This window comes from Taudactylus pleione, unplaced genomic scaffold (assembly GCF_031769625.1).
Source record: "Taudactylus pleione unplaced genomic scaffold, aTauple2 ptg001381l, whole genome shotgun sequence".
Taxonomy (NCBI): Eukaryota; Metazoa; Chordata; class Amphibia; order Anura; family Myobatrachidae; genus Taudactylus; species Taudactylus pleione.
In genome coordinates this window covers 646,463-1,223,178 of record NW_028285781.1, presented here as the reverse complement: position 1 = coordinate 1,223,178, position 576,716 = coordinate 646,463, and the positions used below count along the sequence as shown (strand labels likewise).

At 45.2% G+C, this 576,716-nt stretch overlaps 3 protein-coding genes and 2 pseudogenes across 3 annotated transcripts; 1 reads left to right on the top strand and 4 right to left on the bottom strand.

The window, feature by feature from the left end:
• Window positions 1–33,935: 33,935 nt before the first annotated feature.
• On the bottom strand, window positions 33,936–34,054 carry LOC148442958 (5S ribosomal RNA; annotated as a pseudogene).
• Window positions 34,055–103,321: 69,267 nt separating this feature from the next.
• On the top strand, window positions 103,322–108,436 carry LOC148442957 (signal recognition particle 14 kDa protein). Its single transcript, XM_088463467.1, has 5 exons — window positions 103,322–103,479; window positions 104,524–104,596; window positions 107,523–107,635; window positions 107,737–107,769; window positions 107,953–108,436. The coding sequence occupies exons 1-5, from the start codon at window positions 103,456–103,458 to the stop codon at window positions 108,040–108,042; spliced, it is 333 nt and encodes a 110-aa protein (XP_088319593.1). The 5' UTR covers window positions 103,322–103,455; the 3' UTR covers window positions 108,043–108,436.
• A 6,232-nt stretch (window positions 108,437–114,668) lies between these two features.
• On the bottom strand, window positions 114,669–129,042 carry LOC148442956 (neuroglobin-like). The gene is made up of 5 exons (XM_088463478.1): window positions 128,867–129,042; window positions 128,631–128,738; window positions 123,378–123,498; window positions 117,303–117,383; window positions 114,669–114,791 (listed from the first exon to the last, which is right to left on the bottom strand). Exons 1-5 carry the CDS (start codon window positions 129,040–129,042, stop codon window positions 114,669–114,671), a joined length of 609 nt encoding a protein of 202 aa, XP_088319604.1.
• A 51,662-nt stretch (window positions 129,043–180,704) lies between these two features.
• Window positions 180,705–180,823, bottom strand: LOC148442955 (5S ribosomal RNA; annotated as a pseudogene).
• Window positions 180,824–183,774: 2,951 nt separating this feature from the next.
• On the bottom strand, window positions 183,775–424,767 carry LOC148442954 (pleckstrin homology domain-containing family G member 3-like). The gene is made up of 19 exons (XM_088463474.1): window positions 424,688–424,767; window positions 359,491–359,714; window positions 214,063–214,526; window positions 211,588–211,688; window positions 207,323–207,392; window positions 206,188–206,234; window positions 204,212–204,362; window positions 202,774–202,905; window positions 201,919–202,101; window positions 201,178–201,270; window positions 199,896–199,982; window positions 198,895–198,928; window positions 198,341–198,436; window positions 196,141–196,179; window positions 194,812–194,822; window positions 191,945–192,145; window positions 191,118–191,231; window positions 187,220–188,681; window positions 183,775–184,933 (listed from the first exon to the last, which is right to left on the bottom strand). Exons 2-19 carry the CDS (start codon window positions 359,645–359,647, stop codon window positions 184,059–184,061), a joined length of 4,317 nt encoding a protein of 1,438 aa, XP_088319600.1. The 5' UTR covers window positions 359,648–359,714; window positions 424,688–424,767; the 3' UTR covers window positions 183,775–184,058.
• Window positions 424,768–576,716: the final 151,949 nt, after the last annotated feature.

The window sequence follows — 576,716 nt, the reverse complement described above, 5'->3', positions numbered from 1 at the left end:
AATAACGGTAATTAAGGAAAATGTCCTTAAAAACGTTATTTTTGTGTTGATGAATAGGCCCCTGAGAGTTGTACATGTATATAGTGGTGCTTTACAACCTTTCATGTAATAATTGGTGCAATAGTGAGATATCATACACATCATGTGTACTCATTTTAATTATAATTCACTTTTTTTTAAATTTACAATATACAGTAGATAGATAGAAAGAAAGATACTGTAGATACACATACATAGTGATGTACTGTTCTCTGGTTTTGGTACCCCGCCTACAGGTGATTTGGAGCTACCCACATGAGGCCACTTCTAAACAAATTTCCAGGGCCACTTTTAGTTCCGCCCCTGAACTCCTGTACTAACAGTAATTTATATTCCTTCTAGCCAGCACCGTAAGGAGGGCAGTGTGGCTAGTGCCGTCGCACAGGGCATAGAGCCCTGTGGGCGGCATCGTCACAGCCCCATAGCTCCTGCATCTGGCTAGCAGGGCGCCTGGAACGGCACAGACCACACCCCTATATCAGTAGCCACACCCCCACCATGCTGAGCACACCTCCTGCGGCAGCACACAATAGGCCCTTCAAAAAATTCAGCTCCAGGCCCATATATATATATGTGTGTGTGTGATTTAACTTTAGAAAATGACTAAATTGGAAGAAAAAATTTGTAAAATTGTATGTTTTGAAGAACTTTTCTTCATGGAAAAAAAACATCTTTACTGCTGGGGATTGCTACAAATGCCATATTACTAGGCATTAGTCCTGCTGAGGAAATACCTGGGCACAGGGCCGTCATGTCTGATTGGTTGCTATGGGCAACATCTCCACTTCTAAAAACTTTCACTTTAGTATATATACCCCATTGTATCATTTTCTACCTAAAAGGGGTGGTGGTCCAAAAGTAGAAAAAACCTTATTCTCAAAGGTTAACTGTACCCTGAACGGCTGCCCTAGAAATCTGCAGCTCACTGTAACCCTCCACAATGGCTTTTCCTATAAAATTCAGTATTCACACTGGGCCTGATTCAGGGATGTGCGCTAATGCCACTGCCGATGTAAATTTGTACCCAGCGGCTGTGCGAAAATATGCAAATGTCACAGGCGCCAGGATTTGCATTCAGACACCCATCGGCGGCTACGCTAATCCACGCAACTGCATACAAAGACGCAGTATTGGTGGCAGTTCAGTTGATCATCGTCCTTCTGAGTAACTTTCTGGTCACCCAGATTGGGCGCCGGAACTGAGACGCCAGGACCACTTTTACAATGGGAGCGCAGTCGTAGGAAGAAACACGGCCCGAAAATGGTTGTGACACGTCTCCGTTTGAGTCGGCACCCCTGTTTTGGCGCACACAAAACAGCCCATTCCTGTCAATCACTTTGCAAATAAATCCTCACTGATAGCAACGTCGGTAATGAAACTTGAAGCACGAGCACGAGTCAGACATATGCACAGACCACCGATAATTGCACAATTGCGTAAACATCACTATTGCGTCCATCTGAATTAGGCCCAGTCTAATTTCCAGATCGCTCAGATTAGAAGGGCATATAATAGGAGCAGGGAAGGATAGTATCAGCCAGCCTAAAGACACGGGGGGTTATATTTACCAAAGACATACGCTACTACTGGTAATACAGGAACATGCAGAGTCAATTTCCAAACCATGAGGCTTAAATGCAGTGTAGCGTGATACATCAAACCAAGCCTGATGCTTTGGCTCTATCTTGTACAAGGGGTACACCCGTGCCGGGCCCCGAGGTTCTGAAGGGCCCTGAGGTTTGGTGGGCTCAGGTGCACTAACGTAACGGCATCTACCTATATATCTGTCTGTTACCACCCAGTTTTGTTCTATTAATGTTTACAATTGTAAAGCGCAATGGAATATGCTGCGCTATATAAGAAACTTTATAAATAAATTAAATAAATCTGCGTGGGTCCACGGTTAATGGTACATTTATAAATTGACCGCTTCTCTCCACCCGGCGGCCGCGTCTGGCACCGGTTCCCCCCAAAGTTTAATTCAGTGGCCCTGTCACAGTGTCCGTCGTACTACTACTGAGCATTGGCGCCGCGCTGCCTGCCAATGCCGCTGGCGCATGACGTCACTGTGCATGATTCTGCGCAGCCCCTTCCCTCTGTCCCTGGCCTGCCACTGCGCGACATGTCACATGGTCCACCGAGGAGCAGCAGGAAGGGGGGAAATTAAAAGGAACCGACCAACGCCGGGCGCACAGAGGGTCTGATTCAGAGCCGCTCATAAGCGGCCGCTCGTTCGCTCCGACTGATGTTCGCACAACTGTGCATGCGTATGGGTTGTAATGCGCATGCGCCAACCAGTCATTGCGGTCGGAAATTGTGTGCTCGCAAAATAGCGAATGCCTGGTAATTTGAGTGACAGAATGAGGCGTTTGTGGGTGGTAACAGGGGAAGGTGTTTGAAAACGGGGAGTGGAGATCCGAACGCAGGCGTGCCAAACGGTCAAAACGGGCGTTTTAAGGGTGTGCATAATTAACAAAGCAGTGTCATCGGACACGTCACTTGGTTGTTTCTTAGCCTGAACTGTTCGCATGATTGCGGTAGGAAAATCCAACCACAAGCACTGCGAGCAGTTCATACGCCTTTCGATGTACTCAATTAATCTAATAAATAGCGGAGATGACGTAGGATGCGAGCGGCCAGGGGGCGGTTTTTAAAAAATAGCGAGTGCATGTTTCGTTCACTTGTTCAGATATAGAAAGCACAATTTAAATGTCCGGCCCCTTTTTCTGAACGAGCGAGCGCAAATAGCGTCCGGCTCTGAATCAGGCCCAGAGAGCACACAGGAACAGCTCTGCACATCCACTGTCCCAGCACCAGCAGCTGTTTGTTACATAAATGTGTGTGTATATATGTACACGTACGGCAAAGGCACTCGCTCGGGTTAATGTACTTGGATTTATACGAGTGCCAAAACATTTGTATGTGTGCGTGTGTGTATATATATATATGTATATATATTTGTGTATATATATATATACATATATATATATATATATATATATATATATATATATACACATACACATATACATACATATACAAAAGCACGAGTGCGGCACTCAGGACTAGAGAAACGCTCAAAGAATATACAACACTACCAAGTGTTACAACGTTTCTATCATTTATATGATTTTCGCCAGGTAATACAGAATAGTAAAAAACACCTTACCTTATAGCTTTACACCATGCAAGTGACACTCAGCGCACCACGTTCCAGCACAGAGCGGGTGTGGGAGCACATTGATGACGTTGACCACAACGTCATGCAGTCTCTGTCAGTGAAAGAAGAGAGCAGAACCCATCACCATGGAGACATAACAATACTGCACATCAGGAGAACGGGACATATAACAAATACAATAAACAGACAGAGCTGACACACTAATACAGTAAATACTCAAAATACATAATATAAATATAAAACATCGATAAATGCAAAAATATGCACAATTAATGGTGCGTTCTTTCTTTTTAAGAATGTTCCAAACAGTTGATTTGGCCACACCTAATGTTTTTGCTATCTCTCTGATGGGTTTGTTTTGATTTTTCAGCCTAATGATGGCTTGCTTCACTGATAGTGACAGCTCTTTGGATCTCATCTTGGGCTCTATTTATTAACATTATTTTTACTAAAATAAAGTGAAAAGGGGTGTTTTCACACCCTTTTCACATTATTTTAGTTTCACCTGTAGTTATTACAGGGCAATTGGAGTAGAATTAGTAAAATTCTACTCCAACCCCCAGTATCACTTATTTTTAGTAAAGCAGATCGCATTTCCCACAATTGTAATGGGAAATGTGATCCGATCACAGTTACTAAAAATAAATTGTAAAAAAATACCGGGGGAAGCCCTGTGATAATAAAGCCACCTGGAGGTGGCGTTATCCAGGGTCTCCCCCGGTTACCGGGCTCCCACTCTGCTCTAATGGGGAGAGCAGAGGCGGGAGCCGGTACCAGTAATCAACTATGTGGTCTAAGCAGACCGCAAGCTGATTGCTGTAAAAAAAAGAAAAAAAAAATTAAACATTTTTTTTTTACTTACCTGACTCCAGGGACCGGTGATCGGGCCTCCGGTGATGGCTCCTCTCCGGTCAGCTGGTCTCCCACAGTGCACTGGGGCCCGTCATCAGGTGATCGGGCCCCAGTGCAGTATGGGAGATCACCTGATCGGGAAGCCCGGAGAAGATCACCGGAGGCCAGGAGGATGCAGGTAAGTGTAATGAAGAGAGGGGGGGTCGCGGGGGTCCGTGATTGCGGGGGGAGGGGCTTAGTGCCGGGGGGCGGGGCTTAGCATCGGTGGGGGGGTAGTAGGGGTGGTCGGTCGGCGCATGCGCGGGCTCTTAGTCGCGGTATTTTCGGAAGGGATCCGCAGGGACAGAGCTTTATCGCAAGCTCTGTCCCTGCAAGGGATTTATAGTAAATCCCTGTGATATTGCCTGAATTCGCAATGCGAATTCACTCGGTAATATCACACTACAATCCGCATTCAATATGCGGATTGTAGTAAATAGAGCCCATTGAGAGTCGACAGCAACTGATTCCAAATGCAAATGTCACACCTAGAATCAACTCCAGACCTTTTACCTGCTTAATTGATAATGAAATAACGAGGGAATAGCCCACACCTGTCCATGAAATAACTTTTGAGTTGATAGTCCCATTACTTTTGGCCCCTTAAAAAGTGGGAGGCACATATAGAAACCGTTATAATTCCTACACCGTTCACCTGATTTGGATGTAATAACACTCAAATGAAATCTGAAAGTCTGCAGTTAAAGCACATCTTGTTTGTTTCATTTCAAAGCCATTGTGGTGGTGAAGAGAGGCCAAAATATGAAAATTCTGTCAATGTCCCAATATTTATGCACCATACTGTATAATGCAAAGTGTGTTGCAGTGTGAGCCATATAATGCAGAGTGCGTAGCAGTGAGAACCATATAATGCAGAGTGCGTAGCAGTGAGAGCCAAATAATGCAGAGTACTTCACAGTGAGAGCTATATAATTGCAGAGTATTTCACAGTGAGAGCCATATAATGCAGAGTACGTCGCATTGAGAGCCATATAATGCAGAGTGCGTAACAGTGAGAGCCACATAATGCAGAGTACTTCACAGTGAGAGCCATATAATGCAGAGTACTTCACAGTGAGAGCGATATAATGCAGAGTGCGTCACAGTGAGAGCCATATAATGCAGAGTACTTCACAGTGAGAGCGATATAATGCAGAGTGCGTCACAGTGAGAGACATATAATGTAGAGTACATCGCAGTGAGGACCATATAATGCAGAATATGTCACAGTGAGAGCCATATAATGCAGAGTGCGTAGCAGTGAGAGCCAAATAATGCAGAGTACTTCACAGTGAGAGCCATATAATGCAGAGAGCATCGCAGTGAGTGTCATTTAATGCAGAGGTGCCATATAATGCAGAGAGCGTCGCAGTGAGTGTCATTTAATGCAGAGGTGCCAAATAATGCAGAGAGCATCGCAGTCAGCGCAATATAATACAGAGTGTTGCAATGAATGCCATATAATGCGCTGTGCGTCAGTGAGCACCATATAATGCAGAGTGCTGCAATGAGTGCCATATAATGCAGAAAGCGCCGCAGTGAGAGCCATAAAAACACACAGAACATCAGCAACCTATATGTTGTGAAGTAATGAATATAAATAAAGTCCCTCACACACACATACAGTACACATTAAATTAATACCCCCCCACACACACTACATTAATACAACACACCACATACAGTATTAAAATCACACTCCTAACCCCCCCTCCCTCCCCTTTGCATACAGATACCACCCCCCTAGATAACACTGGCACTTACCTGTACAGGTAGAGTATCCTTGCTGGGCTCCAAGGCCATGAAACAAACTGGATGACACTGAGAGAGGGCTTGCCACTAGATTGGAGAGGAAGAGGCGGGGTTTCGGGGTTAGGGGGCGGGCCTCGGCCATGGAGAGTCAGGGTGCTTGTAAAATAGATAAAATGGAGGGGGAGGGGCCTCTGGGTTAGAGGGAGGGGTCTTGGTCAGGGAATGCAGGGTGTTTGTAGAAGTGACAGGAGGGGGTGGAGACTCAGGGTTAGGAGGCGCGGTCTCTGTCAGGGTGCTTGTAGAACAAACAGAAGAGGGCAGAAAGGGGCTGGGCTGGGTCTCGTCTTGAGCATTCTAGTCTAGTGCCAGCCTTGTCAGGTAGGGGAGGGCCCCTCTCCTCCTCCGGACAGCCCGCCTCCTGCGGTACAGCGTGAACGGCCTGTCCGCAGCACAAAGTAAGTGCAGCTCACTGTAACCCTGCACAATGGCTTTTCCTATACAATTCAGTATTCACACTGGGCCTAATTCAGGGATGTGCGCTAATGCCGCTGCCGATGTAAATTTGTACCCAGCAGCTGTGGGAAAATATGCAAATGTCGCAGGCGCCAGGATTTGCATTCTGACACCCACCTGCGGCTACGCAAATCCACGCAACTGCATACATTGCATTGGTGGCAGTTCAGTTGATCATCGTCCTTCTGAGTAACTTTATGGTCACCCAGATTAGGCGCCGAAACTGAGACGCCAGGACCATTTTTACTATGGGAACGCAGACGCAGGAAGAGAAACGGCCCGAAAATGGTTGCAACACGTCTGCATTTGAGTCTGCACCCCTGTATTGGCGCCCACAAAACAGCCCATTCCTGTCAATCACTTTACAAATAAATCCTCACTGAGAGCAACGTCGGTAATAAAACGTGAAGCACGGGCACGAGTCAGACATATGCACAGACCACCGATAATTGCGCAATTGCATAAACATCACTATTGCGTTCATCTGAATTACGCCCAGTCTCATTTCCAGATTACTCAGATCAGAAGGGCATATAATAGGAGCATGGAAGGATAGTATCAGCCAGCCTAAAGACACGGGGGGTTATATTTACTAAAGACATACACTACTACTGGTAATACAGGAACACGCAGAGTCAATTCAATATCAGTCCTTCAAATAATTTCAAAACCATGAGGCTTAAATGCAGTCTAGCGTGATACATCAAACCAAGCCTGATGCTCTGGCTCTATCTTGTGGTCTGATTAGTGCATTACATCTCTCGTATGTATTAGCTAGGCTAGAGGTTCCCAAACGCCATCCTCAGGGCACCCCAATAGTTCAGGTTTTAGAGATATTCTCAGTTTATTTGTCAAGTCTAAGCAGAGGTGAGGGGTAGTTATAATGCATTTTTGTCAAAGGAGGCACCTTCGGCCATCTCATCTATCCTTGCTCCCAATTAGTTAAAGATTAAGAATACTTGAGGAAAAGGTAAGCACCCTGTTTGTTAGGAGTTTTGCTAGTTTGGTCAGTTAGGGGGTTAAAGGATAGAGAGGGCGTAGCTAGGACCTGTCAATCAAATTATTGAACCTATTAGCAATGTAGCAGGAGGCAAGGCCTCTGGTAGTCACATAAATAGTCAGGCTTGAGGAACCATTTTCCTCTTTGCAGTCTCAAGCCCACCCTCCCACCTGCATATCTGGTTTGTATTACATGTCAATGTTTGCTGGATTGTGCAATTTTCATGTTTTCCTTCCAACAGGTGGAGGAGCAGCCTGGCGGAAAGCAGTGCTCCTGGGCGACCTATTATGGCGCTAAGAGTGCTTGAGTGGCATTTTCCTCTTGATAGTGGCGAGTTAGTAATTTCCTAAGGGGGGGACTAGGCCATCATCTTAGGGAGGGGTCAACGCTATGCCAAGTAGAGGAGAATGGTACCATTTCAGGCCAGTTTACGCTAGGGCGGGGATTCATCCTCTTTATTTAGTCAAATACTTTATTGGGCTGTGGCCCAGGATTGCTACTTTTTCTGCCGCTGATCTATCAGTTACAAATTCCAATTTGATAAATACATTTTCGGCTGTGTCCTCCTTAAATTCCACATATGGCCCCTAGTGTTTATTTCTAGTTAGTGGTTTAAGTTAGGAGCAAAATGTATTATTAAAATAATCGGTGACTTATTGCATTCCCCTACCAAGGGCATAGCTGATACATTTTTGGATTATTATGATTCTTTATATACATCTGAGTTCACCTACTCTGTGGCTCAGCTGCAAGCAGGGCCGGATTAAGGCTTGCAGGGGCCCCGGGCCAACTATGGGGTCTATTTATAAGCAGTGTTATGACACAGAGTGAAAAGTGATAAGAAAGTGATAAGGTACCATCCAATCAGCTACCAACTGTCATCTCACAGGCTGTTTGAAAGATGACAGTTGGGAGCTGATTGGCTGGCACCTTATCACTTTCCTATCACTTTTCACTCTGTCTCCTAACACTGCTTAGTAAATAAACCCCTAAGTTGTGTGGGGACCCTACCAATAAAATGTCCACGGTCCCCGCAGCCACTACTATGCCCTTTAGGGAGAGAGAGAGGATTAGAGATAGAGAGAGAGGGTGGTGGTGGGGGGGATAGATGGAGTGTGGGGGGAGAGGAGGGAGACAAAGAGAGGGAGAGAGAGAGCGACAGATGGCAAAAGAGATAGGTAGGGAGAAAGAAGGTCAGAGGAAGATAGAGAGAGAGAGGGAGGTGAAGAGTTTGAAAGAGAGAGAGGGGAGAAGGGACAGAGGAGGAAGACAGTAAGGGAGACAATGGGGTCAATCCAATTCAGTGTGTGCAAGTCATCGTGGCAGTGGCCACTCTTTACGGCAGCCCAGATTCACCTAATATTGCTCGCATAGGGCTACAAGCAAAGTAATGTGAATCCAGGCTCAGGCCGGGTAGCGAAGGGTGCGAGATGCTGTGCTGTTGCCGACGTTTAAACGCCGTTGCAATGGCACATCGCACCCTTCGTACCTAATTGGATTGACCCCAAAGAGAGGAGAGAGACAGAGGGAGGGAGGAGACAGAGAGTGAGACCGCGAGCACACACACTACCTGTAGCTTCATTATGTTCCTGACAGTGGTGCCGCTATACTACATTGGTTGGCTGGGCAATGACTGACAATCTCTAAGCCCGGTGGGCATGTCACGGCATTAGGCCCCTCCCCCTCCCCATACACCCGTGATTCGTGGCGTTATCAGTGCGGGAGGTGGCTGTTAGAGATCGTCAGTCATTGCCCGGCCACCCACTGTAGTGTAGAGGTGGAGAAAAGCTGTCTCCCTCTGGAAGGACTTCAATCAAAAGTCCACCTGGTGAGTGACAGACTGTGATGCTGCCAGGAGCCGGAACAGGGAGGGTCCAGAGTGGCCCAGTTCAGTACAATGTTTGCTGAGTGTGGGGGCCCTCAATGTGTGGGGGCCCCTGGATGACCACCCCATCCTCCATGCCAATAATCTGGCCCCTGGCTGCAAGTTACTTGGATCAAGTAACGTTGTCCTGTTTGTCGCCTGAAGCCACTGACTTTCTAGATTCCCCATTCATGGATGAAGAACTGGATGTTGCACTTACTTATATCCTTGCCTCCAAGGCTCCTGGTATTGATGGGGTATCAATTGAGGTTTATAAGAAATCCCGGCAATTGTTTGTTCCACGCCTCCTTGAAACATATAATGCTCTCATGGAAATTGGCTGTCTTCCTCCCTCCAAGTCTGAAGCCCTTATTGTAGTGCCTCCCAAGCCGGGATAGGATCCTTTACTTCCAGAACAGGGCCGGCGCTTCCATTAGGCAGCTTTAGGCAGCTACCTATGGGCGCCGGGTCCTGAGGGACAGCTCTCTTAGGCTGGGAGACCAATTTAAGAGAGCCTTAGATGCTGCTGCTATACCCGCTCTTTCCTGTCCGAGGCCACCTCCCCTCCAAACCGTGGTCCGCGACATCCAGTGTGATGGATCTAACATCTGGCCGGCATAATAACAAACCGCAGCTCAGAGGAGGACTTCACTAGCCCTCCCTGCGCGGCATACACATAGTTTCTCGGCGCCATGTGACGTCTCGACGTGCGATGTCACATGTGTCACCCCACAGGCCACTGGTCAGCGCCAAGAACGAACGCGCTCCTTCGGTTCCAGTGAGGGCTGCTGCTCTCCTACCCAACTGTGCAGTGTGATCTGAGGTGTCAGACTTACACTGCCGGCTGCTGCTGATCGGGGCCATAGCGCACAGGAAACAGAGAGAAATTCTTGCAAGACAGGCGAGTAGGAGGGTATAGTGGTGCCCAGTGGGGTGTCAGACTGCCAACAACACGCACTGGCTGCCGAAAGTATATTTTATATATATATATATATATATATATATATATATATATATATATATGTATATATATAATGTATGTGTGTGTGTATATATATATATATACACAATGTATGTGTGTATATATATATATATAATGTATGTGTGTATATATATATATATATATATATATATAGTGATAGGATCACTAGTAAAGTGGTCTGTGGCAGGTACATTTGTCCCAGATTCCTGTCTTATGTGTTTTAAACCCCCAGGAGAAAGTCTGCAGTGTAGCAGGCTTGAGTCTCGGCTTTTTGAAAAGCCGGTTTGGGACCTGGGGGTTGTGGGTGAGAGGAGAGGGAGGGCTCCACCCACGGCCACTCCAGGTTTTGGGCCTTGCAGCCTGGTAACAGGCTTGTTAGGGTTTCCACCTGAGAGTGGCCAATATAAGCCTAGTGTGTTTAGGGCTGAGTGTCTCACCTGGGAGAGCAGACAGTGAGTTTGCTCAGAGACACTTGAAAACCTATCCGTGAGTGTTGTGCTGTGCCTTTGTTGCTGGTGAGGGGATTAGGCCCTGCCAGGTTCTGGTAGTGAGGGAACCACCTGTAAAGTTAGAGCCCAGCCAGGGCTAGGATTTATGTTTATGGTTTCTTTTTGTTGTTTCTGTTTTGCACAATAAAGACTGGCGCCGACCAGCTTGTACTCGAATCCAGACTGGCGCACTGTTTCCCAGCTGCTGTGTGTGTAAGGAGAGGGACCCCTAATCTGACTGTGTCACAATATGGTGGAGAATGCGGGCACCACACAGACTGAAGTTGCAGCAAGAGGAAAACTGTCCATTTAAAAATTAAAGGGACAGACACCCAATTTGTGAGTGTGGAAATAACACTGTGTCCTTGGAGTCCCATAGAGGAGGCGTCAGCCAGTGCTCAGAGAGGCAAGGTTCAGCTTCCAACCTACACCCCAGGACAAAATGGAGGACATTATTAAGGCCTTGCTCCAAGCTACAGCAGTTCAGCAGGAATCTACCAGGGCTCTGCAGGAATCCACCAGGGTGCAACTGTTGGCCTTGGAGACAGCCCAGAGGCAACAACAGGTTGCCATCGAGGAAACCCGCCAGGCCTTAGCAGAAAACAGCCAGGCCATCAAAGAGGTGGTACAGCACCTGGTCGCCCGGCCCAGAGATGTTAATCCTGGTCCTCCCACCCCCACTCACTCCGTACGAGCCAGTCACTTCCTCCAAAAGATGACTTCGGGCGCTGATGTGGAGGCCTATCTCACCGCATTTGAAAGAACGGCCGAAAGGGAGAGTTGGCCCAAGGAGCAGTGGGCAAGTCTGGTGGCACCTTTTTTGTCTGGGGAGCCACAAAAGGCCTATTTCGACTTATGCCTGGCTGATGCCAAGGACTATAAAAAACTAAAACAGGAGATCCTAACTCGCTTGGGAGTCACCACCTTTGTTCGTGCCCAACGGGTCCACCGCTGGGAGTTCCATATGGACAAGCCTCCACGTTCACAGATGCATGACCTCGTCCATCTGTCCTCAAAATGGCTAAAGCCCGAGACGCTGACGGGACCACAGATCGTGGAAAGGGTCGTGATGGACCGGTACCTGCGATCGTTACCTGCGACTCTGCGCAAGTGGGTGAGCCATGCAGACCCTAAGTCCGCGGACCAGTTGGTGGAGCTGGTGGAGAAGTACGTGGCGGCTGAGGAGCTGATGAGTATGCCCCACCAAGCCCCGATGGCGCACCGGCGAACTCCCACAGACACTGGTAAGACTGTTCCAGGGGAGAAGGGTGCTGGGCGGTGGAATGTAGCTAAGACTGAGGGTGTAGAACCTGGAGACGGGCCTGCCAGGCCGGGAAGGTTCTTGCCCCGTAAACGAATAGACATTAATATGACTCAGTGTTTCCGATGTGGTTGCTTCGGCCATATTGCCGCTAATTGTTCACTTACAACTGAACCTATGCAATGTGATACTGCTCATGTCTACCGCAGGGGGTCTTTCTTTGCACAGACAGCCTGTACGGCTGACCGGCAGGCTGAAACTGATAAGCACATGTGTGTACTCACTGTAGATGGCCACCGAGTAGAGGCACTGTTAGACTCTGGTAGCTTGGTGACACTTATGAAAGCTGAGCTGGTGAACCCCTTGAGGCGTAAGGGGAAAACTGTTGGTGTGACCTGCATACATGGGGATACTCGATATTATGTTACTGCCGAGGTGAACATCGAGACACCATGTGGTTCTGCTATAGTTTCTGTGGGTTTGGTGCATGGTCTGATGTACGATGCAATATTGGGGAGAGACTTTGCTCACTTCTGGAAGTTGTGGGAAAGCCGTTTTGTTCCAGAAGTGAACAACCCCGATCCATTTGAGAAGGTTGTCGATGTAGTGGAGGAGGGAGTTTCTTCTGAGTCAGAGTTATTCCCTTTTTCTACTATGATTGGCGAACTAGAGAATGCGGAGCGTGACGGTGGCCCGCCAACTGATGTGCCTCCCATTGAGGTGGGAAGTGTTGTTGGGCCAGTTGATAGTCTGCCTGATTTAGAGGTCAGAAGAGAGGTCTTTGCCGTGGAGCAGTTGAATGACCCTACTTTGGTAAAAGCCAGGGAGAATGTAAAAGTAGTTGATGGTAAACCCGTAGATCCTGATAGTCCTTTGTCCTATCCCCACATGGCAATGTGTCAGGATTTGTTATATCAGGTGACTAAGAAGGGGAAGTTCCCAAAGCCTACAGAAGAACAGTGTTGGATCTGGCCCATGGTCATGTAACGGCAGGCCATCTAGGGGTAGAGAAAACCACTGAGCGAATAATGCAGAGGTTTTTCTGGCCCGGGCTTCATAAAGAGGTGTCTGACTTTTGCGCATCCTGCCCTGAGTGTCAGTATCATGCTCCCAGGCCACATTTTAAGGGTCCACTAGTTCCATTGCCTATTATAGAGGTGCCGTTTGAAAGAATAGCGATGGATTTGGTTGGACCCTTAATGAAGTCTGCCAGGGGACACCAGTATATTCTGGTCATAATGGATTACGCTACCAGGTACCCGGAAGCGATCCCGTTGCGCAATACGTCAACCCAGACCATTGCCAGAGAGATAGTTCATGTCTTTAGCAGGCTGGGTATACCTAAGGAGATACTAACTGACCAGGGTACGCTGTTTATGTCAAAAGTCATGAAAGAGTTATGCCGCCTGTTCAAAATCGAACAGTTAAGAACTTCGGTTTATCACCCCCAAACTGATGGGCTGGTCGAGAGGTTTAACAAGACGTTAAAACACATGCTTAGTAAAGTGGTCGACAAGGATGGTAGGGATTGGGATTACTTATTGCCGTATTTATTGTTGGCCATAAGGGAGGTTCCCCAATCCTCCACCGGGTTTTCACCCTTCGACTTGTTGTATGGGAGACACCCAAGGGGGTTACTAGACATTGCCAAAGAGACATGGGAGGGGCAGTCTAGTCCTTACAAAATGGTGATTGAGCATGTTTCTCAAATGCAGGAGAGAATTGCTGCGGTAGTGCCGATAGTGAGAGAGCACCTGGAACAGGCTCAACAGGCACAGCAGAGGGTATACAACTGCAATGCTCGGTTACGCAGCTTTGCTCCTGGGGACAGAGTGTTAGTGTTGGTTCCCACTGTGGAAAATAAACTTTTGGCTAAATGGCAAGGGCCCTTTGAAATCTTAGAAAGAGTGGAACAGGTCAATTACAAAGTTTACCAGCCGGGGAAAAGAAAGCTGGAACAGATATACCATATAAATCTGTTAAAGCCCTGGAAAGATAGAACGGTACTGTCGGCCGTCCGAGCCCCTCCAGTAAATCCAGGGCCCTTAGTTCCCGAAGTGACAGTGGCAAAAACTCTGTCGGCAATTCAACAACAAGAGGTCAAGGAGTTTCTGATCAGAAATAGGGTGCTGTTCTCTGACATACCTGGGAAAACCTCGGTCATTAAACATGACATAATCACTTACCCAGGGGTTAAAGTTAATCTAAAGCCCTATAGATTACCAGAATCGGTGTCGAAAGAAATTAAAAATATGCTAGAGTTAGGGGTTATTGAAGAATCACATAGTAAATGGTCAAGTCCCATTGTGTTGATTCCAAAGCCCGACGGGAGTGTGCGTTTCTGCAATGACTTCCGAAAGTTGAACAGTGTTTCAAAATTCGATGCCTACCCGATGCCAAGAGTGGATGAACTGATTGAGAGACTAGGGACGGCAAGGTATTTAACCACTCTTGACCTAACCAAAGGGTATTGGCAAGTACCGTTAACCGAGAGCGCCAAACAAAAGACAGCTTTTTCAGTGCCAGAGGGCTTGTTTCAGTACAAGATGTTGCCCTTCGGACTACATGGGGCACCTGCTACCTTCCAAAGAATGATGGACAGGATTCTAAGGCCTCATAGACGGTATGCGGCTGCTTATCTGGATGACGTGGTCATTCATAGTCCTGATTGGCAGTCTCACTTACCCAGGGTACAAGCAGTGTTGGACTCCATCTATAAGGCAGGTTTGACAGCCAACCCAAAAAAGTGTTGTCTAGGCATGGAGGAAGTAAAATATCTGGGAGACACCATTGGCAGAGGCCTGATAAAGCCTCAGCTCAATAAGGTTGATGCCATACAAAACTGGCCACGGCCTCTGAATAAGAAGCAGGTGAGAGCCTTCTTGGGAATTACGGGGTACTACAGGAGGTTTATACCCAACTTTGCCACCATGGCAGTCCCACTGATTGACCTGACCAAAGGCAAACAAAAAGTCATGGTAGAATGGAGTCCTGAGGCAGAGAAAGCTTTTCAGGAGTTGAAAGTAGTGTTGTGTTCCCAACCAGTCCTGATGACTCCTAATTTTGACAGGGAAGTCATAGTACAAACCGATGCATCAGAAGTAGATATAGGAGAGGTCCTGTCCCAGAACAAGGAGGGTGAGGAACACCCTATTTTCTATCTAAGCAGAAAGTTGAATGTACATGAGAGAAACTATGCCACAGTGGAGAAGGAGGCGTTGGCCATAAAGTGGGCGTTAGAGGCTCTAAGGTACTACTTGGTTGGAAGAAAGTTCAAATTGATCACTGATCATGCCCCTTTGAAGTGGATGTCCGAAAATAAGGACAGTAAAGCGAGAATTACGAGATGGTTCTTGGCTTTACAAACTTTTACATTTTCAGTGGAACACAGGCCAGGAAGCCAGCTGGCCAATGCAGACGCGTTGTCACGCGTTCCTTGTTTGGGGGCTTCAGTTGTTCCGCCCCACAGGTCGAAACAAAGGGGGGGGATATGATAGGATCACTGGTAAAGTGGTCTGTAGCAGGTACATTTGTCCCAGATTCCTGTCTTATGTGTTTTAAACCCCCAGTAGAAAGTCTGCAGTGTAGCAGGCTTGAGTCTCGGCTGTTTGAAAAGCCGGTTTGGGACCTGGGGGTTGTGGGTGAGAGGAGAGGGAGGGCTCCACCCACGGCCACTCCAGGTTTTGGGCCTTGCAGCCTGGTAACAGGCTTGTTAGGGTTTCCACCTGAGAGTGGCCAATATAAGCCTAGTGTGTTTAGGGCTGAGTGTCTCACCTGGGAGAGCAGACAGGGAGTTTGCTCAGAGACACTTGAAAACCTATCCATGAGTGTTGTGCTGTGCCTTTGTTGCTGGTGAGGGCATTAAGCCCTGCCAGGTTCTGGTAGTGAGGGAACCACCTGTAAAGTTAGAGCCCAGCCAGGGCTAGGATTTATGTTTATGGTTTCTTTTTGTTGTTCACAATAAAGACTGGCGCCGACCAGCTTGTACTCGAATCCAGACTGGCGCACTGTTTCCCAGCTGCTGTGTGTGTAAGGAGAGGGACCCCTAATCTGACTGTGTCACAATATATAATGTATGTGTGTATATATATATATATATATATATATATATATAATGTGTGTGTGTGTGTATATATATATATATATATATATATATATATATATATATATATAGTGTATGTATGTATGTATGTATGTATATATGTATATATATAAAATATGTATGGATGTGTATATACTATGCACATATGGATGAGTGTATACTGTATATGTAAATATATATATATGGACGCACGGTCAGCACTGCACTTATCGGACCTGCCGGTCATGCTGCCTCTGAGTGACGTAATGAACAGGGTGCATTGTGCCCTGTTACGGGTCTGTATATATATACAAAACCGTACCAGGGCACAATTCATCCTGCACATTATGTCATTCATAGGGAGCATGACCACATATATACACGCACATATGTAGTGTTCACTCTAGGTGCAGAGTGCTGTAGCGATACATCACGTCTATATTTTTGTCTGGGTTTTCTGTTCCAAATCAACTTGTTTTATATTTATTTTTTTGTTTTTGAAGTTATGTTTATTCCATTTGACTTGCAAATACAGTGTTTTTGACAATCATTTTGTCTTGTAAATAATTTTTATATTTAGTGGTAGTGATGGTGGGGGGGGGAGGGGGGGAGAAGACTGAAGTTTTGCCTAATGTGCCAGGAAACCTTGCACCGGCCCTGTTCCAGAATCATATAGACCAGGGGCTGGCTGGCAACTTTCAGCCTGGGGGGCAAACACAAGCAAGTGGCCCAGTTTTTCTACTAGCGAATGCAATATAAAAATGGGCGTGACAACAATGCTGTTGGCATGGTATTCGTAATGTGCATGTGGTTTAAATAGCAAATGAAGTATATCAGGGTAAAGTTGTTATGACATAGAGGTATAAATAAATATCATCTATTGTGTGATTCTCCTGGGGACTAGATTGAGCAGCTGCGCCCGGCCCTTTGTTCCATCTTCCTCTAAAGCTCCGTCCCACAGTGTGTGTGTCTGACCTGGAGAAGGCGGGGCTCAATTCATCAATCACAAAGCGGCCAGGGTGCACTTCACAGTTACCAAAACGGGCAGGGTGTAGTGACCTGCTAAAAGTACCTAGTGGGAACACTATGTACATACATACAGACACATTAAGTCCACACACATGCAGGGGAATTCAGGGCTCGATTCAGACCCGCTCGCTAGATGCATTCGCATGCAGCCAGCATATGCAAATCCCGCAATCGCACGGCAAGGCATTAGTACGCCCATCGGTAACATCAAGTACAATCGGATGCATACGCAGCAATTGTGGTTGACCATATCCTACCGCAAGCACTGCGAGTGCTTCAGTGTAAAATTCAGCCAAGTGACATGTACTGTGACGCTGCACTTAATTATGCATGCCCCTGAAACGGCGTTAAGACGCTGAGGCACGCCTGCATTCACACCCCCACTCCCATGTTTCCAGCGACCGCCCCTGTCACCACCCACAAACGGCTTCTCCTGTTACTCATTCTAGTGAGGTGGCTATGCTCAGCAAGTGAGCGCTTCGCGTTCACATGGACTGGATCGCGCACCGCACTGCGTATGCATGCGGAGAATGCAAACATCGGCAATCTGCATGTGAACGCATCCTAGTGAGCGGCTCTGAATCTGGCCCTCAATTGAATGAGGGAGGGAGTTCCCGAAGCTATTCAATTCAACGCAATGTTTGGTCAGGCTAAAGGATTTCTTCTCGCACCGCCCTGGGGATGCGAGGAGAAATCCGACAAAAGTTCCGGCCACACAGCTGTTTGCCAGCTTATCACTGCGCTAACAGCCGCGTGGCTGGCACTTTAATTGGAGAATGTTGGTTCTCGCGACTAATCACCCAAGTTAACTTGCAAGAACCGGCATTCTCCAACTTAACAGCGCGCTGAATTGAATTCCGACAATGAATATTATAAAGAACAAAACTACACTCCCCCTTGCAAAGTTTATGCCACACTGATACATATAACTTGTATACAAGATATAATAGATAGACACATACACTGTATATAAGCTCCATCCTCCACTTACCTGGTTTCTGAAAGTGTAGAAAAGACAGTAAGCAGGATCTCCTGCAGTCTGGAGCAATCCTCACCTCTGCCCTCATTGTCTCTCTCCTCCCTGGGTGCCATCAAACTTCTTTTTCAGCTCCTCTTCCCTGGCAGACTCCCCGATTAGCTCTGCCCCCTTTTTCCACTTTCCAGCCTCTAGGGTTACTGGGAAAGGAAACCTGGCTCCCCATCGGTCGACAGCGGCCATTTTTTTGTAGCTTTGTAAGGGGGCAGCCATTTTTTATTAGCCTCTGCAACAAGTCTCAGATCTCTCTAGCAGCATAGTTGGGCAGCCGTCTGTCAGAGCAGAATAATAATTTGCGACTGCCTGACAGTACTCCCATAGCCAGGCGGCCGTTGAATACTAACATTGCAACGGCCGGTGGGCAGATGGCACCCTGCCCTCCGGCCCAGTCCGCCACTGATATAGACCCATTTCTCTCCTTACCACTCTCCTTACCACAGATGATAGAATCCTGGCTACCAGGCTTACTTCTGTGATCAGAAGTTTTGTCCACTCTGACCAGTCCGGCTTTATGCCTGGGAATCCACTGTCCAGAACTTTAACCGCCTGTTTTATCACCTCCAGATGGCTTTTCTGGTCTCCCCATTAATTGGCCTAAATCCCATATTTTCCTCTATCTGGTTCCCTACCTGCGCTACCACCCCCCTCTTGTCCTTTACAGTGGACCTCAAATTTTCATTATTTAGGAGTTAACATCACTCCTCAAGGTGACAGATTATATTACCCATTATATTACTCCCATCACGGCCCAATTCAAGCAAAGGGTATATGTATGGAAATAGCTCCCCCTTTAATGGTCGCATTAAAACCCTAATATTTATATGTCCTTCAGCACTCATCTGTGTATATCCCTAAATAGATTTTTTAGCTATTGAATGTATCCTCTACTTTATTTGGGGTGAGACGAGGCCTAGAATTGTGTCATAGCCACTGTGTCAATCCCCTTCGCGATTTTAGGCTCTACTATATAGCATTGCAGCTTGCCTACCTAGGAGGCAGGAAGATCCCTATTCTTCTGACACTGTCCTAGGGAAACTGTGGCAGCCACATATCTGGGAAAGCTATACCAGGCCAGGAGGCCAGTGTCCAGTGCTGCATGTGGCAGGAAGGACCACCAATCTCCAAGAGACTTTCATGCAAATTAGCTGCTTTTATAGAGAGCGCTCAAGAAGTGAGCTAGTGCCCTGAGTGAGGGCTAGGTTTGTCTATTATGTTCTGTTCATTTTGTTTCAGCAGTAGAACTGAGATGGTGCCAGCAGATGCCCTAAACCACCTTGTTCTGGGTGTGATGACTCCTCAGCACTATCCTGTCATTTCCCACTGATTCCCCACATGTGTCACTGTGTAATATCAGTGGGAAGATGATGATGTGGGGTATAGGGCAGAGAGCTGATGTGCCGCACGGCCATCATCAACTGCCGCCCGCATGCCACGTTCATATGTACACAGCATTCTCCTTGGTCACCCTGGTCAGGTGCCAGCTGCATGAGCCGGGTATAAAGCCCCAGTGCACGGCCATATCACTGGCATTTCTTCAGTTGACAGTTACTGGCACTAGAGAAAGGCCTCAAAAGCGACAACTGGTTTGTACACTATTGTATACTACCAGCAAGTTACTGCTGACCGGAGCCGAGCGCATTATCCCATCTGTGCTGTGTTTTTATTGGAGCACCTACCTCTTACCTTGCTTTGACCATCATCACCAGCTGCCATGAGCTGGAGGGAGTTGGCCCAGCTCATTGGAAATGAGGGTAAATACAATGTTAGTCTCAGTCTTTAGCAGCTGTATTAGGAAGTGGGAGGAATGATGATGGAGGTGTTAGGTCAGAGTACTGTGTTACTGGGGGCATCTCCCATGCTGTTACTCAGTTACTGATCAGGAAACGCTCAGTCCTCAAATTGTTTTCTAATATGAGAGGGGGATTATGGGTAATATGTTAGGTGAGTTCACAGTAAATCTACGTTCAGCAAATATGAGGGGAGAGTGGCGTCTGCTCCAATGGCCGACAGGAGGCTGAGCCCCAGGTTATTACACTGATTACCCCTCCTAGATAGACTCTGGAGATGACCTGTGTCCTCCTTCCCCATGTTATAGCCTGATGAGCTCTCACAGCTTAAATATAATGTTTTGGCTGCATATCTCTTCTTTATAGATTTATATTATATGTTTGATAAAGCACAAATATCATACTAAAAGGATCTCTCTGTTACCATTCCAGCTGGCAGCCTCTTTTCTATAGATAACTATATCAAAATATTTCCAGTTGTGCTTAGAGGATAAACATTCGGGGCCTCTATCTGCACACTTATGGAGAGATGTATCAAGCCTTGGAGAGAGATAGGGGGAGATGGACTAAGCCTTGGAGAATGAAAAAGAGAGAAAGTACCAGCAAATCAGCTCCTAACTGCCATGGTACAGGCTGTGTTTGAAAAATTACAGTTAGCATCTGATTGCTTGGTACTTTCTTTCTCCACTTTATCTCTCTCCAAGGGCGGAATTCAATTCTTTCTAGCCCCTATCGCGCCCGACGGAGCTATTCAATTCTTGCTCCTGTCGGGCACGATGAGCTGCCAGCGCTACATTTCAGCTCGCAGCCCCTGGGGGATGAGAGCTGAAATGTGCGAAAAGTGACATGTTTGGACGCCCAAACATCACTTTTCGCGATCGCGCCCAGCACTTTGGTCGGGTTTAGCTGCTTTACGCGGCTATATCTGACCTCTATGGGCGCAATCAGCGTGAACATCTTGGACAATTGTATAGCGACCCACGATCTCCTGTCACAGGAGATGCGGGCCGCGAATACAATTGAATTCCGCCCCAAGACTTAGTACACCTCCCCCATACAGTGGAGAAGTTGCCCAAAGCAACAAACCAGCTCATAACTGTTATTTATCTAGCACAGTCTTTGAAATGACAGAAGCTGATTGGTTTCTTTGAGCAAATTCTCCACTTTATCTCACTTGGCTTGTTACCTTTCCCCCTTATACTTTGGCAAAATGTTTGAGTTAGAAATATATTTGATTTTTACATGTTACCTATGGCTATCTATTATATCTGCAATATATGAATTATCTTTTCAGCTGGACCAAACCAGATCACTGGAACATGGCTGAGATCAGGGCGCCTGAGGCCATCAGCAGGAAGGACACCATCAGGAAGACCATCAGGAAGGCCATCAGGAGCACCATACTCAGGCCGACCATCCCCAGGATTACAATTGGCAGGAAGTGCAGGAGATGGACCTAGTGAAAGCCATTATGCAGCAATTGCACAAAGATTAGAGATCATTGCACTGAACACCGAGCTGAGAGTTGTTCGTCCTCTTTTTCCAACCTACAGAAGATGCACTGTTGGGGAAGGAGAAGCAGGAAACTCCTGTACCATCTGCCTCTCACAGTTTCAACTTGGAGAGGACATTGCCGTGCCATACTGCTGCCATGTCTTCCATTTAACATGCTTGCGAGAAAGGCTTCGGATTAACAACATTTGCCCCTGTGCCGTACACGGTGCTTCGACTTCAACAGCTTCACCCAGCATCATCTGTAAGAGTGAAAGAGACAAATCAGCAATCCAGACATCTACTGCTCTACAACCATGGCATCATGAGGACAACATCACTGGTGACAGCTGAGATCCTTAGACAGGGAAGTACAGAGCTCTTTGAATGTGTCCTTTGAATACTAGCATGGTTTGCTTTTTTCTTTCTATTTTTTTTTCTTACTTCTTCTCTACCCTCTTCAATTTTTTTTTGTCCGGCTTTGTCTATGCCCTCTTGGTCTTTCCCCTCCTTTCTTGTTTTTGTGATTATTTCCTGCCCCAGGTGCTTTGCTGGGTTGCAAGCCTGGAATCTGACCTACATGAGGGTTCCCCCAGTCTAGGGCACACCCTCCTGTGGCTGCCTGATGCTGAGGTAATTGTTCTGGGGCCGGTCCAGCTATCAGCTCTGTGTGTGCCTCAGGAAGCCCACTGCCGGAGGCCAAGATGGATGCACACTGTTGGTGCGGCGGTGACAACCAACGGCCCAACTGTGTTGGGAAAGGGACCTATTTTTCTAATAGTCCTTATGGTGTTTTGATGCCCAGGAACAGAGGTCTGTAGAGGAGATGCTACTGTGCGTCCTGCGCCTCCTGGGCCCGGGGATAGGGGTCCGGCTACCCAGTGCTTTTTTTGGTGTTGCATTGGCGCTCATAAGGGGATGTTGTGGCAGACCCCCCAGTCACTACTATCGTGTGGCTTTAAATAGCTCGACGGCAAATGCTGCCCCTGGGGAGATTTTGCAAGCTGTCAACCAGAACAGGGGTATTCGGCGGTTCCGCTTCTTTGCCCTCTCCTGCACAGGTTCTTGAACTTGGTTGAAGTTTTGTCTATTTGTGCTTAATGTCTGTATTGTGGTCCTGTTTGTCTGTCTGCATGTTTGTCTGTCTGCATGTTTGCCTTGTCCATGTTTGTCTCCCCTGTCCATCCAACTTGGGTGATACTCGCCACTTTCCACAGTGGGGGTCTTGAGGGATTTTTTTTGTTACCTGACTAGACGGACTTAATTCGGCCCAACCATGCAGTCCCTCAGCAGGTTTTTGTTTTTACCTCTTGCCGAGTTATTGTGTTTTTTCCTGAACTACCCTCCCCCATCCCCCATTTTTTTTATCCCCACCATGTCCCTCCCCTTCCTCCCCTTTTACCCCTCATCTTCCCCCTTTTTGTTCTCTACTGTTGTCAGGTTTTAAATTAAAATTACTACTTAAAAGTTTGTTGTTTTTTAATGGTTCATTTGGAACACCGTTTGTCTGCTTGACTAAATATAAAACGTTTTTCATTTTTATATAGTTTTGAATTTAATATAACCTACCTAATAACAGTCTTTAATATAACCTACCTAACACCAGTCTTTAATATATCCTACCTAATACTAGTATTTACTATAACCTAGCTAATAACATTCTTTCATATAACCTACCTAATACCAGTCTTTAATATAACTTACCTAATACCAGTCTTTAATATAACCTACCTAATACCAGTCTTTAATATAACCTAGCTAATAGGCTTTTATATAACCTACCTAATAATAGTCTTTAATATAACCAATTGGTGTTGGTTTTTGCATCCACTGAGTGGACACCGCCCGCAATGCAGTATTTGGTTGTTCGGTTTGCATTGTTGGGCTGCTTAAATTAAAATTAAATTCTTCAAATAAATAGCTGACCTGTTTTTAAATCCATTTACTGTCTCAGTGTGTTTATTTTAGATAAGTTTTGGTTATGTATAATGATCACACACCCACCACACACCTCAGCTGTTACTAGGTTTAGAATAACGGAGGGCTTGAATGAGCCAGGAGTGGGTTAAACCAGAAGGGCGGGGGCTGGCTTGGATAATGATCACATGCAGTTGATTAACCTATCACACAGTTTAGGGGTGTGACTGTTGCAGAGTTTATTTAAGTGTTGGGTTGCAGGCTTTATATTAGATTATTATTGTTATACTTGTGTATAAATGTGCACTATGTAATAAGTTGAAACTTTGTCAACACTGTGGGCTCGATTCAGAGCCGCTCACAAGTGCTGTGCGATTGCAAGCAGCCTGATGGTTGCCCACTGTGCACATGCCGCGGCTGGCGTGCGCGAGCCCCACTGAGCGACTGGCGGTCAGTCGCTACAGGGCTCGCAACAAGACAGGGTGGCTGTCGATGTTGATTGACAGCTCGCCCCGTTTTGTGGGCGGATGGGGGTGGTCGGACAATCTCAGGCATTCCCTTAGGAACGCCTCGCGTTTCTAGGAGGGCTGACTGACATCACTACTGATGTCAGTAGTGGACTTCCTGCTCTATTAGAGCAGGAAGTCCCCTTGGGCTTGCGGCAGCTAGATCCTACCCCAGGGTCTCGTCGCTAGCCCGATGGTATCGATAATGGCGATGGTCTCCAGCTTCTCGAGCAGCTGGAGACTAGAAAAAAAAAACTGCCCAGATTCAGAGCGAGTGCCCGCCAGTAGCGAGCGGCTCTGAATCAGGACCAGTGTTCCTACCTTCTATCATAGAAAATGGGTTGTCATTGAGTAAAGACACAAAATCAGGTTTATAAGATAATATAAATGAACAGTTTATTGATATATATATATATATATATATATATATTTTTTTTTTGTTTATGTATAAACATACAATTTATATACTCAGGAAGATATACTTAGGTAAGATTTATATTCAATGCATCGATCCCTGGGGAACCCCCTTTGTCTTAATAAGACACCCAGACTGAAGAACGTGGATACTAGACATCATCCATCCATTTTGGCTCCAGTCACAAAGGTCTAACATGTGTTGTATGAATATTCTTTTTATCCCCTTGAAATTAGGGGAGGTGTCTTCCCAGAACACATACATTAATACCCCACTTTAATTAGCAATAGGGGGCAGTACCGACTCAGTCATAAATAATAAATATTAATTGGGGTGTGTACCTTACTGAACTAGGCCAAGGCTATGGTGTCTTGTGAACCACCTGATTGAAGTTTATACCCCCAATAACCACCTATCTGCCATGTCACTAAATGCCCTACGCAGATTTGAACAACAACGTCTTAGAGCAAGATCGCCTTGTTCTAGCAACAGAAGCATCTGCACAGCTTACATCAGCAGATGCATGTGGGACAAGGGTCACAAAACAACTACCATTATCCCTACTGGTTACAGGCTGACAGCAGCCCATAGAGAGTTTAATATAAACATTGTATAATGTATCAAAATATTAATAATGGAACCTGACATTGATCATCCTCAATTTGTAATAATAATAATATAGCATTAGCCACTGAGAGTTCCTGCTCCTCCTCTCTCCTGATATATGGCCGTTACTGGTGGTCAATGACAAGGTGAATATCTCAGCACCACAGGTCCATAGCACTCACAGGCACAGTAAGAATGCCAAATCCCGTATGTCCATGGCCTGAGGAAAATATACCATAGTAGATCAAGCCTGTGATACATTATTCATGATGTAGGCGTGTATGATTGGTCCACACTGCACATGTGACCACAGGTCTTTGTTTATGCAGCTCACCAGGTCTCAGGCCCTGAGGGGGAGATGTATCAAACCTTCTAAAGAGGACAAGTGGCGGCATTGCCCATAGCAACCAATCAGCTACTAGCAGAGCTCTTATTTATGAGCAATCTAAAAACTGATAGCTGCAATCTGATTGGTTGCTATGGGCAACACTTCCATTCTCTCTCCTTAAGTGAATTATGTCAGTAGCGCATAATTTGGGGCCAATGTATCAATTACCGGCAACGAGCCCCAATAACCTTCATCTTTTTATCACCACTTATTGCGACAAGAAATAAAATGTAATCATATACTAATGCTGTATAGCCAGGAAAAGCTCTTCTGGAAAGAAAAGGCTGCGCCGGTGAGGAAGCCGCTGAGAAGAGCGTCAGCTTTTTGTGAAAATCTCCTTCCATGCAGAGTAATGTGCGCGGGCACTGGACCAGGCTCAGGCAATGCACAAGCAGCCATCTTACATGTGTCCACCTGCACCTGCAAAGAAGCTGCCATAGCTACATCCTGGATGCTTCTGGATATCATTTAAAAAATAAGCAGACCCCCCAGTAACCAGCTCCGGCAGCCGTGTGCCCCCTATCACTAGTAACAGGCCCAATCATCAGCACCGGCAGCAGCAGGCCCCCCTGTAACCAGCTCCGGCAGACGTGTGCCCCGTCACTAGTAACAGGCCCAATCATCAGCACTGGCAGCAGCAGGCCCCCTGTAACCAGCTCTGGCAGCCGTGTGCCCCCTGTCACCAGTAACAGGCCCAATCATCAGCACTGGCAGCAGCAGGCTCCCCTGTAACCAGCCCCACTGTTACCAGTAACAGGCCCAGTCATCAGCACTGGCAGCAGCAGGCCCCCCTGTGACCATCTCCGGCAGCCGTGTGCCCCCTGTAACTAGTAACAGGCCCAATCATCAGCACTGGCAGCAGCAGGCCCCCCTGTAACCAGCCTCCTCAGCCTTGTGCCCCCTGTTACCAGTAACAGGCCCAGTCATCAGCACTGGCAGCAGCAGGCCCCCCTGTAACCATCTCCGGCAGCCGTGTGCCCCCTGTCACTAGTAGCAGGCCCAATCATCAGCACTGGCAGCAGTAGACCCGCCTGTAACCAGCTCTGGCAGCCGTGTGCCCCGTCACTAGTAGCAGGCTCAGTCATCAGCACTGGCAGCAGCAGGCCCTCTGTAATTAGCTGCGGCAGCCGTGTGTCCCCTGTCACTAGTAACAGGCCCAATCATCAGCACTGGCAGCAGCAGGCACCCCTGTAACCAGCTCCAGCAGCCGTGTGCCCCCTGTCACTAGTAGCAGGCTCAGTCATCAGCACTGGCAGCAGAGGGACATATTTTGCAATTTTGATCCACGATCTAGTAAGTGCACCACAAACACTCTTCTTGCTTCCAAGGTTTTTTGTTCTTATGTATTTTAAACAGAGTGAATGGTGGTTCCTCAGGTGACCCAATTAAAGAAATTATAAGATCATTATGAAATAATATAATATCATTAATTTCTTAACAACTGAGTCCAGGTCGATGATATAAATAAATACTGCTCTATAAATGAATGTACAACCAGTACTGGGGCGGGATCACCACAGAGTAGTTAGAACACATACATACAGTGCATCTGGAAAGTATTCACAGCGCATCACCTTTTCCACATTTTGTTATGGTACAGCATACTTGCCTACCCTCCCGATTTGGTCGGGAGCCTCCTGAAAATCAGGTGCCGCTCCCGACCTCCCAGGAAGGCAGGCAATCCTCTTGGCCCCGGCGATGTGTCTTCACCCCCCCCCCCCGCACTTTTAAGTAAAAACTCCGGGGGGCTGGTGAAGCGATTCGCGCTGAATCGCGTCATCGTGGCTCCACCCCCGGCTGCACAATGTCATTAATCATGGCATTGTGCAACCGGGGGTGGTCGCGGAGCCACGATGATGCGATCGCGCTGTCACACCCCATGCTCTGCCCCCCTTTGGCCGCCTCACGCCCCCAGCCCTGTAAGCCCGACAGCTCCCTCTCGGAAGGAGGGAGCTAAATGTCGGCAAGTCTGTGATACAGGCTTATTCCAAAATGGAATAAATTCATATTTCTCCTCAAAATTCTACACACAATACCCCATAGTGACAACGTGTAAAAAGTTTTCTTGAAATTTTTCCAAATTTAATAAAAAAATTAAAAAATCATATATACATAAGTATTCACAGCCTTTGCCATGAAGCTCAAAATTGAGCTTAGGTGCATCCCGTTTCCACTGATCATCCTTGAGATGTTCCTACAGTTTAATTGGAGTCCACTTGTGGTAAATTAAGTTGATTAGACATGATTTTGAAAGGCACACACCTGTCTATATAAAGTCCCACACTTGACAGTGCATGTCAGAGCACAAACAAGCATGAAGTTCAAGGAATTGTCTGTAGACTTCCGAGACAGGATTTTCTTGAGGCACAAATCTGGGAAAGGGTACAGAAAAATATCCGCTGCTTTGAAGGTCCCAATGAGCACAGTGGCCTCCATCATCCGTAAATGGAAGAAGATCGGAACCACCAGGACTCTTCCTAGAGTTGGCCGGCCGTCTAAACTGAACGATCGGGGGAGAAGGGAGATGACCAAGAACCCAATGGTTACTCTGTCAGAGCTACAGCATTCCTCTGTGGAGAGAGGAGAACCTTCCAGAAGGATAACTATCTCTGCAGCAATCCACCAATCAGGCCTGTATGGTAGAGTGGCCAGACGGAAGCCACTCCTTAGTAAAAACCACATGGCAGCCCATCTGGAGTTTGCCAAAATGCACCTGAAGGACTCTCAGACCATGAGAAACAAAATTCTCTGGTCTGATGAGACAAAGATTGAATTCTTTGGCGTGAATGTCAGGCGTTATGTTTGGAGGAAACCAGCACCGCTCATCACCAGGCCAATACCATCCCTATGGTGAAGCATGGTGGTGGCAGCATCATGCTGTGTGGATGTTTTTCAGCGGCAGGAACTGGGAGTTACTAGTCAGCAGAGAGGGAAAGATTAATGCAACAATGTACAGAGACATCCTGGATGAAAACCTGCTCCAGAGCGCTCTTGACCTCAGACTGGGGTGACGTTTCATCTTTCAGAAGGACAATGACCCTAAGCACACAGCCAAGACATCAAAGGAGTGGCTTCAGGACAACTCTGTGAATGTCCTTGAGTGGCCCAGCCAGAGCCCAGACTTTAATCTGATTGAACATCTCTGGAGAGATCTGAAAATGGCTGTGTACCGACGCTTCCCATCCAACCTGATGGAGCTTGATGCTGCAAAGAGGAATGGGTGAAACTGCCTAATGATAGGTATGCCAATCTTGTGGCATAATATTCAAAAAGACTTGAGGCTGTACTTGCTGCCAAAGATGCATCAACAAAGTATTGAAAAGAGGTTGTGAATACTTATGTACATGTGATTTCTTAGTTTTTTTTTTAAATTAAATTAGCAAAATTTTTTTTTTTTTTTTGCACGTTGTCATTATGGGGTATTGTGTGTAGAATTTTGAGGAGAAAAATTAATTTATTCCATTTTGGAATAAGTTTGTAACATAACAAAATGTAAAGGTATGTGTAAGGACAGCGCACAAAAAATTATCCCCCAGACAGTCATAAATTATACACGGTATGGCAACGGTGGGTGTACATAAAAAGTGTAACAAAAAGCTGTAGTGAAAAAAAAAAAAAAAAACACTAATCCTTCAAGTGAGTTGTGGCAGAGGTCTTTTTGGAGTCCCGTATGGCAGACAGATAGTAAAGTTCTGGAAAAAAAGGTTTAAAAAGACATACACCTGACAGTGTATTATTGTTGTAACATTGGCAACCGGTGCTCAAATCAAATGAGCGTACCAAATAAAAGATCTTTAAAGCTTATCTGGATCCCAATGTATAGGATTCCCACTGAACGGAAAGGAAGCTGGATCTCACTTGCCGCATAACCTTGGAGGAGCTCACATAAGCCCATAAGCGAAAGCCATAATATAGTGTAGTACTACTTATTATACATGTATTGTGGTAATGAAAAAAAGGACTGCGTACCAGATAATGCTATAGTTATAGCATGCAGTAGTAATTTTCCAGGTGGTCCTTTTGTATCCCTTTAGTGTTCCATAGATCTATATAGGACGGGTGCACAACAGGCCCTTTTGCAATCCTAGCTCGACTGGTCCTCTTTTTGGTGTTCCCCAATTCAGATCCTCAGGGTGTGTATGTATGTATGTATGTATGTATATAGATATACATATATATATAAATAGATAGGCGGATAGATATACACAATATATATATTTATTTATATAAAAATAAATACATTCCAAGACTATAGCAGTATTAAGCTAAATATTTAAAGACTGATGTAGAAGGTCAGAAATAAAAAAAGGTTGATTGGTGGAGCCTGGAGCCGTCAGGCGGATGACTCGGTATTCACGACCTCTGTAGACAGATTTCCTCTGATCTCTGGATGCGGACATGTTTGCCTGCTGTAGAGTCAAAAAAGGTGGTTTATTCCAGAGGCACCACCTAGTAACAATTCAATAAGAGTCTTGTTTTCCGGATTTCCTCATAAGCACATGGGAAAACAAACAATCAGTGTAATACCTCCGGGTATAAACTGGACTATCCCGGCTGGGAAGCCGCTTACACTGCCCGTTATACTCTGCTGACGTCATCATTTACAGCCGCACTCGGCCAGACGCCGGCGGCAGACGTGGAGCAGAAGCCAAGGCCAGACTTAGCTCCACCATCTCAACCCGGACCTGTCCTGCAGTGACCGCCCATCAGAGGGATAAGGTAGGGATAGTTTTAGGGTGTACAGCAAACGGCATTAACAACTTAAACCAGACTTCACCTCACAATCAATTATTCCAAAAGGAGCTATAAACATACGTTTACAGGTGCACTAATATATTTAGAATCCATAGCGCTCATAACCCCGACTCTTTATATATATATATAGATATATATATATAAAAATAAATACATTCCAAGACTATAGCAGTATTAAGCTAAATATTTAAAGACTGATGTAGAAGGTCAGAAATAAAAAAAGATATAAATATGGTGTATAATATAATATGAAGAAGAGAATGTTGAAGTGAAATATAAAGTCCATGGTAGATTCATCCCCCTCAGTTATATGGATGATGGAGCTTTCAGTTTAAAAGAAAAGTACAGGTTGAGTCTCTCATATCCAAATATTCCAAACTACGGAATATTTTTAGCATGACTGAGATAGTGAAACTTTTGATTTTTGATGGTTAAATGTACACAAACTTTATTAAGGCACACAATTATTAAAACTAAAGTATAAAATGATCTATAGTCGGTGTGTATATGAAACATAAATGAATTTCATGTATGTAGACAAAGTTTGTTTAAGCCACAAAATTATTGAAAATATTGTATAAAATTACATTCAGGCTGTGTATAAGGTGTATATGATTCATAATTGCATTCTGTGTTTAGATTTGGGTCCTATTCCTAAGACATTTCAATATGGTATGCAATTATTCCAAAATACGGAATATTCCGATATCCAAAATACCCTTGGTCCCAAGCATTTTGGATATGGGAGACTCAACCTGTATCACAATCACCTTGAGGGGAGATGTATCAAACCTTGGTGAGAGATGTAGTGGAGAAATTGCCCTTAGCAACCAATCAGCATCTGTCATTGTATAGACTGTGCTAGATAAATGATAGGTAGAAGCTGATTGGTTGCTATGAGCAACTTCTCCACTTTATCTCTCTCCATGGTTTGATACATCTCCCCCTTATAAGGGACATAGGCCAACCAGCTGGTGACCCGCTACCTTGCAGCAACCATACATGACTCAAAGACGTGTATTCTGCACATTTGATCACCGCTTTATTTTCATAATTATATGATTGCAGGAGGAGGAAGCGGTGGGTAAGGCTACCGGAAATTCCCGATTTCCTAAATCACCGTCTCTGCCTACCAGCGAGGCATCTCCATGATGCAGTCCAACACCCTCTGGTGTCATGGCCATCCAGGAGTCCCAGCAGCCCACAATGAGACTCCACCCATCGCTGATGCTGCCCTCTGATTGAGCGGAGGCCGCTGCTGCTCCCGCCCTGAGTGTGGCAGCTGTCAGAGGCCTATTCCCCTGCTGCCAGCAGCACTCAGCCATCCTCAGCTACTGCACCAGCCTACTCCGTAGCACCTTTCAAATGTTTGGGTGATCAAGCCGCTCCCTTGTCCCCCGTTTTGACACCCTTGAGTGTGAATTTAACCGATGGCTACTGGGATATTGGACCCCTGATTTGCAGAATCCTACCATTATTATAGAGTCCAGATACCCCATTTTGCCTATATTTGTTTTCTGAATGTTTTGTCTAAGTGAGTCCAACTTATAAAGCAATTAGAAATAACGTGTGAGCACCGTGCAACTCGGTAGCACCGAGCATCTTTTCGTGCAACATTTTCCTTTAAAATGGATCTTATTTGCAAAGCGATGTGAATAGGACGTACAAGCCGCTTCTGCTGAGTAAAATGATGTGCGGCATGCCTATGTTCTGTGTGTGTGACTGCGAGTATATCTGCATGTGAAATGCTATGTTACAGTATCAGCGGCTGTGACAGTGTAACGTAGCATTTGGCCTGCAGATACAGTCGCAGTGGCACACAGAATATAGGCATGCCACATATCACAGAGAAGTACTTTTTCTGTCTGTTTGTGTTACTGTTCCACTATACATCTCTTTTCACATCGGATTTTACTGATATTGGAACCAACTACATAACAATATTCTAATCTAGTGATGGGACCAGCTCTTCTCTCTCTTTTTCTCCAAAGCAAATATGTACAGGGAGATGATTTAGGGTCCTATTTATCACTTTTTTTTTTTTTAAATATTATCACATTATTTTAGTTTAATTGAAAAGTATTAAATGTTTTTTGGTGAATCAGTATGATATACCAATGGATGGGATTGCGGTGGTCAAAACACCGATACTGGCTTTCTAATCGTTAAGAATCCCGACATGGGCCGGTGAGTACCCTAACCTTCCCCTCTCCCCCCACCTTAGTGGTACCTAACCCTAATCTCCTCCCAGTGGTGCCTAACCCTAACCCACCCCCTCCCCATATCCTAACCCTAAACTCCCCCCAGTGGTCCCTTACCCCCCCGCACCCTAAATCTAACCCTCCCGGTGAGGTGCCTAACCCTAACACCCCCTCCCCATAGCCTAACTCTAACCCTCCCCGGGGGGTGCCCAACCCTAATCTCCCCCTGGTGTGCCTAAACCTAACAATGCTTCCCCCCCACAGCTAACATCTATCAGCACCTGCTTACCTTCATTTGGGATGGAAGCTGTCGGGATTTTGTTGCCTATCTTTAGTCCCGTGTCAGGCCTCCAACGTCGGGATTCCGACAGCCATCATTCCGGCCGCCAGTAATGTGACTGCATCCCGGTTTTTGGAGCAATTTAAAAAAAACAAAAAAACACTCCAAGCCATTTAATTTGCATATTTTTAGTACGTAGTCGATCGCATTTACTGTATTTGTAATGACAAGAGGATGAGCTAGAAATGAAGGCTCTTAAAGAGCGAGTGCTAAAGGGGTTATTCATCGTTAATAAATGGGGCCCAAAGAATGAAGTGTTGAAGGAGTCTATGGGGTATATTTACTAAAGTGCCGGTTTACAAAAAGTGGAGATGTTGCTTATGGCAACCACTCAGATTCTATTTATCATTCATTTAGCATCTTCTAGAAAATAATGGCTAGAATCTGGCTGGTTGCTAAGGGCAACATCTCCACTATTGTAACAATGCATTGTAGAACAAGAGAGTGTTGAGTTGCGCCAAAGGTGTTTGTGAATTCAGCAGGAAATGGAAGAGTAAGTTAATAGAATGTGTAAAGGGACATCAGAGAACCACACAGAAAAGTGTCCGATTTGACTCTGGCGTTGAAAAGAAAAAGACTCTTTAGTTGTCACACAAGCAGGACTTGCAGAGTGTGAATTGGAGAGAGATTAACTGGCTGAGAAGCTCCGTGATTATGTGATAACCCCTAACATGCTGGGGAAAACTCTGCTGGTTTGGGGGTAACTGCCAGGAGCTAGGACCCTGCTGTTCCCTTGGAGGTGGTTCTCTGTCAGTCGGGAAACTAGAGAGAGACTGTTGGGGGTGGAGCTAGAGAAGCCCAGTGGAAGTGAGTCCTGCACAAGCCTGGGAGGGGCACAGGATATTGTGTGCAGAGGCTGTGTTTCTGGGCACACGTGTCTGAGGAGAGCCAGTGTAGTAATAGGAGCTGCACTGCCTGTGAGGATACCCAGAGACAGATTGGCCCATGCTGGGAGCTGACAGAGAACAGCACCAGAGAGCCTGGCAGCTAATGCTACAGAGGGACACAGTGAGTAACCATTGACAGAACTGACACAAAGTTACAGCATTCATAGCCAGCATACCCTGTGCCATAAAAGACAAGCCTGTACTAGGCACACTTAGATATGGTTTCAAATAACAAAAACCATAAAAATTAACTTTTATTATACTTACATAAAATTATGAGGTAATTTTACATCAATCTGAATATGGTCAGATTATACATCTACCATATCAATATAATGCTCAGATTGGATACAAATAAACTGAGCTTAAACGGCAAAAATAATGATACTGAAAAAAGTCCACATTCCACACAACACGCATGAAATAATATCAAAATATCTTCAGTCCATAAAATGGTGGTGTGTAGATGTACACAGTTCGTGCAATATCTGTCTCATGTGTTGTCCCAATTCTCCAATGTGGATCAACCTACGGCACCTGGTATTACTACATGGTCTCCCATCCAAGTACTGACCAGGCCTGTTGCTGTATCGCTTCCAAGATCAGACGAGATTGGGCAGATTCAGAAAAGTATGGCTGTAGGTTTAATTCACATAGCAGCAATCGATATCTCTTAGCCCATGAGTTCTACAGATTTGCATGAAAGAAATGTAGGACTGACACTCAAAGGACAGTCCAATTTGTAAAATGACAAATATTGAAAAAAGTTATGCATGAGCATACTTTAATCATAAGCATGAACTTACTAGACATATAATATGATAAACTACTTGCGCCATTATAAATTCTACTGTGGTCCATATAGTGAACCTATTCAAAATAAACACTGATATCAACAATTAGAAAACAAGATCACAATTAAATCATATACTGATATTACATTCAGGTGATCAGTGATAATCAAAAATTCGTCACACTTAGCTACTACCATTAAACTGAACTTGTGTATACATTCAGATTAACTTCCTTGAGGTATCTTACTTGATATATACCTATTAGCTTGTGTCAAGCGTGCATGGTACCTAATGCAACCAAGTCAGCCTAAGTCCCTAAGTGAGATTCTCTATACACCATCAGCGTTCTCACCACACTAAATAGTCAGCATAGACTTAAAGCAAGTTCAGAAGCTTGTGAATGCTAAATGCAAATATTGATTTGTCAGAAAAAAGACTGACAGCTATAAATCATAGTTTCTATTAAATGTAATCTCAAATCATACTAGGTAACATACAATCCACATGCATTATTTGAGAGAGTTGGCAATTGCTAGCACTAAGACAACATTTTTTTTTTTTTTAAATAAAATAATTGATTAATCAGCAGTGATGTGACACCATAAATTTAAAATGTTCGAAACAGCATAAGACAGTATGGGCTGCTGATAGGAAGGTTGAAAAGCTAAAACCGCTAAAACAGACAATCCGTCTGTCAGCGGTAATACGATACCAGTGTTGGGTCCAGTTCATTAACCGGCTGGACCACCTAATGTTGTGCGGCGGGTCAGTTGAAAGAGGACACGCGTTTCACCTAAGTGTAGGTTTGTTCACCTCACCATTGCCTCGTAGTCGGAAATCCCTGATACTTATGTCCACGCACCCAGCGCTAATTAGTAGGGAGGATCTGGATTACGTCACTCTCCATGGTGACTGAGGTACTAATCCCACCCTCCTATATACGAAGATATTCCTGTTGGGCTAAATGGGTCACATGTACTAGTCAGTTAGCCAACTGAATCAATGAAGATTCGCAGTGCATCATGGTAAATGTAGTTCATCACATACGATACTTTAAAAGAAATTCAGGAGGCAAGCTATAATCACGTGAGCATAAATAAGTGATTATAGGTATAAACGAGTAAAGATACCAATAATTGATATATCAGTAAGGCAGATACATAGAATAATTCTATGGTTATACAAATGCCCATGAAACTAATTGTGCTGTGTCATCAAACATTAAATGAGCCAAACCACTATGGTTAAAAATATAAATAAATGGTGGTAGATTGAAAATTATTTTTCTTTTTCTCTTTTTTCTTCTTTTTTTTATTTTTGTATCTTTACATAAGTGCAAACAGCCACTTTCTTATAAAGACATTAATAATTCTGTAATCATGGAGTACCCACAGAAGAAATTATATTCGGGTCATGAGATATTGAATGCTCCAAATAACTATAGTTAATTATGTACGGGGGCTCTGTGTAGCGATCTAATTAGCCACTGCATACATAAATCATCTCTGATAAATAACTCTTTGCATAAATTATCCGCAGGAGTCGTAATGCTATGATCATAGGTGTCATATTATATGATCCACCCTGTATACCCAGATATTTAGAAATCGTGCATTTAGCAAAACCCGAATCCCAAATCTGTATTCCCAGATATTTAAAAACCTTACATAATCAAACCCAGATCCTACTATGAGATGCCGGGATAATATTTTGGTATAACACAATAAAACTAACACTCAAACCAATAATAAATTCTATGACATAAAATCCCTATATATATATATCAGTGACTTAGGTATAGTATACATTATTATATTCATGCCACATATAAATCTAAACTATATGAATAGATATAAATAAATTAAGATCTAAAAATAATAAAAATTTGTTACTGAGATAATATATGTATATGTACTTTATAAAGATATGTGCATATTAAATAAAAATTATACTAATATTCATGTATGTAATTAGCAAATGTGTATACATCTAATATCAATAAAAATTACAATAATAGTGTGCTTATATAATCATTGATTATATTAAAACATTTTATACTTGTGCCAAAGTGCTGGTATAATTCATGATAAAAAAATGTGAAAAAGATATGTGCGTGCAAAAAATAATAATAAAAGCCACGTGAAACACAATAGCAGAGACTGAAACTTAGTGACACAAATAACAGGAAAAAAGGAGGAAGGTGATGTGAAAGGGGAATGGGAGGGAATTTTTTTTTTTATTAAATATGTCCAGTGTATTAAGTCACAATATGTGACGAGTAATAGTGACAGTTGTAATCACACATATATAACAACTATAGTTGATATTTTCAACATACAGAATGTGCAAAAGTGAAAAAGTGATTATATAAACAAAGAGAATGTATCTATGTTCATATAAATATTATCTAAATGTAACCAGAATATTGTGACTAACATATATATAGTTCATGACCCATAAAATATAAAAATATATAAAATTGATAAATATATAAAAAAATACTCTGATGGTGTATAGAGAATCTCACTTAGGGACTTAGGCTGACTTGGTTACATTAGGTACCATGCACGCTTGACACAAGCTAATAGGTATATATCAAGTAGGATACCTCAAGGAAGTTAATCTGAATGTATACACAAGTTCAGTTTAATGGTAGTAGCTAAGTGTGACAAATTTTTGATTATCACTGATCACCTGAATGTAATATCTGTATATGATTTAATTGTGATCTTGTTTTCTAATTGTTGATATCAGTGTTTATTTTGAATAGGTTCACTATATGGACCACAGTAGAATTTGTAATGGCGCAAGTACTTTATGATATTATTAGGGGTATTCAATATGGGAGCGAAAACATCGTTTTTGCGTTAATATCGCACCTATGACATCATTATCGCAGGGTTTAGTTTTACACCGTATTCAATTTCAAAGACTTTTCGCAGGTTTGAAAAGTCTTTGATAAAAAACGGGGATAACTTTTCACCATTGAATAGGTGTCGATAAAAAGTGCAGAATTGGGGTTTAGGGGTGCAGGCTTAAAAAAAATAGCCTGCACCCCTGGGAATGACATTTAAAAAAGAACTGTGTCAAAAAAAAAAAAAAAAAAAATAGGGACACCCCAAAAAATGAATTTAAAAATTGGGGTGAAAAAAAATGGGAAAAATTGATTAACAATAGGGAAATAGGTTCAGGGCTATTCTGCAAGTATGCGGCAGGTGTTTTCTAGAATAGATTTATAGCGGCAGGTGCACAATTGCAGAATTTTTAAAAACTTACTTTAGGGACTTAAAAATATGCTTGTACCCATTTTCATGTACCCCAAATTTGATGGGACCACTTAAAAAAATGAAAAAAATAACCTAAGTGCTCTTCTGCAACACTTCTTCAATGTCGGGAAAAAACACCTGCTGCGGCTATTTAAATCCCCGACTTTCATTTAAAGGCTAAAACGGGGGTACCCATAGTGATCCCCCATGTTTTTACAACTTTAGTGGGGTCATACAATTTTTTTAAGGAAAAATTCGTAACTTTACGCAAATCCAACTTCGGAGGCTCCCGTTTTCGTTAAATTCATATTGAATACGGGGATAAGCGGGCGCGCGCGCGATGCTTTAATGCAGGTAAAAACTCCGATATGAAACGTAAACTTCGACAGCGAAGTTTACGTTTCATATTGAATACCCCTCTATATGTTTAGTAAGTTCATGCTTATGATTAAAGTATGCTCATGCATAACTTTTTTCAATATTTGTCCTTTTACAAATTGGACTGTCCTTTGAGTGTCAGTCCTACATTTCTTTCATGCAAATCTGTAGAACTCATGGGCTAAGACATATCGATTGCTGCCATATGAATTAAACCTACAGCCATACTTTTCTGAATCTGCCCAATCTTGTCTGATCTTGGAAGCGATACAGCAACAGGCCTGGTCAGTACTTGGATGGGAGACCATGTAGTAATACCAGGTGCCGTAGGTTGATCCACATTGGAGAATTGGGACAACACATGAGACAGATATTGCACGAACTGTGTACATCTACACACCACCATTTTATGGACTGAAGATATTTTGATATTATTTCATGCGTGTTGTGTGGAATGTGGACTTTTTTCAGTATTATTATTTTCGCCGTTTAAGCTCAGTTTATTTGTATCCAATCTGAGCATTATATTGATATGGTAGATGTATAATCTGACCATATTCAGATTGATGTAAAATTACCTCATAATTTTATGTAAGTATAATAAAAGTTAATTTTTATGTTTTTTGTTATTTGAAACCGTATCTAAGTGTGCCCCAGCAAAGAGCCTTTCTTTTTTCTTTTGTGTTTTTATATAACCTGTGGGCCAATCAGAAACGGGGCGGAGCAATGCTCTGTGTCCCGACACCTTGCAAAAAAATAAATAAATCTGTTATGCTTTACCAGCGATGGAGGGAAACCATCTGGTTCTCAACCATCAATAGTAAAAGTATTTGACATAGGTCATAAACCATCAATGATTTAAATTATCGATGGTTGATGGCCACCCCTAGCCTGTACAGACAAAGTGAGCATATCGAGAAGTAAGCTCAAGAGCTGATTCCATTGTTTTCTGCAACAATGACAATCCCAGTGCACACAAGTGCAGGTCAGGATTATACCAGTGTGTCAGTGTACCTGCTGCATATGTAACAGTTACCCAGGTACAACAGCACACTATAAGCATCGTACAGCTAACACCTGTGTACCACAATCATGTACTGAGTGGCCACAGTTATAGGGACAGCACAGCCACTCCTACATCTTAGTATGCAGTGATTCCCTGCAGCCCCTTATGTTTATGTGCACCAACAAGAGCCTGTACAGGGAAGATTAAGGGACAATAACTCAAGGATGCACAGAGAGGATGCTCCTTATTGGTGATTTGCGTTATGACCTTACACCGGAGCAGTTGGTTCTAATTATACTCAGAGACATTGTATGGTAATGCATTAAGTGATATTGATCAGTTAAACTAGAAGTAGTCATTGGCAGTTAGTAATAGTAAATGTGAAACAAGTTATGTATATGTCATATTGTGCAAGTTATAGTGCGCATTGGAAAGTGATCAAAAGTTGAATCAAGCAACTGCATATATAATTGGTATTGCTGTATCCTTGCATACTTTAACCCTTATTCAGCACAGTACAGACATGACAAAGTGTCTCAGCACAATAAAATTAACGTCACTTTCCCCAACATGTGATTACCGTGCTGGGTTCTGGGGGGGGTCTCCTGTCTCTCTGCTGCGGTAGGAGAAGCCTAGTAGAGGAACGGCCCTGATCCATCTGACGATCCACTTCCAAGCAGATTCCAGAAGAACAGCAGGTATGATCCACTCACTGACCTCCCACCATTGGGGGTGTTGCAACTACTTTGGAGAAAGGGAGAAATAACGCCAGACTCCTGCTCAGTGGGACAAAGACCGTGATGCAAAGGACATGAAGACTCTCTTCAAGTACAGTAAGTTTTTGGAGGAGCAAATACAGATGTTCCACTGCAACTTGTCTACAGCACAGAGCAAAGTCAGAGTATCTGGCTGAATGACATATGTTTCTGGAGGAAATTCTGTGTGACCAAAGTGATGTTTTGGAGAAAGAACTGTACCTGCATGTGCTGTGATTGAGATGTTGCATGGAGAGAATGTGAGCCTTGAGAAGCATCTGTCAAGTGCACAAAAACCATTATGCCGGGTGCACACTAGACGACATTGTAAAGGAATTTGCCGATAAGGACCAATCGTTATGACAAATTCCTTAAGTCGTCCAGTGTGTATGCACTATGTCACTGATGATGCGCGCTCCCTGGTGTCAGCAGTGACCTCGTCCATCGGACCTACATGTAGGTCCAACTGGCAATATCATCAGCGGGGGACATGTTGCATTGGCAAGTGTGTATGCACTTTGCCGATGCCGGCACCCTGCTGAGACCCATCGCGAGAGAGGTCGGTACACATTAGACATCATCTAGTGTGTACCCGGCTTTAGTGAAAAATAGTGTCTGAGAACAAGAGCTTGAGTGTGAAGTAAAAGAGTCTGAAATAGCCAAACAAAAGTTGAGACTTGTTAGATTTGAAGATGGGGAGAGCCATCTTCTGCAGGCTCAGAACAAGTTGGTAAGTGCAATGGAAAAATTACTAGAAGAACAACTCTTCTCAACTCAGGAAAAGTGCCACGTGGAAGTGGGAAAAGCAGAGGAGGAAAATAAGTCGGACAACGCTCTGGAATTTGGTTCTGGACCCTAACTGGTGTCAGATCTCTTCACTGAACCGAGTCTGACAGAAATACAGAAGCTCAAGCAGCAGTTACTACAGGTGGACCATGGAAAGGATTGCTTGAAGAGTGATCTGCTAGAGATGCAAAGCAATATGGAGAGTATACAAAAGAACTTGTATATATGATGAACAGCAGACAAACAGTACCACCAGTGCGAGACATGGGGCTATTTTAGCGTAAGAAACCTAACAGCAGCTTACTCTGAATGTGGGGTAAGTGGCTCCTTCCTTTTTTATAGTAGATCTGTTTGTGTGTGTGTAATATATAATATTTTGAAGGGTTGGGTACAGGATCCCGACACCGGCATGCCGACAGGGTTAGGTTAGTTAGTATCCTAACTCTACACCACTCTCTACCCCTAACTCCCCCTCCCAGTAACTGAACCTAACCTCCCCTTCCGAGCACCCTAACCCTCACCTCTTAGTCCCTCACCCTTCCCCTAACAGCAGTATTTACTGTCGGGATGCTGGGATTCTGACAGGTGTCGGGATTCTGGTGCTGGCATTCTAAGCTCCGGCATCCCGTCTGTCCAGATATTGACCGGATCCCTTATTGAATAACCCGGCATTGCCAGGCTTTATTTTTGTTTATTTGCTCTCAGCATTCCTGAGTGATGACTGGTCCAAGCGGATATATACTAGTCTCTCATATACAATTCTGGCTTACATATCCAGGCAGGGGCATTTCTAGAGCGAAGGGGACCCATGTGTAGTCTCCGACACGGGCCCCCTCCTCTCTGTCCAGCAGCTAGCATGCGAAAACAACAGGAAAATGGCCACGGCAACCATTTTCCAGTCATTTTTACTGCGTCCCCCGCCGACGTGGGACTCTGGAGAGGTAAGTAATACTATGGGTGCAGGGTGTGCAGTGCGTGTTCCCCGCACACCTTGCACCCATTATAGATACGCCCCTGTATCCAGGATGAATTGGTGGAATAGTTATCAGCATTTCAAAATATCGTTATCTGTATCTCTAAGCATGATCCGATAAGTGTTATAATCTTTGACGGACACATTTTTTGTGAGGATTGTTAAAGTGTAATAATCATGGCTGGATTTGTTTTATATTTCTTTGGTAACTATCATCACCTCTTGGGAAAATCTGGAGTTATTTTGGGAGTCGAGTAGGAGCATGGTCGCTCTCTTTTAATGACCCCTTTTTTCTCTCTGTATACACCAGAACTATTCATTCATTGATATTAATATTTGCTGTTTTTTTTGTTTTCATTCTTTTTGAGGGTATTAATCTTATTTTTAGATCAATAAAAGTTATGTTCTCTGGGTCTGATTCAGACCCGCTCGCAAGCGCATAGCGCTCGCAAGCGAGTCGATGGCCAAGCAGTGCACACACGTGTGTGCACGCGAGCCCCGCAGCGAGTGAGAAATTCACTCACTCCGGGACTCGCTACAAACGGGGCGGCTGTCGATGTTGATTGACAGCTCGCCCCGTTTTGTAGGCGGGGTGGGGGGTTGGTTGGACAAATGGAGGCATTCCTGAAGGAACGCCTGCCATTTGTGGGTGGCCGTACTGACATCACCAGTGATGTCAATAGTGAGCTTCTGGCTCTATTAGAGCCGGAAGCTCACTGGGGCTTGCGACAGATGAGACCCCACCACAAGGGTCTAGTTGCAAGCCCGATGGTCGCGACCATCGCGACCATCACCTGGCTGCTTGTAAAAGCTGTGGGTGGTCACCCACAGCTTAGCGAGTGGCCAGAAGGCCGGACCCAAAAAAAAAAAAACGCCTTTCAGACCTGCGAGCGGCGAGCGGGTCTGAATCAGGGACTCTAGTTCTATCAAATGCACCTAAATAGACATTCCTTTCTTTCTCATCTCGAATATTGGCTTCATAGTTGTCTGTGGTAGTCCCCTCATTTTATTGTTGCAAATAAAGTTCAGATGTGGATTGACAAGAACATTATAACATTATTTTGATAATGGTTTTCTCCCTGATGGGTCCAGTCATCATCACTTGGGATGTAGTCGGCATCCCAGCGTGCGGGATGCCGATGGTCTGAATACTGGCGCTGAAATCCCAACACGTCAGGTTCCCGTCACCAGTATCCCGACCGACCGGCATTCTGAAGGTAAGTATCGGGGTGTTAGGGGGAGGGAGTGTTAGTATTAGGGTGCAGGGAGGGGGAGGTTAGGTTTAGGCACTAGGGGGGAGGTTAGCTTTAGGCACCGGGGAGGCGTTATTAGGATTAGGGTGCGGGCAGGGGGAGGTTAGGTCTAGGCACTAGGCGGGTAGGTTAGAGTTAGGCACCGGGTAGGGAGGGTTAGGGTAGGGGTAAAAAAAAAAAATACTTACCAGTGTTCTCTAGGGGTGTCGGGATTCTGGCTGTTGGTATTCTGACCAGCGGCATCCCAACAGCTGGGACGTCATACCCTACCCCATCATTTAATGGTCCATAACACATATTGGAATGGGCAATTCATCATCAGGGGTCTGATAGGAGTACCTGATTTTTAACAAACTCCGAAAATTATAAGTTTACCGGGTTTGCCTACGAGAACAAATGCCATCTTCAGAAGGCGTTGTTCTTGGAGCCCCGCTCTTTCACATGAAAAGGAGTTCCGGTGATGCGAAGAGGAATCCTTCCGCCACCTCCTCACTGCGTGACCAGTGACTCTGCGCATGTGTGACCTGAGGTATATAAAATCAATTGGGATACATTGATACATTGAAAAGAAAATGCTTTATTTATTTCATTTGTTATCTTCCTCACAAAGTTGAATAACTGATGTATTAGCAAAATCTAAATCTAACCAATTACACTGCACAACAATGAAAATGTTTCTTCTAATTGATTTCAGCATGCAAAGAATGAATATGACATTTAAAACTCTCAGTTATCTCTGAGTTCCGAGATATAGCCCATTTATGATGATGTAGGTGTATTCCTAGTGAAGTGGGCAGAATGGAGAGAATCTTACCAGCAATCTGCGTTCTGCGCAGAGGGGGCGGGGCCTAATGTCCCAATTAAATGAATCAGTTATTTGTCCCCTCCCCTATTCAAATATATGCAATTCACGTGATTACCCACACAAGATAACTGTGGTGCACTGAGTGACAAGCATAGTGAGCGACTCCACCAAGACATTTCAGCAATGGAACAAAGATATCAAGGTAGGTGAATCATTACTGTTGGACAGTAACAAGAGATGCCCCAGAAGAGGAGTATAAGAGACAAGCAAAGAGAAAGCACCCCCATGAATAGGCCAGTATATTACATAGTACTTTCGTATGCTGTATGTTTGTTTCGTTTTGTATTCTTATCTGTGATTGATTGAATTAAAACAACTGTTATTTATTCAAGAAAATATCAGATTATTTTAAAATAGCTTTTCACTATGACTATATTACTAATGTACATACAGTATAGTGCAAGTAGTGTAGCTCAAAATATAGAGCTAGTAACAACATTCTGAAATCATTTTAGTTTTTCTTGACCTCAAATTAGTAATGTATGACTATTTTTAGAAAGGAAACAAATTAAAAGTATTAATTTGTTGTACAGTGTTATTATTTCTATTATTCCGTACATTAACCAAACACAATGATACCTGTTATCACCTAGTGAGTAATTTATTAGCAGCTTTGGTCACCTCTGTGGACCCAGATTTCTGTAAGTGCGACTAGATTACCATTGCGGCACATAGGTCTGTGTAGAACATGAGGCTGGGAAGAATTGCACAGGCAGCGCGGAGAAGTTGGGTGGAGTGAAGGTGTAATAATTGTACATTTGCTTTTCATTTTTGGGACCAGTGCAAAAAAAGAAATGTAATTTCAGGTTACTGCAATGACATAATGGAGAGTGAGAGAGAGAGAATTATTAGTGACGCTCCATTTCCGCTCTGTTACAGGACTTGAATTTTGCACCAGGTCTGAGTTGGTGGAGCTCGGTTCTTGTCCTATACTTCTAATGGGACTCTATTCAGATGGCAGGGGAGGCAGCTACAGAGCTGTTACACCTTTGTGGCCGTGTAGGTTATGAGAGTTCCCAGACTGATCCCCCTCCAGGAGGTTCCTCCATATCCACTGTGTTCGATGTGACTCGTTTTTGTCTGGAAAAACATTGACCAAAACCAGATTACACATGGAACATCCTGGTGTCTATCGCAGTTTATTTATTGATTCAAATCAGTGACTTGAAATAAATTTTATACAGAAATATTACAGCATGCACTGAGCAACTTCTACATCTTTTTTTTTATATGAAACAGAGCTTTTCAGATACTCCACAGAATATACAAATGTTTATGTGGGTTTAGCATTGATATACTGTACTGTAAGGGGATGTAGTTAGTATTCCAGCGGTTGTGATGCCGGTGCTCAAATTACCGGCGTGAGAATCCAGACAGCCGTCAGAATGCCGGCACCAGTATCCCAACCGCTGGCATCCTGACGGTAAGTATTGGAGTTGGGGGAGAATTATGTATAGGGGTTAAAGACTAGGGGGAGGGTTAGGGATGGGCTGCGGGGGAAGGGGGAGTTAGGGATGGGCTGCAGGAGGGGGGGTTAGGTTTAGGCTGCAGTGGGAAGGTTAGGGTTAGGCTGCAGTGGGGAAGGTTAGGGTGCAGTGGGGAAGGTTAGGTTGCAGTGGGGAAGGTTAGGGTTAGGCTGCAGTGGGGAGGGTTAGGTTTAGGCTGCAGTGGGGAAGGTTAGGGTTAGGCTGCAGTGGGGAAGGTTAGGGTTAGGCTGCAGTGGAAAGGTTAGGGTTAGGCTGCAGTGGGGAGGGTTAGGGTTAGGCTGCAGTGGGGAAGGTTAGGGTTAGGCTGCAGTGGGGAAGGTTAGGGTTAGGCTGCAGTGGAAAGGTTAGGGTTAGGCTGCAGTGGGGAGGGTTAGGGTTAGGCTGCAGTGTAAAGGTTAGGGTTGGGCTGCAGTGGGGAGAGTTAGGCTTAGGCTGCAGTGGAGAAGGTCAGGGTTAGGCTGCAGTGGGGAAGGTCAGGATTAGGCTGCAGTGGGGAAGGTTAGGGTTAGGCTGCGGGGGGGGGCGGGGGTTAGGGTTAGGCTGCAGTGGGGAAGGTTAGGGTTAGGCTGCAGTGGGGAAGGTTAAGTTAGGCTGCAGTGGGGAAGATTAGCGTTAAGCTGCAGTGGGGAAGGTTAGGGTTAGGCTGCGGGGGGAAAGGTTAGGGTTAGGCTGCGGGGGGAAGGTTAGGGTTAGGCTGCAGTTGGGAAGGTTAGGGTTAGGCTGCAGGGGGGAAAGTTAGGGTTAGGCTACGGGGGGGAAGGTTAGGGTTAGGCTGCAGTGGGGAAGTTTAGGGTTAGGCTGGGTTAGGCTACGGGGGGGAAGGTTAGGGTTAGGCTGCGGTGGTGAAGGTTAGGGTTAGGCTGCAGGGTGGAGGGATTGGGGGTGGGTTATGGGTTACTTAGAATCCCAGCCCAACTAGGTTAGAATACTGTTTTTCAGGATGCCACTGTCGGTATTGTGACCGCCGGGATCCCGTACCCAACCCACTGTAAAAATATATATGTGTGTGTGTGATTTAACTTTACATTAGAAATGACTAAATTGGAAGAAAAAAAAGTTTTAAAATTTTATGTTTTGAAGAACTTTTCTTAATGAAAAAAAACCATCTTTACTGCTGGGGATTGCTACAAATGCCATATTACTGCTCAGCCAAATACTTTAACACTTCACTGTCACCCTTTTTTTCGTGTGATACCCTGGGGAGGTCTTTGGCTGAGCTGACTTTTGGGGTGCCCTGCGTCCCAGATGTGAACCCCAGAGTGTTAGGGACCTGCTCAACGAGGTGACCTTGACGCTGGTGGGCAGGCCCGTATCAGTGGCCATTGATATGCAAACTACCTCTGAAATTCTATGTTATAAATTTAAATGTATACAGTAATGATCGTATAGTGCATCTGCAACTCTGTTTTTTGTATGTCATTTTGAAATCTCAGCATGATGGCACCTTTCATTACTATTAGGGTGTGCAGTCTAGAGCCCCTCCTTATTGTCCATTAAAGGGTGCTGTAACCCCCAAAGGGCACTCCAAACAAAATAAAAAAATATTTTCTGTGTTTGTGAATTGTGTGCACTGTGGCTGCATGTGCATCAACAAAGGCGCAGCGCCAAGCGTGCGCCTGTGTCCCATAAGTAAAGGGCCGGCTGGCTCATTTCTTAAAGGGTGGTGTAACCCACAAAGTGCACTAGTCTCCAACAAAAATAAAAAATTGTTTTCTGTGTTTGTGTGCGCCTTAGCCGCACGTATATATCAATATAACATAAATGGAGGACCAAACTTTCTCCGATAAAAATAAAATAGGGAAAGATCAAGAACCACTTCCTCCTAGTGCTGTTGCTGCTGCTGGGAGTTGTTCATCATCCCAGAGAGGAAGTAGGAACACCACTACTTTTACTAAACAATTGACACTCCAACAGTCCTTAGCGAGGAGGATGAAGTACGACAGCAGTCATCCTGAAGCAAAACGTATAACTGAGGCCTTGACTGCTATGTTGGTGTTAGACGTGAGTCCGGTATCCGCCATTAGTGCAGTGGGATTTAGACAATTGATGGAGGTAGTGTGTCCCCGGTTCCAAATCCCGTCTAGATTCCACCTGCATCCTCAAAGCAGCAGCGACAAGCGTGCCTCTGTCTGTTAAAGGGTGGTGTAACCCTCAAAGTGTGCTCCACAAACAATAAAAAAATTCTTCTTTTTTTTTCTGTCTTTGTGAATTGTGTGGGCTGTAGCCGCACCTGCATCCTCAAAGCAGAAGCGACAAGCGTCCGTCTGTCTGTTAAAGGGTGGTGTAACCCTCAAAGTGCGCTCCACAAACAATAAAAAAATTCTTCTTTTTTTTTTCTGTCTTTGTGAAATGTGTGGGCTGTAGCCGCACCTGCATCCTCAAAGCAGCAGCAAACAAGCGTGCGTCTGTCTGTTAAAGGGTGGTGTAACCCCCAAAGTGCGCTCCAACCAAGATAAAATAATCTTCATTTTTTCTGTGTTTGTGTGTGAAATGTATGCGCAGTTGCCGCACCTGCATCCTCAAAGCAGCAGTGACAAGCGTGCGTCTGTCTGTTAAAGGGTGGTGTAACCCTCAAAGTGCGCTCCACAAAAAATAAAAAATTCTTTTTTTTTCTGTCTTTGTGAATTGTGTGGGCTGTAGCCGCACCTGCATCCTCAAAGCAGCAGCGACAAGCGTGCGTCTGTCTGTTAAAGGATTACATTGGCGACAGCATCCAAGTAGGCATGTCAGACAGTCCGTACATGTACTGGCAGGAAAAAGAGGCAATTTGGAGGCCCCTGTACAAACTGGCTCTATTTTACCTTAGTTGCCCCCCCTCCAGTGTGTACTCCGAAAGAGTGTTTAGTGCAGCCGGGAACCTTGTCAGCGAAAGGCGTAGGAGGTTGCTTCCACAAAATGTGGAGAAGATGATGTTCATAAAAATGAATTATCAACTCTTCCAGGGAGACCAGCCTCCATAACATACAGAGGGACCTGTGGTGGTGGATTCCAGCGGGGACAAATTAATACTCTGTGAGGATGAGGATGTACACAACACTGAAGAGGGTGAGGAATCGGTGAATGAGGAGGATGAGGACGACATCTTGCCTCTGTAGAGCCAGTTTGTGCAGGGACAGATTAATTGTCAGCTTGTTTTGTGGGGGCCCAAATGAACCAATCATTTCAGCCACAGTAGTGTGGCAGACCCTGGCGCTAAAATGATTGGTTTGTTAAAGTGTGCATGTCCTGTTTATACAATATAAGGATGGGTGGGAGGGCCCAAGGACAATTCCATCTTGCACCTCTTTTTCTTCTTTGCATTATGTACTGTTTGCGGCCTAGTTTTTCAAACTGCTATCCTGTCTGCCACTGCAGTGTCACTCCTAGATGGGCCACGTGTTTGTGCCGCCCACTCGTGTCGCTTAGCATAGTCATCCAGCTACTTCGGTGCAACCTTTTGGACATAAAAACACTATTGTGAGGTGTTCAGAATAGACTGGAAATGAGTGGAAATTAAGGTTATTGAGGTTAATAATAGCATAGGAGCAGAAAAACCCACAAATTCTGTGATTTTAGCTGTTTTTATGCTTTTTTTCAAAAAAATACAGATCCAAAACACAAAACCCAGAACCCAAAACACAGAAGGGTGGTTTTGGCAAAACTAATCCAGATCCAATACACGAAGAAAGATCCAGATACAAAACACAAAACACGAAAAGTGGCCGGTGCACACCCCTAATATATATATATATATATACATATATATATATATATATATATATATACAAAAGCACGAGTGCGGCACTCAGGACTAGAGAAACGCTCAGAGAATATACAACACTACCAAGTGTTACAACGTTTCTATCACTTATATGATTTTCACGAGGTAATACAGAATAGTAAAAAACACCTTACCTTATAGCTTTACACCATGCAAGTGACACTCAGCGCACCACGTTCCAGCACAGAGCGGGTGTGGGCGCACAATGATGACGTCGACCACAACATCATGCAGTCTCTGTCAGTGAAAGAAGAGAGCAGAACCCATCACCATGGAGACATAACAATACTGCACATCAGGAGAACGGGACATATAACAAATACAATAAACAGACAGAGCTGACACACTAATACAGTAAATGCTCAAAATACATAATATAAATATAAAACATCGATAAATGCAAAAATATGCACAATTAATGGTGCATTAAACAATTAGCTGAGGCATGCTAAAGGTAAGGTAAGGCCTCATAGAGACCTCTGGGGGCAATGACATCGAGATAGTGGATCCAGAACGATTCACGTTTTAAAAGCATCAAATTCCTATCTCCTCCTCTGATGGGTTGAATGACATGATCAATCATCCTATATTTTAGGCATGAGAGATTATGGCGGCCTCGATAAAGTGGCGGGCCACTGGTTGGTCACTAATACCTTTAGTAATGCTGTCCTGATGGTAGAGCTATGGACACCCATCCTCTCTTTAAACTTGCGCGTGGTCTTACCAATATCGGTGAGACCACAGAGACACAATATTTGGTAGATAACATGAGTGGAATCACATGTTAAATTATATTTTATATATCCTTAATGAGGATGGTAAAACATATCACCTGGGAACATATATCTACAAGGGACACATCTAAAACAGCCCAATCTTTTAGGAATAAAGCTTTTCACTGATTTAGCTCCCACCCCCATAATGTCAGTCTTAGCCAATAAATTACGGAGGTTATTCCCCCTGGAGTAACATGTACGTAATCGCTGTTTCTCCAAACCAAGATCCTCATCAGTCCTCTCTGTCTGTTTATTCCTAAAATATTGGGTTGTTTTAGATGTTTATGTGTCACTTGTAGATATACTGTATACTCCCAGGTGATATGTATTACCATCCACATTCAGGATGGTAAAACATGGATATTTGTGGAGGCACCGGACACAGTTATCATTTCATGTGAGTGCCGGACCATTGTGGCTTATATATATATATATATAAATAAAACGTTACCGCTAGGCTAAAGGACAGAAAGCATCCTGCCCTCCAGCGCGGCGCCCCGCTAAGTCAGCCTGCGGGTTCTGTCTCCACCCATGGGTCACAGTGTCCCATGGGTGGTGAAAACGGCGGCACAGCGGTCACCGCATGCACCCTGCATCCATTCACTGTGACCGCAGAACTTGGGGGCTGCCTGGCATGTCCGGAAGTGCCGGCCACGCCCCCAGGAGTAATGAAAAGGGGATGCGTCATAAAGACACACCCCCTTTTATTTGGCCATGCCCCTATTCGAGAACACGAGTGCCCGTGGCGCGCGCAGAAGTGCCCTAGCTCTAGGTCTGGCGCCCTGCCTGCTGCCGGACCAAGAGTGAACACTCATATATATATATATATATATAATATATATGCACATACACTACATAAGATTGATATAGATACAGGAGTGATGTGTTGGTTGTGTGTAGGAGGGGTTGAGGGGGGTCCCCAGAGATATCAGTGTAACGGGACCCAATATTTCTGTTGCCGGCGCTGCTCCAACAGTTCAGGTTTTAGAGATATCCTCAGTTTATTTGTTTATTTCCAGACACTCATATTAATCTCAGACAGAGGTGAGGGGTAACCACAAATAGAAATGAGGAAATGAGGAAAATCCAGAAAATCCTCTATTGTGGAAAATATGATAACATAGTTCCAATTTGTAACAGAAAATGGTACAAGGTTGCAAAGTTATGTAATCCTGAAGAAATGCAACAGTCTCTCTGTAATTGAGCAGTATTGTTGTGTACACAGATTCCTTAATTGTTAGCCAAAGTTAACTTAGATGGTCGGCCGCTGCTAACCGTTTGCAGCATGTGTGGTATGGGACTAGAAAAACTGTTTCAATGTATAGATGGCTCACCCCCAGGTCCGTGCTGGATATCAGTGCCGATGTCTCTGTACACCCTGTCTGATGAGACCGACGTCTGTACCGGGCAGGTGTATCCGTCCTACATGTCCCAGCCGGAACTCCAGCCTCTCCAATAGATACTGCAGGGGAGCGGGCGGGTAGCTATGAGCTAGATGGTGTCCGTTCGACACCTCTTAATCGGAACTCCCGTCTCTCCAATGGATATTGCAGGGGAGTGGGTGGGTAGCTGTAGGCTAGATGGTATATCCACTGTGTTATAGCTGCAATCAGTGGAGATTGGCGCACAAATTGTAGGTAGATAGTACAAGATTCCTTGATGGGTTCCTGTGCAGTGGCAAATGTGAGGGGTAGCTAAATAGCATTTTTGTCAAAGGAGGCATCTACGGCCATCTCATATATCCTTGCTCCCCATCAGTTATTGCATTCATAGCTGATACATTTTTGCATTATTATGATTCCTTATATACATCTGAGTCCACCTACTCTGTGGCTCAGCTGCAAGCAGGGCCGGATTATGGCTTGCAGGGGCCCTGGGGCAACTAAGTTGTGGGGAGGCCTACCAATACAATGTCCACGATCCCTGCAGCCACTACTATGCCCTTTAGGGAGAGAGAGGAATAGAGAGAGAGAGGATGGGAGGAGGGGGAGAGAGATGTAATGTGGGGAGGAGAGGAGGTAGACAAAGAGAGGGAGAGAGGAATAGAGAGAGAGGAGGGAGAGGAGGGAGACAAAGAGAGGGAGAGAGAGAGTGACAGATGGCAAAAGAGATAGGTAGGGAGAAAGAAAGTGAGAGGAATATATATAGAGAGAGGGAGGTGAAGAGTTTGGAAGGGAGGAGGGACAGAGGAGGAAGACAGGGAGGGAGACTATGGGGTCAGTTCAATTAGGTGCGATGACCTCGCGTGTGCGAGTCATCGCGGCAGTGGCTGCAGCCCCATAGGGCTCCAAGCAAAGTAATGTGAATCCAGGCTCGGGCCAGGTAGTGAAGGGTGCGAGATGCTGTGCTGTTGCCGACGTTTAAATGCCGTTGCAACGGCACATCGCACCCTTCGCACCTAATTGGATTGACCCCAAAGAGAGGAGAGAGACAGAGGGAGGGAGACAGAGAGTGAGACCGCGAGCACACACACTACCTGTAGCTTCATTATGTTCCTGACAGTGGTGCCGCTATACTACATTGGTTGGCTGGACAATGACTGACAATCTCTAAGCCCGGTGGGCATGTCACGGCATTAGGCCCCTCCCCCTACCCATGCACCCGTGATTCTTTGCATTACCAGTGTGGGAGGCGGCTGTTAGAGATTGTCAGTCATTGCCCGGCCACCCACTGTAGTGTAGAGGCGGAGAAAAGCTGTCTCCCTCTGGAAAGACTTCAATCAAAAGTCCACCTGGTGAGTGACAGACTGTGATGCTGCCAGGAGACGGAACAGGGAGAGGCCAGAGTGGCCCAGTTCAGTACAATGTTTGCTAAGTGTGGGGGCCCACAATGTGTGGGTTCCCCTGGACGACCACCCCGTCTACCACTCCAATAATCTGGCCCTGGCTGCAAGTGTACTTGGACCAAGTAACGTTGTACTGTTTGTTGCCTGAAGCCACTGACTTTCTAGATTCCCCATTCATGGATGAAGAACTGGATGTTGCACTTACTTATTTCCTAGCCTCCAAGGCTCCTGGTATTGATGAGGTATCAATTGAGGTTTATAAGAAATCCCGGCAATTGTTTGTTCCACGCCTCCTTGAAACATATAATGCTCTCATGGAAATTGGCTGTCTTCCTCCCTCCAAGTCTGAAGCCCTTATTGTAGTGCCTCCCAAGCCAGGATAGGATCCTTTACTTCCAGAATCATATAGATCCAGTTCTCTCCTTACCACTCTCCTTACCACTGATGATAGAATCCTGGCTACCAGACTTACTTCTGTGATCAGAGGTTTTGTACACTCTGACCAGTCCGGCTTTATGCCTGGGAATCCACTGTCCAGAACCTTCACCGCCTGTTTTATCACCTCCAGATGGCTTTTCTGGTCTCCCCATTAATTGGTCTAAATCCCATATTTTCCTCTATCTGGTTCCCTACCTGTGCTACCACCCCCCCCTCTTGTCCTTTACAGTGGACCTCAAATTGTCATTATTTAGGAGTTAACGTCACTCCTCAGGGTGGCAGATTAAATTACCCATTATATTACTACCATCACGGCCCAATTCAAGCAAAGGGTATATGTATGGAAATAGCTCCCCCTATAATGGTCGCATTAAAGCCCTAATATTTATATGTCCTTCAGCACTCATCTGTGTATATCCCTAAATAGATTTATTAGCTAATGATTGTATCCTCTACTTTATTTGGGTGAGACCAGGCCTAGAATTGTGTCACAGCCACTGTGTCAATCCCCTTCCTGATTTTAGGTTTTACTATATAGCATTGCAGCTTGCCCACCTAGGAGGCAGGAAGATCCCTATTCTTAGGACACTGTCCTTGAGAAACTGTGGCAGTGACAAATCTGGGAAAGCTATACCAGGCCAGGAGGCCAGTGTCCAGTGCTGCATGTGGCAGGAAGGACCACCAATCTCCAAGAGACTTTCATGCAAATTAGCTGCTTTTATAGAGAGCGCTCAAGAAGTGAGCTAGTGCCCTGAGTGAGCGCTAGGTTTGTTTACTATGTTCTGTTCATTTTGTTTCAGCAGTAGAACTGAGATGGTGCCAGCAGATCCCCTAAACCACCCTGTTCTGGGTATGATGACTCCTCAGCGCTAACCTGTCATTTCCCACTGATTCCCCACATGTGTCACTGTGTAATATCAGTGGGAAGATGATGATGTGGGGTATAGGGCAGAGAGCTGATGTGCCGCACGGCCATCAGCAACTGCCGCCCGCATGCCACGTTCATATGTACACAGCATTCTCCTTGGTCACCCTGGTCAGGTGCCAGCTGCATGAGCCGGGTATAAAGCCCCAGCGCACGGCCATATCACTGGCATTTCTTCAGTTGACAGTTGCTGGCACTAGAGAAAGGCCTCAAAAGCGACAACTGGTTTGTACACTATTGTATACTACCAGCAAGTTACTGCTGACCGGAGCCGAGCGCACTATCCCATCTGTGCTGTGTTTGTGCATCTACCCTCTTGCCTCGCTTTAGCCATTAACACCAGCTGCCATGAGCCGGAGGGAGTTGGCCCAGCTCATTGGAAATGAGGGTAAGTTCAATGTTAGTCTCAGTCTTTAGCAGCTGTATTAGGAAGTGGGAGGAATGATGATGGAGGTGTTAGGTCAGAGTACTGTGTTACTGGGGGCATCTCCCATGCTGTTACTCAGTTACTGATCAGGAAACGCTCAGTCCTCAAATTGTTTTCTAATATGAGAGGGGGATTATGGGTAATATGTTAGGTGAGTTCACAGTAAATCTACGTTCAGCAAATATGAGGGGAGAGTGGCGTCTGCTCCAATGGCTGACAGGAGGCTGAGCCCCAGGTTATTACACTGATTACCCCTCCTAGATAGACTCTGGAGATGACCTGTGTCCTCCTTCCCCATGTTATAGCCTGATGAGCTCTCACAGCTTAAATATAATGTTTTGGCTGCATATCTCTTCTTTATAGATTTACATTATATGTTTGATAAAACACAAATATCATACTAAAAGGATCTCTCTGTTACCATTCCAGCTGGCAGCCTCTTTTCTATAGATAACTATATCAAAATATTTCCAGTTGTGCTTAGAGGATAAACATTCGGGGCCTCTATCTGCACACTTATGGAGAGATGTATCAAGCCTTGGAGAGAGATAGGGGGAGATGGACTAAGCCTTGGAGAATGAAAAAGAGAGAAAGTACCAGCAAATCAGCTCCTAACTGGCATGGTACAGGCTGTGTTTGAAAAATGACAGTTAGCAGCTGATTGGTTGGTACTTTCTCTTTCTCCTCATTATCTCTCTCCAAGACTTAGAACATCTCCCCCATACAGTGGAGAAGTTGCCCAAAGCAACAAACCAGGTCATAACTGTTATTTATCCTGCACAGTCTTTGAAATGACAGAAGCTGATTGGTTTCTTTGGGCAAATTCTCCACTTTATCTCACTTGGCTTCTTACCTTTCCCCCTTATACTTTGGCAAAATGTTTGAGTTTGAAATATATTTAATTTTTACATGTTACCTATGGCTATCTATTATATCTGCAATATATGAAATATCTTTTCAGTTGGACCAAACCAGATCACTGGAACATGGCTGAGATCAGGGCGCCTGAGGCCATCAGCAGGAAGGACACCATCAGGAAGACCATCAGGAAGGCCATCAGGAGCACCATACTCAGGCCGACCATCCCCAGGTGTACCATCGTCAGGAAGTGCAGGAGATGGACCTAGTGAAAGCCATTATGCAGCAATTGCACAAAGATTAGAGATCAATGCACTGAACACCGAGCTGAGAGTCATCCGTTCTCTTTTTCCAACCTACAGTAGAAGCACTGTTGGGGAAGGAGAAGCAGGAAACTCCTGTACCATCTGCCTCTCACAGTTTCAACTTGGAGAGGACATTGCCGTGCCATACTGCCGCCATGTCTTCCATTTAACATGCTTGAGAGAATGGCTTCGGATTAACAACATTTGCCCCCTGTGCCGCACACGGTGCTTTGACTTCAACAGCTTCACCCAGCATCATCTGTAAGAGTGAAAAAGACAAATCAGCAATCCAGACATCTATTGCTCTACAACAACGGCAGCATGAGGACAACATCACTGGTGACAGCTGAGATCATTGGACAGGGAAGTACAGAGCTCTTTGAATGTATCCTTTGAATACTAGTGTGGTTTGCTTTTCTCTTTCTATTTTTTTCATACTTCTTCTCTACCCTTAATTTTTTTTTTGTTCTGCTTTGTCTATGCCCTCTTGGTCTTTCCCCTCCTTTCTTGTTTTAGTGATTATTTCCTGGCCCCAGGTGCTTTGCTGGGTTGCCAGCCAGGTATCTGACCTACATGAAGGTTCCCCCAGTCTAGGGCACACCCTCCTGTGGCCGCCTGATGCTGAGGTAATTGTTCTGGGGCCGGTCCAGCTCTCAGCTCTGTGTGTGCCTCAGGAAGCCCACTGCCGGAGGCCAGGATGGATGCACACTGTACTCACAGGTTGGTGTGGCGGTGACAACCAACGGCCCAACTGTGTTGGGAAAGGGACCTATTTTTCTAATAGTCCTTATGGTGTTTTGATGCCCAGGAACAGAGTTCTGTAGAGGAGATGTTCCTGTGCATCCTGCGCCTCCTGGGCCCGGGGATAGGGATCCGGCTACCCAGTGCTTTTGGGTGTTGCATTGGCGTTGCGCACATAAGGGGATGTTGTGGCAGACCCCCCAGTCACTACTATGGTGGTGGTTTTAAATAGCTTGATGGCAAATACTGCCCCATGGGAGATTTTGCAAGCTGTCAACCAGAACAGGGGTATTTGGCGGTTCCGCTTCTCTTCCCTCTCCTGCACTTGCTCCTGCACTTGCTCCTGCACAGGGCCTTGAACTTGGCTGAAGTTTTGTCTATTTGTGCTTAATGTCTGTATTGTGGTCCTGTTTATCTGTCTGCATGTTTGTCTTGTCCATGTTTGTCTCCCCTGTCCATCCTACTCGGGTAATACTCGCCACTTTCCACAGTGGGGGTCTTGAGGGATTTTTTTTTTTACCTGACTAGACGGACTTAATTCGACCCAACTATACAGTCCCTCAGCAGGTTTTTGTTTTTACCTCTTGCCGAGTTATTGTGTTTTTTCCTGAATTACCCTCCCCCCTTTTTTTATCCCCACCCTGTCCCTCCCCTTCCTCCCCTTTTACCCCTCATCTTCCCCCTTTTTGTTCTCTACTGTTGTCAGGTTTCAAATTAAAATTACTAATTAAAAGTTTGTTGTTTTTTAATGGTACATTTGGAACACCGTTTTTCTGCTTGACTAAATATAAAACGTTTTTCATTTTTATATAGTTTTGAATTTAATATATCCTACCTAATAACATTGTTTCATATAACCTACCTAATACCAGTCTTTAATATAACCTACTTAATACCAGTCTTTATTATAACCTACCTAATACCTGTCTTTAATATATCCTACCTAACACCAGTCTTTAATATATCCTACCTAATACCAGTCTTTAATATATCCTACCTAATACCAGTCTTTAATATATCCTACCTAATACCAGTCTTTAATATATCCTACCTAATACCAGTCTTTAATATATCCTACCTAACACCAGTCTTTAATATATCCTACCTAACACCAGTCTTTAATATATCCTACCTAATACCAGTCTTTAATATATCCTACCTAGTATCAGTCTTTAATATAACCTACCTATTAGGTTTTTATATTACCTACCTAATAATAGTATTTAATATAACCAGTTGGTGTTGGTTTTTTGCATCCACTGAGTGGACACTGCCCGCAATGCAGTATTTGGTTGTTTGGTTTGCATTGTTGGGCTGCTTAAATTAAAATTAAATTCTTCAAATAAATAGCTGACCCATTTACTGTCTCCGTGTGTTTATTTTAGATAAGTTTTGGTTATGTATGATGATCACACACCCACCACACACCTCAGCTGTTACTAGGTTTAGAATAACGGAGGGGTTGAATGAGCCAGGAGTGGATTAAACCAGAAGGACGGGGGCTGGCTTGGGTAATGATCACATGCAGTTGGTTAACCTATTACACAGTTTAGGGGTGTGGCTGTTGCAGAGTTTATTTAAGTGTTGGGTTGCAGGCTTCATATTAAATTATTATTGTTTTACTTGTGTATAAATGTGCGCTATGTAATAAGTTGAAACTTTGTCAACACTGTGGGCCCGATTCAGAGCCGCTCACAAGCGCTGTGCGCTCGCAAGCAGCCTGATGGTTGCCCACTGTGCATGTGCCGCGTCTGGCGTGCGCGAGCCCCGCTGAGCGACTGACGTTCAGTCGCTACGGGGCTCACAACAAGACGGGGCGGCTGTCGATGCTGATTGACAGCTCGCCCCATTTTGTGGGCGGGTAGGGGGGGGTGGCCGGACAATCTCAGGCATTCCCTTAGGAACACCTGGCATTTGTAGGAGGGCTGACTGACATCACTACTGATGTCAGTAGTGGACTTCCTGCTCTATTAGAGCAGGAAGTCCACTCAGGCTTGTGGCAGCTAGACCCTACCCCAGGGTCTCGTCGCAAGCCCGATGGTCTCGATAATCGTGACGGTCTCTAGCCCGCTCGCACAAGCTGTGGGTGGTCACCCACAGCTTTGCGAGCGGCCGGAGACTAAAAAAAACAAAAAAACCACGCCCAGATTCAGAGCGAGCGCCTGCCAGCAGCGAACGGCTCTGAATCAGGGTCAGTGTTCCTACCTTCTATCATAGAAAATGGGTCATAATTGAGTAAAGACACAAAATCAGGTTTATAAGATTATATAAATGAACAGTTTATTGATAAACTATATATATATATATATATATATATATATATATATATGTATAAACAGACAAGGTGTATACTCAGAAAGATATACTTAGGCAAGATTTATATTCAATGCATCGAGCCCTGGGGAACCCCCTTTGTCTTAATAAGACACCCAGATTGAAGAACGTGGATACTAGACATCATTCATCCATATTGGCTCCAGTCACAAAGACCTAACATGTGTCTCATGAATATTTCTTTTATCCCCTTGAAATTAGGGGAGGTGTCTTCCCAGAACACATACATTAATACCCCACTTTAATTAGCAATAGGGGGCAGTACTGCCTCAATCATAAATAATAAATATTAATTGGGGTGTGTACCTTACTGAACTAGGCCAAGTCTATGGTGCCTTGAGAACAACCTGATTGAAATTTATACCCCCAATAACCACCTATCTGCGCATGTCACTAAATTCCCTACGCAGATTTGAACGACAACGTCTTATGGTGCGTACACACTGGGCGATAAAGTGGACGACTGAACGATAACGATATCGTTATCATTCAGTCGTCCACTTTATCGTCCATTTTTAAGCCCAAAAAGATGAACGATGACGACGACACGCGTTCCCGCGGGTCGTTCGTCATCATCGTTCATCGGGCTGACATGCAGGCCAACCTGACGATCTCATCAGGTTGCTGCATGTCAGGGAATGGGGGAGAGAGCCCGGCGCTGAACGATATCGTTAATGATATCGTTCAACGGCTGTGCTCAATGTCATAAACGACATTGAGCACAGCCTGCCGGGGACACACTAGACGATATCGCTCAGGGAGCATATCGTCTAGTGTGTATGCACCTTTAGAGCAAGATCGCCTTGTTCTAGCAACAAAAGCATCTGCACAGCTTACATCAGCAGATGCATGTGGGACAACGGTCACAAAACAACTTCCATCAACCCTACTGGTTACAGGCTGTCAACAGCCCATAGAGAGTTTAATATAAACATTGTATCATTGTATTGAGCTTCAAAATATTAATAATGGAATCTGACATTGATCATGCTCAGTTTGTAATAGTAATGATATATAGCATTAGCCACTGAGAGTTCCTGCTCCTCCTCTCTCCTGATATATGGCCGTTACTGGTGGTCAATGACAAGGTGAATATTTCACCACCACAGGTCCATAGCACTCACAGGCACAGTAAGAATGCCAAATCCTGTATATCCATGGCCTGAGGATAATATACCATAGAAGATCAGGCCTGTGATACATTATTCATGATGTAGGCGTGTATGATTGGTCCACACTGCACATGTGACCACAGGTCTTTGTTTATGCAGCTCACCACGTCTCAGGCCCTGAGGGGGAGATGTATCAAACCTTCTAAAAAGGACAAGTGGCGGCATTGCCCATAGCAACCAATCAGCTACTAGCAGAGCTCTTATTTATGAGCAATCTAAAAACTGATAGCTGCAATCTGATTGGTTGCTATGGGCAACACTTCCATACTCTCTCCCTAAGTGAATTATGTCAGTAGTATATAATTTGGGGCAAATGTATCAATTACTGGCAACGAGCCCCAATAACCTTCATATGTCTATCGCCACTTATTGCGACAGGAAATAAAATGTAATCATGTACTAATGCTGCATAGCCAGGAAAAGCTCTTCTGGAAAGAAAAGGCTGCGCCGGTGAGGAAGCCGCTGAGAGGAGCATCAGTTTTTGTGATAATCTCCTTCCATGCAGAGTAATGTGCGCAGGCACCGGACCAGGCTCAGGCAATGCACAAGCAGCCATCTTACATGTGTCCACCTGCAAAGAAGCTGCCATAGCTACATCCTGGATGCTTCTGGATATAATTTCAAAAATAAGCAGGACCCCCAGTAACCAGCTCCGGCAGCCTTGTGCCCCCTATCACTAGTAACAGGCCCAATCATCAGCACTGGCAGCAGCAGGCCCCCTTGTAACCAGCTCCGGCAGACGTGTGCCCCCTGTCACTAGTAACAGGCCCAATCATCAGCACTGGCAGGAGCAGGCCCCCCTGTAACCAGCTCCGGCAGCCGTGTGCCCCCTGTCACTAGTAACAGGCCCAGTCATCAGCACTGGCAGCAGCAGGCCCCCCTGTAACCAGCACCGGCAGCCGTGTGCCCCCTGTCACTTGTAACAGGCCCAGTCATCAGCACTGGCAGCAGCAGGCCCCCCAGTAACCAGCTCCGGCAGCCGTGTGCCCCCTGTCACTAGTAACAGGCCCAATCATCAGTACTGGCAGCAGCAGGCCCCCCAGTAACCAGCTCCGGCAGCCGTGTGCCCCCTGTCACTAGTAACAGGCCCAATCATCAGCACTGGCAGCAGCAGGACCCCCAGTAACCAGCTCCGGCAGCCGTGTGCCCCCTATCACTAGTAACAGGCCCAATCATCAGCACTGGCAGCAGTAGTCCCCCCAGTAACCAGCTCCGGCAGACGTGTGCCCCCTGTCACTAGTAACAGGCCCAGTCATCAGCACTGGCAGCAGCAGACCTCCCTGTAACCAGCTCCGGCAGCCGTGTGCCCCCTGTCACTAGTAACAGGCCCAATCATCAGCACTGGCAGCAGCAGGCACCCCTGTAACCAGCTCCAGCAGCCGTGTGCCCCCTGTCACTAGTAACAGGCCCAATCATCAGCACTGGCAGCAGCAGGCCCCCCTGTAACCAGCTCCGGCAGCCGTGTGCCCCCTGTCACTAGTAACAGGCCCAATCATCAGCACTGGCAGCAGCAGGCCCCCTTGTAACCAGCTCCAGCAGCCGTGTTCCCCCTGTCACTTGTAACAGGCCCAATCATCAGCACTGGCAGCAGCAGGCTCCCTGTAACCAGCTCCGGAAGCCGTGTGCCCCCTGTTACTAGTAGCAGGCCCAATCATCAGCACTGGCAGCAGCAGGCACCCCTGTAACCAGCTCCGGCAGCCGTGTGCCCCCTGTCACTAGTAACAGGCCCAATCATCAGCACTGGCAGCAGCAGGCCCCCCTGTAACCAGCTCCGGCAGCCGTGTGCCCCCTGTCACTAGTAACAGGCCCAATCATCAGCACTGGCAGCAGCAGGCCCCCCTGTAACCAGCTCCGGCAGCCGTGTTCCCTCTGTCACTTGTAACAGGCCCAATCATCAGCACTGGTAGCAGCAGGCCCCCGTGTAACCAGCTCCGGCAGCAGTGTGCCCCCTGTCACTAGTAACAGGCCCAATCATCAGCACCGGCAGCAGCAGGCCCCCTGTAATTTGCTCCTGCAACCGTGTGCCCCCTGTCACTAGTAGCAGGCCCAATCATCAGCACTGGCAGCAGAGGGACTTATTTTGCAATTTTGATCCACGATCTAGTAAGTGCACCACAAACAACACTCTTCTTGCTTCCAAGGTTTTTTGTTCCTATGTATTTTAAACAGAGTGAGTGGTGGTTCCTCAGGTGACCCAATTAAAAAAATTATAAGATCATTATCAAATAATATAATATCATTAATTTCTTAACAACTGAGTCCAGGTCGATGATATAAATAAATACTGCTCTATAAATGAATGTACAACCAGTACTGGGGCGGGATCCCCACAAAGTAGTTAGAACACATACATGCAGTGCATCCAGAAAGTATTCACAGCGCATCACCTTTTCCACATTTTGTTATGTTACAGGTTTATTCCAAAATGGAATAAATTCATATTTCTCCTCAAAATTCTACACACAATACCTCATAGTGACAACGTATAAAAAGTTTCTTTGAGATATTTCCAAATTTAATTAAAAAAATCACATGTACATAAGTATTCACAGCCTTTGCCATGAAGCTCAAAATTGAGCTTAGGTGCATCCTGTTTCCACTGATCATCCTTGAGATGTTCCTACAGCTTAATTGGAGTACACTTGCGGTAAATTCAGTTGACTAGACATGATTTTGAAAGGCACACACCTGTCTATAAAAGGTCCCACACTTGACAGTGCATGTCAGAGCACAAACCAAGCATGAAGTCCAAGGAATTGTCTGTAGACCTCCGAGACAGGATTCTGCTTTGAAGGTCCCAATGAGCACAGTGGCCTCCATCATCCGTAAATGGAAGAAGTTCGGAACCACCAGGACTCTTCCTAGAGTTGGCCGGCCATCTAAACTGAGCGATCGGGGGAGAAGGGCCCTAGTCAGGGAGGTGACCAAGAACCCGATGGTCACTCTGTCAGAGCTACAGCATTCCTCTGTGGAGAGAGGAGACGGAAGCCACTCCTTAGTAAAAAACACATGGCAGCCCGTCTGAGTTTGCCAAAATGCACCTGAAGGACTCTCAGACCATGAGAAACAAAATTCTCTGGTCTGATGAGATAAAGATTGAACTCTTTGGCGTGAATGCCAGGCGTTATGTTTGGAGGAAACCAGGCACCGCTCATCACCAGGCCAATACCAGCCCCTATAGTGAAGCATGGTGGTGGCAGCATCATGCTGTGTGGATGTTTTTCAGCGGCAGGAACTGGGAGTTACTAGTCAGCAGAGAGGGAAAGATTAATGCAGTAATGTACAGAGACATCCTGGATGAAAACCTGCTCCAGAGCGCTCTTGACCTAAGACTGGGGCGACGGTTCATCTTTCAGCAGGACAATGACCCTAAGCACACATCCAAGATATCAAAGGAGTGGCTTCAGGACAACTCTGTGAATGTCCTTGAGTGGCCCAGCCAGAGCCCAGACTTGAATCCAATTGAACATCTCTGGAGTGATCTGAAAATGGCTGTGCACTGATGCTTTCCACCCAACCTGATGGAGCTTGATGCTGCAAAGAGGAATGGGTGAAACTGCCTAATGATAGGTGTGCCAAGCTTGTGGCATAATATTCAAAAAGACTTGAGGCTGTACTTGTTGCCAAAGGTGCATCAACAAAGTATTGAAAAAAGGTTGTGAATATACATGTGATTTCTTTTTTTTTTTTTTTCTTCATTAAATTTGCAAAAAATGTTTTAATTTTTTTACACGTTGTCATTATGGGGTATTGTGTGTAGAATTTTGAGCAGAAAAATTAATTTATTCCATTTTGGAAAAAGGCTGTAACATAACAAAATGTGGAAAAAGTGATGTACTGTGAATACTTTCCGGATGCACTCTATGTGTGTCTATAACTATATATATGGGTGTGTATATATGTAAAGGTATGTGTACGGACAGCGCACAAAAAATTATCCCCCAGACAGTTATAAATTATACATGGTATGACAACGTTGGTTGTACATAAAAAGTAGCAAAAAGCTGTAGTGAAAAAAAAAAAAAAAAACACTAATCCTTCAAGTGAGAGGCGGCAGCGGTCTTTTTGGAGTCCCGTATAGCAGACAGATGGTAAAGTTCTGGGAAAAAAGGTTTAAAAAGAAATGTGCCTGACGGTGTATTATTGTTGTAACATTGGCAATGGGTGCTCAAATCAAATGTGCATACCAAATAAAAGATCTTTAAACCTTATCTGGATCCCAATGTATAGGATTCCCACTGAACGGAAAAGAAGCTGGGTCTCATCGGCTGGATAACCTTGGAGGAGCTCACATAAGCCCATAAGTGAGAGCCATAATATAGTGTAGTACTACTTATTATACATGTATTGTGGAAATGAAAAAAAGCACTGCGTACCAGATAACGCTATAGTTATAGCATGCAGTAGTATGTTTCCGGGTGGTCCTTTTGTATCCCTTTAGTGTTCCATAGATGTATACAGGACGGGTGCACAACAGGCCCTTTTGCAATCCTAGGTCGTCTGGTCCTCTTTTTGGTGTTGTTCACCAATTCAGATCCTCAGAGTGTCTATGTATGCTTATATATATATATATATATATATATATATATATATAGATGTAGATAGGTGGATAGCTATACACTATATACTGTATATATATATATATATATATATATATTTATTTATATAAAAATAAATAAATTCCAAGACTATAGCAGTATTAAGCTAAATATTTAAAGACTGATGTAGAAGGTCAGAAATAAAAAAAGATTGATTGGTTGAGCCTGGAGCCGTCAGGCGGATGACTCGGTATTCGCGACCTCTGTAGACAGATTTCCTCTGATCTCTGGATGCGGACATGTTTGCCTGCTGTAGAGTCAAAAAAGGTGTTTTATTCCAGAGGCACCACTTAGTAACAATTCAATAAGAGTCTTGTTTTCCGGATTTCCTCATAAGCACATGGGAAAATAAACAATCAGTGTAATACCTCCGGGTATAAACTGGACTATCCCGGCTGGGAAGCCGCTTACACTGCCCGTTGTACTCCGCTGACGTCATCATTTACAGCCGCACTCGGCCAGACGCCGGCGGCACACGTGGAGCAGAAGCCAAGGCCAGACTTAGCTCCACCAACAACAATCTCAACCCTGACCTGTCCCGCAGTGACCGCCCATCAGAGGGATAAGGTAGGGATAGTTTTAGGGTGTACAGCAAACGGCATTAACAACTTAAACCGGACTTCACCTCACAATCAATTATTCCAAAAGGAGCCATAAACATACGTTTACAGGTGCACTAATATATTTAGAATCCATAGCGCTCATAACCCTGACTCTTATTATTATATATATATATATATATATATAGATATAGATAGATATACACAGTACATATATATATATTATATATATATATATATGAAACCATGCTGCACTGCAGGTGGGGCAGATGTAAAATGTGCTAAGAGATTTAGATGTGGGAGAATTGTGTTCAAACTGACATCTAAATTGCAGTGTAAAAATAAATCTATCCAGCATTTGTGGGCTACATGGAAAAGCAGCCAGTATTTACCCCACATGCAAAACAATGTATGTATTTGCATCCCTTGCATTGCAACATGGTTTGTCCATGGGCACAGTTACTTGCTATATCTTACTCTATTCCCAAATCTGAATCAGGTCCTCTGTGTCTTCCACTTGGAAGACTACAAGAGAAGCCGCTAATCTGAAAGTGCTAATGAGCCAAGCTAATATGCAGCAGCCATGTTGGGGCATCTACTGGTGGCTGCATCAATGATCTCATACAAGGGACTGATTATAAATAATAAATGTAATAATTACCTTTTATCTCTATTTTCAACAGGTAAAAAATGCCGACTATCTGCAGGTTGTGCTGTCCACTACGGACATGCAGGCTCACATAGGTAATGTATGTGTTTGGTGGGATCCTGTTATGTGCTGGAGGACTCCCCTCCATCATCACCTACAAGTCCTGCCAGAGAGACCCCCAGAATGACTGCAGCATAGCACTGAAGATCTTGGGGCCAACACTTGCTGCTCTGGGCCTGTGCACTGTACTGCTGGCGAGGTGCAGATCCTATGTGCAGGGCAATACCAATGAGCCACAAAGAGACGCAATTGCAGCAGTGCCTTTACCACTAGCGGACCGTCCTTACACCTGTAGGTGAGTACTATTTACCAAAGATATATTATAGTACATATTACATCATGGCACAGTTTCTGATCTGCAGCATTTTACTTTCCTTGTAACAGGCTGATGGTGTGTAACTTCACTCGTCTAGATTTCCATATTGATACAGTCTACAACATTTGTCTCCTTTACAACGTATATAATCACTCTAACCCCTAAAGACTATATATATTGTCCTTATTCATCTTTTGCACATACACTTTTTAGGAACTGTACAGTGGGACTATCACTGTATATTCCACTAAGAGTTGCAGCTATTCTATTCAACACTTGCTGTTATTACGGGTCCTTCTCCTATACAGTAAGTTTCTATTAAGCGTGTGCTTTTTATATAAGTAGATTTTTAGTTAAATAAACAATTATATATTATTAGCTGTGTGCCACCCTCTACACATATTGTTCATTTACATATTTCACAACAGTGATCTAATTGCTGTAAATTGATTTTTTCTTCATATACATATATATATATATATATATATATATATACATTTATTTAGATTGACAACACTGATGAATTTTATACCTCGGTGAGATATATGTAACACTGGTAAGGTGATGTCCTCCACAACTGATTGCTCTCTTCGGTGCAGATGTCTTTTCTTAGTGAATTAATGGGGGTTATTCTCATTAGTGTGATTTTGTTTTTTGCAGCTAATTAAACCATCACGTTCCCAGCACCTCCACCATCATATTTTGGGATCCCAGCAGATAGTGTTCCCTGTGTCAGAGATGCAAGAGACGTACTTGATCCACCACCATCATACGCGAGTCTCTTCAGCAGAGGGTAGGACAAAGCAAATGTCACTGTCACTGTCATAGCTATAATCACTGCAGTCCTTAGCAATATAATGCAAGGTCCCCAATCTTATCATCCACAGCCCAGAGCTGTATCACTGGGAGACCACAGACCCCACTGCACCTGGCAGCAGATGTTTGGGTTGCTATAGTTATAGTCTCACCATAATAATGTACATGTATAAAATAACAATGGATATATAAATATATAATACAGAAACTTTATTCCCTTTCTCACTTATGACAGTTTACTATGGTAGCACCCAAATTACTATAGGATTCTTTAAGCTGTTTAAGGCACCGAATGCTGGCAACAGCCAATGTGCAACTTCTACATAATACATAAATGGGCAATATGAAACTAGCCCTTGGAGCAACCTGGGTCACCTAGGAAATACCTCTGCTTACTTGGCCAGTACTGGCCCTGCCCCTGAAACAGAGGCCAGGCCCACCCCTAGTATAAGGCCTTCTCGCCATGATCAAAGGGTAAATGCTAGTAACCAAATGTGTACCCAATATGGCGGCAGGCGAGCAGTGTCTCCCCGCTAAGCTGTACCTCCTCTGCAAGAAAATGGGAAATATTCTAAACAAACAATGAATAACAAACAAAAGAGAGATGTGAGGGGATTCCAACATGGAAAAATAAAATCCACTACTAATCCATTCTGATTTATCTATACCAATCCAAGCAGGGAGAACAACAAAAACCTGTCAAACAAAACCTATCCGTACTATACAATTACAAGCCACAAACTAATGTCGCTTGTCGATTTGTGCCTATATGGCCCACGCTCCTTTTTCTAAAGGCTCATTCTTCTGTAGTGTAAGACAGTTCTGTGCTATCACCACAAATGGAAGCTGGGGTTCCATTTATTTTTACAAACTTCAAAAGCCAAATTGTACATATGTAATTATTTTTTTATATCACTGTCTCCTTAAGGGCTCTATTTATTAACATTATTTTTACTAGACGCTGTGGCTTTTTGCAGATCACTCTATCATTTTTTAATTTCTGATTAAGGTTAACATGGTTTTAACTTAAAATGCGGTCACCATTTATTCTATTTATTTTTTCTCTTCCTGGATGTTATACTTCCGCTACTTGCACACCCTGCCAGATGTAACCTTACGCAGTGCGCCCCAGATGGCTGCCTCGGATGGTTCATTCTTGGGCAGGATGAACAAACACGTGGATCTATTCATTCAGTGCATTTCATATTTCAAATGTTTCATTCACCCGTAAATCTCATGCCTGAACTGCAGCACTGTTTTCTGTGTTTACTAATCCCTGTTTTGTAAAATGTACTTCCACCCCACTGTATGATATACTGGTGTGCTATACCTCCACTGTATGATATACTGGTGTGCTCTACCTCCACTGTATGCTATACTGGTGTGCTATACCTCCACTGTATGCTATACTGGTGTGCTATACACCCACTGTATGCTATACTGGTGTGCTATACCTCCACTGTATGATATACTGGTGTGCTATACCTCCACTGTATGATATACTGGTGTGCTATACCTCCACTGTATGCTATACTGGTGTGCTATTCCTCCACTGTATGATATACTAGTGTGCTATACCTCCACTGTATGATATACTGGTGTGCTATACCTCCACTGTATGATATACTGGTGTGCTATACCTCCACTGTATGATATAATGGTGTGCTATACCTCCACTGTATGATATACTGGTGTGCTATACCTCCACTGTATGATATACTGGTGTGCTATACCTCCACTGAAGTGCATCCTCCATGAGCAGGATATACTTCATATGGATCTATTCACAAAGGGTATATCATACTGCCACATATGTGTCAGTTTTCCCATATGTTCCTTGGGTCCTTGTATGGTTTATCACCCAGAGTGTAACCTTCGTAGTTCGTCCACCATGGCTGCCTCACCTGGTACACTCGTGGATAGCATGAATAATACATGGACCTGACTATTATGTTGGGACCCTACTCCTAGCATCAGGATGCTGCAACCACCCATTTTGTGTCATCTCTTCTAGGCATAACCTATTCCACCCAGGGTAATCCTACGTAGTGCGCCCACCATGGCTGCCTCATTTGGTACCTTTGTGGGTGGAATATATAACCCATGGAAGTTAATTCCCAAAATGTCTGCACCAACCCTGCAATATGCTTATTGTGCTCTCTAGGTTTCGGTCGATTTTAATTATCTTGGTGTGGTTTTCTATTCTTTTGCAAAACCAAATCCATGTACAATGTACCATGTTTTCTGATGTCTGCAAAGCGACTTTTAGTCCTATGCGAGAAAAGCTCTATATAAATAAAATTATTATTATTATTATTATAAAATAAAGTGAACAAGGGTGTTTTCACACTCTTTTCACATTATTTTAGTATCACCTACAGTTATTTCAGGGCAACTGGAGTAGAATTCATAAAATTCTACTCCAACCCCTAAGTATCACTTATATTTAGTAAACACATCGCATTTTCCATAATTGTAATGGGAAATGTGATCTGGCCAAAGTTACTAAAAATAAATTGTAAAAAAATATCGGGGAAAGCCCTGTGATAATAACGCCACCTGGAGGTGGCGTTACCCAGGGTCCCCCCGGTTACTGGCCTCCTACTCTGCTCTAATGGGGAAAGCAGAGCCGGGAGTCGGTCCCAGTAATCAGCTGTGTGGTCCAAACAGACCGCAAGCTGATTACTGTAAAAAAATAAAATAAAATTGTAAACATTTTATTTTACTTACCTGACTCCAGGGACCGGTGATCGGGCCTCTGGTGATGTCTCCCCTCCGGTCAGCTGGTCTCCCATAGTGCACTGTGGCCCGGTCATCAGGTGATTGGTCCCAGTGCAGTAAGGGAGATCACCTGATTGGAGGCATGGAGGACATCACCGGAGGCCCGGATCATGCAGGTAAGTGTAATTAAGGGAGAGGGGGGGGTCGCGGAGGGGGGATGGGGGTCGCGGGGGGTCCTCGATCGCGGGGGGGGCTTAGTGCTGGGGCGGAGCTTAGCGTGGGGGTGGGGATAGCATGCGCGGGCACTTTGTCACTGTATTTTTTGTGAAAATACTGTGACTAGTGTGCGGAGGGGATTCGCAGGGACAGAGCTTTATCGCTAGCTCTGTCCCTGCAAGGGATTTGTAGTAAATCCCTGTGATATTACCTGAATTCGCAATGTGAATTCAATCGATAATATCACACTACAATCTGCATTCAATATGCGGATTGTAGTACATAGAGCCCTAAAACTGTGGGCCTGATGTTGAGGTAAACATGTACCAGGTAGCAGAAGCGCATTGTTTTGCATTGAGCGTACACAATTGCAGGTAGCCAGCTGGTGAGCTGAACCAAAACTCACTCATTCAGTCTGTCCACGTGCTGGAAACCAATTACCTCATTGCCGCATCTTAGTGCTGTCTCCTGTCCATAGTAACAGTATAGACTGCAATTTCATGCTACAAACCTGCTGCTTACACTATGAGTAATGTGGTAATGTCAGCAGGGCCGGATTATCAATGGGGCGAGTGGAGCTACAGCTCCAGGCCTCCCCATGAAAATAGTCCCACAGAACCCACATCAGTGCACAGCATTGACAGGAAAAAAAAATTTTTTCCTGTCACCACCAGAACATTCAGTGCGTCCATTCTATCTGCCTCCACAAACATCACTCCATTCAACCCCGACCCCTTTGGGCGCCCGCCTGAAGCCCCACCTACCAGTCTGAAGCCCCAGCTTGCCTGACATTTCATCATAAGTCACGCTAAGTAAACTTCGCCCCCTCTCATGCTAAGCCCCGCCCCTTGAGCTACCCAAATCAGTATACACAGGGTTGCCTGAAGCCCCGCCCATTCACTCGTAATCCCGCGGAAACTGTGTTGGCTAATGTAACTAGAAAGTGGGGCTGAAAGTGTGAGAAAATGAAGACTAGTCAGCGTTGCGTGCGGAACCCGCAGAGGCTGAGCTGCCTAGCACAGGAGGGGGAGGCATCTGTTGTGACCACAGTGAATAGACACCAGCAGCATAACCAGAGGTTAGTGTATTTGTCTGATACCTGTGCATATGTGTCTATTGTATACTGTATATGTATAAGTATGTGCGGTATATATATACTTGTTGGACTTCATACATATATATATATATATATATATATACATGTATATGTGTATATATATATGTATATTTGTAGAATTATAGTGTGTATATATGTATACTGTATATATATATATATATATATATGCACTGTATATATATATATATATATATATATATATATATAGTGTGTATATGTACACTCTATCTATCTATCTATCTATCTATCTATCTATCTATCTATCTATCTATCTAACATACATATAACATGGTGCGATATAGCAGTATTGGATCTATATTGCTGCTATATCGTACCGTGTGTGGGTTTGATATCAGTTATTGCGCACTCCCGTGGGGTTGTACAACGTACCTCCAGATCTTACTGCATGTTCATCTGATCTGGGGGATAGATATACGATCATGCATAATATCTTTGGGGATCCTCGTAAAATGGGTGTTATTCCACAAATATATTTGAATAATGATGCCGCTAAATGTGAATGGGGTGCTATGTCGTGTTTAAGCCAGAAAGGGAAAAGACCACACCACACTGGTCATGCCCACATATCACTAGTTACACAACCACAGCGCTGGTCACACCCACTGCAGTGGCATGCAATAGGACCTTCGTAGATTTCAGCTCCAGGCCCCTGTGGACATTAATCTGGCACTGAATGTCAGCATAAAGTATAAATGAGATAAAGTATGACACCTATATTTGTGTATTTTTAGATACATAGAAAGAACATCCAGAATCCCGCAAAGTTCATCATCTGCGTGGAATTCTGACCCCCCCCCCACCAAAATATGAAGATGTATGTCCTGTGTAGACAAGAAATCCTCCTGCGGGCATGGATTGGACATCAACGATGATCGATATGTTCCCTGAGTGCTCTATTCCAGTTCCATGACCATCTACCTTCATCATCGCTTTCCTGCCTGACCAGTATTCCACCTAATCCATCTGACTGCGTGCTACCTATTGAGCATTCCATCTTAGCTCCGGGTGCGTTCCTTCCACCAGGAATGGTTTCCTGTCCTCCACATTGGTGACTGGTATCCCATCTCTCCTCCTGGCATACAGACTACCTATTGATCACTCCATCTAAGCTCTAGGTTATATCCCTTATTAACATACACACAAAAACAATATTTTCTAGAATTTTTGTAGTTAGAAACATTTTTATTAAATACAGATAGAAAAAGTGCTATTAGAATAGAAAAGATTAATTTAAAATGCTATGTGAGGTAGAAGGTAGGAAAAGGTTTAACTTGATTTGATATCTATAATTTGTAGCTGATTAGTCACTTTATCCCTATATATAGTATCCCTACTGTTTAATCCTTTCCTGTTTGGATACTTCTAGGAGATCATCAATATAATATTATTAATGACTTTAGTAAGACAGTTATTACTGAGTAGGCTAATGTGTGTGACATAGATCAGATTTTTAAATGAGTTTTAAGATATATAATGCTGGCCATACATGGGACGATTGATCACACGATTTGGGCTGTTTTTACAGGTTGGACACATAGGCAAACGCAGGGGGGGGGGGGGGGGGTGTTCCATCTGCCTGGAAACCTTCCTCCCCAGCACACACATGACCACAGTAGAAATAGTAATATAATATAATTTTTCTAGTGTTGCATATTCTTCTCAGTATCGTAAATGAAATAATTAGCACCACCTGTGGATCTTTTAACATGTATCAGACAGTAATAAAGAAACTGTGCACCAACTAGGAGATCTGGAAAACATGCACTATTAGGGATGCACTGCTATAGAGCCCAATATTTACATATATGTCCAGGGCAGTGCTAGGTATTTCTGATGCTCCTCCAGGCTCCCGGACTTGCTCCAATAGTCTGGAATGGTGTCCACATCTAAAATAAAAACATTCTGCTCAGGCAGGATGGCCCTACTGCCGCATCTAACTGGCCACACTTGCTCTAAAATCAAGCGTTTGGTAACCCCCCCTCTAGAAATCCTGCGTTTGCCACTGGGACAGACCAATCTTATCAAAATAGTTGTATTTTGAGTCTTCTGCGACCCCAATGCACGTCCCTGCCTTCGTCTAGTTGGATCGTCTAGTTGGATCGCAGCTCAGATGGTTTTGCAGAGAGACCTCAACCTATAGTGTATGATTTGAAGTCTTATGTGAAATCGTTGCATTTTCAAAACAAATCGTCCAGGATCTTAAGGGAATCATTTCAAGGGAAATCGTACAACTGATCTTACCCACTTTTGAATCTCACCGTGTATGGCCACCATTAGTTTTAGTTCATTCACATGAGGGTAGTTTAGTTGGGCTAAGTATGTTCTCAGTTATAGCCTTAATTTTTAGTTAGATGTAATATAGTTGTTTTTGTTCACAAGAACAGAAGGCTAGCAAGCTTAGCATGGGTAAAACCACAAGGCTGGTGGTTGTCTAAAAAGAGGTTTATTTAAGAGTACCTTGCTCAGTTTCAAGCTTCTTTGCTGAAGATCGTACATTGAGGTGACATCTTGATTACTCTTATGCTATCTGCCCCTCTGCCCTTTTCTATTTTCTTAGCTAGCCATGACATTGGAATGGCTGGGAGCCGTGGCTGGTGCTCGGGACCAGCTGGGCCTTCCTGATCAGCAGTCCCGTGGCTCACGCAATCATGCTACCATGAACCATGGATTTCCATGGTGTCTCCCACTAGACAGAGGCTGTCACCGGAGCTCAGAGGGAATGCTGCTAGGGTTCCCTCTGTTAGAATAAGGGTAGCGCGAACTCCAAGTCCCAGCCTGGGGGAATTCACTTCCATTTCATGGGGCTTGCAGTAATAGGATAGCATCCTCTTCTGCCAGAGAACATCATTTACTGGCTGCTTCTGACATCTTCTTGCAGACTGGTTTTGATATAGACAATTTAGTGGGCCAGTCAGATACAGCCTGGAGGCTGCTGTGGATATTCCAATCTGCCCGGTATCAGTTCTGTCAGACTTATTTGGTTTGTAGGCCAGCTGTTATTGTGCATGATTGATTCATAAGGATGACACGCTATTGACAAAATATCAATTTAGCCATATTTTTAAGCATTGTTGTTATCCATTGGGTTCTTGCCACATGACTTGGGGACACATTCATTTAATTTTGGTGCATTTTGCATAGTGCACCGGATTTTGCACTACCTGAATTATGGCGCTTGGGCGATGGAAATCAGCTTGCTACATTCATCCTCGATTGGTAGTTAAGTGTTGAATTTTATGAATTTTATGTTTTTTTTATGTGGTCTGTCTTTGTTTTGTCTTCCCCAGTCTTTCCTACTTGGGGCTTTCGCCACTTTCAACAGTGGGGGGCTTGAGGGATTTTTATTTTTTTCCTGACTTGACAGACATAATTCGGACATAATTCAGCTATAAATAAAGAATAATAATAATACGTCCCTGAGCAGGTTTTGTGTTTTCACCTCTTGTCGAGTTATCTTGGTTTTTCCCTTGCTTTTTGCTCGATCCCCGTCCCCACCCTCCCACCTCCTTCCCTTCAGTCCTTCCTTTTTGTTTCCTTTGTTTTCTTCTCATTGTTGGCTGTATGCTGTAACTGGTAGGACTGTTTTTTGGGGGGAAGGTCCAGTAGGATTAGGTGGTTGGACTATCATGACCTTCATTGGGCTTCACTAAAGGACAAATTGTTAGTTGCTGTGGAGCAATTTGGCCTACCTTTGTGTTTGGTTATCAATGTGGTCAATAATGACCTAGGGGTTTGGACATCTTTGGATTTAAAGCTTGCCATTATTGCAGACCTTAGTATCATCAGGCATGTTTGGCCTTCTTGCATTGGTCTTGCACTCATCCTAGAATGTTTTGGCATAATGATGTTCAGTTTCCAGCTTTGGATGAACCTAGGAAAAAGGTAACTCTGCATATTGTAAATTTATTCTGTCTAACAGTGGTGCCGTAGTTACAGTGAACACCCATTGTTACGGTTCTGATATCAGCATCTGTACTGTTCTGATGACAGTCACTTATTAGGAGATGGCCTTTGTTTATTCATTTGCAATATTTAAGGTGTTTGGTTCAGTTGGCTTAGTTAGTGGTGCAGCAGTTCTGTAAGCAGAACCTTGCTTTGGCTAGACAGAACAACAAATCATTAGCCAGGCTTTGCAGCTTATCTTTTTGGGTTTATTTACCTTGATGTGAAGGTGCAGCACCACGTCCCTACCGAGTTGGTTATTTATGTTTCAAGATTGAGTTGAATACTCTGAGTTGTGTTAAAGGCACCCTTGGGTGCTCTCCACCCACAATGTATGTGTTGTGTTGTTGGTTAGTGTATTGATGGGCTACACTGATTTCTATGCCAGAATACAGGTTTTTCCAAGTTGAAGTTTAGTCAATAAATAGATGACCTTTTTAATGTCAGCTTATGTCTTCAAGTCTTTATTTTAGTGTTAAGGTAATTTAAGTTGCCATGTGACTCACACACCTGACACACTTCAGCCATTAGTAAGTTTACAGAACAGAAGGCTGAGTAAGCCTGGCATGGGTTAAACCACAAGGCAACGACTGCATGTATGGAGGTCACATATCATTGTATAGCCTGTCAGCTTGGTGGGGTTGAAACTCAAGTTTAGGCCTCTTTGCCATCTCCACAGTCCAGACATGCAGTGTTACATACTGCTCGACCTCACTGCAGTACAGGGCCAGGCTGCTCGCATATAGATTGGTGGATGGCCAGTGCCATCCACCAATCACAGTCATAGGAGCATCTAAATGCTGATTGGTAAATGGCTGGAGCTATCCACCAATTAGTGAAAGCTGCAGTGCAAGCGGCCACATAGACTGGGAGAGAGCCAGAGTCAGAGATATAGGAGGGAGGAGTCTGACCACAGCAGCAGCAGGAGGTTGGTGAGTACTGAGGTCTCATTTAAAATGTAATTTTCAATCAGATTTAAGGCACTTGGAACATGATTTTAATCGAGGGTGATAGAGGAGGTGTGGCAGATAAGGGAAGGAAACTGCTGGGACATGCTATTAGTTGAGGGAGATGGGTGGGTTGTCAGGTATGAGGGGGGACACTGCTGGGACATGCTATTAGTTGAGGGAGAAGGGGGGTTGCCAGGTATGAGGGGGGGACACTGCTGGGACATAATATTAGTTGGGGTTGTCAGGTATGAGGGGGGACACTGCTGGGACATGCTATTAGTTGGGGTTGTCAGGTATGAGGGGGGACACTGTTGGGACATGCTATTAGTTGAGGGAGAAGGGGGGTTGTCAGGTATGAGGGGGGACACTGCTGGGACATGCTATTAGTTGAGGGAGAAGGGGGGTTGCCAGGTATGAGGGGGGGACACTGCTGGGACATAATATTAGTTGGGGTTGTCAGGTATGAGGGGGGACACTGCTGGGACATGCTATTAGTTGGGGTTGTCAGGTATGAGGGGGGACACTGTTGGGACATGCTATTAGTTGAGGGAGAAGGGGGGTTGTCAGGTATGAGGGGGGACACTGCTGGGACATGCTATTAGTTGAGGGAGAAGGGGGGTTGCCAGGTATGAGGGGGGACACTGCTGGGACATGCTATTAGTTGAGGGAGAAGGGGGGTTGTCAGGTATGAGGGGGGGGACACTGCTGGGACATAATATTAGTTGGGGTTGTCAGGTATGAGGGGGGACACTGCTGGGACATGCTATTAGTTGGGGTTGTCAGGTATGAGGGGGGACACTGTTGGGACATGCTATTAGTTGAGGGAGAAGGGGGGTTGTCAGGTATGAGGGGGGACACTGCTGGGACATGCTATTAGTTGAGGGAGAAGAGGGGTTGCCAGGTATGAGGGGGGACACTGCTGGGACATGCAATTAGTTGAGGGAGAAGGGGGGTTGTCAGGTATGAGGGGGGACACTGCTGGGACATGCTATTAGTTGAGGGAGAAGGGGGGTTGCCAGGTATGAGGGGGGGGACACTGCTGGGCCACGCTATTAGTTGGGGGGGGTTGTCAGGTATGAGGGGGGACACTACTGGGACATGCTATTAGTTGAGGGAGAAGGGGGGTTGTCAGGTATGAGAAGGGACACTGCTGGGACATGCTATTAGTTGAGGGAGAAGGGGGGTTGTCAGGTATGAGATGGGACACTGCTGGGACATGTTATTAGTTGAGGGAGAAGGGGGTTGTCAGGTATGAGGGGGGACACTGCTGGGATATGCTATTAGTTGAGGGAGAAGGGGGGTTGTCAGGTATGAGGGGGGGGACACTGCCGGGACATGCTATTAGTTGGGGGGGTTGTCAGGTATGAGCGGGGACACTGCTGGGACATGCTATTAGTTGAGGGAGAAGGGGGGTTGTCAGGTATGAGGGGGGACACTGCTGGGACATGCTATTAGTTGAGGGAGAAGGGGGGTTGTCAGGTATGAGGGGGGACACTGCTGGGACATGCTATTAGTTGAGGGAGAAGGGGGGTTGTCAGGTATGAGGGGGGACACTGCTGGGACATGCTATTAGTTGAGGGAGAAGGGGGGTTGTCAGGTATGAGGGGGGGGGACACTGCCGGGACATGCTATTAGTTGGGGTTGTCAGGTATGAGGGGGGACACTGATGGGACATGCTATTAGTTGAGGGAGAAGGGGGGTTGTCAGGTATGAGGGTGGACACTGCTGGGACATGCTATTAGTTGAGGGAGAAGGGGGGTTGTCAGGTATGAGGGGGGGGACACTGCTGGGACATGCTATTAGTTGGGGTTGTCAGGTATGAGGGGGGACACTGCTGGGACATGCTATTAGTTGAGGGAGAAGGGGGGTTGTCAGGTATGAGGGGGGACACTGCTGGGAAATGCTATTAGTTGAGGGAGAAGGGGGGTTGTCAGGTATGAGGGGGGACACTGCTGGGACATGCTATTAGTTGAGGGAGAAGGGGGGTTGTCAGGTATGAGGGGGGACACTGCTGGGATATGCTATTAGTTGAGGAGAAGGGGGGTTGTCAGGTATGAGGGGGGGGGGGGGACACTGCCGGGAAATGCTATTAGTTGGGGGGGTTGTCAGGTATGAGGGGGGACACTGCTGGGACATGCTATTAGTTGAGGGAGAAGGGGGGTTGTCAGGTATGAGGGGGGACACTGCTGGGACATGTTATTAGTTGAGGGAGATGGGGGTTGTCAGGTATGAGGGGGGACACTACTGGGACATGCTATTAGTTGAGGGTGAAGGGGGGTTGTCAGGTATGAGGGGGGACACTGCTGGGACATGCTATTAGTTGGGGGGGTTGTCAGGTATGAGGGGGGACACTGCTGGGACATGCTATTAGTTGGGGGGGTTGTCAGGTATGAGGGGGGACACTGCTGGGACATGCTATTAGTTGAGGGAGAAGGGGGGTTGTCAGGTATGATGGGGGGACACTGCTGGGATATGCTATTAGTTGAGGGAGAAGGGGGGTTATCAGGTATGACTTGGGACACTGCTGGGACATGTTATTAGTTGAGGGAGAAGGGGGTTGTCAGGTATGGGGGGGACACAGCTGGGACATGCTATTAGTTGGGGGGGTTGTCAGGTATGAGGGGGGACACTGCTGGGACTTGCTATTAGTTGAGGGAGAAGAGGGGTTGTCAGGTATGAGGGGGGACACTGCTGGGACATGCTATTAGTTGAGGGAGAAGGGGGGTTGTCAGGTATGAGGGGGGACACTGCTGGGACATGCTATTAGTTGAGGGAGAAGGGGGGTTGCCAGGTATGAGGGGGGGGGACACTGCTGGGCCATGCTATTAGTTGGGGGGGTTGTCAGGTATGAGGGGGGACACTGCTAGGACATGCTATTAGTTGAGGGAGAAGGGGAGTTTTCAGGTATGAGGGGGGACACCGCTGGGACATGCTATTAGTTGGGGGAGTTGTCAGGTATGAGGGGGGCACTGCTGGGACATGCTATTAGTTGGGGGGGTTGTTAGGTATGAGGGGGACACTGCTGGGACATGCTATTGGTTGAGGGAGAAGGGGGGTTGTCAGGTATGAGGGGGTACACTGCTGGGACATGCTATTGGTTGAGGGAGAAGGGGGGTTGTCAGGTATGAGGGGGTACACTGCTGGGATATGTTATTACTAGTTGAGGGAGATGGGGGTTGTCAGGTATGAGGGGGACACACTACTGGGACATGCTATTAGTTGAGGTTGTCAGGTATGAGGGGGGACACTGCTGGGACATGCTATTAGTTGGGGGGGTTGTCAGGTATGAGCGGGGACACTGCTGGGAAATGCTATTAGTTGAGGGAGAAGGGGGGTTGTCAGGTATGAGGGGGGACACTGCTGGGACATGCTATTAGTTGAGGGAGAAGGAGGGTTGTCAGGTATGAGGGGGGACACTGCTGGGACCTGCTATTAGTTGAGGGAGAAGGGGGGGTTGTCAGGTATGAGGGGGGACACTGCTGGGACATGCTATTAGTTGAGGGAGAAGGGGGGTTGTCAGGTATGAGGGGGGACACTGCTGGGACATGCTATTAGTTGAGGGAGAAGGGGGGTTGTCAGGTATGAGGGGGGACACTGCTGTGACATGCTATTAGTTGAGGGAGAAGGGGGGTTGTCAGGTATGAGGGGGGACACTGCTGGGACATGCTATTAGTTGAGGGAGAAGGGGGGTTGTCAGGTATGAGGGGGGACACTGCTGGGACATGCTATTAGTTGAGGGAGAAGGGGGGTTGTCAGGTTTGAGGGGGGACACTGCTGGGACATGCTATTAGTTGAGGGAGAAGGGGGGTTGTCAGGTATGAGGGGGGACACTGCTGGGACATGCTATTAGTTGAGGGAGAAGCGGGGTTGTCAGGTATGAGGGGGGGACACTGCCGGGACATGCTATTAGTTGGGGGGTTGTCAGGTATGAGGGGGGACACTGCTGGGACATGTTATTAGTTGAGGGAGATGGGGGTTGTCAGGTATGAGGGGGGACACTGCTGGGACATGCTATTAGTTGAGGGAGAAGGGGGGTTGTCAGGTATGATCGGGGACACTGCTGGGACATGCTATTAGTTGGGGGGGTTGTCAGGTATGAGGGGGGACACTGCTGGGACATGCTATTAGTTGAGGGAGATGGGTGGGTTGTCAGGTATAAGGGGGGATACTACTGGGACATGCTGTTAGTTGAGGGAGAAGGGGTTGTTAGGTCTGGGGGCATTTCTGGGATGTGACTTTAATTGAGGGAGTTGTCAGGTTTGAGCTGATTATAGAGTACATTGAGTAAGGACGCGGTGATTGTCAGGACTGGGGTATGTTTCCACTTGAGGGAGGGGATTTGTCAAGTGTGGAGTATTATCATAATTGAGGGAGGCTGATGTGGGATCTGATTTGAAACTGAGTAGGAAGGGGATATCAGATCTGGAAACTGATATTTAATGAGGAGGGGAGGGGGCATGCGTTGGATTTGAGATTACCACACTTGCAATGACTTAGGTGAGACTTTCATTTCCTGGGACCCCTTTTCATATGCTGTTATTCTGCTGACTTTGGGTAGGTACACCCAGTTACTGGTTGTGTACAGGCTGCTGTTAGATCATAGGTGTAAGGCTGGGTACACACTAGACAATTTATTTAAACGATTTGTCGTTTTCTGACAGATCAGAACACGAAATTGTTCAAATCGTTAATGCACTATGCGCACTCCCATGTCGTCCTTCGCATCTTAAGATATGCAGTACATGCGTCAACTATTTCCCGCAAATCGTGCAGTGTGTACACACTATAGGATGGCCAGGCAATATGTTAACTCTATATACTGTAGTTAATGATCTAATGACCAAACAATGCAAGATATATCGTTTGGTCGCTTTGAAGATTGCTCAGTGGGTATGCACTATATTGTTTGTCTCTCAGAGCTCTCAGTTCAGGGGAAATCGGGACTCCATCGCATTGTTTTCACATCGTCTAATGTGTACCCAGCTGTTTTTGTTGTTGAGCACTTGTAGAAAACCATAGCAACTTGCTTGTATTTCCCCCCCAGGCTAAAAGTGGTCAGCCAGCCCCTGGTAGGGAGTGAGTCTCTGGAATAAGTAGATTTAGTGCTGATAATTAAATAGTCGCTAACGTAAACAGACATCAATTGGAATTTGCAATGGGAGATACAGGCTTTTCATCCATATATCAGACTATGGCCCTCATTCTGAATGAGCGCGGCTGCGTCTATTTTTAAGTGCGGGCTCCTGGTCGCTAGCTAAGCTTAGCGACCGACGAAGGCGATGGTCGTGATGGTCAAGACCATCGCGACCATCGGGGCTTGTGACGAGACCCTAAGGTTGGGTCTCGGCAGCCGCAAGCCCCAGGGAGCTTCCTGCTCTGATTGAGCAGGAAGCTCCCCACTGACATCACTGCTGATGTTAGTGCAGCCGCCCACAAAACACGCCTCTGTTTGTGAAACCACCCCCCGCCCCGCCTACAAAACAGGCCGAGCTGTCGATCAACATCGACAGCCGCCCCTTTTGTAGTGAGCTCCAGAGCGAGAAAGTTTCTCTCTCACTCCAGGGCTTGCGCACACGCAGTGCGGCCGCTGCGCGTGCGCAGGGCCTAACCATCGACCCGGTTGCGAGCACTCAGCGCTTGCGACCGTGTCTGAATGAGACCCTATATGCTTATATGGTTTGATATCAATTTATAGCAGAGTTGTGGTTGGAACCTATTGCATACACATAAAAAAAAACTTAATCCAGAAACAGACTACAACCAAATACTACAGTTCTCAATTTTGTACATGTAAAGAAGGGAAAACTCTTCTGTAGGGATTGTTTAAGGGCTGAAAATACAGACTTGACACATTTACTACTGAGAAATGACAGGAAATTCACTGAATGGACAAAATAACTGAAACTGGAAAGCAAAGAGACCAATTTATCTTTATACCATGCAGTGTATTCTGGGCCTGATTCAGACCCGGTCGCTAAGCTGCGAACACTTGCTAGGGGCGATTATCGTACATCTGCACATGCGTATGCATCGAAGTATGCATGCGCGAACCAGTCACTGCGCTTGTAGTACACAGATTGGATGCTACTTTGAGTCACAGCGCCATTTGTGGGTGGTAACAGGGGAAGGTGCTTGTGAACGGAGGAGTGGTGCTGCGAACGCAGGAGTGTCTGAGTGTCAAGACGGAGTTTATTAGGTGTGCATAATTAGCAAAGTAAAGCCACTGTACACGTCACTTGGTTGTATTTTAGCCTGAACTGATCGCAGTGCTTGCGATGGAGTAGGGGCTACTTCAAGTGCTGCGAGCAGCTCCGATGGGTCTCGATGATACCGATTAATCACACAGTTCCTGGAGATGACGTGTGCTAAGATAGAGAGGTGGGCGGCTCTATACTCCACCCTCTACACATATTATTCATTTACATATTTCACAATGGTGGTTTAATTGCTGTAAATGGGATTTTTTCTTCATATACATATATATATATATATATATATAGATATACATTTATTTAGATTGACAACACTGATGCATTTTATACCTCGGTGAGATATATGTAACACTGGTAAGGTGATGTCCTCCACAACTGATTGCTCTCTTCGGTGCAGATGTCTTTTCTTAGTGAATTAATGGGGCTTATTCTCATTAGTGTGATTTTATTTTTTTGCAGCTAATTAAACCATTACGTTCCCAGCACCTCCACTATCATATTTTGGGATCCCAGCAGATTGTGTTCCCCGTGTCAGAGATGCAAGAGACGTACTTGATCCACCACCATCATACGCGAGTCTCTTCAGCAGAGGGTAGGACAAAGCAAATGTCACTGTCATAGCTATAATCACTGCAGTCCTTAGCAATATAATGTAAGGTCCCCAATCTTATCATCCACAGCCCAGAGCTGTATCACTGGGAGACCACAGACCCCACTGCACCTGGCAGCAGATGTTTGGGTTGCTATAATAATCTCACCATATGTACATGTATAAAATATATATAACTATATAGTACACTTTCTCACTTATGACAGATTATTATGGTAGCGCCCAAATTACTATAGTATTCTTTAAGCTGTTTAAGGCACCGAATGCTGGCAACAGCCAATGTGCAACTTCTACATAATACATAAAAGGGCAATATGAAACTAGCCCTTGGAGCTTCCTGGGTCACCTAGGAAATACCTCTGCTTACTTGGCCAGTACTGGCCCTGCCCCTGAAACAGAGGCCATAAAATCCACTCCTAATCCATTTAGATTGATCTATACCAATCCAAGCAGGGACAGCAACTAAAACCTGTCAAACAAAACCTATCCGTACTATACAATTACAAGCCACAAACTAATGTCGCTTGTAGATTTGTGCCTATATGGCCCACGCTCCTTTTTCTAAAGACTCATTCTTCTGTAGTGTAAGACAGTTCTGTGCTATCACCACTGGAAGCTGGGGTTCCATTTATTTTTACAAACTTCAAAAGCCAAATTGTACATATGTAATTATTTTTTTATATCACTGTCTCATTAAGTCTTTGGGCCTGATGTGGAGGTAAGCATGTACTAGGTAGCAGAAGCATGTTGTTTTGCATTGCAATTGTGCCTAAACTGAGCGTACACAATTGCAGGTAGCCAGCTGGTGAGCTGAACCAAAACTCACTCATTCAGTCTGTCCATGTGCTGGAAACCAATGACCTCATTGCCGCATCTTAGTGCTGTCTCCTGTCCATAGTAACAGTATAGACTGCAATGTCATACTACAAACCTGCTGCTTACACTGTGACTAATGTGGTAATGTCAGTGTAAAGTATAAGTGAGCTAAAGTATGACACCTATATTTGTATATTTTTAGATACATAGAAAGAACATACAGAATCCCGCAAAGTTCATCATCTGCGTGGAATTCTGCCCCCCCCCCCCCACCCCGCCAAAATATAAATAAGTATGTCCCGTGTAGACAAGTAGACAAGAAATCCTCCTGCGGGCATGGATTGGACATCAGAGATGATGGACGTGTTCCCTGAGCAAGCACTCTATTTCTCTCAATGACCATCTACCTCCATCATCGCTTCCTGCCCTCTACATCGGTGACCAGTATTCCATCTAATCCTTCTGGCTGTGGGCTACCTGTTGAGCACTCCATCTTAGCTCTGGGTGCCTTCCTTCCATCAGGAATGGTTTCCTGTCCTCCACATCGGTGACTGGTATCCCATCTCTCCTCCTGGCATACAGACTACCTATTGATCACTCCATCTAAGCTCTAGGTTATATCCCTTATTAACATACACACAAAATCAATATTTTATAGACTCTTTAGTATGTAGTTAGAAACATTTTTACTATATACAGATAGAAAAAGTGCTATTAGAACAGAAAAGATGAATTTAAAATGCTATGTAAGGTAGAAGGTATTCAAAGGTTTAACTTGATTTGATATCTATAATTTGTAGCTGATTTAGTCACTTTATTCCTATATATAGTATCCCTACTGTTTAATCCTTTCCTGTTTGGATACTTCTAGGAGATCATCAATATAATATTGCTAATGACTTTAGTAAGACAGTTATTACTGAGTAGGCTAATGTGTGTGACATAGATCAGATTTTTAAATGAGTTTTAAGATATCTCAGTTTTAGGGTAGGTTAGTGATAGGAAGATATGATAAGAATCTTTAATATATGTTTTTTGTTCTCAGTTATAGCCTTAATTTTTAGTTAGATGTAATATAGTTGTTTTTGTTCACAAGAACAGAAGGCTAGTAAGCTTAGCATAGGTAAAACCACAAGGCTGGGGGTTGTCTGAAAAGAGGTTTATTTAAGAGTACCTTGCTCAGTTTCAGGCTTCTTTGCTGAAGATCGTATATTGAGGTGACATCTTGATTATTCTTATTATATCTGCCCCTCTGCCCTTTTCTTCTTTCTTAGCTAGCCATGACATTGGAATGGCTGGGAGCCGTGGCTGGTGCTCGGGACCATCTGGGCCTTCCTGATCAGCAGTCCCGCACGCAATCATGCTACCGTGAGAAATGGATTTCCCGCTAGGCAGAGGCCGTCGCCAGAGCTCAGAGGGAATGCTGCTAGGGTTCCCCCTGTTAGAATAAGGGTGGCGCGAGCTCACAGTCCCAGCAAAAAGGGGGGCTTAGCTGCCATTTCATGGGGCTTGCAGTAATAGGCTAGCATCCTCTTCTGCCAGAGGACATAATTTACTGGCTGCATCTGACAACTTCTTGCAGCCTGGTTTTGATATAGATAATTTAGTGGGCCAGTCAGATACTGCCATTCCAGTTCATGATGTGGCTGCTTATTATAAAGCTCATAGGCGTCATGCAGCTGCTCTCCCTAACACATGTGACTGGAGTCCTAGTTGTGAGGGACAAGACCGAGGGTCCTACGCATAGGCTTTCATATCTTGGTATTGAAATTGATACCATTGATGGCTGTTGCAGGACAAAGTGAATACGCTTAAAAGTGCCATCAAAGCTTTGTTAGCTGCAGGTAAAACTACATTATGACAGACTCAGTCGTTGTTGTGCTTCCTCAACTTTGCATGCTGTGGTATCTCTGTGGGTAGGGTCTTCTGCCATAAGGTAGAAAGAGTGATGGCAGGAGTTCTCAAGCCACACCATTTCATTTGGTAGGAGATACTATGGTTCTTTTCATGTTCCAGAGTTAGTTGCCCCTTCAAAGACTGCACCTATAACCATGGTTTAGGCGGATATAAAGGTTGGCGTGAGCTCCATTTTATGCAGGATCCGTCTCTCTAAGACAGCTCGGCTGTGTAAGGGTCATTCAATTTTGCTAGAGGCTGCTGTGGATATTCCAATCTGCCCGGTATCCATTCTGTCAGACTTATTTGGTTTGTAGGCCAGCTGTTGATGGCGCGTGATTGATTCAATTTAGTCAGGTTTTTAAGCATTGTTGTTATGCATTGGGTTCTTGCCACATGACTTGGGGACACATACATTTAATATCAGAGCAGCTACATCTGCATAGTGCACCGGGTTTTGCGCTACCCGAATTGTGGCGCTTGGGCGATGGAAATCAGCTTGCTGTAAGTGCGACATTCATCCTGCTTTTGTAGTTAAGTGTTGAATTTCATGTTGTTTTTTTATGTGGTCTATCTTTGTTTTGTCTTCCCCTGTCTTTCTTCTCGTGGCTTTTGTTACTCGCCACTTTCAACAGTGGGGGTTTTGAGAGATTTAAATTTTTTGCCTGACTTGATGGACATCATTTGGACATAATTCGGCTATAATAAAAGAATAATAATAACAATTGATTATATTAAAATGAACCTCTATATACCCGTGCCTGTACCTTCTAAAATCCTTCCTATAAACCTCTAAGGATGACGCTAATTTGCGTACGCAGTCATACAGTAAATAAAGACTTAGACCTGGAATCTGTGGTTCCAAAGCACAAGTGTTATTCAAGTAAAAGTTCAGACAGTTACACGCAATTGATCCAGACACAATTTAGGCGCAAAAGAAAATTATACGGACCCAAGTACAGTATACATAGGCAGCGCTTCCGGACCCGAAGATAGGCATCAGCAAGAGACCCCTCGTCATACAGCATTCAGCACGAAGACTAAGAACCCAGCGTTGGAGCACACATATTTATACCCCCCCAGAATAGACAGGACAATAGAGAAGTTTGCTGCTGATGACATTGGTTCCCAGGGGAGAAGCATCTGTTACAAAGCATTTAACAGGCTGGTTCAAATAGACTCTCCCTGCCTCTAACAGCTGGGGATCTTTCCCTTCCCGCCCCCTGCAACATCCTAACAGTTGTTCATGAAATATACATTTTGTTGCTTGTAGACTCTGCGATCCATAACTCAAGAATGCATGATGCGATCTCCCCACCGATAACACTGGAATACTGTAAAAAGAGTACGCATCAGTATAAAACCAAACACGACTTGTTTAGCATGTATAATACCTTAGTTATCAAATATCTTTATTTTTCAGCATTTAAACTAACTGAACCAACTTAAATCATACACTTTAAAGCTTATTAAACCTTATGTGTGAATATGTAATGTGTGAGTATTCGGGGTTTGATATAAAGACGTTAGTTAACTGGGGACAGATGCGTGCGCATTTAGCTACTAAACGGTATTTTCATTCGGGGTCTTAAGCATAATGTGTGTATGTAAAATGGTGATAGATGCAATCGCATGATGCTAATAATTGTGCATTCGCTACTGGGCGTCATGTTAGCAGCTCAATTGTGCGTAATGTGCGGTGTTTATGCATGAGATTCCATCTATGATGGACTTAACATATCTATATATATATACATATATATATATAATTATATATATATATATATATACATATACATACATACACACACATATCATTCCTCACTCACAGTTTCACTGTGAAACTAAACCATCCTGTCTGGGTATGACACTAAAACCTGTTTGGATTCAGACAAATCCAATTGTGTAGATCAATGCCTGGATTATATTACAATTGCCAACAGGGATTCCCAATTTGTATGTAAATCACTCACAGTTTCTGGTGCATTGTCTATTCTATTTAGATTATCAAAAACATTGCCATCTGTTCTTAGCTCGTGAGTGGTAACTTAAAGTGACGCTGGTCGCAAAATGGCGTCTTGCAGATTCTTGTTTCTAAAATGGAGTCTAGCTGCCATTCGCAAGATGGCGTCGTGCACGCTTCAATTTTAAACTGATCGTGTCTCAGCCAATTATACAGCTTTGACAGTCCACCCTTTGATAGCGAACAACATGCTATCACAATCTGCTATTAGAATTTAATTTAGGCTTACATTTACATATTATTTAGTGTTATTATGGGATGGCATAAGGTGGTTCTTAATCCATCAATAATGTGTCTCTGGGTGGGGACATAAAACTACTATTATACGCACACCGCGGATCTTGGGAGATCATGTGAAAGGTGTGGGAATGCACCAGTCTTATAAAAGCAGTCTTGAAGGGGAATTGAGACTTTACATTATCTGAGGTGTTCTTATAAATAACATTTCAATAATACATTCTATGCATATCTAAATATAATACATTAAATAATGGTGTTTCCTAGCTCAGGGTTGTAATACAGTTCTGTATTTACCTCGGTATTCATACTGGCCACCATCATGATTTCATTCTTTCGTTTTACTCTATTTTTAAATTTTCCACACATCAACACAATAGGAACACACCGGACACATGTGCCAATTATTATGATGACAATTAGTATAAGGATTAAGAATTTGCCTATGCTGGCTATCACTTCCTGGACCCATTCCCCTAGACCTGAAAACCATTTCACTGGGTTCAGCCATGACACCCATCCTTCTATCTTTTCCCCTACTTCAGCCACTAAAGCATTATGGTTCTTACGAAATTCCCATTTTAGCTGCAGAATTTCATCCATCTTCCGGTCTATCACCTCCTTAGGTGGTCTATCACCTCGCTGGTATCATTGGTGACATAGGTGCAACATTTTACTCAAAATTGGGTGGCCAATGTTACGCAATACCCTCCAGTAACAGCAGTTAAATAATTCAACACTAGACTGTGTTGCACCAGTTCTTTCTTGTACACTTGCAATTCTCTCCCTGTATACCTGAATGTGTCATCGTACATCTCGGTGATATTATCTATCAATCTGGTAAGTTCCTGGATATATCTAAAATTTAATGTACCCCGAGCGATCCTGGTGGGGCCCAATGCGACTAGAACTTGAAAGCCAGTTGTCTCACTGATTAACTGAGTGGCTTTATGTACGTCACCAGGTACCATATTTCTTTTGCCTCTGTGTTCATATTGTGTGTGAAGATAGGGTGATGGTGTGTTTTTATGTATACCCAGCATTTCAACATGTGTGAGGGTCATAACTTCTGGGACTACACTTCCCAGGTAACACAAACCTTCGGAACTCGGGGAGAGCCATTTATACGCTTTTCTTCCACAGAAGAAATATACATTATCAGGGAGAACATAAGGAATGGTATGCATCATTATCATTAAGCACATTTCCCATGCAAACAATACTATTTCTGGTTCTTCCATCTGGTACATGCAAGTTTCTGGCTGTATTATTTTAGCACAATAACCATTTTGCACCTTACCAATAATTTCTTTGGTGGAACTCAATGTATACCGATACCTAAAATGTTTCCCACCAGACTTAATGGAGCGCAGCAGATCATGGTTTATGGACTCATTATCAACTCTTTGTGAGAAGGTCATCGTCTGATTATTCCCCATCACTTCCCAACTCCCGGGTTTATTGGGGTTGGTTATGTTTAAACACAAAAGCGATCTATCTACTTGGAATTGATAGAGTTTGAAATTAGGTGGTTTGGATGAGAGGAATTTTCCATCCAATGTTTTCCCTTTTTGTAATTCTAAAATTTCTGTGATATTCAGCGGAAATGGCACCAACCCTAAGTTATGCTGTCCCTGTGGCACATGTGAACACACCCAGCAATCAGTTTGATTTAACACTTTGCCTACCATGCTATGTTAATCCTCTAGAGGATACCCACCCCAGTATGGATTATATTTAGGTTGGCACCGTTGGATACAGTTCTCATCAACTAGGGAGCCACAAAGCTCACAAATACAGGAATCTTCAGACGATAAACCTACACACCTTCCCCGAGTATCCAGAATGACAGCTCTCTTAACAATAACAGTACTAAGATTGGTCAGACACTCCCCTGATTGGCATTGCACTCCTCCTCCTGACTCCACTCCATCAGCTCTGCCATCAGCTCACATTTCCTTTATCGGTCCTCCATCACAGACACTGAGTATCCCCAAACAGATCATCATGACAAAAACTCTGGGAAAAAAAAGAACTAGGAAGACCACAGCAGACCACTCCATTGCTGGATGCACTGATCTACACATTTCTTTAGCTCAGATATCTCACCGTCACCTTTTTAATCCTTCCGGCACAAGCTCGCAATCGACAGGTCCACGTCATCGGCCTTGTCTCCGCCTTATATCTCCACCGGTTGGTTAACCTCCCTATAGTGAGTGGAATGGACCCACGTATCTTCCTCGGCCACCCTTTGTGGATGTAGTATCGTCAGATACGGGCCTTTCCACCGATCAGTCAAACAACCTGAGCTAAAAAAATTTGGATCATAACAAATTCTCCAGATTTGACATCATGACAGTTTGCATTAAATATGTTAGTTAATAACACTTTCAATTTCTGTTATTCGCATTCATCTTCGTGAGACCCTTTACAGTAACCTCATTATCATATTTTCACATGAGGCTGCCTGTTTGAACAGTATCTCAAAGGGGGGCAAATAAAGGAAAAGACAGTCTGGGATAATCTTAGTGTTGTTACCTTACACATGTTCTTGGAAACGTCACCTGTAAAATAAGTCCCCCTATCATTTTTAATAATTCTAGGGATATAGTATCTGCATACAGGTTCCTGCAATTAAATTTTGTTATTAATAGCTACTGCTCTAAATAATGCCTGGGCCACTGGGTTGGATAATATTCCGAGTAGTCGACCTGAGCCTGGCATGGCTGCCGTTTATCCTTATCAACCTTGTGTCCTGTGAGTGGGAGACAAAGCACAACAGTTTAATATCATTTAAACATGACCTAAATACAACAATAAATCGTCCACATTTTACATTAGAACAGATCCATTGATAGGTTGAAAAGATTGTAAACAGTCATATAAGGCCTGGGAGAAGATACTGGGGTTGCCTATGAACCCATGGGAAACCCGTGTTCATGTGTGGTGTTCTTTACTTTGCAGTACTTATGTGTCCCGCTTGGTTGCAGTTAAAACATGTTTTTGAACGGGTTGGATGAAAGGATTGTTGTGGGAGTTAAGCAAGAGGAAAAGGTGGTGGGTATGGGTAAGGATATGGAGGATAAGGGTATGGTGGGAGGTATGAAGTTTGTGGGTAGTATGAGGCCTGTGGTTGTGTATGATATGTGGGGTAAGGATGTGTTTGCTGTGGTGTGGGATTGGTGAGGACGTGTAACTGTTCAGGTGCAGGTGTGTGTGTGGATGCAGGCGTGTAGGTTGGCTGTGATGTTATTGTCATTTTTTCCAGAGCTTGGATACTGACAGCCATTAGTTTTTCACTCTGGGTCTCTCTCTCTCTTCTTGGAGATGTTTTTATCATGTTCGATGGCGGTTTCTATGAGGGTATCTATTGTGAGTCCCCGCCAGCCAGGTTGTGAGGTCTGAACCCGGGTTCTTTAAACTCTCCTTCAGACCGTCCACGAGTATCGTGACTATCATTCCCCTGTGGTGAGTGCTATCTTTAATATCCTCTATCCCAGTGTACTGGGTGATAGCCTGCAGAGCCCAATCACAATAATCTTCTGCAGTTTCACTCTCCTTCTGCTTAATGGTGAAAATTTTGTTCCAGTTAACTACTACTGAAAAATATATACCCAATTGAGTTACAATGCGGGAAATGTTACCCTGGTTTACTTGGTCTGTTAAGGGAACGTCACTATCCAATACACAATCCGTGATAAATGTTGTCACGTCGGTATTGCGTGGTAGACAGGCCCTTAGCACCACACGCCAATCTTTATTAGTGGGTTCATGTGAACTACCCAAATTTCTCAAAAATCTTTGACATTTGGCTAATTCCTTTTTGGGATCGGGGAAATCATTTATGATGGAATTTAGTTCTGCTCTTGTCCAAGGAAAATGCATTACTACTTCCCTCGTGGGCACTATACCGTTTGCATCTACATTTCCATTTGGGACAGTTATTGTCCGAATGGGATGCAGACCGGTAGCGCTGCTACCTTTCGCATCAAACTGATGTGATCCCGGACATTGTCTAACACATTTTTATCAAAACTACCAATTCTGGGTAACGGTCTAACACTCTTCCTTGTCATATTAAACCATAAATCACAATATCTTATTGCATAAGTACCGTACTTAGTATGCATGATACGACGGGCCGATCCGATCGGCGCCTCCATTAGCAGCACATCATTGTCTAACATCTCTACTGTTTGCGCGGCTCCCATTCTGAGACAACTCCTACGTTATTCAATAAAGATTTAAACTGGTGAAAGACAATCAAGATACTTTCACTTACCTGTGGACTATTTAAGTCGGCGGCGCCCACACACCTGGATAAGATTTAGTAAGGCAACTTCCACACCTGGATAAGATTTAAAACAGGCAACTTCCACACCCGGATAAGATTTAGTAAGGCAATTTCCACACCTACGAGAGTTTATATGTCGGCTACTCTCACGCACCTCTCTACAACAAAGACAACATGTACACCTGCTACTGTGTATAGAACGGTAAAGCTACTTATCGAGCGGCTAGACTAACCGTTGCACCTAGCCCTTAAGGATCATACGATACCCTTAACTTTGTTCAACAAATATTCACTGTTACACACTTTTTTCCTGCGCAGAAAAATAAATGTTAACCCAGATATTGGTAACAATTGAAAAAATTTAAACCTCAACGGCTGTTTAAACACCATGGCAGCACAACCGGAAGTACGTATACGCTATTGTGCGACCAGCCACATAAAATAATGCGACTACCACACAACCGTATAATGACTTTTTAAACATAAGTAAAAGTGCGTCTTTTCTGTGCGCAAAACTGCAACTCAGCCGCATACTCAATACTGCGGCACCCCTTTAAATGCTAGGTTCTATCAACAAAGGAAAACAAACTTTTTTCTTTCTTGGCCCTGGATTCTAGTCAGCTTCCTTTGCTCACACGAAAACGAATAGCGATTTTTCAGCACAAAGCGGTTGCAGGAAAACCCTGCATGTGGCCATTCCACCTTTTGCTGAGATATCGATAGCCGTATGTGCCATGTGAGTAGGTAAGTGAATTCATCCCGGATGAGCCCCCATCTGATGATATTAAAATGAACCTCTATGTACCCCTGCCTGTACCTTCTAAAATCCTTCCTATAAACCTCTAAGGATGACGCTAATTTGCGTACGCAGTCATACAATAAATAAAGACTTAGACCTGGAATCTGTGGTTCCAAAGCACAAGTGTTATTCAAGTAAAAGTTCAGACAGTTACACGCAATTGATCCAGACACAATTTAGGCGCAAAAGAAAATTATACGGACCCAAGTACAGTATACATAGGCAGCGCTTCCGGACCCGAAGATAGGCATCAGCAAGAGACCCCACGTCATACAGCATTCAGCACGAAGACTAAGAACCCAGCGTTGGAGCACACATTTATATTTAGGAGGTAAGATAGGGACAGTCAGGGTGACGCATTACCTCCATTCCTTTGGCCTCACTGTCAGGTGTGGCATCCATTCGCGGCATATCAGCCGGGTACAGACTGACGGACTCTCCAAACATATATCTCACAAGAGCTATAAACATTTTTTATCTAAGCAATTTTGGCTTTGTTTTTAATTATCTTTGTGTTCCTAACATTGGTTAAAGCTTTATCGAATGCTCCCACTTCATACATAATCGAATATATATCACTGACTATTCTAAGAGGTGAATAAGATACAGTGTTGCGAAGCTTGCATATCGGCAAACACACTAGCCAATAAGTAACAATTCATACATTCAGTATTGTTAGCAAATTATTGTTACCAATATTCTAAGTGCTTCTATTTGTTTTATTTTAATTTTAACTATTTACAAATCAATCAGTACATACAGATATCATTGTCATAGGATTTATGATGGCGTGAAGCATGTAGTCTTAACAACACACTAGTCATTATATATTAATCTACATATTATTTATTAATTTCCATTAGCGCTCGTATTTGACATCTTAGCATGTATAATACCTTAGTTATCAAATATCTTTATTTTTCAGCATTTAAACTAACTGAACCAACTTAAATCATACACTTTAAAGCTTATTAAACCTTATGTATGAATATGTAATGTGTGAGTATTCGGGGTTTGATATAAAGACGTTAGTTAACTGGGGACAGATGCGTGCGCATTTAGCTACTAAACGGTATTTTCATTCGGGGTCTTAAGCATAATGTGTGTATGTAAAATGGTGAAAGATGCAATCGCATGATGCTAATAATTGTGCATTCGCTACTGGGCGTCATGTTAGCAGCTCAGTTGTGCATAATGTGCGGTGTTTATGCATGAGATTCCATCTATGATGGACTTAACATATCTATATATATATATATATATATATATATACATATACATACATACACACACATATCATTCCTCACTCACAGTTTCACTGTGAAACTAAACCATCCTGTCTGGGTATGAAACTAAAACCTGTTTGGATTCAGACAAATCCAATTGTGTAGATCAATGCCTGGATTATATTACAATTGCCAACAGGGATTCCCAATTTGTATGTAAATCACTCACAGTTTCTGGTGCATTGTCTATTCTATTTAGATTATCAAATACATTGCCATCTGTTCTTAGCTCGTGAGTTGTAACTTAAAGTGACGCTGGTCGCAAAATGGCGTATTGCAGATTCTTGTTTCTAAAATGGAGTCTAGCTGCCATTCGCAAGATGGCGTCGCACACGCTTCAATTTTAAACTGATCTTGTCTCAGCCAATTATCCATCTTTGACACAATACATCCCTGAGCAGGTTTTGTGTTTTTACTTCTTGTCGAGTTATCTTGTTTTTCCCTTGCTTTTTGCTCAATTCCCGTCCCCACCCTCCCACCTCCTTCTCTTCAGTCCTTCCTTTTTGTTTCATTTGTTTTGTTCACATTGTTGGCTGTATTAAAATTTTACTTTTTTTGGGCATTATTAATCTAATTAATTATTATTTTCCCACCCCTGTAGTTTTAGCTTTGATTATTGTGATGTCTGTATTATAGGCCATTATTTTATTTTATTTGGTGAAGGCGGCTGCTGTAACTGGTAGGACTGTGTTTTGGGGGGAAGGTCCAGTAGGATTAGGTGTTTGGACTAACGTGAACTTCATTGGACTTCACTAAAGGACAAATTGTTAGGCCAAATTGCTCTGCAGAACTACCTTTGTGTTTGGTTATAAATTTGGGCAATGATGACCTAGGGGTTTGGACATCTTTGGATTTAAAGCTTGCCATTATTGCAGACCTTAGTATCATCAGGCATGTTTGGCCTTCTTGCATTGGTCTTGCACTCATCCTAGAATGTTTTGGCATAATCATGTTCAGTTTCCAGCTTTGGATAAACCTAGGAAAAAGGTAACTCTGCAGTTTGTAAATTTATTCTGTCTAACTTTGGCTAGACAGAACAACAAATCATTAGCCAGGCTTTGCAGCTTATCTGTTTGGGTTTATTTACCGTGATGTGAAGGTGCAGCACCACGTCCCTACCGGGTTGGTTATTTATGTTTCAAGATTGAGTTGGATACTCTGAGTTGTGTTAAAGGCACCCTTGGGTACTCTCCACCCACAATGTATGTGTTGTGTTGTTGGTTAGTGTATTGATGGGCTACACTGATTTCTATGCCACAATACAGGTTTTTCCATCTTGAAGTTTAGTCAATAAATAGATGACCTTTTTAATACCAGCCTATGTCTCCATGTCATTATTTTAGTGTTAAGGTAATTTAAGTTGCCATGTGACTCACACACCTGACACACTTCAGCCATTAGTAAGTTTACAGAACAGAAGGCTGGGTAAGCCTGGCATGGGTTAAACCACAAGGCAGCGACTGCATGTATGGAGGTCACAAATCATTGTATAGCCTGTCAGCTTGGTGGGGTTGAAACTCAGGTTTAGGCTTCTTTGCCTATGATCTTTCCCCTTCCTCCTGGTATTGTATTTGGTTGTTTTTGGCTATTTATGTGGCGGGAAAGAATGGCAAATCATCAGCTCAGGTGCAGTTTTTTGGGGATTTATTCACCTTGATTTGAAATCTGAATCACCCTCACTACCAGGTTGATTTTTTTTAAGTTTGAAGGTTAAGTTGGATACCCTGAGTTGTCTCTGCCCACAGTGCATGTGTGTTGTTAGTTAGTGCATTGAAGGGCTGTGCTAATTCCTGTCCTTCCTTTCTATCGCATGATAGTTTTTCCACCTTGAGGTTTAAACAATAAATAGCTGACCTTTTTATTGCCAACCTATGTCTCTGTGTCATTATTTTAGTGTCAAGTTACTATAATTATTACATTCATATGGAGTTGGGACCCCAAGTGGAAATGGAAATTGGCTCTCAGAGTGGCATAGACCTTGATCCAGATAAAGCCCGGCGATGAGTAGAAGACCATCTTCAACACACAAGTTGGACATTATGAGTGTTTAGTAAAGACCTTTGGTCCATGTAATGCCACAGCAGTTTTTCAAAGCTTCACTTATGAAATATTTTACAGACCTTCTATATACCGTATATACTCGAGTATAAGTCGACCCGAATATAAGCCGAGGTACCTAATTTTACCACGAAAAACTGGGAAAACTTATTGACTCGAGTATAAGCCTAGGGTGGGAAATGCAGCAGCTACTGGTAGTAATCCCCCCCTGGTAGTGCCCCCAGTAGTAATACCCCCCCTGGTAGTGCCCCAGTAGTAATATCCCCCCCTGGTAGTGCCCCCAGTAGTAATACCCCCCCTGGTAGTGCCCCAGTAGCAATATCCCCCCCTGGTAGTGCCCCCAGTATTAATCCCTCCCCTGGTAGTGCCCCCAGTAGCAATATCCCCCCCTGGTAGTGCCCCCAGTATTAACCCCCCCTGGTAGTGCCCCCAGTAGCAACATCCCCCCTGGTAGTGCCCCCAGTATTCCCCCCCTCCCTGGTAGTGCCCCCAGTAGCAACATCCCACCCTGGTAGTTCCCCCATTATTAATCCCCCCCCTCTGGTAGTGCCCCCAGTAGCGATATCCCCCCCCCCGGTAGTACCCCCCGGTAGTACCCCCCGGTAGTAGCCCCCCCAGTAGAAAGAAATGTAAAAAAAAAAAACACTTACCTGTAACCCCGCTCCTGGTCCCGACGCTGCTACAGGCTCCTCCGCAGCTTTGCATAATGGGAGAGGCGTCGTCATGACGACGTCTCTCCCATTACCCACTGCGGGAGCTGGAAGATGGCTCCCGCAGTGGGAGCAGCAGTAGCGCGCTGAGAGTCTGACAGACTCTCAGCGGCTGCTGATTATACCAAACACATAGCTGCCGGCTCCGGCGGCTGTGTGTTTGGCAGTGTGTAGTGCTGACCGAACTCCGTCCGGTCAGCGCTACACACGCGGTGCAGGCTGTGTCACAGTGACACAGTCTGCACCGCGGCCCGCATGGTATGCTACTCAGCAGCGTACCATGCGGGCATGACCCTCACTACCAGGTTGATTTTTTTTAAGTTTGAAGGTTAAGTTGGATACCCTGAGTTGTCTCTGCCCACAGTGCATGTGTGTTGTTAGTTAGTGCATTGAAGGGCTGTGCTAATTCCTGTCCTTCCTTTCTATCGCATGATAGTTTTTCCACCTTGAGGTTTAAACAATAAATAGCTGACCTTTTTATTGCCAACCTATGTCTCTGTGTCATTATTTTAGTGTCAAGTTACTATAATTATTACATTCATATGGAGTTGGGACCCCAAGTGGAAATGGAAATTGGCTCTCAGAGTGGCATAGACCTTGATCCAGATAAAGCCCGGCGATGAGTAGAAGACCATCTTCAACACACAAGTTGGACATTATGAGTGTTTAGTAAAGACCTTTGGTCCATGTAATGCCACAGCAGTTTTTCAAAGCTTCACTTATGAAATATTTTACAGACCTTCTATATACCGTATATACTCGAGTATAAGTCGACCCGAATATAAGCCGAGGTACCTAATTTTACCACGAAAAACTGGGAAAACTTATTGACTCGAGTATAAGCCTAGGGTGGGAAATGCAGCAGCTACTGGTAGTAATCCCCCCCTGGTAGTGCCCCCAGTAGTAATACCCCCCCTGGTAGTGCCCCAGTAGTAATATCCCCCCCTGGTAGTGCCCCCAGTAGTAATACCCCCCCTGGTAGTGCCCCAGTAGCAATATCCCCCCCTGGTAGTGCCCCCAGTATTAATCCCTCCCCTGGTAGTGCCCCCAGTAGCAATATCCCCCCCTGGTAGTGCCCCCAGTATTAACCCCCCCTGGTAGTGCCCCCAGTAGCAACATCCCCCCTGGTAGTGCCCCCAGTATTCCCCCCCTCCCTGGTAGTGCCCCCAGTAGCAACATCCCCCCCTGGTAGTTCCCCCATTATTAATCCCCCCCCTCTGGTAGTGCCCCCAGTAGCGATATCCCCCCCCCCGGTAGTACCCCCCGGTAGTAGCCCCCCCAGTAGAAAGAAATGTAAAAAAAAAAAACACTTACCTGTAACCCCGCTCCTGGTCCCGACGCTGCTACAGGCTCCTCCGCAGCTTTGCATAATGGGAGAGGCGTCGTCATGACGACGTCTCTCCCATTACCCACTGCGGGAGCTGGAAGATGGCTCCCGCAGTGGGAGCAGCAGTAGCGCGCTGAGAGTCTGACAGACTCTCAGCGGCTGCTGATTATACCAAACACATAGCTGCCGGCTCCGGCGGCTGTGTGTTTGGCAGTGTGTAGTGCTGACCGAACTCCGTCCGGTCAGCGCTACACACGCGGTGCAGGCTGTGTCACAGTGACACAGTCTGCACCGCGGCCCGCATGGTATGCTACTCAGCAGCGTACCATGCGGGCATGACTCGAGTATAAGCCGAGGGGGTGCTTTTTCAGCACAAAAAATGTGCTGAAAAACTCGGCTTATACTCGAGTATATACGGTACATTTTGTGGTGATGGTCATATATTGTGTCAATATTCTAATCTTTTCCCAGTCTGTCATCTCATTGTCAACATGTCTGTCAAGCTTTAACTCATCTCTAAAATAATCATCTTTACTGGAAGAGTTAGAAGTGTACGTTTGAGCAGACTAGGGATAACCATCGACCATTGATGGTTTGCCACCAATGGTTTACAATATTTCCCTTGATGGCGGAGATCCAGTGCGGGCCTCATTTTCTTGGCCTCCCCATAGGGTACCCTATTGTCTGTCTGGGTATTAGCTGAAATATATCATGCCACAGGTGAAAGACATCATACTGCTGTAGAATTATTTTGCCAATAGAGGGCAGCATAAAACAAAAACAATTGCAAGTCATCTTATCACGTGTGGGATAGATTCTTAGGGCTCTATTTACTACAATCCGCCTATTGAATGCAGATTGTAGTGTGATAATTCAGGCAATATCACAGGGATTTACTACAAATCCCTTGCAGGGACAGAGCTTGCAATAAAGCTCTGTCCCTGCAAATCCCCTTCGGAGCCTTATCACGGTATTTTCGCCAAAAATACCGTGACAAAGTGCTTGCGCATCCGCCGACCGGCCCACCGCTGCTACCCCCCCCAGCACTAAGCCCCGCCCCCACGATCGCGGACCCCCCCATAACCCCACCCCATGCCCCCCCCTCCCTTAATTACACTTACCTGCATGATACTGGCCTCCGGTGATGTTCTCCATGCCTCCGGTCAGGTGATCCCCCATACTCCACTGGGACCCAATCACCTGATGACCGGGCAGCAGTGCACTATGAGAGACCAGCTGACCGGAGGGGAGTCATCACCGGAGGCCCGAATTCTACTCCAATTGCCCTGTAATAACTATAGGTAATACTAAAATAATGTGAAAAGGGTGTGAAAACACCCTTTTTCACTTTATTTTCGTCAAAATAATGTTAATAAATAGAGCTCTTAATAATGTAGGTTTTATTTCAAATAAGTTACTCTTGGTAACTACCAATGTTATACTTGCCAAAACTACAAAAGTGAATTACACTGCAATAAAAAAGCCTCATACTTATTTTTGAAGAGATGTTATAAAATAATTCAAAACACAGATATAGCCAAGGCATTTATTAGATGTAATATTACATGCTTTGGTCTGATATCAATCCTCAGTCATCACTCAAAAATATAAATATATATACACTTACATGTACTATACAGGTATATTTTCTCATAAATGCTAAAAACTGTAGATACTGGATGTATTTAGGAAAATCTGTCAAAAGCAAAAGTAAATCCATTATTTGTTAATCACAATCCTGAAAAAAGAGAGGTGATCTACCGCTCTAGATATAAATGATAAGTTAACTTTGTGTCAAATTCCACTTAGTGTTCATCTGTCGGATTGATATAATGTATCACTAGGGGGTGCTAGCACTAATAGCTTGGGATGGGTATGGAATCCCAGCGGTCAGAATCCTGACGCCGGCATCCTGACAGGGTTAGGATACTGACACCTGTCGGTCGGTATCCTAACCCTCCCCCTCTCCCTACGCTAACCCACCCTCCCTGGTGCCTGAACCTAACCCCCCTAGTGCCTAAACCTAACCTCCCCTTCCCTGCACCCTAAACCTGAGCTGTAGATTTCAGTGGGCATTCCTGGGAAATAACACGGGGTGACTAGCCATACGCAGGCGTGTTGCTGACAGAAAGTGTATCTAAAGATGCAATTACGCAGACACAGGACACCATGTTTAGATAGAAAAACTTCACCTGCTATAGGGCTGGTACAATCTTTGATGGTGTGACCGGACTAGGAGCCCAATTCAGCAAGGATCGCAACTGCGATTACGCACGCAATCGTCCGATTGTTGCATTCTGTGTATGCATCGCAGTGCGCATACGCAGACCAGCCACTGCGATCGCAGTGACTACGCAGACCCATTGCAAAGTGATTGACAGGAAGTACCATTTGTGAGAGGTGACGGGGGTGGTCGGTGATATTCAGGCGTGCCAGTGCGTTTGAACACTGTTGCAGGGGCGTGCATAAATTATCCACTGCGATGGCATACGCAGCTTGAGCTCTCACTGCGTACTGGTAGATTAGCAATTTCTGAGTAAGGTCTGAACTTGTGTAAGTGTGCGTGAGGCTGCGATGGTACTCAATGTTACAGATGGTTTCGCAGTCTTGCAAAGTATTATGGATGTGTGTAAGGTAAGGTGGGCCTCCTTATGTAGTGCTGCGATAGCATAATGATCTCAATGGGTTAGCATATCATCGCAGTGAGACGGCGTGCATAATCGCAGCCGTGATCGCAGTTGCGATTCGAATGCAGCACTTGTGGGAGACCATACCCTACCGCAAGCACTTCAGTGTGTAAAACAACCATCTGACGTGTACTATGACGCTGCGTCTTAATTATGAACGCCTCTGACACGGCACCACCACTCCCCCGTTTCCAGTGACCAACCCGTCACCACCCACAAACGGCTTTTCCTGTCACTCATTCAAGCAAGGTGTCTATGCGCAGCGAGCGAGCGCTTTGCAATCACATGGACTGGTTCGCACGCGTGCACTGTGATTCGTACGCATGCGCAGACATTGGCTGGCTGCGTGCGAACGCATCCTAGCGAGCGGGTCTGAATCGGGTCCATAGAGTGTAAGCTCCACTGGGGCAGGGACTGAGGTGAATGGCTAAATATTCTCTGTAAAGTGCTGCGGAATATGTGTGCTATATAAATAACTGGTAATAAATAAATATGTATTCTCTTCAAAACGATCCTGTCTCCTGATAGGTTGCTGGCTATAGCAAAGTCTAGGCTTGTTTAAATTATCAGACTTGTATGGTTTTTATAGGTTTAGCTAAACCAAGATTGTTCAGGGAATTATTGATCAACCAAAAAATAAAGATCCCCTGAGGTGAGCCGGTGTGAGGTGCCTGCAACAGGCGTCCGTTATACTCCATCTATCTGTTCAGCACCCCGGCTCACTCACAGGCATCTTACAGCAGCCGCCAGCACAGCTCCTTTCTTCTCCTCCCGGCTCCCCTCTGCTTTTATATAGCCAGCCTCAAGCACCCTCAATTCCCACCAGCTGCACACATTCCCTCTCACTGCCAAAGCTCCTCCCGGGGCACAGAGGAGCAGCATTCCTTCTCCTGGCTTTCTCTAGGTTCATCTTCGATGTTAAGGATGCTGCTGGATGTGGTGAATCTGGGGTGATTTTGAGTGCGGTGTTGCATTCTTTTTTTTTGCTAAAATCCACGCACGCTATGAGACCCCAGACTGCGTAGTCCATCGCAGTGGATAATTTATGCACATCCCTGCAATGGCGTTGTAACCCACTGGCACGCCTGCGTTCGCCTGACCACTCCCCCATCACCACCCACAAACGGCACTTCCTGTCAATCACTCTGCGATGGGTCTGCATAGTCACTGCAATCGCACTCCCGATCACAATAGCTAGTTCACGCACTGCGATGCATGCGCAGAACGCAATAATCGTGTGTATTAGCAACTGCGTTCCTTGCTGAATCAGGCCCAGAGATAGTTGTAAATATCTCTCCTTTATACACTGCTAGCACGGAGGTGTCCATAACACTGTCTACCCTGGTGTATTATAGCTGGTGACATAGGTTGGTGTCTAGCTGCTGAGAGTACATGGACCCAGGTTCACAGGGCCAGTGTCACTTGGTTGGTTGTGCTACAGTATGTATGGTAAGCACTAGATGGCAGCAAGTGTTGCCTGTATATTAGAGAACAGTGCTGTCAATGTACATACCAGGGGCCTAAATCAGAGGTGCACACTAATGTAGCATCAACTATCTGCAGCACAACTGTGTCTTTATGCCAATGTCGCCAGTGGTTTTCAGACGCCCTCCAGCTGCGGAGCGAATCCACCACTGTGCGTATTAAGTTGCACCATCGAACATCGCACCAGCCCTAAGGATCCGCAGAATGTCCGTCTGAACATGGCAGCCAAAATCACATTAACTGCGGCAAAAGCCACAGTTGCTGACGGCGACACACCCGCTTCTGGCTAGGCATCCCCATTACCATCCACGAATGCCCACTGAAATTGCCTCACAAAATTAATTCTGAGGCTTTCAGGGCTAACCATCGCACGCAGTGCGACTTGGACACATGTGCAGACTGGAAACATTGTTCACTTGCGTGCGGCATTGACTTAATGTGCCTCTCAATCAGGCTCAGAGAGAGAATATAAATGAGTAGGATTATATGGGAAATTAAATGTGCAGATGTATAGTTTATAGTACTGTAATCCTGATATCTGCCAGCATATGTATACCAGTGATCTGAAGGTGTATACAAAGTAAAGGCATAGAGCTGGCTCTCTCAGTTACCGCTTCTGCCTGATCTAGCTACAGACTGGGGGCCTGATTAATTACTAAACGCAATAATGCGTAAGCATGCAATTCAACTGCGATAGTATGCTAAACCATTGCCATTGCAATGCAAACTCATCCCTGCATAAGGACGCCCACCTTACATTACACACATCTGTAATACTTAGAATAGCGAAACCATCGGTACAATCGAGTACCATCACAGCCTCACACATACTTGCACAAGCTCTGACCTTACTCAGGAATTGCTAACAACCATGCACGCTATGAGACCTCACACTGCGTATGGGATAGCAATGGATAATTCATGCATGCCCCTGCAACGGAGTGCGAACGCACTGGCACGCCTGCGTTCGGCTGACTACCCCAGTCACCTCCCACAAACTAGACTTCCTGTCAATCACTCTGCATAGCTGCTACAATCGCAGTCCCCATCGCATCGGCCAGTTCGCGCGCACACACACTCCGATGCATGCGCTTAACGCAACAATCGGCCGATTGCGTGCATAATTGTAGTTGCGTACGGTAGTGAATCAGGCCCTGGTCCTGTAGTCAGGAATGAACCTTCTTAGTTTTACTGATGGAACATCGAATATTGAAGCTCCGGCAGATGTCTTGTTGCCACTAATGGGTAATATCGATCCTTGCCTTGCCTTTTCCATCGCCAATGTGTGCTGCTAATGCTACGTGTTAGTATAATACTAGTCTTTTCCCCCTCCAGACGCTAGGTGTCACTGCCCTGAAAAGAGAGTACTACTCTATGATTAGCTGCCCCTCTCCGGGAAGGGATTAGACACATTACGGAAGCTAGACCTTACCGCTCTACGGCTGCTACTGGCTGGCTGGCACGCACACCCCTTGAACTGCGGCTCCCAGTGACGTGTTTCCGGTGTTACTTGTGCTGACTCTGAGATCAGCATCAGCTCTGTGCTGGGAAGAAGATGGTTCTCCTGGAGAGTGAGCAGGTGAGGCACATGCGGGCCCCCGGGAGCGCGGTATGCTGATGCTGGGGATATATTGGCGGACAAGGCAATGAGCACACGAGTCCCCTGTGTAGTACGTGTTATGGAGGCTGGGAGCCATGTAATAGACCAGGGTCCTGTACATTCACTTTTTCTTGTGTCAGTTCTACCCAGGGCCTTCGTGTTGGCAGGTAGTGCAGATACCCAGACCCTGTATCAGCCTCTATACGCAGTGTACTGTGCAGCAGATAATGCCTGGGAATGGCTCCAAAACTTTATTACTTATTAAGCATTGCATGTATGCCAACCCTACCCGTCATCAGGTGACATGGAAGACTCATTGGTATTATTTTTGGTCTCCCATCATATGGCCTGTGTGGTATTGGAACAACATACTCTGTACAAGGGTAGAACAATAGCCATAGTGGCCTGGGTGACTGCTACAGTCCATCAGTTTGCTTTCCTTTATGGCTGATAACAGAAGTTCCTCTCTCTGGCCGTATCTAATAGCCGAGGAAACTGCGCTTAATGAGATGCGTTTTCCTGCGCAGAAAGCAACAGGATATGCCCAGACTTCCCATGTTTAGTAAACGTTGCGTAATGTACCCATTTACCTACTTACTGGGTTATGTGTGCGCACAGCTTGGAGAGAATTGTCCAAAACATTTCTGTGGGGCTCAATAGCATCTAGTTCTCAATGAGTAAGTTCAGTTAGGAGAAATGCAAAATTCCTTGTTCCAGCATGATGTGCGGAGGAGTGCAGAAAGTACATTAGCCTGAAGTCATGCATTTTAATATGCACCTCAATGGGGTTGCAATCTAATATGCACATTGTAGGGCGCCGTTGCCGGTGTTCACGCTATGATGCACCACCATGCTCATTGCCTCTAGTTGACTTGATCCCTAAATTACATAATTTCTCCACTACCCTTTTCTCATCACAATCTATATAATCTTGCGCATTATAATCTGAATCCTGCGCATTATAATTGCTTCCCGCACAGGTTTTTAATTCCGTATTAATTTAGTATTTTCCTTTATTTGCAGTTTCTGACTGAGCTAACACGATTGTTCCAGAAATGCCGGACAACTGGAAGTGTCTTTATTACCCTAAAGAAATGTATGTATAGAAGACTTTCTTTTGTTTTTCAAATGAAGTAGTTTGACTTGAATTTGTAATGTATGTTCTCTTTTGTATTGTATAACAGGCATACTGAGATGGAGTATTGCTGAAGCTGCTTCACCACCTGTTTTATTAATAATCATTTATATGGTGAAACAAAGGGTCTGTAGCATTGTACAGGAAAATTACAGTGAAACATACAAATGGGCATAGTACAATATATTCAAAAAGACAGTACAGCATGAAAAACAACCAGTGAGTGACCAACAAATAGAACCGCAGTCAGTTCTCTGAGAGCAGACAGACAGGATCAGTGCTGCTGATCAAGTGGGTTTTCACCTGGGACTAAGGCCCTGATTCAGAGCCGGACGCTCTGACAGAGCGCTCGCTCTGAATCAGGACGTCTTTTTTTCTTTTTTTTTTATGGTGCGGCCTCCTGGCTGCTCGCATTGCTGTGTGTTGCCACTCACAGCTAATGCGAGCGGCCAGGATGATGGTCGCGATGGTCAGGACCCGGAGTGACGGCTTGCCCGTCGCTATCTGGGTCTCGCACATGCGCATGACGGAGCCGGCTCCGTCGTGCGCATGCGCTCTGGGCCACCATCGACTCGGTTGTGAGTGCTCAGCGCTTGCGACCAGGTCTGAATCAGGCCCTAAGTGTGGGGTGAGGACAAAGTCAGACACCGGATCCTTTGTAGGTGTATTATCAGCAAATTAGTTTTTTTTGCATTACAACACGGTTCTATTGAATGTTCTGAATAGTCTTGCTCTTTAGCACATGAATGCTGAATATGTAATAGATAAACTGAAACAAGCAAGGCATATATAGTTTATTGTCTTATCACGTATGAAATGCCAATCACAACAGTCTAGTAATATGGGAATGTATCCATGCAATAACACTGAGTTTCTGGAATATTTTGACACTACGGTAGGTGTAGATACTAATGTTAATTGAGTAACAAGCTACTCCACTATCAAAAAACAAAATCAGAGATTATTATTTATTTTACAACAGCAAAATAATTATTTATATTAACCACTTGCCTGGCGTGGTCACATAAGATACGACCACGCCAGGCTGGGCTTTGCCTGACATGGTTGCATCTCATGATTTAGAAGTATTGTTTTTCACACAGTCTGCTGCTTCAGTTTTTATGACGGCAATTTGCATATACTCCAGCATGTCATGAAGAGTGATCAGTTGAATTGCAATTAATTGCAAAGTCCCTCTTTGCCATGACTATGAACTTGATTCCAAAAACAAAATTTCCACTGCATTTCAGCTGACGACATGTCAGTGATTCTTTTGTTAACACAGGTGAGTGTTGATGAGGACAAGGCTGGAGATCACTCTGTCATGCTGATTGAGTTAAGCTGGCCACACACTAGACCAACTTACATCCAACCAGTTGATTGGTTGGAATGAAAATCTGGTAATATGAAAGCAAATGACAATCAGCAATTTGCTCCCAAAAGCCGGAAAATGGACAAAAACTGTTGTTAGATGAAAATTGTCGTTCAGACAAGTTTGTTAAATGTTTGATCTAAACAATTTTTCAGTTTTCTGGCATTTAGGAGCAAGCTGCTGATCATAATTTACTCCCATACGTTACCAGATTTTCATTCCAACCAGCCAACTAGTTGGACGGTTGGATGAAAGTTGGTCTAGTGTGTGGCCAGCTTAAGAATAACAGACTGGGAGCATTAAAAGGAGGGTGAAGCTTGAAATCATTGTTCTTCCTCTGTTACCCATGGTACCCTGCAAGAAAACAATTGCAGTCATCATTGCTTTGCACAAAAAGGGCTTCACAGGCAAGGATATTGCTGCTAGTAAGATTGCACCTAAATCAACCATTTATCGGATCATCAAGAGGTCCAATAGTTGTGAAGAAGGCTTCAGGGCGCCCAAGAACGTCCAGCAAGCACCAGGACCGTCTCCTAAAGTTGATTCAGCTGCGGGATCGGGGCACAACCAGTGCAGAACTTGCTTAGGCAGGTGTGAGTGCATCTTCACGCACAGTGAGGCGAAGACTTTTGGAGGATGCCCTGGTGTCAAGAAGGGCAGCAAAGAAGCCACTTGTCTCCATGAAAAAAACATCAGGGACAGACTGATATTCTGCAAAAGGTACAGGGATTGGACTGCTGAGGAGTGGGGTAAAGTTATTTTCTCTGATTCCCCTTTCAGATTGTTTGTTTGAGGCATCTGGAAAATCACTTGTCCAGAGAAGGAAAGGTGAGCGCTACCATCAGTCCTGTGTCATGCCAACAGTAAAGCATCCTGAGACCATTAATGTGTGGGGTTGCTTCTCAGCCAAGGGAGTGGGCTCACTCACAATTCTGCCTAAGAACACAGCCATGAATAAAGAATGATAGCAAAGCATCCTCCAAGAGCAACTTCTCCCAACCATCCAAGAACAGTTTGAGCAACAATGCCTTTTCCAGCATGGTGGAGCACCTTGCCATAAGGCAAATGTGATAACTAAGTGGCTCGGGGAACAAAACATCAACATTTTGGGTTCATGGCAAGGAAACTCCCCAGACCTTAATCCCATTGAGAACTTGTGGTTAATCCTCAAGAGCCGGGTAGACAAACAAAAACCCACAAATTCTGACAAACTCCAAGCATTGATTAGGCAAGAATGGACAGCCATCAGTCAGTATGTGGCCCAGAAGCTGAGTGACAGCATGCAAGGGCGAATTGCAGAGGTCTTGAAAAAGAAGGATCAACACTGCGAATTTTGACTCTTTGCATAAACAATGTAATTGTCAATAAAAGCCTTTGACACTTATGAAATGCTTGTAATTTTACTTCAGTATACCATAGTAACATCTGACAAAAAGGTGCAGTGTTATTTTCTAAATTCCTTTCCAAGTAGAGCGTTCCGAGTTTAACACACTTGTGTGATCATGTTGTTAACAGATGATGGTCGAACAAGACCTTCCCCTAGTAAAGGCCATTCAGAAGGCAACGAACCATCTGATAATAAATGTCTTTTGAGAGCCACCGATGGAAAGAAGAAAATTAGCACAGTGGTAAGTGGTCAGACAGTAAATAGAACACATTCTCAGTACCTGTACGTGCTCACTAAAATGTTCCTGATTTGTGTTTTTTCCCTCCCCTTTTCTCTCAATAGGTCAGTTCTAAAGAAGTTAACAAATTCCAAATGGTAAGTGCTGCAATTGATGGGAAGAAATGGGCTAACTTAATAAATACTGTGGAGGATCCTTCTCGTTACCCAATACCGGTGCAATGCTGTTGGGTTTAAGAAGTGACTGATATCTGGACATGTCTGATTGTTAATGGGATATTACTGTAGTGGAATACTTACTCTTATTTTTATTTTTTTTAGGCTTATTCAAATCTACTACGTGCAAATATGGATGGTCTGAAAAAGAAGGATAAGAAAAGTAAAACAAAGAAAAGCAATGCCACCCAGTGATGGACTTTGGATGCTGCTTAATTTGAAATAGCCAAGAGCAGTGGGAAAGAGCACGGCCTTTATTCTCTGTATTCCACCACAGGCCAATAGGTACAGCCGGAGGCCAGAGATGGTGACATTCACACACACTGCTCTGCTGCCTGTTAGATTTCATTTTATTTTATTTAGTAAATGGAAGACTTTTTCTTTATTTGTTGTACTGACTGTCCAGTAAGGGCAAGTATTGTTCTTTTATTAAATTGATGCTAAATTCCAGAGCGGAGTCCTGAAGCTGACAGAACAAATGTAGCTGGGTGGCATATTAGAATGAAAATGGTTATAATATACAGTACTGTAAGTGGCGTATTGTTTTGCCAGGTGTTTATTTTTTCATGGATAAATGAATCTCACCCTGCTCAGGGTCATGATATTGTATAAATTGTCTGTCATTTTCCCTGACCTCTCTAAAGAATCCGGTCCTGTGAAAGCAGATGAGTGCTGGTGTCTCTGCGTATTGGGCAATTATATACACGCAAGCCGTATGTTGCACTTAAACAAATGTTACATTATTTTGAAGGATATTTAATTTTTTTTTCTTAACTTTTTTTTTGGGCTAAACCGTTTTGCAAAAGGGTCTTTTGAAATATAACCCACCCCATCTAACAACTGATTTGATACTCTATAGCAGTTTATATCTAGCATGTACATTTTCGTTCAAATCTTGGTGTAGGACTTAATTTGCCAAACGATTGATTTTTTTTTTTTTCCTCTTATATGGACTACACAGCAGGCACAACTGCATATTCTGTTGTATCTTGGGTTATATAGAATATGAACCAATGGAGAGCTTTTAGCTAGAAAAAAATAAGTTCTGGTAAATCTTACCTCCGTTAAAGTCCACAGGGAGACCTTGGGGGGCCTATGGACCCTGAAGAAGAAATAGTATTTTTCTCCTATGGATGGAGAATGAAAATCACCTTATCTATAATTCTTCTGGTCATAAAATAAAGTTGTTGTTTTTTTTTTAGAATGTAGTGTAAGAAACTAGCAATGCGTTTTACTTCATATTATTGTATCTTTGTGCTGATAACTGCTGAGCACAAGTCCTGGCTGGATTTTTCTGTTTGTTTCCCTGCCAGTGTGGCTTATTTTTAAAGGTTCTATTCTGAGGTAACATTATATAGGCATCAGCACTTTGAGGTATTAAATTAATTTGGAGTTTTTTTTGTAATTAGATGTGTCAGGGTAGTGTGGGGAAGTGGCAACTTGGGAACTCTGTAAATGTCTCTTTCCTGGAATTCGCACACAAGCTGATGGAAATATTCCATGGTTTACGCTCCTTTTATTCTTATTTGAAAATGAGACCAGATACACTGCATGGCCAAAAGTCTGTGTACACCCGAACATCTCCTCACCCTTATGAGCTTGTTGGAGATCCAAAATCATGGAAATTACTGTGACATTGGTCAAACTTGTGCTACTATAAAATACCTTAGTCCTCTGAGATTACTTTCCATTGGTGAGGGTGGGGGTGCTAATGTTGTCTGATAAAACCTGGCTTATAATTGGTTATCCATTTCATCCTCAAGGATCTAGAATAATAATTGTCAAGTGACCCGGAAATCCGGTAGCAAGCACGGTTGAACACTGGGACGACTTGTGTAACCCGGGTCCTGCTAACACCCTATGGAGAGCCTGCTCGCAGGCACTTGGAGATGTCATCGACAGAAGAGAAGCCCCAGCAATAACCTGGGTCTAGCCTGCGGTGTAAACAGGTTTCAAGCCGCTGTGACACGGCTTGCAACCCGTGTTCAGTGATCAAGACTGGACCTGGGAATTTAATGTAAAAGGGGCATTATAGAGCACTGGAGACTGCATGGCTGTATACATGATTGTAGGCACCTGTTAGCAAGCGGTGTGACTGAAATGGCCAAACACATGAAATAGAAGCGGTGTCCACAAACATTTGGTAATGTAGTGCATAAAGCTGTGCAATTTGTAATAATAAATGCTCGCTGGCATCTTTAGATAGAAAATGCACATTGCTGAATTGACCAGATCATGAGCAGATTACATCACATACCAGATTGGTTTGATGACATCTGGTGTAATGCTGCCACCCCTGTATTTGCTGCAAATTCACTACATTGCACACCATTGCTTATGAGGTCCTGACACAGTATAAATAATGCTTGCTTGACACTGGGGTATATATACTAAAATGCAGAAGTGGAGTTTTTGCCCATAGCAACCAATCAGATTCTAATTATTTAGCACCTTCTAGAATAGGGGTGGGCAATAAGCGGCCCCCAGATGTTGTAGAACTATACATCCCAGCATGCCCTGCCACAGTTTTGCTATTTGGCCATGCTAAAACTGTTGCAAGGCATGCTGGAATTTATAGTTCATCAACAGCTGGAGGGCCACTTATTGCCCACCCCTGTTCTAGAAGATAATAGCTAGAATATGGTTGCGTTGGGCAACACCTCCACTTCTAGAAACCCGCACTTCTGTAACTATACCTCCTAGTGTCAGGATTCCAGCAGTAGAGTGGTGCCCTAGGCTCACTCTGCTTCCATTACTGAACAAGGGCAGTAAGTTAGTTATAGATCTAATCAGGTTAGTGAATACTTGGGTAGGATTCTGTCAGAAGTAGAATGGAAAAGGGGGTAATACGGATACCACAGTATTTATACAATATTGACATTTCCTAATGCTGATGCCTACATATTGAATTTGCTGAATAGAGTAGATATGTATATTCAGCAGCTTTATACTTGGTAATGCCTTTTTGTTTTGCTTCTAATTTGACGCACGTGGCACTATCTTGTAAGGATCTGTGTATCGAATTTACTTTGTCAGATCAATATCCTGCTCCTTATTATGAAATGCAGACCTGAAAAAGAGTTGTGTGCAGAATAGTTCATATATCATACACTATATTTCACTAATTGTTTCTAGTAAAAGAAATCCAATATAAGGCTTATTCTTCCTTTTCATGTATCATTTCCAAGGCAAAAACTAGTTAAAGTAAATTGCTCATGTATGTCCAATTTAAATTTCACCGGTATGTTAATTGGCAGTGCCATACAGTGGCTAATTTGTGTCATAGTTGCATAGAAATTACAAAGCAGTGAGCCATTGGCAATAACGCCAAGCGAAGAATTGCATGTGTGTTTTTCTCTTGAGGTGTGAAACCTCACTCTGGTCCACATGCTCTCCTGCCATGCCCAGGTAAAAGAAGACGAGGGACTGAGCTGTCTCTTTAAACTGACCCACCACAAAGTCCATCTGCCTCGACCCTGGCATCTGCTGTGAGAAATGGCCTCTTGGACCCAGAGGACTACACACCAGCTGCACTACACCTGGTACACTGGTGACTACATTCATGATAAAATGACTGCCCAGTTCAATTACACCAGAACATATTTCTATAACAGAGGTTCTCAAACTCTGTTCTCAGGACCCCACACAGGTCACGTTTTCCAGGTCACCCAGCAGGTGCACAGGTGTATTCATTACTCACTGACACATTTTAAAAGTTCCACTGGTGGAGCTAATTACTTCACTTGTGATTTTGGGAGGAGACCTGGAAAACATGCACTGTTTGGGGTCCTGAGGATCGAGTTTGAGAACCTGTGTTCTATGATAAACCACTAAAGCTGCATACACAAGTAAAGATTATCTGTCAAACCAACCAAATAGTTGATTGGTTGAAATGAAAATCTGGTAAGGTATGAAAGCAAATGACAATCAGCAATTTGCTCTCAAATGCCAGAAAATGGACAAAAACTGTTGTTTGAACAAATTGTTTAGATCAAACATTTAACAAACTTGTCTGACGTCTATTTTCATCTGTTTTCTAGCATTTAGGAGAAAATTGCTGATTGTCATTTGCTTTCATACCTTACCAGATTTTCATTACAACCAATCAACTAGTTGGTTGGTTTGACAGATAATCTTTACTTGTGTATGCAGCTTTAGAGCTGTATTCAATATGGGAGCGAAAAGTCCGTGCTGGACTTTTCGCTCCACATCGGAGCTTTTCTGGGGATAAAGTATCAGGCGCTTTATCCCTGTATTCAATTTAAAATGAGCAAAAATGGGACCCGGCGAATTAGGATCGGCGAAAAAAAAACTGGTATTTTCGGGAAATGTGCCTGGAACCCCCCTAAAGATGTCCAGACATGGGGAATCACTATGCCTGCAGAAGAAAGTCGGGTTTTTAAATGGCCGCGGCAGATGTTTTTTCCCGACATTGAAGAAGCGATGCGGAAGAGCACTTAGGTTTTTTTTAAGTGGTCCCATCAAATTTGGGGTACATGAAAATGGGTACTAGCATATTTTTAAGTCCCTAAAGTTTTTTTTTTAATTCTGCAAAAATGCACCTGCCGCCAATAGCCTATTCTAGAAAACACCTGCCGCATACTTGCAGAATACCTCTGAACCTATTTCTCTATTTTTAAACACTGTTTCCCCTTTTTTTTTTTTCACCCCACATTTTTAATTTATTTTTTTGGGGTGTCCCTATTTTTTATTTTTATTAACTTTTTTTTGACACCGTTTATTTTTAAATGACATTCCCAGGGGTGCAGGCTATTTTGTTTTTTTAAGCCTGCCCCCCGAAACCCGAATTCCGTACTTTTTTTCGCCATGTAAAACATGGTGAACACATCCCCATTTTTTTTATCAAAGACTTTTTGCACCAGCGAAAAGTCTTTGAAATTGAATACGGGGATAATTGAAATTGGTGAAAATGACGTCATCAGCGATAAATTATCGCCGATTCTGACTTTTTGCTCCAAATTGAATATGGTCCTTAGTGACAACAGGAGTAGTTCAGTTAAAGCAGAATGTGAAGCGTATCACACCGTATACATCAGCGTTTTTCAATCACTGCTGCAGCAGTCAGCTCAGTGCACTTGTACTGTAGTGTGGTTTACTCCTGAAGAGGTGTATGTGTGTGTTGTTGTTGTTGTTGTTTTTTTTATGTTGGAGCCAATGTGTGTGTTTTATCATTGGCCATGAATGCTGCATCGCTGGATAGTTTGCCTTTACAATTTTAAAATCTTGTGTAGTGTGCCTCGAGTTGTAAATCACTGGTATATGTAGACTAATGCTGGCAGATATATTGGCCAATCAGTTGATCGTAAATATGACCAATAAGCTTAGAAGAGCTCATCTGCTTAGTTGTATAGTAAGTTCAGTAATGTGTGTGTATACGCAAATAGGAGTCCTTGTATGAACACAGGTGGATATTTCTCCAGGCATACATAAATGGTCTATACCAGAGGTTCTCAAACTCCGTCCTCAGGAACCCACACAGGTCACCCAGCAGGTGCACAGGTGTGTTCATTACTCACTGACACATTTTAAAAGATCCACAGGTGGAGTAATTATTTCTGTGAGGAGACCAGGAAAACATGCACTGTTTGGGGTCCTGATGACCGAGTTTGAGAACCTGTGGTCTATACTAACTGAAAGAACATTTGGGATGATTGTTGCTTTTTCTGATGGGCTGAAATAACCTTTACTAGGAGGCCTGGCTTGTCGTGCTCGTACAAGGTCTGCTTCTATTGACTTCTGACATGCACCAAACTATTCAATTTACTACATGTGGGAGTGAAACTTAATTTCTCTCTTTATATTAGATCTGACATAGCTTTTTTTTTAATTATAAATAAAATGTATATATGTTTCCCATGTAGATTAACAGAACATTGTATAATATTTATTTATTGGTGTTACACTTTTAATTTAACCTGTGTTTATCCAAATATCCCTTTCCTTGCTCCTCCACATACAAATCATGCTGTTTTGGTTTGCGGTCTCATCTCTGTCTGGATCAGGGTTAGAAAATAGTAGCTGAGCAGCTTCCCACAACATAAAGATGAGTGTTCATAGATGGAGCAATGTGGAGTTAAAAGGGCCCAATAGATATATACGAGAGCAAAAGACTAATTCACAAGAATTTCTAAGGCTCTGTGTTACTTTTTCAGGCACTGCTTTCCTTGGCCAGAGGACAATCCCACCATCTCATACCAATAATAAGTTCTACATCTCTTCATAGTACTGGAGCAACAATGCATCAGTAGTTAGTGTTTCATCTGACATTACAGGTGCTATAATAAGTGTTCTTCATATGCTAAAACCATTTTACAAAGCTTATTTATGTAAACATACAACTTCTATGTAGGAGTTAAACTTTGTATCATAATTCTAATGTCTAATTAACTTATATTTCACTGAAATACTGACCTAAAGCACATATGTTATCCAATCACATGTTCGTCTTACGTAGACACAAATATTCTATAAATGATGATATGGGGCATTTTTTTTTTTCTTGCTATTTTTCTTTTTCCCCTTCCTGTCAAGGTCCCTGGAATATCTTTCTAATGAGGAATAAACTGTATAGTATAACCCACTGTCCTATGACAAGACAGAGTCCATTAGTTTTCCCACTGATAACATAGATTACTGAGGACTACAGCACATCGTATAGCCAAACTGCTTAACCAAACCTTTCAGTAACATGGTGGATTGGCATGAAGACTGTAAAGCAGCGCCCACCCAGAGTGGTTGATGCCTACACTCCACTGTATATCTCCTTGGGCAATGTCATAAGGTTAATTCTGGCTTGTCTGCTAAACAGCCATGGCCTGTTTCTGATGGGGGAGTTTAGGTGTACTCGTCTTTCCACCTGTCCTTCTTGTTTCTTCTTCCTTGTATCCTCTTTCCATCACTGCACAAATATAGGCAAAGAGACTCTGGTGGTGCAAAAAAAACCACAATGTGATTATTATGATTGCAAACAATGATAAAGGACACACCTCTGATTTATTTTCATACTGCTGAAATTATATAATTATAATAATATTTTAAGACAGGAAATGTGTTCAGATTTTTGATGTTTTATAGCCAATCACCTATGTGCGTTGTGCGGGATAACAGACCGTTATATATAAATACTCTTTACAATGTTGTAACCTCATTGTCATAATGTTAAAGATCGGATACTGACACAGGAAAGTATTGTAGAGCTTTAATGTGACCACATCTGCTGTGACACCACGGTTTGTCCTGTGTGATAGGAGAATGGTCTAATTTAGACACACGGGTGGGTGGTAAGATTGGAAATGGTCCAGTCATTTTTTGTTTGGGCCAAGTGGGCAGATTACTTTCAGCCTCAGGGCCTGATTCAGACCCGGACGCTATTTGCGGACGCTCGTTCTTAAAAAGGGGCTGGATATTTCAATTGAGCGCTCGCTCTTTGCGGTGTGTTGACTCCTCTATGTCTGAGCGAACGTCCGAAAAATACGCTCGCTATTTTGTAAAGACGCCCCTTTGCCGTTCGCATCACACGTCATCTCCGTTACCGATTTGATTAATCGGGAACATCGAAAGGCATCTGAACTGCTCGCAGTGCTTGTGGTAGGTTTTACTTCCCGCTATCCCTGCGAGCAGTTCAGGCTAAAAGACAACCAAGTGACGTGGTCGATGACGCTCCATTTACTAATTATGCACTCCCATTAAACGCCCTTTTGACCGTTCGGCACGCCTGCGTTCGGATCTCCACTCCCACGTTTTCAAGCACCTTCCCCTGTTACCACCCACAAACGGTACATTCTGTCAATCAAATTAGCAGCCCCTCGTTTTCCGAGCGCACGATTTCCGACCACAATGACTGGTTTGCGCATGTGCATTGCGAACCATGCGCAGTTGTGCGAACATCGCTCAGAGCGAACGAGCGGCCACTTACGAGCGGCTCTGAATAAGGCCCTCAGTGCGGTCTGGATGTGTGGTGGCTGCATCGGTATTATTATAATGCTCCATTATTTATATGGCGCTACAAGGGCTCCGCAGCACTTTGCAAAGTATAGACAAAGCAAGAAAAAAGTTATTTGCAGTACAGAACATTTCAGGATATGGTTCATAGGGCCTGATTCAGAGCTGAACGCTCTGACCAGAGCCCTCCTACCTGTTTTTGGAGCGGCCTCATGGACGCTCGTATAGCTGTGGGTTACCACCCACAGCTATAGCGAGCGTCCATGTTGATGGTCGCGATGGTCAAAGACCATCGCGACCATCGGGCTTGCGACGAGACCCTGCGGTAGGGTCTCTCTTCCGCAAGCCCAGGAGTGATTTTGGCTCTTATCAGAGCCAAAATCACTCCCACTGACATCATTACTGATGTCAGTGGGGCCGGCTTCAGACGGTAGGCGTTCCCATGGGAACGCCTCCGTCTGGCAGCCACGCCCCCGGCACGCCCACCAAAGGGGGCGTGCTGTCGCTCACCATCGACAGCATGCCCCCTCGTATTTCTCGTTGCTCGCCGGGTCTCGCGCATGCGCACGACGGAGCTCCCTCCGTCGTGCGCATTTGCCAAACATCGACCCGCTTGCGAGCGAACTTTCCTCGCGGGTCTGAACGACCCCCATATATTCATAATACCCAAATAAGCAGCAGGGCAGTAAAACTACACATCCCAGCATGCCTTGCAACAGTTTTAGCAGTTTATTGCTAATCCCTAATCTAAAGGTGCATACACACACCGATTTTTTTTTTTTTTGAGCGAATATTGTTAACAATATCGTTTATTGTTCAAGCGTTGAAAAAAATCGCTCACTTTCTAAGTTAAAACGGTGAACGATTGTCGTTCATGCGCGTTTACGATTTTCAATAAGGGAATATGCAAAAATCGTTTGTAGTTCAAAAAAATCGTTCATTACGATTTTAGTAAATGATTTTCATTTATTTTTCCCTTGAAAAAATTAACGAAAAGCGTTTACTAAAATCGTTAATTTACAAAATCGTTGTGTGTATGCAGTTTAAGAGTTATTTAATTCTGCCCTTAAAATATGTGGAAACTGCTGTTTCTGCATATTTTAAGGGCAGAGTGGATTAATGAATATTCCCATAGGAAATGTAAATATTCTTAATTTGGAAATTAATGAAAATATGTTCCCACATCCATGGTACTGGAGGTGCCTATTAAACTGCAATTAGCGTAGTAAGCGCTGTCTTGGCGTGGGAGTGTTTACTGGTTAATCCCATATGCGACATTTGATGTGGGTAAATAACCTGCAGATGCCCCTGCAAAGTGATAGACTGCCCGATTTATTTTAGATTTTTTTTTTTTTTTTACCATTTAAGCTAGTATTATAGTTTTGTGTACAATGCTACATCTGTCATTTTGCATGTCATTTATGTCAACTAAATAGTTTTTATTTTTTAAACAGGGAAATATGAATAGTACTGAAAAAGCTACTACTACATACCTTCCACCCGTTCTCCAGCTCTGGTGTCCATTTATCTTTCAAAATTGGACGAACAGCTGAAATAAATTCAGTCCCCACATACTGCAACATATATCAAAATGTTAGCGTTTGCAATGCATCTACCAACCTGTAATTCAGAGATTGCCAAACTCTGCCATTACAGTCCAGGTTTTAAGGATATCCATACTTTAGTACAGATGACTTAATTAGTACCTCGGACAATTTGATTTAACCATCTGGACTCAAACATGCATACCCTTGGAAAGTAATGGCGAACCTCTGCTGTAATTGCAAATCAATACATCAAGGGTCATTTACTAAATGCAGAATTTGCAGGCATGCATTTAGGGCCTGGTTCATAGATGTACCCTAATTTTACCATACAAAGATGCAGCGGCAGTGCAAGATTATGCAAAAGCTGCAGGAGGCGTTTTAAGTAAAACGAACACCCACTGTCGGCTTCTTTGATCTGCTGTTGTGTCCGAAGACGTAGAATCGGATCAATTGCATGAAGCTTCTTTCAAGGACGCAGCCACCGTCTTCGGAATACCCAGAATATGGGGCAGATGCCCCGATCTTCTGGACAGTTTTCAATCGCCGCCCCCGAACGCCAGCAGCATGTCAGTGATGCTGTGGCTTTTGGGGCACTGTGATAGATGTTGAAGGACCAGATCTCCTGTGTGTGCGCAGATCATTAATAATGGAAGATTTGTGTAAATATCAGATTTACGTAAATCTCTGAATCAGGCTCTTAACTGACGATTTTTATTTTGTTTACACCGCTCCGACAGTTTTTTTTTTTTTTTTTATGATTGAATTAGGTCAAGAACATATATTTAACACTTATATATATATTTTTTATTAAATTGTATTGGATTTTTTTTAAAACACAATATACCATAAATATAGGCAATTTTATGGTATATCGTACATCAATTGAACTTTTAAACTATTTAACCATGATCAAAAAGATTCATGGAACCATCAATACTAATATTGACCCGACCATCCCCCCCCCCCCCCCCCCCCAAAAAAAAATTATAAAAAACATTCAGATTTATTGGGAAATCTATGTATCGGAAAAACACTGCACACGGGGTGAGCAGAGGCACTGCTATGTAGGGATGGCCAGCGGTAGATTAACCATCGATGGTACCATTGGTGGCTAACCTCCGGGGTATGAAACCATCGATGGTTTTGCCCACCAATGGTCAGCCCTGCTCTCTGACTCAAGGAAGTCGAATCAATCACCATTGGGGACAGGGATTTGTGAGGTTGTGTCGGACGCGGAGCCGCGCTCCATGTCCCAGATTGATTTTAAGAAAAAAACATCAACGGGCTCTGTGCCATTGATAGGTGAGAACCATTGATTCTCCCCATCGATGGCAAAACCATAGATGGTTAACAATTGATGGTTTGTAAATCATCAATGGTTGATGGCCATCTCTGCCTCTCTGTGTTGCACATAGGGACCGACCCACTGTCATAGTCACGGTGGGGTAGGCTAGGGGGGCGGTATTCATGGGCACTTTTATCACATTACCCCGGAGGCTGAAGAGAAGAGCAGTCGCTGAGTACAGACAGGAGCAGACTGGCTCATTTATGACATTTACCCCGGCTGCAGAGAACAGCCGCCGGGATTACACAGGAGTCACGGCTCCTTCTACTTTACCCTACCCCGGCGGGCAATGTCAGGGAAAGCCCAGCCTGTTGTGGTCGCATCTGTTGCGATCGTGCCAGGCAAGTGGTTAGTTTACAAATGCATCTATTTGTCAGCCTAGGGTATATCTCACAGGTTCTCAAGTTCGGTCCTCAGGACCCCAAACAGTGCATGTTTTCCATGTCTCCTCACAGAATCACAAGTGATATAATTAGCTCCACCTGTGGATCTTTTAAAATGTGTCAGTGAGTAATTAATACACCTGTGCACCTGCTGGGTGACCTGGAAAATGTGACCTGAGGACCGAGTTTAAGAACCACTGGTATATCTGAGAGACATACATTATGTCCTTGGAGGAAGCAACCATTTTGTGTAATATGTCATCAGAAGGCCAATACACAGCTCTGTAGCTGCCTGATCCACAAAGCCTATCTTCCTGCCCTCGATTTTGCCCGTACTATATAAGTTACCAGCTCGTGGTAATATCACTGCCAAAATAGAAAGATAATTGTAACACTTTTGCTTGTTACCAAAAAAAAAACCAAGTAGAATATTTGTACTTAGAAGGGCCTATATAATGGTATATGAATGTGATGTCTGGTCACATTAAAAAGTGGAATGTAGTTTTATTGAGATAGTACAAAAGGTAACAGGTGTTAAATAAGTTATGTACAATCCTGTACAGTAGTTTTATTATATAATATTAAATCTATGTATACTTGTACATATGATCTATATGAATATTTATGTATTAACATTATGGGGCTGATTCTAATTTGGAAATAGAGTGAGATTTAGCACTTAGCAGATCAGCTTGGTGAAACCATGCAGGTGGGGCAGATTTAAAATATGCAGAGAGATTTAGATTTGGGAGGGAGGTGTCCAAACTGACATCTAAAGTGCAGTATAATAATAAAGCTGTGCAGTATTTGTGGGCTACATACAAAAGCAGCCAGTATTTACACTACATGCAAAAAAAAAGTGCATGTACTTACACCCCTTGCATTGCTACATGGTTTGTCCAGGTTCACATTAAGTGCTAATTCTCACTCTATTCCCAAAGCTGAATCAGGCCCTATATGTGATTTAATATAGGTGTATTTGTACGTGATTCGTGTGTGTGTGTGTGTGTGTGTGTATGTATAAGTGTGTGCTTGATGCTACTGATAGGGTAAAAGGTGCCCCAGTATACAATAATTAAACTAGTTTCTATGCAGATGGAGACAGTGGGGCACGAGCTGCTTCAGAAACTTCCAGAGGCAGGTAGAGCTCAAGCCTTAGGCGGAAATAGGGGAATCTCCCGGCCGGGGACCCAAGACTATAAATGGAGCCAACAGTAAACCCAGCAGGGCAGGGTGAATACCTCTGCCCACCGAACTCCACAGCTCAGGCTGGAGCTTCCTCTCCGCTCTACCCCCCTGCGCCTGGCAGCACATCACCACTCGCTCATCTGCTGCCCGGGACACAGGGGGGCAGGCACTGAAAGGAGAGATCAGCAGACCAACTGTCATCTGCTGCTGACAGCTCTATATACCCCTCTATGTCCCTGCCCTTCTTTCCCTGACAGGAACCCAATCACTCCCCACTATATCACTCCGCCTCTGCTATAGGGTATGGGCACTGGGGCACATCCTCAGGCAATGTACACAAAAACTATATACAATACACTTCAGTGTCATATATATATAATTTCCATTGAATATTCTCAAATATATTGTAATGAATTATAATGCACGTGTTGTAATAAATATCCATACATGAATTACTTTTATTTGTTAATTTTCAATAATTCCCTTTGTATGTAAATAGATAAATTACCACATAACTTATAGTTTTATTTATACAATATAGTTCTCTAACCCCTAACCAGGGTTACACACTTCCCCTGATAATCTGTGAATGCAGACCCTCCAACATGACCCATTCCATTAGGTACAAAATGCTCTGCTCCTGGACTTCCCTCTTAATTTATGATTGCAGCCACCTGTGCTGAAACACCTGTGTCATCACGTACCTAGTTCAAGACAGGTGACTGCAATCATACATGAATACTTCCCAACTTTTCTTCTTCACGAAGAGGGACACTTCGCTTGTCGGAGACGCGCGCGTCCAAAAAGGTGATAGGGCTTTGCTTGAAGGGGCAGGGCCTCTTGGAAACGAGACGGAGCCTCATGGCAACCCCCCGTTGATGTCACTATAGGGGCCGTGCCCAGCACTCTTCGAGATGCCGGGCAGCCCCCAGGCTCTCCCTACACAGGTGAACAGCTGCCGTGTTCACTTTCACTTTCTCCCCAACTTCCCCCCCACTGCCGGACACTGTGGACAGCGGGACAGACCCTGAAAAACGGGACTGTCCCGCTGAATGCAGGACAGTTGGGAGGTATGTACATTAAGTGGGAAGTCCAGGAGCAGAGTGTTTTGTACCTATTGGAACGGGTCATGTTGGAGGGTAGGTGAATTATATAAGATCATTATCCAGATTATCCCAATTGTTATAGGCACTTGCCGCCCCTGCAAATCTATGTGCATCTAGCAAATAAAAGCACAGGAATTTTTTTTCATTATTTGATTGAAACATTTAAGCTTGCAGCTCAAGATCACAGACCCTCCAACATGACCCCTTCCACCCGGTACAAAAAGCTCTGCTCCTGGATTTCTCTCTATTAATGATTGCTGCCACCTGTGGTGAAACACCTGTCTCATCTATTAACTAGCTCAACACAGGTGGCTGCAATCATCAATTTGGTGGGAAGTCCAGGAGCAGAGCATTTTGTACTGGACGGAAGGGGTCATGTTGGAGGGTAGGAGATCATGGGACCCCAATCTCTGCAAGTTCCTGCACTTATCATATAATAGTTGCTGACTTCTTGACTGCCCCTCTGGGAGGGTACAGCCAGGCCGGTACAGTTGAGGATGGCGGGGGGCGTGGTGTGACATAGAGGGCAGTATGGGGGCGTGATGCAGCATAGGAGGTCCACATCGTGGACACGCCCCCTGCTTAACAACGAAGAGATTACCTACATTGTACAGTAGGGGGCGTGGCTACGATGACACGGTTCAGTGAGAATCCCATCATCTGCAGGCTAGGCTGCCTACTTCACCCGGTAAGTAGGCAGATGGGCAGAGCCAGCCCTAGGCATAGACAAACTAAGCAAATGCCTAGGGGCATCCAAGCCCGCCTAGGGCCAGTGGAGGTTTGGTGTTGGCATGGTCGGGGTCCCTGCTGCCGGCTGGCAGAGACTCCACGATCTGAGCTCAAGTGATTGCTCCGATCGGGCCTGGCAGAAGCAAACTGAGCGGATAGCGGCGGAACAGCTGGCAGCGTTTTGCAGGGATGAAGCACCTGGACAGTGGCTAGTTGTTAGCGCCGCGCCAGCTTGGAGGCTTCACATAATCAGAATAAGCTTTTGCGCTTGGGCAGAGGCTCATTCAGGACTTTAAGTAATGGTCGCAGGAGGGCTGCTGCACCATGTCCCTTTGCGGTGCTAGTAGTAGTGAGTCACACCTCATGCCTCTGGGCTCCACCTCCAGCAATTATCACACATAGCTGCGACCTGCCAGCCTGAGACTGGAAAAGCGGGTCTGCCGCCCGCAGCTTACTGTACCTTGAGTTGGACAGCTCTGCAGGCTCTGCTCAAGTAAAGTAAAGGTGCATACACACTGAATGATATAGCGTAATGATATGAACGATACCGTGCAACGATATATCGTTCCGTGTGTGTGCAATGAACGACCAACAATGCGTGCCAATCTGGAAGATATCTTGCATTTTCCATAGGGGTTTGTGATGGTTGGTCGTTCATCGTTGGTGATATCTTTGGTGTGTGGATGAGCAATATTTTTCAGCACACCAGGAATTTCAAGGAAGATCGTTCAGCGATATCGTTCGCTGAACAGATTGTCCCGTGTGTACCCAGCATAAGTTTGGAACTGGGAGAGGATCGGGGTGCTGTGGTGCTCACTGCTGGGAGAGGGGTGCTGTGCTAGGATAGGGGCGGTGAATGAGGGTGTGTGCTGATACTGTGCTGTGCTATGTGAGGGCCCCTTCTGTGAGGCCACATCACTTTTCAGGATCCCACAAGGAGGGGGGCGCCACCCAAAATCTTGCCTAGGGCACTAATTTGACTAGGGCTGGCACTGCGGATGTGGGCGGGTGGTGGCAGGCTCTTGGACACTTGCCCACTTTTCAAAATTTACTTTACAAAGCAGTTGCTTCTTCGGTCACTGGATTTAAAAGGGCAATAATATTAAATCCCAAACATGCCTGGCTTTCCATCTTAAACTATTGCTCCTTTAAATCCTGTGGCTTCTATACTAATTTATTTTTTACATTTTCTTGTATATAGTTGCAAACTAGGTTACTGCTTTACAGGTTGCAGTAGCCCTATCTTCCAATAGAAGTTGAGTTTTTTTACCTGATAATATTTAGGAGCAGCATTATATCTGTAGTGACTTCTGCCAAGTTCCAACGCTATCTCTTCAAGTCGAGCAGAGTTATCGATCCGTGCGACTGTCTTCTCCACAAATGATAGAACCCTGGTAAGGAATGACTTGGTGAGTCACACTGTATTTCACAATGATTATTATAGCAATATGATGTATATAGCTTTTGTACTGCACAATCCAGACTCTGATAACGAAGGTCATAGTTCTCAAGGAAACTAAAACTGCCTAAGGCTAAACAATATACTTGCTGAACCATAATGGTTAATCAAAATGACAGGACCACTGAGTGGGGATATCAAAATCTCTAGATTGTAAGCTCTCACAAGCAAGGTCTTTTCTACCCTTTATCTCATATGCTTGTTTAGCTTACATTTACTTGTTAAATTATACTTGAAATAATTTGTTATGATGATGGTCCAGCGCTGTGGAGCTTGTGGCAGCTTACAAATTAACATTGATGATGGGGGCCCTTAACGTGGCCCCAGGTGGTACCATTGCCATAGATCACAGGTTCTCAAACTCATTCCTCAGGACCCCAAACAGTGCATGTTTTCCAGGTCTCCTCACAGAATCACAAGTGAAATAATTAGCTCTGTGGATCTTTTAAAACGTGTCAGTGAGTAATGAATACACCTGTGCACCTGCTGGGTGACCTGGAAAATGTGACCTGTGTGGGGTCCTGAGGACAGTTTGAGAACCACTGCCATAGATGAGCTGCATATTTAAGCTAGTAATTATATGAGCAGTTAATGTTTTGTGTGGGTAAGCAAATATGTAAACAGATAACCTTGTATAGCAGAAATGAAGATTTGTTTTTAATTATGATAGGTCCAGCTGAATAGTGAAATGATGGCAGTGTGCACCAAGCAACATTACTAAGGCAGGGTGCTGCTTGGTCTTTTAAACTCACTTTTTGCATAACAAGCACTTGTGGTTTTTGTTTCATCTGCTACATCTCCTGTTGTCCATAATCTGTAGAGAGCAGGGTCTTCCCACCTTCTATTTCCCATATGTTTTCTTTGGGGAAGTAGTCAGCAAGCCGACAGTCTAAATACCGACTGCCGGCTTCCCGACTCTCTAATCCCGGCGTGGTACTAATGACAGGCGTCGAAAACTCGACGCCTGTAATTATCCATATGCCAACAGACCGACACCCGGCATACTGGGACTGGGTTAGGCACCCCCCCCCTGGGAGGGTTAGGTTTAGGCTAGGGGAATTGGGGGTTAGGGTTAGGCACCCCTTTGGGGAGGTTAGGGTTAGGCACCCCCCTGGGAGACTTAGGTTTAGGCTGCGGGGAAGGGGGGTTAGGTTTAGGCACTTAGGGGGAGGTTAGGGTTAGGCACCCCTAAGGGAGGGTTAGGGTTATGGGGTAGAATTAGGTTAGAACATACTTACCTTTTGTTGGGATTTGAACCGCCGGCTATACCTACTACACCTTTTCTTTGCATGCTGTACAGCATTGTAGTGCATACTTGCCTACTTTTGACAAAGCATTTCAGGGGGATTGTGAAAGCAACACCTTTGAGCGCGGCGGTAAAGTGGGCGTGTACTGCTACATATGAGAGGCGTGTTATAAACCTGACTTACATCTAAATGAGCCCCAAAGCCCCAATATGTAATAAGAACTACATATTGAGGAAAACACACTAATACTTTTTAGAAAATGCATGTCGCCATAGTGACCATTATGCATTGTAACCAATGCAGGGAAAGTATACTAATCATCTCAGATAGATAGATAGATAGATAGATCTATCTAAAATATCTATCTATCATGGAGGTAAGGTGCAATCAGGAAGATTTCTAGCCTCTTCAGGGAGATTGCTACTATGTCAGGGAGTCTCCCCGAAGATGAGGAATATAGTTGGCAAGTATGCATTGGGGTAGATATATGAAGCAGAGTGGAGATATTGGCAACCAATTAGCATTATTAAAGTTGGATTTATCAAATACATTCTATAAAATGATAGGTAGAAACTGATTGGTTGCCATGAGTAACTTCTCCACTGGCACACTTCACTGTTTTCACTGCTTCATACATATAGGTCAGGGGTGAACATACTGCCTGTTCAGCTCCACAGGGGCCCTTTGATAAAGAGGGCTTGCTGTAAAGAGGCCTATCCATTATGCGACCTGAAAAACTAGCGTTCAGTCCTTCAGGTCGCCAGTGCAGGATCCCGACCTCCTATCTGGGAACATGTGGAACCTGATGAGTGTCGTCAGGGTGACCAGCATGTTCCGTCGATAGTCGGGGTCGGTAAGGACCCAGTGTGCACGCGCATCGCTGGTCCTTGCGGCTATTCATTAGACGACTTTCTGAACAATCTGACCAAAACCTCCTGTCATGTAATGGATAGGCCCCTTTAGTCACACACAATTTTGGTTAACAGTAGGGTCATGGAGATGCAAATCTAGTTAGCAACTGGGGTGAGGAAGCGCAACTCTGGTCATTGCATACTTGCCAACTCTCCCTGATTGTCAGTTAGTCTCCCTGACTGAACCTTACCCCCATTATGAAGCTGTTATATATAAAAAAAAAAGTTTGAGATATATACATTCAAATGGCTAATTAGTATAATTCCCCTGCGTTGGGTATAAGGCACAATGATCCCTATGACTACATGCATTTTCTGAAAAGTATCAGTGTGTTTTCATCAACAAGTAGATCTTACTAACTGCTTTGAGGCTCGTTTATATTTGGATATCCATTTTATTGCACGTTTCTCAGATGTAGCAGTACACGTCCAGTGTGAAATGCACTCATATATGTTGCTTTCACAATCTCCCTGAAATGATTTTTCAAAAGTAGGCAAGCATGGGTCATTGGTCCTGCACAGATACAGACATTTCACATTGTGTTTTCCTGCACATATCAGGCAACATAAATGCTACATTTCTAATGGCTCTGCTTTGTTTAGTAATCCATACTTTCCTACTCTCTTGGAACGGCCAGGTGGCTCCCGAATATTGAGCGGCGCTCCCGGTCACCCGGAAAACAGACAAGTCTCTCAGCTGGCCACCTATACTCTGACCCCAGGCAGAGGGGCCGGGGGCAGATGATGCGATTCAGCCACACGCCCATGTCGCGCCGTGCCTCTTGCTATGTTGGCTTGGCTGCTCCAATGTCGGCAACCCTGCAATAATTGTTTACAACCTGACAATGCTGAAAAATGGTCTGGATCGTTTGGTTGTCAAACCTGTATGACTGACCCGACCATCATTCAGCCAACATCATGCTGTGAATGGAGATTGCCTCCATAAACTGTCAGATTTTTGTCCCATTCTTCCTCCCCTCCTCCGTGTCAGTGAGCTGTTTATGGCCAAGCTTTAGCTTGTAGGTGTGAAGGATAAGGGGATGTGTGGCCCTATAGTTTCAGATTAGTCCCTTGCCTAGTAATGTGTCCCTTGATCAGTAACTACTTAAAGCTGCATCACCACGTAACGCTGATCAATAACTACTAAGAGGGGAATCCGCTCTCTCAAATTAGAGTGCACCTGACCTTCTTGAAACCAGGATGGGGAAGATACATGCCTTTCTCCTCCATCTCTGGACTTCTTAATCATTTCTGTAATGTAGGTTATTTTCTGGTGTCACACCATTTGAAAGGGGGAAGAATAGACACCTTTCTTGCCTCTGCAGTTTTTTAAGTAGTGTTGGGCAGTGACAATTGTGCACCAGCCAGATGACATTATCATTCCGCCCCTACCAACAAGAAATACAGATATGGATAGGCAAGTATAATGTTTAGTTCTTTGATCTTTGCATGAGTCAACGATGAGCGAGACTCGTCCTGCAAGTATACCGTAAAAGTGCTAAGGAGGAGTCCCACCTTACAACTGAAGCAGATAAGAAGGGTAGCTTAATTGATTTGCTGGGTCTGTATTTGCAGAGCCGTAACTAGACTTTTTGGTGCCTTGCGCCAGAGAAAGCATTGGCGCCTCCACCCCCCCCCCCCTCATTTTTTAAATAGGGACATAAGATAGTGCACCTGAAAAAGGGCCATGGCCTCATGGGAAAGGGCCGTGGAAGAGATAGGGGAGGCCAGGAAATGCTGGGGATAAAAGAAGAGGAAGCTACAAGTGAGAATGATAATAAATAGTAAAATTGACAGCGCCCAAACAGTGCCCCCTGCCCTGCGCCATGGCACTGGTCGCACTACTCTAGTTTCGGCCCTGTGTATTTGAGCCCTGGGAAAAATAGGGGTCTAATATGCATGTAGGTGGTACTGTAGCTTTGGTTTCAAGTCCTCAATGGCTTGTCCTCTTACATGTATTTAATATTGTACACACAATGGGCATGATCAATGGGTGTGAATTAGACTTCAGAGATGGGTGTAATCTCTTTAGAAATCTGAATGCACAGGTTTCTAAGAAAGTAGTCCTGTCCAATGTATTATAAGCACACATACATCTTGTACTTGCAATTTTGATGCTTTGTTATGAAGGCAAAAAGCATGAAAAATGGATTGAGGTGCCATAGAGGGGGGAGGTGTAACATACCTCTGTGACACTAACTTCACACATGAGATATATTAATATCCTGTTAACACTAGTGTATTACAATTCCATTCCCTATCCTGTCACACTCTGCTGAAAAGATGTTATTCAGTGAATTGTCTGCTTTGCTGATGGTAAGTGTAGCACAAAGAAGGATCGTTCAAGCATTGTTGAAGCAGGAGCCAGGAACTCCCTCAGCTGTGTCTTAGGGCCTGATTCAGATGTGGACAGAATGGTGATATTTACGCAGTTGAGCAATTATTGGGCGACTACGCATGCGTCACAGTTGCGTGCCAAGATACCTAAGCGATGCTGCTCGCAGTCGGAATTTCTTTGCAAAATGATTGACATTAAGGGAACATTTGAGGGCAGTTACGGGGAGTGGTGGCAAAAACTCAGGTATATTGCGAAAGTTTTTGGGGCGTGTCTTATTGTACTACTGTGATTCTATACGCTGAAAAATTGGTGCCAGCGTCTCAATTCCTGCGCCACCATGCGATTACTCAGATGGTTAACTATCGAAGGATCTGCGACCACCGCAGCATGTTTGTACGCACTTGCTTGGATCTGAGAAGCCGCCGGTGGGCGTCTCAGTACATTTCCAGACGGCTGCTAGCATTAGCGTATTTTCGCACTGCTGCTGTGTACAGGATCGCAGCTGCGATTGCATTAGCGTATATATCTGAATCAGGCCCTCAATCCACGAAAACAGTTTATATATTACCTGAGTCCATGGGCCCGCAGGTCTTTACTGTTTGTCAGGTCATGTAGGTCATCCACATCCCGGAAGAGAAAAAACACATCCTTACACTCAGGGTGGGTTTCAAAGAGCCTGAAATCACATGACTGGCACTTACTAACCCTTTCACTACTGCAACTTTGCAATAATACTGTACATTTTGTATCTTCTAAATGATAATAATGTATACTTTAGAGGAGGACAAGTGCTTCCTGCCTTACCTGATAAACAGAATAACTCCAACTTTCGCAATATCTTGCTGAATGAGTCTCCACGATTCTAACAGCAGGTGACGTTGCTGCAGAGACAGGTCAAGGGTGGATAATGTGGATTCAGGTGCTATATGATCCACAGAAGTTCTTCTTGGCCATTTCCATCCTGACATAACACATCCCATCTCTTCTTCACCTTCCAGTCTCTCTGTGAGCTTCAGCAGATAAACTTGTAAACTGGGAAAGTAGACATTGTAATCCCTCCTTTGCCAGCTTGGAAGGGATCTGTTACACCCACAGAGTGTCTTCTGAGACAGAAGCTGGAGATGTCGCCGCTTAAACCACCAGCCACAATTTTCACATTTACAGAGTACCAATCTCTGCTGCTCTCAGTTAATAGCTTCTTGTCTTCTATGAAAATCAGGAGGCTCCAGCTGTGACAAGGAGGAGACAGTCTGTGGCCGCTGGTGATCCTCAGATGTTGTGTGCCTGTCATGGCTTCAGGGAAGTAAGAGACATGCTAATAACTCTTTAGAGGTAGATGTGTGCAATCACCAAACTGCCCTTCTGACAGCACCCATGTCACCCAGCACTCAGTGTTGTCTGTTACATGGAGTACAAACAATAGGAGAAAGATCTGATTGACACCGGGGGCATATAGTGCTCGATTGTTCGTTTATTACACATCTTAATTGCAGTCAAAACATGTGAACAAATATAATTTTCCTAATGCCACAGACAGAAGGCTGCTTGGCTCCATCATAACAGAACTGGTTGATACATTAACCTGTGATGAACTGAAATTAATTTGAATGTTTGAAAAAAGTTTCATATAAAATTTTATGTATAAAATATACATAAATGCCTGTCATTTGGTTGTATTAGCAGAGTATCAGTAAGTGTATGGGGATCCAGCAGTAGCGTAACTAGGGCAGGGCGAGCGGGGCACGTGCCCTGGGCGTCGTGGGACCGCTGGCACCGCCGGCCACGGTACCGGCCCGCCCTAGTTAGCCAGTGTAGTGCCGACCGCAGTGAGTGCGGTCAGCACTACACATTTACACAGGACCGGCGCTAGGCTTCCCAGTGCTGGTCCTGTGCAGCACAGCTGAGCCCCTTCCCTCCCCCTGAGCGCTTGCCCAATAGAGCCAGGAGGAGGGTGGCAGGCGGGCGGGCTCAGGCTGTGTTAACACACACACAGCCGCCAGACGACTTCCATTGGCTGCTGCTGCTACTGCACACACATCACCGCCGAGCGGCAGCGATGTGTGTGTGTGAATCAGCAGCCAATGAGAGTCAGACAGACACTCATTGGCTGCTGCTGCTACACACACATCACCGCCAGCGCTGGCGGCGATGTGTGTGTTAAACAGCAGCCAATGAGAGTCAGACTCTCATTGACTGCTGCAGCGCCCACTGCAAGAGCCGGCTCCTGCAGTGGGTAATGGGAGAGACGTCATGACGTCTCTCCCATAATACAGAGCGCGCCAGCCCTGGAGGACTGACGTGCGGACGGCGGTGGCAGGAGCGTGGATTCAGGTAAGAATTTTTCTTTTATTTATTGTTTAATTTCCGTGTATATTTATCGGGAGGGGGAGAACTACTACTGGGGACACTGCTTCGGGGGGGACCACCACTGCTGGGGACTACTACTAGGGGGGATACTACTGGGGGCACTGCATTGGGGGGACCACTACTGGGGGGGGATACTGCTGGAGGTACTGCATTGGGGGGGACTACTACAGGGGACACTGCATCAAGGGGGACTCCTACTGGGGCACTATATAAGGGGCTTACTACTGGGGGCACTGCACAGGGAGAACCACTACAGGGGGCACTGCATAGGGGTGATAACTACTGGGGGCCTGCATAAGGGGCACTACTGGGGGCCTGCATAAGGGGGGATCACTCCTGGGGGCACTGTTTAAAGGGCACTGCATATGGGGGATCACTACTGGGGGCACTGTATAAAGGGAACTAATGGTGGGCTGCATAAGGGGCATTACTACAGGGGGAACTGTGTAAGGGGCACTGCATATGGGGGATCACTACTGGGAACCTGTATAAGGGGAACTAATCGTGGGCTGCATAAGGGGGACCACTACTGGGGGTACTGTATAAGGGTCACTGCTGGGGGCCTGCATAAGAGGCACTACTGGTGGCCTGCATAAGAGGGACCACTACTGGGAGCATTGTGTAGGGGGGACTGTATAAGGGGCACTGCATTAAGGTGCAAATGGTAAGAAATGTTCTCAGTGATAAGAAAGGGGTGTGTCATGATGTCACGCCCCATTTTTAGTAGCCATGCCCCTTGTGACCACGCCCATTTTTCGCCACGCACACCTCAGGTGCGCGCACATAGTGTGGGGGGGGGGGGGCTCCATTTTCACATTTGGCCTGGGCTCCAAATACCCTAGTTCTGCCTCTGGGACCCATAGAGGGGTATTCAATATGAAACGTTAACTTCACTGCCGAAGTTAACGTTTCATATCGGAGTTTTATTCTGCGTTAAAGTATCGGGCGCGCTCCCGCTTATCCCCGTATTCAATATAAAATTATCGAAAACGGGAACCTCCGAAGTTGGATTTGCGTAAAGTTACGATTTTTTCCATAAAAAATTTGTAAGACCCCCCTAAAGTTGTAAAAACATGGGGGATCACTATGGGTACCCCCGTTTTAGCCTTTAAATGAAAGTCGGGGATTTAAATAGCCGCAGCAGGTTTTTTTTTCCCGACATTGAAGAAGTGATGCAGAAGAGCACTTAGGTTATTTTTTTCATTTTTTTAAGTGGTCCCATCAAATTTGGGGTACATGAAAATGGGTACTAGCATATTTTGATGTCCCTAAAGTAAGTTTTTAAAAATTCAGCATTTGTGCACCTGCCGCTACTTTGCGCAATGAATAAAACACCTGCCCCATACTTGGGGACCCCACCAGAAATAATTTAGTTAGTTTGGTAATTTTTTTACATAATTTTTTTTTTTTAACCCAAAAAAAATTATTTTATTTTTTTAATGGTGTCCCGATTTTATGGGGACATTTTTTTTGTTTAACATTTCCTTTTAAGGGGACATTCCCAAAACTACAGGCTATTTTTTATAAGCCTACACCCCCCAAACCCCTATTCTGCATTTTTTTCACTTGCTATAGTGATTTGAAAAATTATCCCTGTTTTTTAAAAAATGTCCCTTGACCCCATTTAAGGAAAAAAAACGGGAATTTTCGGGAAATATGCCTGGGACCCCCCTAATGATGTCCAGACATGGGGGATCACTATGGGTAACCCCGTTTTTGCCTGCAAAAGAAAGTCGTGTTTTTAAATAGCTTTGCCAGGTGTTTTTTCCTGCCGCGGCTATTAGAAACCCCAACTTCCTTCAGTAGTTAAAAATGGGGGCACCCTAAGTGATCCCCCATATCTAGACATCATTAGGGGGGTCCCTAGAATATTTCCCGAAAATTCCCATTTTTGTTAACCTGTAAAAAAAATCTGTAAAAATTTAGAAAAAAAATGACATAAGGTCCCCCCTCCAATAGCCAAACCAGCCCCAGGCTTGCCAGCCAGTGGTGGTTTCTAAAAATACGGGGAACAAAACGTGTAGGGTTCCACCGTATTTTAGAAACCAACACCAGGCTGCAGGGACTAGTGCTGGTTTTAAATATAGGGGGCAAAAACGACGTAGGGTACCCCCTATATTTAAGACCAGCACCAGACCCAACCGACCGGGGTGCAATGCCACAGCCCGGAGACCCAATCACCGGGGCTCCAGGTCCAAAGCATTACACCACAAGTCGGTCAGCGCAAGCCGGTGATCTCGGGGGAGTCGGGGACCCCCCAAAAAAGGTCCCCCCTCTCCCGAGCACCACAGGCTTACGCTGAAGCCTGGGGCTCATCCCTATACCTCTGGAGCGGTGGGTATGGGGGTAATAGGGGGGCCAAATAATGTAAGACTATTGTACTTTACAGTGGAACTACAAGTGCCAGCATGCCTGCCATTTTGCACTTGTGGAACTACAAGTGCCAGCAGACATGCGGCACCTGTAATTTCACTGTAAAATAAATAGTTAAAAAAAGACAAAACACACACACCGTGCCCAGTATAAGTTTATTACATACACCTACCCATTCACACATACTTACCTATACCAGATTAATCTGTCCCCTTCTCCACGTAGAGATCCATGGTAGCTAGCCCTGCAAGAAAGATTTCATACTCACCTACATTCAGCGCTGGTCTCCGCAGTAATCCATGGCTGTTTTAAAACAAAAAAACGTGTTACCCGATCCACGCTACTAGCTATGTGTATGTGTGTTGTCACACATACACATAGCTCCCGAATGGCCGCTGACGGCACCTCACGGGGCATTGCAGTCCCGTCAGCCAATCAGCGGCAGCGCTGACTGTAGCGCGGCCGCTGATAGGCTCCGGCTACTGACAGTTCCCACGTGGTCGAGTCACACCACGTGGGAACTGATCGTTTAAAGGGGTCATTCTGAAGGGTGCAGGCTAATTTTTTTAAGCCTGCACCCCTAAACCCCAATTCTGCACTTTTCTTCGACACCTATTCAATGGTGAAAACTTATCCCCGTTTTTTAACTTCGACTTTTCAAAAATGCGATAAGTCTTTGATATTGAATACGGTGTAAAAGTAAAATCAGTGATATTAACGCAAAAATGGTAAAAAGTGCGATATTAACGCAAAAAACACCCATATTGAATACCCCTAATAGTCTTATAACTGAGACTGCTGGGCCCATAACCTATTAGCAGAATAGTGTAACAGTGCGGTACGCAGCAGTGATCCTGGATGTAGTTGTCTCCCAGACAGTTTACCCACCAGGAGGGAATACACTTGCCCAAAGTATATCTGATGTTGCTTGTGTTGCGCAGTTGTTTGGGGATAGCTTAACCAGTTCTTAGGTTTATTTAACCAGGTAGAACAACAAGTAGCATAAGACACAGAGCTTTAGGGTACCACTGGGCATTGTAGTGCGCCGGGCGCCTGAGTGGTAAATGCACCGGCAAATGTTAGCAATATGCCCACACACTATTCAGAAAGATGGCACCACACAGGAACTAGCAAAGAGTCTTTTCTCTCTTCTGCACCATCTTTCAGAATTTATCACAGGTAAGATAACACTGCTGGTGAACGCATAGGGAGCCGGCAAACTGCACGGGAGACGAGAGTCCCAATTAATCAATTAAAGGGGGGGGGAGCTTCATGGTGGCTGCACCTGCACCCCCCTCCCCTCAGTTCCTAATATGTCCCTGGGTGCTGGTATAGTATACTGCCATGTTTGTTTATGTGAAAGATGTTTAGGGGGGTATTCAATTAGGTTGTGAAAAGTCGGAATCGGCGATAATTTTTCGCCGATGACGTCATTTTCGCATGTTTGAATTATCCCTGTATTCAATTTCAAAGACATTTCGCAAGTGCGAAAAGTCTTTGAAAAAAAACGGGGATAAGTTTTCACCATGTTTTACATGGCTAAAAAAAGTGCAGAATTGGGGTTTAGGGGTGCAGGTTTAAAAAAATAGCCTGCACCCCTGGGAATAGCCCCTAAAAATTAACTGTGTCAAAAAAAAAAGTTAAATAAAAAAATAGGGACACCCCCCAAAAAATATTTTAATTTTGGGGTTAAAAATAAAATAAAATGGAGCAAGTTTTGAAATAACGAAATTAATTCGGGGGGGTTCTCAAGTATGCGGCAGGTGTTTAAAAGAAAGCGGGTGGTAGCGGCAGGTGCATTTTTGAAGAATTTTCAAAATGCACTTTAGGGACTTAAAAATATGCTTGCACCCATTTTCATGTACCCCAAAATTGATGGGCATAGTTATTTTTTGTCCAAAAAACCTAAGTGCTATTCTTCATCACTTCTTCAAAGTCGGGGTAAAACACCTGCCGCGGCTATTTAAAAACCCTAATTACCTTCTGCAGGGAAAAACGGGGGTACCCACAGTGATCCCCCATGTCAGGACATCATTAGGGGAGTCCTAGGATGAATTCCCGAAAATTCCCTATTTTTTCCCGATACCTTTCCGCCGGGTCCCGTTTTCGCTGCTTTCTAATTGAATGCAGGGATAAAGCCGGCACGCGCCCGATACTTTATCGCTGCAAAACCTCCTCCCAGTGGGCCATATTCAATTTATATTCATATTTCAAAGACCTTTTGCAGGTTCGAAAAGTCTTTGAAAAAACACGGGGATAACTTTTCACCACTGAAATAGGTGGCGAAAAAAAGTGCAGAATTGGGGTTTAGGGATGCAGGCTTAAAAAAAATAGCCTGCACCCCTGGGAATGTCATTTAAAAATAACCTGTAAAAAAAAAAAATCGGGACACCCCAACAAATGTACTTTCATTTTCGGGGTAAAAAAATAATAGGGAACACACTTCTAAAATAGCCAAATTAAATTCAGAGGGGGTCCCAAGTATGCGGCAGGTGTTTTCTTCATTGCAGGAGTAGCGGCAGGTGCATTTTTGCAGAATTTTTAAAAATAATTTTAGAGACTTAAATAAATGCTTACCCCCATTTTCATGTACCCCAAAATTGATTTTTTTTTTTTGTAAAAAATAACTATTGCTAAGTGCTATTCTTCACCCTTTCCACTGGCGTAACTACCGTAGGTGCAGGGGGTGCGGCTGCTATGGGGCCCGGGCCTCCTGCACCTACGTTGCCAGGCTAGCGTTCTCTTTCACGAGTGTGATGCTCAGGGCACATCTGCCCTCCCAATTGGCTCAGTCTACGTCTCTCTTCACTGACTGATACTGGGAGGAGGCGTTACCATGATCCAGGGATGTTCCAGCAGGCTCAGCATGGAAACGCTTCCCCCCAGCATCAGTGAGGAGGGATGGAGCCGACCGGGAGAGGAGACGTGCCTGTCCTGCGCAGCACACGCTGAAGGAGGGCACAACCATGGAGGTAAGTCGCGGAGGAGGGAAGTGTGGTGGGGGAGGGGAGTTGGGGGACCTAGGGGGGCTGTGAAAATTTAGCAATGGGGCCCCCCTAGGTCTAGTTACGCCCCTGTGTAGATCCCCCTCGTGCTGCCAAAATAGCTCTGACCCATCGAGGCATGGACTCCACAAGACCTCTGAAGGTATCCTGTGGTATCTGGCACCAAGATGTTAGCAGCAGATCCTTTAAGTCCTGTAAGTTGTGAGGTGGGGCCTCCATGGCTCAGGCTTGTTTTTCCAGCACATCCCACAGATGCTCAATCAGATTGAGATCTGGGGAATTTGGAGACCAAGTCAACAACTTGAACTCGGTCATGTTCCTCACACCATTCCTAAATAATTTTTGGAGTGTGGCAGGCCGCATTATCCAGCTAAGGAGGCTACTGCCATCAGAGAATACCATTACCATGAAGGGGTTTACTTGGTCTGCAACAATGTTTAGGTAGGTGTACCTGTCAAAGTAACATCCACATGAATGCCAGGGTTCCCCAGCAGAACATTGCCCAGAGCATCACACAGCCCCTGCCGGCTTGTCTTCTTCCCATAGTGCATGGTGGTATTAGGATCTGCCGCAGCGGTTCACCGGTCTGGCGCATTTTGGTCGTAACTAAGTGACCGGGACACAGTGTTATGACTCTCTGCAGCAGCACTGTCTGTTGGTCCTGGTTGTTTCTACAGCCGGGAGGCTTTCTTTGTACTTGTAGCTACTCAGCTGCAGTATAATTAAGTGGCCTCTCATGACGAAAGCATTGGTAACACCAGAGCGACACGTGGCAATGCTCCCCGTTGTCCACAAAGCAGTTATCCTGCGTCCTGTCCCCATTCCACGAGTCCAAATGTTGGATGGTATGCAGTGTGTGTTTGTCCATTGTGATTGATGTTATTATGCTTTTAACTGATGTGCTGGCAATATGGCCAAGGCCTTAACCTATCTCTGTGAACAAGGAAGCTTTGATTTTTTTCCAGTCTCTCAATCACTCCATCTATTTCAGACAGTTGTTTGGCTGATTATATTAGTGAAATGCCTGCTGATAAAGGACCTCAGCTGTACAATCAGTCTTTTATGTGCTAGGCTATCTAAGGAAACATCAGCAAGGTAATGGTAGCCTGCAGCAAGCTAATGCCTAACAGCAGGAAACTAATCACCTGCTATCAGATTGAAAACTGACCTGAGAAATCGGCAAACTTAATGTACACTACACCCTGTGTGACTGAGGGAAAGAGGGGTGATGTTACTGGGGTTGGCGTTTAGGAAGACAGGACAGTTGCTGAACTGAGTATGTACTTGACTTTTTCAAAATACTTTATTGAAGAAATTTACATTCTGTTCCAGTTGGATCATTGCATGCGCCCCTTTCATGATGCAGAGCACAGTGATACCGCATTTACACCGAAATTCCTGGTCTGACCTGGAGTTGGAACAGAGGGCCTGATTCAGAGCTGCTTGCAAAAAGCGAGCATTCGCTTTGAATCAGGGCGGCCGCTTTTTTTTTTTTCGCCAGCCTTCTGGCCGCTTCCTAAGCTGTGGGTGACCACCCACAGCTTTAGCGAGCGGCCAGGTGATGGTCGTGACCATCGGGCTTGCGACGAGACCCTTGTGGTATTGTCTCGTCTGCAGCAAGCCCCAGTGATGTCAGTAGGGCCGCCCTCAAACGGCAGGCGTTCCTTCAGGAACACCTGCGTTTGACCAGCCACCCCCCTACCCCGCCAACAAAACGGGGCGAGCTGTCGATCAACATCGACAGCTGCCCCGTTTGTAGCGAGCCCCGGATCGAGAGTATTTCTTGCTACGGGGCTTGCGCATGCCACGCGTGCGCAATGCAGAACCATCGACCCGCTTGTGAGCGAGTCTGAATCATGCCCAGAGTTCCTACACTTATCAGACCCAGAATTTCCCCGGCGACAACCCATGATATTCCTGAGTTGTCGTCGTTCACACCGGAGCCGGGTCTGCATTGACCCGGCTTTTCTAGTGTTAAAGTGGACGCTTGGGTTTTAGCTCTGGTGTAAAAGGGGTATAACTTTGCAATAGTAACTTGTAAGGTGAGCATGTTAGGATGAACCATTGAAACAGTAGTGCTGAATTATTCCACAGTGACACACAAATAAATGGAGCCCCAAAATTAGCATATGCACATGTCAGATTACTTCACTTGTTTGTTCCTGCAAAGACAAAATTACAATTTGTATTCACATCCAGGGCCATAACTAGCTATGGGTAACCAGTGCCACCCCACGTAGAGTACATAGCTCTGTGGGAGGCACCGTTGCTCACCCTCGGTCCCTGTGTCTGGCTAGCAGAGCCTCTGGGTGCTCCAAATGCCAGACTGCATCCATAACAGTCCCCGGGAACATCCACAGGATACTCCGGGCAGTGCTATTGTTCCAGTTGCTACCAGCTTTGGTCCCTGTTGCATGACGCGCTGAGGATATCATGCAGTGTGTGTGCATTCTCAATAATCTTCCCATATTTCCAATGCTTTTTTTCTGATGACCTCATCATCCTTGTGGTCATACAAATGCAAATTCACTGTGAAATCCACCAGGCATTTCATTTAGTGTATATCGCAGATATCCTGACCGTGATTTTCTGAAACATCGTCCCAATGAATCAAAAAAATTGCATACTGTGGGGGTCATTCAGACCCGTTCGCGAGCAAAGGACGCTCACAAACGGGTCGATGTTGCCCCACTGCGCATGCGCACGACGGAGGGAGCTCCGTCGTGCGCATGCGCGAGACCCGGACTGCGACAGCCAAGCTGTCGCTCCGGGTCTCGCACCAAAGGGGGCGTGCTGTTGATGTTGATTGACAGCACGCCCCCTTTGGTGGGCGTGCCGGGGGCATGGCGGCCAGACAGAGGCGTCCCCATGGGAACGCCTACCGTCTGAAGCCGGCCCCACTGACATCACTAGTGATGTCAGTGGGAGTGATTTTGGCTCTGATAGAGCCAAAATCAGTCCAGGTCTTGCGGCAGCGAGACCCTACCGCAGGATCTCCGTCGCAAGCCCGATGGTCGCGATGGCCTTGACCATCGCGACCATCATCATGGACGCTCGCTATAGCTGTGGGTGGTCACCCACAGCTATACGAGCGTCCAGGAGGACGCTCCATTTTCATGGAGGAGGGCCCTGATTCAGAGCGAGCGCTCTGGTCAGAGCATCCGGCTCTGAATAAGGCCCTGTGTACCTAGATGGGTGCAGGATATGTAACCAAGCAAACTATGTTATAGTACTGCAAGGGGTGGAAAGGTGAAGTTATTTTGCATGCAGGGCAAATACGATATGCTCTTGCATTCTGCAAATATACCGTGGCCAGTTTTTTATTTTTGCACTGCATTTTGAAGTTATACTAGGTCCCGCATAACAAAATAGCTGGAGTTTGGATACGCCCTCTTGTTGCTAATGATGTGTATGCAGGTGTTGATATTGCAGAGTTCTATAGGCACACACCAGAGGATACTCGAACTATGAACAGCCCAGTTACTTAACCAGTGGTGTTGGTTTATTTATAGATAGCAGGTACAGCCGTACTCACTGTTAAAAGGACACTGGTGATGGAGCCTGTGTATGCTGCTTGTGGGTAGTGATGCAGGATTCTGGAAAAGTGTTATATGCAGGCAATTAAGCGGGTCTCTATTGGAGCTAAGTAGGAGACTTCTGTCTCAAGACTCGCGCCATGTCACTCTCACACAGTACAAAAACAAGATGGCCCCTGCACATGCTCAGTAGTGAGCTCAGTGGCCATCTTGAGAGAGGGTATGAGAGCTCCCTGGAGAACAGGAAGAATGGAGTCAGCACAGTAGCTCATCCTCTTTCAACACCTTTCAAATCTAAATTTCTCTGCACATTTTAAACCTGCCCCACCTCCAGGGCATCATGGTTTTGACAAGGTGAACAGATAATAGATATTTTTTGCATTACTCCCAACTCAGAATCAGACCCATTATATTTTCCAACCTTGCCAAAAAGCTGACATTGTCATGCCTGAGGTATACTTGCCGACATTCCTGGGCAGCTTTCAGGAAGCAGCAGGAGGGGACCTTCTGCTCTCCTCTTTGGGGGGCGGGGCCAGATGATAGATTGACTCAATTTATGTAATTTAGCCCCGCCCCTTCCCTACGTACACAAAAATTCCAGGTAAAATCTCCCCATCTTGCCTACTTTACTAGGAAGTGGGCGGGATGCGGGAGATATGCCTACTCTTCCGGGGGTGCGGGGGGTTACCCGAAAAATCGTGAGCCTCCCGCAATTCCCGGGAGAGTAGGCATGTATGGCCTGAGGTTAGGAGTTGGTCGAAACAGGCTGAAGGAGGCTGAAGAGTAGTAATATGAACTGTAGAGGATGATGGGCTCGAAGGCAAGGACAGTAAAGTAAATGTCTTTATTGAGCAGCAGGTCATTATGGGAACTGGATATATAATACTGAAGAGTTGGGCAGAATTGGATTGGAACCGATGATGCTGGTTTAAGAGATGGATCGGCTTGAGACCGATGTTGAGGAATTGAATAACTTGATCAGGTTGAGACCGATATTGATAAATTGCAGTACTGGTTCAGGTTGGAACCGATGGTTATGAATTCTAGTACTGGAAGTATCGGATAGGACTGATGGTTGGAGGTATCGGCTGGAGCCGATATAGGTTAATGTTAACAAGTCTCTGTGGCAAAAGCTGACTAGAATGTTAGATGGAATAGGAGACTTGATGACCAGACTTGGAAATGGAATATAACGGACTGGGGGCCTGATTCAGACCCACTCGCGAGCGGCTGTCCGCTCGCAAGTGGGTCGATGTTCTGCACTGAGCATGCGCAGGACGGAGGGAGCTCCGTCGTGCGCATGCGCCATACGCGAGGAGCGAAGGAAAGTCCTTCGCTCGTTGTGTCTGAACAAAGGGGGCGTGCTGTCGATGTTGATTGACAGCACGCCCCCTTTGGTAGGCGTGCCGGGGGCGTGCCTCCCTGACGGGGGCGTTCCCACGGGAACGCCTCCCGTCAGAAGCCGGCCCACTGACATCACTAGTGATGTCAGTGGGAGTGATTTTGGCTCTGATAGAGCCAAAATCATTCTGGAGCTTGCGGTTGAAAACCTCAAGCAGTTTCGATGGTCACGACCATCGCGGCCATCAAACTGCACGCTCGTATAGCCTGTGGGTGGTGACCCACAGCTATACGAGCGTCCAGGAGGACGCTCCATTTTCATGGAGGGCGGCCCTTATTCAGAGCGTGCGCTCTGCTCAGAGCATACGGCTCTGAATGAGGGCCTGGAACCGTTCAGATACAGAGTACCTGTGAGCTCAGCACAGAACTGTAACTCCAACAGAAGCGACATTGTACTGGCAACAGAGACTAGTCAGGAAATGGAATTTATAGGGGATGATCCCCAGGGATTGGATGCTGTGCTCAGCTGGTCTGGGAGCAGCGCTATGAGTGGAGGAAGAGGGTGGCAGAGTCCAACATGGCTGCACCATATTTACAGACTTTCCGGGAGCAGCTCGCTAGAGGCCGGTTCGGGGGGCAGGGCCGGACTGATGGCGTGTTTTGGGCAGGCTCTGTCCCTCTCCCGAAAAAAGCCTGTGATCCGTGAGGAAGGAACGGGGCTACATGATGCAAATAGCGCCATTTAGCCCTGCCCCCTCCTCGTGGACCCGCAAATTCCCCATTAAATCTCCCCATTCTGCCCGCTTCACTAGGAAGTGGGCAGGATGCGGGAGATCTGTCCACACTTTCCTTGGTGCGGGGGCTACCCGAATAATCGGGAGCCTCCAGCGACTTCCGGGAATGTAGACAAGTATGGGCTGCACCCATACTGTGGTTTAGGAAGGAACTCTGGCATACAGCTTGTGTGCCATCATGCTGGGAAGACACACTGTGAGCAAGGGGCTGCGGAGAGTCATCTCCATGCTCAGTGACAAGCACTGAGCGGAAGGGGCAAGAGCAGCACAAACAGACCTCTGCACCAGCCGAGAGCGATGTGCAGCGTGAGCGGACCTCTGTGCTAGTCTGGACAGACACCGGAGAGGTAAGAAAGTGGTTTTTAAGGGCCGGAGCGTGACAGACATTGCTTACTAGGGTGGTGCTTCTCTATTCTGCAGCAGTGCAAAGGTGGAACTTGTGCGATTGGCTAACAAGATTCTAGATTACCCAGAATACCTTGTACAGGCAGATTGGAGGAACATCACAGCAAGCATAATTGAAATGCTGTGATTTGTATTAAAACGGTTTTGTCCTTTAATCGCAGTAGGAAATTCCAATGTGACTTCAGCTGACTGTAATGAAGGCAGGTTAAATTATTCAATGCCACTTTCATTTATGTATTTTTTTTTAACATCATTAACAGAAAGTCATGCAATTACTGAGGAGTGTAATTTCAGGATAAAAGGATTAGCAATTGCCCTTTTAAAGGAGCAGGCCAATCTAAAACACCAAAAAATGAATGACTGCCTGCAGCAAGCACATATTAATAATTAGTAATTAGTAATTACCTGGTAGAGAAATCAAGTACTGTAAAGTGGCCTTAATGCATCAAGGAATGAACAGACAGTTCCAGGAATGTATTAAACCCATGGCAGAGGCATCGAAGCTTTCCCAGTTGAAACTTACCTCAGTCAGTACATAGGAGGGTACTAGCTGCACTGTGCAATATGACACGTAAGGATAAAGTGGAGGATATCCTCATCAAAGGGCCACCAAATGTGCGATACTCCTGGAACGCCAATGGGCTGATAATATTGATCAGTTTCTGGGCAATGAGCTGTATTAAGCTTTTCCTTTGATACTGGATGACCAACAATACCAAGAGCTAAAAAGATATATCTAACCCACATGGGAGTCACCATTGCTGAATGCACACTCTAATACAGACAAACCAGCCCAGGTTATTTTTCTTGACATATTACTCTGCAAACACATGTAATGCGCTCTATAGGACAAGCTGGATTCTTTTGGTAGGAAAAGACTTACTTTAAGTCATCTTCCATAAGACAACATCAACCCCACATTAAAAGACACTCATAGGGGAGGGACAGGGAAAGACCAGTTGTTGTTGAAAGTGGAGTGCGCTACTATGCAGACTCTATCTTACTCTAGGGAGGCTTCATTCCCTGTACAAAGATGGCCACCGTAGTCAGTACATGCACGCCGCCATCCTGCCATTTTGTAGAGTTACATGGTGGGGGAAGGACGTCTCCTACCAGGGGCGTTTTAAGAAAAGAGGAGGCCCGTGTGCAACCTCTGTTTGGGTCCCCTCTTTTGCAGCACAGTAGATTCTGGCTTAATGCCAGTATCTACTGGGCATATGCGGGTCTCCAGCAGTGGCGTAACTATAAATTTTGCTCCCCCATGCCAAAAAAGTTTCAGGTGCCCCCTCCCCCCCAAAGAAAAACAAAAGCGCCCAAAGGCGACATTTAAGGTGTGTGGTGTGTGGTTTCATGATACAGTAATGTGCCTTACACATTATGACACACTAAGTGATGCCACTTATAACACATTATGCCACACAGCAATGCCCCTTACTCATGCAGCACAATAATGCCACGTATAACACATAATGACACACAGTAATGCCCTTATAACAAATTATGCCATACCGTAATGCCCTTATTTCACATTATGCCACACCGTAATGCCACATACAACATGATATGCCACACAATCTAATGCCCTTACACATTATGCCCCTTATAACACATAATGCCACACAGTAATGCTCCTAATAGCACATTGTGCACACAGTAATGCCCATTACACATTATGCCACACAGTAATGCCCATTACATCCCACCCTGACAGATCTACTTCACCAACCCTCCTCTCTGCTCCTGCCAGTCTGTCACCTTAGCTCAAGACAGGTTGCACAGTTTTTATGTCCCGTGTAGATCCAGATTATTGGGAACATAGTTTATAACCTGTAAACTATGTGTGTAAAGTTAGTGCCCCCTGTAGTTGTGCCCCATAAACAGTGCCCCTTATGCAATGCCCCTTAAAGTAGTGTCCCCTGTAGTTGTGCCCATATGCAGTGCCCTTTGCTGTGCCCCTTAAATTAGTGCCCTTTAAAGTGCCCCTGTAGTTGTGCCCCTGTAGTTTGTCCCTTCAATGAGTACCCCTGTAGTTGTGCCTCCTTCAAGTAGTGACCCCTGTAGTTGTGCCCCTTCAAGTAATGCCCCTGTAGTTGTGCCCCCTGTACTTGTGCCCCTTCAATGAGTACCCCTGTAGTTGTGCTTCCTTCAAGTAGTGCCCCCAGTAGTTGTGCCCCTTCAAGTAGTGCATCCTGTTATTGTGCCCTCTCCGCTAGTCATGCCCCCCCCAAAAAATATGCCCCACTCGTGCTTACCTGACTCTGCACGGCTGTCATCTGGCTGTCTCTCCACCTGCAGTGCTGACTGGATCTAAATTGATCCAGCAGATGCGGCCGCTCAGGTTCCTCACATCGCAGGTGACGTCATGACGCTGGCCTTTGAAGTGATCGGAGGCTTCTTTAGCGCCCACAGTTGCAGTGGCAAAGCTACGGCCCCCGGCGCCCCCAAGCTACCTCGGGCGCTGTGGGGGCAGTAGTTACGCCATTGGTCTCTGGGAAAATGGCGCCCATGCCTTATTCCTGAGGACATCTTTTTTGTACATGTGCAAGTCACTGGGTAAGTGACCGTCGTAATTTTCACTGTGATTTTTGCAGCTCTGCAGCACTGGCCCGGCGCTGCAGAGCAGACTGCAGAAAGGTAAGTATAACTAAATATGGGTGCAGGGTGTACAGTGTGGGCCTTCCTGGAACCAGGGGCCCGTGTGCACCGCACCCTGCACCCATTATACATATGCCACAGTCTCCTACTTAGCTCCTAAAGAGACCTGGTTATTACCTGCTATTATGCTATTCTAGCATCCTGCACGCATCATACACTCACGGACTGGCGAGTGGTAAGATACCCCGCTCAAGCTCCATTCCATCACCAATGTGTATACCGCAGTGGGTATGGCTGTATCTGCTATATCCAATTACACCAACACCACTGGTCAAGTGAGTGGGCTGTTCATGGTTTGAGTCATCCCTTGGTCTGTGCCTAAATAACTCTGCAACATCAGCACCAGTACACACTTAATTTCCAACAACTGTCTAAGATTACCACTGTTTGTCACTGTATCGCTATCGCCACCTTTAGATGGTGAGAGAGATACAGTCCCCATTGCCGGTAATAGGGACCAGGCAGCAGCCTTTCTGACTGCAGCAAAGCCTTCCAAGCACTGCCGGGTCCCCGCCGGGTGAAATAGTCATGCACATGTGCAGAATGACCATCGTGCATGCACATGACTTAGAACCCGTCACTGGCAGTGTTAGGCAGATCGGAGGACGATGCTGATGATGAGGGGGACATCGCTGGACCTCGCCAGCGAGGTAAGTAATGATGAATGAATACCAGTGGTATATTAGTTTGTATCACTGCAATACAAAATGAAATATGCCGCTGATGTTTGGGTTCATTCTTAAATGGGACCCTCATTGTTTAAAGCTTACATGATAAGTCAAACATTGGCATGGGGAGTAAAGGACTAATACATATTTTGTTTGCCCTAAAACCCATTTAAGCAATGCCAATGTATAACTGTTTTGTCCTTGTCAATCACTCCTAGCCTTCCCAATATCTCAACATGGTTTAAATAAATCACATAGGGGCCTATTCATCATCATTTAATTTTTACAAAAGCAGGTCAAACTTCACATTCTCACCTGCAATTGTAAAAATTTACTTATCGGGGACATTCATGATAAAGTTAAAGCAGGAGATATCACAGATATCTCCTACTTACCTTCCTCTGGCGGAATGGTCCGCTGTCCCCATACACTAGTACGAGTACAGAATTCATCAAGCTGCGAAAATATTATATTTTGGGAGCTTGAGTGCCGGAGCATTTGCCATCTTCAGATACCCGCTCCTTCCCTCCTTCCCTCCTTCTGCCGGACGTCTGGGCTGTTGTGTACATGCGTGACCTGTAAGTCACGCATGCGCACTCCCATCACTGCTCCAAAAGGAACAGTGAAAAGATTCACTGCTCCGAAAAGGAGCAGTGAAGCTACTCGCAGGACAGCTGATTTTCGGATCAGCTGTCAGCGCAATGGTTTATTGCTCCGGAATCCACAGTGAGTTAGAATGTTAATCATCGGGATCCAAACACAATAGGCCCCATAGTCAAATAGTGGTCCCTTTTATTGTATAAAGGCACACAGCACAAAACAATAGCATAAATGTGACACCACCAAGGGATACCACACTGCTAATTATACACACCCCTATCTCTCAGCAGCATCATTGTTGCATTCCCTTCAATGCACGATCCAAGCTGCTGAGTCAGTCTCTTCACTCCTCTAACAACGTGGTAAGTAAGTACTAAGGACCTGATTCATACCCGGTCGCTAAGGAGCGATCGCTCGCTGCCGGGCGATTGTTGCTCAGTGCGCATGCGTCTAATTCGCCAGTCTCAGCGATGGGAAATTGTGCGCTCGTAGCACACACACTGTCCACTACTTTGAGTGACAGTGCCATTTGTGGGTGGTAACAGGGGAAGGTGCTTGTAAACGGGGGAGTGGTGTTGCGAACGCAGGCGCGTCAGGCCAACAAAACGCCATTTAAAGGGCGTGCATAATTAGCAAAGTTGCGTCATTGTACACGTCACCTGCATGTATTTCAGCCAGCACTGATCGCAGGGTAAGGCTACCTCAAAGGCTACGAGCAGCTCCGATGGCTCTCGATGTTACCTATTAATCAAACAAATCCAGGAGATGACGTGTGTTGCGAGTGGAAAGGGGGCGTCTTTATACACTAACGAGTGCTCAGTGCCGTAGGTCGCTAAGACATAGAGGGCGTCCTTCCACCACGCAGTGCGAGCATTTAATTTAAGTATCCAGACCCTTTTTGCCAGCGAGCAGCCGCATCTTGCGAGCAAGTCCACTGACACTTTTTGCAGCTAATCCTCAGTGCCTTGTATCCAGATAAAGTGGAGAAGTAACTTCAACAACAGTCCCCTCTATTACACAGTGACTGTGCCTCTTAACCCTTTCACTGCTGAGGTTTTTTTCACCCCATTGCTGAGCCCTTTCTTTTGACGTTTCTGCTTGCGTCACATCCTAACTCACTGATTTTTTTTTCCCCAGAAGACATTGTATTTTGAGTAAATACCATTAATCTTTTTTGCTCGATATTAGATGTTCAGCAGTGATTTGGAAAAAGTATGAGAAAGATATTAGCCTATATATAAAAAAGTGGTGCAATATTTAAAGTAATCTTTGTTATAGATGAGAGATTGCTATTAGCTCCTGGTGTCTGCAACACTGATCACTCACAATAATTATGTTAAGTGTGAGTTATGAAACTCATGATGCTCAATTGTATGCTAGATAATATGTCAAGGTTAAGATGTTGCACAGATTACTGATCTTGCCTAAAAGCAGTAACAATCTCAGTATCCTGATATACAAAAGGTGGCAAAGAGCAGCAGGTGTCCTCTAACTAGAGATTAACTTTACAGTCCCATTGTCAAAATTCCATATAGTCAAAATATCTGTGGCATTGCTGCAAGTTATGACTAGTATTGGAGGAGGTAAAGATATCTCAGCCACTGGCGTCACTAGGAGGGTGCGGGCCGCATCGGGTGCCACCATCCGAGGGGATGACGCCAAAATAGCAGAGCTGCTCTGCTATTTTGATGTCACCCCATCAGATGGTGTCACCGAGCAGAGAGAGGCAGGGGCTGCCCCCAGCAGCTGACAGAGCGCTGGGTATGGCAAGCCCACTGTGTGTGGCTCTGCCGAGAAAGGGGGCCTGATATGTGGTCACGCCCCAAGATTTGCACACATAAGGGAGCATAGCATCGCGGAGCGAGGACACGCTTTTGGTGCGTGCAAGGAGTCCTGCAGTGCATGCTGCCACGGGTGTCAACCATAGTGACTCCACTGATCTCGGCTATATAGGCACATAATCTGTTGCTGCTTCTCCCCTGTGTGTAAGATTGCAGTGAACATAGGAGTGAGAGTGCAGATAGGTGTCAAGACTTGATAGAAGAAAGTAAAGGGTAGAACCTGCTTTTGGGAATACCTAGGTAATAACTGTTGTGAAACCGAAGGCTTCCAGTGAGAGTCCCAATTAAAGCATAGAAGTAAATATATGCATAAAATAACAATTAAGAAGAAACATATTTAGGTATCATTATTTTCTACTTCAGGGTCCTTAGGGTCCACAGGGCCTTCACCTTGGGGTATAGGTAGGCTGGGCAACCAGACCGGGCACCACACAGTTAAATTCCTTGAGCCTCCTAGGATGCAGCAGGCTCCCCTCCTATACCCCGCCCCCCGGCCAAGGCACCGCCAGTTTTCGTCGGTGCTCGGCCGGAGTCGGGTATTCCACACAAAGGGGGGCTGTTCACAGCCCATGAAGATTCTAAGAGTGGTAATGTGGACAGTCCGTCGGACGTCCACATCACAGTTTCGCCAGCGCCGAGACCCCGGTACTGATCTGGGGATCTCGGCGGGCCTCCGGGGATTGATTCTTTTGACAGGGACCCCGGAGGATCTCTGACTGTGGCCGGGTCTACGGGGGATGGGTAAGTAGCGGCGGACGTCCGCGGTGGGTGTCCACTATCACAGTCACTTCACCCAGGGCTGCGGGCTCCCGGGGTGCGGGTCTGCCGGTGGAGCCAGTCCTGCGCTCCACCTAGCCTCCAGAGACAGCGGACCAGAACAGCAGCGGTACTGCTCTGGCGTCCCTGGGGTTAATTGCAGGCCGGGGGAGGCTATGTCCATCCTGGCAGGACGGCTATCGGCTCCGCTGGTGTACCCCTCTATGGGGTTCACACAGCAGCCGATGGTACCGGGCACTTCTCAGGGGAGCCCAGGTCAGATGGTGGTGGCACAGAGCCAGCCATTACCTTGTACCTCAGGTGTCACCTACCTCTAGTTGGGTGGACAACTTTCCTAAGGCGGTTAATTTCCTTATGGAGGAATCCCTGCTCAGGCCCGCAAAGAAGCCATTATTGTCATCCCAGCCTCAGTATGAAGAGGATGATGTTACCTCAGATGATGGGGAAATTCTAGATTTGTCTGACTGAAGCTCCCGCCAAGGAGACAGAAGCTAAGTCATCTATATATATCCCGGGACTTATACGGGCGGTCCGGAAGATCATGGTGATTAAGGACAAGACGTCTGCAGATACCGAGCTTACGCATGCTTATTTCAAGAGTGTTAAGAAAACTAATGCGGTGTTTCCTTTATCTGGTCAGTTAGTTCATCACCTAGAGGAAGCGTGGAAGGCTCCTGGTAAAAGGTTTCAGCCGCAAAAACGTTTGGCTTCTGCATACCCTTTTGCGGACAATTATTTTTCTAAATGGGAGTCTCCTCCTCAGGTGGATTCCCATGTGACACGGTTAGTGAAGAGTGCGACTCTGCCTATGCCGTCAAGGTCTTTTCTAAAGGATCCTATGGACCGCAAGGTGGAGGTATATCTAAAATCTGTTTTCTCGCTGGAGGCGTCGCCAGAACTGCAATGGCAGTGTGCTGGGTGGCTAGGGCCATGGAAAAATGGGCCGATGCCTTGGAAGCCTCGCTATCTTCCGGGGCTACCAGTGAGCAGATCATTCTGATAAGTAGCCAAATCCCTGAGGTTGCCTATGTAAAGGAGGCAGCATTGGATGTAAGTTTACTTCCAGGATGTCTACGGCAGCGGTGTCTGCATGTCGATCCTTGCGGCTCAGATCTTGGAGAGCAGATGCGGATTCCAAGAGTGGCCTGGAATGTCTTCCATACAATGGACAGGTACTGTTTGGACCGGCTCTGGATAAGATTGTGGACACGCTGGCAGCGGCAAAATCTGCATGCTTGCCTTCGGCTCCATCCACCTCTGGGTCAGGGAAGTCGTCCTTTCGGTCCTATCGGCCTCCGGGTAAGTCTAAGGCCCAGTCCTTCCCAAGGTCATCAATAAACAAGAAGCCCTCTAAGCCTAGGAAACAGGCTTGGAGCACCAGACGTCCGACTACCAAGCCTGACGACAAGCCCACAGCCTGACAGGGCGGGCCTCCTCTTGGGGGACCCCAAGGTGGGAGGCCGACTTCTTCAGTTCACCCAGTGTTGGTGTCAGACCACCTTGGACACTTGGGTAAGGGAAGTGCTCTCTCACGGGTATGCCCTCTCCTTTCGGAAAAGACCTCCTCATCAATTCTTTTCCACGGATCTTCATTCAAATCCAGAGAAGGCTCTGGAAATTCACAAGATTGTATGATCCATGCTCCAGGAGGGGGTTATTTTGCCGTTCCCACTATCCCAAAGGTGGATGGGTTATTACTCCAATCTCTTTCTGGTGCAAAAACTGAATGGATCATACAGGCCTATCCTCAACTTGAAGGCTCTAAACAAATATTTGAGGGTTCCTCGGTTCAGGATGGAGACCCTGCCTTCCATTATCTTGGCTATGGAACCTGGGGACTTTATGGTGTCTCTGGACATCCAGGATGCCTACCTTCATGTCCCAATAGCGGTCTCTCATCAGCGCTTTCTCCGATTTGCAGTAGCAAACCAGCATTATCAGTTCAGGCTTTACCGTTTGGCCTTTCTACAGCCCGAGGGTGTTTACCAAGGTAATGGCGGCACACCTGCGCCTGCAGGGGGTACGCCTCCTACCTTACCTGGACAATCTGCTACTTCTGGCAGGATCTCCAGAGGTACTTCACCAGCACCTGCAACTAACTATACAAGTCTTCCAGAATCACGGATGGCTGACAAATTGGAAGAAGTCGTCCCTAACATCTCAGAGGATGCTTCATCTTGGAGCTCTGCTGGACACTTAGCAACAGCGGATCTTTCTGATGGAGGAAAAGATCTCAGTGTTACAGACAAGGATTCGCACTTGCCTGCGGGATTGCAGAATCTCAATCCATTCTGCAATGAGGTTACTGGGGTCCATGGTGTTGCCGTTCAACATGGTGGAATATGCCCAGTTTCACTCGAGCCCTCTATAGAAACTGATCCTATCCAAATGGGACGGGATACCTCTTCGGCTAAAGGTTCAGACGCTGGTGCTGTCTCCGGAGGTAAGTCTATCTTTGACCTGGTGGCTTCAGAAGTCTCATCTCCTCATGGGACGCCCCTTCTGGATATCAGATTGGACTCTCCTGATGACCGATGTCTGTCTCAGGGGGTGGGGCGCTGTGTCAGGTCCACATGTGTTTCAGGGCCAGTGGACCTCAGCGGAGTCTGCTCTTTCGATCAACATCTTAGAACTTCGGGCAGTTTTCTGGGCCTTACAACAAGCGAGACTGTTTCTACATGGTCGTCCTGTACAGATTCAGTCAGACAATGCCACGACTGTGGCTTATATAAATCATCAGGGAGGAACTCAAAGTCAGGCAGCTCTAAAAGAGGTATCTCGCATTCTGTCTTAGGCGGAAAACAACCTACCTGCCATCTCGGCAGTGTTTATTCCGGGAGTACTCAATTGGGAAGCGGACTTCCTCAGCCGTCATGACGTGCATCCAGGGGAATGGTCTCTTCATCAGGAGGTATTTCAGCTCCTGGTGGACAGGTGGGGACTTCCAGAAATAGATCTCATGGCATCCAGACACAATTGCAAACTGCGGGTGTACGGCTCCAGAACAAGAGACGCAGAAGCTCTCCTTGTAGACGCTCTGTCAGTACGATGAACCTTTCAGTTCACGTACATATTTCCACTGTTCTCCCTGCTTCCTCGCGTGTTGCGAAAAGTTCAAGCAGGACGGAGGCATGATTCTACTGGTGGCTCCGGGGTGGCCCAGACGTCACTGGTACTCCGATCTACAGAGTCTTCCAAAAACAAATAGACACTCCGTGGCTACTCCCTCAGCATCCGGACCTGTTGTCTCAGGGTCCGTGTCTTTACCCGGATCTGGGTCGGCTGTCTTTGACGGCGTGGCTCTTGAAACATCCCTCTTGAGGTTTTTCAAGCTCGATGGTTACCACCATGCTCTGGGCTAGAAAACCAGTTTTGGCCAGGATTTACCACAGGGTCAGGCACGCCTATTTTGTGTGGTGCCGACCACAGAAATATGATCCTTTGGTGTTTCGTGTTTCTAGAGTTCTCTCCTTCCTTCAGGTAGACTTGGATAAGGGTCTGCGCCTTTCTTCTTTGAAGGTGCAGGTGTCTGCCTTATCGGTGTGGTTTCAGTGTCAAATTGCTCCTTTGGCTGATGTCCGCACCTTTATGCACGAGGTCCTTTGCATTCAGCCCCCCTTTCTCCCTCCGGTGGTACCATGGGACTTGGCGGTGGTGCTGAAGGCTCTTCAGGGTCCCCCATCTGGGCTCAGTGGACGTCAAATGGCTTACAGCTAAAGTCGTTTTTCTTTTGGCTATTGCATCTGCCAGAAGAGGGTCAGATTTGGGGGCTCTTTCTTGTCGTCCCCCTTATTTGATTTTTCATCAAGATAGGGTAGTTCTTAGGACTCGCCATGGTTTTCTCCCTAAGGTAGTATCCAGTTTCCACATTAATGAGGAGATCATTGTTCCGGCCTTTCACTCTCCTGGTTTGTCGGCGGGTGAGGCCACGTTGGATGTGGTTCGCGCTCTTCGCATTTATGTGGAGTGCACCTGTTCTTTCCAGGAAATCGGATTGTTTGTTTGTGTTGTATGGTTTTCGCAAAAAAGGTTGGCCGGCCAATAAGCAAACTTTGGCCCGTTGGATTTGTTTGGCGATTTCCGAGGCCTATGTTCGTGAGGTCATTCCTGTTCTGCCCTTGGTCACTGCTCATTCTACGGGGTCCGTCGGTCTCTCGTGGGCAGCTCAGCGTGGTGCCTCGGCTGTTCAGCTATGTAAGGCGGCCACGTGGTCTACGGTTCAGACCTTTGTGAGGTATTATGCTTTCGATACCTTCGCCTCTCAGGATGCTTCCTTTGGGCAGTGGATTCTCCTTTCTACACAGGAGTGTCCCCGCCCTTGAAGGGTACTGCTTTGGGACACCCCCAAGGTGAATGCCCTATGGACCCTAAGGACCCTGAAGTAGAAAACAAGATATATGGTAAGAACTTACCTTTGTTATCTCTGTTTCTACGAGGTCCTTAGGGTCCACAGGGCACCCAACCTGACGCCCTGTGCTTCAGAAAGGTCTTGTTCTGGTCGACAGTTTTCTGTCTCTTTTCTGTGAGTATGGAATTCTTGTGTGTGCCAGACTTTCTCATTTCTATTTTCTCCTCCTCCGGCCTCTGGCTTGGTAACGTAACTGACAGTGCCTTGGCCGGAGGGCAGGGTATAGGGGGGGAGCCTACTGCATCCTGGGAGGCTCAAGGAATTTAACTGTGCGGTGCCCGGACTGGTTGCCCAGCCTACCTATACCCCAAGGTGAAGGTCCTGTGGACCCTAAGGACCTTGTAGAAACAGAGATAACAAAGGTAAGTTCTTACCATATCTCTTGTTTTCTTTGAGCACAAGAGGTTATGACCAAATAAACCACATTACCTTAAAATACGCATTATGACATTTGCATAATTTACAGTACTGTGGAGTATAGATCCTAAGTTATACATAATCAAGGCTGTTACATTTGCTAAGGTACATATAAAGGTATGAGCATAAGATAAACAGTGATCAAGCCACACGATGAAACGCGCATCTGGTGGTCAGTACAAGTCAGTGCATGGTGCGGGCTGCACTGGCCCCAGATCCTCCCCTTTTTACATAATGGACCAGTGTTAATTATAGTACCTGTAATTTTCCTCCAGTCTGCTTGATGACAATAGTAATAGTCTCATCATTGCTTGGTCATGTGGTGGCTCAGTTGAAAGGCTGCCAGGTTCCCTGCTGGTGATGACTATGAAGATCCTGGTTTGAATCTCTGGGACTGTGTGTGTCTATGTCATGCTTCCATATGACATAGACACACACAGTCAGGTGTCCTCTGAGTAAGTTAAATGTTGCACCGTGTTTGTTATTTATTCTTAAGGGGGAATTCAATTAGCCTTGATAATTTATCTGGGGTGAAGTAAGGTGGCAGCCTTGGGCTTTAACGCCCGGGGCTATTTAATTACAGTCCTTTTTACTCGCCTGATAAATGATCTGTTATCGGACGTTAACCACATAGAATCTGGGAAAAGTCCCCGGACCTACAGTATATGTTACCCCACTGTTTGCACCCGATAACAGGCTAATTATTGTGTATATCTTTTTGGGTCCACTCAGATCCAAAAATAAATGTTTGTTAAGTGCAACCTGCAGGCTGACTTCGGGGCTAATTGGATACCCCCGGGAGAACAATTAACCTGTGGTAAGTTACAGCAGCTATTAAATCCCCCCTTAAGGTGCAACATCAATACTAAAGGACAACCTGCAGGATTAAAACCACAACGTATTATCTTTGACAGGTGATCTCCCTACTGACTGTGGGCATGGTGTCAGTGTCATCTATCTGCCATATAAGGCAGTAACAATGAAGCCATCTTGCCTGGAATTTTTAAGCAGGGACTCTCATTACTGTCCCTAGAGCACTTTGTTGCTAGCCCATGGAGTTGACCTATACCTTGGGATGAGAGAAACAGGGGTGTAGTAAGGGTGGAGCTCATGCTTCAGCGTCTGCTCCAGCCGGGGGAGCCGTCCAGGTCGCATTTATTATTATTTCTTCTTCAGGGTCCATAGGGCTCCACAGAGAGACATTGGGGTGTAGGAGGGACCTGGAGGACCGTACACAAACAGCAAAGCTTTTCAATCCCAGTATGCTTCAGTCCTTCCCCCTATACCCTGCCCACAGCCTGAGGGCACTTCAGTTTCGTTTGTGTCCGGCAGGAGCTGGATCACCATTATAACAGAGGACTGCATTAAGCAGCCCAAGCTTTTATTTTATGATTTATTTTATCTTCTACTTTTATTAATACGGCTGCGCAGCACCAGACTGTCCTCCGGATGTCTGTGCTGCCACCCCATCACCCCTCCGCGGCACCAAGCCTCTGCTAGGTACTTCTGGCAGGGCTCTGACGGGGGCATACAATTCACTGGGGCAGGGCATATGTAGAGTCCAGGGGACCCGATGGTTAACGTCAGCAAGGAAGAAGGTGCTCTTGCTGGAGCCCTACCCCGGGCGCCTGTCCACTGCGGTCCTGGTGTTCTCTGGGCTGCTCCTCCCTCTCCCTCCGCCCCCTCAGAGATGCACGGCAGCCATTTTATGCAAGCAAGTCTCCAGGAACGCTGGGTCCAGTCTCCCTGATACCTCTCCCTCGGGCCAGGTCATACAGCGCTATATCCTACCAGCCACTGCAGTCTATGTAGTTGATTTTAGTGCCCATTGCAGACATGTAACGATTTCTGCGTTTGTATGTGACTTGTGCTAGCGCTAATCTCTACTTTCCGTACTGTCAGCTTATACCTTTCCCTTTTTTCTACTATACCCTGAACATACTAAGGTATAGGGGGTTCATTGTACCTCACATCTCCTATATAATTGTAAGGGCTATCATATACTATATTGCATGGGTGCGCACTACACTGTGCCATATTACACATACTGCAGGATGTTCACTGCACTGTATTTTATTATTTATGTCTGGCAGAGGAAAGATTAACAAGCACCCTGATGCTGCTGCTCCTACTCTGGTGTCTTGTAAGTCCTGCTCAGCAGGCTTAGCCCCAGAGGACCTCATTCAGGATGGTCTTTGTACTAATTGTTACACAGCCACAGGCCCAACCACGGTGTCTCACCCTCAGGACCCACCATGGACTGCCTTTTCACAGATGCTGCCACAACTTGCTGACCACATAACAGTCCCCGTGGTAGCTCCCTCTGTGGGATGGCCACAGCAGGTACCCCCTGCCTCACTGCAGAGTTTGGCTAATACCTCTAGGTTTTTTCAGCAAATGCTGCAAAAAGAAAAGCAGTTACCGATTAGTCGTGCTGTGTTATCTTCCTAGTCCACAGAGTTATCTGATATATTATCTGGGGAGGCAGAAGACGCACACCTCTCTCACTCTGACTCCGTCTCTGGTGAAGAGGAGCCACCCTCTAAAATAAATATACCTGCTCTTGTGAGAGCTGTAAAAACTATTTTACAAATAGAAGAGGATGAACCCGCTCCTAAGAAAAAACACGCACTGCTTAAATGATAAAAAGTAGTTTTACCAGAGTTTCCGCACTCTGGGTCTGATTCAGAGCTGAACGCTCTGACCAGAGCACTCGCTCTGAATCAGGGCCCTCCTACCTTTTTTTGGAGCGTCCTCATCAACGCTCGCATAGCTGTGGGTTACCACCCACAGCTATAGCGAGCGTCCATGATGATGGTCGCGATGGTCTTGACCATCGCGACCATCGGGCTTGTGACGGAGACCCTGCGATAGGGTCTCGCTGCCGCAAGCCCTGGAGTGATTTTGGCTCTATCAGAGCCAAAATCACTCCCACTGACATCACTAGTGATGTCAGTGGGGCCGGCTTGAGATGGTAGGCATTCCCATGGGAACGCCTCCGTCTGGCAGGCACGCCCCCAGCACGCCCACCAAAGGGGGCGTGCTGTCAATCAACATCGACAGCACGCCCCCTTTGGTGTGAGACCCGGAGCGATGGTGAGCCCGTAGGTCGCCGGGTCTCGCGCATGTGCACGACGGAGCTCCCTCCGTCGTGCGCATGCGCAGTGGGGAACATCGACCCGCTTGCGAGCGTACTGCCGCTCGCGAGCGGGTCTGAATGACCCCCTCTGACCAGCTATCTGATCACATGAGTGGAGCTTGGAATATGCCTGGTAAAAGGTTTCAAATTCCAAAACGGTTTAGTTCCTTTTACCCTCTTCCAGCTACTGATTGTACTAAATGGGAAGTTCCCCCAGCAGTGGATGCTCATGTAACACGACTGGTTAAAAATGCCACATTACCCATTAATACTGCAACCTCCTTGCACAGGACCTCCATCAGACCCAACCAGGGCCCTGCTGCTCCAAAAAGCCATTCAGCCTTTACTGAATTCACGTGTAATAATTCAGGTCGGGCAAGAGTTATTATTCTACCAGTTTCTTAGTTCATAAGCCCAATGGGTCTCATCGGCCTATCCTCAACCTCAAATCTCTGAACAAGTTTATTAGGATGTCCAGGTTTCATATTGAAACCCCTCATTCCATTATCCTAGTTATGGAGCCTGGGGATTTTATGGTGTCTCTAGACATTCAGGACACTTACCTACATGTACCTATAGCGCCTTCTCATAAACAATATCTCCGGTTTGCTATACTACAGCAACATTACCAATTTCAGGATATGCCGTTCGGCCTTTCAACGCCCCCCCGTGTCTTTACCAAGATCATGTCAGTTATGACGGCTTCTCTTCGTTGTCAAGGGATCAGACTGCTCCCATACTTGGACGATCTCTTGCTGTTGGCCAACTCCCCAGAGACTCTTTACCACCATCTGCAGGTAACCATTGCCTTTCTTCAAATGCACGGTTGGCTGATCAACTGGAAAAAATCTTCCCTAACACCCTCTCAAAGAATAGGCGCGTACATTAGGGCGTGCTCCTGGACTCTTGAGTTCAGAGAATCTTCCTAATGGCGGACAAGATTTCAGCAAATCCAGCTCAAACTACGCAGACTGCTCCATAATTGCAGAGTGTCAATATAGAACAAAAGGAAGAGTGAAATGAGGTCCTAGGACCGAATCCAAGACTCTATAACGGCGCACTCTAATAGCTAGTAAGCATATAGTAGTTAATAAAATATACATATACATATATATTTTTTGGGCGATAGTGAAGGGTGCTGAAGCGAAGAATATTCCCATGAAAATGGCGAAATATAGTAAAGACAATACGACATAAATACACAAAATTTATAACCAATACTATATAGTATTGGTATATCACAAACAAAATATAAAATACACCCAGGTCATAAACTTATCAAGGATATAAGATTAAACATTTATTGAATGGAGAAACATCGATGTTACTATAGCAAACTGCAAATACAATCAAAAAATCTCTGGAGGAGATCACAAAACAAACAGGTCCTGTAAATGGACCAGTCATTTATAGAGATATACCATGTAGTACAGAAAAAAGATATAGAGAGGGATGTCAAGAGTCCCGATCCATCACAAAGTTCTGCTGCTTGCCATTGTGCTAAAGCAGAGAATGGGAAGTGAGAGACCAGTGTGTCACAGTTATCCCTCGAAAATAAAGAAAGATCACAACCCTGTAGCAGGCATTCATTTAAATCCCCTCTTTTGTCATACTATAATAGCATTGGACAAAAAGGAGGGGGGAAAATTACTGGGCTGCAGTCGGGAGGTGAAAGAATATATAGTTACAGTATACCGATGGCCAGGATTGTATTATATGAATCCACGCAAAAAGATGATTATAACAGTATAAATACCATGTAGTACAGAAGAGTGTCAATATACTCTGCAATGCAGGCCTTGGGATCAATGTTGTCCACCTTCGACATGGTGCGGTTCACCCAGTTTCACTCCAGGCCCCTACAACACCTGATACTCTCCAGGTGGAATGGTCTACCCCATCTGCTCAAACCTCAGATGATGGGCCACCCCCCCAGAGGTTCGCCTGTCCCTAGCCTGGTGGCTACAAATTTCCCATTTGAACAAGGGTCGGCCCTTTTGGATCCCCTATTGTAATCTCCTCACCACAGACGCAAGCCTCTGAGGGTGGGGCGCAGTAACCGGCCAGCACTCCTTCCAGGGCCGATGGTCCCCAGTCGAGGCAGTGTTACCATTCAACATCCAAGAACTTCGAGCCATCTATAGAGCTCTCACTCTGGCTCAAAATATTGTGAAAAACAGGTCACTACAGTCTGACAACGCCACGGCTGTGGCCTACCGCAATCACCAAGGGGTTACTCTAAATCAGTCAGCAATGATAGAAGTGTCCCACATTCTCACATGGGCCAAACGCAATGGAAGTTCCATTTGGCATATCTCTTCCTTCCAATATTCCTGCTTCCATGAGTGCTTCGAAAGTTCCGACAGGAAAGGGGCAAAACTTCAGCCTTTCCCGAAGAGGAGATGATGCGGGTGGCGGGTGGCGGGTGGGGGCAGGGCCAGACGATCCTCATCATTAAGCCCCGCTTCCTTGCACTAAAATACTAAGAATTCCACCTATTTGAAGAAAGGCGGGGCCAAATGACGCTATGATCATAGAATTGCGTCATTAGTCCCGCCCCCTACTCACGGACCTGACGATCCGCAAGAAAATTTTCCCCATTCTGCCCACTTCACTAGGAAGTGGGTAGAATTCGGGAGAAGTGCCTGTTTTCCCAGGGGTGCGAGAAGTTGCCCGAAAAATCAGGAGCCTCCCGTGACTCCCGGGAGGGTAGGCAAGTATGTACCATCCATGTGGCCCAACACAGTACCTGATACAGAGGGAAAAGTCCTTAAAGTTTAATCAAGCAATCAGGTGCAATATTGCACCAGTGACTGCTGTCCTAATCTTTCTGATCTATCTATCTATCTATCTATCTATCTATCTATCTATCTATCTATCTATCTATCTATCTATCTATCTATCTATCTATCTACATAGAGACCCAAACAAACAAGGTACTCCAATATAAAGGGGCTGATTCTCACTCGGATGCTGCTGCAACCGCATAATCGTCTTTTGTCCTAGTCACATCAGCGTCTTTATGCTAATGCTGGTATCAGCCCTTCTTCTGGTTTACAGCCCTGCACCCAAATTTGCAAGGGCTGTGACGCCCACTTTGAGCGGCTGTAGTTGTAACCATCAAGAGCACCATTGGCACCTGCACAGGCCTCAGCCTCCATCAGGGTTTGGCCACCATTGTACGTAGTTAAGCGTCTCAGGGGCCTATTCATCATCAGAGGCCGCATGGCCTCCGATGATGAAGTATTGAACTCGCTGCGAGGGATACTTAAGTATCCAACTCGCAGCGGGGGAAACAAGAAACTGGAGCAATTAATCATTGCTCCGGTGAGGGGACAGCTGCTCTGAAAAGCAGTTGTCCCCGTGATTAGTTTTTTGCAGCTACAGCTGTAGCTGCATTACTTACCTCCTCCCTGTTGTCCCGGAATGTCAGGGAGACTCCGTGAAATAGTAGCAATCTTCCTCACTCCCTGAAGAGTCTAGCAATCTCCCTGATTGCACCTTACCCCCATTATGTAGCTATACTTGGGGAAAAAAATTAAATCAGATATATATACATACCAATAGGATTGTCTGTTCCATTCCCCTGCATTGGTTATAAGGGGTCTATTCATGATGTTAATTATCGGGGTCCGAATGGACCCCGATAATTAACATTCTGACTCGCTGCGGCTACCGGAGCAATTCATCATTGCTCCGGCGCAGTGACAGCTGATGCGATATCAGCTGTCCCAGTGAGCCGCTTCACTGCTCTTTTTCGGAGCAATGAATCTTTTCACTGCTTCTGTCGGAGCAGTGATGGGACTGCACATGCGTGACCTGTAGTCCCATGGAAGGAGTCGGACAGGGGCAGAGAGATCTGAGAGGGAAGGAGCAGGTTGCGATGCCGGAGCAGGAGCATTCGTCATCTGAAGATGGCGAATGCTCCCGCAGTCAAGCTCCCAAAATATTGATGAATTCTGTCCCCATACTAGTGTATGGGGACAGCAGGCCATTCCACCAGAGGAAGGTAAGCAGGAGATATCTGTGATATCTCCTGCTTTACCGTCTTGATGAATGGCCCGATAACTTAATTTTTACAATTGCAGGTGAAAATATGTATTTTCACCTGCTTTTGTGAAACTTAAGTGATGATGAATAGGCCCCTAAGGCACAATTATCCCTATGGCTACATGTTTTTTCATGTAAGGTTTCTCGTGGCCACTTATATGGAACCCTTTGTAAAACACAATACATTAGGAAGCCCAGAAAAGTATAAGTGTGTTTTCATCAACAAGTAGATCTCACTAAGGTCTCTATTTACTACAATCCGCATTAAAATGTAGATTGTAGTGTGATATTTCAACTGAATTTGCATTGCGAATTCAGGCAATATCATAGGGATTTATTAAAAATCCCTTGCAGGGACAGAGCTTGCGATAAAGCTCTGTCCCTGTGAATCCCCTCCGCAGCCTTATCACTGTATTTTTCAGAAAAAATACAGTGACAAGGTTCTGCGCATGCACCGACCGACCACCGCTACCCCGTGGAACCCCCCCTACCGTGGCCCCCCCTTACCACCGGTCAGGTCATCGCTGCTCCAGTGATGTCCTCGCTCCGGGTCTCCGGTCAGCTGGTCTCCCATCCTGCACTGTGACCCGGTCAGCTGTTTAATGAGGCAGCTGACCAGTGTCACAGTGCAGGAACCAGGACACCAGCCGACTGGAGGGAGGACATCCCCAGAGCACCAATCACTGGCCCTGGACTCAGGGAAGATTATTTATTTTTTTGCAGTGATCAGCTTGTGGTCTGTTTGGGGCCAGCTCCCGGCTCTGCTCTGCCCTGCCTGTAGAGCAGAGCAGGAGTCCAGTAACCGAGGGAAAACCTGGATAACGCGTTATTATCACAGGGCTTCCCCCGGTATTTTTTCACATTTTACTTTTAGTAAATCTCAGGCAGATCGCATTTCCCATTACAATTATGGGAAATGCGATCTGTTTACTAAAAATTTGTGATAATTAGGGCTTGGAGTAGAATTTTACGAATTCTACTCCAATTGCCTTTAGTAAATTTAGGTGAAACTAAAATAATGTCAAAAGGGTGTGAAAACACCCTTTTTCACTTTATTTTAGTAAAAAAAAAATTTAATAAGTAGAGCCCTAACTGCTTTCGGGCCCATTTACATATGGGTGTAAATCCATTTTATGACACGCCTCTCAGATGTATCAGTACACACCCACTTTACCGCTACGCTCATAGGTGCTGCTTTCACAATCTACCTGAAATGCTTTTTCAGAATTAGACAACTATGCCCTATAAGTTACAACCATATACGCACCCATCTGTACCAGGAATGTTTTATTCAAAACTAAAATAATATTTTTCACTAATACAGTATGACAATGTATTGTGTTTTATAAATCCAATTGCTTTAATCCAAAAACTAAATAGGGGTTTGTGCGCATCAGCAAAGACTTTATGGGGTTGCTTCAATTACATGCGATTTTCTTGCGCCTGTGAATAATAGCAGCTATACCGCCGGTCTCACAGAGTTTTCTATGCAGACCCTACGTATAAAAGTCCACATATGTGGGGGCAAGAGCAAATCACGAGGCGGATGAGTTGCGGGGTCGTTGGTGGCATTTCCACTCCATTACGTTTGCCACAAGTATTCGAGAGAAATGGTGTGGGTACTCCCTAGTGAAGAATTAAAAAGCCGATATCAATTAAGTAGGAGTTATACACCTATTTTAGTCTGAACACAGATGTGACAAATATGAATATCCCGAAAACATATAACGCATTAATCATATTAATCATTCTCGTGTGATCTCAGATGGATATCCTCTATCTATACTAATATAATAGGAACGTTTTGTCTGTTTGTTCCAAGTTGGCGCAAAAATCACTGAACTGATTTGCGTGAAAACTGCATTATTTTATAGTGGAAATAACCTAAACTTTGTTTCATCTCGATCCATCAAGTTAAAGCTGAGCATTAACAAAACCAAAATGTAATGATATCATCAGCAAGAGATAGGTGTGGCATCATCATTAGGGGTTGGGGAGAGAGGTGCTTTTGGGCCTGTGGTCCCTTGAATAGGATAGGCTACATAGCAGTATGTACACATGGCACACAGTGACATTGGTGTGAGTGGCGGGCTTCAACCTTCTGATGACAGACATACTGCTGTAGGTGTAGGCAGCGGCTCCCTTAATGGTAACAGGAGATCCTGCACTTGATGGCCAGGAACAGCTACCGCTGGCCACCTGTTCTTGGAAAGAGTAGAACATACAGATGTGCCCAGCCAGTTTATTGCTCCATACGCCATGTAGCGTGCCACACACTACGCCATGAGTCACGCCACACAGAAAGTTTCGTAATGTAGCGTAGTGCTGGAAAAAAGTCATAACGTGTAATACAACTTTTTGTCCACCAGTTGCCACTTTTCCTAAACTACACAGCGCATGCGTCTGATTTCCAATGCATGTTCTGTATCACCGCCCGATGATTGGCTGACAGAAGCGGTGATTCGGTACACTATACAGTATTACAGCATTTTTCACATGGAATCAGGGCTGTAGAAGAATGCATAATAAAGTTTGAAATCATTAAGTGTGTGAGTCCTCTACTTTTATATAAAAATATTTCAAGTGCACGCATAGCTCTGTATTACACACTGACTGTGCTGTTGAAGTTGCACACTTGCGGCAATGTAAGCACTGTCGGCACTGTCCCAGACTTAGACATTGTAGTGATTTCATGACTTTAGAAACTACTGTAGCACCTTGCTAGTCATGCTATGGCGTTTTGAGTCTATTTCTACTGCGCATGGCGAGTGTGTCGGGAGTCACACACTGCATCCCAGACTACTGTATAGTGATTTCATGACTTTAGAAATTAGTAGTAGACTGTTTAAAAGTGGGGTCTCTATATTACAAACTGTGCGTTTGAAAACGCAAAATTCCGGCACTGTCTCAGACTTTTACACTATAGTGATTTCATGACTTCAGAAACTAGTGTGCTGTTTGAGAGAGGTCTCTGTGTTACAAACTGATTGTGCGTTTAAAACCGCAAACTTGCGGCAATATTGGCACATCGGCGCTGTGGTGGCTGTCAGCTCCAAGGGTTTACAATGGGATCTCTGGCGCATGCCCAGTGGAGGGGTTGCAATGGGATCTCTGGTGCATACCCAGTAGAGCCGCTCCATATGCCATGTAGCGCTATGCCATGGCATATGGAAGATCATAGCACTGCACATGCCCAGTGTGTCGGGAGTCACACAGCAAAAGTGGGATGTCTGTATTGCGGTTGAAGTTGCACACTTGTGACACTGTCGGCGCTGTCCCAGACTTTGACACCATAGTGATTTAATAACTTTAGAAACTAGTACCATGTAATTTCATGACTTTACAAACTGGTAGTGGGCTCTGTTTAAGAGAGAGGTCTCTGTATTACAAACTGATTGTGCCTTTAAAAATGCAAACTTGCGCCAATGTCAGCACGTAGGTATTGTGGTGGCTGTCAGCTCCGAGGGGTTGCAATGGGATCTCTGGCGTATGCCCAGTGGAGGGGGTGCAATGGGATCTCTGGCATATGCCCAATGGATCGGTTGCATAGGATCTCTGGCATATGCCCAGTGGAGTCGCTCCATATGCCATGTAGCGCTATGCCATAGCGTATGGAAGATCATTGCACTGCGCATGCCCAGTTGTCTGTATTACATATTGACCGTGCGGTCAGCGCTGTCCCAGACTTTTACACTATAGTGAGTTCATGACTTCAGAAACTGGTAGTGGGCTCTGTTTGAGAGAGAGGTCTCTGTATTACAAACTGATTGTGCGTTTAAAACTGCAAACTTGCACCAATGTTGTCACGTCGGCGCTGTGGTGGCTGTCAGCTCCGAGGGGTTACAATTAGGGGTGTGCACCAGCCACTTTTCGTGTTTTGTGCTTCGGTTTTGGATCTGGATCTTTCTTCGTGTTTTGGATCTGGATTGGTTTTGCCAAAACCACCCTTCCGTGTTGTGGTTTCTGGGTTTTGGATCTGTATTTTTTTGAAAAAAAAAGCATAAAAACAGCTAAAATCACAGAATTTGTGGGTTTTTCTGCTTCTATGCTATTATTAACCTCAATAACTTTAATTTCCACTAATTTCCATTCTATTCTGAACACCTCACACCTCACAATAGTGTTTTTATGTCCAAAAGGTTGCACCGAGGTAGCTGGATGACTATGCTGAGCGACACGAGTGGGCGGCACAAACACGTGGCCCATCTACGAGTGACACAGCAGTGGCAGACAGGATGGCAGTTTGAAAAACTAGGCCGCAAACAGTACATAATGCAAAGAATAAAAAGAGGTGCAAGATGGAATTGTCCTTGGGCCCTCCCACCCACCCTTATGTTGTATTAACAGGACCATGCACACTTTAACAAACCAATCATTTCAGCGCCAGGGTCTGCCACACGACTGTGGCTGAAATGATTGGTTCGTTTGGGCTCCCACAAAACAAGCTGGCAATTAATCTGTCCCTGCACAAACTGGCTCTACGGAGGCAAGATGTCGTCCTCATTCTCCTCATTCACCGATTCCTCACCCTCTTCAGTGTTGTGTACATCCTCATCCTCACAGACTATTAATTCGTCCCCGCTGGAATCCACCACCACAGGTCCCTCTGTACGTTATGGAGGCTGGTCTCCCTGGAAGAGTTGATAATTCATTTTTATGAACATCATCTTCTCCACATTTTGTGTAAGCAACCTCCTACGTCTTTCGCTGACATGGTTCCCGGCTGCACTAAACACTCTTTCGGAGTACACACTGGCGGGGGGCAACTCAGGTAAAATAGAGCCAGTTTGTACAGGGGCCTCCAAATTGCCTCTTTTTCCTGCCAGTACATGTACGGACTGTCTGACATGCCTACTTGGATGCTGTCACCGATGTAATCCTTTAACAGACAGACGCACACTTGTCGCTGCTGCTTTGAGGATGCAGGTGCGGCTACAGTGCACACAATTCACAAAGACAGAAAAAAAAGAATTTTTTTATTGTTTGTGGAGCGCACTTTGAGGGTTACACCACCCTTTAACAGACAGACGCACGCTTGTCGCTGCTGCTTTGAGGATGCAGGTGGAATCTAGACGGGATTTGGAACCAGGGACACACTACCTCCATCAATTGTCTAAATCCCACTGCACTAATTGCGGATACCGGACGCACGTCTAACACCAACATAGCAGTCAAGGCCTCAGTTATACGTTTTGCTTCAGGATGACTGCTGTCGTACTTCATCCTCCTCGCTAAGGACTGTTGGAGGGTCAATTGTTTAGTAAAAGTAGTGGTGTTCCTACTTCCTCTCTGGGATGATGAACAACTCCCAGCAGCAGCAACAGCACTAGGAGGAAGTGGTTCTTGATCTTTCCCGATTTTATTTTTATCGGAGAAAGTTTGGTCCTCCATTTATGTTATATTGATATATACGTGCGGCTAAGGCGCACACAAACACAGAAAATAATTTTTTATTTTTGTTGGAGACTAGTGCACTTTGTGGGTTACACCACCCTTTAAGAAATGAGCCAGCCGGCCCTTTACTTATGGGACACAGGCGCACGCTTGGCGCTGCTCCTTTGTTGATGCACGTGCAGCCACAGTGCACACAGTTCACAAACACAGAAAATATATATTTTTATTTTTTTTGGAGTGCACTTTGGGGGTTACAGCACCCTTTAACGGTCAAGCCAGCCGGCCCTTTACCTATGGGACACAGGCGCATGCTTGGCGCTGCTCTTTTGTTGATGCACGTGCAGCCACAGTGCACACAGTTCACAAACACAGAAAATATTTTTTAATTTGGTTTGGAGTGCACTTTGGGGGTTACAGCACCCTTTATCGGTCAAGCCAGCCGGCCCTTTACCTATGACACAGGCGCACGCTTGGCGCTACTTTGTTGATGCACATGCGGCTACTGCACACACAATTCACAAACGGAGAAAAAATATTTATTTTTTTGCACTTGGGGGGAGCACCCCTGATGGACAGAGCACCCCCTGGACAACACTACAGCACCCCTTTAGGACTGGGACACTGCACAGGACTTTGGAGTGGACACAGCCCCTATGGACAACTGACTGCACAACACAGTCCAGCCAGCCCCTATGGACTTTGGATGAGTGGACACAGACCCTATGGACAACAGCAGCACAGCACAGCACAGCACAGCACAACACTTCACTACACTGCACTACACTACACAGCCCAGCCAGCCCTAACTCCCACCCTCCCTCTTCACTGTCCACAGCCGAGTGAGAAAATGGTGCCGACGCGGGTACCTTATATAGAATCCAAAACCCGCGAGACCCGGAAGGCGGGATGATGACGTTTTGCCTCGATTTCAGATCCGAGTCAGATGGGAAAAGTCGAGCCTGACTCGGATCGGCCTCGGATCGGGGGGTTCGGATTTCAGAAATCCGAACCCGCTCACCCCTAGTTACAATGGGATCTCTGGCACATGCCCAGTGGAGGGGTGACAATGGGATCTCTGGCGCATGCCCAGTGGAGGGGTTACAATGGGATCTCTGGTGCATGCCCAGTGGAGGGGTTGCAATGTGATCTCTGGCTCCATTGTGTGTGACTCCCGACCCACTGGGCATGCGCAGTGCTAAGATCTTCCATACGCCATACAGCTGCTAAAAATCTGTCTGGGCTGCGGGCCCCATTTGTGTATGCAGGAAACCAGGAATTTTGCGCATATGCGAACCAGCTTGATTGTTTTTCCATGGAATGGTTCTGATGCAATAGTTACCAGTCCATTGGAAAATCCAATGTTGGAAGCCTGTCCTTGGAAGATGGACTTCTGATTTCCATCTTTACACTCAATGCAATATCCTTCTTTCTAATGGACCATAGCCACGGGCCCATGAGAGCAGCAGCCCCATGACAGGTAACATTCTTGATTGTACCGCCTATTTTGGTGTAGCCTGCAAGAATGCCCATCATAAGATCAGGCAGGTCATAGGTGTGTGTGTGTGTGTCATATAAGAGTTCATGGCTACATCCCCTCAGCACATCTGCCTGCAAGCCCCCCTGCACTGTCCAATAACCCCTCCAGCACAGAGTAATTAGATGCCCCAGGGAAGGTAACAACAGCATTGCTCCGCATCCAACTCAAATCCTCAGCATTCTGGATTGGCATATACAGTATTTTTCCCATTGTCTATCAATTTACTACCATGGGTTTATTTTCTATTAGTTTAATTTACAGCTTCTCAAACTCAGTCCTCAGAACCCCAAACAGTGCATGTTTTCCATGTCTCCTCACAGAATCAGAAGTGAAATAATTAGCTGCCCCTGTGGATTTTTTAAAATGTGTCAGTGAGTAATGAATACACCTGTGCACCTCCTGGGTGACCTGGAAAATGTGAACTGTGTGGGGTCCCAAGGACCGAGTTTGAGAACCACTGGTTTAATTTCAATGATGTATACATCACAATATGACGGACTCTTCCTTTCATGTAAATGTTTTACCACCCTTGTATAAAGCAAAGTACTGTCATTACACCAAATAAAGGATTACAATGCCTTTTATTTCCTAATACCCCCTTTTAAACCAGAGCAAAAACCTGGGTTTTTGCTGGGTCTACCTGGCTTGCATTAAAGGGTATTAAAGGGTCCCTGATAAATAACCTGGGTTAAGTGACCCGGCAATCCAACCCAGGTAGCTACCAGGGTTGGACCCAGGATGGACCTGGGTAATGGTGCAGTGTAAACGGTGCAACCCGGGTCATCCGACCTGGGTCATGCCTAAAATTAGCTGATTGGTGGTTGTGGAGCAGTCACTTCCCACTTTTTATGACCTCACAAGTTTAGCAGGGCAGATACAGGTTCAGTGTGAACGTGGCTGACCTGGGGATAACCCAGATCGATGGTGCTGTGTAAACGGGGTCTGACCTGGGTTGGAACCATCTCTGAAAACCCAGGTCGGACCTGGGTTTTTGGTGTAAAAGAGGTATAAGTTAATATTCTTGGACATGATACCTTAATTCATTTGGCAGTAAAAAAGTTAAAAATGTACAGACAGTGAAGTTAAGTCCCCCATCATCACCATCCACCAGACTGGCCAAAAACTCCACAGGAGACAGGAAGTCTATTAAACTTGCAAATCATGATTACCCTTTGGAGTAAACTGCACTGAATATTAATGTGTCATTAGCTCAGCAGGGCATGTTGGAATGTCCTTATTTAAAAGGACACTGCTCTGAACTGAAGACTGATAAAGAGACTGGCATCCCACCCCCTTAAAAGGGTATATGGGAGGGGTGAGCCTCCTTTTATCGTGTTGAGCATCCAACATTAATGCGCAATTACCCATCTGCTCCCCACTGACCACTTTAATTAAATGAGGCTCAGCTACCAACTTCCACTTCACATCCACTTCCCACTCACAGTGTGTTCTGGCAGAAGAGACAGCTCTTTCCATTCATAAAAACTTAACCCCCTCACCAATAAATACTTGATTAGTCCACTGGTTGTTGCAGTTTGTGCCTACAGCACACTAACACAAGCAGGTGAGAAGTGAATACTCTCTTTAACTAAATACATTATTACACGATCTATAGCGAAAGCATATACTGCAGCGCTGTTCAATCAGAGATAAATGGAACAATGAGCTTATAATAATAGAGAAGGTAAAAACAACTTGCTGGTTAAAGCCAGTGTATGCGGGCAAACTAATCACAAGTGTTTACACAATGGGCCAGAGACAGAACTACAAAGAGTTTCTGTGCACTTTGTATAGAACCATTGAGGAGCACATGTACAGACCAAATGTAATGGCCTGTGAGATGCAAGCAGCAACAAGATTTCTGCAATCTAGCTGCTAGATTTAAAGGGACACTTTGTTTTGTGGAACTACACATCCCTGTATGCCCTTCCATCTTATTATGATACCCTAACAGCAAAACTATGGCATGCTAGGATATGTAGTTCCACAGCAGCAGGGGTGCAGCACGTTGCCTACCCCTATCTCAAGAGATCATCAGTTTTTGAGATGATCTGGTACCAATAACCATTCAACAAAGTCACTAAGATCAATTTTTTTTCCACATTTTGGGTTTCGACTGGAAACAACTGAACCTCTTGTCCATATCTGCATGTTCTTCTTATGCATTAAGTTGCTGCTTTATGATTGTTTGATTACATATTTGATTTAAGTAGCAGATGTACCTAATAAAGTGGCAACTAAGTGTGTATGCTTATCTCTCTAAAGGGGGAGATGTACTAAGCCAGTGGTTCCGAAACTGGCTGCCTCAGGGCACTTGCCTTGGGTTGGTGGTCCACTACCAAAACAAATGATTTTTAGGTCCTATGATAGGCAAAACCAGTGCTAATTGCTGCCAAATCAAAAAATATGTGGACAAAAAGAAGTGCAGCCCTGTCAACCACAACATAACTGCCCATATTAGCACAGATTATTTCATTTAATTTTTGCTAAATTTCTGAATAAGAAACTTTTGTCTGAGGGGTGCCGTGGATACTCTAGGGCGCAGTGATTCCAAAAAGTTTAGGAACCACTATACTGAGTCTTGGAGAGTGATAGTACCAACCAATTTAAGACCCAACATAAATCAGGTACAAGTTTCATAGGCACCAAGATTCATAGGTTAAGTCCAACAGAACCTTAGACTCTCACAGTAGCAGGACAGTACATCGCTGGGCCCCATAGCAGGGGCCTGGAAACTCCATTGTAGTCCCTGGGGCCTAAACACTGTTCTTATAAGAGCAGGATAGGGGCCTCTTATAAGCATGTGCAGTTCTCGCAGGCCTTTTGAGGGAAGAGCTGGGGCTTGGGGGAGTGGCAAATACAGGATTACATATAAACAAAAAAAAAAGTACTATTTACACTAAAACCATGACTGGTAATAATTAATACATATTTTGTTGCCTCATAGGGAAATTTGCCATTTCATGAAGTGATTAGCCAAGCTTTTCTTTCAGTTCAAATTTCTGTTATGAAAAGCTAACTGAAATGTAGATTGTGACATAAATAACATATATAGTCAAAATTTGACAAAAAAACACCAACATAATTTCTATACGAGAAAACAGCAAATGTTTTTGAATGAAAGTGTGTTTAGGGTCAATGTAATAAGCAGTGCCTATTAGATAACAATTAAAAAGTAGATTATTTTTTGTTAATATACTATGAAGAATCTAAAACTACATTTGTAAAAAAAAAAATGGAAAAGTAGCACAGATTTCATAAAAGGATTTTTTTTTTTAAGGTATATATTGGTATTTCTTTGTCATGCTTTCTCCAACACCATGTGTTAAAATGCAGCTGGACGTTTAATAATGTGTTTTAAAAAAATAAATATTTTTTTTCTTTGATTTTTGAAGCGTTGTTCATATACGTTTTAACTCCTGAGGAGTTTAATTAAACTGGAATGGCAAAAAATAAAATCTGTCTTTTTGAAATGGCAGCTGACTTTATTAGAAAATCTAGATTCCCTCTATTATATAAATAGAAGTTATTATATAAGTACTGTCTGATATTGTTATTATGTGACTTACTGCAAGTTAATATAAATTATATTAGTCTTGTGCAGGCAGGAGAAGAAAGCAACAGAGTATCCTTAGAATATCAAAGTGATATTTAGAAAATAAAAAACAACCACCCCCCATAATTCAAGCCTTTCATGGAGACCTCCGCAGGCCAGCCTATTAGTTAAGCTGCATACACATACGATTTTGTTACCAACGATTTTATGAACTATTATATGAATGACTTTCTGTCAGATTTATTAAAGTGTAATGAACGATTTTTTTGAACTACAAACGATTTTTGCATATTCCCTTAATGAAAATCGTTCAGTTGGTCAGTCTGACTGAACTACAAAAATGAACGCGCATGAATGATAATCGTTCATCGTTTTAACTCAGAAAGTGAACGATTTTTTCAACGATTGAACGATAAATAATATCGTTATCGATAATCGTTCAAAAAAATCGTTGTGTGTGTATGCACCGTAACTATCCGTGTCAGAAGATCTGTTGTAGATCTAGAAAGGATATACAGATCAATATGAACTGGATGGCACTTCTATCTTGTAGTTCAGATCCTTTCTTCCTCTCTTTGGCACTCAAATAGGAGTATGGACACTGGCCAGCAGAGGACCCCACCAGTACATATTTGATCACTGCTGAATTTAGCAAAAAGCAGAGACTTTCCATAGACAAGTGTTACTAGGGGAGAGGGGATGTAGTTAGAAGAACGGCCGGCCGCGGGATGCTACCGGTCTAAATCCTGACAGTGCAAGCCCGACACGGGACTTAAGATGGGCATCGAAATACCGACGCCTATCTTAATCCAGACGCTGGAATCTAGACAGATGCCATCCTGAACTAGGTAATCCTTGGCTGTTAAGCGCAGGGGGGGGGTTTAGGTACTAACCGGGAGGTTTAGGGTGCGAGGTGTGTTAGGGTTAGGCTACAAGAAGGGAGTTTTAGTCCCCTTACCCGACCCCTGTCGCGATGCCGCTTTCAGTATTTTGACAGGAGGCAGCCCTCTCCCATTCCGGGGAGAGTGCTGGTTTAAAAAGAAAACACTTAATTTTGGAAAATCTTTTAAATTCTTACATGGTGCAAATCTATCCAATTAAAGCCCGTTTTTTCATGAGTAAAATGTCCAGTTTTCGTGAGAAAACACACAGGGTACATGAAACCTGTGTGTTTTCGCGATCATGTACAAGAAAACGAGGCTGATTTTGGGGATTTTGTTTTGCCTGCCTGAGGCAAGTGAAACACAATCACCAATAAGTACCGGCTTTCGGGGCAATAATTAGCCGCTGCAAATTGTCACGGCTAATAGGATGCCAGCCTAAGAAAGCATTAAAATAACCCCAACCACAGTGCTAATTGCCTCTATTTCTGAGGAGGAAGGTCAGGTTTAGGGCGGTAGATCATTTGTTGACACTGAGAATGTCGACGCAGTAATGTTATTTCATGCATTTTAACCCATGTCCGCAGAATCATTTTAAACATGATGCTTTGCCATTGTTATCTCTATTTCTACAAAGTCTATAGGGTTCCACAGGATACCTTGGGGTATAGGCGATGGCGGCAGACATCGGGCACCTCAGAGTTAAAGTTTTCAGCCTCCCAGGATGCAATGGGGTCCCTCCCCTGTACCCCGCCCCCGAGCCAAGGCATCTCAATTACGTAACAAGCCATAGGCCAGGAGAAGAAGAAAGAGAGAGAAGAAAGTTCTGGAACACATAAGAATCACATTCTCACCAGAAGGAGATGGAAAAAAATGGTGACCAGATCAAAGCCCATCTGCAGTACAGGTGCGACAGGAAGGGAGTCCTGTGGAATCCTATGGACTTCGTAGAAATAGAGATAACAAGGGTAAGTTCTTACCATAACTGATATTTTCTACTTCAGGATCCATAGGGTATCCACAGGATACCTTGGGGATGTCCCAAAGCAGTATCCTTTAAGGGTGGGGATGCTCCTGTGCTGAAAGGAGAATCCACCGCCCAAAGGAAGCATCCTGAGTGGCGAAGGTACCAAATGCATGATACCTCGCAAAAGGTATGAACAGAAAACCACGTGGCCGCCTTGAAAAGCTGAACAGCTGAGGCGCCACGGCGAACTGCCCACGAAGGACCCACAGACTGAGTAGAATGAGCAGCAAAGAAGGCCGGAACAGGAAGGCCCTTGTAAGTGTAAGCCTCAGTGATCGGCATGTGAATCCACCCTGCCAATGTTTGCTTATTGGCAGGCCATCTCTTCCTATGGAAACCATAGAGGACAAACAAAGAGTCCGATGAGAACTGGTACGGTCTACATAAATCCTAGAGCACGTACCACATCCAGCGAGGCCTCACTAGCTGAGAAGTCTGGGGAATTAAATGCTGGCACTATAGTTTCCTCACTAAATGTGGAAACTAGATACTACTCTAGGTAGAATCCCAGGGCGAGTTTGAAGAACCACCCTGTCCTTATGAAAAATCTGAAAGGGAGGGCGACATGAGAGAGCCCCCAAATCTGACAGCCTTCTAGCCAAAGCAAGGGCCAGAAGAAACATTCTTAACTGAAAACCATTTTGAAATCCACTGAGCCCAGTGGTTCAAATGGCGGTCCTTGGAGAGCCCACAGGACCACAGCCAATAACCCAAGGAGCCACTGGTGGAACGAAGGGAGGCCGTGCAAAGCACACCTTGCATAAAGGTGCGGACATCAGGAAGAGTAGCAATCCTACGCTGAAACCACACTGATAGGGCAGAAACCTGCACCTTCAGGGAAGCAAGGCGAAGACCATGATCTAAGCCCACCTGTAGGAAAGCCAAAACCCTGGATATCCTAAACACCTGAGGATCATAGCCTCTAGGGTGACACCATCCAAATAAAGAATGCCCCATTCTGTGGTACATTCTTGCAAAAGTAAGCTTCCGAGCTCTATGCATGCTATTAACTACAGGGCTGGAAAAAACCCCAGGCCCTTAAGAGGGCTGTCGCAACAGCCATGCCGTCAAAGACAGATGACCCAGGTCTGGGTAATGGCAAGGACCTTGAGACAACAGGTCCGGACGTTGAGGTAACAACATCGGAGTAACTATGGAGAGACTCCGAAGATCCGAGCACCAGTTACGTCTGGGCCCTTCTAGCTTCAGTTTTCAAAGCACTCTAGGAAGGAGGAAGAATGGAGGAAAGAGGTACGCAAACTGAAAGGTCCACCGGACCAATACAGCATCTACCAGAAGAGCCTCCTCGTCTTTTATTCTTGACCCGTACACAGGCAGCTTGATGTTGTGTCCGGAGGCCATGAGGTCTATCTTTGGAAGGCCCCACCTATTCACTAGGAGTGGAAACACCTCCTCGTGAAGGGACCATTCCCCTGGAAGTCCGCTTCCCAGTTGAGCACTCCTGGAATGAACACTGCTGAGATGGCTGGGAGATTGCCTTCCGCCCAAGCCAGAATGCGGGACACCTCCTTCAGTGCCGCCTGACTTCTGGTTCCTCCTTGGCGGTTTATGTCAGCCACCGCAGTGGCGTAGTCTGACTACCTGCGCGGGTTGTCCGTGGAGAACAAGACTTGCCTGCTGAAGAGCTCCGAATACTGCTCAAAGTTCCAATATGTCGATTGGAAGTGCAGATTCTGCCAGTGTCCACTGACCCTGAAACAAGTGTGGACCTGTTACTGCTCCCCAGCCATGGAGACAGGCGTCCGTTCTCAGAAGGACCCAGTCCATAATCCAAAAGGGGCGCCCCTTGTTAAGGCGAGCCATCTGCAGCCACCAGGCCAGAGACAGACGTACCTCCGGGGAAAGCACTATTGTCTGTGTCTTTAACAGATGGGGCAACCCATTCAATCTGAAGAGGATCAACTTCTGCAGAGGACTGGAGTGAAACTGGGCATATTCCACCATGTCGAACGTCGACAGGGTAACAAACGGACCCCCTGCATCCGCCGGTGGACTGCCATCACTACCATGACCTTGAGAAACACCCGCAGTGCTGTGAAAAGGCTAAAGGGCAGTGCCTAAAACTGGAAACGTTGTTTGACAACAGCAAACCTGAGGAAACGCTGGGGTTCTGGAGCAAGTAGGATATGCAGGTAGGCATCCCGAATGTCCAATGACTCCATAAATTCCCCAGGTTCCATAATCAATATGATGGAACCAAGTTACCCTCAAGGACTTGTGGAGGGGCCTGAGGTTGAGAAGAGGCCGGTAAGACCCATTGGGTTTCTGAGCCAGAAAATAAATTTATAATAATACCCCGTTCCCCTCAGAGGGGATGGAACAGGCACTATAACCCCAGCTAGGAGCATAGAGTGCACTACTTTCTGGGATTCCAGGGCCTTGTCATGATCAGACTGAATTCCTGTGGTGAAAAACAGTTTTGTAGGCTTTCTGTGGAATGAGAGGGAGTACCTGTGAGAGACCACTTCTCTTACCCAAGTGTCAGTGGTAGTTTAATACCAGCACTGGGTGAACTGAATAAGTCGGTCTCCCACCCTGGGGTCTCCCAAGGGGAGGCCCGTCCCGTCAGGCTGAGGGATTATCAGATTTGGAAGCCGGGGCGTCTTGTACTCCAAGCCTGTTTCCTTGGATTGGTAGACTTTCTGGCTCCTGATGGACTTAGAAAGGCCTGTGCTTTGGACTTACCCTGGGCCTGATAGGGCTGAAAGGACGAAGTCCCAAACCCTGAAGGAACTGTGGTCGAAGGTAGACAAGTGAACTTAGCCGTTGCCATCCTGCCCACAACTTTATCCAGACCAGGGCCAAAGAGGACCTCACCATTAAAGGGGATAAGCATTTCAACCCTTTCTTGGAGACTGCATCAGCTCTCCATGAGCGCAACCACAGGCAGCGGTGCGCTGCCCCTGCTGCCGAGGAAATCCTAGAAGTGAGGAGACCTATATCTAAGGCTGCCTCAGTAACCTATATGGTTTAGTCTCTGAGATTGCCCACTAATTCCAACAGCTCAGCTGAAGAGTCCGTGATCAGAGACTCCATTACTCTGGATACCCAGCTAGTCATAGCTGGTCTGGAAGCCCTCCCCCAGTAAGGGAGTATATAGACAACGTACCACTTTACAATACGTAGCATTTGAGAGAACATAGGCAAGGTTGCAGTACTCACCAGGCGTGTAATGAACTACAGGAAATGGATAGCCTGCAGCTAACATTCTTGTGATATCACTAACAAAGGGAATTCCACAGAATACCCTTACATATAAAAGGTTTTGCGCCCACAAAACCTCGCTTTGGCGAAAATTTATCACGCAGGCGAACATAGATCGCCTCTCGAGCGCGGCATATATGTGAAAACTCATCGCCGAAGCGAAGAGTATCGAGTAGGCGAAAGGGCGCAATATGCAGACTGCATAAAGCGCGCCCCATGTTGGCTTAAGGGATATCCCTGCAACATGGAATGGATGTAGCAGTCAGTCTCTGTACAAAAGTAGAGAGAGAGACCCTACCCATGATAACACAGGATTCACGGAGCTCCCATGGAGCCTCTGTGAAACGCTGCATGAACCCTGAGGGAGGGAAAGACAACTGTATAAATGTCTCCACACTTACCTGCCACTCATAACTGCTAGAGTGGAACAGCAGGCTGTACGTCATACCTGCAGACATAGCCGCATGGTAATAGCACACAGTATGGCGCTGGGTATAATGCGACCATATAGCATATATATTATATATATATATATATATATATATATACATACATACATACACACACACACACACATATGTATACATATGCAGTACCAGTCAAAAGTTTGGACACACCTTCTCATTCAATGGTTTTTGTTTTTTTAAATTATTTTCAACATGGTAGATTAATAGTGAAGACATCAAAACTATAAAAGAACACATATGGGATTATGTTGTAAACTAAAAAAGTGTTAAACAAATCAAAATATGTTTTATATTTTAGATTCCTCAAAGTAGCCCCCTTTTGCTTTGATGACAGCTTTGCACACTGTTGGCATTCTCTCAATCAGCAAAATACAGGTCATGTCTGATGCTCAGTAAGCTGCAGGAACCTACTGCCAACTATGGCAGAGTGCAGCACACATACATATGTGACAATTCTCACAAATACATAGCTTTATAAATGTGAGATAACATGACCACACTCAGTGGGTATGTCAGAGACAGTTTGTGAAAATAACTGACACAGACAGACAGCGCTAGCATGTCACACAGTCAGAATAGCCTGCAATATAGCGCTATAATCAACTACGCAGACTCAGTGTCTGGTAGGCAATAGTACTGCATACACTGATCCTGAAAGGGGGAGAGGTAAGCAGGGGGACCGGGTACATGCTACCAGAGAGAACTGCGACAAGACCTCAGAGGCAGTGTAGCTCGGGGAGATCAGCTTAGCATGGCCAGACCGCAGTGGAAAGGCACGCTTAAGCTGAGGGGAGGCGCCGCCTGTGAAACAGGGAAGGTGCACACCCCTGGCCTGCAATTAATCCCACGGACGCTGGAGCGTTTTCGCACATTCAAGCCCAATGTCCCTGGTGGTCCCGTGGTTCGCAGGACTCAGTGCCTGGCCCCACCGTAGCCCATTCCCAGGGAGCCCCCCACCTGGGAACAAATGGACTGCGTCATCAGCGGGTCCCCTCCGCGGGAACCCGCCGCTTACCTGAAGCCCCCTTGTATCCGGCCACAGTCCTGGGATTCCAGAGTCTTCGCTAGCTGAAGTCCTGGAATCCCGCTAGGATCCCCGGATCAGTGCAGGCGTTCTAGTGCCAGCGGAGTGTAGGAGCAATAGCAAGGACATTCTACTGGCCTGTCCATGCTATTTGCTCTCAGTAAAATAAATTTCAGGGGCTATTTGAACAGCCCCCCTCTAAAATGGGGATCCGACTATGAGCCGGGCACCTATGAAACGGAGATGCCTTGGCTTGGGGGCGGGGTGTAGGAGAGGGACTCCAGTGCATCCTGGGAGGCTGAAAACGAACTCTGAGGTGCCCGATGTCTGCCGCCATCGCCTATACCCCAAGGTATCCTGTGGATACCCTATGGACCCTGAAGTAGAAATGAATGAATTAACATTACTACAGAGTCAGCATTCCTCTTCTGTTCTAAATATATTTTAACTTCTAAAGATCAGAAAATAAGAACTGTTATTTAAAATTAGAAAAGAAAAAACACAGGATTTTGGTACTTACCGAAAAAATCCCTTTCTCCGATTCCACTGGGGACAGTGGAGTCTCAGTACAGTGGGTATAGATGTGGGATAACCGGGAGCTGGCACTTTAATAAATTTGAATAGTAGCTAGCTCCTCCCCCTATATACCCCCCTACAGGTCAGTCTAAATATACTGTGTCCGAGGAGAGTTGGAAAATAAATCAGAGGAGAAGAGAAGCTAGAAAATACCTGAACAAATAAACATATATGCAAACAAATCAAGGAAATCTTGAAGAAAACATCTGTCCAAACCTGGAAGAACAATAACGAATGTAGGTGGAACAGCGGTGGGTGGGCGTCCAGTGTTCCCTGTGGAATCGGAGAAAGAGATTTATTGGTAAGTACCAAAATCCTGTTTTCTCCTTCATCCACTAGGGGACACTGGAGTCTCAGTATAGTGGGTATGTCCCAGAGCTCACATCCTGGGCGGGAGAGAGCTGAGAACCCTGCAAAACAGCACGGCCATACTGTGAAGCAGATGCCGTAACCATGTTAAAACGGGAAACATTTTTGCAAAAGTATGCCGGCCTGACCAAGAGGCCGCCCGACAAAGCTGAGTTAGAGAAACACCGCGGGCAGCCGCCCACGAAGGACCCACCGAGCACGTAGAATGCGCTGTGATTGAAATAGGAGGTTGATTTGATGCAGCCAAATAGGCCTGTCTTATAGTCAGATGAATCTATCCTGAAATAGTCGCCTTTGAAGCCGGCCCGCCAGGACGCGCCATATCATATCAAACAAACAGCATATCTGACTTCCGGAGGGATGCAGTCTTATCAACATGAATCCGAAGAGCCCGAACCACGTCTAGGGATCTGGATGCCGAAGAACCGTCTTAAAACACTGGAAACCAACGATTGGTTGATGTGGAAAGCAGACACTACCTTAGGTTAAAAAGATAACTGCGTACGGAGTTCAGCCCTATCCTCCTGAAAAATGAGGTAAGGTGAAAGACAAGAAAGCTCCCCTAGCTCCGACACACGCCTAGCACAGGCGACCGCCAAAAGTAGAACCACTTTCCAAGTTAGAAATTTTAATTCCACAGTCTGTAAAGGTTCAAATAGTGAAGACTGGAGAAAGGAAAGGACTAAATCCAAATTCCATGGGGCCGTAGGAGGTACAAACGGAGGTTGTAACCTGAAAACCCCCTGTAGAAAATGTCTGGACATCCAGCAATAATGCTAGTCTCCCTTGAAAGAAAATTGACAGAGCCAAAATCTGAACCTTCAAAGATCCCAGACGAATGCCCGCTGATAAACCAGCCTGTAGAAAAAAAAGAAGAAGCCTTGCTATCTTAAAACCTGACGGTGGTGAACTCCTGCGTTCACCCCAAGATACATACACCTTCCATATACGCTGATGGTGCTTAGACGTAACTTCCTTTCTAGCCCTCAGCCGAGTAGGAATCACCCTTGAAGGGATACCTCTTCTTCTTTGGATAGCCCTTTCAACAGCCATGCCGTCAACTAATCCGCTTTAAGTTCTGATAGATAAAGGTCCTTCTGCAGAGGAAGAGGCCACAGGCCGTCTATCAGCAGCAGACATAGGTTGGAATACCACGCCCGGCTGGGTCAGTGTGGGGCCACCAACAGTACCTTTACCCTTTCTCGTTTGATTCTTTGAAGCATACGAGAAATAAGTGGGAGTGGAGGGAACAGGTAAACAAACTGAGACCTCCAAGGAGTTGTAAGAGTATCCACTGTCACCGCCTGTGGATTTCTTGTCCGTGAGCAGTAGAGAGGCAGTTGATGGATCAACCTTGACGTCATGAGATCTACCTGAGGAAGACCCCAACGCTGAATCAGTTGTTGAAACACCTGTTGAGAGTCCATTTCCCCGGATGAATGTCTTGTCAACTGAGGTAATCGGCCTCCCAATTTCCGCTGATATTGCTACTGCTAATTCCTCTGCCCAGAGAAGAATGCAGCTTACCTCCCTCATGGCGGATCGACTATTGGTGCCGCCTTTCTATGTACGCCACAGCTGTGGCATTGTTGGACTGCACTCTGATTGCATGGCCCTTCAACAATGACTGTGCCATCCGAAGAGCATATAACACTGCCCTTATCCTTATGGGCAGTACCGCCTCCAGTCGAGACCAGCAGCCCTGAAAGTGTCTTCACCGAGTCACTGCCCCCCATCCTCTCAGACTGGCATCTGTGGTGAGGAGAATCCATTCCCACATTGCAAACCTCTTGCCTGCCAGTAAGTGTGAGGAATTCAGCCACCAAGGAGAAATGTTCGAGCTCCCTCCGTCGTGCGCATGCGCAGTACAGGCCATCGACCCACTTGCGAACGGACAGCCGCTCGCAAGTGGGTCTGAATGAGGGCCTTAGTGCTGATGAAAGACCAAAGGGTGAAATTGAGAGTTCCGCACTGCGTGATGAAACCAAATGGGAATGTGGAGATAGGCATGATGCCGTGACTCAGAAGCTAACCGAGGTTGCTGCGGAAGAGTACTAACCACTGTACAATCACGGCCTCCCTCTCGAGACCTGCAATGACAGACTGCAGGGACCCCATCTTGAACCTGAAGTTCTGCAAATAAGGTTGAGATGTTTCAGGTTCAGAATGGGTCTCACCTACACGTTTGAACTCGGGTTGTCTGGGAATAAAGCCTACAGCACCTGGTATTCCCAGGCGGACTCCCATTCAAGTACTAACCAGGCCTGACCCTGCTTAGCTACAGAGATCAGAGGAGATCTGGCGTGTTCAGGGTGGTGTAGCCGTAGGCTGCCAGACAGATGTGCCCTGAGCTGTTCCCTAGGCACACTAAAATATGGCAGTGGCGAGAAATGCTCCTGCTCCCACCTGTACAGGGAGCACCGTCTTTTTAAAAGACCTGACATCGCATAATTTCCTGCACTCTGCAGGAAAGGGATAGTAGGATAAAAGTTTACGTGTCTGAAACTTTTTAACTGTATATCCACGCTGAGGTAAGGGTCTCGTCCAATTCCTCATATACTGTAAAGGTGGCTGCTTATCTTTGTTTCTTAACAAAGATAGACGGCCTAACATTCCCAGGGTCCATTCTCTACACCCTGAGACACAGGCTCCATATCTGCTGTCGCCTGTCCCCCTCCTCTGTATCAGGCATGTCGTCCGCTTTCTGGATCATCCCACATAAGGGGATTCGGTATCAGTCTCCTAGCAGGGACATTAGAGGACTATGCCAGGGGAGGAACCTGGGCTGACAAATTTTAAGCCCTTCTACAGACCTGGCTAAAGAATGCGCCCAATCTGGTTCAGAGAAGGCAGACATCTGAGATTTGGCAACCTTTCTTCTCTGCGAGAAGCTTTCAACCCTGCAGACAGGTCTGGGCATTAGCTCATTAGGCTACAGACTCCTGCTGTGACATGACTGATGTAGATTGAACAGCCCAAGGTTGCTGAGGTGAGTACAGGAGCTGTGCTCAACCTGTAACACCAGGCTTGTATTGCTGCAATCAGCACTGAAACATTTTTCTCACAACAGGGAAGTAGATAACTGTCCCTGTGTCATTTCTCTGCACAATTTCTGCAGGAGAAAGTTATATGTGCAGCTTTTGAAGTCATGCTACCAAATCACTGTCCACACACACACACAGACACTGTTAATAAGAAGAGATAAGGGCATAGAAGGATATGCTTTTACCCAGCCCAACCTGTGCTGATACAATGACCAGCACGCTGTGTAAACACAATGTAAATGTGCTATTAATGGCTGTGCACACACAGTCTTAATGACTCTTCAGTAGCCTGACCCCACTGTGTACTCACATCTGGGGACAGGACAGTCTCTCTGCTGTACTCAGCATCTGCAGCAGCATGTTATATTTAAAATGGCCGCCAGCCTCTAGTAAACGCTGGGGTTGCTGGAAGGCAGGAGCAGAACTCATCGTTAGGCTCTGCCCCCCCCCCCCTTATGGCGCCCGTTTACAGTGCTGAGCGGGCTGCATTGATGCCCACCTTACAGTATTCCTGGCCACCCTGCTATTCAGGGTACCAGGAGTTACTAACCTTGCCGCTGCCGGTGGCGGGTCTGCTAGTGGGAGACCGTGACGTGCGCCGCACGCAGCGCATCTAGGTACCCCCAAGAGACAGTGGTCTCTGTAGCTGAAGACCCCAGCGCACACCGCAAGCAGCTGCGGTGGGGTCTCTCGGCAGCTCCAACGATGCAGACAGGCAGGGGCAGGGAGCTGCCTGTCTGTGTCCTCATATGCTGATCGAGGATCTTTAAATTTAAACAGAGAGCTCTGTGTAGTGCAGCCAGCTCCCTTGGCACAAAATTCAGACTGGCATGTAGGGGAGTATAGAGGAGGAGGAGCTAGCTACTATTCAAATTTATTAAAGTGCCAGCTCTCGGTTATCCTACATCTATACCCACTGTACTTAGACTCCAGTGTCCCCTAGTGGATGACGGCGAAACAAGCATTATAAAACACGTTCAGCAAGTATATGAAGAATTGCCCTGACATGATGCAGTCAACTGTACCTACCTTTGAAGGAAGTGTACCTGCAGATGCTGGCAAGTATGCCTTAGCACAGGCCTGGCCAACCTGTGGCTCTCCAGCTGTTGTGAAACTACAAGTCCCAGCATGCCTTGCCACAGTTTTGCTATTAGGGAATGCTAAAACTCTGGCAAGGCATGCTGGGACTTGTAGTTTCACAACAGCTGGAAAGCCACAGGCTGGTCAGGCCTGCCTTAGCATTCTAAAAATCCTCACTAGTTTCATTGTAGTCTTCTTTACGAAGTAGCATCGTGTGTTTCTGGCCAACCTCATAAAAATGTTCAAAATAATTGAATTCTCATAATGCAGCATCTGCAATTTTACAGATATAAAGTCCCAAATAAATCAATCTGCGATGCATTACTGCAAATAGCTTTATAGGTTTCATTATATTTACATTACAGAGGGAAATTACAGACAAGGATATCCAATTACGGAAAAAAAAAAATTACAAATAAATAATATGGAACATATAGGGACGCTCTCTTCGAGGTTTGCATCTCAAGCTCTGACCAAAGTCTTCATTTCAACCACAGCTAGACAGACAGAACCCTTAGAGGCCCATTTATTAAGGATCGCATTTTGCAATGCGATCAGGGCATGCAGTACCGCCCATGATCGCATTGCAAAATGCGATCATACCGGCTGAATGTATGACCCGGCACATGCAGGGAGACAGGCTCCGAAAAGAGCCCGTCCCCGCGATGTGGCTGGAGCGCATTCCGGGCTGCTGCGCATGCGCAGTCCCGCGGACTGCACATGAGCGGCGCCCATTGCCGGCGGAGGGATCTGGAAGATCCCTCCACCGGCTGAAATGCGGGTAAGTGCCCATAGGACACAGCGGCTAACGCTATCTTCAGATAGCGTTAGCTGCTGGGGTCAAAATCGGGAATGTTTCGCATTCCCGATATTGATACATTTTGCAGCATCGCATCCCCCATAGAAACCTATGGGGGAGGCGGCTGCCGGCGGTAATGGGGGATACTAAGTATTTGAGGTAAACTCCCGAAAACAGGTGTTTTCGGGGAATTTACCTCAAATGCACTTTGATAAATGGGCCCCTCTATGTGCAAGTGGCTATACATTCTAGTAATGTTGTGCAGGCAAAGGAGGCAGTGATGGGATCTCAGAAGTTATTTTTATAAAAAAACAGAAAAAAAAATAATTATATATATATATATATATATATATATATATATATATATATATAATATAATCCGAAGAGGATTTTTTTTTTGTATAGTTAATCTATAGTCTAGTATTTAATGCAAATATACACCACGGTCATAATATAACAAGTAGTACACTATATACAGAGAATATCCAGTTCCATAATTTAAATACGTTCAGGAGCCCTTCTGTGTACAGCAATGCAGCATATTCCTGTAGTGGTGATAAAGCAACCAAGGTTGAAACCATATTTCCTCAAAAAGACCCTCCCTTTGAAAGTCTGTTTGTACACAATAATAATATGAAATGTTAGCACAGCTCAGAGTTTTTGCTTGAATTCATAGTCTGGAATTTTGCTCTTAAGTTTTTGACTCTGCTTTGATGAGCAGCATCGCTGCTCGTTAATAGCTGCGGTTCTGGATTTGATTGTTTACCTACAGTATCCATGGAGGTATCCATCTTGGAGAGATCGTCCCTGGATTTGTATTCCTCAGACTCCTGGTAAGCTTTGCACCTCTCGATCACGGCTTTAAGTGAAATCTTCTCTCTGGTGGTAGGTGATCTGATATGGACATAGGTGTCGTCATTTTCCAGATCATATGTAGAAGCCATTGGAATCTTTTCTATAATTATGACCTTTTTGTTGGAATCCAGAGGGGCTTCTGCACTAATGTAGTAACAGTCATCTATGGTTTGCTCAGAGCTCTTGTCGTTCTGCAATGCCTCCGTTCTCCCATTGATGTTGGGAGTTTTGGGTGAATGCGTTTCTTCTTCTGTAATTCCGTTCATCATGTCAGAATGTTTTATATTCATGCTGTATGAATGACTTATTAACTCTTTATTTTGTGTGCGTAATGGATTGTCCGTATTGCGGTCCATCATTCTATCTGGCACAGATTGGCTCCTGTTGACTGGACTGGATTTGCCACCTTTGGCTGTACTTGTGTACCTGGTTCTCAGCTCTCGGACATCTGGCCAATGGAATTTTTCTGTTTTTACTGGACTCAGTGGACTTTTGCAGTCAAAGTTTACAGGGGAAGATGCGTGTGGGCTGTCACCAAGAGTGAATGATAGGCGCTTGGGTGATTTCTCATTGTATATGGAGGATGTGGGAGTGGTTGGGCTATGCTCTTGTAGAACAATGTGATCGTAGGCAGGGATAGACAATGCAGGCTTCAGTTTACCTAAAATGCAGAAAATGGACTGGTGAAACAATTCTACCTAAACCAACACAAAAAAAACACTGAGTGCAGTTTACCTATAATCCTCAAATTTAGAGGACTCTCAGGCTTGTGATTACACAATACCTTGTGCACTATGGGATGAAAAACATAACCACAACAAAGTTATTGTGTCCTCCCTCCGCCTGCAAGAGCATAATATATCAACATGTGCTATAAGCTTTTTCCACATATCTGTGTGTATGATGCTCACTCCCGGGCATCCTCCTCCATCTTAGTACTCCTGACATGTGAGCACAAATGGAGGAAGTCACCAGGAGCTGGCCTTCGCAGTGGATAGTGCATCTTGCTATGTTATGCTCTACCCAGACCAAAAGGTAGAATGTAAAAGCATACCTTGGGGGAGATGTAACAAGCTTTGGAGATAAAGTACCAACCAAACAGCTCCTAAATTACATTTTACAGGCTGTGCTTGAAAAATTACAGAAGCCTCTTTAAGCTTGATACATTTCCCTTTATCCCCAGGTCACATGACCTCTATAACTAGTCTGCTTCGGGGCTGATTCAGAATCGCACACAAGTCAGCCGGATTACATTCGGGGAAATAAATGCAGGTCTTTGCCTGTGTGCAGAGTTGCAGCATCTTATATGGCTGCGCTGTCCCTACCCATCTGTTTGTGAAAGTAGCGATCATCATTATCAGTGCACATGTGCACCAGCCTTATACCTGGTGCTAAAGATCCCTATGAAATCAGACAGAACTCCAAGTACGCTCACCTCTATACAGCCCACTATTCCGTTTACATGCCCATGGAACACATCCTACATGTGAACATCCAGTTGCCATCCAGTTACACCAACTCCCAATTGGAGATGAGGCAGAGATGCGTATATCTCTGAATCACTCAAAGTTGGGCATGCTTGGCTGCAGAACATGTGCAGTGCAAACAATAGCAGGATCAGTCTGCAAGGCTTGCTCGCATCTCAGATTCAGCCCCTCAATGCTTAAGTAACAATCTGCATAGGCATAAAGTGTCTCTGGATGACTTTCTACCTGGTCTCCTAGGTTCATACTGTATTTTATAGTTAGCTGCAAAGCAGAGAAGATTGTGCCAGGTTTGAACACTTTAAGTGCCCGATATTCTAGTCTTTTTATGTAATTGTTTGGCCACCTTAAAAGTTGATAACACAAAACCTGACACCAGTCTTTTTTACTTGAGAATGCTTCCAGAGTGTAAACCCACCACAGCCCGCTACACCTGGATCAGCTCTAGGGTGGTATTAGTATGCCAACTGATTTGCCATGTGTGATCCTAGACATTTAGATAGACAATATACTGTGTACAGTTAATGAATGCTCTATTCAGTCTATTCTACTCTACATGGAAGGCTCTACCTACACAAGAGCCTGACCTACAGATGTGCCCACATACACCTATTCTCCTGGCGCTATAAGTCGCGCCACACAACGCGGGAGCTCAGTGTGACTGAGTAGTGCCAAGCGTCTTGTTGTGCGTCTTTAAATGCATCTTATTCACACAGTGATGTGAATAAATAGCACAAACAGCTTCTGCTGATTAAAAAGATATGCAGCATGCCTATACTCTCTGTGCCTCTGCGGGTGTATCTGTATGCAAAATGCTACATTACAGTGTTACTGCCGCTGACACTAACATAGCATTTCACATGCAGATAGACCTGCAGACGCTCAGAGAACATAGGCATGCCGCATATTATTTTAATCAGCAGCAGCTGCTTGTGCTATCTATTCACATTTTTCTGTGAATAAGACACATTTGAAGGTAAAAATGATGCCCGAAAAGATGCTCGGCGCTACAGAGTCACGCCACAGCATGGTGCGACTGGAAGGGTTGTTTAACGTGCCAGGAGGCTAGATGTATGTGGACCAATCTGTATTTAGGTGCAAACTGGGCAGGGCACAGGGATTTTTTTTATCCTCTGTTTAACATTACTGTCCAGGGCTGGGAGAGTGCACTAGAATACCTCCAACAAAAAGGAATTTGTAGGAATAACAAAAGGACATTGAGAGATGGGACCAGGGTTACCAAATTATTTTGCATACACATACATTACATAGGTTGTTAAAAAAATACACAGACTAAACCGGATAAGTCACACAACCAGTATAATTTTTATTTTAGTAATTTAAGGGATGAGTTTGAATTACTAGTTTGGAGCAAATTGGAACACAATGGGTTGGTTATGAAACAGTTGTGTCTTGTAAATAAATAGAAGACCTATAAAATACCATTCTAGGCCAATACTCACATTTTACTTCCAGTTTCTCCTCTTGTACAGATGGAAGGCTGCCCCTTCTCATATCCTCCTCTATGTCGCTAAGATGCCTGTGTGGAACTGGCTTGTTGCACTTAATCCTCTGACTGTACTGTCTGGCTAGCTGATACACCTTGTTCTTCATCTTCTCTGACAGATCTCCCTCCATACAGTTGGCAAGTTGCATAATAGTGGGATGAAGCTTGATGGGAGTTTTGTAGTCCTGATCATTAAAGATCAGATCATTGGTTGGATTTATGAGCCGGTGAGGAGATGTGCTCTCCGGTGTAGGAGCCTGGGATTCCTCAGTTATGGTACTGAGATCACTCTCTTCCAGAATTATTAGTGGTTCATTTTCTAATGATATCAGTATTTTGTCTTGATAGCTGGTTGAGGTAACATTTGTGTCCCCACCAACTTCCCGATAGTCTTTATCTTTCCATCCGCTCTCCTTTTCAATTTGTTCCCACACTTTTATCATCTCTGTCGGAGATTTGAACTCATCATCGGAAATTGTGACCTGCTGACCTGGGATCTTGATCCCAGCTGCAGGAACAGGATGTTGTGTATGGCGACTGGATTGTTCAGCTTCCCCCTGTTTAGTAGAAGTGGGAACATCTGACCACGAGACCGGTCTGCTGTTCCCATTGCTGGCATTACTGGAAGAGCTGCCCATTCTTTGCCTTGCTAGTGAACTCTGGTTGCCATCATATCTAGGCAGACTGTTAATTTTAAAGACAGAGTTTCTGACCAGTCCGGTCGGAATGTAAGTCAGGCTTTCTCTGCGCCTGATGCTGAACGATGCATCCTGATGTTCTGCATTGTCATAGTAGGTTTTAATCTTGTCAAGGAGTTGTCTATCTTGGAAGGAGAGAATGGACTCTCTACGCTTACAAGTGGCCCTTTCTTTTTCTTCAAAAACATTTTCTGCAGAATGAACCTTACTAAGTGTAGACTCTGCGTTCCCTTGATCACCATCAGCCAGGACATCTTGGTGAGAGTTTGGAAAGTCAGAGGACCCATTCTGATACACCGTTTTATCTGAACAATCCAGGCTTAGTAGACTGCTACTCCTGCTTGTTAGCCTCGGGGTTATGTAGCCGATGACCTTTCCATCCTCCAAAACCAAACTGCTCCGTCTAGAGAGGTTGTTTATGAACCTCTCGGCAATCACACTGGCTTGATTCAGTACAGATGGAGGAAGGATGCTGGTGGATTCATGGACAGTTGCTTCCTCTTCATCCTCCTCACTACTAAAGGTCTTTAAGTCTTCTACATTCTCAGTTACACCATTAGCCAGAGGGTCACAGGCATAATATATATTCCTCTCTTCTTCTAATGCTCGGTTATCCGTAGGGACTACAGGACCTTCTAATGCAATTTCAGATGTACCGACCATCTCAGCAATGTAATCCTCTTCTGGTTCAGAATTATTTGTTTCTGTTTCAACCACCACCTGATTAAAAAAAGAAAAAAAAAAAAAAGTGTAAATATGACATACAGAAATAAAGTCTAACAATGAGGTACCTCCTCTTGTCTAATTATCTGTACTACATCATAATGATCCTTGTTAATGCCCTCTAAAAAGGGTACACTTTTGAACTTTGGCAAACCCATGTATGCAGCCAGATTTAGAAGGTAGATGTTTCCTACAATGTAAAAACAAACCTGCCCAGTAATTAATTGTGTACTAGAAGCAAAAGCTGGCGCACTTCCTCCACAGGAAAAAACTATTTCCATTTGCACCGCAAAATGACTTGCGCCTTTAGTTGGAATTGCTCCTAATTCTAAAGGAGTCCCAAGAACCATGCCAAGGGGTATATTTACTAAACAGACAGTTTTCTATACTACCAATTATCAGCAGCTTTGTAAACCTGCTGTTTAGTAAACCAAGGCTACTCAACCAACCCAAAAAAATGTATATTATAAAGGAGGACAAGAGAAAAACTGTAACGATAGAACAAGAAGTTTGTTTGTTCCACGTACATAAAATAGTCCCTGATTACCTGGAGAGCCCCAATTACCTGGAGCTTTGAGACATTTCATGGCACTGTAGTTCTTGGACCATCATTAGCCCCCCCTATATAGCTCTAATAAAAAGCTATGGACCTATTGTAGTACTGTGAGCCCTGATTGTGTAAATAAGTGTCGCCGCAGAGCAGCAAAAATAACTGGGAAAATGGCTGCGGCCATTTTCCCGGTGACTCCAGCATGCGCAGTACTGTTGTCCCCGGGAAAACAATGCAGGTGCCATTTTCCCAGAGTCCCACGCATGCGCAGTAGATTCTGTCAGAATCTACTGCACCGCTGCACTGCCAGAGAGAGGAGGGAGCCCGCACTGAGTCTGCATACGGGCTCCCTCATCTCTTTAAAACGCCCCTGAAAACAGGGTATGTAGTCATATTGTCGACATTCAGTATGTCAACACTAATGTTGAACGGTTTTAAATGTGGACATCAGTATGTCAACATGTTCAAAATGTTGACATTATGCATGTCTACGTTATGAATATATCAGCGTTATGGTTGGGCTGCGCCAGTGGCGGAATTGCGAGTGGTGGAACTAGATGCCAGAATATGCTTTTAGGCTCCCCTCCTCCTCCCCACGGAGAGAGGCAGTGGGTGATAGGGAGCATTGGGTGACATTGTCCAGAGGAAGGGGGGAGATGATAGAGGTACCAAGGGGTCCACGCCAGTACTACTTGGCTAGCTTGGCTGTGAGGTGGCTGGCAGGCAGGGGCACTCAGTTACCCACTGACGGTCACATCATTTCATGGGTGCTTTCTGCAGGGAGGGGGAAGGGGGGGCAGAGCTTGGGCTAGGCTGGCTCAGCACAGGCTGTGAAATGGCTGGCACTACAGGCAGAGGGATGTAGTCTGGAACCCGACGGTCTAAATGCCGACCGCTGGCTTCCAGACTGCTTTATCCCGACTAGGGACAAATGACAGGCATCTAAATGTAGACGCCTGGAATTTGCCCAACGTCTGGAGACCGGCGCCCGGAATCCCGATCGAGCGGATGCTGGGCGCTGCAGCGGACAGCCGTGGGGGGGGGGGGTTTAGGGCTCCCGGGGGGGGGGGGGGGACTTAGGGTTTGGCACCCACCCGGGAGGTTAGGGTTAGGCTAGGGGGAGGGAGGGTTAGGGTTAGGCACCCCTGGGGGGAGGTTAGGGTTAGGCACCCCCCGGGGGACTTAGGGTTAGGCAGCGGGGCAGGGGGGGTTAGGTTTAGGCACCCCTAAGGAGGGTTAAGGTTAGGGGGGGTTAGGTTAAGTTAGTTGATACTTACCTTTAGTACGATCGGGATTTCCAGCGCTGTGGGGTAGCCGCTGTTGGGAATTGAACCGCCGGCCATGCGCCCACCGGTAATACATATCACACCCCAGGCCGAGGCAGGCCTGGCAGGATGGTGGGTCCTCCCATCTGCCCAGGTATTCAACCCGGGGACCCTCACGAGATTGTGACGTCATCCCTAGCAGCAAAAACAGGATCGTCCCACTCTCAGCAACAACTTGTCACTCAGGAGACTGAGAAGAGGAGCCGGGGAGAGATGAAGGGAGGCCCCACCTCCTCCGGTCGGACCACACCACCCCCAAGTCACAGCCCGGCCGATGGATCAGCGGCAATCTAACAAGTCAGTCTGACTCATTATAAAGCCGTTGGCTGCGGGCCCCTTCATAGCAGCAGGCCCCAGTAAAATTGACTGGCTGCACCACCGCTATTTCCGAATGTGGGCTGACAGAGTTATTCCAGTGAAACAATCATTTAACTTGACAATTTTTAGGGTCACCACGGTGCAAACTACCCCCCAGCCCCTTTTCCTCCAAGTATGAAGAGTGGAAACAATTTATGAGGATATGTAGATTTCCAAGTGAAATCTTCAGAAGCCGCTCACCTCCTTGTTATATGATGCGACTTCCACACTCCTCCTTTTCTCAGGGTTCCCAGAAGTCTCACTGTTTTGCCTCTTAAACCCTTTTGATGTATCATGCTGGACGGATTCCCTGTTCTATGAGCAAAACAGAAATATAATAATTTAGCATGAACCTTCCAATGACAGAAGGGAGACCGATCAACCCAAAAATCAGTGCTTGTCATGAAAACCGGGGCAACACATAATAAATATTCAAATGACCAAATTTAGATCCACTGTGACGAAAACTGATTAAATTTGAATACATGGTCTAAATGTAATTCCTGCCTATGAGATGTTAGGACTGTACCGACAGGTGGTTCGTCAGTGATGAAATAAGAACACAAATTCCCATCTAATGTATTTTTCTATTAGGTTCCTGTGACAAGCAGAGATTTTGGGCATTAATCAGCTACATTTTATGAATTAACGTGCATTCACTGACAGCAAGTCTGTTAAGAGTTCATGCAGTTAGTTTCCATGACAATTAAGGCAAGTGACCACAATGTACACATGTATTACGCACGCACGGGGACACCTTCATTCAGCCCAAACAATGAATGATAGCGCACTTTATTCAAAGAGCCATGCAAGGGCACGGAGGACAATTAGTTGTTTTATCAAGGCTCACAGCTGCCATGAACAGGGGGTGTTTAATTTGCTAGGATTAGATGGAGCACAAGAACAAACAAGGTGAAAGGAGATTGAAAGACCCTCACCGTAGGAGCGCCCCACGTATCAAGCAAAGTCTTGGCCCTATAGCGCCAGCAATGTATGACTGCCAGCATGGAGCTGGCAAAATCAGCTACCTGGTCATCCTCTCCCAACTGTATCTCCTCCTCCTCAGATGCACTGAGCTCTGCCCCTGAGCCTCTACTCAGCTCTGTGCTGGGTGGCTCCTCCTCCTCATCTACTTCAGCCTGGAAGTGCTCACAGCTGGGTGCCAGGCTGCTGATACTGGGCTGAAGAATGTCCTCAAAGTCCAGTAGTGCTCCATCACTGCCTGCATGCTGGACAGACAAGGATTCCTTTTAAATACCACACGGAGAAAAGCTATGCCAATGAAATTGCAGGCACAGCATTGCTCTGCTGGTCCTCCTGGTAACAAAGTCGCCACACTGTAGTGACAACTGGTTTGTTCATTAACATCCAAATCCAATGCCACTTTTACTTTGTTTTTTCATGGTTCAGAATTATTTAATCTATGAGTTCTGAACATAGGTTAGTAAATGTGATCGAATGACCGCTTATTCATGGTCACTTTTAGTATATATATTCAGCTACAGGCATTCAACCTGCTTAGCGCCTCCACTTAAGCTGCTGTCTGTTCAACTTTCATTAAATAGAACTTTTAAAAAGTATAATAGGTCTCTATGGTGGTGATCAAAAAGGCAATTCACCATACATTGTCCAAGAGGCCACGTGAAATTGAATTGTGCTTGTGATCACTAACAGTCAGACCGCTCTGAGCTGTGCATGCACCCCCATACACTTCAAGCATCCTTTTTGTGAAGTTTGAGCTATAAAGATTTTCTGCAGAGATCCTTTTTAGCATGTGCAAAGTGACCATACTCATGTTGCCATGAGAACCCCTGCAGACGTTGGGTCGTATAAAAAAAGAATATTAAAAGCACATACCATAGTTTAAATACGTAAACTAGCAAAGATACTCAAGTCAAGATTTAAAATGTGAAACACACTGAAAACCACAACGTACTGAGGAACATTGCCCGATATGCTACTGTGCTAGAGATTTAATTGCAAATGCCTGATCACACCACTGTTGCGTCACCACGCTGAATAGAGGGCTGAAAGTCAAAACACAGGAGCATATGTATCAAAGCTTGATGTGAGATAATATTGTGAAATATATATCACCAACCAATCAGTTCCAAACTATCATTTCTTAAACACAGCCTACAAAATGTAAGTTAGAAGCTGATTGGTTGCTGATCTATATCTCACAATTTTATCTCACATCAAGCTTTGATACATATGCCCCACAGTCTTGGAAAGCAATTGCAGGCAAAGCTTAAGAGGTAACACCATGTTTCATTTTATTGGTTTCATTTGAAGTAGGGATGTGCAGGCTCGGATAGGTTCGAGTTTGCACGTGGAGTTCGGATTTTTCCCTCCAAAAAAACGGAACTCAGAACGAGGCAAAACGTCATCTTACATGGACGAACATCATCATTCCTGGTCTTTTGTCCAGGAATGATGATGTTCGTCCATGTAAGATGACGTTTTGCCTCGTTCTGAGTTCCGTTTTTTTGGAGGGAAAAATCCGAACTCCACGTGCAAACTCGAACCTATCCGAGCCTGCACATCCCTAATTTGAAGTTCTGCTTGTGATAAGACCCTGACGGTTGTATTTATAATCGAGGTAACACTGTAACTGCAGTATTTAGGTTGAGTTACTCTGATTAACACCCAGTGTGAATGTGTACTTACTATATCCCACATTGGATAATCTGTGACTGCAGTTTACATAAACACAGCTAAACAGAGATGTTGTTTGCAAACAACAAAAAAAAAATGATGTGGAAGGACGCCAAACACCACAATTAACATTTTACATGTGGAGCAACGCTTATGGTGGTCATTTTACTTGTTGTCAGTGTTTATGTTCTCATTCCTTATGCAAGGTTTTCTCGGACATTAAGCTAGTGTCATCTAGTTTATATTTTACGGTTCCTGGCAGCTTCTAGAATGTCACTTTGCAGCCTACATAATATATCAGTGTTGGTGGTGCACACACAAAGTACAAATGGAAACAGGAGTTTGAGGTTTAATTTATCTGTGTGACTTTATGGTTTGTTCACAACTTTTAACCTATAGCATTTTATTCATTACACTCCAAAAATAGATCATAATAGCTATTGAAGGATTCAAATGATAAAGCAGGGCAACCAGCTGCTGTGGAACTACACATCCCAGCATTCCCTGCCACCATGTCACAGAGTCTGCACTTCTAGTAGTAATTATAGTGATCATAAAGTTTGTGTGTAAGTCTATACTGACAGGAAATGTGACAATAGACATGTTGCTGTATTTTACATTTGTGACACTGAGAACATTATGTCTGGTCTTGAAAAGTCAACGTAATTTCCTAAGTATGGGCAAACAAGAGAAATAAACTATTGTTGTGCAGCAAAGGTGTTGTGTAAACACAAAATATCTCCTTAATGTATGAAGTAGCGCAGCAGACAGGGCAAAGCAGGATGGTTTCATTCCATGCAATGATGGGTGTATGACACGGTGTAGATGTCTGAGCAAGTTCTGACAAAAGGGGCAGAAGTACTAAGCCTTTGAGAGTGATTAAGTGGAGAGTGATAAAGTACCAACCAACCAGCTCCTGTCATTTTTCAAACAGCCTGCAACAAGACCGTTAGGAGTCGATTGGTTGGTACTTTATCTCTCTCCACGGTTTAGTACATCTCCCCCAAAGTGCTATAATGATTCCACCCTCCCAACAGTCATATATATTATGTATCGCTAAATTTCAATCACTTCACAGCATAATGTATCATGAAGAGTGTTCCGAGCCTTGAAACCCATGTATATACATTTACACGCGTGCATATGCACACAGCAATAACAGTACAGACAGCTGTAAAGCCTGCTGTCCATCAGAGACAAGTTATCAGTGGTGTAGACAGAGCAGAGGATATCTTACCTTTAATCCCACTGCAAGGTGGAAAGCAGGGGAGAAAATAAGGGAAATGTTAATAATCAATATGAATACAGACAGTACATAATATCAACATAGCAGAAATTGATAATATTTTAACACAAAGGAGAAGATTCAATTAGCCACGAGTTGGCCAAAACATAGCTTAACGCTGGTTAAAAACCTGCAGCTGAGAGTTTTTGCTATTCAATTACAAATCTGCATTAAGTTAATGTGGGTCTCAATGGGAGTTCTCATGCTTTTTAGTTCGAGCTCTAGCAAAGGTGAAAAGTAGGGAAAAGCCTTATTTTAATGTAAAAAAATGACAGGGGACAGCACAGCAGTCCCAGGACACCCCTCCCAATGAAGATTTACAAATGTATTTAGCGGGTTTTACATAAGAAAATACGGCCAATAAAGACATGGTATTCTCTCTAAACGGCTGAATAATGGGATAAATGATGTGGGACATGTATGTAGGGATGTTGTATTAATGGGAAAGGGTTTTTTGATCTTACCAATGGGAGTTACAAGGGTTTTCTTAAATTTTATGCAAACTTGTGTATACACACTTAAAAATCACTATAGACATTTAAATGTACCCCAACTACTATAGACAGTTTTATTTAATGTAATACACTTGCTGGCTCTCATTTGTCCATCATTTCCAAAAATTCCCAAATTCAGCCATGTGACATCATGTAATTGCCTCCAATGCTTTGCTAATGGCTGCTAACAGCCTTCTACACTGTCCTTCCATCTTATTTGCAGCTTTTTGGGGGGGTTCACGATGATTTCCACACTCTTTAATGTTCTTTACATAGGTCACACACTGGAGAATTAAGGAGCGACATCCACAACTTGCCCTTTTCAATTGAGTTGCAAGGAAATCAGGAGAGCACTGAAACAACTGAAATAGCCATAATGTTAAGCCACAAGCACAGGGCATGGTACCCAAAGCCAATTGAATTGGCCTAAAGTCTGAGTTAGGATAAAAAAAAAACACAAGATACAGGTGTGAAGTCTCTCATCAGAAACCCCTATTCTGAAAACCAGACAGGAGAATAACATAGGAATAAATATATGCTGCTTGATCGTTGGACGTTTCCCATATGGTCACTGTGATGAGCACTGACAAATAATTTAACTAGGAGGGCAATGCAGAATTGTAGGATCAAAAAAACTGGGGTTAATCTTTTTGAAACTTAATATATTTTTGACATGGGGCAAAAAAGTTACGTAAAATTCTAGATAAAATATACTGGGTTATCTTTGATACTGCATATTAATAAAGAAGGTAACAACTAACAGAACAGATATAAAGAAATATCTTACCTTTCTCGCCCAATTGCTTCAAAATGTGCTTTGTGGGTTCTAAAGAAAGGATAGCAAAGCATTAAACTACAATAAATAACAACCACCCCAACCCACCCACCAGTAGAAATGCTACAGTAGACACACACTGTGGAATAAGTGCGATAAAAGCCTTCTATAGCTTGTACACTTCTTGTGCTATTTGTGTGTTTCATTTCATTGTGGACTATAATTTGACTATTTTAATCATTGAACTTTATTGACAACTCTATCTACAATTAATCTTTGCCGCCTATGTACATAGGGCTGGTGTTATGTAGAAAGTTCATTGACCCCGTCTTCCTGGAGGACCTCCAGAGACACACATGACCTCGATCTAGTTAGTTTTTGCCTCACTGCATGGGTCACTCTAGTTATGTGTCTATACAGAGACTGTAACCCAGTTCAAAAGAAAATCTCGCACCAGACTTTCTGCGACCTTTAGCTGCGGTGTGTACGCTTCCCTCCTTAACATTTCCAGGGCAGAATCTAGGGTGGCTCGGATCTGAGGACAGGACAGACAACTTGTTACAGTAGGAAGTTCTTTACTTTCTATCCAAACACTAATCTCCCACCATGAGCAGGCTCGACAAGGGAGATGCCACCAACTATGTCCGGGTGATTCATCCGATTGAGAAGATAGTTGTCTTGAAGCAATAAATAGCAGCCACAGTAGTGCTGTTCACATGGGCTCATACCACGGAGGATAAAAGCCAGTACACCAGCTAGGTTTTATTCAAAGATATTACTTTTAATTAGCAAGATTACATTTTTTTTATTTTTTATTACTCATGCATAAAATATCCATAAAATATAAATGGACCCAAGACTTCTTATAACATTCACAGATATATTTATATATGCTTCCAAGCTTTAAAAAAACTGTTTATATTTAGCACTGCATGGACAATTGTTATGCAGCAAAGTGTTAGCTAACGGCTTCTGCCATAATTTATTATACATGCAAATCGGCTTCCTGTAGGCAACGTCAATGACCATATCAGAAAGACCCTAGTGCGCAACAGTAATATCTTCCCCACATTTACATCTAGACCTGAATATCTTATCAGTTCTGGAAACATTTACATATAAATAGCTGCGAATGTAATTAGTAGCTCTTTTCTATAGGAAAGCTAGTACAATGAAGTTTAATGGACCTGTAAAACCAAAATACATCACCGATTTTGGACATTTAAAATGAATGAATCAAACAATTAATTTGGAATTGTGCCACAGACAGCTTCACTCTAAATAATGGGACTGGTCATACTATTATAGAAGCACAACGTGACAAGCGCAGTTTTTCAGCCTGTACTGTTAGCGCATTACCATTTGCCTCATGAACAATTTAGAAGGTTTTAATCAAGGAATCAACAGTTTAATTTCAGAGTACAAGGGTAATAGATTGCCTGGCTGTATCCAGGGAATTTTATATGTCCTACAATTTGCACATCCTAGAATCAACAATTGCTGTAATAATAATTATAATAATACTAAAAGCAGAATGATTATAAAATCACTATCTTTAAAGGGCATCTCTGCACTAGTTACCAGTTAGCATATGTGGGGAAGAAACCAACTATTTAAAAAGATCTTTAGAGTGCTGTAACCACAGGGACAGAATGCTGGGCTGTTCTATAGAGGGGAGCTTAATATCCATCTGGCTGCTGTCCAGGTGCCCCTATGGGGAAGAGGAGCCAGGGCACTGCAGGAGGCAGGGCTGTGAAGGTCAGTGTGTAATGTTAGCTGGCCATCACACCCATACTAGTAATAATGTAAATCTGGTGAGGAGATGCCTTCTTTAAAGCACAAAACTAAATTGTGTTTGTATGCATAATAAAAATGCTAATGTATAAAAGAATACAGCATACTGTAACTGGGCTGGCAATAAAAGGTGCAGACAAATGCAGCATCAGAAAGGATTTTCCGATGTGTATCAATTTGTGGCACAAATGTAATTATTCTGGCGGAAGCATTTGCGGTTTCCAGGTATACACACATTGCATTTTATATACAATATTATGTGTTTCATATTCTCTTTACCATTCCAGAAAAATTGCAGAATGGATATGCACGTTCTTTAGCAAGATGCTTATACCACCTTATGTCTTTTTGTAAGTTATAATGCCAGGAATGTCCGCACCAGGAGTGCAGCAATAGGATAGTAATAATGATTCCATACCAGACTGCCTGCGTCCTGACCGATGTGTGACAGTAGGGTCAACAGCAGACATGGTTTTCTTCACTCTTTCTGGGCTGTATCGGTATCGTCCAGGATCTAAAAAGAAGCACAAGACTGCACATTACATGTATTGTAATAAGCAAGTAGTGCACCCTTACTATTTACTGCCCAGTTCATGAAAAGTAGTTTGGGAATTGTTCTTTAAGTTGCACCTATCTGTGAACAAAATATATTTAAAAAAAAAACTTGATAGAAGAAAGTATATTAGATTGGATCAGTTTTTTTTTTATTCAATAAAAGTGATGTTATAGAACATACACAAAGGGGTAGATGATCAAAGGCTTGGAGAAATATAAAGTGGAGAGAGAAGTACCAACCAATCAGCTCCTAAATGTCATTTTCCAAATGCAGCCTGTAAAGTGACAGTTAGGAGCTGATTGCTTGGTACTTTATCTCTCCCCATTTTCTCTCTCTTCAAGGCTTAGCACACTTTAGACTTAAGATGATTAGTAACACTTAGAGATTAGATGGCAGATTTTTTTCTGAAAACTTACAAATTGCGTCCATCTCTAGAATCGCTTCCTTGGCCTAAAATAATAAAAAAAAATAATATATATATATATATATTTTTGACAATATAGAAATATTTCCAAATTCAATGGTTTTGTAACCATAAGGTATTTTAGACAAACAATTGGTAAAATTCTCATGCAGGGTAATATAATATGAAAAATAGTGTATGTAAGCACATGTAAGGATATATTGTCCTAGGGAGTTGGCGTGAGGTGGGGTCATCCCTGATTATTGGCAGAATAGTCAGAGGAATAATGTATTTTAGCAGGGGGACAGAGTGAGCCATCGTATCATCAGCATGTGACTATATAGCAGAAACCTATTCATATCGGGAAACTAAAACTTCTCCGGGCAGACAAAGAGAAAGGTATATGGACCTTGCATTGCTCATCAGTTGGAAATCCTGACACTGAAATAACCTTATGAAGGATTTTCTATCAATAGCACATCAGCAGCAATGACTTTGGTGGGCATGCAGTCAGGAAAGCTCGAATGCAGACATTAAATAATATTTTCTCTTTGTATCTTGTATTTACAGTATTTTATATGAAAGTCATCAGCATGCTATGAAAAGTATCAATTCCAAAGCTGCTGAGCATAACCAACCCATCAATTATCACAGCTAGCAATTAATATGGATGTAGGCGTCCATAACAGAGAGGGCGGCTGCAGCCCCATTTTGTTTTTAATTATTATTTTCCCACAGAGGTGAAATTGGCACTAAAATCAATACTATCAGACAGATGCTCTCATTGTCCATCATGTACTTGGTGTATAAAAGCAATCATCTGATTGGTTGCTATTGTTTCAGTGTAGATTTGCACCTTTCAGCAGTGTCAGTAAATATACCTCATACTGCTTTGTTGCATTGTACTGATGCTGATCAGCAACATTACATAACACTTTATTTGGCATAGATAAGCAGAAGAAAATAAAAATAAAAGTAAACAGTACAATTTATTATAAATGATGAGGTCCCAACCTTCTGCGGGATAATTGCATGGTGGTTCTCTAATATTAGTTTCTTGATGTGATGAGTCCAGAGACGTTTCTCCTCCACTGTTTTGGCCTGCGTACAAAAAGAGAAGGTGAATCTGCTAGTTGTTATTCCTGCTATTAGGAGCAAGTAAGGAGGATCATGGGTACAGGGAAAGGAGTCCGGGCAAATACATAAAAGTTTGGCTCTTTCTTGCTAAGATTATTTATTTATTAACAGTTTCTTATATAGCGCAACAGATTCCGTTGCACTTTACAATTTGATTGAACATTAACATTTTAATGGGTTGTAAAAGACAGACAGACATACATGCAGGTAAGAGGGCACTACTCGCAAGCTTACAATCTATAGGGAAATAGGTGTTGATACACAAGGATAGGTGCTATATATTGCAAACTGGTCCACAGCCTGATTGCAGATGTTCTTGGTGGGCTGTATAATCCAATCACACTGGAAAGTTGGCCTAGGGTTAGGAGGGTGTTAAATTGAAGAAATAGAAGATGTGATAGGTGTTTACAATAAGAAGGGAGTTAGATAGGGAAGCTATAAAAGGTTAGGTGGGCGGTCCTGGAATCTGATAAGCTTGTCTAAAGAGGTGAGTTTTCTGCGAACGCTTGAATGTTTGGAAACTAGTGGAAAGTCTTATTGTGCGTGGGAGGGCATTCCACGGAGTGTGTGCAGCTCGAAAAAAGTCCTGTAACCGTCCATGGGAAGAAGTAATGCATGGGGATGTGAGATGCAGATCTTGTACAGAGCGGAGATGTCGGGTTGGAAGATATTTTGAGATAAGTGAAGAGATGTATGTTGGTGTGGTTTGGTTAATAGCTTTATGTGTAAGTATTTTAAATTGACAGAGTGGATCAGCAGACACTGAACGTTTGGTGAGAAAGATCAGCCTCGCAGCTGCATTCAAAACGGATTGTAGTGGGGAGAGTCTATTTTTGGGAAGACCAATAAGGAGACTATTGCAATAGTCAATGCGGGAAATAATGAGTGCATGTATTAGAGTTTTTGCAGTGTCTTGTGTAAGATATGGTCGTCCCATTTCACTTTGGACCACGGGGAAGCAGGGGGTGGGGAGGCTTGCTAGTCAAAATGGCTATGTCATATTAAATGCAAAAGCCATTGCGTATCAATTAGGAATCAAAGTTCTGAAATGTAGCCCTTTGATGTCTGTCATTAATCCTGTTGTCATTTTCCATGAGGAAATAAAGTGGTGCTGCGGCTTCAACACTACTTAATGTGGAATCGTTGATTTATCTCTTACCTGCACATTGTGTTGTTGTTTGTTGTTCTTATAGTGTGTTATAGTGAAGCTGAGGGAGTCTCTTGTACTTTCAATCAGCATCAAGCTTGAACACTAAAGAATGACAAATAAATGAGCCTCAAACAAAACCAAATACGGCATATTAACAATTTAAAAAAAAACAAAAAAAACACTAATTGTATTAAGAGTGTAGTGGGTGCTCCTCCAATCAGCAGCTGGCTTTCATTAGAGTCTCAAGCAGCTCCAAAAGGTGACTGGCCAAGGTCTCAGCTATAATAGTACAGATACCCTACTACATGCATTCAATAACAGGGGCTCTCGTGGAAACAGGGAAATTTGGGCATAATACAATGCTTAATGGAATGCCCCTACAAGAGTGGAAAATAAAATTGATAATTTAAATACAGAGAACCTAATTATTGAATATGAACAATTGTCAGAGAGATTGTATACGTTCCTCATGTAATCTAGTTATAGTGGGCATTACAGGATCATCTTCTATACTAAACTCCTGTGAGGGCGTAAAGACATCCAACAGCTTCCCAGTAACCGGCTGTGAGGTAACACCTCAGTCTGTGTTTTTGGCAGCTCAAGTAAACATTGCTTTTCATATATTATACTCCTATTCCATAAGTGGTAAATTGTTTTTGAAATGAATGGCAGCGGTCAAGATCTAATACAACCTTCCATTGCCTACTCTACTATATCACCCCCTGGCACCTCACAGGATTAAGGGTTTACCGGGATATGGGTTTTGTAAACGAAGTGGTCTCCACGTTTTTTGGCGATTAATAGAGCCTTATCAAACAGGAAAAATGTCCTCTCGCTGCGAGCACGCTGCACGCGGAACGTCCCCTCCAGAACCAGTTCACCATAGGTGGAGAGATCCAAACCTTTCCAATTTAGCAGCAAAGACTGGATTTCCTGTCAAAGAACATTGACAAAGTCATTCTAGTTTGATAACAGTCTCAGGGGAGGATCAGATCTCTATATATTCAGTAAATAAGGCACAGAAAAAGAACTCTGCATGACAGTTTACTTGTTTACAGGCAAAACACAGTCTCCATGTGCATGTGCGTAGCAAAAAAAAGCTGTTTTTAGAGTAGGGGTGGGCAATATGTGACCCCTAGCTGTTGTAGAACTAAACATTCCAGCATGCCCAACCACAGATTTGCTATTTGGCCATGCTTAAACTGTTGCAAGGCATGATGGGATTTTTAGTTCAACAACAGCTGGAGGGCCGCTTATTGCCCTCACCCTATTTTAAAACTTTTGTTTCTCTTTAAACCGTGCTGGACTAAAGGCAGGATGGAGGGGGCGGACGCCACAGGGCCCCACACATAGCCCCCACTAGGGAACACTGGCTCTGCGACCCTGCACGCAGTGCATCTGTGTGTGCAGCAGCAGCTGGGACTTCTGGGAGCAGAATGCCTGCGGTGTGACAGAGGACTGCACATCACAGTGGATGGACAGCAGAGGGGTTGGCATGTGAGCACAGGGAAGAGGAGTGGATTGTAGGGGCCCCCACAAGCTAATTGTCCTGGGGCCCCCACAAGCCTTAATCCAGCCCTATGCGGAGGCATATGCCTGACTCACCTGTTGGCGCACAGCATGCTCATGCTTTCTCTTCATCTCATTGATATACCAGGCCACCCCAGTCATTGTCTCTATGGCTTCCTCCACCACCTCGTACCCTTCTTTATCCACATCAAAATGCTTCGCTATTTCCTGGAGAAATACAGAATGAGAGAATCCCTGACGCAGAAGTCTACACAGCAGGGCATAGGAGGAGTCCAATAAGTATTTCATTTAGAATTATATCTGTCTTGTTTTGTTGTCACACCACACGCCTTTGGGGCTGATTCAATTAGTGGCGCAGCCACGACGTGCACATAGCGGCCTGCATCGCTGTTAGTTTCTCCTCTCATCCCATAGAGGTGCTCGTAAGAATATTGACCTAGAACCTGTCGTCATGATAAGCGGATATGTGTGCAGGTGAACAGCACAGGATGTTTGGTGGCACATCGCAGCTAACTGAATTGGCCACTATATGACTATATCACTAATATACATGTTTCCCATCACCCATTCTCTGCCTGGAGAAGAGTCAAAATGGAGCACTCTTTATGGGGGGATATGTACGAAGCCTTGTAGAGTGATAAAGTGGAGACATAAAGTACCAACCAATCAGCTTCTGTCACTTTTCAAACACAGCCTGTAACATGAAAGTTAGGAGCTGATTGGTTGGTACTTTATCTCTCTCCACTTTATCACTTTCCAAGTCTTAGTACATCATAAGACAAATAGTACATGTGGGGAGCACTAACTGACGTCCTTCCTATCTATCCCCAACAGTAATGTTAGATGGGCGGACATATAGGATGGAGGCGTAGGGGAGGGGCTGATGAAAGGCAGATAGCAAGCAGTTTCTAGTTCACATATAGGATGAACTAGAATGCAGCTCCTCCGCTGGGAGAACATGTGGAGCAAAAGTCTAAATCTATTGGAGACACTGCATTACAAAAACAAATTCTGACCCTAAATATCTACAACTATAACTATAGCTATGCCTATTCAGATCTACCTATATTTACATATCTATTTCCTTCTTTATTTTTTGTAAGGATGATAAACCGTAGTGAGTATCCACATATCCTCTTGGCTGGGTACACACTTGTATGATCGGCAATCTTGCCAACCGTAGTGAGTATCCACATATCCTCTTAGGCTGGGTACACACTTGTATGATCGGCAATCTTGCCGATGGTTGGGGCAATTTACCTTTACCCCGACCATGCAAGATTGCCAGTACACATTATCTGATGTAATGAACAACGGAACGATACCTCGTTCCATCCTTCATTACACTGCACAGCCCTGCGTACGATATTGTGTGATTGGCCGTGCAGCACGGCCATCCACACGATATCCCTTGAGACCCGCGGGAGGGCGCAATCGGGCATAGTGTGTACCCCAAGATGTAACCACAATTCTGGGCAGCTTATCTACATGATCTCCAGCCATTCCTTGTTACCTGCAGCAGAAGGTGGTATTTCAGTATCCTTTGTACTGGCTTTAAGAGGTAGGATCCTAAAGGAAGGGAATGGTTTAGCATCTCCTGCTTCTCCCGGAAGAACTTTGCCAAGACTTTGTTCCTCATGCATTCCGTGAGGGTGGCCACAGAGCTGAAATGACATCACCATGAGACGTGGAACACATGACCCGTACAGCGGCAGAGCTTTAAAGTCCTAGGGGTAAGCTTGCTAAGTCTTGCAAAAGCCGCCGTTTCTCAGTGCGTTTAAGCTGGAACCCTAAGAGCACAGTGTGTTTTGTGTTTATAATAGCAATTTGCTGCAGGGAACACCATTGCTCTCCTGTCTGTCAGGGTCCTGCCCACATCCAACATGGCGACCCTCGGCAGGCGCCTAGCAGCTGACTTAGAACTGGTGCGGACCAGGGGAATCCGACTGTTTAATTTAAAAAAAGTATTATAAAAGTATAAGAATATTACTGCAGTTTTACATTTCCTGCTTAAACACATCAAGAAATGTCCGTTTAGTAAATTTACCCCAGATTTTCACTCAGCAGTGTGCAGTTATAGATATAGATACCTAGATATAGAAAAAACACTTTTTTAAAAAATTGGTCGGTTTAAAGGGAATTTAACTCCAAAAACAAAACTGTAGTCATGAACATTCAAACACAGAGCTAGGTAGTGTAATAGTGTTAGTCGGTGCTGGTTAAGGGTGTGCGCCTATACCGTGCCCTCTGTGTGGGTAAAGGGGCTCGCTGTTCTTTTTGCCAATAACTGCATAGTTGAGCCCTGTTAGTGTGGTTGGGACATGACTGCAAACTAATTTACCAACATGCCCTCTAATGACCGTATTGATTGTAAACGTCAGACATTTCAGTCGTTTTGGGGCTACACATGAAATAGCAGAATTCTGCAACATCGGCTAATTCTCCAATGTTACATCATGTGGACAGCAAATGATGGGCATGGGTAAAATATTCTCCATAACCACAACTCACATTTTCAGTTAGTATGAAGATCAGATCATTTTCACACATATTAGTTAATGTTTATGAAGACCAGTGATATTAGGTTTAATTACCGGTCTTCCAAAAAATGCCTAATTCATTTTGTTTTGGGTAGAACAAGTAGTCTGCACTCCTGACTAATGAGCATGTGCTTGGAAATGAACACGCAGTACCCACAGCTAGGATTCTTGGTACTGGTTTCCTGCTTTTGCCCAAAACTTGTTCAAACAAGTTTCCCTCCCCTCCCAATCTCCACACCCTCCTTTCTCAGCGTCATGTGCAAAACAAAGCACAACCCTTGTCAGAGAGAAAACAAACAGGAAAGCTCTACCTAAGTCGTCACTGACTGACAACCCCAAACTCATCAGTAACAATCTCTGCCAGGATGTCCTGGGCCCACCCCTTCTATAATGGTAAGGTGTGAAAGACAAGACACCATTAGTGTGGTTGGATGACAACATCTTACTGAATGTAGTCACCGTCAGAGCGGCCAGATGCTGCCCTGGATCTACAGGTTATTTTGTACCCACAAATGCTCCATTGTATGGCCAATTAGTGCAACGATGTGATTATCTGATTGAAACTGCAGAGAATACAGTCACTTTTTTAGTGATGCTGCCACTTACATGAGATTCAAAGATTTGGCCCCTCGGACAGTGAAATCTGGATCCCTATGATCATCGTTAGGGCCCTATAAGGTGGCCATAAGATGACCACATACTTATAAGCGGACAGCGATAAAATTCGGACCAAATATAACAGCATGCCCAATAAGTGATTCGACCGATTGCGAATGGGTTATTTATGGGCATCGCTGCGAATTTCATCACACAAACCTTCATAAAGGAGCTAAAGCAGATCGATTAATTCATGATAAAAGCATCCTCAGGAAATATTAGTGACCCTACTAAACATGTCCAAATTGCATCTTAAAGATATAGGCGTGCCAATGCAAATAATAAGACTTACTTTGGGTAGTTGTTACAGTACTGGGTGTAAATATCGAAGTAATGGCTCTGTGGACATAATAGGAGAAAGTTACAGGCTGCAGAATCCTGCCATGTATGGGCAAAAGTTAAGCATGGTGCCAAATGTGCCTGCAGGTTTCTCTGTAAAGGACCCAAACGCTCACATTCCACAACATTCTTTTGCGGTTCTTTATATAAAAAGATACCAAAGTAATTAAAGCTTTTATTTGCTTTAAAAATATATATTTACTAAATAACATTCCTTATAATAATAGCACTTTGTGTATTTAGCAGGCTGTATGAAAGTGCTGCTGCACTGCTGAATACATGGTGGGGAACCTTCCATGCAATATCGTCGGCTAGTGCCGGGTCTATTTAATATTTTACAGTTATTTTTAAAGTGTAAGCACCTTATGAAATTAGTGAATGGCTACAAATCAGTACTGAAAATACATTAGAATATTTATGAATTACTTAAGTATTTTATCATGTGGTATAATTATATTTTGCTCTACTCCACGGCATCCAATAGAGCTTTCTATGTGGTCACAACTAGGATAGTAATAACAAAAATGACATTGGCATGGTGTCAGGAGTATAAAAATTAATTGCTGTCCTATTGGGGCATGGATGCAAGCATATGGAATTAACCATTCATTACTAACATATACTAGATATCGCTGTAACCAAGTCTTAAGCTGAGTACACAATAGACGATATTGAATGATTTGTCGTTTTGAGCCAAATTGGAATGACAAATCGTCTGCATCGTTCAGTGTGTACACACTAGCGTGCACCTCCGTGTGTCGTTCATTGCATCATTGCAGTGGAGGCAGATCTAAAGGGATCATTAACAATTTTGTTCAAGTCATCTAGTGTGTACGCCTACCTGACGACTCAGTGATATGTTAACGTTATATAGTTAACAATGAAACGACCAAACGATGCAAGTTATATCGCTCGGTTATTTAAAATATTGCACAGTATGTACGCATTATATAGTTTATTCTGGGGTTCAAGGGAAATCTGGACGACCATAGAGTCGTTTTCACATCGTCTAGTGTGTACTCAGCTCTAGACCTGTGAACTAACAAACATGATCATGCATGCCATTGCACATTTATTCCAATACTAACCTTTTCAACAAAGCAGTTGGTCACAGCTACAGGGTCATCACTGCAACTATCAAGGTCTTGGAGAAGTTCACTGCTCAGAAAAGACAATAAGAAAAGCAGGTCAGTGCGACTGCATTCCATGTATATATGAAAAGACTGCGGTGACAGAAAGTATCAACCTGTTAAACATATAATGCATAGGGCTAGATGGGACGTGGATATGGAACATTCTAAATCCGGATACACACTATATATCGTTCAAACGTGAATCGCAACGATCAGGGGTGTCTTAAGAGAGGAGGGGGCCCCATGTGCATTCCCTGTCCGGGGCCCCCTCCTCTCTCCCCGGCGGCCGGCAGCCAACTGGCCCATCTGGCTGGCCACTGCAGCATCAGTAGACTCTGGGCACTAGAGTGTGCCCAGAGTCTTATGCACATGCGCAGATCGGCTGGGGAAATGGCACAGCTGCCATTTTCATGGCGATTAACTCACTGCGCATTTGCAAAACGGCGAAAAAATGCCCGCTGCGGCCGTTTTCCCATGTTTTGAGCAGCGCTAAGACACCCGATGCAGGACCGCGGAAAGGTAAGTTTTACATATTATGGGTGCACCCATTATAGATACGCCCCTGGCAACAATATATCTTACACATTATATAGTTTGGATGTCCGATCCGTCATTCATTGCATTGTCCCATCTGTTGTTCTGCACAGAAGAAGGGACGAATGAACGACTCTGTGCTGTTACATGTAATCACACCTCGCGCTGTCGTACACAGGATAGTGCGTGTATCGTTACATTGCATTGCAGTGCAGTGTTTCCCAAACTCATTCCTCAGGGAGCACTAACAACGCATGTTTTCCAGGTCTCCTCACAGAATTAGAAGTAAAATAATTAGATCCATCTTTAAAAATGTGTCAGTGAGTAATGCACACCTGTGCACCACGGTTAGTGCTCCCTGAGGAATACGTTTTGGGGAACACTGGTATAGTGTGTACCCAGCTATACAGTCACAGATTTGGGAAGCAGAACATTTCTGGAATTCTATCTTTTTTTTTTTTTGAAGTTCTGATATGTCAGTGTTGCAATGTGGTTTTGATGCAGCTGGCAGAGCATGCTGGGGCTTGTAGTTACTCAACACTTGAACATCCACAAGCTGTAGAGGCCTGTTCTAGTGCCATGCAATGTAACTACAAGTCAGTATGTAGCAAGCAAACATGGCTCACCTTCAGCAAGGGTCACATTCCTTTTGCTACTAATGCTGAAAGTCTCATGAGTCTGTGATGCTTTCTATTTGAGTAATATCTTGCCCCGGGCTGCCTTCAGCTACTAAGATGGGCAGGGAAGACTAACTTAACATTTGGAGAGGAGCAGAGATTTCATTAAATGGTAAAATACGCCCAGAAGAGTAGTGATTTCAGGGACAAGCACGAGATTGTGATAATGGGGAACAATAATTTTGCTTGTCACATTTTACAGTTTTTAATTTTCACAATGATGGGAGTCCTAGCATTATACAAAATGTGCATTATAGAAATCAATAAACAAAAAGACAAAAAGAGAAAGAAAATGAAGGTGCAACCGAAATGTGCTATAAATCAGGACACGCGACTAAATGACTCATCACACACAAATGAAAAAATATATATATAGTAAAAAAAGACCGGTCACATTTAAAGTGCCCATGCAAAACACAGGATATAAACCATACCCTCACACACACATGCGTTTATTTCTGTTTCCATTACTTGTTTCCCTTGTAACCTACCTGCCAACAGTTCAATTGTGTTGGACATCTTGAGACAAATACAATGGAAAAAGAATTAAGATAACATTAGATTGAGGACAGATGCCCATCAACCATAGACCATACAAACAAATAACTAGAAGGTTATGTGTAATACTGCGCGTGACATTCACAGATGCTGTGTATACAAAATAGGGTTATTCAGCGATCTGCAGAACATCAGATACGCAGAGGCAGCTTTACCTGGGGGAACGGCCTCCTAGGAGGGCTGGCAACATTGCATGCAAATGTAATATGTATATAATGAAATCATGAGATTAGCCATTCTGACTATGGTAATCTAAATACGTGGATTCATTCTTCCAATATACTAGAATAACCATTAACCAGTCAGAGAATTAGGAGAGTATAAATTCCACTGGGTAAAAAATGGGTGTATTTAGCTGGATATAACTACAAGACGATAACAGTTCACTATAGATAGCTGCTGTCTATGGTAAACACAACAGACACTCTTTCTACACAGGAGAATGTATTTGAAATACAGCATGTTGCGGTGTAGATTTACTCTGTACTTTGGCAGGTGTGTAGGCCGTGCTTACCATAGAGATAAATGATTTGTACAGTGTCAGTCATTGTAGTAGCATCTATATAATAATCGGCTATGGTCTGTCCCGTCTCCAACATGCAGAAGGGGAGCCGGGGCAATTATGAACTTATAATTGTGAAGTGTTCTTTTTTGTAATTGAAATAAGATGCAAATAAAACACCGTATAAAATGCATATAATAAAACAAAAACATTTTGATGCTTGTGGGTCGCGCTGATGCAAATTTAAAAGTTACATATATGCAGTTCTTCAATGCTCCCAGAAGTCTGGAGCGCAGATAAATGAAAATACAACTCACTGGTTTTTCTCCCTACAGCCCTGTAGTTTAGTTCAAAGCAGATTACATGGAAAATTCACTTAGGGGTATATTTACTAAAGTGCGGGTTTTTAGAAGTGGAGATGTTGCCCATGGCAACCAATCAGATTCTATTTAACATTTATTTAGCACCTACTAGAAGATGATTGCTAGAATCTGATTGGTTGCTATGGACAATAACTCCACGTCTAAAAACCTGCACTTTAGTAACTATACCCCTTAGTCTCTGAAGAAGGTACGTTTCACTACACAAGAATTTGGAAACTGCTGACAGACTTCAGGAATGTAATCTATTTGGGGGGATCCAGCAAGTTACAAAAAAGTGGCTCTTGACTGGATTGCCGCATTACCTGTCAATATAGGTGCCACTTTCAGTACACAATATTACATCTATTTCTTGCAGGGCTCACAAAATGGCAGCAGTTCCTGTGCAGAGTGTGAGGTAACACACAAGATCTCTGTACAGACTCCACATGTAAAAAGGTGTAATAGATCATACAATATAATGTGATCATGTAATACAAGAAAAAAAAACAAAAAAAAACACGATTCTGCACATTTTTAATATTGGAACCCCAGATAGAAAACATCCATTGCAGCACACGAACAGGCATAATAGGATCTCTCAAATAGGTTTGTGTTTTAGAGCTTATTCACATTAACTTCTCAGTTGTTCTAAGAATGACAGATGTGTGTCCCAGCAACAGTGTGAGGCCGGGAAACTAGAGGATATTTCAAAGTGGCCAATTATCAATATTCATCATAGCAATGTTTCAGTCACCAAGTTCTAGAAAGGCAAACACAAAATAAACCCAGAAATCAGGATAAACATAATTTTTTCCATGACTTTTAATCATACTTGCCTATTTTGAAAAAGCATTTCACGGAGATGGTGACAGTAACACCTATGAGCGCGGTGGTATAGTGGGCGTGTACTGCTACATTTGAGGCGTGTCATAAAATTGAGTTTCAGACAAATGTAAATGAGCCGCAAAGCAGTTAGTAAGATCTACTTATTCATGAAAACACACTGACACTTTTCAGAAAATACATTTAGCCATAGGGATCATTGTGCCTTATACCCAATGCAGGGAAATGATACTAATGATCCTATTTGAATATACTGTATAAATCTCTAGGGTTTTTTTTTTTTTTTTAAAACAGCTAGATAATGGGGATAAGGTGCAATCAGGGAGATTACTAGACTTTTCAGGAAGTTTGCTACTATTTCAGGGAGTCTTCCTGACAATGAGGGAGAGTTGGCAAGTATGGGTTGTATATATTTATATATTTATATTAATTAGCAGCCCTTCTTGCATGGGATAGATTTTCAGTAGCGAGACTGTTAATAGCGGCTGCTGTTTTTAGGTTTCATGTGGACCATAAAATGTACATCTGAACAACCATGTCAGGGAAGTCTGCTCACAATCTTTATTTAGATATGCAAAGGGTGGTTGCAGAGTGCAAGAGACACAACCTATTCTGAAATCTCATTAGCAAACATTCAGGGGAAAATCAGTGACTGCCAATAGAGAACATTAGTGTGTTTGTAGAAGTCATTAATAAAGGAAATGGACTCGGGTTAAAAAGACAGATGAACATAAGATCCTTTACCTGTTTAATTCATAAATATCCTCAATGTTTCCAAAGAGAGCACTGACATGCTCTGGCTTCATGGGTAGCTCGGGCTGGTCTATGATTCCTCCCAGATAATCCTAAAGGAATAAAACACAGGCACTTACATTTCATGTATTACTCATGGTGCTGGCTTTTATTGCCTCATTATCGGTTTAGCTACGCACTATTCCTCGGGTCATGAGTTTTTATTACGGACATAAATACAAGTTCTTATCATGACAGTCTGCATTAAATCAAATGTTCTCCCTTATTTTATTCATTCGCTGCAGTTATAAATTCTGGTTAGAAAAAAGAAACTACCACATACGAGTAAATAAATGGCTCATTTCATTTCTTTACTAGTAAAACAGATGAAAGACAAAACACAAAAAGTTAACTTTACTGTACAATATAGAGAGAAAGAATAAAAAGTAATTAAAAGTCACAAAGGAGGTTACAATTATGCAAATGATAAATCCTGTCTAATTAACTTACTGCCTGAAGGGGTCTGGAGGGAATCAAAATTCCTTTGTGATGACAAAATGAGGGAAGGTGGTCAAAATTCTTACTATTCTAAAGCCGCATACACACTAAACGATATTTCTGAATGATATGGACAATGACGATATCATTCAACGATATATCGTTCAGTGTGTATGCAGCCTAGAACCCACCTCCAATTCCAATTTAGTTAAATTTGTTAATCTTCCTATAAGAGCTGTCAGGCCGCCGGGGCTCTTCCGATAAGAGTGGTCCTTTGCGATCAGCGCTGCGCCGTGGACTTCCAGGTTTATGACCCGGAAGTCCATGCGCAGAGTAACGCGTCAGCAGTGGGGCATGCTGGGAGGGATCCCATTGGATCCCTCATACCATCACGATGCGGTAGAACCCGATAGGCTTCTATAGGGCAACACCAGTAAAAAGTCCTGGCGGCCAGCTAATGATGCATATGAAAAATGCGGTAAAACCCCGAAAACTGGGTTTTGACCGCATTTTCCATTTAGTACATCCCGGCCTTAACCAATAAACAAATACTGAATAGGATTAGGTAGGAGCGACAATTTTGTTTCCCCATAGCATAGAACTGTATTTCTCCATGAAAGACGAATATTTATTAACGGCATTGTTTAGTGCAGCCTGCCTTAAGGGGCCTATTTATTAACATTAAAATAATGTGAAAATGGGCGTTTTCACATCCTTTTCACATTATTTTAGTATAACATGAATTTACTAAAGGGCGGTATCCTGCGACGGCACAGGCGCCTACACATTCTCCCTGTATTTTTTCCGAAAAATACAGGGAGAAGTGTGCAGACGGGATTCGAAGGGACAGAGCTTTATCGCAAGCTCTATCCCTGCATGCAGGTGTTAGTACATCTATGTGATATTTTAAAAATTCGCAATGCGAATTCGGAAATATCACACTACAACTGCATTTTTGCGGATTGCAGTAAATAGGGCCCCTAGTCACAAAAGATCACTGAAATCATATTGCAAGGTAGCAGAGGGAAATAAAGCTGGGTGGGCAAGTTAGACGTGAACAGAGAGAATTATTGGGGGGAGAAACTTTAACCTATGGCACCACACTACTGTTGCTTTATACAAGTATTTGGCTGCCCAGGTATTGTACAGTAAGCTCAAGCCAATATATGATAAGTCTCTTGGGAAGGGATGAGCCTTAGGTCATATATTTATAAAAGGCACCAATTATGGGGACCCGACACCTCACTAGTCTTTAGCAAGAGGGTAGAAGGGAAAATGTGGAATACAATATACTTGGGGGACAGCCTTGATAACTAGAGATTCTTGAAGCAGTTGCAAATTATTTCTCAAACAGTTTTGTTGATACCGTGCAAACATTTTTAAAATCCTACAGAATCTCTCAGATGTCTACATTCATTCAGTGATTCCCAACTTTCTTGAATCATGCTGCCCCGGAGTATTGGCTTTTTGCTCATGGCACCCTTAGGCCAAAAGTTTCCTAATAAAAAAAAAAAAAAAGATTCAACTATGTAAATTGTACTTACCTGTCACCCTTAGGTATAGTTATGATGTTGAGGACGGGCTTCTGTTTGTCCACATATTTAAGGCTCGGCAGCCACCAGCACTAGTTTTGCCCATCACATTAACCATAAATAATTTTATTTGGTCATGGACCAACAACCCGTGGCAATTCTGCAAGTGCCCCGCAGGCACCCAGTCACTGCATTCATTTATAGATTTTAATAGTTTAATGTTATTTTTTCTTTAAATGTTGAATAGCGAACCTCAAACATGTTAAAACACCTTCTTTTTGAAAAACTCATTTTAAAAGTAAAAACAAATTTAAATACAAATTTAGCGCGAGCAGCAAACCATTGTTTCTGGATTTTCACGCATCTTTAACACTGAATACAAGAACAGTAGCAGTTGTCTAATGTTTCAGCACTACAGCCTTCTCATCATATGAACATAGAATTACCTGTGACCTACCTCTACAATACTGCGTAGGTCCTGGACATACATCCTTTCCGTGTCTATAATTTCCAGCACCACACGTTCCACATAGCTCAGTTTGTGAGTGATCGCACTAACTTTGGTTCCAAACGGTGAAAGGGACCTTGACCCAAGACGGCTGCGTCTGTTTACACTGTTACTACTGTTGGCAGTGTGGGTGTTTTTTAAACCACTGTGCCTCTCCCGGTACGTGGCTTGCAGACTCTCAGCAGCAGACGATACCAGCTCCATGTCTACACCTGATGACCCGTTATCCTCCTCTCCCACTGGTCTGTTACCGATATTCTCATAGAGTTCCCGGCCTTCTCGGAGCGAGCCAGAGGATGCTGTAGAGATGATACTTATAGGACGATCTGAGTCGTAACATTCAGTACAGAATGACGCAGAGCTGGATAACTTTTCATTGCTGCTGGAAGAGGCAGCCGAGAGCCATGGGGATTCTGCGAAAATACAAAGAACTGATAAGTAATAACAATGCCAGGGTAGATTCTTAATTAGAATAAAGAAGTTTATTTTTTAGTGTATGTACGACAAAAAAGCAAAAATCCATTCAACGGGAAAAGAAAAAAAAAGAAAAAAAAAAAAAAAGGAGAGAATTTTTCTGTAGTAATTATTAAATAGTCCAGCAAATAAAGAGAAATAAAATAGCCATTGCCATTATAGAATTTAGATCAATCACTTTTGGTTGACAAATAGTATCTCTATATATAAACAATCTGTATTTACTGCAGTGGCGATGTAGACAAGATCTTGAAAGATAAAGCAAGTTTGTTAAAAAGATCAGCTGGCTATCCCAGGGAATTGGATGCTAATTCCTATTTCAGCTCTTAAGAACATTATTTGACTTTTCTTTGTAAATGAACCTGGCAATGTCACCTCCCCTATGCAATAGTTGAAAATCTCACATAAATGTCACCTATGTGCTTCACTAGACACAGATCCCTCATTACAGAATTATTCTACATACCACTGCCCTGCAGCCTAAGTGACAACTAACTTGTGACCTCCTGTTTCATCTTATACAAGGGTCAACATTGCAAGCCAGCAGCTTTGTTCCTGTATCCCTCATTTGTAAATATATCAGTCGCATTTAGAGGGAATAAGAGGCTTCCTGTAGGTAATCATACTGTGTCCGGTATGCTTTATGAAGGCGACATTAAGGATGAAGAGAACTAGCAATCAGTATTTGTATTTAGCTTTTCTGGAACGCATACCCTCTTTCACCATCCTACTCTTGTCTGTTGCTACCAACAGGTCATGTTTTCTGGATATCTGTGGAAATAGGTAGGATAATTAATGACCCAGCAATTCAATTAACTCACCTGTGCACGATTAAAGAAATCCAAAAAAAACTACCCTTTGGGGGTACTTGAAGACTGAAGTCAAGAACCAGTGCTCTAAAAAATGCAATACTGTAACTTTAACAAAATGAAAAGGCGATCTAATATACAGATATGTTTTCATACACTTATCCTTATAATGCAAGACACCTGGTGCTATTTCTGTGCTGTGCACGTTCCTTAATTTGCATCTTATTTCCCATATTGGTCTTAATTCAGATCTGCGCGCAGATGTTAACACAGATTAAGCTATTGTTACTCTGATTTAGGATTCACTTGGGGGTGTGGGGGGCCAGGCAAACGCAGGCGTGTCGGGACCTATTAAACTCCGTTTATGGGCGGGCATAAATAAGCCATTGTGATCTTCTTCGCAGCATGAGAGCTCTCAGCGTTTCAGGAGAGATGCAGTGTTTGAGACAGGTCAGACTTGACTTACAAGCTGCGTGGCTGCCCGATCTGCATCGATGTTTAAGCTGTTGTACGTCTTCGGACGAATATGAGAAGGCTGCAGTGGGCGTCCCTATGCTCAGGTAAGCTTTGGAGAAATTTGCATATTTTCACTATTGCAATTCATGAGAGATCACAGCTGTGGATCCATATCAGGCCATAGCGTGCTAGGTTCTTAGGATTAGTAATTTTGTCACAAAGGAATGGTATAGTCTCAAATTAGTCGTAGCTGACCTGTTGTTTGTCTTGTTACTTGTATACTTTTCTTCCATTGTGCTACTTTTTCCTAAATTTTGCATCTTAGTTCGCTTATAGTGTACTAGGTACTTAGGATTAGCGTTTTGGTGCTTGTAGGTCACAAAGCACGCAGTACGCTAAATGGGGCCATTTGACGTGATATAAGGAAAGATGTGGGACACATCAGTAATATGTCAAATCCACTCAAAAGGGCGAGTTGGACTAAGGGCAGAAATGCGGTAAAATCCCCGAAAATGTAGTTTTCGGGGGTTTTACAGCATTTCTCATATGTACTTGCGCCGGGCCATTTTTTCTGGTTTTGGACTATCTCCTTCTGGTTTTGGATCTGGATTTGCCAAAACCACCCTTGCGTGTTTTGGATCTTTATTTTTTTCAAAAAAAATCAAGAACAGCTGAAATCATAATGTGGGCCTGTTCTTGTTCTTACAGTATTATTAACCTCAATAACATTTATTTCCAGTCAGTTTTGACCACCTCACAATATTGATTTCATTCAGTTTAGGCCAAAAGGTTGCACCGAGCTAGCTGGCTGACTAAGCTAAGCGACGGCAGTGGGCGTCACAAACATGTGGCAGTTCACCTTTCAACATGGCACATCTAGGAAACAGAGTGACACTCAGTGGCAGACAGTATGGCAGTTTAATAAACTATACATCCCCATAGAGAAACCAAGAACTAGATCAGAGAGCTGAAGGAGATGGAGTACGTTTATGGAGTAACTGAAGGCAGGGAAAGAAGGAAGGATTGATTTGTTTGTAAATTTAATTTCATTTTAATTCACAGTACTTGTATGGATACACTGTGATACGGTCTACAGTGTCACAGTGCTTACGGATAGACTGATTAAAGCACACAAAAAAACACTACTTTTTAACTTTTTTTACTTATTTAAAAAAAAAAAAACTTTTCTTGACTTTTTTTTTTTTTACAGTCTCTGGATGGACATCGCACCCCTGAATGGACAGTGCAGTACACACAGCCCACCCTCCCTGCATGGAGGCTCAGCCGCAAATGGCGCCAATCACCGTGGGGAGGGACTTGTATGCAAACCAAAACCCGCGAGAATCCGATGCTGAAATTGATGACGTTTTGCCTCATTTTGGATTCCAATTCAGACAGGGAAAACCCGGGCCTAATGGAGCATAAACACGGTCAGATTTGTCAGATCTGTTAGATGAACGATTTTACCAAAGATTTGAACGATTTTTGACTGCATTAAAATGAATGGAATCGTACAAGTCTGACTGCAAACACATCAGATGTCAGATATCGTTATCTGACCATCGGGAACGCGCATCGTTCAAATCGTTCATCTGACAGCTATGTCAAATTTTCCTTCAGATATGAACGATTGAATGATTTTTAAATCGTTATCGTTCAGATCTGAAGAAAAATCTTACCGTGTGTATGCTCCATAACTCGGATCTGCTCGAATTCACTATATTCAGGCGGGTCCAGTTCTCAGAGAACTGGACCCGCTTATCTCTACTAAAGCAGCTTTGTCTCGGTGGGTAATGCCATCTTTAGATGGCGTTAACCAATAGAAGCATATGGGTTTCAATTTGGGATTCCCCCTGAGAGGGATCCCAATAGGATCCAGCATGCGCAGAAGGACGCCAGAGGACCACTGGGACATAAACCCAGAAGTCCCTCTGTCTCAAAGGACAGTTCTTACCGGGAGAGTTGTCCTTCGCATTTCTCTAGGTACATACCGGTGATATTATTGCTGGTATGTACCCGATAATGGGTGGTATTTACAGCTTCACAGATGAAAATTCTTTGTACATTTCGCCCAAAAGCCTGGACACACACCTTGGCTGAAAAGAGTCCCTAGAACACTAGACATGGCAGGACTAGTCTGAGGGGTCTATTTACTAATCAGTGTTAGGAGACAGAGTGAAAAGTGATAAGAAAGTGATAAGGTGCCAGCCAATCAGCTCCCAACTGCCATCTCTCAGGCTGTGTTTGAAAAATGACAGTTGGGAGCTGATTGGCTGGCACCTTATCACTTTCTTATCACTTTTCACTCTGTCTCCTAACACTGCTTAGTAAATAGACCCCTGTGTTTCTGATGCCTTATAAAGAAGCCAAGAAAAAAAAAACCTGCTTGCTCTGAGCAGGATACACGAATGTAATTTACTCCATATAAATGTATGCAGACCCCAATGTCATCTGTAACTGTGCGGCTGACAAACATGCAAAGTGTAAAAGAAAAGAACCAGATATGTTAGAAAAAGAAGAATGAGAAAGAATTAAGACTTTGTGGCTAAATGAATGGGTTACACACAAGCTCTACGACCTAATTCACATTCAATTGAACCTTTTGTAGCTGACTTTGCCCAGGGCATGCAGAGGTGTCAGCTGTTTAGAGAAGATGGGGCACTGTCCTTCCTGCCAGGAAACGACAGTCTGATGAGACGGCTATAGTAAGAGCACAGGGCACAGTAGATTGTATTATACTAGAAGCTGATAAATTCAATGTCATTAAGTAGAATTCTGAAATACACTATCCGTAAGGAATGCTAGAAGGGTGTGGGTCGGGGAAAGCAATAAGGGAGATTAATAATTACAGTAATAGCTTCAAGATGTTTGATTTATAACAGATGGCTCAGTCTAAATAGAACTGTTATACGCAATCAGAAGTGCCTCTCCATAAATACCCTGGGACAGACTGGGGGCGGCTATATAGATTTTATTACATGGGATCATCTGTGCTCTAATACTCATTACTGCAATGCTCAGCATCTCCTGTCCCATAGCGGTGTACAGGTAGATGGTTGCTGATACAAGAACCACCACCAGCATAATCCTACAGACATGAGGGTGTTGCGCCCCCTGAACAGTCCTACAGAGTAAAAAAGGCAGCAGTACGAGAGTCTAGCTATGAAAAATAGCAGTAAAAGGCAACATATTTTGCAGGGGGAATAAAAGTGGACTTAGTAACATAAGGGGGCTACACATTACTTTTGAGAAGAACCATTAGGCAACGATGCTACAAGAACCAAACACCACAGAATATAATACCTCATGGCCGACTAGTCAAACTGGACTAATCTACTGTATATGTATGCACTCTGCTCAGCTAAACTAGGCAGACTGCTTACTAAGTTGCTAACGACTTGCACTACATTTCCACACAGCTCTCAACTATCCCTATATAGACTGGGATCAATTTGAGTGGACTGTCCAACCTTCAGTTCTTACTGCAGGGCCTGATAGCAGCTGTGCTCCGCTCTGCAATGTGGAACTGTGTTTCCTTTCTCAGGTGATTGAGGGGGGGGGACTGAATGCTTCAGAAGCGCTAGGCACACACCTGAAGGATGTGTCACCCCCATTTTTGGCAACAGTGATTCGGTCAGTGACCATGTTGGGAAGTATGATATGGGATCACCTTTATTCTATTCAATTTAAAAGAATGTTCGATTTGTTTTTTTTTTTAAGGTAGTTGTTCTTTTAATCAAAATAAAGCTTGGATAGTAGACATACTATTATAGCTATGTAGTAGGGCAAATCTGTCAACATGCTAACAAACATTGGGGGAAATTTATCAAAGCTTGGAGAGAGATAAAGTACCAACCAAACAGCTACTATAATTTTTCAAATACAGCATAAAAAAATGAGTTAGGAGCTGATTGGTTGGTACTTTATCCCTTTCCAAGCTTTGATTAATCTCCCCAATTGATTTCTTTATTCTTTTAAACGGATATTAATACACTAAAAATAGGTAATCTAATCATCCAGTCCTGTGGTCGTCAAGCTTAATTGAGGTGTGAGCTACTTTAGAAAAATTATACCTCCTGAAGAGCTACTAAAATTGTGGGGAAAAAAAATCTGGCTAATAACCCAACAATCGAAGGTCATTTAATGAAAAAAAAAAAAAATCATAGAAAATAACAATGCATGTAATTATTACAGTGATAATGTTGTAGTTTGTAAATAAAATTTAAGCACATGCATATTTCACTGTTAATTACTGGCTGCAAGGAGGTACGTGCAGTAGGAGGAGCAAAAGATATAGGCAGGGCTGCTGTGTGGGAGTCACTTGCTCCACCGTAGCGTAACTGCTGTGGGTGAACCACTGGGGGATGCACGTCAGGTGATTGCTGTAGAGGCTGCGGCAATCATCTAACATGCTTCGCTGTGGCTCCACCCAGAGCCGGCCCTAGCCAATTTGGTGCCCTAGGCAAATTTTGACTGGTGCCCACACACACACACATATATATATACACACACACACACACTGTATATATGTGTGTACATATATATATACACAATATTCTGCCAGAGTGTGTCTATTAATTTCCGAGTGCAGCCTTTTACTGTTATATATATATATATATATATATATATAATATAGCTGTGATTTATATTATTTGTGTTTAGTTACTGTTTACTTAATGAATCGGTTCCCACCTTCTCTTACCTGCGCAGCAGCCTGCGACCTGCGTTTTTTATGGCTGACTGTGGGCTGTGGCTGGGACAAGATGGATGCGGAGGCGGAGCCGTGAGTAACTCACGGCTCTGCTCCGCAAAGGCCCATGGGAGGAGTGGCAGTGGCTGGGCATGCGGCCATCTTAGCTCCTCCGATGACCTGTACTACTGTCAGAATGAGCTTCTATGCAGAAGCTCATTCTGACTAAGGGGCCGGGCGGATGCGGATCCCGGTCACATGACCGACCGCCGCCTCGCCATCCACTGCGCTGCCCGATCGGAGAGCTCCGATCGCGGCAGGACGCTGGGGGGGTAGCTGTGCCGGCGGGCTCTAACGCCTCTGGGTAGCCGGGTGCTGGTAGGACTGGCAGCAGCGGGCGTGGCAGGTGCCGGCGGCGGGGGGGAGGAGTCAGGACTGTGACAGACAGGCTGAAGAGGCAATGCCCCTAGCATGCAGAGTCGGCCCTAGGCATTTGCTTATAATGCCTATGCCTAGGGCCGGCTCTGGCTCCACCCATGGCGTCGACGCCACGGGGAGCACACATCAGAGGTCACTTCCTCCTAGTTGACTCGGCAGTACTGCAGCTAGGTGAGCTGCCAAAATTAAGACTGCGAACTACAGGTTGGAGACCACTGATGATGTCTTATGAAATTGTGACAGAATCAAAAGCTGTGCGGATGATAGGGCCAATACAGATGATACTTAAGAATTACCCACTCAGACAGAACATTTTTAATCATAAAGTTAGTATCGCAGCTGATTGAAGTGGTGTATCTTGTAATTCTTAAACTAGGTACACATCAGGAAGGTTTTACTTACAAGCCACGATTTCATGAGAGTTGAAAAGATCTTGATAATATCCAATTTCTACACTACTGGATTATCTGTTCCTATCTGGACCATTATACATAAAAAAAGATCAAAGGTGACGTTCTTAAATGAACTATGTTGGACAGATCATGTTCACACTAAATAATTAGCACAATAATTGCTTATCACGTTGGATAAATATTGTGCAACAGGCCTGAGCAGATCTGACAGGTTTATCACCAATGATATAGGTTAAGGAGCACTTGTTAAATGTATGAAATGTGTGGGTGTGCAATACCTGCAAAAATGAAAAATTAGTACATGTAAATGTTTAAACGCTCTTTTTGGTTTATTTTGAAAGATAGGGCTCTATTTACTTAGCAGTGTTAGGTGACAGAGTGAAAAGTGACAAGGTGTCAGCCAATCAGCTCCCAACTGCCATCTCACAGGCTGTGTTTGAAAAATGACAGTTGGGAGCTGATTGGCTGGCACCTTATCACTTTTCACTCTGTCTCGGGGGCATCTACTACACGATTTTAGCAGGCGATTGAACGATAACGACGTCGTTATCGTTCAAAAATCGATTATAAATCATGCAGTGTTTGGTTGTTAACGATCAACGATGCAGGTCAATTTCACTTGATCTATTAAAGATCGTTTTTATCGTTCAGACTGAAAGATAAAATGTCAAGGGAAAAAATCAAGGGAAAATCGTTTAGAGGTTGGACAGGGATAAAATAGTCTAGTGGATGCCCCCCTTAACACTGCTTTGTAAATAGACCCCATAGTCTGTACTGGGAGGCCAGGGGGTTCCAAAGATGCCAGCTGTTGGCCGTGCTTGAAAGGCTGCAGATCAGAGCTAAATAACTGGCCCTATTACTGCCTACCCTCTTTGCAATATTCTGCCGTTGCTGACTGGTTCCCCCTGTGTGCGCCTTATTCGTTCATCCAAACGTGACCGGCTGGTTCGCTCCATGTACGTCGCTTTATCTCGGTAAGTGGCGCGGTACCATGACGTCTTTCCCAAAGCTGCGGTAGGGATTGTCACTTCCAGTAAAGGGGCATACGTGCTAGATGATTTGCTACATGAGCGACATCGTTTAGGGTGTCCCCGGCAGGGGTGTGCTGTCTATGACGACATTGAGCACACACTGAACGATATCATTCACGATATCGTTCAGTGCCGGGCTCCCTCCCTCATCCCCGAGCATGCAACAACCTGACAATATCGTAAGGTTGGCCTGCATGTTCGGGCGATGAACGACAAAGACCAACGACCCATGAGAACGCGCATCTCGTTGGTCGTTATCGTTCATCGTTTTTGCATATAAAAAGTGGCCGACTGAAGTCGGGTACACAATGGGACATATGGTGTAGTGTGTATGCACAATATGTGCGCTCCCGTGGTCGCATACGATGTCGGCAGGTTTGATGTGCTGCACATCAAACCTGGCGATATCGAAAGCTGCCCCATTCAGGTTAATGAGGGACATAACGAGTGATCTTTCCATCGCTCATAACATTGCTCTGATGTGTACCCGTGGTACCATATGTCAACCTGACAGGGTGACATATCGTCCTGGTACACAGCGTCCAGGGTTTACCTACCTTTACATTAGTGTGTGAAGCAATAATTCAGTTTTAAATTCCCACCAGATATTAGGTTTAAGTAAAATGACTACACTAAAATGCTGAATATGGTTATCTGATTAGTTTATATGTGGTAAAGCACCTGGTTATGAAGTAAGCACCACTTCTGTGTGTATATTCATATGGCAAGGATATATTTAGATTTTTGCTGCAATAAACATTTATAAAATATCATAAAGCCCAGGCAATTTTTTGAAAACAAAACTTTTAGTCAACCGGAGAAGGTGCAAAATTCAACATGTGTCACCATTCACAAACTACAGGTGGATTGCACCTGCACAGCTAGGCATTTTCACGCTGCACGTGTGAGCACTATGCCTGCTTTCATGCAGTCTCCTCTCACCACGTGTCACCTCCTCCCTCATGTTCCAAAAGTCAGCTTCCAGGTGCAAATTCCTCATCAACACAATAGAGATCGCTATCAGATGCTCAAAGTGCCTGCAAATGGGTGATTCCATGCCATTGGGAAAGCAGTTAAAATATATAAGAAAATGCATGATTTAGTTAAACTCTGTATTTAATGGACCCTTAACAGTTCATGTTTTTCAGATCTCCTAGCGGGCACACAGGTTACTGACACATTTTAAAAGACCCAATAATAATAATAAATGTAATAAATCACAGCCAATGCTGAGTCGTGTGCAAACCGAAAGGATCGTAACTGTGCTGTCGGGGTGGTTCTCACATAGGCCATGTTTGCAGAAGGTGTGCTGAGGGGATTGCGGGCTGTACAGAGTTATGAATATACGTAATTACTCCTATTTTAGTGTTCATTCCAGCACCCTGCACAACCCTTGCAGTCCCTCTTTCATGCCTGGGTGTCACTCTCTGCTCTGGTGCTTCTAGCACACTCTGGTCTGTATCTCAGCAGTTTGTTCATCAGCTGAGTGTGCTAGAGGCACCAGAGCAGAGAGTGACACCTCAGGCAGGAAAGGGGAACAGCACAGGTTTTGACAGGTACAGGATGCTATGCTAGAATGAACACTGTATTTACAGACGGATCTTTTGCACCATGAATAGGGCTGATGCAAGTGAGCACTGAAAATGATAACTGCTATGAAACCAACAGTACGTGTAGGGGCACTTTGGGTGCAGAGAGGAGAACAACTCAATATACATATTTTATTCCATGTGTGAAAGAGGGAAGGCAATTATAATCGACTTGCTTTCAACTCTATATTACCTCCCTTGTTTTTCTATGGTTTTGAAAACCATTATTACATATGTTTTATAATAAAGTCCACAAAGAGACAAGTAAGTCATTGTGGGTACATTTGTTGTGAGCACCATCCTGTGGGCTGGCATTGCAGACAGTGTACAATTCTGTTGCTGATCTTTGCTGGTCACCCACGTTGCCCTTTATTGCACTGGCCTACTAAGTGTCCATTTTTCTTGCTTGTGACAAATGTAGGAATGTGAGAATAGAACTTGCGCTATGATGGAAGAACAAATTTTCCCATCTTTAAACGTGTTCTGTATTTAAGCAAAGTCAATTTTCTTAGGAAATGAAAACTATCTGCTCATCTCAATAGTCATAAGGTCATAGGCAAGCTCTACAGAGTGTACAACATTGGCGATACCAAAAATCAGAAAAGGGTATCCCCCAGCACTCGGAATGATATCAGCAATAACATTTGAAAAACTACATGGTGGTAGATAATTCAGAGATCTCAGTTGCATATATTTGTAAAAATATGGCTAAACCTCCAGGCTACGTAACGGCATCTCTGACTACTGGAGGTTCCTACTTCTAAGTCAAAGTCTGGGGTGCAGAACCCCAAAAAGCATGCAAAGGTCAGCCACCCCAGGGCAGCACACCAGTGAGAGACTAAGGTGTTAGTGTTAATAATAATATTAATAAATCAAAAGCTATGTGTTAAAGGCTGATACACAGGTGAAGGGTGTAATTAAAATGCTAAATTAAGTAGTATTAGTAGAAAAATAAGTGCTAAGAAAGTGCTAAATAGAGTATTCTAGTGTGTCACCCCAAAGCAGTCCAACCATACCAACCCAGGGAAGCAATCACTGCCGGCATGGCATCTGTTCACCCTGTAGGAAGAGCGTGGAGGCAGCCCAGCAGCTCAGTGCTGGGCACGCCCCCATAACCATGTAAAGGAAACGCGTCCCAAGCACACGCCCCCTTTTTGAGTGTCTTTGATGTGAGTGAACGTGCCTCTTTCCCAGCCAGGCTCCCTGTCCCCGTGCCCCTCTAGAATTAACACTACACATTATACTTTTTAAAAACATCAGCATATCATATTGACAAATTTTATTGGTTGGCGTCCGCACAAACCTTAATTCATCCCTGGGCGATACAACTACATGCGAGATTGTCCTGCAGTCATTTCATCCAAAATAACATTTTCTACAAATGTAATGTAAGCAAAAAAAAAAAAACAACATACATACATACAGAAATGTCCTCACCGACATTAATATATACTGTAAATGCGAAGCTAATACAGCTTAACTTAATATTTGTAATGAAGCCTAACTTAATATTTGTACTGAAGCATGTAATTGTGTGTGAAATATCTAGTCAGTGTATGGTCTGGTATGACATATCTATGATAGCACGCAGTCTAGAGTGAAATTCCTGCAATAACAGATGTAAATGGTGGCAATAAATGTAATTTAGTTTCCTAGATTGGCAATACATCTCAATGAACAAAATCACATTTGCGAAGCAATGATAGGTACACGTATCTGTCACATCATTGCTGTATTTCACAGTCTAGCTAGCGTGAGTTGTTCATACAGGTTACATTACACACCTAGAGGGTAATGACTATATAAGATGTGTGTTCAGGTGTGTTGGAAGAATTTTTATCTGGCTATTCACAACCGGAAATAAGCAATATGACAGCATACCAGGTTGAGGTGGGAGTTATGTGTGTTATTGGAGACTGGGTATAAAGGTCACAGAGCAAGTAAACACTAAAATGAATTACACACAGACACACACCAATATCAGTGTTATCATAATGGGAGTGAGGGTTCACAAAAGAATATTCTATATTTGTCCCAAAATCTCACCAGGTTATCAGTTTTGCTGCCAAGGGAGTGGTCAGATTACTCCCTGTGAAACAAGGCATGACCTCCACCATGCGTAGTATCTATCAGTTTCTGCCATTCATTTGTTTTCACAGGGATCATATTTTATAGCCATACGTACATGCAAAAACCTATTGCATACATTCCAGGCATAGTTTGTCTAAAGTCCAGTGGTGTAAATCAGTAATTCATGTCATGCTGATCGTAAGCAAACCAACAAAATTATTGTATGCGATCAGCATAAACCAGCTTTAATGCGCATATCAAAATGTTTCAACAGGATAATTGATATCTCAAACTGTCAATAAGGAGCAACAATGATATCTTTATAGTCAGGACAACGAGGGGGAATCTTGTCGGCCTGACATCACTACAGTTGTAGATGAAGGATTTGTGATTGTGGATAAGAACAGTCACCGGGAAAGCGGGTTTTACAGGGGCAAATGCATGATTTCTAGAGGCTTTGGGGTTCAAAAACCCCTCAGAGTATTTAGTAACTAAAATGCATATATTATAGTTAGAACCGTTTAAGGCATACATTGCAGCAGTTAGTACTTAAATTGCCCATTACAATGTAAACGCTTAAACACCAGCCCAGTTTCTGCAACATTCTCATATCTCAATATAAAAATGGTATGTTCACATCCTTGTGTGTACACGAGCAGTGCCTCACAGCATGTGTAAGCAGGTGCCAATGCACTAATGACAGCAGCAACCATAATGGGCAGAAGCCTGGTGTATCTTCTCGGAAAGGCCCCATGATGAGAAGGAATCCATTTCAGTTTATGGAGATACTAAGCAATAGCACAGAGAGAGTCTTGCACATGAAAGCCTCAAATAAACAGTAGAAGGCAACAAACCAACAGAAACTAAAACTATTTTAAACGTTTCTTATTGTATCAGCAGCAACCTTTTAAATGGATTTGTAAAGTATTCTAGCATGAATCAAAACAGGTATACTGAGGCAGTGTTAGCCCAAGCGTAAATAATATAAAAAAAAATAATAACAAAATATATATATATATATATATATATATATATATATATATATATATATATATTAGGGGTGAGCGGGTTCGGATTTCTGAAATCCGAACCCCCCCGAGCCCCCCCGATCCGAGTCCGATCCGAGTAAGGCTCGACTTTTCCCGCCTGACTCGGATCTGAAATCGAGGCAAAACGTCATCATCCCGCCTTCCGAGTCTCGCGGGTTTTGGATCCTATATAAGGTACCCGCGTCGGCGCCATTTTCTCACTCGGCTGTGGACAGTGAAGAGGGAGGGTGGGAGTTAGGGCTGTGTAGTGTAGTGTAGTGTAGTGTAGTGCTGCTGTTGTCCACTACTTCAAAGTCCATAGGGGCTGGCTGTGTTGTGCTGTGCTGCTGTTGTTAATAGGGGCTGTGTCCACTACTTCAAAGTCCATAGGGGCTGGCTGGACTGTGTTGTGCAGTCAGTTCTCCATAGGGGCTGTGTCCACTCCAAAGTCCTGTGCAGTGTCCCAGTCCTAAAGGAGTGCTGTAGTGTTGTCCAGGGGGTGCTCTGTCCATCAGGGGTGCTCCCCCCAAGTGCTAAAAAAATAATATATTTTCTGTGTTTGTGAATTGTGTGCGCAGTAGCCGCACGTGCATCAACAAAGTAGTGCCAAGCGTGCGCCTGTGTCATAAGTAAAGGGCCGGCTGGCTTGACCGTTAAAGGGTGCTGTAACCCCCGAAAGTACACTCCAGTCCAAACCAAAAAAAAATTATTTTCTGTGTTTGTGAATTGTGTGCGCAGTAGCCGCACGTGCATCAACAAAGTAGTGCCAAGCGTGCGCCTGTGTCATAAGTAAAGGGCCGGCTGGCTTGACCGTTAAGGGTGCTGTAACCCCCGAAAGTACACTCCAGTCCAAACCAAAAAAAAAATTATTTTCTGTGTTTGTGAATTGTGTGCGCAGTAGCCGCACGTGCATCAACAAAGTAGTGGCAAGCGTGCGCCTGTGTCATAAGTAAAGGGCCGGCTGGCTTGACCGTTAAGGGTGCTGTAACCCCCGAAAGTACACTCCAGTCCAAACCAAAAAAAAAATTATTTTCTGTGTTTGTGAATTGTGTGCGCAGTAGCCGCACGTGCATCAACAAAGTAGTGCCAAGCGTGCACCTGTGTCATAAGTAAAGGGCCGGCTGGCTTGACCGTTAAGGGTGCTGTAACCCCCGAAAGTACACTCCAGTCCAAACCAAAAAAAAAATTATTTTCTGTGTTTGTGAATTGTGTGCGCAGTAGCCGCACGTGCATCAACAAAGTAGTGCCAAGCGTGCGCCTGTGTCATAAGTAAAGGGCCGGCTGGCTTGACTGTTAAAGGGTGCTGTAACCCCCAAAGTACACTCCAGTCCAAACCAAAAAAAAAATTATTTTCTGTGTTTGTGAATTGTGTGCGCAGTAGCCGCACGTGCATCAACAAAGTAGTGCCAAGCGTGCGCCTGTGTCATAAGTAAAGGGCCGGCTGGCTTGACAATTAAAGGGTGCTGTAACCCCCAAAGTACACTCCAGTCCAAACCAAAAAAAAAATTATTTTCTGTGTTTGTGAATTGTGTGCGCAGTAGCCGCACGTGCATCAACAAAGTAGTGCCAAGAGTGCGCCTGTGTCATAAGGGCCGGCTGGCTTGACCGTTAAAGGGTGCTGTAACCCCCAAAGTACACTCCAGTCCAAACCAAAAAAAAAATTATTTTCTGTGTTTAGCCGCACGTATATATCAAATCGATATAACATAAATGGAGGACCAAACTTTCTCCGATAAAAATAAAATAGAGAAAGATCAAGAACCACTTCCTCCTAGTGCTGAAGCTGCTGCCACTAGTCATGACATAGACGATAACATGCCATCAACGTCATCTGCCAAGGCCGATGCCCAATGTCATAGTAGAGGGCACATACAATCCCAAATGGCAAAGTTCAGGAAAATGACCTTGAAAAAGACATTTAAATCAGCTGAAGAGAAACGTAAACTTGCCAATATGCCATTTACGACACGGAGTGGCAAGGAACGGCTAAGGTCGATCCCTAGTATGTTCATGACTAGTGGTTCAGCTTCACATGACGATGGAAGCCCTCCTCCCACTAAAAAAATCAAAAGAGTTAAGCTGGCAAAAGCACAGCGAAGAACTGTGCTTTCTAAGAAGATATCACAAATCCCCAAGGAGAGTCCAAGTGTGGTGGTGGTTGCGATGCCTGACCTTCCCAGCACTGGACGGGAAGAGGTGGCTCTTTCCACCATTTGCACGCCCCCTGCAAGTGCTGAAAGGAGCACCCACAGTCCACTTGCTGATATGCAAATTGAAGATGTCACTGTTGAAGTACAACAGGATGAGGATACTGGTGTAGCTGGCGCTGAGGAGGAAGTTGGCGAGGAGGATTCTGATGGTGATGTGGTTTGTTTAAATCAGGCTCCGGGGGAGACAGTTGTTGTCCGTGGGATGAAAAAGCCCATCACGGTCATGCCTGGGCAGAAGACCAAACATTCCACCTCTTTGGTCTGGCAATATTTCTATCCAAATCCGGACAACAACTGTCTTGCCATATGTACCATATGTAAAGGTGAAATAAGTAGGGGTAGGGACGTCAACCACCTAGGAACATCCTCCCTTATACGGCACCTGCAGCGCGTTCATAAAAAGTTACTGTCAAGTTCAGAAACTTTGGCTAAGACCGTAAGCAGTCCAGGGACACCTAAATCCCGTTGTCCTGTTGTATCCAAGCGCCTGCAAACCACACCGTCAACTCCCTCCTCGTCAATTTCCTCCTTAGTCAGGATCGGAAGTAGTCCTGCAGGCCATGTCACTGGCATGACTGACTCTCCTATCCGGGATTCCTCTGGAGGATCCTGCATTGCTACGCCTACTGCTGCCGCTGCTGCTGTTGCTGCTGCTGGGAGTCGTTCATCATCCCAGAGAGGAAGTAGGAACACCACTACTTTTACTAAACAATTGACCCTCCAACAGTCCTTAGCGAGGAGGATGAAGTACGACAGCAGTCATCCTGAAGCAAAACGTATAACTGAGGCCTTGACTGCTATGTTGGTGTTAGACGTGCGTCCGGTATCCGCCATTAGTGCAGTGGGATTTAGACAATTGATGGAGGTAGTGTGTCCCCGGTTCCAAATCCCGTCTAGATTCCACTTCACTAGGCAGGCGATACCGAGACTGTACAGAAACGTCAGAAAAAGTGTCCTCAGTGTCCTGAAAAATGCCGTTGTACACAATGTCCACTTAACCACGGACATGTGGACAAGTGGAACAGGGCAGACTAAGGACTATATGACTGTGACAGCCCACTGGGTAGATGTATCACCTTACGCAGCAACAGCAGCAGCGTCACCAGTAGCAGCATCTCAGAAACGCCAGCTCGTTACAAGGCAGGCTACGCTGTGTATCACCGGTTTCAGTAAGAGGCACACCGCCGACAACCTCTTAGAGAAACTGAGGGAAATCATCGCCCAGTGGCTTACCCCACTTAGACTCTCCTGGGGATTTGTGATATCTGACAACGCCACCAATATTGTGCGGGCATTACATCTGGGCAAATTCCAGCACGTCCCATGTTTTGCTCACACAATAAACTTGGTGGTGCAGAATTTTCTGAAAAGCGACAGGGGCGTGCAGGAGACGCTTTGGGTGGCCCGAAAAATTTCTGGCCACTTTCGCCATTCAGCGACTGCGTGCCGAAGACTGGAGCGCCAGCAAACACTCTTGAACCTGCCCCGCCATCACCTGAAGCAAGAGGTTGTGACGCGGTGGAACTCAACCCTCTATATGCTTCAGAGGATGGAGGAGCAGCAAAAGGCCATACAAGCCTATACATCCACCTATGACATAGGCAAAGGAGGGGGTATGCACCTGACTCAAGCGCAGTGGAGAATGATTTCCGTGTTGTGCAAGGTTCTCCAGCCCTTCGAACTTGCCACACGTGAAGTCAGTTCAGACACAGCCAGCTTGAGTCAGGTCATTCCCCTCATCAGGCTTTTGCAGAAGCAGCTGGAGAAAGTGAAGGAGGAGCTAAGACGGAGCGATTCCGCTCGGCATGTGGGACTTGTGGATGAAGCCCTTCATTCGCTTTGCCAGGATTCCAGGGTGGTCAATCTGTTGAAATCAGACCACTACATTTTGGCCACCGTGCTTGATCCTAGGTTTAAAGCCTATGTGGTGTCTCTCTTTCCGGCCGACACAAGCCTGCAGAGGTGCAAAGACCTGCTGGTGAACACACTGTCAGCTGAAGCGGAACGTGACACGTCAACGGCTCCTTCTTCATTTTCTCCCGCAACTGGGGCTGCCAGGAAAAAACTTAGGTATCCTAAGCAACCCGCTGGCGGTGATGCAGGGCAGGCAGGACCAAGTTTGGACATCTGGTCCGGACTGAAGGACCTGGCAACAATTTCTGACATGTCTACTGTCACTGCATATGATACTGTCACCATTGACAGAATGGTGGAGGATTACATCGGTGACAGCATCCAAGTAGGCATGTCAGACAGTCCATACCTGTACTGGCAGGAAAAAGAGGCAATTTGGAGGCCCCTGTACAAGCTGGCTCTATTTTACCTGAGTTCCCCCCCCTCCAGTGTGTACTCCGAAAGAGTGTTTAGTGCAGCCGGGAACCTTGTCAGCGAAAGGCGTAGGAGGTTGCTTCCACAGAATGTGGAGAAGATGATGTTCATCAAAATGAATTATCAGCTCTTCCAGGGAGACCAGCCTCCAGAAGGTACAGAGGGACCTGTGGTGGTGGATTCAAGTGGGGACGAGTTAATACTTTGTGAGGATGAGGATGTACACACTGAAGAGGGTGAGGAATCGGTGGATGAGGAGGATGAGGATGACATCTTGCCTCCGTAGAGCCAGTTTGTGCAGGGACACATTAATTGCCAGCTTGTTTTGTGGGGGCCCAAACGAACCAATCATTTCAGCCACAGTTGTGTGGCAGACCCTGGCGCTGAAATGATTGATTTGTTAAAGTGTGCATGTCCTGTTTATACAACATAAGGGTGGGTGGGAGGGCCCAAGGACAATTCCATCTTGCACTTCTTTTTTTTCTTTGCATTATGTACAGTTTGGGGCCTAGTTTTTCTAACTGATATCCTGTCTGCCACTGCAGTGTCACTCCTAGATGGGTCACGTGTTTGTGCCGCCCACTCGTGTCGCTTAGCATAGTCATCCAGCTACCTCGGTGCAACCTTTTGGACATGAAAACACTATTGTGAGGTGTGAGGTGTTCAGAATAGACTGGAAATGAGTGGAAATTAAGGTTATTGAGGTTAATAATAGCATAGGAGCAGAGAAACCAACAAATTCTGTGATTTTAGCTGTTTTTATGCTTTTTAAAAAAAAAATACAGATCCAAAACACAAAACCCAGAACCCAAAACACGGAAGGGTGGTTTTGGCAAAACCAATCCAGATCCAAAACACGAAGAAAGATCCAGATCCAAAACACAAAACACGAAAAGTGGCCGGTGCACACCCCTAATATATATATATATTTTACACACACAAATATATATACAGACACATAAGTCCAACATGTACATTGTATAATACGCTACACAGTAGACAAGTAATAATGACAGTACTATAGAGTTTCTAATAACCACAAACTTATGTCACATATTACAGCTTAGCATACTATACCCAGCAGCATCAGAACAGAGCTTCACTATAACCCAGAAGACAGTGAAACTGCTAATCACTAGACGCCAGGCAGATGTGGGGGAAGGAGGGGAACAGAAATCAGAATTTGTTGTGTAATAGAATATGCTGTCAAAACTAATATGAAAGGGCTAGTAAAAATAAAAGGTATATCCATTTGTTTTTCATTAAAAAGCTGAGTTATATTTGATCATAAAAATGGGTAAGATAATAATAAATAAAGCTCACTCACCAAACAGCCGAGAAATCCTTCGGTTTAACCCTTCAAAGCGTCCCTTTTCATCAAACATTTTGTGTGCATTGGAGACTGCTTCCCTAATACACTGTAATCTCACTTCATGAGATCTCTATACTAGGAGAGGTGTGGACAGGCTGACATCACCTGCACTCTCTCAAGCCACCCTTCCCTCCCCGCCTCCAGACAGGAAACTAAACGTCAAGGTATGCATCGTATTATTCCCTCCCACCGAAATCAAACACTGAAGTGTTTCCAGGTAGATCAGTATTCAGGTTAGATGGTCAGTTCCTGCTTTTGTCTCACACTGCTTGGTTTAAAGATTACACTGTGAATGACTTTATAAACAGAGTGAACTTGAAGTTCTTCTATATTGCCATTTGTAGATAAATCAGACTTATTCATACAAGCAATTACAGAAGGCTATCAGGACCTAGGGCTAGCTGTATAGACATTTTAGGTAGCTGGCAATATGCCCTTTTATTCCTGTACTCAAGTTCTGTGCATAATACTGCTTTTACACCTAAATCCTGGGTCTGACCCGAGATTTGGAACACAGTTCCAAAACGGGTCAGACCCAGGACAGATCTTTTCTACTGCGGCATCAATCCAGATTATTCCCGGACCGGCACCATTCACACTGCACACGGGTGCAAAGGAACACTTCTCCCGGCGCTTGGAGATGACATCATCTACAAACGCCGAGAAACCCGGAAGTCCCCATGCTGTAAACGGGACCCGTGTCCAGGGTTCCTATTTACACTGCAGGGTTTCACGGGTTGTTCCTGCATAAAACCCTGCAAGTTACCTGGGTTAGATTGCCGGGTCACTCCACCCGAGAATCAAACCCTGGCCCCTTTTACACCTAGGAGCAACCCGGGTTAACCCTGCAATAACCCGGATTTTAGCTCTGGTGTAAAAGGGGTATTAGTGACAACACAAAGGCAAATTAGGGAGATCTCCATCAGTTGTGTTAATGAACTTGTCTGTATTTGGGATGGATGAGCATATGTGTTTTGTCTATTTATTCCTTCCCCGTCCCCTCAAATAAAAAAAAGCTAAAATTAAGCAATATATTAGGCTGATACACAAATATGAAAATACACAAGACCCAAGTGTTTAAAGAACTTGCAATATATGTATAATGAAGATAACTATCCACTGAAAGGCTAAGCCCTCTTTAATTGTCACTGCCAGGGCTGGTGGCACTATAACAGGGAAGCAAGCAGCATGAGGTCTTCTTGTCATAGTGCCAACCAACTCTAATCACTGTATTCAATCTTGGGGGAGATCGGGCCCACAATAACAATGTGAAAGTAGTGACAGCACTATGGGCCTGATTCAGCAAGGAACGCAGAGGAGAGAACGCACGCACTCGGCCGATGGTTTAGCTCTGCGCATGCATCGCAGTGCACATGCACGAACTAGCTATTGCGATGAGTTCTGCGCGTGCAGAGGCAACGCAGACCCAGAGAAAAGTGAGTGACAGGAAGTGCCGTTTCGTGGGGGTGGATGGCCAAACGCAGGTTAGGGGCGTGCATAATTAAGCCCTTGCGGCGACGGCCGTAGCCTGAGGTCTAGTTGCACGCAGGAAGCAGCACACATCCTGCGTGGAGTCAGGTCAACCACCAATATGCTAATGTGTCCGATGGTTCTCGATGTTACCGATGTTTCCACTGTTTTGCGTGGTATAACAGAACGCACGTTAAGGGAAGTGGAGGATATTGTGTTTTGCTAGGTGTCTGCTTATTCTGCGTGCGTATGCATTTATTAGCATTTACTCGCAGCGGACGGGTGCGTGCATCTGCATCCGTGCGTTCCTTTCTGAATCAGGCTCTATGTCTGTTGCCACATTCCTGGGTGGAGTTTGTGGTTTGATATGGAAATTAAAGTGTTTAAAGAAAAAATTAGCCCATAATGCACTACAGGTCACTAATGGCCAGGCCACCATCTAATGCAGTGATTTTCAACCTTTTTCAACACGAGGCACACTACGCATGATTTCAAAATTGCCAAGGCACACCATCCGGCGATACGGCGTGCGCGACCCATGAAAAAACTAGGGGTGTGCACCGGCCACTTTTCGTGTTTTGTGTTTTGGTTTTGGATCTGGATCTTTCTTCGTGTTTTGGATCTGGATTGGTTTTGCCAAAACCACCCTTCCGTGTTTTGGGTTCTGGGTTTTGTGTTTTGGATCTGTATTTTTTTGAAAAAAAGCATAAAAACAGCTAAAATCACAGAATTTGTAGGTTTTTCTGCTCCTATGCTATTATTAACCTCAATAACCTTAATTTCCACTCATTTCCAGTCTATTCTGAATACCTCAAACCTCACAATAGTGTTTTTATGTCCAAAAGGTTGCACCGAGGTAGCTGGATGACTATGCTAAGCGACACGAGTGGGCGGCACAAACACGTGACCCATCTAGGAGTGACACTGCAGTGGCAGACAGGATATCAGTTAGAAAAACTAGGCCCCAAACTGTACATAATGCAAAGAAAAAAAAGAAGTGCAAGATGGAATTGTCCTTGGGCCCTCCCACCCACCCTTATGTTGTATAAACAGGACATGCACACTTTAACAAATCAATCATTTCAGCGCCAGGGTCTGCCACACAACTGTGGCTGAAATGATTGGTTCGTTTGGGCCCCCACAAAACAAGCTGGCAATTTATCTGTCCCTGCACAAACTGGCTCTACGGAGGCAAGATGTCATCCTCATCCTCCTCATCCACCGATTCCTCACCCTCTTCAGTGTGTACATCCTCATCCTCACAGAGTATTAATTCGTCCCTGCTGGAACCACAGGTCCCTCTGTACGTTCTGGAGGCTGGTCTCCCTGGAAGAGTTGATAATTCATTTTATGATCATCTTCTCCACATTTTGTGGAAGCAACCTCCTACGCCTTTCGCTGACAAGGTTCCCGGCTGCACTAAACACTCTTTCGGAGTACACACTGGAGGGGGGGCAACTCAGGTAAAATAGAGCCAGTTTGTACAGGGACCTCCAAATTGCTTCTTTTTCCTGCCAGTACAGGTACGGACTGTCTGACATGCCTACTTGGATGCTGTCACCGATGTAATCCTTTAACAGACAGACGCACGCTTGTCGCTGCTGCTTTGAGGATTCAAGTGCGGCTACAGCCCACACAATTCACAAAGACAGAAAAAAATAAAGAATATTTTTATTGTTTGTGGAGCACACTTTGAGGGTTACACCACCCTTTAACAGACAGACGCACGCTTGTCGCGCTGCTTTGAGGATGCAAGTGCGGCTACAGCCCACACAATTCACAAAGACAGAAAAAAGAAGAATATTTTTATTGTTTGTGTAGCACACTTTGAGGGTGTCACCACCCTTTAACAGACAGGCGCACGCTTGTCGCTGCTGCTTTAAGGATGCAGGTGCGGCTACAGCCCACACATTTCACAAAGACTGAAAAAAATAGAACAATATTTTAATTGTTTGTGTAGCACACTTTGAGGGTGTCACCACCCTTTAACAGACAGACGCACGCTTGTCGCTGCTGCTTTAAGGATGCAGGTGCGGCTACAGCCCACACAATTCACAAAGACAAAAAAGAAGAATATTTTTATTGTTTGTGTAGCACACTTTGAGGGTGTCACCACCCTTTAACAGACAGACGCACGCTTGTCGCTGCTGCTTTGAGGATGCAAGTGCGGCTACATCGCACACAAGTCACAAACACATTAAAAAAATAGTTTTTTATTTTTTGGAGCACTTTGAGAGTTACACCACCCTTTAACAGACAGACGCACGCTTGTCGCTGCTGCTTTAAGGATGCAGGTGCGGCTACAGCCCACACAATTCACAAAGACAGAAAAAAGAACAATATTTTAATTGTTTGTGTAGCACACTTTGAGGGTGTCACCACCCTTTAACAGACAGACGCACGCTTGTCGCTGCTGCTTTAAGGATGCAGGTGCGGCTACAGCCCACACAATTCACAAAGACAGAAAAAAAAAGAACAATATTTTAATTGTTTGTGTAGCACACTTTGAGGGTGTCACCACCCTTTAACAGACAGACGCACGCTTGTCGCTGCTGCTTTGAGGATGCAGGTGGAATCTAGACGGGATTTGGAACCGAGGACACACTACCTCCATCAATTGTCTAAATCCCACTGCACTAATGTCGGATACCGGACGCACGTCTAACACCAACATACCAGTCAAGGCCTCAGTTATACGTTTTGCTTCAGGATGACTGCTGTCGTACTTCATCCTCATCGCTAGGGACTGTTGGAGGGTCAATTGTTTAGTAAAAGTAGTGATGTTCCTACTTCCTCTCTGGGATGATGAACAACTCCCAGCAGCAGCAACAGCACTAGGAGGAAGTGGTTCTTGATCTTTCCCTATTTTATTTTTATCGGAGAAAGTTTGGTCCTCCATTTATGTTATATTGATATATATACGTGCGGCTAAAGCGCACACAAACACAGAAAATATTTTTTTATTTTTGCTGGAGAGTAGTGCACTTTGTGGGTTACACCACCCTTTAAGAAATGAGCCAGCCAGCTCTTTACTTATGGGACACAGGCGCACGCTTGGCGCTGCTCCTTTGTTGATGCACGTGCAGCCACAGTGCACACAAGTCACAAACACAGAAAATATATATTTTTTTGGTTTGGAGTGTACTTTGGGGGTTACAGAACCCTTTAACGGTCAAGCCTGCCGGCCCTTTACTTATGACACAGGCGCACGCTTGGCACTACTTTGTTGATGCACGTGCGGCTACTGCGCACACAATTCACAAACACAGGAAATAATTTTTTTTTGGTTTGGACTGGAGTGTACTTTGGGGGTTACAGCACCCTTTAACGGTCAAGCCAGCCGGCCCTTTACTTATGACACAGGCGCACGCTTGGCACTACTTTGTTGATGCACGTGCGGCTACTGCGCACACAATTCACAAACACAGAAAATATTTTTTTTTTTGGTTTGGACTGTAGTATACTTTCGGGGGTTACAGCACCCTTAACGGTCAAGCCAGCCGGCCCTTTGCTTATGACACAGGCGCACGCTAGGCACTACTTTGTTGATGCACGTGCGGCTACTGCGCACACAATTCACAAACACAGAAAATAATTTTTTTTTTGGTTTGGACTGGAGTGTACTTTCGGGGGTTACAGCACCCTTAACGGTCAAGCCAGCCGGCCCTTTGCTTATGACACAGGCGCACGCTTGGCACTACTTTGTTGATGCACGTGCGGCTACTGCGCACACAATTCACAAACACAGAAAATAATTGTTTTTTTGGTTTGGACTGGAGTGTACTTTCGGGGGTTACAGCACCCTTAAACGGTCAAGCCAGCCGGCCCTTTACTTATGACACAGGCGCACGCTTGGCACTACTTTCTTGATGCACGTGCGGCTACTGCGCACACAATTCACAAACACAGAAAATAATTTTTTTTTTGGTTTGGACTGGAGTGTACTTTCGGGGGTTACAGCACCCTTAACGGTCAAGCCAGCCGGCCCTTTACTTATGACACAGGCGCACGCTTGGCACTACTTTGTTGATGCACGTGCGGCTACTGCGCACACAATTCACAAACACAGAAAATAATTGTTTTTTTGGTTTGGACTGGAGTGTACTTTCGGGGGTTACAGCACCCTTAACGGTCAAGCCAGCCGGCCCTTTACTTATGACACAGGCGCACGCTTGGCACTACTTTCTTGATGCACGTGCGGCTACTGCGCACACAATTCACAAACACAGAAAATTATTTTTTTTTTGGTTTGGACTGGAGTGTACTTTCGGGGGTTACAGCACCCTTAACGGTCAAGCCAGCCGGCCCTTTACTTATGACACAGGCGCACGCTTGGCACTACTTTCTTGATGCACGTGCGGCTACTGCGCACACAATTCACAAACACAGAAAATAATTTTTTTTTTGGTTTGGACTGGAGTGTACTTTGGGGGTTACAGCACCCTTTAACGGTCAAGCCAGCCGGCCCTTTACTTATGACACAGGCGCACGCTTGGCACTACTTTGTTGATGCACGTGCGGCTACTGCGCACACAATTCACAAACACAGAAAATATATTATTTTTTTAGCACTTGGGGGGAGCACCCCTGAAGGACAGAGCACCCCCTGGACAACACTACAGCACTCCTTTAGGACTGGGACACTGCACAGGACTTTGGAGTGGACACAGCCCCTATGGAGAACTGACTGCACAACACAGTCCAGCCAGCCCCTATGGACTTTGAAGTAGTGGACACAGCCCCTATTAACAACAGCAGCACAGCACAACACAGCCAGCCCCTATGGACTTTGAAGTAGTGGACAACAGCAGCACTACACTACACTACACTACACAGCCCTAACTCCCACCCTCCCTCTTCACTGTCCACAGCCGAGTGAGAAAATGGCGCCGACGCGGGTACCTTATATAGGATCCAAAACCCGCGAGACTCGGAAGGCGGGATGATGACGTTTTGCCTCGATTTCAGATCCGAGTCAGGCGGGAAAAGTCGAGCCTGACTCGGATCAGACTCGGATCGGGGGGGGCTCGGGGGGGTTCGGATTTCAGAAATCCGAACCCGCTCACCCCTAGAAAAAACACACAACATTGGCCTCCACAGGAATAAAACACACAACATTGGCCTCCACAGGAATAAAACACACAAAATTGTCCTCCACAGGAATAAAACACACAACATTGGCCTCCACACGAATAAAACACACAACATTGCCCTCCACAGGAATAAAACACACAACATTGGCCTCCACAGGAATAAAACACACAACATTGGCCTCCACAGGAATAAAACGCACATATCTTGGCCCCCAAAGAAAAAATAACATTGGCCCCCACAGAAAAAAATAACATTGGCCCCCACAGAAAAAAATAACATTGTCCCCCACAGAAAAAAATAACATTGGCTTCCACAGAAAAAAATAACATTGGCCTCCACAGAAAAAAATAACATTGGCCTCCACAGAAAACAATAACATTGGCCTCCACAGAAAACAATAACATTGGCCTCCACAGAAAAAAATAACATTGGCCCCCACAGAAAAAAATAACATTGGCCCCGACAGGAATAAAATGCATACATTGACCCCCACAGAAACAAAAAATAAAAACCCCACATTGCTCCTCTCAGGAAAAAACAATCAATAGGCCCCACAGAATAAATCTAAAGCACTTTCACACAAGAAAACATTTTCCTGACCTCACAGAAAATAGAATCCACATACCTGTTAGTGCAGAGCAGTCAGCAGCTTGAGAGCGTGCAAACATGCAGGCGGGCAGGAGAGCAGACTGTCTGTCCTGCGGAGCGGGCATGGTGGGCAGGTGAGTCAGTGGCTGGGCTGGCTTGCGGATCGGGTATGGCGGGCTGAAAATGCGGCGTACGTGACCTGTGATGTCACGCCGCCGCATCCATGGAGGTCACAGCCGGGCGCACCTGAGTCTCCCAGAGGAGATCAGCGGCAGCGCTGCCCGGTTCACAGACCTGCAATGTGACTGGTGGCCCTGACCGCCGTTCCTGACGGCACTGCGGCACACCTCACAACTGCCCACGGCACACTAGTGTGCCGCGGCACAGCGGTTGAAAATCGCTGTTCTAATGGTTCAACATGCTGGCAGTTGTAGAACAAGAACAAGTTCCAGCAGAGACATGACTGCCAGGGCATGCTGGAATCTGTAGTGTTCTAAAAGAAATTAGGTATACATAAATAAATAAACCAAATTTGTAAAAAATTATTACAAATAAATATAACCCACAACACCATCATTATCAATGGTTATCAATTGGTGTAGCAACATAAAATAAAAAAACGTTAACAGATGAAAACTCGCTACTTACAGAATCCGGACGCGATTGAGGGCCTCATTTATCAACGAGTTTTATCATTCACAGCGAGTGATAAAACCCATTGCGTATGGTAATGGTGCTCCAGCCAATCAGCTCCCATCTGTCATCTGTTTGTAAAATGACAGTTGGGAGCTGATTGGTTTGAGCACCATTTATAATTGCAACGAGTTTTATCACTCGTTGTGAATGATAAAACTTGTTTATAGATGTTTTAAGTAAATTGTATCTAACTCTACATGAGCCCTAAGCAATACATGCCTACCCTCCCGGTTTTCGCGGGAGGCTCCCGATTTTTAGGGTAACCCCCCGCACCCACGGAAGGGTAGGCATTTCTCCCGCATTCTGACCACTTCCTAGTGAAGTGGGCAGAATGAGAATACCCACGGCGATCGCGGGTCTCCCTATGTAAATTTGACCCAATCGTGACAGTTTTGCTGTGAGGGGGCGGGGCTTAATGACGTGCATCATTAGGCCCCACCCCCATCGGCCCCCTCCTGCTTCTCTTACCCGGGCTTCTCCCGGGAAGAGATTTATAAAGGTAAGTAAGTATGCCCTAAGCCATACTTGCCTACTTTTGAAAAAGCATTTCAGGAGATTGTGAAAGCAGCACCTATGAGGGCGGCATGTTAAAGTGGACGTGTACTGCTACATCTGAGAGTTGTGCCATTAAATTGACTTTCATCCAAATGTAAACGAGCCCCAAGATCTACTTGTTGATGAAAACACACTGGGATCTATTCATCATTACTAAAAACTAGAGATGTGCGCCGACCCCCGTGTTTTGGTTATGGTTTTGGATCTGGATCTCCCCTGGTTTTGGATCTGCATCTGGTTTTGGATTTTTTTCCTTGGTGTTTTGTCTTTCGGTTTTGGTTTTGGATCTGGATTTTTTTCCTATCATAAAAACAGCTAAAATCACATAAAATGAGCCTGTTTTTGTTCCTACAGTATTATTAACCTCAATAACATTTATTTCCAGTAATTTTCAAACAATTTTCACCACCTCACAATATTATTTTTTTCATCTAGTTATGGCCAAAAGGTTGCATCCAGCTAGCTGGCTGACTAAGCTAAGCGACACAGTGGGCGGCACTAACATGTGGCAGTTCAGCTTCCAAGTTCCAACACAGATACAGTGTGTTATACAGTGTAGGTTGGATACACCAATAGTGCACTTACTGTGACAGCAGTGTCGGAAGAGAAGGGTGCTGGTGGTGTCCTCAATGTGAGAGTGCCAGTGGTGTCCTCAATGCAGATGTGCCATCAGTGTTGGTGGTGTTGGCAGGGAATCGGTATGATTTACCGCCGGACCCCTGGCCGGCGGTTCAAATCCCGACAGCGGCAGCCCAACAAGGATGAAAATCCTGATTGTCCCCAGGTAAGTATTCACTAACCTATTCAACTCCCTAATCCTCCCTTAGGGGTGCCTAACCCTAACCTTCCCCCCCCAGTGCCTAAACCTAACCCCCCCTTCCCCGCCGCCTAAACCTAAGTCCCCTGGGGGGTGCCTAACCCTAAGTCCCCCCGGGAGCCCTAAACCTAACCCTCCCCCCCCGCAGCTGTCCACGCTCGGCGCCTGGCATCACTTAGATCGATCTCCCGGTGACGGTAAAATGACAGGCGTCTAGATTTAGCCGCCTGTCATTTATCCCTCACCGGGATTAAGCAGTTGGGAAGCCAGCTGTCAGGATTAGGTCCGCCGGCTTCCCGACTGCATACCGTTGGCAGAGTGCAGGCCCTGGCAGTGTCCTGAATGCACAGTGCTAGCAGTCTCGGCAGAGCTGGGGTGCCAGCGGTGTCCTTAGTGCAGGAGTGCTGACAGTGTCAGCTGTGCAGGGATGCCCTTGGTTTGGGAGTAGCAGCAGTGCAGGGTCGCTGACGGAGTCCTCAATACATGGGGCAGTAGTGCAGGGGTGCTGGCAGTGTCCTTCGTGCAGGGTGCCGGTGGTGTTGGCAAAGCAGAGGTACCAGCGCTGTCCTCAGTGCATATGTGCTGACAGTGTCTGCAGTGCAGGGGTGCCGGTGGTGTCCTCAGTAAGGGAGTGTCGGCAGTGCGGGGGTTGCTGACAGTGTCATCAGTACATGGGATGTCAGTGCTGCGGTGCTGGCAGTGTCCTCAGTGTAGGGTACCGGCAATGTCGGCAGTGCGGGGGTGCCAGCGGTGTCTTCAGTGCAGGTTTGCTGTCTGTATTGGCAGTGCAGGGGTTGCTGCCGGTGTCCTCAGTACATGGAATGGCAGTGCTGCGGTGCTGGCAGTGTCCTCAGTGAAGGGTACCAGCGATGTCGGCAATGTTGGGGTGCCAGTGGTGTCTTCAGTGCAGGTTTGCTGGCTGTGTCAGTAGTGCACGGGTTGCTGACGGTGCCCTCAGTACATAGAATAGCAGTGCTGCGGTGCTGGCAGTGCCCTCAGTGAAGGGTACCGGCGATGTCGGCAGTGTGGAGGTGCCAGCGGAGTCTTCAGTGCAGTTTTGCTGGCTATCTCAGCAGTGCGGGGGTTGCTGGCGGTGTCCTCAGTACATGGAATGGCAGTGCTGCAGTGCTGGCAGTGTCCTCAGTGAAGAATACCGGCGATGTCAGCAGTGTGGGGGTGCCAGCGGAGTCTTCAGTGCAGTTTTGCTGGCTGCCTTGGCAGTGCAGGGGTGTTCTCAATGCAGGGTGCCGGCGATGTCGGCAGAGTAGCCGTGCCTGTGGTGTCCTCAGTGCAGGTTTGCTGACTGTGTCAGCAGTGCAAGGGAGTTCTCAATGCAGGGTGCCGGTAGAGTGGGGGTGCCAGCGGTGTCCTCAGTGCATGTGTGGTGACAGTTTCGGCAGTGCAGGGGTGCTGGTGGTGTCCTCAGTGTGGGAGTGCTAGCAGTGTGGGGGTCGTTGACAGTGTCCTCAGTACATTGGGCAGCAGTGCAGGGGTGCCGGCAGTGGTGATATCGGCAGCAGAGGATGCTGCCAGTGGGGGTGCTGGCAGTGTCAGGCAGCAGGGGATGGCGGTGTCACGGCCAGGGTTTCTCGGCATGATAGTCACCGGGTATTACCTGTGAGGTCGTTATGGCGGTGGTCTCTGGCAGCGGTGCTGGTGTTTGGCGAGGGGCATTGGCTGCGCGTGGTTCTGTGCGGGCACATTGTCACTAGGCCTGGAGAGGTCTGGCAGTGTTTCCGTTCCGTTGTCATGGGCGCCGCCATCTTGCCTGCAGCCATGTGATTCCAGCTGTCCAATCCTGGTAGGTCATGTGCTCATTCCAGCCAGTCACAGCGCGGCACTGATTATTTAGAAAGGTCGAGAGCCTTCCTTCCTTTGCCAGTGCAACGTGTTTCTCAGCTGCGGCTGAGAGAGAGTACCTGTGCATTATCTGCCTGCCTGCCTGTCTGTTACGCTACTAGCCTGACCCTTTCCTGCTCCAACCTGCTGGACTTACCCTGCACCCTCCATATACCTTCTTCACTCCCAGCTGGACTTCACTACCTCTGTCTGCATCAGTTACAGCTCATCATACCTGCATTCTGTTTTAGCTCACCATACTTATACTGGACTGTTCCTGCCTGTCACTATCTGGACATTTTTTTCATTAACCCTCACTACAGTTATCAAGTGCACTTTAGTGCTATACCTGGACTTTTTGTTTGCCATTCCAATGTCTTCTCAGTCACTTATTAAAAACCCCACTTTTTAATTTAAGTCTGCTGCTGTGTCTGCTTCTATCACCACCCCGGGTCCACAACAAATTCAGAACCTCACAGGCGGGAGCCATCTACTTTTGCTTCCTGTATGCATATTAAATGGGATTAACGCTGATTGGCTGAGAGCCGTGACAGACCTTGCGACCCGACAGCGGGATCGCGAGGTTTTGCCTTGGGTGAGGGATCCGGGGCAGGCAGGGATATCCGAGCTTTATGCAGCTGGAATAATTGCTGCGCATGCGCCACTTCTATTTGGAGAAGCAACGCATGTGCAGCACTGATTACAGCTGCGCTAATTGAATATATACAGTCAGGTGCATAAATATTGGGACATTGACAGAATTTTCATATTTTAGCCTCTATTCACCACCACAATGGCTTTGAAATGAAACAAACAAGATGTGCTTTAAATGCAGACTTTCAGATTTAATTTGAGGGTAATTACATGAAATTCAGGTGAACGGTGTAGGAGTTACAACGATTTCTATATGTGCCTCCAACTTTTTAAGAGGCCAAAAGTAATGGGACTATCAACTCAAAAGCTATTTCATGGACAGGTGTGGGCTATTCCCTCGTTATTTCATTATCAATTAAGCAGGTAAAAGGTCTGGAGTTGATTCTAGGTGTGACATTTGCATTTGGTATCAGTTGCTGTCGACTATCAATATGAGATCCAAAGAGCTGTCACTATCAGTGAAGCAAGCCATCATTAGGCTGAAAAATCAAAACAAACCCATCAGAGAGATAGCAAAAACATTAGGTGTGGCCAAATCAACTGTCTGGAACATTCTTAAAAAGAAAGAATGCACCGGAGAGCTCAGCAACACCAAAAGACCCGGAAAACCACGTAAAACAACTGTGGTGGATGACAGAAGAATTATTTCCCTGGTGAAGAAAAACCCCTTCACAACAGTTGGCCAAATCAAGAACACTCCCCAGTAGGTAGGTGTATATGTGTCAAAGTCAACAATCAAGAGAAGACTTCACAAGAGTGAATATAGAGGGTTCACCACAAGATGTAAACCATTGGTGAGCCTCAAAAACAGGAAGACCAGATTAGAGTTTGCCAAACAACATCTAAAAAAGCCATTACAGTTCTGGAACAACATCCTATGGACAGATGAGGCAAAGATCAACTTGTACCAGAGTGATGGGAAGAGAAGAGTATGGAGAAGGAAAGGAACTGCTCATGATCCAAAACATACCACCTCATTAGTGAAGCATGGTGGTGGTAGTGTCATGGCGTGGGCATGTATGGCTGCCAATGGAACTGGTTCCCTTGTATTTATTGATGATGTGACTGCTGACAAAAGCAGCAGAATGAATTCTGAAGTGTTTCGGGCAATATTATATGCTCTTATTCAGTCAAATGCTTCAGAACTCATTGGACAGTGCTTCACAGTGCAGATGGACAATGACCCGAAGCATACTGCAAAAGCAACCAAAGAGTTTTTTTAAGGCTAAAAAGTGGAATGTTATGCAATGGCCAAGTCAATCTCCTGTCCTGAATCCGATTGAGCATGCATTTCACTTGATGAAGACAAAACTGAAGGGAAAATGCCCCAAGAACAAGCAGGAACTGAAGACATTTGCAGTAGAGGCCTGGCAGAGCATCACCAGGGATGAAACCCAGCGTCTGGTGATGTCTATGTGTTCCAGACTTCAGGCTGTAATTGCCTGCAAAGGATTTGCAACAAAGTATTAAAAAGTGAAAGTTAGATTTAGGATTGTTTAATTTGTCCCATTACTTTTGGCCCCTTAAACAGTGGGAGGCACATATAGAAACCGTTGTAATTCCTACACCGTTCACCTGATTTGGATGTAATTACCCTCAAATTAAATCTGAAAGTCTGCAGGTAAAGCACATCTTGTTTGTTTCATTTCAAAGCCATTGTGGTGGTGAATAGATTCCAAAATATGAAAATTCTGTCAATGTCCCAATATTTATGCACCTGACTGTATATATACATATATATATTTTTTTTTTCTTCAAAAATACTAATCTATGCTCTGCCCACAGCTGCATGCTGCTGCTAACATGAAGCGTCTCCCCCCTCTGTTCCCTGGTGGAACTTATAAGTGCTTCTTCAATTGTTAAGCTTACTTATAAGCGCCACTGGGGAAGAGAGGTGAGACACTTCCCGTCAGCAGTAACATGCACCAGCAGGGAGAACAAACAAGTGCCGCTGGAGCTGGAGGACGGAGCCAGAGGACGCAGCCGGAGGGGAGACCCGGCGGACGATGCCGGAGGGGAGAACCGAAGGACACAGCCGGAGGGGAGACCCGGTGGATGATGCCGGAGGGGAGAACCGGAGGATGCTGCCGGAGGGGAGACCCAGAGGATGGAACAATGGAGGAGGACCTGCTCATGCTGAAAGCAGGTAAGTATTCTCCCTTTCCTATACAAGCTTCCGTGTAAACAGCAGCTTGTGTACACTATCAGGGCTGTACGCCGTCTGAGTTTGGCGTACAGTAACACCATCAAATTCCGGAAATACATGATTTTCTGAATTTGATGAATAGCTTAATTTCTACATCTCCATACTAAAATACTAAAGTGTGGGGAGTGTGTAAATTAAGGCAGACGGACTTAATCAGGATATATCATTGATATCTCCTTGCGTTTAGTGTGTTAATGAATACCAAAAAAAATGGTGCAATCAGGAAGTTTGTTAGACTCCTCGGGGAGTTAGGGAGATTGCTACTATTTCTGGGAGTCTCCCTGACAATGAGGGAGACTTGGCAAGTATGCGCTAAGCTGGGTACACACTGACAGATATACTGGCCGATCAATTGAACGATCAATATATCTGGTGCCCGTCGGCCAGTGTGTACCAGCGATATGTCTGTTCACAGATATATCGCATTAACTGTGCTGAACAGCCGATGGCAGATACACGTCCCCATTTCGTCATGCTTCTATAAGTGCTGGGCTTCCCCCAAGCTCTCCCCTCACAGAGAATAGATGCCGTGCGCATGTGCATCTATTCACCCGGCGGTGATCGGTCACTGCAATTTTTCCCAACCGCAAGACACTGAGGCCTACTGGTGGGGAAGGAACAGGGCAGGCTGTTTTAGCGGACGCCGCTAAAAGGGTGCCTCCCTTAAACAGCCTAGCGGGAAGACTAGTACTTCATTGCATCAGTTATAGTTTAGTTATACCACAGATATGTATTTAGAACACATTTGGGATCCTTCTTATCATATTTTTTCACCAGCCTTTCTAAAAAAAAATACAAAAATAAATAGTTTTGAGGATCTCCTGTGAGTAAACCATTAGCGCAGGCCTGGTTGCTGCGGCTCTACAGCTATTGCGAAACTACATGTCCCAGCATAATTCCCACCGATCAGCTGATAAAGCATGCTGGGACTTGTAGTTTCACAACAGCTGGAGAGCCACAGGTTGGCCAGGCCTGCACATGTATCTTTGTGACGTACCGTGCCTGAGTTTAGGGCAAGCAAATGTCTCAATTTTTCCATAAAGGTCATGGATCTACAAGGCTACAAGCCAATATGGCTCTATCTGAAGTGGTGCAAGATCCAGCATTGTCTGACTTGTATGTTCATGTGCGTTCCTTGTTGTATATGGGTGTAGTGACATCATGCGCATTTCCCGCCAGATGAACATTTTAGACAACTGAAGCATTAATAATTGGCAGCACATCAAAGCAGAGGACATGAAACAGCAAGAATGAAAGCTAGGTGAATGTAGAATGCTAAGATCAATGGTCGGACTATAAATGGAAGAACGTCTCTGCTCCTTCCTATATTCACTGCATCTGAACCATTTCATATGCCGGTTTTGGGGGTTTGACCGCATTTCTCATATGCTTCTATTCGCAACGTCCCCGCTGGGAGGGATCCAACCCCGCGCATCATCACTTCATCAGAGTCACTGTCTGTCACCAATATTTAATGGGTCATTATAGGTTTTGGAATTAATGACTTCTGGGTCATAAATCCAGAAGTCCCTCTCTCGCAAAGGACAGCTCTTATCGGGAGAGCTGGCCTTTGCATTTTCTACATGTATAGCGGCATAATTAAGCATCGCAGGCAAATTGCAGTGCATCCCACCTAAGGGATGAAGCAGAGCCTAGAATATTTGCAGTCTGCCATCTCAAAGACAAAATGTTTTTGTACCTTATTTTATATAGACAATATACTAGGCACAGAGACGGTCTTCCAAGGCGATATTAGCCTTAGTAGCCACCCAGAATGTACTTATATCCTATGGCTAGGTCACCCAGGAGGAATAGAGAAGTCAGAGAGTCTACAGGTATACACACTCCGGCCACTTTACTTAGCATACTATAAACCTCAGTCCAAAGCGGCTGGATAACAGGACAAGACCAGAACGCATCTACCCGTATTCTGAGTCCGTCATATCTCTGCGACTGAACCGTAATCAGCACTTTGTCCACTAGAGCAGCTGTCATCAGTATTGCTTTCATCTACCCCAAGCTAGGCACAAGAGATGTAACTGAAAATCGCCATACGAAAGACGAATATGACGCAACTCTGAGTACATGCCCACAAGACGTACTCTTCCAGGCGTTATGCCAATTTGACAGGAAGGGGGAAACGCCAGGTTTGCGTCCAATGCCGTTTGCTAAAACTCGCTAGATACGGCTGCATTTTAACTTGCCTGCGACTCCAAATTATGCCCATTATTTGGAATACTTGAAGCTTTGTATTTCAAACAACTTAGAACACCATTCCAAAAACAAATTAAATGAAAATCACCCTATTTACCCCACACTACCATTAGCATTGCACTATTCACAATGGTGCAAGCAGACAATTTATTTTAGATGTACTGTATGAGCGCGCGATAGGCATATCCACGTGTCACGGGGCATGTTCGCTTGATACGCCTATTTCTTGGCATTATGAGGTCATGCCCAGCTCTCTGGGAGCTGCTGGGCTGCTACTAGGGCCCCCGTCACTCAACCAAGTCGGCCCAGATGCCCATGTGTCGAAATACCGATGCGGGACTAAAGACAGGTGTCGAAATCCCGACGCTCGTCTAAATCCCTACACTGAAATCTAGGCGGACGGCTTCCCAAATGAAGGTAAGCCGAGCAGTGTTAGCACTTAGCCGCACCACCCCGGGAGGGTTAGGTTTAGGGTGCAGGGAGGGGGGGTTAGGTTTAGGCACCCCTGGGGGGAGGTTAGGGTTAGGCACCACAGGGGGGAAGTTAGAGTTAGGCCAGGCTTGCCTACCCTCCCGATTTGGCCGGGAGCCTCCCGATTTTCGGGTGCCGCTCCCGGCCCCCCGGAAAGGCAGGCAAGCCTCCCGGCAGCCGGCAACCCTCCCGACCACCCCCAAGAATAAACGAAAAACCCCCGCAGCGGGGGGGCCGGTGACGCGAATCGCATTGAATCGTAGCCCCGCCCCCTGGTTCACAATGCCAAAAATAATGGCATTGTGAAGAGGGGGCGGCGCTACGATGACGTGATCACGCAGCTCCACCCCCGACTCCGCCCCCAAAAGTGACATCATGGCCGGGCACGCCCCCCGCTGTTAGCTGACAATCAGCTCCCTCCCGGAAGGAGGGAACTGATTGTCGGCAAGTATGAGTTAGGCACCACTAAAGGAGGGTTAGGGTAAGAGGGGGGAGAAGGGAGGGTTAGGGTACTTACCAGCCCCAGTCGGGATTTTGAGCGTTCGGACTTGCGGCGTTGGGATTTAGTCAGGCGGCCTACCGGCCGTCGGCATTTCAGACCCAACATATATATATATATATATATACATATACACATATACAAACACTCTATAAAGGTGCCACTTGTGTATTGCTAAAGATCCTGCCCACCTTTACATTAGTCACCAAGGTGTAATTATTACTCATGACTACAATGGAGGCTCCATAATGGAGATTTTCAACAAACAATGGACGGTTCCCTCTTGTCTGGGCTTGTACGCAGGATCCGTCAGTGAAAAAAATGTGCAGCATGTCTATGAAATGTAACAAACCCGTTTAACCTTCTCCCTGCTGCAGAATTTGGCTGCCACAGAAAGTTCCAGCCCCACCTTACTGAATCATATTATCAGATAGCGAAAGTACTATCCTAGGTCACCTACTCCAGGCGGTTACCTCATTGCTTATTTCATTGTGCTATAGATGGAAGATACGAGTCTCAATGATCATGTATGAAAAGACACAAAACACCACCACGGACCAGAAGGATGCACATGTCAGTGTTAGCCATGGTAAGTGAGGGTGGTAAAACTGATATTGTACTGAAAAGAGCTGTATTTTAAAACATAGTGGTTGAATGATCCTTTCTGCCAATTAAAATAAAACCATTGTTGTCACATGTTGAGATTGGCTTTATTCATGTGTCATTTCTTGGCCAAGCCAAACCTGCATTCATCATTGTTTTTATAATAACCTGTTCTAACTTCTATTGGATGCTATGGAGAAGCCTTCTTACAGTATATCTCTAAGTATTGCATATCCCACTGACATGAACTGACACAGAAATACAGGATGAGAAATGAGAGAGGGGAACATATTGAGTACTAAGCATTCTCAATCTGCTATGGATATTTGCTCTCTCAATAGACACTATCCCAGTTGATAACGTTTTATATCAGCTGGCTGCACACACATATATAGTGTAATGGGTTGAAGGGGAAAGGTTATGTTTATACAGAACTTGAATTTCTTCCCAGACACAATAGAGCAATAGCCTGTGTAGTGGATGGTTGGCGCTCGCTGTGTGAGCTACTGGGAGACACGAAGAGACAACTCTGGTGCGCTGGGTGGAGATGCATCTGTTTCCTGCCCTTAAGGGATTCTCTTGCCAGGCAGTCAGCTGAGCTATTATTATTATAGTCCCTCTGCCAATTATCTACATGCTGTGCGTAGCACACACCACCATTTCATTACACAAGCTCTGTCAGGGCAAGTTTTAGTGCTATACTCCTTGCAACTTCTCAGCAAATTGCTGGCGGAGGGGACCACAGAAGGGCTTTCCACGTAGCAGACCATTTAACAAGCCTTAGAGTCTGGACTGTATGTTGTAATTATTGTTTCAGTCATCTGGGATACCTTAGTGTGAGGGTATATTTTCCCTAACTTCCAGCAGTTGTGTTTCCCTTTTTGTAAGTTGCTTTACATAAAAATTGAGGCTAATTATTATTTACTTATATTACCAGTGATATCTATGGCGCACACATATACCGCAGAACTTTACAGAGAATATTTGGCCATTAACATCAGTCCCTGCCCCACTTACACTCTATCTTCCCTATCACATGTACATACAGTCACATACACACTACAGTTTTTTTTTTTTGGAAGTCAATTCACCTACCAGTATATTTTTGGATTGTGGGAGGAAACCGGGGTACGTGGAGGAAACCCATGCAAGCATAGGGAGAACATACAAACTCCACACAGTTACAGACATGGTGGGAATTGACCCCACAATCTCAGTTCTGTGAGGCAATAATACTAAACATTACATCAACTGTGCTGCTCAGTAATAAAACAAAAGCCACATGAAGTAATACTAAATGATTAACATGAGATTGACTATAACATACAAAAATATCTACATAAAAAAGCAACTACTAAATGCAAACATCCTCTTCCAAATTACACTTTATTTTATTGCCATTTACTTATGAAGCGCAATGCAATATGCTGACACTATATACAGTCAGGTGCATAAATATTGGGACATTGACAGAATTTTCATATTTTGGCCTCTATTCACCACCACGACGGCTTTGAAATGAAACAAACAAGATGTGCTTTAACTGCAGACTTTCAGATTTAATTTCAGGGTAATTACATTCAAATCAGGTGAACGGTGTAGGAATTAAAACAGTTTATATATGTGCCTCCCACTTTTTATGGGGCCAAAAGTAATAGGACAAACTAAACAATCCTAAATCTAACTTTCACTTTTTAATACTTTGTTGCAAATCCTTTGCAGGCAATTACAGCCTGAAGTCTGGAATGCATAGACATCACCAGACGCTGGGTTTCATCCCTGGTGATGCTCTGCCAGGCAGTGGCGGGCTGGGCCGGGGGGCAGGGTGCCATGTGCCCCCCGGGCCGCAGCGTCATGCGGGCCGTGGGCCGGTGCAGTCTGTGTCACTGTGACACAGACTGCACCGCATATGTGTAGCGCTGACTGGACGGAGTTCGGTCAGCGCTACACTGACAAACACACAGCCGCCGGCTCCGGCAGCTGTGTGTTTGTTGTAAGCAGCAGCCAATGAGAGTCTGTCAGACTCTCATTAGCTGCTGCTGCGCCCACTGCAGGAGCCGCTCCATCTTCCGGCTCCCGCAGTGGGCAATGGGAGAGACGTCATGATGTCATATGACGTCTCTCCCATAATGCAGAACGGCCCGGCCCGGGAGGACAGACGGAGGAGCAGATGGCGGCGGCGGGAGCGGGGATTCAGGTAAGTGGTTTTTTTTATTTTGTTTTTTATATTACTTGTGTCTACTGGGGGGGGTGTCTGGCACTACTGGGGGCACTACAAAGGGGGGACTACTACTACTGGGGGTATTACAAGGGCGGTGGGGAACTACAACTACTGGGGGCACTACATGGGGGGGACTACTACTACTGGGGGCACTACAAGTGGGGACTACTGCTGGGGGCACTACAAGGGGGAGGGGACTACTACTACTGGGGACTACTACTACTGGGGGCACTATAAGGGGGGTGGGGGACTACTACTACTGGGGACACTACAAGGGGAGGACTACTACTACTGGGGACACTACAGGGGGGGGACTACTACTGGGGGCATTACAAGGTGGGGACTACTACTAATGGGGGCACTACAAAGGGGGGGACTACTACTACTGGGGGCACTGCAAATGGGGGGACTACTACTGGGGACACTACAAGGGGGGGACTACTACTGGGGGCACTACAGGGGGGGGACTACTACTACTGGGGGCATTACAAGGTTGGGACTACTACTAATGGGGGCACTACAAGGGGGGGACTACTACTTGGGGCACTACTGGAGGCCTGCATAAGGGTCTTCTCTCCTGTGACACACGGGGGCACTGCATATGGGCACTACGACGGGGCTGCCCTAATCTTTATTTTTACCTTCCATTAATCCCATATGGACCCGCCTCCTCCCTGGAACACTGGAGGGGGGGGGGCCGTAGCACGCACATTCTTCGGACATACACGCTACTCCTCTGCCAGGGCCGCCTGCATGCATTTGCCCCCCAGGCTAAAAGTTGCCAGCCAGCCCCTGCTGCCAGGCCTCTACTGCAAATGTCTTCAGTTCCTGCTTCTTCGTGGAGCATTTTCCCTTCAGTTTTGTCTTCATCAAGTGAAATGCATGCTCAATCGGATTCAGGTCAGGGGATTGACTTGGCCATTGCATAACATTCCACTTTTTAGCCTTAAAAAACTCTTTGGTTGCTTTTGCAGTATGCTTCGGGTCATTGTCCATCTGCACTGTGAAGCGCTGTCCAATTTGTTCTGAAGCATTTGACTGAATATGAGCATATAATATTGCCCAAAACACTTCAGAATTCATTCTGTTGCTTTTGTCAGCAGTCACATCATCAATAAATACAAGGGAACCAGTTCCATTGGCAGCCATACATGCCCATGCCATGACACTACCACCACCATGCTTCACTGATGAGGTGGTATGTTTTGGATCATGAGCAGTTCCTTTCCTTCTCTTCTCTTCCCATCACTCTGGTACAAGTTGATCTTTGTCTCATCTGTCCATAGGATGTTGTTCCAGAACTGTAATGGCTTTTTTAGATGTTGTTTGGCAAACTCTAATCTGGTCTTCCTGTTTTTGTGGCTCACCAATGGTTTACATCTTGTGGTGAACCCTCTATATTAACTCTTGTGAAGTCTTCTCTTGATTGTTGACTTTGACACAAATACACCTACCTACTGGAGAGTGTTCTTGATTTGGCCAACTGTTGTGAAGGGGTTTTTCTTCACCAGGGAAATAATTCTTCTGTCATCCACCACAGTTGTTTTCCGTGGTCTTCCGGGTCTTTTGGTGTTGCTGAGCTCTCCGGTGCGTTCTTTCTTTTTAAGAATGTTCCAAACAGTTGATTTGGCCACACCTAATGTTTTTGCTATCTCTCTGATGGGTTTGTTTTGATTTTTCAGCCTAATGATGGCTTGCTTCACTGATGGTGACAGCTCTTTGGATCTCATATTGAGAGTCGACAGCAACTGATTCCAAATGCAAATGTCACACCTAGAATCAACTCCAGACCTTTTACCTGCTTAACTGATAATGAAGTAACGAGGGAATAGCCCACACCTGTCCATGAAGTAGCTTTTGAGTTGATAGTCCCATTACTTGGGAGGCACATATAGAAACCGTTGTAATTCCTACACCGTTCACCTAATTTGGATGCACATGGCACCCTGCCCCCCGGCCCAGCCCGCCACTGCCTGGCAGAGCATCACCAGGGATGAAACCCAGCGTCTGGTGATGTCTATGCGTTCCAGACTTCAGGCTGTAATTGCCTGCAAAGGATTTGCAACAAAGTATTAAAAAGTGAAAGTTAGATTTAGGATTGTTTAGTTTGTCCCATTACTTTTGGCCCCATAAAAAGTGGTAGGCACATATAGAAACTGTTGTAATTCCTACACCGTTCACCTGATTTGAATGTAATTACCCTGAAATTAAATCTGAAAGTCTGCAGTTAAAGCACATCTTGTTTGTTTCATTTCAAAGCCATTGTGGTGGTGAATAGATTCCAAAATATGAAAATTCTGTCAATGTCCCAATATTTATGCACCTGACTGTAACTGGTTTAATGTTTGTGAAGTCATCCCTGGTGGATTTCAAACAATGTTTAAGTTGCCCTGTGTTCTACTCTGGATCCTGGAACTGGTAATGTTATCACGAATGGGCACAGATCATATAAACCTCAGTTAGTAAATAGTTGGTAATAAAAAATTATTACTTAGCCAAGGGACAGAAAAAAGAAGAAACCAAAAATATTCTAGTTGATCCTTTCCTTTCCCAACCCCTTTTATTTCTGGACTCTGCCCGTCACAGCACTGCCACCACCCCTTTTCCCTCCCTTATCCTCTCTCTCATGCAAAACCATACTTACCTACTCTCCCGAAATTCGTTTGTGGTTCCTGGCCCCCTGGGAAAGTAGGTAAGCCTCCTGTCACAGTCTTGGAAGTCCCTCCATCGCAAAGGACCGCTCTTACCGAGAGCGCTGTGCTTTGCGCATTTCTACATGCACACCAGCATTACCAACGCCAGCATGCATACGAAGAGCGAGGAGATGCGATGTGTCATGCATCCCGCCCGGAGTATCTTTTGCTCCTTATACACCTCATGTGTTGAATGCTTGCTACACACATTTTTCCTATGTAATTAATTCTTTGTGATGTCTTTGAAACTAAATAAAATGTATATATTGAAAAACCTCTAGCCTGTGCCGGCCCAGGTGGCTTCTGTATAGTGAGGAAATAATCGGATTTTTACACATTTCGAACATCACCCGCTGTGTATACACCATGAAAGCAGGAATTCCATTGGGGCAGATGGTAGTACAGATCATACTTGCCTACTTTTGAAAAAGTATTTCAGGGAGATTGTGAAAGTGACACCTATGAGCGCGGCAGTAAAGTGGGCGTGTACTGATACATCCAAGAGACGTGTCATAAAATTGACTTACATCTAAATGTAAATGAGCCCCAAAGCAGTTAGTAAGATTTATGCATTAATGATAACACACTGGTACCTTTCAGAAAATGCAAGTAGCCATAGGGATCATTGGCCCTCATTCAGAGGCGCTCGCAAGAAGTAAACGCTCGTTCTGAATGAGGGAGGCCGTTTATATTTTTAAGTGCGGCCTCCTGGTCGCTAGCTAAGTTGTGGGTTACCACCCACAGCTTTAGCGACCAACCAGGTTGATGGTCGCGATGGTCAAGACCTTCGCGACCATCGGGGCTTGCGACGAGACCCTAAGGATGGGTTTCGGCAACCGCTAGCCCCAGGGAGCTTCCTGCTCTGATCGAGCAGGAAGCTCCCCACTGACATCACTGCTGATGTCAGTGCGGCCGCCCACAAAACGGCAGGCGTTCCTTTGTAAATTAATAAAAACCAATGCAATGCCCCCTGTAGTAGTGCCCCTTATGCAATGCCTCCTGAATTTGTGCCTATTATGTAATGCCCCTTATGCAGTGCCCCAGTAATGCCTCTTATGTTGTGCCCCCAGTAATGTCCCTACTAGTGTCCCTTATGTAGTGCCCCCAGTAATGCCCCTTATGCAGAACCCCCCAGTAATGTCCCTAACAGTGCCCCTTATGTTGTGCCCCCAGTAATGCCTCTTATGTAGAGCCCCCAGTATTGCCCTTTATGCTGTGGCCCCTCCTAATATTGAACAGGCCTCACTCACCTGTGCAGTCCTTGCCTTTCTTCACGATGGCGGCTGGGCCCCGCTCCAGTCCACGCCATCTTCACTCCCACCGTCCTGCCCAGGCACGGGCAAGCCGGTCCGTCACCCGGAGCGCTAATGTTTCTGGAGGGCGCAGGAAACGCCCACCTCCCTCCCAGCGCTATGGGATATATTTAAGGTCAGCTGGGAGGGAGCAGAGGAGGGAAGGGGCGGCAACACAGGACGGCGCTGGGCGCAGCACAGCCTAGCACCGGCCCTGCGCGTAGACGCTGCCGCTGACTGGATCTAATTAGATCCATTACGGCAGGTGCAGGCTCCTCTCATCGCAGGAGACTCGGGTAACGTCATGACATCACCCGCACGTTGCATCACTGGGAACGCTGGCGCTTCAGAGACCAGCGTTGTTAGCTTTAAATAAACACTGCCCAATTGGAGCTGAGCTTCGATCATGGCAGGGGTGTGGGCCACATATTATATATATGTGGGCCCACACTGTCGGGCCTCATAAAATGTTTATTAGGGCCTCATGTTTGACATGCCTGGTCTACATGCTCTTGCTATTCCAAAGAATTGCAGTGTAATTTGCAGATCAAAGCACAATACCCGAATAACATGCTTAAATGATTTTTGTAGTTATTTGCTCTGTCCTGCAGAACAGCAGAGCCGTGCAGGCGCCTAAGCGAATGAATTGTCCTGGTGCCTGCAGTATTTTTGCAACTGCTTGTGCCATTCGGTCCTATTTGGAACCTGGTGTGAGTAAATTCTTTACTGTACTTGTCTGAAGGAGTCGTCATTGAAGGAGCCTCCAGAAATAATGAAATAATGTGAAACAACCATGAGCTGTGTTTGCAATGTAAATGGAACTAATTTAAATGTACAGCAGTGATATTTCCCATGCTAATTTAGACAATTTACAAAACTAATCTAGGCCAATTCTGCTAGAGCATAGCATGGATTTCCCACGCTGATTAAACTAATTTGAAGATCAACTTCAAATGCAGAGAACAAAAATTCATAGACTATACATTTTTTCTTGGGTAATACTGCAGTTTCTACCTGCCATGATACCTATATGGGCAATTAACAGTGTCAAAATCGCATCCTAGCTTGCCTGCACTTATTTTAGCTTGGTTACTAGATTGGCCATGTAAATCCAGACCTACATAGATTATAGAGGCTATAATTGCATTGCAATTACTATTACTGTAGTTTGTATGAATGCCTGCATATTATATATTGTCGCTATGACCTTGCATGTGAGCTTCATACAATACAGCAATATGTTCAGACTTACATTGTAAAGCTGGTATTATTTTATAGGTTTGAAATTATGCATCACTAGCTTTAGATTTGTTCCAGAAGGTTTGTAGAACTGGGGTGGCAGTAGGGTAGGTGTGAGGATCAGTGACGTCATGAGGGGGGTGCGGGCTGAACCCAGGTGTCACCCTCGGAGGGGGTGACATCAAAATGCCGGCTCCTCTCCAGTGACAGGAGCCGGGTGCTGCAGTGTGACATTCTCCTGCAGTACTCGGCTCCTGTCACAGAAGAGGAGCCTGCAGGGCGCTCCGGCTGTCACCAGACCCAGTGATGCCTCTGGTGAGGGTATACTATTGTGGGTAGTAAAAGTGTGAGTAGTGTAGGTGTAAAGGTGCACTACGTGGGTAGTGTAGGTGGGAGTATTCTAGGTTTGAGTAGTGTTCATTCAAGGGTGGGCAGGGCGGCTATTGCAGAAGGGCACTCTATGCGCCCAAACAAAAGGGGCGTGTCCTTGAGGTGTGCCCCCTTTTCATCACTGAAGAGGTCGTGCCCAGCACTCACGGAGATGAAGAGCTGCCCTCAAGCTCTCCCTGCAGTGTGAACAGATGCTGCCATAAGGGTGCATTTCAGCAATTTCAAATCGGCCAAAGTGCAGCACCCTGTGGAACCATCCCAGCAGGAACAATATGTGAGAGAGCACTAGTGTGGGTAGTATAGGTGAGAGTAGGGTAGGTGTGATGGTGCACTAGTGTGGGTAGTATTGGTGGGACTAGGGTAGGTGTGGGGGGGTGCAGTAATGTAAGTAGTATTTGTGGGAGTAAGGTAGGTGTGATGGTGCACTAGTATGTGTTGTATAAGGGGGAGTAAAGTAGGAGTAGGGGTGCACTAGTGTGGGCAGTACAGGTGGGCGTAGGGAAGGTGTGGGGTTGCTCTAGCGTGGGAAGTAGGTGTAAGATAGGTGTGAGGGAGCACTAGTGAGTAGTATAGGTGGGAGTAGGTGTGGGGGTTCACTAGTGTGGGTAGGATAGGTGTGGGGGTGCACTTGTGTAGATAGTATAGATGGGAGTAGGTTAGGTATGAGGGTGCACTAGTGTGGGTAGTACAGGTGGGAGTAGGGAAGGTGTGGGGGTGCACTAGTGTAAGTAGTATTTGTGGGGAGTAGGGTAGGTGTGATGGTGCACTAGTGTGTGTCATATAAGGGGGAGTAATGTAGGAATAGGGGTGCACTAGTGTGGGCAGTACAGGTTGGAGTAGGGAAGGTGTGGTGGTGCACTAGTGTGGGAAGTACGAGTAAGATAGGTGTGAGGGAGCACTAGTGAGTAGTATAGGAGGGAGTAGGTGTGGGCGTGCACTAGTGTGGGTAGGATAGGTGAGGGAGTGCACTCGTGTGGATAGTATAGATGGGAGTAGGTTAGGTATGAGGATGCACTAGTGTGGGTAGTACAGGCAGGAGTAGGGAAGCTGTGGGGGTGCACTAGTGTGGGAAGTAGGAGTAAGATAGGTGTGAGGGAGCACTAATGAGAGTAGTATAGGTGGGAGCATGTGTGGGGGGTGCACTAGTGTGGGTAGGATAGGTGTGGGGGTGCACTAGTGTTGGTAGTACAGGCGAGAGTAGGGAAGGTGTGGAGGTGCACTAGTGTGGGTAGGATAGGTGTGGGGGTGCACTCGTGTGGATAGTATAGATGGGAGTAGGTTAGGTATGAGGGTGCACTAGTGTGGGCAGTACAGGTGGGAGTAGGGAAGGTGTGGGGGTGCACTAGTGTGGGAAGTAGGAGTAGGATAGGTGTGAGGGAGCACTAATGAGAGTAGTATAGGTGGGAGCATGTGTGGGGGGTGCACTAGTGTGGGTAGGATAGGTGTGGGGTGCACTCATGTGGATAGTATAGGTATGAGGGTGAGCTAGTGTGGGTAGTATAGATGGGAGTAGGTTAGGAGTGATGGTGCACTAGTGTGGGAAGAGGACTAAGGTAGGTGTGAGGATGCACTAGTGTGGGTAGTATAGAGGGTGCACTAGTGTGGGCAGTACAGGTGGGAGTAGGGAAGCTGTGGGGGTGCACTCGTGTGGGGAGTAGGTTAGGTATGAGGGTGCACTAGTGTGGGTAGTACAGGCGGGAGTAGGGAAGGTGTGGGGGTACACTAGTGTAAGTAGTATTTGTGGGAGTAGGGTAGGTGTGATGGTGCACTAGTGTGGGAAGAGGACTAAGGTAGGTGTGAGGATGCACTAGTGTGGGTAGTATAGAGGGTGCACTAGTGTGGGCAGTACAGGTGGGAGTAGGGAAGCTGTGGGGGTGCACTCGTGTGGGGAGTAGGTTAGGTATGAGGGTGCACTAGTGTGGGTAGTACAGGCGGGAGTAGGGAAGGTGTGGGGGTACACTAGTGTAAGTAGTATTTGTGGGAGTAGGGTAGGTGTGATGGTGCACTAGTGTGTGTCGTATAAGGGGGAGTAATGTAGGAATAGGGGTGCACTAGTGTGGGCAGTACAGGTGGGAGTATGGAAGGTGTGGGGGTGCTCTAGTGTAAGTAGTATTTGTGGGAGTAGGGTAGGTGTGATGGTGCACATGTGTGGATAGTATAGATGGGAGTAGGTTAGGTATGAGGGTGCACTAGTGAGGGCAGTACAGGTGGGAGTAGGGAAGGCGTGGGGGTGCACTAGTGTGGGAAGTAGGAGTAGGATAGGTTTGAGGGAGCACTAATGAGAGTAGTATAGGTGGGAGCATGTGCATGGGGTGCACTAGCGTGGGTAGGATAGGTGTGGCGGTGCACTCTGTGGATAGTATAGTATGAGGGTTCACTAGTGTGGGTAGTATAGATGGGAGTAGGTTAGAAAGGTGTGGAGGTGAACTAGTGTGGGTAGTATAGGTGGGAGTAGGTTAGGAGTGATGGTGCACTAGTGTGGGAAGAGGAGAAAGGTAGGTGTGAGGATGCACTAGTGTGGGTAGTATAGAGGGTGCACTAGTGTGGGCAGTACAGGTGGGAGTAGGGAAGGTGTAGAGGTGCACTTGTGTGGGAAGTGGGAGTAAGATAGGTGTGAGGGAGCACTAGTGTGAGTAGTATAGGTGGGAGTAGGTGTGGGGGTGCACTAGTGTGGGTAGGATAGGTGTGGGGGTGCACTTGTGTGAATAGTATAGATGGGAATAGGTTAGGTATGAGGGTGCACTAGTGTGGGTAGTACAGATGGGAGTAGGTTAGGTATAAGGGTGCACTAGTGTGAGTAGTATAGATGGGAGTAGGATAGGTGTGATGGTGCACTAGTGTGGGTAGTCTAGATGGGAGTAGGGTAGGTGTGAGGATGCACTAGTGTGGATAGTACAGATGGGAGTAGGGTTGGTGTGATTGTGCACTAGTGTAGGTAGTATAGATGGGAGTAGGTTAGGTGTGATGGTGCACTAGTGTGGGAAGTAGGAGTAGGGTAGGTGTGAGGATGTACTAGAGTGGGTAGCATAGGTAGGTGTGAGGGAACCATAGTGTAAGTTGCATAGATGGGAGAAGGTTAGATGTGAGGGTGCACTAGTGTGGGTAGTATAGATGGGAGTAAGGTAGGTGTGAGGGAGCAATAGTTTAAGTAGGAGAAGGTTACGTGTGAGGGTGCACTAGTGTGAGTAGTATAGGTGGGAGCATGTGTATGGGGTGCACTAGCGTGGGTAGGATAGGTGTGGTGGTGCACTCATGTGGATAGTATAGTATGAGGGTGCACTAGTGTGGGTAGTATAGATGGGAGTAGGTTAGAAAGGTGTGGAGGTGAACTAGTGTGGGTAGTATAGATGGGAGTAGGTTAGGAGTGATGGTGCACTAGTGTGGGAAGAGGAGAAAGGTAGGTGTGAGGATGCACTAGTGTGGGTAGTATAGACGGTGCACTAGTGTGGGCAGTACAGGTGGGAGTAGGGAAGGTGTAGAGGTGCACTTGTGTGGGAAGTAGGAGTAAGATAGGTGTGAGGGAGCACTAGTGTGAGTAGTATAGGTGGGAGTAGGTGTGGGGGTGCACTAGTGTGGGTAGGATAGGTGTGGGGGTGCACTCATGTGAATAGTATAGATGGGAATAGGTTAGGTATGAGGGTGCACTAGTGTGGGTAGTACAGATGGGAGTAGGTTAGGTATAAGGGTGCACTAGTGTGAGTAGTATAGATGGGAGTAGGTTAGGTGTGATGGTGCACTAGTGTGGGTAGTATAGATGGGAGTAGGGTAGGTGTGAGGATGCACTAGTGTGGATAGTACAGATGGGAGTAGGGTTGGTGTGATTGTGCACTAGTGTAGGTAGTATAGATGGGAGTAGGTTAGGTGTGATGGTGCACTAGTGTGGGAAGTAGGAGTAGGGTAGGTGTGAGGATGTACTAGAGTGGGTTGCATAGGTAGGTGTGAGGGAACCATAGTGTAAGTTGCATAGATGGGAGAAGGTTAGGTGTGAGGGTGCACTAGTGTGGGTAGTATAGATGGGAGTAAGGTAGGTGTGAGGGAGCAATAGGTTAAGTAGGAGAAGGTTACGTGTGAGGGTGCACTAGTGTGAGTAGTATAGGTGGGAGTAGGGTAGGTGCTGGGGGATGCACTAGTGTGGGTAGAATAGATGGGAGTATATGGTACACATACACAGAAGAAAACAATCTCTCCATTGTGCCCAACATGGGCGGTGCATGCAACTCAGAATTAGGCCCTATCTGTATCTGTTTACAATGTGATTAAGGAAGAGTAGAGAAGTATTATCCTCCCCATACACCTTAAACATAATTACGTCTATTAGTCTGTGGGGGCAATTTAATTAGGAGCAAGGGAGACAGGTTGCAGCTGCAACGGTGCAGAAACGCCGACATCGGCAGCTGAACTCACCCTGACTTCTGGATTTTTGTTCGCAACCTATGGGGCTGAGAACAAACATCCATGAGTCCAGCAGTACCGTAAGTGTGGCACATAGTCCTAATAGACCCCTATATTATCAGTGTTGCACATCTGGATGCAATTCTTTTATGTTGAATAAAGACCATTGGTGAACAGAAATCTATAGATTATTGATTGTATGGGCCACTCCAAGGAATATTTTTTCTTCTATATTTAAGCAACTTCAATGTGGCTTTTGTGGTATGCTTTGCGTAATTTCCTGCTGGAATATAAATCATAAACTAAGCCCTAGGTCAATTGCAGCAGGCATTTATCCAAGATTTTTTATTTTCATTGTGTTCCATCCATTTTTCCATTTTGAGGAGGTTTTCAGTTCCTGAAGGAGAGACGCATCCACGTAGCATTATGCTTCACAGTAAGGATGATGAGGTGGCTGGCACTAAACATAGAACCTGGCTTCAAGGCTTTAAAGAAAGAAAAAAAAAAACAAAACCCTCTTGTTCATATTAGACCAGGGGTCAGCAGCCAGCAGCATGCAGTAGAGTTTTAAGTAGTACATCAAAAGCAGATTGACCAGCTTTGTTCAACTTGTAAGTTCCAGATTTAATTTTAGGTCTCAATATTTTATAATTAAAATACAAATTTGTTTATTTGTTCAGATACAGATAGCAAACAAAGCAATTAGCTTAAACCGTCTAATTTTCCGTTAAGCTTGGCCAGAGTATTCATCTTGTGTGTTGCCACGAAGTTCTTCATCCTACCCATACTTGCCTACGCTACCATAACAAACGGAAGACTCCTGAAATTGGGTGGCGCTTCCAGCTGCCTGGAAGAGCAGCCAAGTCTACCAGAGCTTGCCGCCACTCGTCCACAGCTGCCCAATTACCAAGTGAAGATAGCAGTCCGGGTGGCTGATGATGCGGTAGTTGCGTCATTGTGTAGAGGGGGTGGGGCCATGATAACGCAATTACGTCATCACTCCCCACTTTGCTGCGACATGTTCTTCCACTGAGTCGACTTGGCTGCCCCCTCCCGGAAGGGGCAGCTAGTAAGTCGGCGAGTATGATTCTACAGCTCTCACTGCTTCCCCCACTTCCTAGCACTGTAACAGTTACTATGTACTAAGCCTTGGAGAGAGTTAAAGTGGACGGAGATAAAGTACCAACCAATCAGCTCCTAACTGTCATTTTTCAAACACAGACTGTAAAGTGACAGGTAGGAGCTGATTGGTTGGTACTTTATCTCCGTCCACTTTATTTCTCTCCAAGGCTTAGTACATAGAGCCCTAAGTCAGTTTCCTATTTGGTAATAACATTGCTAATGCTGGGCATACACGGCCAGATAAAATGTCTGTCAGACCGACAGACATTTTATCTGGCAGCCTGCCAGCCGCAGATATCGCCGGCATACACTGTGAGATTTCTCTCACAGTGTATCAGCCCGACATCTGCGCTCTGCCCCCGGGGGAGGAGACATTTCCTGTGTTCCTTCCGTAGGAAGGAACACAGGGAATGTCTGTCTGTCGGCCGCGGCTGGGCATACACTGCCCGATGCGGCCGACAGTTTACCGGGAAATATCGCATCGGACGGGCATGCTGGACAATCCGGCATGCCCGACCAAGCGATATTTAACCCACGGTCGCCCCCCCCACACGCTACAATTATCAGGGCGATCTGCCGATAACAGGCGGATCGCCCCGATAATTGTAGCGTGTATGGCCAGCATAAGGAACGTATGCATGGCATCTTATAATACTGTCATTTTGATCATTGTTTTTCATTCAAACTGTGTTTTGTTGTGTTTGGTAGAAGACAAAAAAAATGTCTTGTTCCAAAATTATTTGGACTGATGACTACACATTTATTTAACAAAAAGAAAGCTTTTGTGCTCCGCTGTGAAAGTGCTGTGTGTCTTACATCAAATGTCTGAAGTCTGGTTTTGCCTTACAAGTCACTACAGTCTTAAATCTAGCGGCTAGATGGAAGAAATTGCGCCAGTGCTGATTTAGCTGTAAGAATGATCTGTGCTGGTGCTATAATGTCAGAACCAGTAAAAACAAGGTTTGAAGAGACTAGTATTGATGAGGATGGATGCAGGTTTAACCCTTCAGGTTATATGCTGCTCACAACATACACTATATGTACAAAAGTACTTGGCCACACCTGTTAATTATTGAATTGAGGTGTTTTTCAATCAGACCCGTTGCCACAATCAAGCACCTAGCCATGCAGTCTCCCTTTGCATACATTTGTGATACAAAATGGGTTGTTCTGAAGAGCTCCGTGACTGCAAGCGTGGTACTGTGATCGGAAGCGTGGTACTGTGATCGGAAGCGTGGTACTGTGATCGGAAGCGTGGTACTGTGATCGGAAGCGTGCTACTGTGATAGGATGCCATCTTTGCAATAAGACGGTTCGTAAAATTTAATCCCTGCTTGATATTCTTCGGTCAACTGTAAGTGATATTATTAGAAAGTGGAAGCGTTTAGGAACAACTAAACCATGCAACTCAGCCATGAAGCGGAAGACCACGTAATATCACTGGCCAGGGTCAACGACTGCTAAGGCGCATGGTGCATAAAAGTCACCAACGTCTGCTGATTCCATAGCCGAAGAGTTCCAAATTCCACTGGCATTAATGTAAGCACAAAAACTGTGCGGTGGAAGCTTAATGGAATGGGTTTCCACGGCCGATCAGCTGCATGCAAGCCTCACATCACCAAGTCCAATGCCGAGCTTAGGATGGAGTGGTGTAAAGCACACCGACACTGGACTGTGGAGCAGTGGAAACGTGTTCTGTGGAGTCAGGGACGTAGCTAGGGTAGTGCACAGGGCACCGCAGGTCAGGGGGCGCTGTTTGGGTCTGTCAATTTTCAATTTTCTGCGTTATGTCCCTTATAAAAATGGGGGGGCCACCAAAAAGTCTAGTTACGAGTTTGTCGGATGCCGGGAGAACGTTACCTGCCTGACTGCATTGTGCCAACTGTGAAGTTTGGTGGAGGAGGGATGCTAGGATGGGGCTGTTTTTCAGGGTTTGGGCTAGGCCCTTTATCTCCAGTGAAAGGCAATCGTAATGCTTCAACATACCAAGACATTTTTTCAGTGGCGTAACTAGGGTATTTGGAGCCCAGGGCAAATTTGAAAAGGGAGCCCCCCCCCCGATGTGCGCGCACCGAAGGATCACGCGGAGAAAAAATGGGCGTGGTCACTTAAAAATGGGGCGTGTCAACATGACACGCCCCTTTATTTTCACACTGAACATTCCTATCCATATGCACCTTAACCCCAGTAGTACCCCTTATACAGTACCCCCAGTATGGAGTTGTGGTCCCTCTTATGCAGGCCCATAGTAGTGCCCCTTATACAGTATACCCAGTAGTGGTTCCCCCAAATGCAGTGCCCCATGTAGTGTTCCCCCTTATGCAGTGCCCCCAGTAGCAGTCCCCACAATGCAGTTTGCCCAGTAGCGGTATCCCCTTATGCAGTGCCCTTTATATGGTGCCCCCAGCAGTAGTCCCCCCCCATGCAGTGCCCTTTATATAGTGCCCCCAGCAGTAGTCCCCCCCCATGCAGTTTTCCCAGTAGTGGTCCCCTTATGCAGGCACCCAGTAGTGATCCCCCCTATTCAGTGCCCCCTGTAGTGGCCCTTCCTATTATTGCCCCCAGTAGTGGTCCCCCGAGTGCAGTGCCTCTACTAGTAGGCCCCTTTTATAATGCCCCCAGTGGTAGTTCCCCCCCAAGTAGTAGTCCCCAGTAGAGGTTCCCCCTCCCGATTAAGTGCCCCCAGTAGTAGCCCCCCCCAGTAGAAGTCCTCCCAATAATGGTGCCCCCACCCCCAGTAGAGGTCCTCCCAGTAGTAGCCACCCCCCTCCCCCGTTCTGCAGATAGGTTAAAAAAAATTATAATATGTATATATATATAAAAACATACTTACCTGAATCCACGCTGCTGCTGCTGCTCCAGTCCGCGCCGCCGCTCCCGCCAGTCTTCCCGGGCTGGCGCGCTCAGCATTATGGGACAGACGTCATGACGTCAGTCCCATTACCCACTGTAGGAGCCGGACGGAAGTCCGGCTCTTGCAGTGGGTGCTGCTGCAGTCAATGAGAGTCTATCTGACTCTCATTGGCTGCTGTTTAACACACGCATCGCCGCCAGCGCTGGCGGCGATGCGTGTGCTATGCACAGCCTGAGCCCGCCTCCTGGCGCTATTGGGCAAGCGCTCAGGAGGAGGGAACGGGTTCAGGTGTGCAGCACAGGACCGGCGCAGGGAAGCCTAGCGCCGGTCCTGTGTAGATGTGTAGCGCCGACCGCAATTACTGCGGTTGGCGCTACACTTGTGGCTAACTAGGGCGGGCCGGACTGTGGCCGGCGGCGCCCCCCCGAGCCGCCGGTCCCACGGCGCCCAGGGCACGCACCCTGCCCGACCCCCCCTAGTTACGCCACTGCATTTTTTACAATGCTATGCTTACAACTGCTGTGGCAATAGTTTGGGGAAGGCCCTTTTCTATTCCAACATGACTGTGCCCCAGTGCACAAAGCAAGGACTATAAAAGACATGGGGGGTCATTCAGACCCACTCGCAAGAGGCAGTACGCTCGCAAGTGGGTCGATGTTCCCCACTGCGCATGCGCACGACGGAGGGAGCTCCGTCGTGCGCGAGACCCGGACTGCGACAGCCAAGCTGTCGCTCCGGGTCTCGCACCAAAGGGGGCGTGCTGTCGATGGTGACTGACAGCACGCCCCCTTTGGTGGGCGTGCCGGGGGCGTGCCTGCCAGACGGAGGCGTTCCCATGGGAACGCCTATCGTCTGAAGCTGGCCCCACTGACATCACTAGTGATGTCAGTGGGAGTGATTTTGGCTCTGATAGAGCCAAAATCACTCAAGGGCTTGTGGCAGGGAGACCCTACCACAGGGTCTCCGTCGCAAGTCCGATGGTCGCGATGGTCAAGACCATCGCGACCATCTTTTTGGACGCTCGTATATGCTGTGGGTGGTCACCCACAGCTATACAAGCGGCCAGGAGGACGCTCCATTTTAATGGAGGAGGGCCCTGATTCAGAGCGAGCTCTCTGGTCAGAGCGTCCGGCTCTGAATCAGGCCCATGGTTTGATGAGTTCAGTATGGAAGATCTTGAGTAGCCCTGACCTCAAACCCATCGAGCACCTTTGGGATGAACTGGAATGGAGATTGTGAGCCAGGCCTTCTCGTCCAACATCAGTGCCTGACCTCATAAATGCTCTACAGAATGTATGGGCACAAATTCCCACAGAAACACTCCACAATGTTGTGGAAAACCTTCAAAGAAGAGTGGAAGCTGTTATAACTGCAAAAGGGGAACCAACTCCATATTAAAGTATATGTATTTGAATACAATGTCATTACAGTCCCTGTTGGTGCAATGGTCAGTCGTCCGATACTTTTGTCCATATTGTGTAGCTGCAAATGTCCCTAATTTTCAGTGATAGCATCAGGTTGAAAACATTTTTTTTCAATAATGGAAAATTGCTGATTTAAGCTGCTCTTACATTGTACAACAAATACAATTATCACTACTTGCTCTCATTCACTAAGGTTAATACAGAATTTACTGAAGAATAATATTTGAAATAAGAAATACATTTGGGCAAGTTGGCTGTAATTGCTCCAGCATTGTGTGCATGGAAAAAAAACAGATATTTGCCTGTATGCGGAACTGTAGGCATTTCTGCAGCTGGAGCGTACACATACAGCCTATCCATACACATGGTTTCATTATCAGAGCACAACTACACCAGCCCGACACTTGGTGCAAAAGAAACATCTGAAAACAGGGGCAGTTACACATTCGCACAACTCTGCATGGACCACAATTCCATTGCCCCGCCCTCAATGAACTTTACCTATATTCAAATGCCCCATTTCCGCCCTGTTACACCCCTTCAGCAGCAAGTGGAGATGCAACTGACTCCACAATTACCGTACTTGCATACACTTTGCTCCAGAGCATGCGCAGTGGGAAAACACACAAGATCCCCATTGTGTGTAAAACTGTAAATATGTTACGATGGAGACTGAAGTACAATACGGTCCATCTAGAGTGCACTGCTCATAAAGCCCCACGGAGTAACTGTTAATAAATAAAACACTGATGTGCCCAATAGAGATGTGACTCTAGGGGCTTTACTCACTGCTTTTGTAAGTCTCTGCTTCCCGGCGGATGCAGGTTAAAACGGCACCTGTAGTCACTGTAAATCCCTAGATATAGATATCAATTTTAAAATGTTGGCAATTATATAATAACAGGCTAATACAAATTGTAAGATGTAGAGCTGGCACACTAGGTGTGACTAGATTTTAGCTGGAACACTAATAGTAAAAGGTTGCCAATTCCTGTATTTGACCGTGCAATCCTTTATCCCCTTTTCAAACTGGCAAGATTGCATACAAGTAGTTTATTTTCTTCTTCATTAATAGTCTTCTCTTTGCTACCTTCCCATAAAAGACTTGTCCCATGGTCAGGTTCACCCAGCTCTGCAATAGAAGTCTGTAATTCTGGTGGTTGTCTCCCTAACAATTGCCCTCATCCCATGATGCTAAGATTCTGAGGAAGACCTGTGCTAGGCAAATTCCCACCTGTACCAAACTCTCTCTTTCTCTTTTTTTTTTTTTTTTAATGAGGGACTTAACTGGGCTCCTATGCAGAGCCGACCCTAGGCATAGGCATTCTAAGCAAATGCCTAGGGGCGACTGGAATGCCTTGGGGGCATTCCAGGGCTCTGACACTGCCCCCTCTGTGACACTGCCTACCTTCGCGCCGCTGTCTCCCCCTCCCCTCCCGCTGCTGCCACAATCGGAGCTCAGCTCAGCTCCGATCGGGCAGTACACAGCAGTCAGCCGGCGAGATGACGCGCTCACTGCCTGTGAGCCAGGTCAGAATGAGCTTCTGCACAGAAGCTCATTCTGGCTGTTGGCTACAGTAGGGGACAAGATGGCCGCGGGAGGGCATGCTGCGCATGCCCAGCCGCCGGCCATCCTCTCATGTGCCTTTGCGGAGCAGAGAGTGAGTGACTTCACAGCTCTGCTTCCAGACTACTAGACTAGCCGCCGGCCCGCCACCCGCCACTGCAGCGCCCAGCCATGATTGGACCAAGCGTGAAGAGCGGCAGCATCAGCTGCAACGAAAAGTAGGTGAACCTGCTCAGGCAGGTAGGCACTGTGGGCAGAGGGGGGGCTGAGCAGCTGTGTCATGTGTATATATATCTATATATATGTTAGAGATATATATATATACATATCTATAATACAGTATATATATAAATGTCAAATGCAGAAGAATGGCAGCACTCCATGGACTTCAAGGAACTAACCACAGCACAAGGCTTAATGTTGGTAATATTATGCATTGTGGTGTGGTCATCTCCTTGAAGTCCATGGAGTGCTGCGCTTCTGCACTTGTGTAAAGGGGTCAGCTTTGGTCTCTGGATGTGCATCCATATATATATATGTGTGTGTGTGTGTATATATGTGTGTGTATATGTATATAAGTGTATATGTGTATGTATATATATATATATATATATATATAATATGTCTGTGTGTATGTATATATATATATATATATATATATGTGTGTGTATATGTATATAAGTGTATATGTGTATATATATATATATATATATATATAAAATATGTGTGTGTGTATATGTATATATATATATGTGTGCATATGTATATAAGTATATATGTGTGTATGTATATATATGTGCATGTGCGTCAGGCACCACAGGTGTTTAGAACCAATGAGCCCCTCAAATATATATATATTTTTTTTACATCTATGACATGGGCAGCACTCCTCAGATTTCACAGAAATAAAAGCTTATATCAATGTTTCAGATGCTTTTTATTGCACCTTTCGTTTATATTAGGGGTGTGCACCGACCACTTTTCGTGTTTTGTGTTTTGGTTTTGGATCTGGATCTTTCTTCGTGTTTTGGATCTGGATTGGTTTTGCCAAAACCACCCTTCCGTGTTTTGGGTTCTGGGTTTTGTGTTTTGGATCTGTATTTTTTTTTAAAAAAGCATAAAAACAGCTAAAATCACAGAATTTGTGGGTTTTTCTGCTCCTATGCTATTATTAACCTCAATAACCTTAATTTCCACTCATTTCCAGTCTATTCTGAACACCTCACACCTCACAATAGTGTTTTTATGTCCAAAAGGTTGCACCGAGGTAGCTGGATGACTATGCTAAGAGATACGAGTGGGCGGCACAAACACGTGGCCCATCTAGGAGTGACACTGCAGTGGCAGACAGGATGGCAGTTTGAAAAACTAGGCCCCAAACTATACATAATGCAAAGAAAAAAAAGAGGTGCAAGATGGAATTGTCCTTGGGCCCTCCCACCCACCCTTATGTTGTATAAACAGGACATGCACACTTTAACAAACCAAACATTTCAGCGCCAGGGTCTGCCACACGACTGTGGCTGAAATGATTTGTTCGTTTGGGCCCCCACAAAACAAGCTGGCAATTAATCTGTCCCTGCACAAACTGGCTCTACGGAGGCAAGATGTCGTCCTCATCCTCCTCATCCACCGATTCCTCACCCTCTTCAGTGTTGTGTACATCCTCATAGAGTATTAATTCGTCCCCGCTGGAATCCACAACCACAGGTCCCTCTGTACGTTCTGGAGGCTGGTCTCCCTGGAAGAGTTGATAATTCATTTTATGAACATCATCTTCTCCACATTTTGTGGAAGCAACCTCCTACGCCTTTCGCTGACAAGGTTCCCGGCTGCACTAAACACACTTTCGGAGTACACACTGGAGGGGGGGCAACTCAGGTAAAATAGAGCCAGTTTGTACAGGGACCTCCAAATTGCTTCTTTTTCCTGCCAGTACAGGTACGGACTGTCTGACATGCCTACTTGGATGCTGTCACCGATGTAATCCTTTAACAGACAGACGCACACTTGTCGCTGCTGCTTTGAGGATGCAAGTGCGGCTACAGCCCACACAATTCACAAAGACAGAAAATAAAAGAAGAATATTTTTATTGTTTGTGGAGCGCACTTTGAGGGTTACACCACCCTTTAACAGACAGACGCAGGCTTGTCGCTGCTGCTTTGAGGATGCAAGTGCGGCTACAGCCCACACAATTCACAAAGACAGAAAAAAGAAGAAGAATATTTTTATTGTTTGTGTAGCACACTTTGAGGGTGTCACCAGCCTTTAACAGACAGACGCACGCTTGTCGCTGCTGCTTTGAGGATGCAAGTGCAGCTACAGCCCACACAATTCACAAAGACAGAAAAAAAAAAGAACAATATTTTTATTGTTTGTGTAGCACATTTTGAGGGTGTCACCACCCTTTAACAGACAGACGCACGCTTGTTGCTGCTGCTTTGAGGATGCAGGTGGAATCTAGACGGGATTTGGAACCGGGGACACACTACCTCCATCAATTGTCTAAATCCCACTGCACTAATGGCGGATACCGGACGCACGTCTAACACCAACATAGCAGTCAAGGCCTCAGTTATACGTTTTGCTTCAGGATGACTGCTGTCGTACTTCATCCTCATCGCTAGGGACTGTTGGAGGGTCAATTGTTTAGTAAAAGTAGTGATGTTCCTACTTCCTCTCTGGGATGATGAACAACTCCCAGCAGCAGCAATAGCACTAGGAGGAAGTGGTTCTTGATCTTTCCCTATTTTATTTTTATCGGAGAAAGTTTGGTCCTCCATTTATGTTATATTGATATATACGTGCGGCTAAAGCGCACACAAACACAGAAAATATTTTTTTATTTTTGCTGGAGAGTAGTGCACTTTGTGGGTTACACCACCCTTTAAGAAATGAGCCAGCCGGCTCTTTACTTATGGGACACAGGCGCACGCTTGGCGCTGCTCCTTTGTTGATGCACGTGCAGCCACAGTGCACACAAGTCACAAACACAGAAAATAATTTTTTTTTTGGTTTGGACTGGAGTGTGCTTTGGGGGTTACAGCACCCTTTAACGGTCAAGCCAGCCGGCCCTTTACTTATGACACAGGCGCACGCTTGGCACTACTTTGTTGATGCACGTGCGGCTACTGCGCACACAATTCACAAACACAGAAAATATATTTTTTTTTGGTTTGGACTGGAGTGTACTTTGGGGGTTACAGCACCCTTTAACGGTCAAGCCAGCCGGCCCTTTACTTATGACACAGGCGCACGCTTGGCACTACTTTGTTGATGCACGTGCGGCTACTGCGCACACAATTCACAAACACAGAAAATATATATTTTTTTGGTTTGGACTGGAGTGTACTTTGGGGGTTACAGCACCCTTTAACGGTCAAGCCAGCCGGCCCTTTACTTATGACACAGGCGCACGCTTGGCACTACTTTGTTGATGCACGTGCGGCTACTGCGCACACAATTCACAAACACAGAAAATATATATTTTTTTGGTTTGGACTGGAGTGTACTTTGGGGGTTACAGCACCCTTTAACGGTCAAGCCAGCCGGCCCTTTACTTATGACACAGGCGCATGCTTGGCACTACTTAGCACTTGGGGGGAGCACCCCTGATGGACAGAGCACCCCCTGGACAACACTACAGCACCCCTTTAGGACTGGGACACTGCACAGGACTTTGGAGTGGACACAGCCCCTATGGAGAACTGACTGCACAACACAGTCCAGCCAGCCCCTATGGACTTTGAAGTAGTGGACACAGCCCTTATTAACAACAGCAGCACAGCACAACACAGCCAGCCCCTATGGACTTTGAAGTAGTGGACAACAGCAGCACAGCACAGCACAACACTACTCTGCACTACACTGCACTACACTACACTACACTACACAACCCAGCCAGCCCTAACTCCCACCCTCCCTCTTCACTGTCCACAGCCGAGTGAGAAAATGGCGCCGACGCGGGTACCTTATATAGGATCCAAAATCCGCGAGACTCGGAAGGCGGGATGATGACGTTTTGCCTCGATTTCAGATCAGAGTCAGGCGGGAAAAGTCGAGCCTGACTCGGATCTGCCTCGGATCGGGGGGACTCGGGGGGGGGTACGGATTTCAGAAATCCGAACCTGCTCACCCCTAGTTTATATATATATATATATATATATATATGTGTGCCACTGTGATATTTTTGGCGTGCACGTATAAATACGTAGGCCCCCATTTATCAACGATGGTAAACACCAGCGCAATTTTTCGTTTAGTATCGCTGTGATACAAACTAAAAATTTACTGTTATTTACCAATACTTAATCCTCCAGCGAGGTCCCGTGAAGTCCTCCTCCGCTTGGCTGCTGGCTGGCTAACGCTGGCAACGTCAGGGCTCTGGTGTTATGTGTATGCGCAACGGTCCGTCTGCGCATGTGCATAACACGGGGACCCGACAGTGCCCGAAAGGCTTCGCCGAAGCTGTAAAGGCACCACTGGATCTCATTGCAGGCAATGGGGGACGCATTACACTCGCCATCTAAAAGATAGCAAGAGCGATGCTTGACAAACAGCGCTAATCTTTGATTACCGCTGTTTGTAAAATCCAGAAAAGGCATAATTCCTTTAATGATCGCTAAAGGGTTTATGCTTCATTGATAAATGGGGGCCTTAGATTGGTGGTGGGATTATCTGCTAGGGGGCACCACTCTAAATTTTGCCTAGGGCACCAAATTGGCTAGGGTCGGCTCTGCTCCTATGAGCATTAAAAACATTAAAATCTTCTAATATCCTCTCTCCCACTGGTGCTTTTAAAAAACCATTGAGTGTTCTTTCATCTTCATGATGAAACTCTTGTTTGCATGCACTAACAACTTGGGGGGGAGCTCTCACAGAATGATGTATTATTTTCAATTAAAATACTTTAACTGTGCATAGATAGACAATAATTTAATTATCAGCTGAGAAAAATGTACTGCTCCAGGGTTTATTTACGGGTGTAAATCCTAGTGTAATAATCTTTTATATTAGTAGTTAAGATATTTTTTTTTATATCAAATAAAAAACAAACAAAAAAATTAAAGAGTACTTCGTGTTGAATACTGGTAATAAAATATTTTTGTTCCATGATGTAAGAAAATAATGGGCTAAATATAATAGCATGCATCTTCAGCTGCTGCTGGGATTTATGCGAGTACCCAGTATTTTTAAAGTGGCAATCATTTTAAAGGCTAAACCAACTTGGTTTAGCCTTTAAAATAATTGGTGCTTTAAAAATATGGGGAGACTCGCATAAATCCCTGCAACGGCTGAAGATGCATGCTATTATATTTAGCCCTGATGTGAATACTATGAAGGGTGTGAATCCTGTATACAGCCACCCATGCTTCTGGAATGTATAGCACCTGCAACACACAGATGCAGAATGTGTTCACACTTCATTCTGTTGTTTGCTAAATAATCACAGGTTCCAGTCACAATGTAATAGTAACAAGATCTTTTGTGTCTCTGAGGTCACAATGCCACAGTCGCAGCTCACGCTGTTTACACTATGGCTCTGTATGGGAGCTAGTTCTAGTCTCAAGTATTGCCACCGGCGCACTTCCAGGAACCTCACTGTGCAAATAATCACAACAAAGATAAATATACTGTACTGTACAGGAACATCCTGAAATAATAACATGAGACTCAAGACCTGACAACTACAGAGTGAAAGTATAACACATTCATGAAGAGACTCAGGTGAGAGCACCAACTAGGAGTCTATGAGAAGAACCTGTATATTTTCATTAGTTGATCCCGGGAAAGAGTGAATCAGAGACAGTAGACCTTACATAGTAGAACCAGGGTCGGAGCAAGGCTTCAAGACACCCTAGGCCAGCGTTTTTCAACCACTGTGCCGCAGAGAGTTTGTCAAGTGTGCTGCGGCGGTCAACTTAGCGCACTTGTACTGTAGTGTGTTTTATTCCTGTGGAGGCCAATGTAGTGTTTTATTCCTGTGGAGGCCAATGTGTCTGGTTTTTTCCTGTGGAGGACAATGTAGTGTGTTTTAATCCTGTGGAGGCCAATGCGTGTGTTTTATTCCTGTGGAGGCCAATGTAGTGTGTTTTATTCCTGTGGAGGCCAGTGTGTGTGTTTTTTTCCTGTGGAGGCCAATGTAGTGTGTTTTTATTCCTGTGGAAGCAAATGTAGTGTGTTTTTATTCCTGTGGAAGCCAATGTAGTGTGTTTTATTCCTGTGGAAGCCAATGTAGTGTGTTTTATTCCTGTGGAGGCCAATGTAGTGTGTTTTATTCCTGTGGAGGCCAATGTAGTGTGTTTTATTCCTGTGGAGGCCAATGTGTGTGTGTTTTATTCCTGTGGAGGCCAATGTGTGTGTGTTTTATTTCTGTGGAGGCCATTGTAGTGTGTTTTATTCCTGTGGAGGCCAATGTGTGTGTTTTTTTCCTGTGGAGGACAATGTAGTGTGTTTTAATCCTGTGGAGGCCAATGCGTGTGTTTTATTCCTGTGGAGGCCAATGTAGTGTGTTTTATTCCTGTGGAGGCCAATGTGTGTGTTTTTTTTCCTGTGGAGGCCAATGTAGTGTGTTTTATTCCTGTGGAGGCCAATGTGTGTGTGTTTTATTCCTGTGGAGGCCAATGTGTGTGTGTTTTATTCCTGTGGAGGCCAATGTAGTGTGTTTTATTCCTGTGGAGGCCAATGTGTGTGTTTTTTTCCTGTGGAGGACAATGTAGAGTGTTTTAATCCTGTGGAGGCCAATGTAGTGTGTTTTATTCCTGTGGAGGCCAATGTGTCTGTTTTTTTCCTGTGGAGGACAATGTAGTGTGTTTTAATCCTGTGGAGGCCAATGCGTGTGTTTTATTCCTGTGGAGGCCAATGTAGTGTGTTTTATTCCTGTGGAGGCCAATGTGTGTGTTTTTTTCCTGTGGAGGCCAATGTAGTGTGTTTTATTCCTGTGGAGGCCAATGTGTGTGTGTTTTATTCCTGTGGAAGCCAATGTAGTGTGTTTTATTCCTGTGGAAGCCAATGTAGTGTGTTTTATTCCTGTGGAGGCCAATGTAGTGTGTTTTATTCCTGTGGAGGCCAATGTGTGTGTGTTTTATTCCTGTGGAGGCCAATGTGTGTGTGTTTTATTCCTGTGGAGGCCATTGTAGTGTGTTTTATTCCTGTGGAGGCCAATGTGTGTGTTTTTTTCCTGTGGAGGACAATGTAGTGTGTTTTAATCCTGTGGAGGCCAATGCGTGTGTTTTATTCCTGTGGAGGCCAATGTAGTGTGTTTTATTCCTGTGGAGGCCAATGTGTGTGTTTTTTTCCTGTGGAGGCCAATGTAGTGTGTTTTTATTCCTGTGGAAGCAAACGTAGTGTGTTTTTATTCCTGTGGAGGCCAATGTAGTGTGTTTTTATTCCTGTGGAAGCAAATGTAGTGTGTTTTTATTCCTGTGGAGGCCAATGTAGTGTTTTTATTCCTGTGGAGGCCAATGTGTGTGTTTTATTCATGTGGAGGCCAATGTAGTGTGTTTTATTCCTGTGGAAGCAAATGTAGTGTGTTTTATTCCTGTGGAGGCAAACGCAGTGTGTTTTATTCCTGTGGAGGCAAATGTAGTGTGTTTTTATTCCTGTGGAGGCAAATGTTAATGTATTTTTTAATGTGGGAGCAAATGTGTATGTTTAATCATTGGTCACGCACACCGCATCGCCGGATGGTGTGCCTTGGCAATTTTAAAAACTGGTGTAGTGTGTCTCGAGTTGAAAAAGGTTGAAAATTACTGCCCTAGGCAAAGGTTCACTGTGCCGTCCCTGCTTCCACACTTCCAGCCACATGAACAGCATCAGCGGGGAAGAAGGACCGGACCTCTCCGGGAGGAAGGAAGAGGTGACCAGTCTCAGAAGATCTAAGGTGAGCATAGGGACAATTTAGTCAGCTACCACCTGTGTCTCTTCAACATCGTGCATACGGCACCACTCTCCAGCTTTTACTCTCAAAAGAGCTTTTAAGCCTTACCTGTGCAATTCATTTAGTATGTTATTTGGCACATACTGTGATTTTTATTTTTTAAGTGTATCAGCATTGTGCGTTTTATTTGTCATTTCTTCATTCACTATATAGTTTTTATTATTATTCATTCACTTTTATAGCCTCATATACTACATATTACAAGCACTCCTTTCTGTCTATAGACCGTCCCTGCTTCACTCAAACCCTCCCAGCCCCTCACATACACTTCCTCATCTACTCCAGCTCCCTAGTTGTACACAGACACAAGTCAGACTGCAGTTGCAAAGAGATGTGCACGTGCACTGAAAACAAATGCAAATTACAGCTAAAAAGACGCAAATTCAATTTACATCTGATTCTAAGGACTTTAAAGTTTATAAAAATATATAACAGACATGTCCATGTTGTGTAATGACAAATACATCTGTTTAACAATAAAACATACTTTCATAAGCCTAGCAAAAAAAGAAATATATAGACTATATATAAATTTATTTATTTAGTAGGATAAAAGACCATGTTATAAATAACAAACGCGGACGATTTGCAAAAATAAAATAAGTGTATTTTTAAAACTTTACAACACAGCTTTTAAGTAATAGAGCATATTGCAATTGTTTAGCTGAGCAACTTCTCACCTACAAGGAGGCTGACATTTCAGGATGTCTGTGTGTCCTTTTACCAAGACCTCTGACAGCAGGAGAGATGCAGAGTAGTATAGATACAGGAACCTACATACTGTATGTACCATATCCTCCATTGTCCAGATGCCTATCTGCCCCACATGTCACGCACACCTATAGTGTTTGGGAGCCCTTAGCCCTCACTCACTCACCTCTCAGCCTCCAGCAGCATGGGGGGTTGGGGGGGGGGGGGAGGAAGTGACACAGATGTGTTTGCAAAAATCAGCAAACAAAAGTAAACATTTTGCAGGTGCTGAACTCTTGGGTGGACACAACGCAATACTTACCTCCAGCCTGTCACTCTCAGCATGCAGCTGCTGCTCCCATCACAGCATGGTAGTGTCTAGATGCCCTCCGTGAAGATGCATTTCGCGGAGAGGACCATCATCAGCTACTTTCCAACGTCGTTCCCTACCATCCAAGTGGACATAGAAGGGAAACATGCCTGAAGCATGGCAAGCAAAGTGAGCCCGCAAGGGGCCAAGTTCCTTCTCTAGGTGAACTTTATGGGCATGGAACCGAACTTCCGCCCTCACAGCACGCCACTTCCCGATCCCTAGCGGAAAGGGGAAATAAGCTCTACCATCATAGCACAGACCAGCTACTCAGCTCAGTCTGTCTCATCTAGGGGGCGGAGCTTCTCTGTGCCTGGCTGGGAGTGAGAGACAGCACAGCACGTGTGACTAGCCCAGGGAGATGAGTATGGGAAAACAGTGACCGCGCCTGCTAGCACCCAATGCTGCCACCGTCATCATGAAGATGAACTGTATGTCTTCATCAAAGACATGCATGGTAGGCAGACTCAGCAGCGCCCTCTAGTGGCCGGCACCCTAGGCAGCTTCCTCAGGGCTATTTCACACCCACCGGTTTTGACTGGACGTTTTTTTTTGCCAGGTGTAAATTTTATCAAGTATCCTTTCAGATGCTACGGGTACGGCACAGTAGCCGTGTTACAGCCGGGAATATCCACTGAGAAGGATGGCTGCCGTGCCGTGTCCGTGCCATCCCTGCAAGGCAGTGAATCACAGTCTGTAATGTAGCCATTCACACAGCCCGTTTTTATTAAGCTACTACCCGCCCACAACTCCATCTGCTGCGCATACCTACTACTTTAAAAAAAAAAAAAAAACCATAGCATTAAAACGGCCTGAAGCCGTTGAATGTGAAAGGTAATGATTGTTGGAAAAAAAACAGCCAGCTTTGGACGTTTTTTTTGCTGGCAGGTCAAAACCGGCGTGTGTGAAATAGCCCTAAACCTGCCTAATGGAAGCGCTGGCTCTGAGTAGAACATATAGGGGTCTATTTACTAAGCTGTGTTAGGAGATAAAGTGAACAGTGATAAGGTACCAGCCAATCAGCTCCTAACTGCCATGTCACAGGCTGTGTTTGAAAAATGGCAGTTAGGAGCTGATTGGCTGGCACCTTATCACCGTTCACTTTATCTCCTAACACAGCTTAGTAAATAGACACCATAGCATTGTGGCTTTATAGTACCTGTGGTTGTACCAACTACTGGCATCAGATAGCACTGAATCGATCACAAGTTTCAACAAGATGTATTTGAGTGGCTGTATATGTACACCACCCATACGTTTTCTGTCATCACACCTGGTTTGCTAGTAACGCTGCTTCCCACTAATGATCTATCCAACACAGGGAAACACTGCATAACCCAATGAGATCACAAGTGCTCAAATATACAAATAAGGATATTTGCATTGTGGTGTTCAGTGTCGGTCTGCACTGGAGAAATCATATCAGCACAGGATTTATCTGACTTGATATCCTGCATAGCACCTCCGTGGAGGGACAAAGCACTGAAAGTGACAACATACATTAGAATAGGATATGATTATGCAGCTTGGACACACACATGCACTCACAGAAAACTGAAACCAGAACCCACTCTAGAAACCTGTTCCAGCTGTGTATGTTTGCATCATTCTAATTATAATAAACTCCAAGGCCAGCTCAGCTTGTAGTGTAATACGTGCATGTAGCACGTGGTAGAAGTATATGTCTGGTCTGCATAAAATAAATATTTATCCCTAGAAATGTCCTTTTTTCCTGTATGCTGCTTTGTATGCATCTGTGTGGTTGGATTTGTCCTAAGCAAACACAAGTTTTCATGGCAGTCATCATCATAAGGGCACACATGCACAGACCGGACCATGGTGGACACATCTGAAAACGGGCACAATTGTGTATACGCAACTCTGCATGACTCGCCCTCATTGGACTTTGCCTTCTTTCAAATGACCCGTTACAGCCCAACTATGCCCCTTCAGCAGCAAGTGGAGATGCCACTGACTTGTGTATTACTCCACATCTCCCACAATGCATATGCTCTACTCTGGAACATGCACAGTTAGGAAACACGCAAGATCCACCCGCCAACCAAACTGCATCATCCCCATTGTGTGTAAGTATGTCAGGATGGAGACTGAAGTACAATAAGATCCCCTCCTACTGTAGACTGCTCTGCTCATGATGTGGCCAGCAGAGACCTGACTCTACATATCAATTTTAAAATGTTGGCAAGTATGTAATTACAAAACACAGAATCCTTCAGGAAACTGCAATAGGTCAGCAAAAGAGGCAGGCGCCCTACATGGTAATAAAATGCAGAGGAATCCTCCCTTACACACACCTGTGATTATGAGCAGTTTATGTATCACTGTTCTGAGAGGCATGTATGGGATCAGTAGCTGGAGGGTATGCTGATGCTTGTAGTGACACATTTGGAGTATCCTGGGGTGTCTCCAGGTAAGCTGACTCTCAAATCAGAAGCACATGAATATATGACCCAAAGTGGGGCTTCTATGTAGTGTAGAACGACCTGAGCAGGGGCGCACTAACTCAGTGGATGGCTTATAATTTTTTGCAAATGTGTGAGACTAAAGCCAGCTATACACCTTAAACCTGGGTACACACTGGAGCAATGTTGTGCCGACTTGCCATTTTGTAACGACAAATCGCCTACATCGCTCAGTGTGTACGCTCAATATGCAGGTGCCACATCGTCAGGTTTGACTTGCTCCACATCAAACCTGACAATATTGCATGCAACCTAATGTATGTTAATGAATGACGGAATGATATATAGTTCTGTCCTTCTAGTGTGTATGCTCAATCCCCACTCAAGGGAAATCGTCGGGAAATTCGGAACGATTACCGGTCGCTCCTGTGTGTACCCAGTTTAAAGGCCCCCATACACGGTGCGATTCAAAGTTAGTAAGATCAGTTGTATGATTGCCCTTGAAATTCTTCCCTTGAAATTCTTCATTAGATGTGGTCAAATGGTGTACGATTGATCGTTATGATCATAGGATAAGATGCATAGAAGTGTATCACATTGTACTCAAAAGATCGTAGATCTCTCTGCAAAACCATCTGATCTGCGATCCAACTAGACGAAGTCGGGGATGCGCATCAGGGTCGCAGAACACACAAAATACACCTATTTTCACACAATTGGTCTGTCCAACCTGTAGAAACTTGCCATATCATGATAAAAATAATCCCGTGTGTGGGCACCCTTAGGTTATCTGTCCAACGATCATTTTTGTAAATTTTCTGGCGTTTGGGTGCAAATGGTTGATTGTCATTTCCTCCTATACATTACCAGATTTTTGTTCCAACCATCAAACTAGTTGGACAGATAATATTAAAGTGTATGGCCAGCTTTCTCCTATGCATTTTAGTGTCATTTCCTCCCATGCATTACCAGATTTTCGTTCCAACCCACCAACTAACTGGCATCGGAAAGTAGGGAAGGGTACAGGAGCTTATTTACAGCAATTAAGGTTTGTTGGCAAGGAACTACCAGGAAAGGGCATCAGCAGGGACAATCTTTATTGTAGTGCCCAGCCAGCATCAAGACTTATACATGCTTCCGCATAAGAAAGTATCATGCCGCCTTTCCACTCAAGTAATTACATGCATGCGCAGTAAGAATACAGACATATTCTCAATGCGTCCAGGGATCGCGGAGGGGCCGGACAGCGCCCGAAGACGCCGGATGGGTAAGTGTACATGAATGGCTACTAAACATCACTATATATCGCATCACATCGTGATGTTTATTGTGAGCCACTTCATGTCCTTTATGAATAACCCATATCTCTCACAATTTATTTCTCTGCAAGCTTTGATAAATATCCCCAATAATTCAAAGTTTTATAGATGTAATGCAACAAAAATAAGAGAAACCGAAAGATTGCATAAGAAAAGAGGTGTTTTAAACCTCTAGGATGGGGGCCGGCATGTATGCAAATTACTTGTGGGAGTTAGCCTATGGCAAGCAGGGGCGGGTTTGTAACAGGAACATTATATAGTGGGATAAAAGTGTGGGCCAAAGCCTCTTTGTTCCAGATTCCTCCAGGACAGGGAAGTGCATTTTGTCAGTTGTCATTTTCCTTAATAAAACTCTCTTAGTGCTTCTCCTTCTTCTCCTCTTCTCTCCTCCTTTTCCTTATTGTATTTAGTCATTCTTTTCATTTACTTCATATCATTGCTTTTACTTTTCCTTTCTGTCCTCAATCACTGTCTTTTCTGATTTCTTGTTCTGCTGGGGGTGGGTGTAGCTATGTCCTGCCTAGTAATGAGCCTCCCCAGACCCTGGTCCCTGGCTCCACAGTGCCCCCATGTTATTAGGAGCTGCAGGTGTGGTTCCCCTATTGATAGTTCTATCCCCCCTCAGGCTGCTGCAGCAGCTTTGTGGAAGGTGTGCCAGTGCGGGGGAGGGGTGCTTCCCTTCAGTCCTTAATGCCCCTGGTCAATATCATCTTTGTGGCTGCAGTGGCCAGCACCATAGGCAAATGCAGGAGGGGTTTATGAGTGCCTTGCCTGAACCCCCCCCTCAGCCCACACCATGATGACTACAATAGAAATAGCATATAATACTAAAGTTGCATGTTTTTTAGGATCCCCTCAGTGTCACAAATGAAATAACTAGCACTACAGTCCCTGTTGATTTTTTAAATGTGTCAGCCAGTAGAAAAAGTTAAAAAGCCAGTAATGAATATTGTTGTGCACCAACTAGATCTGGAAAACATGCACTGTACGGGGTGCACTGATATGGATCACCTATTGGATCAATTATTAATACTGGATAATACACCATCCAGTACATGACAGGACCAATCTGTGCATCTGTGTCCAGGACAGTGCATGGTTTCTTTTTCTGCCCTCCCCCAGATTTCCCAACTTGCTCATATGATCTGTAAAGGAGCCGGCACATGAAATAAAAAGATTCAGCTCAGACAGGACGGCTCTACTTCTACATATAATTACTTACTGTGTCTGCTGGTCCTGTATATGCCAGAATTATATCATTCAGTACATTCGTATGATGTATTTTATAGCTGGTCTGTGCTGATTATGCCCTCTTAATGGTAGAAAACAGTTGCAGCAAACAGTGTCAGTATTATGCTGGGCATTGAGGTATCATTGGGGGAATAGAATGCTTTAGTGATGCGTTATCTGACAGTAAGGGGTAATGGCTTTGACACTGCTTTATTTATCTATAGCACCTAAGATCTAGCTTTTATCTCCTTTGAATCATATTATCAGTCAATAGAGGAGATTGTATTATATACTGTATTCTGAGCATTTAACTTACAAAATAGACAGAATACATGTGCTACAGTGAATTTCTACAGTGTGCACAGCTTATTATTGCAATCACTGCCCCAAGCAGCTATCACCGGGAAGCTCCATTCTCAGCTATGCTCCTACTTTGACAAATATACATTGCTGGAGGTCACGCAGCCTTCGCGTCCTGCCTATGAGGGGTACAACGCGAGCAAAGCAGCTAGTTCAGTTCGTCAGGGCTAACAGCAGGCGTCTGGGGAAAATGCTTCGCCTTTAATAATTCCACCTGTACGCAGGGACGAAAATGTCATTTTCGTCACCTCTGCTTGCGATGTGGTGGCAATCACCCAGTTGCCAAGTGTTTCAAGGGGGGTGCCCAGCAGCAGCCTGCACAGCCAGCAAAAGGCACAAGTGCTAAGTAAAGTTCCATCCCCTGTCCGTGTCACAGCGATAGCAAAATGGTTGAGTTGGTACCCGGTTCTGCAGGACGCAGAATTTTCGTTAAAAGGCTTCAGTTTTGGTTTTCGTTTACCTATTTGCAGGGATGTCGACACATATTCGCCTAGAAATTTGAAGTCTGCCTTTGAATTGCCTCACATTCTTAGGGAAAAAGTGGCTGGCAAGGTTAGCGTCAGGCGCATTGCAGGGTCTTTTGCAGAACCCCCATTAGGGATCTTGTGAATTCCCCGGTGGGAGTGGTTCCCAAGAAAATTCCAGGAAAATACAGGCTCATGCAACATCTGTCTTATCCGCCAGGCTCGTCAGTAAATTATGCCATACCAGTTGAGGTTTCCTCGGTGGTGTACCAGTCTTTTGACGATGCTTTGGACGTCATTAGGTGTTATGGTCCGGGCGCACTGATGGCTAAGATAGATGTTGAGTCAGCTTTTCGTCTACTTCCTTTGCACCCAGAGTCATTCCAGTTTATGGGTTTTTAGCTTGGACAACGGATATTGCATAGACAAATGCTTGCCTATGGGGTGTTCTGTGTCCTGTGCGTTTTTCGAGCATTTTAGCACCTTCCTACACTGGTGCGCAGAATTTATTTATTTAATTTTTGCGGTAGTCATGGAATAGCCCACTATCTCGATGACTTTCTGTGTGTCGGCCCTTCCGGTTCAGGCAGATGCAGTTATCTTTTGTTTTCTTTACGAGCGCTGTTTTTTCATTTGGAGTTCCCGTTGCTGCGGACAAAACGGAGGGCCCTTCCCCTTGTCATTCCTGGGTATCGAGATCTGTACCTCGGCGGGTTCTTGTCGCATTCCTCTCGATAAGCCTGTCAAGTTGCGTAATGCCATAGCGAAATGCACGGCTTCCAGTAGAATTACCCTGCGGCAGGCGCAATCCCTCCTGGGCCTGTAAAGTAATTCCAATGGGCAGAGCTTTTTCACGTAAATTGGAAAGGGCCACGGTTGGTGTCACTAACCGAGACATTTGCTACGTTTATCCTCAGAGTTTAAGCAGGACCTCTCTGTCTGGGTCTCGTTTCTTCGGGATTTTAATGGCGTTCGGTTGTGGATGTCTCCAGCCGCTGACAATTTGCAGCTGCAGCTGTTCACCGACGCAGCAGGCACCACAGGGTTCGGATGTTACCTTGATGGCTCCTGGTGCGTTGGCCGTTGGCTGGAAGAATGGGTGGGAAAGGGTTTGACTAAGGACTTACTCCTTCTCAAACTCTTTCCCATAATGGTTTCCTTGGAAATCTGGGGGGAATGGTTACGCAATCGCAGCATCATTATCAGGTGTGACAACCTGGGCGTGGTCCATGCGATACAATCAGCAACATGCGGCTTCCCTGCTGGTTTTGCGCTTGCTAGCGCAGCTGTGCTCACATGTTTGCGCTGTAACATCATGTTTAAGGCAAGACACGTTCCTGGGGTGGAGAATGAGATAGACGATGCGTTATCACGTTTCCAGTGGGCTAGGTCCCGATCTGTGGCCCCTGGTGCTGACGTTGTGCTTTGCCCCTCTTATGTTTGGCAGGTGATCAAGCCGGCATGGAGGGCTTAGCAGAACAGTCTTTAGCCCCCTCCACGTTGCGAGCATATCGGCAGGCATGGAATGAATGGGAAGATTATTCCCGTAGCAGCAAACAGGCAGGTAAGAGTCAGCATCGTTCGATGCTTTCTTTTATTTGGAGTCTCCATTTGGCTGGCAGATCCAGGGCTTCTGTTGCGCGCTCTTTGGGGGGCATTGCATTTTATTGTAAATTGAAGGGCCAACCTGACTTTACTAAAAGTTTTCTGATTGTGAAGGCTTTAAAGGGTTGGGCACGGGTCTCCCAGCCAGTAGCTGACCGTAGGAGACCTGTGGATGCTCATCTGCTTCCGGCAGTATTAGGGGCGGTTCTCGGAGTGGCTCTTACTGCGTATGAGGCGGTCCTGATTCAAGTGGTGTTTTCAGAGGCTTTTCACGGCACCTTGAGGGTATCGGAGCTGGTGGCATCATCCAAATGGGTTGATGCCGCCATGCTCCTCTCGGATATCCTGGTCAGTGAGAGGTCTGTTCTCTGTAGGATTCGGCGGTCAAAGACCGACCAGACTGGTAGGGGTAGGTGGATCTCGTTGGGTCCATCTAGGTACGAACAGATCTGCCCCGTGGCACTAGCTATGCGGTATGAGTTATTGCGGCCGGATGTTCCTGGTTCATGACTCATGCATATGGACAGGACTCCGCTTACCAAATACCAGTTTGGTTGGTTTTTGAAGAGGTGTGTATCAGTTTTAGGCCTCCCGCCTCAAGATTTTGGTACACACTCGTTTCTGATCGGAGCTGCAACTTCGGCGGCAGCTGCGGGTTTCTCGGCATCAGAAATTAAGGCCCTAGGACGTTGGAAATCGGATAGTTATAAAGGTTACATTCGACCTAGGCGTGAAGGCCCTTTGTTTTAAAGTCATTTCACAGTCTGTTCCGGTTACGTTTATAGTTTATGCTTGCCTGGTTTTTGTCTTGTCTCATGTACTGTCCTGTCTTGTCTGTTACCCCTGTCCGTCCTACTCGGGATTAGCTACTCGCCATTGCTGGCAATGGGAGTCTTGAGGGATTTTACAATTTTTACCTGAACTGACGGATTCAATTCGGCTATTCTCAATCATTTAATTAGGCCATAGTCCATCCCTCAGCAGGTTTTTATTTTACCTCTTGCCGAGTTCACCTGTTTTTTCCCAATTCCCCCCCACCCATTCTTCCCCTTTGTGTCTTCTGTTTGTCTCAGCCACTTCAAATAGTAAAGTCGGCGACCAATAGAAAATTTTTCTTTTTGGCAGATACTCACTTATGTTCTATCAGATCCCACTAATACACCATAAAATTTTATTGTTTTATGACAATTACTAATTTTTTATTTACTGCTTTCCTCCACCTTTAGGATTGCTCTTTGACACGCAGGACATTTGGGTTATAGGCCACTCATATATTTTCTGGGCTGCTAGGTTTGAGTTCAGATCAAGCTCCAATTTTTGTATATTCAGCTAGGGTCCGTTGGATAGGTTCCAGAGGTATGAGATGGCATTCCTTTTGTCCTAAACTGTTAGAGTATGCAAGGCTTTTTGGTAGGCCACGTATTTTGGTGGCTTATTTAGGAGGCAACGACTTAGGGCAGATGTCCACTGTAGAATTACGAGTTGATATTGTCAACGATTTGGCGAGGGTGCTATCGGCCTGGCCCTTGTGTAAATTAATTTGGTCTTGCATTGTACCTCGACAGGTCTGGCGTGGGGTTAGGAGTTTTCCTGCTAATGACGAAGCTAGGAAGAAACTTAATTTCGCAGTTGCCAAATTTGTGATGGCCAATTATGGCCGTTTCATTTACCATAAGAACATTCAATTTCGATTTAGTTATATGTATAGACCTGATGGAGTTCATTTAACAGAGGAGGGTTTGTCATTGTTTATTGGGGATCTTTTTGAGGAGTTGGCGTTATTGGGGTAGTACTTGGTATGGTGGCGGTGCAGCGGTTCTATAAGCAGAACCTTGCTGTGGCGGGAAAGAACGGCAGGTCGCCAGTCCGGGTGCAATTATGATTTAAGGGCGCTCCCTTCGTTGACTGGTAGTTGGCTGTACCAACCTAACGGGGGGCAGTATCACCACCTAAACGGGTGGGAAGTCAAGATGGGGGTGAGCGTTACCTTTTGTTGATGATATGAGTTACATGGTTATGTGTATGCACTCTGGGCGATCTACGCCTGCTATGCCTTTTGTTGTTTGTGTGTGGGCATAGCAGATCTGGCTGATTTCTGGCCGTCCTTTCTTTGCCACCATACATCCTTAAATAAATAATAATTATTATTGCTCCAATAAATCGCCATCAAGTTATCTGCCAAATCCACGTCTCAGTGTCTTTATTTTATGTTAGTATGATAAGTGGTTTGCACACATGACAACACCTCATCCGATAGAAGGTTTAAGAGTAAATGAACTAAAAAGTTCCATGTGAATTGATGTACAATACATTTACATTCTCTGGCTTTCAGAACAAAACTCTTTAGAAGGCAATTTGGAAGTCCCTGTAAAAAGCTTGATCCTGTAAGGGAGTTTACACTTGACTTGAGTTATGATGTCAACAGGGAAGTATGCATGTGCAAGGTAATTTGTTTTAAAGCAAACACTACCTGTCAATGGAGGTACTGGGGAGTGCTATCAAGTGTGGGCTGTGGGCCTGATTCAGCAAGGATCGCAATTGCAAAGCTGCACGCAGGCAGCTCAGGAAACAGAGGTCATCGCCGCCCCCTCCCCGCTCACAAACGGCAGCAGACTGTCAATCACTGATACCTGTTCTGCACATGGGCAGAAGGGGTCATGCGCCCGCACAGATTCCCGAATATCAGGAATCTGCGTTCAGCAGTGCACGCTAAATCAGGCCCTATGCTCACAGGTAAAGAATGTTCAAATCAACAGGATATTAAAAAATACCATTCATAATCTAAGACATACTGGAGGATGCTGCAGTTTTAAACCCTGGCACATGCACCAATGGTAATCAGAAATAGTACTCTGCTAGTATAGAACCTTTGACAGTTATAAATGATGTGTGCGTATTTATCTTGGACAGATTTGTACTCAGTACTCCAATTAAATTTACAGGTACCTGGATTGCATCTATGGCCCGTTTTCAATTAGAGGCGAAAAGTCGGAAACGTTTCGCCTGTCCGACTTTCCATCTCCTTCGACTGTTTCAGAGGTGAAAACTTTACACGCATGTCCCCGCTTTTCTCCATTACTAAACAGGCGAAAACGGAAAGCGGCGAATGTGGAACAGGCGGAAAGTACTGTCAGAAGTGGGGAAATCAGTCTGTACCCCCCAAAAAGATGCACTAACATAGGGAATCAATGTAGATGTGTACTAATAGCTCTAATAAAATGGGGTATTTAAGTAGTTTAAGTTGCTTCTTATTAGCGTCTTTGCAAAAGTGTTGAAGAATGTCAGAAAGCAGTAATTTTGGGTGAAAATAAGTAGTCCAGTCAATTTGGGGTACTTGAAAAAGGGTGCTAGCATATTTTTATGTCTGTAAAGTGAACTTTTAAAAATCATGAAAAAACACCCTTATGCATGTACCTGCAATCCCCAAATCACTTAGCCCCTCCTTACAGCACCCCTAGAAGTTTATTTTGCTAGTTTTTATAGTTGTCCCCCCACTTTTTACTTTTTTGCCCCCAAAATGGAAGTACTTTTTTGGTAGGTGTTCTGAGGTAATTTTTTTTTTTGCTGATTTGTCCTTTGGGGGGCTGTCCCAAGGGTTCTGAGTCGTTTCCCCACATTTTCACCGAAAAATAATGATTTTGCACTTTTTTTCACCTGCTATTTATAGGAGATACTTTTCCGGCTATTACAATGCATTGACGTTCTGCTTAGGGGAAATCGTCCTGGAATTGAATATGGAGATACTTTGAAAATAGGCGGAAAGTCCAAATTTGCGGAAACTTTTCTCCAAATGGCACTTTTCGCCTCTAATTGAATCCGGCCCTATATCTGGCTATGTCACTGTCCAAACCAATTCCAATCTTGCACACTGCACTGCAGTAAAATATACTGGGAATTATAGCTTCATAATTGTTATAAAGCATCCGGGACACTAGAAAATTGCCAGTCACCAGGATTTTGCCATTGGGAAATGTTAATGACACCAGCTAGTATAAATACACAATTCACTAAAACTTACTCTAATAAATCTACACCATAAAAAAGCCTAGGTGCTAATCCCAACTTAGAAACTTGATAAAACACACAATATATTTTTTGTTTCTTTTTACTAGGGTACTGTCAAGTTAATGCTTAACCAAGCAAGTCTGCAAACCAGATAATCTGTATCTAAAAGGTTATATATATAAGATACTCATCTCACCTTTTATTAAAAGGCTATTATTTTACTATGTTTCCACTTTTAGCTTAAACTGGATACAACTACTTAATAGCATGCACCATATTTACCACAGAGAATAATTAATCATGCAATCATGTCAAAATTCTTATTTGGTTATATAGATAAGAAATGTATATTTCTGTGCACGTCATAGAGACACTTCCTCAAACACCAGAATGGAAACGCTATTAAGTTTAATAAGTGACTTATTAACAGTCATTACATTCTATGTAGTAAAAATAATCTAAAATTCTGTATCTATATTCACAATATCAGCATTCTGAACATGTCGATGTAAGAACTGCGTACCCTATAAACATATGTAATATGTTTATAGGGTACGCAGTTGCTCAGCAATGAAATGGCTCTGTGCACAAGTACTGTCACTGCCACCATAACTGCTCAGCAATGAAATAGCTCTGTGCACAAGTACTGTCGCTGCCACCATACCTGCTGCTCTGCAATGAAATGGCTCTGTGCACAAGTACCATCTCTGCCACCATAACTGCTCAGCAATGAAATAGCTCTGTGCACAAGTACTGTCGCTGCCACCGTAACTGCTCAGCAATGAAATAGCTCTGTGAACAAGTACCATCCCTGCCACCATAACTGCTCAGCAGTGAAATAGCTCTGTGCACAAGTACCATCCCTGCCACCATAACTGCTCAGCAATGAAATAGATCTGTGCACAAGTACCATCCCTGCCACCGTAACTGCTCAGCAATGAAATGGCTCTGTGCACAAGTACTGTCACTGCCACCATACCTGCTGCTCAGCAATGAAATAGCTCTGTGCACAAGTACCATCACTGCCACTGTAACTGCTCAGCAATGAAATGGCTCTGTGCACAAGTACCAACCCTGCCACCATAACTGCTCAGCAATGAAATGGCTCTGTGCACAAGTACCATCACTGCCACTGTAACTGCTCAGCAATGAAATAGCTCTGTGCACAAGTACCATCCCTGCCACCGTAACTGCTCAGCAATGAAATGGCTCTGTGCACAAGTACTGTCACTGCCACCATAACTGCTGTTCAGCAATGAAATGGCTCTGTGCACAAGTACCATCCCTGCCACCATAACTGCTCAGCAATGAAATGGCTCTGTGAACAAGTACCATCCCTGCCACCATAACTGCTCAGCAATGAAATGGCCCTGTGCACAAGTACCATCCCTGCCACCATAACTGCTCAGCAATGAAATGGCTCTGTGCACAAGTACCATCACTGCCACTGTAACTGCTAAGCAATGAAATGGCTCTGTGCACAAGTACCAACCCTGCCACCATAACTGCTCAGCAATGAAATAGCTCTGTGCACAAGTACTGTCGCTGCCACCACACCTGCTGCTCTGCAATGAAATGGCTCTGTGCACAAGTACCATCACTGCCACCGTAACTGCTCAGCAATGAAATAGCTCTGTGCACAAGTACCATCCCTACCACCGTAACTGCTCAGCAATGAAATAACTCTGTGCACAAGTACCATCCCTGCCACCGTAACTGCTCAGCAATGAAATGGCTCTGTGCACAAGTACTGTCACTGCCACCATAACTGCTGTTCAGCAATGAAATGGCTCTGTGCACAAGTACCATCCCTGCCACCATAACTGCTCAGCAATTAAATGGCTCTGTGCACAAGTACTGTCGCTGCCACCGTAACTGCTCAGCAATGAAATAGCTCTGTGAACAAGTACCATCCCTGCCACCATAACTGCTCAGCAGTGAAATAGCTCTGTGAACAAGTACCATCCCTGCCACCATAACTGCTCAGCAATGAAATAGATCTGAGCACAAGTACCATCCCTGCCACCGTAACTGCTCAGCAATGAAATGGCTGGCTCTGTGCACAAGTACTGTCACTGCCACCATACCTGCTGCTCAGCAATGAAATGGCTCTGTGCACAAGTACTGTCACTACAAACGTAACTGCTCAGCAATGAAATGGCTCTGTGCACAAGTACTGTCACTGCCACCATAACTGCTGTTCAGCAATGAAATGGCTCTGTGCACAAGTACCATCCCTGCCACCATAACTGCTCAGCAATGAAATGGCCCTGTGCAAAAGTACTGTCACTGCCACCATACCTGCTGCTCAGCAATGAAATAGCTCTGTGCACAAGTACTGTCGCTGCCACCATACCTGCTGCTCTGCAATGAAATGGCTCTGTGCACAAGTACCATCACTGCCACTGTAACTGCTCAGCAATGAAATGGCTCTGTGCACAAGTACCATCTCTGCCACCATAACTGCTCAGCAATGAAATAGCTCTGTGCACAAGTACTGTCGCTGCCACCGTAACTGCTCAGCAATGAAATAGCTCTGTGAACAAGTACCATCCCTGCCACCATAACTGCTCAGCAGTGAAATAGCTCTGTGCACAAGTACCATCCCTGCCACCATAACTGCTCAGCAATGAAATAGCTCTGTGCACAAGTACTGTCGCTGCCACCACACCTGCTGCTCTGCAATGAAATGGCTCTGTGCACAAGTACCATCACTGCCACCGTAACTGCTCAGCAATGAAATAGCTCTGTGCACAAGTACCATCTCTGCCACCGTAACTGCTCAGCAATGAAATAACTCTGTGCACAAGTACCATCCCTGCCACCGTAACTGCTTAGCAATGAAATGGCTCTGTGCACAAGTACTGTCACTGCCACCATAACTGCTGTTCAGCAATGAAATAGCTCTGTGCACAAGTACCATCACTGCCACCATAACTGCTCAGCAATGAAATAGCTCTGTGCACAAGTACTGTCGCTGCCACCATACCTGCTGCTCTGCAATGAAATGGCTCTGTGCACAAATACCATCTCTGCCACCATAACTGCTCAGCAATGAAATAGCTCTGTGCACAAGTACTGTCGCTGCCACCGTAACTGCTCAGCAATGAAATAGCTCTGTGAACAAGTACCATCCCTGCCACCATAACTGCTCAGCAGTGAAATAGCTCTGTGCACAAGTACCATCCCTGCCACCATAACTGCTCAGCAATGAAATAGATCTGTGCACAAGTACCATCCCTGCCACCGTAACAGCTCAGCAATGAAATGGCTCTGTGCACAAGTACTGTCACTGCCACCATACCTGCTGCTCAGCAATGAAATGGCTCTGTGCACAAGTACTGTCACTACAAACGTAACTGCTCAGCAATGAAATGGCTCTGTGCACAAGTACTGTCACTGCCACCATAACTGCTGTTCAGCAATGAAATGGCTCTGTGCACAAGTACCATCCCTGCCACCATAACTGCTCAGCAATGAAATGGCTCTGTGCACAAGTACCATCCCTGCCACCATAACTGCTCAGCAATGAAATGGCCCTGTGCACAAGTACCATCCCTGCCACCATGACTGCTCAGCAATGAAATGGCTCTGTGCACAAGTACTGTCACTGCCACCATACCTGCTGCTCAGCAATGAAATAGCTCTGTGCACAAGTACCATCACTGCCACTGTAACTGCTCTGCAATGAAATGGCTCTGTGCACAAGTACCAACCCTGCCACCATAACTGCTCAGCAATGAAATGGCTCTGTGCACAAGTACCATCACTGCCACTGTAACTGCTAAGCAATGAAATGGCTCTGTGCACAAGTACCATCCCTGCCACCATAACTGCTCAGCAATGAAATGGCTCTGTGCACAAGTACCATCCCTACCACCGTAACTGCTTAGCAATGAAATGGCTCTGTGCACAAGTACTGTCACTGCCACCATAACTGCTGTTCAGCAATGAAATGGCTCTGTGCACAAGTACCATCCCTGCCACCATAACTGCTGAGCAATGAAATAGCTCTGTGCACAAGTACTGTCGCTGCCACCGTAACTGCTCAGCAATGAAATAGCTCTGTGAACAAGTACCAGCCCTGCCACCATAACTGCTCAGTAATGAAATAGATCTGTGCACAAGTACCATCCCTGCCACCGTAACTGCTCAGCAATGAAATGGCTGGCTCTGTGCACAAGTACTGTCACTGCCACCATACCTGCTGCTCAGCAATGAAATGGCTCTGTGCACAAGTACTGTCACTACAAACGTAACTGCTCAGCAATGAAATGGCTCTGTGCACAAGTACTGTCACTGCCACCATAACTGCTCAGCAATGAAATGGCCCTGTGCACAAGTACTGTCACTGCCACCATACCTGCTGCTCAGCAATGAAATAGCTCTGTGCACAAGTACTGTCGCTGCCACCATACCTGCTGCTCTGCAATGAAATGGCTCTGTGCACAAGTACCATCACTGCCACTGTAACTGCTCAGCAATGAAATGGCTCTGTGCACAAGTACCATCTCTGCCACCATAACTGCTCAGCAATGAAAAAGCTCTGTGCACAAGTACTGTCGCTGCTACCGTAACTGCTCAGCAATGAAATAGCCCTGTGAACAAGTACCATCCCTGCCACCATAAATGCTCAGCAGTGAAATAGCTCTGTGCACAAGTACCATCCCTGCCACCATAACTGCTCAGCAATGAAATAGCTCTGTGCACAAGTACTGTCGCTGCCACCACACCTGCTGCTCTGCAATGAAATGGCTCTGTGCACAAGTACCATCACTGCCACCGTAACTGCTCAGCAATGAAATAGCTCTGTGCACAAGTACCATCCCTACCACCGTAACTGCTCAGCAATGAAATAACTCTGTGCACAAGTACCATCCCTGCCACCGTAACTGCTTAGCAATGAAATGGCTCTGTGCACAAGTACCATCACTGCCACCATAACTGCTGTTCAGCAATGAAATAGCTCTGTGCACAAGTACCATCACTGCCACCATAACTGCTCAGCAATGAAATGGCTCTGTGCACAAGTACCAACCCTGACACCATAACTGCTAAGCAATGAAATGGCTCTGTGCACAAGTACCATCCCTGCCACCATAACTGCTGTTCAGCAATGAAATGGCTCTGTGCACAAGTACTGTCACTGCCACCATAACTGCTGTTCAGCAATGAAATGGCTCTGTGCACAAGTACCATCCCTGCCACCATAACTGCTGAGCAATGAAATAGCTCTGTGCACAAGTACTGTCGCTGCCACCATAACTGCTCAGCAATGAAATAGATCTGTGCACAAGTACCATCCCTGCCACCGTAACTGCTCAGCAATGAAATGGCTGGCTCTGTGCACAAGTACTGTCACTGCCACCATACCTGCTGCTCAGCAATGAAATGGCTCTGTGCACAAGTACTGTCACTACAAACGTAACTGCTCAGCAATGAAATGGCTCTGTGCACAAGTACTGTCACTGCCACCATAACTGCTGTTCAGCAATGAAATGGCTCTGTGCACAAGTACCATCCCTGCCACCATAACTGCTCAGCAATGAAATGGCTCTGTGCACAAGTACCATCCCTACCACCGTAACTGCTTAGCAATGAAATGGCTCTGTGCACAAGTACTGTCACTGCCACCATAACTGCTGTTCAGCAATGAAATGGCTCTGTGCACAAGTACCATCCCTGCCACCATAACTGCTGAGCAATGAAATAGCTCTGTGCACAAGTACTGTCGCTGCCACCGTAACTGCTCAGCAATGAAATAGCTCTGTGAACAAGTACCATCCCTGCCACCATAACTGCTCAGCAATGAAATAGATCTGTGCACAAGTACCATCCCTGCCACCGTAACTGCTCAGCAATGAAATGGCTGGCTCTGTGCACAAGTACTGTCACTGCCACCATACCTGCTGCTCAGCAATGAAATGGCTCTGTGCACAAGTACTGTCACTACAAACGTAACTGCTCAGCAATGAAATGGCTCTGTCCACAAGTACTGTCACTGCCACCATAACTGCTGTTCAGCAATGAAATGGCTCTGTGCACAAGTACTGTCGCTGCCACCATACCTGCTGCTCAGCAATGAAATAGCTCTGTGCACAAGTACTGTCGCTGCCACCATACCTGCTGCTCTGCAATGAAATGGCTCTGTGCACAAGTACCATCACTGCCACTGTAACTGCTCAGCAATGAAATGAATCTGTGCACAAGTACCATCTCTGCCACCATAACTGCTCAGCAATGAAATAGCTCTGTGCACAAGTACTGTCGCTGCCACCGTAACTGCTCAGCAATGAAATAGCCCTGTGAACAAGTACCATCCCTGCCACCATAAATGCTCAGCAGTGAAATAGCTCTGTGCACAAGTACCATCCCTGCCACCATAACTGCTCAGCAATGAAATAGCTCTGTGCACAAGTACTGTCGCTGCCACCACACCTGCTGCTCTGCAATGAAATGGCTCTGTGCACGAGTACCATCACTGCCACCGTAACTGCTCAGCAATGAAATAGCTCTGTGCACAAGTACCATCCCTACCTCCGTAACTGCTCAGCAATGAAATAACTCTGTGCACAAGTACCATCCCTGCCACCGTAACTGCTTAGCAATGAAATGGCTCTGTGCACAAGTACTGTCACTGCCACCATAACTGCTGTTCAGCAATGAAATAGCTCTGTGCACAAGTACCATCACTGCCACCATAACTGCTCAGCAATGAAATGGCTCTGTGCACAAGTACCAACCCTGACACCATAACTGCTAAGCAATGAAATGGCTCTGTGCACAAGTACCATCCCTGCCACCATAACTGCTCAGCAATGAAATGGCTCTGTGCACAAGTACCATCACTGCCACTGTAACTGCTCAGCAATGAAATAGCTCTGTGCACAAGTACCATCACTGCCACCATAACTGCTGAGCAATGAAATAGCTCTGTGCACAAGTACTGTCGCTGCCACCGTAACTGCTCAGCAATGAAATAGCTCTGTGAACAAGTACCATCCCTGCCACCATAACTGCTCAGCAGTGAAATAGCTCTGTGAACAAGTACCATCCCTGCCACCGTAACTGCTCAGCAATGAAATGGCTGGCTCTGTGCACAAGTACTGTCACTGCCACCATAACTGCTGTTCAGCAATGAAATGGCTCTGTGCACAAGTACCATCCCTGCCACCATAACTGCTCAGCAATGAAATGGCCCTGTGCACAAGTACTGTCACTGCCACCATACCTGCTACTCTGCAATGAAATGGCTCTGTGCACAAGTACCATCACTGCCACTGTAACTGCTCAGCAATGAAATGGCTCTGTGCACAAGTACCATCTCTGCCACCATAACTGCTCAGCAATGAAATAGCTCTGTGCACAAGTACTGTCGCTGCCACCGTAACTGCTCAGCAATGAAATAGCTCTGTGAACAAGTAGCATCCCTGCCACCATAACTGCTCAGCAGTGAAATAGCTCTGTGCACAAGTACCATCCCTGCCACCATAACTGCTCAGCAATGAAATAGCTCTGTGCACAAGTACTGTCGCTGCCACCACACCTGCTGCTCTGCAATGAAATGGCTCTGTGCACAAGTACCATCACTGCCACCGTAACTGCTCAGCAATGAAATAGCTCTGTGCACAAGTACTGTCACTGCCACCATACCTGCTGCTCAGCAATGAAATAGCTCTGTGCACAAGTACCATCACTGCCACTGTAACTGCTCAGCAATGAAATAGCTCTGTGCACAAGTACCATCCCTACCACCGTAACTGCTCAGCAATGAAATAACTCTGTGCACAAGTACCATCCCTGCCACCGTAACTGCTTAGCAATGAAATGGCTCTGTGCACAAGTACTGTCACTGCCACCATAACTGCTGTTCAGCAATGAAATGGCTCTGTGCACAAGTACCATCCCTGCCACCATAACTGCTCAGCAATGAAATAGCTCTGTGCACAAGTACTGTCGCTGCCACCATAACTGCTCAGCAATGAAATAGCTCTGTGAACAAGTACCATCCCTGCCACCATAACTGCTCAGCAGTGAAATAGCTCTGTGAACAAGTAACATCCCTGCCACCATAACTGCTCAGCAATGAAATAGATCTGTGCACAAGTACCATCCCTGCCACCGTAACTGCTCAGCAATGAAATGGCTGGCTCTGTGCACAAGTACTGTCACTGCCACCATACCTGCTGCTCAGCAATGAAATGGCTCTGTGCACAAGTACTGTCACTACAAACGTAACTGCTCAGCAATGAAATGGCTCTGTGCACAAGTACTGTCACTGCCACCATAACTGCTGTTCAGCAATGAAATGGCTCTGTGCACAAGTACCATCCCTGCCACCATAACTGCTCAGCAATGAAATGGCCCTGTGCAGAAGTACTGTCACTGCCACCATACCTGCTGCTCAGCAATGAAATAGCTCTGTGCACAAGTACTGTCGCTGCCACCATACCTGCTGCTCTGCAATGAAATGGCTCTGTGCACAAGTACCATCACTGCCACTGTAACTGCTCAGCAATGAAATGGCTCTGTGCACAAGTACCATCTCTGCCACCATAACTGCTCAGCAATGAAATAGCTCTGTGCACAAGTACTGTCACTGCCACCGTAACTGCTCAGCAATGAAATAGCTCTGTGCACAAGTACCATCACTGCCACTGTAACTGCTCAGCAATGAAATGGCTCTGTGCACAAGTACCAACCCTGCCACCATAACTGCTCAGCAATGAAATGGCTCTGTGCACAAGTACCATCACTGCCACTGTAACTGCTCAGCAATGAAATAGCTCTGTGCACAAGTACCATCCCTACCACCGTAACTGCTCAGCAATGAAATAACTCTGTGCACAAGTACCATCCCTGCCACCGTAACTGCTTAGCAATGAAATGGCTCTGTGCACAAGTACTGTCACTGCCACCATAACTGCTGTTCAGCAATGAAATAGCTCTGTGCACAAGTACCATCCCTGCCACCATAACTGCTGAGCAATGAAATAGCTCTGTGCACAAGTACTGTCGCTGCCACCGTAACTGCTCAGCAATGAAATAGCTCTGTGAACAAGTACCATCCCTGCCACCATAACTGCTCAGCAGTGAAATAGCTCTGTGAACAAGTACCATCCCTGCCACCATAACTGCTCAGCAATGAAATAGATCTGTGCACAAGTACCATCCCTGCCACCGTAACTGCTCAGCAATGAAATGGCTGGCTCTGTGCACAAGTACTGTCACTGCCACCATACCTGCTGCTCAGCAATGAAATGGCTCTGTGCACAAGTACTGTCACTACAAACGTAACTGCTCAGCAATGAAATGGCTCTGTGCACAAGTACTGTCACTGCCACCATACCTGCTCAGCAATGAAATGGCCCTGTGCACAAGTACTGTCACTGCCACCATACCTGCTGCTCAGCAATGAAATAGCTCTGTGCACAAGTACTGTCGCTGCCACCATACCTGCTGCTCTGCAATGAAATGGCTCTGTGCACAAGTACCATCACTGCCACTGTAACTGCTCAGCAATGAAATGGCTCTGTGCACAAGTACCATCTCTGCCACCGTAACTGCTCAGCAATGAAATAACTCTGTGCACAAGTACCATCCCTGCCACCATAACTGCTCAGCAATGAAATGGCTCTGTGCACAAGTACCATCCCTGCCACCATAACTGCTCAGCAATGAAATGGCCCTGTGCACAAGTACCATCCCTGCCACCATAACTGCTCAGCAATGAAATGGCTCTGTGCACAAGTACTGTCACTGCCACCATACCTGCTGCTCAGCAATGAAATAGCTCTGTGCACAAGTACCATCACTGCCACTGTAACTGCTCTGCAATGAAATGGCTCTGTGCACAAGTACCAACCCTGCCACCATAACTGCTCAGCAATGAAATGGCTCTGTGCACAAGTACCATCACTGCCACTGTAACTGCTAAGCAATGAAATGGCTCTGTGCACAAGTACCATCCCTGCCACCATAACTGCTCAGCAATGAAATGGCTCTGTGCACAAGTACCATCCCTACCACCGTAACTGCTTAGCAATGAAATGGCTCTGTGCACAAGTACTGTCACTGCCACCATAACTGCTGTTCAGCAATGAAATGGCTCTGTGCACAAGTACCATCCCTGCCACCATAACTGCTGAGCAATGAAATAGCTCTGTGCACAAGTACTGTCGCTGCCACCGTAACTGCTCAGCAATGAAATAGCTCTGTGAACAAGTACCATCCCTGCCACCATAACTGCTCAGCAATGAAATAGATCTGTGCACAAGTACCATCCCTGCCACCGTAACTGCTCAGCAATGAAATGGCTGGCTCTGTGCACAAGTACTGTCACTGCCACCATACCTGCTGCTCAGCAATGAAATGGCTCTGTGCACAAGTACTGTCACTACAAACGTAACTGCTCAGCAATGAAATGGCTCTGTGCACAAGTACTGTCACTGCCACCATAACTGCTCAGCAATGAAATGGCCCTGTGCACAAGTACTGTCACTGCCACCATACCTGCTGCTCAGCAATGAAATAGCTCTGTGCACAAGTACTGTCGCTGCCACCATACCTGCTGCTCTGCAATGAAATGGCTCTGTGCACAAGTACCATCACTGCCACTGTAACTGCTCAGCAATGAAATGGCTCTGTGCACAAGTACCATCTCTGCCACCATAACTGCTCAGCAATGAAATAGCTCTGTGCACAAGTACTGTCGCTGCCACCGTAACTGCTCAGCAATGAAATAGCCCTGTGAACAAGTACCATCCCTGCCACCATAAATGCTCAGCAGTGAAATAGCTCTGTGCACAAGTACCATCCCTGCCACCATAACTGCTCAGCAATGAAATAGCTCTGTGCACAAGTACTGTCGCTGCCACCACACCTGCTGCTCTGCAATGAAATGGCTCTGTCCACAAGTACCATCACTGCCACCGTAACTGCTCAGCAATGAAATAGCTCTGTGCACAAGTACCATCCCTACCACCGTAACTGCTCAGCAATGAAATAACTCTGTGCACAAGTACCATCCCTGCCACCGTAACTGCTTAGCAATGAAATGGCTCTGTGCACAAGTACTGTCACTGCCACCATAACTGCTGTTCAGCAATGAAATAGCTCTGTGCACAAGTACCATCACTGCCACCATAACTGCTCAGCAATGAAATAGCTCTGTGCACAAGTACTGTCGCTGCCACCATACCTGCTGCTCTGCAATGAAATGGCTCTGTGCACAAATACCATCTCTGCCACCATAACTGCTCAGCAATGAAATAGCTCTGTGCACAAGTACTGTCGCTGCCACCGTAACTGCTCAGCAATGAAATAGCTCTGTGAACAAGTACCATCCCTGCCACCATAACTGCTCAGCAGTGAAATAGCTCTGTGCACAAGTACCATCCCTGCCACCATAACTGCTCAGCAATGAAATAGATCTGTGCACAAGTACCATCCCTGCCACCGTAACAGCTCAGCAATGAAATGGCTCTGTGCACAAGTACTGTCACTGCCACCATACCTGCTGCTCAGCAATGAAATGGCTCTGTGCACAAGTACTGTCACTACAAACGTAACTGCTCAGCAATGAAATGGCTCTGTGCACAAGTACTGTCACTGCCACCATAACTGCTGTTCAGCAATGAAATGGCTCTGTGCACAAGTACCATCCCTGCCACCATAACTGCTCAGCAATGAAATGGCTCTGTGCACAAGTACCATCCCTGCCACCATAACTGCTCAGCAATGAAATGGCCCTGTGCACAAGTACCATCCCTGCCACCATGACTGCTCAGCAATGAAATGGCTCTGTGCACAAGTACTGTCACTGCCACCATACCTGCTGCTCAGCAATGAAATAGCTCTGTGCACAAGTACCATCACTGCCACTGTAACTGCTCTGCAATGAAATGGCTCTGTGCACAAGTACCAACCCTGCCACCATAACTGCTCAGCAATGAAATGGCTCTGTGCACAAGTACCATCACTGCCACTGTAACTGCTAAGCAATGAAATGGCTCTGTGCACAAGTACCATCCCTGCCACCATAACTGCTCAGCAATGAAATGGCTCTGTGCACAAGTACCATCCCTACCACCGTAACTGCTTAGCAATGAAATGGCTCTGTGCACAAGTACTGTCACTGCCACCATAACTGCTGTTCAGCAATGAAATGGCTCTGTGCACAAGTACCATCCCTGCCACCATAACTGCTGAGCAATGAAATAGCTCTGTGCACAAGTACTGTCGCTGCCACCGTAACTGCTCAGCAATGAAATAGCTCTGTGAACAAGTACCAGCCCTGCCACCATAACTGCTCAGCAATGAAATAGATCTGTGCACAAGTACCATCCCTGCCACCGTAACTGCTCAGCAATGAAATGGCTGGCTCTGTGCACAAGTACTGTCACTGCCACCATACCTGCTGCTCAGCAATGAAATGGCTCTGTGCACAAGTACTGTCACTACAAACGTAACTGCTCAGCAATGAAATGGCTCTGTGCACAAGTACCATCACTGCCACCATAACTGCTCAGCAATGAAATAGCTCTGTGCACAAGTACTGTCGCTGCCACCATACCTGCTGCTCAGCAATGAAATGGCTCTGTGCACAAGTACCATCTCTGCCACCATAACTGCTCAGCAATGAAAAAGCTCTGTGCACAAGTACTGTCGCTGCCACCGTAACTGCTCAGCAATGAAATAGCCCTGTGAACAAGTACCATCCCTGCCACCATAAATGCTCAGCAGTGAAATAGCTCTGTGCACAAGTACCATCCCTGCCACCATAACTGCTCAGCAATGAAATAGCTCTGTGCACAAGTACTGTCGCTGCCACCACACCTGCTGCTCTGCAATGAAATGGCTCTGTGCACAAGTACCATCACTGCCACCGTAACTGCTCAGCAATGAAATAGCTCTGTGCACAAGTACCATCCCTACCACCGTAACTGCTCAGCAATGAAATAACTCTGTGCACAAGTACCATCCCTGCCACCGTAACTGCTTAGCAATGAAATGGCTCTGTGCACAAGTACCATCACTGCCACCATAACTGCTGTTCAGCAATGAAATAGCTCTGTGCACAAGTACCATCACTGCCACCATAACTGCTCAGCAATGAAATGGCTCTGTGCACAAGTACCAACCCTGACACCATAACTGCTAAGCAATGAAATGGCTCTGTGCACAAGTACCATCCCTGCCACCATAACTGCTGTTCAGCAATGAAATGGCTCTGTGCACAAGTACTGTCACTGCCACCATAACTGCTGTTCAGCAATGAAATGGCTCTGTGCACAAGTACCATCCCTGCCACCATAACTGCTGAGCAATGAAATAGCTCTGTGCACAAGTACTGTCGCTGCCACCATAACTGCTCAGCAATGAAATAGATCTGTGCACAAGTACCATCCCTGCCACCGTAACTGCTCAGCAATGAAATGGCTGGCTCTGTGCACAAGTACTGTCACTGCCACCATACCTGCTGCTCAGCAATGAAATGGCTCTGTGCACAAGTACTGTCACTACAAACGTAACTGCTCAGCAATGAAATGGCTCTGTGCACAAGTACTGTCACTGCCACCATAACTGCTGTTCAGCAATGAAATGGCTCTGTGCACAAGTACCATCCCTGCCACCATAACTGCTCAGCAATGAAATGGCTCTGTGCACAAGTACCATCCCTACCACCGTAACTGCTTAGCAATGAAATGGCTCTGTGCACAAGTACTGTCACTGCCACCATAACTGCTGTTCAGCAATGAAATGGCTCTGTGCACAAGTACCATCCCTGCCACCATAACTGCTGAGCAATGAAATAGCTCTGTGCACAAGTACTGTCGCTGCCACCGTAACTGCTCAGCAATGAAATAGCTCTGTGAACAAGTACCATCCCTGCCACCATAACTGCTCAGCAATGAAATAGATCTGTGCACAAGTACCATCCCTGCCACCGTAACTGCTCAGCAATGAAATGGCTGGCTCTGTGCACAAGTACTGTCACTGCCACCATACCTGCTGCTCAGCAATGAAATGGCTCTGTGCACAAGTACTGTCACTACAAACGTAACTGCTCAGCAATGAAATGGCTCTGTGCACAAGTACTGTCACTGCCACCATAACTGCTGTTCAGCAATGAAATGGCTCTGTGCACAAGTACTGTCGCTGCCACCATACCTGCTGCTCAGCAATGAAATAGCTCTGTGCACAAGTACTGTCGCTGCCACCATACCTGCTGCTCTGCAATGAAATGGCTCTGTGCACAAGTACCATCACTGCCACTGTAACTGCTCAGCAATGAAATGGATCTGTGCACAAGTACCATCTCTGCCACCATAACTGCTCAGCAATGAAATAGCTCTGTGCACAAGTACTGTCGCTGCCACCGTAACTGCTCAGCAATGAAATAGCCCTGTGAACAAGTACCATCCCTGCCACCATAAATGCTCAGCAGTGAAATAGCTCTGTGCACAAGTACCATCCCTGCCACCATAACTGCTCAGCAATGAAATAGCTCTGTGCACAAGTACTGTCGCTGCCACCACACCTGCTGCTCTGCAATGAAATGGCTCTGTGCACGAGTACCATCACTGCCACCGTAACTGCTCAGCAATGAAATAGCTCTGTGCACAAGTACCATCCCTACCTCCGTAACTGCTCAGCAATGAAATAACTCTGTGCACAAGTACCATCCCTGCCACCGTAACTGCTTAGCAATGAAATGGCTCTGTGCACAAGTACTGTCACTGCCACCATAACTGCTGTTCAGCAATGAAATAGCTCTGTGCACAAGTACCATCACTGCCACCATAACTGCTCAGCAATGAAATGGCTCTGTGCACAAGTACCAACCCTGACACCATAACTGCTAAGCAATGAAATGGCTCTGTGCACAAGTACCATCCCTGCCACCATAACTGCTCAGCAATGAAATGGCTCTGTGCACAAGTACCATCACTGCCACTGTAACTGCTCAGCAATGAAATAGCTCTGTGCACAAGTACCATCACTGCCACCATAACTGCTGAGCAATGAAATAGCTCTGTGCACAAGTACTGTCGCTGCCACCGTAACTGCTCAGCAATGAAATAGCTCTGTGAACAAGTACCATCCCTGCCACCATAACTGCTCAGCAGTGAAATAGCTCTGTGAACAAGTACCATCCCTGCCACCGTAACTGCTCAGCAATGAAATGGCTGGCTCTGTGCACAAGTACTGTCACTGCCACCATAACTGCTGTTCAGCAATGAAATGGCTCTGTGCACAAGTACCATCCCTGCCACCATAACTGCTCAGCAATGAAATGGCCCTGTGCACAAGTACTGTCACTGCCACCATACCTGCTACTCTGCAATGAAATGGCTCTGTGCACAAGTACCATCACTGCCACTGTAACTGCTCAGCAATGAAATGGCTCTGTGCACAAGTACCATCTCTGCCACCATAACTGCTCAGCAATGAAATAGCTCTGTGCACAAGTACTGTCGCTGCCACCGTAACTGCTCAGCAATGAAATAGCTCTGTGAACAAGTAGCATCCCTGCCACCATAACTGCTCAGCAGTGAAATAGCTCTGTGCACAAGTACCATCCCTGCCACCATAACTGCTCAGCAATGAAATAGCTCTGTGCACAAGTACTGTCGCTGCCACCACACCTGCTGCTCTGCAATGAAATGGCTCTGTGCACAAGTACCATCACTGCCACCGTAACTGCTCAGCAATGAAATAGCTCTGTGCACAAGTACTGTCACTGCCACCATACCTGCTGCTCAGCAATGAAATAGCTCTGTGCACAAGTACCATCACTGCCACTGTAACTGCTCAGCAATGAAATAGCTCTGTGCACAAGTACCATCCCTACCACCGTAACTGCTCAGCAATGAAATAACTCTGTGCACAAGTACCATCCCTGCCACCGTAACTGCTTAGCAATGAAATGGCTCTGTGCACAAGTACTGTCACTGCCACCATAACTGCTGTTCAGCAATGAAATGGCTCTGTGCACAAGTACCATCCCTGCCACCATAACTGCTCAGCAATGAAATAGCTCTGTGCACAAGTACTGTCGCTGCCACCATAACTGCTCAGCAATGAAATAGCTCTGTGAACAAGTACCATCCCTGCCACCATAACTGCTCAGCAGTGAAATAGCTCTGTGAACAAGTAACATCCCTGCCACCATAACTGCTCAGCAATGAAATAGATCTGTGCACAAGTACCATCCCTGCCACCGTAACTGCTCAGCAATGAAATGGCTGGCTCTGTGCACAAGTACTGTCACTGCCACCATACCTGCTGCTCAGCAATGAAATGGCTCTGTGCACAAGTACTGTCACTACAAACGTAACTGCTCAGCAATGAAATGGCTCTGTGCACAAGTACTGTCACTGCCACCATAACTGCTGTTCAGCAATGAAATGGCTCTGTGCACAAGTACCATCCCTGCCACCATAACTGCTCAGCAATGAAATGGCCCTGTGCAGAAGTACTGTCACTGCCACCATACCTGCTGCTCAGCAATGAAATAGCTCTGTGCACAAGTACTGTCGCTGCCACCATACCTGCTGCTCTGCAATGAAATGGCTCTGTGCACAAGTACCATCACTGCCACTGTAACTGCTCAGCAATGAAATGGCTCTGTGCACAAGTACCATCTCTGCCACCATAACTGCTCAGCAATGAAATAGCTCTGTGCACAAGTACTGTCACTGCCACCGTAACTGCTCAGCAATGAAATAGCTCTGTGCACAAGTACCATCACTGCCACTGTAACTGCTCAGCAATGAAATGGCTCTGTGCACAAGTACCAACCCTGCCACCATAACTGCTCAGCAATGAAATGGCTCTGTGCACAAGTACCATCACTGCCACTGTAACTGCTCAGCAATGAAATAGCTCTGTGCACAAGTACCATCCCTACCACCGTAACTGCTCAGCAATGAAATAACTCTGTGCACAAGTACCATCCCTGCCACCGTAACTGCTTAGCAATGAAATGGCTCTGTGCACAAGTACTGTCACTGCCACCATAACTGCTGTTCAGCAATGAAATAGCTCTGTGCACAAGTACCATCCCTGCCACCATAACTGCTGAGCAATGAAATAGCTCTGTGCACAAGTACTGTCGCTGCCACCGTAACTGCTCAGCAATGAAATAGCTCTGTGAACAAGTACCATCCCTGCCACCATAACTGCTCAGCAGTGAAATAGCTCTGTGAACAAGTACCATCCCTGCCACCATAACTGCTCAGCAATGAAATAGATCTGTGCACAAGTACCATCCCTGCCACCGTAACTGCTCAGCAATGAAATGGCTGGCTCTGTGCACAAGTACTGTCACTGCCACCATACCTGCTGCTCAGCAATGAAATGGCTCTGTGCACAAGTACTGTCACTACAAACGTAACTGCTCAGCAATGAAATGGCTCTGTGCACAAGTACTGTCACTGCCACCATACCTGCTCAGCAATGAAATGGCCCTGTGCACAAGTACTGTCACTGCCACCATACCTGCTGCTCAGCAATGAAATAGCTCTGTGCACAAGTACTGTCGCTGCCACCATACCTGCTGCTCTGCAATGAAATGGCTCTGTGCACAAGTACCATCACTGCCACTGTAACTGCTCAGCAATGAAATGGCTCTGTGCACAAGTACCATCTCTGCCACCGTAACTGCTCAGCAATGAAATAACTCTGTGCACAAGTACCATCCCTGCCACCATAACTGCTCAGCAATGAAATGGCTCTGTGCACAAGTACCATCCCTGCCACCATAACTGCTCAGCAATGAAATGGCCCTGTGCACAAGTACCATCCCTGCCACCATAACTGCTCAGCAATGAAATGGCTCTGTGCACAAGTACTGTCACTGCCACCATACCTGCTGCTCAGCAATGAAATAGCTCTGTGCACAAGTACCATCACTGCCACTGTAACTGCTCTGCAATGAAATGGCTCTGTGCACAAGTACCAACCCTGCCACCATAACTGCTCAGCAATGAAATGGCTCTGTGCACAAGTACCATCACTGCCACTGTAACTGCTAAGCAATGAAATGGCTCTGTGCACAAGTACCATCCCTGCCACCATAACTGCTCAGCAATGAAATGGCTCTGTGCACAAGTACCATCCCTACCACCGTAACTGCTTAGCAATGAAATGGCTCTGTGCACAAGTACTGTCACTGCCACCATAACTGCTGTTCAGCAATGAAATGGCTCTGTGCACAAGTACCATCCCTGCCACCATAACTGCTGAGCAATGAAATAGCTCTGTGCACAAGTACTGTCGCTGCCACCGTAACTGCTCAGCAATGAAATAGCTCTGTGAACAAGTACCATCCCTGCCACCATAACTGCTCAGCAATGAAATAGATCTGTGCACAAGTACCATCCCTGCCACCGTAACTGCTCAGCAATGAAATGGCTGGCTCTGTGCACAAGTACTGTCACTGCCACCATACCTGCTGCTCAGCAATGAAATGGCTCTGTGCACAAGTACTGTCACTACAAACGTAACTGCTCAGCAATGAAATGGCTCTGTGCACAAGTACTGTCACTGCCACCATAACTGCTCAGCAATGAAATGGCCCTGTGCACAAGTACTGTCACTGCCACCATACCTGCTGCTCAGCAATGAAATAGCTCTGTGCACAAGTACTGTCGCTGCCACCATACCTGCTGCTCTGCAATGAAATGGCTCTGTGCACAAGTACCATCACTGCCACTGTAACTGCTCAGCAATGAAATGGCTCTGTGCACAAGTACCATCTCTGCCACCATAACTGCTCAGCAATGAAATAGCTCTGTGCACAAGTACTGTCGCTGCCACCGTAACTGCTCAGCAATGAAATAGCCCTGTGAACAAGTACCATCCCTGCCACCATAAATGCTCAGCAGTGAAATAGCTCTGTGCACAAGTACCATCCCTGCCACCATAACTGCTCAGCAATGAAATAGCTCTGTGCACAAGTACTGTCGCTGCCACCACACCTGCTGCTCTGCAATGAAATGGCTCTGTGCACAAGTACCATCACTGCCACCGTAACTGCTCAGCAATGAAATAGCTCTGTGCACAAGTACCATCCCTACCACCGTAACTGCTCAGCAATGAAATAACTCTGTGCACAAGTACCATCCCTGCCACCGTAACTGCTTAGCAATGAAATGGCTCTGTGCACAAGTACTGTCACTGCCACCATAACTGCTGTTCAGCAATGAAATAGCTCTGTGCACAAGTACCATCACTGCCACCATAACTGCTCAGCAATGAAATAGCTCTGTGCACAAGTACTGTCGCTGCCACCATACCTGCTGCTCTGCAATGAAATGGCTCTGTGCACAAATACCATCTCTGCCACCATAACTGCTCAGCAATGAAATAGCTCTGTGCACAAGTACTGTCGCTGCCACCGTAACTGCTCAGCAATGAAATAGCTCTGTGAACAAGTACCATCCCTGCCACCATAACTGCTCAGCAGTGAAATAGCTCTGTGCACAAGTACCATCCCTGCCACCATAACTGCTCAGCAATGAAATAGATCTGTGCACAAGTACCATCCCTGCCACCGTAACAGCTCAGCAATGAAATGGCTCTGTGCACAAGTACTGTCACTGCCACCATACCTGCTGCTCAGCAATGAAATGGCTCTGTGCACAAGTACTGTCACTACAAACGTAACTGCTCAGCAATGAAATGGCTCTGTGCACAAGTACTGTCACTGCCACCATAACTGCTGTTCAGCAATGAAATGGCTCTGGGCACAAGTACCATCCCTGCCACCATAACTGCTCAGCAATGAAATGGCTCTGTGCACAAGTACCATCCCTGCCACCATAACTGCTCAGCAATGAAATGGCCCTGTGCACAAGTACCATCCCTGCCACCATGACTGCTCAGCAATGAAATGGCTCTGTGCACAAGTACTGTCACTGCCACCATACCTGCTGCTCAGCAATGAAATAGCTCTGTGCACAAGTACCATCACTGCCACTGTAACTGCTCTGCAATGAAATGGCTCTGTGCACAAGTACCAACCCTGCCACCATAACTGCTCAGCAATGAAATGGCTCTGTGCACAAGTACCATCACTGCCACTGTAACTGCTAAGCAATGAAATGGCTCTGTGCACAAGTACCATCCCTGCCACCATAACTGCTCAGCAATGAAATGGCTCTGTGCACAAGTACCATCCCTACCACCGTAACTGCTTAGCAATGAAATGGCTCTGTGCACAAGTACTGTCACTGCCACCATAACTGCTGTTCAGCAATGAAATGGCTCTGTGCACAAGTACCATCCCTGCCACCATAACTGCTGAGCAATGAAATAGCTCTGTGCACAAGTACTGTCGCTGCCACCGTAACTGCTCAGCAATGAAATAGCTCTGTGAACAAGTACCAGCCCTGCCACCATAACTGCTCAGCAATGAAATAGATCTGTGCACAAGTACCATCCCTGCCACCGTAACTGCTCAGCAATGAAATGGCTGGCTCTGTGCACAAGTACTGTCACTGCCACCATACCTGCTGCTCAGCAATGAAATGGCTCTGTGCACAAGTACTGTCACTACAAACGTAACTGCTCAGCAATGAAATGGCTCTGTGCACAAGTACTGTCACTGCCACCATAACTGCTCAGCAATGAAATGGCCCTGTGCACAAGTACTGTCACTGCCACCATACCTGCTGCTCAGCAATGAAATAGCTCTGTGCACAAGTACTGTCGCTGCCACCATACCTGCTGCTCTGCAATGAAATGGCTCTGTGCACAAGTACCATCACTGCCACTGTAACTGCTCAGCAATGAAATGGCTCTGTGCACAAGTACCATCTCTGCCACCATAACTGCTCAGCAATGAAAAAGCTCTGTGCACAAGTACTGTCGCTGCCACCGTAACTGCTCAGCAATGAAATAGCCCTGTGAACAAGTACCATCCCTGCCACCATAAATGCTCAGCAGTGAAATAGCTCTGTGCACAAGTACCATCCCTGCCACCATAACTGCTCAGCAATGAAATAGCTCTGTGCACAAGTACTGTCGCTGCCACCACACCTGCTGCTCTGCAATGAAATGGCTCTGTGCACAAGTACCATCACTGCCACCGTAACTGCTCAGCAATGAAATAGCTCTGTGCACAAGTACCATCCCTACCACCGTAACTGCTCAGCAATGAAATAACTCTGTGCACAAGTACCATCCCTGCCACCGTAACTGCTTAGCAATGAAATGGCTCTGTGCACAAGTACCATCACTGCCACCATAACTGCTGTTCAGCAATGAAATAGCTCTGTGCACAAGTACCATCACTGCCACCATAACTGCTCAGCAATGAAATGGCTCTGTGCACAAGTACCAACCCTGACACCATAACTGCTAAGCAATGAAATGGCTCTGTGCACAAGTACCATCCCTGCCACCATAACTGCTGTTCAGCAATGAAATGGCTCTGTGCACAAGTACTGTCACTGCCACCATAACTGCTGTTCAGCAATGAAATGGCTCTGTGCACAAGTACCATCCCTGCCACCATAACTGCTGAGCAATGAAATAGCTCTGTGCACAAGTACTGTCGCTGCCACCATAACTGCTCAGCAATGAAATAGATCTGTGCACAAGTACCATCCCTGCCACCGTAACTGCTCAGCAATGAAATGGCTGGCTCTGTGCACAAGTACTGTCACTGCCACCATACCTGCTGCTCAGCAATGAAATGGCTCTGTGCACAAGTACTGTCACTACAAACGTAACTGCTCAGCAATGAAATGGCTCTGTGCACAAGTACTGTCACTGCCACCATAACTGCTGTTCAGCAATGAAATGGCTCTGTGCACAAGTACCATCCCTGCCACCATAACTGCTCAGCAATGAAATGGCTCTGTGCACAAGTACCATCCCTACCACCGTAACTGCTTAGCAATGAAATGGCTCTGTGCACAAGTACTGTCACTGCCACCATAACTGCTGTTCAGCAATGAAATGGCTCTGTGCACAAGTACCATCCCTGCCACCATAACTGCTGAGCAATGAAATAGCTCTGTGCACAAGTACTGTCGCTGCCACCGTAACTGCTCAGCAATGAAATAGCTCTGTGAACAAGTACCATCCCTGCCACCATAACTGCTCAGCAATGAAATAGATCTGTGCACAAGTACCATCCCTGCCACCGTAACTGCTCAGCAATGAAATGGCTGGCTCTGTGCACAAGTACTGTCACTGCCACCATACCTGCTGCTCAGCAATGAAATGGCTCTGTGCACAAGTACTGTCACTACAAACGTAACTGCTCAGCAATGAAATGGCTCTGTGCACAAGTACTGTCACTGCCACCATAACTGCTGTTCAGCAATGAAATGGCTCTGTGCACAAGTACTGTCGCTGCCACCATACCTGCTGCTCAGCAATGAAATAGCTCTGTGCACAAGTACTGTCGCTGCCACCATACCTGCTGCTCTGCAATGAAATGGCTCTGTGCACAAGTACCATCACTGCCACTGTAACTGCTCAGCAATGAAATGGATCTGTGCACAAGTACCATCTCTGCCACCATAACTGCTCAGCAATGAAATAGCTCTGTGCACAAGTACTGTCGCTGCCACCGTAACTGCTCAGCAATGAAATAGCCCTGTGAACAAGTACCATCCCTGCCACCATAAATGCTCAGCAGTGAAATAGCTCTGTGCACAAGTACCATCCCTGCCACCATAACTGCTCAGCAATGAAATAGCTCTGTGCACAAGTACTGTCGCTGCCACCACACCTGCTGCTCTGCAATGAAATGGCTCTGTGCACGAGTACCATCACTGCCACCGTAACTGCTCAGCAATGAAATAGCTCTGTGCACAAGTACCATCCCTACCTCCGTAACTGCTCAGCAATGAAATAACTCTGTGCACAAGTACCATCCCTGCCACCGTAACTGCTTAGCAATGAAATGGCTCTGTGCACAAGTACTGTCACTGCCACCATAACTGCTGTTCAGCAATGAAATAGCTCTGTGCACAAGTACCATCACTGCCACCATAACTGCTCAGCAATGAAATGGCTCTGTGCACAAGTACCAACCCTGACACCATAACTGCTAAGCAATGAAATGGCTCTGTGCACAAGTACCATCCCTGCCACCATAACTGCTCAGCAATGAAATGGCTCTGTGCACAAGTACCATCACTGCCACTGTAACTGCTCAGCAATGAAATAGCTCTGTGCACAAGTACCATCACTGCCACCATAACTGCTGAGCAATGAAATAGCTCTGTGCACAAGTACTGTCGCTGCCACCGTAACTGCTCAGCAATGAAATAGCTCTGTGAACAAGTACCATCCCTGCCACCATAACTGCTCAGCAGTGAAATAGCTCTGTGAACAAGTACCATCCCTGCCACCGTAACTGCTCAGCAATGAAATGGCTGGCTCTGTGCACAAGTACTGTCACTGCCACCATAACTGCTGTTCAGCAATGAAATGGCTCTGTGCACAAGTACCATCCCTGCCACCATAACTGCTCAGCAATGAAATGGCCCTGTGCACAAGTACTGTCACTGCCACCATACCTGCTACTCTGCAATGAAATGGCTCTGTGCACAAGTACCATCACTGCCACTGTAACTGCTCAGCAATGAAATGGCTCTGTGCACAAGTACCATCTCTGCCACCATAACTGCTCAGCAATGAAATAGCTCTGTGCACAAGTACTGTCGCTGCCACCGTAACTGCTCAGCAATGAAATAGCTCTGTGAACAAGTAGCATCCCTGCCACCATAACTGCTCAGCAGTGAAATAGCTCTGTGCACAAGTACCATCCCTGCCACCATAACTGCTCAGCAATGAAATAGCTCTGTGCACAAGTACTGTCGCTGCCACCACACCTGCTGCTCTGCAATGAAATGGCTCTGTGCACAAGTACCATCACTGCCACCGTAACTGCTCAGCAATGAAATAGCTCTGTGCACAAGTACTGTCACTGCCACCATACCTGCTGCTCAGCAATGAAATAGCTCTGTGCACAAGTACCATCACTGCCACTGTAACTGCTCAGCAATGAAATAGCTCTGTGCACAAGTACCATCCCTACCACCGTAACTGCTCAGCAATGAAATAACTCTGTGCACAAGTACCATCCCTGCCACCGTAACTGCTTAGCAATGAAATGGCTCTGTGCACAAGTACTGTCACTGCCACCATAACTGCTGTTCAGCAATGAAATGGCTCTGTGCACAAGTACCATCCCTGCCACCATAACTGCTCAGCAATGAAATAGCTCTGTGCACAAGTACTGTCGCTGCCACCATAACTGCTCAGCAATGAAATAGCTCTGTGAACAAGTACCATCCCTGCCACCATAACTGCTCAGCAGTGAAATAGCTCTGTGAACAAGTAACATCCCTGCCACCATAACTGCTCAGCAATGAAATAGATCTGTGCACAAGTACCATCCCTGCCACCGTAACTGCTCAGCAATGAAATGGCTGGCTCTGTGCACAAGTACTGTCACTGCCACCATACCTGCTGCTCAGCAATGAAATGGCTCTGTGCACAAGTACTGTCACTACAAACGTAACTGCTCAGCAATGAAATGGCTCTGTGCACAAGTACTGTCACTGCCACCATAACTGCTGTTCAGCAATGAAATGGCTCTGTGCACAAGTACCATCCCTGCCACCATAACTGCTCAGCAATGAAATGGCCCTGTGCAGAAGTACTGTCACTGCCACCATACCTGCTGCTCAGCAATGAAATAGCTCTGTGCACAAGTACTGTCGCTGCCACCATACCTGCTGCTCTGCAATGAAATGGCTCTGTGCACAAGTACCATCACTGCCACTGTAACTGCTCAGCAATGAAATGGCTCTGTGCACAAGTACCATCTCTGCCACCATAACTGCTCAGCAATGAAATAGCTCTGTGCACAAGTACTGTCACTGCCACCGTAACTGCTCAGCAATGAAATAGCTCTGTGCACAAGTACCATCACTGCCACTGTAACTGCTCAGCAATGAAATGGCTCTGTGCACAAGTACCAACCCTGCCACCATAACTGCTCAGCAATGAAATGGCTCTGTGCACAAGTACCATCACTGCCACTGTAACTGCTCAGCAATGAAATAGCTCTGTGCACAAGTACCATCCCTACCACCGTAACTGCTCAGCAATGAAATAACTCTGTGCACAAGTACCATCCCTGCCACCGTAACTGCTTAGCAATGAAATGGCTCTGTGCACAAGTACTGTCACTGCCACCATAACTGCTGTTCAGCAATGAAATAGCTCTGTGCACAAGTACCATCCCTGCCACCATAACTGCTGAGCAATGAAATAGCTCTGTGCACAAGTACTGTCGCTGCCACCGTAACTGCTCAGCAATGAAATAGCTCTGTGAACAAGTACCATCCCTGCCACCATAACTGCTCAGCAGTGAAATAGCTCTGTGAACAAGTACCATCCCTGCCACCATAACTGCTCAGCAATGAAATAGATCTGTGCACAAGTACCATCCCTGCCACCGTAACTGCTCAGCAATGAAATGGCTGGCTCTGTGCACAAGTACTGTCACTGCCACCATACCTGCTGCTCAGCAATGAAATGGCTCTGTGCACAAGTACTGTCACTACAAACGTAACTGCTCAGCAATGAAATGGCTCTGTGCACAAGTACTGTCACTGCCACCATACCTGCTCAGCAATGAAATGGCCCTGTGCACAAGTACTGTCACTGCCACCATACCTGCTGCTCAGCAATGAAATAGCTCTGTGCACAAGTACTGTCGCTGCCACCATACCTGCTGCTCTGCAATGAAATGGCTCTGTGCACAAGTACCATCACTGCCACTGTAACTGCTCAGCAATGAAATGGCTCTGTGCACAAGTACCATCCCTGCCACCATAACTGCTCAGCAATGAAATGGCTCTGTGCACAAGTACCATCCCTGCCACCATAACTGCTCAGCAATGAAATGGCCCTGTGCACAAGTACCATCCCTGCCACCATAACTGCTCAGCAATGAAATGGCTCTGTGCACAAGTACTGTCACTGCCACCATACCTGCTGCTCAGCAATGAAATAGCTCTGTGCACAAGTACCATCACTGCCACTGTAACTGCTCTGCAATGAAATGGCTCTGTGCACAAGTACCAACCCTGCCACCATAACTGCTCAGCAATGAAATGGCTCTGTGCACAAGTACCATCACTGCCACTGTAACTGCTAAGCAATGAAATGGCTCTGTGCACAAGTACCATCCCTGCCACCATAACTGCTCAGCAATGAAATGGCTCTGTGCACAAGTACCATCCCTACCACCGTAACTGCTTAGCAATGAAATGGCTCTGTGCACAAGTACTGTCACTGCCACCATAACTGCTGTTCAGCAATGAAATGGCTCTGTGCACAAGTACCATCCCTGCCACCATAACTGCTGAGCAATGAAATAGCTCTGTGCACAAGTACTGTCGCTGCCACCGTAACTGCTCAGCAATGAAATAGCTCTGTGAACAAGTACCATCCCTGCCACCATAACTGCTCAGCAATGAAATAGATCTGTGCACAAGTACCATCCCTGCCACCGTAACTGCTCAGCAATGAAATGGCTGGCTCTGTGCACAAGTACTGTCACTGCCACCATACCTGCTGCTCAGCAATGAAATGGCTCTGTGCACAAGTACTGTCACTACAAACGTAACTGCTCAGCAATGAAATGGCTCTGTGCACAAGTACTGTCACTGCCACCATAACTGCTCAGCAATGAAATGGCCCTGTGCACAAGTACTGTCACTGCCACCATACCTGCTGCTCAGCAATGAAATAGCTCTGTGCACAAGTACTGTCGCTGCCACCATACCTGCTGCTCTGCAATGAAATGGCTCTGTGCACAAGTACCATCACTGCCACTGTAACTGCTCAGCAATGAAATGGCTCTGTGCACAAGTACCATCCCTGCCACCATAACTGCTCAGCAATGAAATAGCTCTGTGCACAAGTACTGTCGCTGCCACCACACCTGCTGCTCTGCAATGAAATGGCTCTGTGCACAAGTACCATCACTGCCACCGTAACTGCTCAGCAATGAAATAGCTCTGTGCACAAGTACCATCCCTACCACCGTAACTGCTCAGCAATGAAATAACTCTGTGCACAAGTACCATCCCTGCCACCGTAACTGCTTAGCAATGAAATGGCTCTGTGCACAAGTACCATCACTGCCACCATAACTGCTGTTCAGCAATGAAATAGCTCTGTGCACAAGTACCATCACTGCCACCATAACTGCTCAGCAATGAAATGGCTCTGTGCACAAGTACTGTCACTGCCACCATAACTGCTGTTCAGCAATGAAATAGCTCTGTGCACAAGTACCATCCCTGCCACCATAACTGCTGAGCAATGAAATAGCTCTGTGCACAAGTACTGTCGCTGCCACCGTAACTGCTCAGCAATGAAATAGCTCTGTGAACAAGTACCATCCCTGCCACCATAACTGCTCAGCAGTGAAATAGCTCTGTGAACAAGTACCATCCCTGCCACCATAACTGCTCAGCAATGAAATAGATCTGTGCACAAGTACCATCCCTGCCACCGTAACTGCTCAGCAATGAAATGGCTGGCTCTGTGCACAAGTACTGTCACTGCCACCATACCTGCTGCTCAGCAATGAAATGGCTCTGTGCACAAGTACTGTCACTACAAACGTAACTGCTCAGCAATGAAATGGCTCTGTGCACAAGTACTGTCACTGCCACCATACCTGCTCAGCAATGAAATGGCCCTGTGCACAAGTACTGTCACTGCCACCATACCTGCTGCTCAGCAATGAAATAGCTCTGTGCACAAGTACTGTCGCTGCCACCATACCTGCTGCTCTGCAATGAAATGGCTCTGTGCACAAGTACCATCACTGCCACTGTAACTGCTCAGCAATGAAATGGCTCTGTGCACAAGTACCATCTCTGCCACCGTAACTGCTCAGCAATGAAATAACTCTGTGCACAAGTACCATCCCTGCCACCATAACTGCTCAGCAATGAAATGGCTCTGTGCACAAGTACCATCCCTGCCACCATAACTGCTCAGCAATGAAATGGCCCTGTGCACAAGTACCATCCCTGCCACCATAACTGCTCAGCAATGAAATGGCTCTGTGCACAAGTACTGTCACTGCCACCATACCTGCTGCTCAGCAATGAAATAGCTCTGTGCACAAGTACCATCACTGCCACTGTAACTGCTCTGCAATGAAATGGCTCTGTGCACAAGTACCAACCCTGCCACCATAACTGCTCAGCAATGAAATGGCTCTGTGCACAAGTACCATCACTGCCACTGTAACTGCTCAGCAATGAAATAGCTCTGTGCACAAGTACCATCCCTACCACCGTAACTGCTCAGTAATGAAATAACTCTGTGCACAAGTACCATCCCTGCCACCGTAACTGCTTAGCAATGAAATGGCTCTGTGCACAAGTACTGTCACTGCCACCATAACTGCTGTTCAGCAATGAAATAGCTCTGTGCACAAGTACCATCCCTGCCACCATAACTGCTGAGCAATGAAATAGCTCTGTGCACAAGTACTGTCGCTGCCACCGTAACTGCTCAGCAATGAAATAGCTCTGTGAACAAGTACCATCCCTGCCACCATAACTGCTCAGCAGTGAAATAGCTCTGTGAACAAGTACCATCCCTGCCACCATAACTGCTCAGCAATGAAATAGATCTGTGCACAAGTACCATCCCTGCCACCGTAACTGCTCAGCAATGAAATGGCTGGCTCTGTGCACAAGTACTGTCACTGCCACCATACCTGCTGCTCAGCAATGAAATGGCTCTGTGCACAAGTACTGTCAGTACAAACGTAACTGCTCAGCAATGAAATGGCTCTGTGCACAAGTACTGTCACTGCCACCATACCTGCTCAGCAATGAAATGGCCCTGTGCACAAGTACTGTCACTGCCACCATACCTGCTGCTCAGCAATGAAATAGCTCTGTGCACAAGTACTGTCGCTGCCACCATACCTGCTGCTCTGCAATGAAATGGCTCTGTGCACAAGTACCATCACTGCCACTGTAACTGCTCAGCAATGAAATAACTCTGTGCACAAGTACCATCCCTGCCACCATAACTGCTCAGCAATGAAATGGCTCTGTGCACAAGTACCATCCCTGCCACCATAACTGCTCAGCAATGAAATGGCCCTGTGCACAAGTACCATCCCTGCCACCATAACTGCTCAGCAATGAAATGGCTCTGTGCACAAGTACTGTCACTGCCACCATACCTGCTGCTCAGCAATGAAATAGCTCTGTGCACAAGTACCATCACTGCCACTGTAACTGCTCTGCAATGAAATGGCTCTGTGCACAAGTACCAACCCTGCCACCATAACTGCTCAGCAATGAAATGGCTCTGTGCACAAGTACCATCACTGCCACTGTAACTGCTAAGCAATGAAATGGCTCTGTGCACAAGTACCATCCCTGCCACCATAACTGCTCAGCAATGAAATGGCTCTGTGCACAAGTACCATCCCTACCACCGTAACTGCTTAGCAATGAAATGGCTCTGTGCACAAGTACTGTCACTGCCACCATAACTGCTGTTCAGCAATGAAATGGCTCTGTGCACAAGTACCATCCCTGCCACCATAACCGCTGAGCAATGAAATAGCTCTGTGCACAAGTACTGTCGCTGCCACCGTAACTGCTCAGCAATGAAATAGCTCTGTGAACAAGTACCATCCCTGCCACCATAACTGCTCAGCAGTGAAATAGCTCTGTGAACAAGTAACATCCCTGCCACCATAACTGCTCAGCAATGAAATAGATCTGTGCACAAGTACCATCCCTGCCACCGTAACTGCTCAGCAATGAAATGGCTGGCTCTGTGCACAAGTACTGTCACTGCCACCATACCTGCTGCTCAGCAATGAAATGGCTCTGTGCACAAGTACTGTCACTACAAACGTAACTGCTCAGCAATGAAATGGCTCTGTGCACAAGTACTGTCACTGCCACCATACCTGCTGCTCAGCAATGAAATGGCTCTGTGCACAAGTACTGTCACTACAAACGTAACTGCTCAGCAATGAAATGGCTCTGTGCACAAGTACTGTCACTGCCACCATAACTGCTCAGCAATGAAATGGCCCTGTGCACAAGTACTGTCACTGCCACCATACCTGCTGCTCAGCAATGAAATAGCTCTGTGCACAAGTACTGTCGCTGCCACCATACCTGCTGCTCTGCAATGAAATGGCTCTGTGCACAAGTGCCATCACTGCCACTGTAACTGCTCAGCAATGAAATGGCTCTGTGCACAAGTACCATCTCTGCCACCATAACTGCTCAGCAATGAAATAGCTCTGTGCACAAGTACTGTCGCTGCCACCGTAACTGCTCAGCAATGAAATAGCCCTGTGAACAAGTACCATCCCTGCCACCATAAATGCTCAGCAGTGAAATAGCTCTGTGCACAAGTACCATCCCTGCCACCATAACTGCTCAGCAATGAAATAGCTCTGTGCACAAGTACTGTCGCTGCCACCACACCTGCTGCTCTGCAATGAAATGGCTCTGTGCACAAGTACCATCACTGCCACCGTAACTGCTCAGCAATGAAATAGCTCTGTGCACAAGTACCATCCCTACCACCGTAACTGCTCAGCAATGAAATAACTCTGTGCACAAGTACCATCCCTGCCACCGTAACTGCTTAGCAATGAAATGGCTCTGTGCACAAGTACCATCACTGCCACCATAACTGCTGTTCAGCAATGAAATAGCTCTGTGCACAAGTACCATCACTGCCACCATAACTGCTCAGCAATGAAATGGCTCTGTGCACAAGTACCAACCCTGACACCATAACTGCTAAGCAATGAAATGGCTCTGTGCACAAGTACCATCCCTGCCACCATAACTGCTGTTCAGCAATGAAATGGCTCTGTGCACAAGTACCATCCCTGCCACCATAACTGCTCAGCAATGAAATAGCTCTGTGCACAAGTACTGTCGCTGCCACCGTAACTGCTCAGCAATGAAATAGCTCTGTGAACAAGTAGCATCCCTGCAACCATAACTGCTCAGCAGTGAAATAGCTCTGTGCACAAGTACCATCCCTGCCACCATAACTGCTCAGCAATGAAATAGCTCTGTGCACAAGTACTGTCGCTGCCACCACACCTGCTGCTCTGCAATGAAATGGCTCTGTGCACAAGTACCATCACTGCCACCGTAACTGCTCAGCAATGAAATAGCTCTGTGCACAAGTACTGTCACTGCCACCATACCTGCTGCTCAGGAATGAAATAGCTCTGTGCACAAGTACCATCACTGCCACTGTAACTGCTCAGCAATGAAATGGCTCTGTGCACAAGTACCAACCCTGCCACCATAACTGCTCAGCAATGAAATGGCTCTGTGCACAAGTACCATCACTGCCACTGTAACTGCTCAGCAATGAAATAGCTCTGTGCACAAGTACCATCCCTACCACCGTAACTGCTCAGTAATGAAATAACTCTGTGCACAAGTACCATCCCTGCCACCGTAACTGCTTAGCAATGAAATGGCTCTGTGCACAAGTACTGTCACTGCCACCATAACTGCTGTTCAGCAATGAAATAGCTCTGTGCACAAGTACCATCCCTGCCACCATAACTGCTGAGCAATGAAATAGCTCTGTGCACAAGTACTGTCGCTGCCACCGTAACTGCTCAGCAATGAAATAGCTCTGTGAACAAGTACCATCCCTGCCACCATAACTGCTCAGCAGTGAAATAGCTCTGTGAACAAGTACCATCCCTGCCACCATAACTGCTCAGCAATGAAATAGATCTGTGCACAAGTACCATCCCTGCCACCGTAACTGCTCAGCAATGAAATGGCTGGCTCTGTGCACAAGTACTGTCACTGCCACCATACCTGCTGCTCAGCAATGAAATGGCTCTGTGCACAAGTACTGTCACTACAAACGTAACTGCTCAGCAATGAAATGGCTCTGTGCACAAGTACTGTCACTGCCACCATACCTGCTCAGCAATGAAATGGCCCTGTGCACAAGTACTGTCACTGCCACCATACCTGCTGCTCAGCAATGAAATAGCTCTGTGCACAAGTACTGTCGCTGCCACCATACCTGCTGCTCTGCAATGAAATGGCTCTGTGCACAAGTACCATCACTGCCACTGTAACTGCTCAGCAATGAAATAACTCTGTGCACAAGTACCATCCCTGCCACCATAACTGCTCAGCAATGAAATGGCTCTGTGCACAAGTACCATCCCTGCCACCATAACTGCTCAGCAATGAAATGGCCCTGTGCACAAGTACCATCCCTGCCACCATAACTGCTCAGCAATGAAATGGCTCTGTGCACAAGTACTGTCACTGCCACCATACCTGCTGCTCAGCAATGAAATAGCTCTGTGCACAAGTACCATCACTGCCACTGTAACTGCTCTGCAATGAAATGGCTCTGTGCACAAGTACCAACCCTGCCACCATAACTGCTCAGCAATGAAATGGCTCTGTGCACAAGTACCAACCCTGCCACCATAACTGCTCAGCAATGAAATGGCTCTGTGCACAAGTACCATCCCTGCCACCATAACTGCTCAGCAATGAAATGGCTCTGTGCACAAGTACCATCCCTACCACCGTCACTGCTTAGCAATGAAATGGCTCTGTGCACAAGTACTGTCACTGCCACCATAACTGCTGTTCAGCAATGAAATGGCTCTGTGCACAAGTACCATCCCTGCCACCATAACTGCTGAGCAATGAAATAGCTCTGTGCACAAGTACTGTCGCTGCCACCGTAACTGCTCAGCAATGAAATAGCTCTGTGAACAAGTACCATCCCTGCCACCATAACTGCTCAGCAGTGAAATAGCTCTGTGAACAAGTAACATCCCTGCCACCATAACTGCTCAGCAATGAAATAGATCTGTGCACAAGTACCATCCCTGCCACCGTAACTGCTCAGCAATGAAATGGCTGGCTCTGTGCACAAGTACTGTCACTGCCACCATACCTGCTGCTCAGCAATGAAATGGCTCTGTGCACAAGTACTGTCACTACAAACGTAACTGCTCAGCAATGAAATGGCTCTGTGCACAAGTACTGTCACTGCCACCATAACTGCTGTTCAGCAATGAAATGGCTCTGTGCACAAGTACCATCCCTGCCACCATAACTGCTCAGCAATGAAATGGCCCTGTGCAGAAGTACTGTCACTGCCACCATACCTGCTGCTCAGCAATGAAATAGCTCTGTGCACAAGTACTGTCGCTGCCACCATACCTGCTGCTCTGCAATGAAATGGCTCTGTGCACAAGTAACATCACTGCCACTGTAACTGCTCAGCAATGAAATGGCTCTGTGCACAAGTACCATCTCTGCCACCATAACTGCTCAGCAATGAAATAGCTCTGTGCACAAGTACTGTCACTGCCACCGTAACTGCTCAGCAATGAAATAGAGCTCTGTGCACAAGTACCATCACTGCCACTGTAACTGCTCAGCAATGAAATGGCTCTGTGCACAAGTACCAACCCTGCCACCATAACTGCTCAGCAATGAAATGGCTCTGTGCACAAGTACCATCACTGCCACTGTAACTGCTCAGCAATGAAATAGCTCTGTGCACAAGTACCATCCCTACCACCGTAACTGCTCAGCAATGAAATAACTCTGTGCACAAGTACCATCCCTGCCACCGTAACTGCTTAGCAATGAAATGGCTCTGTGCACAAGTACTGTCACTGCCACCATAACTGCTGTTCAGCAATGAAATAGCTCTGTGCACAAGTACCATCCCTGCCACCATAACTGCTGAGCAATGAAATAGCTCTGTGCACAAGTACTGTCGCTGCCACCGTAACTGCTCAGCAATGAAATAGCTCTGTGAACAAGTACCATCCCTGCCACCATAAATGCTCAGCAGTGAAATAGCTCTGTGCACAAGTACCATCCCTGCCACCATAACTGCTCAGCAATGAAATAGCTCTGTGCACAAGTACTGTCGCTGCCACCACACCTGCTGCTCTGCAATGAAATGGCTCTGTGCACAAGTACCATCACTGCCACCGTAACTGCTCAGCAATGAAATAGCTCTGTGCACAAGTACCATCCCTACCACCGTAACTGCTCAGCAATGAAATAACTCTGTGCACAAGTACCATCCCTGCCACCGTAACTGCTTAGCAATGAAATGGCTCTGTGCACAAGTACCATCACTGCCACCATAACTGCTGTTCAGCAATGAAATAGCCCTGTGCACAAGTACCATCACTGCCACCATAACTGCTCAGCAATGAAATGGCTCTGTGCACAAGTACCAACCCTGACACCATAACTGCTAAGCAATGAAATGGCTCTGTGCACAAGTACCATCCCTGCCACCATAACTGCTGTTCAGCAATGAAATGGCTCTGTGCACAAGTACCATCCCTGCCACCATAACTGCTCAGCAATGAAATAGCTCTGTGCACAAGTACTGTCGCTGCCACCGTAACTGCTCAGCAATGAAATAGCTCTGTGAACAAGTAGCATCCCTGCAACCATAACTGCTCAGCAGTGAAATAGCTCTGTGCACAAGTACCATCCCTGCCACCATAACTGCTCAGCAATGAAATAGCTCTGTGCACAAGTACTGTCGCTGCCACCACACCTGCTGCTCTGCAATGAAATGGCTCTGTGCACAAGTACCATCACTGCCACCGTAACTGCTCAGCAATGAAATAGCTCTGTGCACAAGTACTGTCACTGCCACCATACCTGCTGCTCAGCAATGAAATAGCTCTGTGCACAAGTACCATCACTGCCACTGTAACTGCTCAGCAATGAAATGGCTCTGTGCACAAGTACCAACCCTGCCACCATAACTGCTCAGCAATGAAATGGCTCTGTGCACAAGTACCATCACTGCCACTGTAACTGCTCAGCAATGAAATAGCTCTGTGCACAAGTACCATCCCTACCACCGTAACTGCTCAGTAATGAAATAACTCTGTGCACAAGTACCATCCCTGCCACCGTAACTGCTTAGCAATGAAATGGCTCTGTGCACAAGTACTGTCACTGCCACCATAACTGCTGTTCAGCAATGAAATAGCTCTGTGCACAAGTACCATCCCTGCCACCATAACTGCTGAGCAATGAAATAGCTCTGTGCACAAGTACTGTCGCTGCCACCGTAACTGCTCAGCAATGAAATAGCTCTGTGAACAAGTACCATCCCTGCCACCATAACTGCTCAGCAGTGAAATAGCTCTGTGAACAAGTACCATCCCTGCCACCATAACTGCTCAGCAATGAAATAGATCTGTGCACAAGTACCATCCCTGCCACCGTAACTGCTCAGCAATGAAATGGCTGGCTCTGTGCACAAGTACTGTCACTGCCACCATACCTGCTGCTCAGCAATGAAATGGCTCTGTGCACAAGTACTGTCACTACAAACGTAACTGCTCAGCAATGAAATGGCTCTGTGCACAAGTACTGTCACTGCCACCATACCTGCTCAGCAATGAAATGGCCCTGTGCACAAGTACTGTCACTGCCACCATACCTGCTGCTCAGCAATGAAATAGCTCTGTGCACAAGTACTGTCGCTGCCACCATACCTGCTGCTCTGCAATGAAATGGCTCTGTGCACAAGTACCATCACTGCCACTGTAACTGCTCAGCAATGAAATAACTCTGTGCACAAGTACCATCCCTGCCACCATAACTGCTCAGCAATGAAATGGCTCTGTGCACAAGTACCATCCCTGCCACCATAACTGCTCAGCAATGAAATGGCCCTGTGCACAAGTACCATCCCTGCCACCATAACTGCTCAGCAATGAAATGGCTCTGTGCACAAGTACTGTCACTGCCACCATACCTGCTGCTCAGCAATGAAATAGCTCTGTGCACAAGTACCATCACTGCCACTGTAACTGCTCTGCAATGAAATGGCTCTGTGCACAAGTACCAACCCTGCCACCATAACTGCTCAGCAATGAAATGGCTCTGTGCACAAGTACCATCACTGCCACTGTAACTGCTAAGCAATGAAATGGCTCTGTGCACAAGTACCATCCCTGCCACCATAACTGCTCAGCAATGAAATGGCTCTGTGCACAAGTACCATCCCTACCACCGTAACTGCTTAGCAATGAAATGGCTCTGTGCACAAGTACTGTCACTGCCACCATAACTGCTGTTCAGCAATGAAATGGCTCTGTGCACAAGTACCATCCCTGCCACCATAACTGCTGAGCAATGAAATAGCTCTGTGCACAAGTACTGTCGCTGCCACCGTAACTGCTCAGCAATGAAATAGCTCTGTGAACAAGTACCATCCCTGCCACCATAACTGCTCAGCAGTGAAATAGCTCTGTGAACAAGTAACATCCCTGCCACCATAACTGCTCAGCAATGAAATAGATCTGTGCACAAGTACCATCCCTGCCACCGTAACTGCTCAGCAATGAAATGGCTGGCTCTGTGCACAAGTACTGTCACTGCCACCATACCTGCTGCTCAGCAATGAAATGGCTCTGTGCACAAGTACTGTCACTACAAACGTAACTGCTCAGCAATGAAATGGCTCTGTGCACAAGTACTGTCACTGCCACCATAACTGCTGTTCAGCAATGAAATGGCTCTGTGCACAAGTACCATCCCTGCCACCATAACTGCTCAGCAATGAAATGGCCCTGTGCAGAAGTACTGTCACTGCCACCATACCTGCTGCTCAGCAATGAAATAGCTCTGTGCACAAGTACTGTCGCTGCCACCATACCTGCTGCTCTGCAATGAAATGGCTCTGTGCACAAGTAACATCACTGCCACTGTAACTGCTCAGCAATGAAATGGCTCTGTGCACAAGTACCATCTCTGCCACCATAACTGCTCAGCAATGAAATAGCTCTGTGCACAAGTACTGTCACTGCCACCGTAACTGCTCAGCAATGAAATAGAGCTCTGTGCACAAGTACCATCACTGCCACTGTAACTGCTCAGCAATGAAATGGCTCTGTGCACAAGTACCAACCCTGCCACCATAACTGCTCAGCAATGAAATGGCTCTGTGCACAAGTACCATCACTGCCACTGTAACTGCTCAGCAATGAAATAGCTCTGTGCACAAGTACCATCCCTACCACCGTAACTGCTCAGCAATGAAATAACTCTGTGCACAAGTACCATCCCTGCCACCGTAACTGCTTAGCAATGAAATGGCTCTGTGCACAAGTACTGTCACTGCCACCATAACTGCTGTTCAGCAATGAAATAGCTCTGTGCACAAGTACCATCCCTGCCACCATAACTGCTGAGCAATGAAATAGCTCTGTGCACAAGTACTGTCGCTGCCACCGTAACTGCTCAGCAATGAAATAGCTCTGTGAACAAGTACCATCCCTGCCACCATAACTGCTCAGCAGTGAAATAGCTCTGTGAACAAGTACCATCCCTGCCACCATAACTGCTCAGCAATGAAATAGATCTGTGCACAAGTACCATCCCTGCCACCGTAACTGCTCAGCAATGAAATGGCTCTGTGCACAAGTACTGTCACTGCCACCATACCTGCTGCTCAGCAATGAAATGGCTCTGTGCACAAGTACTGTCACTACAAACGTAACTGCTCAGCAATGAAATGGCTCTGTGCACAAGTACTGTCACTGCCACCATAACTGCTGTTCAGCAATGAAATGGCTCTGTGCACAAGTACCATCCCTGCCACCATAACTGCTCAGCAATGAAATGGCTCTGTGCACAAGTACCATCCCTGCCACCATAACTGCTCAGCAATGAAATGGCCCTGTGCACAAGTACCATCCCTGCCACCATAACTGCTCAGCAATGAAATGGCTCTGTGCACAAGTACCATCACTGCCACTGTAACTGCTCAGCAATGAAATAGCTCTGTGCACAAGTACCAACCCTGCCACCATAAATGCTCAGCAATGAAATGGCTCTGTGCACAAGTACCATCACTGCCACTGTAACTGCTAAGCAATGAAATGGCTCTGTGCACAAGTACCATCCCTGCCACCATAACTGCTCAGCAATGAAATAGATCTGTGCACAAGTACCATCCCTGCCACCGTAACTGCTCAGCAATGAAATGGCTGGCTCTGTGCACAAGTACTGTCACTGCCACCATACCTGCTGCTCAGCAATGAAATGGCTCTGTGCACAAGTACTGTCACTACAAACGTAACTGCTCAGCAATGAAATGGCTCTGTGCACAAGTACTGTCACTGCCACCATAACTGCTGTTCAGCAATGAAATGGCTCTGTGCACAAGTACCATCCCTGCCACCATAACTGCTCAGCAATGAAATGGCCCTGTGCACAAGTACTGTCACTGCCACCATACCTGCTGCTCAGCAATGAAATAGCTCTGTGCACAAGTACCATCACTGCCACTGTAACTGCTCAGCAATGAAATGGCTCTGTGCACAAGTACCATCTCTGCCACCATAACTGCTCAGCAATGAAATAGCTCTGTGCACAAGTACTGTCGCTGCCACCGTAACTGCTCAGCAATGAAATAGCCCTGTGAACAAGTACCATCCCTGCCACCATAAATGCTCAGCAGTGAAATAGCTCTGTGCACAAGTACCATCCCTGCCACCATAACTGCTCAGCAATGAAATAGCTCTGTGCACAAGTACTGTCGCTGCCACCACACCTGCTGCTCTGCAATGAAATGGCTCTGTGCACAAGTACCATCACTGCCACCGTAACTGCTCAGCAATGAAATAGCTCTGTGCACAAGTACCATCCCTACCACCGTAACTGCTCAGCAATGAAATAACTCTGTGCACAAGTACCATCCCTGCCACCGTAACTGCTTAGCAATGAAATGGCTCTGTGCACAAGTACTGTCACTGCCACCATAACTGCTGTTCAGCAATGAAATAGCTCTGTGGACAAGTACCATCACTGCCACCATAACTGCTCAGCAATGAAATGGCTCTGTGCACAAGTACCAACCCTGCCACCATAACTGCTAAGCAATGAAATGGCTCTGTGCACAAGTACCATCCCTGCCACCATAACTGCACAGCAATGAAATGGCTCTGTGCACAAGTACCATCACTGCCACTGTAACTGCTCAGCAATGAAATAGCTATGTGCACAAGTACCATCACTGCCACCATAACTGCTGAGCAATGAAATAGCTCTGTGCACAAGTACTGTCGCTGCCACCGTAACTGCTCAGCAATGAAATAGCTCTGTGAACAAGTACCATCCCTGCCACCGTAACTGCTCAGCAATGAAATGGCTGGCTCTGTGCACAAGTACTGTCACTGCCACCATACCTGCTGCTCAGCAATGAAATGGCTCTGTGCACAAGTACTGTCACTACAAACGTAACTGCTCAGCAATGAAATGGCTCTGTGCACAAGTACTGTCACTGCCACCATAACTGCTGTTCAGCAATGAAATGGCTCTGTGCACAAGTACCATCCCTGCCACCATAACTGCTCAGCAATGAAATGGCCCTGTGCACAAGTACTGTCACTGCCACCATACCTGCTGCTCTGCAATGAAATGGCTCTGTGCACAAGTACCATCCCTGCCACCATAACTGCTCTGCAATGAAATGGCTCTGTGCACAAGTACCATCACTGCCACTGTAACTGCTCAGCAATGAAATGGCTCTGTGCACAAGTACTGTCGCTGCCACCGTAACTGCTCAGCAATGAAATAGCTCTGTGAACAAGTACCATCCCTGCCACCATAACTGCTCAGCAGTGAAATAGCTCTGTGCACAAGTACCATCCCTGCCACCATAACTGCTCAGCAATGAAATAGCTCTGTGCACAAGTACTGTCGCTGCCACCACACCTGCTGCTCTGCAATGAAATGGCTCTGTGCACAAGTACCATCACTGCCACCGTAACTGCTCAGCAATGAAATAGCTCTGTGCACAAGTACCATCCCTACCACCGTAACTGCTCAGCAATGAAATAACTCTGTGCACAAGTACCATCCCTGCCACCGTAACTGCTTAGCAATGAAATGGCTCTGTGCACAAGTACTGTCACTGCCACCATAACTGCTGTTCAGCAATGAAATGGCTCTGTGCACAAGTACCATCCCTGCCACCATAACTGCTGAGCAATGAAATAGCTCTGTGCACAAGTACTGTCGCTGCCACCGTAACTGCTCAGCAATGAAATAACTCTGTGAACAAGTACTGTCGCTGCCACCACACCTGCTGCTCTGCAATGAAATGGCTCTGTGCACAAGTACCATCACTGCCACCGTAACTGCTCAGCAATGAAATAGCTCTGTGCACAAGTACCATCCCTACCACCGTAACTGCTCAGCAATGAAATAACTCTGTGCACAAGTACCATCCCTGCCACCGTAACTGCTTAGCAATGAAATGGCTCTGTGCACAAGTACTGTCACTGCCACCATAACTGCTGTTCAGCAATGAAATGGCTCTGTGCACAAGTACCATCCCTGCCACCATAACTGCTGAGCAATGAAATAGCTCTGTGCACAAGTACTGTCGCTGCCACCGTAACTGCTCAGCAATGAAATAGCTCTGTGAACAAGTACCATCCCTGCCACCATAACTGCTCAGCAGTGAAATAGCTCTGTGAACAAGTACCATCCCTGCCACCATAACTGCTCAGCAATGAAATAGATCTGTGCACAAGTACCATCCCTGCCACCATAACTGCTCAGCAATGAAATGGCTGGCTCTGTGCACAAGTACTGTCACTGCCACCATACCTGCTGCTCAGCATTGAAATGGCTCTGTGCACAAGTACTGTCACTACAAACGTAACTGCTCAGCAATGAAATGGCTCTGTGCACAAGTACCGTCACTGCCACCATAACTGCTGTTCAGCAATGAAATGGCTCTGTGCACAAGAACTGTCACTGCCACCATACCTGCTGCTCAGCAATGAAATAGCTCTGTGCACAAGTACTGTCGCTGCCACCATACCTGCTGCTCTGCAATGAAATGGCTCTGTGCACAAGTACCATCACTGCCACTGTAACTGCTCAGCAAAGAAATGGCTCTGTGCACAAGTACCATCTCTGCCACCATAACTGCTCAGCAATGAAATAGCTCTGTGCACAAGTACTGTCGCTGCCACCACACCTGCTGCTCTGCAATGAAATGGCTCTGTGCACAAGTACCATCACTGCCACCGTAACTGCTCAGCAATGAATTGGCTCTGTGCACAAGTACTGTCACTGCCACCATACCTGCTGCTCTGCGATGAAATGGCTCTGTGCACAAGTACCATCACTGCCACTGTAACTGCTCAGCAATGAAATGGCTCTGTGCACAAGTACCATCTCTGCCACCATAACTGCTCAGCAATGAAATAGCTCTGTGCACAAGTACTGTCGCTGCCACCGTAACTGCTCAGCAATGAAATAGCTCTGTGAACAAGTACCATCCCTGCCACCATAACTGCTCAGCAGTGAAATAGCTCTGTGCACAAGTACCATCCCTGCCACCATAACTGCTCAGCAATTAAATAGATCTGTGCACAAGTACCATCCCTGCCACCGTAACTGCTCAGCAATGAAATGGCTCTGTGCACAAGTACTGTCACTGCCACCATACCTGCTGCTCAGCAATGAAATGGCTCTGTGCACAAGTACTGTCACTACAAACGTAACTGCTCAGCAATGAAATGGCTCTGTGCACAAGTACTGTCACTGCCACCATAACTGCTGTTCAGCAATGAAATGGCTCTGTGCACAAGTACCATCCCTGCCACCATAACTGCTCAGCAATGAAATGGCTCTGTGCACAAGTACCATCCCTGCCACCATAACTGCTCAGCAATGAAATGGCCCTGTGCACAAGTACTGTCACTGCCACCATACCTGCTGCTCAGCAATGAAATAGCTCTGTGCACAAGTACCATCACTGCCACTGTAACTGCTCATCAATGAAATGGCTCTGTGCACAAGTACCAACCCTGCCACCATAACTGCTCAGCAATGAAATGGCTCTGTGCACAAGTACCATCCCTGCCACCATAACTGCTCACCAATGAAATGGCTCTGTGCACAAGTACCATCACTGCCACTGTAACTGCTCAGCAATGAAATAGCTCTGTGCACAAGTACCATCCCTACCACCGTAACTGCTCAGCAATGAAATAACTCTGTGCACAAGTACCATCCCTGCCACCGTAACTGCTTAGCAATGAAATGGCTCTGTGCACAAGTACTGTCACTGCCACCATAACTGCTGTTCAGCAATGAAATGGCTCTGTGCACATGTACCATCACTGCCACCATAACTGCTGTTCAGCAATGAAATGGCTCTGTGCACAAGTACTGTCACTGCCACTGTAACTGCTCAGCAATGAAATGGCTCTGTGCACAAGTACCATCCCTGCCACCATAACTGCTGAGCAATGAAATAGCTCTGTGCACAAGTACTGTCGCTGCCACCGTAACTGCTCAGCAATGAAATAGCTCTGTGAACAAGTACCATCCCTGCCACCATAACTGCTCAGCAGTGAAATAGCTCTGTGAACAAGTACCATCCCTGCCACCATAACTGCTCAGCAGTGAAATAGCTCTGTGCACAAGTACCATCCCTGCCACCATAACTGCTCAGCAATGAAATAGATCTGTGCACAAGTACCATCCCTGCCACCGTAACTGCTCAGCAATGAAATGGCTCTGTGCACAAGTACTGTCACTGCCACCATAACTGCTGTTCAGCAATGAAATGGCTCTGTGCACAAGTACCATCCCTGCCACCATAACTGCTCAGCAATGAAATGGCTCTGTGCACAAGTACCAACCCTGCCACCATAACTGCTAAGCAATGAAATGGCTCTGTGCACAAGTACCAGCCCTGCCACCGTAACTGCTCAGCAATGAAATGGCTCTGTGCACAAGTACCATCACTGCCACTGTAACTGCTCAGCAATGAAATAACTCTGTGCACAAGTACCATCCCTGCCACCGTAACTGCTTAGCAATGAAATGGCTCTGTGCACAAGTACTGTCACTGCCACCATAACTGCTGTTCAGCAATGAAATGGCTCTGTGCACAAGTACCATCACTGCCACCATAACTGCTGTTCAGCAATGAAATGGCTCTTTGCACAAGTACTGTCACTGCCACCATAACTGCTGTTCAGCAATGAAATGGCTCTGTGCACAAGTACCATCCCTGCCACCATAACTGCTCAGCAATGAAATGGCTCTGTGCACAAGTACCATCCCTGCCACCATAACTGCTCAGCAATGAAATGGCCCTGTGCACAAGTACTGTCACTGCCACCATACCTGCTGCTCAGCAATGAAATAGCTCTGTGCACAAGTACCATCACTGCCACTGTAACTGCTCAGCAATGAAATGGTTCTGTGCACAAGTACCATCCCTGCCACCATAACTGCTGAGCAATGAAATAGTTCTGTGCACAAGTACTGTCGCTGCCACCGTAACTGCTCAGCAATGAAATAGCTCTGTGAACAAGTACCATCCCTGCCACCATAACTGCTCAGCAGTGAAATAGCTCTGTGCACAAGTACCATCCCTGCCACCATAACGGCTCAGCAATTAAATAGATCTGTGCACAAGTACCATCCCTGCCACCGTAACTGCTCAGCATTGAAATGGCTCTGTGCACAAGTACTGTCACTGCCACCATGACTGCTCAGCAATGAAATGGCTCTGTGCACAAGTACTGTCACTGCCACTATAACTGCTGCTCAGCAATGAAATGGCTCTGTGCGCAAGTACCATCACTGCCACTGTAACTGCTCAGCAATGAAATAGCTCTGTGCACAAGTACCATCCCTGCCACCGTAACTGCTTAGCAATGAAATGGCTCTGTGCACAAGTACTGTCACTGCCACCATACCTGCTGCTCAGCAATGAAATCGCTCTGTGCACAAGTACTGTCACTGCCAACGTAACTGCTCAGCAATGAAATAGCTCTGTGCACTAGTACTGTCACTGCCACCATACCTGCTGCTCAGCAATGAAATGGCTCTGTGCACAAGTACCATCCCTGCCACCGTAACTGCTTAGCAATGAAATGGCTCTGTGCACAAGGACTGTCACTGCCACCATACCTGCTGCTCAGCAATGAAATGGCTCTGTGCACAAGTACTGTCACTGCCAACGTAACTGCTCAGCAATGAAATAGCTCTGTGCACAAGTACTGTCACTGCCACCATAACTGCTCAGCAATGAAATGGCTCTGTGCACAAGTACCATCCCTGCCACCGTAACTGCTCAGCAATGAAATAGCTCTGTGCACAAGTACTGTCACTGCCACCATAACTGCTGTTCAGCAATGAAATGGCTCTGTGCACAAGTACCATCCCTGCCACCACAACTGCTCAGCAATTAAATGGCTCTGTGCACAAGTAACATCCCTGCCATCGTAACTGCTCAGCAATGAAATAGCTCTGTGCACTAGTACTGTCACTGCCACCATACCTGCTGCTCAGCAATGAAATGGCTCTGTGCACAAGTACCATCCCTGCCACCGTAACTGCTTAGCAATGAAATGGCTCTGTGCACAAGTACTGTCACTGCCACCATACCTGCTGCTCAGCAATGAAATAGCTCTGTGCACAAGTACTGTCACTGCCACCATAACTGCTGTTCAGCAATGAAATAGCTCTGTGCACAAGTACTGTCACTGCTAACGTAACTGCTCAGCAATGAAATAGCTCTGTGCACAAGTACTGTCAACGCCACCATAACTGCTGTTCAGCAATGAAATAGCTCTGTGCACAAGTACTGTCACTGCTAACGTAACTGCTCAGCAATGAAATAGCTCTGTGCACAAGTACTGTCACTGCCACCATACCTGCTGCTCAGCAATGAAATGGCTCTGTGCACAAGTACCATTCCTGCCACCATAACTGCTCTGCAATTAAATGGCTCTGTGTACAAGTACCGTCCTGACACCATAACAATAACCACAAGGACCGTCCCTGACACCCAAGATTTGAAAATTCGACTATTGTCTCTGTCTGCACCACACAATTCTAAAGCAAAGCCTCCAGCAATAGACAGCACATTAATTTAGTCTGTCAGCAGACAACTCTGCCCCCATATATCAGACTCAAGCTAGCTTGTCTGTCATAGCGTACCCCCGCCAGCCAAAAACTACAATTAAATGTCATACAATAAAATATGTTGGGTATTTGTAAGAAAACACTAAGAGAAATTAAGACACTAGCTATTTTGCATTGGACACCAACAATTATTCATGTTGCACTATGCCAACAACGTTTCCCTACACTGCACAGTTTGTGATCAATGCTTACCAAAAATATTTACTCCTGCAAAGGAACAATTTATTTGCAGGGTAGGTGAAAGTATGCACATAACATGACTTAATTATAATATTAAGCAATTAAATATATTGTACGTAGGTGAAACAAGAACAGGTGTGTACAATTGTGTCCCACTAACAAAACAAAAGTTGTTCTTTGTAAATGATAAACATTAAAACAGGAAGGGAAAGTTAGGCTGCATACACACACAACGATTTAGTTAATGAACGATTTTAGTAAACGATTTTGTACCTTGAAAAAATTAACTAAAATCGTTTACTAAAGTTGTTCATTTACTATATTCATTTAAATGTAATGAACGATGTTTATGAACTACAAACGATTTTTGCATATTAACTTAATGAGAATCGTTGAGTTGACAAGTCTGACTGAACTACAAACTACAAACGTGAACTCGCATGAACAATAATCGTTCATCGTTTGACTCAGAAAGTGAATGATTTTTTCAAACGATTATCGTTAAACGATATCGTTTAACGATAATCGTTCAAAGAATCGTTGTGTGTGTATGCACCTTAACAGTGCAAATCAGGAATAAGTAGCTGTTAACTACTGTGTATATGTATAATTTCATATGAGTCATCTGTTCATTTGTATTTTATCTACGACTTCTCATCATTTAACTCATCACAGGCTCCTACCAGTTCCGGCCATAAAATATACAATTGTACACACATTGGTTTCATCCCACTATTGTTCCAGCTGCAGATTGACACATCCCACTGACCAAGTTATTCTCTACAGATCTACTGTGCCAGGCAAAGAAGCCCAGGGTAGTGTCTCAATCATAGATAGTACAAGAGAAATGCGGCCAGGTGCCCGAAGCAGCACTAATACCAGGAATGCTGGGGGAGGGAATGTAAGGGCTCATTTACTGACATTGCATTTAGGTGCGAAATTTGCAGTGAAACACAGCAACCAACCTGCAATTATCTTGTAACAGCAAGTTACACATTCGTGTCTGATTAGTGGTTATAGTTTAGTGCACATTTTTGTACCTAAAGGCAATATTAGTAAGAGAGTCCTTCTAATAGAACATATAAAATGCATTTACATTTATTACTTTGAGCAAAATCAACTGTGAACACTACTCTAACATCTAGTCTGTTTTGTTAATACCTAGTGGCATCTGTATTAAAAAAAATGTGGAAGTGCTACAATTATTTTCAGTCTACACTGCAGCGGAAATAAAAATGTTTTTACATGATTATCCCTGCTATGTACAAACAATTTCTACAGGGACAGCAGTTTCGATGCAGCGCTGTCCGGATCAAGCCTCGAAAAAAAATTATTTTTTTGGAACTTCGCACATAGGGATCAGACTGCAGTCCCCATTGACAATAATGGGGACTGCTATCTTTAGCGTTTGTTAGCCTTTTTCAGGAGATTTTGGTGTAATCTCCTGCATTAGGCTGTTGTTATATAGTGGTGAAGTAGAAAATTATGCAGAAACTGTAGTTTTTGCATAATTTTATTAAACATAATGCCTTGATAAATAGCCCCCCCAGGACTTGTTTTAGTGTATTTGTTCCCAATTGTAAAATGCTTCAGATTATGCTCTAGCTATGTATTACTCAGGTTAGAATCAAGTTCAATTGTTTAAAAATCATCGTAGTACACCATTATAAAATTGTAAATTCTTCAACAAAATATTCTAATCTAGTAAGTAGTGATTTTGTCCCTAAACAGAGTGTTTTTTTAATGGAGGGGATCTTAGCAAGGGTGTGTTAAAAATCTCAGTTTTTCTCACTCATTTCAATGTTGCTTCTAAATACAGAATCATCAATAAAAATGTGCCATTTAAATTAATAGAAAAACTTAGTAAATAAAATAACTAAAAACGGCAAAATTGTCTACCAAAAAAATTCCTTATCTAGCCCAAGCATTAGACAGAGTAGATTTAACGATTCAGCAATATTTATCCATACATCACAGAAATGTTTCAGTGATTGGCATATCATTTTCAGGAAATACAGATCTGCCAATCTTGAAAAGCTCATAATTTTACTAGTAACTTTCAGCAAATCATCTCATTGTTACCATACACTAGCAATCTACAACTATGACAATAGTTAAAGATTCTTGAGTGATTCTTTATTTATGTATAGTGCTTTCATATTCATTTCAATGGGCCATTCTTTTCAATGGGTTTCTGGATGTATTGCACCCACTGGAAAGTGGAAAACCATTTTGTAATGAATGGAACATCTCTGTAGATGCATAAAAGGTTAATTTATTCCTCTCCATACTGCAGGTCCTCAGGCAATCCTGCATGTATGAAACCAGCAAGATTTTATTTCAACTGCGATTTGTTGATATTGATCTTTACTTAATTCCTTCTGTTCTATACTTTACCACTAAGAAATCAGTGATTTCAGTGATTGTTCAATTTGTGTTTGTCATTTTTTAGTTTTGAAAAAGTATTGATTTACATGGCAATTTGCCTTTATTAAACTTGGAAACTTACAAATTACCATATAAATCGTAACAAAATGATCAATCTACATGCCAATGGCCCTCTACTAGACACCACTTTAAAAGTTAATAGAGAAAATAAATGAATAATACTGGATTAGTGAATGGTCGCACAAATGCCTGCGTTAGGACAGGCCACGTTCTGTATATGTGAACACAGCGCACTATACTTTGCGGCTCAGGCAAGAGGACTATACTAAAAAATTTGTCCAGTGAATTCCAAGCACAGTTAGCATTTGTGTCATCACAGCTTGAAGGATTGTCACATCAGACAAAGCTTGTGACAGTCACAGAACTTAAGTGTTTATTTTACAAATCTGCCCAATTATTTTGTTTCAAATACAATACAACCCTCTGAGGTCCTGCTGCACTTAATCTACCACAGCACGGTTATTGGTGCACCCCTAGTGTTATATGTGAACATACTGTAGGAGGGATCACCAGCACATAACAAAATAAAAATAAGAGGGCAAAACAGTAAACACTTTTTTTATATGAATTATCACAATTTAAAAAATAGCTAAGAAACCACACAACTTTTTGGCTGTTATTTTACTCTATTGAGCATGAGTTGCGCCACTGGTTAGTAGGACCCTAAAGTGTACCTTGCAATTTTCATATAGTACAGAGCTCTATCAATGTGTAACCTACCCATTCACCAGGAACCAGTGACATCACTAAGGCACTTTGTCACCCTAAGTCCTAGTGAATGGATTCCCTGCATTCTCATGTATATTTTTCAACCCACAAAATGGCTGCTTCTGCAGTGATTTGTACTCACGCATGTTAGTAATGGTGCATACACACGGTCAGATACTGTATGTCCGATGAACGAGTGAACGATATTACCAACGATTTGAACAATTGAACGATTTTAGACTGTTTTAAAATTAATGGAATCGTCCAAATCTGACTGCAAACACATCAGATGTCAGATATCGTTATCTGATTATCGGGAATGCGCATCGTTCATCATTGCAAGCTCACATATCAGATTTTCTTACAGATATGAACGATTGAACAAAAATCGTTATTGTGTATGCACCATAACAGTCTACCATGCTTACAGCATCTCAATCAAAAATCATCTTTCTTATGCCTTTTAGTCAGTTGGTTAGTGGCACTTTGACATTGCAGAGTACTGGGGAGTCGCTGTGAAATGTGCAAAATATTTGCTTTATCCTTTTTTTAAATGCAAGTGCTTTCACAACCTCAGGCATCAATTTAACTGTTACTCAGGACTTTCAGGGTTGATAATAAGTGATATCGTTATCTGATTATCGGGAATGCGCATCGTTCATCATTGCAAGCTCACATATCAGATTTTCTTACAGATATGAACGATTGAACGATTTTTTAAATCGTTATTGTGTATGCACCATAACAGTCTACCATGCTTACAGCATCTCAATCAAAAATCATCTTTCTTATGCCTTTTAGTCAGTTGGTTAGTGGCACTTTGACATTGCAGAGTACTGGGGAGTCGCTGTGAAATGTGCAAAATATTTGCTTTATCCTTTTTTTAAATGCAAGTGCTTTCACAACCTCAGGCATCAATTTAACTGTTACTCAGGACTTTCAGGGTTGATAATAAGTGAAAAAACAAAACTAACAAAAATATACTCTGCCCCCTGATTTTGCTACAGTTCTTCAGAAAATGCCAAGTTCAGTAAACTGCTCTGTGTTATAGGCTGACAAAATGTACTCCCTCCCACGTCTGACTCCCTCCTCACACACACATACACAGGAGACAGAAAGTGCAATGCAGAGATACACCTGTTACTGTATTACTGTTTATTCACAGGACCTGCAGAATGTAACAGAGGCTGAGGCTACACAGACAGGTGTATTCTAACACGTCACAGAACAATAACTTCTTAACTGCTACAGTGCTGGATCCTCATAGAATTACCAAATCCTCATGGAAAGTATATGTAAGTCTCTCAGGTGAAAGTGCATCCGCTATGGCTCAGAACATTTCCCTTGTATCATTTAATATTGGCACGGACAAATGCTACGGATTCCTTATTGTACACATCTTGCACTTATAAAGAGATCGACCACTTATTAGCCTATTCCGGCATCTGATCTGACTACTGAAAACACCCGATTAGGGAAGTTTACATAACAATCCACAGCAACCAAACCATTGATCACAGACTGATGCAGAACAAAAATGCACTAGAAGCCAATAAGTTTAGTTTACATACAAAACAAAACATTAATTACCTGATAATGTATGGAATCATGTCAGGAGAGGGAGAGAAGGGATTCCTTAGTGATTGTAAGTTTCACCTTAAATAATGAATCTGCTGGTGAGGTGTATCCCAAATAATGGAGCCTGTGCTCTGGATGATCCCTCCAGGGACTTTCAGGAAGTCCCACACAGTGCCAGGCAGAAACCGTTTGCAGAGAGTGCTGGGCGTAACAGTAACACCCTACAGGAGGAGTCTTATGGGAGAACTCAGATCCTGTGCAAGGAAGCAGCACTGCTAAAGTCTGTAGTACGGAGGCATAAGCACACTTCTCTCACAGGAACCATCATTTCATACATTCTTCATGAATACCAAGCATTCCAAATCTTATTTCTCTCCTATGCTCTGAATTGTGCACTTCCTTCATGTTCAACTTTGTCACCAGGGTGACCCAAAATATCTCCCAAATAATGAACCTCACACGGTTCCTTTCATCAAGTCTGGAGTGCTTTTGTGAGAAAGGGTTAATAGTTCCCCAACCACTTCCAGGCAGAAATTGTGACTGTATTTAACACAGGACCCTGATAATTATTAACTAGACAACAGGCAGAGGTCAGTGGGAGAGAGACACAGAAGTGAGTTTAAACCTGCCTCAATCACACTGTGACCTCCAGGTACCAAGATGGAACTCTTTAATGTAATGCACAGCACTGAAGAATACTAATGACAGTGTTCTTTTGTTAAATACAAATTAAAGTGAAATGAAATGGTTTACATAAGCGTAGCGGTTGATCAAGTAGTACTATGATTAATCTGAATAAAAAAAAAACCAAAACATTTTAATGGGGAAGTTTCACTCCCTAGGGCCAGATGTACTAAGCCTTGAAATGTGATAAAGTGGACGGAGAAAAAATACCAGCTAATTAGCTCCTGTCATTTTTTCCAACAGCCTGTAAAAGTGAAAGTTAGGAGCTGATTGTTTGGAACTTTGGGGTCTATTTACTAAGTCTTGCATGGAGGTAAAGTGACCGGAGATAAAGTACCAGTCAATCAGATCCTAACTGCCATGTCACAGGCTGTGTTTGAAAAATGACAGTTAAGCTGAGTACACACTGACAGATATATTGGCCGATCAATTGATCGGCCAATATATCTGGTGCCCGTTGGCCAGTGTGTACCAGCGATATGTGTGTGAACGACGCCGTTCACAGACATATCTTGCGTGCTGTGCTGCACAGCAGTGGACGGGGGGGGGGACCGGACCCTAGCCAGCAGGGCCCACGACTTCCTGGAAGATGGTCGTTCAGTGAACGACCAGCATCTACAGATATATCTGCTAGGTGTGTACCCACATTTAAGAGCTGGTTGGCTGGTACTTTATCTCTGTCCACTTTATCTCCCCCCAAGGCTTTAGTAAATAGAACCCTGAATCTCCATCCATTTTATCTCTCTCCAAGGCTTAGCACATCTCCCCCTAGATATGTTTCAGGTACAAACAGAACAAAAAAATATAAACATCAAAGAAAAGTTTACAGATATATGTTTACATATACAAAAACATTAGGTCCATTTTAAAATACAGTTTAATTGAAAAAACACAAGCACACCAAAATAGTTTAGATCCATGTACGGCACAGTTCAACTGAATTAAAGCAATTCATTAAAGGTCTGGCGGTTTTATGGTAAAATTAGGTTTAGCCCGTTTTGAAACTTTCAAAACTATGTTAATTATTTTAAAAGTATCAGGGCCACCTTGCAAAGTAGCTTCAGATTTCATGTTTTATTTCAGATTTTTATTGGAAATAGGCATTTATATATGTAATTTAATACATATAAAGTCAGAAAGCTGGGGTTTTACTACTGCCTGTCCTGTTATATAAATGAAATAATAATGAAAATAACCAATCTAAAGAATATAAGCCTCTTATAAGGGACTCAATAGCAGCAGCATAAGGGTTAAGCACATTTATGGGATAAAGGTCCTGCTGAGACAATCCTATAATCTATGTGAGATGTTCCTTAACTGTCTGTTACTTAAATAGCAAAAGCCTCAATGGAAGATTAGGCTGACTGCGTAAATGTGGTCTGCAGATAAGGTGAGAAGGGGGGTGGGGTAGTTACAGGTGGTATAGGATAGAGAGGTTCTTAGCGTAGGTAGGAGAACCAGACATACCTTATAGGTAGACGCCGGTTTGCTTGAAGATATTCCAGCAGTGGAAACATCATGTATGTGTTTATTTTGTATGTTAGATTTAAGACTGGTTAGTCTTGTAAAACCTAAGGAAAGGCTCGCTTCAAATACAACCCATTAGCAGTTTTATTGTCTGAAACTTTTCAGAGTAAATGTAGTGTTACTGACTACTGTCATACTGCAATATGTTAGATGCTAATATACTGTAATTATCCCTGAGCAGGAGCGTTCCTTTCCTACTCAATACTGAGTGTGTCTGTTGAAAACGTGTCTACTCACCAGTAGAATAGATGCATTGTCTTGCTTCATAAAATGGCATGACTCAACCTGACATCTATCACCTGGAAATTACCTATAGGTCTCCAGGTTCTTGGATAATGTAGTTTGTCTGATGTATTTTATATAGAACAAAGGCATGTACAGTGTGCCATTCTAAATAGCGTTATCTTGGAAAAGTACAGTTAAAATACACGCTAGTTATAATTTAGGTGCAGCATGCTTGTTTCTGTGACAGAGTACAGACATGTTACCCACAGAGGTTTCAGGGCAATGTGTTGGAGATGCAGCTATGGACAGCAGCTATCATTCTAGTGCTCATAGATGGTTTCAAAAGTGCTCCAAGCACAATGGCTTCTGTGATGCTCAGTACAGACACAGACTCGCTATGCCAGTGATAATTTGCACTGGATTACCTGGTGCGTTTAGTTTATAATATAGACTCACCTAGGTAGCTGCTAAGGAGCTTTGCTCTCTCCAGGTAGCTTCAAAGTACAGGCTAAAATCAGGGCTAGCAGCTCAGGGTCAAAGTCAGTAAAACAGTGTGGTCAGGATTCTGTAAGACTGGAGTTGTAGTTCAGGCTTTCTAAAGATGAAGGGCATTTCCTGGAATATGACCAGGTGGGTACACACCTGACAGATATATCTGCAGATGATGGTCGTTCATACACACTGAACGGCTATCATTTGCTTGTGCCCCCGGGTCCCGGGGCTGGTGGGTGTGTCGGGGGCGTGTCCCGCCCCCCTCCTCGCAGCTGCCACTGCGTGTGTACGGGCGGTCTGCAGACATATCTGTCCATCGGCTGTGCAGCACAGCCAAGGCGATATGTCGGTGAACAACGACATTCACTGACATATCGCGGGTACACACTGGCCGACGGGCAGCAGATAAATTGGGCAATCAATTGATCGGCCAATGTACTGTATCTGTCAGTGTGTACACAGCAGTATAATAAGAACTCTGCATAGAGAATAGTTGGCAAAGTCAAGAAATCATTGAGCAACTTTCAGCATGGCTGCTGAGACATCTGTGGGGCCCGGTACTGAAAGGGGCGTGGTCAAATCTGTGAGGTGTGGTCACATCCCCTCTAAAAAAAGTAATAGAGAATCCTATCCACAGCAGCGCTGAGTGCTGGGATTTAGTACCCACTCCCTCTTCAGTGCCCCTGACTTTGAGACTACTGGCTGTGGCCTGATCAGTAATATGAAAATATTTTCGGGATCCATCTGTAGCTCCAATGAGGAGAGAGTGTGTCAGCCAAATATACACTTTCCCACTTTTAGCAGCAGTCTCTGATATGTTAAAGAACTGTTTTGACACAGTGTATACTGTCTGTGAAGACAAGTTGTATAAAAAAAAGAAGTAAGCCTCATTAAATATAACAAACTGATATCTCAAAATCAGGAGATCTCAACATAATTAATGAAGTTCTGGAAGACTGGAAGTATTGTAGAGGCCACAAAGCTGCACAAGAGTAGAAAAAAGTTTTCTTCACTTGTCCTGGTCAGTTTGATTGGTTCAGTGAAGATGAAGCTTGGTGATTAAAAACAAATAGAATAATGGTCCTTAAACGTGTTTTTATTTAAACGGCAGTAATCAATACAGTATCTGACTGGACATTTTTCTCAATTAAAAAGAATTTGGCACCAAGATAAGATGATGTCAAGATGCTCCTTACATTATTTCATATAACTTAGGTGTCAGGATGCGGCCTGGGATCTGCACCTACTCACCTCCATGGAGGCGTCCTTGGGCTTAGGTGTTCAGTCTCTGGGAGTGGAGGTGAGTGGTGTCTGAGTATTCTCCCTGATATCTACCGTGCGTGCATCCTGGTTTCCGGGGTGCCTGACATGGACGCAGCCATGTTGGTCCATATCACCTGACTAGTCTCTCCCAATGGTAGTCCTGTGGTCACTCAGCTGATCCTCTGATCCAATGACCAGCTACCCAGGAGTATTTAAGTCTGACTCCAGGAACAGGAAACTGCTGTTCAAGGTCGCTGTTTTTAAGCTCTCCGGCTTTTTTCGAAAAATTATCTACAGTGTGTAGTTTCAGCCCTCACGCTGACCACCAGTGTAATTATATTAGCTCCAATGCTAATTCCCAGCGTGTTACTTCACAGAACTCCAGTGTTTCTTGTAAATCCCTGTGTTGTCTTTTTGTGTGCTGCTCAGCTCTCTAACTCCCTGTGTTCCTGTGGTGTCAGGTTTCATGCTAATTACCAGTTAGGCCTCAGCTGGATCTCTAGTCATTTCCAGTACATGCCTGTATCCATGTATCTCTGTGTTTCTCTGTGCAAGTCAGCACCTGGATCTCCTGTGCTCAAGGATTCCGTTCATTCCCTGTGTTCAAGTATTCAGTTAATTTCCTGTGTTCAAGTATTCAGTTCATCTCCTCTGTTCAAGTATTCAGTTCATCTCCTGTGTTCAAGTGTTCAGTTCATCTCCTGTATTCAGTTCTTCTCCTGTGTTCAAGTATTCAGTTAATCTCCTGTGTTCAAGTATTCAGTTCATCACCTGTGTTCAACTGTTCAGTTAACTCCTGTGTTCAAGTATTCAGTTCTTCTCCTGTGTTCAAGTATTCAGTGTATCTTCTGTGTTCAAGTATTCAGTGTATCGTCTGTGTTCAAGTATTCAGTGTATCTCCTGTGTTCAAGTATTCAGTTCATCTCCAGTGTTCAAGTATTCAGTTCATCTCCTGTGTTCAAGTATTCAGTTCTTCTCCTGTGTTCAAGTATTCAGTTCTTCTCCTGTGTTCAAGTATTCAGTGTATCTTCTGTGTTCAAGTATTCAGTGTATCTCCTGTGTTCAAGTATTCAGTTCATCTCCAGTGTTCAAGTATTCAGTTCATCTCCTGTGTTCAAGTATTCAGTTCATTCGCTGATCTCCTGTATTCAGTGCATACCCTGATCTCCTGTGCTCAAGTATTCACTTCATACCCTGATCTCCTGTGCTCAAGTATTCAGTTCATGCTGATCTCCTGTGTTCAAGTATTCAGTTCTTCTCCTGTGTTCAAGTATTCAGTGTATCTTCTGTGTTCAAGTATTCAGTGTATCTCCTGTGTTCAAGTATTCAGTTCATCTCCAGTGTTCAAGTATTCAGTTCATCTCCTGTGTTCAAGTATTCAGTTCATTCGCTGATCTCCTGTATTCAGTGCATACCCTGATCTCCTGTGCTCAAGTATTCAGTTCATGCTGATCTCCTGTGTTCAAGTATTCAATCTAATATAGTTTCGGTCTTCCTGCCACTCCAAGGTACCTGTCCAGAGGGCCGCGACCTGCTCACTTGGTGCAGCGCAACCCATATCCCAACTAGGGATCACTGGTGAAAACCACCAAGTGAGTTAGACTCCGCGACAGGGCAGATCTAGCCAAACCTGGGATTGGCCACAATAGGGAGACCTAGCTGTCACTCACCTGCTTGTGCCCTAGCCACCCTATCCCTTGGCTTTTCCCATACCGTTCGTGACATTAGGGTTCAGGGATGGATAGTAGATGGACCCATCCTCTGAAAGCAGTATGGAGCATCACATAAATGGCATCATAGTAGTCAATGGGGTGGCAGGGCATGATCTCTTCTGTTCTGATTATTTACATGGTGGAAATGCACGGTGTCTATTAGTTTATGCAAAACACATAAAATTGTTACAGTAAAATAACAGAATGGTAGCAGGAATAGGTCTTTTCCACCAAAATCCCGGGTCTGACCCAGGATTTGGAACACAGTTCCAAGCCGGGTCAGACCCGGGATTTACCCCATTTCCACTGCAGTGCCAACCCGGAAATATCCCAGATTGGTGCCGTTCACACTGTACACGAGTGCAGTGCCAGCGCTTGGAGAAGTTGTCATCACCAAGCGCCTGAAACTTCAACTCTCCCCTGAACACCAGACCGGAGCGGGGGAGGGGGTTCTTCCCGGGGGGGAGGGGGGGTGTTCTTTGGGAGTGCTGAGATGTCAAAATAGTCCGGACCATATGGGGAGGCTGTAATTTCTCCCTCCCCGATGACAGCTGTCACACGGACAGCTTCCGAATACCAGCCAATCAATATGCTGGAAACAGGTCTCGGGTCGGAAGACCCGGGTAACCCGTTTCCACTGAGCCTGATCAGGGTTTTAAAAATCCTGCTCGATACTCGGGAAGAAATGCCGGGTCAATCAACCTGGGATTTTTTCCTGGGAGCTTTTTCCACTGAGCCACTACCCCGGTTGACGCAGCAATAACCCGGGTATTTAAGTAACAGTCTCTAATATGACACATACACATAAGGGAGATGAGGATCGCAGATTAAAACATTGGCCAGTTGGACGCCATTTGCAATTGCAGATTGATTTTGCGAATGGATCTCTGAATTATACAAAACAACAAAACTTGCTCTTTACAAAAAAGTCTATGTAGAATTGCTGCTTTATTTAGTGATACCATATGATGATGGATGCAAAAGAAAAAAGAAAAAAAAATAACAAAGAAACATTACATTTAAACAAAATATTCCATTAACTGTCACACTTTTTATTAGAAATATTTATTTTAAGTAATTCTGCACTAATATTGACATATTTCTGCATGTTTGACATTTATTAACCTGAATGTGTTCTGTCATAGGGACATATTTACTAATTATCGGGTCCTAGTGCTTCATATACAGACTCAGGTGCACACAGATAAACAAGTGTCGCATGTCACATTAACTAGCACAGTCTATTGGTGCATCCTATGTGTTCGCATAGACGTATCTTCGTCAAATAAAGCTAGCATCAAATAAAGAATCCCAATGCTAGCATCAAATAAAGAATCCCAACACTAGCATCAAATAAAGAAGCCCAACGCTAGCATCAAATAAAGAATCCCAACACTAGCATCAAATAAAGAAGCCCAACGCTAGCATCAAATAAAGAAGCCCAACACTAGCATCAAATAAAGAAACCCAATGCTAGCATCAAATAAAGAAGCCTAATGCTAGCATAAAATAAAGAATCCCAACACTAGCATCAAATAAAGAAACCCAATGCTAGCATCAAATAAAGAATCCCAACACTAGCATCAAATAAAGAAGCCCAACACTAGCATCAAATAAAGAAGCCCAACGCTAGCATCAAATAAAGAAGCCCAACACTAGCATCAAATAAAGAATCCCAACACTAGCATCAAATAAAGAAGCCCAATGCTAGCATAAAATAAAGAAGCCTAACGCTAGCATCAAATAAAGAATCCCAAAACTAGCATCAAATAAAGAAGCCCAACGCTAGCATCAAATAAAGAATCCCAATGCTAGCATCAAATAAAGAAGCCCAACGCTAGCATCAAATAAAGAAACCCAACGCTAGCATCAAATAAAGAAACCCAATGCTAGCATCAAATAAAGAAACCCCACGCTAGCATCAAATAAAGAAGCCCAACGCTAGCATCAAATAAAGAAGCCCAACGCTAGCAACAAATAAAGAAACCCAACGCTAGCATCAAATAAAGAAGCCCAATGCTAGCATAAAATAAAGAAGCCTAACGCTAGCATCAAATAAAGAAGCCCAACGCTAGCATCAAATAAAGAATCCCAACACTAGCATCAAATAAAGAATCCCAACACTAGCATCAAATAAAGAAGCCCAATGCTAGCATAAAATAAAGAAGCCTAACGCTAGCATCAAATAAAGAATCCCAACACTAGCATCAAATAAAGAAGCCCAACGCTAGCATCAAATAAAGAAACCCAATGCTAGCATCAAATAAAGAAACCCAACACTAGCATCAAATAAAGAATCCCAACACTAGCATCAAATAAAGAAGCCTAACGCTAGCATCAAATAAAGAAACCCAACGCTAGCATCAAATAAAGAATCCCAACACTAGTATCAAATAAAGAATCCCAACACTAGCAACAAATAAAGAAGCCCAATGCTAGCATAAAATAAAGAAGCCTAACGCTAGCATCAAATAAAGAATCCCAACACTAGCATCAAATAAAGAAGCCCAACGCTAGCATCAAATAAAGAATCCCAACACTAGCATCAAATAAAGAAGCCCAATGCTAGCATAAAATAAAGAAGCCTCACGCTAGCATCAAATAAAGAATCCCAACACTAGCATCAAATAAAGAAGCCCAACGCTAGCATCAAATAAAGAATCCCAACACTAGCATCAAATAAAGAAACCCAACGCTAGCATCAAATAAAGAAGCCCAACGCTAGCATCAAATAAAGAATCCCAACACTAGCATCAAATAAAGAAGCCCAACGCTAGCATCAAATAAAGAAACCCAACGCTAGCATCAAATAAAGAAGCCCAACGCTAGCATCAAATAAAGAATCCCAACACTAGCATCAAATAAAGAATCCCAACACTAGCATCAAATAAAGAAGCCCAACACTAGCATCAAATAAAGAAACCCAACGCTAGCATCAAATAAAGAAGCCCAACGCTAGCATCAAATAAAGAAGCCTAACGTTAGCATCAAATAAAGAAGCCTAACACTAGCATCAAATAAAGAAGCCCAACACTAGCATCAAATAAAGAAGCCCAACGCTAGCATCAAATAAAGAAGCCTAACGCTAGCATCAAATAAAGAAGCCCAACGCTAGCATCAAATAAAGAAGCCTAACGCTAGCATCAAATAAAGAATCCCAACACTAGCATCAAATAAAGAATCCCAACACTAGCATCAAATAAAGAAGCCTAACGCTAGCATCAAATAAAGAATCCCAACACTAGCAGACTGACACGGGACTTGGCAACTCACTCACGCCAGGCAAGACGCGCTGCGTAGTTATTGAGGCTAGATGTATGAGGACATATTTGTATTTGCAAAGGATAACTTTTGACGAACTCTTTCAAGCAGTAAAAGATGTTTAGTAAGGCAGTTGTTATCGCAGCATTATTTTAATTCTAATCTTTTGTTTGCATTAACAGAAACAAATATTATAGATCAGAGTCATAAAAGGCAGAATTCTATGATTTCCCATAGACAACAGATGCACACAGCAAACTCTATAACTCTCTCTATACACTATAGGACTAGCTCTGCTGCTTCAGGAAAGAAGTTACACTAATCTAATAGGTCACAAACAGTTACCAAAGGGAAGACAGGTTGGATGTAACCAGTCGATTTATGCCAATAATTTATGGTTCTGTTACAAAGGCTATTTCCTTTGCAATGGCACAACCAGTGTTAAAGTTTTTCTCCTTGTGGTTACAGCTAAAAGGATTGTTCCTGTGTAAACGTAGCTGATGTCCCAAGGAGTTGACTTCCTTCCTATACAGTACTGAGTTTGAAATGTTGTACTAATTAGGAATAGTTTATGTAAACACATGAGCTATTTATACCTCAGAGTGAAAGTCAGGTTTGACTGCACTTTTTAAGCTTTAATCTATAGTCCTGTATAATCGGTAAATAAAACATTACAGGTATAAATGATAGCCCACAGGAGGCAAGAACAAGGAATGGGGTGATACTAATGTGTAGTTGTGTGATAACCATGTATTTCCTGGCAAAAACAGGAAGTGGGTAAGATGAAGTCATAGGTTTGAATTTAATAAATGTAAGAATTAACGATGAACGGTGACAAGTGTCAATACTGCTGTCTTGCATAGATTCCTCATTGGCGTACATCATTTTTCTTCCCTTTAGGTGCATACACACGTAACGATTTTGTAACCAATGATTTTCTGTCAGATTTTCCCTTGAAAAGTGAACGATTTTTTTGAAGTGTAATGAACGATTTTTTGAACGATGAACGAATAATGTTCTTTCCCTTAATGAAAATCGTCATGTTGGACAGTCTGAAATGGACGATGAACGATAACTACAAACGTGAGCGCGCATTTGTTATTATCATCGTTATAACTCATAAACTGAAAATTTTTTTGAACGATTTAACAATACGATTTAACGATAATGACGTTGTTATCAACAAATTGTTAAAAAAGTTGTTACGTGTGTATGCACCTTTACCATTCCATACTGCACATGTACACAAAACATATGTCCGTGTATAGGTGCTTCCATATTGTGGAGTTGTGGCACAGGGCAGGAAAACATAAGTACAGTAAGAAAAAGGTTCACGCAACTACTATATAATCAAACGTGGCTGCATCATAAGATGCGCCTCTTAAATGGTGCATTTCTTGCGGGCACTGGTGCAGAGATGCACAATGATAGTGATGCCTATCTAATCACTCCTGAATAGATGCTTATGTGTAGACTTCAGTGTTGTGGCTATATTACAGCATGTCATGGCCATTTATTTGCATTACTTGTAACTTTCATTGGACTACTGCAGGAAAGAAGATCGCCATTTGGATTTTGAAAGCTGTAAACAATAGATGTGGAGGGTCACGGCCATAACTAGGGGTGTGCGACATGTGCTGTTGTGCAGGGTGGAGGGCCCTGGGGCCAGCACTGTCGCTGTCCCACAGCTCCTGCGTCTGACTAGTAGGGTGCATGGGACAGCACACTGCAGCCAGGATTTGGTGGTGCAGTGCCAGCTGAAGTGTCATACAGACGCTGCGGCCTGCGACCCTGCAATCTGTGCAGCCACTTGGAGCATCCTGAAGAGACACCCTGCAGTCTGTGCAGCCACTTGGAGCATCTTCAGGATGCACCGGGCAGTGCTGCACTTTCCGGTACTAGCGGCCCGGACCGCTCTATGAGCCGTCATGACATCCTGCACTCAGGGGGGTGGGGACTGGCACAGGGCACCTGGGAACCTTGTTACAGTGCAGCGGAGGGTGTTTGTAATTAACTGCATTTTAAATTCGTTGTCAGAAAATGTATTTGGGCTTCCAGGATTCAGTAACTGATCTGACCCTCTTGAGCAGCAATGATTTCAATCAACGTTTACAGCCACTTGTTTGTATCTTTGGCCATTCCTCATTACAGAACTCATTCAACTCATGGATGATGGTGGGCTTTCTTGCATGAACATCTCGCTTCAAGCCCTGCCACAACATTCCTATTGAATTAAGGTTTGTCTACGGGTCTAAGCTCCAGAAAAGTTCGCTTTCCGGGGCTTTGGGGCATATGGTGATCGCGGTCAAACAGCATTTTTTGGAGGGTTGACCACATTATTCAGTCTAGTGCAGCCTGCCCCCTATGAGATGACAGGATGTTAAGCTTACATTTTGTTAAAGAGCTCCAAGGAAGCTGTGTTGAGGCATTAGAAGGCAATCACGTATCCAGCAGTATAGGAATTACTTTATAGTCAACAAATCAGACCATTTGTATCAGTAACAGTATTTAGCCAAATTTTTCCAGCCATGTAGCAATGTAGAATGTCTTATTCTGTCCATTTGTACCTAAAGAAAAACTTCACAGAAAATTATCTAAAGCATTGAGTACAGATCCTTATGTACAGATAAATCCAGCTCCAGTGCTGGATGTCATGTATTATTACTGTGTCAATTGTCAGCTCAGTCACACACCCAAGCTCAAAAGTACTTAAACATTTGTCATTAATGATAACTAATTTATGCTACTATAAAAGTGCTGATCTGTGTTATACTGCTCCTGCTCACTCGGCTGTTAAAAACAGGCGGCAGTGGTAGAGGTCTCCCCTTTCTGCTCAGTGCAGGTGATATGGTCATATATTATATATATTACATTATAACAAGCACATTCTATCATATGTGAATAACTACATGATGAGGATACGACCATTTAGGAGCCTATGAGACACTATGAGATAACTTATGATACGATAACAGTGACTTGTAAACATTGGCCACCGAATAAACTCACAAGTGTCAACTATATACAGCAATCACTGTAGGGCTATACAGTAATACAGCTTCATTAGTCGTGGGAAATAAAGATAATAAGAATAGCCCCTTATACAGCTTTTGAGAAACTCTAATTGTTACCTACTACAAGGACAGACATTTATACAATAATGTATGATACCTATATTTAATAATCTTATTAAGCATAATGAACAAATCTAATAATTTACCAGGTTCAGGGAATAAAGTGCAATACATTGAACGCCATGCAAGCACACATACAATAATCAATTTTATTAAATCTGCATCTCCATGTAGTCCATTGCAGTGGAATTTATATTGAGAGATTAGCACCATTGTACAATTGCAAGGTGCAACAAATGTTGAAAGGACAATTAGATATTGGTGAGGTTGTTACATAGCTTCTGGAGATAGGTACAGGCGTGATACTCACAAAAAGATAAGATTTCTATTTGTTATGTGTGCTCTTCATGTATTCCTGTCACGGATAAATATTTTCTCACCCTATTCATATGAATATGATGCAATATATGAAGGGTATATGGATATGTTAATATTAACTTACCTTATATACTCGAGTATAAGCCGACTTTTTCAGCATATTTTTTGTGCTGAAAAAGTACCCCCTCGGCTTATACTCGAGTGAAGTGTAGCGCTGACCAGACTGAGTTCGGTCAGCGCTACACAGCACAAACACACAGCCGCCGGAGCCAGCAGCTGTGTGTTTGTTGTAATCAGCAGCCACTGAGAGTCTGTCAGACTCTCATCGGCTGCTGCTGCTCCCACTGCGGGAGCCATCTTCCGGCTCCCGCAGTGGGTAATGGGAGAGACGTCATGAGTAATGACGTCTCCCCCATGCAAAGCGGCCGGAGGAGCTGTTAGCGGCGGGACCAGGAGCGGGAGTTTCAGGTAAGTGATTATTTTTTTTTATTCTTATTACTTTTCTCTCTAATGGGGGGGGGGGGGGGGAAACTACAGGGGGTGATTACTACAGGGGGCACTACCAGGGGGCAATTACTACAGGGGGCACTAAATGGGGTTATTACCACTGGGGGAACTACAAGGGGGGGATTACTACAGGGGCACTAAAAGGGGGGATTACCACTGGGGGTACTACCAGGGGGGGATTACTACAGGGGGCACTAAAAGGGGTTATTACCACTGGGGGAACTACCAGGGGGGGATTACTACAGGGGGATCTACCAGGGGGGGATTACTACAGGGGGCACTACCAGGGGGGGATTACTACAGGGGGCACTAAAAGGGGGGATTACCACTGGGGGCACTACATGGGGGGGATTACTACTGGAGGCACTGAAAGGGGGGATTACCACTGGGGGCACTACCAGGAGGGATTACTACTGGGAGCACAACCAGGGGGAATTACTATTGGGGGCACTACCAGCTGCTGCCATTTCCCACCCTAGGCTTATACTCGAGTCAATAAGTTTTTCCAGTTTTTTGTGGTAAAAGTAGGTACCTCGGCTTATATTCGGGTCGACTTATACTTGAGTATATACGGTATTGGTGTTGCAATTGTTTTAAATAAATGAATAAAAGTTATATTTGAATGCATTGATATGACCAGTGCACCATTACACTATTTATTTTCCTTATATAAATTACTTGATCTCTATAGTGGGAGTTTCAATGGAATATTAAGGAGCAGGTCACGCACTGGTGCGGCTGTTCTCTTTCTTTATCAGTGCAGGTGATTGCCATAATGACAGGGGAGAGGCAACACTGCTGGATATTAGAACAAGCAGGCGGTAGTAATAAGACTGCTGAAGCCTTTGAGGCACCCGACATGGTGACCGCTACCCACCTGAATAGTTAAAATTCTTTCACTGTATTTCATTTAGTAAAATATGCAGACTGGGCCTATAAATAGCCAGCAATTGTACGATTCATTTATTCCAAACATAAGGCAAGTGATCATCTACTTTTATATGTGACCAGTGTATCACAACAGATAATAAATATGATCAGTGTAGCACAACAGATAATAAGTCAGCATATTGTCCAAGGGATTATATGCACAAGGCTCTATCCTTTGTCCTGTCCGTCACTCCTCTGCCGACCCCCCACCCTTCTCCCTGCTTCACCTACATTCCTCAGCACAGAGGAATGCAGACATGGCATTTGTCTGCTACTGATACAACAGTATGCACTTATACAATATACTCTTTATTGCCTGCTGGATAACTGCTCATTTTTTTTAATGTGCATTTTAACAATAGTCTCAGAAAAATTGGACAGAGATCATTTGGTTTAATACTTCTGAAGAGGTGCAATAAACATTATGTACTTACAGTATTAGTAGTTTCATTAGAAATCATTCCCCAAGTGTAATGGAATGGAATCAGGAAGCAATGCATGGTACATATAGAGGTACATTATATAAAAGGTTGGGTATGGGATACCGACAGTCAGGATGCCGACAATCAGCATACAGACAGCGGGATCCCGACAGTGAGTACTGACAAACTTTTATAAGTATTATTCACAGCCTAACCCTAACCCTCCCGTCCCGTAGCCTAACCCTAACCCTCTCATCCTGCAGCCTAACCCTAACCCTCCCATCCCGCAGCCTAACCCTAACCCTCCCGTCCCGTAGCCTAACCCTAACTCTCCCCTCCCGCAGCCTAACCCTCCCGTCCCGCAGCCTAGCCCTAACCCTCCCATCCCGCAGCCTAACCCTAACCCTCTCATCCTGCAGCCTAACCCTAACTCTCCCGTCCCGCAGCCTAACCCTAACTCTCCCCTCCCGCAGCCTAACCCTAACCCTCCCGTCCCGCAGCCTAACCCTAACCCTCTCATCCTGCAGCCTAACCCTAACTCTCCTGTCCTGCAGCCTAACCCTAACTCTCCCCTCCCGCAGCCTAACCCTAACCCTCCCGTTCCGCAGCCTAACCCTAACCCTCTCATCCTGCAGCCTAACCCTAACTCTCCCCTCCCACAGCCTAACCCTCCCGTCCCGCAGCCTAACCCTAACCCTCTCATCCTGCAGCCTAACCCTAACCCTCCCGTCCCACAGCCTAACCCTAACTCTCATCTCCCGCAGCCTAACCCTAACCCTCCCATCCCGCAGCCTAACCCTAACCCTCTCATCCTGCAGCCTAACCCTCCCGTCCCACAGCCTAACCCTAACCCTCTTATCTTGCAGTCTAACCCTAACCCTCCTGTCCCACACCCTAACCCTAACTCTCACCTCCCGCAGCCTAACCCTAACCCTCACATCCCGCAGCCTATCCCTAACCCTCTCGTCCCACAGCCTAACCCTAACCCTCACATCCCGCAGCCTAACCCTAACCCTCACATCCCGCAGCCTAACCCTAACCCTCCCATCCCGCAGCCTATCCCTAACCCTCTCGTCCCACAGCCTAACTCTAACCCTCCCATCCCGCAGCCTAACTCTAACCCTCACATCCCGCAGCCTATCCCTAACCCTCCCGTCCCGCAGCCTATCCCTAACCCTCTCGTCCCGCAGCCTAACCCTAACCCTCCCATCCCGCAGCCTAACTCTAACCCTCACATCCCGCAGCCTATCCCTAACCCTCTCGTCCCACAGCCTATCCCTAGCCCTCACATCCCGCAGCCTAACTCTAACCCTCACATCCCGCAGCCTAACTCTAACCCTCACATCCCGCAGCCTAACCCTAACTCTCACCTCCCGCAGCCTAACCCTAACCCTCACATCCCGCAGCCTATCCCTAACCCTCTCGTCCCACAGCCTAACTCTAACCCTCACATCCCGCAGCCTAAATCTAACCCTCACATCCCGCAGCCTATCCCTAACCCTCTCGTCCCACAGCTTAACTCTAACCCTCACATCCCGCAGCCTAAGCCTAACCCTCCCATCTCGCAGCCTATCCCTAACCTTCTCGTCCCACAGCCTAACTCTAACCCTCCCATCCCGCAGCCTAACTCTAACCCTCACATCCCGCAGCCTATCCCTAACCCTCCCGTCCCGCAGCCTATCCCTAACCCTCTCGTCCCACAGCCTAACTCTAACCCTCACATCCCGCAGCCTAACCCTAACCCTCCCATCCGCAGCCTAACTCTAACCCTCACATGCCGCAGCCTAACCCTAACCCTCTCGTCCCACAGCCTATCCCTAGCCCTCTCGTCTCACAGCCTAACTCTAACCCTCACATCCCGCAGCCTAACTCTAACCCTCACATCCCGCAGCCTATTCCTAACCCTCCCATCCTGCAGCCTATCCGTAACCCTCCCATCCCGCAGCCTATCCCTAACCCTCTCGTCCCACAGCCTATCCCTAGCCCTCACATCCCGCAGCCTAACTCTAACCCTCACATCCCGCAGCCTAACTCTAACCCTCACATCCCGCAGCCTAACCCTAACTCTCACCTCCCGCAGCCTAACCCTAACTCTCACATCCCGCAGCCTATCCCTAACCCTCTCGTCCCACAGCCTAACTCTAACCCTCACATCCCGCAGCCTAACCCTAACCCTCACATCCCGCAGCCTAACCCTAACCCTCCCATCCCGCAGCCTATCCTTAACCCTCTCGTCCCACAGCCTAACTCTAACCCTCCCATCCCGCAGCCTAACTCTAACCCTCACATCCCGCAGCCTATCCCTAACCCTCCCGTCCCGCAGCCTATCCCTAACCATCTCGTCCCGCAGCCTAACCCTAACCCTCCCATCCCGCAGCCTAACTCTAACCCTCACATCCCGCAGCCTATCCCTAACCCTCTCGTCCCACAGCCTATCCCTAGCCCTCACATCCCGCAGCCTAACTCTAACCCTCACATCCCGCAGCCTAACTCTAACCCTCACATCCCGCAGCCTAACCCTAACTCTCACCTCCCGCAGCCTAACCCTCACATCCCGCAGCCTATCCCTAACCCTCTCGTCCCACAGCCTAACTCTAACCCTCACATCCCGCAGCCTAACCCTAACCCTCACATCCCGCAGCCTATCCCTAACCCTCTCGTCCCACAGCCTAACTCTAACCCTCACATCCCGCAGCCTAAGCCTAACCCTCCCATCTCGCAGCCTATCCCTAACCTTCTCGTCCCACAGCCTAACTCTAACCCTCCCATCCCGCAGCCTAACTCTAACCCTCACATCCCGCAGCCTATCCCTAACCCTCCCGTCCCGCAGCCTATCCCTAACCCTCTCGTCCCACAGCCTAACTCTAACCCTCACATCCCGCAGCCTAACCCTAACCCTCCCATCCGCAGCCTAACTCTAACCCTCACATGCCGCAGCCTAACCCTAACCCTCTCGTCCCACAGCCTATCCCTAGCCCTCTCGTCTCACAGCCTAACTCTAACCCTCACATCCCGCAGCCTAACTCTAACCCTCACATCCCACAGCCTATCCCTAACCCTCCCATCCTGCAGCCTAACCCTAACCCTCTCATCCCGCAGCCTATCCCTAACCCTCACATCCCGCAGCCTAACCCTAACCCTCCCATCCCGCAGCCTATCCCTAACCCTCTCGTCCCACAGCCTAATCCTAACCCTCCCATCCCGCAGCCTATCCCTAACCCTCTCGTCCCACAGCCTAACTCTAACCCTCCCGTCCCGCAGCCTAACTCTAACCCTCACATCCCGCAGCCTATCCCTAACCCTCTCATCCCGCAGCCTATCCGTAACCCTCACATCCCGCAGCCTAACCCTAACCCTCCCATCCCGCAGCCTATCCCTAACCCTCTCGTCCCACAGCCTAATCCTAACCCTCCCATCCCGCAGCCTATCCCTAACCCTCCCATCCCGCAGCCTAACCCTAACCCTCCCATCCCGCAGCCTAACCCTAACCCTCTCATCCCGCAGCCTATCCCTAACCCTCCCATCCCGCAGCCTATCCCTAACCCTCTCGTCCCACAGCCTAACCCTAACCCTCCCATCCCGCAGCCTAACCCTAACCCTCACATCCCGCAGCCTATCCCTAACCCTCCCATCCCGCAGCCTAACCCTCACATCCCGCAGCCTAACTCTAACCCTCACATCCCGCAGCCTAACCCTAACCCTCACATCCCACAGCCTAACCCTAACCCTCACATCCCGCAGCCTAACCCTAACCCTCCCATCCCGCAGCCTATCCCTAACCCTCTCGTCCCACAGCCTAACTCTAACCCTCACATTCAGCAGCCTAACCCTCACATCCCGCAGCCTAACTCTAACCCTCACATCCAGCAGCCTAGCCCTAACCCTCACATCCCACAGCCTAACCCTAACTCTCCCATCCCGCAGCCTAACCCTAACTCTCCCATCCCGCAGCCTAGCCCTAACCCTCACATCCCGCAGCCTATCCCTAACCCTCTCATCCCACAGCCTAACCCTAACCCTCACATCCCGCAGCCTAACTCTAACCCTCACATCCAGCAGCCTAGCCTTAACCCTCTCGTACCGCAGGCTAACTCTAACCCTCCCATCCCGCAGCCTAATCTTAACCCTCCCTTCCCGCAGTTTAACCCTAACCCTCCCCCTAACACCAATACTTACCTCCACAATCTGTCATTATTCTTTACAGTCGGGATGCCGCCGTTGTTATTGTGACAGTCGGGATGCTGACTAGATCCCTATATAAGGCATGCTGTGAACAGGCCACTGATTCTGCAGGACAACATTACCACTAAGTCACTGTGATTTGCTACCTCTGCATTCCATCCTACTGTTACCAGCCCACCTATAGTACAACTCTTATTTGGCATGTATGTCCCTATCTTAAAATGTTAAACAGTTTTATTAATAAATATATATTTTATATATCACACAGACAAGAAGGATTGTCAATGATACCATAATAAATGTAATAGTATTATTATTATTATTATTATTAATAATAACAATAATAATAATAATAATAAATCCCAGCAATATACTAGCTCCAGATTTATTGTATAACTATTGATGGAAGGAGAATTAAGTACACAAGTGTCCCATAGAGGACTCAGGAACCCCATGATGCTGTTTCCAATCTTGTCAATTAATAGAAATTACTATACTACCTTCAGAACCCCGGTGTGCTGGTTCTTCATGACTGTGACCCTGCTCTTCATCTTCAATTGTCTTTAGGTGAGTTAACTCTGCAGAATCTTCTGTTGCAGAAATCAAGAGTTTGCAATTTCTCTGACCATCTTCCTGAAGATGACATTCACCCTCCATTGCTGAAGTCGGTGAGCAAACTGCCTAGAAGAGACCCCTCTCAGTCCAGTTGATTCAGAACCTTGATCTGAAAAACAGACAGAATAACTGTTACATTATAGCACTAACAGCAGGAGAGGGACATACACAACCCAGGCAGAATTATCTGGCAGCAAGACTTTGGTGCACAAATACAACTAAAATACCATACATATGTCTACAACCACAGCATTACATGTTAATGGACACTTGAAGCCATAAGACTTTTTTAGTCTTATGGCTTTGATTGAACAATAGGCATTAACTGTCAACACAACACTAAAAAATATTTTTATTTTATTGAAAAATCGTTTTATTGTATGCTAAGTGTCGCCCATAAATGTCTAGCCAAAGTGAACCTGTCTTATAAAATATTAATGTGATTATAAATAATTATTATATAGGTATTTATGTATTATTACAATGTAATGTGTCAGCTCAGTCACACGCCCAAGCTCAAATGATCAGTACTTAAACATTTGTCATTCATAGAGAATTCATTTATACTAGATGCTACTATAAATACATTACTATTAAAAATATTTGTTTATTATTATTATTTTACATACGATAATTCTGTACGACAATATGAAAATTGGGATTTAAACAGAAAAAGGACAGTAACTCATGTTACCAATGTGCTTGTAACAAATGGATGTCAAATAAATGGACACAAATTGTTATTCAAATTGGTATACATCTATTAAAGGTGCATTACCTACCTTTTACAGCAGCCCTGGTGCTGAGGCTGAGCTGGCTGCAACTGCGCCCCCAACTACAGACCTCAAATTCCATCACTAAAAACTGGTGAGATTGTGGTTTAATGCAACTACTGCAATATACGTGCAGGGGTACGTCACACACACTTAGGGCCTGATTTAGACCCGCTCGCAGCCGCTGGCAGCTCGCTGGGTCTGTGGGCGTTTTCTTTGTTTTCTCCAGCCTCTCGCAAAGCTGTGGGAGGCCACCCACAGCTTGTGCGAGTGGTTAGGAGACCATCGCGATTATCTCGCCCATGTGACGAGACCCTGCGGTATGTTCTAGGCTGCCGCAAGGCCGAGTGGACCCCCTGCTCTAATAGAGCAGGAAGTCCACTACTGACATCAGTAGTGATGTCAGTTTGCCCGCTCAACAAATGCCAGGCATTCCTAAGGGAACGCCTGCGTTTGTCCAGCCACCCCCACTACCCGCCCACAAAACGGGGCGAACTGTCACTCACCATCGACAGCTGCCCCGTCTTGTTGCGAGCCCCATAGTGACTGAACTTCAGTCGCTCAGCGGGGCTCGCGCATGCGCACGCCAGATGCAGCGCATGCGCAGTGCGCAAACATCAGGCAATCGCGAGCGGCTCTGAATGAGCTCCTTAGTCACAGGTACAGAACACAGCAGGAGGAAATGCAAAAATGAGAGTTGTGGGGAAATATTGTAAGACACACACAGAAAACCTACTGTGATAACTCTGTGACTTGATTTAATATTTTAGTAATATCACTCTGTTTTTCACATTATTACATATTTGTTCCCATTTTATTTTTGTATTATTACTCTGTTAAGTATTTGATCATTATTATTTTTGCTTCCCAATAGGTAATCATATACTTTTTGTTATTTTTAATATCATCAGTAACCTGGGTAATTAAATGTATTGAATAATACCCCTTTTACACCGGAGCTAAAACCCGGGTTATTGCAGGGTTAACCCGGGCAGCTCCTTGGTATAAAAGGGGTGAGGGTTGGATCACCGGGTCGAGTGACCCGGCAATCCAACCCAGGTAAATAGCAGTGTTTAACACGGGCGTAGCCCGTATGGCGCACTCCGAGTCTTGATGACCTGCAGTGCGCCGCAAACCGGCCGATTGGTAAGGCTTCAGTGGCGCTTGGAGATGACGTCATCTCCAAGCGTCCACTTTCACGCCGGAAAAGCCGGGTCTATGCAGACCCGACTGCGGTGTGAGTGGCGCCGACTCAGGAATATCCCAAGTCGGCGCCGGCTAAATTCTGAGTCTGATCCATATAGGAACCCTGTTCCAACTCCGGATCAGACCCGGAATTTTGGTGGAAAAGGGGTATAAGTTGCTTTAACTTACTTTTAAACATTCTCTATATAAAGCTTTTTGGCATATGATATTTATTAAGTTAAGTGACCCTAATTTATTTTCTATTAGGATCAAAGAAATGTTCAAGGTTGATTTTGATTTTTTAATTGTGTATCCTCAGATACCTTGGAAATCACCAGGGATCTATTATTGAGGTTTGGGGAGGTCATCTGTGGGTGGGAGATAGTAGCAATGAGGTAATTTGCAAACATGCAAACAGACTACTCTTATATTTGGTAACACCAGGCTTATCTGACAATATGTGTATATAATTTGGAGAAGGGTTCAACAAATAGAGCAATCTAGAGAGAAGACAAGGGGCAATCTTGTGGATCTGTAATTTTTAATAATACCTTAGCACTCGACCTTTTATAGTGGAATAAATTCATAAAATTTGTGTTTCTTATCGAACCAATGATTGCTATATTATTAGTTTAGATTCAAATGCTGTTACAAAAATACAATAAGAATCTGATATTTGAGCCATTTCTTAGAAATAAATTAAAATATATAACTAAATGATTTCAGAAACAATTGTACATATGTGCTGAGAATTTATTCCACATTATACTATAAAAGGTTGAGCGCTAAGGTATTATTAAAAATTACAGATCCACAAGTAAATTGAGGGTGGTTACTTCCTATACCTGCAGCTGCCCCATCACAAGATAAATTGATCTTAGAGCGCTTGTACATACACATACAGAATAAGGGGCAATCTTGCCAGGTCCCCTCCCTGAATGAAAAAAAAAACCCCATAAATCCTTTTATGATATCTGAGAAGATGGAGCCCTATACAAGTAGGGGGAGCGTTTTAGGTGAGGAGGGGCTGTATGCAGTCTCTCCATCAAGGCCACCTCTTCTCTGTTTGGCTCTGCAGCCAATTGCAGCGTAATTATAAGCACTAGTATCCTCTGGAGCTGTGCCAGAGACAACTGTACATGCACAGGTCTTCTGGGTAATGGCATGGCGGACATTTACCCGGTGTTTGTTTTACTGCGCATGCATAAACCGCTGGGAAAATGGCCGTCGCTCTATTTTTGGTGATTTGTGCAGCGCCGGGGCTGCTGATGCGGACTCTAGAGAGGTAAGTATAGGAGAAATGAGTGCAGGGTGTGCGGTGTGGACTCCCCTGGATCCAGGGACTGTGTGCACTGCACAACCTGCAACTATTATAAATACGCCACTGCAACAGGGGTATACCTGTAAGAAAGTGTCTGGAAAATGAGAGGAATCAATGACAGAATACATACATCAAATGTCTTTGTCAGGGCCGGTGCCAGATTTGCAAGTGCCCTAGGAAAAGCTTCACTCTGCCGCCCCTGCTCCCCCCAGTTTTCTATCTGTATGTTCACTTTCCTCAGGCAATCCTCTCGTCTTATGCTATGCTCATCCATTCCTTGTCTTTGTCTGCTCCACCTCCAGTGCTCTTCTCTGACCTACTGATAAACTCTTACCCTATTACATTTGGTCCTTGTTGTGGCAGCGTTGCAACATCATTACATCACCAGGGCCGCAACCAGGGAGGGGCTACAGGTGCACGTGCACCGGGTGCCGGATTGCGGGGGGTGAAAAAAGCTTGCTCGCGGTGGCTTGGGGGCTCCAGATTCAGAAAACAGCCATCCAAAAATGAGACAAATGCTAGAGATCCTTACTGGACCTCTAGTGTATGTCTCCTCCTTGGTGGTGGCCATTTTTGGATGGCCGTTTTCAGCAGATTCCATGCGGACTAGCCGTCCGCATGGACTCTGCTGAAAACGGCCATCCAAAAATGGCCACCGCCAAGGAGGAGACAGATGCTAGAGGTCCTACTGGTCCTCTAGTGTCTGTTAGCAGAGCGCAATGCACACAGCATTCCCAGAAGTGCCGGGAATGCTGGCGCTGCCGGGAGAAGATGCTGAAAGCTGCATCTTCTCCCATGAAATCCCCTGGCAACGAGCATAAACCCCATGGCAACGAGCATAAACCCTGTGGCAACAAGCATAAATCCCCCTGGAAATGAACATGAAGCCCCATGGCAATGAGTATGAATCCCCCTGGCAACGAGCATAAACCCCATGGCAACGAGCATGTAACCCCTGGCAACAAGCATAAACCCCCTGGCAACGAGCATGGAACCCCTGGCAATGAGCATGGAATCCCTGGCAACAACCATGGAACCCCTGGTAATGAGCATAAATCCCCTGACAACAAGCATGAAATTCCCTGGCAACGAGCATGTAACCCCATGGCAACGAGCATGTAATCCCTGGCAATGAGCGTGTAACCCTGGCAACGAACATAAACCCCCTGACAACGAGCATGAAACCCCTGGCAACGATCATGGAACTCCTGGTAATGAGCATAAATCCCCTGACAACAAGAATGAAACCCCCTGGCAACGAGCATGTAACCCCATGGCAATGAGCGTGTAACCCCTGGCAACGAGCATGTAACCCCTGGCAACGAGCATAAACCCCCTGGCAATGAGCATGAAACCCCTGGCAACGAGCATGGAACACCTGGTAATGAGCATAAATCCCCTGACAACAAGAATGAAACCCCCTGGCAATGAGCATATAATCCCTGGCAACGAGCATAAACCCCCATGGCAACGAGCATGAAACCCCATGGCAACGAGCAGGTCATTTTAAAGTAATTAGAAGCCTTTCTGTGGGGCATAAAATGGTGTTGGGCAAATGGCACTTTGGTAATGGGCATTACAGTGTGTGGCATAATGTGTAATGGGCATTCTGGTGTGTGGCACTGCCTTATGGAGGAGCAAGGACAAAATCCAGTTACGGGAAGGGAGGGGGTGCAAAATTGCTGCCTTGCACCGGGTGACAGATATCCTAGTTTCGGCCCTGACATCACGTTCGCGACGCTTGGGGTTCGGACGCTTCACCACCTGGTGATGATCCCTGTGTGGGGGGCCCCTGGCGGCCAACCCTATCAGTAAACCGGCCGTGCCAACACCATGTAAAAGAAGGATGTGTCTGAGAGACAACCTTTTTTTCCCCGCTAGATGGACCCTTTTGGCGCCCCCCAGAGGCCGGCGCCCTTAGGCGATTGCCTAAAGCTGCCTAATGGTTGCGCCGGCACTGGGCTTTGTGCTTCTAATGACAGTTACATTATAAGAGATTTGGCTATTTTGGAATTCACTTCCTGACATCAGCAGCAGCAGCAGCAGCCTGCAAACTGGTAATGAATTCAACATGTTCAGGGTATACAGCTGCAGCATCATCAGAGGGGCCAATCTGTAGTTATCACTCGTTTATGGGTCTTTTACCTTCTTAGGAAGCTGCAATGTAACCGTCACTGTCTGCATGCGAGCTGTGGGCCTGTGAGATCACCAAACTACTTGTAATATTTAGCTGTGAAGCTTACTGGTCCTGGAGCTCTTCTGTGTTTTCAAACATCAATAACCTGCATAACTTCCAGCACGCTAATGGGGTGACTCAGGGACACCCTCTGCTGTGGAGTAAGACAAATGTTTGACGCAGATGGCAGAAACTGTAGGATTACAGTGCATTGTCTGTGCAGTATAACGTAACATAACAGTTTGTCATGTTCTAGGAAAACTTCTATCAGGCCCTCAAATAGAAAATATATTTCTTATTCATGTTGGAACATGTGAGGTTTATTGGCATAGTCACATTAAAGAGGTTTTGCCTTTTTTAGGGCAAAATGTATTGATTACTGTATGTAATGCACCAAACCATGTGTGCGCACATTTAATTGAATTTATTGGTCACTACTTTAAGCTTCTGAAAACAATCGTAATGCAACCCATCCTGCCTAATTCAGTGTCACTGCCTGTAATAGAAGCGTCTCACAGACAGCAGCATTATGAAGATTCAAGTACATTGTGTGTGTAGTATCCGAGCGTTACTGGTTTAGTTAATGGAATCAGTGAAGGTCATTTAAATTGCAGATTAAATTGTACGCTGCACAGTAGCTTTAGACTAGACCCACTGTCCTCCTTGATCGGCGAATCATCTTTGCAGATGAGCAGAAATTCACATAGACATAGACATTTGTAGATACACCAGTGCATCATTTTTTGCAGAGTAGCGCACGATTTTAATTTTGCAGAGCAAGATTATTGTTTGATATAAAAAGGTTGAGCAGACACAGTTTTAGGACGGTTCTTTGATGCACAGAATGATGCATGTTTTTATTGGACCCTGTTATATACCTTTATGTTGCACTTCAGCAGAGAAGAGTATTTCAAGGATCACCCCAGGCCAGTGGTTTCCAAACTTTTTCAAATCACGGCACCCTAGAGTATCAGCATATTTTCCACGGCACCACTGGGCCTTGAGGGACCCCAGGGTGCCACGGCACCCAGTTTGGGAACCACTGCCCCAGGCAATGCAATAAAAGGTTTACATCTCCACACAATGACAGTGACAATGTAATAAAAGCAGCCCCCATGATCACCAAAACTGGTAATTTAGGTGACAAAAGAGAAAAGTGTATTTTACTGAAAGGGGTGTTACTATAGTAGGTATAGGAGGTTGGTGATGGGTTTGGTGCGGTATTGAAGAGCCTCACTCTCTAGCCCTCCTGAGCTCAGTAGACGTAAGGATTCTAGTAGAGAGCAGCGGAGCAGAGCTTAGTGAGCAGAATCACAATAGAGGTCAAGATAGAGAGTCCAGATGATTTGCAGTAGATGCTGGGATCAGAGAATGAGAAATGTCCATAGCAAGTGATCAGGTTAGGGAGCCGGGATGGTCGTCAGGGATATCCCGGGTCATACACTGGATCCTGGATGTGAAGTGCATCACTCTGGCAGCTTGTGCAAGGGACCGGTGGATTAGTTCACCCACAGAATGCTGGGGATTGGCTGGAGACAGGAAGCAGGTGAGGGGTAAACAGAGAATGCTTTGGCTAATTCATATTATAGAAGTTGAAGTTCTCCTAGCAAAGCAAAAGCACAAGAATTGTCCACGCTCTACAAATAGCATAAATCCTAACTATATTCATGCATTATTTATTTGCCGTCTTCTGCTACTGAGTGGATATAAAATAATCTGTTAAAGGATACTTTAATGTCTAAGACTTAGCTTATAATCTTCCCACCCTCCTGCATAACCTCACCTTCCACTATTTAATTATCTGTTGATAGCACCACCATCTCCTCTAGCCCCCGAGTGCACTATCTTAGAGTTATCCTTGACTCCTCCCTCTCCTTCAAGCCACACATTAAGTACCTCTCGCAGACCTGCCATTTCCATATTGGAAATATCTCCAGGATCAGACCCTTTCTCACCCTGAAGGCAACTAATACCCTTATCCACTCACTGGTCATCTCCTGACTGGACTGCTGTAGCCTCCTCCTATATAGACTCCCTCCCACCTATCTCCACTCCGATCTGTCCTCAATGCTGCTGCCCAGCTCATCTTCCTCTCCAAAATTACTACATCTGCCTCCCCCCTATTACAGGCCCTACACTGGCTCCCCCTCCCCTTCAGAACTCAATTCAAACTCCTCACACTCACTTACAAAGCCCTCACCCAATCCTCTCCTATTTACATCTCTGACCTCATCTCCCTTCACATTCCCGCCCATCCACTTCTCTTCACAGATGAATGCCGCCTCTCCTTCCAACTGATTACTTCCTCCCACTCCCGCCTCCAACACTTTGCCAGTGCTGCTACTTTCCTCTGGAACTCTCTCCCTCTCCCTATCAGACTCTCCACTCTCTACAAAACTTCTAAAAGGTCTCTCAAGATTCACTTCGTTATCAAAACTTTCCATCTCTCATCCTATCCTGCTGCCCCATGCTCCTTGCTCACTGTCTCCCCATGTGTGTCACCCCTTTAGACTATAAGCTCTCATGAGCAGGGCCCTCTTCCCTCATGTGCCTTGTCTTCTCTCACCTATACCATCATCTCCTTCCCATTGCCTACAACAGAACCTATCCCTATTCCCTTTTCTGCTGCCCTGCTGTGTATTTGGGTATTATGATTGGGGTTGGTATGATATACCGGCAGCTCAATAACTTAAATCCTGATGCCTGGAGCCCAAGCGCTGAAGATCCCGACAGGGGAGGTAAGTACCCTAACCCTCCCCCTCCCTAACCCTACTTTGGTCATACCTAATGGTGCATACACACGGTCAGATTTTCTGTCAGATGTGAACAATAACTATTTTAAAAATCATTCATATCTGAAAGAAAATCTGATATGTGAGCCTGCAACGATGAACGATGCCTGTTCCCGCTTGTCAGATAAAGATATCTGACATGTGATGTGTTTGCAGCCAGATTTGGACAATTCCATTAATTTTAATACAGTCTAAAATCGTTCAATTGTTCAAATCGTTGGTAAAATCGTTCAATCGTTCATCTGACAGTGTGTATACACCATAACCCTAACCTCCCCCTGGTGGTGCCTAAAGCGATGAAAGACAAGAGATATCCCTTGAAAATTCCGGTGGCTGTGCTGAACGATATCTGTCATGTACATGACAGATTTTGGCAAACGATGAACGATATCGCATGACATCATTCAGGGAGTGGATTTTTTTTCTCTGCAGCGCTCTGTAGCTGCTGCTAATATCTTTCGTTGTTCGTCGTTTACCGCATATAAACTGCACAATATTGCTAATATCGTACAGCTATATGCGATAATTGACCAACATGTTGGAGAGATGATAGATGCGATTTATCAGCCGCAGAAGCATGCTATCATCGTTTAGGGCCTATCCATTAGCAGATATATTGAGTGATTGAATGATATATCGTTCAATTGTTTATTTTATCTGCTAATGGATAGGCCCCTTTTCCCTAACCCTCCCCTGGTGGTGCCTAACCCTAATGCCTCCTTCCCGCACCCTACACCTAACTCTCCCGAGTGGTGCCTAACCCTAATCTCCCCTTGGTAGTGCCTAACCCCATCTCCCTGTAGCCTAGCTCTAACCCTCCCCGGGGGGTGCCTAAACCTAATCTCTCCCCGGGGGAGCCTAAACCTAACCCCCCCATCCACGGGGAAACTGTTACTTACCAGCGTCCGCACATTAGGGATTCTGGCGTTCGGTATGCCGACGCCGGTACCCTGATGGCATTCGGGATAGCGGTGTCTGCATTTTGCTGGCGGTCGGGATTCCGGAGACTGGCATCCCGCCCGTCAGCATTTTAACTACATCCCTTATGATTGCTGGTGCAGCAATGATTATAAACCATGTCCTGCTATGTTCTGTACTGCAAGTCACTTTTTTCTTGTTTTGTTTATACTGTTTTGGTTTTCTGACCCCTTGTGGCGCCATATAAATAAGGGATAATAATAATCCAAATATAAATTCTATCTATATTAAAGCTCTATATATGTAGGTTATGATTATAAGGATTATTCCTCACAAGGCTACATACACAGGCTCAACTTGTGCTGAGTAAATTAAAATCCCACAATATATGATTAGTTGTTTAGTTTATAGTATATTATAATGAAGTATATGTATTGTATATATATTCTGAGATTTATTTGATTTAACATAAATCCTAACACTAAAAATGTATGTGCCCAGGGCTGCCAACTCTTATGTTTTTGATTTGCTCAGTACTTTGGGGTTACAGATCGCAGAGACACTACCCTTTCACACTGCCATCAAATAACCCGGGTTAGTGCACATGAACGCGCAGCAACATGGGTCACTGCGCAGTGTGAAAGGGGCCAGTTGAAATAACCTGGGTCGAGCGAGCCGACACTTCAACTGTAGCGAGCAGAGTTCAACCCGGCTCGAGATGCAGTATGAACAGTTAACAGTTAACCCGTGTTAAGAGGACCCTTGTCCCGTTCACTGCATATGGAGAGTCAGCGCTTGGAGATGAAGGGTTGGGCCGCCAGACTGAAAGGGATCTCAGGCGGGTTGCATCCGGGATCGACGTGTACACAAATCCTGTGTGCGACCTTCCATTAGCGATTTGAAAGGGTTTGTTTTTTCTGCATACAGAATTTTCGATTTCCCTTATATTTCCCTTTTGTTTTTGCTAGAAGTTCTATAAAGATAAGAGTAGAGCTAAAGGTTGGCACAGTGGCCTGCCAGGTAGCACCATTTTCCCACAGACCAGAGATCATGTACCATGCAGTTTTCTTTCTTCCGGATCTTCAAAGTGGGATTTTGAAGTAACATCTATAGCTTCTCACAGTGTCCATCTTCAGGATATTCTGCATGTCCTGAACCTATGGTGGATTTCTATGTTGTGGAGGCACCTACCAGCAGTGGAAGGTACGAGAGCACCTTGATGTGCACTGAAGGTACCATAATGGTACACAATAATGGCGGTTTGTGGTGCTCAATTATTGTACTTTTTTTTTTTAAAAGACCTCTAGTGAGCAGTAATTCCTGACCACTGATCCCCTCCATTTAATAGCATCCCAAATATTAAAAGCTTCTTTTGGGGAATGGTTTAACCAGGTAATTAGGTGCATAACTGACCAGCAAACTATGTGTACAGTGGGTGTATTGGGATTACTGCAACTTTAAAAGATGCCCCTCTTATACTTATGAAAGGTATCCCTGCTATCACAAGAGGGCATCAGCATTGGGAAAAATGTCATCTCCTAGATGCTCTCATGAGTATGGCTGTCTGCATGCAGACCTATCGGCACTTCTTCACATGCTGAGCAGAGTTTTACTAACTCAGTCCACCACTGAATATGTACATATGATCATAGGTTCCACCCCCCTGCTTCATGCAAGTGGCAGTCATGAATGTTCATAGAAGCGTGAAGGCAACTTACAGAAGATTCTCATGGTAAGGATGCCAGAAGAGGCTGGAGAAACAAGTTAAATAAAACATTTAGAAGGTAAAAGTAGAGTAGGCTTGACAGAGTACTTAAAAAAAGTCAGACCACACCTATGAGGAAGCAGGCAGTGGTGTAACTACTAGGGATGGGACATCGAAAGAAAACATTGAATACAAAACATTATTTAGATATATACATTGGTTCTCTGGAACCGATGTTAACCGATGTTTCTGGTTTTTTTTTTAAGTAAACTGTACTTAAACATATAAAAGACTAATACACTTTTAAAATAATTCTTATACTATGTCTATCTTCATGGAGGCAAATGCTACAAAAATTATAAGGATGTATGCATTTTTAGAAGTAAAACGTGGTAAATCAAACTTGTTATTGAAGAAATAAAACATGATGCATTAACTAATAAAACTTGAATGAAACACCTCACTGCTGCCTACCAAGAGCTGCAGCAGCCAGACACACCCCAGCAGCCAACCAGTGTACACTGAGAGCATCCCCAGTGGCAGTGAGCTGGTGGCGGGGGCTGGGTATGAAATACCAATGGCTTAAAAGCTACCGGTTCAAATCCCGACACTGGAAGCCTGACAGCAGAAAATCCTGATGCCGGGTGGTAAGTATAGTTATCCCTCCCCTCCTCCCCCCTAAACCTAACCCTCCCGAGGGGTGTCTAACCTCCCCTCGGTGGTGCGTGTCCCTATCCCCCCCTACCCCTAGCCTAACCCTAACCCTCCTGGGGGGTGCTTAACCCTAAGTCCCCCTGGAGGTGCCTAAACCTAACAAACAGGCCCCCCCCCTGTGCGGCTAAAATTTCCTGACGCCCGGCTTACATACGTTAGGTATGCCGGGCATCAAGATTTCGTCCTGGGGCTAATAATAGGCATCGGTATTTAGATGCCTATCTTTAGTCCCAAGCTGGGCTTTCAGTGTCGGGATTCTGGTGGTCGACATTCCGGCCGCCGGCATACTGACTACATCCCGGGGTCGGGACTGTCCTATGTACTGCTGCGGTACGATTTCGCAGTACACACGCCTACTAATTAGGCTAATAGATAGGGGTATTTAATTGTGCATGAGCATACTATTATGTTATTCATCCTGATGAAGTCCAAGGGTTAAGACACAAGGACGAAACGCGTTGAGGCGATAAGGTCATATACTACATCCTCTACCAATTTGGAGACGGTATACTTCAGATAAGCTTTTATTGAACTTATTTTATGTACGGGCATTTGCTATTTGGTTTAATTTGTAAATAAACCTGTGTGTGTAGAATTACACTATGTTATTTCACTCTTTTTCATGCTTCCTCTGAGTCTTACCGGATGGTTAATCCTGGTACTGTGCCAAAGGGATAAAGACTCGGTGATTTGCTATCCAAGGTTATTGGAGTCATCACACATGAATTATCAAGTGGTGTAGTCCACCATATAAGGTATACCCCCAACACATAGAGGGTGCTAAGTCTTACCAAAAATACTGCACTAGGAGACGCTTTTTTCCACCTTTCTCAGATATATATATATATATATATTATATATATATATATATATATATATATAATATATATATATAGGCACTGGCCCATCTGCAGTACAGGAATGGTCTGTATGTACATGATAGGGAAGTGCTTTCTATGTTTTTGTATAGTGTATATGTATATATATATATATATATATATATATATATATATATAAAATCAGAAAAGCAGCTACCAGGTTTCCATCAGTGTGACAGATAGTGTAAGACCTGCAGAGAAGTGGGGTCCCGTGATGTGGGCTGCAGGCTTAAATGCATTGATCAATCCATGAACCAAAACCCCATTATTTATTTAGACATTATTGTGAGTGATTTAACAATGGTGAGTGCTGAGTTTTCTGATTTTATTTATTTGAGCAATGTGGTCACAAGCCACTTGCACCCCATGCCTGGGAATGGCGAGTGCAGGTCTGCACCCCAAATCTGGGAGTGGCGAGTGTAGTGGATTTCTGACTTATATATATATATACATGTAGCTATATTCCTTACATAAAAGGTGCAGTGCCAGCAAACCACATTTTACAAAGGAACAGCAAAGCTCTCATCCGTGCATCCACCTGTCTGCAGTAGAGCGCATGAAAGCCAGTGTATAGTGCATTACATCATGGGATACGAACACTGCACCCATGGGCATAACTACCATAGGTGCAATGGGTGCAGCTGCTATGGGGGCCAGAGCTGAGGGGTGCCCATTTTCCATGTCAAAGTTACATGGATTTTATACATTTTTCAATACTGGGTGGCACATACTGTAGGAGCAATTTAAACATTTGCTATGTGGCCTTCATATACCTAGTTACGCCCCTGGAAGCAGGGTTCATGAAATAATGGTCACCATGGTGACAAAAAGTTTAGACCTGGAGACTAGATTTCAAAGAGTCAGTTATCCGTAAAAATAAAGCTAATTGTAAAAAAACAACAACAACAAAAAACTAAATAAATTAGTAACAAAGCACTCACAGAGGTGGTTGCTGGAGCGTGAGGGATGTTGTGCACAGTTCGCCTGTCACATGAGGATAATGCGTTCCCGCCACATTCAGTCAGTGTGGCTCCTCCCTTCTCCTGCCAAGATCTTGCAAAGAGGGTATCTGGAAGCCAACCCAGGTCTTTCTTCCTGTGGCTCAGCACTGCCGGCACAGTGAAGAGAGAACAGTGTGGAGGAATGTGATCTCCGGGAGAGCTGTATACCATCAGTCCCATAGCATGAGACTCCCTTCTCACGCTGGCAGCTACCATAATTGCAGGCATCCAATTGGGATCTGTCCTCCTCCTACAATATTACTATAAATTATTAATTGGGGGCACTGTGATGTGGAATACTGTGAGTTGGGGGCACTGTGATGTGGCATACTGGGAATTGGAAGCACTGTGATGTGGCATACTGTGAATTGGGGGCACTGTGGTGTGTGATCATGTGCATTGGGTGCACAAATGTATAGCATACTATGAATTGGGGGCACTGCAGTACGGCATACTGTAAATTGGGGGCACTGTGGTGTGGCATACTGTGCATTTGGTGCACAGAGGTGTAGCATACTATGAATTAGGGGCACTGCAGCGGGGCATACTGTTAATTGGGGCACTGCGGTGGGACATACTGTGCATTGGATGCACAGGGTGCAGCATGCTGTGAATTTTGGGTACTGCGGTGTGGCATGCTACAACTTGGGGGCATTGCGGTGTGGCATACTGTGCATTGAGGGCACTATGGTAAGGCATACTGTGAATTGGGCACACTGTAGTATGGCACACTGTGAATTGGGGGCACTGTGGTGTGGCATACTGTGCATTGGGGGCACTGTGGTGTGGCATACTGTGCATTGTGTACACAGAGGTGTAGCATACTATTAATTGGGGGCACTGCAGTATGGCATACTGTGAATTGGGGGCACTGTGGTGTGGCATACTGTGCTTTGGGTGCACAAGGTTGTAGCATACTATGAATTGTGGCCCTGGGATATAGCATACTGTGCATAGGGTGCACAGAGGTATGGAAAACTGCAAATTGGGGGCATTGCGGTGTGGCATACTGTGGTTTGGCACACTATGAATTGGGGGCCAGGGACAGGCATTTGTCGATCCCTGTGAGGAAGTGAAGCAGGTTTGTGGTAATAAAACCGTCAATATCTGTTTTAGTTGCTAAAAGATACCCAGACCACTTTTAACACAACTTCCAAATCACTGAGAGGGGGACAATTCACCCGGATTTTGGATGATACATTGTGTGACTGGAGCATGTAGCACAGACTATTTCAAGACTAGGCAGAATCTGTTCTATTCATGAGTCAAAAGGGAAAGTCAACTTTTCATGTCACCTTTATCATTACATCAGCTGCAGAAACTGGTGGTAAGAATATGTACATATGTGAGTATTTCCAATGTTACATGTAGAGCTCTGTATATAAACAATGGAAATGTAGAAAGCTGATACAGAATACACAAAAGTAAAACTGATCAATTTGAATAACAAATTGATATTATCACCAGAGGGATCTTGAAATAACCATCCAGACATTGTTTCCAAGAACAATTACAGTTACTGTATTTTTTATGTGAAACCAAGCATTTTACCTATCTTGTTGCCAGAAATAAGCAGAAGTTCATAAGTAACAATGGCATGAAAAGGGAACAAAGATTAGGAAACAAAGGTGCTCATATGATCCTAATTAAATAGTCCCTAATGTTATGTATTAATAATTGTAAAAGTGTTTTGCGCAGTTATCAATGCAAATTAGCAGTCACAAGTTGAGAAAAACAGAACAAAACATTAAGCCAACATCTCTAGAACACATTATATATTACTATCTAGTACAGTCCTGTGTACATTGGACCTGATTCAGAGCCGCTCGCTAGATGCAATTGTTCGCCCCCCGCGTATGCAAACTCGTCTAATTGACGGCATGGCAGGCGCTCGCTCGGAAGGGCATAAGCACCCCCACTTTGTCTTGGCAAGCGATCACTTTGTGTATGCAGATGCCCATTAGCATATTTAGAGACGCCCACTAGCGCACGTCATCTCCAGGAACTGTATTAAAACATTGATACATCGAGGATCATCGGTAGCGATCACAGCGCTTGTGGTTGCCTTACTTTACCGCAAGCACTGCGAGGATTTCAGTGTAAAAAAAAGCTGGTGACGTGTACTATGACGCTGCCTGTTAATTATGCACGCTTTAGAAACGGCGTTGCAACACTCAGGCACACCTGCGTTCGCACATCCACTCCCCCGTTATAATTATGTCCTGCCCCTGTTACCACCCACAAACGGTCTCTCCTGTCACTCATTACACCGGGCTGTCTTTGCTTAGCGAGCGAGCAGATTCTGATTGCTCTGAGCAGTTTGCGCATGCGCATACGAAGCGTGCGCATGCGCGGTCACTTAACATCGGCCGCGTACGAGCGAGCGGCCGCTTGCGAATGGGTCTGAATGAGCTCCATTGTTTCACGGGAAGAATCAGATACATTTTATACATGGAGGTTTACTGGCCTGATTCCATTAAAATATGTCATACAATAGCCTATTCAGTTTCTTAGGCAATTTACAAGACACCTCTGGCCTGTTGGTTTGGGAGCCTTAGGCTGTTACACAGTCACAGCACAGAGGTTTAACCGGAAAGTCACTGAAACTATGTTGATAAATAATGCATTGTTCGTACTGTGAGTTGCACAGTGGTGAGCATTGCTGTCTCACAGAGCTGGGGGCTCACTGTGTTGCATGGGTTTCCTCTGTCTGCTCTGCTTTTCTTCCACACTCCCAAAAAAATAAAAATAAATAAATATACTGTAAAGCTGGGTACACACTAGGTCCCACACTTACCAATTTGTCTGCCAAATGTGCCAGGCTTGACAGCTGAGATGGGTGAACATTTAAATCGAGCGCCCAGTTGAGCTGTCAATCACCGCTGTGTCCCGCAGCATGTGTACGGGCGATCGGCAGGTCGCCCGTACACACCAGAAGATGACCGATATATATTTTAGATGTATCGGCCATCTGCTATGCTGCACAGCAGATCGGATATGTCTGTGAACGACGTCGTCCACAGACATATCTGCTGTACACGTGTGAAATTTAGTGAAATGTCGTTAGCCAGCACCCACCACTTTCATTCCCGGTTAACCACTCGACCTATAGTCTCGATCCTCTTCGCCAATTAAGTATCGGGTTTGAACATGCCCCAGGCTATGAGAAAATCGGACAATCAATAATAGTTCTCCTGTCCTCGGTGACACTGTAAATGCTAAGGATGACTGTGACCTTCACCGGTTGGGTGAATGGTCATCATTGGCACGAAGCCTCAGCTACCCAGTAATCACCTATGCAGTGTACTTTGGATCTCCCACCGTTGTGCAAGATCCCCTATCCGGTGCTCAAGTGAAGGACAGACAGAAAAAAAGAGATATATATTTTGGATCTCACACCGTTGTGCAAGATCCCCTATCTGACGCACAGGTGAAGGACAGACAGACAGACACGGAGAGATACTCACACTAAACCTCTTGTCACCTTGACGAGTTGTTCGCCAGCCCCTAAGAATCAAAACAGAACAAGACCATCGTGACCATCGGGCTAGCGACGAAACCCTTGCGGTAGGGTCTCGCTGACGCAAGCCCTGGAGTGATTTTGGCTCTATCAGAGCCAAAATCACTGACACCACTTGTGATGTCAGTGGGGCCGGACTCAGACGTTAGGCGTTCCCATGGGAACGCCTCCGTCTGACAGCCACGCCCCCGGCACGCCCACCAAAGGGGGCGTGCTGTCACTCACCATCGACAGCACGCCCCCTTTGGTGCAAGACCCCGAGCATGCGCACGACGGAGCTCCCTCTGTCGTGCGCATGCGCACTTAGGCACCATCGACCCGCTTGCGAGCGTACAGCACTCGCGAGCAGGTCAGAATCAGGCCCTCAATACAGTAATCAAATAAACATTCTTTTACACACTACATAACAAACTAGGCTTAGTGACAATACACCTCTCTCTTCCCTGCCGGTCGGCCCTGTCTGTGACCTTAGCAGTGGCGGAACTCCCGGAGACAATGGAGTCATTTGCCGCCGGGCACCAGCCCTGAAGGGGGCACCTGGCTCCATTGTCCCTGGGAGCTGCATGGAGAAGGAGCGCCGCTGATCGGCGCTCCACCTCCATTGGCGTAACTACGGAGGGTGCAGGGGGTGCGGTCGCACCCCCTGCACCCTCCATTTGCTGGGCACCCGCTGAGTGTGTTACCAGCGGGCGCCCGGCTCCTATTCAAACCCCCGACGGAAAACGGAGCTTCCTCCGTCTTCCGGGTCCCACAGTGCTCTATGGGAGTGACATCATGACGTCACTCCCATAGTGCCAAGGAGCGGACGCCAGGGACGGAGCTCAGGAGTGAGCTCCGTCTTCTGAGTCCCGCAGTGCACTATGGGAGTGATGTCATGACATCATAGTGCTGAGGAGCGGACGCCGGGGATGAACGGCAGCAGCACTGGAGCGGGGATAAAGGTAAGTGTTTGTTTGTTTTTTTTGTGTGTGTGTGTGTGTGTGTGTGCTCGCGCGGGGGCTCACTACTGGGGGCAACTACAGGGGGCTCACTACTGGGTGCAACTACAGGGGGCTAACTACTGGGGGCAACTACAGGGGGCTCACTAATGGGTGCAACTACAGGGGGCTCACTACAGGGGGCAACTACAGTGGGCTCACTACTGGGGGCAACTACAGGGGGCTCACTACAGGGGGCAACTACTGGGGGATCACTACTGGGGGCAACTACAGGGGGCTCACTACTGGAGGCAACTACAGGGGGCTCACTACTGGGGGCAACTACTGGGGGCTCACTACTGGAGGCACTGCGTAGGGGGACCATTACTGGGGGCACTACATAGGCAGGCACTGCATAGGGGGACCACTACTGGGGACATTGTATAAAAGGTACTGCATAGGGGGGCGGCAGCAGCTGGGGCTGGCATACGTGCTGGGGTGGTACATTTTTTTGGGGGGAGGGCACCAACATTTATCTTGCCTCCGGGCACCTGGGATGAAGTTACGCCACTGGACCTTAGGAAAACACTGCCGTATTTTCCTTACCCCCCTAGACTGGTTCTTCAGGAGAACCCCACTGACCTTATCAGAGCCTGAGTAGATTCAGTGCCGAGGCCAGACAGCCTCTTGCACCGTCCCCAGAGGGAAAATGCTCAGGCCCAACTAGATGAGGCTATCACTGGTGATTTGGGCCTAATGCCCAGATCACCTTATAACACAGGCCCACCTACCAATTGGCGGTACCTAGTGATCTGGGCCTAATGCCCAGACCACTTTATAATGCAGGCCCAACTACTTATGGGCAATCTCTAGTGATCTGGACCTAATGCCCAGATCACTCACTCCTAACAGAGCCTGTAGAAAAAAACGATAGGGACTAATGCCCACCTATAGAGCCCGGGCCTAGTGCCCGACTATCTGCCCCGAAGCCTAGCACCTGACTCGAAAGCTGGTGGCCTAGGGAGGAGTTAGATAAGTGAAGGTGACCCATGGCTGCCTACCCTTCACGCTGGGAGAGTCTGCAGTGGGGAACTTCGATGATCTCTTTTCCTTCCCACCACTGCAGATCTCTCCGGTCCTCAACTTCGGCTCCGCCGACAGCCTCCATGTTCAGCTGCGGTACTTCTGGCCTTGGATGCTGATTCCCGGCGTCTTCCGGTGTCTTCCAGCGCCTCTGGAGGTCTTCTTCCATGGAGAGGATCCTCTTCTCTTGATCCCCACCGATGGACTGACTCACCACGCTCAGCAGGACCTAATATACAGAGCCGCGAGGGGGCGGAGCCATGATGCGGCGAGCCGCGATTGGCTTGCTGTGCCGGGACCGGATTGGCTGTCCGCCCGCGAGCCATTACTGGCTCGAAAACGGCGCCAATTTCAAAATCAACGTCTTTGATTGGAAGAGCTTGAATCTTTTCAGATGCAAGCTGGTCCAGCCCTGTCTCTCGCCACCACACCGCGCCGCCCGGAACGCCATTGATTGCCGGACCAGTGGACACTGAATTCTGGCATGGGTCAGGCCCTGCACTGGTGACCCTGCTCACACACACCCGGCGATGCACTATAGATATATATCGCCTGTTCAAACGAACGGGCGATATATCTATCAGTGTGTACCCAGCTTTAGTCACTTTCCTAGTGCGTCAGAGAATATAGACTGTAAGCTCACTGGGGCAGGGACTGTTGTGACTGATTAAGTATGTTCTCTGTACAGCTCTGTGTAACATGTAGTCACTAGATAAGGGTAAATAAATAATACTGGTGATTCTATAGCAAGGTTATTGAGCTCTATTAAAATGTAGTGCTTGCTTATTTGCTGTGTACTATTTCTGAATAGAAGAACTTTATATTTGCAAATACAATTACAGAATGTGTTATCCAGAAACCCTTATTCTGAATGTTCCAAAAATCAACAGCACAATTACGTATTGCTGCTATTTACTGACTTTTATTTACACACCTATAGAGGCCAAAACAGAGTTGAACACAAGAGGTTTTGCAGACAGGTCATTAATTGTTTAGTACTGCGCTAGTTTCAGAGCCAAGAACACGCATCTATCGGCAAGGAGAACTGACAAACATGAGTAGTCGACAGCAGTATAAATATGAAGAAAGAAGTTCCAATTGTTAATTAACATATTTGTTGGCATGGTGCTCTAAATGGCAGTTAAAACAATAACGTAGGAACTAAATTTAGCTCAAATATGCTGGTTAATAAATCTCATATACATAAATGCAGGCCTCTACTGCCCCTTATCATTATAGTGACACCTGCTGGTTACAAAGGAAAATAGCATACATATGTCAGAGGAGGACTGGTACAAAGCAATGGAAAATAAGAAGTAATATTGGCCCTCATTCAGAGCCGCTGGTTAGCGGCTGCTCGTTCGCTCCGAGCGATGTTTGCACAACTGCGCATGCGTACGGATTGTAATATGCATGCGCGAACCAGTCTGTGCGGCGGAAAATTGTTTGTACGCTATATAGCGAGTGCCTGCTATTTTGAGTGATAGAATGAGGCGTATGTGTGTGGTAACAGGGGAAGGTGCTTGAAAACGGGGAGTGGAGATCAGAACGCAGGCGTGCTTAAAGGTCAAAACGGGCGTTTTAAGGGAGTGCATAATTAATCCAGCAGCGTCATTGACCACGTCACTTGGTTTTTTTTCACTCAGAACTGCTCGCAAAATAGCGGTTGAAAAAACCAACCACAAGAATAGCGAGCAGTTCATACGCTGTTCGATGTACTCGATTAATCTAATAAATAGCGGACATGACGTATGGTGCGAGCGGCCAGGGGGCGTTTTTATCAAATAAACGAGCGTATGATTTGCTCGCTCGTTCAGACTTACAGGTGTGAACAGACTGCAATGTGCGAACGGATCATTTGCATAGCCACCCCTTGTTTTTGAACGAACGAACGCAAATAGCGAACGGCTCTGAATGAGGGCCAAGGTTTGAAGAGACTAGTATTGATGAGGATGGATGCAGGTTTAACCCTTCAGGTTATATGCTGCACACAACATACACTATATGGAGGCAGCAACAGACCGCAAAGAGCGTACGGTTCATTTGAATAGCCGCCCCCTTTTTCTGAACGAGCGAGCGCTAATTGCGAGCGGCTCTGAATCAGGCCCATAATTCCTACAGAATGTATCCAGTTTAATTACACAGCATGAACTATATATATAATATATATATATATATATATATATATATATATATATATGTCACAACTCTTACACTGTAAAATAAAAGGATATCCTAGCATAGTTCTAGGATATTCTTAGAAGAGTTCCACATAAACCAGACGTTGTGGGGACTGTCTAGCATAAATACTCCTTGGACTTTACCCCAGTCATTTTATATGGAAAAGATCTGCCAGATATTCCTGCACACTGTAGCCATAGGCAAACGGAGGGGGGTTTCCATCTGCCTGGACACCCCCTCCCCAGCACACACCATGACCACAATAGAAATAGTAATATAATACAATGTTACTAGTGCTGCATGTTCTTCTCAGTATCACAAATGAAAAGATTAGCACCACCTGTGGATCTTTTAAAATGTGTCAGCTAGTAATAAATATACCTGTGCACCAACTAGGAGATGTGGAAAACATGCACTGTTAAGAGTGCACTGCTATAGACCATCTATAGGCTTAATTATTACTACTGTATAATAATACACTATTCAGTACATAAGCAGACCGATATGTACATATATGCCCAGGGCAGTGCTAAGTTCTTCTGCTGCTCACTCAGACTCCCGGACTTGCTCCAATGCTCAGGAATGATGCCCACATCTGAAGAAAAACATTCTGCTCAGACAGGATGGACCTACTGCCACATCTAATGGCTTACTGTGATCGCTGGTCCTGTATATGCTGGAATTATGAAACACAATATACTTTGTATGTAACATATTAAAGCTGGATAAGTGCTAATTATGCCCTCTTCATGGACTGCCCACACTCGCTCTAAGAACCAAACATTTGGAAGTCCTGCATTTGCCACTGGTAGCTGTTCATTAACCTAAACTCACTGTGTATTGTCTAATTAGTTTAGTAAAGTAAAAATTGCAGACTGGATTACTGGGCCCGCGGTTTATTTTGGACAGCGGGTGACCGATGTTACGGCTGCTCCCTCCGCCGCAGCACTGGCTGCTGTCCATATAATTACAGGACTATGGAAGTCTGTCAAATTAATGAGCACTCTCACAATAGAGCCCAGGATCACTGCCTACATGGCTCAATGGATATCTGGAATGTGCCATCTCTATACAGCAAAATGCTCCCTTCATACCTTTAAAATTACAGCTAGCACTCGCCTTTAACACTTTCATCACCACAGACAGCACCAACACATCAATAAATACCACTGATCCAGCTGATATGAGCTGTCATTATATAGGACCATGCACCTCTTATGATAAAAGGCTGTTCTGCCCACCCAACACTGAATATACATTTTTTATGGAATTCCATATACTAAAGTGTTACATGCGGTCTGGTGTTTTACCTGATTCAGTGTGTCCTCCTATGTATGCAGCGTTCCAGTAATGCCGTCCTGGCTTATGCAGATGTAGGTTATTTTTATACAGGCCAAGTATTTTTGTTTAAATCAAGAACCCATTGCAGACAGGAGCAAGTAAAATGTCTGCAGACTGCAGCAAGCATGGGGGTCCCACTATATTAGGGATAATGCTGGATTCCACATGTGCATACATTACATAACCAACCAGAACTGAATACGTGCGATAAATTATCATGACAGCAACCAGTAGGCAAAACTAAGGCATTTTACTCACAGGTAGTAGGAGTAGATGCATTTAAATAATATTTTATTTATTTAAATTTAGTTACAATTTAAAAATGTCTGTCCACATTTACAGATCTGTCTGCGGCTATGCTAACATGGTTTTACCCCCCAAAAAACACACTGAGATAGAACAGTCTTGTCAGCACACAGAAAAGGCTGCACAATAGGCAGAACCTCAAATTGTCACATGCGCCCACAATAATGCAACTATTCTGAGGGCTAGATAGAGAGGGCATTGTGAACTCAGCACAAAGTGAAACCAGCTTCTGTAATATAAAAGAAATTATTGTTCAATCGCATGCCCTTCCATTCCCCAGGGTGCAATGATGTTTAACCCTTTTCCCAGCTAACTAATAATAATGTTATCACTACATGCTGTATAATACAAATCTTGCTTGTTTATCACTTCAAATCATCAAAGTAGCCACATGATCTAAATACGTCTGTTCCTGGGCTGAAACAGCAGTTATATCGCTAGCTGCCTGCAGTGGCGTAACTATAAATTTTGCTCCCCCCAGCCAATATTTTTTCTGTTGCCCCCCCCCCCATATAAACCCCCCTCGGCATTTTGGTAAAATAATTACAGGGCCATTTATACGCAATTTGGCCCCCAATGCAAAAGTAAAAAATTTGCTCCCGCCCCCTCTAGACAGTTTACAGTATACAGTAGTGCCCTTATACAGTGCCCCCAGAAGTGGTCCCCCTATGCAGTGCCCCAGATAGTCATCCCCCTATGCAGTGCCCTTTATATAATTCCCTCAGTAGTAGACCCCCTTAAATAGTGACACCAGTACTAACCCCCCAGCAGTGCCCCCAGTAGTAGTAGTCCTCCCCAGCAATGCCCCCAGTAGTAGTGGTCCCACCAGTGCAGTGCCCCCAGTAGTGGTCCCACCAGTGCAGTGCCCACAGTAGTGGTCCCACCAGTGCCTCCAGTAGTAGTCCCCACCAGCAATGCCCCAGTAGTAGTCCCCCCACCAGCAATGTTCCCAGTAGTAGTTCCACCCCTGCAATGCCCCCAGTAGTCCCCCCCAGCAATGATAGTCCTCCCTCCCAGCAATGCCCCCAGTAGTAGTAAATAACCCCCCCAGCAATGCCCCAAGTAGTAGTCTCCCCTCCCAGCAATGCCCCCAGTAGTAGTAGTAGTAACCCCCCCCCAGCAATGCCCCCAGTAGTAGTAGTAGTAGTAGTAGTAGTAGTAGTAAACAACCCCCTGCAGCAATGCCCCCAGTAGTAGTAGTAGTAGTATTAGTAGTAAACAACCCCCCCAGCAATGCCCCCAATAGTAGTCCCCCCTTCCAGCAATGCCCCCGGTAGTAGTAGTAAACAACCCCTCCCAGCATTGCCCCCAGTAGTAGTAGTAGTAGTAGTAGTAGTAGTAGTAGTAAACAACCCCCCCAGCAATGCCCCCAATAGTAGTCCCCCCTTCCAGCAATGCCCCCGGTAGTAGTAGTAGTAGTAGTAGTAGTAGTAGTAAACAACCCCCCCAGCAATGCCCCCAATAGTAGTCCCCCCTTCCAGCAATGCCCCCGGTAGTAGTAGTAAACAACCCCCCCAGCATTGCCCCCAGTAGTAGTAGTAGTAGTAAACAACCCCCCCCAGCAATGCCCCCAGTAGTAGTAAACAACCCCCCACCCTCCACCAGACAGACAGACAGACAGACACACAAAATCCACTTACCTTGATCAACGCTCCGGCATCGGCTCCTCAGGCCCGCTCTGCATGATGGGAGAGACGTCATGACATCTCTCCCATCATCACTCACTGCGGGAGCCGGAAGAGCCCTGCTCCGGCAGTGGGCGCAAGACAAGCAGCCGATGAGTCTGTCTGACTCATCGGCTGCTAAAACAAACACACAGCTGCCGGCGCCGGCGGCTGTGTGTTTGTTAAACTAGTGTAGTGCGGATGGCACTTATGTGCGGTCCGCACTACCGCCCTGCCTGCGTAACTAACAGATGCTAGAGGTCCAGTAGGACCTCTAGCATCTGTCTCCTCCTAGGCGGCGGCCATTTTTGGAGGGCCGTTTTCTGCAGATTCCATGCGGACGGCTAGTCCGCATGGAATCTGTAGCCACCTCGCCCCACAAGCCCCCGCGCCCCCAAGTCACCGCGGGGTCTGTGGGGGCTGTAGTTACGCCACTGGCTGTCTGTGTTTTTATAAGCTGCATTCTCGTGACTATTGGGCTCCCCTGTGACTATATGTAATAGTTGTATTTGAAGTAGATAGAGTAAACCATTAAGTAGCCTTGTAATATTAGTTGTACCACTGTATAATTCAGACATATTACATTGCCCCTGGGATTACTTGATGTATGGGTTTCCATACTTATCCCTTAGCTGCTCAATACAACAGAATTACTAACATTTCTTAATGATTTAATTTGACCTAGCAAACGCATTCTCCAGCCATTGTACCATCCCACAGGATAGCCTTTCTGAATGTATGGATAAGTGTAAAATCTATCAAGCACAACTTTTATCTTCAAAAAAAACCTCCATTATAAAGAGATAGCAAACAAATAAATGTAGCAAGTTGATGATCTACACGTATACCCAGATTCTACATATACCTAGATTTTCCAAACAGTGATCCACACAGGGTGTACATGATTTTAGCCCCAAATGCATAACCTTATATACAATTTATCCTGTACTGTATCTCTTGTGTGAGCTCTATTACACTGCATAATTGCATCATTTCTAAATAAATGATACAGAATTTTGTTCCCAAGACAGAATCATGAGGTATGAGGTTGAGTATCAACCATTGATGACTGCACTCTAGACATGAGGGGAAATGTGTCAAGCCTTGGAGAGAAATAAAGTGGAGAAGTTGCCAAAGGCAACCAATCAGCATCTATCTGTCATTTCATAGACTGTGCTAGATAAATGCCTGTTCGAAAATGATTGGTTACTTTGGGCAACATTTACACTTTAACTCTTCCCAAGCCATTATACATCTCACTTATGGGGGCCCATTTATCATCCTATATTTGCGTTTAAACCGCATGTATCTTCTGCATGGGAGGCGCGCAGTCCCGGAGTCCTCTGATTGTGAGCTTTGTAATACATTCTACTGAAAAACTCTTCTCCTTGGGTCACAAAAAACATGGCATACTGACACAGGGTTCTAACTAACAAACAGTAAGCATCATTGTTCTATACCAGAGGTTCTCAAACTTGGCCCTCAGGACACCACATAGGTCACATTTTCCAGGTCACCCATCAGGTGCACAGGTGCAGTCATTAGTCACTGACACATTTTAAAAGATCCACAGGTGGAGCTATTTATTTCACTTGTCATTCTGGGCCTACATCTCGTATGACACCTCCTGCTGCATTTGCGATCCCAGCACTGCGACGAAGGTCACAGGCTGGGATCTCCATTGCGATCATCCAGCTGAGTAAGCCTCAACTTACTCAGGCTGGCCGGCTTGCGAGCCCAGGACATTGCGTTGATCAATGCAGATCCTGGGCTAGCCACTCCTGGAAAATGTGGTGTACACGTACGTGTATCCAAGCCGCCCCCGTACTCCCCCTTAAATGCCTCTGCCTGTCAAGGGTTTGCGTGCAACCATGCAGGACCCATTCTGCAGAATGGGTCCTGCATACGCGCAGATTCCCAATAATCTGGAATCTGTGATCAGCAGTGCATGCAATCAGGCCCTCTGTGAAGAGACCTGGAAAGCATGCACTGGGGGCCTGATTCAGAGCCGCTCGTAAGCGGCCGCTTGCTCGCTCCAAGCGATGTTCGCACATCTGCGCATGCGTATGGGTCGTAATGCGCATGCGCCAACCAGTCATTGCGGTCGGAAATCGTGCGCTCGCAAAACAGCGAGGGCCTGCTAATTTGAGTGACAGAATGAGGCGTTTGTGGGTGGTAACAGGGGAAGGTGCTTGAAAACGGGGAGTGGAGTTCCGAACGCAGGCGTGCCAAACGGTCAAAACGGGCGTTTAATGGGTGTGCATAATTAACAAAGCAGCGTCATCAACCACGTCACTTGGTTGTCTTTTAGCCTGAACTGCTCACAGTGATTGCGGGAAGTAAAACCTACCACAAGCACTGCGAGCAGTTCAGACGCCTTTCGATGTACTCGATTAATCTAATAAATAGCGGAGATGACGTATGATGCGAACGGCCAGGGGGCGTCTTTACAAAATAATGAGTGCATGTTTCGTTCGCTCGCTCAGACATAGAGGCGTCAACAGACCGCAAAGAGCGAGCGCTCAATTTAAATAGCCAGCCCCTTTTTCTGAACGACCGTTCGTAAATAGCGTCCGGCTCTGAATCAGGCCCTAAGTTCTAGACAGATAGGCACAGTGTTGAGTGCTTTTAAAAAATCTAAATATACTGCAAAAACAGCAAACCCACTATCAAACGTGTATCTCACTTCTTCAAAAAATACAAGCAGATTTGTTAAATTAGTTTGGTCTTTTATAAATCCATGCTTCTGCTGATTAAATTATGTTCTAAGGCCAGCATAGACGATGTAATAGTTAGCATTACTGCCTCACAGCACTGAGGCTGTGGGTTCGATTCCCACTACGGCCCTAACTGTGTGGAGTTTGTATATTCTCACTGTGCTTGCGTGGTTCCCTCCCACACTCCAAAAATTTACTGGTAGGTTAATTGTCTCCCAACAAAATTGACCCTAATGTGTTTGTGTGTGCACATGTGATAGGGAATATAGATTGTAAACTCCATTGGGGCAGGGACTGTTCTGAATGGACAAATCTGTAAAGTGCTGCGGAATATGTGTGCACTATATAAATAACTGGTAATAAATAAATACAATAAATGTTCTACAATGTATTGTAGAATACTGTCCTTCAACAGCCACCGAAACATCTTTCCCACTACAGAAGATAGATTTACAGGTCACCATGCAGATAACGCAATCCTTTCTTTATTACAAGGGGTGCGCAATAAGTTTCCGGATGTGCAGGCACAATCTCACAGTCTGGTTGTGAACTGCAATCTCTGACTAAAGTTCTTGTAAAATTTTAGGGCACAGAACTGTATATAAGCAGCACATCACACCTAAGAAATCAGCTTGTTCACTACCTTCACAAACTCGTTATGGAGCTCAACAGAGGCCACTGGAGAGCCATGATTTTCTACGACTACAAGAGTGGTCTGCGACAGCAGGAGGGTTTTGACCAACTGAGATGCTTTTGGAGAGGAAGCACCGTCCTGAACCACTGTTTGAATGGTTTGCAGAATTTCGGCACGGGAGACGGACCCTGGAAGACGAGGAGCGCTGCAGAGGACCTGTGTCCGCCATCACTGAGGATAACAAACAGTGCTGCTGTGCGGCCCATAGTTGAGGTGAATCCCACGGTGACTATGGCCCAGTTAGAGAAGGAGATAGGCATCTCATCGGGATCCATCCGTTCTATACTCCACAAAAAGCTTGGCCTGAGCAAGGTTTCTGTATGCTGGGTGCTCCATCAGCTGACTTGCAAGCAGAAGGAGGCTCGGGTGACTTGATGCAGCAACATACTGGTGAGGTTAGATGGCAGCCGCTCAAACTCTGTCTGGAGATCACCAGTGGTGATGAATCCTGGATGTACAGTTTCAACACTGAGACCAAACAACAGTCAACCTAGTGGACCCCAGTAGGAGGTGCGCCATCACAAAAGTTCTGACGTGAGCATAGCATGGCCAAGCAGACGGTGGCTATTTTTTTGACCAAGACTGGTCATGTAGCTACCATACCACTCGTGCAGCAGTGCACCGTCACTGGGGATGGGCACGCCAACCAATGCTTGTCGAAAGTGTTGGAAGCAATTTCCAGGCGCCGTCCAAGAACTTGCGCTCATGTTGCCCTTCTCCATCACAACAATGCACCTGCCCACAACAATGCACCTGCCCAGATGATGGATTTTCTGGCCCATGAATGCATCCAGGAGTTGGGTCATTTGCCGTACAGTGCAGACCTGGCCCCCTGCAACTTCTTTGTGTTCCCACAAATCAAGCGCAAGATGTGTGGGATTCATTTTGAGTCATTGGAAACTGCAGTGGAGACCTTTATCTAGCATGTTCCAGCTGCTTCTCCAAGTGGTTTGAGTGCATGCAACTTTGCATTGACTCCTCTAGTAAAAACTTTGAAAAAAATGTAATGTTCACTTTATTTGTAAATATAATACTTTTTGTGTATCCAGAAACTTACTGTACACCCCTCGTATAGGCACCATATATTCTGTTCCCCCAATCCATCATCACTAAATCTATTAGTAAAGTAGATTAAAAAAATAAGAAATGCAATAATGTACATATACAGTGGACCATGCTGCTAAATAATAACAGGACACAAATTGGTATTTGCAAGTCACTCAAAGAAAATACAAATAGATCTACATATCAAGTATAAACAGGTATACACAAAATAGTCATTCATCATTTCAAATTAAATGACTTTAACCTAGATAATAAGAGATATGGTAAGACCTTACCTTTGTTACCTTTCTACGAAGTCCATAGGGATCCACAGGAAACCTTGGGGTATAGGCTGATGACGTCATTCGTTGAGCACCTCAATAGTTAAATTTGTGCTCCCAGGATGCACCGGGTCCCTCTCCTATACCCCACCCCCATGCCAAGGCACCTCAGTTTCGTAACAAGCCAATGGCCGTAGGAGGAGAAGAAAGAAGAAATAACTTCTGGAACACACTGGTATCACTTTCTCACATACAGAAGGAGATGGAAAAACCAGTGACCAGAACACAGCCCATCTGCAGCACAGGTGCGACAAGGTGGGAGTCCTGTGGATCCCTGTGGACTTCGTAGAAATAGAGATAACAAAGGTAAGGTCTTACCATATCTCTTATTTTCTACTGCAGGGTCCATAGGGCTCCACAGGAGTACTTGGGGATGTCCCAAAGCAGTCTCCTTAAGGGTAGGGACGCTCATGTGCAGAGAGGAGAATCCGCCGCTGGAAGGAGGCATCCTGAGAGGCAAAGGTATCAAATGCATAATACCTTAGAAATGTATGGACAGTAGACCAAGGGGTTGCCTTACACAGCTGAACAGCTGAGGCACCACGACGAGCTGCCCACGAGGGACCCACAGACCGAGTAGAGTGAGCTTTTACAGAGAATGGAACAGGAAGGCCCTCATGAAGGTAAGCCTCTGATATTGCCAGGCGAATCCAGCCTGCCAACGTCTGCTTAGTGGCAGACCATCCTTTCTTTCAGAAACCAAAAAGGACAAACAATGAGTCCGACTTCCGAAATTAGTTGGTACGGTCCACAAAGGTCTTTAGAGCCCGTACCACATCCAAGGAGGCTTCACCAGCTGAGAGGTCTGGGGAGTTAAAGGCTGGCACTACAATTTCCTCATTCATGTGGAGGCTGGATACCACCTTAGGCAGAAAACCAGGACGAATACGAAGAATCGCCCTGTCCCTATGAAAAATCAGAAAGGGAGGACGACACGAAAGAGCCTCCAAATATGATACCCTTCTGGCCGAAGCAATGGCCAGAAGAAACACAGTTTTAATAGTAAGCCATTTTAAATCCACAGAGCCCAGTGGTTCAAATGGCGGTCCTTGTAGAGCCCTAAGGACCACAGTCAAATCCCACGGAGCCACCGGTGGGATAAAAAGAGGTTGGATGCGAAGCACCCCTTGCATAAATGTGTGTACATTCGGAAAGGTAGCAATCCTACGGTGAAACAGTACTGACAGGGCAGAAACCTGCACCTTCAGAGAAGCAAGGGGAAGACCATGATCTAAGCCTGCCTGTTTGAGGATTATAACCTCTGGGTCGACACCATTCAAAGAATGTGTGCCACACTGTGATAAATTCTCATAGAAGCAGGCTTGCGAGCTCTGACCATGGTGTTTACCACCGAGCTGGAAAAACCCCTGGAACTCAAGAGGGCAGTCTCAAGAGCCACGCCGTCAAAGACAGACGACTCAGGTCCGGGTAGAGGCAAGGACCTTGGGACAACAGGTCCGGACATTGAGGCAACAGCATCGGAGTGTCTATTTATAGAACCTGAAGATCTGCGTACCAGTGACGTCTGGGCCACACTGGAGCCACCAGCAGTAGCGTACCTCCTTCCTACTTAAACTTTCGAATCACCTGAGGTAGAAGGGAGAGCGGAGGGAACAGGTACGTGAACTGGAAGATCCATTTGACCGCCAGATCGTCTACCAACAAAGCCCCCATTTCTCTTGTCCTTGAGCCATACCTTGGCAACTTATGGTTGTGCCGAGATGTCATCAGATCTACTTCGGGATGGCCCAATTTGTCCACCAGAAGCTGAAATACTTCATGGTAAAGTGACCATTCCCATGTACGTCATGACAGCTTAGGAAGTCCGCTTCCCAGTTCAGGACTCCCGGGATAAACACCGCCGAAATGGCTGGGATATTTTCCTCCGCCCAGGTCAGAATGCGGGACACTTCCTTTAGTGCCGCCTGACTTCGAGTGCCTCCTTGGCAGTTTATGTAGGCCACTGTGGTGGCATTGTCTGACTGGACTTGCACAGGTTTTCCGTGAAGTATGAGCCTTGCTTGCTGAAGAGCCCTTAGAACCGCCCTGAGTTCCAATATGTTTATTGGAAGCACGGACTCCTCTATTGTCCACCTTCCTTGGAAGAGGTGTGAACCTGTCACTGCACCCCAACCCCGGGGACAGGCGTCCGTTGTCAACAGGATCCACTCCAGGATCCAAAAAGGGCGGCCCTTGGTGAGATGTTGTGTGTGTAGCCACCAAGTCAGAGACAGACGTACCGCCGGAGACAGTACCAATGTCTGGGTATGTATCCGACGTGGAGATCCGTCCCATCTGAAAAGGATCAGTGTCTGTAGAGGCCGGGAATGAAACTGGCCATACTCCACAATGTCGAATGTCGACACCATGGAGCCCAGTAATTGCATTGCCAAGTGAATCAACACCCGGCGACTGTGTAAGCAGCTGCGAACCCACTGCTGTAGTGTGGTTATCTTGTCCCTGGTTAAGAAAATCCTCTGTTGTTGAGAATCCAACAACGCCCCAAGATGTAGCATCCTCTGTGAGGGCGTCAGCGAGGACTTCTTCCAGTTGATCAACCAACCGTGGCTTTGTAGCACTGTTATTGCCAGCTGGAGATGCTGAAGAAGCAAATCCGGAGACCTAGCTAAAAACAGCAGGTCCTCCAGGTAGGGCAACAGGCGGATCCCCTACAGCTGCAGTTGGGCCGCCATAACTGCCATAAGTTTGATGAATACCCTGGGTGCCATGGACAATCCGAACGGCAAGGCCTGAAACTGGAAGCTTTACTGTAACACCACGAACCTGAGGTACCTCTGGTGAGTTGAGGCTATCGGGACATGCAGGTATGCATCCTGAATGTCCAGAGACAACATTAAAATCCCCAGGTTCCATAGCCAGTATAATCGACCGCAGGGTTTCCATTTTGAACTGAGGCACTCAGAGAAACTTGTTCAAGGACTTGAGGTTTTGGATAGGCCTGTATGTACCATTCAGTTTTGGAACCAAAAAGAGGGTGGAATAATACCCCATTCCTCTCTGGGGAGTAGGTACCGGAAATATAACTATAACATCCTGCAGAAGCATAGATCGTATAACCTTCTGCAGTTCCAATGCCTTTTCCTTATCCCTCTGAAGTCCCGTAGGGAAGAATTGATGAGGAGGTCTGTTCTGGAAGGAAAGGGCGTACCCTTGAGAGACCACTTGCCTTACCCAAGTGTCTGTTGTGGTGTGGCACCAACACTGGGTGAACTGAAGAAGTCGGCCTCCCACCTTGGGATCCACCAAGGAGAGGCCCGCTCCGTCAGGCTGCAGGTTTAGCGTCGGGCTTGGCAGACGGGCACCTGGCACTCCAAGCCTGTGTCTTGGGCTTTGTGACTTTCTTAGTTCCTGACGGTCTGGGAAAGGACTGAACCTTGGCCTTACTCTGAGGACGGAAAGTCCGAAAAGGACTGAGTTCCTGATCCCGACGGCATTGGGGCCGAGGGTAAGCAGGCTGACTTGGCAGCAGCCAAAGTGTCCAAGATTTTGTCCAAGTCTGGTCCAAATAAGACCATGGCACAGCAATCTGCGGAGCATACCCCAATTGTGGGGTCACTGGAGGTGCAGCGAGCCGACCCTTCAGGGTAGTTAAAGCTTGTGCAAAACAAGCCCAGGGCGGCTCTTGAGAAGAGCTGGGCCCAGCGGGTAATCCTGCATTCCTGGTACACAGGGAACACAATCCTCCCACAATAATCTCTCCCTCCTTTTGTCCAGCCAAACACCTGTTGCAGGACTGTGTAAGGGGGATATCAGCTTGTCCAGACTCACTGCCAGACATAATTAATGTATGTGTAACCCTGGTTAAGGGTTAAAATAAGTACTGTACTCATAAATGATTGTAATATTTATAAATGTACAATTTGTGAGGTAAAGTATATGTATATAGATGTATTTATTGTATTCATGTACATGGCGCTTCTATAATTTATGTATACAGGTACAGTATATCTATTTCATGTAGTTGCATGTAAATTTATAAGGTACTTCTTTCTTTGGTGGGGATGTGTCTCATTGTATGGGATAGACACACACTAGAAGAAGGGCAGAGTGATTTAGATGGGTGTGGTTTGGTTCCTGTCAGAAAAAGAAGGGCAGTGACAGAGACAGAGAGAAGGAGCTGCCAGCAGACTGAGAGGGCTGGAGTTCTCACCCCCCTGTGTTCCAGGTGGCAGCTGAGTGGTAGATAGGCTCCTGGGCACAGGGGGGTGGATTTGGAGAGGGAGCCCAGCCAGAGCTGGGGAAGCAGGTTGACAGTGGCGTCCCAGTAAGCAGCTCACCGTGCGGCACTTTGGTGGAGTGACCGGTAGTGTTGGTCCTAGGAGTCGGGTCAGAGGCTGAGGTCATGGGGATGGAGCAGCAGCAGTGGTCCCAATTGGGGAGCTGCACGGTGGGATCAGCGGTGAGCAGAGGCTGTGAGGGACCGGAGTCATGGCCCATTACTGCAGCTGAGTGGCTGCATTCCAGCAGGTGGGCACGTATGCTCATAAAATTGAGGCAGAGGCAGAATAGCAGCAGTAGCGGCCAGCGGAGGTGTGGAACCAGACATGAGAGGTGGCAGCTATAGGAAGGAGGCGGGCTACTGTCGGACAAGGCTGGGGTTAATCTGTTAGTGTATTGAAACCTCACCATATGCTCTTTAATCAGCAGCTAAGGTAGTGATGGCAGCAGAGCCCCGGCAGAGAAATCCTCAGTTCCATAAAGGCGGTGGTATGAATACTAATGCTGATCAGAGAGTAGACTCCAAGCTCTGCACATAGAGAGCTACGGTACATTAGTAGCACAGGAGTGCAAGTTTGAAAAATAACACTAGTATTGATGGCTGACATTTATACTACCAGCCATTGAGCTGGATAAACTTCCCTAAAATACTAGCCTTAGCAAATAGCTGGGGGAGGGGGAAATGCATATATATACAGTATATGGATAAGAATACATTTGAAGGTATAAGGCAAACTACCAACTCAGTAAATATTTCAAAACTCAGGAGGTGGATTATAACTAAATGCTATTCTTAGAAACATTTGCAACACAGGTAACAACTCTATTTATCCTTCAGTGGCTATAGACAGCAGCATACAGGAAAAGTTACCGTCAAAGGATATTCCGACAACAGAACTTTTATAAACTAAAAGTTAGGAACAGCATATTATCGACAAGTGTCAAAGGGACTACAAACTGACAGTGGTGTAAAGTACTTACCCCGTATTAAACAAGTTGAGGACTTGCAATGTATCAACTACTTTATGACCACAGGTGTTACAGTAAAATATGACTTGTACATCAAGTTATTAACTTATATACAAGGATTGAGTGTTACTCTGTTCAGTTAAATTTTACCACTCATATTGTAACTGGGTTATGTGATTACATAATGTCTATACAAGATGTTATTATTTGCGAGTGTCAGTTGTGAGCTTAAGTAAAATTATAAACATGCAGAGATATAGTTTAAGTGTGAGTTTATCCTCATATCGGTTTTCCCAAGTAGGCCCAGTCTACTACCAATACTTGGGTGAGGCACTGATTTAATAGTAATAGGAGGTACACCACTTAACAATGAGTTTAAGGGTGGGAAAGATAGATTACATAGGAGTTAGTAACCTGGTGTCCCTTTAGAGGGTAAAGGGGGTTACATATGTGTCAACTCCTCAGCTCAATCACAACTGAACTGTGAAGTAAACTAACCCCTAATGCTGGCCATACACGCTACAATTATCGGGGCGATCCGCCTGATATCGGCAGATCGCCCCGATAATTGTAGCGTGTGGGGGGGCGACCGAGGGTTAAATATTGCTCGGTCGGGCATGCCGGATTGTCCAGCATGCCCGTCCGATGGGATATTTCCCGGTAAACTGTCGGCCGCATCGGGCAGTGTATGCCCAGCCGCGGCCGACAGACAGACATTTCCTGTGTTCCTTCCTACGGAAGGAACAGGGAAATGTCATCCTTCCCCGGGGGCGGAGCACAGATGTCTGCCGAATACACTGTGAGAGAAATCTCAGTGTATGCCAGCGACATCTGCGGCTGGCAGCCGGCCAGATAAAATGTCTGTCGGTCTGACAGACATTTTATCTGGCCATGTATGCCCAGCATGAGCACTCTCACCGCAAGGGCTAGTGAAAGAGAAAGTACAGGGATAGTTAAAATGGCTGACAGAGAAAATAAAACAGACAGCACTAGCAACAGACACATACAATGCCAGGAAAACCTGCACTATACTGCACTATCATCAACTACTAGAACTTGTGTCTAGTAGGAATAGTGCTACATACACTGACCTACGTGGAGGAGGGGTATGTAGGGGGACCCAGGCTCCGCAGCTCCCATTGAGACCAGCGTTTTTAGCATATAAAATGACCGCCGGAGGACTCACAGGGGGCGTGCCTGAGGGAGGAGAGCTGCCTGCAACCGCCAGACCGCTGTGGAAAGGCGCGCAGAGCAGTGAAGGAGGGGGCGGCTGTGCCTTACAGGGAAGGCCCGCTCCCCTGGCATGCTGTTAACCTCAGGGATGCCACAACGTCCACACACTGTGGCCCCCTTTCCCTGGTGGTCTAGTCTCAGCGCAGGCGCTGTGCCTCTTAACACGCGCAGCCCTTCCCAGGGACCCCCCAGCTCTGGAAAGTAAAATTAACTGTGATATCAGCGGGCGTACCTGAACGTCCCCCGTGCTGTCCGGCCACAGTCCTGGGTGTCTGGGGGCTTTTGCTAGCCAAAACCCCCAGACACCCACCGCTATCCCTGGCGCTGTGCCAGCGCCTCGGCGCCGGCGGGGTTTCGGAGTGGCAGCCTGGGTGTCCACTGGATAGCCCATGCTGACCACTCTGTAGAAGAACTATTTTCAGGGACTGTCAGCCCCCCTTGAAGTGACCCGACTCCGTGCCGAGCACCTATGAAACTGAGGTGCCTTTGCATGTGGGCGGGGTATAGGAGAGGGACCCGGTGCATCCTGGAAGCAAAAATTTAACAATTGAGGTACTCGACGACGGACGTCATCAGCCTATACCCCAAAGTCTCCTGTGGAACCCTATGGACCCTGCAGTAGAAAAAATAATATATGTCTGGCGGCTTTATAGTGCCTGGTGTATATACTAGACACAGCTTTATGTTATTCCACTGCACAAGCTATGACCATACTCCCAGTGTAGTGTCTGCTACCCTCCTGGTCTGCTCTATGTAGTGTTCACACTAGGCCAGTGGTTATCAAACTGTGCGCTGCAGCACCCTGGGGTGCCGCAGCGCACTTAAAGGGGTGTCGCGGCCGAGAGGTATAGTCCCGGCAAAGTTATTTGTCCATGCTTTCCAGAGTCGGGTTACAAGGTGGCCCAGTAGTCCTGTGGGCAGGGCCAAATTATAGGGAGGGCGACATAGGCCGTCGTCCTGGGGCCCCCACACATAGGGGGCCCCCACACACTGTCCCCAGCCGACCCCTTCCCCAAGATGAACAGATTTCTTTAGTTTGTTTTTTATTGGAGCAGCCTGCCGAGGCCAGCGATTAAGCTCCTACCCTCCCGGCATTTGGCTCCGCCCCCTTCTGCTGCTGCTGGCCTGTTGCCTCTGAACTTGGTAAGAAATAATGTTTATATGCATATGTATGTCTGTGTGGGTGTGTCTATCTATATGTATATATGTGTGTGTCATATATACTGTATATATATCTATAGATATATGCAGGAATAAGCCCGGCACTCAGGACAATAAGAGAAACAATATGGGTGCCCTCCTAAAGAAATATACAGCGGGATCCTTCTGGCATGGGTATATACCCAGCACACAACAAAGGAAGGCGGCACTCCAATAGATTATATAAATCAACGTGTATTAATAATCCATAATCTATAGATATATATATATATATAATGGGTGTGTCTATATATATATATATATATATATATAATTATATATCTATATATATAACTACATATACAGTATATACATGTACACACATCAGGCAGGCAGCCCGATGTGTGTGTGTACATATATAAATATATATATATATATATATATATATATATATATATATGTGCATTTGTATATATATATATATATATATATGAAACTTTTATTGATAGGGGCCCCCACACATTTGTTGCCCTGGGGCCCCCACAGCCCTTAATCCGGCCATGCCTGAGGGGGTTGCCAGGCTCCTTCAGCTGATGCAGAATGCGTCGCACTGCAGGGCAGCGCTGTCAGCAGGATCTAGCTGATTCTGGAGAATGGTGCGGTCCCTCACAGTATTTAGCGTTGTATGAATCCAGCAGGGTAGGGGGCTGGATCGCCAAGTACAAGGCATTGCACCTGCTCACAGTGACAGTCCGGTCTGCCTCATTATATTGCTATGGTGGCTGCATAGTATCATGCCTGACATCGGTCACATTACATCAATGTGACCGCAGTATAGCCTCAGCAGGGGGAGCCCTGTAGAGATCACGAGGAGGAGGACGAAAAGGCGGAAGAGGATGTGGGCAGTGAACTGGCAGAAGGACTCCAGAGCAGAAGGATCACCTGGGTGCCCCCTTGAGCTAAGGGAAAGCTATCACACTACTTTGAGAGCCCATGAGTGCATGTGTGGGTGGAAAACTACAAGAAGGTGAGTGGAGTGGGGGTCTGTAGGTTGTTTGTTTTTGTTTTTTGCATTGGCCTAATTAATTGTTATTTTACCACTATAATATGTACCAAACTCCGACGAGTGTAGCTTTTCGGAGTTTGGCCTTGCTGGCACCTAGGGGGTTCGTTGGCACCTAGGGGGTTCGTTGACACCTAGGGGTGCCGCGAAAAAAGTCTGAGACACTAAGGGTGCCTTTAACCAAGAAAGTTTGGGAACCACTGCGCTAGGCTGTTTTAGCAGGGTAAAATGTGCCCTGCTAAAACAGAGTGGCCCTTGCTGTTCTGTCGCTGTGTGAATAGATTCCGTGCACATCTATTCACGTTAAGAGAGAGCTTAGGGGAAGCCCAGCACCTCTCTAGGTGCTGGGCACGCCCCCATTAGTGACGCCGCCGGCTGGGCGCTCCTCAATTAGTGACATCAGTAGGACTGCACCGCCTCAACAGTGACTTTGGCGGGGCCGCGTCCCCTTTACCATCTGGCTCTTTTGGCGTGATACTACTGGTGCGCCCTGCCCGCCCGAAATCCTGCCGGGAATACTACTATGGTGCTTATGTTTGGGCCTTGCTGGGTTTGGCAACGCCCCTAATGATGTCATAGATTTTCCCATGGTATTGTATAGTAAGACAATTATCATACCTCATAAGGTTGAAAAGAGAGCTCTGGATGGAGTTATTAGAATTGTGGGGAACAACAATACTTTGCAAGGGAAGCACCTACACCACAAATGAGTCTACCTCTCAGCCTGCGGAGTCTTCTGATCCTGACGCCATTTAGAGATGCAAGCCTATATACTTTTGCCGAAATCTATGGGAACTTGCACAAATCAAGATGCAAAGCTCTTTATATGCTTTATGTTTTCATAGCCCACAATTCCGTTAGCACACCCTCTCTGAACTATGGGCCTGATTCAGACCCGCTAGCGAGCGCATATCGCTCGTAAGCGCGTCGATGGTGGGGTACTGCACACACGCGCAAGCCCCGGAGCGAGAGAGAAATTCTCTTGCTCCGGGGCTCACTACAAAAGGGACGGCTGTCGATGTTGATCGACAGCTCGCCCCGTTTTGTAGGCGGGGAGGGGAGGTGGCTACACAAACTGAGGTGTTCCCGAAGGAATGCCTGCCGTTTGTGGAAGGCACCACTGACATCACCAGTGATGTCAGTGGAGAGCTTCCTGCTCTGTTAGAGCAGGAAGCTCTCTGGGGATTGCAGGAACGACACCCTACCATAAGGGTCTCGTCGCAAGCCGCGATGGTCGCGACCATCACCTGGCCGCTCACAAAAGCTGTGGGTGGTCTGCTTACTAAAAATAAGTGATAGTTAGGGGTTGGAGTAGAAATTTACTAATTCTACTCAAATTGCCCTGTAATAACTATAGGTGATACTAAAATAATGTGAAGAGGGTGTGAAAACACCCTTTTTCACTTTATTTTAGTCAAAATAATGTTAATAAATAGATCCCTGTTATCACCGTGTTATGCTCCTTCAGTCTCCAGTGGAAATACACCTGAGTTGCGTATGACTCTTCCATAGAGATTATAGGCAGGATTCCATAGAGGTTATAGGCAGGATTCCATAGAGGTTATAGGCAGGATTCCAAGTGAAATCACGCTGCCACTTGCACGGTAACAGACGGCATCGATCTCTCAGCAAAAGGGTGGATAAGGCGCCATAAGCAGGAAAGAACGCTTTGCCTTCGAAAAACCTGCTACCACTTGTTTGCTGAGAGAGCGCTACCGTCACCTTGTGAGAACAAGGCGCGCTGATTAGAACCAGGGACGAAGAGGGAAAAGTGTGTTTTCCTTCTGTGTTAAAACAGTGTGTTAGGGGGTAAGTCGCACATTAGCGTCTGCACGTTCTCAGTATTGTTGCCGCATGTTTCAAGAGTCATTGTGTTTTGTAGTGTGATTACCTGTTCAAACTTCTGAATTGTACTACTGTGTTTTGAGAAAAGGTTTTATTTTCTTTGTACAGAAGTAGGGTAGTGATTGAAGTGTGAATGTGTGTGGGGGCTACTGTCTGTTAAGCCCGAAAAAGCTAAGGCTACTGTCTGTTAAGCCTAGCGGAGGTTACTGTCTGGTCAAACCTCGAAGTGTAAACTCAGTAGGTGCCTGACGAGGCCGTACAAACTACTGGGCCAGTGTACAAAGCAGGTACATTGTGGTTATCGGGAAACGAGGAGTTCTGCCCGGTCCGAACACCCATTAATCACAAAGTCCATTGATCGGTTAGGTTCCTTGGGCAGAGCGATCGGACCGCATGGTTTTGTGTAAATTGTGATTGTGAAGTGGGTGTCATGGGAGTGAAACTGTTGGCAAGGTTAGGGGTTATTGAAATTTCTAGATGCTACCAATGGGAGTAGACTCGAAGTAGGAAGCGGTGTGGTAAAGCTTGAAGTGATTTACCACGAGGAAAAAGGAATAACTCACAAAGCAAGTTATTGGCTATACTAAAGGGAAACCGGTGTATAAGCTTGCAGAAGCGAACGGTTAAAGCTTGGTAATACAGCCGCAAGTATGGTGCTTATGCTACGGCGTATTGTAACATATGGGTCAAAATGACCAAGAAATGTAGAAAGCCTTTTCCCAAGATACGTAGCTTTGATGTGGAAGTCTTGAACAATGTTAGAGACAGTATTTGCTTGGTGAGGTCTCAAAACAAAAGGGTAAAGTTTAATGATTGTTTGAAGTTGTGGCAGCCTGAAGGGAATATGTGGCAAAGCGGAGTGCATGTGACGCAAATCAGCGCTGCATGCACGGTGCATGGGAGCGCTGGCACAACGCAAAACAGCATTGTGCAAGTGACGCCAGGGAACGAGCACGCACTGCAAAGTAGCATTGCCATGGGTACTGTTAACGCACATACACCACCGCCGCCCTATGCGGATAGTGGTGTAGGTACAGTCAATCACAAAAATCATAAAAATGTAACAAGCAATTTGAACCCTCTTCTTAGTAACTATAAGGAACATGTTTATGATGTAGATAACGAACCTGTTGTAATGTCCACTCTTTCCCATTTTGTAACTCCCGCAGCTACAGAAATTGCTAATCCCATATGTAGTAGTCAGAGGCTGAACCCTACACAAGGTAATAAAATCATAGGTGCATTAGGCATTCACCCCGTCCGGACAATAACTGTTCCCAATGGGAATCCGGACACACAGGGTGTAGTGGTCACAAGGGATGTAGCGATGCATTGTCCATGGACAAGGGTGGAGTTACATTCCATAGTGGTAGATTTCCCAGACCCAAGAAAGGAGTTAGCAAATTGACAAAAGTTTGTAAAGGATTTGGGTAATGTTCATGAGCCAACCAACAAGGATTGGTGAGTGATATTACGGGCATGTCTTCCACACAATACTGACGTAAAAAAGTTTATCACTGCTTGTGTATTGGATGGAGATGTTCCCATAACTGATGAAGGCAATCACAATAATATAACTCATATTGTAGACCAATTAGCCATATTTTTCCCTGTAGTAGTTAATTCGAGTAAAATTTTCTCCTTTAAACAGAAGGAGAGTGAGTCTGCGGCAGACTATTTTAACCAAGCTCTGCAGGCTAATACCCAATACACAGGTATAAAGGATATTAAAGATAACACTGATTACAGGGAGATGACAGTAACAGTGCTTATGGACGGTCTTAAAGACATCCTTAAGACCAGGGTTCAGATCTCACTTCCTGGGTGGAGGGGAATTACTGTGGGCGCACTCAGGAAGACTGCAATTGAGCATAATAAAAACATCCTTAAGAAGAGAGAAATCCAGAGTGAGAAACTAATGGCCGTTAGTATTCAAGCTCTAGAAGTAATGCAAAAACCACCGCAACACTTATACCACACACGGCCAAAATACACACACCCCACACAACCTCCAAACTCATATCATCATACTCAACCTCAATCTTTTCAACCTCAATCTTTTCATACTTCTCCCCCCACACAACAACAACCTTTCAACACACGTCACATATGGAGGTGTTTTAGATGTAACAGGGAGGGTCACATAAGTAGGTTTTGTAAAGTAGGTCAGGGAATCACTAGGTACCAACAGGAGGGACACCCTCAACAGTCACCTGCTAACACCATGAGAATCAATGCTGTCTTAGAAGAAGATAGTCAGCTCTAGGGGTTAGGTCATACCTGTAGTCTACAGTCAGGTTAATTGGGGATACTAGGAAAGAACCGGTAAAGGTAATTGATGTAACTGATACCCAATCTCTGTTCTGCTTTCTTCCCTGTTCACTAACACCCTGACTGTCAGTACCTCTTTGCTTTCACATAGGGGAAGGTGTACACTACACATGGACACGAGTGCCCCATGGTTTCATAGACAACCCCAGTATCTTCTACTAAGGCCTTATACGACTGTTTACAATCTTTTCAACCTGCCAATGGATCTGTTCTGATACCATATGTGGACGATTTATTGTTGTGCCCTGATTCATTTATGCCATGTTTAAATGATACTAAACTGTTGTGCTTCATCTCTCACACACAGGACACAAGGTTGCTAAGGACAAATTGCAGCCATGCCAGGCTAAGGTCAAGTACTTGGGATACTGTCCAAACCCAGGGGCTAAGACACTACCTAGAGCAGTAGCTATTAATAACAGGGTTTAATTTTACAGAAGGTTGTATACAGACACGGTATCCCTAGAGTATAGGGATACTCATTTCACAGATGATGTATTTAAAAAAATAAATAAATAAAAAATAAAAAACATGTGTAAGTTGGTGGGTATTAATAATATCAAGATCACCCCAGACCGTCTTTTTATCTGTCTCCCTTTGAGATACTGTTTGACAGGCAGCCTCATGTGAAAATATGATAATGAGGTTACTGTGCAGTGTCTCACGAAGATGAGTAAGAACAACAGATATTGAAAGTGTTCATATCTAACATGTCTGATGCAAACTGTCATGATGTCAAAACTGGAGAATTTGTTATGATCGGAAATTTTTTATGCTCAGGTTGTCTGATAGATCGGTGGGAAGGTCCATATCAGGTGTTGTTGACGAGTACCACATCCTTGAAGGTGGCCGAGAGAGACACTTGGGTCCATTCCACTCACTGCAGGAAGATTAATGAACCGGTGGAGATACAGGGCGGAGTCGAGGCAGATAACGAGGACCTGTCGATTGCGAACCTGTTCCGGGAGGATTAAAAGGTGGCAGTGAGATATCTGAGCTGAAAAAAAATTGTAGATCAGTGTTGCAGCAATGGATTGTTCTGCTGTGTTCATTTTTGTATTTTCTTCCAGAGTTTCCATAATCTTGGTTTGTCTGGGGATTTCCGGTTTCTGTGATGGAGGACAGATAAAGGAGATGAGAGCTGATGTTGATGTTAATGGAGTGGATTTGAGAGGAGGAGTGCTATGCCAATCAGGGGAGTGTCTGACCAATCTTAGTACAGTAATTGTTAAGAGATCTGTTATACATGAAACTCGGGGACAGTGTGAAGGTTTATCGTCTGAAGATTTCTGTATTTGTGAACATTGTGGGTCCCTAGTTGATGAAAAATTTATCCAACGGTGCCAGCCTAAATATAACCCGTATTGGGGTGGGTATCCTTTAGAGGATTATCATAACATGGTAGGCAAAGTTTTAAATCAAACTGAAGTTGGGTGTGCTCACATGTGTCTCAGGGACAGCATAATGTAGGGTTGGTGCCATTTCCATTGAATGTTTCAGAAGTTTTAGAATTGTAAAAAGGGAAAACGCTGGATGGAAAATTCCTCTCATCCAAGCCTCCTCATTTTAATCTCCATCAATTCCAAGTAGATAGATCACTTTTATGTTTGAACATAACCAACCCCAATAAACCAGGGAGTTGGGAAGTGACAGGAAATTATCAGACAATGACCTTCTCACTGAGAGCTGATAATGAGCCTGTGAACGTTGAACTTTTATGCACTATTAGATCAAACGGGAAACACTTTAGGTATCCACTTAGTGATACTAAAGAAATGGTTGGTAGGGTACCAGAAGGATATTGTGCCAAGATTATACAACCAGAGACATGTCTTCACCAGATGGGAGAACCTGAAGTAGGGTTATATGCAAGAGAAATGTGTTTAATGACTATGATGTTTTCAATCCCTTATGTTCTCCCCGATGACGTATATTTTATATGTGGTAGAAAAGCGTATAAGTGGCTCTCCCCGAGTTCAGAAGGATTATATCATTTGGGAAGGATACTTCCAGAAATTATGACCCTTACACATGGTGAAATGCTTGGTATCCATAAAAACACACCATCTCCATATGTTCATACACATTATGAACACCAGTGATCCCAAGGAGGTGATAGACCGGAAGATGGACGAAATTCTGCAGTTAAAGTGGGAATTCCAAAAGAACCATAATGCTTCATTGACTGAAGTTGAGGAACAGGTAGAGGAGTGGTTCACGTGGTTGAACACTGTGAAATGGTTCTCCGGTCTAGGAGAGTGGGTCCAGAAATTGGTTGCTACAGTGGGTAAACTTCTGATCCTCATAATCAGTGTCATCTTAGTAATTGGCTTGTATGTCAGATGTGTTCCTAATGTGTTGAAGTGCAGGAAACGTACTAGGGCGAACCGAGGATTTGAGATGGTGGTGGCAAGTGATGGAGATATGGATACCAAGGTTAAGGAAGAGCTGTATTACAACCCTGAATTAGAATGTACTCTATGATAATGTGATCCATATTTTGTATGGTTATGCATGAATATATATATCGATAATGTTATTTTAAAACATCCCAGGTAATACTGTCACAATTCCCCCTGAAAACTTCCTTTATAGGCTAGATGAATTCCCACATCCTGCCAATGGTCCCTTAAGGATCTGCAGATGGCGTATAAGGGTTGTTTCACCCTCCTTGAGACGCATTATCTAATGGTTCAAATGACCAAACTGTGTCATACCATAATAACATTAAACAGTATATTCTCATGCATGGCTAAACAGATTCAAAATAGGTTGTGATAGCGTTTGATTGGCTATCAAAGGGTGAACTGTCGAAGCCGGATGATTGGCTAAAACAGAATCTGTTTAAAATCAAGATCTGCAGGACACCATTTTGCAACTGGTCGCAAAACGCCATTTTAGCTACAACTGCAAAAAAATCCTCACATTGAATATCCAGTGATGATGAGACAGGTTTTGTGGATTTGTCTGTGACAAGTGATTAGAGAATACAAAAAGATATGGTGAGCGTTTGCTCTGCACACAGAACAGTATGCCTATGAAAATTTAAATATAATACAGACACTAATATACTCAGAAGGAATGGATTGGGAAACAATTGTTAGTCATATAAGCTATCGTTAGCCATTGTAGGCATGGTATCTGATGGGGTTAAACTAAATAAACCATTATATTTAAGTCTGAGGCTTAAACAAATTAGCCTTACCTGTGTGGTCTCATCAAGCCTCGTTTGATAACATGTGTAAACACATTGCCTGTCATTGTTGTAGCCCAGTAATATCAAAACCAAGTAAATCATAGAGAAATATATATATATATATATATTAAATTCATGATAAATACATGCATGCACATAGACAATCGCATGTGTATTCACAATGCGTACAAATATACACACAATTACATTAAAAGGTTCTGCAGTATTTTAGGTTAATATTCAAGGTTTTATTTATATCAGCAATGTTGTAAAGTGCATGTTATATGATATCTATGGTTTAGTACATGATAAGCAGACCATGTTTGGCGCCATTCTGATCCGCTGTTTATTTGCAGATCTCCGGTTATATCGGCAAGAGAATCGGATCATGCGTTCAGGAGTTATGGACCATAGTGAATTATCGGTTGAAATATAAATCTCTGTATGCTGAGCCTGTGGTTAATTTAAATCAACTAAAGAAAGACAATGCAATCTGGAGAAGATTGGACATACCCCTAGAACTGCCCAATAAGAAAATCACCCACGAGCAAGAATCAATGAAATTATGTTTGTCTGTCTACACTGTTGTTATCATGATCTGTAAGGTATATAGCCTCGTCCCGACCCCAGTTAGGAGCCATTCTTCTTCTTCTTGGATGACCGCAGGCTTCTGGATTGATGGCTGTAACTGGGACCGGTGCGCTGGCGTATGTATATCGACTGTACCATATGGATTGTAACCTTTGCACTCAATTGTCTAGATCATAGTGCATAAAGAACCTTTTTCTTTTATGCTAAATAATAACTTTTGTGCTTCGGAACCAGTTTAAAGTCACAAAGTATTTATTGCTGTGTGCAACTGTTCATAATTCTAATTGGCGTCCTCTATGGTTTAGAGGTTATAGGCAGGATTCCATAGAGGTTATAGGCAGGATTCCATAGAGGTTATAGGCAGGATTCCATAGAGGTTATAGGCAGGATTCCATAGAGGTTATAGGCAGGATTCCATAGAGGTTATAGGCAGGATTGCATAGAGGTTATAGGCAGGATTCCATAGAGGTTATAGGAGGGATTCCATAGAGGTTATAGGCAGGATTCCATAGAGGTTATAGGCAGGATTGCATAGAGGTTATAGGCAGGATTCCATAGAGGTTATAGGCAGGATTCCATAGAGGTTATAGGCAGGATTGCATAGAGGTTTTAATTAGGTATCAATACTCTGCAACACCCACACTTGCATACTCATGGCTCCGGACCACGTGCAGTATGAAAGCACGCAAAATACATTCACCAAACCAACTTGCCCCCTTATATTCACTTTTTTGAAGTCACTGCATTGGCAATTGTGTAACAAAGCACTCGGGTAAATATGCATTACAGAACAAATAAAAAATCTAAGAATAAGAATTGTTCCTAAATGCTGATCCCCATCCGATATCAGGACATATACCCTAAACTGCTACTTTTTTCTTTCCCCCACATCTGGCTCCTCTCCAGTTGTGAGCACAGCTGTACATGTTGACTGAAAGCAGATGTCAGAGTAATGCCATCAAACACTAGCTGTATAAAGTATAGCCATGGATGAGGTCCACGCCGAATTTAAATTGTCATTCAGAGGAAGAGACTCTTCCTAAACTGATTTGGGTCAAAGAACTACTAACCCCCTAAGCTGTCAAATGGGTGTGTTCTGGCAGCTAAGAGGTTAATCGTGTGCTTCATTCATTTCCTGTAATCTTTTCTGTTCTTTTTTCCCCATATCCTGTGTCCATATGGGAAAAAATAGCATATGACTGGAAAGGGTTATAAGAGGAGTTTTACTTTCCCACGGCAGCTGTAGTGGAAATTCTTTTTAGAGCTGTTCCACAAACCTAAACTATTTATCTAATGCAGATCATTTTTGTGGAATGAGGTTTTTTCAGGGGATAGGTTGCAAAGCATAAATAGAACACACTACATGTATTACATATGACATGTTTACCGATTAACACCTTGCTGACCAGATCAATGTTTATATTTTTATGTGGGGTCAGCATTACTCCATTAGACTCATCATTTTAGTATCATGGAATGCCCGCATCTATGGCACAGTAACCACATCCGCCAAAAGCACACATTTACATACCATGGCCTGTGGGATCCTGCTATTTGTAAAGTACTTTTTAAGTAATTACTGTACAGGGGTTATCTGTGCTATTTCTGCATCCATCATCTTCATACTGTGGAGGCAGATGTTTTGTGGCCCAAGACGTATGTAATTTATGGTAATGGATTTGACCCTCATTTCATTTACTATGATCTAGTGATATCACTAAGGCATAAAAGTCACAGTGAATTGCATTTTCATTAATTTCCCTTAAATACACCCCGCCATTCCCAAATAGTTAGTGAAGTCTACCGTCGAGGCTATTTGGCCAAATATCTACCGCTGCACTGATCAATCCTGTACAGGAGCTTGAACACCAGGCCCCAGGTGAGTAACCTGTTGGGACTAGGGAAGCTGCCAACCCTTTGCAATATTGATAAGTAAAATATTGGACTGATATATATATATATATATATATATATATAAAAGCAGCATGTAAGCGGCGCAAAAAAAAAAAATGAAGCACACTACTCCATGCCTACCTCCACACCTTCCGTGAGGTCACCACAAGGGGCCACAAATACGACACCTTAATTTCGTCAGCTTGAGTTCCACGCGGTACTACTGGCAGAGCCTGTGTCAGGATCCTATTTATTTAATTTGTTTGTCTTATGACTTTCCCCTGCCACCTGACCCGTGTTCTGGATATTCTAATTGCCTAGGAGATCTGCTCAAACATGTAGACTGCAACACTTCCAGTGTGTGCATTTACACTGTGCTATTTCTTCCAAGCTGATTACTCACCTGAGTCTCCTTCTATTTGTGAACTCCGCAGATTCCTCATTGGACAGTGGGTGTAGTCCAATAGTGGCGCTGGCCTTGAACTGCAGAGATTGAAGATACAATTGCTCTCTGTACATGATGTTCCATCTACACTTCCACAGTATGCTGGTTCCCTCCTAAACTCAGTATGGGCGCAGCCATGTTGGATTCAGTCACCTGACTTTCCTCCACCACTTTGAACGCTGCTCCCTGACCACCTGACTACATCAGCCAATCCCTGCGAGACCCAGAGTATAAGCATCATGCACTGACAGCATTCAGTGCCTAAACTTTGTTGCTATCAGACGCTCTAGGAGGGGCGTGTCTATAATGGGTGCAGGGTGTGCGAGGCACATGGGCCCCTGGGTCCAGGGGGGCCCCGCACTGCACACCCTGCACCTATAGTATTACTTACCTCTGCGGAGTCCAATGTCGGTGCAGGGGTCCGGCGCTGTAAAAATTACTGGAAAATGGCTGCAGCTGCCATTTTCCCATCGTTTGCGCATGTGCAGTACAGAGAAAATGGCCACCGCGGCCATTTTTCCGGTGACCTGCGCATGCTCTATAGACTCTGGCCGCACTCTAGTGCGCTGCCGGTCGTCGGACGGTGAGGAGGAGACTGCACACGGGCCCCCTCCTCTCTAAAAACACCCCTGTGCTCTAGGCTCCAGTTCCATGACTAGCCATCTATGGTTTACCAGTGGATCCTGCTGTGGTTCGGTCTCAGCCGATATCATTGCCTGTTACCATCAGTTCCAGCTGATATCTATTACCCTTGGTCTCAGCCGATACCATTACATGTTACCATCAGTTACAGTTAATATCTATTACCATCGGTCTCAGCTGATACCATTGCCTGTTACCATCGGTCCCAGCTGATATCCACTACCATCGGTCCCAGCTGATATCCATTACCATCGATTTCAGTTTATATCCACTACCATTGGTCCCAGATGATATCCACTACCATCGGTCCCAGCTGATATATATTATCATTGGTTCTAGCCAATACCTGTCATCATCGGTCTCAATGCGATTGTATCCAAGTCAGGTTCCAATCCGGCTCCAGTCTTTATTCCAAGTCCAGCTCCATTCCGGCTCCAGTGTACTCTACAAGACTGGTTCAGTCCCGCTCCTGTGGCTACTACACAGTGTTAACCCCAGTGTTACTCCTAATGCTCTTTACTCCAAACCTCCCGCATCACCAGAGAGCTGGTACCCAGCTGTCTCCCGGGCAAACCAAAGCCCCCAGCCCTGACAGTCTGCCGGACGTCTCAAGCAAGCAATACGGTGATGTCCCCATCACTCCATCCTTGCCCATGATGTCTTTGAGGGTTTTACTTAGTGCCTCAAAACCCCCCTTATGTACCATGGTACTCTCGTCCCAGACAATTAGCTTACAGTCCCGCAACACTTGGACGATGTTGCTTTGTCACCCAATCACCTCGGTCAAGAGAAAACATTTTACTTCTTTTAAGCCCCTAAGGAGTTGCATTTCAAAAAATCCCTGCTTAGTAGGTTCTTAGTTCATGGAAAGAATATACTCCCCTAGTTTCATGTTTCTAGGTCCAGGGGATTGTGCTGGGCATTGATGAGTGAATATCAGGTAGTATTCACTACCTGACATGTGAGCTGTACACTGTTGCAGGGAAACTGCCCTCTATTGGATATCTCCAGCTTAGGACAATAAGAAACATCAGGCTGGATAGGTCATTCATTATGAATTAAATACCCCTGAAAAAGTCATTATTGACGAAACGCTCAACGAGCTGTCAATGAGCTCGCCCACAATGGCCACAATATATGTGTGATGTAAGGTTTTTATTCATTTTAAATGTATTTGTTTTACATAAGACCAAATGTTAACGAAGCAGACAGAAACTGATTGATTGTCATTGGGGGTACTCTGGTTGGAATCGGTATGTAATAGTGCCAGCCGCATGGCCGGCAGTTCGAATCCGGCAGCGTCAGGCCGACAGATGAAGAGATCCCGGCAGCGGGAGCCCGACAATGCTGGAAATCCAGATCGTCACCAGGTAAGTACTAACTAACCTAACCTACCCCCCTAACCCTCCCTTAGGGCTGCCTACCCCTAACCTCCCCTCAAGTGCCTAACCCTAATCCCCCCCCCCGTAGTGCCTAACCCTAACCCAACCCTGAGTCCACCCCGGGAGCCCTAAACCTAACCCTCCCCCCCGCGGCTGTCCGCTCGCGGCGCCTGGTATCCCTTCGATCGGAATGCCGGGCGCCGGTCTCCCGACGTCGTTAAAATGAGCGGCGGTTATTTCACCCTCGCTGGGATATGACAGTCGGGAAGCCGGCTGTCGGTATAATGTCAGCCGGCTTCCCGATTGCATCCTCTCTGGTTGAGGGTATTATTGTACAAACTGAAAGCGGATCCCTTCTTTGTGTTCATACCCTTAAAAGGACATTAAAACAGAAAATTTTAACCTGCATATTTTAACCTGCAGAGTTGGGCTCTCCCCAAAATCACTATATACATACATACATACATACATACATACGCACTTGTTGCCACTATGGGCCTGATTCAGACCCACTCGCAAGCGGCTGTCCGCTCGCAAGTGGGTCGATGGTGTGCACTGCGCATGCGCACGACGGAGGGAGCTCCGTCGTGCGCATGCGCCAGACGCGACAAGCGAAGGACTTTCCTTCGCTCGTTGTGTCTGATCAAAGGGGGCGTGCTGTCGATGTTGATTTACAGCAAGCCCCCTTTGGTGGGCGTGCCGGGGGCGTGCCTCCCAGACGGGGGCGTTTCCAAAGGAAAGCCTACCATCAGAAGCCAAAATCACTCCGGGCCTTGCGGTTGAGAAACTCAACCGGAGGCTCCGGCTCGCAGTGGTGATGGTCGCGATGGTCAAGACCATCGCGGCCATCAACCTGCACGCTCATATAGGCTGTGGGTGGTGACCCACAGCTATACGAGCGTCCAGGAGGACGCTCCATAATTATGGAGGACGGCCCTCATTCAGAGCATGCGCTCTGCTCAGAGCGTCCGGCTCTGAATGAGGGCCTATATGTCCACAGATATGGTTATATCATTTAATCTACTATAATGAATTGACTATTTAAAAGAAAGTAATGAAGTCTATAATCTATCTGTAATTTGCAATTGCATACTATATTCATATCTCTACATAAAATAAGATATCCATTCTATAAAACCTTCCTACAGTACTTGGGAATTGACATCTGCATTAATGTATTTTATGATACAAAATATGACCTATAATTATATTGTATTAGCATTTACAGGAGTTAGTTCTGGCTAAAGATTTTATTCCCTATTAAGAGATTTTTTTGCGTCTGTGTATATTTAGGCCCATATCTAATGACATCCTGGAAGAAAATAAACACACAAGTTCCCAAAGGACGGTCCTCAGAATAAAACAATTAACGGTGATACTTTAGTAAAGGCTACAGTCCATATATGGAGAACACTGCAGGATTACTATCCCAGACAGAATGAATTCATGTTGGAAAACAAGCTCACAGCGAGTCCAAGGCATTGAAACATCCCTCCTAGCAACCTACAATTGTTACCTGATGAGGAATATATAAACCAATAATCTAGGTGCATGGGAACCCTGAAAAGATAACAGAATAAGGGGTCTATTTACTAAGCACATACTTGCCAACAATCAGCTCCAGCCTTCCGGAAGGGAGCTGATTGTTGGCTAACAGTGGGGGGCGGGGCCGACCATTGGGGGCGGAGCCGGCCAGTTGGTGGCACATTGGGGGCGGAGCCACACGATCGTGTCATCGTGGCTCCGCCCCTCTTCACAAGTTGTTATTGTGAAGCAGGGGGCGGAGCCACGATGACACAATTCAGCGCGAATCGCGTCACCGGCCCCCCCGCTGCGGGGGTTTCTAGTTTTGTCAGGGGGGAGGTCGGGAGGGTTGGATGCTTCCGGGAGGCTTGCCTGCCTTTCTGGGGGGCCGGGAGCGGCACCCGAAAATCGAGAAGCTCCCGGCCAAATCGGGAGGGTAGGCAAGCCTGACTAAAGCAGTGTTAGGAAAAGTGAAGAGTGAAAAGTGGTAAGGTGCCAGCCAATCAGCTCCCAACTGTCATCTCACAGGCTTTGTTTGAAAAATGACAGTTGGGAGCTGATTGGCTGGCACCTTATCACTTTCTTATCACTTTTCACTCTGTCTCCTAACACTGCTTAGTAAATAGATACTTTAGGGGTCTATTTACTAAGCAGTGTTAGGAGACAGAGTGAAAAGTGATAAGGTGCCAGCCAATCAGCTCCAAACTGTCATTTTTCAAACACAGCCTGTGAGATGGCAGTTAGGAGCTGATTGGCTGGTACCTTATCTCATTTCACTTTGTCTCCTAACACTGCTTAGTAAATAGACCCCTTAGTGTGAATGGCTACATTTCGGCAAGCACCTTGCAAAATACAGTGAAAAAACTGAGATTTTGCAAGGTGCTTGCTGAAATGTAGCCATTAATACTAAGGCCCATATTCAATTAGTTTCGCGAATGCGATAAAGTTTCGTCTACTGGACTTTTCGCCTACTTCGCATAGTTTAGCGTGGAAAATTTTCACGCGTGTACCCGCGATTGCCCAATTCAATTCCAAAAGACGCAAAAACGACAACACGCGATGTCAGAACAGGCAATAAGTGGTGTCAGAATCGGGGAAATCAGCCTGAACCCCCCAAAAAGATGCAGAAACTGGGGATCAATGTAGTAGTGCCCTATTAGCCCTAATTAAACTGTTTGGGGTACTTAAGTTGGTACAAATGCCTCTAATTAGCGTCTTTGCACAAGTGGTGTAGAATGGCATAAAGCTGTATTTTTTTGGAAAAAATAAGTAGTCTTGGCAAATTTGGGGTACTTGAAAATGGGTGCTAGCATATTTAAAAGTCGCTAAAGTGAAGTTATAAAAAACTTAAAAAACGCACCTTAATAAAAAAAAACCCTCACCCATACTTGCAGACCCCCAAAAAGTCTATTTCGCTACTTTTTATGTTTGTACACCCGCTTTGAACTCTTTCGCCCCCAAATTCAATCTACTTTTTAGGGTTGTTCCTTACTTTTTTTAGGGATTTTTTTTACACAGTTGTCCTTTGGGGGCTGTCCCCAGTGTTCTGAGTGGTTTCCCCACCTTTGCCCCCCTAAATAAAAATGTTGCACTTTTTTTCTCCTGCTATTCAGAGGCGAATCTTTTTCACGTATTACATTGCATTGCGTTTCCGCGTACGCAAAAAGCGGATGGAATTAAATACGGAGATAAGTTTCCGCCTGGCGAATAGTCACAATCACCAATAGTTTTTCGTGGATCTTGGCTTTTCGCTTCTAATTGAATACGGGCCTAATTCTGTTACCTCTTCAGGGTCCCCATGCACCTACATTATTTAAAGGCATACTCTTGTTTATGAAAGAATTGAGAGCCCTAAGCTACCGCATAGGACTGTTATTACTTAGGACTAGGGGGTGCAGGGGTGGCCAAGCCGCGGCTCTCGGGCTGCATGCTGCTCTTTTGTGTCTCCCTTGCGCCTCCTGGCTCCCAGCTCGGCGTGCCCACAGTGGTACTGAGAACGTTGGGTTGTGAAGCGATCAGAGACCAAAAAAGCCTCTGATAGCTTCAGAGGCCAGTGTTCCCAGTAATGCAGTGCACTGGTGATGCCATGGCGTCACCCGCGATGTGAGGAGCCAGCGCGCCTGCTGGATCCAGTCAGATCCAGCAGGCAGCGGCACAACTACTGGGGGCATTGCATAATGGGCACAACTACAGGGGGCACAGCATACTGGCCACTGGCTTTCTCAATGTATTTTATGTGGTTCTGGATTTCAATATGTATTTTATTTGGATGTGTATTTTAAATGTATTTTATGTGGATCTGATTGTTTCTGTATATTGTATGTGAACGTGGCTATTTCAATGTTTTCTATATTGCTCTGGCTTTTTCTTTCACTTCAACAGTGAAAAAATTATATTGGGAACTTTATGTAAATTGTGTATTTTCAATGTGCTGGGCTCGCCCCCAGCGTTCCTAAAAACGGGGGTGTGACACAAGGTCATGCTCCTGCGAATGTCATACCAAAGGCGTGTGAATAAAAGAAGGCGTGGCCTTGTGTCAGCTAGGCCACGCCCCATTTTTGCGTGCGTGCATGTATGCGATCGGCTATTCAGCTTCACCAGATATTTTTTGGCTCTTTGCCTCTGATTGGGCGGCCACCCCTGCCCTAGTATCAGTGTACTATTTTGCAAGTAATACCCCAGTAGAGGTGATTCTACATAGAGGTCTGATGCAGAATTGAAGGCGTCAGTTTTGCGGATGTATCTTCCGTGTTTTTGCACAGTGTATGAGGAGGAGCTGAGCATAAAGAGCTATGGGCCCCATTTATCAACAAATGTTAATATCAGTGGAATATTTTGTTTAGTATCGCAGTGATACCACAGAATACGCCACTGGTAATCAACATTACTTACCCCTCCAGCGAGGTCCAGCGACATCCACCTTGGTGGAGGCATCCTCCGCTCAGCTCAGCTGCGGCTGCCACCAACGGGCTTCTGTGTCATGCATGACAGTCAGTCTGCGAATGTGCATGACAGTATCAGCTGGCGGGACTCGGCAGTACCTGGAAGGCTTTGCTGAAGCCAGAAAGGCCGTGGTGGGTCCCCATTGCTGGCTTCCCGACTGTCTAATCCAGGCAACATTTGTTGATAAATGGGGCCCATAGCTCTTTATGCTCAGCTCCTCCTGTCATTTTACCTACGCCTGGAGCAGGATGCCCGGCATCCCGATCGAAGGTCAGCCAGACGCTGGGCACGGACAGCCGCGGATTTAGGGGCTCCCGTGGGGAACTTAGGGTTAGGCACCCCCCTGGGAAGGTTAGGTTTAGGCTAGGGGAAGGGGGGGTTGGGGTTAGGCACTCAGAGGGGGGGTTAGGGTTAGGCACTTAGAGGGGGGATTAGGGTTAGGCACTGGGGGGGAGGTTAGGGTTAGGCACCCCTAAGGGAGGGTTAGGGGGGGAAAAGATTAGGGTTACTTACCTTAATCACCATTCGGGATTTTCACCCATGTCGGGATGCCGCTGACGGAATTTGAACCATGCGGCCGGCGGTAAAACATACTGATTCCTTATAAACAATGCTGCATCAGCAGTCGTAATACCAAATAAGCAGTGGCGACTAAACCCAAAGGGTTGGTGTCATTGTCTGCAGTAAGGAGAAGATGTTGGTATGAAAGGTTTCATAATCTTTGTTATGTTTAATAATGTTTCATATTACAATACAGTTCTATTACTTGTGTAATGTTTGTAAATTATTTATACCGATGTCTTATAGGCAGTGGAACGCAGGTGGGGTTGTTATACTGTATTGCTGTGAGTGAGCGACACAGCATAATGGCATAGAGAGCAGAAGATGTAAATCCTGGCCTGGTAGTACATAGAGGTTATGGAACAAAAAAGCATAAAAATGTATTGTCCTGTCTAGCTTACTATCTTTATCATATAGAATAATCTTTACAGTTCCTTTTGGTCTAACGTGTTATGAACTTCTAGCGGCCAAAATGTATTTTATGACTTAAAAGATTCTAGATAAAACTGAAAACGCAGTTTTGAGTGGAAATTAACTAGGTTAAACCATACTTACCGACTTTTAGGCTGCCCCCTCCAGGTCGGCTCTCTACTAACAGCAGATGGGCGGTGCGGGGTGTACAGAGACGGTAATACAGGCACCGTAAAGCGAGGGTGGGGTTACGATGGTGCGATTCATCGCGGAACGCGTCACCAGCCCCCACGGACAGCTCATTTTTGCACAGTAAGTGGGCAGTCATGGGAGGAGTTGCGGGCGGCAACGGGGGTGTGGGCCAGCGGTAGCTGGTTCTGGGAGACTTACCTATTCTTCCGGGTGATCGGGAGCGGCACCCGATTTTCGGGAGGCTCCCGACCATTTCGGGAGAGTAGGTAAGTATGTGGTAAACCTAACGGCAGAATACTATTTAGTGAGGATCTGGCAATCCACTCCATTAACTGGAACACTATCAGGGAAGGCTTTAGTCTCTCCTGCTGCTGACGCTCTAAGTGACCCTACATGACCTAGGGGAGCACCCCTGTACTGTGGCAACCATTGGAGGACACTCCTCTATACTGCACCAACCTGCTGGGTCTTAAGTAAGTAATATTCAGCATCTATGCTTAACTTTTGATGTGTCAGTTTTAGGTGGTATTAGCCTTTAAAGGTATTAAGATCCGTTTCTCCTTCTGTACCATTATTACAGCGAGAGAAAATCTATACTGTACATAACTGTATAATGAAGTGAATATTTGAAACATCTGACAAGTGCAATGTTTAATGAGCAAATTTGTTTAACACCCCCCCCCCTATAAACATCAGTACTAAACTGAAAAATGCAAACATGTTTATAAAGAGGGAGAAAACCAGATGGAGAATCACAAGAGAAGATGTAAGCAACATCTGTTTAAATACCCAGCCTGTCATATATAATATAAGCATTGAACCAGCACTGTTGGCGTTATCAAGGTGAGATCAGACAGGCCCCAGCAGGAGCGTCATACCACTTTCACCCAACACAAAGATTATTTTTTACAAAGTTACACAAGTTAGGGCTAGCTCACATATGTGCTGGGAAAATGGGTAAAAATTATAAAAACTAACATACACTTTAGGTTTTTCTATGTGCTTTTTATCTATGTTTTTAAGGCTGCTCACATTAAGGCCCTAGGAAATGCAGAATAGGTTTGCGCTATATAAATAACTGTTAATAGATTATTTCTTAGAATTTGGTAACACATTACAGGATGTGACATTAGAAAGGGAAGCAGGAACTTCTAACAGCATTTATACAGCTTGTGTGATAATGTAACCGCATTCCCCATCTAATATAATGTAACAGGTCCATATGACAAGTAGACAGGCACTATTATTGATATGTAATTATAATATACATGTGTTAATAATATTGTTTACTTTTAAACTACTGTACAGAGATGTAAGCTCTCATGCCCATTTTCTTACAATATGGATATTATAAGTCACCTCAAAGATCGATGACTTTCAGCCTTATGAGTTTATATGGTCAGAGAGAACATTTGTGACTTATATCATTATACTTTATTACAGTAGAGTTTACTATTGTTCAGCACCAACATCTCCCATAGCAGTGTTACGATTAGCATGTGTATAGCTAATCATAACAACTGCATCACTTTATCATTGCACAACAGGGAAACACAAGTTTCTACAGTTCATAAGCTGACAGTGCCAAGTACATTGCCCATCAGCATGATAATCAGATCATGCTGGATCTGTGCCAGCTATCTGTACACAGATGACCATTCACTACAGTTGAAGAGAGGTCTGAGCAAAGAGAACCATCATATTCCAACCCCCTCTGTACAGTGGTGTAAGTTCATCCCAGACGCCCGGAGGCAAGTTATAATTTGGTGCCCCCCGTTACAGCAGCTGACACTGTAATGTAGCAATTTGCATGCAGATAGGCTATATAGATAGATGAAGGCAGCAGCTGATGGTCTGACATGGAGCTCTCCACTAGTGTATGGTGGCTTCTCAGGTGCCGGGAAGGGGTGCCATGTATTGGGCGGCTGTGATGGTACACTCATTGTACATAGTTACAGCCCTAAGTGGGGTGAAAATGTTGTGGACAATGGAAGAGGTGCCCCTTCAGAGCTGGAGCCCGGCGGCAGGCGCCTCCATTGTCTCCCATAGTTCTGCCCCTGCCTCTGTATTTCTCAGAGCATCCAACATTCTACACAGGGGTGTTTCTAGAGAGGAGGGGGCCCATGTGCAGTCTCCAACACAGGCGCTCTCCTCTCCCTCCGGCGGCCGGCAGCGCACTGAGCTGTGCACGCCCAGTGCCGGAGTTATAGACTCTGGGCACTAGAGTGTGCCCAGAGTCTATAGAGTATGCGCTGGTCATCGGGAAAATGCACAAATGACGGGAAAAAAGCCGCGGTGGCCATTTTCCAGTCGTTTTTTACAGTGCCGGACCCCCGCCGACGTGGGACTCCGGAGTGGTAAGTAATATTATTGGTGCAGCGTGTGTGGTGCGGGGCCCCCCTGGACCCAGGGGCCCATGTGCCCCGCACACCCTGCACCCATTATAGATACGCCCCTGATTCTTCATAGTCATACATCCAAGGGTTCATTTTATGTAGCTCTACCCAGTAACCAATAATATACTGTGCAAGTCTTAAAACCTAATAATAAATAAATTCTAATTAACTGTGTATAGTTAATACAGAATGGAATATATTAACTTATTGAAAGGAAGGTGGGCAATCGATACCATCCAATTCATGCAGATGGGTCCAAGAGGAGAAGGATCAGTGGCGGGCTGGGCCGGGGGGCAGGGTGCCATGTGCCCTCCGGGCCGCAGCGTCATGCGGGCCACAGGCTGTCTGTTCACTGTGACACAGACTGCATCGCGTGTGTAGCGCTGACCAGATGGAGTTCGGTCAGCGCTACACAAGTGACAAACACACAGCCGCCGCCACCGGCAGCTGTGTTTTTGTTTTGATCAGCAGCCAATGAGAGTCTGTCAAACTCTCATTAGCTGCTGCTGCGCCCACTGCAGGAGCCGCTCCACCTACCGGCTCCCGCAGTGGTCAATGGGAGAGGCGTCATGATATCATGACGTCTCTCCCATAATGCAGAGCGGCCCGGCCCGGGAAGGACAGACGGAGGAGCGGATGGCGACGTTGGAAGCGGGGATTGAGGTAAGTGTTTTTTTTATTTTTTTTATTACGTGTGTCTACTGGGGGAGGGGCGGGCACTACAAGTGGGGACTACTACTACTGGGGGCACTACAAGGGGAGGACTATTACTACTGGGGGCACTACAAGGGGGGGGACTACTACTACTGGGGGCACTACAAGGGGGGGGACTACTGCTACTGGGGGCACTACAAGGGGGTAACCACTACTGGAGGCACTACAAGGGGTGTCCTCCCTACGCTACTTGGCGTCTCCTCCGTTTTAAGAGACAAAACCTATGTTGTATTGAAAAGTTCATTCTACACGATACCGCTGAATACTCTTTGTTATTGTCAATATATGTGGAGCATGTAATACGACATCATATTGATTAAAATGGAAAGATTCATGTGATATTAAAAGCTGAACCTGCACAGCCTGTCATCCTTTATAACTGTCTATCACAAGCGAGAATTAGTTACCACTACACAATATTGCTAAGTGAAGTGATCATATTGGAGACAGGGTTAATCTTGTATATTTATACCATAAAAAAAGACACTATCAGCGTGTGGAGATTATCTAAGTGCATTATTGCCAGCTAAAACACGTGTGGCAGTGAAAGCTGAATATATGATAATCAAATTTCAGTGTGTAGTGCTGTGGATGATACAACTTATGCTAACTTAAATACATAGTATATCATATTGTCATTGAATTATATTGAAAGCTGAACTTGTATAGCCTGTCATCATTTACAATAATATAAGGGAGAATCAATTGCCACCATGTAATATCGCTAAGTGAAGTGATTATACTAGAGACGGGGTATATGTATTAAAAGACACTATCAGCGTGTGGGGATTATCTAGGTGCATAATTGCCGATTAAGACACACGTGATTGATCTGAATAAGCTGAGTATAGTATAATCATTTTCAGTATATAGCGTTGTGGATGACACAACTTATATCCACCTAAATACATTGTATATAAACTGGTGGGCACTATTCAGACTTATTTCTGGCGATTAAGACACACGTGGTAGTGATAGCCGAATACAGGATAATCAGCTTTCAATACATAGTGCTGTGGATGATACAACTCACATTAACCTAATTTTATTGTATATCATAATTAAAATAAGAATCTATATCGTTCATCATTGGTGAAAATATTGTTCTCATTATATAAGGAATAATCGAATGTGACACTGCTGAAATTCATATAGGCAGTGATGAACAATAAATCTTTACTATTTTTATTCAAATTACTGATGTGAACAAATGAAAATACTTACCTATACCAATAAATGGAGAAAACGCAGTGATATACAATATAGCATTGCCGCATATGGTTACATATTTGAGACAGTATAATGTGAGATGATAAAATGTATCAATAATTTATACACAGCAACAGTTATATTCAGCAGCTCAATAGGATACTGTTGATTTATGAGCTACTGATCCAAACAACTGACGAGCACCGCAATTTATAAAGGAGGTGACATCATATATTGTCACAGGATATGTAAATAGGAGCAAATTCATCAGCTGATTTCCACATTGGTAAAAAAAGTGACAATAGATTGATGCTATTAAATATCTTTAATGAAGTATGCGGACAATATAAGAATAAATAGAGAAATAATACACGTAATAGGTTTTGTCAATATTTTGAATCATTTTTCTTATAAACACTTTTTTATATATTTCGCCTTAATAAAAGTTATGTTTTAATTTAGAATCCAGGCTCTCAATGTACTGTATTTATATTTACTGAATATAATCTGTGTGTGCCCGTTATGAGAATACTTTTTTCTTTATTTGGTTTGAGTCATGTTATGCTTATTCTCTGGTGCACCTCCCCAAAATATTGAATTATATTTAAAGATTGTGTAATTTAGGGGAATAGATTTATAAATAATAAAAGTTCCTGTGCGAATATTTCTGTACCTAACATTGCCCGTCTGTAAGCTCCAAACCCTTTCCAATGCTTTTTTTTAAATGATATAGCTTCACATTCAGCAGAGCTGCATCATATTTATAATTATGTGTGTTTATTTGCAAATAAATTATTTGTAATGCATTCATGACAATTGTTGCTCCTTTAGAATAGAGTCCCTCTTCAGGGCTAAATGTATGACCCCTTCTCTCTCCAAAATTGTCCCTTTTTCGGTCTGACATTTGAACTGAAGGTAGATATGTGAATGGCCGCTGATTGGATAGCTCTGCAACCATCCAGCCTGGTGCACTTAGACAAAGTATGTACAAAGAATGAACCGCAATAGAAGTGCCAGGATAAGAAAGGGGGAGTAACTCCTGAGAGGCAGAGGTCCCTGATCCCAGCCATTCTGTCACTGGGGCTGTAGGGAGGGTGACACTTTTATTTATGGAAGAAGTTAGAGACACAGAATTTGCCTGCAGATAAGAACCTCCTGGCCCTTCTAGTCTGCCCCTTTTTTTTAACCCTTTGGTAGTCTCAAATTTTGTGACCCTTAGTTTTTTGTAAGGATATTCTTATGCCTATCCCAAGTATGTTTAAATTGCTCTACTGTCTTATCCTCTACCACCTCTGATGGGAGGCTATTCCACTTATCCACTACCCTTTCTGTGAAGGTAATTTCCCTAAAATTTCCATTGAACCTACTTCCCCCCAGTTTCAGCGGATGTCCTCTTTAATTTTATAAACCAAAATAAATATTTGCCCTGATTATGATTTTCATTAACAATGCACATAACAATGTGAAAAGAGATGTACGGGCCGAACCATACAAGCTTTGGCCAAGAGTATTTTTGGTGAAACGAACCTGAAGACCACGCTGAAGGGGACTAAACCCGAAGTTATAGTCTGAAACTGAAGAACTGCACCATGATTATACAGCCAAATGTCTGCATAACACAGCTAAAGCAGACTGGAAACTTGTATGTATTCCCAGTGATCAGCCATTTCCACAGTGTAGAAGACCCTTCTAAAGCAACATCACTGCTTCCTAGCCAGCTGCTTGGGGTTTTAAAACCGAAATGTCAACATAATTCCAATACCTCGCCTGTGCTGAAATTATGATTACTGTTCCATAGCCTAAATAAAATAATTGCTATCAGTGGTTGTGTTTTACTGAGCTGAATAATATATGTGATATAAGTAAGGTGCTTATACTTAACTAAGTAAGTCTAACATGCTCTCTTTCATCCCTTTTGAAGTAAGCTGCCATATTAGAATCTACAGATGTGTCCTTTTGCACTGTGGCTTCACTGTGCCGAACAGCCCGTCTCGGTGCACCAGGTCCCAAGTGACTGGACCACGCCGAAAGTGTCTTATCTACATAAATAAAACAACCGGGAGCAACAAAACTACATTGCTAGATTATGCTGATCACTTTGATGTGTGACATATGTACACCTGTGTGTGACCGAGTCTGAATTTCAGCAGGCTCTGATGTGAGCGTCTGCGGCTTTTCCTCACGCCAAGTTCCGTTGTGCTTAATCTGCAACTTTTATGTGTGCAAAACCAATTCCTGTACAGTTAATGTTGCAGCTTAGCGCCTCTAGTACACTGCAAACGGCTTTTTGCTGATTCTGTTATGCATATGAAGCAAAATGAAAGAAATATATGGTACACTACTCCTCTTGTGTGTCACACTTGCGCCAGGCATCTCGCACCGAATAGCATATAAACGCTAGGTGTTTAAGAACACATCTGTAGGTGCTTTTCTATTTAAGCCAGCAAGGTATGAGTGACAGTTTGAGAGACACTTGTGTATTTGTATTGAATTCACAAGGATTTGAACACAGTCTGAATGATTTATGGTTTATAAGTGATGTCAATGACTGAAATTTCATCTTTTTGACCTGTATCAGATCCTATGGGCACACAGTCTCATACATATGAGGATGCCAAGTTCAACCTCACAGTGTCCCTGTTATTAAGTGTTGAAATTTTAACTGTTGAACTCACCACTACATCCCATAAAAGTGTCAGTTTTTGTTAAATTAAATTTTCGGTAGAAAAAAAAATCATATTCGAAATTCTATGTACTGTATGTATGTATCTATCTATATTTGTCTAGGTATGTACAGAGCAAATAACCTGATTACAATGTAACAAGCATAAACCACAGACAAATTGGGGACCATCTCTATCGCTGAATAAATATTAGAGTCATATAGTTGCTATTTTACTAGGAAAGCGACCACGTTTTCTCCAGCTTCCAGAGTGGTTAAATGATATCCAGCAACCAAGCACTCAACTGGCTGCCAATCTGTCTGGGCTTCAATTCACACACCATAAAACTGACATAAGAAAGTATATTCACTAGAATACCACTACAGCCAATATATGCTGGCCCTACTCCTACCTTTCACCAGACCTATTCATATATGTTTCTGCATTCCCGAAAGATCCTAAAGCAAGATTAGGGGGAGATTTACTAAAGTGCGGGTTTTTTATAAGTGGGATGTTGCCCATAGCAACTAATCAGATTCTAGCTATTATCTTCTAGAAGGTGCTAGATCAATGTAAAGCAGAATCGAATTGGTTGCTATGGGCAACATCTCCACTTCTAAAAACCTGTACTTTAGTAAATATACCCCTAACCCAGGGCCGCAACTAGGGGGGGGCTGGAGGTGCACGTGCACCGGGTGAGCCGCTGTACCTGGTGCCAGTGACCTCCAGCCCGGCGCTGCAGAGAGGCTCCAAGCCGGACGTCCGCTGGTAATATTTATTACCGGCGGGCGCCCGGCTCCTTCTCTGCAGCGACGCGGTGTAGCCGGAGGCTGGAGTTCTCTCCCGAACTCCAGCTTCCGGCTCTCCCCACGGGCACTATGGGGGAGACGTCATGACATCTCCCCCATAGTTCCAAGGAGCAGCCGGCGGACCGGACGCGACGCTGGATGCAGGAGCGGGGTTCAAGGTAAGTATTTTTTTTTTTAATAAGCTGCACTACAGGGGCATTATTATGGGGGCAGGGGCATTACCACAGGGGCATTACTATGGGGGCATAGGCAATAAGGGGCATTACTAATGGGGCATAAGCACTACAGGGGCATTACTATTGGGGAATGGGCACTACAGGGGCATTACCACAGGGGCATTACTGTGGGGGCATGAGCACTACAGGGGCATTACTGTAAGGGCACTACAGGGATATTACTATGGGGCATGGGCAATACAGGGGCATTACTATGAGAGCATGGGCACTACAGGGGCATTACTATGAAAGCATGGGCACTACAGGGGCATTAATATGGGAGCATGGGCACTACAGGGGCATTACTGTATGGTGGGCACTACAGGGGCATTACTATGGGGGTATTAACATATGGGCATTACTATGGGGGCATTACAATATGGGCACTACTGCAGGGGGAATTACATGGGGGGCGCCAAATTACTGTCTTGCCCCTGGTGACAAAAATCCTAGTTTGGGCCCTGCCTAACCCTCCAGCAAACGTTACCTCTGCCAGTAAGACATCAATAAGGAGTGGTAATTAGTTACAAAGTAGCACAACCAGGTTTAGGCTAAATCTGTCATCTACTGTTACCACGATTGAAACGACTACATAAATTAAAAATAATGTTTGGGTGCCAAATATCATAACTAAAAATATGATTTAGAAGAGTTTATAAACTTTATAGTTAGAACAGAAACGTGAAAGCAAAAATAATTTAGGGGGCCACATCTGTCTCATTTACCAACCCAAAATATTGGAAATTATTTACATAACAATTCGGTTACATAAAAATCAGAAGGGAAGGCAGTCCACTGTACTTTGCTCAGAATAGGTTACGATCCAGAGTGTACCTATCTAATATAATAAAATAGAGAGCCTACACATAATGTAAGAGGAGGCATACATAGTCACTGATCAATAATATATGCACAAAAAAGTATCAGCAATTAGTGACTATCTCAACTTTTAATAACTAAACTCCAAGTACAAAGTGTGACTATCACACAATGACCAGATACTGTAGTCATTATCCTTCTAGAGAACTATGAAACACAGTACATTAGATCACTGTGATACACACTACAATAGATAACTGTTAATTGATACAGTACAGATCACTGTGATACACAGTACATACGGCTTCACTAATAAATGTCATCATTAAGATCACAATAACAGACAGCTACGGTACATGACAGGGGTGGAGTTTAGCTGTACTCACCGTGTTAATGCCATTCATCATCAGGCGATCCCGGTCCCACACTCCCGCTGGTTGCACAGACCGCACCCGGAGGAAAGCCCGGACCACGAGTCTCTCGCAGCCAGGGAAAGTCACGCCCCCAACGGGAGGTAATTCAGGAATCGTAAACGCCCACCGGTGAACGAGCTAGGGAGAGATCACACATCATTACACCGAGCCACGCCCACAAGGTCATCAATCATCGGTCCAGCCCCCAGACATTCCTGGAGTCTGGGACTGGGATCTTCTCTGTCTGCCACCATCGACATTTTTCTTGTGACTGATGCTGCTGTGTGATCTTATTGGGACCCTCCCTAAAGTCAGGGGGTTTTAAGGAATTTTCCTATCAGTAAATAAAGTAGTATTTTGGACGGTGGCAAATTGATAGGGAACCTGGATAAGTCAGAATTCCTTATCACATCCCCATTATATAAGCAAACTGTATTACACATATCTATGGTATTTATATTCATGTTAATCCAAACTAGAAACTGATGTTTTATGTAATACTGTCATTGGCATCATCTCCACCTCTACACCAAATACCAAACATCTCTATTACAAATACTGTTTTCATTTCTACGTGCAGTGCCGGAACAGGGCACCATATGGCACTGTACAGGCTGCAGGGTGCGTAACCGCAGCATCCACAGGATACTGGCTAGCCAGATGCAGGGGTTGTGGGGCAGTCCTGGTCCTCTGATCTAGTTCTTGATTAATTAAAAAAAATGATTGGTTTCTTTCTATGTAGTCGTATAGTTTATTAAACTGCCATCCTGTCTGTCACTGCAGTGCCATTCTCTTTCCTAGATGTGCTATGTTGGAAGTTGAACTGCAACAGCCACTTAAATCTTCGACATGTGGTTAATGAATGTAAAAAATTTACAGAAAATGTTCTGCCCACAGACAGCATCTCCTGCATGCCCCTTTGCTTTTTAAAAAAAAAAAATCTGAACCACCGAAAAGCTCCATTGGGGAAGGGACTGATGTGAATCAGAATATTTCTTCTGTAAAAGCCTCCCCTCCTCCCTCATAAATTTGCTTCAGACTTCAAAACTTAAATTAAATTAACTAAGAGTAAACCCTTCAACTACATACGAGGGTGAGTCAAAAATTATCTGCACGCTGGCTGTAGAATTTATTTTAATCATCTTTCAGAAAAGACAAATACATTATTTTTCGACACACTCTTCCTGTTTTTCAATACACTGTCCATCTGGCAACAAGCTTTCGTATTCCGTCATTAAAAAATGTTTTAGGCTGAGCTGCGAGCCACATATGCACTGCTGTCTTCACCTCTTCATCAGACGTGAATCTTTATCCTCATAGGGTAGGGATGGGGAACCTCAGGCCCGGGGGCCATGTAAGGCCCGCGGAATAATTTGATCTGGCCCTTGGAGCCTTTTTCTGCTAGCCTCTTCTGAAGCCCCATCCTAGAATGGCACCCTGCAGCCAGAATCTATGCAGCCGTGCCACCTGGACCATCCTTAGGATGCTTTAGATGGTCACACCGCTGCCCTAACAGCTCCCTGGAGCGTCCTCAGGATGCTCCGGGCATTGCTGTAATCACCGGCGATTGTGGCACGCCATGTGACATCACAGAGAGGGAGTGTGGCCTGCACCGGGGCCACAAATTTTATATATATCAAAATGGCCCTCGGCAGAAAAAAGGTTCCCCACTGTCTTAGGGCTTCTTTCAGGGAACCAAACAGATGATAGTCCAATGGGGCAAGATCAGGACTATACGCTAAATTATATCATCATTCATGGACTTGGACAGACGTCCGGCTCCTTCTTCATGACTGACACTTGTGCTACCTTCTTTGAACTTCTCTATCCATTCATACACACCTCTTCGCGACAAAACACTTTCTCTATACTGTGCACAAAGTCTTCGATAAATATCGGCACCAGGCACACCCTCAGACCACAAAAAATGAATCACTGCACGCTGCTCTTCTTTCAGGCAAATCACCAGTGGGGAAATATCAAACAACAGTATACCATGGCAAAAGTATAGAATAGAAAATGCCAAAACATCAGGGGGGGTTGCAGTGGCAAACGCAGGATTTCTAGAGGGGGTTTTCCAAATGCTTGATTTTAGTGTGTGGCCAGTCCATGAAGAGGGCAGAATTGGTACTTATCCAGCTTTAATATGCATCATACAAAGTGTATTATGTTATAATTCCAGCGTATACAGGGCCAGCGAACACAGTAAGCCATTATTATTGTTAGGGCCATCCTGCCTGAGTTGTATCTTTTTTTTCAGATGTCTGCATCATCCCAGAGCAAGTCTGGGAGTCTGGGGGAGCAGCAGAATAACCTAGTACTGCCCTGGACATATATGTACATATCGGTCTCCTTATGTACTGGATAGTGTATTATTATACAATATTAATAATTAACCCTATTAATGGTCTATAGTAGTGCACAGTGCATGTTTTCCACATCTCCTAGTTGGTTCGCAGGTGTAGTTATGGCTAACACGTTAAAAGATCCACAGATGGTGCTAATCATTTCATTTGTGAAACTGAGAAGAAAATGCAGCACTATTAACATTCTATTATATTACTATTTCTATTGTGGTCATGGTGTGGGCTGGGGAGCTCCCTGCGTTTGCCTATGGGTTGAGAGAGAAAGGGTAAGAGGAGGTAGAGAGGGCAGGAGGGGCATTAACACCGGGATCTAGGACATAGGAGACTGAATTATACTATCGTAGCAGAGAGACAGGGTTTAAGTTGCACGTGTCAGGGATTTATACTTATCTGATTTGCAGAATTCCAACCACCTAAACCAAATCGTGGAGTATAAATTAAATTTATCGGGAGATGACATAATAATGTCATCCATGGACCTATACAATTCAGTTCTTTGAAACCAGTCCACAAGGGTTGGGGATGAGGTAGATCTCCAATGCACAGGGATTACTACCTTGGCAGCACTATTAAGGTACTTCAATAGCAATTTTTTGCACACAAATAACTGTGATTTATGTAAGTTTAAGAGCCAGAATTCTGGTCAATCCGGTACATCTGAACCCAATATCTCATGTATCACTGAAACTACCTCATCCCAAAACACCCTCAGAACAGGGCAGGACCACCATATGTGGAGGGGGGTTCCCAAATCCACCCCACATCTCCAGCAACAAGACAACACACCAGAGAACATTTTGGACAAGATGGATGAGCATCGGTACCATCTAGAAACCACCTCCCAACCCACGAGATGCCCTTACAGGACCAAGAAGAAAGCTCATGTCGAATTTTTACAAGGAGAGGTGTAAAATTAAGGGAGTGGATTGTTGACAGATTTCAAGGGAGGAGCACACCAAGGTACTTCAAATGTGAAGGATGCCATTTAAATGGAAAAACCTGTTGCAAACCTGTGCGAACATTAGGAGGGACATTTAAATTCAGAGCCACTGATTTGGAGAAGTTAATTTAAAAAAAAGACAGTTCTCCATAGGTTTGAAACTCCTTTATCAGATTAGGGAGAGATACCACGGAGTAGGTAATTATAGCTAAAATATCATCTGCAAAAAGAGCCAGTCTATAATCCGAATCTGCTACCCACAAGCCCATAATGTTAGAGTTGGCCTGTATGGCTCTTGCCAGAGCCTCCATGCACAATACAAACACCAGTGGAGACAGTGGACAACCCTGACGTGTACCATTCGAGATTCAAACTGAACTTGAGAAATCTCCATTGACCTTGACCCTGGCAGAGGGCTCTGTATATAACGCCAAAATCCTATATAGAGAAGTGGATCCTAGACCAATGTATTCTAACAGGCCACGCATAAATCCCCATTTAATGCTGTCAAAAGCCTTTTCAACATCAGTTGGCAAGAGCATCGCAGGTGTAGTGGACTGGGCAGCCAAATGGATCAGATTAAGCATTTTGGTAGTATTGTCACGGGCCTCTCAGCCCAGGACAAGGCTCACCTGGTCTGTATGAATTAGAGCTGGTAATAGGAGTTTAAGCCTGTTTGCAATAAGTTTTGCAAACAACTTTAAGTCCACATTTAGGAGGGATATGGGTCTATAGCTAGAGCATTGAGACAGATCTTTCCCTTCCTTAGGAATGATAGTAATGTGGGCTTCTAAGGAGTGGGCAGAGAAATACTCTTTATCATTGACCGCATTGAAAGCTCGAAGCATCATGAGCACCAGATCTTCGCTAAAAGTTTTATAAAAGGAAATAGGGAACCCGTCTGGCCCAGGACTTTTCCCAGATGGGGAAGACTTGATTGCTTCACCTAATTCCTCCTGTGTAAAGGGCCTATCCAAGCCAAGTGCCTCTAAATTTCGGAAAATCAACATTCCTGAGGTAAGCTGCAACTGCCGTGGTACCCATCTCAGTAATCGAGTTAGGAAAGCCCTCTGCCAGGTTATAAAGTCCAGAATAATAAGACTGGAAAGCTTCCGCAATTTCGGAGGTCGGGTTGCATTTATAGCCAGTGTCATCTACTATTGACTGCACATGTGTGGAGGCAATGCGTTTGCCGCAACGCCTTTGCCAACATCTCACTGGGCTTATTGTCCCATTGGATAAATCTACTCCTACATTTGCGATAATCTAATTTAATTTTATCCGACTTGAGCTTGTTTAAAGAACGTGTAGCCTCAGTGAGCTCTACAAGGGCATCCCCAGTCAGAGAAGATTTATGAAGCATCTCAAGTGCTTGAATCTTCTGCAAGAGCATCAACTTCTGCCTCTCCCTCTGTTTTTTCATGTAGAACCCAGCTGAATCATCTTACCTCTCAGAACACACTTATGGGCTTCCCATAGTGTACTAGCAGACATATCTGGACTGTCATTTATAGAAAGAATGCACTGCTTCAGCTGGTCTCTGCAGTATGAATCCTGAAGAAGAAGTTCATTGAGCCTCCACGAACGAAGCACATGTGGGGGGGTGAAAAATCCTAATCGAAAGTGATATTGGTGCATGGTCCTTCCAAGTAATATTCTCAATCTCCGCATCCATATGAAGGTGTTTATGTTCTAGAAACAGGTAATCAATCCTGGAATAAACATCGTGGGGGTGGGTAAAAAAGGTACAATCCCAATCTAAGGGATGCCGTGATTTCCAAGTATCAATCAATTGATGTTCATGGAGCATGCGATTAACTTTACGATGCCATTTGTCAGGGCGGTTTTAGGATGCAGAGGACAAGTCTAATGAGGGATGCAGGACCCAATTAATATCACCTCCTACAATTACTTTACCTGATTTTAGAGTATGAACTTATTCAATTAAATGATCTAAGAAAGTAGGTTTATGCGAATTTGGGGCAAAAACATTAACAAAAGTTAAGATCCGATCGTGTATCTTGCACTTAATCAATAATCCTCTACCTTCAACTAACACATTAGTTTCAATATTTAATAAGGGAAGATGGCGATTGAAAAGAATTGCTAGTCCTAGAGTCTTACCTCCACTATTGTTACTGAAATATGTCTGTGGATAATTACGGTTACGCAGAGGCGGGGCTCTACCTGCTTGAAAATTAGTTTCCTGGATGAAGGCCACATCTGCTCTGTCTGCCCGGAGTTCCCTAATAAGTCTGGATCTCTTTTCTGGAATATTTAAACCTTTACAGTTTATTGAAATTATTTTAAGATTGAAGGTCATCAGGGAAGACCGAGAGACAGACATATTATTTCTCACATGACACTTAGAAGAAATGCTATATCAACAGCAAAAATCACAATCTAAGAACCTAGAACCTGGGGTGAGGAGAGAAGGGGAGGATAAGGGGATGGAGAGAAGAAAAAAAACAGAAGAAAATAAATCAGTAAACAATCTAGAAAACATTATATAAAATGAGAACAGGAAAAATAATACTGTTCCTAACAAACATGGAAACGAAAAAAAAATCCTCTCCATGATTAGGAAAACATATGCAGTATAGGGGCACTGGGGATATATGCCAGCGACAATGTCAAGTAATTTATGTATCTTAAAAATATGGGTATATGAGCGCTGGTATGGATTAGAATTGGTGGACCGCACAAATAAAAATATATGAATGTAATGAATAATCAGTAATCAATAATAAAACAAACAAAAAAACAAAACAAAAAAAAAATATATATATATATTTTTTTTAAATAAATAAAAAATAATAATAAAAAACAAAGATGAAAATAGAAAGAAAAAACAGCAAAGGAGAGAAAAGGCATAAACAGTATTATGGAATTAATGTTTATAGTCTTTATAGACTAGTTGGGGGTGTGCCAGTTCTGCATGTACCCCACGAGGGGTCCGCTGTGCTATTGCCACCTAACTCACCCTAACTAGCTCGGCGTTGACTGCTGACTTCAGCTGCAGATTCCCATCTGAGCCGCGATCACATGTCCCGCCGGGCTGGCGCCGCTTGATGACAGAGGGCGTCGGGGGATGTTCAGTGGGCTTGTAGCGGCAGCGGCAGTTGTTCTTTTCCTGGGCACTCCTTCCAATCTCCAACGCGTTTCGGACCTTCCACGGGTCCTTTGTCTGATGGGAATTTTTTTGTTTTGTTTTTTTGTTTGTTTTGTTTTATTATTGATTACTGATTATTCATTACATTCATATATTTTTATTTGTGCGGTCCACCAATTCTAATCCATACCAGCGCTCATATACCCATATTTTTAATCTGACCACTATTTATTGAGCTGCAGAAATAAAAGCGCAACACACCATTTTTATTTTTTACTTCTAATTTATGTATCTTGTCATATCAAAACAGATAAATAAACAGTAAATATGAGACAAGGATTGGCAAAAGTACAATAAATAGTCTAAAAGACATTATCGTAATGTATCAGATTAAAACAACACAGTTACTGAACCATAGGTAAACAAGAACCTATCAGAGGGTTCCTAAACGGGCTTATAATTTATAAAGCCCTCAGAAGATCATAAAATAGAATTAACATTGGTAACAGCACCTTACTGAGAGTGACCAACTACAGAACAGCTGATACTCAGGCAGTCCTTTATAAACATTTCCGCAGTAGTGGGAGGAAAGAAATAGAACCACAAATTCACAGTCATGTATCATCAGACAGGGCTGTCGGCTGCCGCCTCCTATGTTGACATCTGGAAATCCTCACCGGTTGTAAAGTCTCATCTTGTAAAGTGGTTTTCTGAAGCCGAGGAACTATATAGGTGTCATACCAATCTGGTACATCAGGTGCGGGCAAGCACAGAACAGAGCAGAAGGTGTCGAGGTCAGAGAAATCTCGGAACACAGCAGACCTGCCATTATGTGCCGACTGGAGACCAAATGGGAAGAGCCATTTATATTTCCTATCACTGGAACTTAGGGCTTCGGTTAGGGGCTCCAATAAACGGCGCTGATGAAGTGTGTGCCAAGAGAGATCCTGAAAAATTTTAATACGATTGCCATTAAAGTCTACTTCTTCTGAATTGCGCATTTTCTGCATTATCTCTTCTTTTTTAGTGTAATAATGTGATCTGCAGATGACATCTCTCAGTTTATCAAATAAATCTCCACGCTGTTTTACAGCCCTATGTGCCCTGTCAAAGGTAATGAGAATGCTGGGGTCACTACCCAAAATTTAATTGAAAATCTTGGTCAGAACGTCTATCAGTCCTTGCGTGGGAATATCTTCAGGGATACCTTGAACCCGTAGGTTGATTTGACGTTCTCTGTTATCCAGATCATCCATCTTTTGTTGTAAAAGGAGCATGCATTGGCGTGGGTATGGACAGTATCCCGTATATTTTGTAGATCTTCAGCCATAGCTTCTTTAGCCTCCTCCAGGGACACCAATCTGTTGGACACCTGGGAGATGTCGGCCTGATGAGCTGCTTCTTCCTTACGAACTGTCTCTTGGAGCCTGACTTCAAGTAGCTCAAACTCTCGCTTGGATGGTAACTCCTGTTTGGTTAGTAAAGTCTTAAGAAGTCGCATAATGGTGAGAGATCAGGAGACTCCGAAGGACCTGTACCTATAGAATCACCTGCCTGCGATGAACCCAGAGATGAGGGCGAACCCGGAGACAAAGGTTGTGATGAGGCATCTGGAACTGCAGGAGATGAGACTTGCTTCTTCAGGAATTGATGAAGGTCAGGTGTAGAGAGGACCCTGATGGCTTGGGCGTGTCCATCTTGGAGGATCCCTTCTTGTTCTTGCCCATAGAACCTAGAGAGAGGAGCAAATCCACACGCAAAAAAGATGGACAAAGCAATCGTATTAAGATATATACTGTTGGGAAAAGGAGATGCACTCACATGATCGCCCGACACATTCCCCAGAAAAAACAGCATAAGCAGCCATAGGCCTTAACAGTGTCAGAACAGAGGAGCTGACTACATTGTGGTGAGGACTGAGGAGGGGATCTCAGCTGCTCAGGACATTTCGGCAGCCGGTAATAAAAAAAAACAAAAAAAACCTAATTTAGACCCCGACTGCATGACCAACTATAGACCAGTATCAAACCTTCCTTTTCTAGGAAAGGTCATTGAGAAAGTGGTGGCAACGCAACTGGAAACCCACCTGTCTACCCATGATATTTATGATCCATTCCAGTCAGGATTCAGGAGAAGACATAGCACTGAAACAGCCCTGGCATGTGTGCTTAATGATCTTCTGATGGCAAGAGACAGAGGTGATTGTTTAATATTAATCCTTCTGGATCTCTCAGCAGCATTTGATACTGTGGACCATGGGATTCTAATTGAGCGCCTGAAAAATTTCTGTGGACTGGATGGCAGTCCTTAGATGGTTCAAATCATTTCTCACTGGCAGGTCACAGAGAGTTTCTTCTGGAGTACACTCTTCATCACCAGTGTCACTTCCATGCGGTGTCCCACTGGGTTCTATGCTATCTACCATGCTTTTTGCAGTATACATGCTGCCACTGGGTGAAATAATCAGACATCATGGCCTGGTTTACCACTGCTATGCAGATGATACACAACTGTACCTGTCCTTTGCTCCAGGTACAAATGACCCAATAACAACCCTAAATGGCTGCCTATCTGAGCTTCAGGAGTGGATGAGTGCCAGTTGGCTGCGACTGAACCCTGATAAAACAGAGGTTCTTATGATAGGTCACAGGACAGGGCTACAGCATAGCCAACTGTCGAAGCTGAAATATTGGCTGAGACAAGTTCAGTTTAAAATTTAATCGCGGCGACGCCATCTTGCAAATGGCCGCAAGACTCCATTTTGGAAATGAGATCGCAAGACACCATTTTGTGGCCAGCGTCAATTCAAGTTATAACTCAGGAGCTAAGAACAGATGGCAATGTTTTTGTTAACCTACCAAGAGCAACTGGAAAAACAAGCTTTCTGAGTAAAAGTAAATAAGAATAGACAATGGGTATTTTTACATACAAATTGGGAATCCCTGGATGCAGATAAAGTATAGTTGTGGCAATTGTAATATAATCCAGGCATTGATCTACACAATTGGATTTGTCTGAATCCTAGACAGGATGGCCCCAAACTCCACAGCTTGAGGTGGTAATACATTTGCATTTCACACAAGAGTCTGTGAGAACAAAAGAGGTTTTGTTTTCCTTTGAACACACAACAGGTGGGGGCCTGCTGACAGAGGGCATGTAGAACTACAACCCTCAGCCATCCACACTGCTGGATGTTCACTTCGTGTATGAGAGATTATGCACTTAAATCTCACCCATTAATAACTAGCGTCCTTATACCAAACCCCGAATACCCACACACTACATATTCGCACACAAGGTTCCATTAGCATCAAATTGTATGATTCAAGTTGGTTAAGTTAGTTTAAATGCTAAGAAATAGAGGTTTTTGATAACTAAGATATTATACATAATAAGCAAGGTGTGTTTGGTTTCGTTCTGATGCATACACTTTTTACAGCATCCCGGTGTTATCGGTGGAGAGATCGCATCATGTAAACTCAAGTTACGGATCGCAGAACTTACAAGCAACAAAATGTTTAGCTGATGGAATGGTACAGGAGGCGTTATTAGAAAGACCCCTGTTGTCGGAGGCAGGGAAAGTCTATTTGAAACAACCTGTTAAATGTGCCGTAACATATGCTTCTCCTCTGGGAACCAATGAGATCGGCAGGAAGTTTTCCCTTTGTCCTGTTTCAGTCTGGGGGGGAATAAATACATGTGTCCAAATACTGGTTTGCCAGTCCATGCTGAATTTTGGGTGTACTGAGGATCTCTAGTCTGAGGTCTATCTTGTGTATGTATAGATTGCGTGTAACTGACTGTACTTTTATCTGAATAATACTTGTGCGTTGGAACCACAGATTCAACTCCTGTCTTTATTTGCGGTTATACTGCGTACGCAATTAGCGTTCTGTTTAGAGGTTATAGGCAGGTTTTTGTCTTAGAGGTTCTAGGCAGGTGAATCTTAGAGGTTTATAGGAAGGAATATACTAAAGGTTAATACGGAAGATTCAACAGTTGGGGGCTCATAGGTTTATCACACTATCTGATACACGATAACACTCGGTCAGTCCTCTCTCAGCAAAAGGGTGGAGGCGCCTTTTGAGAGACGCATTAGTCTTTTATTACCACAGTGTTGCTGCCGGTTAGTGTGGAGAGGAAGCGCTGATTAGAATCCAGGGACAAGAGAGGAAAAAAGTTTGTTTTTCCTCTGTTGATAGAACCTTGTGTTTAAAGGGGTGCTGCAGTATTGCGTACGCAGCTAAAACGCATTTTTGCGTACGCAGTTAAAAAAAGTAATTATACGGTTGTGTGGTAGTCGCATTAATGTGTATGCGGCTGGGCGCACAATAGCGTATACGCACTTCCGGTTCTGCTGCCACGTGTTTGAACAAAGCCATTGAGGTTTACATTTTTTTTCTATCTACCAATATCTGGTTTAACATTTATTTTCTGAGCAGAGAAAAAGTGTAACAGTGTGTGTATTGTTGGTAGGGGTAATTTATTCCCTAAAGTTAAGGGTACCGTATGATCCTTAAGGGCTAGGTGCAAGGGTTAGCCTAGTCGCTCGGTAAGCAGCTTTACCGTTCTAAACACAGTAGCAGGTGTACATGTTGTCTTTGTTGTATAGAGGTGCATGAGAGTGGCCGACATATAAACTCTCATAGGTCTGGAAGTTACCTTACTAAAGCTTATCCGGGTCTGGAAGTTGCCTGTTTCAAAACTTATCTAGGTGTGGAAGTTGCCTTATGAAATCTTTGGGCGCCGCCGACTTAAATTGTTCACAGGTAAGTGAAAGTATCTTGATTGTCTTTCACCGGTTTAAATTTTTATTGAAAAGCATAGGAGTTGTCTCAGAATGGGAGCCATGCAAACAGTAGAAATGTTAGGCAATGATGTGCTGCTAATGGAGGCGCCGATCAGATCAGCCCGTCGTATCATGCATACTAAGTACGGTACTTATGCAATAAGGTATTGTGATATATGGTTTAATATGACGAGAATAAGTGTTAGACCGTTTCCTAGAATTGGTAGTTTTGACAAAAATGTGTTAGATAATGTCCAGGATCACATCAGTATGGTGCGATCCCGAGAGAAAAAGATTAAGTATTTTGAATGTTTAAAAATATGGCAGCATGAAGGGGATGCTTGGCTTAGAAATGTGCAAACGACGCAAACTAGCGTTGCGAACGCATTGCCAGAAAATACATCCGCGACGCTGAGTTGCAATATGGGCGAGCCGCAAATTGGCGTGCACGTGCAGCAAAGTAGCGTCGTGGAGAGTATTGCCAGTAGTTCACGCTCACCTCCCCCACCTTATGTGGATGGAGGTGCAAGTACAGTTACCAAAAATACCAATAAAAATGTAACAAGTAATTTGTACCCCCTCTTAAGTAACCATAAAGAAAATGTTTATGATGCGGATGATGAGCCTATTGTAATGTCTGCCATTTCCCATGCTGTGCAAATGATAGATGCTGCATCACCACAATCACGAGTGGTGCCGCCATCTCCATCGGTAACAGCAAGGGAAGTGTTAATACACTCTGCACCCATTGAGGAAGTTGTTAATACCATACGTAGCAGCAGCAGATTAAACCCCCAGCCAGGTAACCAGGTCAGAGGTGGCAATGCTGCCGGTCTGCATCCCATTCGGACAATAACTGTTCCAAATGGAAATGCGGATGCAAACGGTATAGTACCCACAAGGGAAGTAGTGATGCATTGTTCATGGACAAGTGCAGAACTAAATTCCATCATAAATGATTTCCCTGATCCAAAAAAAAGAATTAGCCAAGTGTCAAAGATTTTTGAGAAATTTGGGTAGTTCTCATGAGCCCACAAATAAAGATTGGCGTGTGGTGTTAAGGGCCTGCCTGCCACGCAATACCGACGTGACAAAATTTATCACGGACTGTGTATTGGATGGCGACGTTCCCTTAACAGACCAAGTAAACCAAGGTAACATTTCCCGCATTGTGACTCAATTGGGTGTATATTTTCCAGTAGTAGTTAACTGGAACAAAATCTTCACAATCAAACAAAAAGAGAGAGAAACTGCAGAAGAATATTGCGACCGGGCTCTGCAGGCTATCACCCAGTACACTGGGATAGAAGAGATTAAAGATAGCATTCACCACAGGGGAATGATAGTCACGATATTAATGGATGGGTTAAAAGAGAATTTAAAAACTCGGGTTCAGACCTCACAGCCTGGCTGGCGGGGACTTACAATAGATAACCTCATAGAGTCTGCCATAGAACATGACAAAAACATCTGAAAAAAGAGGGAGACCCAGAACGAAAAATTAATGGCTGTCAGTATACAAGCTCTGGAGAGAATGACGCTAACATCACAGCCAACAGACACGCTTGCACACACACTCATGTCAGAACAAGTTGCTCTCACTAACCCCACTCAACAACAAACACAATTCTATCCCACTAGCCCAATGCAACCACAGGTCCCAGGATATCCACCCATGTCTTTTCCCCCACAATACCCTTACCCTCCCTATCCTTACCCATATCCACCACCTTTACCCTCTGCTCAAACTCCACAACAACACATGCTTTCACCTGAATCACGGACATGTTTTAATTGCAAACAAACAGGACACTTAAGTAGAAACTGCACAGTAAAAAGAGTATGGACCCCACACCAAGGGAAACCTGGATATACCCATAAGGGATATGCACAGAGATCAGCAAATATTCAGCAAGCACCAGCTCCAATTGTAGCCGTAAATGCTTTATTGGAGAATGGTAGCCAACGCTAGGGGTCAGGTCATACCTGTAGTCTACAGATAGTCAGGTTAACGGGAAGTACTAGGGAAGAACCGGTCTTGATGGTTGATGTAGCTGGTACTGAATATCCTTTTCTTGTAGACACAGGGGCGACCAAGTCAGTGATGAAATCTCCCGTTAATTTACAGATGACCAACGAGACAATACCAACAATGGGTGTGACAGGTAGAGTGGAACGTTATCCTTTAACAAAGTCCGCAGAGGTTAGTATTGGGCCGTTGCATACCAGACATTCTTTTCTCCTGGCTGCCACGGCTCCTACTAACCTGCTGGGCAGAGACTTCTTATGTAAAATGGGATGTGTCATATATTGCACCCCTGATGGTGTATATTTAGATATCCCAGAGAGAATGGTATACTAGGTGCGGGATATGTTAGACACTCCTCAAAGGATAATGTATCACTCTACCGTTTTAAAAGAAAATCCATCACAAGTAGATGAAATGTTGTCCCAAATTCCAGATTCCCTTTGGACAAAAGATGGACAGGACACTGGATTAATGGCAAACGTATGCCCGGTAATGGTAAACTTAAAAAGCGGTAGGCAAGCTTAAAAAATTCCCCAGTACCCACTAAAACAGGAAGTAGAACTAAGGGTGTTTCCAATAATCAAGCGATTATTGCAACAGGGAATTTTAGTTCGTACAGCTAGTGTAGCCAACAGTCCCATCTTTCCAGTAAAGAAGAGTGGTGGGAGGGGTTATAGGCTGGTGCAAGACCTTAGAGGTGTTAATAAGGTAGTAGAAAGCCAATTCCCTGTAGTGCCGAATCCAGCTGTCATCCTGATGCAGATCCCACCAAATGCAACCCATTTCACTGTCATTGACCTCTGTTCTGCTTTCTTCTCTGTGCCTCTCCATCCTGACTGTCAGTACCTATTCGCATTCACATACAGAGGTGTGCAATATACATGGACACGATTGCCCCAAGGTTTCATAGACAGCCCCAGTATTTTCTCCCAGGCATTGTATGACTGTTTACAAGCTATTCAACCTGCCAATGGATCAGTTCTAATTCAATATGTGGACGATTTATTGCTATGTTCTGACTGTTTTATGTCATGTGTGAATGATACTAAACTTTTGTTACTTCATCTCTCGCAAACAGGACACAAAGTGGCTAAGGACAAGTTACAGCCGTGCCAGCCCAGAGTAAAATATTTGGGACACTGCCTAACCCAGGGGTTACGACATCTCACAAATGATAGAATCCAGGCCATACAAAACATGACACTGCCGCAGAATCAACAGCAAATTCATACCTTCTTGGGAATGTGTGGATATTGCCGAATGTGGATACCAGGTTTTTCTATTTTGGCCTTGCCTTTACAGGAACTAGTCTCTTCCTCAAAGCCCGATCGCGTCATACACACTGAGGAATCAGAACAGGCTTTTCTTAATCTTAAGGATAGTCTGACAAAAGCTCCTGCATTGGGAATACCCGATTATGAAAAACCTTTTGATTTATATTGTACGGAAGCCGATGGTTGTGCTGCAGGTGTCCTTACACAAAAACATGGTGATGCCAGTAGGCCCGTAGCATACTACAGTGCCCAATTGGACACGGTAGCAAGATCACTCCCCACCTGTTTGAGAAGTGTAGCAGCTACCGCTTTACTGGTGAGTAAAAGTGAGGACGTAGTATTGGGCCATGATATGATTGTCTACACTCCCCATGCTGTATCTGCCCTGTTGAACTCAGCTCAAACCAGACACGTCTCCTCGGCTAGGTTCACCAAATGGGAACTAGCCCTAATCGCTCCTGCAAATATTACAGTTAAACGTTGCAGTACGCTGAATCCAGCAACATACCTGCCATATGTACAACATGATGTACAAAGGGTGGAAGGAGAGGAGTTGCTGGCGGGAGGTGAGTTCGGCAGACATGATGATACTCACGATTGTATGACATATCTGAATCAGACCTTTACCTCTAGACCTGACATACATGACACACCGTTAGAGAATGTGGATGTAACTTTCTATATGGATGGGAGTTGTCATAGACAAACAGACACAGGTGAATTATGTACAGGTTATGCTGTTGTAAATGACACAGACATCATGGAAGCTAAACCTCTCGGTCCTCCTCACTCAGCCCAGGTGGCAGAGTTAGTAGCACTGACTAGAGCATGTGAACTGGCAGCAGGCAAATCTGCTAACATTTACACTGACTCGAGATACACGTTCGGGGTGGTGCACGACTTTGGGGCTCTATGGCGTCTGAGAAATTTTATGACAGCAGCAGGCACACCAGTTGCACACTCCCGACACATAAAACATCTCTTAGAAGCAATCCAACTGCCCAAAGCAGTGGCAGTAATTAAATGCAAAGCCCACACATGTGAGGATGACCCAGTGTCACTGGGCAACAACAGAGCTGACGAAGCTGCAAAATGGGCAGCGGGGTTAAAAATGCCTTCTCCAATTGAAACAATTATGTCATTCCAAACCATTGATATGCTGAAATTAATTGAGATGCAAAATTTGTGTTCAATTCAGGAAAAATCCATTTGGAAGTCCAAGGGGTGTGGGCAAGTCCTCCGGGCTCTGGAGGGACGGACATGGTAAGCCAGTAGCCCCCAAGGCATATTACCCCAGCCTGGCTGAGGCAGCACACGGTCTGACTCATCTGGGTAAACAGGGCATGTGCAAGTTGGTGAGGGCATACTGGTGCGCACCAGGGTTTTCTTCACAAGCAGAGAAGATAGCAATGTCCTGTCTGACCTGCTTGAGAAAGAACATAGGGAAAGCGATCCCTACCGAACCGTCCCACATTCCACCGACTGATGGACCTTTCCAGGTGATACAAATTGATTTCATCCAATTACCACCCTGCAGGAACCTTAAGTATGTATTAGTGTGCACAGACGTATTCTCTAACTGGGTTGAGGCCTACCCAGCAGCCACTAATACTGCTGCGTTTACTGCCAAGAAAATAGTTCAGGAATTTGTATGCAGGTACGGTATCCCTAGAATCATCGAAAGTGATAGGGGTACCCATTTCACAGGTGATGTTTTCCAAAATATGTGTAAGCTGTATTAATAGCCGACTTCACACCCCCTACCGACCGCAAGCCAGTGCCAAGGTAGAGAGGATGAATGGGACTATTAAAAATAAGCTAAGTAAAATCATGGCGGAGACTGGACTAGGATTGCCAGAAGCTTTACCTTTGGTCCTACATAGTATAAGGACCACTCCTAGATTTCCTCTGAATCTGTCCCCATTTGAAATATTGTTTGGTAGACAACCTCATTTGATTATAAGTCCACAGGAAGATCTAAAGGGTAACAACGAGGTAACTGTGAAGTATCTTATATCAATGAGTAAGCAGTTAAAGCAACAGCAGCAGAAACTGAAATTGTTGTCCCATGATATGCCTGAAATGAACTGCCATGATGTTGAACCAGGAGAATATGTAATGATCCGAAATTTCTTACGTTCAGGTTGTTTGACTGATCGGTGGGAAGGTCCGTACCAGGTGCTGCTGACAAGTACTACATCTTTGAAGGTGGCCGAGAGAGATACCTGGGTCCATTCCACTCACTGCAAAAAGGTCAATCAACCGGTGGAGAAACAAGTCGGAGACAAAGCTGATAGTGTGGATCTGTCACTCGCGAGCTTGTTCCGGGAGGATTGAAAAGGTTGTAGTGAGATACCTGAACTGAGAGAAATTTGCAGGTCTTGTTGTGACAATGGACGGGCCTGCTGTGTTCATTTTCATATTCTCTTTTAGAGTGTTCACCATCCTGGTCAGTTCGGGAATATCCAGTGTCTGTGATGGGGGACCTATTGAGGAAACAGGAGCTGATGGCAGTGCTGATGGAGTGGAGAAAGGAGGAGTGCAATGCCAATCAGGGGAGTGTCTGACCAATCTTAGTACTGTTATTGTTAAGAGAGCTGTCATTCCGAACACTCGGGGAAGGTGTGAAGGGTTATCGTCTGAAGATTCCTGTATTTGTGAGTTTTGTGGGTCCCTAGTTGATGAGAACTGTATTCAACGGTGCCAACCTAAATATAACCCGTACTGGGGAGGGTATCCTTTAGAGGATTATCACAGCATGGTAGGCAAAGTGTTAAATCAAACCGATTGCTGGGTGTGTTCACATGTGCCACAGGGACAGCATAATGTAGGGTTGGTGCCATTTCCGCTGAATATCACGGAAATTTTAGAATTACAAAAGGGGAAAACATTGGATGGAAAATTCCTATCATCCAAACCGCCTCATTTCAAACTCTATCAATTTCAAGTAGATAAATCACTTTTGTGTTTAAACATAACCAACCCCAATAAACCCGGAGGTTGGGAAGTGACGGGGAATAATCAGACGATGACCTTCTCACAAAGAGCTGATAATGAGTCCATAAACTATGATCTGCTACGCTCAATTAAATCAAGTGGGAAATATTTTAGGTACCGGTATACATTGAGTTCCACCAAAGAAATGATTGGTAAAGTACCAGATGGTTATTGTGCTAAAATAATACAACCAGAAACTTGCATATACCAGATGGAAGCGCCTGAGATAGGATTGTTTGCAAGAGAAATGTGTTTAATGATAATGATGCATACCATTCCTTATATTCTCCCTGATAATGTATATTTTATTTGTGGAAGAAAAGCGTATAAATGGCTCTCCCCGAGTTCCAAAGGTTTGTGTTATCTGGGAAGAGTAGTCCCAGAAGTTATGACCCTCACACATGTTGAAATGTTGGGAATACATAAAAACACACCGTCACCAAATCTTCACACACAATATGAACACAGAGGCAAGAGAAATATGATACCTGGTGATATGCATAAAGCCGCTCAGTTAATCAGTGAGACAACTGGCTTCCAAGTTTTAGCCGCCCTGGATCCCACCAGAATTTCTAGGGGTAAATTAAATTTTAGATATATCCAGGAACTTGCTAAATTAATAGATAATATCACCGAGATGTACGATGACACATTCAGGTACACAGGGAGAGAATTGCAAGCGTACAAGAAAGAACTAGTGCAACACAGGCTAGTAGATGAAGGAGGTGAACCGCGCTCACTGTATGGGTAGTAGGGTTGGGAAAGAGGGGGCGAGGATGTGGGAAGGGGAAGTGTATGTAAGGGAGAGGAGCAAGGAAGGAGATGTGCGTGTGTCTGGATTGGGGGGGGGGTAAGTGCTGCGCCTATGGTAGGAGGACCTGTTCCTACCTGGATTGTGGACTAGTAATATGGGGTAAGGCGCGCTCTTCTGTGGGAAATAGGAGTGTGTGCTGCGTGTGGGTGTGTACGAGTTGTCTAAAAGAGAGACTGAGGCGGTACTGTTGGGTCAAAGGCTTTATTACAGTAGATACAACTGCTGCTTGAAAATCAAATGACCCTGGGGTGTAAGGGAGTGTAGATGGATGCGTGCACGGGGGGGAAGGTGGGTGGACCCTTTTAGGGGGCTCCTGCCATGCAGTTCTTGACCAGCACATAATCCCTGCTGGATAAGCATGCAACCATTCCCAGGTGCCACCAGCCCGTCACATTCCGCCTACCCAACCCGGGTACAGACACCGAGCTGACGCAGACACCTCCAGTCTGCCGTCAAGAACACCACCACCATCACCACCAGCACGTGGCACAGCCGCTCCAGGAGACACAGTACAAGAAGAACAGCCTGCAGCCACAACACTGCACAACAACCAGAGACTGCCGATTACCATCTCCTTATCGCAATGCCTACCCAGGCACCTACCGGTAGGTAAGTTGCACACTGTGCGGGACGCCGCCACTACACCCTCTACCACCACATTGCCGGGCGTTAAGACTGTTGACCAAAGGTCCAGCAGGGATTACGTGCTGGTCAAGAACTGCACGGCAAGGAGCACCCTAAAAGGGTCCACCCACCTTCCCCCCCGTGCACGCATCCATCTACACCCCCTTACACCCCAGGGTCATTTGATTTTCAAAAAGCAGTTGTATCTACTGTAATAAAGCCTTTGACCCAACAGTACCACCTCAGTCTCTCTTTTAGACAACTCGTACACACCCACACGCAGCACACACTCCTATTTCCCACAGAAGAGCGTGCCTTACCCCATATTACTAGTCCACAACACAGGCTAGTGTTGAATTATTTAACTGCTGTTACTGGAGGGTATTGCGTAACGTTAGCCACCCAATTTGGAGTAAAGTGTTGCACTTATGTCACCAATGATACCAGCGACCCTAGGGAGGTGATAGACCAGAAGATGGATGAGATTCTGCAGCTAAAGTGGGAATTTCGTAAGAACCATAACGCATCAGTGGCTGAAGCAGAGGAAAAGATAGAAGGATGGGTGTCATGGCTGAACCCAGTGAAATGGTTCTCGGGTCTAGGAGAGTGGGTCCAGGAAGTGGTCGCCAGCGTAGGCAAATTCTTGATCCTTATACTGATTGTCATCATAGTAATTGGCATATGCGTCCGGTGTGTTCCTATTGTGTTGAAGTGTGGAAAATGTGAAAACAGAGTGAAACGAAGGAATGAAACTATGATGGTGGTCAGAAATGATAATATGTATACCGAGGTAGATACAGAGCTGCACTACAACCCTGAGCTAGGAAGTACCATCATTTAAATGTATAATATTTAGACATGCATAGAAGATATTATTGAAATGTTATTTATAGAACACCCAGACAATGTAAAGTCTCAAATTCCCCTTCAAAACTGCTGTTATAAGACTGGTGCATTCCCACATCTGTCACATGATCTCCCAAGATCCGCGGTGTGCGTATAATAGTAGTTTTATGCCCCCGCCTAGAGACACATTATTGATGGATTAAGAACCACCTTGTGCCATCCCATAATAACACCAAATAATATGTAAATGTAAGCCTAAATTAAATTTATATAGCAGATTGTGATAGCATGTTGTTTACTATCAAAGGGTGGACTGTCGAAGCTGAAATATTGGCTGAGACAAGTTCAGTTTCAAATTTAATCGCGGCGACGCCATCTTGCAAATGGCCGCAAGACTCCATTTTGGAAATTAGATCGCAAGACACCATTTTGTGGCCAGCATCAATTCAAGTTATAACTCAGGAGCTAAGAACAGATGGCAATGTTTTTGTTAACCTACCAAGGGCAACTGCAAAAACAAGCTTTCTGAGTAAAAGTAAATAAGAATAGACAATGGGTATTTTTACATACAAATTGGGAATCCCTGGATGCAGATAAAGTATAGTTGTGGCAATTGTAATATAATCCAGGCATTGATCTACACAATTGGATTTGTCTGAATCCTAGACAGGATGGCCCCAAACTCCACAGCTTGAGGTGGTAATACATTTGCATTTCACACAAGAGTCTGTGAGAACAAAAGAGGTTTTGTTTTCCTTTGAACACAACAGGTGGGGGCCTGCTGACAGAGGGCATGTAGAACTACAACCCTCAGCCATCCACACTGCTGGATGTTCACTTCGTGTATGAGAGATTATGCACTTAAATCTCACCCATTAATAACTAGCGTCCTTATACCAAACCCCGAATACCCACACACTACATATTCGCACACAAGGTTCCATTAGCATCAAATTGTATGATTCAAGTTGGTTAAGTTAGTTTAAATGCTAAGAAATAGAGGTTTTTGATAACTAAGGTATTATACATGATAAGCAAGGTGTGTTTGGTTTCGTTCTGATGCGTACGCTTTTTACAGCATCCCGGTGTTATCGGTGGAGAGATCGCATCATGCAAACTCAAGTTACGGATCGCAGAACTTACAAGCAACAAAATGTTTAGCTGATGGAATGTTACAGGAGGCGTTACTAGAAAGACCCCTGGTGTCAGAGGCAGGGAAAGTCTATTTGAAACAACCTGTTAAATGTGCCGTAACATATGCTTCTCCTCTGGGAACCAATGAGATCAGCAGGAAGTTTTCCCTTTGTCCTGTTTCAGTCTGGGGGGGAATAAATACATGTGTCAAAATACTGGTTTGCCAGTCCATGCTGAATTTTGGGTGTACTGAGGATCTCTAGTCTGAGGTCTATCTCTGGGTCCAGAGGCGCAGCGTAAGTATACTGTACTTGGGTCTGTATTATTTCCTTTTACGCCTAACTTGTATATGTATAGATTGCGTGTAACTGACTGTACTTTTACCTGAATAATACTTGTGCGTTGGAACCACAGATTCAACTCCTGTCTTTATTTGCGGTTATACTGCGTACGCAATTAGCGTTCTGTTTAGAGGTTATAGGCAGGTTTTTGTCTTAGAGGTTCTAGGCAGATGAATCTTAGAGGTTTATAGGAAGGAATATACTAAAGGTTAATACGGACTATTCAACACAACCAACAGGACTTACGTTTGGGGGTTCAGAATTACAAAACACTAAACATGTGCGGAATCTTGGTGTTGTCCTGGATAGTGGCTTGACACTTAAACATCAGGTATCAGCCACAATCAAATCCTCATTCTTTCATCTGAGGAACATAGCCAGAATCAAGCACTTAATTCCCTCAGAAGATCTGACTAAAGTCATACATGCATTTATATCATCACGCCTAGACTACTGCAACGCCCTCTACCTCGGTCTCCCAGCAAAAGAATTACCCCACTTGCAGATGGTACAAAACGCAGCTGCCAGGCTATTAACCAACCAGCCCCGTTCCAGCCACATAACACCCATTCTCTACTCCCTTCACTGGCTACCTGTCAGATGGCGAATTGCTTTCAAGATTGGATTAATAACTTACAAAGCCCTTCATGACCATGGCCCAGGATACCTGAAGCAGCTTCTGATTCCCTACTGTCCCACTCGATTACTGCGATCCGTTGACGAAGGACTATTAACAGTACCTAGAATCTCACGGAATTCGTCTGGGGGTCGAGCTTTCAGTTTTGTGGCTCCAACCTTATGGAACTCACTTCCCCGCACAGTTCGAGAGGCCTCCACTCCAGAATCCTTCAAAAATAGACTCAAGACTCACCTATTCACCCAAGCATTTCACTAATGTCCCTTGTTTAAGCTTCTTTTGTATTTTGTACTGTAAATGTAAAGCACTTTGAGTGCTTTAGGAGAAAAGCGCTATATAAATAAAATTATTATTAAATATATTATTCAATATAAGGCCTTTATGATAGTAAAATAAAAAGAAACTGATATAATTAAATTCGGCCACAAGAGGGAGCTGTAACCTCAGAAATAAGTGATCAGGGCCAATGAAGCAGATTCCCGGGCAGACAGACAGCATAAAGGGAATCAGTATAAACTGATGGGACCTTGGTCAAATTTAACTATTTCCTGCCCATTAACAATAATAATAATATGGCATATAAGGATCAGCAGGTATAATGAGTGCTAATGTGGACAGCACCTATAGGTTCATTAGTCAGCCAAAAAATGTAATAAAATATAAAGGGGAGTGAGGGGTAAGGAGAGGAATTTGAATGGCACTGTAAAGGCTGCACAAAAGGGTGCTATCTGACTTAAGTGACTCACCACATCCCTGGCTGCAAAGATCATCTCCCAGTCCCAGGAAAATAGAACAGGGGATCTGTGTTGTAGATCAGCTGATGTGGCCAGCCAGCCTCAACACTCAGAAGTGGGAGAAGGCGCCAGCAAGCCAGTCACCGGGTCAGTCCCGCCGGCTGCTGGAGTGTAGGAGCCACTGTCTTCAGGCTGAAATGGGGATCAAGCCAACAGTGCACTACAGGGAGGTAGTATGGGAGAAGAAGGTGGTACGCAGTCCCGCATTTTAGTCCCATCCACAGAAGCCGTTGAATCGTGGCAAAAATTGAGGCCCCGCTTCTTGCACGTCAGTAGGTCATAACCCGCGGGGTTGTAGGAGACACCCCCCAGCTCCACAGACCTCACTGCCTGGACTGTACTTGGTCCAGAAGGTAAGGAGTTAGTAAGAATGAGTCCCCAGGCTTAGTAGGCAGACATTAATTAATAGCCCAGACAGGAGCTCCAGGCAAATGCATCTGTTTCCTTCAGCTGCCAGGCCATGCCCCCTGAGTGCGGATAATTTTTGACTCATACATACTCCACCTCCCTTGGGCCTCTAATCTAGCTCTTGATTAATGAAAACATTCTTGTTTTTTTTTGAAAGGGTCATATAGTTTATTACACTGCCATCTTGTCTGCCACTGCAGTGCCATTCTGTTTCCTAGAGTGCCATGTTGGAAATTGAACTGCCATGTGTTTGTGCCACCCACTTTTTAACAGGAAAAGAAAACATTGTTATTAGTCAAGGATTCTTTAGAAGGCTTGACATGAAGTCAAGAAAATTAATTGTTGCGCTGCAGAACTAGGAAACTCCAAATCAGCATATCTTTTTTACAATGAATCAACCCTTCCTTCCTTTCCCTGCTTTCAACTACGTACATACTCCATCTCCCTTGGGCCTCTGATCTAGCTCTTGATTCATGAAAACATTCTTGGGTTCTTTCTATGGAGTCGTATGCCACTGCAGTGCCATTCTCTTTCCTAGGCAATGCATGTTGGCTGTTGAACTGACACATTTTTGTGCTGCCCATTGCTGTCACTTAGCTTAGTCAGCTAGCTAGCTCGGTGCAACTTTTTGGCCTAAAGTGAATGAAAACAATATTGTGAGCTGTGAAGTGGTCAAAATTGACTGAAAATTACTGGAAATGTTATTCAGGTTAATAATACTGTAGTAACAAAAACAGGCCCAAATTATGTGATTTTAGCAGTTTTTTTAATTAAAAACAAAATTAAAAATACAGATCACTCATGAGGGCGATTTTGCCAAAACCATAACTCGAAGATAATAAAGATCCAAAACTGATACACGGGGGTCAGTGCGCATTTCTAGTGTTGCACTAGAGATTTCCGCCAACCCCCGTGTTTTGGTTTTGCACTAGTAGTACATAGTGCGCTACAAAGCTTTGCACAATTATGTGAGGCACACTCAAATGATAGGTTAGGTGATAAATAGCAATAGGTAATATAGCCCCCATTTGGCATGGAGAGGGTGGCTGCTTCAACCATGTACCAAGTAGTGAATGGTATGTGAGCGAACTCTATACCTATGCCAAGGGTAATGAGAGCAAAAAAATTACATCTGCTGTTGAGCCCCTAATGGTGGTGGACCTGTTACAATGTAGTGCAGGTCCACTCCCCCAAACAGGAAGTCAAATGAGAGTGGCAGAGTATGAGGAGAAAGTACAGGGGTAAGAGATTATATCAAGAGGACGCTGCTCCCAGTGGTGTATGACTTACACAACAGGTTCTCAAACTTTGTCCTCAGGACCCCAAACAGTGCATGTTTTCCAGGTCTCCTCTAAGAATCACAAGTGAAATAGCTCTACCTGTGAATCTTTTAAACTGTGTCAGTGAGTAATTACTACACCTGTGCACCTGCTGGGTGACCTGGAAAATATGACCTGTGTGGTGTCCTGAGGACTGAGTTTGAAAACCCTGCACTAGTCCAAACATGTCCAAAAGTTTTGAGAATGACACAAGTATTGGTTTTCACAAAGTATGCTGCTTCAGTGTTTTTAGACCTTTTAGTCAGATTTTACTATGGTATACTGAAGTAAAATTACAAGCATTTCATAAGTGTCAAAGGCTTTTATTGACAATTACATTAAGTTTATGCAAAGAGTCAATATTTGCAGTGTTGACCCTTCTTTTTAAAGACCTCTGCAGTTCGCCCTGGCATGCTGTCAATCAGTTTCTGGGCCACATACTGACTGATGGCCGCCCATTCTTGCCTAATCAATGGTTGGAGTTTGTCAGAATTTGTGGGTTTTTGTGTGTCCACCCACCTCTTGAGGATTGACCACAAGTTCTCAATGGGATTAAGGTCTGGGGAGTTGACTGGCCATGGACCCAAAATTTCGATGTTTTGTTTCCCGAGCCACTTAGTTATCACTTTTGCCTTATGGCAAGGTGCTGCATCATGCTGCAAAAGACATTGTTCATCACCAAACTGTTCTTGGATGGTTAGGAAAAGTTGCTCTTGGAGGATGTTTTGGTACCATTCTTTATTCATGGCTGTGTTCTTAGGCAGAATTGTGAGTGAGCCCACTCCCTTGGCTGAGAAGCAACCCCACACATTAATGGTCTCAGGATGCTTTACTGTTGGCATAACAATAGGGTGAGTGCCCCAAACAAAGAGAGTACTATTCTTTCTGCTTGCATATACAAGAAGACATAGGGGTCGATTTACTAAGCAGTGTTAGGAGACAGAGTGAAAAGTAATAAGAAAGTGATAAGGTGCCAGCCAATCAGCTCCCAACTGTCATTTTTCAAACACAGCCTGTGAGATGACAGTTGGGAGCTGATAGGCTGGCACCTTATCACTTTCTTATCACTTTTCAGTCTGTCTCCTAACACTGCTTAGTAAATAGATCCCATAAGCATTTTGTTCTCAGTCTATTCTAAGAAAATTTTAGTTTTACATATCTGACTCAGGCCTTGCATTGAGCTGAAATTGTCCGTGCTCACCACTTCCAAAAATTGAGTGGTGGCTTTTGTATAATACAGGAACACATTATATGGAAAAGCCATGTTATATACATATTACATACTCATAGCAACATTATTACATGTAGAAATGTGACATAAGTAATGGGTGAAATAAGAAATGGATGAGGTCCCACAAACAGTATTTTAGGAGAAAATTGTCATTCATCGCAGGAAAGGTCCACAACCTCCAGCAGGCAGATTGCTGTTGTACTGTTTCCGGATATTATGCATTGTGAGGTTGTAGTTTTCTGGGTTATAAAGAAACATAATACCTGATATCATATATGTAATTGCTTGAATATACAATAATCCTGACTAGATGAATAATGTCCCCCATGATAATAATAGAAAATTCTTGTTGCATATATTTGCAAACATATGTTTTAAACCATCCGGGTTGCATCAAGGCATCTGTACCGAAGGTCCCTAACACTACAGGATAATAGCACCCACTTTGCACACAAAGTGAGAAGTAATAAGAAAGTGATAAGATGACAGCCAATCAGCTCCCAACTGTCATGTCTGACGTGTATCTATCGGGTAATCTCTGTGGCTAAAGTCACTTAAAGGTGCATACACACTAGACGATATGCTCCCTGAGCGATATCGTCTAGTGTGTCCCCGGCAGGCTGTGCTCAATGTCGTTCATGACATTGAGCACAGCCGCTGAACGATATCATTAGCGATATCGTTCAGCGCCGGGCTCTCTCCCCCATTCCCTGACATGCAGCAACCTGACGAGGTCGTCAGGTTGGCCTGCATGTTAGCCCGATGAACGAGGATGACGAACGACCCGCGGGAACGCGCGTCGTCGTCATCGTTCATCTTTTTTGTGTTAAACATGGACGATAAAGTGGACGACTGAACGATAACGATATCGTTATCGTTCAGTCGTCCACTTTAATCGCCCAGTGTGTACGCTCCATAATGCAATCTGTTTTTTTGTTTCTTTTCCCTATGTTTTATATTTTCTTTTACCGCCATCTAGTGTATATCAACATCAGTAGCTTTTAACTAATAATGTGGCCTTATATAAAAAAAATATTTAAAAATCCCACTTAATTGTATTCACAAATAAATATATGTAAATGTACTCAAAGTCTGACAGAACGTTCAATTATTTACATAGTAATTGCTACGAAGCTGAGCTATTACTTTATGTCATCAGTCATTGCAGCCTGGGAAAGTTACAGATTCAAAAAAAGAAAGGAAAAGAAAACTCTTTTGGCTGGGGGCACAAACTTAATATAATCTATTAAAACAAAGTTTATTACATAATCTTCAACTTACGTACATAAAAGACATAACACCATATATAGACAGACAAATTACACAAAGGTTGTATATTTAAGTATCACACTGTTAATTAAACTATTGTTCGACATATGTATCGTGTTCTGGTCACTTAGTAGTCATCTAAAATGCTTATTGTGATCCAGAATATGTCCTCCAAGTATGAACTGCCGTGTTCATATGTCAAGGCAAAAAATATTTCTAAAAACATATAGGACGAAGTATCTGTAGGGAATGTCACCAGACTGCCCCCTTACAGTATGGGGTAATATCTGTCAATTATTTGGATTGCCGAAATGAAAGAAGGAAAGAAAGAATAGTGGGTATAAAAGAACTGCACACTTTGAGGAGTGAAATACTGCTGTTAATTCATCTGCATGCATCGAATGATATTAATGAGTGTTAACCTTCTCAGTGTCAGTTATAACAGTTAGAAAATTAAGATGAGTAATAGTCATACTGAAAAGAAAGAATCAAGAACGCCATGCATCTGCTTTCAAATCTCTATGCTTCAGCAGTATCGTGCAGAGGAGATAATGATGAGAGTACATATATTGACAATAATTGATCCCTTTTAATAGTTGCATCTGCTTTCGGTCCTACTGTGCCCGGCTCCTGCGGGCCAGTACCGATGAGAGTACGAAGAAAGATAGAAAAATTTGGCTAAAGTCTGTAGTATTCCACATACATATTAAATAAAGTAATGTACAAATACTTATGTGTACGTTTAGATACTTCAAAAAATATCATTCCGTTCTGACATGCCAGGTACCCAATAAGTAATTAAAGACATTTGCTAATGATATAATGCTCCATCCTCTATCATAGTATTCTTTCTAGTTTGTCTAAACTCCTAGCCAATGATGTGCTGTGAGTGTTTATCCTGCTATCTATCCTGTGACTAGTGTCTTTCACTTTACATAAAGTAGTAGGTGAGAGCTCATGCCTTGTCTTGTACAACTGAGAGTAAATATAATCACAGCACACCTGAGGATCTAGACAGCATTAGTTATGATAGGAAAACTCTAACACTATCGTTTGCTAGCAGATAGTGGCCTGGTTGATTTAATCGATGTTTCTCCTTTGATAATACTTAGAAACAATCATCACGATAGCCATTCCCCCGTTAATTGGGTATTTCAACAATCGATGGTAGTAATGTTGTACTAGGTATCACTCAATATTATACACCTGTTGTCAATGGCTTGAATATACATTTCCCAATTAATTGGAAAGTATCATCACATTAGACATTTCCTTTGTGAAAGGGTGTGGCAACAATTAATGGTAATAACGCTGTCTCAGATATCACTCAATATTCATCAATAGTTGTCACTGGCTTAAATACAGGTTTCCTTTGTTAGACAATGTAATAGATTCAATCTATATTGTCTCTTTTATACTCACTACAAAAACATCATGATTTACATATCCATTGTGAATAGATGCTGTGACAATCGATGGTAATGATACTGTCACAGATATCGCTCAGAATTTGATCTAAAAGTTATCACAAGCTTGAATATAAATTTCCCTTGTCTCTGTCACCTCATTATTCTCAATTCTTACAACTAATGGCATAAAGGTGAGAGACTGTGTGGCAACAGTTGTCACTGTCTCAAATATAGGTTTCCCTTGTCAAAAAGCATATAAATATGGCAGGGAAACTCTCACAGCACACGTCAATAAGTAAACAGAATTGATAGTAGCAGTAAAGTTGAGCATTGCAATTGTGTATGTGTAGTGAGAAGTGCCCTGTCAGTAATCAGTGATCTGTTAATAATCACTTGATGATCCGACTGTGGGAGAATTTAGATCCTTCATGGCACGGGTAATAATTATCCCTTGTCTGCAAGAATCACGAACCACAAAATATGTGTTTATCAATTGAAAGTGTTAGCCACAGGGTGCAAATGATTTATTACCTTATGCGGCTATAATAGTAGGATGAAGCGTCACCTGGTCTGTAACAGCACCCGCTGTGCGCACAGCGGGAACGGACTATATGTTTTTAGAAATATTTTTTGCCTTGACATATGAACACGGCAGTTCATACTTGGTGGACATATTCTGGATCACAATAAGCATTTTAGATGACTAGTAAGTGACCAGAACACGATACATATGTCCAACAATAGTTTAATTAACAGTGTGATACTTAAATATACAACCTTTGTGTAATTTGTCTGTCTATATATGGTGTTATGTCTTTTATGTACGTAAGTTGAAGATTATGTAATAAACTTTGTTTTAATAGATTATATTAAGTTTGTGCCCCCAGCCAAAAGAGTTTTCTTTTCCTTTCTTTTTTTGATTCCATTGTATCTTAACTCTAGGGGAGCACCGCCAGTCGTGTATATATAAGTTGATGGCATCAGAATTAGTAACATTTCCAACTACAATTTGGGATTGATCACTCACTGCCACACAACTGTAAACATTTGGCAATACAAATTTGAATTTCTCAGCCTGTGCGGGGACACTCTTCTCGTTTCTTGAATAAAGTTACAGATTCAAAGGGACATATTCATTAAACCCTTTTCTCCCTTATATTCATGTGGAAATTCTGCATGAATTACTGACAAATACATCAGAGCATAAAGAAAATTTGATAAATGACAGTTAGGAGCTGATTTGTTTGATATATCTCCCCCATATATGTTCGATCTTGCCAGGAGCAGCCATATTGGTGACAGTTGGTGACAGTGACTAGAATTGAGATTTAAATTGTTTTCGATGTTCAGGTGCCGCAGGTACTCTGAGGAAGCCATCGGCACTCTTCTGCAAAAGCTGAGAGAGGCAACGCCCCAATTGCTGACAGATGTGCTGAGTTCTCCAGCCCCGGCCCTAACTAATTTGGTGCCCTAGGAAAGATTTTGGCTGGTCCCCCTAGCAGATTTTATATATATATATATATATATATATATATATCAACAAAAAAAGTCAGTGCGCTAGTACAAAATAGTCAATGAAATAGGACAGGATACCACAGTCCTGAAGTGATTTCACAGAGACACACTGGACTGTGTCTTTTTGGTTTCAATTGAAATCTTAATAGTGCACAGGCCAGCAGCCACAGCAATCAGCCGGCGTCTTCCCCTCACGCAGAAAATCTTTCTTTGAAAAAATTGGTAGAAAATAAAAACTTGGTTATTAAAAAGGCCGATAATGGAGGGGGTACAGTCATTCTAGACCGGGCTGATTATGAAAAAGAGATGTTCAGACTTTTAGCAGATGATAAATCCTACATAAAACTTAAAGGGGATCCTACGAAAGAGTTTTTAAATGAATTAAAAGTTTTGGTGGACCATGGGTTAAATTCACAAGTTTTAACTAAGGATGAATATGATTATTTGTTTAATATATATCCGCGTATAGCAAATATATATTATTTAACGAAGGTACACAAGAATCGTGACGTACTGCCGGGTCGCCCGATTGTGTCTGGGATAAATTCCTTGAGTGCCAGAATTTCAGAATACGTGGATATTTTTTTAAAACCATATGTAGTCCAATTAGATACCTATTTCAAAGATTCAACACATGTCCTGCAAATATTAGATACATTTAATTGGAAAGACGATTATTGTTGGGGGACAATTGACGTGGAATCATTATATACTTCTATCCCCCATGAGAAATGCTTGACCAGTATTTTTAATGTGTTAAAGCTGGATCCCATGATGACTTTAGTAAAAATTACTTTTATAAGAGAGTGTCTTGAATTTGTACTCAAACACAATTATTTTACCTTTCTAGATGCGTTTTATCTCCAGACTTGCGGTTGTGCGATGGGGACGATCTGCGCACCCAGTCTGGCGAATTTATACATGGGAGAGTGGGAAAAACAACATATATTGACATATAACCCCTATCATGATAATATTATTTTATTTAAACGCTATATCGATGATATCTTAGTGTTTTAGATGGTGATAAAGATAGCTTTGATGATTTTGTAAGGTGTTTGAATATTAATGATTTTAATCTTAGTTTTACATCGAATTTTAATAAGTGAAATTGAATTTTTAGACTTGGTTTTAACCATTGAAATATGTGCTCAGGGTAATAATGAGTTACAGACACATTTTTTAAGAAGGTAGACTGCAATAGTTATTTAGACTATCGTAGCTGCCCTCATAATAGATGGAAGAAAAATTTACCTTTTTCACAGCTAGTAAGGTTGAGACGTAATTGTAGTTCCCTTGTTAAATTTAATGAATTTGCTGAAGTTTACAGGCAGAGATTTTTAGAAAAGGGCTATCCTGCTGTTTTAATTAATGCTGTCATTGAAAGAACCAGGACTTTAGAAAGAAAAAATCTAATTAGTTATAAAAATAATACGAGTGTAGTGAAGAAGGATACAGAGAATACTAAATGTTCGTTCATCACTGAATTTAGTTCTTCTAGTCAGGAGATATATAAAATTTTGAATAAATACTGGCACATTATAAGAATGGATCCGATTTTATCTACTATTATGCCAGAAAAACCTGACGTTATTTTTAGGAGAGCTCGCACTCTGAAATCTTTTTTATCCCCTAGTTTGCTTCCTATGATTGTTGATAGGGGAACAAATGCATCTGGATCCTTCATGAAAACTGAGGGATTTTTCACCTGTGGTAACTGCAAAGTATGTCCTCATGGTTTGAATAGACAAAAAACTTTCCGGAGCAATGCAGGAAAAGAATTTATGGTCAAACATTTAATTACTTGTAACACCACTTTTGTAATCTATTTATTAATATGTGGGTGTGGAAAATTTTATGTGGGTAAAACAAAGAGAGTTTTAAAAATTAGGATATTAGAACATCTTAGAAATATAAAAAATGGTGTAGAGAACCATAGTGTACCCAGGCATTTTAAAAAATGCCAAAGTAATAATCTAACAGCGTTGAAATTTATGGGACTGGAACATATTTGACCAGATATGAAGGGTGGTAATAGGGAAAACCTAATTAGCCAAAAGAGAATCCTTTTGGATTATAAATACTCTGCACCCCAATGGGTTAAATTAGGGGTATGATATTACCCCGTTTTTAAGGTAATGAATTGTTTTACCTTTGTCCACTTGTTTATAATGGGACTGATTATTCCTTATTTGATGTAGTTTCTTTGGTTTATATATCGGTGTATGCAGTTTTAACATGTTTTTATTTTATTTTTTATCTTTCAGATACATTGATTGTAGTATCCTGTTATTATTAGATAGCATATTTTTATATGTTTTAATCATATATTTTGTAATGATTCAAATATGTTCATACATGTGCTGTAGTATTTTGTTACTTTTTAAATGAACACTGTTGCAATCTGTGACAAGCAGTTAATTAATTTGTATAAGAAGATACACCTGCTTAAGGGAGTAAGAACTGCTATTTAAACCCTCTTCTGAACAACGCCAGCCAGCCTCCTGACGAAATCCAAGGACAAAACATGTTGGGGCGTGGCCTGCCGTGACCCTCTGTTACTGCTTGACTGGCTGGAATAGATCCTGGAGACGTTCGGGTGAAACATCAGCCTTATTGCTATTTCACTGTTTATGCTTGCGGTGGTTTTAGACCGCCTACTTTGGTAGTCACGCTGACCTGGAGTATTTGTTTTTTATGTAATAAAACTTTTGTCTATATTTGATGCACGATGTGGTGCCCCTTTTTTGTGCTCTAATATTTCATATACATACATATATATATATATATATATATATATATATATATATGCCCAGCCCCTCTCAGAGTCACCAGAACGACCGGCACCCTTCTCTGTCCAGTGCCTAGTCTGTGCCCACCCATCACCCCTGTCCTGTCTCCAAGCCTCAGTCTGAGCTAGCTAACTTACCTAGAGTAAAGGTGCCCATCCACTAGACGATTAAGTTGAGCGATTGAACGATGACGATCGTTCAGTCGTTCATAAATCATTTGCAAATCGTTTGCAAAAATGTCTAAAATGACCAGCGACGCGTGTGCCCGCTGGTCATTTAGGGGTCTATTTACTAAGAGTGAAAAGTGATAAGGTGCCAGCCAATCAGCTCTTAACTGCCATCTCCTAACTGCCATCTCTGTGTTTGAAAAATGACAGTTGGGAGCTAATTGGCTGGCATTTTATCACTTTTCACTCTGTCTCCTTACACTGCTTAGTAAATAGACCCCTATTAGACATCTATCATTGTGCAAACATGCTGGTCAACCTGGCGATAAAGTCAGGTTGATCATGTTGGCAGATGATTGATGAGCCTGCACTGAACGACTGCTTGTTCAGTGTAGGCTCATCACAGACTGACAAACGACTGCACGATTACAATGTCGTAATTGTGCAGTCGTTTTCATGTCTGCTAGTGGATGGGCACCTTAAGACTCACTCTCCAGACTGGAGTGGGAGCTGCCAGGACCATCGGTCCTCCTGGGCTGTGCTGGCTACAGTGCATAATTGCCAAAATTCAGCTCCCTCCTTCTGGGAGGGAGCTGAATGTCTGTATACAGTGGGGGCGTGGCCAGGCAATGATGAAGTATTGGGGGCAGGGCCGAGGGCGTAACTGCGTGATTGCGTCATCATGGCCCTCCCCCTCTTCAAATTAACAGCTTTGTGAAGCAGGAGGCAGGGCCACGATAACACGATTCAGCATGAATCACGTCACCCCCCCCCCCCGTTGCAGGGGTCTCTATCGTTACTGCGGGGGGGCGGACAGGTCAGTGGCCGCCGGGAGGCGATATTTGGGAGGCTCTCAGCCAAATCGTTGGGGTAGGCAAGTCTGCTACAGCGCCTTTGGACTGGTGCCTCGTTCCTGTCTGCTGCCTCCTTTCTTGATGCAGAGAGGCCTCCTGGTCTGATGGGTGCTGGGCGGTGCAAAGGCCCATGGGAGGAGTGGCTGTGGTTGGGCGTGTTCCTTGTCTCCTCCGGTAGCCAGAATGAGCTTCTGTGCTGACCCGGCTATCAGTGACTGTCACCTGACCGGCTGACTGCTGCACTGACCGATCGGAGCTTCGCTCCGGTCATGGGAGGAGGGGGGGAAGCAGACAGACTTCCAGATGACCTAGTGCCGGCATTTGCTTAGAATGCTTATGCCTAGGGCTGGCTCTGGAGTTGTCTCTATCAGGTTGTAAGCATGGACACAACAAAAACATGCCACAAACATGATAATATTTTGTATTACATCATCAGGTTCATCAACCATCCAGATGAACAGGTCCAGCTAGCCACCATCAGGCTTTACGGGGAGCTGATAAAGAAATATTATATGTTCCCGGGCAGCCACATAAAAAGTTTCATAAAGGAGCACCTGCTATCATTGCTTGTGACGCTGCATAGCAACAACCAGCAGTTATCTATGCCGCAGCCATAGCCCTGCACAGCTGCCTCCACCTGAGAAGAACACCTCTGCAATGCATTCAGCCAATGTATCATGCCATGATATTTAAAAAGCTGGCCAGGAAACGCCTAATAAAGCCGTTGTTGTTTCAGGCCATTAAAGGTATGAAAATCTTTCTGCAGTCAGAGCAGTTGGTCCGGCTCATAAACAGCCTGACAGACATCATACCATCGTCTAGTTTGACAGAGTCGGACATCAATACACTAGGAGAAGATCTGCAGAAAGCTGAGACCCATCCGTGCCCATCCATCCAATTATTAGCCAACAGTACAAAAGTGGCATTATGCAAGAAGTGGACTTGCATGGGGTAAGGTGACCAGAGCAAGACCAGCGTACGTCTAATCCCCATCCTGGCAGATGGCAGTGTCAGTGAGCAACACCTGATACTTATGAAAATAAAGTCTAAAATTTGATTTTGTATGTGAAAACATGGATATATTTTACAACTATCTTTATTACAGTTACATAAGCGTGGACCATCTTAAACTCCCTAACGGCAGATACTGTCTGAGGTATCTCGTTCAGCTCTCTCACAAACCCATAACCATGAAACAATAAAAACATGGCATAATTTATTGATAACAGAGTTTCCCACACTCGGTCCTCAGAACCCCACACAGTTCACATTTCCAGGTCACCCAGCAGGTGCACAGGTGTATTCATTACTCACTGACGGCCCTAGCCAAATTAGTGCCCTAGGCAAGATTTTGGTTGGTGCCAACCATGGGATCCTGAAAAAGGGTGTGGCCTCACAGAAGGGGTGTGTCTCACTGTGCTCCCCTCACCCCTCTCCCAACAGAGAACCCCTCTCCCAGCACAGATCACAGCACAGCACCCCTCACCCAGCACCCCTCTCCCAGCACAGCACAGATCACAACACCCATCACCTAGCACATCTTTAACAGGAATGCACAGATCATGGCACTCATCGCCCAACATAGTACACCATCCATCACCCCTCTCCCAGCACAGCACAGATCACAGCACCCATCACCCTGGCCCTCAACCAACACAGTACCCCCTCTCCCAGCACAAGGTGTCAGCACTCCTCACCTGACCCAGCACCCCTATCCCAGCACAGCAAAGCACAACACCCCTCATCCAGCAACCCGGCCTTTAACCAGCACAGCAGCCCCCTATCCCAGCACAGCATGTAAGGTGTGACTCACTACTCTGTTCCGCAAAGGTCCATGGGTGGAGCTGTTGCAGGTGCAGCAAATTGAGCTTCTGCCTATGCGCAGAAGCTTATTCTGATCATTGTAGCGGAAACCGTCCTGGTGTGTGCCCTGTCCCCACAAGCCACCACCGGCCCCGGCCGTGTATGCTCCAAACCTCCAGCTTGGATGCCCCTAGACTTTCCAAATGCCCTAGGCATTTGCTTAGCTTGTCTATGCCTAGGGCCGGCTCTGCTCACTGACACATTTTAAAAGATCCACAGGTGGAACTAATTATTTCACTTGTGATTCTGTGAGGAGATCTGGAAAACATGCACTGTTTGGGGTCCTGAGGACCGAGCTTGAGAACATATGCCCTACTCCTTCATGTCATACCTAACAACAAAGGCCTATCCGGCAGTCTCCTATTCCCTTGCGATAAAAGGGGGAGGATTCACAGTGTGACTGCGGTAGCAGGGAATAGAGTTACAGGTATGATGAAAAACTGGCTTCTGACAAATGATATCCCTGACGAGATAAGCTTCACAGGAGTCCACACCGACAGAGTGCTGCCCGGCCACCCCTAGTACCATTTAGTGAAACCGTCCGCTACTCAGATTACGGACTCATTATTTCCATAATATCCTTAGTAACTAATATCCATAATATCCTCCATAACTAAGGCGGTTACCACTGGGATTCCCTAGTGTCTATGAAAATGTTATTTGGCAAGCTGTGCGGCATCCTGTCTAATTCCATCCCTGCGGCCTGCTTAGCACTATCACACAAGGCATGAAAGGACAATTGGGTTAAATTTACTAAAGTGAGAGTTTTTAAAATTGGAGATGTCGCCCATAGCAACCAATCAGATTCTAGCTATTATCTTCTAGAAGGTGCTACTTAAATGTTAAGTATAATCTGATTGGTTGCTATGGGCAACATCTCCACTTCTAAAAACTCTCACTTTAGTAAATATACCCCTATGACACAGTATTCAATTGTCTGTCAATCAGAAACTGATATACTGTATGTCAAATACAAATTTTCTTTTAACTGAAGTAAACCAACATAGACTCTTTTTATGAAAAATCATTTTCTGCACCATGGACATAGGAACTGGCCTGCATGCTTCATATACATTAACATGTTTTCAAGCATTGAAGCTTAGAGCAAATCTTATGAAAAGGGATCACATTTAGAAATAAAACAGATGTTGTAGCTCTGTATAAGTATATACTGTATAAATGCCATGTGTATAATATCAGAATGCCCAGCCTGCAGAGCAGAGTACTTACAGCAGAACTTTCACCAAAGCACAAAGCTACATTTAATCCCTATAAGCAGTGGCGTCATGGGCAGGGTGCAGGGGCTGTGGGCCGTACCCGGGTGGGGGTGACACCAAAATGCCGGCTCCTCTGCAGTGACAGGTGCCGGGTGCTGCAGTGTGACATTCTGCTGCAGCATCCAGCTCCTGTTATACAAGAGGAGCTGACGGTTCTGACAGCCCAGTCTCAGTGATGCTGGAATGCCCCAGGAGTGAAGTCATTGGGACCCCCCCATGCGCAAGGCCACGCCCTTTATTGTAGGACACGCCATCTTTTCGGGCACAGATGCACAGAGATAGTTAGAGTGTGCAACTTTCAGTTGCTCCTCTCTAGGAGAAGCTTGAAAAATACTTCTGTATGTTTTGAGTATGTTAGACTAGACGAGGGATGCCTAAGCCGGAGACTATTTAAGAGTCCTACATTTTTGTGATGGGTCGCCTAGAGAAGCTGTTGCTAGGCAGTTTATAGTTTGTGATGTATTTTCTTATTGTTAATGGTCAGCCAATTAAGGTTGATGGGGGCGGGTACATTTAGGCTGTACTACTTAAGGCTGAATTTGAATAAGGTTCAGCCTCTTTTTCAGTTGGAAGCCAGCTAAGTTAAACCTGTATCACTCTTGCATTACCTCAGGAGTTGTGCCAATTTTTCCGTCCTCCACTGTTTAAGCCTCATTTTCTCTTGTCACTTTTTCTTTACTTTCCTGTTTATTTGTATTATATATATATATATTTTTTTTAATAAAGTTTTTTATTTATTGACATAAATTCAAAAAGTTACAATAATGTAAAATTCTTGTCATATTATACATTGTTATTGTATAAAGTTTAAATTAAGAAAACAGTAGACTTTATTGTATTCCTTTGTCACAAAGTTAAACAACTCCATCTAACTCCTGGAGTAATATTGTCTTAATTGACATATATAATTAACTGTCAACATATTTTAAAACCCATAACCATATATCTTTAGAAAACCATATCTATTTAAGTCGTTTATTTTTCAATTTTTCTTTATATTAGAAGGGTGGCTGTCCTTCTATAACTGTTAAATTGTACCAAGTCGCCCACTGAAAACTACGTTTGAGAGCTGTTTTCAGTTCGGGTGTTAATGTATGTATAAAAGGAAGCCATATTGAGAAAACCTTCCCTGCTAATTTTTCTTTGTCTAGAGTTGTGGAAGACCAATCCATATTCAATAATTAAAGTATTCTTGGCATCATCAGATTAAGGGAAGGTACATTGGGTTCTATCCAGCAGGATAAGATCGTTTTTTTGGCTGTAGCTGCTACTTTTGTCAAGAGAAGTTTCTCCGATTTGCTCAATTTATATGCAGAAGAAGATTCATATTTACCCCAAAAGGCCCATTCTGGAGTCATCAAAAAGTCTATGTGTAGTGTATTTTTAATATATAAAGAGACCTGTTCCCAAAATTGTTTAATTGTTTAACATATGGGCATGTCCATAGACAATGGTAAATATCAGTGTTGGGAGATTTGCATTTAAAGCAGTCAGCGTTTGTGGATTTCCCTGTTAAGTATTGTAATCTAGGGGTATAATATGCACTACGTAGGATTTTATAATTCATTTCTCCATATGAAATGGAAATCAAATCTTTGTTTAGTCTTTTGGTGGATTGGGTTAGGAAGGATAAATCCAAATCAGGGAAATCATATTTCCACTTGGCCAATCCTCCCGTTATTTTAGATAAGTCCAGTATGGGTCTTATATGTCAATATATATTGGAAGAGGGGAAAGGATCACCCAGCCGAAGACGTAGCATTTCATCCAGCCTAAATTGCTTGTCTGCCTCTGCTTCTCATTGTTCTTTGTAAGTAGCTAGATGCTTGTAAGTAAGGAAAAATAGGAATAAGTAGGTTAGGAAATTGCTGCTGAAGCTGGCTATGTGAGTATGGTTGCTGAGTATTAGTATCTATCATATGGTATAAGTTTCTTAGACCATGAAGGAACCAGGCCTTTGTGTAGGGAGATGTCCTACCGCCAGGGAAGAGGGGGTTGTCTGACAATGGGAGAAAAAGAGTATGGGACCAGGATAATTTTAATGTTAATCGAGTTTGTCTCCAGGCTGCACATGTGGTGGATAAAAGTATGTTCTCTTTAATGTCCGTCGGGATATTAGCCGGGTGCATGTGTAATAAAGCTGCCAGATGTGTTCCAGGGCTAAACGCCTGTTCAATACTATAATTGCTAAAATGACTATGGCCACCTATCCAGTCCATGGCGAACCGGTAATTAGCCGCCAAGGAATAAGTTTTAATGCATGGTATGTTCACTCCGCCTATATCAGTAGTTTGTTGAAGTTTAAAAAGAGAAATTCTGGGTCTCTTTCCTGCCCAGATAAATCTCTGCATCTCTTTATTCAAGAGTCGGAGATCTTTTCTCTTGAATAGCAAGGGCAACATCTGAATTATATATAGGATTCAAGGGAAACTCACCATTTTCACAACATGACAGCATCCAATATAAGATAGGGGTAAGGTAGGCCATATCTTAAAGTCTCTCAACATTTGAGCTAGAATTTCACCATGATTAGCAACATATAGTTGGGAGGGGTGTACAGGTATATTGATGCCTAAGTAGCTTATTTGCGTAGAAGCCCACTTAAAAGGAAATGTGTTTCCCCAGTTATTACGTGCTTGCGTGTGGAAAGCTAAAGCCTCCGTTTTGAAAGTGTTAACCTGAAATCCCGCTATGGATTTGAATTTATTAAGTATATTTTGTAGTACTGGGATAGCCTGTCTGGAGTTCTGAAAATACAGTAATAGATCATCGGCAAAGGCTGAAACTTTGAGTTCTTGATTAGCAATAGTTATGCCCTTCCATCCCTCCTGCTATACAAAATGTCTTATTAGTGGGTCAGTTGCTAGATTAAACAGCAGGGGGAATAATGGGCAACCTTGACGCGTTCCTCTGTGTAAAGTAAAATGTTTGGTGTTAAGATTATTTATTGTCAAGAATGCAGATGGGGAATTATATAATGTCTCAAAAACATGAATAAAATTTGGGCCAAAATGTTGTAAGTGAAAAATTCTTATCAAGTGAGACCAGTATACCTTGTCAAATGCCTTATCGGCATCACAGCTGACAATGATGTTGGATAATTCTTTGGCTTGATGGGTGTGTGTCATTGCCGCTATAAGGGTTCTGATGTTGTGCACGAAGTGTCTCCCCTTTATAAAGCCCGTTTGAGATGGGTGTATAATTCTAGAAAGGATAGGTTGTAGTCTTTGTGCTATTAATTTGGAGAATAGTTTGAAGTCTTGGTTGAACAAGGAGATGGGTCGATAGGATGAAGTTAGAGTAGGGTCAAGGTTAGGTTTAGGGAGAACTATAATACTAGCCACATTAAATTGTGGTGGGGCTGTATTACCATTCAGTATGGAGTTGAACAAATCTTTAAGGTATGGGGTGATGTGTGGTAGTAGCATCTTGTAATATTCCGCGCTCAATCCATCAGGACCAGGGGTTTTGACTCCTGGTAAGGAGTTGATAATACATTTCATTTCTTCCTCAGTTATTGGGTCATCTAAACTAGAGCGTGCCTCCTCATTGAGTGTGGGTAGTCCTGCCTGACGTAGAACTTCAATCCCTAAGTTCTGATCAGTATTAGGGATTTCATAAAGTTGTTGGTAGTATTGGAGAAATTCTTCCGCTATTTTGTTGGGATCTGCAAGAACCTCCGAGGTGTTGGAAAAGATTCTTGTGATATGTTTGGGCGTCGTATGTTGTTTAAGCATGGAAGCTAATAATTTGCCAGGTCTGTTATCCCATTTGAAATATCTTTGTTTTTGAAATGTGACATTTAATAAGGCTTGTTCTGCACAGGCATTGTCATAAAGCAGCTTGGCTTCTTTGTATTTATTTATTTTTTGTATTCGTTTATTGAACAAAAATTGAATAAACAATAAGTTGACACAATTACTATCTTGGGAGGTACCAAAACAGTACAAATAGAAAACAGATGACAAAACATTGTACATTACATCAGAAAAAAAAAAAATAGATAAAAAATAAATAAAAATTCACATATAGTAATGATACTATAATAGCCTTTGCGGAGAATTTTGTAAAAACGGTTAAACTAATACACAAACTGTGTACAGAAGAGATAAAAACAGTAGCTGAGTTGGATAAAGCGTGGGATAAGAGGGAAGCGGTGGGGGAAAAAGAAAAAAGGGGGGGTGAGAGTCGGGGTATAGAAGAAAAAAAAAAAAATGTAAATAAAAAAGATAGTAGTCCAATATGGGTAATCAGAGAAGGGATCATCCTAGACCTGGAAGTGGAGTTTTGTGATAGGAGTACCAGTGATTCCAAATAGAGTGGAATTTATTAACCGTGTTGTTTTGTAAACTAGTAATATATTAAACTTTTGCTATATACCAAATTCTATTCAGAAGTTCCTGCTGGGTAGGGATATTTGGTGACTTACAGTTGCGAGCAATTTGGTATTTGGCTGCGCAAGAGATATGAAGGACCATTTTGTTAGAAGGGTTAGGGACATTGTCAATTGGAGCGCACAGCAACAAGTTAATGGGAGAAAGAGAGGTCGGGAGGTTAACATTTCGGGAAATTAGAGAACGTACCATGTCCCAAAAAGGAATAATTAAAGGGCAGGACCACCATATATGTATAAATGATCCTTGCTGGCCACATCCCCTCCAACAAAGATTAGAGACAGAGGGATAAATTCGATTGAGGCGTTCCAGAACCATGTACCATCTGGTGTATATTTTATAAGAATTCTCTTTTATGGCTACACTAATGGAACATTTAGAGACTGCTAAGCGTATATTAACCCAGGTGTCTTCATCTAGTGTCAAACCTAAATCAGATTCCCAGGCCTGTTCGTGTGCCTCAAGTGGGGGAGACTGCCGTGTTAAAATTGCGTGATAAAGTTGTGAAATAATCCCTCTGTCATTGGGTCTGTAGATACAGAATCTTTCCAAAGATGTAAGGTTAGGTGAAGTGAGGGCGCTAAAGGATGATGTGGCAAAATGACGAATTTGTAAATATTGATAATGGAGGGAGTTAGGAATTCCATGTTTTTCATGAATTTCTACAAATGATGTAGGAGAAGATGACCCTACTATATGATGGAGTCTAGTAATGCCAGCAGTTTGCCAAGGGCGGGCCATAGCTTGGGAAAGGCCTGGGGGGAATGTGGGGTTGTTCCATATAGGAGTCAGAGGTTGAGAAGAGAGAGTGAATTTTTTGTTGAGAAAATCCCAATTGTTGAGGGTTAGCAAGACAGTTGGGGCCAGAAGCACTGAGCCGGGTCTGTGTTTGCGAAGGAGCCATGGTAAATCAGAAACCGGATACGAGCCTATCAGCTAATTTTCTAAATCCACCCACCATTTTGTGTGACCAGAGGAGTGCCAAGCAATCATCTGGCTAAGTCGAGTGGCATTATAGTATTGGTGTAGGATGGGCACCCCCAAACCTCCCATCGATGAGTGTTTAGCGAGTATTTCTCGGCGAATTCTGGGTTTTCTGTTGTTCCAAATAAAATTACAAAGTGTGGACTGGAGAGAGTTAAGAGTAGAGATAGGGATAGATACTGGAAGGGTCTGAAATAAATTTAATAGTTTGGGAAGAATATTAATTTTTATCGCGTTTATACGGCCTATCCAGGAGAGGAAATATGTATTCCATTGTTGTAGGTCTCTGTGAATTAATCTAATAAGGGGAAGACAATTGGACTTGTAGAGGGATTCGTATCGTTTCGTTATGAGAACCCCAAGATATTTCAGGGAATCTCTCCACCATGTAAAATTAAAATTTGCTTGTAACAGTGATCTCATGCCTTCTGTTAAATGAAGAGGAAGAGCTTCAGATTTAGCATGGTTAATCTTATAACCCGATAGATTGCCATAGAGAGTAAGTTCATGAAATAAGTTAGGGAGGGACGTAAGTGGGCGGGTCAGTGTAAGGAGTACATCATCAGCGAATAAAGAAAGAGTATAGTGAGATTGCTGAATCATAACTCCAGCTATATCGGGGTTAGCCCGTATGCGACTAGCCAAGGGCTCGATAATAAGGGCAAATATAAGGGGCGACAGTGGGCACCCTTGTCTAGTCCCATTAGTAATGGAAAAGGGATCGGAGAGTAAGCCGCCAGCTGAGACAGAGGCGGAAGGGTTCTGATATAAAGCTTGAATAGCCTGAAGAAATTTCCCATGAAATCCGAAATGGTGTAGTGTTTGAAACATGAACGGCCATGAGACCCTGTCAAAGGCCTTCTCCACGTCCAAAGCAAGCACCAGAGAGGGAGTTTTATGAATATTAATGTGATGGATTAAATCAATAGTGCGTCTGGTGTTGTCCAATGCCTGCCTGGACGGGACAAAGCCCACCTGATCAGGGTGTATCAGAGTGGGTAGAAGTGGGTTTAATCTATTAGCAAGTACCTTAGCAAAAATTTTCAAGTCAGTGTTGAGCAGTGAGATAGGACGATAGTTAGAGACTAAAAGGGGGTCCTTGTTAGGCTTTGGTATTACTGTAATGGTGGCTTTAGTTGTGTCTGAGTGGAATGGGGCTCCCTCACAAATTTGGCTAAAGACCTTAGTTAGATGGGGAATCAAAGAGGATTGGAAGGTCTTGTAATAGGACATTGGGAGTCCATCTGGGCCTGGAGCCTTAGAAGACTTTTGTGTTTTAAGGGCTAAAATGATCTCTTCTTCAGAGAAAGGTTTATTTAAGTCAGCAGAAGTCTTAGAATCTATATGTGGGAGGTTACAAGAAGCTAAATAATTTGAGGTTGTAGAGTCATTTGTAGCGAGCGAGGGGGATGGTATAGGAAGATTATAAAGACGCTCGTAATAGGTTTTAAACAGCGAGTTGATGGTGGTGGGATTGTATTGAGAGATACCATGGTCATCTCTCAGCACAGGTACGGCTGTCCTAGCCTTTCTAGCTTTCAGTCTGTTGGCCAATAATGTGTCCGCTTTGTTACTTTTATCATAAAATTTTTGATTGAGCCACCGAAGAGATTGTTCAGTTTTTTCAGCTAGAAGTGCATTGAGAGATGCTCTGGCTGAAATCAGTTGAGCATAAAGCGAGCGAGAGGGACTATGCTTATGAGCGGTTTCCAGGCGATGAACCTCTACCGTGAGTGAGGTCAACTGGACTCTACGTTCCTTATTTCTAAATGAGGCAAAGCTAATTATTTGTCCACGAATGACAGCTTTATGAGCCTCCCATTCTAAAGGGGAACATGTAGAGTTTGTAGTATTTAGGAGGAAATAATCTGTTAAGGCATGCTTGATCTTCTCTTGAAATTTTGGGATTTTCAACAGGGTTTCATTTAAGCGCCATGGAGGGCGGGATGGTGGTAAATCAAAAAAATTAAATGAAGAGGTGACAATAGAGTGGTCCGACCAAGAGTTGGGGGATATAGATGAATCGGACAAATGTTTGGATGCTGATGTACAACAAAGAATAAGGTCGATCCTTGAATAGGATTGGTGGGGCACAGAAAAAAAGGTATAGTCACGGTTTGTAGGGTTTAGAGCGCGCCATGTGTCGTAGAGGCCCGATTGTATAAGATGTTTATTTAGAGAGCGAGTCAGTGAACATATTCGTGAGGTGGTAGAAACAGAGGATTTGTCGAGTTCATAATTAAGTATAGCGTTAAAATCTCCTCCTACAATGAGGCAACCCTTTCTACATTTGTTCAGTTTTGAAAAGAAAGAGTTAAAAAATGAGATTTGGCCAGAGTTAGGGGCATATACGTTTGCTATTGTGCACTCCAAATGACCTAGCCTACCTGTTAAGATAATATATCGTCCATCTGAGTCTGTATGGACAGAGTTCAGAATAAAAGGGATTTTGTTGCTAATTAGTATCAAAACTCCATTATGTTTAGTTTGACTAGAGGAATAAAAGGCAGTTGGAAATTGTTTAGAATGCAGCGTTGGGTGAGATGAAGCTTTGAAATGTGTTTCCTGTAATAGAACGATCCCTGCTTTAAGTGTTCGAAGAGAACGGAAAAGCAGGGAGCGTTTCTGAGGGGTGTTGAGACCTTTAGTATTCATAGAAATAATGTTTAGAGACATAATTAGAAGAAGTAAAAAAAAGAAAGAGGAAAGAGAAAAGGGAAAAAAAAAAAGGGAAGGGAAAAAAAAAAAAAAAAAAAATAAAGAAAATTTAATGACCCCGGCTCGCAAAGGGTAGAAAGGAGGGTTGTAGAAGGGAAGGGAAGAGGGTGGGGTCTGAGTGGGAGTTCCTCTTGACCAGCAGAGAAAAAACTCACACGGAAATCGGGACTGCTAAGTCCGAAAAGGAAGCAGAAAAAATTAGATCTGCTACCTATAGGATGATATGTAGAACAGATGGAAAGGTGGAGGTGGAAGGAGTCAAGGAGATATGACCCTCCGGTAGTGTGTTAATACTTGGGGGAAAAAAGGGGGAAGAAAGAAAGAAAAAGAGGGAAAAAATAATAAATAATAAAAAATATAAAATAAAATGTATTTTGGGAGAAAGGATGAACATATAAACATCTAGAACATGTGCAACATAACAAATAGCATGAAAGTAATCCTATGAAGTTCGTCGGAGGCCCCAAAAAGGATAGGTGGATTGCACCAGAAATGATTCTCAAACATTTATGGAGATAGTTAAGAGTTCCCGTAAAAACATAGTGCGAGGAAATTTGATTAATCAGAAATATAACATTACAAATCTGACATAGTACACAAATACAATATAAATAGTAAAAGATATATCAAGTGACTAAGTTAGAATGAGAGATCAGCTAAACTGCAGATTTAGAAATTTGAGCGAATATTATCATTTATATATGATCTTGGTAAACAATATCCATGACAAGAACATGCAGTTTAAAACCTGGAGATAACAAGTATATCTAACTGTAGAATGGCTAGACAACAGAATTATCACGACTTATTAAGGATCTGCCAACGTGGAGGGAGGGCCAGCATCCTCTAGATGGGAGAGGAAATCTTTACCTTCTCTAGGGTCCCGAATGATCACTGTTTTACCATTAAAATTAATTAGCAATTTAAAGGGGAAACCCCATCTGTAACGGATCCCACGGTTGCGAAGAGCTGTTGTCAGGTCTCGAAGTTCTCTGCGTTTCAGAATTGTAATAGGTGCTAAGTCCTGAAAAAATTGAAGTTTAGTATCGTCATATAAAACAAACGGCTTGTCACGTGTTGGGGCCAAAATTTTTTCTTTATCTTTAAAGCTCAAAAATCGAATGATTACATCTCTAGGAGGATCACCATCACGAGGTTTAGGCCTAAGAGCACGATGCGCTCTTTCCACTGGTATTTGTGTAAGACCTGAATCTGGAAGGATATGAGAGAATAGAGGTAAGGCTCTAGATCGGTTTGGAGTATCACTTCCGAAATGTTGCGGATACGTAGATTATTCCTCCGTTCTCGATTCTCTAGATCCTCATTTTTAGTACGGAGATCAGTGAGACCTTGAATGATATGATCTAGGTCTCTGTGGGTCTCATTTTGGAGTTTTTGATGGGCATCTTGGCGGGACTCCAATTTAGAGGTTCTGGTGGACAAGGAGGTCAAATCAGATTTAATAGACAAGACCGCCTTGTCCAATTTAGTTTCCAAAGAATCCTTGAGATCTGTGATGAGAGATCTAAGTGCCATGATGTCCTCTTTGGTAGAAGGAGCTGGAGAGGGTGTGCCGTCACCTTCCGCTTGAGATAGACGAGGAGAAGGAGGGTCAGTAATCGCTGAGGTCTTGTCCCCTTTAGAAAAATGTTGAGTAATATCTCCACCAGTACGCTTTCTGGAATTTGTGTTTGATCTATTCATGGTGATATCAAACAGATAGTATCAGAGATAAAATGGATTAGAGATGTAGCAATATTAGGGGACTTGGGTTTAGAGGTATGCAGAATAATATTAAAAAAAAATAAAAAAAAGGGGGGGGGTCTACACCACCAGAGATCACAGTGATGAGTTAATAACCCAACATTTGGTTCATCATTGCTTGATGGGCTGATAGGGTCAGCTCCACAGGGTCAGCAGAAGGTTACTGTATAAGCTGTTGGAATGTGGGACACTGGGAGAGGCTCAGCTAGTGGTCTGAGTGACTCTAGAGTGAGGGGAACTGCGCAGGGCACCAATCGGGGCAATCGGCACCCAACTAGCAGCAGTGGAGCGGCTGTGATGGCAGAGTAGCGGGAGGTCAGTCAGGCTGGATGAAGATGCCCCAGGGGGTGCGACAGCTGCCAGAGGAACAGCCTGAGCCCGCGGCAGCACAGCAGGGAGAGGAGTGTGCAGGCGCAACCTCTCCGGCAGCCGAGCAGGACAGCGCCGGATCTCCGCGCAACACTGAGGATGCAGCGTCAGAGAGACGGGAGGGAGCCGGGTCACAGGCCGCATGTCGGGTGCTCCGTGGGAGCCGGCAAAAGTCAGCGGTTCAGCCCCGCTGCGTGATGGAGTCCGGGGGTAAAGGCAGCTCCCCTGGGGGGTCTCCAAACAGTCCAGGTATGATTATGTTAGCGGGCGGAGGCAGCCTTCAACTCGAGGCCGCGGCTTCAGCTGGGGAGAAGGCCCATATGCAGGGATCCAACAGGGGTGGGACTTTTTGCGGCAAGATGAGGCCCCACAGCAAGCTGAAAAAATAGGGGCACTGTATAGTGAGATTGGGGTTTGGGAAGTCCCCCAAAAGTGCCCTTTAGTGCCAAGGCTGCAGGAGCTTATGGAGAACACGTCTGTTCCCAGTGCCAGTCAAGCCACGCCCCCCTTCTTTGTATTTATTTTTATTGTCATCCTTGGGGTTTTGTATGAAACAGGAATATGTCCCTGATAGTCTGACTAAGTTCTCTTAATTTATTAATCAATTTTCTATGGCGGTGGGTGACATAGCCAATAATATGGCCTCTCATCACAGGTTTCGAGGCGTTCCAGAATAGGTTAATGTCAGAAATATGTTGTGAGTTGTCTGTTGCATAATTTGTAAAATTATGTTCTAGTAGCAAGATAAGCGGGAAATCTCCAGTTATATGAGCTGGATACTGGTGTGTTTAATTTTAGAACGAACCAAATGGGGGCATTATCTGAAATCATGATATTGTAAATGCCAGTCTATCACTCTATGGAGTAAACAAGGGGATAGTAACCAAAAATCTATTCTGGAGAATGTGTCATGAGGATGGGAGTAGAAGGTGTATTCCCTGTCGGCTGGGTGTTGGTATCGCCAAGGGTCTGTTAACTGCATTGACTCCTTCATGTATAACAAAGAAGAAGGTGCGCTTCCTTCTGACCTACCCGAATTTCCAGATCGGTCTAGGGATGAGGAGAGCACTGTATTAAAATCGCCTCCTAGGATTAATGGGCCTTGCATCCAGCCCTGTAAATTGGTAAAGATTTCTGAAAAAAGGGAGTTTGTGAATTGTTTGGACCATAAATATTAGCAATTGTAATTTTTTCTCCATCTATGTGTAATTTCATAAAGATATTGCGCCCTTGTGTGTCTATAAGAGTGTCAATGATCTCATATTGTATCGATTTGCTAAGTAAAATAATTACACCTCCTGTTTTTGTGGAATATGAAGCCGCAGTGAAATTCTTAATCCAATTGCCTCGAATTACATTATTATCTGTATTTTTCCAATGTAACTCTTGAAGTAGAGCCACATCTGGTCTAAACCTTTTCAGTTGTTGTACTATTTTTTTCCTTTTTATCCGGGTGTTTAGGCCTTCCACATTCCAAGATACAAATTTAACTGAATGTTTCACCCTTACTGAGTCTAAAGTTATATCTATTGGTTGTGACATCTAGCCAAACCCTGTTTTGACCCAAAACCTTATTAGTATTATATTTTACATTTTTCTTGTCCTCTTTAGTTAATTTCAACCCATACCCCTTTTAAGCCTCCCCCCTCCCTTGCTTGCTTTACTTCACTAATCCTTTCCCACCTTATTGTTGTGCTGTGTTGCCCCTGTTACCCTCAATTGCCCAGTCAGGATGCCCCGTCCCAAGCGATCAGCACCCCATCCCCTCCGTTTAGTTGATGTAGCCCGCCCACTCAAGGCTGCGGGCTAACGCAGGCCTGTGTTCTTGGCGTGCCCTCCTTCACCTGGGGAGCCCGCCGGTGTTCAGCCCGTCCTTCAATCGGGCGGTGAAGCGGCTCCCCAGTTTCCCTCCTCCGGGTCCTTGCTGCCTGTGCAGGCGGTGGTTGGGCTTGGTGGCCCGGGCGCGTGCTCGAGCCAAGCGTGTGTTCCTGCACCTGTGGAGGGAGGTGATGACCCCCCACAAGTCGGGGATATGGAATCCCCGGCCGCGGTACTTTCACTGCCCGCCTTACCTGCTGGCGGTCCTGGCGTCCTGCGCTACACGGGTGTACTTCTGGGCATCACGGTGGATGCTGGGGCTGGGGCTGGAGGGGGGTCAGGTGATGAGGCGCATTCCGGGGACAGGGAATCCCCGGCTACGCTAAACAATAATAATAAAGCGGCAAGTGGCATAGGGACCCCCAGCCTCTCTGCGGAGGTCTTAGGGCCTGGCCAGCTGCTACCTAAACAGGCGCCATTTTGGGGGCTACAAGGGAAAGCTCTGCAGCTCCTGTGATGGCTGAGCCTGTAACACATTTGCCTAGGGCGCAACCTGCTGTTTCAGCTGCATAGGTGCAGGCCATGAGCACTGCAAGCTCATGGTCAGCAGGTTATAGTTTACACCATCAGCCCACTATTTTAAACTCTCATAATACTTTTGCAGGTTATGCTGTGAATACTTTGCCCGTTAATGCCTCTCTTTTTCAGACCGTGCCTGCTGTCAGTACGGCTCGGCAGCCGTTTTTTCAGATGTCAGGGTCGCATGCGATCAATTCTCAATTACCTTCGGTGGTTTCCTCTCCCCAGGCAGTGCAAATCACATGGTCATTAGGCGCGCATCATATTTTTCCCCAGCATTCCGGTTTCCCATGACTGTTTCTTACCCCTCAAACACCTCCTCGGCCCCTACTTTTAGCCAATTTCCCTATGGTCAGCTGAGTTTTCTGGGGTCACAACAGCCACTTAGCCCATATGGCTCCTGGCACCCTGCTTATGCTTCATCCGGGGCTTGGTTGCCAGCATAACCCCTGCCAAGCGCACTGCAGCAGTTTTCCTCAGTCACCAGTAGTTTCCGCTCCTTATTTTAGCCCTGTTTCCCTATTGGGTCAAACTGTTTCGGTTACTGCCCCGCAGGTGCCTCGCATCCCTCCGAGTCCACCCCACCCCCACCCCCAGTTGCTGAGTCAGTGTCCTCCGTGGATTTTAACACGTATTTTGCCACACATGATGTTCTCCCTAGTGGTTCAGCGACAGCTGCGGTAGTACGTAGAAAGAGGCACGTGTCTCGGGACGAAGTTGCGGCATCAGGGAGCAATATTATGGGGATGGCAGGAGTGATATCGGAGGATTCAGAGCTTCCAGGCCCTTCAGGAACAGAATACATCTGCACAAATTTCCAATGACTGTTATTCATCTGATTCATCTACTAGCAGCGAGTCGTCGGGGTCCCCTAAATGCCCACGGTAATTAGCAAAATTGATTGCGCATTGCATAGTCAAAAAAGCGGCAAAGAGCAAGGGTCCTGAGAAAACAGCTGCTCTTACGGAAGTGCCGCCATATACTGATATGGTGCATTGCGCCAATACCGCTATTATGAGGGGTTTAAGGAAGAGAATCCGGAAAGAGATAAGAAAGGGGAAATATATTGATATGTTTACTCTCATGGATGACATGAAGCAGGATTTTGAGAAGGCCAAAAAGACAGGTGGCATTGTGGAGAATGCTTTTCACAGTATCCATCATTGGATGAGATGTATTTTAGTCTTTGCAGCTTGTTACCTTGAAACTAGGCCTGGGGAACACATGAGCATGATTAAACATATTTACCTCATTCATGATATGTTCTTGGCTTCTCGGGGTTATGTTTGGAGAGATTACAATGAAAAATTTCATAGTAAGTAAGAAGGGAATTCGGTCATGCCTTTAGGGGTAAAAGACGTAGAGGTGTGGCTAGAGGTAACCCAAAATAATAAAAACCCATTAGAGAGTCAATATAAGAAGCCGAGTGTAGTAGGGAAGGGCAACTCAGGGTATATGGCAAAATGTAAATGCTTTGCCTTCAATGATGGGAAATGTACTAGAGGGGCGAATTGTCGTTTTCGCCACTCCTGTCGCAATTGTGGGGGAGGACACCCAGCCAAAGACTGCAAGGGCGGGGGTGGTGCTTCCCATTCAGAGCAGCGGGAGAGCACTTGGGCCACTAAATAGGGCGCCAACACCCATTGTTTTAGAGGAACTTAGTAAGTGGTTGGAGCGTTATCCTATGCGAGATGATGCAAAGTTTTTGTTTGAGGGTTTTAACTTAGGTTTTCGTTTACCCATAATTATTATTATCTTTCCAAGTAGTTGCCCGCAGGAATCTCAGATCGGCGAGGGAGTTACCGCTGGTGGTGCGGCAAAGGGTGGATACGGAAGTTCAATTAGGACGTATGTGCGGTCCTTTTGATGCGGAACCCCTGTCGAGTTTGTGCATTTTCCCCCTGGGGTTGGTGCCCAAGAAAGTTCCTGGCAAATTCCGTTTAATCCAACATCTGTCTCATCCGCGCGGGGGCTCTGTCAACGACGCCATTCCCGAAGAGCTTTGCAGGGTGCGGTATCAGCTGTTTGATGAGGCCCTGTGTTTGATTCGCAGTTTTGGCGCTGGGGCATTAATGGCAAAGTTAGATATTGAATCGGCTTTTCGACTACTGCCATTGCACCCCGATTCCATGCGCTATATGGGTTTTAAGTTGGAGAGTAAGTTCTACGTTGATAAGTGTCTGTCCATGGGTGTTCTGTTTCCTGTGCCTATTTTGAGAAATTCAGCATGTTCCTTCACTGATGCATTGTCGCGGGCACAGGTCAACATGGTGTTGCCCATTATTTAGACGATTATCTCTTTATAGGTCCAGGAAACAACAATATTTGTCAAAAAAAATTGTTTTCAGCCAGCTCGTTGTTTCATATTTTGGGGTTCCAGTTGCTCATGAAAAGACAGAGGGCCCTACTTTTTGTTTGTCCTATTTGGGTATCGAGGTCGATACCAGGGCGGGATGCTGCCGCTTCCCAGCAGGTAAGGTCCAGAAGCTTTTGGGGCAAATAGAGGAATGTTTACAGCTAGAAAGGCTCCGGTTGAAGCAGGTGCAGTCCCTTTTAGGCTCTTTTAATTTTGCTTGCCGGATTATTCCTATGGGGCGAATTTTTTGCCGTAAGCTTGAGAAATCAACGGCGCGTGTGCTAAAGCCGCATCATACCATCCGCCTCTCTAGGGAAATCAAGGATGACCTTCGAGTGTGGTTTTCCTTTTTGTCAAATTTTAATCGGGAACTCATATGGCCCTCTAGTGCGGTTTTTAATTCCACTCTGCAATATTTACTGATGCGGCCGGGTCTACAGGTTTCGGAGCATTTTTTCAAGGGGGCCTGAATCAGACCCGCTCACGAGCGAGTGGGTTGATGGTGGCCCAGTGCGCATGCACACGATGGAGCCGGCTCCGTCGTGCGCATGTGCGAGACCCGTATAGCGACGGGCAAACCGTCACTCCGGGTCTCGTACCAAAGGGGGCGTGCTGTCGATGTTAAGTGACAGCACACCCCCTTTGGTGGGCGGGCCGGGGGCATGGCTGCCCAGACGGAGGCGTTCCTATGGGAACGCCTACCGTCTGGGGCCAGCCCCACTGACATCACAAGTGATGTCAGTGGGAGTGCTTTCAGCTCTGTTAGAGCCGAAAGCACTCTGGGGCTTGCAGCAACGAGACCCTACCACAAGGGTCTCGTCGCAAGCCCAATGGTCGCGATGGTCTTGACCATCGCGACCATCTTCCTGGCCACTCGCTATAGCTGTGGGTGGTCACCCACAGCTATGCGAGTGGCCAGGGGGCCGCTCTAAAATAACAGAAGGCCGGCCCTGATTCAGAGCGAGTGCTCTGTCAGAGCGTCCGGCTCTGAATCAGGCCCAGGGTTTCACGGCCAATCATTGTTACTGGAGCTATTCCTAATAATTGTGGTTGTGGAGCTTTGGGCCACCAGATTGGTGAATCAGAGCGTGGTATTTCGGTGTGACAATTTCGGGGTAGTACATGCTGTTAACAATTAGCGCTCATCTTCCCCTAAGGCTTTGCGGCTTCTGAGGCATTTAGTGCTGAGGTGTTTACAGTTTAACATAAATTTTTCAGCAGAACAAATACCAGGGATTGAAAATGACATAGCGGATGCTTTGTCACGTTTCCAATTTTCTAGATTTTGCGCTTTGGTGCCTGGGGCTGCCCCTATTAGCTTACCATGTCCTCCGTATGTCTGGGAGATTATCGAACAGGCATAGCTGGGCTGGCGCGTAAGTCCATGGCACCATCTACATTACGGGTATACACATCTGCATGGCAGGACTGGGAGGCTTACAGGGTTAAGTATGGGGATGCGGGTATGTCCCAGGAGGATTGCTTGTTAGCATTTGTTTGGGGTCACTATGAAAGGGGTAGATCTAAGGCAGCCATGGCTACTGCGTTAGCAGGTATTTCCTTTCACTCGAAGATGTATCAGATACCTTGTCCCACCAAGACCTTTGTGCTATTTAGGGCTCTTAAAGGTTGGGCCCGAGAGAGACCTGCCCCTGCGAATGGCCGCAGGCCCATTGATTTGAGCTTACTACGGGACCCTATGTCAATATTGCCATCGGTGGCTGCGAATGAATTTGAAGCATTGCTCTTCCGGTGTGCTTTTTCGTTTGCATTTTTTGGTGCTTTTCGGTCAGCGAGCTGGTGGCGGTTAATAAACGTTCAGAGGTCACCGGATTGCTGTCCCGAAACGTGCTGATTAAAAAGGAGTCAGTCATGTGTAAAATTCCCCGTTCTAAAACAGATCAGACTGGCCGCGGGAAGTGGGTTTCCTTTAAATCCCATGCCATACCTGACATATGCCCTTTGCGCCTTGCGGCCCTTTACAGTCAATCAAAGCTGGCGGGGATTTTTTAACTTTTAGTTCATGTAGATTCTTCCCCTCTTATGAAATTTCAGTTTGCGGCGGTTTTTAGGCAATGTTTACTTGCTTTAGGCTTGAAGAATGAGGAGTATGGTACTCACTCTTTTCGCATTGGCGCTGCTACGTGCGCTGCGGCGGAAGGACTGCCAGCTGCTGCTATTCAGCAGATGGGGAGGTGGAAATCAGCTGCTTTTAAAAGTTATGTACGTTGTAATAAGTTGTGATATTGCGCCCGTTGCACCAACCCAGAAACGCTGCTTACCTGTCAGTTTTTGAAAGATTAGCTTTCAAAAACTGGGGGTGTGAAGTAATTTTATTAAATTTTTCCTCAGAGGGGGCCCTGATTCTAATTGGCTATACAAGTGGTCCACGGGAGGTTTTTTAACTTTTCGCCTTCGCCTTGGTTTATGTACTAATATTGTATGTCGCATGTGTTGTCCATTTACATGGTTTTGGGTTCACAGTACATTATCTGACGGTTAGGTGTTTTCTTTTTCAGCATCCACGGGCTCTACGGAGCAAGTATGACTGGCGGGCCACTCCTATATGTTTTGGGCTGAAAGACACCCTCTAGCTAAAAGAGCGGTTATGCTTATGGGCGGCCGCACAGTTAGATGGTTTGGAATCCGAGGATTGCATTGGGATTCCCTTTTGGGTCTGCTTTTTAAGCAGGAGAGTCAATGGGGCCATCCCGATTGGTTGATTCTACATTTAGGAGGCAATGATTTAGGTCAGATTAAGGGCATCGAGCTGATACTAAGAATTAAAGAGGATTTGGATAGGGTGTTGTCCCGTTGGCCGGGGGTACAAATAGTGTGGTCGGAAATTGTACCTCGTTTTAATTGGATAGGGTCCGTTGATGTAGCTGCTTTGGACAAAGCCAGGAAGAAAGTAAACATTGCAGTGGCTAAGTTTGTGTTGGCTGCCGGGGGTGTTGTAATCAGGCACCCTCTTTTGGTTCTTGAGAATGCACATTATTTTAGGCCAGATGGGGTACATTTATCGCCTTTTGGGATGGGAATTTTTCTCAAAGGTATTTTTTCTGCTTTTGATAAGCTAGTTTTGTTGTAGGGTGGTAGGCTGCGGTTCAGGGAACCTGGCGTGGTGGGAAGGCGCTACTAACCAGCGGCCACATGTGGCGTAAGCGGTCGTTGTGAGGCACTTGCCCTTTTGAAGGACGGCGAGTGGGTCTTACCTATGTGGGTTGGACAATCGGGCACTATTCTTTGCGGAAGTGTCCGGACTGTGCCAAAGTAAGGGGGTGGTGAGACTTGCACAGCGCAGGTTACGCATTTGGAGAAATGGGGACGTTTTAGTCGTTCCCCAATTTTGTGGTAAGATTTATCTTGGCTAGAGCTAGGTAGTGGTAGCGCCTTCTTTTGCCACCCTCTTAAATTAAAATATATTTGCAATTTAATAAATATATCAATTCTAATTCAAACTAAGTGATTATTGTCTGTGTGGTTATTTTATTTAGAAGTTAAGCTTAGTATAAGAGGTTATTATGTTTTTGTCACAATAAATGAATGGACGCCTTATATAATAATGGGTAGTCTTAGTATGTGTTGCCAGATGGTGACGTGTGGATTGGCCAGGTGGGAAAGGGATGACAGCCCTGGCCGGCGATGCCCCCTCTGCTGCACCTGCTGCGGTGTCCAGGGAACATGGATACGCCTGTGTGGGAATCAAACCTTTGATCAAGCCTCTGCCACTGGGTAGTACAGGGGAGTGGGACCAGCAGTACTAGTTTTACATTCACCATGAAACATTGGGGAGCCCCCCCTCACTCTCTCTAATCAGAAGAGCATTATGCAGGGTGTAGAGAAATTAAATAAGCTTTTACCATGAGCTAGCAGTGGGGTTATGTGAGGAGAGCTAGTGCTAGACAGGACAATGATGTAAACAGGACTGACAGAGGAGTAAAATGGGTGCTGAGAGGGAGCTGGCAGAGCGGTACAGCAGATGCCCTGTGGTGCTGGCACAGAGGTGCAGTAAGGATGGTGCCCTGGGTTTCTGACAACTGGGTAAAAAGGATGCCCAGTCCTGGGCTGACAGCAGGGTGGATGCAATGGTAGAGGGCTGTGGATACATGTAGAAAACTAGTATTGGCATGGGTAATAGGGCACTCACCGTCGGAAAACATCCCTTCCATGTCCTTACTCTGCTTTCTGCTGAACTCCTTGAACTTGGTGTAGGGGTTAAAGACCCTCATGCCACGTCCACTCAGCTTCTTCCGGGACCCGCATTCATCCTCAGCCGTTTGTACAACCTGAATGCAAGCTCATCAACAGACTCCGCCCACAGCACCTGTCACGTCACAGCAAGAGAAGGAGCCGGGTCCCGGCAGCTGCCATGTTACCGCACAGCAGATTGGTGGAGAGATCGCCACCGGGAGATTGGTGGTGGATGCTTGGAATACACAGCAGCACTGCGCTGCATCACTAGTATCACTGGCCAGGGGTGGGCAGGTCGGCAGCTCCCCTGTAGATCAAACAAGCATTCAGCATGGCATGCAGGTTGGTGCGGGCCTCCTCTTCACTCAAATGGGTAGTGCTGGCAGTAGTGGGAGCGGGCAGTAGTGGGAGCGGGCGGGCCCCCCCCTTTCTGCAGAGTGTCTCCCTTGATGGCGGCCATGCCTGTCTCCATTATCACCCGACCGTTCCGGGCATTGCTGAGGAGGAGCTGCATGGAGAAGGAGCGCCGCTGATCATGTGTACGCACGAGGGGGCTTACTACTGGGGGCACTACAGGGGGCATTACAGGGGCCTTACTACTGTGGGCATCCTATGAGGGCACTACAGCAGCCTTACTACTGGGGGCATCATATGGGGGCACTACAGGGGCCTTACTACTGGGGGCACTATTGGGAGCACTACAACTGGGGGCACTACAGGGGACCTTACTACTGGGGGAACTTCAAGGGGCATTACTACTGGGGCACTGCAGGGAGCATTACTACTCGGGGCACTACAAGGGCATTACTACTGGAGGCGCTGCAGGGGGCATTACTACTGGAGGCACTACTACTGGGGGCATTACTTTTAGGGGCATTATTACCAGTGGCATTACTAAAGGGGGCATTATTACTACTGGGGGCACTGCATAGGGGGACCACTACTGAGGGCTCTGCATAGGGGGACCACTACTGGGGCACTGTATAAGGGGCACTACTGGGGGCACTGCATAGGGGGACCACTATTGAGGCACTATATATGGGGCACTGCGAAGGGGGACCACTACTGGGGCATTGCATAGGGGGACCATTACTGGGGGGCACTACATAGGCGGGCACTGCATAGGGGGACCTCTACTGAGGGCACTGCACAGGGGGAACACTAATGGGGGCACTGTATAAAAGGAACTGCATAGGGGGCGACGGCAGCTGGGACTGGCACAAGTGCTGGGGGTTGGTAAATTTTAATTTGGGGGGTGGGCACCAACATTTATCTTGCCTCCGGGCACCTGGGATGAAGTTACACTACTGTCTCTGAGTGCTGCTACTTAGCTTTATGCTGACTATTATTACTAATCCAATTTCATCCTGTAGTTTTCCATTATGCCGGAACGAACAGACAGACAGACAAACAAAATTTCAGAAAACAAATTTATTTGTCTCCACAGTTCATAAACAGTCCCAAGGAGTACATTTCTTCAAATATATTTCTATGTACAGACACGACCATTACAACTTTATTATATATATATATATATATATATATATATATATGTACATACTACACACTGTATGTATGTATATATATATATATATATATATATATAAACACACACACACATTTATATATATATATATATATATATATATATAAAAGGAAGAAATCCTACTAATGCGCATGAAGTCTTTTGATTGAAATGTCCAGAAATGATCTGTTCAGGTATACGTAGTGCAGCTGCATCCCAGCTCCAAGCCACGGAGCGATAGATTCTAGAGGTAAGCAAGTTGAAAGGAGAGCGCACTCGTGATAATGTGAAAAATAAAAATTTTACTTATAACATTTGCTCACGTACATCAAAGTTTAAAACATTAAAATCCACCATGGACTGCCCTCCGGATCCTGTTGTAATCGAAAGGCCACGCTGCAGACAGCAATTCAGCGGACCACCTCCGGTTCTGGGAATCCCGGATGACGTCACACGACCACGTCAGTAAACCATGCCCAATATGTTTCGTCACTTAGAGACTTCGTCAGGGGGTGTCTGTGTGTATATATATATATATTAGGGGTGTGCACCGGCCACTTTTCGTGTTTTGTGTTTTGGTTTTGGATCTGGATCTTTCTTCGTGTTTTGGATCTGGATTGGTTTTGCCAAAACCACCCTTCCGTGTTTTGGGTTCTGGGTTTTGTGTTTTGGATCTGTATTTTTTTTAAAAAAAGCATAAAAACAGCTAAAATCACAGAATTTGTAGGTTTTTCTGCTCCTATGCTATTATTAACCTCAATAACCTTAATTTCCACTCATTTCCAGTCTATTCTGAACACCTCACACCTCACAATAGTGTTTTTATGTCCAAAACGTTGCACCGAGGTAGCTGGATGACTATGCTAAGCGACACGAGTGGGCGGCACAAACACGTGACCCATCTAGGTGTGAAACTGCAGTGGCAGACAGGATGGCAGTTTGAAAAACTAGGCCCCAAACTGTACATAATGCAAAGAAAAAAAAGAGGTGCAAGATGGAATTGTCCTTGGGCCCTCCCACCCACCCTTATGTTGTATAAACAGGACATGCACACTTTAACAAACCAATCATTTCAGCGCCAGGGTCTGCCACACAACTGTGGCTGAAATGATTGGTTCGTTTGGGCCCCCACAAAACAAGCTGGCAATTAATGTGTCCCTGCACAAACTGGCTCTATGGAGGCAAGATGTCATCCTCATCCTCCTCATCCACCGATTCCTCACCCTCTTCAGTGTGTACATCCTCATCCTCACAAAGTATTAACTCGTCCCCACTTGAATCCACCACCACAGGTCCCTCTGTACCTTCTGGAGGCTGGTCTCCCTGGAAGAGCTGATAATTCATTTTGATGAACATCATCTTCTCCACATTCTGTGGAAGCAACCTCCTACGCCTTTCGCTGACAAGGTTCCCGGCTGCACTAAACACTCTTTCGGAGTACACACTGGAGGGGGGGCAACTCAGGTAAAATAGAGCCAGTTTGTACAGGGGCCTCCAAATTGCCTCTTTTTCCTGCCAGTACAGGTATGGACTGTCTGCCATGCCTACTTGGATGCTGTCACCGATGTAATCCTCCACCATTCTGTCAATGGTGACAGTATCATATGCAGTGACAGTAGACATGTCAGAAATTGTTGCCAGGTCCTTCAGTCCGGACCAGATGTCCAAACTTGGTCCTGCCTGCCCTGCATCACCGCCAGCGGGTTGCTTAGGATACCTAAGTTTTTTCCTGGCAGCCCCAGTTGCAGGAGAAAATGAAGAAGGAGCCGTTGACGTGTCACGTTCCGCTTCAGCTGACAGTGTGTTCACCAGCAGGTCTTTGCACCTCTGCAGGCTTGTGTCGGCCGGAAAGAGAGACACCACATAGGCTTTAAACCTAGGATCGAGCACGGTGGCCAAAACGTAGTGGTCTGATTTCAACAGATTGACCACCCTGGAATCCTGGCAAAGCGAATGAAGGGCTTCATCCACAAGTCCCACATGCCGAGCGGAATCGCTCCGTCTTAGCTCCTCCTTCACTTTCTCCAGCTGCTTCTGCAAAAGCCTGATGAGGGGAATGACCTGACTCAAGCTGGCAGTGTCTGAACTGACTTCACGTGTGGCAAGTTCGAAGGGCTGGAGAACCTTGCACAACACGGAAATCATTCTCCACTGCGCTTGAGTCAGGTGCATACCCCCTCCTTTGCCTATATCATAGGTGGATGTATAGGCTTGTATGGCCTTTTGCTGCTCCTCCATCCTCTGAAGCATATAGAGGGTTGAGTTCCACCGCGTCACAACCTCTTGCTTCAGGTGATGGCGGGGCAGGTTCAAGAGTGTTTGCTGGTGCTCCAGTCTTCGGCACGCAGTCGCTGAATGGCGAAAGTGGCCAGAAATTTTTCGGGCCACCCAAAGCGTCTCCTGCACGCCCCTGTCGCTTTTCAGAAAATTCTGCACCACCAAGTTTATTGTGTGAGCAAAACATGGGACGTGCTGGAATTTGCCCAGATGTAATGCCCGCACAATATTGGTGGCGTTGTCAGATATCACAAATCCCCAGGAGAGTCTAAGTGGGGTAAGCCACTGGGCGATGATTTCCCTCAGTTTCTCTAAGAGGTTGTCGGCGGTGTGCCTCTTACTGAAACCGGTGATACACAGCGTAGCCTGCCTTGTAACGAGCTGGCATTTCTGAGATGCTGCTACTGGTGACGCTGCTGCTGTTGCTGCGTAAGGTGATACATCTACCCAGTGGGCTGTCACAGTCATATAGTCCTTAGTCTGCCCTGTTCCACTTGTCCACATGTCCGTGGTTAAGTGGACATTGTGTACAACGGCATTTTTCAGGACACTGAGGACACTTTTTCTGACGTTTCTGTACAGTCTCGGTATCGCCTGCCTAGTGAAGTGGAATCTAGACGGGATTTGGAACCGGGGACACACTACCTCCATCAATTGTCTAAATCCCACTGCACTAATGGCGGATACCGGACGCACGTCTAACACCAACATAGCAGTCAAGGCCTCAGTTATACGTTTTGCTTCAGGATGACTGCTGTCGTACTTCATCCTCCTCGCTAAGGACTGTTGGAGGGTCAATTGTTTAGTAAAAGTAGTGGTGTTCCTACTTCCTCTCTGGGATGATGAACGACTCCCAGCAGCAGCAACAGCAGCAGCGGCAGCAGTAGGCGTAGCAATGCAGGATCCTCCGGAGGAATCCCGGATAGGAGAGTCAGTCATGCCAGTGACATGGCCTGCAGGACTACTTCCGATCCTAACTAAGGAGGAAATTGACGAGGAGGGAGTTGACGGTGTGGTTTGCAGGCGCTTGGATACAACAGGACAACGGGATTTAGGTGTCCCTGGACTGCTTACGGTCTTAGCCAAAGTTTCTGAACTTGACAGTAACTTTTTATGAACGCGCTGCAGGTGCCGTATAAGGGAGGATGTTCCTAGGTGGTTGACGTCCCTACCCCTACTTATTTCACCTTTACATATGGTACATATGGCAAGACAGTTGTTGTCTGGATTTGGATAGAAATATTGCCAGACCAAAGAGGTGGAATGTTTGGTCTTCTGCCCAGGCATGACCGTGATGGGCTTTTTCATCCCACGGACAACAACTGTCTCCCCCGGAGCCTGATTTAAACAAACCACATCACCATCAGAATCCTCCTCGCCAACTTCCTCCTCAGCGCCAGCTACACCAGTATCCTCATCCTGTTGTACTTCAACAGTGACATCTTCAATTTGCATATCAGCAAGTGGACTGTGGGTGCTCCTTTCAGCACTTGCAGGGGGCGTGCAAATGGTGGAAAGAGCCACCTCTTCCCGTCCAGTGCTGGGAAGGTCAGGCATCGCAACCACCACCACACTTGGACTCTCCTTGGGGATTTGTGATATCTTCTTAGAAAGCACAGTTCTTCGCTGTGCTTTTGCCAGCTTAACTCTTTTGATTTTTTTAGTGGGAGGAGGGCTTCCATCGTCATGTGAAGCTGAACCACTAGTCATGAACATACTAGGGATCGACCTTAGCCGTTCCTTGCCACTCCGTGTCGTAAATGGCATATTGGCAAGTTTACGTTTCTCTTCAGCTGATTTAAATGTCTTTTTCAAGGTCATTTTCCTGAACTTTGCCATTTGGGATTGTATGTGCCCTCTACTATGACATTGGGCATCGGCCTTGGCAGACGACGTTGATGGCATGTTATCGTCTATGTCATGACTAGTGGCAGCAGCTTCAGCACTAGGAGGAAGTGGTTCTTGATCTTTCTCTATTTTATTTTTATCGGAGAAAGTTTGGTCCTCCATTTATGTTATATCGATTTGATATATACGTGCGGCTAAACACAGAAAATAATTTTTTTTTTGGTTTGGACTGGAGTGTACTTTGTGGGTTACAGCACCCTTTAACGGTCAAGCCAGCCGGCCCTTTACTTATGACACAGGCGCACGCTTGGCACTACTTTGTTGATGCACGTGCGGCTACTGCGCACACAATTCACAAACACAGAAAATAATTTTTTTTTGGTTTGGACTGGAGTGTACTTTCGGGGGTTACAGCACCCTTTAACGGTCAAGCCAGCCGGCCCTTTACTTATGACACAGGCGCACGCTTGGCACTACTTTGTTGATGCACGTGCGGCTACTGCGCACACAATTCACAAACACAGAAAATAATTTTTTTTTTGGTTTGGACTGGAGTGTACTTTCGGGGGTTACAGCACCCTTAACGGTCAAGCCAGCCGGCCCTTTACTTATGACACAGGCGCACGCTTGGCACTACTTTGTTGATGCACGTGCGGCTACTGCGCACACAATTCACAAACACAGAAAATAATTTTTTTTTTGGTTTGGACTGGAGTGTACTTTCGGGGGTTACAGCACCCTTAACGGTCAAGCCAGCCGGCCCTTTACTTATGACACAGGCGCACGCTTGGCACTACTTTGTTGATGCACGTGCGGCTACTGCGCACACAATTCACAAACACAGAAAATAATTTTTTTTTGGTTTGGACTGGAGTGTACTTTCGGGGGTTACAGCACCCTTTAACGGTCAAGCCAGCCGGCCCTTTACTTATGACACAGGCGCACGCTTGGCACTACTTTGTTGATGCACGTGCGGCTACTGCGCACACAATTCACAAACACAGAAAATAATTTTTTTTTTGGTTTGGACTGGAGTGTACTTTGGGGGTTACAGCACCCTTTAACGGTCAAGCCAGCTGGCCCTTTACTTATGACACAGGCGCACGCTTGGCACTACTTTGTTGATGCACGTGCGGCTACTGCGCACACAATTCACAAACACAGAAAATAATTTTTTTTTTGGTTTGGACTGGAGTGTACTTTCGGGGGTTACAGCACCCTTAACGGTCAAGCCAGCCGGCCCTTTACTTATGACACAGGTGCACGCTTGGCACTACTTTGTTGATGCACGTGCGGCTACTGCGCACACAATTCACAAACACAGAAAATAATTTTTTTTTTGGTTTGGACTGGAGTGTACTTTCGGGGGTTACAGCACCCTTAACGGTCAAGCCAGCCGGCCCTTTACTTATGACACAGGCGCACGCTTGGCACTACTTTGTTGATGCACGTGCGGCTACTGCGCACACAATTCACAAACACAGAAAATAATTTTTTTTTGGTTTGGACTGGAGTGTACTTTCGGGGGTTACAGCACCCTTAACGGTCAAGCCAGCCGGCCCTTTACTTATGACACAGGCGCACGCTTGGCACTACTTTGTTGATGCACGTGCAGCTACTGCGCACACAATTCACAAACACAGAAAATAATTTTTTTTTTGGTTTGGACTGGAGTGTACTTTGGGGGTTACAGCACCCTTTAACGGTCAAGCCAGCCGGCCCTTTACTTATGACACAGGCGCACGCTTGGCACTACTTTGTTGATGCACGTGCAGCTACTGCGCACACAATTCACAAACACAGAAAATAATTTTTTTTTTGGTTTGGACTGGAGTGTACTTTGGGGGTTACAGCACCCTTTAACGGTCAAGCCAGCCGGCCCTTTACTTATGACACAGGTGCACGCTTGGCACTACTTTGTTGATGCACGTGCGGCTACTGCGCACACAATTCACAAACACAGAAAATAATTTTTTTTTTGGTTTGGACTGGAGTGTACTTTCGGGGGTTACAGCACCCTTAACGGTCAAGCCAGCCGGCCCTTTACTTATGACACAGGCGCACGCTTGGCACTACTTTGTTGATGCACGTGCGGCTACTGCGCACACAATTCACAAACACAGAAAATAATTTTTTTTTTGGTTTGGACTGGAGTGTACTTTCGGGGGTTACAGCACCCTTAACGGTCAAGCCAGCCGGCCCTTTACTTATGACACAGGCGCACGCTTGGCACTACTTTGTTGATGCACGTGCGGCTACTGCGCACACAATTCACAAACACAGAAAATAATTTTTTTTTGGTTTGGACTGGAGTGTACTTTGGGGGTTACAGCACCCTTTAACGGTCAAGCCAGCCGGCCCTTTACTTATGACACAGGCGCACGCTTGGCACTACTTTGTTGATGCACGTGCGGCTACTGCGCACACAATTCACAAACACAGAAAATAATTTTTTTTTTGGTTTGGACTGGAGTGTACTTTCGGGGGTTACAGCACCCTTAACGGTCAAGCCAGCCGGCCCTTTACTTATGACACAGGTGCACGCTTGGCACTACTTTGTTGATGCACGTGCGGCTACTGCGCACACAATTCACAAACACAGAAAATAATTTTTTTTTTGGTTTGGACTGGAGTGTACTTTCGGGGGTTACAGCACCCTTAACGGTCAAGCCAGCCGGCCCTTTACTTATGACACAGGCGCACGCTTGGCACTACTTTGTTGATGCACGTGCGGCTACTGCGCACACAATTCACAAACACAGAAAATAATTTTTTTTTTGGTTTGGACTGGAGTGTACTTTGGGGGTTACAGCACCCTTTAACGGTCAAGCCAGCCGGCCCTTTACTTATGACACAGGCGCACGCTTGGCACTACTTTGTTGATGCACGTGCGGCTACTGCGCACACAATTCACAAACACCGAAAATAATTTTTTTTTTGGTTTGGACTGGAGTGTACTTTCGGGGGTTACAGCACCCTTAACGGTCAAGCCAGCCGGCCCTTTACTTATGACACAGGCGCACGCTTGGCACTACTTTGTTGATGCACGTGCGGCTACTGCGCACACAATTCACAAACACAGAAAATAATTTTTTTTTTGGTTTGGACTGGAGTGTACTTTCGGGGGTTACAGCACCCTTAACGGTCAAGCCAGCCGGCCCTTTACTTATGACACAGGCGCACGCTTGGCACTACTTTGTTGATGCACGTGCGGCTACTGCGCACACAATTCACAAACACAGAAAATAATTTTTTTTTGGTTTGGACTGGAGTGTACTTTCGGGGGTTACAGCACCCTTTAACGGTCAAGCCAGCCGGCCCTTTACTTATGACACAGGCGCACGCTTGGCACTACTTTGTTGATGCACGTGCGGCTACTGCGCACACAATTCACAAACACAGAAAATATATTATTTTTTTAGCACTTGGGGGGAGCACCCCTGATGGACAGAGCACCCCCTGGACAACACTACAGCACTCCTTTAGGACTGGGACACTGCACAGGACTTTGGAGTGGACACAGCCCCTATGGAGAACTGACTGCACAACACAGTCCAGCCAGCCCCTATGGACTTTGAAGTAGTGGACACAGCCCCTATTAACAACAGCAGCACAGCACAACACAGCCAGCCCCTATGGACTTTGAAGTAGTGGACAACAGCAGCACTACACTACACTAAACTACACTACACTACACAGCCCTAACTCCCACCCTCCCTCTTCACTGTCCACAGCCGAGTGAGAAAATGCGACGCGGGTACCTTATATAGGATCCAAAACCCGCGAGACTCGGAAGGCGGGATGATGACGTTTTGCCTCGATTTCAGATCCGAGTCAGGCGGGAAAAGTCGAGCCTGACTCGGATCGGACTCGGATCGGGGGGGCTCGGGGGGGTTCGGATTTCAGAAATCCGAACCCGCTCACCCCTAATATATATATATATATATATATATACACACACAGCATACTTGTCAACTCTCCCTGATTGTCAGGGAGACTCCCTGAAATAGTAGCAATCTCCCTGAAGAGTCCAGCAATCTCCCTGATTGCACCTGTATTATGAAGCTGTTATATTAAATACAAAAACAGAGAGATATACATTCAAATGGGATAATTAGTATAATTCTCCAGCACTGGGTATAAGGCACAATGATCCCTATGGCTTCATATATTTTCTGAAAAGTATCAGCGCGTTTTCATCAACCAGTAGATCTTACTAACTGTTTTTTGGACTCATTTAAATTTGGCTATAAGTCAATTATATGACACGTCCCTCAGATGTAGCAGTACACGCCCACTTTACTGCCGCGCTTATATGTGTTGCTTTCACAATGTCCCTGAAATGCTTTTTCAAGTGTGATATACAGCGCTATTTTTCAGCAGGAATAAGTAGGAACTCAGGCCCTGAACCTCTCATTAACTATGACCTATAATGTCCTGGCCCAAAATGTATTTTCCATAAGTTAAGTTTTATTTTAAAGGCCCTTTTGAGGGCCTTTTTTTGTAAATACTATATATATGTATGTATAATATAAATATAAGTATATATAATATACATATAATTGTTTTTCTATAGCACCACCCCCTGTAGTTCCACCCAAAGCAGTTGAGGAATAACCAAAGATTCATTCAGTTTATAGAGGTATCCAGAGGTCTTTGTAAGATTTTGCAACTATCACTGAAATACATTATGGGCTTTTATCAACTTGAAAATCATTCACAGATAATGGGCCTGATTCAGAGCCGGTCGCTATTTGCGCTCGCTCGTCCAGACAATAGGGGTGGCTATTCAAATGAACCGTTCGCTGTTTGCGGTCTGTTCACGCCTCTAGGTCTGAACGAACAAACAAAACTTGCGATCATTTTTTGGGAAACTACGCCCCCTGGCCGCTCGCATCCTACGTCATGTCCGCTATTTATTAGATTAATCGAGTACATCGAATAGGGTCTGAGCTGCTCGCTATTCTTGTGGTTGGTTTTTGCTACCACAATTTTGCGAGCAGTTCTGGCTAAAAAAAACCCAGTGACGTGGTCAATGACGCTGCTGTTTTAATTATGCACACCCATAAAATGCCCGTTTTGATCTTTAAGCACGCCTGCGATCGGATCTCCACTGCCCATTTTCAAGCACCTTCCCCTGTTACCACCCACATACGCCTCATCCTGTCACTCAAATTATCAGGCATTCGCTATTTTGCGAGCACATGAATTTCGGCCGCACTGACTGGTTCGTGCATGCGTATAACGATCCGTACGCATGCGCAGATGAGCGAACATCGCTCAGAACGAACGAGCGGCCGCTTACGAGTGGCTCTGAATCAGGCCCAATATGCCTATTCTACTTAGATAACCACACGCACTCAAGGTTGGTACAAATTACATTTTTACACTACACATAGTAGGATAAACCACAGAAGTAAACAATACATCATGCTAATATACTATATATACAATATAATAATATATATAATTACCCTGTGTCCCAATACAGGTGGTGTAAGGTACATGTGTAGGTAGTGTACCTTGTCTCTGCCCACCCCACTGCCCAGCTTAGCTTGTCGGCGTGGGTGCTATATGTATAAGGGGTAACTGCTCATGTGGGTATTACAGCAAAGTCACTAATGTGTAGATACAGGTGTTGGGTACAGGTGTATAATGATGTAATGCAGCACAATAAATCACATAATAAGATGGGCACCAGACCATTTCTCTTTATTTACTCTTCCTCCAGCACATGTCTTGGGTTACTAAATACCAACATAAAAATAGGCATTCACATCTTTTCTCCACTCCAGCACATAACTTGTAGGACCGAAAATGGTTTCAGAAATCTTTAGAAATACCGCGGCAAACACGCTTCATCGCTGGAGTCACCTGCCCCTGCCTGTCACAGCGTGCCGGCTCCATACACCGCAGCCTAGTCACACTTATCACAATGCAGCTATCACACTACTCCACAGTGCATCTTCATCAAGTCAAGCCACCCACCTCCACCACACATGCACACCTAGGTATATATAGGTGGACGGCTTTAATCTGATTGATTCTATTGTGGCATTAGATGGGCATTGTGGCACGTAGCCACTCTCCAAAACATAAAGGTAGCATGGAGGCTCCCTCCTCTGCCTTCCCACTGTGATGACTCCCACTGCTAACTGTCAGGTACTGGCTCTAACTGTAAAGGCTGAGCATGCCCTGGTGTTTATATACAGTGCCCTCATTGTGATATACAGTGATATATATATATATATATTATATATATATATATATATATATATATATATATATATATACAAAGCAATAGAATGGCACTCCCACTATCAATGCACAGCAATCCCGGGTGCCCTCCGCAGCATGCTGTGTCACAGCAGCAATACATACATCCAATCTCAGCGGCACTCCGGTATAAAGATCACACAGGCACAGGAGTAAGCTACATCAACGTTTCGATGCCTTTATTGCATCGTCATCAGGATACAAACATATCAAAAAATGTCACTTACTTATACCCCTCCACCAAACACCATGTGCGGCTCCACAGCTTCCGGGTACGGTCAGTGAGCGCCCACAAATAACGTCATCATGCGCGGCCTGTTGCCATGGTAACCACCAATCACTAAAACAAGTTAAAAACAAAGAAAGCAATGTTGTTGCGGTTTTGTTTATCCAACGTACAATTGAAAACCAAGACATCAATCTTGTATTCCCCCATAAGACATAGCATTGTACCATAGATTTTATCAAAATTAATCCAATACAGAGAGCGCATACCCACATACTTATAACACATAATTATATCACCTATGGAATTATTACAGGCGGATCACCTGACAGAGATGTTGTATACCATTAGAACTGAGTAGCTGGTCATTATTACATCTCTCCATCATTATCACTTATACATACCTCCCATATTATACCCGGACAGACGTCCGTAGTAAAAATGGGACCATGTAGCAAACATCATAAGATCAGCACACATTAGTACTTACACAGCTGACATGCATTTGTTAGTAACCATACTGTCATGCATAAGGCATATTATGCTAAACAAAACAGTGCAGGCCCAGATTATCATTAAGGGCTCTATTTACTACAATCCGCATATTGAATGGGGATTGTAGTGTGATATTACCGAGTGAATTCGCATTGCGAATTCAGGCAATATCACAGGGATTTATTATAAATCCCTTGCAGGGACAGAGCTTGCGATAAAGCTCTGTCCCTGCGGATCCCATCCGCACTCTAGTCGCGGTATTTTCGGAAAAAATACCGCGACTAAGAGCCCGCGCATGCGCCGACCGACCACCGCTACTACCCCCCCACCGACGCTAAGCCCCGCCCCCGGCGCTAAGCCCCCCCGCGCGATCGCGGACCCCCCGCGACCCCCCCCCCCCGCGACCCCCCCTCCATTCATTACACTTACCTGCATCCTCCTGGCCTCCGGTGTTCTTCTCCGGGCTTCCCGATCAGGTGATCTCCCATACTGCACTGGGACCCGATCACCTGATGACCGGGCCCCAGTGTACTATGGGAGACCAGCTGACCGGAGAGGAGCCATCACCGGAGACCCGATCACCGGTCCCTGGATTCAGGTAAGGAAAAAAAAAAATGCTTAAATTTTTTCTTTTTTTTACATTAATCAGCTTGCGGTCTACTTAGACCACATAGCTGATTACTGGTACCGGCTCCCGCCTCTGCTCTCCCCTTTAGAGCAGAGTGGGAGCCCGGTAACCGGGGGAGACCCTGGATAACGCCACCTCCAGGTGGCGTTATTATCACAGGGCTTCCCCCGGTATTTTTTTACAATTTATTTTTAGTAACTTGCACACAGATCACATTTCCCATTACAATTATGGGAAATGCGATCTGCTTTACTAAAAATAAGTGATACTGGGGGTTGGAGTAGAATTTTACTAATTCTACTCCAATTGCCCTGTAATAACTACAGGTGAAACTAAAATAATGTGAAAAGCATGTGAAAACACCCTTTTTCACTTTATTTTAGTAAAAATAATGTTAATAAATAGAGCCCTAAGACCTTTAGGAAATAAAGTGCCAAGTCGGTAAATCCAGCGGGATTCACACTGTAACAGTCTCCGTGATCTATTGCCCCCTCTATACATCGATTGTATATGCCTTATGCATGACAGTATGGTTACTAACAAATGCATGTCAGCTGTGTAAGTACTAATGAGTGCTGATCTTATGATGTTTGCTACATGGTCCCATTTTTACTACGGACGCCTGTCCGGGTATAATATGGGAGGTATGTATAAGTGATAATGATGGAGAGATGTAATAATGACCAGCTACTAAGTTCTAATGGTATACAACATCTCTGTCAGGTGATCCGCCTGTAATAATTCCATAGGTGTTATAATTATGTGTTATAAGTAGGGGTGTGCACCGGCCACTTTTCGTGTTTTGTGTTTTGGTTTTGGATCTGGATCTTTCTTCGTGTTTTGGATCTGGATTGGTTTTGCCAAAACCACCCTTCCGTGTTTTGGGTTCTGGGTTTTGTGTTTTGGATCTGTATTTTTTTTAAAAAAACCATAAAAACAGCTAAAATCACAGAATTTGTAGGTTTTTCTGCTCCTATGCTATTATTAACCTCAATAACCTTAATTTCCACTCATTTCCAGTCTATTCTGAACACCTCACACCTCACAATAGTGTTTTTATGTCCAAAAGGTTGCACCGAGGTAGCTGGATGACTATGCTAAGCGACACGAGTGGGCGGCACAAACACGTGACCCATCTAGGCGTGAAACTGCAGTGGCAGATAGAATGGCAGTTTGAAAAACTAGGCCCCAAACTGTACATAATGCAAAGAAAAAAAAGAGGTGCAAGATGGAATTGTCCTTGGGCCCTCCCACCCACCCTTTTGTTGTATAAACAGGACATGCACACTTTAACAAACCAATCATTTCAGCGCCAGGGTCTGCCACACAACTGTGGCTGAAATGATTGGTTCGTTTGGGCCCCCACAAAACAAGCTGGCAATTAATCTGTCCCTGCACAAACTGGCTCTACGGAGGCAAGATGTCATCCTCATCCTCCTCATCCACCGATTCCTCACCCTCTTCAGTGTGTACATCCTCATCCTCACAGAGTATTAATTCGTCCCCGCTGGAACCACAGGTCCCTCTGTACGTTCTGGAGGCTGGTCTCCCTGGAAGAGTTGATAATTCATTTTATGAACATCATCTTCTCCACATTTTGTGGAAGCAACCTCCTACGCCTTTCGCTGACAAGGATCCCAGCTGCACTAAACACTCTTTCGGAGTACACACTGGAGGGGGGGGCAACTCAGGTAAAATAGAGCCAGTTTGTACAGGGACCTCCAAATTGCTTCTTTTTCCTGCCAGTACAGGTACGGACTTTCTGACATGCCTACTTGGATGCTGTCACCGATTTAATCCTTTAACAGACAGACGCACGCTTGTCGCTGCTGCTTTGAGGATGCAAGTGCGGCTACAGCCCACACAATTCACAAAGACAGAAAAAAAAAAAAGAATATTTTTATTGTTTGTGGAGCGCACTTTGAGGGTTACACAACCCTTTAACAGACAGACGCACGCTTGTCGCTGCTGCTTTGAGGATGCAAGTGCGGCTACAGCCCACACAATTCACAAAGACAGAAAAAAGAAGAAGAATATTTTTATTGTTTGTGTAGCACACTTTGAGGGTGTCACCACCCTTTAACAGACAGACGCACGCTTGTCGCTGCTGCTTTAAGGATGCAGGTGCGGCTACAGCCCACACATTTCACAAAGACCGAAAAAAAAAGAACAATATTTTAATTGTTTGTGTAGCACACTTTGAGGGTGTCACCACCCTTTAACAGACAGACGCACGCTTGTCTCTGCTGCTTTAAGGATGCAGGTGCGGCTACAGCCCACACAATTCACAAAGACAGAAAAAAGAAGAAGAATATTTTAATTGTTTGTGTAGCACACTTTGAGGGTGTCACCACCCTTTAACAGACAGACGCACGCTTGTCGCTGCTGCTTTGAGGATGCAGGTGCGGATACAGCCCACACATTTCACAAAGACAGAAAAAAAAGAACAATATTTTAATTGTTTGTGTAGCACACTTTGAGGGTGTCACCACCCTTTAACAGACAGACGCACGCTTGTCGCTGCTGCTTTGAGGATGCAGGTGCGGCTACAGCCCACACATTTCACAAAGACAGAAAAAAAAAGAACAATATTTTTATTGTTTGTGTAGCACACTTTGAGGGTGTCACCCCCCCTTTAACAGACAGACGCACGCTTGTCGCTGCTGCTTTGAGGATGCAGGTGGAATCTAGACGGGATTTGGAACCGGGGACACACTACCTCCATCAATTGTCTAAATCCCACTGCAGCAACAGCACTAGGAGGAAGTGGTTCTTGATCTTTCCCTATTTTATTTTTATCGGAGAAAGTTTGGTCCTCCATTTATGTTATATTGATATATACGTGCGGCTAAAGCGCACACAATCACAGAAAATATTTTTTTATTTTTGCTGGAGAGTAGTGCACTTTGTGGGTTACACCACCCTTTAAGAAATGAGCCAGCCGGCTCTTTACTTATGGGACACAGGCGCATGCTTCGCGCTGCTCCTTTGTTGATGCACGTGCAGCCACAGTGCACACAAGTCACAAACACAGAAAATATATATTTTTTTGGTTTGGACTGGAGTGTACTTTGGGGGTTACAGCACCCTTTAATGGTCAAGCCAGCCGGCCCTTTACTTATGACACAGGCGCACGCTTGGCACTACTTTGTTGATGCACGTGCGGCTACTGCGCACCCAATTCACAAGCACAGAAAATATTTTTTTTTTTAGTTTGGACTGGAGTGTACTTTGGGGGTTACAGCACCCTTTAACGGTCAAGCCTGCCGGCCCTTTACTTATGACACAGGTGCACGCTTGGCACTACTTTGTTGATGCACGTGCGGCTACTGCGCACCCAATTCACAAACACAGAAAATAATTTTTTTATTAGTTTGGACTGGAGTGTACTTTGGGGGTTACAGCACCCTTTAACGGTCAAGCCAGCCGGCCCTTTACTTATGACACAGGTGCACGCTTGGCACTACTTTGTTGATGCACGTGCGGCTACTGCGCACCCAATTCACAAACACAGAAAATAATTTTTTTTTTAGTTTGGACTGGAGTGTACTTTGGGGGTTACAGCACCCTTTAACGGTCAAGCCAGCCGGCCCTTTACTTATGACACAGGCGCACGCTTGGCACTACTTTGTTGATGCACGTGCAGCTACTGCGCACACAATTCACAAACACAGAAAATATTTTTTTTTTGGTTTGGACTGGAGTGTACTTTGGGGGTTATAGCACCCTTTAACGGTCAAGCCAGCCGGCCCTTTACTTATGACACAGGCGCACGCTTGGCACTACTTTGTTGATGCACGTGCGGCTACTGCGCACACAATTCACAAACACAGAAAATAATTTTTTTTTTGGTTTGGACTGGAGTGTACTTTCGGGGGTTACAGCACCCTTTAACGGTCAAGCCAGCCAGCCCTTTACTTATGACACAGGCGGATGCTTGGCACTACTTTGTTGATGCACGTGCGGCTACTTTGCACACAATTCACAAACACAGAAAATAATTTTTTTTTCAGTTTGGACTGGAGTGTACTTTGGGGGTTACAGCACCCTTTAATGGTCAAGCCAGCCGGCCCTTTACTTATGACACAGGCGCACGCTTGGCACTACTTTGTTGAAGCACGTGCGGCTACTGCGCACACAATTCACAAACACAGAAAATATATTATTTTTTTAGCACTTGGGGGGAGCACCCCTGATGGACAGAGCACCCCCTGGACAACACTACAGCACCCCTTTAGGCCTGGGACACTGCACAGGACTTTGGAGTGGACACAGCCCCTATGGAGAACTGACTGCACAACACAGTCCAGCCAGCCCCTATGGACTTTGAAGTAGTGGACACAGCCCCTATTAACAACAGCAGCACAGCACAACACAGCCAGCCCCTATGGACTTTGAAGTAGTGGACAACAGCAGCACTACACTACACTACACTACACAGCCCAGCCAGCCCTAACTCCCACCCTCCCTCTTCACTGTGCACAGCCGAGTGAGAAAATGGCGCCGACGCGGGTACCTTATATAGGATCCAAAACCCGCGAGACTCGGAAGGCGGGATGATGATGTTTTGCCTCGATTTCAGATCCGAGTCAGGCGGGAAAAGTCGAGCCTGACTCGGATCGGACTCGGATCGGGGGGGCTCGGGGGGGTTCGGATTTCAGAAATCCAAACCCGCTCACCCCTAGTTATAAGTATGTGGGTATGCGCTCTCTGGGCCTGATTCAGAGCCGTTCGCTATTTGCGGTCGTTCGTTCAAAAACAAGGGGTGGCTATTCAAATGATCCGTTCGCAAATTGCAGTCTGTTCACACCTCTAAGTCTGAACGAGCGAGCAAAACATACGCTCGTTTATTTGATAAAAACGCCCCCTGGCCGCACGCACCATACGTCATGTCCGCTATTTATTAGATTAATCGAGTACATCGTACAGCGTATGAAATGCTCGCTATTCTTGTGGTTGGTGTTTTCAACCACTATTTTGCGAGCAGTTCTGAGTTAAAAAAAACCAAGTGACGTGGTCAATGACGCTGCTGTATTAATTATGCACTCCCTTAAAACGCCCGTTTTGACCTTTAAGCACGCCTGCGAACGGATCTCCACTCCCCGTTTTCAAGCACCTTCCCCTGTTACCACCCACATACGCCTCATTCTGTCACTCAAAATAGCAGGCACTCGCTATATTGCGTACAAATGATTTTCGGCCGCACTGACTGGTTCGCGCATGCGTACTAAAAACCGTACGCATGCGCAGATGTGCGAACATCGCTCAGAACGAGCGTACTGCCGCTAGCGAGTGGCTCTGAATGAGGGCCTCTGTATTGGATTAATTTTGATAAAATCTATGGTACAATGCTATGTCTTATGGGGGAATACAAGATTGATGACTTGGTTTTCAATTGTACGTTGGATAAACAAAACCGCAACAACATTGCTTTCTTTGTTATTAACTTGTTTTAGTGATTGGTGGTTACCATGGCAACGGGCCGTGCATGATGACGTCATTTGTGGGCGCTCACTGACCGGAACCCGGACGCTATGGAGCCGCACATGGTGTTTGGTGGTGGGGTATAAGTAAGTGACATTTTTTGATATGTTTGTATCCTGATGACGATGCAATAAAGGTATCGAAACGTTGATGTTGCTTACTCCTGTGCCTGTGTGATCTTTATACCGGAGTGCCGCTGAGATTAGATGTATGTATTGCTGCTGTGACACAGCATGCTGCGGAGGGCACCCGGGACTGCTGTGCATTGATAGTGGGAGTGCCATTCTATTGCTTTGTGTATTTGGGCTGGTCTGTTCACAGGAAAGACTGTCTCTGAAAATAGGCACCCACAACTTTTTGATATAACAACCTCACTGTATCTGTGCACTGTTGCACGCTGACGGAATATAATGGCAGAAAGCAATCTTGAAACATTGGATGATGTATGTGGGGCCATTCATTTGGCTATACAGACTCAAGGGCATATGTTGTCCTTTTCTGAGTCTGATGCAGAATCCATTCTTTTTAAAGAACCATTTGATGATTCAAACTCCAAAACAAATGAGCAGTTGTACCGAGATTTGCTAAAATTGCGTCAGAGGGAGTTGGATTATTATCTTCATGGAGTCACACTGAGTGATTACTTTAAGGAGAAAAGAATACCACGGTGATTTCGGGTAAAGAATTGCCCAACTACTGGCAGGCATAATGTGAGTTTTTGTAGGCGTTGGATTGCCATTTTAAATAAATGCAGTTTTGATCTAATATTACTTGTCATCGAGGAAGCTAAGCGTGAGCTTAATGTAACTAAAGATAAGATCACTGCATTTGAATTGGCATATAAAGATAGTCTGATGGCTGATACACAGACTGATTGGATGGAGAAATTGGGGACACAGATTGCCACATATAAGAAAGACCTGATCCAGTTCAAAAAATTAAAACTGTCTAGAGTGATCAATGACTATGAACAAAATAAGGTATATATGTGGAGCAACAATGGTCCTCAAAACCAGGATAGACCACGACGCAGACGTTTCAGGCGTTTTTTTCCTGATTCTGATGGAACGGGTACCACCAGTGACTCTGATAATGTCAACAACACCAATGATACAACAGCGTGTGTCCCTTTAGGGGTACGAACCCGCCAACAAACCGAAGGTCGAGGAGACGGTACACGTGGCGCGGTGGTCAATGGACGAGGAGAAAGAAGGAGATTGGGAAGGCCCCCCTTGCAGAAGAAACGATAGTTTTCAATCTGTCACAGCATCAACTTACAGACATTGAGACTAAGGTACTTTCTAAGGGCTTATCCTTTGTTCCAACCGTACGTTTTGATGGCATGAGTTGGGAGGTTGAGAAGTATAAACTCAACAGGCAGCTCAAGCTTCATGAAATTTACAGAGGAACTAAAGCAAAAGTGGTGAATTATAAGCCATCTGATGTGCCTCAGAATTTGAGGAAACTCACTTATAAGTCTGCCTATGACCCGGTTTCCAATAACCCCTCTATTAAGACTTATATGAATTTGGTAGAAAAGGATGTCAATAGAATTTTATTGCAGAATGCTCATGTACAGCATAATCTCAGTAGAGAAGAATTTCAAGCTCTCAAGGACCTTTCCTTATATTATGACATAGTAATTCGGCCCGCGGATAAAGGCGGGTCGATTGTTATTCAGGATTTAGTCGATTATCGTAATGAGGTGATGAGACAATTGTCTGATACAGATGTGTATATCCTATTGGATGGGGATCCAACTTCTCGGTTTAAAGCTGAATTACAATATTGTCTTGAGGGGGCTGTATCTGAGGGTATTATTACTGAAGAATTATGTGAGGCGTTACTACCTAAATTTCCAATTACACCTTTACTATATACTTTGCCGAAGGTGCATAAGGGCTTAGACAACCCCCCGGACGCCCAATTATATCGGCACGGGGGTCATTGTTTCAGCCGACTTCTATGTACCTCGATTCCTTATTACAGCCTTGTGTTGTTGGACATCCCGAGTATTTGCTGGATACTACGTCCTTTTTGAAAAAATTAATGTCCCTGGGTGACATCCCACCGCACAGTTTACTGTGTAGTGCGGATGTCTCCAGCCTCTATACCGTCATACTGAATGAAGATGGTATTGATGCAGTGTTCCATTTGATTAATGACAACCCTCTGTATAAGGGACCTGATATTAAATTAGTCCTGGAACTCCTGAGGATGATTCTTACCCATAATTATTTTTATTTTGATGGAAAAATATATTTACAGCGCAGCGGCTGTGCGATGGGGTCGAATATGGCCCCATCGTACGCCAATGCATTTATGTTTTCGTCAGAAAAGACAATATTTTTTTCATCATACGATGTATCGAGGTGGATTCATTTCTACACTCGATACATCGACGATATTTTTTTGATATGGACAGGCACTAGAGAACATCTAGAAGAGGTGATTAGGGAACATAATGCTACATCTAGTCCTATTAAATTAAGTACATGTATTGATCCGAATAGGGTCACATTCCTTGATGTTGAGATATTACATCAAGATGGTAAATTAAATACATCATTATTTCGCAAACTTACTGATAGGAACACTCTCCTTCATGCAACCAGTTTTCACCCTAAACACTCAAAATACAGTCTACCATACTCACAGTTCTTGAGAGCAAGAAGGATTTGTAGTAATGATGAGGTTGCGGAGCAGAAGATTAACATTATGATTGATGAATTTTTGGGGAGAGTTTATGATGAAGAGTCATTAATAAAAGCTAAGGAAAGAGTATTTAAGGCTCCTCGGGAGCAATTATTGATGTCCAATAATAAGAAATCCCAGAAAAAGTGTATACCTTGGACGAACCACTTTAACACATTTAGCAGTACTATTAATTCAATTTCTAAACGACATTGGAATGTATTGCAGGAAGATAGTGATTTGAATATGACAGATACTAAAATTATGACATGCTACTCTAGGGGTAAAAACATCCGGGATTGAATTGTCAAGACGGATATTAGTAGGATTGAGAATAAGCAAGAGGATTTGTTTTTGGGGCAAAAGAAAGGTTGTTTCAAATGCCTCAACTGCTTGACGTGTTGATATTTAATAACAGGTGACAGTTTTGCCCACCCGCATAGAGGGACACGCTATCGGATTCAACATCGAGTAGGTTGCATGACTAAATTCGTGGTGTACCTGATTACATGCCCATGCGGGCTAAGTTATGTTGGGAAAACTGACCGAACTCTTCGTGAACGGATGGCGGCACATCGTTCCGCCATTCGGGCAGCGATTAGGTCGGGCACTAGCGATCAGCCAGTGGCTCGGCATTTTGCCGAAGCAGGACATAATTTATCGACACTTCGTTACATGATTATCGATCATATACCATCGATGTATAGAGGGGGCAATAGATCACGGAGACTGTTACAGTGTGAATCCCACTGGATTTACCGACTTGGCACTTTATTTCCTAAAGGTCTTAATGATAATCTGGGCCTGCACTGTTTTGTTTAGCATAATATGCCTTATGCATGACAGTATGGTTACTAACAAATGCATGTCAGCTGTGTAAGTACTAATGAGTGCTGATCTTATGAAGTTTGCTACATGGTCCCATTTTTACTACGGACGTCTGTCCGGGTATAATATGGGAGGTATGTATAAGTGATAATGATGGAGAGATGTAATAATGACCAGCTACTCAGTTCTAATGGTATACAACATCTCTGTCAGGTGATCCGCCTGTAATAATTCCATAGGTGTTATAATTATGTGTTATAAGTATGTGGGTATGCGCTCTCTGTATTGGATTAATTTTGATAAAATCTATGGTACAATGCTATGTCTTATGGGGAATACAAGATTGATGACTTGGTTTTCAATTGTACGTTGGATAAACAAAACCGCAACAACATTGCTTTCTTTGTTTTTAACTTGTTTTAGTGATTGGTGGTTACCATGGCAACGGCCGCGCATGATGACGTCATTTGTGGGCGCTCACTGACCGTACCCGGAAGCTGTGGAGCCGCACATGGTGTTTGGTGGTGGGGTATAAGTAAGTGACATTTTTTGATATGTTTGTATCCTGATGACGATGCAATAAAGGCATCGAAACGTTGATGTAGCTTACTCCTGTGCCTGTGTGATCTTTATACCGGAGTGCCGCTGAGATTGGATGTATATATATTAGGGGTGAGCGGGTTCGGATTTCTGAAATCCGAACCCCCCCGAGCCCCCCCGATCCGAGTCCGATCCGAGTCAGGCTCGACTTTTCCCGCCTGACTCGGATCTGAAATCGAGGCAAAACGTCATCATCCCGCCTTCCGAGTCTCGCGGGTTTTGGATCCTATATAAGGTACCCGCGTCGGCGCCATTTTCTCACTCGGCTGTGGACAGTGAAGAGGGAGGGTGGGAGTTAGGGCTGTGTAGTGTAGTGTAGTGTAGTGTAGTGCTGCTGTTGTCCACTACTTCAAAGTCCATAGGGGCTGACTGTGTTGTGCTGTGCTGCTGTTGTTAATAGGGGCTGTGTCCACTACTTCAAAGTCCATAGGGGCTGGCTGGACTGTGTTGTGCAGTCAGTTCTCCATAGGGGCTGTGTCCACTCCAAAGTCCTGTGCAGTGTCCCAGTCCTAAAGGGGTGCTGTAGTGTTGTCCAGGGGGTGCTCTGTCCATCAGGGGTGCTCCCCCCAAGTGCTAAAAAAATAATATATTTTCTGTGTTTGTGAATTGTGTGCGCAGTAGCCGCACGTGCATCAACAAAGTAGTGCCAGCGTGCGCCTGTGTCATAAGTAAAGGGCCGGCTGGCTTGACCGTTAAAGGGTGCTGTAACCCCCAAAGTACACTCCAGTCCAAACTAAAAAAAAAATTATTTTCTGTGTTTGTGAATTGTGTGCGCAGTAGCCGCACATCCATCAACAAAGTAGTGCCAAGCGTACGCCTGTGTCATAAGTAAAGGGCCGGCTGGCTTGACCGTTAAAGGGTGCTGTAACCCCCAAAGTACACTCCAGTCCAAACCCAAAAAATATATTTTTTCTGTGTTTGTGACTTGTGTGCACTGTGGCTGCATGTGCATCAACAAAGGAGCAGCGCCAAGCGTGCGCCTGTGTCCCATAAGTAAAGAGCCGGCTGGCTCATTTCTTAAAGGGTGGTGTAACCCACAAAGTGCACTACTCTCCAGCAAAAATAAAAAAATATTTTCTGTGATTGTGTGCGCTTTAGCCGCACGTATATATCAATATAACATAAATGGAGGACCAAACTTTCTCCGATAAAAATAAAATAGGGAAAGATCAAGAACCACTTCCTCCTAGTGCTGTTGCTGCTGCTGGGAGTTGTTCATCATCCCAGAGAGGAAGTAGGAACATCACTACTTTTACTAAACAATTGACCCTCCAACAGTCCCTAGCGATGAGGATGAAGTACGACAGCAGTCATCCTGAAGCAAAACGTATAACTGAGACCTTGACTGCTATGTTGGTGTTAGACGTGCGTCCGGTATCCGCCATTAGTGCAGTGGGATTTAGACAATTGATGGAGGTAGTGTGTCCCCGGTTCCAAATCCCGTCTAGATTCCACCTGCATCCTCAAAGCAGCAGCGACAAGCATGCGTCTGTCTGTTAAAGGGTGGTGACACCCTCAAAGTGTGCTACACAAACAATAAAAATATTGTTCTTTTTTTTTCTGTCTTTGTGAAATGTGTGGGCTGTAGCCGCACCTGCATCCTTAAAGCAGCAGCGACAAGCGTGCGTCTGTCTGTTAAAGGGTGGTGACACCCTCAAAGTGTGCTACACAAACAATAAAAATATTGTTTTTTTTTTCTGTCTTTGTGAAATGTGTGGGCTGTATCCGCACCTGCATCCTCAAAGCAGCAGCGACAAGCGTGCGTCTGTCTGTTAAAGGGTGGTGACACCCTCAAAGTGTGCTACACAAACAATAAAAATATTGTTCTTTTTTTCTGTCTTTGTGAAATGTGTGGGCTGTAGCCGCACCTGCATCCTCAAAGCAGCAGCGACAAGCGTGCGTCTGTCTGTTAAAGGGTGGTGACACCCTCAAAGTGTGCTACACAAACAATAAAAATATTGTTCTTTTTTTTTCTGTCTTTGTGAAATGTGTGGGCTGTAGCCGCACCTGCATCCTCAAAGCAGCAGCGACAAGCGTGCGTCTGTCTGTTAAAGGGTGGTGACACCCTCAAAGTGTGCTACACAAACAATAAAAATATTGTTCTTTTTTTTTCTGTCTTTGTGAATTGTGTGGGCTGTAGCCGCACTTGCATCCTCAAAGCAGCAGCGACAAGTGTGCGTCTGTCTGTTAAAGGGTGGTGTAACCCTCAAAGTGCTCCAAAAAATAAAAAACTATTTTTTTTATGTGTTTGTGACTTGTGTGCGATGTAGCCACACGTGCATCAACATAGTAGCAGCGCCAAGCGTGCGCCTGTGTCATAAGTCAAGGGCTGGTTTGGACATCTGGTCCGGACTGAAGGACGTGCCAACAATTTCTGACAAGTCTACTGTCACTGCATATGATACTGTCCTCAAAGCAGCAGCGACAAGCGTGCGTCTGTCTGTTAAAGGGTGGTGACACCCTCAAAGTGTGCTACACAAACAATAAAAATATTGTTCTTTTTTTTTCTGTCTTTGTGAATTGTATGGGCTGTAGCCGCACTTGCATCCTCAAAGCAGCAGCGACAAGCGTGCGTCTGTCTGTTAAAGGGTGGTGTAACTCTCAAAGTGCTCCAAAAAATAAAAAACAATTTTTTTAATGTGTTTGTGACTTGTGTGCGATGTAGCCGCACTTGCATCCTCAAAGCAGCAGCGACAAGCGTGCGTCTGTGGTGACACCCTCAAAGTGTGCTACACAAACAATAAAAATATTCTTCTTTTTTCTGTCTTTGTGAATTGTGTGGGCTGTAGCCGCACCTGCATCCTTAAAGCAGCAGCGACAAGCGTGCGTCTGTCTGTTAAAGGGTGCTGACACCCTCAAAGTGTGCTACACAAACAATTAAAATATTGTTATTTTTTTTTTGGTCTTTGTGAAATGTGTGGGCTGTAGCCACACCTGCATCCTTAAAGCAGCAGCGACAAGCGTGCGCCTGTCTGTTAAAGGGTGGTGACACCCTCAAAGTGTGCTACACAAACAATAAAAATATTCTTCTTCTTTTTTCTGTCTTTGTGAATTGTGTGGGCTGTAGCCGCACTTGCATCCTCAAAGCAGCAGCGACAAGCGTGCGTCTGTCTGTTAAAGGGTTGTGTAACCCTCAAAGTGCGCTCCACAAACAATAAAAATATTCTTTTTTTTTCTGTCTTTGTGAATTGTGTGGGCTGTAGCCGCACTTGCATCCTCAAAGCAGCAGCGACAAGCGTGCGTCTGTCTGTTAAAGGATTACATCGTTGACAGCATCCAAGTAGGCATGTCAGTCCGTAGTCCGTACCTGTACTGGCAGGAAAAAGAAGCAATTTGGAGGTCCCTGTACAAACTGGCTCTATTTTACCTGAGTTGCCCCCTCTCCAGTGTGTACTCCGAAAGAGTGTTTAGTGCAGCCGGGAACCTTGTCAGCGAAAGGCGTAGGAGGTTGCTTCCACAAAATGTGGAGAAGATGATGTTCATAAAATGAATTATCAACTCTTCCAGGGAGACCAGCCTCCAGAACGTACAGAGGGACCTGTGGTTCCAGCGGGGACGAATTAATACTCTGTGAGGATGAGGATGTACACACTGAAGAGGGTGAGGAATCGGTGGATGAGGAGGATGAGGATGACATCTTGCCTCCGTAGAGCCAGTTTGTGCAGGGACAGATTAATTGCCAGCTTGTTTTGTGGGGGCCCAAACGAACCAATCATTTCAGCCACAGTTGTGTGGCAGACCCTGGCGCTGAAATGATTGGTTTGTTAAAGTGTGCATGTTCTGTTTATACAACATAAGGGTGGGTGGGAGGGCCCAAGGACAATTCCATCTTGCACCTCTTTTTTTTCTTTGCATTATGTACAGTTTGGGGCCTAGTTTTTCAAACTGCCATTCTGTCTGCCACTGCAGTTTCACGCCTAGATGGGTCACGTGTTTGTGCCGCCCACTCGTGTCGCTTAGCATAGTCATCCAGCTACCTCGGTGCAACCTTTTGGACATAAAACACTATTGTGAGGTGTGAGGTGTTCAGAATAGACTGGAAATGTGTGGAAATTAAGGTTATTGAGGTTAATAATAGCAAAGGAGAAGAAAAACCTACAAATTCTGTGATTTTAGCTGTTTTTATGCTTTTTTTATAAAAAATACAGATCCAAAACACAAAACCCAGAACCCAAAACACGGAAGGGTGGTTTTGGCAAAACCAATCCAGATCCAAAACACGAAGAAAGATCCAGATCCAAAACCAAAACACAAAACACGAAAAGTGGCCGGTGCACACCCCTAATATATATATATATATATATTATATATACACACACACAGAGAATATATATATAAAATTAGTCTCTTGGAAGTCGGCACTACCACAATTGTAACTGCTACTGCTGGGGTGCCTGTCAGAAAACCAAATCTGTATGCGGCTATAGGACTGCACTCCATGGACTTAGGGGTCTGGTATTAAGCCTTGGAGAGTGATAAAGTGGATGGAGATAAAGGTTCTCATTCAGACCCGGTCGCTAGCGCTGAGTGCTCACAACCGGTTCGATGTTTAGGCCCTGCGCATGCGCAGCAGCCGCACTGCGTGTGCGCAAGCCCCGGAGCGAGAGAGAATTTTCTATCGCTTCAGAGCTCACTACAAAAGGGGCAGCTGTCGATGTTGATCGACAGCTCGACCTGTTTTGTAGGTGTGTCGGGGGGGTGGTTTCACAAACGGAGGCGTTCCTTAAGGAATGACTGCCGTTTTGTGGGTGGCAGCACTGACATCAGCAGTGATGTCAGTGGGGAGCTTCCTGCTCGATCAGAGCAGGAAGCTCCCAGGGGCTTGCGGTTGCCGAGACCCAACCTTAGGGTCTCGTCGCAAGCCCCGATGGTCGCAATGGTCTTGACCATCGCGACCATCAACCTGGTAGGTCGCTAAAGCTATGGGTTGTAACCCACAGCTTAGCTAGCGACCATGAGGCCGCACTTAAAAAAACAAGCGGCCGCCCTCATTCAGAGCAAGCGCTCGCTTCTTGCGACCGCCTCTGAATGAGGGCCAAAGTGCCAACCAATCAGCTCCTAGATGTTATTTTTCAAACACAGCCTGTAAAGTGACAGTTGGAAGCTGATTGGTTGGTACTTTATCTCAGTCCACTTTATCTCTCTTCAAAGGCTTAGTACATGAATAATTCTGCAGTAATTAGATACTGACATTCGTCTATTCCTTTTCCAGCGTTAAGGGTTTATTACACCAATATTCAGGGAAAAACAACCATACCAAAAGCGGCTTTAAATAGCACCTGGAATTACACGCGGTGACTGACCACCCCCAGCTTTGTCGGCAATGAATACAGGCCTTCCGGGGAAACTTGGAATAACCTCAGCATGTTCCCTCCTCCAGGCGCTGTATATTTGTGAAGCACCAGCCACCAAAGCTATAGACAAAATAAACAAATCACATGATTAAAAATGGAAATTAGAGTAGTCTGATAGTCATATCAAATATATAATAACACATAATAGCATGCGACTAACACCTATATACTGTACTGCTCCACAATATGAATGAGCCAAAAAATAATAATAATTTAGCAAAAATAGTGGCATACTGTACTCAGCAATATCCTTATAGGCTAACCTACTGAATGTAACAATACTTACACACTATATACAACCTGTACAGGTAAATGAGATTTATGAGCGTTATAGGCTTCATATGGGGCCATGAAACCCAACACAAAATAATTAGCCTAACATAACCTAAACTAGTGGTATCACTAGGGGGTGCGGGCTGCACAGGGTGACACCATCCGAGGGGGTGACACCAAAATAGCAGAGCAACTCTGCTATTTTGGTGTCATCCCCTCGGATGGTGTCACTGAGCAGTGCTGCAGCAGCAGTGATGGCTGACGCATACGCGCATCATCCACATCTCACTGTGTCCAGAGACTGGGGGCTACCCAGCAGCTCCCGCAGCTTGGTCTAACCCCCAAAACGGTGCACATCAGGAGACATGGCCTCACAGGTATGGGACCATGCCTACAGCGAACATAAGGATTACATGAGGTGTGACCACTCATAGTGACACCACTGGCGTAAACATCTTTAACCATTTATGAGTATATGTGTAATTAAAAAACTGTAGCAAGTAAGGCACAGTAGAAATACTAAACAACCTGTACAGATGATTAGAAAAGAAGGGGAAATAAAAGGATGGATAAAAAAATATGACTAACGAAAAATCTAAGTAAGGAGAGTGTTACATTTGGAGGTGTAGTGAAGGTTGCTTTTGCTACGCATACGTAGGTCTGGGAAGACTAAGGCCCTCATTCAGAGCCACTCGCTATTTGCGGTCGTTCGTTCTAAAACAAGGGGTGGCTATTCAAATGAACCGTTCGCTGTTTGCGGTCTGTTCACGCCTCTATGTCTGAACGAGCGAACAAAACTTGCATTCGTTTTTTGGAAAAATACGCCCCCTGGCCGCTCGCTTCCTACGTCATGTCCGCTATTTATTAGATTAATCGAGTACATCGACAAGGGTATGAACTGCTCGCTATTCTTGGGGTTGGTGTTTGCTACCACAATTTTGCGAGCAGTTCTGACTATAAAATAACTCAGTGACGTGGTCAATGATGCTGCTGTTTTAAATATGCACACCCATAAAACGCCCGTTTTGACCTTTAAGCACGCCTGCGTTCTGATTTCCACTCCCCATTTTCAAGCACCTTCCCCTGTTACCACCCACATACACCTCTTTCTGTCACTCAAAATAGCAGGCATTCGCTATTTTGCGAGCACATGAATTTCGGCCGCACTGACTGGTTCGCGCCTGCGTATAACGATCTGTACGCATGCACAGTTGGGCTAACATCGCTCGGAAAGAACGAGCGGCCGCTTACGAGCGGCTCTGAATCAGGCCCTAAGTTTGTACTTATACCAGGTATCCTGGGATCACCGTTTCAACCCCTGTTTAACATCACATCTGTGAGTTGTTTATATGCGTCACAGTTAGAGATGTGCACCGGCCCCCTCATCTCCCCCTCACTTCCGTGTTTTGTTTTTCGGTTTTGGTTTTGGATCTGGATTGTTTCTTAAAAAATCATAATAACAGCTAAAATCACATAAAATGGGATTGTTTTTGTTCCTACAGTACTATTGACCTCAATAACATTTATTTCCACTCGTTTCCAATCAATTTTGACCACCTCACAGCTCACTATATTGATTTTTTCATCTAGTTAAGGGCCAAAAGGTTGCATCCAGCTAGCTGGCTCAAAACTGAGTGATAAATAGAGTTGCGGACTGTGCAAAGATGATGGTTGGGGTACCCCTTGAGGATTGAAGAATTGATAGTTGATAGTTGGTGCAGCCACTGGCTGAAGTAAGAAGAGTTGATACTTGATAATTGGTGCAGCCACTGGCTGAAGTAAGAAGAGTTGATACTTGATAATTGATAATTGGTACAGCCACTGGCTAAAGAATTTATAGTTGATAGTTGGTGCAGCCACTGGCGGAAGTTAAAAGAGTTGATACTTGATATTTGGCGCAGACACTGACTGAAGAAAGAAGAGTTGATACTTGATAGTTGGTGCAGCCACTGGCTGAAGAAAGAAGAGTTGATACTTGATAATTGGTGCAGCCACTGGCTGGAAAATTGATAGTTGATAGTTAATTGTTGATGCAGCCTCCGGGCTGAGGTTTAGTGGAATACAGAGCTATGAAGAGGAAGGAATCAGTCCTGCAACAGCCTTGAGGGCTGAAACTCTTGGCAAGTTGCATTCGTTACAGCCTTGAGGGCTGGTGAGGAGTGACGAGGGCTGAGAACCCTTGGCTGAATGTCACTGTTGTGCGACTTGTGCCACCGGGTTCACACAACAAGCAGCAGTTGGTTCAGAATGTTCTTTAAAAAAAATGAAAGGGGCATGCAGGAGATGCTGTCTGTGGTCATTGCAATCAGAGCCGGCCCTAGCCAATTTGGTGCCCCAGGCAAAATTTTGACTGGTGCCCCCTATGTATATACACACACACACATACATATACATATACACATATATATATTTACCCACTGTAATGGTGCCCCTTACGTAATGCCCCTGGTAACAATGTCCCCTGGTAATAATGCCCCTAAAAGTAATGCATCCTGTAGTAGTGCCCCCAGTAGTAATGCCCCCTGCAGTGCCCCAAGTAGTAAGGGCCCCTGTAGTGCCCCCAGTTGTAATGCCCTTGTAGTGCCCCCAAGTGGTAATGCTCCCTGCAGTGCCCCTGTAGTAATGCCCCTTGAAGTGCCCCCAGTAGTAAGGGCCCCAGTAGTGGCCCCAGTTGTAGTGCTCCCAATAGTGCCCCCAGTAGTAAGGCCAATGTAGTACCCTCAGTAGTAAGGCCCAGTAGTGCCCCCATATGATGCCCCAGTAGTAAGGGCCCCTGTAGTGCCCCCAATTGTAATGCCCTTGTAGTGCCCCCAGTAGTAATGTTCCCTGCAGTGCCCCAGTAGTAATGCCCCTTGAAGTGCCCCAGTAGTAAGAGCCCCTGTAGTGCTCCCAGTTGTAATGCCCTTGTAGTGCCCCCAGTAGTAATGCTTCCTGCAGTGCCCCAGTAGTAATGCCCCTTAAAGTGCCGCCAGTAGTAAGGGCCCCTGTAGTGCCCCCAGTTGTAGTGCCCTTGTAGTAATGTTCCCTGCAGCGTCCCAGTAGTAATGCCCCTTGAAGTGCCCCCAGTAGTAAGAGCCCCTGTAGTGCTCCCAGTTGTAATGCCCTTGTAGTGCCCCCAGTAGTAATGCTCCCTGCAGTGCCCCAGTAGTAATGCCCCTTAAAGTGCCCCCAGTAGTAAGGGCCCCTGTAGTGCCCCCAGTTGTAGTGCCCTTGTAGTAATGTTCCCTGCAGCGTCCCAGTAGTAATGCCCCTTGAAGTGCCCCCAGTAGTAAGGACCCCTGTAGAGCCCCAGTTGTAGTACTCCCAATAGTGCCCCCAGTAGTAAGGCCTCTGTAGTGCCCCCAATAGTAAGGCCCCTGCAATGCCCCCATATGATGCCCCCAGTAGTAAGGCCCCTGTAATCCCCCCTTTAGTGCCCCCTGTAGTGCCCCCATATGATGCCCCCAGTAGTAAGCCCCCCATGCGCACATACATACACACAAAAAAAAACAATACTTGCCTTAAACCCCGCTCCAGTGCCTGCTGCCGTCATGACGTCACTCCCATAGTGCACTGCGGAAGCCGGAGCTCGAGAGTGAGCTCCGTCCTCCGGCTGCCACTGGCACCGGGGGGGAGAGAGGAGAGAAGTAGCTGGGCAAATGGAGGGTGCAGGGGGTGCAAACGCTGGGCCGGCGGGCCCTTAACCCACCGGGCCCCATAGCAAGCGAACCCTCCGTAGTTACACCACTCGGCTGTGGCAGGCGGGGGGGGCTGCGCTGGTTGGGGGCAGCATCAGAGCCATCGGATGCCCCTGGGCATTCCAGTCGCCCCTAGGCAATGGCTTACAATGCCTATGCCTAGGGCCGGCTCTGATTACAATTTCTGGACATTGATAAACCATAACATTAAAAATGTCAGACAGCAATGCCCCAAACAGCACATAAAGGAAAGGAAAATGGTGCAAGATGGAATTGTCCTTGAGCCCTCCAACCCACCCTTATGTTGTATATATGAAACAGTTTAACAAACCAATCACTTCAGCGACAGGGACTGCCACTTGTGGCTGAAATGATTGGTTTGTTTGAACCTCCCACAAAACAAGCTGACAAAGGGCAGTGGACATTGGTGGCAATGATCCCATACACAAACTGGCTTTACAATACATTAGATTAGATGTTGTCATCTTCATCGTCATCGTCATCCCCATCAGTGTGTGCATTGTGCATCCTCCTCTTCTTCACACAACATGAATTCATCCCCGCTGGAATCCACCATTACAGATGCTTCTGTATATTTTTTACTTAAGTGTTGGTAAAGGTCTTCCTCGTGGAATTTGTAATTCATTTTAATGAACATCATCTTTTCCACATTTTGGGGAAGTAACCTCCTACGCTGATCACTGACAAGGTTCCCAGCTGCGCTGAAAACTCTTTCAGAGTACACACAGGAGGGTGGGCAACTTAAGTACAGCAAAGCCAGTTTGTGTAAGGGACTCCAAATTGCCTCTTTTTGCTGCCAGTAGAGAAACGGACTGTCTGACATGCCTATTTGAATGCTATCCCTAAAATAATCATCCACCATTCTCTGAATGGTGACCGTGTCAGACAAAGTCACGGTAGACATGTCACTCATTGTAGGCAGTTCTTTAAGACCCAACCAGATGTCATGAGGTTTTGCTGACTGATCTGCATCACCACCTAAATATTCTATTTCCAGACGATTTACACCTCTTGAGAGGCTTTGTTACTATACACCTACGAGACAGGGTATCATTTCTATTTTATATCGCCTACCCTGTTCCTCAGTTTCTGCAAATACACTTTCCCATGAAGTTGCATGGGAAAATGATTTGGGTCCTCCACTTAGTGAGGAATCCTGGGAAATTATTAGAAGTAATGTGGCAAAATCTTCCACCCTGATAAAAGAAGACTCATAAAATTTATACGAGATGGTACTTGGTTCCCACTAGATAGTGTAAGATTTTCCCTTCCTCTTCCCCACTATGCTGGCGGAATTGTGGTCAGCGGGATGATTTTATACATATTTGGTGGTCGTGTCCCAAAATTATTCATTACTGGAATGAGATAAAATCCCTATTAAACAATGTATTTCATATCTCGGTCTCTTTAAGCCCACGGACTGCCCTATTGGGGCTATCTGTATCTGTGCTGAATTCCCTCTCAAACAAACTGGTTCTTCAAATATTACATGCTGCAAGGTGCACTCTGGCCAAGTCTTGGAAACAACCTTCCGCAGCCTCATTACATTTAGGACCTGATTCAGACCCGCTCGCTAGGATGCGATCGCTCGTAGCTGGCCGATATTTTCATTCTGCGCATGTGTATGCATCACAATGCGCGTGCGTGAACCACTGCGACAGATCAGGAAGCACTCGCTTGCTCAGCATAGACAGCCCGGTTGAATGAGTGACAGGAGAAGCCGTTTGTGGGTGGTAACAAGGGCAGGCCACTAGAAACGGGGGAGTGGAGGTGCAAACGCTGGTGTGCCTGTGTGTTTCAATGCCGTTTCATAGGCGTGCTTAATTAACAGGCAGCGTCATTGTACACGTCACCTGGTTGTATTTCACACTGAAGGGATCGCAGTGCTTGCGGCCAGGTATAGTCAACATCAAGCGCTGCCATAGCATCCGATGGTGATAGATGTACCAATGTTTTCATGCACTACCAGGAGAAGACGTGCGTAAGTGGGAGTCTTATAAATGGCTGGTGGGCGTCTGCATACACAAAGTGATTGCTCGCCAAGACATAGTGGGCGTGCTAAATGCTTGCCGTGCGATAGCCTACCTTGCTGGGCGTGCGTTGGATTTGCATACGCTGGGAGCGAGCGATCGCATCTAGCGAGCAGATCTGAATCAGGTCCTTAGTGCATTCCAAGATCTGGTTTATTGCTAGTATGGAAAAAAAATCACCTTTGCTTTTAGGAATCAATCAGACCAATTTAATAAGATATGGGACCCATGGTTCAATTATACAACTACTACTGTGACTAAGATTTGATACCTTATCTATCTAAATACTATATCTTAGAAATGCTATGGTGGTATTATGTGTATAGGATGGGTTCTAATACGATACTGTTAAAGGCTGGACCCCCCCTCTCCCTTTTTCTGTTCTTGTTCTCTGTTTCTTTTTCTCTTTTTCTTTTTATTCATTCAATATTGATATGAAAATTTAAGGTGAATATTTATGTTGTTTAATATGCTGTGAATATGACTTAAATTTTATCAATGTTCTTTATATCTTTAACAATTTGATGCCGATGTTATTGTATTTGTCTTTTCTCTGAATAAAAATTATGGTTTAAAAAAAAAGAAAGGTCAGGCTCACACATGGCAACCGTGGACACACTTGGACTCTCCTCAGGGATTTGTGATTTTTCGGAGCAGTTGGTTCCAATGTCTTACTCGTCTTAACAATTTTAATTTATTTTGTACCTCTCCTACAAGCAGAAGGTTATAAATCATCAATAGAACCACCAGGTATAAATAATAAAAGCGAAGGCCTTATCCTTTCCTTGCCACTTCGTGTAGTGAATGGCATATTGCCAATTTTTTGTTTCTCTAAAGTTGACTTAGCTTTTTTTCTTTAACAGGGTAAAAGTTTATTTTTTTACATGGCCTGACTTAAGCCCTGGTGCATCAGCCTTCATAGATGACGTTGACAGCCGTGCATCGTCATCATGACTGCTGCCGGCAGCTACAAGACTGGTATGTGGATCCTGCTCTCCTGTCATGTGACTGTCCTCCATACCAGAGGCGTCACTAGGGTTGGTGTCACCCGGTGCTGTAACTGATGGTGTCACCCCCCCCAAAAACAAAAACAAAAAATCAGGAACAAGGTGCGCAGCTCTGCACTCTCTCTCCCCCTACCAGTCTAGTACTCAGCACTGCAGTTCTTCTACCAGAATGCCAGGTGGCACCAGGCGGGCGTGATGACGTTCTGGGTAGAGAGAACTAGCTGGACCAAAATACTGCTGGCGCCAGTCCATCCTCACCACCCCCGCAGCAGGGGTGGTAGCGGGGAGCGGACTGGTGGGCGGGGGCGGGGATAGATTGGGATGAAAAAAACAGCCCAGGAAGTTTATGGAAGCAGCCCCAATGAGGTTAGGGTCTGTGAAGAGGGGTGGGAGCACTCCTCCTTTAGGCTAATGCTGCTACAATGCCTGTCCCAGCTGTAATGTACAAGGCCTGAGATGCCCACTTTCAGTGCCTACAGATGCTGCAGTCTTGCTTTGTGCATCTTTAGATGTCACTATCGGTCCACCATTGAAACTTTTACCAGCCCTATGCTACCAGCAGATCATCCGAGTATAGCCTCCAGTATGAGCAATTTCACTCTCTCTACACAACCACTTTCAGCAACACCGCCATACTAAGTTACATCTGCGTCTAATTAACCAACCTCCTGTAACCACCTACGAAGGCCCAACACATTTCTAATACACTACACTACTTGGTGCGTGCGTCTGCATCTGTACTGCAACTCTGTACAAACACCATCGGGACGCATGCACGGTGCAACTCAGTCTCATGCTCAGAATGAAAAAACTTGGCCCCCACAGAAATAAAAACAAACATATTGGCCCCACAGGCAAAAATAATACACATTGGCCCCTGACAGGAAAAAAATATTGGTCCCTATGAAAAAAAAAAACACAACAGCCACCACAAGGAAAAACACACATTAGCCTATACAGGAAAAAATGGATTCTGTGATTGCCCCCGCAGGAAAAAATAAAACAAACATTGATTCCCACCCAGTCTTCTAGAGAAGCCTGAGTGACCTCATGCTCGGCTGCCACCAATAGCTGCGGAGCTAATTTCAGGAGACGAGCCTCCAGCCGCTCCAGAAGGTCCAGGCCAGTGAGTTTCTCACTATCTCCCTCCAAAGAGTCCAGACCAGACCAGTGGATTGGAACTTAGGGAGCAATTCAGACCTGCTCGCTAGGCTGCATTCGATCGCAGCCGGCCGATTGTTGCAAACTGCGCATGCGTAAAAGATGCAGTGCGCGTGTGCGAACCAGTCACTGTGAGTGGGAGACAATCGCTCTCAAGCACATAGCCAGCCCGCTAGTTTGAGTGATGGAACGGGCCATTTGTGGGTGGTGACAGGGGACGGACAAGGGAAACTGTGATGCGGATGTGCGAACGCAGGCGTGTCAGTGCGTTTTAACACCATTTAAAGATGTGCATAATTAAGACGCAGCGTCAGCATACACGTCATGTGAGAGAAATAAAGACAGCGGTGCTCGCAGTGCTTGCGGTACGCTAAGGTCTACCTCAAGCACTGAGTGCAGGTTCGATGTCACCCGATGGTACCAATGTTTTCATACACTTACTGGAGATGATGTGCACAAGTGGACGTCTTTACTCCAGGCTGGTGGGCATCTAACTTCACCCGGCGATCGCACGTTAAGACATAGGAGGCGTCCTAATGTCCGTGCGATTGTGGCATTTGGATACTTTCTTTCCTTAAGGCTGCGTGTGAACGGGTCTGAATCAGGCCCTTAGTCCCGCTCCCTCTCTCACTCACCCGAGCACCCAGCACCTTATCACTGTCCTCTGCCCTCTTCACCTCTGCCCCTTACCACCATTCTCAGCCCATCACCTTCCTCAGCCCCTCATCACCATCTGCAGCGCCTCATCACCTTCCTCAGCCCTCATCACCTTCCCCAGCCCGTCTTTCAGCCTCACCATTTCTCAGCCCTGTGTCTTCAGCTTTAAACCTACCTCCTTGACACTAATAGCTGCAGTGTCAAGAAATGTAATTTTATCAGGGGCATATCTATAATGGGTGAAGGGTGTGCGGTGCACCTCGGCCCCTACACCCATATAATTTTAACATATCTCTTGGGAGTCCCAAGTCAGCGGTATCAGCACTGTAATCGCCTGGGAAATGGCCACTGCTGGCATATTCCCAGCATATTGTGTATGCACAGTAGACTCTGCGTACAGACTAGTGCCCAGAGTCTCCTGCTGTGGCGCTGCGCGCACAATAGGCTCAGCGCTGCCGACCGCCAGAAAGAGAGTAGGGGACCTAGGACAGATTCTGCACACGGGCCCCCTGCTCTCTTAATACGCCCCTGAATACACACACATACATACTGTACATACATACAAACACACATATATATAAATCAGAGAGCATCACAGGGACTTCCATATAATATAGAGTCCAATACACTGCCATATAATACAGAGAACATTGCAGTGAGTGCCGGATAATACAGAGAGCATCGCAGTGAGCGCCATATAATACAGAGAGCATCGCAGTGAGCGCCATATAATACAGAGAGCATCGCAGTGAGCGCCATATAATATAGAGAGCATCGCAGTGAGTGCCGTATAATACAGAGAGCATCCCAGTGAGTGCCATATAATATAGAGAGCATCGCAGTGAGTGCCATATAATACAAAGAGCATCGCAGTGAGCGCCATATAATACAGAGAGCATCGCAGTGAGCGCCATATAATACAGAGAGCATCACAGTGAGTGCCGTATAATACAGAGAGCATCACAGTGAGTGCCATATAATACAGAGAGCATCGAAGTGAGTGCCATATAATACAGAGAGCATTAAGTGACTGCCATGTAAAGAGTAGTGAGTGCCATATAATACAGACCATCATATAGACCATCAGTGCCCACCAGACAGTATAATACACTAAGCATCCAAGTGTTCACCATACACTACAAAGAACACTGCAATGGTGCCATATAATACAGAGACGTCCAAAGACCACAACAAAATACAGAGGACATCACACTCACACACTATGGCCCCTGAAATGGGATAAGGTAGATAGTAAGCTGCTGGCAGATGTAAGGGCCTGATCATGGTTAGACGGTATTGGGCAGCTGCAAGGAAGTGGCTTTGCAATACTGTATAGCAAATATGTATATACTGCAGTAGGCTTCTATAGGAAGCAGACGCCTCCTGACAGCATGAGCGATCCGAGTGCAGTGTCTGTAGACGCTGCCTCGGATCCCCATCGCGACTATCGGTCTCGATGGCGGCAGCACCTGCCAGACTAAGTAAACTCCAGCTACATACATACATGATACAAACACACACATAAACACATATATAGGTGGCAGGCATTACACTGACCTGGTTATGCATGCTGTTTTTCAGCTGGTGACAGATGCCTTCAATCCTGTGCAAGGCAGCTCAGCCTCTGCGTTCCACCCCAGCCTCATAATTTCTGTGTCCAGGGCCAGCTGTGTCAGCCCAGTTGCAGAGGAAGGCGGGGGGAGCTTAAGATGACCCGGGGTCCCGAGCTTCTGGTCACGTGGGTGACACACAACTATGGCGACCCAGGCCAGGCTGCTTAAGCAAGACCTGGGGGCGGAGCTTTGGGTGCATTGGGCGGAGCTTCTGCACATGGGGCGGAGCTTTAGGAGCATGGTGGCGGAGGTTTGACCTGCACAGTGAGGACCAGCGACGTTGCTGCTCCTCCTGGCTGGCTGCATACAGGCTTGAGGTGGAGCTGTCAGTGATGACTGACAGCTCCGCAAAGGATTAAGGTAGGGGCTGCTGCGGTTGGGCATGCGCAGCAGCTCCCCACGTCGGCCATTTTCATTTAAACTTTAGTGCCTGCCTGTACTAACGCTGCCCGATCGGAGCGTGACAGCCAGAGACAGCCAGGCTGGAGCAAGTGAGTGAAGGGCAGCCACATCTCCCCTTGCATGAGAGTGGTGGTAGTAGCGGCGGAGGTGGGTGCGGGAGGCAGTGGCGCACGCACGGATGGGTGCAGGAGTGTGGCGGCGGCGGCGGGGGGTGCGGGCATCAGTGTGCAAGTTTGGTGTCACCCCCTTGGACGGTGACACCCAGTGGGGCCCGCACCCCCCGCACCCCCCTAGTGACGCCACTGCTCCATACTCACTGCGGTCTTACAGCAGTGTCACCAAGCAATTATAGCACAGCTAAGTTGTGGCTAACACACACAATCACACACAGAAAAAATAATAATATTTTTTTCACACTGGGGGGGAAGCACCCCTGAACGAGGCAGCAGCCCCTTGATAAATGAGACACAGGCAGTACAGCACCCCTGCACACCTACGTTGCTGATAAGTGTGGCTAACACACACACACAAAAAATTATTTTATTTTTTCACACTGGGGGGGAAGCACCCCTGAACTAAGCAGCAGCCCTTTGATAAATGAGACACAGGCAGAACAGCACCCCTGCGCATCTAAGTTGCTGATAAGTGTGGCTAACATGCACACACAAAAAAAGTTTTTATTTTTTTCACACTGTGGGTGAAGAGCACCCCTGAAAGAGGCAGAAGCCCATTGATAAATGACACATGCAGGACAGCACCCCTGCGCACCTACGTTGCTGATAAGTATGGCTAACGTGCACACACACAGGAAAAAATAAATATTTTTTCACACTGGGGGTGAAGAGCACCCCTGATGGACAGAGCACCCCCTGGATAACACAGCAACACAGCCAGCCATCCCCTATGGACAACAGCCAGCCAGCCCCTGGCGACAGGACAACAGCCATCCCCTATATGGACAACAGCCAGCCCCTATGGACCACAGAAAGCCCCGCCCCCTATGGACATAAGCAGCCAGCCCCTGAGTGACAGTGACAACAGTAGCCAGACCCTATGCACAGCACATTCACAGCCCCCTCTCTCTTCGGTCTCCACAGCCGGAATGAAAAATGGCGGCAATCGCAAGACCTTTTATACAATCCAAAACCCACAAGAATCCGACAGCAGGATGATGACGTTTTGCCTTGTTTTGAGATCCGAGTCAGGCGGTAAAACCCTAGCCATCTTGGATCTGACTCGGATCCCCTAAATTCAGGTGGGTTCGGATCTTTGGAATCCGAACCCACTCATCTCTAATCACAGTTTACAGATTTTGTGGTTTTATGTCATTTGCATTAGGAAATTCAGCAGTACAGCACATATATCCCTATATGATGACACAGTAACCTCCCACAGTCTGGGTCGGATACAGTCTGGGTCGGATACAATGTGGGTTGGATACAGCGTGGTTTGGATACAGTGCGGGTCACATACAGGGCCTGATTCAGCAAGGAACGCAGTTGCTAATACGCACGCAATCAGTCAATTAATTTGCATTGCGTATGCATATGCATCGCAGTGTGCGAACTAGCAATTGTAATGGGAACTGCGTTTGCAAAGGCTACGCAGACCCAGAGCAGAGTGATTGACAGGAAGTGCCGTTTGTGGTTGGTGACGGGGAAGGGGGGGGTCGGGCGATACCAGACACCTTCTGAGGTTTCATAGCGTGCGCAGAAGTTAGCAATTCCTGAGCGATGTCTGACCTGCCTTAACTGTGCGTATGGTCCGATGTTACTCGATGTTACTGATTGTTTCACTATGTTGCCCTAGTATATAGATGTGAGTAAGGGTAAGAGGGCGTCCTTATGTCAGGCTGCGTTCGCAATGTGAATGCACACATTTAAATAGCACCGCTGATATTAGCAACTGCAGTGCGTGCGTATAAGCAGATTTGTGATCCTTGATGAACTAGGCCCACAGTGCGGGATACAGTGTGGGCCGGATGCAGTGCGGGCCGGATACAGTGCGGGATACAGTGCGGGTGGGATACAGTGCAGGTTAGATACAGTGCGGGTCAGATACAGTGCAGGTCAGATACAGTGCAGGTCGGATACAGCACGGGTTGGATATAGTGTGGGTTGGATACAGTGCGGGTGGGATACAGTGTGGGTGGGATACAGTGCGGGTGAGGTACAGTGCGGGTGGGATACAGTGCGGGATACAGTGCGGGCCGGATGCAGTGCGGGTCAGATACAGCACGGGTTGGATACAGTGTGGGTTGGATACAGCACGGGTTGGATATAGTGTGGGTTGGATACAGTGCGGGTGGGATACAGTGCGGGTGGGATACAGTGCGGGTTGGATACAGTGTGGGTTGGATACAGCACGGGTTGGATATAGTGTGGGTTGGATATAGTGTGGGTTGGATACAGTGCGGGTCGGATACAGTGCGGGTGGGATACAGTGCGGGTGGGATACAGTGTGGGTTGGATACAGCACGGGTTGGATATAGTGTGGGTTGGATACAGTGTGGGTGGGATACAGTGCGGGTGGGATACAGTGCGGGTGGGATACAGTGCAGGTGGGATATAGCACGGGTTGGATACAGTGCGGGTGGGATAGTGTGCGGGTCCGATACAGTGCGGGTGGGATACAGTGCGGGTGGGATACAGTGCGGGTGGGATATAGTGCGGGTGGCATATAACATGGGTTGGATACAGTGCGGGTGGGATACAGTGCGGGTCAGATACAGTGCGGGTGGGATACAGTGCGGGTGGGATACAGTGCGGGTGGCATATAACACGGGTTGGATACAGTGCGGGTGGGATACAGTGCGGGTCAGATACAGTGTGGGTCAGATACAGTGCGGGTGGGATACAGTGCAGGTGGGATACAGTGCGGGTGGCATATAACACGGGTTGGATACAGTGCGGGTGGGATACAGTGCGGGTCAGATACAGTGCGGGTGGGATACAGTGCGGGTGGGATACAGTGCGGGTCGGATACAGTGCGGGTCGGATACAGTGCTGGTCGGATACAGTGCGGGTCGGATACAGTGTGGGTGGGATACAGTGCGGGTGGGATACAGTGTGGGTCAGATACAGTGCTAGTCAGATACAGTGCGGGTTGGATACAGTGCAGGTCGGATACAGCATGGGTCAGATACAGTGCAGGTTGGATACAGTGTGGGTCGGATACAGTGCGGGTTGGATACAGTGCTAGCCAGATACAGTGCGGGTTGGATACAGTGCGGGTCGGATACAGTGCAGGTTGGATACAGCATGGGTCAGATACAGTGCAGGTTGGATACAGTGCGGGTCGGATACAGTGCGGGTTGGATATGGTGCGGGTCGGATACAGTGTGGGTTGGATACAGCATGGGTCAAATACAGTGGAGGTTGGATACAGTGCGGATCGGATACAGTGCGGGTTGGATACAGTGCTAGCCAGATACAGTGCGGGTTGGATACAGTGCAGGTCGGATACAGTGCGGGTTGGATACAGCATGGGTCAGATACAGTGCAGGTTGGATACAGTGCGGGTCAGATACAGTGCAAGTTGCATACAGTACGGGATACGGAATTGGTATGTAATGCCGGCGAACTAAATACCGACGCTAGAAGCCCGAACCGTCAGGGTCCCGGCTGGGGCTGATAAGTACCCTAACCCTCCCCTCTCCCCCCTAACCTTCCCTTAATGGTGCCTAACACTAACCTCCCCCCGGTGATGCCTAACCCTAACGCCCCTTCCCGCACCCTAAACCTAACCCTCCCAGGGGGTGCCTGACCCTTACTTCCTCCCAGTTGCACCTAACCCTAACCGCCCCTTCCCCTAGCCTAACCCTCCCCGGGAAATGCCTAAAGCTAAGTCCCCCCCAGGTGCCTAAAACTAAGGGCTAACAGCTAACAGTCCCCACTTACCTTTGTTTGAATGTATAAACCGGTGTCATGCATGGTGCCACGGCCAGACCAGCAGCAGCGGCAGCCCTCTACCTAGCTATCATATATGCATATAATCGTGTGACAGGCAGTGGGGAAGAGGTAGTCTGTGCATGCCCCGAAAGTGCAGAAAACTTAGCGTGACCATAAGGCACAAGTGGCATGGTCACACATCATGGAGTGTATCCACTTGACATCCGCTTGACATGCCCACATTTCTCAGCACTATGTGGGTATTCTCAGCACTCCGGGAGCTGCTGGGCTGCCCCCTGGACCCAGTCACTCACACAAGCCCGCCTGGGTGCAGGGGTCCGGCTCACCAGTAAGTACTTGGTGATGCAGCTAATGGCAGCGGTATGATGGTAGGGGCAGGTATAGCATACCTGCTCCCAATTTCTTAATGTTATGCCATACCAGCCCGTACCGCCCTACTTGCACCACTTTTTTTTCTAATCACAGAAATGTCTTTTTTTTCACTACTGGTCTATTGCATTGCAAAGATTTGCTGTACCATTTTAAATAAATCTAATAAAAGTGATGTTTTAATGCACCCTCTATACCTACTCTTTCTTTTATCTTTGTGATTTCTGACATTTTAGGTTTTGTGCTGGGGGATGTAGTTAATTGGCTGCGGGACAGGATGCTGGCGTCTAGAACACTGGCGCTGGAATCCTGACAACAGTTGAGATGCCGACGCCAGCATCCCGACAGCCGGCAACCCGAAATTGAGAATAGCGGGCCGGGTTAGCTTTACGCCCCGGAGGGGGGTTAGCCACCACCAGAGGGGTTAATGTTAGGCTACGGTGATGGGGGGAGGTTAGGGATATGCTGCGGACAGGGGGGGGTTTAGGCAAAAATGGGGAGGGGGTTTAAGGGTTAAATACCAATGGGGGAGGGTTAGGTTTAGGCACTAACGTGGAGGGATAGGGTGTGGGGAGGGTAAGGATACTGGATTTCAACCTCTATACGCACCTACATATACCTTCTAAACCCTGCCAATAAACCTCCAAAATTGACGCTATTTGCGTACGCAGTCATACAGTAAAATAAAGACTTTAGGCCTTGAACATGTGTTTCCAAAGCACAAAGTATTATTCAATTAAAGTACAGTCAGTTACATGCTGCGATCTAAGTACAATTTAGCGCAAAGAATTATAAAGACCCAAGATACAGTTATACATTACGCACGCGCTCTGGACCAGATACCGGCATCAGCAAGAAACCTCCGTCAATCAGCAATCAGCAAGAAGACTCCAGACTGGGGTCACAACACACACGTTTATACTCTCACAGAAACAGACAACACAATAGAGGAGTTTGTTGCTGATCCCATTGGTTCCCAGTGCGGGTGCATCTGTTACAGGGCATTTAACAGGTTGGATCAAATGGACACAGAACAGCCTCTAACAGCTTGTTGCCTCCTCTATTCCCCCTGCATGCAAATCTAGGCTGTTGGTTTTACAATGTACATTCTGGTGCTTTAAGGCTCTACGGTCCATAAGTTGCGAATGCATGTTGCGATCTTCTCACCGATGGTACCGGAAAGCTGTTGAGGAAATGCAGATCAGTACAATACCAAACACGGCTTACTTATCACATATTAAACCTTAGATACCAAAATAGTCTTTATTTCACAGCATTTGTAATAAATGTATAAAACTTGGATCTTATACTTTAAAGCTATGGAACCTTTTATGTGAGTGTGCATTATGTAAGTATTAGGGGTTTGGGAAAAGATGCTAGTTAGGTTTATCTGATTTGGGGCAGATGTACACGCATGCAGCTAATAAACAGGGTTCGCATGCAGGATATTGTGCATTCGCTAATGTGCGTCATGTTAGCAGCGCAACTGTGCGTAATGTGCGGTGTTTATGCATGAGATTCTATTTATGATGGATTTAATATATATATATATATATATATATAATGTAATTTCTTACTAACATTTTCAAACTGCAATGCAAATGTGTAACGGCAGTGAGCTTTACTCTCAAAACAGGGTGGAGACCCCCAGCTGTGGGGCCATTCTTATTGATAGTAAAACTAAAACCTGTTTAGGATTCAGACAAATTCAATTGTGTAGATCAATGTCTGGGTTATATTACAATTTCCACAGCTCATATGTAAAATGCTCACAGTATTCTGGTGTATTGTTAGTTGTTTTCATAGAATACTGTGCTTGTTATGGTATCAAGGTTGTCCCCAGAATTAGCTTTGTGTACATCAGGGAATGATTTCTGGGAGGATTACTAAAAAGTGTTCTAATGCTAGTAAGTAATTTTTTATGTATGTTAAACACTGTCGGTATGTGTCTGGGGAAGATTGTTACTCTGTGGTTTTGACAAAATGGCGTTGTGTGATCTATTTCTAAGATGGAGTCTTGTCGCCATTCGTGAGATGGCGTCGCGCAGATTCCGATTGTAAACAGATTCTAGCTCAGCTGATTATCCGGCTTTGACAAGGGTTAAAGTTAGGATGCCGGAAGGAAGTGTTAGTGGGTGAAGAAGGGAGGGTTAGTAATTATACTTACGGAGCCCCTATCGGGATTCTTAGCATCGGGATGCCGTTGTCTATGTTTTGATGGCCGGCATCCCAACTGCTGGCTTCCCATACCCAACCCTTGTGTAGCACCACCAGAAATGTATTCTTGCAATTTGATCAAGTAACACTTATTATCTAGGTAGTGATTAAGCTTAGGACGGAATTGCAAAGCTGCAAGCAGGCAGCTTTGCAATTCCGTCCTTGCTAATATGAAAATGCAGCAGGAGGTGTATGACATCCCCTGCTGCATTTGTGATCCCAGCACTGCAACCGAGGTCACGATGGTGGATGGCACCTGGCCACCAGCCAGCTGAGCAAGCCTCAGCTTAGTCAGGAAACTACGTCCGTGGACGCATCCCTTGGCCTTGCCACTCCCTTCCTCATTCCCGCACTACTCCTTAAATGCCTCTGCCTGTCAATCAGGCAGAGGCAAAGAATTGGCTGCATACAATCATTCAGGAGCTGTTCTGAACACTAGCAGAACGGGTCCTGCACACGCGCAGATTCCCGATAATTGCATTCAGCATTTTACGCAGGGCACATACGTGCAATGCTGAATCAGCCCCTAGGTCTTTATTGTCTTGTGCGACTCACATCTTCTCTTTCTCTGGATGTAGACTGTACCAGAATAATAATGATGGGATTAGATAGAGTAGATATCTAGTAGAGTAGCAGTTGAGCCTGATATGCCAGGAAGGAATACATACAAATTACTGCCTGACACAAGTCCGGCGGTTCAAATCCCGACAGCGGCAGGCCGACACGGGTGAAAATCCCGATCGTCCCCAGGTAAGTATCAACTAACCTAACCCCCCTAACCCTAACCCTCCTTAGGGGTGCCTAACCCTAACCTTCCCCCCAGTGCCTAACCCTAATCCCTCCTCTAAGTGCCTAAACCTAACCCCCCCTTCCCCGCCGCCTAAACCTAAGTCCCCCAGGGGGTTGCATAACCCTGTCCCTCCCGAGGGTGCCTAACCCTAACCCTCCCTCTCCCTAGCCTAACCCTAACCTCCCGGGGGGATGCCTAACCCTAAGTCCCTCGGGAGCCCTAAACCTAACCCTCCCCCCCCACGGCTGTCTGCAGCGGCGCCCGACATCACTTCGATCAGGATGCCAGGCACCGGTCTCCCAGCGTCGGTAAAATGACAGGCATCTAGAATTAGACGCCTGTCATTTCACCCTCGCCGGGATAAAGCAGTCGGGAAGCAAGCTATCGGGCTTACGTCCGCCGGCTTCCCGATTGCATACCGCCAGGAACAGGGGCCTGAAGTAGTTCATCTGGAAAGAATGATCTTGCAAATAGAGATTAATATGATCCTATTTATAGGGCCAATTAAGGTTTGTGGGGATGTCCGGGCAACTACCTGTTTAAACTCATGGTCCAGTGTTTGACTGGATCCCCTGTCTTTACTAGTAACGTCTGCAATCAAACGATGAACTTTACTGGTTGTAGCCTCCAAGTTAGCCTTGCTAGATGACTGGGGACAGAAAAATGAAGACTCCAATAAAAAGCGAGTGTGTAGTGGACAGGTACAAAAAGAGATGACATAGGTAGAAGCCCAGGGATTCAAGCAACAAATGTACTGAGACAGGCCAGGATGTAGCACAATATTGCAGTATAAGGTAGATTTGTCCAGAAGTCAACTAAGGTGTAAAACCTGTTGCGTGTTTTGGTTTTGAATCTGTATTTTTTTTCAAAAATTTATAAAAACTGCTAAAATCACATAATTTGTTCTTTTTGTTCCTACAGTATTAATAACCTGAATAACATTAATTTCCACTAATTTCTAATCAATTTTGACCACCTCACAGCTCACAATATTGTTTACATCCAGTTTAGGTAAAAAATTGGCAACAAGCTAGCTGGCTGACTAATCTAAGCAGCAGCAGTTGGCCGTACAAACACACACCCACTGCTGCTGGGTGGCAAATTCCAACATGGCACATAAGGAAACATATGTATTCATTAATCAAGAGGCCTGAGGGAGATGGAGTATGTATGTATTTGAAGGCAGGGAAAGGAAGGGTTGATTCGTAGTAGATGTAATTTATTTTTTTTATTCCAAATCAAATTTATGAGGGAGGAGGGGAGAGCATGGGTGAACAATATCTCCCATGTTTTGCCCACAAAATCAACTTTGTGGTTCAGAATATTTTAAAAAATTAAAGATGCATGCAGAAGATGCTGTCTGTGGCCATAAACATTTCTGGACATTTTCAGCATTCAGCAACCACATGTCAAAGATTGCAGCAGCTGTGGCAGTTCAACTTCCAACATGACACATCAGGAAACAAAGGCCTGAGGGAGTTGGGGTATGTATGTAGTTAAAGGCAGGGAAAGGAAGATTTGATTAGTAGTACATTTAATAAAACAATTTGATTCTGAAGCAGATTTATGAGGGAGGAGGGGAGGCATTTACAAAAAATACAAATATTTAAATCATTCACATCAGTCCTTGCCCCAGAAGAATCCTTGAGTGCTACGCCTGCTGCTGGGAGTAGATTTTCATCCCAGAAGGGGACAAGGAAGACTACTAGTAGTACTGAAAAAAAAACAATTGACTGTTAAACAATCCTTTGCAAGTGGGAGCAAGTATGACAGCAGTCACTCAGTTGCACAGCAGATCACTGACACCATAACATCTATGCTGGTATTAGATGTGCGTCCAATATCCACAAATAATGCAGTGGGTTTTAGACAGTTAATTGAGGTCCTGTGTCCCCGCTACCAAATCCCATATAGATTCCACTTCACTAGAAAAGCAATTCCCAGCCTGTAGAGGGATGTTAAAAAAAACTTAATTAGGGGGGTGTGGCCTGATGAGCATGGAGAGTGGTCGCACTTTGGAGCAGCTCCTGATAAATACTTAAAAACACGCAGTTTCTGACCCCCTGGATACCCTCTGACGCTACTGCATTACACCCTTATTTATACTCCATTGAGGGACTAGATCCATGGAGTCAGAAGGCACTTTTAAGTGCCTTTGCGGACTGTGGCCTGGTCACCTCTCACAAGCCGGGACCTAGATTTGGCACTGTATGCGGCAGGGGGCCCTCCACTGACCCACGACATGGAGCGCACTGGAACTGGATTCCTGTCCTGCCCTCCCCTCCTACCCTGTGAGTACCCGTTTACCTGCTCTCATACTCCCACCAGTTCAGCGTCAACTGGACTTTGCTCCGGAAGTTGTGTACACCGACTGCTCCCCTGCTCGCCAACTATCCTTGTAGCGGCTGCCTCACCCTAGTGGCATCCTCATTCTAGGTCTGACCACACAAGTGGCAGACCTCCAGGAGCTTGCTGCACTACCGGGTGAGAGCTGATTGCTCCGGATGGTGCACTGCACGGCTCCCCTCATTCCAGTGACACCCTGCTGTGGGAGCTCTGTACTCCAGCTGCTTCATCGCACTCTGGCCGCCCCTGCAACAGGTGACTCACCCAAGCGGCATTCTCATCCTGGGTCTGACCACGCAAGTGGCTGGCCTCCTGCAGATGTACTGCTGCCTTGTGGGAGCCGATTGCTCTTACTCTGGCTCTGGCTGGTACCCCGTGCTGCTCTGCTCACCCCAGTGACACTCGGTCTGTTGGCTGGTCCATTCCCAGTGTCCCTCACTCCAGCAGCCTACACTGCAGCCCCTTGCTGACCTTGTGGAGCCCGTTCTCTATGCCCAGCCATCAGTGAAGTTCCCAATGTTGAGTTACTGACCCTTCCAATTAATTTAATTTTATTACATGTGCTGTTGCAGCTGATATCCTCTACAGCCCCCCACCCTACAGTGGTCCTGATAGCCGTTCACACTAGGCTGAAAATTTATAGCATTGTTCCCCTATCATACACAACACATAAAACAGAAAAAGAACAAGAGAGGTCAAATATGTACTAGAGAAAGGAAAAAAAGGAGATGTTCCTCAACTTGCTGCTGTAACCAAAATTGATAACTTCTATTACTGACGTTCTGGCTCCCTCTTGAGGCAATTTGTTGTAACTTCTCTATATGTAAAATTACATCACTTTTTAACAGCCACATTTGATATCTTCGCACCTTGAATATGGCACCCTAACCACCAGATTTCATACCCTCTGGGAGTCTATACACTGGCCTTTTTATCTTAACCATCTCGCTCAACTCTCACCGATGGTGAATCATCCTTACCATCATGAACAGATCCAATACAAGAAATAAGAAACCAGCAAATGGCGACATCACTCAACACTTCACAAGAAACGACAAACTGTCACAGCCGCAAAATCCTTCTTCCCCCTCACTTTCACTTCAAGATGAAGATGGACCCTCTTCCGCTGCCCTCTCCAACCAAGGATGATATCCTAGCCCTCAGGTCACTAATCACTGACTTTAAAAAATCCTTGGAGACCAAACTTGACAAGGCAGTTTCATCTATTAAATCGGATATTTCCTCCTTGGCCTCTAGAACGTCTAAACTTGAATCTCGTCAGGACATTCTCAACAAAGCTCAGACTGAGACCCACAGAGACTTGGATCATATAGCTCAAGAACTTTCTGATCTTCACACGAAAAATTAAGATCTTGAAAATCGTGAAAGGAGAAATAATCTCCGTATTTGCAATGTGCCTGAATCAATAACCTCAGACTCTCTGGAATTCTACCTACATGAGATATTCTCTTTTATTCTCGCTGACTTGGGCTCTCGTCACATACCTCTGGAATGGGCACATCGAGCACTCAGACCTAAACCTCGACAGGGTGATCCTCCGAGACATGTCATTATAAGATTTCTCAGCTTTAAAGACAAAGAATCCATCCTAGCCCCAACCCGTGACAAGCCTCATATCCTTTACGAGAATACCAAACTTCAGTTCTATCAGGACCTTGCACCTACTACAATTATTAAACGGAGAGAACTCAGAGGTCTAACAAGGGCCCTATGTGATCGTAGAATTCGATACCGCTTGGGGGTCCCCTTTAAACTTATAATTGATCTTCACGGCAAAACGATTATTATCCGAGATCCTAGAGAGGGTAAAGATCTACTGACTCACCTTGAAGAATCCGGACCCCCTCCTCATTCAACTAATGACAACACTTGAACCTCTTCATCATCGAAAATTAACACACCTGTCTAACAGGTTTTATTGTTTTTTACGATTCCTATCCAATCACACCTATTACTACTTCGGATCTCTGATGTACACTCTTATATCAACACTCAAGAAGATTTATATCCTTTTTCACTAAATAGATTCTTATTATTGCGGAATTTACATACTATGATGTTTTTGTTTTTTCACCTGTATATTGTTGATTACCCACAGGTTATTTATCAGTTGTTCAACATTTATTTTAAGAGATGTTCCATAGCTTTTTCAAAGTTAATCTGGTTTCCATTTATAACCAATAGCTAATTTTCTTGTTCTTGATATCCTCATTATAGGAATTTATACACTAATTATATGTCTTTTCTAATATAATATTGGCCTTACAATATATTTATTTTATTCAGAACACATCCAGAGGGTTTCAATTCAATCTTGTATAGATTTATTTTCATTGAGTCATTTAATATTTTATATACTAAAAACTTTTTCTTTTGTCTGTTTTCTCTTTATTTTCATATTTTCTGGAGGTTATAGGAGCTAAGTCTCTCAACCTCTCTGGACTCTAAGGTCCTAATTTCCGTGTGTGTTATCCTCGGCTGTACTCGGGGATTCCACATCCGGACCTCTCCTTTGCTTTTCTTTTTCTTACCTTGCCTCTTTTTTCCCTTCCCCCTACCCTTTAAGCAAGTCAGGATCCTCTGTTTTTTTTCTTCCCCCCCCATATCTAGCCTTCCTCTTTAAATCCATTAAGATTCCTCTGACCTTCGCTTCCATGAATGTCAAAGGCTTCAATACTCCCCAGAAGCGCTCATTGCTATATCGCTCCATTCGTGGTCATAAAGCTGGCATTGTACTCCTACAGGAGACACACTTTCATGCCTCATCTCACCCGTCTCTTCAATCTAAGCATTTCTCAACTGTTTTTACTCTTCTAGCCCGACTAAACATAATGACGTAGCAATACTGACTAACAACAAACTTCCATTTGTTCATAACTCTGTCTTTACCGACTCAGACGGCAGGTTCATTATTGTGACTGGTAAATTGGGACATCTAGATTTGATGATAGCTAATATATACGCTCCCAACACAGGCCAAATTTCCTTCTTCAACTCATTATTTTCAGCCCTAAATAAATGTAGGAAGGGTTATCTTATAGTAGGCAGGGATTTTAATGCTGTTCTCAATCCAGACCTAGATAAATCGCACTCTCCAAATCGCCCCCAAACACACCAACTCACTAAATCTCTTAATAAACACCTACGAGAATCGGGATTCTTCGACGCTTGGCATGCATTTAACCCCTCCTCCCGTGATTATACTTTTTTTTTCTTCCCCTCATCAAACCTATTCCAGTATTTATCTGTTTCTTTGTTGTACCCAACTTTCAGGACATTTAATCGATTCTTCTATTCTACCTAATACATGGTTGGACCACTCAATTCTCACAACTGCTTTTGATCTCCTAGAAACACCTATGTCTAAACATTCTTGGCGTTTACTTTAAATGAAACACTTCTGAAGATACCACAATTTCAAGATAAAATTAGATCCGCTTTGGCTGATTATTTTTCCATTAATAAAGCAAATTTCCTCTGTTTAACTGTAGTTTGGGAAGACCATAAATCAGTTATATGCGGTCACATAATTTGCTATGCTTCTTATAGAAATAAGAGGAATAAACTTCAATTAGCTCATTTGACTGAGGAAAGTACAGCGTTTAGAAGCTTCCCACAAAAGCATTCCTTCTCCTCTTCTCTATAAAAAAACTTACAATAGCTAAAAATTAAATTAATGCACTTCTGTCTGAAAAAAACGAGAAATCCCTCAGCTGGCTTAATCAGCGTTTCTATGAAAAAGTAATAAGGCGGACACACTACTGGCCAACAGATTAAAATCCCGGAAAGTCAAATCTGCCATTCAAGCCCATACAGATGAGAATGGGGACTCTCAATATGATCCAGTTGTCATAAATACTATTTTTAAGACCTATTATAGCCAATTATACTACCTCCCAGATTCAGTCAGTCCAGACCGTAATGTCGATTCTCAAACTGTAGATTACTTAACCTCTTGTGGTCTTCCGTGTGTTGACCAACAAATGCCGGGAACACTTGGACTTCCCATTACTGAGGAGGAAAACACAAAAACCATCTAAAGCGCCCGGCCCTGATGGATTCCCAATATCCTATTATAAAATGTTCCAAACTTCTCTAATCCCACAATTTACTGAGATGCTCAACCAGATTTTCAATGGTGAAACTTTTCACCCCTCTACCAGCAGAGCTACCATCACGGTCATTCCCAAACCAGGTAAGGAACCTCTTATCACCTCTAATTATCGACCTATCTCATTACTTAATGCGAAGTTAAAATTTTTTGCTAAGATCCTTGCAAATGACAGGACAATCCAAAACACACACTATCAACACACCTCACCACCACCTCACCACCAGCTTGATGTACACCCACAAACACAGAAGAACAATGGTCCAATCATTTTTTAGATTTGGAGGCAGGCAGCCGCACCTGCCTATCACCATCACTAATCAAACACCCACACAGCATAAAGAGAAAACTAGACCAACGAGACATGGATGCAGAGGCGGACACCCGACCAGATCCCAAACACCCACCGACCCCCCAACACCCGACAACAATGGCATCTTCAACCTCAGCTCACGCATCCTCACACCAAAAGACATCATTCTCCTCAACAAAGGCCTCAAGTTCGCACCCAACAACCACCTTAACAAATTCGAAACCTACCTAGACATCAACAGATTTGTCCGCAAACTAACTTTAAAAAAGTACTTCCTATCCAACAAAACCACCTCAGAAACCAACCCTGACAAATTCAAGCACACAACACTAAGACCACCTTCCAAATTCTTCCCCAGCCATCGTAAAGGACATTTCATCAACACCTTCGAACACATGGTAACGGAAGACATGAACAAACTTGACACCCGAATCAAACACCGCAACCCTAACCTTACGGCAGGCGAACGCAGCGCACTCAAAGAACTCAAAACTGACACCAACCTCATAATTAAACCAGCTGATAAGGGAGGGGGAATAGTACTCTTGAACAAAACCGATTACATCACAGAATCCCTATGCATACTACAAGACACAAACACATACGAGACCCTCAGGACAGATCCCACACATAACTTTAACATGACACTCAAACACATACTCCAAAACGGACTAGACAAAGGTATCTTGAACAAACACGAATACAACTTCATATACAACTCCAACCCCATCATTCCAGTTTTCTACTATCTCCCAAAAATACACAAAAGCATCACCAATCCACCAGGCAGACCAATCATATCCGGCATCAATTCCATATCAAGCAACCTCTCACAATACATTGACCATTTCCTGCAACCACACGTCAAACGCCAACGATCACACCTCCAGGACACCACCCATGTACTCAAAATCCTCGACAACATAACATGGGGTGATGACCACTGGCTGGTCACCAGCGATGTTACATCACTCTACACTGTAATCAATCACACACAAGGACTCGACAGCATCAACGAACACCTCAAACACGATGATTCACTGGAACCAGACCAATTATCCTTCATTCTACAAGGCATTGACTACATCCTTTCACATAACTATTTCTGGTTCAATGGGGAGTTTTTCCTGCAGAGGACGGGCACCGCCATGGGGACGAAGTTCGCGCCCAGCTATGCGAACCTGTTCATGAGTAGCTGGGAAGACTCCCGCATATGGACGGGCCATGGCTGGGATGCGAACTTGGTCCTATGGACGAGGTACATCGACGATGTCCTCTGCATCTGGAAAGGCCCCCTCAACACATTACTTGACTTCATCAAGTACATTAATGACAATGATAGAAACCTCCATTTCACGACACACTACAGCCAGACATCAGTCAACTTCCTCGACTTGGAAGTCTTCATTGAAAACCAACAGATACATACCAGAACCTACCAAAAACCAGTGGACGTCAACAGCTACATCCTATCCACCAGTGGTCACCACCCCACCTGGCTTGACAATATCCCCATAGGACAATTCAAACACATTAGACGCAACTGCACAAGACTCACAGACTACAAGGAACAAGCCAAAACCCTCAAAAAACAATTTTTGGACAAAGCATACAAACCAGACAAGTTAGAACGCACCCTCATACAAATAGGTAAAGAAGACAGACAGCCACTTCTTGACTACAAACAAAAACCACAAGATATACAGAACAACATCCCATTTATCACGCAATACAACACACACGCAAACAGCATAAAACGCATCGTGAACAAACATTGGCACCTACTACTACAAGACGAACAACTCATCGACATCTTACCCAGCAAACCAAAAGTCATCTACAGGAAAGCCCCCAACATACAGAACCAACTGGTACGCAATCACATCCCACCCCTGCAACATTCACAAACTACCCTGGACTACTCTAGACCCACACAAGGTTTTTTCCACTGCGGTACGTGCACCAACTGTACCACCTTGAAATATCGTAGCACCAGACCCACCACATCATTCACATCAACACAGACAGGAGAAACATACAAAATACAGGAACACATAACATGCAACACCACGAACGTCATATATCTTATACAATGCCCCTGCACCCAACAATACATTGGCAGAACCACCAGACCACGTAAAACCAGGATCCAAGAACACCTCAGAAACATCACGAAACAGACAGACAACCACAGCATCCCGATACACTTCCAAGAACACCACCATAGCAACACGACAGGCATCAGATTCACAGGCATTAAACACATCAAGAAAAACTGGAGGGGACCACACCAAGACCCTAAACAAGGAGGAACTCCGGTGGATCTTCACCCTCAAAACACTAGCACCCAAAGGACTAAACATCGATAACGAGATTAAATCAGTCATCTCCAAATGAACACGGCCACCATATACTTGACACATTAACAACACCGATCCCCACGCAACCCCGCGTACTCAACCTCTTAAAATGTCAAGACAATCCGACCTTCCACCCTCTGACCATCCAAACCCCCCCTCCACTAAATCATCTACCACCTCCCCCTCCCGCCCCCATCAAGCCATACTCACCTTCAAATGCTGACACCCAGAATCAGTGATCCCCATTCACCCCCTGCATCACCGTTACCTTGACATCCCCTTCCCCAACCAACCCTGCCCTAACACATACACACCCTGACACCTTGATCACCACCACCCCCATACCCCTTATATCGACCGCACCACCCATTCCAACACCCCCACCCACATCCCAAACGGACTCCCCCCGACACAACAGACAGTGGCCCTCACACTTATACACCTAGTCACAACCTCATCCGGGCAACCCCAGTCCCCCTCACCTCATCGCCCAGCACATTAAGCACATATTACACCCCACTGCCACACACATTTAAGACACACCCGCCCCCCGCTTCTCTATGTTGCTATGGCTCCTGTCTGACACACATCACCAATCCGCAACATGAGCACACACCTGCCCCCTACCCCCCTCACGCTACATTTTATCCCAGCCCCCACACAAATTCCTGACTCTATAGTGACCACACCACCCCAAGACGGCACCCCTTCCCCCCCTCTCCACAACAAGACCATTTACACACTACTGCACCAAACACATTCCACACACTAAGAACCTATTAGTCAACACACCAACCTTACTCCTCCTCGCCACACGTTAACACACACTTCCCCGTGTCAGTCGATTTAACCACTTGGCCACACCACATATATACTTACACAACCCTGGCATTCCACACATCATACAGGTTAGCGATACTAACCACTACACCCACCATCCCACCACACGCGGCCATCATCTAGACACCATTATACACATAACAGGAATATCCACCACAGCACTGCCAGCTTGACACATGCCACACGCACCAGTCTTACTCCATCTCCCCCTGTCCGATCACCTAGCCACCATCCCCAGAGAGATGCCCATCCACACCTCCCCGGACCCCTGTGGTCACCCGAGCCACCAACCATCACCCTCATAATCACCCCCACACACACACGTTTGGCCACCTGCACCACGGGACTAAACTACCACGACAATGTGGTGTCACATCCCCACCTCCACAATAATTGCCTTACACACCCCGGTGCCCCTGACCCCCACCCTACTCGCCACATGCCCCTGCCCGCTCATTAAATCCTCCACACAGCACAAAACACTCCGCATACCTCCTCCGCCCAACGCACGCCAGAGCCAGCTGTCACCTCAACCCATGTAAACATACGGAAACCCTATACAGCACAAGATTGCAACCAACTGCACCTGGTCTCGATCCCCATAGCAGCTGCATAATGCATTAAAGCACACCAGCCCCAGCATACACACCCACACCAGCAGAGCACACGATTGGCTGCCGACACCACATGACCACCGCTGACCATTCACAGCCGGTCACAATCCCCATAGCAGCCACATATGCACCCAGACACGAGCCCCAGCTAACACACCCACAGCAGCACAGTAAACCATTGGCTGCCCAAACCACATGACGTTATCACCCAACCACAGGCTTAGCCTCGCACAATCACCCACGACCTATCAGATACATGGGCCACACCCACTCTTAGCCCTGATTGGTCATCTCCACCACCTGACAAACACAGAACCCGGAAGTTCCACATTTAAACCTCACACATGCATAGCCACACTTCTTACCTCCTTGAAGAAGGCAGAGCCCCTGCCAAAACACGTTGGAGACCCCCTACATTCTGACACCACAGCCAGCTCACACCAGAGCTCTTCATTCCTGCAGAGAACTCGGTCGAGCCTTGCTGCTTCCAGAACCCTCTCTACCCACCACCCGCAGGGCCGCGCTGGGCATCACACCTAGCAAAGCCCTTCGCACCCCTCTTGATCACCACTCCACCTGCTAGACCCAGGCGACCACGCACCGCCCCCTGGGAGCAACCAACACCAGCTCCACTCACAGCTGTTCGTCCAGCAGCAATCCCTAAGCGATCCACACCAGCAGGCACCCACCAGGCAGCGGGAACAGAACACCAACAACGCGGTGCACCAAGACCCAAAGTGCACCAGCAAGCCACTACCACACACAGAGCTTCCTCCAACCGCTGACACCGCAGCAGCCATCCAACACCGCATCTGCAAAAGGAAACTAACACCGGCTACCAGCAGCCCAAGCCTTTTTCACCAACAAATCCTACCGGTAGGTAAGTGACTCCGAGACTTATACCCCTGCGCGGGACGCCGCCAGGGTGTACATCCACAACCACCAGACCCGCTGCCAACCCACCACTCCCCTCCCCCCGAGACATCCTAAGACTGTTGACCAAAGGTCCAGCAGGGGTAACGTGCCGGTCTATTGAACTGCACGGAAAGGAGCCCCCTAAAAGGGTCCACTCACCTCCCCGTCTCCACCCACACACACCCCTAAGTGGATCGCTCACCCCACCTGGGTGCCTGGGACCGAACAGGATTAGTACTGTTTTTTTTCCAATAAACCCTTTGGCCCCCATTTCTGCCTCTGTCTTCATTTCCTCACCCACCACCTCCAGTCCATTAGACCCCCTTCCCTCCCTACACCCCATCACTCCACACACAACATCGAACACAAAAGACCACAACACATTATTACTCCAGCATTACACTCATAGGGTGAGCGCACCCTCCGCACCCTCTACCCCTGCTACCCAACCTTATCCAGGGGGAAATTTTTACAAGCCATTAAATCCCTTTACTTTAATCCAACTACCTCTGTTCTTGGCAGGGGAATACTTTCAGACCCTTTTTCTATAACCAATGGTACCTGAGAAGGATGCCCTTTATCGACCCTTATTTTTACGCTGGTTATAGAACCGCTGGCTAGGAGAATATGGGATAACCCTGATATTGCTGGTGTGGCTATTGGAGAATCCCGATATACTCTTTCTTTGTTCGCTGATATTCTTCTTACTTTGACTAAACCACTCACCTCTCTCCCGAACTTATTTTGCGAATTGTCCCTATATGGAGATCTGTTAGGCTACAAAATCAATCAAACTAAATCTGAAGCTCTCCCTATCCATCTCCCAAGTGGTCTGAAATGGCTATTGCAATTGAATTTTAACTTCCATTGGAGCACAGACGCTTTACGATATCTTGGGGTCAATATTACCAAAACGTATGATCGCCTATATATAGCTAACTACCCTCCTTTGTTTAAGTCAATTGAACAGGATATTCTGTAGTGGAAGACTTATTTTGTCTCATGGATTGGGCATATCAACGTTATAAAGATGAATGTTCTACCAAAATTGCTGTATCTGTTTCAGACACTGCCAGTGGCGATACCAACCCGAGTCCTCAATCAACTCCAATCTTTATATTGTAAATTTATATGGAACTATAAAAGATCCCGTATACGCCGGGATATCTTAGCTAGATGTTCATCAGATGGAGGTTTGGGTTTACCTCTGCTCCTACGGTACTATAAAGCTTCTCAATTGAGTCAGATGGTAGCTTGGCATGCTTCTAGTTTTACTAAATGTTGGGTTGACCTTGAGAATGCTTTAGTGGGTTTGGATTCAGTCTCACACTTACCTTGGTTACCTTGCAAATACAGACCTTGAACCTCCCTCTCCGTACCAACGGTAGCTCTAACACTCTTTGTATGGGATAATCTTAATAAAAAACTCACTCTCTCAACATATCCATCTCCTCAGACCAACATTTGGAACAACCCTTCCTTCCCACCAGGTCTCTCACCTATCATGGCATCTGTCTGGTCCAGAACAGGTATTCCCTGCCTCGGTCACATTATAGAGAAATTGGCACCGCAGTCATTTAGTGATATTCAGGAAAAACACGGCATTCCCAACTCGTTACACTACCAATATTTGCAAATTCGCCACTTTGTCACCTCTTTATTTTCCACTTTCTCACCTCGAAATCCTTCTCCTATAGAAAGATATTGCATACATCGACCTACTGACAAGGGTACTATATAATTTCTTTACCATTCTATTTTAACCCCAGAATCCCCCCTACTCTCGTTACACGAACTTGCATGGGAGGCAGACCTAGGACACCCATTAGGTGAAGACACCTGGGAAGCAATACGTCTTACTATCTTCAAATGTTCCATTAGTGTGGCTATCCGCAAAAATTCATATAAAGATTTCACTAGATGGTATTTAGTCCCAGAATGCCTCCATCAGATGTTTCCCAACACTTCTAACCTGTGCTGGAGGCAATGTGGTCATGTCGGCACATTTGTTCATGTCTGGTGGTCCTGCCCAAAAATTATCCCATTCTGGAATATGGTTTGCTCTCTAATATCGTCTGCTGTTGCCCTACCTTTCTCTCTCTCCCCCGCCAACCTCTTACTCTGTGCCCCGGTTGACCAGGCTTCCAATGACACTAACAAACTGGTTCTTCACATCTCCTGTGCAGCCAAATACCAATTTGCACGTAATTGGAAAAAAAATGACACACCTACTCAACCAGAACTTTTGAACAGAATCTGGTTTGTATCTAAAATGGAGTATACTGCTAGCTTATTGAATAATACAGTACATAAATTCCACTCAGTATGGCCTCCCTGGTACTTCTCACAAGCGGTTACTCTTCCCGGTCTTACATGAACCATGATCCCTATTTTTGCTCCTAATATCTCAATTTGTTATTTTATATTATGTTGTCTCGGTTCGCTTATACTCCCCCCTCCCCCTCTCTATTTTCTATTCTATTCCACTACCTCAATTATCCTCTAACTGTACTTTAATTTCTATTACGTTTTTTTAAAGTACTTATGAATACTTAAGATGATATATTTTTTTTCAAATTCAACATAGCTAAAGAATTTTTATTTTGATGTCACAGGTTTATTTTCTTTATATGGTTTCATATATTGTTATTAGATAATATATCTATTGTGAAACTGAATTGTTTTGCAATTTATTTCTGATAACCCTAATAAACGATTTAAAAAAAAAACCAAAACGTAATTAATCTCCTCCAAAATGTCATTGTATCCACTGTCCACTTAACCACAGATATGTGGACAAGCGGAACAGAGGAAATGCAAGATTACATGACTGTAACAGCTAGGGGTGAGCGGGTTCGGATTTCTGAAATCCGAACCCCCCCGAGCCCCCCCGATCCGAGTCCGATCCGAGTCAGGCTCGACTTTTCCCGCCTGACTCGGATCTGAAATCGAGGCAAAACGTCATCATCCCGCCTTCCGAGTCTCGCGGGTTTTGGATCCTATATAAGGTACACACGTCGGCGCCATTTTCTCACTCGGCTGTGGACAGTGAAGAGGGAGGGTGGGAGTTAGGGCTGTGTAGTGTAGTGTAGTGTAGTGCTGCTGTTGTCCACTACTTCAAAGTCCATAGGGGCTGGCTGTGTTGTGCTGTGCTGCTGTTGTTAATAGGGGCTGTGTCCACTACTTCAAAGTCCATAGGGGCTGGCTGGACTGTGTTGTGCAGTCAGTTCTCCATAGGGGCTGTGTCCACTCCAAAGTCCTGTGCAGTGTCCCAGTCCTAAAGGAGTGCTGTAGTGTTGTCCAGGGGGTGCTCTGTCCATCAGGGGTGCTCCCCCCAAGTGCTAAAAAAATAATATATTTTCTGTGTTTGTGAATTGTGTGCGCAGTAGCCGCACGTGCATCAACAAAGTAGTGCCAAGCGTGCGCCTGTGTCATAAGTAAAGGGCCGGCTGGCTTGACCGTTAAGGGTGCTGTAACCCCCGAAAGTACACTCCAGTCCTAACCAAAAAAAAATTATTTTCTGTGTTTGTGAATTGTGTGCGCAGTAGCCGCACGTGCATCAACAAAGTAGTGCCAAGAGTGCGCCTGTGTCATAAGTAAAGGGCCGGCTGGCTTGACCGTTAAGGGTGCTGTAACCCCCGAAAGTACACTCCAGTCCAAACCAAAAAAAAAATTATTTTCTGTGTTTGTGAATTGTGTGCGCAGTAGCCGCACGTGCATCAACAAAGTAGTGCCAAGCGTGCGCCTGTGTCATAAGTAAAGGGCCGGCTGGCTTGACCGTTAAGGGTGCTGTAACCCCCGAAAGTACACTCCAGTCCAAACCAAAAAAAAATTATTTTCTGTGTTTGTGAATTGTGTGCGCAGTAGCCGCACGTGCATCAACAAAGTAGTGCCAAGCGTGCGCCTGTGTCATAAGTAAAGGGCCGGCTGGCTTGACCGTTAAGGGTGCTGTAACCCCCGAAAGTACACTCCAGTCCAAACCAAAAAAAAAATTATTTTCTGTGTTTGTGAATTGTGTGCGCAGTAGCCACACGTGCATCAACAAAGTAGTGCCAAGCGTGCGCCTGTGTCATAAGTAAAGGGCCGGCTGGCTTGACCGTTAAGGGTGCTGTAACCCCCGAAAGTACACTCCAGTCCAAACCAAAAAAAAAATTATTTTCTGTGTTTGTGAATTGTGTGCGCAGTAGCCACACGTGCATCAACAAAGTAGTGCCAAGCGTGCGCCTGTGTCATAAGTAAAGGGCCGGCTGGCTTGACCGTTAAGGGTGCTGTAACCCCCGAAAGTACACTCCAGTCCAAACCAAAAAAAAAATTATTTTCTGTGTTTGTGAATTGTGTGCGCAGTAGCCGCACGTGCATCAACAAAGTAGTGCCAAGCGTGCGCCTGTGTCATAAGTAAAGGGCCGGCTGGCTTGACCGTTAAGGGTGCTGTAACCCCCGAAAGTACACTCCAGTCCAAACCAAAAAAAAAATTATTTTCTGTGTTTGTGAATTGTGTGCGCAGTAGCCGCACGTGCATCAACAAAGTAGTGCCAAGAGTGCGCCTGTGTCATAAGTAAAGGGCCGGCTGGCTTGACCGTTAAAGGGTGCTGTAACCCACAAAGTACACTCCAGTCCAAACCAAAAAAAAAATTATTTTCTGTGTTTAGCCGCACGTATATATCAAATCGATATAACATAAATGGAGGACCAAACTTTCTCCGATAAAAATAAAATAGAGAAAGATCAAGAACCACTTCCTCCTAGTGCTGAAGCTGCTGCCACTAGTCATGACATAGACGATAACATGCCATCAACGTCGTCTGCCAAGGCCGATGCCCAATGTCATAGTAGAGGGCACATACAATCCCAAATGGCAAAGTTCAGGAAAATGACCTTGAAAAAGACATTTAAATCAGCTGAAGAGAAACGTAAACTTGCCAATATGCCATTTACGACACGGAGTGGCAAGGAACGGCTAAGGTCGATCCCTAGTATGTTCATGACTAGTGGTTCAGCTTCACATGACGATGGAAGCCCTCCTCCCACTAAAAAAATCAAAAGAGTTAAGCTGGCAAAAGCACAGCGAAGAACTGTGCTTTCTAAGAAGATATCACAAATCCCCAAGGAGAGTCCAAGTGTGGTGGTGGTTGCGATGCCTGACCTTCCCAGCACTGGACGGGAAGAGGTGGCTCTTTCCACCATTTGCATGCCCCCTGCAAGTGCTGAAAGGAGCACCCACAGTCCACTTGCTGATATGCAAATTGAAGATGTCACTGTTGAAGTACAACAGGATGAGGATACTGGTGTAGCTGGCGCTGAGGAGGAAGTTGGCGAGGAGGATTCTGATGGTGATGTGGTTTGTTTAAATCAGGCTCCGGGGGAGACAGTTGTTGTCCGTGGGATGAAAAAGCCCATCACGGTCATGCCTGGGCAGAAGACCAAACATTCCACCTCTTTGGTCTGGCAATATTTCTATCCAAATCCGGACAACAACTGTCTTGCCATATGTACCATATGTAAAGGTGAAATAAGTAGGGGTAGGGACGTCAACCACCTAGGAACATCCTCCCTTATACGGCACCTGCAGCGCGTTCATAAAAAGTTACTGTCAAGTTCAGAAACTTTGGCTAAGACCGTAAGCAGTCCAGGGACACCTAAATCCCGTTGTCCTGTTGTATCCAAGCGCCTGCAAACCACACCGTCAACTCCCTCCTCGTCAATTTCCTCCTTAGTCAGGATCGGAAGTAGTCCTGCAGGCCATGTCACTGGCATGACTGACTCTCCTATCCGGGATTCCTCTGGAGGATCCTGCATTGCTACGCCTACTGCTGCCGCTGCTGCTGTTGCTGCTGCTGGGAGTCGTTCATCATCCCAGAGAGGAAGTAGGAACACCACTACTTTTACTAAACAATTGACCCTCCAACAGTCCTTAGCGAGGAGGATGAAGTACGACAGCAGTCATCCTGAAGCAAAACGTATAACTGAGGCCTTGACTGCTATGTTGGTGTTAGACGTGCGTCCGGTATCCGCCATTAGTGCAGTGGGATTTAGACAATTGATGGAGGTAGTGTGTCCCCGGTTCCAAATACCGTCTAGATTCCACTTCACTAGGCAGGCGATACCGAGACTGTACAGAAACGTCAGAAAAAGTGTCCTCAGTGTCCTGAAAAATGCCGTTGTACACAATGTCCACTTAACCACGGACATGTGGACAAGTGGAACAGGGCAGACTAAGGACTATATGACTGTGACAGCCCACTGGGTAGATGTATCACCTTACGCAGCAACAGCAGCAGCGTCACCAGTAGCAGCATCTCAGAAACGCCAGCTCGTTACAAGGCAGGCTACGCTGTGTATCACCGGTTTCAGTAAGAGGCACACCGCCGACAACCTCTTAGAGAAACTGAGGGAAATCATCGCCCAGTGGCTTACCCCACTTAGACTCTCCTGGGGATTTGTGATATCTGACAACGCCACCAATATTGTGCGGGCATTACATCTGGGCAAATTCCAGCACGTCCCATGTTTTGCTCACACAATAAACTTGGTGGTGCAGAATTTTCTGAAAAGCGACAGGGGCGTGCAGGAGACGCTTTGGGTGGCCCGAAAAATTTCTGGCCACTTTCGCCATTCAGCGACTGCGTGCCGAAGACTGGAGCGCCAGCAAACACTCTTGAACCTGCCCCGCCATCACCTGAAGCAAGAGGTTGTGACACGGTGGAACTCAACCCTCTATATGCTTCAGAGGATGGAGGAGCAGCAAAAGGCCATACAAGCCTATACATCCACCTATGACATAGGCAAAGGAGGGGGTATGCACCTGACTCAAGCGCAGTGGAGAATGATTTCCGTGTTGTGCAAGGTTCTCCAGCCCTTCGAACTTGCCACACGTGAAGTCAGTTCAGACACTGCCAGCTTGAGTCAGGTCATTCCCCTCATCAGGCTTTTGCAGAAGCAGCTGGAGAAAGTGAAGGAGGAGCTAAGACGGAGCGATTCCGCTCGGCATGTGGGACTTGTGGATGAAGCCCTTCATTCGCTTTGCCAGGATTCCAGGGTGGTCAATCTGTTGAAATCAGACCACTACATTTTGGCCACCGTGCTCGATCCTAGGTTTAAAGCCTATGTGGTGTCTCTCTTTCCGGCCGACACAAGCCTGCAGAGGTGCAAAGACCTGCTGGTGAACACACTGTCAGCTGAAGCGGAACGTGACACGTCAACAGCTCCTTCTTCATTTTCTCCTGCAACTGGGGCTGCCAGGAAAAAACTTAGGTATCCTAAGCAACCCGCTGGCGGTGATGCAGGACAGGCAGGACCAAGTTTGGACATCTGGTCCGGACTGAAGGACCTGGCAACAATTTCTGACATGTCTACTGTCACTGCATATGATACTGTCACCATTGACAGAATGGTGGAGGATTACATCGGTGACAGCATCCAAGTAGGCATGGCAGACAGTCCATACCTGTACTGGCAGGAAAAAGAGGCAATTTGGAGGCCCCTGTACAAACTGGCTCTATTTTACCTGAGTTGCCCCCCCTCCAGTGTGTACTCCGAAAGAGTGTTTAGTGCAGCCGGGAACCTTGTCAGCGAAAGGCGTAGGAGGTTGCTTCCACAGAATGTGGAGAAGATGATGTTCATCAAAATGAATTATCAGCTCTTCCAGGGAGACCAGCCTCCAGAAGGTACAGAGGGACCTGTGGTGGTGGATTCAAGTGGGGACGAGTTAATACTTTGTGAGGATGAGGATGTACACACTGAAGAGGGTGAGGAATCGGTGGATGAGGAGGATGAGGATGACATCTTGCCTCCATAGAGCCAGTTTGTGCAGGGACACATTAATTGCCAGCTTGTTTTGTGGGGGCCCAAACGAACCAATCATTTCAGCCACAGTTGTGTGGCAGACCCTGGCGCTGAAATGATTGGTTTGTTAAAGTGTGCATGTCCTGTTTATACAACATAAGGGTGGGTGGGAGGGCCCAAGGACAATTCCATCTTGCACCTCTTTTTTTTCTTTGCATTATGTACAGTTTGGGGCCTAGTTTTTCAAACTGCCATCCTGTCTGCCACTGCAGTTTCACGCCTAGATGGGTCACGTGTTTGTGCCGCCCACTCGTGTCGCTTAGCATAGTCATCCAGCTACCTCGGTGCAACGTTTTGGACATAAAAACACTATTGTGAGGTGTGAGGTGTTCAGAATAGACTGGAAATGAGTGGAAATTAAGGTTATTGAGGTTAATAATAGCATAGGAGCAGAAAAACCTACAAATTCTGTGATTTTAGCTGTTTTTATGCTTTTTTAAAAAAAAATACAGATCCAAAACACAAAACCCAGAACCCAAAACACGGAAGGGTGGTTTTGGCAAAACCAATCCAGATCCAAAACACGAAGAAAGATCCAGATCCAAAACCAAAACACAAAACACGAAAAGTGGCCGGTGCACACCCCTAGTAACAGCCCACTGGGTGGGTGTATTGCCTTCAGCTGCACCAACAGCGGCGGCATCTAAGAAACAGCAGCTCATTCAGAGGCAGGCTACTCTGTGTATCACCGGTTTCATTAAGAGGCATACTGCTGACAACCTCTTAGAAAAACTCATGCAAGTAATTGCAAAATGGCTTACCCCGCTTGGACTCTCCTCAGCATTTGTGATTTTTGACAATGCCACCAATATTGTGAGAGCATTACAGCTGGGTGAATTCCAACAGGTCCCATGTTTTGCTCACGCAATCAACTTGTTGGTGCAAAATTTGTAAAAAAATGACAGGGCTGTGCAGGAGATGCTCTCTGTGGCCCACTTTACCGCCAATTACGTCCAAAAATTACAGAGGCACCTATAATGGTGGATTCTGGCGGGGACAAATTAATATTGTGTGAAGATGATGTACACACTGAGGACAGTGAGGAATCGGATGACGATGGCAACAACATCTTGCCTCTGTATAGCCAGTTTGTGCACATAGAGATCATTGCCAGCAATGTCAGCTGCCCATTGGTAGCTTGTTTTGTGGGGGCCCAAACAAACCAATTGCTTCATGATTGAGGATTTTGTTGATGAAGGTGTTGGTGGTGAAGATGGCAGGTGCTTGGATCTAGCAGAAGGGAGCTAGTTGATGCTGGACTGCTTGTTGTTACATTTTTAGCCAAAGTTTCTGAATTTTGCTAATATTTTTGATGGATGCGCTGCAGATGACGTAACAGGGAGGAGGTTCCTAGTTGGTTAAGGTCCCTACCTCTACTTACTATGGCTTTACAAATGGTTCAGATGTCTTTACAATTGTTGTCTGGATTTGGGTAGAAATAATTCCACACATAATAAGTAGATTTTTTTGTCTTATGCCCAGGCATGACAATGGGCTTTTCCTTATCATGTTCAACAACTGTTTCTGGTGGTGCCTGATTTACAAAAACAACATCTTCATCAACAACATCCACATCAAAAACATCCTCATCATCAACATCAGCTACATAAATATCCTCCCCATCCCAGTGCACTTCCACAGAAGCATCCTCGATTTCTATGCCAGCATGTTCACTTGTGCTGCTCATCCCCACATTTGCAGAGGACACAAGTGGTGAAAGGAGGCTCCTCTTCAAGTACAATTTTGGAAAGGCCAGGCTTACACATGGCAATCGCCGACACACTTAGACTCTCCTCAGGGATTTGTGACATTTCTGAGCACACAGTTGGTTCCTGTGCCTTAATGATTTTCATTGTTTTTAAAATGTCTACAGGGAGAAGGGCTTACATCGTCATTAGAGGCAGAACCATCAGTCATTAGGCCTTAGCCTTTCCTTGCCACTTCGTGAGGTGAAAGACATATTGCCAATTTTATGTCTTTCTGCAGCTAACTTTCCCTGTCATGTTTTTGTCTTTACCAATGTAAAAGATTGCTTTTTGATTTTAGATGCCCTGACTTAAGCCCTGTATGCCCTTGGGCATCGGCTTTAGTAGATGACATAGACAGATTAGTATCGTCATGATTGGTGGCACTGGCAGCAGCTCCAGCCCTGGTATGTGGTTCCTGCTCTCCTCTCAACTGATCGTTCTCCATGTCAACAAATACAAATGAAGTGGGTTACAGCACACACATCAAATTGTACCAATTTTAAATGTTACACTTCGGTATCAATGATCTACAGTGTCACAATATTTTTTATGAATAAGAAAAGAATAACACACTGCGCTGCCACTTACAGTCAATGTAATTATGTTTTATATATTACAAATGTTATTTAGCACTTTGTTGTGGTCTGGTAGCCGGCGTGTAGACTAATCATTTATTCATGATTGAGGAATGAAGTGAAAAGTTGAATATTACACTACGCTACCACTTACAGTTTCACAAATAAGAACAAAACACTGTGCTACGACTTATAGTGTCACAATATGTGGATGATAAACTGCGGTCTGGATGGCAGTCACCAAACAATAACAGCGCAGCTAAGTTGCTAACACACACACAAAAATTTTTTTAGTTTTTGAAGAATGCTAATTTTATATTTCACTTTTATTTTTTTACACTGAGGAAAAGCACCCCTTTGATGAGGCAGCAGACCCTTTTTGGACAACAAAGCACCCCTGCGGAGTGTGGGCAGACCACCTGTAGAGTCACTAATATGTGGATGATAAACTGCGGTCTGGCCAGCAGTGTCACCAAACAATAATAGTGTAACTAGTTACTAACTAGTAACTACCTGGCTAGCACACACACAAAAAAAAGAAAAAAAAAAGATTTTAATTGGAACTTTTATTTTTTATACACTGGGGAAGACAGAGTACCCCTGGATGACACAACACCCCTTTATGAACTGCAGCCCCTGCCCCTTGATGGACAGGACAACAGCGAGTGACACAGCAGCGCACCCCCCACTTTATGTACTGCAGCCCCAGCCTGACAACACTGCACCCTTGAACAAATAGTGATACACAACACTGACTGCACCCTAGAAGAACAGAGCACGTCTGCTCTGTACACTCTCCACAGCCGGAGTGAACATGGCGCCGATCACCGGGACCTTTATATAATCCAAAACCCGCGAGAATCCGACAGCGGAATGATGATGTTTTGCCTCTTTTTGGATTCCGAGTTAGGTGGGAAACCCTGAGCCGGACTTGGATGCTGCTCTGATCCCCAATGTTTGGGTGGGTTCGGTTCTCTTAAACCGGACCCGCTCATCTCTAATAAAAACATTACAAATGTGGATTAATAATAATGTATTCTTCTACTTGTTAGTGAACAATAAGCAAACAGCCCAGTTAGAATATCTGCATTATTCTCATAGGCTATGATACTGCAGCACATGTACTATTTTTTTATTGCTAAGTTCAAAGGCAATGGAATGGCAAATATCAATTAATTAAAAACCTCATATGAGAACTAATAGGCCAATGGGCCAGATTCAGACCCGCTTGCGAGCGCATAGAGTTCGCAAGCGGATCGATGGTGGGGTACTGCGCACGTGCGGTGTGCGCATGCGCAAGCCCTGGAGCGAGAGAGAATTTCTCTCGCTCCGGGGCTCACTACAAATGGGGCGGCTGTTGATGTTATTAGACAGCTCGCCCCGTTTTGTAGGCAGGGAGGGGGGGGTGGCTATACAAACGGAGGCGTTCCCGAAGGATCACCTGCCGTTTGTGGGAGGCACCACTGACATCACCAGTGATGTCAGTGGAGAGCTTCCTGCTCTGTTAGAGCAGGAAGCTCTCTGGGGCTTGCGACGGACGAGACCCTACCACAAGGGTCTCATCGCAAGCCCCGATGGTCGCGATGGTCGCGACCATTGCGACCATCACCTGGCTGCTTGCAAAAGCTGTGGGTGGTCACCCACAGCCTAGTGAGCGGCCAGGAGGCCACAACAACAACAACAAAAAAACGCCCTGATTCATAGCGAGCGCTCTTCAAGAGCGTCCGGCTCTGAATCAGGCCCACAGTCAAGCAAGAGTTTAGCACATCTAACAATGGTAGCTGCAGTGAAAGTGTGCAATACATGTTTTTTTTCTCATTCACTGACTTAAAATAGTTTAGCAAAAAATGGTAAATATAAGCAGCCTACCCAAGATCCTGGAATTGGGTCTGGCTCTTTAACCCGAATCACACAGAAAATCACTCTCACTTGTCGGCAGTCAAGAACATACCCACAAATATTAATCATGGAAAGAGTGACACTTATTATTCATCTGATCAGGGAAATATGCACATGTATCATTATGCAATTATGAGGAGTGCACCACATATACATTCCACTACACAATTCATATACAATATAGTATTTTAATGAACTATCATATACATAAGACCATACTTGCCTACTTTTGAAAAAAGCATTTTAGGGAAACCAACACAAGGTATTCCAGTTGGATGCTGGCCAGTTTTAGGGGGGTTAGGGTCATGGCCGGACCTCCAGTTAGTGTATGCTAGGCAGTACTTTGACCCGGGGAGCCTGTTCTGAGCCTTCCACTGGATAGATTTGGATGAAAACTTCACAGAGTGGTAACAGTAGATCCCAGAAGACATACTAAGGGGGTTGAGGTCAGACCTCCCGTTGGTGTACGCTGGGCAGAACTTTTACTCAGGGAGCCTGTTCAGCTAGTGTAAAATACATTAAAACACAGACACAAATTAAAAATAAAAGTACTAATTAAATTAATTTAAATACAAACTTTCCTTCTCTTTCACTTAAAAAAATGCTAATTTGTTTCCTGAAGTTGACCAATTTCAGATATCTAATAAATAATGTGCTACACTAAAGGGGCACAGCCACTAGGCGATATTAATGAGCGATTGCACGATTATGACATCGTAATCATGCAATCGCTCATTAATCATGCACTATAATGTCGGAAACGACCAGCGATGCGCTCCCGCTGGTCGTTTTCGACATCAATCATCGCCCGAACATGCTGGTCAATCTGCTGGTAATGACAGGTTAGCCATGTTTGAAGATGATGGAGGATGCCTACACTGAACGACTAATCGTTCAGTGTAGGCACTGCAGGGGATTGGAAACGACGGTACGATTGCGATGTCGTAATCGTACTGTCTTTCCCTAGTCGGCATGTGGATGTGCGCCTTTAGAGTATCAGTGTGTGTGTGTGGGAGGGTCCATGATGCAATCAGCCAGTCAGAAGCTGCTGCCAAACATTATCCCCATCAGTTAATGGTTTACACCAGGGATTTATCAGCTATAAGTGATATGTCTCCTGACAGGCACTACATTTGCTGCCAGCATCCTCTTTTTAGTAGTAGGGAAATTAGAGACAACGTGGACAAAGAAAGTACCAACCATTCAGCCCCTAACTGTAATTTTTCAAACACAGCCTGTAAAGTGACAGTTAGGAGCTGATTGGTTGGTACTTTAACTCTGTCTACTTTATCTCTCTCCAAGGCTTAGTACATAGACACAAAAATGTTTTCCCAACTTGCATTCTCTATCTGTAGCAGTGTATTAGAATATTACTTTCTAAATCAGAGTTCTCCTCTAGGAGTATTAATGAAGGAATAATAACGGGCATCTACAATACAGGTATAGAACTACTTTTCAGATATATCTGAGTATGGACAATAAATAATAAAAAAACAGGTGGTAGCAGAGGCGGAACTTGCGGTGGTGCAGACGGTGGCTTGCACCGGGGCCCGCTGTGGTGCAGGGGCCCATAACAGCCGCTGCACCAGCCGCTAGTGTCTCCCGGGCCCCACAAGTGTAGGGCAGACCGCAGTGAGAGTGCTCTGCACTACACAGTAACAAACACACAGCCGCCAGCAGTGGCTGTGTGTCTGTTATAGCAGCCAATGAGAGTCAGACAGACTCTCATTGGCTGCTGCGTCCACGGAGGAAACCGACTGGAGCTCACTCATGAGCTCCGCCTTGCAGTACCCCCCGCAGCGGGTGATGGGGGAGACGTCATTACGTCTCTCCAATAGTTCAGAAGAGCGGGCCGGGACTCAAAGCGGACATCGGCGGTCGCATCAGGAGTGGGGATTCAGGTAAGTTAGGGGGTTTTTTTTTTTGTGTGTGTGTGTGTGTGTGTGTGTGTGTGTGTGTGTGTGTGTGTGTAAGGGGCTCGGACACTGGCACTGATAGGGGAGGGGAGCTACTCAGGGCACTGAATAGGAGGGGTCACTACTGGGGGCACTGTATGGGGGGTGGCCGCTACTGAGGCACTGTATAGGGGGATTACTACTGGGGGCAATGCAGAGGGGGACATCTACTGGGGGCAATGCATAGGCAGGACTTATACTGGTGGCACTGTATGGGGGGATTACTACTGGGAGCAATGCATAGGGGGATTACTACTGGGAGCAATGCATAGGGGGACTACTACTGGGGGCAATGCATAGGGGGATTACTACTGGGGACAATGCATAGGGGTATTACTACTGGGAGCAATGCATAGGGGACTACTACTGGGGCAATGCATAGGGGGATTATTACTGGGGGCAATGCATAGGGAGGACTTCTACTGGGGGTAATGCATAGGGGGGACTACTACTGGGAGCAATGCATATTTGGGACTACTACTGGGGGCAATGCATAGGGGGGACTACTATTGGGGGCAATGCATAGGTGGGACTACTACTGGGGGCAATGCATAGGGGCAGGGGTGTGTCTAGGGGTCCGAGCGCCCCTGGCAAAGTAAGGGACTGGCGCCCCCCCTGTTGTCAGTTAGTAAACAGACACCATGGTGTCTGTACGCGCGGTGAGGTCCCCCCTCTTCTCCACCCTCTCATCGTCTGGCACTGATGCTTCTCACTGTGTATGTATGTATGTATGTGCTGGGAGTTGTGTTACACCACCTCATATATCACTCTACAATCCCCTATACTGTAAATAATAAAAATAACTCCAATTTCAGTGTGTTCATAATGGATAATTAAGTTAACACTGCCTCCCTACCGCAACACTGCCAGTCTGCAGTCTTCCCAGAGGATCACTTACCATTAACAGCCTGCTTTCTCATGCTGGTGCTGGTGCTCACTGTTCCCACAGTCACATGGTGGCCACCATGGAGGAGGAGCGGATCCTGCTTTCGCTGAACTGTGAGGAAGAGTCACCGGTGAGGAAAGGTAAGGGGCCACTGCACAGCCCAGACAACACACATCTCTGGCCCTCACTCTGCAGCCGCACAGGCACAGCTTAGAGGGCAGTGCCATAAGCGTAGTTTCCGCCACAGCAGCTGCTGATGAAAGCGGGCGTCCAGCCCAGTGGGAAGTGTCCTTTTCTTTTGGTGGCCCTAATCCTGCTCCTAGTCAGCTCGTCTTTGATTTACACACACGCGCACGCTAATTACAGGCACGGCATGATGTCATCACATCACGCCGTGCCTGTAATCGGTGAACTGGAAAGGCCGTTGATTTAGGCAGCCTGGACCGGCAGTTGCAGGGCAGATGGAGTTCAGGTCAGAACAGGAGCTGACAGTCTTCTTAGTTCTCCCAGTCCTGGGGGGAAGGGGAGTTTCTGGCCGTGGGTGGCACTACCGGGTGGCTCCGGCGCCCCCCCATCGGCCGGCGCCCCTGGCGAGTGCCATCCTGGCCAATAGGGAAATACGCCCCTGCATAGGGGGGACTACTACTGGGGGCATTGCATAGGGTGGACTACTACTGGGGGCAATGCATAGGGGGATACTACTGGAGGCAATGGACAGGGGGACAGCTATTGGGGCACTGCATAGGGGGGACTACTAGTGGGGCACTGCATAGGGGGGACTACTACTGGGGGCACTACGTAGGGGGGACCACATCTGGGGGCACTGCATAGGGGGACCACTACTGGAGGCACTGCATAGGGGGGCCCAAAGCATATTCTTGCACCTGGACCCAACACTCTCTAGTTCCGCCACTGGATGGTAGCACTGGTAGGCCAGAAGTGGTGTACTTCCAGCACATCACAATTTATCACTGCCTTAGATATATGGATTATTTCTTTCCCAAAGGGGGATATAGAGGAGCAGTCCCACCAAATATGAATAAAACTACCAGAGTCTATATTGGATCTCGAACATGTGCCAGAGGACGAGGAAGGGGAAATTATATGTATAAGTTCAGGGTCTCTATACAGCCTAGTTTAAACTTTGAATTTTGTTTCCACAATTAGGACACAACTAGAACTAGAAAAGGCATTTAAAAGATCTTCAGCCGATCTTCCTTTGTCATCTCTAAGTGGAGATCTCTGGTCCAGGACTGTGTGTAATGAAGAAGTGAGCAAATGTTTTTATCATTAAAGAGTGTGTAAAGGGTGGATATAGTATGGGGGTACCTGCGGTGCCACACATTTATATTTAAAAAAATAAATAAAAGTGAGCTCCCGCAATGCCAACGGTAATCTGTAGGATGATGTCAAGTAATGTCAGAATGGAAGATTTCACCAAATAGCTGAGTTAAGGATATCCCAGCTGGAGAAAATATCTGAAACCTGACGGACCCCTGACAAGTCACCAGCTGGCCAACTCTGAGGATCCCCAGCCCATGAGGAAACACTGAGTAACCGGACATCAGAATCTGGAGCATAGGTGTAGGTGGGCCAAATTCAGAGGAGGTATGAGGGAGGATTCCCAACATTCTCCACCATAGGAGGATGGGAGTAATGGTTGGATGTGTATATGCGGGAATGTGAGGCAGCCAAGAAGTGATTGCAGATAACATGGAAATACTTTATACTTCTATGGAGACCCATTGCTTTCAGTCCTTCACCCTAGACCAGTCCAGCACTCTGGGTTTGATGTATAAAGCAGTAGAAGTACATTCTATAAAATGATAGGGAGATGCTGATTGGTTGCCATGAACAACTTTTCCACTGGTCCCCTTCTTTTCACTGCTTAATACATCAACCTCTCCATTTAATATGATAGCAGGGTAGTAGCTCAGGGTAGTAGCTAAGAACATGTAGTAACTTGAGACTCCACATACTGTATGTTTCAGTTTACGTAAGTTATCTAGCTTTAGGTGGCACACCCAGGAGCGCCGAGAGGGGGGGGGGAGCGGGTACAGCATATTATATTCTATGTTGTATTGGGGAGTTTATATTTTATTATTAGATGAGAGTGAAAGTGACAAACATCCCCAGTGATTTACACTGTGTCCCTGGGGATCTTTGTCACTTTCACTCTCATCTAATAATAAAATTTAAACTCCCCAATACAACATAGAATATAATAAATAGACACTTATAGTGGCATTCCTGCACACAGTTATTAATCGATCACAATTTCTATCTTTATTCACATTTTTTAGTATTATTTCGCAGTCATTTTAATTAATGGCATTTTAATATATGTAATAAAAAAGTTATATTTTATTTATCTCTTTGTCTGTGCACCACAATATACAAATTCTGGTCTTTGAAATCTTGTTGCAAATAAATTGTTTGTTAAGTGGTAGCACCCCCTAGCCTAGTTATATGAGATAGCAGTAGGGGTATACAGTTTATTTGATATAATCTTTGTCCTGTGCGGTTAGTTTTTTCCTTTTTGTACAGGTGAGCACAACCAGACTACTAGGGTAAGTTGTGCACCTGGGGGACACGGGACGCCGCTCCGCCAAACACTTATAATACACACCATGCATTAACTTTCTTTTTTGGACATTCTTCTATCTTTTACAAGAGATTTCATAAACATATATGGATTATGACAAGTAGTATAATGAGGTATAATCGTGACTATTAACATTTGCATTTACTAAGTAGGAGCATTGTGACTCCCATATACTCAGTGCAGGGATTTAAATAAATAGAATTAGAACCCAGAACCCAGTCTCCACATATTTCATATACAATCCCTGTACTCCATTTTTTTTGCTATCATCTGTGATTAACCATTACAACACCATACAGTCTAGCATGGATCCTCCATATTTTAATTTATCCTCCTCCAGGGGGGCTTACATCTTCCACTATTCTTCTTCTCACTGACAGGAAGGTCAGGTTAGGTGCTGGCAGTATAGCGCAGCCACAGATCGCGCTCCAGTAGTAAGTCAGTGGCGCCTCCTCCTCAGTCCATCATTTGGTGACAGGCACCCACGCTTGTAGAGCCCAGCGCGCAGTGCGCGGCGGCACCTATGTGACGTCACATGACATAGACTAGAGAAGGGGCTGAGACACACTATGTGGCGCAGGGAGGGCTTATGAAGTGAAGCCATCCACTGCACTGTGGCTGCTCTAGTTTTTATTTAATATGTTCGGCAGCCAGAACTCGGAGGATTCGGCAGAGTGCAGAGGGTTGCTTCCTGGGTCGGTTGGGCCCCATAAGCTGCCGGGCCCCATAGCAAGCGAACCCCCTGCACCCTCTATGGTTGTGCCACTGACACACACATTATTACACCACTCCCACCATAGACATTATGCTGCACAGACCCGCAGCAAAGACAGTGTAAACCCCCCCAAAAAAAAAACCAACTACACCCCTCCCCACTGCATAAGTATTCCACCCACCACCCTTCAAATATAATTTCAACATTTTCACATCTCCACTGGTACTTACCTGTCAGAAAGGAGGATCTGTCTGGTCCCTGCAGAGCTCCATGGTAGCACCGGCTCTGTGTACAGGCCCAGGGAGCATATGCAGGGCTGCCAAGTGCTGCGGTGGGCCCGTGGGAAGAATTGCAGTAGGCATGACCACTCCCTCTTAAGAAAAAAAGGGAAAAAAATACTGTTGCAGCAGAGGGGTGCTGTGAGCCCCCTCAGCCCAGCGCATATCCAGGCAGGGGGTGCAATCAGGATGATTGCTCCCCCCCACAGGCAGAAGAGTCTCCCTTTGCAGCCCAGCACACATCAGCATGTGCTGGGCTGCTCAGCTGACATGGAGGAGCCGGGCCCCCCAAAAGGCCCCTCCAGCAAGCCCGGGCCCAGATAATTAGTACCCGCTCCACCCCCCTCTCAGCACCCCTAAGCATATGGCCCCCTGGCTCAGCCTGCCTCTGACCACATGTACACACACATATACACTAGGGTTAATTTTCTTAATGTTCAACTAACCTACCAGTATGCAGTGACATGCGGTGAGGTCAATGGTTGGGGAGGCACACATGGAGATGGGTCTGAGTGCTGGGAGCTTGTCTCACCCCTTACTCACTGTAACTCTAGTTACATGAGGAGAAAAAGAAGACTCTTTGTTGGGGGCACTCTAACAGGAAATCTATGAGATTTGTTATATATTATTAAAACAACATTTATTCTAATATATTATAATAGATATTATACACTGCACTACATGTAACATACAGACATACACAAACATTAGTCAGTAGATACTGACTATGAAATCACTCACCCAGAGTGAAAATAAGCTTTTTTTTGTGCAAATTGCACCAAGATAATTATATAAATAGTAACCTAATCCATTGCTATTTGTCCTGGCGAATATTTTTAGAAGTTGCAATAGCCCAAAAGATATACCCCACAAGAGGGGTAATTTAATCACGCATGAAATAAGATCACAATTATCAGTAAATTTCCTCCTAATTCTACATAGATGATAGCTGGGCCCAGTTATCCCTTAAATAACCAACAATAGAGGTCCTAATATTACACAGCTGGCAGATGGACCCTATATGTGTAGCCAAATAAATCGGATATATGTATCAATTCCCTAAACAAACAATCTCACCTGTGAAAAAGAATTGAAGTTTATTTATGCAGCCTAAACATATGGATAAGCTGTTGCAGCTATGATTGGATCAAAATGAAAAATAACTGAAAAAGGAAAATAAATTTACCCTTGAATACTGAATTTAGAGATCACTCCAAATCACACAAGTATTTATATCACAGTGTCACCTAAAACAGGGGAAAGAAAGTTTTACATGGTGATGGTTAATGGTATAGCTTCTGAAAAGTAGAAAACCCAATAAGAATAATAGAAATCCAATTGTTGCAAAAATAAGATAGAATAATTTCAAAGATAAATAAGGAGTTATAAGAAATAAGTATTAAAGGTGCCAGATATTGTCCCCCTCGTTTCTGCCGTCTCCATGTCTTGTATAACACAGAGGACATGGGATGAGAGAACGGGGTTGGCAGCTGGGTTACTATTTATATAATTATCTTGGTGCAATTTGCACAAAAAAAGCTTATTTTCACTCTGGGTGAGTGATTTCATAGTCAGTATCTACTGACTAATGTTTGTGTATGTCTGTATGTGTGGTGTATAATATGTATTATAATATATAAGAATAAATGTTAATTTTTAATTATATATAACAAATCTCATAGATTTCCTGTTAGCATGCCCCCAACAAAGAGTCTACTTTTTCTCCTCCTGTAACACTGTAATTCTCTGACTCAGGGGAGCACCACCAACTTTTGAAATTTTTCACAAATTGTGTACAAAAAAATATTTTTAATTGGTCCTTTTCTAATGTTATTTCACACTCCCATTCATGCTATAAATACTACCAGGAACGGTGTTCTGTTTCTGTTCTTTATCCTGTGCAGGCCCCAAAACCCATTTTCTTCACTGTAACTCTCCCCTCATTACACTAAGCTTCAGTGTCCATTGATTCTCCTACCTGCATCACTGTGTCTTCTCTTGCTGGTGATGACTGAGCTCCAATCTCTAAACACTGCAGCGCACTTCCTGGTCACATGACACATCCAAGGTGTCCATCAGTGCCCAAGGCATGCTACCCCATACTCAGAGACATGCCTCTATTAGCTCTTTTTCTGTACAGTTTACTGCCCATGGTGTGGCCCCACATCAAGCTCTGCAAGCAGTGTCTGACTATACAGAAGGGAGGCGGAGCTGTTGCTGCCTCATCTTTTGTCTCCCTGCAGTCCCACAGAGTTCCACAAAGCTGGTGAGTGTTAACTATAAAAAATGATTACAATAAACAAAGAAAATGATTTATAAGTTACAAATATATTTTTTGTATTCTAATTATTTTAATATAAAATCTCAGGAGTATGACATGGGAGGCTCTCCTTACCCTGACTGCACGTCCCTGCCAGTATGTTTTAGGATTGTTGGAGGAATTGGATTACCATGACAAAAACAACTGAAACACAGTGAGGACATACAAACTCCATGCAGGTTGAGCCTTGGTGGGAATTGGACCTCATTGCTGTGAGACGGTAATGCTAACCATGTAATGCACCCACTGCTTTCCAGTAATTATTCAGAAATGTAGTCAATCAATTAATAGTAGTAGTCCTGAACGGTATACTGGTATATTCACAATCGCTTCAGGAGCAAGATACATCTCTTCACAGGGGATGCAAATTAAAAAATTAAAGAGTCTTATTCCAAAGAATCTTAAGGTGGTCCTGGCTTTGATAATTATTACCATTTCTTTGTACAAATTATTTAAAAAATTGTAGCTTCCACCATACCACTGCCTTGCGAGGCTGGTACTTTTAGATGGTCTCCTGAGCATCAAAATGCTCCACCATGGGCTGGTGCAAGGTTTCTTGGCGCCTTAGGCAAAGCTTTACACTGCGCCGGTAAAAAGCAAACAGTGCGTCAGTGTCATGGGCGAGCCTGGTAGGCCAAAACTAAGGGGTGGACCAGGAGACCGCAGGCATAAATTACATTTAAATTCAGAATGATCAGCAATCTGGCTAATGGGTAGTTCATACTCGTGGATCTGCCTGAATTTAAATTTATGTCCACGGCCACCCAGTCAGGAACTGATTTCATTGCCCGCCACTGCCTACACTTTAGAGGGAGGAGGTAGTTCTTTCCCCTGCCTTGTTAAGTTGTTATAAGCAGTGCCACAGCCAGCAATAGCATGTAGACCATCAGTTTCCATGCACAACGTATGCAGTGATGTCATGCCGTGTGCATACACCCGTTCTCTCTGTGTGTGGTGGAGCTGCCTCAGATGTGCACCACAACACCAGAGTGAGTGAGAGATACAGGTCACGCATGTGCACAAGAGCCCCAACGTCCATCGGAAGAAGCCAGACAGGGGCAGAGGGATCCAAATGGATCCCTCTTTGCAACCCGGACTTACTTCCCATAGGGAAGGAACAGGTTGCGAGTCCGGAGCAGGAGCATTGCAGTCAATCTCCGAAAATATAATATTTTCGGAGCTTGATGAATTATGTCACCATACAAGTGTATGGGGGCAGAGGGCCATTCCGCTAGCAGAAGGTAATTAGGAGATATCTGTGATATTTACTGCTTTACCTTCTTGATGAATGGCCCAATAACTTAATTTTTAATTGCAGGTGAAAATGTGCTTCTTCACCTGCTTTTGTAAAAATTAAGTGATGATAAATAGACCCCTGTGTCTTTTCTGTCAGCCCAGGACAGAATACTTTCCAGATCCTTTTGATGCAGGTGGTTTTCAAAACATCAAAAAATTGTTTTATATGCATTATAAAGGCACAAGTACAATAAAATATAGATGAATGTATTAGGGCCACTTGGCACAAAAATTTTATGTTATCAGTGTCTGTAATAAAGGTTACAGAGAAGCTGATTAGTTATATAGAAGTAATGGCGGATTGGTATTTCCAGATGTAAAACAATATAATTGGGCAGCTATGTGCAGATATTTGTCTGACTGGCTCCATGACTGCGATATTTATGCAAACACTTCATTGGAAAGAGAATTTTTACCTAATAAGAGTTTGATAGCTTTTCTACACCTTCGAGATCAAAAAATACCTTCAGACTTAAAAATTAACCCATTATTATGGAACACCAGAAAGCTTTGGCATATGATTAGACATAAAGCCAAGTTAAACTCTTATAACACACTATTTCTTCCACTGTTGCATAATTCAAACTTTCAAGTAGGCCGTGCTAATTACCCATTCAATTTATGGAAGATTGGAGGGATTATTAACATAGAATGCTTGGTCAATAAAACCACAAAACAATTATTATCGTTCTCAGAGGCGGTGGATAGATATCCGACCATAGCCGGTTATCCTATAGCCTTCCTCCAAGCAAAACACTATATTAGTTCAGTGGTCAGTAACTTTACAGATAGTGACTGGGAAAACTCGGTAGATACACTATTTATGTGTTCTCCTGTTACTGGGAAGGCTATTTCCCACTATTATACTGCCGTAACTGATAATATGGAGCATTCAAATTCAACTACAGGTATGTCAAAGTGGTTGATTCATTTCCCTTCACTAACTATCAATGACTTACTGAGGGCACTTGAAACTTCCCGTAAACAGTTCCCATCAGCCATGTATGTGGAGATGTTTTTAAATATTTTCCACCGAGCGTATCTATCCCCAAAAAGAAGTTTTAAAATGGGTCGTTCAATTTCACATTCTTGTTACCGATGTGGAGAGGAGAACGCAAATTTATTTAATTGTTTCTGGCTTTGTCCATTGGTAAGAATATTCTGGCTACAAATAAAACAGTATGCAGAAACCAGTTTAATAAATTATTTGCCATTAACAGCAGAATGGGCGGTATTAGGCATTCTGCCACCAAATGTTAAGATAAGCAAGGGAGGGAAAAGACTACTAATGGCTATAAGTGTGGCAGGCCGGAAAACTGTTTTACAAGAATGGATATCAACACTTACCCCATACTTATCATTGTTCAGATCTAAAATATTTCATTTATTTTGAATGGAATGGGTGGAGGTTATTTTGGCGAAAGAATACAAAACTGAGAGATTCTTCAATATGTGGGAAAGTTACATATCTACGCTGTCCATAGATATGAGACGTCAAATACATCAAAGTCTCCATAATGCTTCATGGTACTTATTAAGAATGGTTGATAATGATCCACCCATCATCTTGGATGGAGATTCTAATTAGACGGGTAGACGGGGGGAGGAGGAGAGACTTCTTTTTTCTTTTTCTTTTTCTCTCTCTATTATTTATTTTAATCTCATTTAATTTGTTATATATTGTTTATACAACTGAAAATATATCTGCTGATTATATTTGTATAAGATATTACATTGCTACAATGTAACTTATAATGTTAACTTAATATATAATGATATATATTTGTACCATTTTATTATATTGCCGTTTTGTCTTTGTATTGTATTTTCTTTTTATGGAAAATGTGTTATGCATGACTCTTCAATAAAAAAAGAAATTAAAAAAAAAAAAAAAATCTCTGACACAATTAATATTAAAAGCACATTTTCTCCTCAAATCAATAGTCTATTACAAATGACTGTAAAATGATTTACATAAAATATAAGTCTCTGACCAATGTAACTTAGATGTGATATTTAAAAAAATCTGTATAAATGTCCTAATACCGGTATACTTGATACAACATAAAAAGACAACATATAAACACACAATCCATTAAATTGTTTCTCCAAATAAGGTGTGTGAATAAGTGGTATGCTTTTCTAGCTAATTACTTCACTTTAGCACTATAAGTATTATTCTGCTTCCTGAATAGACAATTGAAATCTTCCAAAGTTCTTTATGTGGCTGAAATATGTTATCTTTTTTGCAATGCAATCAGTCTTAGTTACCAGCTCTGTAAGGCTAAGACACCTGACCAATCTCTTTAAGAGTGCCCACAAATGTATATGTCTATAGAGTGGGGATACGGGATAGGGTCCAGCTCTGGTGTGAACACTCACCCTTTAATAAACTGTGAAAGTGTAGGATAATCCGCCTCCTCCAGCTCCCTTCTGTGTGGTCCGGTTTGAAAAGAAAAGTAAGGCTATAAAAATAACTAAAATCACATAATTTGGGCTTTTTTTTGTTCCTAGAGTATTATTAGCATCAATAACATTAATTTTCAGTAATTTCCAGTCAATTTTGACCATCTCACAGCTCACAATATTGTTTTCATCCAGTTTAGGCCAAAAGGTTGCACCGAGCTAGCTGGCTGACTAAGCTAAGCGAGAGCAGTGGGCGGCACAAACACGTGGTATCTGATTGGTTGCTATGGACAACATCTCCACTTCTAAAAACCTGCACTTTAGTAAGTATTCCCCTTAGTATGAGGGATAATACACACAAAAAAAATGTTTTTGAGAGAAGACAAATAAACAAAAAACTGGCCACCAACTGCAACACACTGTGCATGTATTAAGGCGGAGGCCCCTGACCTACTGACATACAGTACTGATCATTAGTGTTCTTAAACACTTCTGAAGCAAAGAGAACAAATACAACACCAACTGCAACACACTGCAACACACTCTGGGCCTAATTCACTACGGAACGTAACTGCGAATGCAATAGCGATTATGCATGCAGTTCAAATGCGATAGTATGCTAATCCATTGCGATTGCAATGCTGCCGCTGCACTAAATAAGGACATACATTACACACATCTGTAATGTTTAGTAAGACTGCGAAAACATTGGTACAATTGAGTACCATCGCAGCCTTGTGCACACTTGCATAAGGTCAGACCAGAAATTGCTAACATCAACGCATGCTATCAGGCCTCAGGCTACGTGGGGCATTGCAACGGCGTTCAAACCCACTGGCAAGCCTGCATTCGGCCAACCCCCTCGTCACCACCCCCAAATGGCACTTCCTGTCAATCACTCTGCGAAAGGGTCTGCAAGTCATTGCGATTGCAGTCCCGATCAGAATGGCTAGTTAAAGCATACGCATGCGCAGTACACAACAATTGGCCGATTACGTGCGTATTTGCAACTGCGTTCCTTGCTGAATCAGGCCCTCAGCTCACACTATGTGGAGACACAGGACCTCATTCAGAGTCGGTCGAAGCGGCCGCACGGTCGTACGCGAAAAGGGGCCGGATATGCAAATGATTCCCTCGCAAGTTGCGTCCATAAGCTCGGATCGGTAGCTGGCCGACCAAGGGGAGGAAGCGGTCGGAAGACAAAAAAATACGCCCCCTTCTCGTATGCATTGCACGTCATCTCCGGGCATATAAGGATTAATCGAGAACATCGGGAACCATCGAAACTGGTCGTAGAGCTTAAGGTTGACCATACCCTCTCTTAAGCTCTACGATCATGTCAGTGTAAAAACCTCCCATGTCACATGTGCCATGACGCTACTTTGTTAATTATGCACTCCCATAAACCGTATGCACTCCCACAAAATGCCGTTCGCATAATTAGGCATGCCTGCGTTCGGATCTCCACTCCCCCATTTTCAAGCACCTTCCCCTGTTACCACCCACAAACGCCTCATTCTGTCACTCAAACTACCGACCTGGCTGTGTTCAAGGAGAGAGAAATTTCTGATCGTAGCGGCTAGTTTGCGCACGCGCATTGCGAACTTTACGCATGCGCAGTATAGCGAACATCGGTGTTGTACGACCGTGCGGCCGCTTCGACCGACTCTGAATGAGGTCCACAGTGCTTATATCAATGTGAGCCAACACACTTTCTACTTTTTTTTTACTTTTTCTGCAAGTGACAACTGCGGAGTCCCACTGCTTATATCGTAGTGGGGTATGGTCTGCAGAGTCACACTGCTTATATCGTAGTGGGGTATGACCTGCAGAGTCATACTGCTTATATCGTAGTGGGGTATGGCCTGCAGAGTCACACTGCTTATATCGTAGTGGAGTATGGCCTGCGGAGTCCCACTGCTTATATCGTAGTGGGGTATGGCCTGCAGAGTCACACTGCTTATATCGTAGTGGAGTATGGCCTGCAGAGTCACACTGCTTATATCGTAGTGGAGTATGGCCTGCGGAGTCACACTGCTTATATCGTAGTGGGGTATGGCCTGCGGAGTCACACTGCTTATATCGTAGTGGAGTATGGCCTGCGGAGTCACACTGCTTATATCGTAGTGGAGTATGGCCTGCGGAGTCACACTGCTTATATCGTAGTGGGGTATGGCCTGCAGAGTCACACTGCTTATATCGTAGTGGGGTATGGCCTGCGGAGTCACAGTGCAGCACCACTGTGTGACAGTTAGACTAGTAAGGGAGTGGATGGACACAGCAACAATCACTGGATGGACACAGCTCAGCAGCAGCCACTGAAGATAGAGAGGACGGACACAGCACAGCAGACACTGGACATGTTAGCACACACAGCACAGCATAGACTGGAGTAAGTGTGAAATGGCACTCGGATCACCATAGGAGGGAATTATATAGATTCCAAAAACCGCGAGAATCCGATGCTGGGATCATGAAGTTTTGCCTTGATTTGGAATCTGAGTAATGGTGGGAACACACAAGAGGCTGCCCTGATTCACTCGGTTCCATGGAGTTCGAGTGGGCTCGATTTTCACTAAACCGAGCCCACACATCTCTGACAATCCTCCTGGCTACTTAACTCTGGACTATACCACTCTGTGATCTCTATTAACTCTTGACCGAAGTTGGGGCGGGTTGCTAGTGGTTAATAAAAATGGGTATACTTTTAATCAGTATTTAAATAATTGATCTTTAAGGTCTCTTGACTAATTGCAACATTCAAGAATCTTTATCCTTTTTTTTTTTTAAATAATCTGCTTATTGAGATTTATTTTTTATACACAGTATACAAAATTAAGTATAAAATACAAAATAAGGGGAATAAAAGCCAGTAGGGCACAATCAACTGTAGAAAGAAACCGATAAACAGTCCGATATAGGCCCTTATTCAATTAGCTGTGAAAAGCCGTTTTCGCATGTTATTTGGCGAAAACCTCGCTTATAAAACAGGCGAAAACTTTTTCAAAAGACACAATGATGGCAGGAACAAGATTTTGCCGTCATCGGCAAAAATATCGCATCTAATTGAATACGGGCCATAGAGAGAGTAATACACAAACGGGAGATACGAACTAGTGAAAGGCCAGAATGACGGCTGGATATCTCTTGAATATATCAACAATCTCGTTGTAGACCTAAAAGCAAAGAATATGTGAAGGTGGGGTATGACAAACATGGAATAGGAAAAGAGCAGGGGTTAAGGTATAGAATGAGAGGGGAAAGGGAGGGTAGAGGGGACCAGACGGTGTGAATCAGCACAGTCTAAAAATATTTAATGGGGACTCGGCTCTCAAAGTGAATAGTCCATGGAGTCCAAACCTTGATTAGGTGACCTGGGATGTCATGCAATACAGAGGTGATCCTTTCCATTCTGTAGACGGAGCAGATCGCTTTAATAGTACCTGAGAGGGAGGGAGGAGAGGATGATTTTCATTTGGAGGCAATGTGGCATTTAGCTGCATTTAGAATATGTTTGAGTAACTTTTGAAGTGGGCGTGGAGAGTGTGGTTTGGGCCGGGATAACAAAGAGTGAAAGAATATATATATATCCTGAAGGTGCACGTAACCTCTTTTTTAACAGTGTTTTTCACTCCACTTAGCTGCAGATCAGCACCCCAGATCCAACCAAATGGTAACAGGGTTGTTACCAGGTATAAGTGAGGAATGTTATATACAGCACTACACACGTTATATAATACACTACAGAACAAGGGGCCTGATTCAGACCCACTGGCGAGCGGCTGTCCGCTCGCAAGTGGGTCGATGTTATGGACTGAGCATGCGCACGACGGAGGGAGCTCCGTCGTGCGCATGTGCCAGACGCGACGAGCGAAGGAAAGTCCTTCGCTCGTTGTGTCTGATCAAAGAGGGCGTGCTGTCGATGTTGATTGACAGCACGCCCCCTTTGGTAGGCGTGCCGGGGGCGTGCCTCCCTGACGGGGGCGTTCCCACGGGAACGCCTCCTGTCAGAAGCCGGCCTACTGACATCACTAGTGATGTCAGTGGGAGTGATTTTGGCTCTGATAGAGCCAAAATCACTCTGGAGCTTGCGGTTGAAAACCTCAACCGCAGGCTCCGGCTCGCAAAATGCACGCTCGTATAGCCTGTGGGTGGTGACCCACAGCTATACGAGCGTCCAGAAGGACGCTCCATTTTCATGGAGGCCGGCCCTCATTCAGAGCGTGCGCTCTGCTCAGAGCATACGGCTCTGAATGAGGGCCAAAGACTTGTTTATTTGATATGTTTTGGCTGCACAGTGCCGACAACTACGTTATTGAATTCTATAACCCTTACTATTTAATTGTGGATGTTATAATGTAAATGATAAGGAGTAATCCATGTGAGGTAAGAAAAATCTGTATCCAATCAATTTACGTTCTTGTCACAAGTATCTATAATTGGAGTAGTGGTCAGTGGTGGATTAAGATAATTTAGAGCCCTGGGCTATATATAAGCCTACACTACAGAACACTACACTACAGAACACTACACTACACTACAGAACACTACACTACACTACGGAACACTACACTACACTACACTACGGAACACTACACTACACTACACTACGGAACACTACACTACACTACACTACAGAACACTACACTACACTACACTACACTACAGAACACTACACTACACTACAGAACACTACACTACACTACACTACGGAACACTACACTACACTACACTACGGAACACTACACTACACTACACTACACTACAGAACACTACACTACACTACACTACGGAACACTACACTACACTACAGAACACTACACTACACTACGGAACACTACACTACACTACAGAACACTACACTACACTACGGAACACTACACTACACTACAGAACACTACACTACACTACGGAACACTACACTACAGAACACTACACTACACTACAGAACACTACACTACACTACGGAACACTACACTACACTACAGAACACTACACTACACTACACTACGGAACACTACACTACACTACAGAACACTACACTACACTACGGAACACTACACTACAGAACACTACACTACACTACAGAACACTACACTACACTACGGAACACTACACTACACTACAGAACACTACACTACACTACGGAACACTACACTACAGAACACTACACTACACTACAGAACACTACACTACACTACAGAATACTACACTACACTACACTACAGAACACTACACTACAGAACACTACACTACACTACAGAACACTACACTACACTACAGAACACTACACTACAGAACACTACACTACACTACACTACAGAACACTACACTACAGAACACTACACTACACTACACTACAGAACACTACACTACACTACAGAACACTACACTACACTACAGAACACTACACTACAGAACACTACACTACACTACAGAACAAATACTTGTTTATTTGATTTGTTTTGGCTGCACACTGCCGACAACTACGATACTGAACGCTATAACCCTTACTATCTAATTGTGGATGTTAAAATGTACATGAATAAAACCAATTCTGTTGATAAGATAAACCAACCCATTTATGTATCACTTATAAGAAGTAATCCATGTGAGATAAGAAGCTGCTCTTTAGAAAAATCTGTATCAAATCAATTTACTTTCATGTCACTAGTATCTACAATTGGAGTAATGGTCAGTGGTGGATTAAGATAATTTAGAGCACTGGGCTATATATAAGACAGGGGCCCACACTGTTACAAAACTGGGGCTTTGTCACTCTTACCCTGTCTGGTGGTGCTTTACCAAGGTGGGTCATTCTGCTCCAGTGCACTGTCAATACATTCCCTGAGGTTCATAAGCACAGCCATGTTTCTCTGATCAGGTGAGCTCCAGTATCCAGTCTCTACCTGTCTCCTGTGATCACATGACCTCCTCATCCTATTCCTGACAAACACTCTATTTAAACCTGCACCTGACACTATCACCTTGTCAGGATATTGTGGCTCTTTACCTTCCAGTGATCTCATTCACTAGGGAGTAAGTGTTACCTCTGATCCACTGCCTAAACCTGCACTACTGGATTCCTACATGCTGCTGCCTCTAGCCTGCTCCATCCATTCTGCAGCACTGAGCTGTATGCTACTTACTTTCAGACTGCACCTACCAGCCTGTGTTCAAGCACCGGTCCCAGTCCAGATCAGCTACTGTTATTCTCACAGGCCCAAAGGGGCTCAAGTCTATGGTCCCACTCTGGCAAGCTGCTGCTTTCTCCGGTCTCACTCTAGTTCAAGCCTACTGTTTCACTCTGGCTGGCTGCTACTCCCACCGGTTCCACTCCGGTCCAAGCCTGCAGTGCTACTCCGGCTGGTTGCTACTCTCACCGGTCCCATTTCAGGCCAAGCCCCCGGTTCCACTCTGGATACTCTGCTGTTACCTCAAGTCTCATTCTGGTTCAAGTCTCCGGTTGCACTCCAGCTACTCTGCTGTTACCTCCGGTCCCATTCCTGTTCAAGTCTCCGGTTCCACCCCCGCTACTCTGCTGTTACCTCTGGTCCCATTCCTGTTCCACTTCCGGCTACTCTGCTGTTACCTCCATTTGCATTCCGGTTCTTGTCTCCAGTTCCATTCTGGTTTCACGTCTGCAACCTCCCGTTCTTGTCCGGTTCATTTACCTTCCAAGCCTGGGAGTTATTCTGTGCTTCCTGCCTGCTTGTATTCTGAAGTCTCCAGGGCATTACAAAGCAGGGATGTGTGGTCAGGGTAGGAAGGGGAGGCAAAGCCTTGATATAAAAACTGTGTTTTCATACATGTTTTCCTCACCAGCCATTGACCTCACCGCACGTCACTGTTACAACGACATTCCTAGTGCTTCCAGTGCAAGACGTCTGCCACAGTGACCTCTTCTACTGTCAAGTCCCCTGAGTACATCTCTCCTCATTGGAGGTTCAAGTGGACTTTATCCTCACTGTATACTTTATTTCTGTCCTGCATTATATTGCTTATACTCAGCATTGCAGCTCCTGATCTACTTTGCGACTCACTACTAACTATGCCATCTGTATCTCTATCGATGGTGGTTGTTGCTCTGTGGGTCCTTTCCTGGAGTGTTGGGGTTTGTACTGAATTTCTATTACAGTATTAATTTTGGTTGTTGAGGACTGGGTGCTGGACCTAGGCTCCTTCTTGAGAATTTAGGCTTCAGTGACCCAGCTCTGATAATCGGTCTGCATCTTCCGTTAGCAGATTCCAGACGGGCTATGAATTACCTGAATTACTTGCTGCTCTGTCCTCTGAGTTATCAAGCACTTGTTCAGGCCACTTATCCCTGCATTTAGGGTAAGGGATTGAGTTCCACTCAATTGGTTCCAGGGGCAGACTGGGAGCCTTGAAGGCATCACTGACCACTCTGAAGGCACCAAGCACCTCTATTCTGATACAGCCAGTCAGCCCAGTCCATCAGATCTAAAAACCCTAAAAGTGACACACACATTACGGGTCTCAATTGCATGTCAATTGTACATTATGCAACACACTACACATATTAGATGAGTAGCACCCCTTACAATGTATGTAAGTTTCATGTAGTCAAGTCTTGCATGGTCCAGCTACACACCTCTCTCAGGATCACATTATGATTTCACCATGTTACATATGCTTCCTCACCATTCTATCCTTGTCATGTACTATCCAAACTATCCCTACCCACCATCCACAGGTTGCTTCCTGCTTTAGTGTCCAGAAAGGAAGCTTCTGGTCTTCACAGTAGCTTACTCTGCGGCTTCTCAGTGTCATAAGGAACTGTGGGCCTGATTCAGAGCCGCTCGCTAGATGCTATCACTCGCACGATGTGTATGCAAATTGCGTAGGCAGTGCCACCCCACAACAATACATTAGCATGCCCAGTATTTCTTAGAGAGCGATCACATAGTGTATGCAGACACCCACCAGCCAGTTTTAAGATGCCCATTTGTGCAGGAAGTGTATGCAACCATCGGTACATCAGATGCTATCGCAGCGCTTGAGGTTGACCATACCCTGTCGCAAGCACTGTGAGCACTTCAGTGTAAAAACAAGCCAGATGATGCGTACTATGGTGCTGTCTTATAATTATGCACACCTCTAAAATGCTGTTGAGATGCACAGACACACCTGCGTTTGCACCTCCACTCCCCCATTTTTAATGGCCAGCTCGTTACCATCTACAAACGGCTTCCCCTGTCACTCACTCTTCTGGGTTGTCTATGTGCAGCGAGCGAATGCATTGTGAACTTTCCCTAAAGTATGCACATGCGCACTGCAATGCATACGCATACGCACACTGCATACCATCGGCAGCAGTGAGAGTATGCATCTTAGCGAGCGGGTCTGAATCAGGCCCTCTATTCAGAGACAATGGCTCCCTCTGATGATGTTAGAGCCACTCTGCACAGACCGCCCACTCAATTGAGTTGTGTGGTAAGCCACGTAATGTACATTTCACATGTAGTGAAGACTCACGTGTGGTGTGTGGGCCCGAGGCATTTGTGTAGTGCCCCAGAGCTTGATAAATGTGTATGGGTCCCTTTAATCATCATGCAAGTTCAGCATGCCCTTAAAACAAGACTTTTCCTGCCCCTGCTGCTCACTGATTCATGCAACTGTCAGTCAAGGAGGGATAGGCTGAGAGAGATTTGCCAGCTGAAATCTCGTGAGATCTGGAGAGAACTCCCAGGAAGACTTTGCTGAGGAGAGCATGTGCAGACATGTGTGAGACATGTAGTGTTGGTTATGACTAGAATAGGGGGCTGCAGGGGACCTGTGTCGTCACAACCACATGACCCAGCATGAAAGGGGGAGGGGCGGGGATACTAACGGGGGGCCAAAAGTGTCCCCTCTCGGGCTTGCTGTGCTCACCACGCTTCGGGCACGGTGGCTCGCTGCGCTCGCCACAAGTATTTATTCCCCCTCTATGCCCTAGTGGATGGTAACAGAGGAGCGGTCCAGCCTCCTGCAGCGGTCATGTGGTTGGTACGTCACAGAGGTCCTTTAGCCACATAGGATCTAGCATCAACCATAAGCTTTCTGCGGGATCTGCTTATTTCACCTGTTCGTTAAAGGAGCTATTGTCTGTCGCCACTTAACCTTAAACCTCCAGAGAGAGACTGAGATATGTTGCAGAATTTTATTGCTACTATTGGAAAGGATACACCACAGTGACTTCATCTTCCTAAAGGGTATTGTACCTCTGTGACACGAGACTATTTGCGCACCAGGATACACTTTACCACATTGCTATTGTATTCAGGGTTTTAACTAAGCCACGTCTGTGCTGGAAAGTAGTTCTGGAACCTGATTGAGACACCATTGTGAGATAGCTGAAGAAATTTGCCTCTATCTAATTTAATTGCTAGGTTAGTCATTTATCGAAGTGTCAAAGTACTTGCGTGTTGAAATGTATATTTCATTGTCCACTTCCTGTTGAAGCTGGATAATTGGCTGAGACAAGATCAGTTTAAAATTAGATCGCAGCGACGCCATCTTGCGACTGGCCGCAAGACGCCATCTTGGAAAGGCGATCGCAAGACTCCATTTTGTGAATGGCCGCCCAAGCGCCATTTTAGATAAACTCACACTTTAGTACATGTGGCGATATTACTATTAGCATCATGCGATTGCATAAGATCTTGTATGAAAACGCTGAATATTAGCTTCATGCACACGCATCTGCCCCAAGTTAACTAGCATCTTTACATCAAACCCCACATACTCACACATTACATATTCACATACAAGGTTCCATAAGCTTTAAGGTATAAGATTCAAGTATGCGCATTTATTATAATTGCTAGGAAAGAAAGATTATTTCGTAACTAAGGCTTTATACGTGATAAGTAAGCCATGTTTAGTATTGTACCGATGCGTACTCTCTCAACAGTATTCCGGTAATATCGATGGAGACATCGCAACATGCATTCTCAACTTATGGACCGCAGAGACTTCAAGCAACAAAATGTACATTATATGAACAACTGTTAGGATTTGCATGAGATGGGAAACCAGAGACCCCCAGTTGTTAGAGGCTGGACTGTATCTATTTGAACCAACCTGTTAAATGCCTTGTAACATATGCCCTCTCCTTTAGGACCAATGGTATTAGCAACAAACTTCTCTATTGTGTTGTTTATTCCTGGGGGGTATAAATATGTGTGCTCTGACCCTGGGTTCCTAGTCTTCGTGCTGAATGCTGACTGACGGGGGTTTCTTGCTGATGCCTACATCTGGACCAGAGAGTCCTGCTTATGTATAATTGTACTTGGGTCTGTATAATTTCTTTGCACTAAGATTATATGAGGATCATAGCGTGTAACTGCTGTACTTTTACTTGAATAATACTTTGTGCTTTGGAACCACAGGTTCTAGGTCTGGAGTCTTTATTTACTGTATGACTGCGTACGCAAATTAGTGTCATCCTTAGAGGTTTATAGGCAGGATATTAGAAGGTATAGGCAGAGGTATATAGAGGTTCAAAGGCAGTATCGTTAGTTGGGGCTCGTAGTGAAGTCACCTACCCACTCACACGACACTTACGGTTAACGATTTCTCTCCAAAGGGTGGAGTGGCCACATGCAGGGTTTACCTGCAACCGCTTGGTGCTGAGAGATCGCTACCCATTTTCGTGTGAGCCAGGGACACTGACTAGAATCCAGGGACAAGAGAGGAAAAAGTTTGTTTTCCTTTGTTGATAGAACCTAACATTTAAAGGGGTGCCGCAGTATTGAACACGCGGCTGAGTTGCAGTTTTGCGCACAGTGAAGACGCACTTTTGTGTATGCAGCTAAAGGCTGTCATACGGTTGTGTGGTAGTCGCATTATTGTGTATGCGACTGGTCGTACAATAGCGTATATGTACTTCCGGTCGTGCTGCCACGTGTTTAAACAATATCTGGGTTAACGTGTATTTTTATGCGCAGGAAAAAAAGTGTGTAACAGTGAGTATTTGTAACTTGTTCCCTAAAGTTAGAGGTACCATATGACCTTTAAGGGCTAAGTTCTAGCCGCTCGGTAAGCAGCTTACCGTTTGTTGAATTTGTCAATAAACCTTTTAATACATTCCTGCCTATAAACCTCTAAGATTCACCTGCCTAGAACCTCTAAGACAAAACCTGCCTATACCTTCTGAAACCACAAGATGTCGCTAATTAGCACTGTGTTTGATTATACCATTAATGGAATACTGAGACAGTTGAATAGTGGTCCAAAGCGCTAAAGATTATTATTCAGGTAAAAGTACAGATGTTACAACGCTATGATCTAATAATGAGCGCAAATAAATTGTACAAACATTAGGTCATAAGGTACAGTTAAAATACATGAAATGGTTATTAAAGATCAAAATACAATAAGCAATATGAGACAGAGAGAGAGAGAGAGAGAAAAAGAGACACATCAAAATACAATGAGAGAGATATCAATGTCTGCTGGGAGCACATGTTCAAGATGGCTGGTGATGGTGTGTGTGTGTGTTTGTGTTTGTGTGTGAGGGGGGGGTTTAGGAATGCTTCCTGCCCTATTGTCCAAACCGCATGGTCTACAAACAAACTCCATTATGAAGCTACCTCATTGAAATCTCCCATAATGCCATAGTTAATTAAATATGCAAGCTGGATATCATATGCCAACACATCAGGCAAACACTGCACCATTTAATATTCCAACATGTACAACACAAGCTGATTCCAATATACAACAATACCATCCTACAACAGACCTCATCCAGTACCCACTAGACCGTGGGGAGGGGGAAGGGCTGAAGCACATGCTCTTCCTTTGTTTGCAAGCCTCATGATCCCTAGGCAAACTCCAATTTGAAAACTCACATTAAGTTGTAACTCTGTAAATCATACATCCATAAATGATCACAATTATAATAAAGACAATATACCTATCTGACCCGTACAACACCATAACTGGGTAGAATTATAATTTCCTTTGTTCACCCCACATGGAAGTAGCCATCTCTAATAAACTGCAGACAATATACCTATCTGACCCACACGGCAATTACTTATGACCATTCAAAGCTGTTATTAATTCAACTTCCATAATATATAACTGATACCACCCTATGATTACATTCATGAGTACACAACACATACCAAGCCTATCTCTCCCAAGCAGAGATATTGTTCAAGCACATGGCAAGGCCCTAACACAGAACACATGGGAAGGCCCTAACACAGAACACATGGGATCTCAATCAACCAGCATCAATCATGTACAAATATTACAAAAACTCCATAATCAATCCCTTTCCTGCATGCTGATAACAGACTATTGTACCCTACAGTGTAGATGAAGAGTACAGATTAGATAACATATCATCCACTGTATGCTAACACAGATCTCATGAATATCCTTAGAAAACTACAAAACCGCACACCATGCTAATCTAATAACAGATTAACACCAAACATAGCTACAGACACCCAAATAGGCTAAATATTGCACATTTTATACTTAGCTATAACCCAGAGGAACTGAGACCTATTTTTCCGTTGTCTTGTGAGGGAGCGAACCTCTCTCTTCCAAAGATCTGCAAGTGTGTCTGCTGGCTGTGTGTTCTCAGGATGTGCATGCTATGTTCCCACCCCCTTTTACCTGTGAGGTCATCAGAAAGGGAGTATCCATTTGGTTACCTGAACTACTGTTCCCAGTTAGCTATCTCTATTGATTAGACTGGAATAACCAGTCCTTTGGACAAAAATGTAAACAAGCCTACACCATGTTATTGTCTTTTGGTAAAGGTTAGAAATCTGTTACAGGGCATTTATTGGACAATTCCAAATGGATACAAAAGGTCTCCAACCTCCTTTTGTATCCCCCACATGCAAATCTAAGCTGCTATGGCAAACAACATTTCAAATAGTTATTCTCTCTAACATTCATATTTTATAGCCGCATGTTCTGATCTTCATATTGATGTCACCGGAACGCTTTGGAAACAGAGTAGATCAGTACGGCTCCACACACAGTCCAATTGTCATTTACTAAGCCATAGTACAGAAAACATTCATTTCTTTATATACTGACATTGCGTTTAAACCAAGTAATAATTATCCTTTTTGCGTTACGGGACCATTGCTTTTAAATGTATGTATGCGGGGAAAACAGCACTGATTTGCGTTGTGCATCTGAGGGTCGGTGGGGCACTCAGCGAGCAGCACTAAGCTGGAAGGGCATCTATGTGTGTGTGTGGCCATGCCAGTATGATTTTGGGAAGGATCACTAAAAAACTGACTGTGTTCTGTTTAACATTGTGTGTATGAGTTGCAGGGAATTTTGCTACTTTTCAAATATAAGTCTGTGTGTGATATTATACACATAAGTCCATGCATGATGGGCCACATGTACACACACATATACACACACATATACACACACACAAGCACACATGTATTTTTCTGATTTTTGTAAACTGCAATTGCAAATTGTGTTTATACAGTGAATTTAATCCTCATACAGGAAGGAGGCTTCCAGCTGTGCTGTCGGAGCCTCCCTGTTTATTCTGCCTGTTTTGGGTTGAAGATGGGCTTTGTATAGGGTTCCAAATGCTAATAAGTTTGTATTTGTGTTAAA

What these genes read in the sequence shown, in the direction of transcription:
- LOC148442957 (XM_088463467.1), top strand. Translation starts at nt 103,456, where the DNA reads ATGGTTCTCCTGGAGAGTGAGCAG. An exon ending in AGAAGAAAATTAGCACAGTG is followed by an intron (nt 107,636 to 107,736) that starts GTAAGTGGTCAG and finishes TTCTCTCAATAG; the next exon opens with GTCAGTTCTAAAGAAGTTAA. An exon ending in AAGTTAACAAATTCCAAATG is followed by an intron (nt 107,770 to 107,952) that starts GTAAGTGCTGCA and finishes TATTTTTTTTAG; the next exon opens with GCTTATTCAAATCTACTACG.
- LOC148442956 (XM_088463478.1), bottom strand. Translation starts at nt 129,042, where the DNA reads ATGGGATGTGTTATGTCAGGATGGAAATGGCCAAGAAGAACTTCTGTG. An exon ending in CTGCGGGCCCATGGACTCAG is followed by an intron (nt 123,499 to 128,630) that starts GTAATATATAAA and finishes ATTCCTTACCAG; the next exon opens with GGTTCTATCATTTGTGGAGA. An exon ending in AGCTGGAGAACGGGTGGAAG is followed by an intron (nt 114,792 to 117,302) that starts GTATGTAGTAGT and finishes TTGCACCACCAG; the next exon opens with AGTCTCTTTGCCTATATTTG.
- LOC148442954 (XM_088463474.1), bottom strand. Translation starts at nt 359,647, where the DNA reads ATGGAGGGTGAATGTCATCTTCAGGAAGATGGTCAGAGAAATTGCAAA. An exon ending in CCAACTGCTTTGTTGAAAAG is followed by an intron (nt 206,235 to 207,322) that starts GTTAGTATTGGA and finishes TTATGTCCACAG; the next exon opens with AGCCATTACTTCGATATTTA. An exon ending in ATGCAATTATCCCGCAGAAG is followed by an intron (nt 198,929 to 199,895) that starts GTTGGGACCTCA and finishes TTATTATTTTAG; the next exon opens with GCCAAGGAAGCGATTCTAGA.